General features: G+C 42.2%; 4 protein-coding genes, 1 non-coding gene and 1 pseudogene across 9 annotated transcripts; 4 read left to right on the top strand and 2 right to left on the bottom strand.

Annotated features, from left to right (window-relative positions):
* Positions 1 to 24,129: 24,129 nt before the first annotated feature.
* On the top strand, positions 24,130 to 46,239 carry GABRP (gamma-aminobutyric acid type A receptor subunit pi). The gene is made up of 9 exons (XM_062189642.1): positions 24,130 to 24,182; positions 24,619 to 24,737; positions 27,775 to 27,842; positions 28,507 to 28,724; positions 31,048 to 31,130; positions 38,217 to 38,354; positions 43,945 to 44,097; positions 44,897 to 45,084; positions 45,937 to 46,239. The coding sequence occupies exons 1-9, from the start codon at positions 24,130 to 24,132 to the stop codon at positions 46,237 to 46,239; spliced, it is 1,323 nt and encodes a 440-aa protein (XP_062045626.1).
* A 39,787-nt stretch (positions 46,240 to 86,026) lies between these two features.
* On the top strand, positions 86,027 to 450,740 carry RANBP17 (RAN binding protein 17). Of its 5 annotated transcripts, XM_062188698.1 has the most exons (30): positions 86,027 to 86,151; positions 86,832 to 86,934; positions 97,883 to 98,029; positions 99,591 to 99,681; positions 106,043 to 106,209; positions 111,217 to 111,282; positions 115,163 to 115,267; positions 117,097 to 117,262; positions 121,760 to 121,833; positions 124,177 to 124,296; positions 126,141 to 126,287; positions 126,877 to 127,049; positions 128,334 to 128,527; positions 161,006 to 161,111; positions 174,771 to 174,906; positions 325,796 to 325,855; positions 334,466 to 334,539; positions 335,554 to 335,634; positions 349,002 to 349,065; positions 349,159 to 349,267; positions 368,967 to 369,070; positions 374,738 to 374,826; positions 383,403 to 383,510; positions 385,761 to 385,843; positions 404,004 to 404,218; positions 406,550 to 406,688; positions 418,749 to 418,915; positions 445,701 to 445,799; positions 447,644 to 447,771; positions 450,114 to 450,740. In XM_062188698.1, exons 2-30 carry the CDS (start codon positions 86,923 to 86,925, stop codon positions 450,208 to 450,210), a joined length of 3,321 nt encoding a protein of 1,106 aa, XP_062044682.1. In that variant the 5' UTR covers positions 86,027 to 86,151; positions 86,832 to 86,922; the 3' UTR covers positions 450,211 to 450,740. The 5 variants fall into 5 exon arrangements, with proteins under 5 accessions (XP_062044682.1, XP_062044683.1, XP_062044681.1 ...); XM_062188699.1 differs by lacking the exon at positions 86,832 to 86,934 and having other exon boundaries at positions 447,698 to 447,771; positions 450,114 to 450,739; XM_062188697.1 differs by lacking the exon at positions 86,832 to 86,934 and having other exon boundaries at positions 450,114 to 450,739.
* LOC133758921 (U6 spliceosomal RNA) lies at positions 411,440 to 411,546 on the bottom strand. The gene has a single exon (XR_009865827.1). It is a non-coding gene; the product is annotated as a U6 spliceosomal RNA (small nuclear RNA).
* Positions 450,741 to 462,106: 11,366 nt separating the features above from the next.
* Positions 462,107 to 464,142, top strand: TLX3 (T cell leukemia homeobox 3). The gene is made up of 3 exons (XM_062189641.1): positions 462,107 to 462,547; positions 462,920 to 463,163; positions 463,932 to 464,142. The coding sequence occupies exons 1-3, from the start codon at positions 462,127 to 462,129 to the stop codon at positions 464,140 to 464,142; spliced, it is 876 nt and encodes a 291-aa protein (XP_062045625.1). The 5' UTR covers positions 462,107 to 462,126.
* A 33,253-nt stretch (positions 464,143 to 497,395) lies between these two features.
* LOC133758487 (mitochondrial carrier homolog 2-like) lies at positions 497,396 to 498,599 on the bottom strand (annotated as a pseudogene).
* Positions 498,600 to 515,694: 17,095 nt separating this feature from the next.
* Positions 515,695 to 529,368, top strand: NPM1 (nucleophosmin 1). The gene is made up of 11 exons (XM_062188696.1): positions 515,695 to 515,860; positions 517,728 to 517,807; positions 518,165 to 518,284; positions 518,826 to 518,919; positions 519,227 to 519,333; positions 519,427 to 519,494; positions 523,132 to 523,189; positions 523,437 to 523,520; positions 524,288 to 524,389; positions 526,304 to 526,378; positions 528,998 to 529,368. Exons 1-11 carry the CDS (start codon positions 515,803 to 515,805, stop codon positions 529,034 to 529,036), a joined length of 885 nt encoding a protein of 294 aa, XP_062044680.1. The 5' UTR covers positions 515,695 to 515,802; the 3' UTR covers positions 529,037 to 529,368.
* Positions 529,369 to 537,953: the final 8,585 nt, after the last annotated feature.

The following is a 537,953-nucleotide window of genomic DNA, read 5'->3' as shown; positions in this document are numbered from 1 at the left end:
AAAGTAAAGTAAGAGAGAGAGATTTTCCATTCACTAGTTCACTCCCCAAGTTTTCTTTTTTTTTTGGACAGGCAGAGTGGATAGTGAGAGACAGAGAGAGAAAGGTCTTCCTTTTTGCCGTTGGTTCACCCTCCAATGGCTGCTGCGGCCGGCGCATCATGCTGATCCGAAGCCAGGAGCCAGGTGCTTCTCCTGGTCTCCCATGCAGGTGCAGGGCCCAAGGACTTGGGCCATCCTCCACTGCCTTCCCTGGCCACAGCTGAGAGCTGGCCTGGAAGGGGGCAACCGGGATAGAATCCGGCGCCCCGACCGGGACTAGAACCCAGTGTGCCGGCGCTGCAAGATGGAGGATTAGCCTGTTAAGCCATGGCGCCAGCCTCCCCAAGTTTTCACTATGGCCAGAAATGGTCCAGGCTGAAGCCAGAAGCCCAGAACTCCATCTGGGTCTCCTACGTGAATGGCAAGGGCCCAGGTGTTTGAGCCATCATCTGTTGCTCACCCAGATACATTAGCAGGAAGCTAGATCAGAAGCTGAGCAGCCGGAACTCTCACTGGGGCTCCAACAAGGGATGCTGGTATCGCAGGGAGCAGCTTAACGTGCTGTGTGCCACAATGCCAGTGGCTTAATTTCATTTTCCACAACCATTTTGAAGCCCCCTCATATATTTAGTCATTTTAGCCATTCAAAAACCCTATGATGTAGATACTATAATTAGGTCCATTTTACAGATAAGAAAACAGAGTCAAGCTACATAGCTTGTCTAGATGTGCACAGTTAGGAAGAGAGGGTTATGATTGGAAACCAGAAGTCGACAGTTAGAGGTATCTTTGTAGGAAGATATCTGTTAAGTTATCTGGTTGAGGGGGCTTGACTAAAATGAAGATGACTGATGTTCGCCATGGAGTGTGGGAAAACCTACAACGAAGCCTCTTATGTGAGAATGGAAAAATCTGCAAGGACTTTCCCAGGGTTGGGAGCCAGCAGCCATGATGCAGCTCTAGCCAGGCCTTGGAGGAAGGGATGCAGGTAGAGGGCCCGTAATTCCTGAGCCCACCTGCCCCCTCTCACCGTGGACACTGCCAACTCAGGGTCAGTGCACACCAGGGGTGGGAGCTAATTGTTCCAGCACCACAGGCACAAACTTCCCCCAGAGAACAGCTAGAGAGACAGGAGTCAGAGACAAGAGGAAGCGGCTGAGGAAGGCGGCCTGGCTCTGAGAAATGGGGAGACCACAGGACACCAGCTGGGGTGGGCTGCCAGCCAAGGGAGCACATTTCCCAGAAAACCTCAGCGTCTTTCTTGACCTGGCTGACTTCTCAGCCAAGCAGTCATCAGCCTCCCCCTCCCCAGTCCTCACTCCAGCTACCTGGCCTTGTGCTTCCTCAGTTCCACGACTGACTTAGCCCCTGGTCTGCCAAGTACTTGGGTGCAGGGAAGGGGGGCTGACCACAATGATTACTACCACACAGTCCCTGAAGTCAAAGGGCTTTGGATACTAGGGCAGATAAATGCGCATCTAATCAACTGGCACTTGGCTGTATTATAAAGTGGGATGAGACAGAGGCACTCATCTGAACAAGTGGATTCTGGGAAGATAAGACCTTGAGGTGTGTCTTAAAGAACGAATAAGCTTATGAGAGTGGGGGAAATAAGGGTACCCCAGGAAAAAGAAGCAGCAGGAGGAAAACTGTGGCGGAAGGAAAAGACAGGTCATGTTTACTGTATCTGGGACATAAATGTTGACAGTGAACCTTCAGGGGGATAAAGGCTAGGAAAGTCAGTTGGTAGAGACCATAGAAGGCCTGGAATGTTCTGAAACGCCATTTTGAGCTCCTTATGAGAGGCAGTGGGGAGCCACTGATGGCTTTTAAGGATGGGAATAGCAGGATCAGAACTGCATTTTAGAAAAATGGGCTGGGAGCCGGCGCCGCGGCTCACTAGGCTAATCCTCCGCCTTGCGGCGCCGGCACACCGGGTTCTAGTCCCGGTCAGGGCACTGATCCTGTCCCGGTTGCCCCTCTTCCAGGCCAGCTCTCTGCTGTGGCCAGGGAGTGCAGTGGAGGATGGCCCAAGTGCTTGGGTCCTGCACCCCATGGGAGACCAGGAGAAGCACCTGGTTCCTGCCATCGGATCAGCGCGGTGCGCCAGCCGCAGCACGCCTACCGCGGCGGCCATTGGAGGGTGAACCAACGGCAAAAGGAAGACCTTTCTCTGTCTCTCACTGTCCACTCTGCCTGTCAAAAAAAAAGAAAAAGAAAAATGGGCTGGGACAAGGTGTGACAGCTGGGAGCACATGGAGGCAAGATTGTTGCGGGAGTCTGCAGTTCTTTTTCTCTGCCGATGCAAATCTCATGTCCGAGAAGAATGTGGCACACAGACAAGGAAGAGGGTGGAAAGCAGAAGTGGCTTTAGTGAAAGAAAGCAGAGAAGTCAGAGCGCAGATGAAAGAAAACAGCTCCCGGGGATGCTTGGGGTGGGGTGGGTCCCTGAAGGAGAGAGAGCTGTTAAGGCTGATGGTCTAGGGTGTTTACAGGCTGTAAAAAAAGGGGGTGTTCTCATGACTGCTTCGGTTTGGATCGGTTCAATGGAGTTAATTGGATAAGAGTGCAATCAAGACTCAACAGGAAACACATGAAACTCTCCCCAAGCTGCATCAAATTCTCATGACCTAGGTCAGTGACAGCAGCACAAGAAAACCTTGATTACAAGAACTGACACATGACATCAACATCCTATGATTTTCATAGGTCCCCCAATTCTCGTCTCCAAGTGGTGGGGAGGTATATCTAGCCGAAAAACTCTCTCAAGGTGACCAAGGTAGAAGCTCTTTAAAGAATCCAACAGGAAGAAGTGGGGACTTCATTGAGTGGATATGTTGATAATTTCATAAAGGGTAGAAGTTGTCACCCATCCATCTAATTGAGTTCATGTTAGTGCCCTTCTTGTCTGAAGCCAGGATAAGCCAGGTGATTTCTGGTCAGCTACGGTTAATAATAAGCGTCTCACTACCACAAATGAAACACCTGAGCCAAGCTAACTTACAAGGAAAAGGTTTCTTTTCGCTCAGTTTTGGAAGTTCACTGTCCAAGATCAGGTAGCCCCATTGGTCTGGTATCTGACAAGGGTGGTGGACAGGGGACAGATAGCATGGTGAACCAGGAAGCAGAACAGGTACCCCAATTCCTTAAGTCTCACTTTATAAAGCCACCAGGATTCAGTCATGAATTTGATTAGCAACCTAATCAAATCCAATGGCTTCCCAAAGGCCCTCAGACAACATAATTGGATCAAGTCTCCACCCTCTTTAGTAACATTAACTTATGACTTTGGGGGTTGGACATCTGTGTGAGTTGGGAAATGTAGTCTTGTTCAAACCACAGCAATTGTTTTGCCCCGGGCATTTCTGGTTTTGCCTTCAAGCCCCTTCTGATGCAGGCTGCCCCCGAGGCACAGCCCAGAGCTGCAAGGGTTGCCATGTCCTTTGATCAGGAGCTCCCTCAGGGTGAGCGATGGAGGATTTGTTTCTGGAAGGTAAATGGTGTGCTCAGGTGAGGAGACTTCAGGAAATGAGTGGGTAGAGTGAGTGCCAAGGTCCCTCCAGCACAGCATTGCTGGGGACTAGGAGGAAGGGAAGTGAGTGTGGTCAGTTTAGCCCTCCACAGCTGGCTGTCTTCCAGAAGTTCTGCCAATCAGTGCAGGAAGGAGTACTCTAGAGCAGGGTGGCAAGGCCGGAGGGCCATGACCAGGACAGGATGTCCAGTCTCGGCAGCTTCTATGAACTCTGCTCTCAGCAACTTCATGCAGGGTCTGGGTCATGGGGACTCGGGCTGTGAGTCTGCACCTACAGGGAAGCGATCAGCTCTTTCCAGGTAAACACATCTCCATCACACCTGTCTTTTGGGCCTGAGCTGGGTGCTCTGCATAGTGCTGGTCATCCCAGCAACACTGTGATGTGGGCACACGTGCAATTAACTCCTTTTGCAAATAAGAAAACTTAGGTCTGGAGGGAAGTGGCCTGTGGGTCACACGATTGGGAAGCAGCAGGACTGGGGTTTGGGCCTCTTTCAAAAGCCCTCGTTCCCTTCCCTACAGCAGGTGTTCTCAGCAGCGGGATGTGCTTGGCCAGATTGCTCTATGTTGTGGTAGCTGCCTGTGCATTGTAAGACGCTTAGCAACGTCTCTGGTCTCAACTCGCCAGGTGCCAGGAGTCACCCCACCCCAACTAAGACCATCGAAAATGTCTGCAGATATTACTTGCACTTGGGGACCTAACCATCCCTGGTTGAAATCCGCTGCTACACACCTGCTGCCTCCCCAGACAAAGGCACTTGTGGTTCCCAACCCCATCACCGTCCAACCCTTGTCGACTGATCCTCCTCTCCCTCCTCTTGCCTAGGGAACTGTCATGGGATGAGCTCTGGGAGGCAGGCTCAGTCAGCACCACCACGGAGCCACTCACTCCCCTGGTCTGCAACACAGGGGAGCGCGAGGTCTTCATGGAGCAGAGTCCCCTGGGGACGTCACTGTTTCCTTCCTTCCTCCTTTCTTCATTTTCAGTCTGCAGAGCAAAGCTACTCTTTGTCCCACCCCAGCGCTCCTGAGGCCCAAGGTTGCACACTCCTGGTGAAGACCAATTGGCCTGAATCCCTTCCAGGCTTCATTGCACCTGCAGCCCCCATGCGTGAGCTGGCTTGCATTCACTTACCACGTGCCAGACTCTGCGTTGGGAACGGGGCCTCAGAGGAGGATCTCGGTGGAGGAGTGAGGAACAGAGAGCAAACACATCAGGGTACAGTGTGGGGTGTGCTGGGACCCAGCCACGCCCAGCGCCATGTAGGGAAGGACTGACCACTTGTGTTTATCTGCGGGAGTGGCAAATGGCCCCCGCGTGTGTGAATGGCCATGTGTGCTGGGGCTACTGGGGAGGAAACAAGATGCTTATACATGTGTAGCAGCAGGAGGCAATGGCCGTACATGCGTATCTCATGCGTGTGACTGTGTGAACAGTACACGCGTGTGTGTGTACATGTGTGTGCCGGCGCAGGAGGCATCTGTGTGGTATGAGTGTGCACATCAGTGTGCTGTGTTTGTAGAAGGTGAGAGCAAGCAGGCAGGCCTCCCGGAGAGGCGAGGCCCCAGGCCTGGTTCTGGAGGAATGAGGAGCAGCCTGGTGGGCGGGGAAAGCTGGGGCGGGGGTGGAGAGGCGTGCGGAGGCGGAGCCCAGACCCAGACCTCAGGGGCGCGGAGGTGGCGGGCAGAGAGGGGAGAGGGGATGGAGGGACGATTTGGGAACAGGCTGGAAGGGCCTTGCTGGGGCTCTGCATTAAGATTTAAGGCAAGCGTCCCAGCGGTTTGGAAAGCAGGCGGGGGCAGCCGCAGGGCGGCACCCCTGGGGAGGGCCAGGGGAGGCCACGCCTCACCTGGCGGCCTCAATGTTTACAAAGCCACTGCATACCGGAGAGATTAGGATGCGTGGTCTCAGGCTGCACTGGGGCGAGAACAAGCCAGGAACTCTGGCAAACATGCACCTCCCTGGCTGATTTCTCTAACCTCGTAGGACTGGTTTTCGAGGCATCTTCACCCTTAGCTGCTCCATGCAAGTCCATCGCCTCTCTGCCTCCCACCTGCCCCTGTGCCTCCATCCTGAGCCAAGGGTCTCTAGCTGTGTCTGGTGAGCTTCGGATAATCCAGCAGAACCACCACCAAGGAAAGCTCCGTCTCACCCGCGCTCCAGCCAGGGGAGACCCCGAGATGAGTGACTCCCTGTTCGATCGGGTGGAGGGTGCTGCTGTGTAGAATTCAGACGCTGCCCATGAGACAGAGAGGGTCAAGTCATGGGAACAGGGCACAGGGGCCCTGCGGCTGTGAGGAGACACAGGCTGGCTGTGTGTCCTGGGGCAAGGCACTGCATCTCCCAGGCAGGGACCCGGACATCCAATAGCATTGAGTTGCTGTGATCGGTTCAACAAATACATCACCTACTATGTGCCAGTGGAAGGCATCAGGGAACAAAATTGATAAAGACCCCTGAGGTCCCCCAACCCACCACCACCACATGTTGGCATTTTACAGGAAAGCAAGAGGTAGTAATAATAAACATAATGAAAGACTCAATTATGGAGGCTGGAGAGAGACAAGACGTAGGGGGAATAGGTGCATGGGAAGGCTGCGTGTGGTATATTGGAATATGCAACGGGGCCATGGGGTAGAAGTGGCTGGAGAGATGATGAGGCAGAGACCAGCATCATTGTCTGGTGATTCTGTGAGCTGGCCGTGTCTGGCATGCTGAAGCTCTGAAGGGTTCGGAATGTGGCATCATTCAAACTGGCTGCTCAGCCTCCCAGCCTGGGACACGCAGGCTCAGAGGCTGGGTGCCAGGCCTGGAGCAGCTCCTCATCCCAGGACCACAAGTACAGCAGCCTCCCCTGCTGCAAATAGCAAGGCGAGATATGCCTCCTCAGTGCCTCCAGTGGGCAGCAATGCCAACAGGTCCAAAAAGTGCTAGGAGCAGCTGTCACCATAGGAGTTTGCCCTGGATCTCAACTTAATGTTATGGACTGAATGTTTGTATCTCTTCAAAAGTCATTTGTTGAAGCCCCAACGTAATGGCATTTGGGAAGTAATTAGATTTCTTCTTTTTTTAAAGGTTTTATTTATTTATTTGAGAGGTAGAGTTACAGACAGTGAGATGAAGAGACAGAAGGTCTTCCCTCTGCTGGTTCACTCCCTAAATGGCTGCAACAGCTGGAGCAGTGCTGATCCAAAGCCAGGAGCCTCTTTCTGGTCTCCCACGCGGGTGCAGGGGCCCAAACACTTGGGCCGTCCTCCACTGCTTTCCCAGGCCATAACAGAGAGCTGGACTGGAAGAGGAGCAGCTGGGACTAGAACTAGTGCCCATATGGGATGCCGGTGCCACAGGCAGAGGATTAACCTGCTGTGCCACAGTGTGCCACCGAAGGCCCCAGTAATTAGATTTCAATGAGGTCCTGAAGGTGGGGCTCCCCTGATCCTTTATGGGTTTTTTTATTTGCTTTTTTTTTTTTTTTTTTTTTGACAGAGTTAGACAGTGAGAGAGAGAGAGAAAGGTCTTCTTTCCGTTGGTTCACCCCCCAAATGGCCACTACTGCTGGTGCGATACGCCGATCTGAAGCCAGGAGCCAGGTGCTTCCTCCTGGTCTCCCATGCAGGTGCAGGGCCCAAGAACTTGGGCCATCCTCCACTGCCTTCCCAGGCCACAGCAGAGAGCTGGACTGGAAGAGGAGCAACCGGGACAGAATCCAGCACCCCAAACGAGACTTGAACCCAGGGTGTCGGTGTCGGTGCTGCAGGCGGAGGATTAGCCAAGTGAGCCGCAGCGCCCGCCTCCCCTGATTCTTTGCAAGGGAGTGGTGCCTTTATAAGAAAGGCAACAGAGACCTGAACATTCTATTCTATTCTCTCTCTCTCTCTCTCTTTCTCTCTCCCCACCATGCGAGGACACAGCAAGAAGGCAGCTGTCTGCAAGCCAGGCAGAGGGTATTTACCAGCAACCAAGTTAGCCAGCACCTTGATCTTGGACTTCCCAGCCCCCCTCCCCCGACCTGGGAGAAGATAAATGTCTATGTAACCCAAGCAGGCTTGCTATTTTGTTATAACAACATGAGCTGAGTACCTGAGATTGCTACTTCAGACCCTACCTCCCACCCCAACTGCAAGAGAGTGTGAAATGGGGCCGGCGCTGTGGCGCAGCAAGTTAAAGCCCTGGCCTGCAGCACCAACCTTCCATGTGGGTGCTGGTTCGAGTCCCAGCTGCTCCACTTCCAATCTAGCACCCTGTTAATGTGCCTAAGAAAGCAGCAGAAGATGGGCCAAATGCTTGACCCCTTGCTACCCATGTGGGAGACTTGGAGGAAGCTCCTGGATGCTGGCTTTGGCCTGGCCCAGTCCCAGCTGTTTCGGCCATCTAGGGAGTGAACCAGCGAATGGAAGACCTCTCTCTCTCTATCTCTCCCTCTCTCGCTGTAACTCTGACTTTCAAATAATTATAAATAAATAAATCTTTTTTAAAAAAGAGAGAGAGAGAGAGGCAGAGAGAGAGAGGAGAGGCAGAGAGAGAGAGAGGTCTTCTATCTGCTGGTTCATTCCCCAGATGGCTGCAATGACTGCAGCTGTGCTGATCCAAAACCAGCAGCCAGGAGTTTCTTTCAGGTCTCCCACTTGAGTTCAGGGGCCCAAGGACTTGGGCCATCTTCTACTGCTTTCCTAGGCCATAGCAGAAAGCTGGATTGGAAGTGGAGCAGCTGGGACTCGAACTGGCACCCATATGGGATGCCAGTACTGTAGGCAGAGGTTTTACCCGCTATGCCATATCCCCAGCCCCAAAAGATTTTATTTTAGAAAAAAAAGTATTAGCTTTATTAAAAGCATCTCAAAAACTCTTGAATAAAAGATCTCTGAAGCTCTTTCCGGCTCTCAGATGCTATGAGGCTAACTCTGCGAGTTGGTTAGGAGAGATGAAAAAGTCATCCCAGAGAAAAGTACATTAGGTGCTAGGATCAACAAGGAGCCCAGCTCTACAGGGGAGAGCTATAGAGCAATGGAGATCATAAGATTCTGACTCCAAATGGGTTAAACAGTAAGGAGAATTTATTGACTTATCTGTGAGAAGTCTAGAGAGAGAGAGCTGACATCATCCCCTTCCTGCAAGTCTTGCCCCAGCAGCCTCATCGCTGGGCCTTGGCTGATATTCACAGTATCAGGCCGCGAAGGGAATCCCTCACCTCTTAGCTCCCTGTGCTCTCTTGTGACTGCTGAAGTTCTAGATCTCTCATCCTCACATCCTCCAGGGAAAAGTCAAGAACAAAAGCCTTCTCTTTCTCAGTAGCCTCAGCAAATACCTCTTCATCCCCCGTTCTATCCCGAGTGCTGAGAGTAGGGATGGGGTGTGCTGTTTGGCTTAGGCTGAAGCTGGTGATGGAGTGCATCCCATGCAGACTCTGGGTTGGAGAAGGAAAGAGTTACACACAAGGAAGTCAGGATACAGGTATTCCTGGGAGCTCGAGGCATGCCGGACAGGAGAAGCAACTCCTGCCTGAATTGTAGATGCCTCCTGTGGATCAGCCCCTTCCTACATCAGAGCCTTTGATCTTGACCAAACCCCTGAAGAATCAATACAGCAAGTACATTTGTCCCATTTCAACACAAAGAAAATGAAAGCCCGGAAAGTTCGAGCTGTGCCAAGAGCCTAAGGCGTTTGACTGCAAGTCCGCTGCTCTTTCTAAAAGCCACGTGGGTACTTACTGACACTGACGTGGCTGACTCTCTACAGAAGAGCCTAAAGAGGAAACCTGGGAGGATGGGCTGGACTCAAAAGTTAATAAGCTTTTAGGGATGTACCTAAAGGAGTTGAAAGCAAGAACTCAAATAGGTACTTGTATGTCGATGTTCTAGCAGCGTTATGCACGGTAGCCAAAAGGTGGAGACAGTCCAGGTGTCCATCTACAGCTGAATGCCGAACCTAAATGTGCTGTCTACGCACAGGGGGGTTTTATTCAGCCTCAAAGCAAAGGGCATCTTGATATCGGCTATCGTACATGGGCCTAGAAGACATCATGTTAAGTGAAACAAGGCAGACATGGAAAGGCAAATATTATGAGATTCCACTAAAGTAAGGTACCTACAGCAGTCAGGTTCACTGAGACAAAAAGTAGGGTGGGTGTAGGAGAGAGAGGCATGAGGGATTTTTGTTTATGGGATATAAAGTTTCAGTATGGAAAAAAATCAAAAAGTTTTAGAAATGGAGGCTGGCACTATGGTGTAGTAGGCTAAGTCTCCGCCTGTGGCGCCAACATCCCATATAGCCGCCGGTTCTAGTCCCGGCTGCTGCTCTTCCGATCCAGCTCTTTGCTGTGGCCTGGGAAAGCAGTAGAAGATGGTCCAAGTCCTTGGGCCCCTGTACCCATGTGGGAGACCCAGAAGAAGCTCCTGTCTCCTGGCTGCAGATTGGTCCAGCTCTAGCTCTTGCGGCCAGCTGGGGGAGTGAACCAGCAGATGGAAGACTTTCTCTCCCTCTCTCTGCCTCTGTCTCTCTGTAACTCTGCCTTTCAAATAAATAAATAAATCTTGAGAAGAAAAGTTTTGGAAATGGAAAATAGTGATGATTACACAATAGTGAGAGTGTACTTTATGCCGCCAAACTGTACACTCCAGAATGGGACATTTATATCTTATCTCACACAAGAAAGCAAGCTGGTGAGGCATGGATGCAGCCTTGCTGGAGATGAGCACGAGCCTAGCTCAGCCAGACCGAGCGCCAGGCCTCTGTTCCCCCTGGTCAGCGCCACATGAATCCCAGCAGGAAGGGGTGAGGACAGGGGTGAGGCGACTTCTGCTGGACAGTTCGAAGTGGCTCCCGCCTGCTCGGAAACAAGAGGCAGGGTGATTTTCTCCCTCTAGATTTGGCAACTGCAGAGGTGGTATTAAGTTGCAATAACAGCGAGAAGAAGGAAAAAAGAAAAAAAGAATGGAGTGCCCCAGCTTGTGTTCCACCTCAGACCTGGAGGAGGAACACACCCAGATGGGGAAACCGACACCCTGCAAAGAACTGGCTCAGCCTTTCCTACAGTGTCCTGCTGGGCAGTCAGCATGGAAATTGACTCGGCTCCTCCCACCTGGCCGCCAGCTCCCCCTGAACTTCCCCCGGTCAGGAGGTCCTCAGAGAGGGTGGACCCTACCAGCATCTGGGAGAAGCAAACAGGCCTCAGAAATGGGCTGATTTAACCCGGCTGTCTGTCTGTACCACATCCGTTTGCGGAGACTTTACCTGGCCCCTTCACAGCTGTCTCCGCAGTACCTAGAAGAGCACTGACCTGTAATAAACTCCCACGTTTTGTTGAAAGGAGGAGGAAAAAGCAATAAAAGTCCTACGTCTCTAAGAATTAGACAGCTTTGCTGCAGGCCTGTTTTTACTCAAAGCAGTGGACAAACGGACCCGAGCCAACCGTGAGGAGGAGGAAGAGCTGCTCTGAATAGCCGCAAAGTGAATCCCACGCGTGGGGAGGCCGTCTGCGCTCCACCACCCTGGAGCCATGGGGCAGGCTGGTGGCGCTGCAGAGCGCTGAGGCCCTGGCGCTGCACTGACGTCATCCATGCGGGTTGCGGCATTGGGCACCACGCAGCATCTCACAACACCAGACACCTCCGGGGAGGGGGTAGCTGGCCACTCGGGGCTCCAGATCTGAAATCACAGATAAAAATCATTTACTGAGTAACCCCTGGGTATCAGGCATAGTGCAAGATACTTCCAAAAGTTCGTGGGGAAATGGAATTAAAAGGTCAGTTTATCTCGGGGAAACCCATGCATAGGTTTTTCATAATATGCATTTTCCATGAGCTTTTGGAAGCGCCCTCATATTCCACATATGCCGGGGCCACGAAGTAGGCGTGGTTATCCCCACCTCGCAGATGAAGAACCAAAGCTCAAAAGGAGGAGGGGTGGGCCAGGGTCACAGAGAGGGACGTGTCAGAGCCAGGATGCTGGAGCTGGGCTTGGACTTCGGCACCTGGGGTCTGCCCTACTCATCTGTGCAGACTGAAACTCCTGGCCACAAGCCAGACCTGCCACCCCGGAGCCCCGGGTCATCCCCTCGCCACACACAGCCCCTCCGCTCATACAGCCTCCCTAGGAAGATGCAGGGATCCGGAGCGGGAGGCAGAACCGTGAGAGGCCCTTGTTAGAAAGATGCTGGGTTGGCCGGCGCCGCAGCTCACTAGGCTAATCCTCCGCCTTGCGGCGCCAGCACACCGGGTTCTAGTCCCAGCCGGGGCGCCGGATTCTGTCCCGGTTGCCCCTCTTCCAGGCCAGCTCTCTGCTGTGGCCCGGGAGTGCAGTGGAGGATGGCCCAAGTGCTTGGGCCCTGCACCCCATGGGAGACCAGGAGAAGCACCTGGCTCCTGGCTTCGGATCAGCGTGATGCGCCGGCCATTGGAGGGTGAACCAACGGTAAAGGAAGACCTTCCTCTCTGTTCTCTCTCTCTCTCTCACTGTCCACTCTGCCTGTCAAAAAAAAAAGAAAAAAAAGAAAGATGCTGGGTTGCAGAACACCTGGAAATCATCTTAAGGAATAAGTGGATTGTGGCTGCGGTGACCCTCTGGCAACAGTGCTCAGGCTCTGTCATGCTTATTTATTTATTTACATCCTGTATCACTTATTTGCTTATTTGAAGCTCTAAGGAGGCTGGCTGCATTATGAACTGGGCACGACCCCTCTGCAGCAGGCACTGGGTGAGGTGCTTTGCCCTTGTCTGGTTCCCAGGCCCTGTGGCTGGCAAAGCTCAAGTCTGCAGCGCAACGGCCTTGCCGGCCATCCTGCCCAGGACCAGCGGCCCAGGGCGTGCAGCGAGGGCCGCCCTTCCCAGGGACCAGCCTGCCCCGGGCAGTCCCGCCTGCCACCCTCCTCCTACCCCATGGCCAGCAGTGCCAGGGACTGTGCCCCTGCCTCCCGCGTGATCTCAGAGCTCTTTGCTACTCAGCTGCTGGCAGGGTGATCTGGGAGGTGCCCGCGACTTGACAGCTTCTAAGAAAAAGTCAATTGAGAGAGGAAAGAACAAGGCAGCCGGTGCTGGAGAGAGTGGGCGGAGTGCTCCCTGGGAGCCGGGAGTCAGACTCTGGGAGGCTGGCTCAGCTCCAGGAGACACAAGGATTCCAAGCCTGCCCCGGGGCTCCTGTTGCTGCAGATACGTGACTGTCTGAGATGTTGAGATGGGAAGATTCCTGCCTCCCTGCCCACCTCGACACATGGCCAGCTCCTTCCCTTCCTCCAGGAATGGCCTTAAATGTCACCTCTCAAAGGACACTCCTGGGGGCTGGCACTGTGGCGTAGCAGGTAGAGCTGCCACCTGCAGCACCAGCATCCCCTGTGGGTTTGTGTTCTGGCTGCCCCATTTCCAATCCGGCTCCCTGCTAATGTGCCTGGGAAAGCAGTAGTAGATGGCCCAGGTCCTTGGGCCCCTGCACCCATGTGGAAGACCTGGAAGAAGCTCCTGGCTCTTGGCTGATGCCTGACCCAACCCCCACTGTTGTGGTCATTTGGGGACTGAACCATCAGATGAAACATCTTTTTTTCTCTCTTTTCTCTCTGCAACTGTACCTTTCAAATAGGCACAATAAATTTTATTTTTGTTGTTTAAAAAAAGGATATTCCTGGTCACTCCATCTAAAATGGCCAGGCCTACTCCTTAATCTCTGTCATTACACCTGCTCATCTCCCTCAGAGCTCTTATCACAACTTGTAGTTAAATAGGTTTCTTTCTTTAGATGTTATCTTTCTTCACTTCTTCAAAAGATGGACCAGGCATGGCTATGTCACTGTTACTCCACCAGCACATGGCCCAGTGCCTGGCCCAGATCGGGTAGAGATTCAGGGATATGTGTTGACTGGATCGATGAGTGAGTGAAATGGGAGCTCTGTTTCACAGGAGTGGTCCTCAAATTGCAGAATGAATAAGAGTTACTGTGGCATAGCAAGATAAGCTACAACTTATGATGCTAGTATCCCATATGGGCGCCATTTCTAGTTCTGGCTGCTCCACTTCTGATCCAGCCCCTCCTAATGCACCTGAGAAAACAGCAGAAGATGACCCAAGTCCTTGGGCCCCTGCATCCATGTAGGAGACCCGGAAGAAGCTCCTGGCTCCTTGCCTTGGCCTGGCCCAGCCCTGGATGTTGTGGCCATTTAGAGGGATGGACAAGCAGAGTGAAAAAAAAAATATATATATATATATATATATCTCTTCTCTATCTCTGTAACTCTACCTTTCAAATAAATAAATATTTTTAAAAATTACCTGAAGAACATAAGAAAATTTAAATTTCTAGGTATCTCTCTTTTTTTTTTTCAAAAGATTTATTTATTTATTTGAAAGGCAGAGCTACAGAGAGGCAGAGGTGGGGGGGGGGGTCTTCCATCTGCTGGTTTACTCCCCAAATGGCCACAGCAGCCGGAGCTAGGCCAATCCAAAGCCAGGAGCTTCTTCTGGATCTCCCACATGGGTGCAGGGGCCCAAGCACTTGTACCGTCTTCTACTGTTTTCCCAGGCCATAGCAGAGAGCTGGATCAGAAGTAGAGCAGCCGAACTCAAACTGGCACCCATATGGGATACTAGCACTGCAGACAGCAGCTTTACCTGCTTTGCCACAGTGCCAGCTCTAGGTCTCACTTCTTAAGATTCTGACTTGAGGCCAGCACTGTAGCGTAGTGGGTAAAGCTGCCTCCTGCAGTGCTGACATCCCATAGGGGCGCCAGTTCGAGTCCTGGCTGCTCCACTTTTAATCCAGCTCTCTGCTATGGCCTGGGAAAGCAGTAGAGGATGGCCGGAGCTGTGCCAATCCAAAGCCAGGAGCCAGGAGCTTCTTCCAGGTCACCCCTATGGGATGCTGGCACTGCAGGCGGTGGCTTTACCTGCTACACCACAGCGCTGGCCCCTTTTCTTTCTTTTTTCAAGCAGATAGAGTGTGGAAGTTTATGCCTTGGAGCTGAGGAGACTTGCAGAGAAGGGGAGGTACATATTTGTTACTGGGAAACAGGAACTAGTAGGAGATGCTGCTAACACACTGCTGCTGCCACTCACGTGTCCAGCGGCCCTGGATTCCACTCACTCATTGGCTCTGCAGGCTTTCTGAGGACGCACTCTGTGAACAAGGCGCCGGTCTGGGTACTGGAGATGCACCCATGCACAGGACAAGGTACCTGAGCTCAGGGAGCACTCAGCTCAATGATGGAGTCAGGCAGGGCAGTGGCTGGGCACCACAAGGCCTGGCAGGAGCAGGTGACGGCAGCCCCAAGAGGGAAGGCTAACCGAGGAAGTTAGGTACCATCAGAATCAAGGTTAGTTTGACGCTCCCTTAGCTAGAAGGACAGACCGCCACAACACCCGCCCCATTTCTGCACTTTCCTGCTGTTTGCAACACGGTGTCTTCTCTAAGCAGTTTCTTTTTGTATGATTCTTTGTCCGTCATGTGTCCCTTTCTTTAGGATTGAGTTAATGACGACGAATCATAGTGCATTTTCACCAGACCCACAAGAACTACAGGAAGTCAGGTTGCAGTAAATGACCTCTACTGGTTGTACCAACAGCCTGGCAAGGGCCAGTGTCTGTGCACATGGTAAATACAGACATGTACCCCGTAACAATGTTTCAGTCAACAATGCACCCCATACATGATGGTATGTACCATATAGCCTAGGCGTGGAGCAGACCATACCATTCAGGTATGTGGAAATACGCTCTATGTCGTTTGCACATGATGACATTGCCTACCAACACATGTCCCCATGCCATCGATGTTCTAGTGTTTTCTATCCTACAATCCTGAGGCTGCTCTTGCATAGGGCAGAGCGCATTTGTGCTTCTGCTTGGAAACGCCAAACTCCAAGGTGAGGAGCGGCTGAGCCAGGCACTGGCAGATAAAACAGTCTGTGCTGGCCCAACTGCTTAGTCGCTGGGTGACCCTGCGCAGCTTCCTCACCTGCAAAGTAAGAATAAAGACACAGAGCCTGCTTGCTTCCCAAGATGGTTACACAGCTCCAGTAAGGTAAGGCGCGCACACAGTAAAAGGCTCTCCAAATGGCCAAGCACTGCAGAAATGCATCATCAAGACTTATTGGTGTCTTGTATGTGTCACATGTGAGGTGAGCTTATTTTGTACTGACTCACTGTGGCCTTTGTTTTTCTGGGACACATTCTAGGAGACTGGTAACTATGTGGAGTAGGAGGCGGATCTGAGATGACTAACCCGCTCGTCTGCATAGCTGAACATCCTGCAGTATCGGTGACCTCAGGTATCCTGAGACTCTAGGTCACTGTTGAAACTCGGCAGCCTCGATGGTGCAGAGGTTGCTGGAGGTTCTGGAGCCAATGTGCAAGGCTGCCTGGGACCACTGGAGCAGGATCTTGTTTCCCTGCAACGTCCCCACTCCAGGATGTTCTGTAGTTGATGGGAAAGAAATCTAAGAAGCTGGCACTAGACGGAAGCTTCGCTGGAAACTGAGAGACAAGACCTCTTATCATTCAACTTCATTATCTTAAATTCTGACTTGTCCTGGTCCCCAGGTGTAATCAGTCTATTAACAGATTTATTGATTGTCTACAGAGAAGTATGAAAGAAGCCCCAGGTGATATAATCACTGGCAAACTCACTGAGAAGATTAAATAAAAAATGATAGCTAGGTAGACAGATAAATAAGAGGGTAGGTGAGAGGTAGATAACAGATAGATAGGTAGGTAGGTAGATGATAGATAGAAGTAACAGATATGGATAGGTAGATATTAATGATGATGATGATGATAACAATGAAGAAGGGGAAGATTTGACACACATACATGGCTAGTTGGCTGGAGGGATTGGGTAGTTAAGTACAAACATACAGCAATACACTCACAACAGCAGGAGAACAATTTGTTGAGCACTTACAATGTGCCAGCTATTCTCCCCACTGAGTCCTTCAGGCAGCACTGGGGAATCATCACCCCCATTTGCCAGATGAGAAGCTGAGATCCAGAGGGGTCAGGGAACCCTCCCAAAGCCATCCAGCTACCCAAACTTTTTTTTTTTTTTTTCATCTAATTCCCGCTGTTCCTGAGTCACAGTTCAACCCCCTCCCACCCCGCCCTCCCCACCCTGAATTGTCTTTGTTCCTCTTGAGCCTCTTAGAAATTCTGAGAAAAGCCCCAAACCACTGCCCATTGGTGGAGGACCCAAAGCCAGCGCCTCAGCCCTTCCTGTCCCCGCTGCCCTCAAGGCTCCCGGGTGAAAGTGAGGCCTCTCAGGAGAAGTGAGTGAGCTTTCTCTCCCAGTGCCCACTCCCTGCCATCAGCACAGAAGCGCGTCTGAGGCTGTCGGGACGCCAGAATCTCATGAGGAAGTTGGTTCGGGGCCAAAGGCATCTATGGTTCCTTGTCCAGCGAGGTCCTCCCCTCCTGTCCCCTCCTGCACTCCCTGCAGCTCCTGTCGCCCTCTCTCCTACCTCTCAACCTGGGACCCAGGGCTCTGTCTGCACAGGAGCTGGACTGTGGTATCAGAACAGAAGGCAGAGGTGGGAAGGGGGGAGTGGATGTCACTGTGGCACAGTGGGTTAAAGCCCCAGCCTGCAGCACTGGCATCCATATGGGTGCCAGTTCGAGTCTCAGCTGCTCCACTTCCGATCCAGCTCCCTGCTAATGCACCTGGGAAAGCAGTAGAAGATGGCCCAAGTTCCTGGGCCCCTGCACCCAACGTGGGAGACCTGGAAGAAGCTCCTGGCTTTGGATCAGCTCAGCTCCAGCCGTTGTGGCCATTTGGGGAGTGAACCAGTGGATGGAAGACCTCTCTCTCTCTCTCTCTCTCTCTCTCCCCCTCTGTAACTCTGCCTTTCAAATAAATTACATAAATCTTAAAAACAAAAAAAAAAAAAAAAAAAAAAAAAAAAAAAAACAGAAGATAGCGCCTTTGTCCCTGGGCCCACAGCCTCAGTTTCCTCTCGGGCTGCCTCTGGGTGAAAGGCCCAGGCTCCAGGGAATTCCTGGAGTTTCAGGGCAGTGGGCTGGGAGGAGGGGGAAGAGTGAGGGCTCAGTGAGCGCTGGCGAAGCACTTCCGCCAGGAGGCTTGGATGGCCATGGAGGGCACAGCATCCGTCTCTGCAGTGCTCCTGAAAGGACTTTTGGTGGAGAGTTAAATACTTCTCTGGGTGAGGCTGGGATGGCGAAGGAGGAGAGAGGGAGAAACCGAGCCATATTTCTCCACCCCTTCCCGGTTTGGCCCCTTGAACTCCATTCTCTTGGCCTCTGTGTGTCTTTTTGGCCTTGCCAGGCTGGAAAACAGCAGATCTTGGGGTCTGGAAGTCTCTTCTAGCATAGAATTGGCTTCCTGTTGATACCAGAGATGCTTTTTTTTTTTAAATTAATTAATTTATTTATTTTTTGACAAGCAGAGTGGATAGTGAGAGAGAGAGACAGAGAGAAAGGTCTTCCTTTTTGCCGTTGGTTCACCCTCCAATGGCCGCTGCGGCCTGCGCACTGCGCTGATCCGAAGCCAGGAGCCAGGTGCTTCTCCTGGTCTCCCATGGGGTGCAGGGCCCAAGCACTTGGGCCATCCTCCACTGCCTTCCCGGGCCATAGCAGAGAGCTGGCCTGGAAGAGGGGCAACCGGGATAGAATCCGGCACCCCGACCGGGACTAGAACCCGGTGTGCTGGCGCTGCAAGGCGGAGGATTAGCCTGTTAAGCCACGGCGCCGGCCCAGAGATGCTCTTAAAATGCACAACCAGGAATCCGAGTTTTAGAAGTCGCCAACCGCTCATTTTGTGAACGGGAAGCTGAGGGCCAAAGAGGTGACAAGGCTTCCCTGGGGCACGCTGCTGCCACCAAGGGTGGGGGGCAAATTCAGAGCCGACCTCTCCTGGGTCTCTTCTGGCTGCAGCCAGTAGCACAGCAGAGACAGGAGCTCACAGCCCCAAGCACGGCACCCAGTTCTGACAGGCTGCATGTTCTGGGACACGGGTGTAAAGCAATCCTAGCCTTCTGTAGCCTCCCAGTAGCTCTGCCAGCAGCTGGCCAATTCCCACAGGGAATGGGGGTGGAGGGCAGTCAGAGCTCCATCTGGGGAGGAGCCGTGGCAGGCCACGCCCACCTCTGTTACTGCCCCTGCTAGTTCAGCGGCTCTCTCTCCCGAGGAGAGAGAGGCAGAGCCACTCCATCAGAGAGTGGCTGCATGTCCACATCCAAGGGGCAAGGTGGAGCATGGGAGAGACCTGGGAACACAGAAGACCATGCCTTGCCTGAAAGTCCTACCTGAAGGCCGAAAGCACCTGCCCTAACAGAGCCTCCACAGCTGCCTGGTAAGGGAACTGCTGGCCCCGCCTGGAGCTTAGAGATGGGAGGGAAGGAGACCCAAATACCGGCCCTACTGGCCCTGAGGGAAGGCGGCCAGGCCCAGGGCTGCCCAAGCACCTCCTTTGGATCAGCTCTTCGCATCGCATGCACTAGTGATGACCGTCATTTCTGCAAGGAGGAAACTAGGCCACAGTGAGGGGCGCACCATCCCAGAGCCAAGACTAGAGCCCCAGGTCAGAGTGAGACAGAAGGAGTCAGCTCCCAGTGGGACTCCACTTCTCAGCCACCCACATGCATTTCCTGAGCAGACAGAAGACAGGTGGCCACGGCGCCAATCAATGGCCAGGAGAGTGGGGGACTGTTGGTGACATTGCATCCGGGTGTTGAAATGTCACACTGCACCCCATCAGTATGCACAGCTATTCTTAATTTAAAGCTAATTAATTAACTAATTGATGAATTAAGATGTGTTCACCTCTGGACTGCCAGGCAGCCAAAGCCAGCAGACAGGGCACACTCGCATCCCTTTATCTCTGAGTTCCTTTTTTTTTTTTTTCCCAAAGATTTTATTTATTTAATTGAGTGGTAGAACTACAGACAGGGAGAGGGAGAGAAACTGAGAGAGGTCTTCCATCTGCTGGTTCACACCCCAAATGGCCATGGCCGCAATGGCTGGAGCAGGGAAGATCAGAAGCCAGGAGCCAGGGGCTTCTTCTGGATCTCCCATGCAGATGCAGGGGCCCAAGCATTTGGGTCATCTTCTGCTGCTTCCCCAGGCCATCAGCAAAGAGCTGGATCAGAAGAAGAGCATCCAGAACTCAAACCAGTGCCCGTATAGGTTACCAGTGCCACAGGCAGGGAGGCTTAGCCTACTAGCCACAGAGCAGGCCCCTGTTTCTCAGTTTCTTAAAGGGGACCCAAGGCACCCATACCTCTCCCCATCTCAGCCTAGCCTGGGCTGCCCTTCTGCTTCCCCACAAACAATTCTGTCTATGCTATAGTGACTGAGAACAGAGAAGCAGTGCCCGAGCATGGAACCTGGAGTTTAGATTTAAGCTGTGCAGTGTGGGTGTGCTGCAGACCCTGGGAATGTATTAGGAGGACCTCCGCTTCTCAATCTAGAAAAAGAATGCCCTCAGCCACCGAGGTGGCCTTTGTACCTGAATGTGGCAGCTGGAAAGGCTTGAGTCCGCGGTCTCTCAGTCATGGTGGGATCCCTGAATTCCCCATAGAAGGCACTGGAGTGGGAGGGGAAGTCAAGTTCATGTTTAGTGAGTGTTTTCTATTCCCATTTGCCAGACAGGAAAACTGAGGCTCCAAGAAGTTAACTCACTCAAGTGGGTGGCAGTCCGCTGCTCGAGCTCTCCTCTCCAGAAAGAGGTGAGATGATTTTAGCGGGAGAGGCCCTCAGGGTAGGGTAAGAGTGCATGTTCTGCCCCTCCTGCGATCTCCTGGGCACCAGGTTCCCCGCAGGTGCAGATTCCAGGATTCCTGTCGGGTCCTCCATGTTGGAGATGCAGAGACACTGCCCTCTAGTGGCTCAGTGCATCGTCTCTCTGCTAGATGCCAAGCCCAAAGTCTCTTATCAGGACCCCCGCCTGAGCTACCCTTCTTCAGCCTGGCGAATACCTAGATAACCACTGAATGGTCGGCTCCTCTGCCCCATGGGGTGATGGCACCAGCTGCTTCTGTCTCTCCGTCTCCGAAATGGGTTTGGTGTAAGAAGGACTGGAGCCCTGTGTGACTCAGTTCATCTTGGGGGGCTGGGGTCCTCCTCCTGCACCCAGTGCAAAGGACAGGGACGTGGAAGACAGAGGGCAGTTCTGGTCACGTCGTTGCTGCATGATCTCAGCCAAATCTGAGCCCCGACTTTAAACACGAACACCTGCTGCGCTAGACGGGCCGTGAGAATTAAATGAGATTCACCATAGCACGGCATGCCAGCAAGCATTTAGATGTCTTCCCCTCCTTCTCCCTTTCTCCATAATAGAACCAGATATGCTCTCCAGAGCAAGCCGAGTAGGCGGGGGTCACATTTCTGGTTCTAGTTGGGGTAAAGGTTCTCAAAGCATGAGTCTCCTTATGGAGGGACAGGGGCCCCAGGCCCCTCCGTCTTCTCACCCTAGCGCAGAGCTGGCCACAGGGAAGATGCTACTCATTGGGAGTCCTGGAGCTGAAAGACTGAGCCATTCTCCAGTCTGTAGGGGCTTCAATAAGTTTGTGGAAAATTGCTTATGAAAAACCATCCATGGATTGCAAAAATTTTTGCAGCAAAATAACTTTATCCTTTCATTCCATTTTCCCATAAACCTTTTGATGAGGGGCAATTTCCCACAGAAAGAGGGAGAATTTTGAGGATTATCTCAAAATGAGAACCGACCTAGTTCAGGCTGATCTTGGAGGAAGCTGCAGATGGTCATGGGCTGGGGGAAGAGACAGTATAAGCCGGTAGGGAAGTGGCCAGTGGCAAGCCTCCACATCTCTGTCCAACACTGGGAGGGCCCTTAACCCTCCTGGTCCACTTCACAAATGCAGCACACTCTCAAGAATCAAGTGGTTGTCTCCATGACTTCCCTCCCTTATGGAGCTGACTGCTCACTTCTCTGCACACCAGGTTCCTAGAAGGAACCCGTTCAACCTTTGGACAACTGGGTGAGGGGGTGAGGACCCATGGATCCCCATACACTTGACGCTGGGGACGGGGGAGGATGGGGCTGGGGGACATGGACTAAAGGGAGGAAGTATGAATGTGATCACTGGTGGATTGCTCATGTTGATTCTGTAGCTGGTGTTTTTTATGAATGAGAAAGAAAGGACCAAGGTAGAAAAATGTTAGGGTGCAGAATTATAAGAGCTTATTTGAATGCAAAATGTTCATTACTGATTTTTTTGAACTTCCAGTTTTTATTTTTAAGTATGTTTATTTATTTGAAAGTCAGAGAGAGAGAGACACTCTTCCACCCCTGGTTCACTCCCCAAATGGCTGCAACGGTCAGAGCTGGGTCAGGTTGAAGCCAGAAGCCAGGACTTCATCCAGGTCCCCCATAGGGGTTGCAAGGGCTCAAACACTTGGACCATCCTCTGCTGCTTTCCCCAGACTATTAAGAGGGAGCTGGATTGGAAGTGCAGCAGCTGGGATACGAACTGGCAGCATTATAGGTATCTTTACCCACTACCCCACAACACCAGCCCCCAGTTTTTATATTTTTTAACATTATTTAACAAGAAAAACATTCAATAAACATTTTTAAAAATTAGAATGGTTTAATTTCCAATAAAGTAGCCAGCCTAAAATAAAGATTTCATTTAGGGGCAGGGAGGCCAACAGCGCCCATTTGAAACAGCAGAATTGCACAGCTGATATTTTTATCCATATATGATGGCAAAGATATGCATCATACAACTTACCATTTTCTTCCCTCCAGGGTAGAGTTCCTCCCTGTGATTCTTAGGTCAGTACATTATATTTTTTAAAAAGTTTTTTTTTTTATTTATTTGGAAGACAGAGTTACAGAGAGAGGGAGAGAGAGTCTTCCATTTGCTGGTTCACTCCCCAATTGGCCGCAACTGCCAGAGCTGTACCAATCTGAAGCCAGGAGCCAGCAGCCTCTTCTGGGTCTCCCACGCAGGTGCAGGGGCCCAAGGAGTTGGGTCATCTTCCATTGCTTTCCCAGGCCATAGCAGGGAGCTGGATCGGAGGTGGAGCATCCGGGACTTGAACCAACGCCCATATGGGATACCGGCACTACAGGCGGCGGTTTTACTTGCTACACCACAGCACCGGCCCCAGTACATTATATTTTGAAATAGACCTACAACTACTCTGATGATAGGAACACTTTTAAAAACAATTTTTATAGAAAACAAAGAACTTAGAAAAATATTCTGTGACACACTAGACTGCTTTCTGTGGGAGGGACTTCAAGACATTGGTGGAAAAATGAGATCAAAGGTAAGCTTATTTTGTGCAAAGAACTTTTTTTTGAAATCTATGATTTCATGATACACAGTTTCCATGAGCTATTTGATGACCCTTGGTATGAATGGAAAATAACAACAGTTGACCATGGTTATCTCTAAGATACTAGGCTACAGAGAAGGCACGGGGAGGAACTTAACGCTTTTGTGTTTGCTTCTGTATTTTTAGAACAGACTTTGTTTTAAGGAAGTGTTAGGTCCACAGTGAAATTAAGCCCCCCCGCACACATATGGCCTCCCTCACCAGGGTGGGACATTTGTGGGAAGCAATGAACTTGACACATCGCTGGGACTTTCGTGCTTAACCTCACTCCTTTCTGTCCTTTGCCTTTCTATGAAGAGCAGGTGCTGTGTTTGAAAGGCAGTATTGCTAGGAGGCCCTGAGTACTGAAGGAGGCCCTGAGATCCAGAATGGCTGGGTTTCAGCAAGTGGTCTGGTTCACGGAGCTTGGGAAAGGATGCGCTCCCTCCCAGGGGCTGCCGGGAAGGGGGCCTGACCCAAGAACCCTCCGTTCAGCTTGACTACTGTGACACCCCCTGTCCGGCTGCTTCCTGCTCGCTCCGAGGGACATCTGGTGGCAGCTCCGGGATTGAAAGAGGCCAGACCCGAGGCACATCTACACATGGTCCTCACGCACACCCCAGCTAAGTGTCTACAGACGTCTGGGACGTGTCGAAAGCAGCGGGTGTCCCTGGGCCCAGCAAAGCTCAGGTCCCAGCCAGCTCTGAAAGAAAAGAGTGCTGAGGGGGAGCAAGGCAGCCTGTCCTGGCCCCCAGGTCTCTTGCAGCACTCACCAGCCTGGGGTCCTTTCCACGAGACCGCTGCCTGCCCGTAATACAGAGATGTGCCCACCGCACAAGGCCATGGAAAGAGTTCAGTGACAACCTTTGTGGGCAAGTGCCTACACATGGGAAATAGCAGAGGAGTGTCTGGCTTGCTCAGAGCGAGTGTGGAGTAGGGGATGTCCTTCCTGGTCAAGGCAGGACAAGGACGAGGGAAGGGCAGACTGGCTGCATTTCTAGTGCTGGGGAACCACTGTCTAAACACGGTCTAGCCTCTTTAAGGGGAGATAGTCAAACACAATCCTCCAGGTGGACATCATTCCTCGTGTCTCACAGGGAGCAGGAGCTATAACCACGAAGTGTGGAAATGGGCTGTTCCCTGAGCATTGTAGAGAATGTGTTGCACCGATGAGCCACAAGGGGGCGGAGGTGAGCCGTCGGGTTGGTCTGCCTCTCACCTTGCCCCCTGTTTCCTTAGGTGGTTCCCACGGCAAGCCCTCTCTGTGTGGGCGGCTCCCCAACATGAGCTACAGACTCCACTTGACCTTGGTGTGTCTGCATCTCTTGGCTGGAAGGTGAGCATCGCTACTCCAAAATGACCTTGGCCTGAATTGCTGTGGGGGGGGGGGGGTGTGGTGGGCAGGGAGGCAGCTCTTCCTACCTGCCTATGGCAAGGTAAACCCTGGCCCACTCATTCCCCTGAAGCCCCAGAGCAAGGAGGATGCAAAACAGTCATAGGTGGACAAACTCCTTGTGGTTTTTGAGATGGTACTTGGAAGCTTCCCGAATTTTCATGCTATTTTGATCTATGGCAAACAGGTAATCTATGGCAAAAGGGAGATGCTAACTCACCAGCTGGAAAATGAAGAGATTTCTCTTTAGCAAAGTCACTGCTGGCATGTGGGTGGCACACGTACACATGTGCACACACGCAGAGACACAGCTTTACGCGTGGACATGGTTATTCACTCCTAAAGAAGCATGTGTGATGAAAACCATTTTCTTCTCCAGGATGTGCATCCAAGGGAATCAGTTTAACATCGAGGTCAGCAGAAGCGACAAGCTGTCCCTGCCCGGCTTTGAGAACCTCACAGCAGGGTACAACAAATTTCTCAGGCCCAATTTTGGCGGTAGGTTCTCGATTCTGAAGGACAGGACAATATGCAGCGGAGGGTTTCGGGAGTTTGCTTGACTTCATTTTCTGACCTGCAGGCTGATAAAGGGTTAATAACGATGGCTCAGGATGGCTGACACGGATCCTTCATATGACTTTGAAGAAAGTACTTGTTTTCCCCTTCCCCTGGCAGGAGGCTGCAGGAGCCCCCACACCCCCACCCCCACCCCCACCAGCCTGCCATGCGCCATCATGCCTCTGCCTTGACTTCCAGCATCACCACTGACCTTGTGCCACAAGGACTTCCCGCATGGTCTTCCTGGCTACCTGTCCACACTACCAGCTGGGTGATCTCTCTGGGTCATTCGCCAGCTCAGGACACTTGCACGTGCCCCAGCATTCCCACCTGGAGTCTAACCAAGCTGCTCTCTTCCCAGTCTGGGCTCTCTCTGCCATTCTCATCCCCCGCACCCAGCACAGCGCTCCACAGTGAGCCCCAAACACTCCCAGCCTCTGTGCCTTTGCACAAAGAGACCATTTATCTGCATGGAATTGCCCTTCCAACTGAGTCCCTGGAGAGATGCCAGTTTCCCTCCCAGCTCAAAGCAAAGGCCACAGCCTGTGAGATTCTTTCTCTGATTCCTCCAGGGTCCATCCCATTTCTTCACATTTGACTGATACCCTCAAATCATAACCCTCACCCTGTAATACTAAGATCAGCTTTATGTCTGCTCAGCTCTGGGCTAAGTCCTTTCAAAGAGCCTTTTTTTTAAAAAGATTTATTTATTTATTTATTTGAAAGGCAAAGTTACAGAGAAACAGAGGTAGAAAGACAAAGAGGAGTCCTAATCTGCTGGTTCACTCCCCAAATGGCTGCAACAGCCTGAGCTGGGCTGATCTGAAGCCAGGAGCCAGGAGCTTCTTCCAGCTCTCCCATGCAGGTGCAGGGGCCCAAGGACTTGGGCCATCTTCTGCTGCTTTCCAAGGCCACAGCACAGAGCTGGATTGGAAGTGGAGCAGCCGGGACTTAAATTGGCGCCCATATGGGATGTCAGCACTGCAGGTGGAGGCTTTACCCACTATGCCACAGTGCCGGCCTGGTCTTACCTCTTCATACTATTGCATTGGCAATTAAATTTCAACCTGCGTTTGGGAGCGGACAAGCATTCAAACTGTAGCAACACTAGTAACTCTCTTTTACAGGCGAGAACCCATAGCGCAGAGAGGTTTAGCAATCGCTTGAGGTCCCAAGGCTATTAAGAGGCCAGAACTAGACTCAGAAAGTTCTCTCTGACTCCAAGCTCCCCTTCTTGGCCCTGCACCTTGCTGCCTGGAGGGTCAGAAGGCCACTTAGCACTGCACCCCTTCAGCGCCTTCCACGGTCCGCCCTGCAAGATCTCCCCTTTTCCACTCAATTATTTTTTTACTTATTTATAATTTATTTAATTATGCTTTAATTTCATTGGCTCTAAAGCACCATTTCCACATTCCCACCTGCATTCCATGGCTTGATTTCCTTAGATTAGTACTTAGGCTTCTTTGGTCCCTACTGATTAGATGTGTTTTAAACTTCCTTTAAGTCCCACCTCTCTTCCTGGCTAATGCGTTGTCCCTGACCTCTGAGGCACCCTCAGGCATTCGCTGCAAATGAATGTTATTGCAGCTCTTCACCTGGTGAGCAAAGTGGCTCCTTCTCCAAAATTGGCCAGGGTTTGGGAAGAGGTGGGAAAGGAGGGGGAGCATCATTGGTGGAGCCCCTTTTATTACATGACAGACCCCATGTGGGGACTTGGTCCAGACGACCATTCAGGAGCGCCTTCCAGGGGTGCAGGGTGGGCACTGTGCACACGCCTAATCGGCAGGGACCCTCTCCATGTCCCAGCGCCCTCATTTAATTCTTCCTGCTTTGGGTGAGAAAATCACAGCTCTGAAAAAATCCCGAAACTTTCCCCAGATCACAGAGCTGGGATGGGCCAGAGCTGACCCCTAAACCCATGTCTTTCAGACTCCAGCCTTTTCTTCCACAGTGGAGAACCCTGCCCAGCCTGGTCTGCCCTGGCTTCTCAGCAAGGCGGCTCTGAGGCCTCAGTCTCCAGAGCTAACACTGCACAGAGCCCTGACTGCACTGGGAGCATCTGCCCAGAATCCAGGATCCAGGCCCAACAGGGTCTGTGTGCACAGCACCCAGTGGGGAAGATTCCAGAATTATAAAGAGTTTAGGGTTCCTGGAGAGGAAAGGAAGAAGAGCAAAGTATTGGGAGGTCAGCAAGAGCTCAGCTGTGAGCCGTCTTGAAGGTCATTCTGCGGTCAATGTGCTTGGCAGGGGGGAGAAAAAGACTTCTACGCACAATCAGATGACCAAGTTCTGTTACATTTCTAAATGACCGGGCCCTTGCAGGCACCACGGGAAAATCCTCCCGGCCGCCTTCTGTGACATATGCACTAGTTAAGGCACAGTTAAGGAGCGTGGTCTGTCTCTTACTGAGACAGCTTTGATGTCTGTGCACATAAAACCGGTTCCTCCCGAGAAGAGGAAGGTGGAAACGCATCTACACTTCCAGGTTGTTTAATTTTTTTTTGAAAAGCAAGTATTAAAGTATTACTTTTGTCATTTTTTTTTTTTGACAGGCAGAGTGGATAGTGAGAGAGAGAGACAGAGAGAAAGGTCTTCCTTTTTGCCGTTGGTTCACCCTCCAATGGCCGCTGCGGCCGGCGCATCTCGCTGATCTGAAGCCAGGAGCCAGGTGCTTCTCCTGGTCTCCCATAGGGTGCAGGGCCCAAGCACTTGGGCCATCCTCCACTGCACTCCCGGGCCATAGCAGAGAGCTGGCCTGGAAGAGGGGCAACCGGGATAGAATTCGGCGCCCCGACCGGGACTAGAACCCGGTGTGCCGGCGCCGCAAAATGGAGGATTAGCCTGTTAAGCCAAGGCGCCGGCCTTGTCATTTTTAATATTATTTTTTTAATGCACCAAGGGAGTGTTGGGAAAGCTTCAGTTTGTGTGTCTATGTCAATCTTCCTGGTGTTTTGTCTCTTTGTTTCTTCATTCTTAGGAGAACCTGTCCAGATAGCGCTCACCCTGGACATTGCGAGCATTTCTAGCATATCCGAGAGTAACATGGTGAGTGTGGTCCCTCTGTGCTCCACCCGAGGAGCCCCTGTCCCCGTGTTTGGCGGGCACACGCTTTCTGGCTATTCCAAGCCAGGAAAGCACACTTACAGCCTTCCTGCACTTGGAGTGCAGAAGTTGGAGTCGTAGCCCCAAAATCGGGACAGGAGGAGAATCCTGTAGATGATCTGAGTATTGGGAAGAAAGTGGGCTCAAAGGCCAGGAAGAGAGAAACTCTGGAAGAAAGTTGGGAGATTTAGTGAGAGAGAAAAATTGATGAAAAGAAGAAAAGGGTCATGGGGGAGTCTGGGGATGGCATGGCCCTTCACAGAGAGCGAGAGAAGCTGCTGAAACCTGAGCATCCAAGGAGCTCTCTCAACAATCCTCAGGGCAGAGGGAGGCTCTGTGGCCCAGGGCAACGTGAGCTTCATGCCCAGTGAGTGAAGGCCCTGGATGTGAGTTTTCTCTTTGGCAGTGGGAGTCATCATCTAGAATATGCAAAGCCTTCTCATTGCTACAGTCCCCTGTGCGAGACAGAAGCTTATGCGGCCGTGTGTGTGTGTGTGTGTGCGTGCTCTTGATCAAAGTGGAAGGGGGAGGGGCTTATGTTTTATTTTGTTTTGTCCTCTCCCGCCCCCTCCCCACCCTGTCCCTCTCCATCCCCTGCCTCTCCCAGGACTACACAGCCACCATATACCTCCGACAGCGCTGGGCAGACCAGCGGCTGGTATTTGAAGGCAACAAGAGCTTCACGCTGGACGCCCGCCTTGTGGAGTTTCTCTGGGTGCCAGACACTTACATCGTGGAGTCCAAGAAGTCCTTCCTCCACGAAGTCACCGTGGGAAACAGGCTCATCCGCCTCTTCTCCAATGGCACGGTCCTGTACGCACTCAGGTAAGCAGGCACCTGGGACCGCCCTGAGCTGGAGAAAAAGGCATAGACACATCCTGCATCACTCTGACCTCTATTGAAAGAGCCACTCTGAGGTCCCATACATCCCGTGCTCCTGCCCCTTGGATCCTTGTTCCTGGAACAGAAGAGCCCTTTCCTAGTCCAGGGTGGTTCAACAAGCATCCACTGAACAGCTGCTCTGTGCCAGGCCTTGGGCTGGACACTTATAACATAGAGCTGAACATACTGATTCATCCTGTCCTCCAAAACACAAACAGGGAGACAAGGGAAGGCCCAGGTATTTGCACCCGAGTTGAGGAGTGGGTTAGTGGTCTGGGGTGATGGTAGAGGATGTTGGCACAGGATTCTGAGCGAATGCTAAAGGGTGAAAGGAAGTTAGCGAGGGAAGAAGGAAAGAGCATGTCAAGTAGCAAACACAGGAGCATTCGAGAACTTTCCTTCCCCTGGGCCCCGTGGAGCAGGGGTGGCTCCAGAATAGAGATCCAGAATCTGTACTTGTATGAGTCAAGTGTGCACAGAGAGGTGCAGGGCTGCAAGGCCTCTGCCGTCTGCACCCACCCACTCCCCTCGGCCCTTCCCAGACCTCAGGGGTCAAACTCCCTCTGCCCGTTTGTCCATAGAGATGCTGGTTGGTGGAACATGAAAGGTGGTTCCAAGGTGCTGCACGCGGCAGCCCCGAGGCAGAAGACGCATCCTGAGCAAGGGGTGTGCAAGGACCATGCACACCTGACACTCTCAGAGGCCCTGGGGAGGGGATTGAAAGCCAAATATCCATGGGACTGATCTTTAATCCCAAGGAAGAGTCTAGAGTAATAGAACGTGGACCCAGCTGCTCTATTAATTGAATCACTGACATGCATTGGTTGCACCAGATTTTTCTTATAGATTTATTTATTTATTTGGAAGGCATGATTACAGAGAGAGAGAGAGAGATCTTTTATCTGCTGGTTCCCTCCCCAAATGGCTGCAGGAGCCTTGAGCTCCATCTGGTCTCCCATGTGGGTGGTAGGGGCTCAATTGCTTGGGCTATCCTCCTCTGCTGTCTTGGGTGCATTAGCAGGCAGCTGGATCAGAAGTGGAGCAGCCAGGATTCGAACTGGTGCCCATGTGGGATGCCAGTGCCACAGGCAGTGGTTTAACCTGGTGCATCACAAGGCTGATGCACTCCTCTTTCATGAACCCTAACTAGAATTTCCCTTTGAACGCCATCCCCAGTCTACATCAACGCCCTTCACCATGTTCCCACAGTGTATGTGTGCATTGGGCCATGTGCATGTCTGCAGCATGTATGTGCATGTTTCTTATTGTGGCACAGAGAACAACTCTGCGTCAGATGGCAAATGATGGGCAACGGGTAATTGAGTCAGGCAGATTAGACTGCGAGTTCCCGTTGTGCCCCCTTGGAAGCTCTGTGGCCTTAAGAAAATTACTTGACTCTCTGAGCCTGTTTCCTCAGCACAAAATAGAGAAACATATTATAATTTTCTCAGCAGTGGAGCTGTGCAAAGGGATAACAGGTGTGAAGCTCTCAGCTCAAGGAATGACCGCCAGTAAGCACTTGGTAAATAGCAGTTGGTGCTACTCTCTGTCTCCTGTCAGGGGGTTTGAGCTGTCTCCTGGTGTCACCGTGACGTCATCACCTCCACAGTGCTTGATCAATAAGGATGTTTCATGAAATTGTGTAGCGCTGAAGAAGAAGGACAATAAGGCCCTATCAACTCACATTCCCACTGTGAGGGCTTCACTAATTGAGCTTTGATTGCATATCTCCGGGTGCTAAGCCCAAGAGCCACAGGACCTGGTGCCCTCGCTTTCTCTACAGCATCCTGAACCCCTCCAGGAGGCAGGGAGCTGTGAGCAGAGCGCAGCTAGGAGACCTAGGCCCCAGTCTCGGCTCTGCCACTGGGGCTGTGTGAGCCTAGCTTAGTGCCCAGTACTATTGCCAAATAGTGACGATGTGACCGGGATCACTGTTCTAGCCCCTGAGGGTTTGTCTGAAAATTACACTTAAAAGCTGGATGGAAACAACATCTCCAACAAGCCAATGAGTGAGTCTGTTCTGCACTATGGTGGGATGCTGTCCCTGAATTGGCAGTATCCCAACTTTCTCCACTCTGGACCCCGCTTTCACTGAGTCTCACAAGTGTTGTTTAGGATAGAAAATCTCAAGGACACTTTGGATGCAGGCGCCAAGGCACGTGTCACTGTAAGAGTCAGGTGAAAGTCCTCACAAAGTAGCCCTTGCGAGGGAATGGCTACTTTCACACCTTCCTCATAACACTCCCTTTGAATCCCCTTTTCTTAGAATCACCACGACGGTTGCGTGCAACATGGATCTTTCTAAATACCCCATGGACACACAGACGTGCAAGTTGCAGCTCGAGAGCTGTGAGTACCCTGCGGACCCCCAGTGGTGATTTTCCCAGGAGGCTTGGCTCTCTGTGCTCATGAACAGTGTAGAGTAGATGAGCAGTGTTCTCTCCTTTCTTTTTGTGGATTCCCAAGTTCATTCAGCCCTTCTGTCTATACTTCCAGACAGATCTAGAGGCTCTTCTGAGGAACCTTCCAACACTACACTTTTAGGGGAGGACTGTTGTGTGTCAGTACCAGATAACCCCACCTGTGAGTGGACGAGACCAAGGAAATGCTTCCGTGCAATTGGTGGTCTAGACCAGGGAGCATGTGGCAAATCCAGCCCACCACCTGTTTCTGTAAATGAAGTTTCATTGGTCACAGCCATGCCCATCATCTACCTCTTGTCTAGGGCAGCCTTTGCACTGCAAAGGCACAATGGAGTACTCGTGGCAGAGCCTGTCTGGCCTGCAAAACCTAAATTATTAACCTTCTCCTCTGCCGCAGAACTTCTAGAAACCTCTAATAAGATCATTACAAGTGAAATTCCAGAACGCGGTGGTAGCATTTTCCAAACCTACTTAACCATGTCATACTGCTTCCCACGTGTTCTTGCGGGACGGTCGTTTTACAGAAAGTATGTTGGTGACTACAGAGCTAGACTCTCTCCTGAGACCTAAACTTTTCTCTGTTCATGCCATTTATCTGGCTACTAAGCCTCAACAGGTCCACGATGAGAGGCGAGTTCTTCATAGTCACCCATAGGCATGGTCTTCACCCACCCCACCCCTCACACCACCAAATTCCAATCAACCACAGGTCCTACAGAAGCTGTTGAAGAGGTCATGGACTTTTTGTCAATGTTCTTTTCATTTGCCCACAAATAGGCAAAGGCACGATGTTTACTTTTTTTCTTTTTAAAGATTTATTTTATTTATTTAAAAGACAGAGTTCCAGAGAGGTAGAGACAGAGAGAAAGGTCTTCCATCTGCTGATTCACTCCCCAGATGGCCGCCAAGGCCGGAGCTGTGCTGATCCGAAGCCAGCAGCCAGGAGCTTCCTCCAGGTCTCCCATGCAGGTGCAGGGACCCAAGGACTTGGGCCATCTTCTACTGCTTTCCCAGGCCATAGCAGAGAGCTGGATCAGAAATGGAACAGCCGGGACTAGAACTGGTGCCCATATGGGATGCTGGCACTTCAGGCCAGGGCTCTAATCCACTGCACCACAGCGCTGGCCCCAGGCACTGTGCTTTCTAAAACAGCCTCACAAAGCACTGCAGAGAAGGGAGAGAGACTAGTGAGCTATAGACTTCTGGCAGGAGACAACAGCAGGTGTCTCCAGTCTGCCAGTGCCCTGATCTGCTTGAACTTTTTCATCAGCAACAATCATAATATAAATGTTCTTTTCCTGATAAATACTATAGCATCCATTCATCAATTGCTTTCTCCCTGACAGGCCATCTATTAGATGTTTTTCAGAATCCTGAGATGAATATTGCTTTTTTCACCTTACAGGAACAGAAATTGAGGCTCATTATGATGTAGTAACTTTCTCAAAGGAACACAATAATAAGTATCAGCACTGAAACTTGAACCCAGATAGAGTGGGTATTTTTTAAAAAGATTTGTTTATTTATTTATTTGAAATTCAGAGATACAGAGAGAGAGAGAGGGAGAGAGAGAGGTCTTCCATCCACTGGTTCCCTCCCCAGTTGGCCGCAACGGCCGCAATGGCTGGAGCTGTGCTGATCTGAAGCCAGGATCCAAGAGCTTCTTCTGGGTCTCCCACGTGGGTGCAGGGGCCCAAGGACTTGGCCCATCTTCTACTGCTTTTCCAGGCCACAGCAGAGAGCAGGATCAGAAGTGGAGCAGAAGGGACTCGAACCGGTGCCCATATGGGATACCGGCACTGCAGGCAGTGGCTTTACCTGCACGCCACAGTGCGGGCCCCAAGTGGGTGTTGATTCCAAAGGCTTGCTAGTTCTGACAGCTCTTCCACTCAGCTGGAGTCGCCCTGAGACATTGTCCCAGAGGCTTGTTTGTGACCTGAGCTATATTTTTTCCTGAGGGCACCATAAAATGCCTTTAAACAGTAATATGAGGATAATGAAAAGCTTTTAATAACTCCTCCCCAGGTTCCCCAGTACCCATTTATTAGCATTATTTTCCAAAAATCGAGTAATCTCATGATACTTGTTTAGGCTTGCCCAAATCCTGCAGGAATGTTGAGCTGAACAACAGACCATCTCATGATCCCAAACATATTCCTGTGCCAGCTCCTTGTCATGACTCAGGATCAAGGCCAGTATTGTCCCTTTCCCATGGATCCCAAGGAAAGCCATTAGTCTCATCTCAACAATTTAGCTTGGCATGTCGTTCCTGTAGTCTCCAGCTAGCCTGTATGGCTGGTTGAGTTCTGCTTGTCTGTCTTCATTTAAATGCAATCATTTCATCCGTTCAGCACACAATGATTGCTCCGTGTTACCCGTGGTGGTAGGTATTTTCAATGCAAAGATAAATTGACGTTCCCATATTCAAGATGCTTTTAGTCTAATACAGGACTTTGAAGTAATTAGGGAAGAATATATGGTAACAGTAAGAAGCAATGGTATTGTGGAGACCTGGGGGGGTTCAGAGGTTTCCCAAGAGATGTGTCACTCAGAATAAGACACTGGGGTTGGCCAAAAAGACAAGGAGGAGTATGACACAGAATGTAGTAAGGCAAGGGAAACAAGAAGGAACACAGCAGAGATTAGAAATTACAAATATGCAAAGCAATCCATGACATTTCTCATGTGACGTCTTCCAACTTCTCAAAGAAATTATCTGATGTATGTGAAGCCTAAGGCGGTAATGCCAGTCAACGGATACCTAGATCATAATCTGGGAATCTGCTGGCGATGAAGAATGAGAACTTCCTCAATTTGCTCACTTCATGTCAAATGAATTCCATGGTATTGTTAAATAATCTCTGTTGTCCCTTAGTAAGCCACTCTGAATTGCCCACCAGGCTTGGGCACCCACGCTAGGAAAACAGTGCCACAGACAGGCTGAATGAAGGCACGAAGGCCTGGCTGCGGAGGGAGGAAATGACAGCCAAGCTTCAGAGACTAGCAGGCACTCCGCACGTGAGGACACGCTGGACAGTGTCAGGCAAGCACGCCCGTGATGAGGCAGGAGCCATTTTTCAGAAGTAGACATTTAATTAAAGATTCAGCTTAATTATCTCATTGATGAAATGCAAGCAAACCCATCTGCAAACGATACAGCTGTTTGGTGGCAGAATAAAACCTGAGTTGATCACAAAGAGGACTCGTTTTAGTCCCACGTGGAAGAAGTAATTGGCCTCCATGTGTCGTGGCTGGGCTCATCTGAAATCCCTGGCGCAAGATTGTCCTGGAAACTTCAGCGCTCTGCTTGCCCAGATACCATCCCTAGTGAGCAGAGGGAGCTTTTACTGAACGCTTATTAGCAGTTATTGGGTACAGAACCCTTGCTGAGGGTTTCCTTCTGAACGTCGTCCCTAGAAAATGGATACCACCTCCCAGTTCCCCGTATCCGCCAGACACGGGAAAGAGAGGCGACCGTGTATGGCTCGGGAGCATTTGCTCCTTGTCAAAGCGAAGGGTCCAAGTGTGAATTGCACTGCCCACTTCTAGAGGTATTTTTCATTTGGGAGGTGCAGTGGGGATCCCACACCTGTTTGGATAACTAAGCTGGCTTCCAGATAGTTTTGCATGCTTCTGAAGGAAAGCCCTCAATTTTTACTTGAAAATCCCCTATGAGCTATGGCCGGCTTTGTCTGTCCTGTGAAGAGGGAGATAAGCCCACCAGACAGTGGCTATCATAAACTGAGACTTACCAGGATGCCACATTTCTCAGTAGCCTTTGAAATGGGAAGCAGTGGAGTTGTGTGTTTAAAATCACAGGGACTGAAATCACAAGACTTTCCTTATCACTAGCTGTGCGACTTTTGCTGAGTAACCAACCTCTGCGGTCCTCCTTCCCTCACCTGTGAAGTAGGAAACATAATAGTCTGGCTCAGTGGGCGGTCTTTCAACAGCCTTATTGAGGTTTAATGCACGTACCATAAAATGGGTGCATTTTAAGTGGTCGAAGATTTTTAGTAGATTTAAGGAGTTGTGCACCCATCGCCATATTGCTTTGCAAGAAGGCTTCTGTCATCCCAGAGAGACCCCAAGTGCTCATCTGCAATCACTCCTTATTCCCTCCACCAGCCCCCCAACAATAACCTGCTCGCTGTCTCTGTGGGTTTGTCTTGGTGACATATTTCATGTTAATGAAGCAGTACAATCTGTGGTTTTTGGCATCTGGCTTCTTCCACTTAGTGGATTGTTTTTGAGGTTCAGACATGCTGTAGCATGGATCAGGGATTCAATCCTTTTTGTTCCTGAGTAGTAACAGCATTCTTTCATGTAGAGATAGATATGGCTACAGGTACCGGTACACATACAGGCAGAGTACAGGCAAGGCACAGGTGTACCTGTGGGATGTTTGGTTTGTTGCTATCTTTGGGGTGTTATGAATAATGCCGCTGTGAACATTTGCGTGCAAGTTTTTGTGTGAACGTGATTTTATTTCTCTTGGGTAAATGCCTAGGAGAGGACTTCTAGGTCAAGTGCTACATTGAAGTTTTTAAGAAACTGCCGGCTGGCGCCGTGGCTCAATAGGCTAATCCTCCGCCTGCGGCACTGGCACACCGGGTTCTAGTCCCAGTTGGGGTGCCAGATTCTGTCCTGGTTGCTCCTCTTCCAGTCCAGCTCTCTGCTGTGGCCCGGGAGTGCAGTGGAGGATGGCCCGAGTGCTTGGGCCCTGCACCCCCATGGGAGACCAGAAGAAGCACCTGGCTCCTGCCATCGGATCAGCGCGGTGCGCCGGCCGCAGCACGCCAGCCGCAGCAGCCATTGGGGGGTGAACCAACGGAAAAGGAAGATCTTTCTCTCTCTCTCTCTCTCTCTCTCTCACTGTCCACTCTGCCTGTCAAAAAAAAAAAAAAAAAGAAAAAGAAAAGAAACTGCCAAACTCTTTTCCATAGGAGTTGTAACATTCGACATGGCCACCAGCAATGTGACAGCTTGCCCTCAGCACCAGTTATTGTCTGTCCCTTTTATTATAACTGTTCTATTGAGTGCAAAGTGGTGTCTTGTGATTTTGATTTGCATTTTCCTAATAATTAATGATGTTAAATATCTTGTGTACCTATTAGCCATTCATATGTCTTCTCAGAGTTATTTTGGAAGGTACAACAGAAGATAATGTTATAAGGCACTTATAGTTGCTTACTAAACAATAGATATTATTTTTATCATCTTCATCTGTGGGCTTTGAGATTAAATTTTACAATCCTGATTTTTTTTTCTAGCTTGCCTTGTGATCTTGAGAAAGTTATGCAAACTCTATGAATATAAGAATTTTTATATATACAATGGGAAAACATATAGTCCCTCAATTCTAAGGGACAGTGTTTATTGAATAATCATATTTAGGAAAAAATGCAAACTATAATACACACACATACACACACACACTGTAAGATTCATGCAAACTTCAGAGCTTTTTAAAACTGTATCTCTTAGGAACCACCATAGTGGCACAGCGGGTTAAGATGCATCCCATACTGGAGTGCTGGTTAAAGTCCCAGCTGCTTCGCTTCTGATCCAACTTCCTGCTAATGCACCTGGAAAGGCAGATGAAGACCAGGATGGAGTTCTAGATACCTGGCTTTAGGGGCCGTCGCTGTGGCGCAGTGGGTTAAAGCCCTGGCCTGAGGCGCCGGCATCCCATATGGGCACCAGTTCTAGTCCCGGCTGCTCCTCTTCGAATCCATGGGGGACCTGGAGGAGGCTCCTGGCTCCTGGCTTCGGATCAGCACAGCTCTGGCCATTGCAACCATCTCGGGAGTGGGCCCAATGATGGAAGACCTCTCTGTCTCTACCTTTCTCTGTAACTCTGTCTTTCAAACAAATAAAATAAATCTTTAAATAAATAAATAAACTCCTGGCTTGGCCTAGCCCAGCCCTGGCTAGTACAGCTATTTGGGGAGTAAACAGTAGATGGAAGATATGTCTCTTCCTCTCTCTCTCTGTCTCTGTCTCTCTTTCTCCCTGTTTCCTTGTGTCCTTTCAAATAAATAAATAAATATTTAACGAAGCAATTTAAAATGCCTATTTTAGAATTGAAAAAATGCAGAAATGTCTCTTGCAAGTTTGTGAGTGAAGGATTTCACAGAAATATTTTGTAAAAGTTCCTGTTGCTACTGTTATCATATATATTAGTAAATTGCTTTAAGGTTTCAAGCACGCATGTTACAGATGCCAATAACGTGGCAAGTTACAGGATTTTTGGTTTTGCTTTTGGATTTGTACCAATGTGGAAATATGCTTCCAGAGTGCCAGAAAAGCCCTTCAGAACTGCCGGACTGTCTGGAAAGATGATGTCTCTCTTGGGTCTTTTCTGGTTCGCAGATATGTGCTCCATAACTGCTGTTTAAATAGTGAAGGTCACTTCTTTTTCTTCATTAAAGATTTATTTATTTATTTGAAAGACAGAGTTACACAGAGAGAGGAGAGGCAGAGAGAGAGAGAGAGAGAGAGAGAGAGAGGTCTTCCATCCACTGGTTCACTCCCCAGTTGGCTGCGCCGATCCAAAGCCAGGAGCCAGGAGCTTCTTTCGGATCTCACACGTGGGTGCAGGGGCCCAAGGACTTGTGCCATCTTCTACTGCTTTCCCAGGCCATAGCAGAGATCTGGATTGGAAGTGGAGCAGCCGGGTCTTGAACTGGCACCCATAAGGGATGCCGGCGCTTCAGGCCAGGGCGTTAACCCGCTGCACCACAGCACCAGCCCCAAAGGTCACTTCTAAAGGCTTAGCAGCCACCAGGTCTATACAGTGCTTAGCACAGGACCAGCTCTCCTAGGTAGTCCTAGGAGGTCATTTAATGCTCAATAGATTCCACAATTGCACTGGAGACGTCATGCCAAGTTTTGCATGGACTCATCCTTGGCCGCGTCACCCTCAAGATAGAGCTCATGCTATCTCTGTCTTGTAGCATTTTCCAGATCAGTTCGTCCTCACACTGACTCCAGCTGTTTTATTTGACAGGGGGCTACGATGGAAACGACGTGGAGTTCACCTGGCTGAGAGGGAACGACTCTGTGCGCGGGCTGGAAAACCTGCGGCTTGCTCAATACACCATCCAGCGGTATTTCACCTTAGTCACCAGGTCACAGCAGGAGACAGGTAACCGGTGTGCCGAATTGAGTCAGAAATGTCATCTCTTGTCCACAGAACCCCTCAGCAGGGTGGGAGGGGCGGAGCTGGGGCTCAGCAGTCCTACCTGCCCCACATCTGGTATTGAATTGGTCCACAGCGGGGCAGACCCCTGGGCTAGCTCTGAAGCCTGGCACTATTTATCTCAGATACTTTCTAACAGCTGGCAAATCCTGTGCCTCTCTTGTGCATAAGATTTACTCATGTTTTGAACTGGAACACAGGTCTCTGCCACCGAAGAATAAAATATGAGAAAAAACACACTCACTGGGGCTGGCACTGTGACGGAGTGGGTTAAGCCACTGTCTGACAATGCTGGCATCCCATATGCAAGCTGGTTCGTGTCCCAGCTGCTCCACTTCCGATCCAGCTCCCTGCTAATGCACCTGGGAAGGCAGCAGAGGATGGCCCAAGTGCTTGGCTGCTGCACCCACATGTGGGAGATCCAGACAAAACTCCTGGTTCTTGGCTTTGGCCTGGCACAGCCCCAGCCATTGTGGCCATCTGGGGAATAAACAGGCACAAGGAAGATCTCTCTCACTCACTCTCTCTCTGCCTCTCCCTCTCTCTTTGTAACTCTGCCTTTCAAATAAATAAAAATCAATATTTAAAGAATACACAAATGAAGAACATGGGAAGGTCCAACGAGAACATGAACATTTAATTATTGCGAGCTTGGGAGAGAAAATTGCTTGCTCACTTCATTTACTGGACTTGGATTTCTTAGTCTTTGGCATTTTTAGGCAGATATTTTCCAAAATATGTGAATTTGTTTGGTCTATGCAGTTGGCACTTTGTTCCACTTCCTTGTGATAGTAGTATAAAGAAGGATTATCCCCACCCATATTCGCACTCTGAAAGTTTTTCTCTTAGTGGAGCCTGGATGACCCTGGCATTCATATGTACATCAAGGGCACAATTACCTAAAAACTAGAAGACTGCAAAGAAAAGTGGTCGTTCCCCCACTTTACTTATTTTTCAAATTGTAAGCAATTAGCTTTCCTGGCTTTTTAGAATGGATGAATAATTACAGTATTTTTTTTTTTTTAATAGCATGTAAGTCAGGATGCTGCTGGTGTAGCTTGCCAAATCCGGATTTCCATTTGGGTTCATGTGAAAAAATGACTTCAGTTTCCAAAACCATTTATTTGCAGGCAGCACAAACCTGCTCTAGATTCAGAGGAGGGCTGTTATTTAGTCAAACATTGATCCTCAGAGATTTTTTATTTTGATCTACTGAATTTGAAAATCAAGAACATAAAGCAAGTAATGTAAAATGATAGAATATCCCGGCAGCACAGGGCAAAAGACCTGTTTTTTTTTTTTTAAACTTTTATTTAATAAATAGAAATTTTCAAAGTACAGCTTATGGATTACAGTGGCTCCCCCCCACCCCACCATAACTTCCCTCCCACTCGTACCCCTCCCATCTCCCGCTCCCTCTCCCATCCCATTCACATCAAGATTCATTTTCAATTCTCTTTATATACAAAAGATCAGTTTAGTATATATTAAGTAAAGATTTCAACTGTTTGCACCCACACAGAAACACAAAGTGTAAAGTACTGTTTGAGTACTAGTTATAGCATTACTTCACATTGGACAACACATTAAGGACAGAGATCCTACATGAAGAGTAAGTGCACAGTGACTCCTGTTGTTGACTTAACAAATTGACACTCTTGTTTATGGCGTCAGTAATCACCCTAGGCTCTTGTCATGAGTTGCCAAGGCTTTGGAAGCCTTTTGAGTTCGCCGACTCTAATCACATTTAGACAAGGTCATAGTCAAAGCGGAAGTTCTCCCCTCCCTTCAGAGAAAGGTACCTCCTTCTTTGATGGCCCCGTTTTTTCCACTGGGATCTCACTCGCAGAGATCTTTCATTTTTTCATTTAGGTTTTGTTTTGTTTTGCCAGCGTGTCTTGGCTTTCCATGCCTGAAATACTCTCATGGGCTCTTCAGCCAGATCCGAATGTCTTAAGAGCTGATTCTGAGACTAGAGTGCTGTTTAGGACATCCGCCATTCTGTGAGTCTGCTGTGTAACCTGCTGTGTAACCTGCTTTCCATGTTGGATCGTTCTCTCCCTTTTTTTTTTTTATTCTATCGGTTAGTATTTTCAGACACTAGTCTTGTTTGTGTGATCCCTTTGACTCTTAGTCCTATCATTATGACCAATTGTGAACCGAAACTGATCACTTTGACTAGTGAGATGGAATTGGTACATGCCACCTTGATGGGAATGAATTGGAATCCCCTGGCATGTTTCTAACTCCACCAGTTGGGGCAAGTATGACTGAGCATGTCCCAAATTGTACATCTCCTCCCTCTCTTATTCCCACTCTTATATTTAACAGGGATCACTTTTCAGTTAAATTTACCACCTAAGAATAATTGTGTGTTAATTAAAGAGTTCAACCAATAGTATTAAGTAGGACAAAAAATACTAAAAGGGATAAAGTATTAAATTGTACATCAACAGTCAGGACAAGGGCTGATCAAGTCATTGTTTCTCATAGTGTCCATTTCACTTCAACAGGTTTCCTTTTTTGTACTTGGTTAGTTGTCACCGATCAGGGAGAACATATGATATTTGTCCCTTTGGAACTGGCTTAATTCACTCAGCATGATGCTTTCCAGATTCCTCCATTTTGTTGCAAATGACCGGATTTCATTTTTTTTTTACTGCTGTATAGTATTCTATAGAGTTAATTTTGACTTTGACTGCCTGTGCCTCCGGGGTCTTTTCCAAGAAGTCTTTGCCTGTGCCTATATCTTGCAGGGTTTCTCCAATGTTCTCTAATAATTTGATGGTGTCAGGTCATAGATTTAGGTCTTTAATCCATGTTGAGTGGATTTTTGTGTAAGGTATAAGGGTAGGGGTCTTGCTTCATGCTTTTGCTCCTGGAAATCCAGTTTTCCCAGCACCATGTATTGAATAGACTGTCCTTACTCCAGGAATTGGTTTTAGATCCTTGATCAAATAGAAGTTGGCTATAGATGTTCGGATTGATTTCTGGTGTTTCTATTCTGTTCCATTGGTCTATCCATCTGTTACTGTACCAGTACCATGCTATTTTGATTACAACTGTCCTGTAGTATGTCCTGAAATCTGGTATTGTGATGCCTCTGGCTTTGTTTTGGTTGTACAAGATTGCTTTAGCTATTCGAGGAAAAGATCTGTTTTTTAATCTTGCTTCTCACATCAACTATGGATCCTTAGTCAACGGACTAAAACTTCCTGTCTCGATTTCTGCTCCAACAAAGTAAAATAAAAAGTAATCTCTTGGGTCCCATCTGGCTCTAAAATTAAATATTTGTATCCTATACTATATTCCCCCAGGACTATTTCTGTTGCAGAGTTACCTAATAGTACAAGTTTCAGTCCCACACTTAACTGTGGGCATAGCATTAGGGAGGAACTGCACTCATCCACTCTGCTTATCGCCTACACCACTCCGAGCAGACTTGTCCCGTCCTGGGCGGGACCCTCTCCATCTGTCCATCCTGCCCGCTGCTGCTCTGTCCGCTCTGTGCTCTCCTGCCCTACATGAGGCGTGGCGTGTGGGTCACTGGATCTTCCAACACAGGGGCGTGTGTTGTGCTCCAGCAGTCTGTGTGCCACAGGGAGTTCTATGAGCCATAGCTGTCTGTTGCTTTCATTCCCCACATCCAGAATATATTTGTGGTGTCCTAAGGATGGTCCCAAAGTACCATAAAGTCCAGGATGCCTCTGAAACCATCAAAAATTAAATTCTATCTAAGAGCTCTAGTAGGTCTATTCCATAGTGTGAGGGCACTTCAAAAAGTTCACCAAAAAAGTGAACTTGAAAATATAAGTTCATTTTGATGCAAATTGTTTTGAAATCCATGCATATTTTTTCACATATTGACTTTACACAAATTGTTTTTAAATCTTTATTTATTTATTTATTTTATTTTATTTCAAAGGCAGAGAGACAGAGATCTCCCATCTACTGGCTCACTCCCCAGATTCCTGCAATAGCCAGGACCAGCACAGGCGGAATCCAGGAGCCGGGAACTCAGCCTGAGTCTCCCACATGGGTGGCGGTGACCCCCCTACTTGCTGCCTTCCAGGGTGCACGTTAGCAAGAATGCTAGAATCAGGGGCAGAGCTGGGATTCAAAGCTGGGCACTCAGATAGGAAGTGCAGGTGCCCAAAACAGTATCTAAACTGTGTAGACATATGGCTGCCCCTCCACACACTTTTTGAAAGATCTCTCATGGTCTTGGAAAATGGATACAGGTACTGTCCATTAAACAGATATTTACTGAATAGCTACTTGTGAAAGAGTCAGACTGTGATCAGCCCTAGCCATTGTGGCCATTTGGAGACTATACCAGTGTATAGAAGATCTCTCTCTCTCTCTCTCTCTCTCTCTCTCTCTCCTTCTGTTATTCTGCCTTTAAAATAAAGAAATAAACAATAAAATATAAAGAAATAAACAAACAAATGAATAAATCTTAAAAAATGAAAAAGAGGGTCAGTGCTGTAGCACAGCAGGTTAAGCTGCCGTCTGCAGTGCTGGCATCCCATATGGGTGCCAGTTTGAGTCCCAGCTGTGCTACTTCTGATCCAATTTCTTGCTAATGAGACTGGGAAAGCAGTGGAAGATGACCCAAGTACTTAGACCCTGGCTACCCACTAAGGAGACCCAAAGCTTCTGGCTCCTGGTTTCAGCCTGGCCCAGCTCTGGTCATCGTGGCCATTTGGGGAGTGAACCAGCAAATGGAAGATCTCTCTTTTACTCTCTGTAACTTTGACTTTCAAATAAGTAAATAATCTTGAAAGAAGAAAGGAAGGAAGGAAGGAAGAGGGGGAGGAAGGGAGGGAGGAAGGAAGGAAGGGGTGGAGGGAAGGAGGGAGGGAGGAAGGAAGTGGGAAGGGAGAGAGGGAGGAAGGAAGGAAGTGGGAAGGGAGAGAGGGAGGAAGGAAGGAAAGGGGGGGAGAGGGAGGGAGGAAGGAAGGAAAGGGGGGGAGAGGGAGGAAGGTAGGAAAGGGGGGGAGAGGGAGGGAGGGAGGAAGGAAGGGGGGGAGAGGGAGGGAGGAAGGAAGGAAGTGGGGAGGGAGAGAGGGAGGAAGGAAGGAAGTGGGGAGGGAGAGAGGGAGGAAGGAAGGAAGTGGGGAGGGAGAGAGGGAGGAAGGAAGGAAGTGGGGAGGGAGAGAGGGAGGAAGGAAGGAAAGGGGGGGGGAGAGGGAGGGAGGAAGGAAGGGGATTTTTTCCCCAGAGGCTCACATTCTGGTGAGGTAGATGTCACAGAAACCAGTGGTTATGACGTCATTGGAATACTGTGCTGTATGAATACTGTGAAAGAGAAACACACAAGGAGAACATGAGTGGGGGCCAGAAGCACCCCTATAACTCCATCCCATGCGACAGCAATGCCTTTTGTGGAAACCATACTGACAATTCATAATGAACTAGGTTTTCGTGGATAGCAGAGGGCTTAATGTGAGTCTAGCTGAGTTAAATATCCCCTGGGGAAACCACGGTGCTTCGAGAACAGCCATGATTTCACAGCTCTTGTTCATCCGCTCAGGAAATTACACGCGCCTGGTCTTGCAGTTTGAGCTTCGGAGGAATGTCCTGTATTTCATTTTGGAAACCTACGTCCCCTCCACTTTCTTGGTGGTGTTGTCCTGGGTGTCATTTTGGATCTCCCTCGATTCAGTTCCTGCGAGAACCTGCATTGGTAAGCAGCTCCCACAGGTGGCCAAGATCGGGCTATCAGATACTCACCCTTTTTTACTTCCTGCCATTATTTTCTTGATATTCACGAGGCAGTTCCAAGAGTTGGTTTCTTGAGCGATTTTTTTCACAGAGAGAGTCAGAGACAGAAAGAGACTACTTCAGCAGTAGTGCATTTTTAAACATGTTTTACAGTGACAGGTAATTGTGATAAGAAGATCCGTTGTTGGTTATTTTGTGTACTCACCAACCCACATCGAGGAAGAAGATAAGGGGTAATGCATTTAGAAATCTTTACCAGTCATGTATATAAGAATTGGACACATCAACTCAACGCTGGTCAAGAAGGTTGCATGCTTTTTTTTTTTTTTAATTTGTTTATTTATTTATTTATTTGAAAGGCTGAGATTCAGAGAGAGAAAGAGAATCTTCCATGTGCTGGTTTACTCCCCAGGTGGCTGCAACGGCCAGGGCTGGGCCAGGCAGAAGCCAGGAGCCAGGAGTTTCTTCTGGTCTCCCACATGGGTGTAGGGGTCCAAGCATTTGACCACCCTCCACTGCTTTCCCAGGTGCATTAGCAGGGAGCTGGATCAGAAGCAGAGCAGCTGGGACTCGAACCGACACCCATTTGGGCTGCCGGCACTGCAGGTGGTTACACAACAGCACCAGCCCCCATGTTGCAGGCTTTTCAAAACCAGATATGTTCCGTTTCTGAGTCGTGTCCTCCCTCTGCCAATTCCAGAATGGAAACACTGTGCTGGGTGATGGGGATTAACTGGAATCTTTCCTGCCTGCTCTCCCAGGCGTGACCACTGTGTTATCCATGACCACACTGATGATTGGGTCCCGCACTTCTCTTCCCAACACCAACTGCTTCATAAAGGCCATCGACGTGTACCTGGGGATCTGCTTTAGCTTCGTGTTTGGGGCCTTGCTGGAATACGCAGTTGCTCACTACAGCTCCTTACAGCAGATGGCAGCCAAAGATAGGGTAAGAATTTTTAGGTCCCTGTCTCTCACCTGTGCGTGTGCGGGTTTTGTAGCCACGATCTGGCCCTGGCTCCTGACCCCCAGTGATTCACTTTGCTCCACTGAGTCTTGTCCTTGTTCAGCCAGACACATCTGAAAGTCGCAGCGCCCTTGACAAAGACTGGTCTTTTCACCAAATTCAATGAAACAGCAGTGCATTTAATCTCCAGCAGAAAAGAGCTGTGTTACACATAGGCAACACAAAATCACCACCAGCAGAACACTGACAAAAATCCAGCATAAAACCAAATGCTATCAGCTGCTTACAAAGTTCTGATTAATTAATAATAGCTACTATTTAATTATTTTGTTATATTCTTATGTTAAACTATACAAGTAATGGTTTACTGAATATGTGGAAAAATTAAATTGTGACAAATTTCTTTGATTTTTTGCTAATGGGTAAAGATGGTCATTATTTGACTTACCATTCTGTCTTCTCATCCGTCTCATGAAGTGGGTTTTAATGATCAATATCACCATTTTGCAGGCAGGGATATTGAATCTTAACCAGATGAAGGTAGCTAAAGTTCCACAATAATGAGACGCAGAGTGGGATTTGAACCCTGAGTCTTTGGGATTGAGTACACAGCTCTGCATATCCAGAGTGGGCAGTTGTCATCCACCCTGTATACGTGCTGGCGACCTGCTGGTAAGATAACAGTACTCCAAATCTGCCTCGCCAGCCAATTTCTGAGGCACACAATGCCACGAATATGGAACCTAATTATTCAATACAGAAACCCCTAAACTTTTTTCTGTATTTATTTTGCTGTGTCCAGTCTTCCAAGCTAACACATTGTCTGTGAACTAGGGAACAACGAAGGAAGTGGAAGAAGTCAACATTACCAACATCATCAACAGCTCCATCTCCAGTTTTAAACGAAAGATCAGCTTTGCCAGCATTGAAATTTCTGGTGATAATGTCAACTACAGTGACTTGACAATGAAAACCAGTGACAAGTTTAAGTTTGTCTTCCGAGAAAAAATGGGCCGGATTGTTGATTATTTCACAATTCAAAACCCCAGTAATGTTGATCGCTATTCTAAATTACTGTTTCCTTTGGTTTTTATGTTAGCCAATGTATTTTACTGGGCATATTACATGTATTTTTGAGACAAAGCTGAACTTTCTGCATGCTGTAGATCTTCAGTGGAACAAAGTAATGATGTAAATTGTGCTCTAGACCAACTGCGCACCCTAATCCAATGGTACTGCAAATGACTAAAATAACATTTGAACATTTTTCCTCAAAGAATGGACCTCCAACTATCATTCTAAATTGCATAAAAATCCTAGCAGCACCCAACACTAGCCTGACCCTTTTTCCCGTTGAGATACTTGTACAATTCCGTTTCAATGGGTTTGATCTCCTGATCTGCTAACAAAATATTTCTAATAGGAATGGGTTGATTGAAAGAGGTGGAATGTGGTTGTATGGTTTGATATTTGTAATTTTTAAAAATATATATTTAAAAGGAAGTAACTGCTCTTAAACCCTATTTAAATATTATCTAAGGATTTCTGTAAGGATGTGAAAGTGTGAAATAAATGCACCATTTAGCTACCCACCAGATCAAGTGGCTGTACATAGAATGGAAATGCCTGCCTGTTGCTCTCTCGTATTTATGTATAAAAGACACCGCTTTGGAGCCCAAGCTTACAAACCTACTCAAGGCTGCTTGCTCAGTGACGCCCTGAGCTGGATTCACCTTCCATGGAAAATGGGAAGGACTCTGTTCCATGTATCAGGTAACCAGCAAGTGTCAGGGGTTGTTTCTCACTTAACCATATACACTATTAAATTTCTGCCATGTTTATATAACATATTGTTATCTATGCAGAGAGTAATAGTTTCCAGTCTTCGTTTTTGATTCAAATGAAATGTAGGCTTTCAATTTACTGGAAGTCACTAAATTAGCTTAACAGAAAGATGAGTTTTTAGTGATGAATATTATTTAATAGTACAGAATTGTCCCCAAATTCCAGTAAGTTCTATCATTAAAAAATCAAGTATAAGAGAAAGAAAAGTTAATGAATCAATAATCTAAAGCAGGAATCCCTGTTCCCAAGATGTAATGGATTCCCCAGACTGGAAGGACATGGGAACACTCCTGCCTTAAGCATGTCTCATCATTTTACTACTATAAGTACATCAGTTCCAAACCGTTCCAACTGGTTTAGAATTCCTATTGCTTTTCCCAAAACGGGTTGAAATGGAAGAATTTTCATGCCTGCTCTAGATGTCTTCAACTGGACTTTGACATGAAGACTTGCAGAATTCAGTCCATTTTCCAGTTGCCTACATTCACAGACTGGTAAGGTACTAAAAGTACCAGGTTGACACAGTCTGAGTCCTCTGTCACTGTGTCATTTCTGCTGCTCTAGTATTTAGCAATGTTTTCCAAGCTGAAAATCCCCTGCATCTTTCCAAGAGGAGCTTGCATCCCTATGCTCTCATGACCAGGAATAATGCTTCCAAGATAATGAGCTGTATCACCCAGGAGCAAGTGTCTTAGCTCAAGTAACCTTGGCCTTGCTCGGATCCCTGATCCTTCTGGCTGGACCACTCTGAGTGGCTTATCTGCATACATGAGCAGCAGACTGTTGGCCCTGGGCTCTGAACTTTCTAATAATGGGCACTTAAAGAACCCATGTGCAGGTAACAGATGAGCTATCTTCTCCAAGCCCAGCCAGTCTCACTTCAACATAAGCAGAAACATGCATCTCTTCCTGTTCCCTGGCCACGCTAAGCTAACAGCACACATGTGGTGATTTGTGAGTGTGCCAGGGTAAAGCCTCCTGCTTTGGTTATGTTGGAGGATTCCACTGTCTTAATTCTTTAACTTCTTTTTCTAATAAATGCACAACTTCACCTTTTCTTTCAGAAATAGACCATGGTTTTAGAAGATCATTTCTCTTCTACAACTCTCTATACCCATAGACTCTCGATTTTTCCATTGTGATATGTCTACAATTCCATTTCAAAGGGTTTGAACAGCCTATATGCTAACAGAATGTTTCTAATTGGAAAGAGTTGATTAAAAGAGGTGAGATGTGTTTGTATGGTTTGATCATATTTGTGATTTTTTATTAAAAAAAAAGGCTTGAAATATTTGCTCTGAAGCCCCTTTTAAACATTATCTGAGGATAACTGTAAAATGTGAAACTGTGAAATAAATGCACGTGTTAACTACCCACCAAATCAAGTGGTCGTCTAAAGAATGTGTGTGGCAAGATCCCTGTTGGTAAAAATATACATCATTGGGCAAACTCCATGGTCTCGTGCTCTTTCACCTTCAGGCTCCTCCTGATCCCAGATAGCACACGTGTGCACTCGCACCCCACCATTTCCTACCAAGGAAACAATTAACACTGATAATGCCACTGATGCTTTTCGTGGACATCCCTACACCACAACAATTGCCTTACTTTTGAACAGCTGGGCCTGGTGGTAATGAAAGATTTGATTCTCAAAAAAAAAAAAGTCACAGATCCTCTTCTAAGCCTTCTTTAGTGTTTTGGAATTCTTTTGCTTTTATTCAATGATAGCTTTATAGTTAGAGAACACACCTGGGAAAAAAATGATTATTCTTGGATTTTTTAAAATCACTCTATAGAACACAACATTAAAGTTCTCAATAAAAAAACCCCTAATATTATAGTTCTGTGCTCAGAATGGTCACAAGACTCACTTTATTCAAACTTTTCATTTCTTGGGTGAGAATATCAAGACTAACCTCATCAGGTTTCCCAAGGACATGAAACTAGATGGGGTAGAGCATCCTCTAAGTCATGGAGCTTTCATCTTTAATGACTTTAATATTATGAATAGTAATATTTCAATATAGGAAGTCATGTAAATATAGGAAGACAGTCATTTAATAAGTAAATGGCTTTTAGTAAGTAAATTTTGAAATGAGAGAGAGGGAGAAATGGAAAAATGCACACAGAAGAGACGAGCATGGGATTACTGTGGACCACGAGCTGGAAAGGAGTAGACAGTTCAGGGGAGAACTGTTAGAAGAAACAGGCAGGACAAGCTGTCAGTGATAGGCAAGTGTAGTAGAAGTATAGCAAGCTGCTGGCGCCGTGGCTCAATAGGCTAATCCTCCACCTTGTGGCGCCGGCACACTGGGTTCTAGTCCCAGTTGGGGCACAGGATTCTGTCCCGGTTGCCCCTCTTTCAGGCCAGCTCTCTGCTGTGGCCCAGGAGTGCAGTGGAGGATGGCCCAGGTCCTTGGGCCCTGCACCCCATGGGAGACCAGGAGAAGCACCTGGCTCCTGCCTTCGAATCAGCGCGGTGTGCCAGCCGCGGCGGCCATTGGAGGGTGAACCAATGGCAAAAAGGAAGACCTTTCTCTCTGTCTCTCTCTCTCTCACTATCCACTCTGCCTGTCAAAAAATAAAAATAAAAAAAATTTTTTAAAAAGTACAGCAAGCTGCCAGTGGGAGTTTCAGTATCCAAGACTGAAAGGAGGTTCTTCTTCGGCATGTGTATCATTCTTAGACCTACGGAACAGTTCTTCTCAGCTGCTGGCCCATGGTGAAATTTTTTCAGTCTATATTCCACTGAAGCCAAACATTCTTGCTTTTAAAAACAGAGGGCAGGCTTCGTGGTGCAGCACGTTAAGCCATCTGGTGGGATGCCCGCATCCTGTATCAGAGTGCTTGGAATCTAGGTCCACCTCTGCTTCAGATTCAGCTTTCTGCTAATGAATCTGGGAGGCAGCAGATGATGGCCTCAGTACTTGAGTTTCTGCCATCAGTGGGAGACCTGGATGGAGTTCCTGGTTCCTGGCTTCAGCCTGGCCCAGCCCTGGCTGCTGTGGGCATTTGGAGAGTGAACCAACATTTGGAAGACCCCCCCCCCCTCTGTGTCTGCCTTTCAAATTAATAAATAGATAAATAAAACTTTACACTCAGGTATTTTCTTTCTTTCTTTCTTTTTGATTTTAGCCTCCATATCCTACATATAAGAGAGAACATGCAGTATTTGAAAAATTATGTTTCTAGAACTCTTAACAGAAAGGAAATTATATTCAATAGATTATCAAAGTAATTTGCATATTGTATCATGATTGCATATTGTATCAATGATTTTTTAAAAGAAAGAAAAAAAGGATGTGTTTCATCTATTTTAAATTATTAAGAATACAGTAAATTACATGTAATTTTCAAGGTTTTTATAAATAATTTAGATATATATCAGACTTGAGTATGAGTTGAAACACCTTGAGTCCAGTTTTGGCCCACACTTTCGTGAGGGAAAGGGAAAGAAACAATAGAGGTGATTAAAATAATGGAGAACAAGTCCGATGAGAAGGGGCTTTCACACCGTAGAAAGCAAGGCTGAGTGATAATGACTTGATTATTAGGTTCAAGCAGGACTTTGTACCAGAGACATGCTGTTCTGCCTCTCACCTGAATGAATGAACTGTAAAAAAGTAAACGGCCATAAACAAACGCAAGAGAAAATCCAATCACTTACAAGGAAGAAAATGTTCAAGTGGAATAATGAAATGCTCAGATTCTCCATCTGGAAATAGACAATTCTATCTATGAATTTTATTGTTAAAATCTTCAAGAAATAGGATTTCATACCTCATCTCCTGCATGTCCATTTTCATTCAGAAGTTTCACATCCTACCCAATATAGAAAACTTGGTTAATGTATTTTTAACCTAGTTACCTGTAGAAAAAAAGATAACATGATGTGTTTGACACTGCTATGCTTAGCTCTGTTAGCAAGGTTGGCCGTTGGCTGGCATCTGGGAACCTGGATTTTGGAAGGGGTGCCAGCATTCCCAACTGATGAATGGCGTCAGGTGCCTCAACTGTTTGTTCCAACAAGGTTTATGTTGAACACCTGATTCCCTACTGGGAGTCTGGCAGCAAGGGTGCCTACAAGACGAGTCCCCCATCAAATTCTTGAGTGAGCACTGGGTCTCCAGTGAGCGTCCCGGCAGACAACATTCCACAGGTGATGTCACAATGAGTGTCAGAGGATTTGAATCAGTCCTGGGTGATTACACACGGAGAGGATTCTCATCAGCTTGTGTCTAGTCTCCCCAGGTTCCTTTTCCTTCCTGATAAGCTGATTCCTTCTGCTGAAATACATCACAGTCAGGAGTATGACCACATGATGAGTCCTGTGAGTCCTCCCACCAAATCATTAACCCTGGCCATGGTCTTGGGGACTCTGGGCAGACATGCTTTGCTTAAGAGCACTGGTCCCTAGAGTAGTGAAACTGGTGATAGACAACAGAGCCCAGAATCTCACCCCGGACCTATGGACTCAAGGCCTGTATTTTTCAGGGGCTAGCATTGTGGCATAGCAGGCATCTCAAATGGGTGCTGATTTGAGACCTGCTGCTCCACTTCCAATCCAGCTTCCTGCTAATGCGCCTGGGAAGTCAACAGAGGGTGATCCAAGTGCTTGGGCTGCTGCATCCACTTGGGAGACCTAGAAGAAGCCCCAGGCTTTGGTGTCGCAAGCCATAGCTGTTGTGGCCATTTGTGGAATGAACCAGCAGATGGAAGATCTCTGTCTTACCCCCCCCCTCACACACACACACTCTGCCTTTCAAATACATAAAAATTAAAATTTTCTTTTAAAAAAAAAGACCTGTAGTTTTCAAAGATCTCCGGGAGTTTTTGATGGGAAAGCAAATGCCAAATTCTCTGGAAGAAAACAATTGCAAGAAAGCTGTGTTTGTTGGGGGAGAAGATAACACAGTGTGTCTGCCACATGGAAGAAAAGAGTCCAGCTGAACACAATTACTGACTATGAACTGTGTGCAGAGCAGGCAGGCAGCAAACCTTTTCCTTCATCTCACTGGCTCTTCTACTTTGGTGCCAAGAAGGCACAGGAAAGTTGCTGTTTCTGATATGATTGCAACATGACAAAAAGCATCCAGAGAGAAACACGTAGCTGAAGAACGAGGCAGGTAGATGGTGGTGCCAGAGTTCTTCAACACAATGCCCAGTTTTTGAGATGCCAAATCTTAACAGCCATGCACATGAACCACATGGGCAGGCAAAAAATTAGAGTCCCTGCCACCAAAGAGTTTGGCTTCTGCAATGGGTAGGAGGGGCTGTGGCTTGAATGGTGCCTCCTGGGTCACATTCAAGAAAGGACAGTGCCGCCAAAGTTCCATCGAAGGAACTCTCAGACTGATGGAGGGAGAGGACTGGGCCAAGAAATGTGAGTTCATCAGAGTTGCAACATAAAAGCGCATCTCCAACTTGGGCTCCTGTCTCCTTTGGCCTCTTCCAGTCTGATCCACCAACCTACCCTATATGTGCTCTCAAGGTAGAGGCCTTGACAATCTGAGTTTCATTGTGCATGCAACCTTGTGGATTATGACTCTTGTTTAATTTCTGAATTTTAGAAGAAGTTGTGAATTTTTTAAAGGATAAATATTTTCATGGACATATTTAACAAAAATGCAGATACATCCTCATAAAATACAGAAACATGGGGCCGGCACCATGGCTCACTTGGTTAATCCTCTGCCTGTGGTGCCAGCATCCCATATGGGTGCCAGTTCTAGTCCTGGTTGCTCCTCTTCCAGTCCAGCTCTCTGCTATGGCCCCGGGAGGGCAGTGGAGGATGGCCCCAGTTCTTGGGTCCCTGTACCCACATGGGAGACCAGGAGGAAGCACTTGGCTCCTGGCTTTGGATCGGCGCAGCACCGGCCGTAGTGGCCATTTGGGGAGTGAACCAACGGAAGGAGGACCTTTCTCTCTGTCTCTCTCTCACTGTCTATAACTCTACCTGTCAAATAAAAAAAAAAAGAAAGAAATGTGGCATGACTGATGAATAAATAGCTAGTCTCTATGAGAGATTTATTTTTAGAAGAAATAGATAAATACATCCCTGATGAATTTTGCTTTTCAATAACAAGTTACTGAACCAATTCGCCAAAATGTATCTTGAAGCATCAAAAAGCCCTCATTCATAAATCATATCGTATCTCTGAGACAAAACAAAGGAAAGGGGACAGATGACAGTGGAAAGTGATAACCACAAATATCACCAATAAAAGTTAGCCTTGAATGCCGTGGCATTTAGAGCCACAAACCTTGGAATGCAACAACAAAGTGAATTTTCAGAATGTAAAGAAGTCCCAGGAGAAATTATCCATTTTAAAGAATATGAGATGTACCTTTTCTGGGTGTGTATATTGCTTACATCCTAACAAGACATTCTAATCCATTTCACAGTGGGATTCAAAGGCAAATTTTCAACAGGGGAAATAGAATTTTTTTATCTACTCCTGTAGTAATTTAATATATTATCAAGTTATTTCTTTTCCACAAAGAATCCAGTTGCATACCCTTTCACATTTATCCCAAAAGACTCATCCAGTTTAATTTAGTGGAGGAGCCTAACAATGAAAGTTGAGAGACCAGGACTCTGCCATTAACTTCATCTCTATTTGCCTAAATTTCCTAATATGTCAAATGGCGCTAAAGTACTCACCTTTCCTTTCTCACAGGTGTGTGGTGTGGTTAAAGACGAGACTACAGGGACTGGCACTGTGGCACAAGCGGGTTAATGCCTTAGTCTGAAGCACCGGCATCCCATATGCGTGCTCGTTTGAGACCCGGCTGCTCCACTTCCTATCCAGCTCTCTGCTATGGCCTGGGAAAGCAGAAGACGGCACAAGTCCTTGGGCCCCTGCACCCACGTGGGAGACCCAGAAGAAGCTCTTGGCTTCAGATCGGCTCAGCTCCAGCTGTTGCGGCCAACTGGGGAGTGAACTAGTGGATGGAAGACCTCTTTCTCTTGCTCTCTCTCTCTCTCTCTGCCTCTCCTCTTTCTGTGTAACTCTGTTAAATAAATAAATAAATCTTTAAAAAAAGAAGTGATTATAAATGTGAAAATCTTTTGGAAATGTATGATGTAAACACACATATGGGTCCCATTAATTTGCTACATTATCCTGCTCATATTACATACCCCTAGAAAGTTAGAATTGGAAGGTAGCAGAGACATCATGAAGGCCAATGAATTAGCAGGTAAGGGTCAGAGACATCACAGGATGTGACCAAGATCAAACACAGGGCACAGCCAGGACCAGAAGATGTGTCACAGCAGCCTCGAATTCTTGTCCCTGATCCCATCACCTCCCCGAATGAGTCTGTGCAAACAGCTTCACGCTCTGTGGATGCTGCAGGATGACAGCACCTACGGGCTAACAAAAAGCCACAGCTCCATCGAGACTTAAGGGCAGTACCTCTGGCCTGTGTCTTGATGACCTCTCTCAACCTGCCTGGACTGTTCTCCCCACATGGAATTCGAGGCAGAGGTATCTCTAGAATCTTCACTACTACCTCAGATCATTCTTGCCCAGAAAAGACTTTAAGTCATGGCTTAACCTAGAGGACCCTGATTTCCCCTCTGCCCTTTAAAAGTCCCTGCAGAGGGAGAGCAGAAAATCTGGCATTCTGCACCAAAACATATCTCAGACCTGGCCAGCTGCTCCAAGAACATCCTATTTCATTTCTGCAAAGGTGAAAGATCTCGGATTGTGATTCCTCTCAGCTCTAACACAGGTGACCATTTTAAAAATGCATCTGTATGTTTACATAATGCCATCCATTGCAATGAATCTTTTGCATTTTTAAAGGCAAGTTGTATGTTCTGACACAATAACTGGTAGTAAAGGTATTTCAAATTATCTCCCATTTGCCTACTCTGTTAACCAAGAGAGTACATAAAGGGCAATAAAGTTATATCTTTATCAGAAAAGTACACAGCGCTTCCGTGAGCACTGTGCTAGCACAGCTCTGTTGTCTGCTCAAAGTTTTATGTTTTCCAAGTAGAAGATAGGAATGAAATAACTTTTAAGCAGTTTGCTGGAGGAAAATATTAAGAACAGTCACTATGGTGCAGTCCAGTAGTGGTTTCCTCACTTTGCTCCTTCCCAGGTAGTTGATGCTCTGAGTCACACAAAAGGATAGAAACCCATGGTGTGTAAATGCTAGCCAATAGTTTCAATTTATTAAGGGCCAACTACATACTAAGCACCTGACAATAATCCTGAAAGGTAGATGCAAACTCATTTTGCGGGTAAGAAAACTTACTCAATGAGATTAAGTGGCTGGCTCATGGATACACATCTGGAAAGTGGCACACCCAGGTCTATTCGGCCCCAAGATCCATGCTTCATCCACTCCAACCACACTGACCCACTCTTACAAGTTGTTAGAAGTGTCCAGAATCTGCATCTGGGTTAGACAAAAACAGGAACCAAAGAAATGCAAACAGGAATTAACATGCCTCATTCACTTTCCCACCTTAGGAATGTTCGTGAACTGCCCTTGTCCAGAGCCAATAGGTCACAAGGATCATAAGAAGCAGCAAGCTGACCCTGTGAGAAATTCTGAGAGACTGCTGGAGAGTTTAGGAGGCACAGCTTTGAGCTGAGTCAACTCAGGTTTGAGCGCCGACTCAGCCTGTTACCAGTTAGCTGTGTGGCCCACTTTAAGCTCTTTGAATTCTATTTTCTTCTCTGTAATTTTTTAAAAGATTTATTATGTATTTGAAAGGCAGAGTTACAGAGAGGCAGAGGCAGAGGGAGAGAGAGAGGTCTTCCATCTGCTAGTTCACTTCCCAATTGACCACAATGACTGGAGGTGCACTGATCCAAAGCCAGGAGCCAGAAGCTTCTTCCAGGACTCCCATGCAGGTACAGGGACCCAAGGTCTTGGGCCATCTTCCACTACTTTCCCAGGTCACAGCAGGGAGCTGGATAGGAAGTGGAGCAGCCAGGACTTGAACCTGCCCCCATATGGGATGCTGGCACTGCAGGCGGTGGCTTTTTCCACTATGCCACAGCATCAGCCCCTCTTCTCTAAATTAGAAAAGCATCCTCCTAGGCTTCAATGATACAATATGTGCAGAACACTTGACACAGTTCCTAGCATATTGTTGCATGCTCAATAAATATTACCTCTTTTTTATTGGAACTTTTGCTGTGAAGTTGCTGTATAAAAATAAAAGACACATTATTGGTGCAAGAAAATGAAACAAAATCCACAGCTTCTAGTTTAACAGGGTTTTTTTGTGTGTGTGTGTGTGAGAGCACTTAATGGCTCTACATTTCTTGATTTAAGAGAGCCTTAAAAACCAGAATAGATTTCAAGCACTGAGTCTCTATTTTCAAGAACAGATGCTCTTTTGGGCTTAGACAACATTTAAGTCAAATTGTATCATGGGGTGGCTGGGCCCAGGTTTTTGTCTCTGATGCAAAAACAGGAATTCAAAGATGAGACTTAGATCAGCAGAGAAGCAAGATTCATTTGCTTGCAAAGTGAAAGTATGTAAGGAGGGGAGTTGGGGACTGCTCCAGGGAGAGCTAGCTTCAATGGGTTTTATATGATCTGGAGGCATTAGTGCATGACGTCTGGGGTGGTGTTTCATTGAATATTCATGAGACATAGGATTTAGGCCAGGGCTTGAGTGGCATTCATTTCCTTGCCCTTTTCTGGAAGTTTTGAAAGTGTGGCAAGTAGGGGTATCAGCCATGGTAATTTAATTGTATTTACATTATATTGAGCTGGAGGTAAAGAACAGGACACAGCCAGCTGTCATGTTGGATAATTTTGGCTTGCCCAGGTTCCAAGCAGCAGTTTTGCCAAAGCTGTGGTTTTCAACTGCACAGAAAGATGTGTAGGGGTTTGGGTGGTGCAGGCAGGGCTACAGTGCAGGTGGGACTCAGGGAGGGGCTGGTAATCTCCACCTTGCCAGCTACTTCCTTACCTACATCAGTTGTACAGGCCCACATAAAACCCATTTGATTTCTCCTGCCAGATTAGCATCCTGCCAGATGCTGTGAAGAGTGTGGAGTCCTTAGATTTTCTAATTTTTATCAGCCCCTTAACTACATTTACCATCCTTTCTTATTTTTACATAATAAAGCTTACGCCCTCATTTCCACCATTCTCAAACTTTTTTTTAAAAAGATTCCAGCATGTGGGGAGTGAACCAGCAGATGGGAGCCCTGCTTCTCTGCCTCTCAAAAAAGTAAAAGTTGTACATGGTGATTAGGCACAGCTACAAATTAGAGTTTGCCCTTCATCCCCCTGCGCCATGTGACTCCAGGAGCATTAGTTTGTCGGGGCTCCTAAAACAGAGAACCGCAGACTGGGGACTTACACAACAGAAATTTATTTTCTCACAGTCCCAGAGGCTGTTGGCTGAGTGTGTTTCTTCTGACGTTTCCCTTGCTGGGTGGTGGTGCCAATGTTCCCTGTGTCTTCACACAGTCTTTCCCTCTGTACCTGTCCAGATGTCCCCTTACTATGAGGACAGCAGTCCCATTTGATTAAGGCCCACTCAAATGACTTCACTTGCACTTAATTCTTTCTTTCTTCCTTTCTCTCTCTCTCTCTCTCTCTCTCTCTCTCTCTTTTCTTTTCTTTTTTTGACAGGCAAAGTGGACAGTGAGAGAGAGAGAGAGAGAAAGGTCTTCCTTTTCCGCTGGTTCACCGCACTGATCTGAAGCCAGGAGCCAGGTGCTTCCTCCTAGTCTCCCATGCAGGTGTAGGGCCCAAGCACTTGGGCCATCCTCCACTGCACTCCCGGGCCACAGCAGAGAGCTGAACTGGAACAGGAGCAACTGGGACAGAATCCGGCACCCCAACCGGGACTAGAACCCCAGGTGCCGGTGCCGCAGGGGGAGGATTAGTCTATTGAGCCACGACGCTGGCCAATTCTCTCTTTCAAGACCCTGTCTCCAAACATAACCACATTCTGGGATACTGGGGGTTATGACTTCAACTCAGGAATTGGGGGCAAGGGAGGTAGGGTGGGCAAGGATACCCATCAGCCCACCAACCTCCTTGAAGAGTGAGAGAGTAGTCACTACGCATCCTGTTCACTCTCCTGTATCAGAATAAGAAAGAAAAAGTAGAAGCTCTCTGCAAAGCTTTCTGTCCCCCTGTTTCTTATACATTTGTTTTCCCCCAACTATTTCAGCTCTTACTGATGTGGCTTGTAGAAAAGTCCAGGCACGAGAGGGTAGAGCTCCACTCTTAGTGGTATGTGCTTTGCAAAGCAGTGCAGTGACAGGTGGCTGGCCTGGTGGCTAAGACAGCCACATGCCCAACTCAGAGTCCTCGGGTTCCATCCCAGATTCCAGTTCCTGATTCCAGCTTCCTGCTAATGCAGGACTGAGAGGCAGTGGTGATGGCTCTGGTACCTGGGCCCTGCCCCTGTTACTTGGGCCTTTTTGTGGCATCTACCTTCCTTTTGAGAAGAGTCACAGTGCTGCCACCGTGATGTCCTGCTGACTCCCAGCACCCACCCTGAAAGTCTCTGCAGCAGCCTTTCTGTCTGTATTTCCACACCCAGGAACTTCCTTGTCTGCCAAGTATCTCCCAACACATTACAAACACTTGAAAACAAAAGACATCCCCTGGTGGTGGCACAGGGGGGTTCTCTTCTCTCCCAACTGGAGCAATGGAAGGACACTCACATCTGTGACATTGACAGGCTAAGGATGGCACTAAGCAGACAGAGTGCTCAAACCTAACACCGTCAAGGGCATTGCCCTTTGGCAGTGAAGAATGGACTGCACCTGCTCGCCTCCGAGCGGGGACCTGGAGGGAGGGCAAGGCAAGGTGTTTGCTTTCTGTCATGGAAATCAGGAAAGTTTTCTTTTTCTTTTTAATTACCTTGTTATGTGATAGAAGTCATAAGGTGGAAGAAAAGTATGAAAAATTGCTTTTTTATATACGTGACCTTCTGATAGCCTGTGTGTTTTAGGGACAGATAACCACCTAATGAGACTTTTTTATAATAAAGCTTTCATTGCTTTGGAAAATATTAACTTTTGTAGCTCTTCCAGGTAGATCAAAGGGACCCTGCAGTTATAGTTACAATATCCTAAAGATTTTAGCTTCTCAGTAATAATGGGTAAGAGGCTTCATGTTGCCACAGGCCAAAGCTATATTATTTGAAATGAATCCTCTCATAAATATCCAACTATGAAGTCACTATCTATCAAGTGCTGTTATATAAACAGGACACAGCTAAATCTTCCATCTGCCAATATTGGAGCTGCCACAAAGAATGATTTTGTGTCCCATATTTACAAATTAAACAAGCTCTTCCCATTCTGGGAAGCCGAGGTTGGTTTGGGTAATCACAATGGTGGAAGGTTCAAGTGAGGGGGTTCACAGGGTCTGAATTCTTCATTCATTTTCCTTTTGCCAGGAGTTTAGATACTGCTCAGCCCCGGGATCTCTCTTCTAGGTGGATAATGTATGAGTAGTTCTTCAGGAAGAGGATGGCACCCACCGTCCAAGTTCCTACCTCTTCTTTCTTACAGCTATCTCCACATCCTTGTGTGACAGAGTCAGACCCAGGACTTCCAACATCAGACAGGGGCCTTCTCTCTCCTGAGCAGCTTCCTGATGTTAGAAGCACACCCGGTTCACCTAGTCAGGACCACACTGTCTGAAGCCATCAGCAGAATGTATTTCAGTTTCAAGGCCTTGAATGAGACAGTCACATAACACAGTGTGATGATCAGAGCTCAAGCCAAGAGTCTCCTGATTTCAAGTCCAAGATTTTTAAATAGGGGAGTGATATGGTTTTGGTTTTTGAAAGTGAATGGTAGCAACAGAGATGATGGAAAAAAGGGAGAAGAGACCAGAGGCAAAGGGATAAATTTATAATAATAGTAGCCAAGAGTGACATCATTCTTAGGATGGATCAGACCCCCTTATAAAATCGTTCCTTACATGAACTCATTTAATCCTCTTTACAACCTAAGGGGTAGGAAATACTACTGTTCTTACTTCAAGATGAAGAAATGGAGACTCAGAGAGGTAAGCTGTTTCCCCAGTTGACATGACTGGTAGGGATAGAGGTGTGATGCCAGTAGGTCTCTGGCTTCCACAGGCAGTGTACGAGTTAGTTCCATGTGCATTATCTCAATGGTCGTCTCCTCTGCTCCCCCCACCCCACACCCTAGAGAAGCAGTGGTCAGTGCGGTGGCTCTTCCCACTGGCTTGCCTTCCCTCACTTCACCTAGCACTGGCCTCCACTTCCCTGTTTAACAAAGCTAAGACCAATATGAACTTTGTCTCATTCCCAGGGTCTCCCTGGGTCCATTTATTGGCTTTAATAGTGTAATGGTTTGCCCTGTTAGGATGACTCATTCTTTCAACAAACATGTATTGAGCACTCACTGTGTGCCAGGCACCATGCTGGGTGCAGAAGTTGAAGGAGTGAATAGATCTTCAACGTACGCCTTCAAGGTGAAGACAGACAACAGTGAAGTAAACATGTGAATGGATTTTAAAACTGCAAGTCCTAATTAGTCCCAATAAAAAAATAAAGAGGATGACCTCCATAAACAATGACTCAGAAGAGTGCATCATTGGTGCTAAGAGTTTCAGGAGCTGTAGCAAATCACACAGGGAAGGTATTTGGGTGTCAGAGTGATCGATCTATTGACTCTCAAAATACACCCACGTTTTTGTAAAAAAATCAATCTGATCTCATCATCCCCCAGCCTTGAATTCTTCTGTAGCTCCTCTCAACTTTTGAAGTCCAAATCCTTTAACATGACTCACAAAGCCCTCTAAGGTTGGTCTCCTGCCCATCTTCCAGACCTAATATTGTGTCAGTCCTTTCCCTCATCCTTTCTACCCTCAACTCCAGCCATACCCATCACTACACATTTACCTCACCACTGAAGTTGCCTACTTCCCTTCCCTACACTTCCCCTGGATACCCTTTCAGCACTCAAGCTAGAGTTACCCTCCAAGAAGCCTTCCCAACCCTTGGCTGCACTTGGGGTTCCATCTTGGCCCTCCATTAATGACAGATGGTAAACCAGCCCCACCCCATATTGAATGTTGAAGTCCTAACACTGAGCACCACAGACAGTGATGGCATTTGGAGATAGAGCCTTTAAAGGGAGGAATTAAGTGAAAGTGAGGTCACTGGGAAGGCATTAATGCCAAGTGACTGCTGTCCTCTAAGATGAGGAAATTTGGGCACAGATACACTTAGAGGGAAGAGGAAGACACAGGGAGAAGTCGGCCATCTGCAAGCTGCAGTGAGAAGCCTCGGAAGAAGTCACTCCTGCCAACACCATCATCTTGGCATTCCGGGCTCCAGAACTGTGAGAAAGTAAGCTTCTGTTGTCTAAGACTCCTGTCTGTGGTGCAGCAGCCCTGGGAGACTGATTTGTGTCATCCTGTATTGGCATTAGTGATACACTTAACTTACAGATCCAAGTCCAGCAATTCCAACTTTTTCACGTTTGCATCTCTGTGAGCTCAGAACTGGGCAACTGGAAAACTCAACAGGTGTGTGCTGAATGAATGGAGGAGTGAATGAACCACTTCTTCCATTGGTGCAGAGGGCATTTTCCATGCACTGTTACTTCTGAAAGTTGGAAAGAAGGCTGGAATAGTATCACCATCCAAGAGAAAGCTTAGCCCTATTCAAGATGGATTGGGGGTGGGGGGTGAGGAAACCAGCACCCAGCTCCCCTCTATAGCAATCAGGATTTAGAAAAACAGAAGGTTACAGAGGCAACCCCTGCGACACAGATCTGTGGTACTTCCCAGGTCTTTTACACACATTTAATTCTACACATGGAAAAGAATGGCATCATTATTTAATTCAAAAACACAATAACAACAATAGATGGCTCATGTGGGTGCATCAGTTCCCTGCGGAGAATTTAATGTGCACGTTGCCTTTATCCACACATTCAGCCAAGGCAGTGGAATGGGGGCCGCTTCCTTCCGGGAAGAGAGGATGCAGATGCTGCTGATTGTTACAACAGCGAAGGCAGGGATGGGGCAGGACAAAGAAAGCCCAAGGGTATAGCTGCTACTCCACTTAAGGCTAACGCATATCTTCATTTTAGTCCTCAGCAATAATCCAAAGAACTGTCTGATCCTGCTGAAAGACTGCTGTCATCCCTGCTAGGCACTCATCAATTATTATTAAGTATTGCACGGTTCAGGTCAAGATATAATATGTCTGAGAAAAACCGTGGCACCTCCTTTTAATCTTGCGTAGAAAACAATTAAAGTATATAAAGCACATTATTAAAATATGTAAAATTTATAATTTAATTATAAGATTGCATAGCTTTATGATCTAATAGTTCTGCTGTATTTTGCATATTAGTGAACAATTGCTTTCTTAAAGCACACAGTAGAATCATTTACTTGATGCCGGAGAATAAGTTAATTATGGATTCCCTGTATATGACTAATGGATTTAATAATCACTTTACTGTAGAATTAACTTATACTTCCCTGTGCTTATAGCACTAATGATGATATTCATAAAAGTTATATTTTTTAAAAAATGTAAGATTGGCAGAAAAAGAGAAAGCAACATACCACTTGGTTTTAGAGCCAGCCTTGCTAAATAGATGGTTCAGATCCTTCACGACCCTCTTCTTGCTCTGCAATAAATCATATACACCCTCTCCACCCCCACCCCCGCCCCCAGCCCTGCCTCCATTGGCTTTATTAAGGGAATTTATTTTATTTAAGGGAAGACGAAATGCTTGCCAGATGCATTTAGTGAAGCTCCTGATTTGTTTAACCTCAGTTGTGGGTTACAATGAGGAGTCTTCACTTACATCCACTTCCTGGAGCTCTGGGAAACCCCATATGTGCTAAGATCACATTGGGATGCCCCAGTCCCTCTGCTTGTCCCAGTTTCAGCCTGTGAAAACTACTCACTTTTCTCTTCAGGTCAGAACAAACAGCACCAGAAGGAACAGTAAGAAAGTCTTTATTGGAGGAAAGTCCCTAGCACGATTTGTCCTGCCTCTTACTGTTCCTGATACTACCACCTGGGTTGTCATTGTCATCCTTATGCTGTCATTGTCACCATTGTCGCCATCACTGTCATCATCCTCACCACCGTCACCCGGGTTATTCTTCTTCATGGAAATAAGCAAGGGAAGACCCAGCTCTGCCAATTTACCAGCAAGAGGTGACCCTGAGGGGTCATTAAATCTGCTCAGGACTGGCGCTGTGGCGCAGCAGGTTAAGCCGCTGCTCGCAGCACCAGCAGGCCATATGGGCATGTCCTGACTGCTCTGCTTCCAGTCCAGCTCCCTGCTAATGTGCCTGGGAGGGCAGCGGAAGATGGCCCAAGTCCCTGGGCCCCTGCTACCCATGTGGGAGATCTGGAAGAAGCTCCTGGCTCCTGGCTTTGGCATGGCCCAGCCCTGGGTGTTGTGGCCATTTGGGGAGTGAGCCAGCAGATGCAAGATCTCTCTGTCTCTCTTTCTCTCTGTGTAACGCTTTCAAATAAATAAATAAATCTAAAAAGAATGTGGAACCAAGACTCACACCTGGGCACTCAGCTACAGGATGCACATGTCCCAAATGGTGTCTTTGCTGTGTCAAACACTCGCCCCTGCGGTGAATCTCTGGTCCCTGTCTCCCTGCTTCAACCCCCCACCAGACTCTCCCAGAATAGTGTGCTCTGCGAAGCGTGCAGAGCTCATTGATAGTGTTGAAAGATGGCCAGGAAAAGCCATCCAGGTCCCTAGAGGGGGCTTGGGAGACCAAAGAGCACCATCGCTCCCCACCGGTGGTTTCTTCAAGCTTCAGTTACCTTTCCCTCTTCCCTAGCACACAGCGGAGCTGTACCAAACCTCTTGATACAAGATTCAATTGCTTGAACAAGAAAGAAATCCACAGTTTTGTCTCTGTTTTATCCATAACATATTTAACATATTAAAGGAAAAATTTTAAGCTACACTTTCAAGATTCCACTCAATCACAGGCAGCATTAAATTTCTGATCCTTTTTAAAATTTTTATTTATTTATTACAGAGAGGAGAGGGAGAGATTCCATCCACTGGTTCACTTCCCAGATGGAGCCAGGAACTCAATTCAGGTCTCCCACATTGGTAGCAGGAAGCCATCATTGCTGCCTTTCAGGGCTCACATTAGCCAGAGCTGGACCTGGCAGCCAGAGCCACCTCTGAACCCAGGCAGTGTGAGAAGAGACGTAGGCGTCCTAATGGCCAAACACTGGCCCTCTGCTACCTCTAATGTCTTATGCTCTCTTCTTGCTTGATAGCCTGCATTTACCACACACAGTTCTACCAATGCGCCACTCTTCAGCCACAATCCAGCCACTTTTCATTTTTGTGGCAATTGGGGTGATATGTTCAGTTTGTTTATTCATAAAAAATACTCAGTCTAGGCCGGCGCCGCGGCTCACTAGGCTAATCCTCCGCCTTGCGGCACTGGCACACCGGGTTCTAGTCCTGGTCGGGGCACTGATCCTGTCCCGGTTGCCCCTCTTCCAGGCCAGCTCTCTGCTGTGGCCAGGGAGTGCAGTGGAGGATGGCCCAAGTCCTTGGGCTCTGCACCCCATGGGAGACCAGGATAAGTACCTGGCTCCTGCCATCGGATCAGTGCGGTGCGCCAGCCGCAGTGCGCCTACCGTGGCGGCCATTGGAGGGTGAACCAACGGCAAAAAGGAAGACCTTTCTCTCTGTCTCTCTCTCACTGTCCACTCTGCCTGACAAAAAAAAATTTAAAAAAAAAATACTCAGTCTATTCCCTGATATTCACTTTCCTCATTACAAATATGGAACCACATAAACCTCTTTCCCAACTTCATGTAGTTTTCTCTTCATTCACAAAATTTAGCTCTTGGTCTAAGTGCTCCCGAGACCACGATGTGCACAAACATCACCTGGGGAATCCAGTCCAGATGCACACTCTGACTCAGGTGAGCCCTGATGCTGCACTCCTCACAAGCTCCTGCAGTGCCCCCTAGGGCCGGGCCACCCTTTGAGCAGCAAGAACCTAAACTTTTGAGGAATCAACCTCAAAATAGTCCCTCTTTAATTCTCCAGGCAGAAAACTCACATTATACTTACATAATTTTGTAATTCAATACATGTTTAAATGGAGCAATTTCTACCGCTGTGAAATAATTTTTATTCTTTTTCTCATAAGGTGCTAAATCTCACCCCCTCTCACTTCAACCCCCTCTTTCTCTCTATTGTGGCTTCACATTCCCTTCTTTTTCTACTTGCTCCACAAACAGAAAGCAAACTAAATGCATCCAGCGTTACATGAGTGTAACAGCTCCCCTAATTTTTAGTTGATAATAAGTATTTAAATATTAAATATATATTAATATTAATGAGCCGACATTGTAGTGTAGGTTAAGCCACCACCTGCAATACCAGTATTCCATATAAGCACCTGTTCAGGTCCTGGCTGCTCCGTTTCTGATCCAGCTGTCTGCTAGTGCACCCACATAGGAGACCTGGATGGAGTTCCTGGTTCCTGGTTTCCACTTGGCCCAATTTCAGCCATTGCAGCCATTGGGGAGTGAACCAGTGGATGGAAGATGCCTTTCTCTCAGCCCCCATCACTGTGCCTTTCAGATAAAAAAAAATCTTAAGTTATTTAACTTCTCTGCTTCTATTTTCTTCTGTGTTGAGTTGGGGGTATAAACGGCTGCAGCATGAGGTATTTGGATTTAAATTGGCATTGTGAGATTTTAAAGGAAACTGACCAGCAGGACTTGGGACCCACCCAAAGGACGCTTTCACAGTGTGTCCTCTCCCAACTCACATCCAGGCTGTTCCTATAACCCCACTGCCAGAGACCAGGTTCCCTCCATGGCCCTGTCCTGAGTTAGCTGTCCTTCTCCAGAATGGTAACTGGTGTCACCCCCGCCCCCTGTCCATCTCCTGTTCCTGTTTATCTCCAACCCTTTCACCTGCTGCTTTCGTGAAGCCTGCAGTGGTATTGGACACCTGGATTTCAAGGGATCAAACAAGACATGATAACAAATCTAAGAAAAATGCCACTGGCCCTTCGAAGCAAACCAAAATCAATTCCCTTTCTGCCCCTCTTTCTTGGGCATCCCTCCTTTCCCTCTGTTATCTTATCTCATCTATCATACTTAGACAGAAATCCATATATCTAGTTTAAATCGCTGCTTCTCAGGCAACAGCCAAGCCATTTAGCAAGAGTCCAAAGCAGGCCAACATCGTGTTTTGCTCAGAGTAATACGCTGTCAGAGGTCAGTTGTGCTAGGGTAGGTTAATTATTCTAAGAGGACTTACATTTACTATAATTATTGATTACCATGAACTAATAAAAAAAGCTGCTATTTATTAAGTGTTTCTGCATACCCCTCAAGCTCTTCTCTATGTACCTCATTTCATTCTCATTACAGCTCTGCAAACGGTTTTCAATCTTAAGGACATTTGAAGATCAAGTTGGTGGGAGTGGGCTCTGTGGCATAGTAGGTTAAGCCTCTGCCTGCAGCGCCAGCATCCCATGTGGGGGCTGGTTCAAGTCCCAGCTGCTCCACTTTCAATCCAGCTCCTTACTAATGGCCTGGGAAGGCAGTGGAGGATGGCCCAGGTGCTTACGCCCCTGCACCCGCATGGGAGACTGGAAGAAGCTCTTGGCTCCTTGTTTGATATTCTGACTTTCACTGCATGTCCTGCACCAGCAATTTATCCCTGAATACATTGGAGCAAATCTTACAGAACTTACAATCTCTGCTTTTTCTTTTTAATCTTCTGCCTTAGTGCTATCTGCAAATGGATCTTATCTTTCCATTTTGTAATTTTCCAAGCATCCCCTGTGTTCCACCCTGTTTCACAACCTTGTCTGCAAGGCTCACACTGCTTCCGAATCTTGACATCCTGAAATTCCTAGCCTCTTGTCTTCCCCCAGTACAGAGCTCTCTCTGCTGCTCTACATCAGTTCCTATTTGTTCATTTGCTTTCCAGCTTCCACGGTTGTGCTGAATCTCCCTTATTTGCTGTGGAGCCTGCTCTTCTGTTGGACCTTATGAGACTGTATTTTCCATTCCCTCAGCATCATTTTTGTGGGATTTGAAGAGGAAGCAGGAATACAGGTGAGAACATGTTTACCATGTTTAACTGGAAGATCCATGCTTGGTTATTGTTTAACAGATATTTTAAAATCAAAGAGAGTCAGGGCCAGCTGTGGTGTGGAAGGTTAAGCCTCCACCTGCGGCACTGGTATTACATATGGGCCGGTTTGAGTCCTGGCTGCTCCACTTCCCATCCAGCTCCCTGATAATGCACCTGGGAAAGCAGTAGAGGATGGCCCAAGTGCTTGGGCCCCTGCACCCATGTGGGAGACCCAGAAGAAGCTCCTGGCTCCTGGTTTCGTCTTGGCACAGCCCTGACTGTTGCAGCCATTTTGGGAGTGAACCAGCAGTTGGAATCTCCCTCTCTCTCTGTCTCCCCTCCCCTCTCTGTAACTCTGCCTTTCAAGTAAATAAATACATGATTTTTTTTTAAAATCAAGATGTGTTAAATGATGGCCCAGAATCTCACCTGACCTCCAGATACACAGAGGTGAATTAGGCTGGGCTTTGTAGGTACGCTCTAGTATTTTATCAAATAGTAACCTAGATGATTTGAACATATTAGTCTTATGTATATGAAGGGAGGAAGGAAAGAAAGAAGGGAGAGAAGAGGAATGGGAAGTCATAGCCTAAACATTTTTGGATTCCATATGATAATTAACTTTATACATTACATAATTTTTCTTCATCAGTACTTAGGCACCATTATTAGGTGATGTAAAACAATTCTATTCTTATGCAATAACTGTCTCGGTATTTGGCTTCCAGACCTAACCAGGAGGCAAGCACTGCAATTCTACCGTCAAGAGTATAGTTTGTTTTAAACTCAAAAGCTGTTTTTATAAAAATTGCATCCCAGAAGAGCATTTGCGAATTTTAAAATATTCTATTTATATTCCCTTGGCTTGGAATCGGATGTCAACATTGGCAGGAAATTATCTGTGGCAGATCTGCAATTTTTTGGAGGGAAAAATAGAAACAAATGGAGGATTTTATTTCCTTTTGGCTTCAAACCCGAGATCAAAGACTGGGGTTCACTGCATTGGAAATAAAGCTTTTTGTGAGAATGGTGGTGTTTGCAACCCTGCTATACGCAGTACGCGTTTTGCAAAGTTTCCCCCACTACAAGTCGTGAATGCTGACTGAGATTATCCAAGAGCAGGAATGGGTGAAGACACGTGTGTTAGAGCTCTGCTCCCAGGCTGCAGACTCCTTGTCCAGGGTGCTGGTGAATCGATGTGGCTGCTGTGGGAATGTGGGAGTGGGGACTAACCAGCCACTTCTGCGGTCAGTGTGAGCACAGCGTGGCCTGATCCTGGAAGCAGAGATGCTGACGGATGGGGGTCCTGGAGCCACAAGTGCACTTGTCTGAAGGGTCTGAACACCCATGGGAATGTCTGCCCATCCAAGGAGCACCTGTAATAGCACAAAAAATGCAGAACCTTGTGAAACAGGTGAAAAATAATGCCTGCAACACTCAGAGGAATTCTTAATGAATAAAGGACGTGGATCTCTGTATCTGTGTCTCTATTTCTAACCTTGACTGTGTGTGTACAAAATAACTATTTTGTAGTCATAATATGACCTAATTTCTGACTTAATTTCTGGGTTATTTGGCCTCCAGCAATTCTAAAAAAAACCCTCAGATATGTGGAGTTAGTTGTCCAGTGCTCGATAGCTCGAACTATAAAAGGATGAAAACCTCACTGATATGGAGCTCAGCGGGGCCGTCACTGGGAAATCGTTTGCAGTACTGGATGGGCTGAAGGCCAGGACTCCTGTGACTCACCAAGTAATGGTCACTGTTTTTGTGCTTCGTAATAGCCCAGATTTCTTTATATCTTCTAACGGTATTATGCAGAATCAACTGAATTTTTATTTGGTAACATCTAGATGGAATTAAAAATAAGAAGAAGCAATAAAAGGTAAATGACCTGATTAATATGAATTGTATCTGTGCTGGACTCAACACATTTTTGAAAATATGAACATGATGCCCAATTACTTGGATTAAATTTCACTTTGATGTGAGAATCAAGAACATACATCATTTGAAATAACCAAACACAAATAGATTGTAAATCTACATTACTCGATAAGTGGGTCGAAAAGACTTCTGTGTCGATGGGAAATCATTTGCATTTATCTTGATGCACTAAAGAGCCATAACAAGACAAAATAGAGTTCTTAGATGGCTGAATTTTCCTTGAAAAGACAAAGAAGCCAATGTAAATACAAAACCACTCTACTCATTGGGAGAGATGAAGAAAAATAAAGTAATTAATGACAGCAACTTTCACAGAGATGGTTACACGGGCCCACGTTAATATAAATCGTTCTTCAAAACCAAATTACTCCAATTTCCTATAGAATTTTCATAGTCTTACTGCATGCTCTCTAGAGTTCTAACTTGCTTATTTAGCACTTTAAAACACAATTCTGGAGAGAGCTATCAATGAAACAGGGTAAGTTCAACAGTCACCTCAGTACCTAGAATCCACCGTATGTTACAACATGCATGCCCTATAAGTACATGTGTTTCAGAATCTGATTGTTCCATCAAATTTCCCAAGGTCCATTGGTTCAATTTACAGTATCATGTTTGTTTCTGATGAGTAAAAATTCGAAATCTCAAGAAGCAGATTCCCAGAATGAAATGAGGCTTCAAACGAGCAGTGTCCCTGCCGAGAGCATGTCACCTCATTCTAACAGGAGTGCAATATTAGAATTGCAAATACAGGTGCAAGGGCTCCCAGAACTTGGCAGGGCTGTGTGTGCTGAAATCTGAGACTCCTGAGAATTCTGTAATTTGGCAAGAGGTTTCTTACTGGTGTCTCCAGTCAGCTCTAGCCTGTTGCTATGCATCTACTCTGTTGTGAATGAGAACTAAGAGTCGTCTTCTCCAGGGTAATAGAACCATGGTGATGTCTAACCTAACTCCAGTGATCTGGAGTTATCATATTTCTCATTAACGCTTATTCATAAGACTAAGTATTCCTTCCAGCGTCCACTTTTGCTTTAATTTTTAAACTTAAGGTAACTCGTCTAGTGTTACTTTTATAGCCCTTAAAGCTAGTTTTCAGGCATCTTCTGCTTCCACTCGAATCATTCACTCACAACTCCTTGGTGTAATTTGGGAGTTTCCTGAGCTGGGGAGATGGGCCTAAAGGCCTGGGAGTATCAATTATTTGGATATACAGATGCTTGTCGTTGATTTGGTTACCCTCTCCACACTCTAATTTCTACATAGATAATAATAGCACTGTTTGAAGTTCAAGGAGATGAAAATGCATTCAGTGGGTAGGATTCTCCCAGAATCTTGTGATAGCCTTTTAAAAAATAACAACATCTGGGGCCGGCACTGTGTCGTAGCGGGTAAGGCTGCTGCCTGCAGTGCTGGCATCTCAAATGGGCGCCTATTCGAGTCCCGGCTGCTCCACTTCCGATCCAGCTCTCTGCTATGGTCTGGGGAAGCAGTGGAAGATGTCCCGTGTGCTTGTGCCCCTGCACCTGCGTGGGAGACCCAGAAGAAGCTCCTGGCTCCTGGCTTCGGATCAGCACAGCTCTGGCTGTTGCAGCCGTTTGGGGAGTGAACCAGCGGATGGAAGACCTTTCTCTCTCTGCCTCTGCCTCTCTGTAACTCTGACTTTCAAATAAATAAATATATCTTTTAAAAAAACCATATTTATAAAAACATAATTAACCATTTCTCCATTAATTTATGTTAATATCTTCCTGCAATGACCTGAATTTATATACTTTGCAAAATGGCCAGTTAACCAACCTAGATATGATTTTCTTGCATTCATATGAACTAACTTACAATAATTTTTACATACTGAGCTAAGGTAAATAAATAGATACAGATGCAGTCTCCCAAACAACAAGCTGGAATCCTTTAAAATACTTTCAAAGCTGCGTTTTACTTAGATTTGACTCAATATTCTCAAGCTGCATCCTACAAATCTAATGTGCTTTAGCTGTCGTTGGAAACAATTTTCCTTGGGGTTTTGGCAGATAGTGTGATGGATTGAGTTTGAACTTTGATCGCGCTAGGGCTCTCTGTAAAGTCTGTGGGACCTTTTATGGTCAAGACAGGTAGATTTATCATGAGGTATTTTTGCACAAGTTATTGTGAATATGTTAAATTTGTAATATACAGAGGAATTAAAGGGCCGACCTTACTGATTAACATGTGACATTAGCTAAAACAATGAAGTCAGTATCAGATTCCTTTTGCCAAGAATAGAGTAATTGATTTGTGGTCAATTTAGAAGAATAGTAATAAAAAAATAGACTTGATTCATTTAAGCCCAAGAAGTGGCCACTATTGTTAGCAGTCAAAAAGACAACTCCAAAAGAAAGGAAAAAAATAAAGAAAGAAAAGTACTTACAAATATTGACAGCTTTTAACACCAGCTAGGACAAAATATTTGGTGGTTAAGAGAGCTAAGATATCATCCATTCTTTATGAGTTTCTTGATATAAAATGTAGTCCCTAATGTTGGGAACCAACAATTTAGCACCAGTCCATTTTTTGTTTTATTTCTTATCCCATTTATTTTTGATTGGATGTGGACAACCTACTATGTCCAAGGGCCACATACAGTAGTTTTGTCCTTGAAAAAAGGAATTTATGTGATTTCTGGTTTTTTATTTGATGCCCTTGGCATTCACATTTCTGCTTTCCCAGGACAAAAAGAAAGATTACTTTAATGTTAAATTGATTGATAGCCTGTTCTGATTTCCTGAGCCTACTACTAATGAAAAAATACTTAACATTAAAATATAGAAGTAATGGGATATAAAATTTATAACAGCTAACTGCCTTTATAGGATCACATCATCTATGAAATAATTATACAATGTCAGTTTGTATCAATTGCTGTAACAAATAAATAGTTAAATATGTGGGCAAGACAATTCACACAGTTGAATTAAATATGCCTTGATTTTTTTTTTACCCTGAGCCACAACAAAGCCAATTTCTAAGATATTGTATCACTTAAGATAGAACTGAGCTATGTAACAGTGATATTGCATTATTTTTCAGACAGAATTTTAGTATACATAATTAAATATTAATTAAATATCTGCATATGCATACATTTTGAATTTTATCCCCTAAATGGATAAAAATGTTCTCTGAGGCAACTAGCAGAAGTTTGGGACATTTTTAATGTAATTTCTTAAAAGTAAAAATAACACTGAATAGAATTTACCATATTCGTAGTTATATTTCATTTCTGAATAAAGCATCTGTTTTAGATTTAGCCCCATTACTAAAATAAAATTATAAAGCTAGTTATAATACGGAGACAATATGATGTAATGGAAAAAACATTTTCTTTGTGGACAGACAAACCTTGTTTAACTCTCGGCTCTGCCACTTAATGATCTGACTGACCTGGGGCAAGGTACTTGCTTGCCTTAGAAAATACCTACTTTGATAGCTGGTAGCATTAAATAAGAATTGCACAAAGGCTGGTGCATAGCTATCACCACAATCGACTTTAGAATATTTTCATTCCCCTACTAGGAGCTTCACCTCCATTAACCGTGACCATCCTGTTCTCCCATCCTGCTCAGCTCTACACAATCCCTGATGGACTGTCTCTCTAGGTTTTCCTAATCTGGACAAATGGAATCATACAGTAGATGTTCCTTTGTGAATGACTGCACCCACTCAAATTCTTTCAAGGTTCGGCCATGTTGAAACCTGTATCAGAACATCATTCCATTTTCTGGCTTAATAATACTGTTTTGTACAAATACACCACATTTTATTTTATTTTATTTTTTTATTTTTGACAGGCAGAGTGGACAGTGAGAGAGAGACAGAGAGAAAGGTCTTCCTTTGCCGTTGGTTCACCCTCCAATGGCCGCCGCGGTAGGCACGCTGCGGCCGGCGCACCGCGCTGATCCGATGGCAGGAGCCAGGTACTTATCCTGGTCTCCCATGCGGGTGCAGGGCCCAAGGACTTGGGCCATCCTCCACTGCACTCCCTGGCCACAGCAGAGAGCTGGCCTGGAAGAGGGGCAACCGGGACAGGATCGGTGCCCCGACCGGGACTAGAACCCGGTGTGCCGGCGCCGCAAGGCGGAGGATTAGCCTAGTGAGCCACGGCACCGGCACACCGCATTTTATTTATCCCACCATCATTTGATGGAAAGTTCCTCAAATGGTTAGAGTTGTCCTACGATCCAACCATCCTACCCGTGGGTAGAAAAACTTGTATACAATTGTTAATAGCAACATTATCTTTAGTAGCCAAAAGATGGAAACAATCCAATGCTGTCTATTTCCCCCATATTTCTTCCAAGTAGTTATTTGCTCTGGAGACTTGTTCAGATTCAGAGTCAGCTTTCTGGGCAAGGCCCTCCCTAGGTGCTGTGGAGGGCTTCCTGGAGCCTCACGGTAGGGCAGGCACACCAGGTCAGGCCATCCCTCTCTAGCAATGATAATTAACATGCTGTTCCAGGAGGTGAAAACTTGGCTCCTCCATGATAAAGTGTCCCCACCAGCTTTCAGCTCAACTGATGATTATTCCCTGCATCAATTCTTTCCTGGTAGAAAGCCTCCTCACACACTGTGATAGCCCTGAAATACAGCGCTTGCAGAAGAAAGGTAAATGCTGAATTCTCTCATTTTACTTGCCAGGTTCCAGAGAGGGGAGTTGGTGCCCTTGTTACTGCATAGGGTCCCAGTGAACTGCATTGTTGTTGTTTTACCTTTCTTTCTAATATCATCATGAACTCATTTTAAATCTATGATGTGTTTTAGTTCACTTCATGTTCTGTATCTTGATACTTAAATCCTCAAGTTTTGGTCAATAATTGCCTCCTAGGCTTTTGTGGAAGAGCTGCAAATGCTATGATCACAGTGTTTCGTCCAGATGATTCACCCAGGAAGAAAAGACTTCAGGGTGTGGACAGGAAGAACAACATCCTAGAGTCCCAGAAGAGGAAGGGGAGCTCTGAGCTCCAGCTGTGGATGATTCTAGAGACATCAAGAATTGAGAGGTCTTGGCAGCTAACAAGAAATGAATGACCTGATAAACACAGGCCTGGGGCAGAGATGTCCAAACTGGAGGTAAGAATTTTGAAGCTGAAATCCCTTTGGAGAGTTTGGGACTGGAGATGAAAATATGGGAACTTTACAAAAGCAACAGCTGAAAAAGTACAGCAAAAAGCAGAAAATGAGACCATGATTAGTACTACCAAAAATAAATAAATAAATAAATAGATCAGAGTCAGTGCTGTGGAACACTGCAGGCATCCCACATGGGCTCCGGTTCGAGTTGCTGCTGCCCCTCTTCCAATCCAGCTCTCTGCTATGGCCTGGAAAAGCAGAGGAAGATGGCCCAAGTCCTTGGGCCCCTGCAACCACATGAGAAACCCAGAAGAAGCTCCTGACTCCTGGCTTTGGCCTGGCCTAGCCCTGGCTGCTGTAGCCATTTGGAGAGTAAGCCAGCAGGTGGAAGATATCTGTCTCTCTGTCTCTCCTCCTCTCTCTCTGTAATTCTGCCTTTCAAATAAATAAATAAATCTTAAAAAAAAAAAAAGAATGTTTCAGGCCGGCGCCGTGGCTTAACAGGCTAATCCTCCGCCTTACAGCGCCGGCACACCGGGTTCTAGTCCCGGTTGGGGCGCCGGATTCTATCCCGGTTGCCCCTCTTCCAGGCCAGCTCTCTGCTATGGCCCGGGAAGGCAGTGGAGGATGGCCCAAGTCCTTGGGCCCTGCACCCGCATGGGAGACCAGGAGAAGCACCTGGCTCCTGGCTTCGGATCAGCGAGATGCGCCGGCCACAGCGGCCATTGGAGGGTGAACCAACGGCAAAAAGGAAGACCTTTCTGTCTCTCTCTCTCACTATCCACTCTGCCTGTCAAAAAAAAAAAAAATGTTTCTATAGTTCTTTTATCATATATTAATTCTTCTTCCTTCCTTGAATACCAATATTCCTCCAAGTCTGTGAGCTCTTTTTGGGAGATTAATTATGACTTACCTTGTCATGTCTTTTTTCTTTGCTATTATTTTTCTCATATCAAAACATAAAATTGAGCTTGTAACAGTTTGTGCTTCTTTTTTTTTTTTTTTTTGACAGGCAGAGTGGATAGTGAGAGAGAGACAGAGAGAAAGGTCTTCCTTTTTGCCGTTGGTTCACCCTCCAATGGCCGCTGCGGTCGGCGCACCGCACTGATCTGAAGCCAGGAGCCAGGTGCTTCTCCTGGTCTCCCATGCGGGTGCAGGGCCCAAGCACTTGGGCCATCCTCCACTGCCTTCCCAGGCCATAGCAGAGAGCTGGCCTGGAAGAGGGGCAACCGGGATAGAATCCGGTGCCCCGACCGGGACTAGAACCCGGTGTGCCGGCGCCGCAAGGCGGAGGATTAGCCTGTTAAGCCACGGCGCCGGCCTTCTTTTCTTTTTTTTAAATCAGTGTAAGATCACTTTATTTTTTTTTTTACTATTTATTTATTTATTTGAAAGTCAGAATTACACAGAGAGAAGGAGAGGCAGAGAGTCAGAGAGAGAGTGAAAAAGAGAGAGAGAGAGAGAGGAGTGTTTTATTCTCCTCGGATTGTGTGTTAGTCTGTTTTTTGTTACTATAAAGAAATGTCTGAGGCAGACTACTTTATAGAGGTTTGTTTTGGCTCACGGTACTGGAAGTTCAAGGGCCAGGGCCTGGTCCGGTGATGGCGTTTCTGCTATCAGACTCCTGAGGTGGTTAGGTCATCACATACCAAGACAGAAGCATGTCTGTCTGTCTCCCTCCTTCTACTTATAAAGTCACCAGGATTCAACCCTGGGTGTTCTATCCTAATGACCTAATCTAATCCGAATCACTACCCAAAGTATCTCTGAACACCACACTCAGATTAAGTTTCTAAAATATTTTGCTACCTAAGTAACATATGACTTTGGTGATTGAACTGTGTGAGTTTGGAGAGAAAAACCATCTTTAAGCCATCGAGGGCTGCTTTAGTAAAAAATGATGAATTGCGTGGGCCAAACAATGGAAATTTATTTTTCTCCCAGTTCTGGGGGCTGGAAAGTTCAAAATCAAGATCCAGCATAGTTGGAGTGCTGGTGAGGGCTCTCTTCCTGGTTTACAAATGGCTGCCTTCTCACTGTGCCCTCCCATGATGGAGATAGGGAGCTCCCTTGTCTCTCATTTTAGAAGTACGCCGGCTTCACTGGATTAGAGCCACGCCCTTGTGACCTCATTTGACCTTTGTCACTTCACCAGTTCTATCTCCAAACACAGTCACTTTGTGGATTAGGGTTTCAGCACATGAACTTGGGGGTGGGAGCACAAACATTCAGAACTTTACAAGGAAATGTTGGAGTACAGGTAGGTAAAACACTTAAAGGTTTATTCTCAGGATACTGGTCTTTAAATGCTCTATTGACTTACATGTCTGATTTTATGCCAGCACCATACTGTTTTGTAATATAATTAAAAGTAAAAAAATGTGATTACTCTTATTTTGTTCAACTTGTTCAAAATTGCTTTGGCTACATCAATTTATATTAGTGTGTATTAATGTTAGTACATTTATATGATTTCTTATTTTATTCAAGAATTTATAATCCACTACCATCATTATATATTTGGATGCTCAGATTGTTCTAGATCTGGTAACCGGTAACTCCTTTAAGCTGGATTTTGAATTCTTTTGTCATGTATCCTTCATTCATTTCCCTTTGGCACTCTAAGATGTTCCAAGCTTATCTTGTAGTTCCATGAACTAACTGTGGAATTAGCCAGTTCTCCAGAGTCCTGGTTCCTGTAAGTGGAAAATAGTATTTAGAACCTAGCTTCTGGGTGCTAGATGTGTAGATTGCTATTGGGTGTTACTGTTATACCAGCACTCTCAGCAGGGAATACACATACACACACCACTAGTCTAAACTTGCATCTGTCTATATATATTGAAAACCAGCCATGTTTGCCGAAATAGCTCAGTTGGGAGAGTGTTAGACTGAAAACCAGCAATTATTCACTGATACCTCCAGTTCCAATCCAACACCACAGAGTTCAATCTAGTTTTTTCCCTTTCCATATTTGTAACTGCTTTCTCCTACTATGGAAAATCTGGCTTCCATTATTCTTAATGTGTTTATTTATTTGATCAATCCCCTAGTATGTAATGAATTTACCAGTTCCATTGCCAAGTCCTGCCCTGCATGGATGTCCTCTTCACCCTCCTGGGCACTGACGCCCCCTTGACCGGGCATCACTGCGCATGAACAACCTTCCTTACCTTTGGTTTGTGACTCCCAGTGCCCATCTAACGCCTCTCCACTCCTACCAGAATGCTTTTTGGGCTCCCAAATCCTTCATTAGGCACTCTCCCTAAGCATGGATCTACTCTCTTTACCAGATCGGCTCCAAAACCCCACAGTAGATCAGAACTCTGCCTGGGTGCCCTCCTCCACTGCACAGTCTCTGATACCACATGAGCATGGATGCTCTCCTCATCCAACTGGGACGCCAGCCCTCCTGTACAGAGTCCTTTTTACCCTGCTTGGGCCATAGTGGTTTCCCCAACTCTCTCTCTCTCTCTTTTTAAAGATTTATTTTATTTATTCATTCGAAAGACAGAGTTACAGAGAGAGGTAGAGACAGAGAGAAAGGTCTTCCATCCACTGGTTCATTCCCCAGATGGCCGCAATGGCTGGCACGCTGTGCTGATCCGAAGCCAGGAGCCAGGTGCTTCTTCCAGGTCTCCCATGCGGGTGCAGGGGCCCAAGGACTTGGGACATCTTCTACTGCTTTCCCAGGCCATAGCAGAGAGCTGGATCAGAAGAGGAGCAGCCAGGACTAGAACCTGGCGCCCATATGGGATGCTGGCACTTCAGGCCAGGGCTTTAACCTGCTGTGTCACAGTGCCAGCTCCTCCCCAACTCTCTTTTGCTACAGCCAGTGAGGATCTTCCTGCACCCTATCAGATTGCTTTAGGACTAGCAGAGGAACTCATTAGTAGCCCCTACTTTATCATCAAAAGTATCCTTAGTAAACAATAAACTATATGGTCAATTTATGTGTAAGCCAACCTTTCCAGGAAGTTTTTCAAAGCAGGTTTTTTTTTTTTTTTTATGTCTTGAGAACAAATTTTTGTCTTTTCTGCCTCCTCTAGTTACAGAGAACACTGGTAGTTTGCTTAGCATTGCTGCTATATTCATTATTTATAATAGTGAAAAGAATAAGACAAACCTAAATTTTTGTCAGTAGAGGATTAATGAAATAAATCACAGTCTACTCACAGAATATGATGGAGTTCTTAAAAAGAAGTGAAGTAGGCCGGCGCTGCAGCTCAATAGGCTAATCCTCCGCCTTACAGCACCGGCACACCGGGTTCTAGTCCCGGTTGGGGCGCCGGATTCTGTCCCGGTTGCCCCTCTTCCAGGCCAGCTCTCTGCTGTGGCCCGGGAGTACAGTGGAGGATGGCCCAAGTGCTTGGGCCCTGCACCCGCATGGGAGACCAGGAGAAGCACCTGGCTCCTGCCATTGGATCAGCGCGGTGCGCCGGTCGCAGTGCGCCGGCCTCGGCGGCCATTGGAGGGTGAACCAACGGAAAAAGGAAGACCTTTCTCTCTGTCTCTCTCTCACTGTCCACTCTGCCTGTCAAAAAAAAAAAAAAAGTGAGGTAGATCTATCATATTGATGTTGTAAGATATCTGAAATGTATTAAATAGTTAAGCAGAAAAATCAACATGTAAAATAGTATTACAATATGATCATATTTTCATAGAAGAAAAAACTGCACATTTGTGCATACAAAGGGTGGGAAGGTTGTATGCTGTTATATTAAGACTGATTAGTTCTTCTGAATTTGTATGTATTTATTTGAGAGAAAGAAAAAGCTGAGCTAGGACTCAGACACAGGCAATTTGATATGGGATGTAAGTGTCAGCCACTCGGCCAAGCTCTGGCCCCAAGATCAGTCATGTACAAGAGACTGCCATTCTTTCTTTTTTTTTTTTTTTAAGATTTTATTTATTTATTTTAGAAGTAGAGCTACAGACAGAGAGAGGGAGAGACAGAGAGAAAGGTCTTCCTTCCGTTGGTTCACTTCCCAGATGGCCCCAACAGCCGGAGCTATGCAGATCCAAAGCCAGGAGCCAGGTGCTTTTTCCTGGTCTCCCACGCAGGCGCAGGGGCCATGTACTTGGGCCACCTTCCACTGCTTCCCCAGGCCACAGCAGAGAACTAGATTGGAAGAGGAGCAGCCTGGACTAGAACCCGGTGCCCATGTGGGATGCTGGTGCCGCAGGCAGAGGATTAACCCACTGCACCACAGTGCCGGCCCGAGACTGCCATTCTTGATAACTTTTACTGTTGATTTTGTACAATTCTGTATCATTCAATCTTGCATAGAAACTATTTCTTCTATAATCAGGTAAAAAATTATGAAAAACTCTTAAAAAATAAATCCCTGAGATTGAACAGGTCCTAACTTGGGTGCCAGCATTAATTGATCTCTCATAACCTCCTCTGTACAATGTAATTGAATCTTAGCAATGGCTTGTGTGCTAGGCAGGGGAAATGGGAGGCATAAGAAAGGAGAAAGAAGAAAGTTGAGGACTTGTTTTTTTTAAGCTCTTCTTGGGCTCTTTCATTTTTCCTTATCGCAAGAGATTTGCCTAGTCAGTTGGGTATGCTCACAGTAAATGTAAAACAAAACTCTCAGCCAAAGAAAAATGTTGACCCTTAAGGAAAGGACTCAGGGTCTAAGAAATAGCATGCAATTGCCTGTTCAAAGTAATAAGAGTTTGTGATGGACTTAATGGCACATTTTAATCCAGATTAATTTTACTCTAAAAACAATTAAATAGTATTGCCCTCATTGATAAAGCCTAAATGTATTTTATAGAAATCTTTTAAAAGAAAGCACTTGAAATGCTGACAAGTCTATTGCTGGAAATGGCTGTGTGCATAAATGAGCAACGACTGATGATGGAGCTCTTTCTCTGTCTTCTTCCCCCGGAGTTTACATATGTCATACCTTCTGTTTCAATATACAGCCACATTATTTAAGAAGTGTGTGTGTGAGTGAGTGTGTGCGTGTGTGTGTGTGTATTCTTTGTCTTACTCCAATAGCAAATCTGTGGCGATAGCAGCTGCCTGATTAAGTTTACCTTTCCTGTTTGGTCTTTCCCCCACCTCTATTCACCACTTCTTTAATCAGTTCTTCTTTAATGAACATAAAGATCATCTGTCTAGGTATTTTTTTTTACCACATCATAATCTTTTCTCTGATTATAAAAATGAATAATATGCATTTTAGGAAACCTTGGAAGTACAGAAAAACTATAAAGAACAAAAACACCACCTGTTCATTCTACCATTCAAAAGGTAGCAATATTGGGGCCGGCACCCTGGCTCACTTGACTAATCCTCCGCCTGCGACGCCGGCATCCCATATGGGCGCTGGATTCTAGTCCCGGTTGCTCCTCTTCCAGTCCAGCTCTCTGCTATGGCCCGGGAGGGCAGTGGAGGATGGCCCAAGTGCTTGGGCCCTGCACCCGCATGGGAGACCAAGAGGAAGCACCTGGCTCCTGGCTTCGGATCAGCACAGCGCGCCAGCCGTGGTGGCCATTTGGGGAGTGAACCAACGGAAAAGGAAAACCTTTCTCTCTGTCTCTCTCTCTCTCTGTCTATAACTCTACCTGTCAAAAAAAAATTTAAAAAATAAGGTAGCAGTATTAACATTTGTTCATACACTATTCCACTCATTTGGTGCTGTGTCCTTCTTCACGTGGCTCATTTTTGCAGTTTTCTTTTTGCACTTCAATTTATAACATCATTTTCTGTTTTTACATAACTATCCATAAATGTAACTCTTTTAAAATTGTACTGTAAATTTGAAGCTGATAATCATATGTATTTATGGGTTCCAAAGTGATGTTATGATTTATGAGTATAATAACTAAAGTCAGTAACAATTTATCACCTCAAAAATTACCATTTTCTGTGGTGAGAACATGTGAAACTTACTCTTTTAGCAATTTTAATATGTACAATACGCTATTAATAATATTCAGCACACTGTGCACACATTTTTCAGAAAACTCCTTGTTCCCCTTGTCTAGCTCCTTGGGGCATCATTTCTCCATTCTTTCCACCCCAAGCTTGGCCTCTGGTAGCCACCATTCTACGTTCAGTTTGTATCAGCTTCTGATTCTACATGTAAGATTTATATCATCTTAGGTTCAAAATATAAGTAAGAACATATGGTATTTGTCTTTTTGTGCCTGGCTTATTTCTCTTGGCATAATATAAACATAATTCTTAATGATTGTGTGAGAATCTGCTATGTGCTGTGCTGTAAGTTCCTTAACCTTTTCAGGTTTTCTGTATTAAAATTAGCTGTAATAAATACCTTCATATATAATTTTTTTCTTTCCAATTTAGATTATTGTCTTTGGGTATTTTCTAGAAGTTGGGTGAAGATGATGTATCTTTTTACACTCCTTGATTTATATGGCCAAAATTTTTTTCATTTTCATTTTTAAACAAATTTTATTTATTTATTTATTTATTTGAGAGGTAGAGTTATAGACAGTGAGGGGGAGAAACAGAGAAAGAGGTCTTCCATCCACTGGTTCACTCCCCAGTTGACTGCAACGGCCAGAGCTGAGCTGATCCGAAGCCAGGAGCTTCTTCCAGGTCTCCCACATGGGTGCAGGGGCCCAAGCTTTTGGGCCATCTTCCACTGTTTTCCCAGGCCATACCAGAGAGCTGGATTGGAAGAGGAGCAGCTGGGACTTGATAGGCACCCATACGGGATGCCGGCACTGCTTGCAGTGGCTTTACCCACTATGCCACAGAACCGGCCCTTTTTATTGAGTTTTGTGATAAATCGAATTATTTGACATCTTAGAGCATCTTCTCTGATAATTGTAATAGCCCTAGCGACATGATTCTGAAATTTTATTAACTGACATTATTTTGTTGATAGACAGTCATGGAAGTGAGGGTTAATTGAAATAGAAATCTTAACCAGCCACTCAAACACGAAGAGAAAAAACAACGGACTTGTTTCCAGAATTACCTAGTAAATCCATGAATAGTCAGAATCCCCTGCTGTTCTTATTCAACCCCACACTGTACCTAGCATGATCTGGAGTGGCAAAGCAGTCAAATGATCAAAACCCAGATAATTGTTCCTCCCCTACAGACCTAAAAGTTGAAGTGATAGAAATGCCACTTTAAAGCAATAGCTTTAAGAGGTGATTCAGATTAGAAGCTGGACAAAGGCAGAAAGCAGTTTAAATAAAAGGGTATTGTGCAGCAGATGTAATGAAAGGACAGAAGTAATCACTAGTGTTTGAGATGTGGGAGTCAGAAATGCTGGGTTGTGGAAATCACAATAGAGATTGGGTCTAAAAAAATCTCGAGACACGGAAATGAAAGTTTTAATGAGCTTTGGGATATAGGAGTGCAAATGGCAAGATGAGACTATTAAACATGTTACGGGTTAAGAGTTGGGTTATGCAATGAAGATTCATGAGCTGTGGGAGAAGTATGAAAATTGAGGGTAAATAATGGAAGTTGTAGAGTTTGCTTGCAATGGAATTCCTTAAACTGTATTGGATCTCCCACTGAAATCAGGCATAAAAACAGGAACAATTACGTGTGTATGTAAATATATAAAATATACTGTATTATGTATACTAAATATATATATATAAAACAACTGTAAATACATATTTGGCAATAATTGCATACACACACTACCACAGAGGAAATATGATGGTACTTCAAAAAGTTTGTGGAGAATAGGATTAAAAAATAAGCTTATTTTGTTGAACAAATTTTTGAAATCCATGTACAGTTTATTCAAAATTTTTTAGGACCCTTTGAGATTTGAGAACTAAAGGCACTAGAGAAGAGGCAACAAAGGCAGAACTCAACTAGTCACAATGCCGTAGAGAATGAAAGCATGAAAGGTAAGAACTGAATTTACATTTCCACCACCCCCACAGCATCTTTCAAGTGCCAGCAAGGAATAACAGAGATGTGAAGGACAAAACTCCAGAGAGCGGGGAACCGGAAATTTCCTGCAAGTCAGCAGTCACTTCCTCAGATGCATATACACATGGAAAGATAGCAAGAAACCAGAGACACCAGGCCAGCGCTGTGGCATAGTGGGAAAAGCCACTGCCTGCAGTGCTGGCATCCCATATGGGCATCGGTTCAAGTCCTGGCTGCTCCACTTCCGATCCGGCTCTCTGCTGTCGCCTGGGAAAGCAGTGGAAGATGGCCCAACTGCTTGGGCCCCTGCACCTGAGTGGAACCCAGAAGAAAACTCTTGGATCCTGGCTTCCGATCGGCACGGCTCCAGCTGTTGTGGCCATTTGGCGGTGTGAATTAGCAGATGGAAGACCTCTCTCTCTCTGTCTCTCCTCTCTGTAATTCTGCCTTTCAAATAAATAAATAAATCTAAAAAAAAAAAAAAAAAGAAGAGAAAAGAAAAAAGAAACAAGAGACATGAGAAATAGCAAAACAGCAGCACCTAAACAGCAGAACAGAGATTTTAGCAGTTGCACAGTGTAGGGAGACCAAGATGAGAGTTTAAGCTTTACAAAGTTGAGGGGTTTTGGCAAACACCCCAGAGTTTTAGTTGTAAGACCCAGTAACGATCATGATTCAGAAGTCAGAACAAAACTGAAATAAGCCAGCATAAAAATGCCAAAAGCTACAACTTGGTTCAATTAAGGTGATCACTGGTACTTTGTTTGCCTACTAAAATAAGAAAAATTAACTCTCATTGGAGAAAGTTGATTTTATCCAGAGCCTCTATAATTTCTTTTTAAAATTTATTTTATTTATTTGAAAGGCAGAATTACAGAAAGAGAGGGAGAGACAGAGAGGTCTTCCCTCTGCTGGTTCACCCAAGCACTTGGGCCATCTTCCACTGCTTTCCCAGCACATTAGTAGGGAGCCAAATCAGAAATGGAGCAGCCGGAATGGAACCTGTGCACACATGGGATGCCAGAATCGCAGGCTTTACCCATTCTGTCATAATGCCAACCTTGTCTCTACAATTTTCTTCCCATGTGGTCTGAATTTAAAAAATTCTGAGTAATGGGGGGGGGGAAGCTAAATATCAAAAACGAGGAAGACTAAGGTGATTTAGGTACTGAGTTTTCAGACAGCTTTAAATCATGGAGAGAAAAAAGACAAAAACAAAAAAACCAGAAAATAGTGCAAGAGACCTAAGGAAAATATCAAGAAATTCTAACATCAATGTAATTAAAATTCTAGAATGTAAAGAGAAAGAGGACAAAAATCACTGTTTAAGAAAATATTGGCTAGGATTTCTCAAAAACTGCTGAAAAGTATCAAATCTTACACGATGAAACTCTATGTACCAAATAGGATAAATACAATGCATATACATAATTAGTGACATCAATCTCAAACAGCTGAAGACCAAAGAGAAAAACTTGCAGAGTTTGTGGGATAGGGAGAGAAGACATAGACATTTAACTTCAAAGGGGCAACAATCAGACTGGTGGCTGATTTCTCAATGGAACAATGGCACCAGAAGAACAGAAAGACATTTTTAAAATGCTGAAAGATTACAATACAAACAAAAAAAGACAATGTGCAGTTCTATACCCAACAAAACTATCCCTTACATGAAGGTGAAATAAAGGTATTTTATATCAACAAAAATGAGTTAGAAGACCTGAACTATAAGAATTTAAGCTAATTTCCCCCTTAAATACCAAAGTACAACAACCCCAAATGGAAATGTTGAACCCTTTTTTTTTTTTTTGACAGGCAGAGTGGACAGTGAGAGAGAGAGACAGAGAGAAAGGTCTTCCTTTGCTGTTGGTTCACCCTCCAATGGCTGCTGCGCTGATCCGAAGCCAGGAGCCAGGTGCTTCTCCTGGTCTCCCATGGGGTGCAGGGCCCAAGCACTTGGGCCATCCTTCACTGCACTCCCTGGCCACAGCAGAGAGCTGGACTGGAAGATGGGTAACTGGGACAGAATCCGGTGCCCCGACTGGGACTAGAACCCGGTGTGCTGGTGCCGCAAGTCAGAGGATTAGCTTATTGAGCTGCAGCGCCAACCGAAATGTTGAACTTTCAAAAGAAATAATACCAGAAAGGAGTGACTTTGACCCATCTCTTCTCCAGTAAATCCTCATTCCAGTGGAATCCTTTGGTGTAAAATATTAGTTCATAGGAAGAAGTGCAATGTAGTCAAAGAGAGGTAAGCCAAAATTTTACAATTTTATGCCATTTAGAAACAGAGAGAGAGAGAGAGAGAGAGAGAGAGAGAGAGAGGTCTTCCATCTGCTGGTTCACTCCCAGATGGCTGCAACAGCCAGAGCTAGGCTCGATCCCATATGGCGGAAGGGGTCCAAGGCCTTGGGCCATCTTCTGCTTTCCCAGGCCATAGCAGAGACCTGGATCAGAAGAGGATCAGCTGGGACTAGAACTGGCACCCATGTGGGATGCAGGCACTGTAGACGGCGGCTTTACCCGCTGAGCCACAGTATCGAGCCCAGGTCAGTGTACTTTTAACCAAAGTCAAGTTAAAAATTTTCAAGAAAGAGTGGCAGTAGGGCTGGGAGTCAGCAGTCAGGGGCAGCATGTGCCAGTCAAAGGTTACGGCTGTCTGTCAGCGGCAAGTGGGTGTTGGGGGACTAGAACACTGGAGATGCCGGAGTCGGGAGCCGCGGGGAACAGTTGTGCTGTGAGGGTCAAGGGTCAAGAGGGCCTGTGGCACAGGGTCAGGGGCAATGGCTGACAGTTGGGCTGTGCTAGTTGCGTCAACCGGGTTCCGAGGTCACTTGGACAGCAGCGGTTGAAACCGGAGCGCGAGGGGCGGTTGGGATTCCTGCGCCCCCGGAGGACACGCCCCCTGAGGCCAGCCCGCGCGTGCCGCCTCCGTCGCCCCGCCCCGTCCCCTTCTGCCCCGCCCCGTTCAGCGCCTCGAACGCCGACGCGGATCGCGGCTGAGGCGACGGGGACCGAGCGAGCGAGCGGCGCAGGGACCCCGCGGGCGGCTAGGGGGGTTCGGCGGCTCCCGCCTCCGCTTCTTCCCTCCGGGCGCTCCGGGCCGGCCGGCCGGCGCCGCCTCCCGGGAAAATGGCGCTGCACTTCCAGGTCAGTGCGCTCTGCACCGTGGGCCCGCGCTCCGCCGCCCTGGGAACCCGGCGGACGCTTGGATCTGGAGCCCGAGGGCCGAGGCGAGCGGAGGAGGCCGCAGGGCCGTGGGCTGGAGCCCCCGCAGCTCAAGTCCGTATCCTCGCCTCCAGCCGGGGGTCGGGGCAGGGGTCGCGTAACGCGGCCCGAGCCCGAGGAAGGGGCAGCTCGAGTCCGGGGGTGGCGGGCGGAGGAGGCAGGGGCCGGGCCGGGCCCCGGGAGGGTCGGGTGCTGGGGGTCAGCGGGCTTCGGAGCCCGCCGTCCCCGGCGTGGTGGGAGCCCGCACCCGGCCGGCGTTGGCGCGTGCCGGCGGCCGCCGAGCCGAGCAGTCCCCTTCCCGCCTTGGCGCCGCTGCTCGGTCGTCGGCGCCCTCCGCACGGTTGAGACGATCTCGAGAGGGGCCCGGGTCCGCCGGAGGAGCGTCGGCAGCAGTTGGACTTTAATTGGCCGGAGGAGGCAGGGGCTGTGTCTTTGGGGAGCTGCGATGGAAGGCTCCGCGGCCGTGTCATTGGTGGAGGAAACGGGGGCCGGGCGCTGTGCGGGAATCGCCGAGGCAGGGAGGCTGGGTCGCGTGCCAGAGGAGGAAGGCCCGTGGGTGCTAGGGCTGCTCTGACATGTGCATCCCCTTATTCCTCCCGCAGACGTGTTGAGCCCCGCACTGTGTTCCAAGCACCGGGCAAAGTTCTGGGGATAAAGGGTGACATCATCTTACTATCGCTGCCCTTACAGACAATGACGGGACAGGTGAAAAATATGATGGTGGAACTAGTCAATATCATGGGAGTGCTGAAAAAGGGCAGTCGGCCAAGTGTGTATACGGGTGTTGGGAGGCGGGAAAGCAACACTGTATCCTTCCCAGGCCGGAGGTTGTTTGAATTTCTTCCCGTTCGCTTATAGTGTCTTAACTGTGCTAGGCACTAAAGTTAACAGCTCGGAGCCAAGTCGGTCGTTTCTACTCTCAGCCTTGCGAACCTTGGAAGAATAGCAGGTGTTAGCTAAGTAAACGGGAAAGGAAGGGTATCGAGGCGGAAGGACAGCGTGAGGCAGGGCGAAGAACTGTGCAAGAACAGGACATACTGCACAAAGTTGGCTGTGGTTGGAGCACAGAGTTCATGTGACAGGAGGACCAGGGGAGGCTGTGGATGGCTCGAGGTGACCCGAGAGAGGAATTTCATAGTATGGTGACAGCGTAGCTACGTACCACATTCCCCCTTGTGGATGTGTTTGGATTCCTTTCCGTTCATGCTGGCCTACTACCTTATTTATTGATTCTTCTGGAGGATCTTTCTTTTCTAACTAATCCTGTTCTGACGGGTAATTGTGAGTTCCACACATTATCTTTTGACTCCTCGCCATTTCTAAAGGTCCCTAGGTCAAAACAATGTATTTATTAGAACTTTAGTAAATATGTCCTCTGGGAAATTTTCACAGGAAGAATCTCACAGGGAGGATTTATGGGTTGTAAATAGATAATCAGATGTTCACAGTGCAGGTATAAACCCTGAGAGTAAATTTCAAAGTATGGTGGGACTTTGGAACATTTTCAGACTTGGAAAGATAATAACGTGGTAAATCACCAAGTCCTGGAAGATTTCTTCCTCCTTAGGTACTGTGTTAGAACAATTAACTGCTGATGTCAAAAGTACTCACCTAGGTTTCCCAGGAGTGTGCTTCGTGGTGGGCGTGGCTTGCTTAATAGTGGAGGTGGACAAATGAACGATCAGACCATTTTGGTGACTTGGAAAAAAAGCAAACGCCTCAGTTTTCATTCTTTTTGATAACTAGAATCATACTGTTAGCCAGTTGACTCAAGGAACATTTGTTAATACATGTTAAATATGTCTTATCCAAAATGCTTGGGACCAGAAGTATTCAGATTTTGGATTTTGGAATATTTGCATATAACATGATTCTTGGAGCTGGGATCCAAGTCTAAATAGGAAATTCAGTTACATTTTATATACACCTGTACACATAGCAGGAAGGTTAATTTTATACATGTCAGTGCCCACAATAAAGAGGTTTTGGAGCATTTTAGATTTCATATTTTTTGATTAGGCATGCTGTACCTTTAATACTTCCCAGTATTTTGAGTTTTCATGTGCTCATTGCAGAGTTGAACTCCACCATTGACTTGAGAGGTGTACATATACAAGTTGACATTTTATCCTTTTTAAAAAAAAAATATTTATTTATTTGAAAGGCAGATTTGCAGAGAGAGAAAGAGGGAGAGACAGATAGAGATATTCCATCCACTAGTTCACTCCTCAAATGGCCGGGGCTGGGCCAGGTTGAAGCCACGAGACAGGAACTCCATCCAGGTCTCCCACATGGGTGCAGTGGTCCAAGGACTTGGGCCATCTTCTGCTTTCCTACATACATTAGCAGGGAACTGGATTGGAAGTGGAGCAGCCAGGACTGGAACCAGTACCTATATGAGATGGGCATTGCAGGCAGCAGCTTAACACTTTATGCCACACTGGCCCCTACATTTTATTCCTGAAGGCATTCAGCCATTGAACAGCTGTGGCTTTCCCAGGGTTACTGACTTAAAGTAGGGCTAGTAAGTCACTTTGGAAGTTGGGCTGAGTGAAGGGCTTTTCAGCTTAGAGCCAATAAGATCTGTGGCTCTGACCTGGGCATCCTTCGACTCCAGGGCAGGTCCATTTCCAGTGATCCAACTCTTGGCAGAGCTGCCAGGGCTCTTCACAAGCTGACTTCTGCTGAAGCCCAGGCTTACCTCATTGAAAGCCACTGCAGTGGACTGGCCTGTTGGGTCTCCTTGAGGGCAGTAAGTCATACATTCCTATTCTTTCCACTACCTATACCTTACTGTCACCCAACAGGGTAGCTAGCCAAAAGTTACTTTATCAAGATGATGAGTAAAGGAGTAGATTTGTGTAGAGTGAGCTTAGGGCACCTCTACCGTCTTTTTTACTTCATGATATACATAAAAAGTTTTAATTGTGAAACTCATTTTGTAAACTCTTTGTTGTCAGAGACCATCAATGTGGAGTTTCCTGCGGTTCCAACCCTCACCTGCTTTGTCCTGGTTGCCTAGAGTGCAGGGGGATCAGTAGCTTAGGTATACATGTAGCCCAGTCAGTACACATGCATACTACCTGGAAAGCTGTGGGTTAGGGCACCCTGCCCCCCAAAAGAAGTAATGCATCTGGATTTTCTGAGGAGGCAGTCCAGATTGGGGGGTGGCGGGGAAGAGTGAGGAAAGAAAGAATCGGAATCAGGTAACATATAGCCACTTTAGATAGAACAGAGTCTGTGATGAGAATTAGAGGATAATGATAGGCAAAATTTAGGGTACCCAATTATGTGAAATTTTTGCTCTCAGCATGGTTCTAGAACCAGGAACTATGCTTCTTAATCCTCAGTTAGACTACTTGATTTTTTAAAAAAATTATTTTATTTATTTGAAAGGCAGAGCTAGAGAGGGAGAGGCAGAGAGAGAGGTCTTCCACCTGCTGGTTCACTCCCCAAATGGCCACAATGACTGGGGCTGGGCTAGGAGCTTCTTTTGGGTGCAGGGGCCCAAGCACTTGGGCCATCTTCCACTGCTTTCCTAGGCACCTTAACAGAGAGCTGGATTAGAAATGGAGCACCTGGGACTTACTGGTGCCCATATGGGATGCTGGCATCACAGGTGGCAGCCTTACCTACTACACCACAACACCATACCTTAGACTACTTGATTTGACCTAGGTGTGATTGGGAACTCTATTATTATAATTTTTTAATACAGTGGCAACATGATGAATATGGGAATGATTATGCTGGCACTGTGGACTTGAATGGGAGAAATAATAAAAAGATCAATATGACCTTTTATAATGATCATTAACTAAAGAAATTATTTGCAATTTCTTATAGATCTGTTGTGTGGCAGGGACTGTGTTAGGCTTCCTCCATCTTTTCTATGTTAATCTCACATTTAATTTAGAAGGTAGATATTGCGATCTGTAATTTCAATAGTGAAGCTTAGAAAGGGCAAATAAGTAGCCCAAAGTCACTTCATAAGTGACAGATGCCCAAGCTTGTGTTCACTTCATGGGACCATGGTTCTCAGATCTAACTCTGAGACCCTCTGGTTTCCTTCACAAAGCAGCCCCTGAAGCTCTTGAGTCCACAATTGGGAAATACTGTGTGATTGATCTACCACCTGTGAATAGTTTGTGGTGATGGAAAGTCTTGAGTTAGATGGAAAAAAGATTGGTAGGACTTTATGACAAGTTAGATAGATACCTGGAATTAGCTAGATTGTGTGGTTTGGGGACATAGACTTCAAGACTACCCTTACTTCTGACACCAATTGCAAGTTGCATGGTTTCCTAAAACCACCTTCAGATAGTTCACCAGAAGGTGCTAGAGAATTTAATTAAAGCTGTTGTACTCACAGTGGCAATTCTATTACAGAGAGAGGATATAGATTAAAATTGGTAAAAGGAAGAGGATGCGTTTGGCAGGGTCTGGGAGGGCTCCAGAACAAGGCCACTGTTGTCCTCAGGACATGTTTCTCTCTCAGCATTGATGTGTGTCAGTATGCACTGAATATTGCAAACCTGGAAGCTCACTTGAGCATCAGTATCCAGGGTTTTATTGGATTTTTATTTCTTAGGCATGATTGATTGATCGTCCATGTTGTTGAACTTGGTGTTTTGGTGGGCTGATACCTTGTTCCAAAATCACTAGCCTAAAATGCATAGTTGGTCTTTCTAGTGTGGCCAACCCCCAACGTACAGCTATTAGGTGTGGTCAGCCCCTGTCCTAAACAAAAACACTACTATCAAATATGACATAGAGAAACTTGCAGATAAATATAAAGACAGTGAACATACAAGATTAAAAGTATAGACCAAGAACATCACCTGCAGGTAGATGGAGATTTAAGTTAAAGGGTAAAGAAGTGGCAGGTTGTGAGGAGGCATCATGTACTTGCTAGAGTCTTATGTTTGACTCAGAATTGACCATTTCCTCTAGGTTTTTTTTAAGATTTATTTTATTTTATTTTTAAGATTTATTTATTTTATTTGAAAGGCAGAGTTACACAGAGAGAGAAGAAGAGGGAGGGGGAGAGGGGGAGAGGAAGAGAGGAAGAGAGAGAGGTCTTCCATCTGCTGGTTCACTCCCCAGCTGGCCAGAATGGCTGGAGCTGTGCCCATTTGAAGCCAGAAGCCAGGGCTTCTTCTGGGTCTCCCACACAGGTGCAGGGGCCCAAGGACTTGGGCCATCTTCTACTGCTTTCCCGGGCCATAGCAGAGAGCTGTATTAGAAGAGAAGCAGCTGGGATACAAACTTGTGCCCATATGGGATGCTGGCATTGCAGGCGGAAGCTTTACCAGCTACACCACAACGCTGGCCCCTCCTCTATTGTTTATCTTGAACAGCTTGTATTTATATGATTCCTCAGCTTCAATTTTTTCATCTGGAAAATATATACTGAAAACATGTATTTTATAGGAGCCTGTTTTTCAGGATTGGTTTGAAGATGGAAATACAGCAGAAATACTTTTGTATGCTGTAAAGTATCCAATTCAGTGTATTTTAAAAATTCTTAAAATCTTTTTTATTTATTTGAAAGGCAGAGTTACGAAGAGAGAGGGAGAGACAGATCTTCCATCTGCTAGTTAATTACCCAATGGCTACAATGGCCAGGGCTGGGGCAGAGCAAAGCCAGGAGCTAGGAGCTTCACCCAGGCTCCTATGGTGGTGGCAGGGGTCAAAGCACTTGGGTCTTCCTTTGCTGCTTTCACAGGCACATTTGCAGGGAACTGGATTGAAGTAGAGCATCTGGGACACGAACCAGTGCCCATATGGAATGCTGGTGTTGCAGGTCGTGGGTTAACCCGCCATGCCACAATGCCAACCAGGCTAAAGCCAGGAGCCTAGAACTCCTTCCACGTCTCCCACATGAGTGGCAGGAACCCAAGTGCTTGGACCATCACTTGCTGCCTTCCAGGATGTACATTAGTAGGAAGCTGGATCGGAAACAGAGTAGTTAGCACTTGAAACCAGGCACTGTAATATGGGATGCAGGCATTCCACCTGGCAGCTTACTGTCCACCTCCAAGGAAGAGTACCAAGAAACTCAGGGAAACGCCTTCGGGGATGCTCAGGAAAAGGTATTAAGAGGAAGAAGAAACAAAGTTTTTGGAAATGAGTAACTTCAAAATGAAGGAGGTTTTAATATTGGCAAGCATGATTCAAGAAGGCAGAAAAATGGAGCAACCATTTAGTGGTTAGGACACTCACGGCCGGTATCAGAATACCTGGGTTCAATAACTGGCTCTGTTTTTTTTTTTTTTTTTTTTATGCTTATTTTATTTATTTGAAAGGCAGAGTGACAGAAAGGGAGAGACAGAGAGAGAAATAGATCTTCATCTGCTGGTTGATTCCCCAAATGACTGCAACAGCTGGGGCTGTGCCATGTTGAAGCCAGGAACCAGGAATTTCCTTCTATGTCTCCCATGTAGGTGGCAGAGACCCAAGTACTTGGGCTATTTTTGCTCTCCTTGCAGGCACATTAGCAGAGAGCTGCATGTTCCAATATGGGATGGCAGCCTCACAGGTGATGGCTAAACTCATGGCTAGACCTGCTGCACCGTGACGCCAGCCGCTGGCTCCTCTGGGTTCTGACTCCTGCTTCTTGCTAATACAGGCCTTTGGAGGCAGTAGTGACAGCTCAATTGTCCCCTGCATGAGAGACCTGGATGGAGTTCCTGGATCTTGGCTTCAGCTTGGCCAGTCCTGGCTTTTATAGGCATTTGGACAATAAACCAGTTGATGGTAACTCTCTCTGTTTCTGAAATATATTAATATTTTTTAAAAGAAAAGTTATAGGGAAGTTGTTGGAAAAGGCTCTAAATTCAGTTCAAGAGGGATTTTTGTGGTTCACCTATTTGTAGGGAATAGTTCTTCCCTTTACTATCTTTTTTCAGATTTATTCAAGTGTAATTGACACATAATGAGATGAACATATTTAATCTGCAATTGGATGAGTTTTAAGCTATGTATACATGTGTGAAACTATTGCCAAAATCAAGAAAATGAACTTATCACTTCCAAAAATGTCCTTGTGCCCCTTGGCAATCCCTTGCAGCCCCACTCTGATCTCACTTTTTTGCTGTCTACCTCCCCTAGCGATGAAATTACTTATCTGCTGTCTGTGACTAAAGAATGTACACACACACACACACACACTTTTTGTCTGACTTTTTTTTACTCAGCATTCATCTGTTGATAGATACATGTGTGGCAATTGCTATATACAAAGAAGTCACATCTTTCTGGGGGCAGTTGTATGCCAAGTACAAAGGCCAGAAATAAGTCCAAAATAATTTGGAATTTCCTTATTTCAACAGAAGTCAGGATTACTGAATTGTCTCCCAGGGTATAGAAATTGGGTGTTGTCTATTTATATTTGATAGGTCCTCCATGGGAAGTACATGATGTCCAGGTCTCTTTGTTCTACCTATTTTTTTAAAAATAATTTATTTAAGAGAGTGGTTCCATCTGCTAGTTCACTTCCCAAATGCCTGCAACAGCTGGGCCTGGGTAAAGGTGAGAGCCAGGAGCTCTGAATACAGGCTGGGTCTTCTATGTGATTAGAGGGAACACAATCACTTGAGCTGTTGGTATTGCCTGCCAGGGTCTACACAGTGTTTACATTGGCAGGAAGCTGGAGGCAAGAATTCAGCTCAGGCATGTAGGATGCAGGGTCTTAATTGCTAGGCTGAACATCTGCTCTGTACCTATTAGTACATGTATATAGGCTTCCAGTATTGATGTTAGCCCTTATAGAAGCTTTAATAACTCAAACCTGATTGGACAACAGATTGCGAAGGTATCCATTTCTCTGAGGAATTCAGATATTAACCCTATTCTTAGATACCAGTGTATGTGTAAAACATACAGATTTATCATTTAAAAAATTTTTTTTTATTTGAGAGAGATTGGGAGACAGGCAGAATTCCCATTTGCTGATTCACTCTCCAAATGCCCACGGTAGCCATGGTTGGGCTAGGTCCAGGCCACGAGCCTGGATCTCAATCTGAGTCTTCCAAAGTTGAGCAGCAGGGACACAAATACTTGAGCTATCATCTGTTGCCTTCCAGGTTGTGCATTAGCAGGAAGCTGGATCACAAGTGGGGCTAGGACCCAAACTGGACACTCAGATATAGAAAGCAGGTGTCCCAAAGGCTTTTTAACTGCTGAGCCAAATGTTCAGGTGATACGTTTCCACCAGGATTAGGGTGTTTATTTATGTATTTTTTTTAAAGGACTTAACAATACTGGGCATGTATTTGATTGATACCATTACAGTGAAGGAATAAGTTGATTTTTCCATTTGAATCTTGTAAGAGAAAATTCAAACCTTTCCCTTTTTATCTTGTGCTATGTTTCATTGTTTAAGAATTTGGAGTGTCTTTAGAAAAGAAGGGTTGTTGTTAACATTGTTGAGCTAAATACTATTTAAATCCATTCCTTATTTGTTCTCTCTTGAGGGTCTTTAAATTAGCATAATAAAAATAATCCCTAAACTTTTCTATTATCTTACCAAATCAATTTACTTAGGTATCATTGAATTGACTAATATTCATATTTATATTTGTCTCCTAGTGCTGTTGTAACAAATTACCATAGACTGAGTGGCTTAAAACATAAAATCTTCCCCTTTTCCTTGGAAGACACCAGTCATTGGATTTGGGGTCCCTCTAAATTCAAGATGATCTATGAGATTCTTAAGGATTTATTAAAGATCTGGGTTCCAGATAAAGTCATCACATTTATAGGTACTGGGTTTAGGAGTTGGGCATATTTTTTTAGGGAGACATAATTGAACCCAATATAATATTATTATTAGGTAACATTAACAATAAATCAGCTTTTCTGGTATATATTGGGTACCTGGTGGTGATTTGTTTAGTCCTCCAAATAAACCTATGATATAGGCGCTGTTATTAGTCTCATTTTTGCTGCCTTTTGTTCAACAAGTCTTATCACTAATTTTTGGCTTAGTTTTTTTTTTTTTTTTCTAAGTCAAAATACTTTTTCAAAGAATCTTTGGCCCAGATAAATTCATGGGAACAGAATCAGTTTATTATTAGATTATTCAGGGTATTATCAACTCTAAGAGTTGGACCTTCAAATTTATTAGATAAAGGAAAAGATTTCTGGGATTGATCACAAAAGATGAAGAGATAACCCTTTTTATTTTTGTATTTATTATCCTTGAGAAAATATGAGTTCATATGTATGCATTCATATAAAATTTATGAATATATAATTCTGTGTATTTTAATATTGTGAACAGTATTACGAAGACATTTCGGAAAGTTTGTGGAAAACTGGAATTAAAAGATAAGTCTATTTTGCTGCAAGATTCATGCATACTTTTGGCATGGGCATTTGGAGCAGTGGTTAATACACCTCTTGGAATGCCTGCATCCTGTATCAGCAGTGCCTGGGTTGGGGGTCGGTGTTGTGGCATGGTGGGTAGAGCTGCAATGCCAGGATCCCATAGGGGTGCCAGTTTGAGTCCTGGCTGCTCCACTCCTGATCCAGCTTCCTTCTGATGCACCTGGGAAAGCAGTGGAGGATGGCCCAAATGGTTGGGCCTCTGTATCCATGCGGGAGACCAGATGAAATTCTTGGCTCCTGGCTTCAGCCTGGCCCACCCCTGGCCACTTGGGGAGTGAACTAGGGATGGAAGATCTCTCTCTCTATCTCTCCCCTCCTCTCTCTAACTCTGCCTTTCAAATAAATGAAATAAATTCTTTATGCTTCTGATCTCAGTTTCCTGCTGATGTGTACTCTGGGAAGCATAAGGTGATGACCCTAGTAGTTGGGTCCCTGAAACCCATGTGGGAGACTCTAGGTCAGCCCTGGCTGTTGTAGGCCTTTGGGGAATATACCAGTGGATGGAAGATTTTTCTCCATAACCCCTGCCTTTCAAGTAAATAAAAATGAATTATAAAAAGTTATTTTTAAAATAATATGTATTTTCCATGAAGTTTTGAAGATACCCTCATTGTAAGGTTTTGGACTTTGGCCAGTCTTGGTGGAGGAAATGTTTAAAATGGGGCTTATTTGAGATCCTGTATTTTAATCCATTTGCAAACTCACTTTTGGGCTTCTATTTTCATGCTAGCAAAAAATTACCAAGTCTAGGATAGTGGGCTGTGTCCTGAATAGGAAAGTGGAACATGTTGTAAAGCAGCTAAAAGAAGATAGAAGTAAAAAGAATACTGGGAGATAGAGGAGGTCTCATTTCAGTGTTACTTGTATATTTCTATTAGGAGGAAGTATATGTATTTGAGGGAATATGTAGACTAGTGTAGCTGTAAGGTCGTAATACAAAATCAGACCAGAAAGGATTTTTTCAAGCATGGTCATTTTTTTACATGCTTGCATGATATTAAAATCTGTGCCACTATTTTTAACCTCTAAAGAATAATTCTAATTAAAATCAACGTGAAATAAAGAGGCCTTTAACAAAAATTCTTCTAAACTGAAATGAACATTCCTCATTTTAAAGTTATTCTTCCAGATTGTTTCCGTTGGGTCTGTATCTTCAGACAAGATTGCGTTTATGAAAAAAATAAGTTAGTCTTTGTGCTAATCAAGTAGGAGCTACAACATGATAACTAGTTATTACAGTGCTGGAAATATCATGGGGTCAAGTGATAGTTCCTGAAAATGTGAAGTAGTTTATCTGTAGCAGTGTGAGTCATTAGTTTACAAGCCCCAAATCAGCATGTATTTATAAAAAAGATGGGACAACTGATATATTTATAATTTTAAAATTTGAAATTTTACAGTTAACCTATAACTTATGTATGATCATTCCCCCTACCCATTTGTAGCTTCATCTGGTCTCTCCTCCTTACTGCTTGTTTACCAGCCGTACTGACCTTTTAATGCAGAGAAAGAGAGAGAGAGAGAGAGAGAGAGAGAGAGAGAGGTCTTCCATCTGAGGGGGGGGTCCTTCCATCCGCTGGTTCACCTCCCTAATTGGCCGCAATGGGAGAAGCTGCGGCGATCCAAAGCCAGGAGCTAGGAGCTTTTTCTGGGTCTCCCACGCCGGTGCAGGGGCCCAAGGACTTGGGCCATCTTCTACTGCTTCCCCAGGCCATAGCAGCGAGCTGGATTGGAAGTGGAGCAGCCGGGTCTCAAACCGGCGCCCATATGGGATGCTGGCACTGCTGGCCAGGGCATTAACCCACTGCGCCACAGCACTGGCCCCAGAATTGTTAATTTTTAAGTAAATAAATCAGGTAGGAAGTGTGTCTGTTTTGTTTGCCACTGTGTCTCCTAGTAAGTAGTTGGAGCTCAAGAAACATATCTATATAGTTATTTATTATTATATATTTCATATTAATTACTTCCAATTGAAGATTAGGTGAATAGTCCTCAGTTGTGTAGTTAAATGGATTGTGAACTATGGAAATTTAATTTATACTTGCATATAATATAGTATATATTGTATATATTATATATTATATATAATATCTATTATATATATTATATATTATACTATATATTATATAGCATATAATATAGTATATATTCTGTTATATATTGAAAAATATCATACAGGCATGATATTTGCATAATTTGCCTTATGTGGTTAGTTGATTTTTTATTCAAGTTAAATGTTAATCTTTTCTTTTCCCTCAAGAATTTGGCTGAATTGGAAGCGCTATGTACTCATCTCTACATAGGGACTGATCTTACACAAAGAATAGAGGCTGAGAAAGCACTCTTGGAACTTATTGACAGCCCGGAATGTCTCAGCAAGTGTCAACTTCTGTTAGAACAAGGAACAGTAAGTATTTGATAACAGCAGTTAACCATGAAAGATCAGTAGATGCATGTGAGTGTTAACGAACTCGTGTGTGTTGGCAGTGATAACTGATAGACGCTCACACATGTCTTTTTACTGTAGTTTATTTCATTATCAAAGAGATTAATCACGGGAAGAATTGGAAAGCCTGCGATGCAAACTAAATGAAGAGTGAGGAGGTGGAAGTAAGGGTGAATGGAAATAGTTTCTGATTCCTCTAGCCATTTTTATGTCTCATATTAATGGGCAAAAATCACAGTTATAGGAAGTTGCCTAACAATTTTATAAAAGATTTGGTGGAAGGAGCAGATTATAATTAACTTTGAAACATAAAAAGATTATTCAGAAGAATGCTGACTAGCTCTTGCTTACCTCCCTTCTAGACACATAGCCATTCATTAGGCAATCATTTAGTAAACACTTAAATATACAACTAGTCTTAACATTGTCAACATATGTTGTATTCTTCTGGGACAGCTATGGTACCATTGCATAAAAAGCATGTTGATTTGCCATCTAATTCAGTAACAAAATAATCTACATTCTACTACACCTTAAAAGGTAGACATTTGAAATCTACTTTTCTCTCTTTTTGTTTAGATTTAATGGATATGCTCTAATAGTAATGAAATGTACATGTCATGTCATGGCAATACCCATAGCATTCTAGGTGCTGAGGAGTTAGAACTATTTTCACTGTGTTTATGGTGCTCTGAGCAACAACAGTAGGTAGCAAAGAGTACCACATATGGTTTCTGTTCTGCCATGATAATGTGAAAGCAGCCATAGGCAGTATGTAAATGTACAGATGTGGCTGTTTTAATAAATTTTATTTGTGGACACTGAAATTTGAATTTCATAATTTCCACATGTCACAAAATATTGTTTTTTTCTCCAATTGTTTAAAATTGTAAAAACCATTCATAGCTCAGAGGCTGTGCAAAAATAGACAGGATTTGGTCCATGGACCATAGTTTACCAACCTATGGGTCTAGAAAAAAAAAAAAAAAAAAAGAGAGGACATTTAAAAAAAATTCCTAAGGGTGAATAACTGAACTGAACTTGAAAGGATGAACATCTATTTAGAGGGCTTGGATATACTATTAAGCCAACTGATGACCACAGAGAGAGTAGTCAGATGCGGGTATGAAGGAACATAGGGGTGACGATGGGGAAGGATTGAAAAGAACTGAAAGGCTGTCATGATTGGAGCATTGTGAAGAGTGAAGCAAATGATTCTGAAGGGATAATCAGAGGCCAGATGGATATGCATTGATAATCATAGTAACAGAAATGTGTAGATTGTGGAATGAGCGTTTTATTTTAACTTGCTCATAATCATTTATTTCTCCTGATTCCATGCTGTTGTCTGAGATAACTACCTATACCTCCCTCAGTTAACAATCCCTTAGGAGGGATTGTTTGTGTATGTCTACTTGTGTGTATCATAAACAAATATATTTTATCAATTGTACATGTTCCAATCGTAAAATTTGTATTAATTTCATTTGTGATAATAATAAATAAAAATTATTCTTTACAGACATCCTATGCTCAGCTCCTTGCAGCAACATGTCTTTCAAAGCTTGTCAGCCGAGTCAATCCTTTACCTGTTGAACAGAGGATAGATATCAGTAAGTGGTTTATTATGCTTTTTTGAAAAAACAAATTGTACTTTAAAAATAATTTTTCCATTTTAAGTGTGCTAAACTGTTGTCAGACTTGGAAATTTTTGATTATGTCTTTTTTTAAAGATGAGTGTCTAAGTTTCATTTACTAAATACAAAACAATATGTAATCAAAAAGTTTCTCTTAGTTTAATAAGCAATAATAGCTAGCAGTTTTATCATATATGCTATTTGCTAATATTTGTACTCTCATTTTATCCACTAAACAAAATTATGAGTTATCTTCTTTTTTAAAGATTTATTTATTTATTTGAAAGTCAGAGTTACAGAGAGAGAGAGAGAGAGAGAGAAAGGTCTTCCATTCGCTGGTTCACTCCCCAGTTGGCCACAATGGCCAGAGCTGCACCAGTCTGAAGCCAGGAGCCAGGAGCTTCCTCCAGGTCTCCCACGTGGGTGCAGGGGCCCAAGAACTTTCCCAGGCCATAGCAGAGAGCTGGATCGAAAGTGGAGCAGCCGGGTATCAAACTGGCACCCATATGGGATGCTGGTGCTTCAGGCCAGGGCTTTAACCCGCAGCATCACAGCGCCGGCCCCTATGAGTTATCTTAATTTTACAAATGAGGAAATTGGATTTGATAGGCTCTGTCATGTACTGAAGATCACACAGCTAGGAAATAAAAGAACTGTAATTCAAGCCTATTGAATCTGTGTGGGACGTATGCTCGTAGCCATTATCTTAACATGGCATGCAACTGAATGACAAGAAAGTCAACTTTCCAAAATATCTTGGATGCAGTGTTGAAATCATTTGGGATGGATGTAAAAAATCCAAAAGAGGTTTCCTATTTATCAGGGAGATGATTTGTATATTGATAGATAGTGCTTGGTACTTACTGCAAGTGGGAAACTGATTCTATAAAGAAGCAGTATACTTTTCAGAAGCAATAATTTTAAGGTTTTTTGGATGGATGTGTATATAAGTGCATTTCTTATGGACAAAGCTCTGTTAAGTTGTGGGACTTTTTTTTTTGTCTTTGTTCATATTAGAAATAGATTGTTGATTCATTTTTGCTCTTCAGCCTCAATGGTAATGTGGTTTATATTTCTGTATCAGAAAATTAAAATGCATTATGTGTGATTAATATTTAAGTTCAAATTTGAATGGTCAAAATCACGTAAGGATATGACATTTGCTCATATATTTGACTGGTATTTTCTTAAGCACCCTGAGTCTTAGGCACTATACAAAATCTGGAGAAGGATTTATCCATGCCCTTATATGTGTATTTGAGAAAACAACAGAGAGAGAGAGGCAGAGAGAGAGAGAGGTGTGTAGTTTTAGAAATAAAGATTTATGGACGGCGCCGCAGCGGTCTTTGGGGGGTAAACCAACGGAAAAGGAAGACTTTTCTCTCTGTCTCTTTCTCTCACTGTCCACTCTGCCTGTCAAAAAAAAAAAAAAAAAAAAAAAAGAAGAAGAAGAAATACAGATTTAAACAGTATGGTCAGTGCCATGGCTCACTAGGCTAATTCTCCGCCTGCGATGCCGGCACCCCAGGTTCTAGTCCGGGTCGGGGCGCCAGATTCTGTCCCGGTTGCTCCTCTTCCAGTCCAGCTCTCTGCTGTGGCCCGAGAGTGCAGTGGAGGATGGCCCAAGTGCTTGGGCCCTGCACCCCATGGGAGACCAGGAGAAAGCACCTGGCTCCTGGCTTCGGATCGTCACAGCATGATCCAACGGACCCAATGGAAGGAAGACCTTTCTCTGTCTGTCTCTCTCTCTCTCTAACTCTGCCTGTCAAAAAAAAAAAAAAAAAAAATTTAAACATACATACAACTTATGATTTTTCTTATTTGACTTTTCGCGCATGCATTTGAAAGATAATTTTTTTTTAGCGCACTTTTGTATTTACAGGAAAATTAGGAAAGAAAGTACATAAAGTTCCCATATACCTCTTCTCTCACACTTCTCCACTATCAGCATCCTGCTCAAGAGTGGTGCACTGATGCATGATTATCTTCTGTGGATTTTGACAAATGTATAATGACATGTATTTATGATTGTAGAGTTGTACAAAATACTTTACCTCCTTAAAAATCCTCTGTGTTTTGCCTGTTCATCCATCCTTTCCTGCAATCCCTGGTCTTTTTACCGAGTCAAGAATGTCACATAGTTGAAATCATGAAGTTTGTAGGATTTTTGACTTGGCTTGTTTGACTTAGTGATAGGCATTCAAGGTACCTCCACTGTTTTTGTGGTTTAACACCTCATTTCTTTTTGGTGCTGAATAATATTTCATTGTTTGGATGTATTGCAGTCTATCCATTTACTTCCTGAAGGATATCTTGGTTGCTTCCAAGTTTTGACAATTGTGAATAAAGCTGTTAAAAACATATGTATATATATATAAGTTTTTTGTGTGGACATGGTCTCAACTCCTTTGAGCATGATTATTTGATAAAACAGTGAGAGTGTTCATTTTTGTAGGAAACCACCTATTTTCTGAAGTGACTGTACCATTTTGTATTTCCACCAACAATGAATGATAGTTCTTGTTGGTCTACATCTTTGCCAACATTTGTTGTTGTCAGTGTTTAGATCTTTGATTTCTGTTATTAAAGTTTAATAATTATGCTCACATAGGTCTTATACTTACTTTGTTATTTTTATACCAGTGCATTTAATTTTCTGGGGTTGCTAATGTAAACAATATTGGGTTTTTTTATTTTAAGTTTTACTTTTTGTTGCTGATATAAGAAAATGATTGACTTCTGTGTATTAACATTGTATCCTATAACCTTGCTGTAGTCATTTATTAGTTTGGATTTCCTATATAGACAGTCATGTCACTTGTGGGCAAAGTGACATTCGTAGTCTGTATACCTTTTATTTCCTGTTCTTGTCCTATTGCATTAGTTAGGAATTCTAGTATGACGTTGGGAAGCAGTAATGACAGGGAATATCTTACTTTTTTCCTTATCTTTCGGGAAAAGCTTCCACACTATTAAATATGATGTTAGTAGTAGGTTTTTCTTTTTTTTTTTTTTATTTTTTTTTATTTTTGACAGGCAGAGTGGACAGTGAGAGAGAGACAGAGAGAAAGGTCTTCCTTTTGCCGTTGGTTCACCCTCCAATGGCCGCCGCGGTAGCGCGCTGCGGCCGGCGCACCGCGCTGTTCCGATGGCAGGAGCCAGGTGCTTATCCTGGTCTCCCATGGGGTGCAGAGCCCAAGCACTTGGGCCATCCTCCACTGCACTCCCTGGCCACAGCAGAGAGCTGGCCTGGAAGAGGGGCAACCGGGACAGGATCGGTGCCCCTACCGGGACTAGAACCCGGTGTGCCGGCGCCGCAAGGCGGAGGATTAGCCTGTTGAGCCACGGCGCCGGCCAGTAGTAGGTTTTTCTATAAATATTTTTTATCAAGTTGAAAAAATTTTTCTCTGTTCCTAGTTTTCTGAGTTTTTTTTAAAACCATGAGTGGATACTGCATTTTGTAAATTCTTTTTCTACATCTGTTGATAACATCATGTTATCTTTCTCCTTTAGCGTCTTCATGTGATGTATTATGTTAATTTTTGAATATTGAGCCAGCCTTGCACACCTGGGATAAATCTTACTTTGCTGTGGTGCCTATTTCCTTTATACTTTGTTATATTAATTTGGTGCTGTTTTGTTGAAGATTTTTGCATCCATGTACATGAGAGATATTAGTCTATAGTTTTCATGTAATATCTTTGATTTGGATATCAGGTAATGCTAGCTTTGTAGAATCATTTAGGAAGAATTTCCTCCATTTCTATCTTTTGGAAGATATTATAGAGAATCAGAATAATTTCTTCCGTAAATGTTTGGTAAACTTCAAAAGTGAACTATCTGGGCCTGTTACTTTCTGGTTTGGAAGATTATTGATTCAATTTTAATAGGTATATTCAGATTGTTTGACTTACTTATATAACTTAAATGGAAGCCTTGTTTAAAAACAAGCCCCCAACTTAGGATGGTCTGATTACCAATTTTTTTTTGACTATGCAGTGGTGAGAAATTCAGGTGCATTCTGTAGAAACCATACTTTGAGTTTTCCTGAGCTAGTGATTTGCAGTACAACATTCTCTTGAGATCCTGGACAACAAAAGATAATCCCAGCTTCCAGTGAGTCCTGAGTCCCACAGTCACAAGGGTCAACAAGTGACGTCCTACATACAATGTCCTGTGTTGCCAAGCAGCATTTAGCAGGTTGTATATATTAATTGTATTTTCAAGCAACAATATTTTTAACTTTTGATGAGTTTATCAGGGTCTAATCACATTGTAAGTGAATTATTATATGTACTCATAAACTTTTTTTTTTAAAAAAAGTAATGCATCATTAAGGGAAATTTTGGGGAAAAAAGGAAGAAAGTAGAAATTTACAAGACTATTTGAAGAAAATGGTGATTGGTTTCCTATATTAGTTTCTTTAGCTGGACTTAACCACTCTTGTTTCTGCAAATAGATTAGAATATTTGTTGTGACCTGGTGTATCTAACTGGGATTTACCAGTAGAAAGATTGACGTGAGTTAGAATGGACAATGCAAAGAATGGCTTTAACAGTCAGGTTGTCCTTATTACATCAAATACAAAATCCTCCATCCTTTCTCATATGATCTTAGTCTATATATCTTATTATTTCCCACAGTTCCTCTGTGTTCACCACACCATTTTTTTAACCTTTTTTAGTATAATTGACAATGGCTTACCATTGCTCATCAGTGAAATATCATTTTCTTAGCCTAGTATTGTAGTTCCTTTATGAGCTTACTTTTGAAGGACCATCCTTGTTTAGGGACCTTTACGTCTTCATTGGTACTAGCCTATTAGTTTTCCCATGAAATCTTCCCCCTCATGCCATCTTACTCCTGCCTTGGTACCTTTTCTTATGTTTTTTTTTTTTTTTTTTCCCCTTAGACTGGAGTGCTATTCGTTTTATCTTCTGTTCAGATGAAAGTGTAGTTTCAGTTTAGTTACTTATATAATCCTTTCTTCATCCTTCCTTTCTTCCCTTCTTTCAAACAAAATTATTGACATAAAATTTGTATGCCATAACATTGTTTTAAGTGTACAATTACCTTTAGTAAATTTACTGGAATTGCTGCATTATAAGTTTATGGTTAACTAGAAACTGCCAAATTGTTTTCCAAAGTGCCTGCATCATTTTGTATTCTCACCAAAAATGCATTTAAGTTCAAATTTCTACCCCCTCCTTTAATTCTCTCCCTTTCTCCATCTTTCTTCTTTTTCTCAAATAGCTCATTAAGCTAGCTCTCTTGGCATAGATTGTAGCTCATATTTTTAAGTGTTCTTGGAATTTGGAGTTGTTTCCATCAAAGCATTTTTGAGGTAATTACTTTCTCTTTAGTCTTTTCACAGATGACCTGCTAGCTAGCAAATTTTGGGGCCAAAGTAGAAATGCAATCTTTCCCCTTTCTTTTATTTCTTTTTATATTTTTTCTGATATACTTTGTGCCATATTTATTACTTGATCCCAGATAAATATGTACTTCATATTAATTTCTCATAATGAGCTGATTTCTAAATATTGGTCCAGTGATTGACAACTCCAAAAATCATCTACAAGTTTGGACTAGAGTTTTGAACTGCTAATTCAATTTAATAATACTATTAAAATGTGTGGCTTGGCTAGTATCTGGAAGCAGTAAACAAATACAAAATCAAAACAAACCAAAACAAACTGAATTTGGGTCTAGTCATTTCAACTCTTTGACCTTAATATTTTTGGCCTATAAACCTATAATGGTAATACACAATGGCAGTATGTTCACATTGCTATGAGAGTCACATGAAAGTTGTTTGATGGGAAGCGCTTTGTAATTTTTAACACCATAAATGCTAAATATTGTTATTGTCATGTAGCCGTTTGACACTCAGAGAGCCTCTGGGACATAGCTTTCTGTTAACAACAGTGTGGGATTTTTCCATATTCTTTTGTATTCTTCTCCCATATGTCTCCCGTGTGACACATATTCTTTTCCCATGTGTATTCTTGAACAATTCCTTTTCTTCTTGGTATGGCTTTTCCTAATTATTTGGACCGTTAATAATGAGGTTGTATTGTTTCACTTATTATCATTGGCATTTACTAAACTGAAACAGAATGACATTGTTCTTATACTCAAATTATCCACTGTTGTATCACATGTGGTGGAACAAATTCAAAGCAAGGCATGTTAAAGAACTGACTATATAAATAAGTACATATCTTGAAGAAAGGGTTTACCTTTTAAAGGGCACATTATTACCTCCTCTTTTTCTTTGCATGATTTACATTATATATCTGAAAAATCCAAATGATCACAGAATTTTTCTTTATAGGAAACTACATTCTGAATTATGTGGCATCACAACCCAAGCTGGCTCCCTTTGTCATACAAGCTCTTATTCAAGTCATTGCTAAAATCACTAAGTTGGGGTGGTTTGAGGTTCAGAAAGACCAGTTTGTCTTCAGAGAAATTATTGCTGATGTGAAAAAATTTCTTCAGGTAAGAAGGCATTGTTGAAGCATCACTACTTGCTTTTATTAGTTTAGAGGCTGTATGACTTGTGGCTACCAATGCCATATTAATTATGATTTATTGTTTATCCTCTGGGTTCTATGTTGTTTACTGTTAGTAAATGAAGACCATGTTGTTATATAACTTCCAAACCAAGAATGCAGATAATAATCTTTTCTAATTTCAGAAATATGTTCTTTCATTTATAACATATATGAGGGATCTTCAAAAATAAACTTAGCACTTAATTTCTTTTTCATGAACTTTTTGAGTACCTTCATACATCTATGTATTGTGTATATACAAAGCACGTGTATAATGCTTTTCATATATTGTCTAATACTCTTTAAATCTCTATGAAATTATTTTATTTTGAGAACACTGAGGCTTAGAAATGTTAAATAATTTATGAAAGATCACTCAGGGACCTAATAATGCATAGAACTAGCACTTCAACAAATCTTTTGACACTAAATACTTTCATTTGTATATTATACCATATTGACTATACCAGTTTCTCAAGAATGTTTTTAACTTAAGTGATTAAAGTCATAACACATGCACATACAATATTTAACTTATACAGACTCAGATATTTGGACGATAAAATTGGGAAGCTCCTTAAGTTGTACCAGGGAGTCCACTTGTCATCCACAGAGTGATGACAGTCCTAGGGTGGTTTGGGGAAAACTGAGCTTGTTCCTGGTTTCTGTATGCCTCTTTCTTATGACTGTTACACCCTGCCCAGTTAATTTACTTGGAAGGCATGGAGACAGAGAAAGAACTCTCACTGCTGATTCACTCCCCAAATACCTGCAACAGCCAGGGTTGGGCCAGACCTAACTTGGAGCTAGGAATTCAGTATAGGTCTCCCACATGGGCGGCAGGAACCCAGACATTTCAGCCAACACCTGCTGTCTCTCAGGGTGTGTGTTAGCAGAAAGCTGGAGTTAGTAGTAGAGCTGAGACTCAGATGCAGATGTCCTGATAGGGGATGTGGCCATTCCAAGTAGCCACTGTGCCAAATGCCTGCCCTGATTCAGATATTTGAAGATGCAAATTGTTTTCTTAAAAATGTAATGCTTAATGTCAGGAAAATAGTGTAGCTTGTTCTGGCTGAGGAAGCAGTGATCTATCACAATTCTTCAGGAAAAATTGGCAATTTTGATTAATATTTTATTTCTTATGCAATAACTTTAAAATTAAATCTTGTGTAAGATGTGACTTTATCATATAGCATAATGCTGGAAGCTCAAAATATGAAATGTTAGATTATCATGCTTCTCTTTTATTCATGTTGTTAAAGCCCTGGCAAACAAATAGTTGATCATCTAAAGCTGGGGTGGGGAACATCCTGCCTGCGGGCCATATAAGGCCTGGGAAATCATTTGGCCTGGAACTACCTAGGCAACCACAGGCAGGACTTGGAATTCAGTAAATTTATAGCAAGCTAATTGTTTTAATGATTTATATATTATTTATTTAAAAGGCAGAGTTACAGAGGGAGAGAGAGAGGAAGAGAGAGATATTCCCCAGAAGCATCTTCTGCTTCTTTTCCAGGCACATTAACAGGGAGCTGAATCAGAAGCGAAGCAACTAGGACTCAAACCGGTGCCCATATGGGATGATGGTGTTGTAGACATCAGCTTAACCCACTGTACCACAATGCTAGCCCCTGATTTTTTTTTTTTTAAGATTTATTTATTTGAGAGGAAGAGTTACAGATAGAGATGGGTAGAGACAGAGGTCTTTCATCCTCTGGTTCACTCCCCTAATGTCTGTAATGGCCAGAGCTGGACAGATCGGAAGCCAAGAGCCAGGAACTTCTTCCAAGTCTCTCAAGTTGGGTGCAGGGGCCCAAGTACTTGGGCCATCCTCCACTGCTTTCCCAGGCACATTAGTAGGGAGCTTGATTGGAAGTGGAGCAGCTGGGACTTGAACCAGCAACCTTATGGGATGCCAGCCCTGCAGGTGGAGGCTCAACCTACTAGATCACAGTGCTGCCCCCAAGCCCCAAATTTTTAAGTTGATCATTTTATATGACCTGCAAATGGTGTTATAAATATCCAGGTGGACCTTGACAGAACAAGGATTCCCCACTTTGACCTAAACCTTTTAGTTTTTAGATCAGGTTACACTGGGGCAGAAGGATAGTTTAGTGATATGTGAGCTTCTCACTTTGTAATTTTAGTGAATGCAATAGTACCTTCCCTCTTGTCACTTACTAAGATAGTTCATCCAGAATCATTAGACAGGAATAGATTTCACAGTTATTTTTAGAATAAAATCAAGATCGAAAACTGAATGAATTGAAATCATTCTTGTAGGCTAAATTTCTGAAGTTTTCACTTTAGTAGCTGATAGGCTTAGCTTAAGCTGGGCTTTAGCACACTTTTCTGAATTTTAGACCAGAAGAAATAAAAAATGTTTTGTCTTAAAAGTTATTATAGTGGCCGGTGCCGCGGCTCAATTGGCTAATCCTCCGCTTTGCGGCACCGGCACACCGGTTCTAGTCCTGGTCGGGGCGCTGGATTCTGTCCCGGTTGCCCCTCTTCCAGACCAGCTCTCTGCTATGGCCCGGGAGTGCAGTGGAGGATGGCCCAAGTGCTTGGGCCCTGTACCCCATGGGAGACCAGGAAAAGCACCTGGTTCCTGCCTTTGGACCAGCGCGGTGCACCGGCTGCAGCGTGCTGGCTACGGTGGCCATTGGAGGGTGAACCAATGGCAAAGGAAGACCTTTCTCTCTGTCTCTCTCTCTCTCTCTCACTGTCCACTCTGCCTGTCAAAAAAAAAAAAAAGTTATTATAGTATAATCATGGAATATTTAACACTTGTTTCCTGGGTATATGAATTCACTTAATCTTGAGTCATGAGAAAGGCAATTGATTTTAGTATTTTTAGTTCTCAAAAATAGTACCTCATGGTTCCTTTGAGTACCAGCAACTTTTGTGAATTTTTTTTATTAAAAATTGTTTTAAGTCTTAAAATCTTTAATGATCTGAGCTTCTTTTTTAAAGATGTTTTATTTTATTTTATTTGAGAGGTAGAGTTACAGTGAGAGGGAGAGACAGAGAGAGGTCTTCCTTCTGTTGGTTCACTCCCCAAATGGCTGCAACAGTTGGAGCTGCGCTGATCCGAAGCCAGGAGTTTCTTTTGGGTCTCCCATGTGGGTGCAGGGGCCCAAGGACTTGGGCCATTTTCTACTGCTTTCCCAGACCATAGCAGAGAGCTGGATCGGAAGTGGAGCAGCTGGGACTAGAACCAGTGCCCATATAGGATGCCGCAGGTGAACGATTAACCTACTGCACCACGCTGCTGCCCCGATCTGAGCTTCTGTTCATTCTCTTTTCTCTGTTATTGTGGCCCTATTGCTGCCATACCTCAAACATATGCATGTCTCCTTTATACATACATACTCAGTAGGTACTACTGTCCTCTAGAGCAGTGCTGATTCAAATTGGTGGTCTGCAAGAAGATAAGATGCTTATCTTCTTGTGAATATAGAGCTGCCTTTATCAAGGAAGACTTGCTGTTAAAAAAATGCCAGCTGAACTAAACAATGTACTTAGTGACTCAGTTGTCTTATATTTATTTTGTCATGGGCTTATACCTAACCATTTTCAGATGAAAATCAAGTGTGTAGATGGGCAGTGGATTCATGTGTGAGCTGTTTGCTAGAGAGCCACACTTTGAGGAGTGTTGATGTAGTGTACATAGTAGGGAGTTTGGAGCTTACTTCCAACACCCATATGAAAGGCCATATAGAATTGCAAAAATCCTGAGATGTTTCTTCAGGTAATTTTTTTCTGATATAATTCAAACTTAATTATACCTAGTGACCAGTAGTATTAGAATTATGTGATAGAAGGGATTAAGTATATAAAATGAAGACTTGAAAAATATCATCCCTTGATTTTTTTTTATTGCACTGTAATTGATGTCATTTATTATTTTCATACATCAGTGTGATTTTGCAGTGGCGTACTTTGTTAGTATTGTGCCTATAAAGTCTGAATTGTGATTGATAGGAAGGAATTTTTTTTTTTGGACAGGCAGAGTGGACAGTAGAGGGAGACAGAGAGAAAGGTCTTCCTTTGCCGTTGGTTCGCCCTCCAATGGCCACTGCGGCTGGCGCACCGCGCTGATCCGATGGCAGGAGCCAGGTGCTTTTCCTGGTCTCCCATGGGGTGCTGGGCCCAAGCACTTGGGCCATCCTCCACTGCACTCCCTGGCCACAGCAGAGAGCTGGCCTGGAAGAGGGGCAACCGGGACAGAATCCGGTGCCCCGACCGGGACTAGAACCCCGTGTGCCGGCACTGCAAGTCGGAGGATTAGCCTAGTGAGCCGCAGCGCCGGCCAAGGAAGGAAGTTTTGAGATTAACTTGGAAATGGGTTAAATAAAGAACATCATAGGTGCTGTGAAACTGTATATCATATTGATAGACATTTATTTAGCCCCACTACATTGGGCACTTTAAATGCCTTCATTTTAGGTACATGACAAATGCATATACATGCACTATTAAACAGTATTAAAAAGGTGTAAATGATCTTACTTGATATTAGATCAAGGGATTTGAATTAGTACAGCTATCTCAGTAAACTTTAAGCAGATTTATAGGGCTACAAAGGCCTTGTTTGCTCATTTTTACTCAAGATATTATGAAAAGTATTAAACATACATTTTTATTTTGAAGCTTAGTATATTATATGTCCTGGGAGGCTGGAAACATTTCACAGAATATCGTGCAGCTCTAAGGTAGGTGAACTCCTCTACCCAAATCAGTATACTCAGATTTATCCTTCAAAAGCAGAACTTGAAGCATTTTTATTTGTAGAATTCATAGTTTTTCTGCATATTTTAAAATATATGTTATGAAGTAAATGTGGTTTTTTTTGGTATTGAATTATTTTTTTAAAACTATTATCTGGCTTACACATTAAGAACCAATCACATGTCTCCACTTAGGCTAAACTTGGTTATTTTCTCCAAAGGGTACTGTGGAACACTGCATAATAGGAGTAATAATCCTTTCTGAATTGACTCAAGAAATGAACCTGGTAAGCCTTTCCATCTACTGGGACATGAAGTTTGTTTAAGTAATGCTGTTTCTTTGCTGCTTTTTATTGTGGCGAAATGTGGAATCTTCTTTGTGTGACATAAGTTTTTTGTGCATGTGTTTTAATGGTAGAATAATTAAGTAGTGGAATCCTTTTATTGTTATTGGAATTATCAGCAATAGTAGAAAGTACTACAAAGAACAGGGAATTAGACATGGTCCTTGCATCATGGGCACTTGAAGAATTGTCCTTTTATTTTCTGTATATATAATACTAACCACATGAAATAAATTATACACAAAAGAGAAATAAGCATTTATTCTCTTACAAATAAAGATAAGTAGTTTGGTGGATTGATTCCCAACAATACTCAGAAGGACTCACCAAAAAGCAGGCATCTTGGCACTATGCCAAGAGAACATCATCACCTGTTTCTGTTCACTTTTGTACTTAATATGCTTCTAAACAGAACAAAAGCAGAATTTATTTATTTGAGAAACAGAGAAAATTGGTTCACTCCACTGTTTCACATCTGCTTATTCACTCCCCAAGTGCCTACAACATTTAAGAGCCAGAACTTCAGTCCAGGTTTCCCACATGGGTGGCAGGAACAGAGTTACTTGAGTCATCAATGTTGCTTCCCAGGGTGTACATTAGCAGGGAGCTGGAGACAGGAATTGAACCAGGTAGTGTGATATGGGACATGGCCATCTTGAAGAGGTCTGAAATACTGTGCTTAATACTTGCCCCTGAAGTAATTGTATAACAAAGGGGAATACAGAGTCATCATCTTGAATGGTTTGTGTGTATGTGTGTGTGGATGCATACCCATGTGTGTGTGTGCAGGGAGAGCTTATACACCTAGTACCAGTCACCAGCTGCCCTTGAAGTAACTATATAGCCATGTGCATTTAAAAAAGAAATCCAAAATAACTATTTCTACTTGAATTCAATTAGGAATTAGAGAATGCTTCTAGGTTTATAGGAAGGAATTCTAAGATTTCAAGTGATCCTTGAATTTATTATAACTATCACTGACCTAACTTCTGTGCCCCAGAGTATATGATGATTTTTCTCCTAAACATATTTCTATGTGTATGTATCTTCCTAACTCCAGGACCAGTAGTAATACTGTATTGGCAGGATGTTATGACTGGGACCTTGGTGAATCATATTAAACTTTGTAAATCTGTCTAAAGATCTGTAACTTTTTAAACTTTATTAAAAAGCAATTTTAGAGGCCGGCGCCGTGGCTCAACAGGCTAATCCTCCGCCTTGCGGCGCCGGCACACCGGGTTCTAGTCCCGGTCGGGGCACCGATCCTGTCCCGGTTGCCCCTCTTCCAGGCCAGCTCTCTGCTGTGGCCAGGGAGTGCAGTGGAGGATGGCCCAAGTGCTTGGGCCCTGCACCCCATGGGAGACCAGGAGAAGCACCTGGCTCCTGCCATCGGAACAGCGCGGTGCGCCGGCCGCAGCGCGCCTACCGCGGCGGCCATTGGAGGGTGAACCAACGGCAAAGGAAGACCTTTCTCTCTGTCTCTCTCTCACTGTCCACTCTGCCTGTCAAAAAAAAAAAAAAAAATTAAAAAAAAAAAAAAGCAATTTTAGTATGAAAGTTTTACCTTGTAAAAGTGAAGAGCATATTAACTCTATATGCTTGTTCTCTAACCTTTCTGACTTTTTGCTAATCTTAAAATTGGCAGTTTGATTTATTTCATGCTTTACAGTATTGTAGGATATAGGCTGTCCTGGAAGTCTGAGTTTGCTGTGTTAGATTGTACTGAAGTAGGACTGGATAATGACAAGTTCTAATAAAAGTAGAGTTCATAGAGTAACCAGATATCTTCTTATCAATAAAGAAACTTATTAAAATTAAAAGTATAAAGAAATTTTTTCTCAAATATTTACTACTAAGTTGCCTACATGCCACCCTGCCACCAGGCAATACTTTAGTGCATTTCCTACATTTAAGGACATTCTTTTACATGAGCCAGTACTACCATTAGAATAAAAAAAGTTAGCACTGACATTACTACTGCCCAATCCTAAACCCTTTTCGAATTTCACTAGTTGTCCCCAGTATGTCCTTTAGAGCTAAAGGAACAAGTTTAAAATTGTGTACCACATTTAGTTCTCATGTTTAGATTCCTCAATCTTTCTTTCACTTTCATGACCTTGACACTTGTAAAGATTTATAAAATGTCCCTCATTTGGGATTGTCTGATGTTTCCTTAGTATTAGATTCATATTGTATGCATTTATCAGGATGTCACAGATGTGAAACTGTAACCTTTTTACTGTCTCCTGTCAGGAAGCATGCCATTTGATTTGTCACATTACTGATCATGTTCACTTGGGTCGCTTAATTAAGATGGTCTCTTTCATTTGCTGGTTCACTCCCCAAATGGCCCCAACCGTCAGGGCTGGGCCAGGTTGAAACCAGGAACCAGGAGCTTCATCCAGGTTTCCCACATGGGTTCAGGGGCTCAAGCACTTGGGCCATCATCCACTGCTTTCCCGGGCATGTTAGCAGGGAGGTGGATTGGAAGTGGAGCAGCTGGGAAACGAACCAGCGTCCATATGGGATGCCAGCTCTGCAGGCAGCGGCTTTACCTTCTATGTCACAACACTGGCCCCGTCTCACGTGTTTAAAAAAGAATAAGTACCTCACAGGCTAATTTTAAGGAAGGAGTGAAAAAATGCATGAAGAAAACTTTGTAAATTGTAGTTGTAATGCTGTGTGTTGCTTTGTACTCAAAAATTGTTTTATATATTGAGGAAAGTATTGTGGTCAAGAGAGATATTAATGTTTGATTTAAATTAAAGGAGGAACACTGGAAATGCTCATTCAAATCTTAAATATGGGATACAGTTTCCAATAACTATTGTCTGTGATCACTTTTGATTTCTGTTGTGTTTCGTGTTTTATGGGTAAATGTAACATTTAATTATAGTATAAATTATATATTGGAGCTTAGAAGATATCAGATAGTTTTGAATTGATTTTTTTTCAAATCTGCACATTAGCAAGGAAAATGGTTTCCTTTTCTTCTTCTAGATAGCAGAAATAATAGTAGTAATGCTATAGCAACGTAGACCTTAGTGTTAATGATTATTTGAATATTAGACCTCATCTTTGGTTGTCTCCTATTGATATATGGAAATATTAATGGTATTAATAGTTTAGAATATACTGTATTTTAGGTTAGAGACTTAAGAACTGATCTTAATAAATTTATTCATAAAAATTATTTATCATTAGCAAATGAAATACTCGGAGGCAATGTATTATTGCTTACATATTAAGTCAGATTTCTGATTATTTATAATTTCTGCTTTGGTTTCTTTTCAGAATACCAATGACAAAGCAATCAGAATCCAATAACATGAACCAATGATGTATATGGTATATATAAAATACTTTCATATAGAGAAATTTTTCTCTAATTCAGTTTTATGATTCACAGAAAGTTGGAATTTGACGGTTTTCTTAGGTTTCTCATTTTACAGGTGGCATCTGAGGAACGGGGGAGTTATTACTTGCACTGTATGAAATATGGCACATGGTTTGGCAGTCTTAGTGTCTATTATTTTGTAAGCTCTATTGTTTATACTGCCTCTGAAAATGTAATCAGCTCTGCCTTTTAATTTGGAATCCATATTGTTTGCCTGGAGAACATTAAATTCAAATACTCTGGGAACTTGGATCCTTACCTGTCAATAACCTCAAGTCACTTATTCTGGTGGACTTTATTTAAAGTTCTCTTACCGGTGTACTTTATGATTATTTAATCATTATTTTCATTCTATGTCTTACTTGGGAAAGTTTTGCCATGCTTTTTGGTAGGTCTGATTAAACTAATTCATCTTGGTCTTTTTAGGTTGATTATTCTAGACCTTCAGCAAAACACAGGAAAATAGCAACCTCCTTTCGTGACACTTCTCTCAAAGACATTTTAGTTCTAGCATGCTCTCTTTTGAAAGAGGTAAGTTAACTAATAATACAGTTTTTTTACTTAGAGTATGCAGAAATTTTGAGAGTTTCAAAAGAATTTCAAATGGATTTTCTCTCCAATTTTGCTTTTAGAAAAATTATTATAAAAGTGTCAATTTTACTTACTTGGTAAATAAGGTAAAATCCCAAACTAATTTAGTAACTTGTGTTTATGTGATAGTTTCATTGCCATCCTACCATATTCTTAACTGCAAAAGCTAATTAAGTCTTTTTCTGTCTACCTGCCCAATTTGAGTAGGGTGTAGCTGAAAAATGAAATGGCTATAAGCTTTCCTAATTTATCAACTATCAACATTTATCTATAGTAGAGTCAAGATAGTTGAATTTAATAATTTCTTTGGGAAATAACATTTCCCCATTTATACTTAGTGCCCTTTTGAACATGAGTGATGGCATGACTCATAATTGTATTGTGTGCCCTTATAGAACATAGGGATTCCATCATGTTTCTTATGGTTGTGAATTGGTGTAGTACAGCATTTCCCAAAGTTTGTTTCACTAGCATTAGTTTCCATTTATTTTTATTCTGTAAGACGGATTGAGTATCCCTTAACTGAAATGCTTGGAACCTGAAGTGTTTCAGATTTTGGAATATTTACATAGACTTTATCAGCTGAGCATACCTAATCCAAAAATCTGAAGTCTGGAACTTTATGAGCCTCATAGCAATACTCCAAAAGTTTCAGATTTTAGGGTATTTTCTGTGGATTTTTTTTTTATTAGAGATGCTCAAACTGCCACACTAAGTCAAACCAAAAGACCTTCTATTACCTTTAAAATTTCCTCCTAGTTTGGAAAATTTTAACTTATGTAAAACTGCCTAGATTAATATCTGGAGTCCATCAGCCACTTAAACAAAAACAACTCATGGCCAGTTTTATTTCACCTCTATTCACCTCTGCTGACTTGACTTCTTTTTGTGTTATTCCTAATGCAGAATCTCAAACTTATTATTTTCTCTACAGATATTTCACAGTGTATATTTAAATGTATAATCTCTTTTGATTGTTTCAAAATGATATTATTTTGATGGTCAGGTTCTTCTCCAGAAGCTTGTGAGTGTCTTTTCACATTCAAATAATTCTGGAAGCCTTTGTTAGATGAATATGACTCTTTTATGCATGATGTTAACCCAGTTTTTCTTGAAGCATATTATATTTTAAGCTTGTTCCAAGCAACCTTTGAATTAACGAATCCCATGCATTTATGCAGCTGTGCTATATGTTGTCATATTACCTCTTATGGTTTTAGATGGTGACCTATGGAAGACAGTTAAGTGAAAGTTTTTACCCCAACTTTACAAAATGAAATTTGAAAATAGTCAATTGTAGAAATTTATGGATAGTGATTTTACCTTTTTCCCCTAATTGGAATATGGAATAATATAATGTTTAAACTTTTTGTTAATTTTTATTTGACATTGAAGGATTTTTTTTTTTTAGATTTGTGAAAAATTTGTTGATACGGGACCAAGCGTTTAGTCTATGGCTGAGATGCCCAAGTCCTGCATGGGAGTACTTGGGTTTGATTCCTAGCTCCAGCTCCTGATTCCAGCTAACTGCTAATTGCAGACCCTGAAAGGCAGTGGGGATGGCTTAAGTGATTGGGTTCCTATCACTCAACTGGAGACTTGGATTGAGTTCCTAGCTTTGGTCTAAGCCCAGCTCCGGCCGTTGTAGGCATTTGGGGATTAATCTCTAGTTAGGAGGTTTTTTCTCTCTCTTTGTCTTCTTTGCTTCTCAAATAAATAAATAAATAATTGATGGGTTTCATAATGTTTTGATTTTGAACTTTTTTCAGGTGTTGGCCAAACCTTTAAATCTTCAAGATCAATGTCAACAAAACCTTGTCATGCAGGTCTTGAAACTGGTCCTCAACTGTCTTAACTTTGACTTCATTGGCAGTTCAGCAGATGAATCTGCAGATGATCTTTGCACGGTGCAGATTCCTACAACTTGGAGAACAAGTAAGAAAAAAAGTTTAGGAGAAAGGATGGTCAGTATAAAATGTGTGTAATTAAGCAGTGCAGTTGCTCTATGTACAGTTACCCCTGCTTTTTCCCAATCAAAACAGAGCTCAAGAGGATTTTTAACTCAAAGTACCTGCTGATGCACACTTCATAACGTAGTAACTGTCATATTGATTTTGGATAAGAAGAAAAGACAACTTTTGAGCTAGATGGAAAGCTGAAGGGAAAATCAAGAGCTATGTTTTGGCCGGCGCCGCGGCTCACTAGGCTAATCCTCCGCCTTGCGGCGCCGGCACACCGGGTTCTAGTCCCGGTCGGGGCACCGATCCTGTCCCGGTTGCCCCTCTTCCAGGCTAGCTCTCTGCTGTGGCTAGGGAGTGCAGTGGAGGATGGCCCAAGTGCTTGGGTCCTGCACCCCATGGGAGACCAGGATAAGCACCTGGCTCCTGCCATCGGAACAGCGTGGTGCGCCGGCCGCAGCGCGCTACCGCAGCGGCCATTGGAGGGTGAACCAACGGCAAAAGGAAGACCTTTCTCTCTCTCTCTCTCTCACTGTCCACTCTGCCTGTCAAAAAAAAAAAAAAAAAAAAAAAAAAGCTATGTTTTGAAACTTTCAGATAACAGTTGAAGTAGATCCAATAGTTGGCAAGAGATGTTAACAGATTTTTCAGAGTTATAAAGGAGTTAGTTAGAGTAAGTGACTTAGCAGTGTTGCAACTTATATTTTCTCAGGAGGGATAACAAGAAAAAGCAAGCTAACCCTGTATCTCAGAAAAGTGGTAATAGCTAGGGTACCCCTGAAGTCAAGCAGAAGGAAATGGGGCTGAAAAGATTGAAAATCTGTATTCTGCACAAACCTTTAGGATCTTCTCTATCACCTGTGCAAATGGGTGACTACATTTTCCCCTGTGTATCTGTGCTACCCTCTTGCTTCCATGACTAGAACTTAAGAAATTAAATTAGAGAGGCTTCAGGTTCAGGAATACTAGGTATAATAGAGGAATACCATAGATTATATGAGAACTTCTAATATGGAGATTAGAGACTAAACCAGTAGAATGGGATTTATGTTCTGTTTTTAAATTGTAATGATGAATTCGTGAACCAAAACATAAAATAAAAAATTCACAGGTTTGCCGGTGCTGCAGCTTAATAGGCTAATCCTCCACCTGCGGCGCCAACACACCAGGTTCTAGTCCCGATTGGGGCACCGGATTCTGTCCCGGTTGCTCCTCTTCCAGTCCAGCTCTCTGCTGTGGCCCGGGAGTGCAGTGGAGGATGCCCCAAGTGCTTGGGCCCTGCACCCCATGGGAGACCGGGAGAAGCACCTGGCTCCTGGCTTTGGATCAGCGCGGTGCGTCGGCCTTAGCGTGCCAGCCACAGTGGCCATTGGTGGGTGAACCAACGGAAAAGGAAAACCTTTCTCTCTGTCTCTCTCTCTCTCTCACTGTCCACTCTGCCTGTCCAAAAAAAAAAAAAAAAAAAAATTCACAGGCTAAAAAATGCATATATTTATATGTGAGTTGATATAAGGTAGGAAATATGAATAAGATTGGTAGGTTATATCAATATGAGTTTCCTGGTTGTGCAATTACACTCTGATTTTGCAAGAAATTATCGTGGGGAACTAGGTCAAACATGGGTCACTGTACTATTTCTTGCAACTGCATATAAATCAAAATCTCAAAAAGTTTACTTAAAAAGGGGTGGAGAGTTACTAGAAATAGAGACAAAATGAAGAGTAGAAATAAACTTCAAAAAGTTGTAATTCATATCCTAAGAGAACAAAGAAAATGAGATAAGAACAGGATATTGTTTTAAAGAGGAAAATTCTGAGAATGTTCCAAATTTAAAATATAGGTGACCAAATAAAATATTTAGTAGAAGAATGGGAAGATAAAGTTAGCAAATTCTCCTAGAAGGTAGAACAAAAAAGCAGGGAAATATTTGATAGGGTACAAGAGAATTAGAAGATGAAACTAGGAGGTCTGGCATCTGACTGGAATTCTAGGGAGAGAGAACAGAGGAAACAGAAGGAAATTTGCAGACAAATAATGCTCCCAAAAGATTTGACACTAAAGCACATACATTTTTAAATTGAAAGGTATCACTTGATCTCTAACATAATGAAAGTAAAAAGATAGACACTTAACTTCATAATCATGACATTTCAGAATAGTGAAGAACAAAAAATGTGCCAGAAAAAAAAAGTAAGTCACTTACAGAAGATTGTGATTAAGAATGGTATAGACTTCTCAGCAGTGGAACTGGAAGCTAGGAAACAATGCTATAGTGATAGCCTCACTATGAGAAAATTATTTTCAAATTGGAACAAAATGATCAAACATAACAGAAAAAAGACATTTTTAGACATGCAAGTCCTCCCTAGCTTTATCTGTGGTGTACTTGCTCTCAGAAAGTTTCTTGATGATATACAAGCCAAAGAAGATAGGGGATTTGGGAAAAGGATGTGTTGATGCAAGATAACAGTAAACAAAAAGGAGACAGCTGTAGAACAAAGTTAGGGAACAGCCAGTTGAAGACTAGAGGTAGATATGGAGAACAGAGATGATAGGTTATTCGATGCTGTTGATTGGATGGAAAATGTTGTGAAGAATATTTTGCAAATATATCAGAGCATTTGGAAAGACTTACTAAAAGATATTCAAGGAAATTTTAAGTTCTAGAAAAATGGAATTAAAAGATGTTTATTTTGGTGAAAAACTTTTGAAAAATTTATGTATAGCTTTTTATAATATGCATCTTGCAAGAACTTTTTGAAGTATGTCTGTATAACTAAGCCCAGAAGAGATGCTGTGATTAAGTCCAAGGAGTAATAGAAATGTGATATAATCATAGTATGTTTCTTGACTCAGTTCAAATTTATAACATAAGCATCACAAATATAAGCACATAGGATTGTTTTATCAGAAAATGTGATAGTGAATGCGTTTTGAGAGAGGATGGATTTGGAGAGAATGGTGGAAGTGGTTAGATTATATGATGAATGGTTAGTGAGGTAGACTCATTCACTGTAATATTGAAATCAGTTGATGTCTGTAGTAAAGCAATTGAATGAAGAAACAGTAGTCTGGAATATTCTTTGGAAACATAGGTAAATATGTACAGCTGTAAGAGCTGAAAAGTAGATGGAACGGGATGTTATAGCTCTTTTTTATTAGTATTTTTATTTTTAGTATTATTTACTTTTTGATCCTATTTTAAATTTTAAGCATTGTTTCTATTACTTTAATATAAATTGAAATAGAAAATTTTCCCAATTAGAATTGTAGATACTACATAGAAATAAGGACCATCTTAGCTAATTAATTTTTCTGTTGAAAAAACAAACTCAGATTCAGTTGTTCTTACTATTCACTCACAACACAGATCACTTTTCCCTCCACACACCAAGCAAGCAGTCCGTTCTGCAGTGGACACGAGCTGGGTTTCCTCTAATCCAACCATTTTCTGGCGTTACCTGCCTGCAGACGGCATTAGATCTCACAAGTTGAGGGCTCATTCCCTATATGCCAGTTGAAAGCCCCAGGTGATTTTGCCTGTGCGTCTGATCTTCCCTCTATAAATCAAGGTTCCCCCAATTCCCTCCTCAGGTTCGATCAATCTTCTCAAGCATCTCACAGAGCTCAGAAAAACATTTATGTTTACTGATTTATTGTAAAGGATATTGCAAAGGATTTAGATGAAAAGATGCATAGGGTGAGGTGTAAGGGAAGGGGCGCTTGCCTTCTGTGGGCACTCTTATCTTCTGGGAGCCTCCATGTGTTCAGCTATCAGAAGCCCTGTTCTTCTGGATTTTTTTTTTAAGATTTATTTTATTTGAAAGGCAGAGTTACATAGAGGAAGAACGAGAGCAGGAGAGGGAGACGGAGAGGGAGAGGGAGAGGGAGAGGCGGGGGGCGGGGGGGGGGAGGTCCTTCATCCGCTGATTCATTCCCCAGATGGCTGCAATGGCCGGAGCTGTGCCGATCTGAAGCCAGGAGCCAGGAGCTTCTTTCTGGTCTCCCACGCAGGTGTAGGAGCCCGAGGTCTTGGGCCATCTTCTACTGCTTTCCCAGACCATAGCAGAGAGCTGGATTGGAAGTGGAGCAGCTGGGACTTGAACCAGCACCAGCCTATATGGGATGCTGACACTGCAGATGGTGGCTTTACCAGCTACATCACAGTGCCAGCCCCTCTTTTGGATTTTTATGGAAATCTTATGTGTAAGCATGATTGAAGCATGGACAATTGTGTTGAAATGTGATCGGATAAAAAGGGTATGATCTAAGTATATTTTATAACATTATAATTCTGTTTATATTATTTCCTCTTTCGAAGGAGACTAATTAGTAAGAATTAAAAATATTCCTAACTTGAAACAGTGGCAAATGTGCAGGGGTTTTGTTCTCAGTTTTGTGTGGTAACATCTGACTTTGTTAAGATTGCTGAATTGAAAGTAATAATGTTAGAAAATAATTTTTATTTTTTCAGTTTTCCTGGAACCAGAAACATTGGATCTTTTCTTCAATTTGTATCATTCACTTCCACCACTGCTGTCTCAGTTAGTAAGTAAAAGTCATTCATTACTTCATTAAAAAGTAACTGATTTTTAATAATGGGTAATATATATTTCAAAAATTCTGTTTGTAAGTATGATTGGGTTTACCTCTCAAAAGAAGTTCTTACTTTTTGGGAGATGTGTGAGTATGCGTGATTTTCAGTTTCTTGGCATCAAAATAAACGTATCTTTTAACTCCATTTTCCACAAACTTTGAAGTACCCTCATATATTTCTGTGGATTTCCCACAGGATGTAGTCCACCCCACCTGGGCGTCCCTTCTGTTTTCCCCTTCCAGCTGTTTCTCAGCCCTTTGCTCCATTGTCTTAAGCTTGATAAGTGGTCTCCATCGGATATCTCTGAATAAGAAACAAAGGGGAGCTACTCATTTCATTTTGTATTTATCACTCTAGTTTTCATTTATTTTTTGAATTAAAAGCTGTTGCGTGTTCACAAAATTCTTGAAACTGTATGGTTTCCATCTTCACAGAATCAGAAACAGATCTGTTATGGCTAATTTTTTTTCTGAGTTTAATATACAAGCTTATAAAAAATAAAGTTGGGAAATTTTGATATTGTCATTTCTCAAAGAAAGATGTTTCCACTTTAAAGTACATCTAAGTGCTACAGTTGTAGGAACGTTATTTCCTAGAAGGGAAGGACAGAGTCACAAAAATATCCTTTTGCACAAAGCATTTCTAGGGCAGGTGTTTGGCATAGTAGGCCATTAGGATGCCTTTGTTGTATATTGGGATACCTAAGTTCAAATCCTGGCTCTGGTTCCTGAGTCCAGCTTCCTGCTGATACAGAGCTGGGAGGCAGCAGTGGTCACATGAGTAACTGGGTTCTTTCCACACAGTGGGAGACATGGATTGCATTACTAGCTCCTAGCTTCATTCAGCTCCTGGTTGTTGCAGGGCTTTGGAGAGTGAAACAGCAGATGGGCTTCCTTTTTATCTTTCTCTCTCTCTCTCCCCTCTTTTTCTCACTCTTCCTCTTAAATAAATACATAAAAATTTAAAGAAACTCAAAACATATCTGCTCTTGAATGTAGGCTTTAAGGTAATGATTTTTAAACTGGTTTCATAGGGTACTTATATTTCCAGGTAATGCCACAGCCGTCTTCTCACTGGAGGTCTTAGGTGTTTGAAAACCACAGTTTTATGTAATTATTTATTGGGATAAAACAAAAAAAGGTATTGGAGCTTAAACAATAAAGTAAAAATATAACTGCTTTGAGAGATAGTAAGCTCACATTCATTGAGCATATGCTATTACATGGTACTTATCTCACTCAGTCCTCTAACTGGCTATGCAAGGGGACTAATACTGTCTTCATGGTGTAGACCCCGAAAAGCAGAAAACAGATCCAGACAGCAACAAAGTAAATGTTTATAGTGTGATTCAAACCCAGGTCTTTTTGGCTCAAAAACCTTTATCTTAGGGATGGTTTTCTATTGTTTGTTTTTTGGTATTTGGGTTTTGGTTTGAAACAGTAGGGACTGTGGCAAACCTGGAGCACATCTCAAAAGGACATCTGATTTTTCTCCCTATTCTGACCTTTGCCAAGACAGACATTCAGTGTGAAAGCTCCTAATTGATATAATTAAATATTAGCTGCTAATTTTAATTTTTAAAAGTAAAGTTAGCAAATATGTCACCCAAAGAAAACATATTAGGCCATTTGGGCCTGACATTATCGATTTGGGGCCTTTCACTTTGTCTGACACATCAGTGGGTACCATTAATAGATTTAAGAACCTAAGTTATAGAATTGTCTGGAAATTTTAGGATGGTAACTAGTAACTAGGCCAAAGGTACTTTTCAAGATTTTTTTTTTAATTATCTAACCTGCAGCAACATTTCCCAAACTGTTCCTTTAGATATTAATACATAGTATAACATATATACCTGTATGTTAACTGGATTGCCAAGTAACAAAGTTTGTCCCCCTTGCAGGACACCACAGGGCATAATGTGTAGTATTTTTTAAATATATTGTGCCACAAGCCACCTTTTCTTTTTGATAGAATACCTGGTTCATAAATAGAAGTGGGCATCATTAGCAGTTGGGAGCCTTTCAAACATATGCATGTCCAATCCTACTCTCTCTGACTTAATATGTGAAAAAACATTAAAGAAGATCACATACGGATAGGAATTTTAGTGGTGGTGTAGAATGGTTGTGGGTGGTGGTGGTAGTTAATGATGTTTAGCTTCATTATTTTTGTATTCTGTAATGCTTTCTTACCATTAACATTAAATACATTTACAATGTAAAGACTAGTATTCCTTACATGTGGCCATAGTTACTTTTAAAATTGAAATGATTTTTTTTTATTGTTTTTAGGCACTTTCATGTTTAGTTCAGTTTGCTTCTACAAGAAGGTCCTTATTTAGCAGTCCTGAACGTGCCAAGTACCTTGGCAATTTAATTAAGGGAGTAAAAAGGATACTTGAAAACCCTCAGGTATTTATGAAGTAATTTAATTAATATTTAGCATTTAGAAATAGTTTTTCTGCTCAAAGGCACATAATAAACTCATCATGAATTTATTATGATTCTGGAAGAAAAAATTTAGTATCATATTCATCTTCTTTAGGTCTCATTTGTTGTAGACACAGGCGGTTTTTAAAAATGGGTATTTCCATAGCAGACTTCTGCATTCTTCCACTTTTATTTTCTTTCATATGGTTGTAGAAAGAAGTTATATATCTTACTATGCTTCTGCTTTTGCCATTTTGCTGTATTTCTTTGCCTAGACCTGTTAAACTATTGAAGGGATTAATTTAGGGTTATATTTACCTTCTAAAGTAGAAGACATAGTATAAATCTGAATGTTAATATTGGAATGAGTAGCTGTAAATTTTGAAGCAACATCTTTTTTTGCCCTCTTGTGGGCAAATAAGAGTTTGTAGACTTTGAAAAGCTACTCTACATTAACTTCAGAGCTTCAGTGGCAATACTCATTTCAGAGAATTTGCAAAGTCATTATTAAGAAGTGATTTTGGGTGCTTAGAATATTTTGTTTCACTCTTAATTTTGTTTTTGATTTAAAACATCTAATTACAGTGCTGGTTTTAAGAACTTAAATGATGATGTAAAGAGATTCATCTAAGTCTTGAGCTAATAATAACTTTCAGGAGGACATATATAGCTTTGTACATAAATAACATGTACGTGTTCTACAAAAGGCAGTTGTTTCTGCGTGTTATTTTTAGGAGTATTTTATGGGTTATATGTTTGTCTTTTCAATGTTAGTATGGTTGTGAAATTTCCTTGTTTTGCTGATAAATAGGGTTTTGCTGGTCACTTTCAGAAATTTTAGTTGTATCATCAACCAAGATATGGAAATAATTTGCTAGATATTGGATAATTCTTTTAAATGACTTTTCAACATGCACATATTGATTTCTCATGGCCGTGAGTTAGTTTGAATATATTAGAATCACAAACATGTGTTAAAAGAACTATAATTATAAAATATCTTTTCTGTAATTTATGCTTAATAATTAGACACTATTTTGTATTATTTCTGGGAACCCCTAGAAGTAAGTTTCCTAGGAACTTTATCAGTATTAAAAAGATACTTTTTGAATTGTGTTTTATGGCAACTGCAATACATATTGCAGAGTTCTCAAACTATACAGATAATAACACAGACACAGACAGTGGGGAGGCCTTTTTGGTCTTTGCTTTTAATTCTCCCCCAGAAGTTACTTAGGTGTTCTGTAGCTTCTTTGTGAAACTTTGTTCCTTATATTGAGAAAATTTATTTGAAAGACTGTCCACTTGGAGTTAGGGAACTGCTTGAGGGCACAATGCCTTTAAGTACTCAATAAGTATTTGTTGAAATAAAAGAAATTTGTAACTTGTGTGCATGCCCACACCATTTAATTTATATCCAGTTAGTGTTGCTGTTTTCCAGGACCTCAAGAGTCCATTCTTGGTTTTCACCTTTAATATTTTTTAAGTCCTTTCTTGACTTCTCTTTAAGCCACAGTGCACACATCTGCAGGCCACATGCATACACACGTGATTTTTTGTTCAATATAATAGATTCTCAAACATTACAGTTTAGTTGTTCCAATGCAAAGCTTCTCCCAAAGCCTTCTTTGGATTTCTAATATTGATGACAATATTAAATCTTGCAGAAATCACTTGTTTTCTTATGTTGTGATTTATCTGGTTGACATATGTATACCTGAAAACTGGGAAACTTAATAAAATACTTTGGAAGTTTATACACTTAATTATCAGTGATTTGTTTTTTAAATACTTTTAAAAGCCTTTCTTTTTGTCCCATAATTTAGGGTTTGTCTGATCCAGGTAATTATCATGAATTTTGCCGATTTTTGGCTCGGTTAAAGACAAATTATCAGCTAGGAGAATTAGTTATGGTGAAGGAGTATCCTGAAGTTATCAGATTGATTGCTAATTTTACCATTACTAGCCTACAGGTAAGTAAAAATATAAAATTAATTTAAATTATAGATAGTTTTAAAACACTTTCTTGGTCAGAGTTGGTGAGGGTATATTTTTAACATCTATTAATTTGAGTGCTGGATGTGTTCATTGCAACATTTTAGGTAAAAAAATGTTCATTGCAACATTTATAAGGATAAAAATTGAGAAGCCACTTTAATATATAATAGTTAAAGAATGGCTTGAAAAGTTGTAGTAAAATCTAAATGAAGAAATAAGAGAATATTTTTATAGATTTGATTCTGGAAAATTCTTTTTGTAAGTTAGGGGGTGAGGTTACAAAACCTATTTTCTGCATGATGTCGACTCTGAAAAGTACTCATTGAATGATTAGAAAGACATGTAGTAGTAATTTAATAGTTATCTCTGGTGGAATAATGAGAGACACTTGTATTTTTTATATTTATGAAATTTATAATAGTAAGTATTCATCAGTTACATAATCAGAATACTGATTATGGTAAAAGTTAATTTTAAAATATATGTTAGTAATTTTGCTCCGCAATTTCTAGTCCAGGAAGCTATAATGTCATTTAAAATAACTTTTGCTTTGTTTCTTTGTAGCACTGGGAATTTGCTCCCAACAGTGTTCATTATTTATTAACACTGTGGCAAAGGATGGTAGCATCAGTTCCTTTTGTGAAATCAACTGAACCTCACTTATTAGACACCTATGCTCCAGAAATCACCAAGGCCTTTATTACTTCTCGGTTGGAATCTGTGGCCATAGTTGTGAGGTATTGAAAAATTTAATGTTTCTCTGCTATTTTCATCTTTGACATCATTGATTTTTTTAAAGATTAGAGTATAATTTTAAAATTTATGCTTTTTAGTGTACTTTTATGTGTTCTGACAAGTGTATACAGCTAAACCACTACCGTCATAATTGAGATTTAGAATCATTCCATCATCTTCAAAAATTCTATTGTATGTTTTTATAGTCAGTCAGCCCTCTCCCTACTCTCAGCTCTGGCAACTACTGATCTGTTTTGTTTTCTTCTAATTTTTGCTTTTTTTAGAATGTTGTATAAATGAAATCATGGGGTATGTATCTTTATAGTCTGGTTTCTTTCACTTAGTATAGTGCACTTGTGATTCCTCTATGTTTAACCATTCCTTTTCGTTGCTGAGTAGTATCCATTTTGTGGATATGTCAAGAGTTTGTTTATGCGTTCATCCTTTGATGGACTTTTTTTTTTTTTTTTCATTTTTGTCAATGTCACTAAAAATACTAAAAACATTCCTGAAGAAATTTCGATATGAGTATAAACCTTTCCTGATCTTATTAAGACGACAGTTCCTCTGAAGGCCAGTGCCTTCGTGTGGAGAGGGGAGGAAAGCAGCATGCTCTCCATTCATGGGGGTGGGTGGGCTGGGTGGGCTCCCTGCCCCCACTAGTACTTAGGCCAGACTCAGAGTCACTGGGGACTGCAAAGTTCTGCTTCAGGAGTAGCACCAGCGGCAGGGGCTGCTGCTGGTTCCTCTCACCCTGCTCCAAGAAAATAGTATCCCCATTGGCCCCAGCTGCCGGAGTTGCTGGTCGTGGTTGTGTCGTTCTTGCTGCTGTATAAAGTATCTTCTTTCTGTAGACTTTCTACTGCAAACTTCTCTCCTACTGTCCCCTGGGAATGCGTTTCCTCCCCGTTCTGGTGTCTTCCCATGGTCAAAGTCAGAACATTTTTTCTCTATTAAGCCATTGTACACCAACCCCCTAGTTTTAGATTTTTAAAACTAACTGAGTTGCCATTATTTCAGAGTGAGGACTACCACAAGAATATTCAACATTTTGACTTCTTGTGAAAAGCAAGTACATTGGCCCCCCTGTAGCCACATGTGTGGAACTCAGCAGTGGCCGAGGTTTGAAAGAAGTCTAGACAGGTTTATTTCTTCTCTTCATTCCATGTGTCTTTCTCTCTTTATCCATTGTAGGCTTTATGTAACACAAAGTTTATTTGTGATGAATAAAAAGAATGAAACATATTCTAATGCAGTCTGCAAATCTTGCTCTTGTATATCCACAGAGATCATTTAGATGACCCACTAGATGATACCGCCACTGTGTTTCAGCAGTTGGAGCAGCTGTGCACTGTCAGCAGATGTGAATATGAAAAGACATGCACTCTTCTTGTACAGTTATTTGACCAGAATGCACAGAATTACCAAAAACTTCTACATTCAGCTTCTGGACTAACTGTAGACATGGCAATTCAGGAAGGTCAGTTAATTTTTTGATTATTATGTATTATGTTGAATATTAAGTAAAGTCATTAATCACTTTATTTAATAATTTTATTGCAAAGTATTTTTATGCCTCCTCTCCCCCCCCCATTCCTGCTCCTCTAATAAACAATTACTTTTATTAACCTTCTGGATATTTTAGCAGCTTGATAGTTGAGTTTTAATTCTCCTTTGTAAGATTCATAGAAATTATTTCTCTCTGGAATCAGTATCAAGAAAAGCTGATAAGGATCCTTGAGCAGATAGCTTATTAACATAACTATTTTTCATCTAATCATCTTTCCTTCTTTGCTATAAGTATAGCTGACTGCAAACTGAGAATCGAATTTCAGTCCGTATAAAAGTGTGTAAGACCTCATCATGACTTTGTTTTTATGTATTTGATTTCACCATGGTTTCATTTCTTATTGATAAATTCTTCAATGTGTTTTGTTTAATTCTTTTTTTTTTAATTAATTTATTTATTTGAAACTCAGAGTTACACAGAGAGAAGAGGCAGAGAGAGAGAGGGAGAGAGAGAGAGAGAGAGAGAGAGAGAGGTGTCTTCCATCTGCTGGTTCACTCTCCGATTGACCGGGGAGAGAGAGAGAGAGAGAGAGAGAGAGGTGTCTTCCATCTGCTGGTTCACTCTCCGATTGGCCGCAATGGCCGGCGCTGTGCCAATCCAAAGCCAGGAGCCAGGAGCTTCTTCTGGGTCTCTCATGTGGGTGCAGTGGCTCAAGGACTCGGGCCATCTTCCACTGCTTTCCCAGGCCATAGCAGAGAGTTGGATTGGAAGTGGAGCAGCCGAGTCAAGAAACGGTGCCCATATGGGGTGCCAGTGCTTCTGGCCACGGCATTAACCTGCTGTGCCACAGCACTGGCCGCTTGTTTAGTTCTTTATTGAAAGGGGAAGTATTTCTTTTTGTGTACCCCTTTAAATCCTTTCAGGAACATAAAAGGGTATATAAATTAAAAATATATATATAATTATGAGAATGGAACTGGGTTTATCCATTTCTAATAGAAGAGATCCTAATTATAGTCCCAGATTTTTTTTTTTCCGTAGGTGTTTCTTTTGTCTTCTGGTAGAAGGTGAGTTTAGTAAAGGATCATAGTAAAGTTTATTTCCAATAATTTTCCATCTTAACTCTTTCTAAAAATTCTTTCAAAGAATTGTTAGAATGCTTTTCACTTATTTTAAGTTGCATAATTGCTATGGAACAGTAGTTAACCTTCTGTACTTTTAGTCTTCTTTTTTTATTGGGATTTCATTATTTATAAGTTAAATAGGGGAGAACTAACTTTTTTTGCAACATTCTCTTTATTATTGATTTCATCTTTCAGTGAAGTTTATAAGTTGTTAAATATAAAATACAAAAGAATATTTGTGTGAAAATATTTCAGAAAGTTTGTGGATTACCCAACTAAAAAATAAGTTTCGTGCAAAAAGTTTTAGAAATGTTTGTATATATAAAGGACCTTCAAAAAGTTCACAGAAAATATGTGTTATGAAAAAGAAACCCTATCAATTTCAAAATGTTTTTGTACCCAAATAAACTTATTTTTTAATTCCATTTTCCACAAACTTTTTGAAGTACCCTTTTATATATTGACAGAGAATAGCAGTAACAATGACTGTCACCTGGCTTAAACAAATATGTCAGTGTCAGGATCTTTGCAGTATTCTTTGCTTTGCTTTTCAAGTATTTCCTCCCTCCCAGCAGAAAATTTTACAATTTTGAATTTTGTGCTTATCAGATACTGTCTTTTCTTTATAGTTTTATGGTATAGGTATGTACTCTGAAAATAATTTATATTTTTGCATATTTCTGAACTTTATAGAAATGGAATCACATTGTACTTATTCTTCTACAACTTCATTATTCTCAGTATTGCATTTATGAGCGCTCATTCAACATTGATGACACGTAGCTGTAGCTGTTTGATTTTTACTGCTTTGTACTGTTGTTTGAATATACCACACTTGTTTATGTATTTTCTTGTCAATGAGTACATGTATTTTCTCTGGTTTTTGCTAATACAGTATTGCTGTAAAGGTTGTTTTGTATATCTATAATGCATTTGACTTTATTAGCTAATGTCAAACTGTTTTACCAAGCGATTGTGCTACTTCACGTTTCACCAACAGTGTTCATGAGTTTCAGTTGATCTGTATTAAGAATTGGCAGAATTTTTCTTAATGTGCCAGGTATAGTACTCAACTTTGCCTTTGTTGCCAGAAAGTAGCTGTAGACCATATGCATGGCTGTGTTCCAGTAAAATTTTGTTTACAGAACAGGAGGCTATAAGTTCACTGACTTTGACAGAGATCATTGCCAGCAGCCTATATTACTAGAATTTATGTTTGCCAATCCATGTGAGATAATATACCTCATAGATATATTACTTTTCACTATGGTGATCATCAGGTTTAGCATTGTTCCGTGCTTATTGATTGTTAAGCATCATTATCAGTGAAGTATATATGTATCCCTTTTTTTCCATTTGCTTTTTGCCATTAGATTATTTGCCTGCTTCTCACTGGTATGTTTAACACTTAGGTTTTTGAATTATAAATCTCATCTCCAAGTGTTTGATTTATCTTTACATATAACTTATTCTCTTATTTTCATGTCAAAATTGATTTTAACTAATTTTTAAATTTCTTAAGAGATAATGCATTTACATTATCTACAAATCTTAAAAAATTAAACTGTATTCTCTTCCAATATTCCCATTCTTCCTCACAAATAACCATTCTTACTAATTTTATCTTTCCAAAGTTTCTGTCTGCAAATGTAAATGATTATGAATATATAAATTATTTTTCCCCCTTAGATAGAATTGACATACCACATTCACTGTTCTTATATTTTTAATTTAAAAGTGTTTTATAGCTGTTTGCAAATCAGTATGTAGAAGACTGTTAGAAATACATAATATTTGACTTCCTGAACATGTCTGTACTAATCAATACTTTGTCACTGTAATGAAATGCCTGAGGTAAGGAAAGTCATTTTGGCCCATGGTTCTGGAGGTGCAGAGTTGTCTAGGCATGTTATTAGGTGATGGCCTCCTTGTTTGCAGCACAGAACATCATATAGCAAGAAACTAGGTGTATGTATGTCTGTGTGACCTCTCCCTTCTTCTTACAAAGCTACCAGGATCAAATCATGAGGTCTCAACCACAATTACCTTATTTAATCTTCATCACTTTGTGAACACCAGTTAGATTACATTTCTCTCTTCTGAATAATATTAACATATGAATTTGGAAATTAAATTCTTGCATGAATACAAGAGAGCAACCTTAGTCGTATCCTTGTGGTATTCATTTATTTAATCCTTTCACTGTTGATAATCATTAGAGTTGCTTACAGTCTTCTATTGTAAGTGTTATACAGATTAACGTTGTATAAATGTCATTTTATGTGTATAAAAGTCTATAAGAAAAATATCCAGACATGGAATTGTTGGGTGGAAGGGTTAAGATGTTTATAATTTTATAAATACTGTCAACTTCTTTTCTGTCAGGAATATGCCAGTTTACGTGTATAACAATAATTTATGAGATGTTTCCACATAGCCTTCAGAGGACCCATTAATATTACCCCTTAATAGCTTCATTTTATAATTTAGTATGTGCATCTCTCATATCAGTGAGGTTAAGTGTTTCAGTTTCCCTTGATTTGCTCTTCCTTTTTTGTATATAAACTATTCATTTCCTTTGCTCATTTTTCTATTGAGTTGTTGACCCTTTTTCTTTCATTGATTTCTAAGAGCTCTTTATATTTTATGAAATTGAGCCCTTTATTTGTGATGAGTTGCAAATATGCCCAGTCCCCCTTTTTTAGTTTACTGTTTAATGAGTTTAGCAACTATATATAGCTGTGACCACACCAGCCCATTCAGCATAGGGGACACTTCTCTTTTCTTATGCCCTTTGACCCTATCCTTAGTTCCTGGCCCAGGCAGCCACTGGTCTGATTTCTGTCATTAAGGTTTGTCTCTTTTTTAAACTGTCATATAAATGGAATATTACAGTAAGTCTTTTGTGTTTAACTTTGGGTAGTGTAACGTTTTTGAAATTAAAATATATTTTGTATATTAATATTTTGTTCCTTTTTGTTGCTGCATAGCACTACATAGTATGGCTTTTCCATAGTTTATCTCTTTACCAGTTGGTGGACGTTTGAATCAGGCTTCTAATTTTTAGCTGTTCTGAATCATGATGTTGTGAACATTTGTGATCCAGTCTTTGTATGTATATATTATATATATAAAATCCCTTTTTCACATATGTTTTGCAAGTATTTTCTCCAAGTTAATGGTTTGCTTTCTTAATTGTCTTTTTTTTTTTTAAGATTTATTTATTTTACTTGAAAGTCACAGTTTTACAGAGAGAGAAGGAGAGGCAGAGAGAGAGAGAGGTCTTTCATCTGCTGGTTCACTCCCCAGTTGGCTGCAATTGCCAGAGCTATGCTGATCCAGAGCCAGGAGCCTCCTTTGGGTCTCCCACATGGGTGCAGGGGCCCAAGGACTTGGACCATCTTCCACTGCTTTCCCAGGCCATAGCAGAAAGCTGGATCAGAAGTGGAGCAGCCAGGTCTCGAACCTGCATCCATATCGGATGCCAGCACTGCAGGTGGCAGCTTTATTTGCTACGTCACAGCGCTGGCCCCTTAATTGTCTTTTTTTTTTTTTTTTAAATTAATTTATTTTTTGACAGGCAGAGTCAGACAGTGAGAGAGAGAGAGAGAGACAGAGAGAAAAGTCTTCCTTTTTCCATTGGTTCACCCCCCAAGTGGCCGCTATGGCTGGTGCGTTGTGGCCGGTGTGCTGTACCCAGCCGAAGCCAGGAGCCAGCTGCTTCTCCTGGTCTCCCATGCAGGTGCAGGGCCTGAGGACCTGGGCAATCCTCCACTGCACTCCCGGGCCACAGCAGAGAGCTGGACTGGAAGAGGAGCAACCGGGACAGAATCCAGCGCCCCAACCGGGACTAGAACCCGGTGTGCCGGTGCTGCAGGCGGAGGATTAGCCTAGTGAGCCGTGGCGCTGGCCCCCTTAATTGCCTTTTGAAGACCAAAAGTTTTTAAATTTGAAGTCTGCTTTTTCAGTTTTTTCCTTATGGCTTGAACTTTTTGTTTAAGATCATCCACCTCACTCAGTGTCATGAAGACTTTCTTCTATATCTTTCATAGGTTTTTTTTGTTTATTTTAAAGATTTATTTATTTTATTTGAAAGAGATACAGAAAGGAAGAGAAGGAGAGATCCTCCATCTGCTGGCTCACTCCCCAAATGGTCACGATGGCCAGGGATAGGCCATGCCAAAGCTTCATCCAGGTCTCCCACATGGGTGTCAGGGGCCCAAGGACTTGGGTCATCTTCTTTTGCTTTCCCGGGTGCATTAGTAGGGAGCTGTATCAGAAGTGAAGCAGCAGGGACATGAACTGGCACTTATACAGGATGCTGGTATTGCGGGTGGTAGCTTTACCCACTATACGACAGCGCCAGCCCCAATATCTTCCATAAGTTTAATAGTTCCAGCTATTGTTTTTAGGTTTTTAATACGATTTGGGTTAATTTTTGTCCTCTTAGACAGTTATCCAGTCATCTAGCACCATTTGTTGAAAAGACAATTTTTCTCCATTGAATTATCATGGCATCTTTGTCAAAAATCAGTTCTCCATAAAAGGGTAAAGTCTGTTACTGTACTACCTTTTCTGTACTATTTATCTGTACATCTATCCTCATACCAATATTATATAATCTTAGTTACTGCTGTAGCTTAAAATAAGTCTTGAAATCAGGTAATACAAATCCTCCAGTCTTGTTCATAATTTAGGAAATAATTTTGGCTGTTGTAGGTGTTGTGCCTTTCTTACTAATTTTTAGCATCAGCTTGTCAGTTTCTTCCAAAAAGGTCACTGGAATTTGGATTGGGATTGCTTCAATCTGTATTTAGTTTGCACCAGCTGAACAGTATTGAGTCCTCCAGTTCATGAACATTTCATTTTCTTTGCAATGTTTCATTGTTTGCCATGTGCAGTTATTAAAAACAATTTGCTAATTTATTTCTATACATTTTTTGATGCTATTGCAAATTTCTAATTGTTCTGTTACTCTATAAAGCTAAAATTGATTTTTATTTTCTATGACTTTACTTATTCTAATACCTTTTGAACAGAGTCTTTACAATTGACTATCTGATTGTGTCATCTATAAATAAAGAGTTTTTTGTCTTCTTTCCAGTACCTATGTCTTTTCTTTTTCTTGCCTACTCTACTGGTAGCACTTACAGTACAATATTGAATGAAAATGGTAAGATTATTCTCTTTGTTACTATTTGTGCATAGAAAGCATTGAGCTTTTTACCTTTGAATATATTGTTTTTATACTTTTTGAAGATATAAGTTTAAGAAAGTTCTCTTTTATTTCTTATGGTATTTATAATGAAGATTATATTGCTTTTCTTAAAATATTTACTTACTTATTTGAAAGGTAGAGAAAGAGAGAGAGTGGGAGAGGGAAAGAGAGAGAGTGTGTGAGCTTCTATCCACTGGTTTTCCCCAAATGGCTGCATCAGCCACATTTAGGCCAGACTGAAGCCAGAAGCCAGAAATTCTATCCTGGTCTCCCATGTGGGTGGCAGGGACCCAGGTATTTAGACCATCATCTGCTGCCTTCCCAGGCAGATAAGCAGGAAGCTGGATCAGAAGCAGAGCAGATTGGGCTCAAACTGGCATTCTGATATGGGATGCTGGCTTCTCAAGTAGCAGCAAAATTCGTTTTTTTTAAAATATTTTATTTATTTATTTGGGAGGTAGAGTTACAGAGAGAGAAAGAGAGAAAGGTCTTCCCTCTGCTGGTTCATTCTCCAAATGGGCCAGTTGAAGCCAGGAGCCAGGAGCTTCTTCCAGTTCTCACATGGGTGCAGGGGCCCAAGCCTTTGGGCCATCTTCTACTTTGCCAGGCCATAGCAGAGAGCTGGATTGGAAGAGGAGTAGCGGGACACAAACTGGTGCCCATATGGGATGACGGTACCACAGGTAGAGGCTCAGCCTACTGCACCACAGTGCCAGCCCCAATTCAGTTTCTTAAGTCATAAAGGACTGTTCAAATTGTATATTTCTCCTGTGGTAGATCTGGTCCTTTGGGTCTTAAAAGGAATATGTTCCATATTTAAAGTTATCAAAGTTATTTGTAGTATTTCATTATTAATTTTAAATTATCTATAGTATTTGAAGTGGTATCCATTCTTTCATTCTTTTTTTTTTTGTTTTGCATTTTTAAATTTTCATTTTATTTGAGAGGTAGAGAAACAGAGACAGAAGGATCTTTCATCTGCTGATTCACTTCCCAAACGCCCACAACAGCAGGGACTGGGCCAGGCATTTCAAACATGAGAGCTGGGAACTCCAATCCTGGTCTCCCATGTGAGTAGCAGGGACCTACATACCTGAGCCATTACCTGTTACTGGGTGAGTACTAGCAGGAAGCTGAAACTGGAAACAGAGCCAGGACTCGAACTCAGGCACTCAGATAGGGTATGAGAGTTTCCAAGTAGCATGTTAACTCTGTATCACATGCCCACCCTGACTCAAGTGTTCTGTAAAGCCATCTTTCATTCTTGCTGTTGATAACTTTTGTCTTTATTTTTTTTTTTTAAGATTTATTTATTTATTTGAAAGGCAGAGTTCCAGAGAGGCAGAGAGAGAGAGAGAGAGGTCTTCCATCTGCTGGTTTGCTCCCCAAATGGCCACAACAGCTGGAGCTGCGCTTATCCGAAGCCAGGAGCTTCTGCCAGGTCTCCTACGCAGGTGCAGGGTCTCAAGGACTTGGGCCATCTTATACTGCTTTCCCAGGCCATAGAAGAGAGTTGGATCAGAAGAGGATCAGCTGGGACTTGAACTGGTGTCTATATGAGATGCTGGCACTGCAGGTAGCGGCTTTACCCACTACGTCACAGCGCTGGCACCCGATATTTATCTTTTCTCCTTAGTGACCCAACTACTTATTTGTCAATTCTGTTGAACCTTTTAGAGTTTCAGTTCCTAGACTCACTGATTTTCTGTAGTTTCTTCGTTTTCTGTTGTTTTTATCATTCTCTGCTTTATACTTATTTCAGATCTTATTTAATATTTTGTGGAGGCTTCATATATTTGACTTCTATATTTTCTATATATTTTGCTTCTAATATATGTGTTCTGCTTCTAATAAAACATTTAAAACTATAAATTTTTCTTTAAATATTGGTTTAATTTAATTATCAAAGGATTTTCTTTTTTCTTTCTTTTTTGAAAGTCAGAGTTACAGAGAGAGGGAGAGACAGAGAGAGATCTTCCATCTGCTGGCTCACTCCCCACCCCGATGGCTACAATGGCTGGGACTGGGCCAGTCCAGAGCCAGGAGCTTCTTCTAGGTCTCCCACATGGGCGCAGGGGCCTAAGCACTTGAGCCATCCTCTGCTGCTTTTCCTAGGCCATCAGCAGGGAGCTGGATCAGAAGTGGAGCAGCCAGAACTCACTAACAGGCGTCTGTATGGGATGCCAGCATCACAAGCAGCGGCTTTCCCTGCTTTACCTTTACCACATTGCAGGCCCTAGAAGGTTTTCTAATGTAGTATTTTTGTTAACTTATAGCTTATTCAGGACTGTGTTTTTATTTATGAATATTTATGATTTTCCTAATTAATGATGTCTAATTTAGTTTTCTTTTGGTCAGATTTTTGGTATGATTTCTGTCTTTCTAAGTTTACTGAGATATTTTTTATGATCTAACATATGGTCTATCCTGATAAACATGCCATGTGTACTTAAAAAGAATAAATATGTTAGAATTACTGGATATTATATTGTATAGAGATTAAATGTTAATAATATTCAGATATTCTTTAATGAGATTTTTTTCTATATCTTTTTTTTTTTTTTTTGACAGGCAGAGTTAGTGAGAGGGAGAGACCGAGAGAAAGGTCTTCCTTCCATTGGTTCACCCCTCACATGGCCACTTCGGCTGGCGTGCCGCACTGATCCGAAGCCAGGAGCCAGGTGCCTCCTCCTGGTCTCCCATGTGGGTGCAGAGCCCCAGCACTTGGGCTATCCTCCACTGCCTTCCCGGGCCACAGCAGAGAGCTGGACTGGAAGAGAAACAACCAGGACAGAATCCGGTGCCCCAACCGGGACTAGAACCCGGAGTACCGGCGCCGCAGGCAGAGGATTAGCCTAGTGAGCCGTGGTGCCAGCTGATTTTTTCTGTTTCTTTTATTTGAAGAAAGAGATTGAAATCTCCAAATATGATTGGGATTGCCTATACTACTTTTCATTATTTCAATTTTTCTCTTAAATTCTGTTTTATCTAATAGATTATTGTTGTCATTGCCTTCTTATCCTTACCATTTATATAGTATATCTTTATACTTGATCTTAGCCAAAAGGCGGAGAAGCGATATATATATTGTATCTTTCTCAATCTGTTTACTTCCAATCTGTGTCTATATATATATATAGACACACACACACACACATATATATATATATATATATTTAAAGTGCTCTGGGGGCCAGTGCTGTGACGTAGCAAGTAAAGCTGCCACCTGCAGTGCCAGCATCTCATATGGGCTCTGGTTCAAGACCTGGCTGCTCCACTTCTGATCCAGCTCCCTGCTATGGCCTGGGGAAACAGTAGAAGATGGCCCAAGTGCTTAGGTCCCTGCACCCACGTGGGAGACACAGAAGAAGCTCCGGGCTCCTGGCTTTAGATTGGCCCAGTTCTGGCCATTGTGGCCATTTGGGGAGTGAACCATTGGACAGAAGACATCTCTCTTTCTCTGCCTCTGCCTCTCTATAACTCTGCCTTTCAAATAAATAAATAAATCTTTTTAAAAAATAAAGTGTCTCTGTAGGCTGTTAATATTAAGTTTCCTTTCAAAATGGGGCCGGCGCTGTGGTGCAGCAGGTTAACGCCTTGGCCTGAAGCACTAGGATTCCATATGGGTGCTGGTTTGAGTCCCGGCTGCTCTACTTCCAATCCAGCTCTCTGCTATGGCCTGGAAAAGCAGAGGAAGATGGCCCAAGTCCTCGGGCCCCTGCAACCACATGAGAAACCCAGAAGAAGCTCCTGGCTTCGGATTAGCTCAGCTCCAGCTGTTGCGGCCAATTGGGGAGTGAACCAGCGAATGGAAGACCTCTCTCTCTCTCTCTCTCTGCCTCTCCTCTCTCTGTGTAACTCTTTCAAATAAATAAATAAAATCTTTAAAAAAAAAAAAAAGGGCCGGCGCCGTGGCTTAACAGGCTAATCCTCTGCCTTGCGGCGCCGGCACAATGGGTTCTAGTCCCGGTCGGAGCGCCGGATTCTATCCCGGTTGCCCCTCTTCCAGACCAGCTCTCTGCTATGGCCCGGGAAGGCAGTGGAGGATGGCCCAAGTGCTTGGGCCCTGCACCCTATGGGAGACCAGGAGAAGCACCTGGTTCCTGGCTTTGGATCAGCGAGATGCGCCGGCCGCAGCGGCCATTGGAGGGTGAACCAATGGCAAAAAGGAAGACCTTTCTCTCTGTCTCTCTCTCTCTCACTATCCACTCTGCCTGTCCAAAAAAAAAAAAAAAAAAAAAGAAAAGAATCCAAGTCAGACTTATATTTGTGACCTGCATACAGACTACAAGTATGGTAAAGAAAACTTCATTCTTTTTTTATTTAAATATTTATTTGAAAGGCAGAGTTACAGAGAGAGAGAGAGAGAACTTCAATTCATTGGTTCACTCCCCAAATGTCTGGAACAATCAAGGCTCAGCCAAGCGGAAGCCAGGATCCAGGAGCTTCATCCAAGTCTCCCATTTGGAAACAGAGGCCCAAGAACTTGGACAATCTTCCCCTAATTTCCCAGGAGATGGGTCAGAAGTGACAACTGTAACCGATGACCACATGGCATTCTTTGTGGGTGGCAGCTTAACCCATTTCACCGCAACGCAAGCCCCAGAAAAATCTCATTCTAAGAAACACCTGAAATGGTATTAAATTGGTGGCCCCACCTCAACCCTAAGTAATGGACTAAACACTCCAGTTAAAATAGAAGAATAGTCAAACTGGATTTTTTGAAAGGAAACTTTTTTTTTTTAAGATTTATTTATTTATTTGAAAGTCAGAGTTACACAGAGAGAGGAGAGGCAGAGAGAGAGAGAGAGAGATAGAAAGAGAGAAAGAGAGAGATCTTCCATCCGCTGGTTCACTCCCCAGTTGGCTGCATCGGCTGGAGCTGCACCAATCCGAAGCCAGGAGACAGGAGCTTCTTCTGGGTCTCCCATGCGGGTGCAGGGGCCCAAGGACTTGGGCCATCTTCTACTGCTTTCCCAGGCCACAGCAGAGAGCCGGATCTGAAGTGGAGCAGCCGGGACTAGAACTGGTGCCCATGTGGGATGCCAGCGCTTCAGGCCAGGGCTTTAACCCGCTGTGCCACTGCGCCGGCCCCGTGACTTGGTTTATTTTCCTGTTCTCCACTTAGCTCTGAAACCAAAGTTTGTGTGTTATGTTTCTCTGTCTGGGGCAGATTTTTGTTTTCCAATCTACATTTTTCACTAAGGATATAGTTAACTCTTTGATTCAGGTTTATGCGAAGTTTTCCTAATGTACTTGTTACATCGGTCATGTCTTACTTAGGCTTTCTCCTTTGGCCATGATAGAAGCTCAAGTTGCTTAGTTGTTTCTGTGCAGATGTCTTTTGAAATTTCAGCCCTACCTAACCTCACCCCTTTGGAAGTGGATAAAAGGCCTGAAACATGGTGGACCTTGCCTGTTTTTCCCTTCTTGCGCTTTGTCGCCCCTATTGCACTTTGCTGCCTTTGTTGTTCTGCTCCTCCGGGGCACGTGGTTCTCTGCCTTTGCTTCACTGCTCGTGCTGTGCTACCTGGGGCTGCTCCTAACCAAGTGGTCACTACACGTGCCTCCTGGCCTGTTCTCTGCTCGCGATGGATCCCAACTCAGTCTGTAGACTTTTCTTCTCCATTAGACCAAGCCCTCACTCTCCTATGCATGTTTCCTCACTAAATAAAAAGCTTAAAAAAAAAAAAAACTTAAAAGAAAAAGAAATTTCAGCCCTTATATATTTTTTGACTGTCAAGAATTTTTTTTTTTTTTTTTTTTTTGACAGGCAGAGTGGACAGTGAGAGAGAGAGACAGAGAGAAAGGTCTTCCTTTTGCCGTTGGTTCACCCTCCAATGGCTGCCGCGGTAGGTGCGCTGCAGCCGGCGCACCGCGCTGATCCGATGGCAGGAGCCAGGTGCTTATCCTGGTCTCCCATGGGGTGCAGGGCCCAAGGACTTGGGCCATCCTCCACTGCACTCCCTGGCCACAGCAGAGAGCTGGCCTGGAAGAGGGGCAACCGGGACAGAATCCGGCGCCCCGACCGGGGCTAGAACCCGGTGTGTCGGCGCTGCAAGGCGGAGGATTAGCCTAGTGAGCCACGGCGCCGGCCCAACTGTCAAGAATTTATCTGGGGCTGACGCTGTGGTGTAGCTAGTTAAAGCCTCAGGATGTAGCATTGGCATCCCTTATGGGTGCTGGTTTGTGTCCCAGTTGCCCCATTTCTGGTCCAGCTCTCTGCTGATGTGTCTGGAAAAGCAGTGGAGGAATGGCCCAAGTGCTTGGGTCTCTGCACCCCTGTGGGAGACCTGGAGAAAGCTCTTGGCTCCTGGCTTCAGCCTGGCCCAGCCCGTGTCAGTGTCACCATTTAGGGAATAAACCAGCAGATGGAAGACCTTTCTCTTTCTTTGTCTCTCTAACTCTGCCTTTCAAATAAATAAAAAATAAATGTTAACAAAAAAGAATTTATTTTACTCTCTCACCAGCTCAGTAGCACATTTTGTAGGTTTGAGCAAGTTAGAAAAATGTTCTTCTTCTAGACACATGAACAGATTGCTGAGTAAAGTATAAGCTGAATTTCATTCTCCACTTGTCCCTTCAGTTAATGTTTTTTTTTTGGAAGAATGAGGTGGCTCTATCAGCTTGTATTGTTGTTGTTTTGCTAATGACACAGTAGCAATCCTCTATCTTTTTGATTTGTATTCTGTGTGTAAACATTAATTTGAATTTTGTTACAATTTGGGCCATGTTTAGCCAGTTACTTGTAATACCATATTTTCCTCTTTAGTTTATATGAAAGACAATTAGTGTGTGCTTCTTTGAAAGTAAAGCATTAGTAGTAACTTTATTTCAGTGTGGTCAGCTAAACGCTCTGAAAGGTCTTTCAGCTATAAAACAGTCAGATCCTGAATATATTGTTAATGGATTACTGAACTTACAGTAAGTATGTTAAATTTTTTAGGTCTTTCCTCACCTCTTTTCCTCTATTTTCCATTTCTATATTCCTCTCCTCTGACCACAACCTGCTCTTCCAGTCAAATAACAAATTTTAATCAGAGTGGAGCTGATCAGTAGCAAACACAGGAAAAGGGCAGGTTGCTCTCAAAGGCAAATTCTCAGTATCAGTGATAAAATTGATTACAAAGCCTTTGGCCAGCAGCAAGATTGGTTTGCTGAACCTCAGGTTTCTTGCAGTCAGTGGAAGGAATGCTTGCAAGAGGAAAAAGTGGTCCCAAGTTCATAGATCCCCTGGCTTCCAGCAGAAGAAAATTAAAATATTCTCTGAAGGATAGCAACTATACTAGGTCCTTAGGAATTCTGAATACTAACATCAACCAAATAAGTTTTCATAATAGACAAAACTAAAAACAAAACAAAAGAAAAAACTCTAGCCTACAAACAGTGAACAATGAAGTAAGTTACCATGAATTAGCACTAAAAAAATGTGATTTAGACTCCTCTCACCAAAGACCCTTAAAATGTTGGAATTGGATAGTAATATAAAATATTTATGGGAGCAGGTTTTTGGCCTAACAGTTAAAATGCTGGTTGGGATTTCTTCAGCCCAAATCAGAATACCCAGGTTTGAATCCTCCCTCCTCTCCCAATTCCAGCTTCTACTCATGGTGAACCTGCTAATGTGGACCCTGGGAGGGAGCAGGTGATCCCTTAAGTGATTGGGTCCCTGCTGCCCATATGGGAGACATGATTGAGTACCTGGCTTCTGGCTTTGGCTTGGCCCAGGCCTGGCCATTGTGAGCCATTGGGGCATAAGTAGTGGGTAGGAGCTCACAGTTGGTCTTTCTCTCTCTCTGCCTCTAAAAAATAAATATTTATAATCTAATTTTTAAAAAAGATTTGTTTTATTTATTTGAAAGAGTTACAGAGAGAGGTAGAGACAGAGAGAGAGGTCCTCCACCTGCTGGTTCACTCCCCAGATGGCTGCAACGGCCGGAGCTGTGCCAATCCAAAGCCAAGAGCCAGGAGCCTCCCCCAAGTCTCCCACGCAGGTGCAGGGGCCCAAGGACTTGGGCCATCTTCCACTGCTATCCCAGGCTATAACAGAGAGCTGTGTCAGAAGAGGAGCAGCTGGGACTACAACTGGCGCCCATAAGGGATGCCGGCGCTTCAGGCCAGGGCTTTAACACGCTGTGCCACAGCACTGGCCTCTATAATCTAATTTTGTAATGCTTAAAGAAATAAGAAGATAGACCAACAAAAATGTGCAAAATGTCCAGGATGATTTGAAAAAGACTAAAAAGCTTTTTTATTGAAAACTTTGTGAACTGAAATTTATTGGAAATGTTAAAAAGTAAATTAGACCTAACTGAGGAAAGAATTATCAAATTGGCAGTTTGACCTGATAAATTTTCAAGAATACAGAGAAAGAAGGGCAATAAAGATATTAAAATAGAAGTCAAAGGATAGAAAATATTAAAATAGAAGGTCAGATATGTGATATTGAACCCTGGAAAGACAGAGAGCATGGAGCAGAAAGAATAACAGATTCTGTGTGATAAATTTTCTAAGCTAATGGAATACATGAATCCATCAATACAGCAAGCCCAATATACAGTGTCAAAAACAAAACACAGCCCTTTAGTCAAACTTTGTAAGTCCAAAGAACTCTTAAAAGAAGCTGGAGAAGAAAGATCACTTACAAAATACATAAAATGGACTGACTACTCAGCAGTAAAAATGGAACCTAGAAGATGGTAGAATATTATTCTTGAAGAACTAAGCACAAATAACAGCCATCTTGTTATTATAAATCAGCAAATGATCTTTCCAGAATAAAGGCTAATAAAAGATCTTTTCAGACAAATGAAAATAGAATGTTTATTCCCAGTAGATGTTTACTAATGTTCTTTCTTAAAGGTTTTCATTAAACACTCTAAAGGTGATTTTTCTGGAAGAAGGGACATCATGATCCCAGAAGGAAGGAAAGGAGCACACAGAAATCTAACACATGTGTAACGCTTAAACATATTATATTTGTGTGTGTGTTTAGTTAATTTGTGGCATTAAAAGGCCAAAATAAACAACACAAGCAATAACATATGAGGGGAGTGATGAAAGTTATCTTAAATGCTTTTGTAAGAGGTCAGATAAGATGGTTAAATTTTCAGTTGTAATAACTAAAAGAATAGAAATTGTATTATCTCCCATAACCAAATAGAAGGAGAATAATGAACTAGGAATACAAGCAATACAATACCAATTTTATAAAAACCCAATGTGGAGGTTTCTTAAAACACTAAAATGGATCTACTATGCCATTCCCACTTTTAAGAATTTATCTGAAGGAAATTAAATTAGCATATGAGATACCTACACTCCCATGATCATTGCAGCAGTATTCCCAGGAGCTAAGATATATAGTCAACATTTATTTATACCATTGTTGAATGAAGGAGTAAAGAAAATGTGGCACATATATACAATGGAAAAAAATTACTCAATGCCCCCTACCCCAACATGTGCAATAAATTGGATGGACTGAAGATCATTATGTTACATGAAATAAGCCTGATGCAGAATGACAAATAAATCCTGTATGTTCTCATAGAGGAGGTTAAAAAGAAGTTGATTTGAATTTCAAGTTGTGATTACTGAGAGGCAGGGAATGGTAGGGGAAGGTGGGACTGGGAGGTTGGTAGGGTACCAGAACACAGTGTCCTTCAACACGTTGGGGAAACTATAGTTCATCATGATGTATCATATACTATATAAAGAACTGGAAGAGTAGAGCTGGGAGGCTCCAAACTTAAAGAACATATAAAGAAATGGAAATGCTAATTGCCCTATTTGGACAATTTATACTGTCTAAATGTTGAAATAATGCCCCCTATCCCATTAAAATACGCACGTGTTCCATATTAATCAAAAATTTAAAAATAAAATACTAAGAAATAAGGAGCCAGAAAAAATGAAAATGACAGCAGAAAATAAATATTTGCAATTGGAGGACATCAAGTTGAGTGAAACAAGCTGGACAAAGAAGGACAAAATGTTGCATGTTCTCTCTTACACGTGGGAGCTAAAGTTTAAAAAACAAAGCAAAGAGGCCAACGCTGCTGCAATGCTGGCATCCCATATGGGCCCCGGTTATAATCCCAGGCTTCTCCACTTCCAATCCAGCTCTCTGCTGTGGCCTGGGAAAGCAATAGAAGATGGACCAAGTCCTTGGGCTCCTGCACCCACTTGGGAGACCGGGAAGAAGTTCCCAGCTCTTGGCTTCGGATTGGCCCAGCTCTGGCCATTGCAGCCACTTGGGGAGTGAAGCAGTGGATGGAAGACTTTCTCTCTCTGCCTCTGCCTCTCTGTAAATCTGCCTTTCAAATAAATAAATAAATCTTTAAAAATAAAGCAAAACAAAAACAAAATAAGAAATGCCTGTGTGTATCACATTGCAGCTACAGTGTTTTGTCAAACTTTGCTTTAAATCTTTGTTAAGCAAATATACTACTTTTGGCCGGCGCCGGGCTCACTTGGCTAATCCTCTACCTGTGGCGCTGGCACCCTGGGTTCTAGTCCCAGTTGGGGCGCCAGTCCTGTCCTGGTTGCTCCTCTTCCAGTCCAGCTCTCTGCTGTGGCCCGGGAGGGCAGTGGAGGATGGCTCAAGTGCTTGGGCCCTGCACCTGCATGGCAGACTAGGAGGAAGCACCTGGCTCCTGGCTTTGGATCAGCGCAGCGCCAGCCGAAGCGGCCATTTGGAGGGTGAATCAACAGAAGGAAGACCTTTCTCTCTGTCTCTCTCCCTCTCATTAACTCTGCCTATCAAAAAAAAAAAAAAAAAGTGATATACTACTTTAAGGATCTGTGACTATTTTAAGATTTACTATATATAAGTGATACTAACATTTTTTCATTTCATTATTGTTTATAGTCCTTGCCAGTATTCCTGTTCATTTTTCTTTTTTTGTTGTTGTTGTTGAACTCTTTATTTAGTGGAGCATTAAGCCTTTGACTATAATGTGAATTAAAAATGTTATCTCAAATAAAAAAAAAATGAAAAAATGTAAACCTAAATGTAAGAACCTTTTAAAAAAAAAAAGATTTATTTATTTATTTGAAAGGCAGAGTTAGAGAGGGAGAGAAAGAAAGAGATCTCCCATCTGCTGGTTTATTCCTCAGATGACCTCAGCAGACAGTACTGGGCAGGAGCCAGGAGCTTCATCCCGGACTCGCATGTGGGTGACGGGTGCCCAAGCACTTGGGCAGTCTTCTGCTGCTTTTCCCAAGCTTATTGTAGAAAACTGGATGGGAAGTGGAGCAGCTGGGACTCAGACTGGCAGGTAAAAGGGATGCTGGCATTGCAGGCACAGCTTTACCCACTACACCACAATGCCAGCCCCAAGAACTATTTCACAGCCAGTCTAAATTTAAATAAAAGATTAAAAAGAAAGTGGTGGGGCTGGTGCTGTGGCGCAGCGGGTTAACGCCCTGGCCTGAAGCGCCAGCATCCCATATGGGTGCCGGTTCTGGTCCCAGCTGCTCCACTTCTGATCCAGCTCTCTGCTATGGCCTGGGAAAGCAGTGGAGGATGGCCCAAGTCCTTGGGCCCCTGCCCCCTAATGAGAGATCCAGAAGAAGCTCCTGGCTCCTGGCTTCAGATCAGCGCAGCTCCGGCCGTTGCAGCCAATTGGGGAGTGAGCCAGCGGATGGAAGACCTCTCTCTCAAAGCCTCACCTCTCTGTGTAACTCTGACTTTCAAAAAAAAGTGGTAAGAGCATTCCAGATATATTAATTTTTTTTTGACAGACAGAGTTAGACAGTGAGAGAGAGAGACAGAGAGAAATATCTTCCTTTTCCATTGGTTCACCCCCCAAATGGCTGCTACGGCCTGCGCGCTGTGCTGATCTGAAGCCAGGAGCCAGGTGCTTCCTTCTGGTCTCCCATGCAGGTGCAGGGCCCAAACACTTGGGCCATCCTCCACTGCCTTCCCAGGCCACAAGCAGAGAGCTGGACTGGAAGAGGAGCAACTGGGACAGAACCGGCGCCCCAACTGAGACTAGAACCCAGGGTGCCAGCGCCACAGGTGGAGGATTAGCCAAGTGAGCCGTGACGCTGACCCCAGATATATTATTAATCCAATGAACATAAATGAACTAAATTCACTATTAAGTCAGATTATAAATTTGAATATTTTTTAAAAAAACTTAATTCTCATTATAAGAGACATACCCAAAATAATAAAACATGAAAAGTTGAAAGTGAAGGTATAAAATATGACTTGTTATGCAAATATGAATCTAAAGGAAAAAGGGGGTAGTTATTAGTATCAGAAATAAAGACTTTAAGATAGAAGGCACTGTTATAACTAGAGATAATGGTTTATGTAACCAGGAAGGTATAAACAATTTCTGGTATCTACTACTTAGATACCAGAGGAGGATATGCTGTTGCAACTGTATCTGAGTGCTGAATCAAGTCTTTGCTGCTCTGCTTCTGATCCAGTTTCCTGCTAATGTGCCTGGGAAGGCAGCAGAAAATAGCTCAAGAAGTAAGCCCTTGCCATCAATGTGGAAGACTTGAAAAAATTCCAGCCTCCTATCTTCTGCCTGAAGTAGCCCTAGTCATTGTGGCCATTTGGGGAGTGAACCAGCAGATGGAAGATATCTTTCTCTTTTTGCCTCTCCCTTCTTCCGTCACTCTGCCTTTCAAACAAATCTTAAAAAAAAAAAATCATGGAGAAATTGACAAATCTACCATCACATGGAGGGTTGCAGTAAATGTCTCAATTATTGATCAATTACATAAGCGACAAGTTAGTAAATTTCAAAAGGATTTGAATAATGTGGATTTTATTGAATTGATATTTATTAAATATTGGAATCAACATTTAGAAAATACCAGTTTTCTCCAGGGTAGGTGGTATATCTTAAAAATTTGACTAAGCATTACTATATAGAGTGAGTCTCAACAAATTTCAATGAATCAGTATCATAGCACATTTTATTACCAGTTTCCAGTTAAAAGTATATTGCAGAAATAGTAAATAAGCCTCATGTTCTTGGTAATTTTAAAAACATTCTTCTAATTATTATTGGGTAAGAGAAGTTATTGTTTGGGGGAAGTTAAAAATAGAGCTGCTTAGTAATGGAAATACATTTTCAGAGTACAACAGAAGATTTAATTCAAGAGCAATTGAATAAAAAGCTTGTATTAAAAAGAAGAAAGACTGAAATGCTGTGACATAAGCAACCAACCTGAGAAGTAAGAATGTGAGGTACAGATTAAATCCTAAGAAAGGAGAAAGAAGAAAATGAAGAACAGGACTTGATCAACTGAAAAGCAGATTCAGTAGAATTAAAGCAAACACAAGTTAGATCTTTGAAAAAGACTTATAAAATTGACAAACTCATTAGATGAATTCACAAATAATATTAGTAACAGTGGTGAAACATAATTATGGGTACAGGAAGCTTTTAACAGATAAAATCATTTGAAGTAGGCCAGCGCCGTGGCTCAACAGGCTAATCCTCCGCCTAGTGGCGCCGGCACACCAGGTTCTAGTCCCGGTCGGGACGCCGGATTCTGTCCCGGTTGCCCCTCTTCCAGGCCAGCTCTCTGCTGTGGCCCAGGAGTGCAGTGGAGGATGGCCCAAGTCCTTGGGCCCTGCACCCCATGGGAGACCAGGATAAGCACCTGGCTCCTGCCTTCAGATCAGTGCAGTGCACTGGCTGCAGCGCGCCGGCCACGGTGGCCATTGGAGGGTGAACCAACGGCAAAGGAAGACCTTTCTCTCTGTCTCTTTCTCTCTCACTGTCCACTCTGCCTGTCAAAAAAAAATATTTGAAGTATTTTTTCTGAGATCAATAAAGTAGGAAATTTGAATACATTTCTAGAAAAAAAGTCTACTAAATTCCTACTAAAAAGCCTACAGCATGCATTGTTTCTTAAATTGATAGAGGTTTGTTTTATTTACATGTGTGCTTTATGTATTATATATGAAATATGTTAAAATGTAAAAAGATTCGTTTTAGTATTTTTTTGTTCTAGTACTATTGGTTGAACTCTGTAATTAACACACAGTTATTCCTAGGTGTTTAAATTTTAACTGAAAAGTGATCCCTGTTAAATATAAGAGTAGGAATAAGAGAGGGAGGAGATGTACAATTTGGGACATGCTCAATCGGACTTGCCCCAAATGGTGGAGTTAGAAATGTGCCAGGGGATTCCAATACAGTCCCATCAAGGTGGCATGTGCCAGTTCCATCTTACTAGTCCAAGTTATCAATTTCAGTTCACAATTGATCACACTGATAGGTCTAAGAGTCAAAGGGATCACACAAACAAGACAAGTGTCTGCTAATACTAACTGATAGAATCAAAAAGGGAGAGAACGATCCATCATGGGAAGCGGGATACACAGTAGACTCATAGAATGGCAGATGTCCTAAATAGCACTTTGGCCTCAGAATCAGCCCTTAGGGCATTCGGATCTGGCTGAAGAGCCCATGAGAGTATTTTAGGCATGGAAAGCCAAGACACTCTGGAAACAAAAACAAAAACAAAAACAAATAAACAAAAAAAAAGAAGACCTAAATGAAAGATCTCTGTGAGTGAGATCCCAGTGGAAAGAACGGGGCCATCAAAGAAGGAGGTACCTTTCTCTAAAGGGAGGAGAGAACTTCCACTTTGGCTATGACCCTGTCGGAATAAGATCGAAGTTGGCAAACTCTAAAGGCTTCCATAGCCTTGGCAACTCATGACTAGAGCCTAGGGAGATTACTGACGCCATAAACAAGAGTGTCAAATTGTTAAATCAACAACAGGAGTCACTGTGTACTTACTTCTCATGTGGGATCTGTCCTTAATGTGTTGTCCAGTGTGAAGTAATTTTATAACTAGTACTGAAACAGTGTTTTACACTTTGTGTGTCTGTGTGGGTGCAAACTGATGCAATCCTTACTTAATATATACTAAATTGATCTTCTGTATATAAAGAGAATTGAAAATGAATCTTGATGTGAATGGAATGGGAAAGGGAGCGGGAGATGGGAGGGGTGCGAGTGGGAGGGAAATTATGGGTGGTGGAGCCATTGTAATCCATAAACTGTACTTTGGAAAGTTATATTTACTAAATAAAAAAAAATGTAAAAAGATTCCATTGAACAAAGACCAGCTTTCCTTAAAAAAAAAAAAAATTGGATGAACCTGTAGATGTTCAGATATGTGAATGGGATTAATACAAATATGATAATTTAGTGAATAAAATAGTTACTAAGATAATCAGACCTGATTCTTGATTAATAATATAAATTGAAGGAGGTTTTTTTAATAGTTGGGTATACTATTTATTTTAGTGATATAGCATATCAAAGTCTCTAATATAATGACTGGTACATAGAAAAAAAATTAGTAATCAGTGGTTTTATTCTTGCCAAAAGATTAGTAGGAATGAATCTGTCTGCCTTTTAAAAACATGTGTTCCCAAAATGATTGTTTTGTATTACAAAAAATGCTTAACATGGCTGTAGTTAGTACGCTGTGTGTAGTAGTATTCAATTTCTTTTGTGCAGACTAAACACTTCAGTTAGTGTTGAACAAAGAAAATTATATGCTCTTGTTATGTGTGCTTTAATTTAGATGCTTAATGGCTTTTAATGTTACAAAATAAGTTTATTATTATATTATGATCTCATTTGTATTATATTGTCTTGCTGTTCCATATTTGTGGTGATATGGTCATGGTTTACGAAAACAATAATCCCTAAGAAATAGGTCATTAACAGTAGTTAACGATTACTTGTGATCTATGGTAATGACTGATTTCTTTGGGATTATTGCAGTTATAAACCATAATTACAGATTATTACAGCAATAATTATTTTGTTAAGGAAAAAATGTTCTGTGCCTGAACAGCTGCTAAAACCAGTACCCTGAATGTTTCAGAATAAATAGAAAAATGGAAGATTGTAATGGAAACTTATTTATGAAATGCAATTTTACAAAATATAGATATGAAACATATATCAGATTTTTTTCTAAATGTAATTTAGATTTATAGATTTGCATGGTTCTTTAAACTTTGTGGTATTAATTCTGTTACCAAAGTAACGTTTTTGTGTATATTTAAGGTATACAAAATAATGTTTTCATATACATAGCAAAATGAATACTGTAGTCAGGCAAATTATCCTGTCCATCTCCTAGCATGGTTACCTGTGTGTGTAAATGTGTTTTTGTGTGTGTCTGTCTTTCTCTGTGTATGCTGAGAGCACCTAAAGTATACACTCTTTCTAAATTTTCAGTGTATACAACAATGGTTTTAACTGTGGTCCTTATGTTTTACATGAAATCTCTAGACTTAACCATACTATATAACTGCAGATTTGTGTGCTTTGACCTTCTCTCCATTGTCTTCTCCCTGCCCCCTGGCAACTACTATTCTGCTCTCTGTTTCTGTGTATTAACCTTTTTAAAAAATTCACATATGATACTGCATTATTTTTGTGTTTGGCTTATTTCCCAAAGTAACTTCTTTTTAAGAAAGATTTATTTATTTATTCATACATTAATTTAAAAGGCAGAGTGACACAAAGAGAGAGAGCCAGGATCTGGGTCTCCCATGTAGGTGGCAGAAGCCCAAGTACTTCAGCATTCTTCCACTGCCTTCCTGGGCACATTAGCAGGGATCTGGATTGGAAGTAGAGCAACCAGGACTTGAGTTTGTATGGGATGCGGGTGTCACAGGCTACAGCTTAATCCACTCTGCCACAATTTTGGCCCCTTAGTACTTAAGTTTATAAGGGTTAAGAAATATCTTCTTTTCTGTTTCTTTCATGTAGAAATTGTTGTCTAGAACAAAGAGAGATTGAATATGCACTCAGTTATTTTGTTAGTAGGCTTCTATTCAGAATTTACCATAATTTCAGAAAAAATGCTCACAATTTAATATCCACTATCTTTCTCTAATTTTTTTATGTCAAAGACTTAATTTCAAGGTCACAGGATAAAATAAATAATAAAAATTTTAATTTGAGGAAATTCATGGCTTAGATTTAATAATTTAGTCTTTTTATTAGGCAGTGTTGTACAATATCCCCATTTCTCTGTGTATGGAGTATTTTTCTGCCTTCCCACCTGCCCTACATGTTAACACATATTTAGTTGTATCCCTGCCACAGAACATGACATCTAGGAGGCATTCAGCACATGTTATTCTGATTGTCTTTTACTTAGAATTTTTTCTTTGGTTTGGAGAGTTTCTTGCTTGTTTGTTTTAAGCATAATATTATAAAAGAATATATGACTAATGGTAACTATCTTTAGTTGTAACAGGCTTCTTTGGTAGAGGAAAGAACTTAAATAATTCTTAAATATTGTGTGACTTCATTTTCTTGAGCAGCTTTAAAGTAAGGTACAGAGCGGACGTATAAATGTTACATATTGGTGTATCTTATGTATTTTTGTACATATGATATACAACCACCGTTACAAATGGGACAGCAATTTGATGGTAATTACAGCCAACATTTACTGAGCACTTACAGCACTTCTTAGTCATTATTATGAGTACATTACATATATTATATCTTTTAGTGCTTGTCACACACTATGATGAAGTTATCATTCATGTATTTCAAAATAAGGAAATTAAAGCCAAGAATTTAAGTAACTGGTATAATAAGTATTAAAGGCATGATTTGAACCTGGACTGTGTTCTTGGCAGCTAAATTAAAAGAGACACACAAAAACAGAGACCTCCTGTCTGTTGGTTCACTCTCCAGATGCCTACAACAGCTCAGGGCTAGGCCTGGTCAAAAACAAGAGCCAAAAGCGAGGCTCCAGGAACTCAGCCCAAGTATCCCATGTAGGTGACAGTGATCCAGCTATTTGAGCCATCACCTGCTGCATCCCTGGTTGCACATTAGCAGGAAGCTGGAATGGGGAGCAAAGCTGGGACTTGAACTCAGGCGCTCCAACATAGGATGACAGGCATTCCAAGCAGCATTTTAATCGCAGTGCCAAAGCCCACCCTGCTCTGTTGTCTAAAAAGCTACCAGAAATTATGTTCCTGGTGGAATCTCTGTCCAAGTAGGTTTGTTTTAACAGGAGCTTTGTTTACGTTAATGATAAGCCTTCAAAGTAAGTTTGCTTATTTTAAATTCAGCTAGTCTACCAGTATTCCTTTCTTGTGTCACGTATACTTGGTTTTGCAGTAGGTGCTTTGGGGGTCAAAAGTGATATAAAGCTTCCCCCTAGAAGTGATTCAAAGGCATTTGCAGTCTCTTCTGTCATCAGGGCTTGGGTGATGGCTAGAGAGCAGTTCAGTATTAGGAACGAAAGTGTGTCAAACGCTTATAAAATAAGTGGGGTTATAAAATATCAGAGATCTTCATAAAGGTGATAGAAAAATGTATATTATGAAAAAACTACATGGCTTTAGATTTTTTTCTGCACCAGAATAAATTTATCTTTCAATTTATTTTCTGTTTTTTTTTTTTTAAATATCCTTGTACTGTTGGCTCATCAAAGTCTGTTGAGCTAATTGAGAACTGTGTTATTTGAGAATTCTCTTTTTCCATTATGTAAATGATACTTCAAAAGGAGGTATAACATAATGGTTGGAGAATGGAGTCTTAAACATCCATTGGCCAGATTTGAATCATAGCTCTACTTTTTAATAAAGATTTCTGACATTAAATGGATATAGATATAGATAGTACCCATAGGTACAATGTTTAAACAGTACCTGGTACATAGTAACTGCAGTGTGTTTGCTGTTATTTTTAATAATAATAAAGCTTACTTTAAACAAAACCAGTGTCGGCTGGTGCTGTGGCTCACTTGGCTAATCCTCCGCCTGCGGTGCCGGCATCCCAAGCTCTAGTCCTGGTTGGGGCGCCGGATTCTGTCCTGGTTTCTCCTCTTCCAGTCCAGCTCTCTGCTGTGGCCCAGGAAGGCAGTGGAGGATGGCCCAGGTGCTTGGGCCCTGCACCCACATGGGAGACCAGGAGGAAGCACCTGGTTCTTGGCTTCAGATCGGCGCAGCACACCGGCTGTAGCAGCCATTTGGGGGGTGAACCAACGGAAAAGGAAGACCTTTCTCTCTGTCTCTCATTGTCTAACTTTGCCTGTCAAAAAAAAAAGTCTCTAAAAATAAAAAAAGTTATCCATCAGATAGAAGAGGTATTTACATTTAAGTATTATTATTATTATTATTATTTTATTTTTATTTTTTTAGTGGGAGGTAAAATAGCAAGGTTTATTAGGGAAGGGACACCTGTAAGGATGGATGGGCACCTCTCCAGACAGAGCCTGAGAGACTGGGGAGGATAAGTATTATTTTTTATTTTGATAAATAATTTATAATAGAGTGTTTTGTAAACAAATGAGTAAAATTTTACACTATATTCACCAAAAATTATGCTTGCAGTATTTCAGATTCACATATATTACACTAAGCATGTAACTTGTCCTATGCATAATTGGAGTATAGTCTATTAAGGACCTCTGAGAATCTGAGAAATACAGCCAAGTCTAGTTATTTGATAGTTAGGTTCTATAAAGTCATTATGAACACTGAATTAGTAAATACTGAGCTGTAGCCCCACCACGTCTCCTTTCACAACATTTTCATCTACTAATCAACCTCATTTTATAACTTTCTGTTTAAAAAACACCTGATTTAATATGTATTGCTTATTGAATTACTTTAAACTCAACCAGTTCCAACAGCACTACAACTCATACCTGAACAAAACTCATCTAACATATGTTTTCTTTATGAAGCACATAGCAGGCTTTTAAAATTTAGGAACACTGTACAGCTTTTAGCATTATTCATAACCAAGAAAAAGCACAAAAATACTAAAACTTGTGGTGATAAATAGACCATAAAAAGAGTACTTTTTATAGTCTGAAGCTGAGACAAGAAGGCAACTGTGTCACTTTGTTTGACCTGAACATGGAATATGTGCATTGGACAACTCAGAAGCTTCAGTGCAAGTATTGATTTGGGGTTATAATAAATTTTACCAAATAGGTGAATTTGCAAATGATGGAATCTGTGAATATTGGAGATCAATTGTATCCTCATCTTGTATTGATTATGATTGGAGAAGTTGCTTTTTTTTACTCCAAGCAATAGAAATATAATTACCATTAATATGCATTTTAATAATAAATCTGGGGCCAGAGCTGTGGCTCCCTTGGCTAATCCTCCACCTGCGGTACTGACATCCCATATGGGAACCAGGTTCTAGTCCTGGTTGCTTCTCTTCCAGTCCAGCTCTCTGCTGTGCCCCGGAAGTGCAGTGGAGGATGGCCCAAGTGCTTGGGCCCTGCACCCACATGGGAGACCAGGAGGAAGCACCTGGCTCCTGGCTTCGGATCGGCGCAGCGCCAGCCATAGCAGCCATTTGGGGGGTGAACCAACGGAAGGAATACCTTTGTCTCTCTCTCTCTCTCTCTCTCTCTCTCTCACTGTCTATAACTCTACCTGTCAAATAAAAAAAAAAAGTTATAAAAAAATAAATCTACTTTTTAATGAGTTTGCTAAGTTGATGTGGTTAACTTTTTTTCTGTTTCATGCTGTGTTTTCTGTGTAGTGACCCTTGTCTACTGATAACCTACTGTGTTCCAGGTGCTGTTTTAGGCTCTGGAGATGCAATAACGAGCAGACAAAAATACCTGCTCTCAAGCCACTTATGTTCTATTGGAAGAGATAGATATCAATGCGAGATAAATATGTAAATATATACTATGTTAAAAAGTGATGTGCTAAATAGAAGAATGAAGCAAAAAGGATATGAAATGCTAGGGAATTTTATTATGGTTATCTGTTTCTAAAACTTAGTGACTTATCCAATAATAATTTCTCATGTTCTGGGACATGGGAAGCTGGATGGGTTCTCCTTTGACATTTTTCAGGTGCAATAATCAGATGACATTTGAGGCTAAAGTCACCTGACTGCTTCTCTGTTCTCTAGGTCTAATGTCTGGGCTGGGAAGCTTGGAGCATGGCCTCTAACAGAGCATTTCTCTTCCGTACATGGCGAGCTCAGGCCTTCTAACAGTATGGTGGGCTCAGGTTTTGAGGTCTCCTTACCTTGTGGCTGGTTTTCCCAGAGTGAACATTCCCTGAGAGACTAGGGGAACCTTCCAGTTGTGTAAAAGGTAGGCCTGGTTCTGGAATGTTGTGATGTCTGGCGTATTCTTTTTGTCAGGGCAGTCATAGTACAGACCAGATTTATAAAGTATTAGAAAAATAGACTCCACATCTTGCATACAGTGAGGAAAGGACTTAGATGGATACTTGAGGATATGCTGCTATTCGAGCTATTGAAAATTGGTAGGGGTACCAGTGCTGTGGCATAGTGGGTTATGCCTCTTCTGTGGTGCTGGCATCCCATTTGGGTGCTAGTTCATGTCCCAGCTGTTCCTCTTCTGATCCAGCTTCCTGCTGTGGCCTGGGAAAGCAGTAGAAGGTGGCCCAAATGGTTGGGTCCCTGTACCTGTGTGGGAGACCTGGAAGAAGCTCCTGGCTCCTGGCTTTGGATCAGCTCAGTTCCAGCCTTTGTGGCCATTTGGACAGTGAACCAGCAGATGGAAGATCTTTTTCTGTCTGTAACTCTATCTGTCAAATAAATAAAATAAAAATCTTATTAAAAAAAAGAAAATTTATAGGATGTTTAGATAAGACCTGCCTGAAAAGGTGAATTCAAGTAAGACTAGTCAACATGGTTGTACCTTTCCCGAGTTATATTAAACTTTGGGAGTACAGGCAAAAAGTTGGTGGGATTTGGTTCTAAACAATTAAGGTTTTGTAAATTATGTCAGCATGGGAAGAGTTAAATATGTACATAGAGCAGAGATTGGTTTGAAAGTAGGCAACCAGGCTGCCAGATACTAAACAATTATTAGTGAAAAAGAGACTGGCAAACTTGTAGGATACAGGATCAGTTAACAAAGTCCAGTAGTATGTTTATATATTAGCAAAGAACAATTGAAAATGAAGGGAAGAAAATGAGTCCACTTACAAAAACATCAAAAATAGATATAAATTTAATTTAAAAAAGAATTGTAAGCCTTAAACAATGACACTGTAAAACAGTGTTGAAAGAAATTAAAGATCTAAATAAGTCGAAGTCTTGTGGTCATGGATTAGATTTAGTAATATTAAGTGACTAAAATGACAATACTCCTCAAATTGATCTGCAGGTTGAGTACAATCCATGTCAAAATCCTAGCTGCCTTCTTTGCAGGAAATCAACAAACCAATCCTAAAATTCCTGTGGAAATTGACAGGATCCAGAATAGCCAAAATAATCCTGTGAAGAGTGAAGTCACATTTCATGATTTCAAAATTTGCCCCAAAGCAACAGCAATCAAAGACAGCATAGTGCTAGCATTCAGGTAGGATTATAGATTAATGAGATAGAATTGAGAGTCCAGATATAAACCCTGTAGTTTATAGTCAGTTGATTTTTGGCTGGCGCTGCGGCTCAATAGGCATTATAATCCTCCACCTTGCGGCGCTGGCACACCGGGTTCTAGTCCCGGTCGGGGCGCCGGATTCTGTCCCAGTTGCCCCTCTTCCAGACCAGCTCTCTGCTGTGGCCCGGGAGTGCAGTGGAGGATGGCCCAAGTCCTTGGGCCCTGCACCCACATGGGAGACCAGGAGAAGCACCTGGCTCCTGGCTTCGGATCAGCGCGGTGCGCTGGCTGTAGCACGCCTGCCGCAGCAGCCATTGGAGGATGAACCAATGGAAAAGGAAGACCTTTCTCTCTGTCTCTCTCTTTCACTGTCCATTCTGCCTGTCAAAAAAATAAAAATAAAATAAAAAATAAATAAAAATATAGTCAGTTGATTTTCTAAAATGGTACCATGATAATTCAGCGACAAAAGGAAAATATTTTCTTTTTTAAAATATTTTATTTATTTATTTGAAAGTTAGAGTTACAGACAGTGAGAAGGAGAGAGAGAGAGAAAGGTCTTCCATCTGCTGGTTCACTCCCAAAATGGCCGCAATGGCGGGAGCTGCACCGATCTGAAGCCAGGAGCTTCTTTTGGTCTCCCACATGGGTGCAGGGGCCCAAGGACCTGGGCCATCTTCTCTTGCTTTCCCAGGACATAGCAGAGAGCTGGATTGGAAGAGGAGCAGCCAAGACTAGAACCAGCAGGTGGAGGATTAACGTACTGCGCCACAGCGCCAGCTCCAAAAGAAAAATATTTTCGACAAGTGGTTCTGGGACTATTGGATTCCCGCATTTGAAAAAATGAAGTTGGATTCCTGTTTCACCAGAATTATGGTGTAATTGGTTAAGCCGCCACCTGAGATGGGCACCGGAGCCCTGCTGCTCCACTTCTGATCCAGCTTCCTTCTAATGTGCTTGGGAAAGCAGTGGAAGATGGACCAAATCCTTGGACCTCCACAACCTATGTGGGAGACCCACAAGCAGCTCCTGGCTGCTGGCTTCAGACTAGCCCAGCTCTGGCTGTTGTGGCCATTTAGGGAGTAAGCCAACAGATGGAAGATCGATCATTCATTCTCTCTCTCTCTCTCTCTCTCTCTCTCTTTCTCTCTCTCTCTCTCCCCCCAAAACTCTGCCTTTCAAATTAATAAATAAGTCAAAAAGTGTTCAAACTGCAGGTGTCATTTGACTCACCAGTTCTACTCCTAGGTATGCCTAAGATAAACAAAACTATACATCCACATAAAAACATGTACATTGATTTTCATAGCAGCATTATGATTACCAAAATAGTGGAAACAATCTAAACATCCATCAACTTAATAGAAAAATAAAATATAGTAAGAAAACCCTAAAAAGTGGAATATCATTCAGCTGTTAAAAGTAAATGAAGAACTGATACATGCTACATCATAGGTGAACCTTGAACACATGCAATTAGGAGATAGTCAAAATGACCACATGCTTTAGGATTCCATTTGTATGAAATGTCCATAATATGAAAAATATAAAAAGAAATCATGTAACTTAGTAATTGCTTAGAGCTAGGGTGAGATGTAGAATGACTTCTGATAAATGTGATTTATTTTGGAAAGTATGGAAATATTTTAAAATTAGATTGTGATAATAGTCCTGTGAATTCATTAACATACATTGAATTATTTACTGTAAGTTGTATGATATGTGAATTATATTTCAGTGAGCTGCTAAAAAGTTTCAGTAGAGGCTGGTGCCGCGGCTCACTAGGCTAATCCTTCGCTTGCGGCACCAGCACCCCGGGTTCTAGTCCTGGTTGGGGTGCCAGATTCTGTCCTGATTGCTCCTCTTCCTCTCTGCTGTGGCCCAGGAAGGCAATGGAGGATGGCCCAAGTCCTTGGGCCCTGAACCCACATGAGAGACCAGGAGAAGCACCTGGCTCCTTGCTTTGGATCAGCGCGGTGTGCCAGCTGCAGCGCGCCAGCCGCAGCAGCCATTGAGGGGTGAACCAACGGAAAAGGAAGACTCTCTCTCTGTCTCTCTCTCTCACTGTCCACTCTGCCTGTCAAAAAAAAAAAAAGGTTTCAGTAAAACAAAGGATTGTTGAATTTGTAACCATCTTTGTAGATTGTAAAATCGCTAGTGATTACCATAGAAATCATGTAAGAAATTACCATGGAAATACTGTTGGAAAGAATGACAGAGGGCCAGGAACCAATACCCTTTAAAAAATAAGGGGAAATAACTGAAAAAAACAGATAATTGCAACACGAAGGAGTATTTGGTAGCATAGTTTGAGTACATAAAATGTAAAGGTAAGTGTTTTAATGATGAAGAGAGGGAGAATGTTCTGGATGTGGAAATGAGGAATATGAAGAATGTTTGCTGAATATCCAACACCCCCAAGATACTGGAGGTATGAAAGAGAGAGCAGCTATTGAAAGGACTTAATGAGGAAGCAAGGTCATCAGGGGAGCGCTTATGGTACTAAAGGCTTTGTATTGACGGTAAAACACTTGAAGTACATAAGGCAACTTTCTGAATTCTATCAGTTTCCTACATGGGCTGTTTGTTTTAGTACCTTTTCTTTCTACTGATTATACATTTCATGAAACTTGAGTATGTTTTATGATGGATTGCTGGATGAAATTTGTAGTTCTTATTCTGCTTAGTCTGTTTCACATCTCCAATGTACAAGGATGGTGAATTCTAATTAATTTATTGTTGTTTTGTGGTAGAACAGCTATGTGCATACTTGCCAGGTTATATTTCTAACTTCCAAGAAGTTTGTCCCCTTAATAGACTGTTTTTGCTCCAAAAATTATGAGGGAGTTGTTGAACTGTGTAGTATAATAATCACTGCTGGTGTCCATTGGAATATAGGAAGAATATGTTCTTTTTTAAAAAATACATTTGCTTCTCCTCCCCAATTATTCAAACAAGCCCAGGTAGCCTTTTTCTTGACTGTTTAATTCAACATTTTAAAAACAAAAACAAAAACAAAACTAAGTTCTCTAGAAAAGATTTCTCATTTAAAAAAAATGATTGCAGTATCATAAGATAGCATGTTGTCTTTTGCCCTAGAATAGCACAAAATTTCTTTTTAGCAAGATATACTATGTTAATTGATCATAAAGATCTTAGAAAATTTTTGGAGAATCTGATATTTAGATTGATGAATCCAGAGATGAAGTCCTGAGGGAATAAATCCATTGCTAGCTGTTATGTTCAAAGCAAGTACAATGTTCAAAATGATCAGACTAGTCCTATCATGACAGTGACCATTCAGAAAAAGATACTAGTCATCGCATCATAATAGTATTTTCTGACTGAATAACAGCTCTGATATTAGATATTACATTTAGTATTTTGTTGTCATTTTTGATCATAAATCTTAATGGTAGAAGTTAATTTCTCCATTTTACAAATGAAATCCCTAAGATGCAAAGAGGTAAGTAACTTATACAAGATCATATATTAAATTCATAGAACAATTCAAATATAGTTCTATGTGGCTCTAAAATCTACCATTTTCATGTTATACTGTCTTAGTAAACTTAAGACCCAACTCTCCACTTTCTGTCAAGAACTGAGTTTACAATAGTGTATAGCTTGTTTGAAAGAATAGATCATTCTGCTAATTTTGAAATTTTCTGAGAAATAAGTTTGCTTTTCTTATCACTTTCTAAGCTTTTTTTCTTTCTTGTTTTATATTAGGACGTCTTGCATGGCTGGTGTATTTAGTTGGGACGGTTGTAGGAGGAAGATTGACGTATACCAGTACAGATGAACACGATGCCATGGATGGAGAATTATCCTGTCGGTAAGTAACAGCCATGTCATTTATAGAAATTTACTAAATAGTTAAGGAATTTAGTTACTGAACTCATAACTAAAGCATTTTGGACATGACCTTTCCAGAAAAGTATTCTTTCCCTTTTTGTTAGTGAGAAAACCAAAGCTTAGAGCTTAAATGATTTGAAGAAGTCAGATCTCTAATATATGATAGTTTCAAATATATTTTAAACATTTGAGCAAATAATGTGATGAGGATTTAAGTTGCTTTTTGTTTAGAAGCTGATAAAACATACAAAACTTAGGGTTCTAAAATTTGAAGCAGAATTGGGGTGACATACTTCTGGTCAAAAAGCAATGAGTGTACAGTTATCCAGCACAGCTTCACTTATGATTGTTGACTAAATTGTTCATCCGAATCACCAGAGTCCTAGTAAGAAGTGATTGAATTACTCTTCTCACATTTCATTGCTAACTTGGGGAAAATTCATGTTAGAATAATATGAGTGAGTTGGTTTTCCATATGTTTTATTTTTAGTAATTTTTTCCATATGACAGAATAATACAAACTTTTGTCAAAAAATTGAAATTCAAAGAAAAAGTCTAATGTTAATCTGGACATAACCACTATCATTTTGGTAAAGACACTATAAGTAATTAATATGCATGGGTATATGTACACTGAATATATATATTTTTCAAGGTTTTAAAAATGTTGTCATACTATTGTGTGGTGAAATGGTTGATTTGGAACTATTATAAAGATCAAATGGGTTGATATTTTTTAAATACTTAGAACAAACCTGGCAGATATTAGGTGATATATTACACACACACACAGACATATGCACACATTTAAATCAATTTGAATATCATGAACATTTTATTTAGACATTAAATATTCTAAGCTGTATCATGATTTAAATAGTTTTTGAAATTTTAGGTTCTCTCTGAATTTTTCATTGTTATGAATTGCTTGAAGGTGAATATTATTTTAGTTACATCTTACTCAGATTAAAATCAATTCAGTACATTTAATTCTTAAAAGGCGAGTATAGTTGCTAGAAGGGAATGTAGCTTTTCAAAGACTTTGAATACATGTTACCAAATGCCCTTCTGGAAAATTTGTACAATATTTTATCCTCTGAATTCAAAGGCTACGAGAATTATCATTTTTCAGTAGTTGAGCACTGCTGGATTATAACATTTTTATTATTGCCAGTTTATAGGTAACAAATATCTTGTAGTTTGTATTTCTTTCGTTAGTAGTAGTGTCAAGCATTCATTTGCACTCCTATTTTGCTATTTGTATTTCTTTGTGATTTTTATAACGATATTGATGGAATAATTTACCTGATGTTTTTTGTGATTTTTTTTTAAAAAAAATATTTATTTATTTATTTGAAAGGCAGAGTGACAGAGATGGGGAGGAGAGAGAGATAATTTTTCCATTTGCTCATTCACTCTTCAGGTGGCTACAATAGCCAGGTCTGGCTAAGCTGAAGCCAGGAGGCAGGAGCTACATCCTGGTCTCCCATGTGAATGACAGGGACCCAATTACTTGGGTATTCTCCCACTGCCTCCAAGGCACATTAGAAAGAAGCTGGATTAGAAGTGGAATAGCCAGCGCTCAAACCAGCAGTCAGATACAGGATGCTGGTGTTGCAATCAAGCAAGGGTTTAACCTGCTATTCCATAACACCCACCAACCCCTTGAGATTATGTTTTCTAATTTGTTCATAAAAACTCAGTATTTATCAAAGATCTTAATATTTGCTATTCATTTTGAAGATGTTTTCTCCACGTTTCAAGTTTGTTTTTGCCGGCTTTAAACATTTATAAATTCAGTTCAAATTTTCTTCATTAAATTTTTTTCACTCTGAATAGTAAAAATGTATGTCAATATTTTATCCTAATTCTTTTATGATTTCAGCTTTTTGTATTTTATTTTTATTGTGTCTGACATTTATTTTGTTTTACATCCTTTCCCTAATTTTTTTTTTTTTTTTGACAGGCAGAGTGGACAGTGAGAGAGAGAGACAGAGAGAAAGGTCTTCCTTTTGCCGTTGGTTCACCCTCCAATGGCCGCCGCGGTTGGTGCGCTGCGGCCGGCGCACCGCGCTGATCCGATGGCAGGAGCCAGGTGCTTCTCCTGGTCTCCCATGTGGGTGCAGGGCCCAAGGACTTGGGCCATCCTCCACTGCACTCCCGGGCCATAGCAGAGAGCTGGCCTGGAAGAGGGGCAACCGGGACAGAATCCGGTGCCCCGACCGGGACTAGAACCCGGTGTGCCGGCGCCGCAAGGTGGAGGATTAGCCTAGTGAGCCGCGGCGCCGGCCCTAAAATTTTAAAAGTATTAACTAGTTAATGCCAAACCCACCACACTCTACCAGTTAAATGCCACTGGTATCATACACAAAATTCTGTCCATTTCCAGGCCTTTCATACATTTCCATTGATCTTGGAAGTCTTTTTTACCACTATCACTCTAGTAAAATCCTTAAAGTCATAGCTAGTTGTGATAATCTCCCTCATTATTCTTCCTTCGTATTTAGTAAATTTATGATAATTTTAAATAGAAATTTTCCATTCATCCCATACCCTCTTCAACATTTAAACTCTTTTCAATAGAATCTGAATATAAATGAAAGATTTTTTGTTTTTTCTTGAGATCTATTATTTCCTCTCTGTAACTCTGACTTTCTAATAAATAAATAAGTCTTAAGAAAAGGAAAATATGTATAATAGATGTTTGAAGGGCCTTATTTAAATACTTTAATTTTCAACCAAGTGAAAATTTGCCTCTGTTCCATCTTTTAAGATAATATCACATATTTGGTAAAGTTGAGATTAGTGTTCTTTTTGTTATAATTTGGTTTTTTGACATTTTTATGAAATTACACTGGTGCTGTTTCCTAAGAAAATATATAAGGAAATAAAGCAGTTGTATATTTCCCAATTAGAAAAACATTCATTGTTTCTTTATGCAGCAAACACATTTAACCTTAAGTAGGACTTTTTTTTTTAAGATTTATTTATTTGAAATTCAGAATTACCAGGCCGAGGAGGGTGGGGAGGGAGATATCTTCCACCCACTGGTTCACTCCTCAAATGGCTGTAACACTCAGGGCTAAGCCAGGCTGAAGCCAGGTGTCCAGAGCTTCAACCGAGTCTCCCACATGGTGTCAGGAGTCCATCTACTTGGTCCATCTTCTGCTGCCTTCCCAGGTGCATTAGCAGGGAGCTGGATCAGAAGTGGAACAGTCAGGACTCAAACCTGTGCCTTTATGAGATGCCAGCATCACAGGTGACGGCTTACCCCGATGTGCCACAATCCTGGCCCTTCCTGCATCATTCATGGTGCTTTTGTTGTTGGTGGTAGATGTTCATTGGCATGAAAAAATTTTCAGTTGGCTGTTGAGGTTTCCCCACCAAAGTTGAATAGGATGATCCTTTGCCTTCATGTTTGAACTCTCATATAGTAAATAAATATCCTTTCTGCAGCCTGCTTGAAGCCACATTTGTTGCATTTTAGTGCTTTTTCTGAGTATTTTACTGCTTATAATGACCCAGCTGTAGTGCTGTTTGGTTTTCCTTAGCATAAGAAGGTATATTAAATGCCTTACAGAGAAAATACATAGATTTGGTAGATAAGCTACATTCAGGTATGAGTTGTTGACGGTGAGTTCAGTGTTAACAAATCAACAATATATATTATATTTTTCGTTTTCTTTTTTTTTAAAGGGCATTTCTTTTCTTTCTTTCTTTTTTTTTTTTTATTTGACAGGTAGAGTTACAGATAGTGAGAGAGAGAGAGAGAGACAGAGAGAAAGGTCTTCCTTCCATTGGTTCATCCCCCAAATGGCCACTACGGCCAGAACTGCGCCGATCTGAAGCCAGGAGTCAGGTGCTTCCTCCTGGTCTCCCAAGTGGGTGCAGGGGCCCAAGCACTTGGGCCATCCTCCGCTGCCTTCCCGGGCCACAGCAGAGAGCTGGACTGGAAGAGGAGCAGCCGGGACTCGAACCGGCGCCCATATGGGATGCTGGCGCTGCAGGCGGAGGATTAACCTAGTGTGCCACGGTGCCAGCCCCAACGATATATATTAAATAATATGTTTTTGTTTAAACAGAAACACAAATAAGCAAAGCTATGATCTGTTGACAAAAATGTTATGACCAAAGTTTCTCAGGAACCTAATCCTGTATTTCCCATAAGAGCTGTGATTCAGGATTCATGAATTAGTGTTCAAAGCCATTTTATAGAACATTAAGTACCATGAATAGAGAGAATCATCTGGATAATGTGGCATATTACTTAGAAAATGCAGCTGGTTGCTTCCTTTTACAGAAATTTCTCCTAAAGTCCACATGGAATGCTGCGTCTCACAAACAGTCCATGGTATGGGGGACTAAGGGCAAGCAGTTTGCTGTCTTCTCTCTGTGTCCCATTTCTTATTGGTTGAGGTCTGCTCATAGGTGTTTAACTTTTCCACACTTCTTAGTTGTGCTTCCTGATCTATTAGAGGAGTTTCTAGGGAAGTTGGAGATTCTATTGGTCCTGCTGAGTTGAAACTACAAGCTAGAACTATGAAGGACCTTTCCTCTCTCCTGGATGAGCGTTTATAACTGCAGGAACTCTGTGAATCTTTTAAAGATTTATTTTATTTATTTGGAAGGCAGAGTTACAGGAAGAGGAGAGACAGAGAGAGAGGAAGAGAGATCTTCCATCTATTGGCTCAATCCCCAAATGGCTGCAACAGCCAGGGCTGGGCCAGGAGCTTCTTCTGGATCTTCCACATAGGTACAGGGACTTGGGCCATCTTCTGCTGCTTTCCCAGGCACGTTATCTGGGAGCTGTATCAGAAGTGGAGCAGCCGAGGCCAGTGCTGTGGTATATCAGGTAAAGATGCTGCCTGCAGTGCCAGCATCCCTTATGGGTGCTGGTTAAAGGCCCGGTTGCTCCACTTTCAATCCAGCTCTCTATCGCCTGGGAAAGCAGTGGAAGATGGCCCAAGTCCTTGGGCCCCTACATGCATGTGGGTCACCTGGAAGAAGCTCCTGGCTCCTGGCTTTGGATCTGCCCAGCTCCGGCTGTTGCGAACATTTGGGAAATGAACCAGTGGATGGAAGACCTCTCTCTCTCTCTCTCTCTCTCTCTCTCTCTCTCTCTGCCTCTGCCTCTCTAATTCTGCCTTTCAAGTAAATAAATAATTTTTTTTTTTAATGGAGCAGCTGGGACTTGAACCGGTGCCCATATGGGATGCCAGTGTTACCAGCTGTGCTGTAGCTTTAACCTGCTGAGCCACAGAGCCGGCCCTCTGTGTGAATCTTTACTAGGGCTGCAAGGCAAGTGGCTTAGGTGAGGGATTGGGTAAGAAATTGTGGTGGGCTTGATGGTATGCAACAGGCCCAAGCAAATTTAAGGTGGAACATGTTTTAGGACTTGTAATAATATTTATTTCAAATTATAGGCTATTGCTTTCTTACAAAGAAGTTCCGAGGAATTGGAAGTATAATACTATTGCCTTCTATGATATGATGCCTGTCCAATTCCTAGAGTAATACTACCAACTTAGAAGATCACAAAACTCCTGTGAAAAGTTTATATGCTATTTAGGCATGAAAAGTTAAATATTCTTAAAAGCTCCAACACTGCAATAATTTATAATTATAATTAAAACATGTTATTTTAACTTAAATATTCTATTTTTGTTTAAAAAGATTTAGTCAGAGTTACACAGAGAGAGAATGAGAGGCAGAGAGAAAGAGGTCTTCCATCTGCTGGTTCACTCCTCAATTGGCTGCAACGGCCGGAGCTGCGCTGATCCAAAGCCAAGAGCCAGGAGCTTCCTCCAGGTCTCCATGCAGGTGCAGGGGCCCAAGGACCTGGGCCATCTTCTACTGCTTTCTCAGGCCATAGCAGAGAGCTGGAATGGAAGTGGAGCAGCGGGTCCTGAACCAGTGCCCATATGGGATGCCGGCACTGCTGGTGGCAGCTTTACCCACTACGCCACAGTGCCGGGCCCCATATGCTACTTTTAATTTAGCAAATAAATATTTTCTATCCAGGCCACACAATGCTAATTAAATAAGGATAATATTATAAGAATGCTTCATTCATCATGAGTAGAGTATAAATCTCGTAAGAAATTCCACAGGGATTTTTTCCTTATTTACTACGTGTCCTCTCAGTCTTTTGGAGCTAGCGGAGTGCCTGCTTCTTTCAGGCTTGTCCTACTCTGCTGTGCAGCCAGCTCTCTGTCTGTGTTGCTGTTACCTGATCTTTCCTCAGTCATCCCTCATCATTCGCTGAAGACTGATAACTAGCTCAGACTTTTGCTCTCTCTCCCAAATGCAGCATCATATAGATAATTTCAGCTTTTTTCTTATTAAATGTTACAACTTCCTCTACTCATTAGCCTCCAGTGGCTTGCTGTCACACTTGAGACAAATCCAATGGCCCTAAACGTCCTATGCCTCTTCTGACCCTAGTTCCTACCCTTCTGATTCAACCCGTCTACACTGACCTCCTTGCTTTTCTTTGAGTATTACTGTTATCTCTGGATCCTGAAGATTATCCTTAACATTCCTTTTTTTCTCTCCAAAATCTATATGCTCAAGTCCTTTAGTTCTACCTTCTAGTTTTCCCAGTTAGCACACCTATTTCTGTCCCCACTGCCAGTTTAACTCTTGTCATCTTTTACCTATTTCTTCTTTGCAGCCAGAGTAATCTTTCTGAAATAGAGATCTGACTGTGTCAGTGCTTTGCTTAAACTATGAAATGACTTTCCATGGATTTTCAATGGATTACAATCAGCTTGATTAAGTGATTATGTTCTGGGCTTATCAGGCTCTTTAGTCTATCTCATTAGCCTTGTACTCCTGCTACTGACTGCTTTATAGCAGAATTGAACATTTTTCAGCTCTTAAATGAGACATTTTTTCTTCCTTCTTTAGTGGGCTACACATGTTTCCCCCTTTGTCTTGGTATTTCTCTCTTTGCCTGTTCCAGTCTGGAATAGGAGGAGTGCTTGCTAGTTTTCTTACAGCATTTATTAACCACTTGTCATTTTATTCTGATTTATTATTTTATCTGTTCCTGGAAAGATTATAGATTTATGGAGGAATGGGAATATATACAGGATACTTCTGAAAGTTCATGGAAAATGGAATTAAAAGATATGTCTGTTTTAGTGTAAAAAATGTTGAAATTCATGCAGATGAGGAGTCTTCCAAACACACATGAAAAACGTGTTAGGAAAAAGTTGCATAGATTTCAAAGTGTTTTGCACCAAATTTATCTTTTAATTTCACTTTTCCACAAACTTTTTGGAGCACCCTCACATGTCTTACTCACTGTTGTACTCTAAACACCTAATTAACACTTGGCGTATATAGTGTCCCTCAAATATTTATGGTCTGAATGAATACTTGTTAAATTGAATATTCAGAGGAATCCAGAATACTCAAGAAAATTCATTCAGTTTTATTTGAAATAGTGTGCTTATAGTTAAATTATCAAATGATTTATCTTTTTATTCCTTCCAATGCTTTTTACTAAAAGTAATTTATGATAATGGAAAAATATTTATAGGACAGTGAATTGAAACTGGAAGTGACTGTTACACACACACACACACACAAACACACACAATACGAGGCCTTGGTCTGATGCTTATTAGAGGAGGCATCCTATCTTTGAAGGACACTGTGGTGGAGACTTCTGGTTGTTCCCTCTCTCTCTTCTTCCCTTCTTTGGTAGTGGTAAAATACCTGATTTTTTTGCTGAGCAAATGGCCATCCTGAGTAAAGACTAGATTTACTAAAGTGTCTTGGTTTTAGGTACGGTTAAGTGGTCATGTTCTAGGCAATTGGATGTGCATGAATTTGATGGATACAACATATATACTTAATGGGTGGAGGTGAAAAAGCCATGTTACTAGATTACAAAATGACTGTAGAGGAAAGTATAAGAAGGTGGAAAGAACCAAGCCCCTAATACACCTTAGAGCACCAGTTAGCCCTGAAGCACTGCCTTGTATTTTTGCTTGATAGAGAAATAAACATCTATATTGTTTAAGCCATTGTTAACTTTTGGATTTCAGGCATTTGCAGCTGAACCTGTCCAACTACCAAAACTTCTTTGACAAATGGATCATGTATCCTGCTGGGAGCTCTTTCCTACTCTCCTGCTGGGTATATTATTGCCTGTTAGGCAAATGCACATCACCAGCTTACTATGGATTGTAAAGGCCTACAAACAGTATTTTGGTTTCACATCTTCCTTGGCTTTGGAATTGTATACTATATAAAGGAAATGAAAGTATACAACCGAGGGCAGGTGTTTAGTGCAATGGTTAGTAACACATCACCTGGTACACCCGTATCCCTTGTTGGAGTGCCTGAGTTCCAGTCCCAGCCCCACTGCCAGTTCCAGATTTCTGCTACTGCACATACTGGGAGGCAGCAGATAATGGCCCAAATACTGTGTCCCTATCACTCATGCAGGAGACCTCAAGTGAGTGTCAAGCTGTTGGCTTTGGCCTGGCCCAGTCCTGGCTGCTGTGGACATTAGGGAGCATGAAGCAACAGATGGAAAGTTTCTACCTTTCTCTGCATTTCAAATTTAAAATTTTTTTTCTTTATATAAGAGAAAGTACATAAAATCAACAAAAAACTGGAATGGAAAAAGAGAGGTTCTACTCAATTTAAAAGCAACAAATGCCTTAAATAGTCACTTGTCAGCTCACTTTCATCCAGCGATGAAGTTTGATGTATGTATCTGTTTATTTAACTCAAAACCCTTCCAATAAACTGCTTTCTCAACCATATATGTTTCAAAAGTCAGCTTTGTCCTCCCTCTCAAAATTAGAGGATAAACACATATTCTTAGGGGAAACAATCCTCAAAACCTGGTTATAGGAATCTAATTCTTTCTCTTTTTTTTAGGATTTATTTATTTGAAAGAGAGACAGAGAAGGGGTACGGGGGAGAAAGATCCTCCATTCGCTTGGTTCAATTCTCCAAAAGGCCATAATGATCAGGTTGAAGCCAGGAGCCTGGTAGTCCATTGGGTCTCCTGTGGTAGCAGGGTCCTAGTACTTGGGCCTTCTTGCATTGCTTTCCCAGGGAGCAGCATTAACTGGGAGCTGGATTGGAAGTGGAACAGCTGGAACTTGAACCAGGACTCTGATAGGGGATGCTGGCATTGCAAGTGTCAGTTTAACCTACTGAGCCACATCCTAGACCCCAGGAACCAATTCTTTAGCAAGTCTTCCTTCATAAATTTTAGTAGTATAGAGGATATTTGGTAAGTGAAGGGTATGCTTAATACATAGCTTAATTTGTAAATGTAAGAAATAATCACGGGGGCCGGCGCCGTGGCTCACTTGGTTAATCCTCTGCCTGCGGCGCCAGCATCCCATATGGGCACCGGGTTCTAGTCCCGGTTGCTCCTCTTCCAGTCCAGCTCTCTGCTGTAGCCCGGGAGGGCAGCGGAGGATGGCCCAAGTGCTTGGGCCCTGCACCCGCATGGGAGACCAGGAAGAAGCCCCTGGCTTCTGGCTTCGGATCTGCACAGCGCACCGGCCGTAGCGGCCATTTAGGGAGTGAACCAGCGGAAGGAAGACCTTTCTCTCTGTCTCTCTCTCTCACTGCCTATAACTCTACCTGTCAAAAAAAATAATAATCACAATAAAAATGATTGTCAAAATATATTTTGTTAGCACTTTCACTATGTATGTCAAGTTTTGTAAAAAGTTCACATGCTGTGATCTAGACATTTTTTCTAGAAATCTTGGGGGGTAGAGTAAGGGACATTGTTTAAGTTTCACTTAGAAATATGAATTTATATTCCAAGTGGAATGATTGATTTTGGCGCAGCCATCTGGTTCTCCCATGTGAATGCAGGGTTCAAGTACTTGGACCATCTTCAGCAGCTTAACCTACTAAGCCATACAAATTGGTCAGCTCCTTGCCCCTTTTTTTCTTTTTTAAAAGATTTATTTATTTGAAAGACAGAGTTACAGAGAAGTCCTCTGTCCTCTGGTTCATTCCCCAAATGGCCACAATGACCAGGGCTGGACCAGACCAAAGCCAGAAGCTTCATCTGAGTCTCCCACTTGAGTGGCAGGAGCCCAAACATTTGGACCATCTGCTGCTGCGTTTCCCAGGCACGTTAGCAGGAAACTGGATAGGCAGTGGAGCAGCCAGGATACAAAATAGCACCCACATGGGATGCCAGTGTCATAGGTGGTAGCTTAACCTGCTGTACCAACGTTGTGCCCAGGACACCCACATTCTGTTTCAGGGTGCCTGGGTTTTAGTATTGACTCTGGCTCATTATTTCGACTTTCTGCTCATGCCACACACTGGGAACTGGCTGGTAATGGAACAAATGATTGGGTCCTTGTTCACCCGAGAGGGATTGAGTTCCTAGGCATGTAGGGAGTAAACCAGCAGATGAGAACTCTTTGTGGCTATCTCTCTCTTTGTGCTCCTCAATTTAAAAAAAAAAAATATATATATATATATATGTGTGTGTGTGTGTGTGTATGCCAAAGATATAGATATAGATATAGATATAGATATAGATATACACTAAAGATAAATATCTTTAAATCTATAAAATTGATTAAGTTTTCTGCATAAGAAAAACAACAGGGGTGAGTGTTGTGGTACAGTGGGTTAAGCTGCCACCTGCAGTGCCGGCATAACATATGGGCATGGGTTCAAGTCCTGGATGCACCACTTTCTATCCAACTCCCTGCTGATGTGCCTGGGAAAGCAGCAGAAGATTGCCCAAGTGCTTGGGTCCCTGCTACCCATGTGGGAGACCTGGATGAAGTTCCTGGCTTCTGATTCTGGCTTGGCCCAGCCTCTGCCATTTAGGCCATTTGGGGAGTCAACCAGAGGATGGAAGATCTCTCTCTCCATCTCCCCTATCCCCCATAACTCTGCCTTTAAATAAATAACTAAATCTTTTTAAAAAATTTCTCCAAAAAATAAAAAAAGAAAAACAACAAAAAGTTTTGGATGGCATTTAAAAACACCATAATCAATGTCCAGAAATAAATGAATAACAAAAATGTCTATAGTTCAGTTACAAAGAGGCCAATTCTCTAATATGTAAAGAAATTAAAGAAGTCAATAATAAAAAAGTGAATCTGATATAAAAAATCAGCAAAGTTGATGAACAAGTAGGGCACAGAAAAGAACATGTATGAAGCTTCAAAACATGGAAAAACTAACATGCATAAGAGAAGAACAAAGTTAAACAGAGATGTCAGGTCTGTTTTCAGATATCTAGAAATTCTAAATTTTTAAATCATTCAGAATTATTCTCCCAGTGCACATATAATAATTGTCAAATGACTGATGGTAGGAATATAGATTATTTCACTTTCTATGGTGGACAATTTGTAATAGCTTTCAAAATTGTACAAATTTATACTGTTTGAGCTAGTAATTTGACTTTTAGAGGTGTGTATTATAAATGTACATGTGTGAAATGGAGATGATGTATTTGAGATTGCTGATTGAAGCATTTTTGTAACAGTAAAAAATTATAAATAACCTTAGTATCCATCAATGGGAACTGTTTGAAAGTATTATAGTATATTCATACAATGGAATGTTTAGCCCTTGCAAAAGAATAAAGAAGCTCTATATGTCTGACATGGAAAGATTTCTAAAATATATTGCTAAATGGAAAAAGCTAGGCTTGGAGACATATTTTGGTGTACTCCATGTGTTCAAAAGGGTTGGGAGGAGATTACGAGTCATGTTTGTGTCCAGACACAGAAGTCTCTAGAAGGACATAAACTATTAAACAGTGAGTGTGAATATCTATTTGTGCACACATGAAAGGAACTAGGTCAGGGCCAAGCATAACTATTGTTTTGCAAATTAGAAAAGGGAGCTACTTCTTCAACAACTTAATGTTTCTTTAAAAGTTGTACTAATAATAGTGCAAGATACTTGGCAGCCATTCACCTGAAAATTTTAGTAAAAATTGGTAATGTTGAAGGATTTCTGTCTTAAAAATTCTAGACTAAGCTTTGCATTATATTGAAGTAAGCCTTTTAGGTAGGAGATTTAACTTAATTTGCAGCTCATTTCTGATTTTCTAATAGTTTCTAATAAATAGAGAATATATTATTTTTCTGATAACTAATAATAGTTTACTAATTCATTATAGTTTTAGAAATATTTCATTTTGTTAAGATCATCTTTTTCACTAAAGGAAGATTTTTTATTATTCATTAAGAGAATAATATAATTTGATGAATGTATCATTTTTTCTTAGAAGATTTATTTATTTATTTGAAAGGCAGACTTACATAGAGAGACCAAGAGATAGAGATAGAGGCAAAGACTGAGAGAGATCTTCCATCTTCTGGTTCACTCTCCAAATGGTTTCAACGCCCCAGGGCTGGGCCAAGCCAAGGCCTGGAGCCTGAATTCCGTACAGGTCTCCCATGTGGGTAGCAGGACCCAAGCACTTGGACCATCTACTGCTGGCTTTCTAGGTGCATTAGAGGGAGCTAGATCGGAACTGGGACAGCTGATCCACCTTATAAAGGATGCTAACATCACAGGCAGTGACTTTAACCTGCTGAGCCATAATGCCAGCCCCAAGTGTACTTCTAGATTTTTTAAAAATGTATTTTGACGGTTGCCCCTCTTCCAGGCCAGCTCTCTGCTGTGGCCAGGGAGTGCAGTGGAGGATGGCCCAAGTGCTTGGGCCCTGCACCCCATGGGAGACCAGGATAAGCACCTGGCTCCTGCCATCGGAACAGTGCGGTGCGCCGGCTGCAGCGCGCCTACCGCGGCGACCATTGGAGGGTGAACCAACGGCAAAAAGGAAGACCTTTCTCTCTGTCTCCCTCTACTGTCCACTCTGCCTGTCCAAAAAAAAAAAAATGTATTTTGAATTATATGATCCTAAAAGTTTTAATTATTTAGAAATGTAAGATTAGGTGACAGATTAAAATACAGAAGGTGATGTTATGGTAGAGTGGGTTAAGCCGCCTCTTGTGACACCAGCATCCCATGTCGGAATATTGGTTCAAGTCCTGGCTGCTCTGCTTCTGATCCAGCACCCTGCTAATGTGTTTGGAAAGGCATTGGAAGATAACCGAAATACGTGGACCCCTGCCATTCATATGGAACACCTAGGTGGAGCTCCTGGCTCCTGGTATCAGCCTGGCCTACACCTGGCTGTTGTAGCCATTTGAGGAGTGACCCAGCAAATGGAAGATACATATCTGTCTCTGTCTCTCCCGCCCCCCTCACTTTCTGTCACTCTGCTTTTCAAATAAATAAATCTTAAAAAAGAGTAAAATACAAAACTATGCATTCCCTAACATTCTTCTTTGTTTATATATACTATATTTTTACTTTTATGTATTCTATGTATATTATATATGTGGATGAATCATCCATATATATAAAATTTTAGTACAGTAATATTTTATATACTTAAACAGGTTTGTATAAGAATATGTATGTATGTCTTAGGAAAGAAAACCTAGAAGAAATTAAACTAAATTGTAATATTTCAAATGAATGAGAAAATATTTTCTTCATGCTTTTGTTATTTCCCTAGTTGTTACAGTGTTTCATAAATTTTTCAATTTTTTTCACTAAGAATTTGCACTGAAGCATTTTTTTTCTTTATGAAAAGAGTTTTTCAGCTTATCTCTTTAATGGATACTGGATTGCCTCAGTGTTCTAATGAGAAAATAGAGCTTGCAGTTCTGTGGTTCCTGGATCAGTTTCGTAAAACATATGTTGGTGATCAACTTCAAAGAACCTCAAAGGTAGGTTTTTATAACTATAGATTTTGAAAAATGTTATTGAAGATGAAGAAATATAACAGTCTTAAGCTGAATGATACATTTAGGAAATTTCTACTAAGAAATCTAATTTATCATTTGAAATCAGTTGATGAGTTGGTACTGAAATGGAGAGTTTGTTTTATACCTATATTTATCGATTTTTTGAAGATTGATTAGCAGAATAGTGAATATTTTTACATTGGTAGTCATTAAATACTTACAATTATTTTAGTTAATGAATTTTGCCTTACTGGTTTCTATTTCAAGACTAATAGCATAAGATTTGCTATAATAGTAGTTCTGAGGTTTTTTTGGACACGTAAGTGGTTTCCAGTATATTCCACTCATTCCTTCACATTTTTATATGCTACATAATGAGAATTAGGAGAGTTAGATGTGTCCTTGAGAGGCTTAATGTAGGGAATATTTTAGTATGATCATTGAAAGTTTAACATCAATGAGTTCAGATGAATTGATCTTGAGGCATAATATGGGATTGAGGGCATTTATATGAACCCTAAGTAGATACTTAGTGGCATAGTGGTACCAGCCTGCAAGACTGGTATTACTGTTCCCATCTTACTAATGCAACAACAGATTCTCTGAGATAGTGAGTGTACCATACAGTCAGTCTATGTCCATGAATTCCACAGCTGTGGATTCAGTTGACTGTGTGAAATGAAAAATGTTCAGAACAAACAAGGTACCCATACTGAACACATAAGACGTTTTCTCTTTGATATTTCCCAAATAGTGTAGTCATTTACATTGTATTAGGTAAATTACAGATGATCTAGAGGTAGTTTAAAGCATATGAGAGGATATGCTTATCTTTTATGCAAATATTATTCCACTTTATATAAAAAATTGACCATCTTTGGATTTTGATATTTAAAGAGAGTCCTGAAACCAAGCCACTGCAGATATAAAGGGACAACCACCGCTATGACACAGAGACCTTGAGACATTTTTTCTCGTTCTGGAATTGTAATACCACAAAACCTTCTCGGTTAGGAGTCCTGAGGATATTCTTTCTCATTTGGATTTATAGTTTGTTTTAGTAATGTTGGAGGATTTATTTGAGAGTTCTAAAACAAATTTTTTATGCTCGATTTAGCTTTTTTATTCTAGAAAATTTAGCTTAATTTTCAGTTCACATATGATTTTCTGGCAATGATAATTGTACAATACTATGGAAAAATATTTGATTTTAAGATTATCCTTTAGTTTATTTCAAGTATAGTTTTTATAACTTTTTAGGAAAAACAGTATAGCTGGATGCTTCCTTTTTTGATTATATTGTAATAATTTATTTGTTTTTTAGTATTAATAGCAATAAAATTTTTGTAGACTTTAGCTGCCATTGAATGAGACAAGCAGTAACTAGAAATAAATTTTTTGGATGATCACTAAGACAAAATAGAATCAGACAAAAATTACATGGTATAAATTTTATGCAGGGAGCCTCCTTTTAAATGTCATATATGCTTCTTAAGGTGGAATATATATCAAATTATGGCAAGTTCTCTTTTTTTAAAGATTTATTTTATTTATTTGAACGAGTTACAGAAAAAGAGAGAGAGGTCTTCCATCCATTGGTTCACTCCCTAGATGGTTGCATCGGCCGGAGCTGAGCTGATCCAAAGCCAGGAGCCAGGAGCCTCTTCCAGCTCTCCCATGTGGGCCATCCTCCGTAGCTTTCTCAGGCACATTAGCAGGGAGCTGGATTGGAAGTGGAAGAGCCAGAGCTTGAACCAGCACCTATATGGGGTGCTGGCATAGCAGGTGGGGCTTTAATCTGCTGTGCAACAGCACTGGCCCCAGATTCTTTTTTAAATATACCCAGAGAGTTCATTATTTTGCCTTTGTAAAGGTGTATAATCCTGAAATATTACTTATCCTGTATGCTTTTGGCCTGGGTTTTAGAACAGTATAATGTACAATAGAAAATCCTCCTCATTATTGCTTTCAAGTACTTGCACAGAAATATGTAAAATGAGACTAGTTATTTTGGACAGTGGAATTTGAGTTTTTTTCAAATTTTTTGTTTTAATAAGTTAGGTGTGAAAAAGTTACAGATTAGTTTATATTTTTGAAAAAGATTACATATTAAGAAAATCAACACCAGTTATCAGACTGGTGTTGATACTTCTGCAGTAATTTTAAGAAATTTGGATGCATGAATCTTATTATCAAATGGAGCTTAGTTCTAAGATGACTTTATTTCAAAGTCATTACTATCATATAATCCTAAAGTGAAGCTAAAGCATCCTGTTTTTCAGTTTTTCTGATTACTTTGCTTATCTGTCTTAAATAGAACACGTTTTGATGTCCATTAAGGACATTAAGAACTGTTTACATTTTATTTATCCCTTTTTGTTTTCTTAGAGGAATTTTCACTGTTTTTTATTTATTTATTTTTTATTTATTTGAAAGGCAGAGTTAGGAGGAGAGATAGAGATCTTCCATCTATTCCATAGAATAGACAGAGATATTCCATCACTCCCTAAGTGGCCACAATGGCTGGGGCTGCGCAGACCAAAGCCAGGAGTCAAGAGCTTCCTTTGGGTGTCCCGTGTTGGTGCGGGTACCCAAGCACTTGGGCCATCCTCACTGCTTTCCCAGGTGCACCAATAGGAAGCTGTACTGGAAATGGAACAGTTGGGTCTCTAACTGGCACCCTTATGGGATGCCAACATCGCAGATGGAGCTTAACCTGCTGTGCCACAATGCCGGCCCCTATTTATCCCTTTATAGCAGGTCAGCAGATTGGTATTACTGTTCCCATTTTACTAATGAAAGACTAGACTCTCTTAAGACATTTAGTATGTCTGTATACAGTTAGCCCTCCATTTATGGGTTCCACATCTGTGGGTTTCACCAACTGTGGATGGAAAATATTTGAAAAAGACTATTGTGCCTATAACTGAACATGTGCAGAATTGTTTTTCTTGTCATTCTCCAAGCAATACAGTATAACAGGTCCTTAGCATTTATATCTTTTTAGGTGTTATAAATCTGTAGATGATTTAAACTGCACAGGAGGATGTGTATAGGTTATATGCAAATAAATACTTCACAATTTTGTATGCGTTACTTGAGCATCCACAGATGTTGGTTTCTGTGACAATCCTGGAACCAGTTCCTCATGGATACTGAGGGACAACTGTATTCTGTTTTTCTGGCAACCAACTAAGGAAGACTAGGTAGACAATGTTTCTTGGGGGTTTCTTGGGATGCCTGCAGCGCTGGCATCCCAAATGGGCACTGTTTTGAGTCTGGCTGCTCCACTTCTGATCCAGCTCTCTGCTATGGCCTGAGAAAGCAGTGGAGGATGGCCCAAGTCCTTCTCTTGCACCCGCGTGGGAGACCCGGAGGAAACTCTTGGCTCCTGGCTTCAGATTGGTGCAGATCCAGCCATTGTGGCCGTCTAGGGAGTGAACCAGCAGATAAAGACCTCTCTCTCTGCCTCTCCTTCTCTCTCTGTGTAACTCTGACTTTCAAGTAAATAAATAAATCTTTAAAAAAAAAAAAAAAGAAAACGTTTCTTGATGGGTATATTGTCCAAATCCAAATTTTGGCAAAAAAGCTTACTAGGTAATAGAAATTAGATAACAGTAAAAATTAGTATGCCTTTATTTCTTGCTAGGAATTGTGCTTAGCACCTTTAAGCATTATCTCATTTAGTTGCATCTATTGGTACTTACAAGGTTCTGCCTAATTTCTCTTCAGCGTACATTGCCAGCTTCAATCTTTAGTACCCTACAAAATGCTAAACTTGCACCACTTACAGTATGTGTTCTAAACTTGTCTCAGTCTGTGTCCTCTTTCAATTCTAAATATTAGAACAAAATGTTCCCTCTTCTTGGGACACTATTTCTTAAAAATCCAGCCTTTTCTTATCTGCCTTATTCTGTTAACTGTCTTTTTCACTTCTCATCTTTTTGGATGTCCTTCCTAACTTTCAAGTTCTAGGAGCATTCTTTTTATCTGTATTTTGTAACATCTGTATAACCCTTCTTTTAGTATTTATTACACTGCATTGTAAGTATTTGTTAGCAAAGCATGGTTAGATTGTAGTTTTGATAATGACTGTTTCTGCCTTGTTGTTATCCCCAGTGGCCTGGCATGTTGCTTGTATGTTGTTGATATGTGTATTTAGTAGAATTCTGTAGGATTTGGGCCTAGATCTTTTGTATAATACTTTCAGATAATAAAGGTTATGTTCTTGAGTTGGGAGATGATACTGACTTGAATGAAATTATTCAATAGCTTTAAATAAACTATAGTATTTTTAAAAAGATTTATTTATTTATTTGAAAGGCAAGAGTTACAGACAGGCAGAGGCAGAGGCAGAGAGAGAGAGAGAGGTCTTCCAGCTGATGGTTCGCTCCCCAAATGGCTGCAATAGGCCAGAGCTGTGCCGATCCAAAGGCAGGAGCCAGGAACTTCTTCGGGTCTCCCATGTGGGTGCAGGGGCCCAAGGATTTGGGCCATCTTCTACTGCTTTCCCAGGCCATAGCAGAGAGCTGGATTGGAAGAGCAGCCGGGACTCAAACCGGTGCCCATATGGGATGCTGACACTTCAGGCCAGGGCGTTAACCCACTGTACCACAGCGCTGGCCCCATAAACTGTAGTATTAATCACCTTGAAATTTTTATAAAAGCCTGTATGTGCTTTTACAAAGTGAAACCACCAGAGTCCTAAGTGATGTGTGTGATAGAATTATGTTCTATAAATGAGAAAGGAAAGCTGTAAATAGTAGCTTTAAGTATTTGTGGAATGATTAGTCTGTGCCTGTTGCAGTTGATTTCTCAACAATGTTGCAGTGGATTCGTTTCTGAGAGGAGGAGCGTGGTAGGGGCAAGAGGCGCAGAGTCACCACACAGACCCCAGGAGTCAGGTGAAAGCTGGCTTGAGGTGAGCAGCCCGCAGACTCGTTTATTTCAGTTAGTACAACAGCTTATATAGCCAAGACCAGCCAATCCAGTCAAGGGGCGGTCTGTGCCCCAACCAATCACAGCCTGTTGCCAGGCGGTTTCCAAAGCCATCCAATCACAGCCTGTACCCAGGCAGGCTCCGTTTGCCATGTGAGTTTCAAAGCCATCCAATCACAGCCTGTTGCCAGGCAGGCTCCGTTGCTAGGTGGGATTCAAAGCCATTCCTGAGTAACTGAAACGAATCCACTGCAGCATTGTTGAGAAATCAACTGCAACATGTGCCAAATACTTAGTTCAGAACATGGCAAAAATTATCCAAGCTCATTCTCACAAAACACTATGAAAATGTTTAATTAACACCCTCCCTTTTGTAGATATAGAAACCGAGCCTAGTGTGCTGAAGTGTTTGAATCTGGATTTAAATTGAGAACAACTGACTCCCTAGCCTGTATTGCTAACACTTGCTGTATTGCCTATTACTGGATCTTTCTCCCATGATATTGAATATTGGATGGTCTCTTCAAACTCAGCAAGTTCTGAAAAGAAAACTTACCATCTTTTTTTTTTTTTTTTTTGACAGACAGAGTTAGACAGAGAGAGAGAGAGAGACAGAGAGAAAGGTCTTCCTTCTGTTGGTTCACCCCCCAAATGGCCGCCACGGCCGGCGCGCTGCGGCCAGTGCACTGTGCTGATCCAAAGCCAGGAACCAGGTGCTTCTCTTGGTCTCCCATGCGGGTGCAGGACCCAAGCACTTGGGCCATCCTCCACTGCCCTCCCGGGCCACAGCAGAGAGCTGGCCTGGAAGGAGAACAACCGGGACAGAATCCGGCGCCCCAACCTAGACTAGAACCCGGTGTGCTGGCACCGCATGCAGAGGATTAGCCTAGTGAGCCGCGGCGCCGGCCAAAACTTACCGTCTTCTAAAACCTTCTCCTCTTATTTTCCTATTTTAAGGAAGAATGACATTGAACCCCGATGCCCTTTATATTTCTTTTATCTCATCTGTCACCTAATGCTGCTAATGTTATTTTCTCCCCATCTCTTAGCCCCTTCCTTTCATCCTAGTTGTCACTGCTTGTCTTTTCTTAAGTCTTCTGTACTTTTTTTTTTTTAATTTATTTGACATAGTTGTAGACAGTGAGAGAGAGAGACAGAGAGAAAGGTCTTCCTTCTGTTGGTTCACTCCCCAAATGGCTGCCACGGCCGGCGCTGCGCTGATCTGAAGCCAGGAGCCAGGTTCCTCCTGGTCTCCCATGCGGGTGCAGGGCCCAAGCACTTGGGCCATCCTCCACTGCCCTCCTGGGCCACAGCAGAGAGCTGGACTAGAACCCGGTGCCCATATGGGATGCCAGCGCTGCAGGTGGAATATTAACCAAGTGCGCCCTGGCGCTGGCCCCTCTTAAGTCTTCTAATTGCCCTCTTTGTTTCCATATTCCTTCTTCTTACTCTGGTCCATTTTCCTTACTGTCACCAAAATGATCTTTTCTTCATTAGAAAATAAGACTAATGTAATGAACACTCAAATACCCTCATCCAGCTTTGTGAAGTCTTAATGTTTTGCTATATTTACAAGCTCTATTTTTTAATTGAACAATAATGATCTCCTTGTTGCTCTGATACCATTTGTCTTCTTTCCTAAAGGTAAATGGTACCCTAAATAAGTGGTATTCTTACCTTTGGTTTTGTTCTTATTCCACCTTTCTATGTATTTAAAAACAAAAGATATTACTGTTAACTTTATATAGTAGTAGTATGCAGTTTAGATCCTTAGAAACTTCCTTTTTATTAATTAATGCTGTTCTTTGAGATTTTATCCATGATGATACATATAGTTCTAATTATTGAATGGTATTACAATGTATTACTATGTCATCATATCCTCAGATTTTCTAATGATACATGTTAGGTTGTTTCCAGTTTTTCAGTTTTACAACTAATACTGCAAAAAACATTCTTGCATCTTTTTCCTCATGCATTTTCCCCCTCCTTCCCTCCTTACCCCATCTTTCCTTTTAGATACTTAAAATTTTATTTAAAAGAAGAACCCAAGAATGATACATCTTTTGCGTGCTCTTAGACATAATTCTGAGACATAAGAATATCCTCTGCTTAATACCCTAAAAGGAAATGATTCTTTGTGAAAAAGTTTTACTAGTAAGCCTTATAATACAACTCTTTGGGGATCGAGGTCCTTCCTGGGAAGTTAGTGCACAGTGATTCCTGTTTTTATTTAACAATTAACACTCTTATGTATGATGACAGTGATCACCCAAGGCTCTTAACATGAGCTGCCAAGGCTATGGAAGCCTTTTGGATCTACAACTTGGCAAGGCCATAGCAAAGTGGAAGTTCTCTCCTCCCTTCAGAGAAAAGTACATCCGTCTTTGTTGGCCGATTCTTTCCACTGGGGTCTCACGCACAGAGATCTTTCATATAGAACATTTTTTTTTGCCACAGTGTCCTGGCTTTCCATGCCTGAAATGTTCCCCTGGGCTTTTTAGCCAGACCAGAATGCCTAAGGGGTTGATTCTGAGGTCAGATGCTTTTTAAGGCGATTGTCATTCTATGAGTCTGCTATATGGACTGCTTCCCATGTTGGAGCATTCACTCCTTTTTGGTTCTGTTATTATTACCAAACACTTATTCCTATTTATATGATCACTTTAACACTTGATCCTATCTCTATGATCATTTTAACACTTATTTCTATCCATATAATCCCTTTAACACTTGAAATGCTATTCCTACCTCTTAGCTTAAGAGGATTTGGGATCCCATGGCAGGTTTTTAAACTCTACCCTTAGAAGTAAGTCTGTAGGAATGTGTACAGAACTATACTGCTTTACAGTTACAGATTTCATATATTTCACAATTACAAATATAGGATCATGATAATTCTTCCCACTGTGCCCGCCCTCCTACCCATACTCCCACCCCTCCTTCTTCTTCCCTTTCTTTGTCTCACTTTTATTTTTTACTAAGATCTATTTTTAATTAACTTTATACACATGTGGTTAACTCTATGCTAAGTAAGGAATTCTAGGATTAGTATGAAAGAATAATACATAAGTAAAATAAGATAAAGGAAAAGAAAAGAAAAGGCAGCAAAAGAACAAATAACAAACCAAAACAAAAACTTTTTCTCAATAGTCAAGAGAAGGACTGTTCAAAGTCATTGCTTCTTAAAATATCTATTTCACTTCTACAGGTTTCCTTTTAAGTGTTCTATTAGTTATCACATGACTGGAAGAACATACAGAATTTGTCCTTTTGGGACTGGCTTGTTTCATGGGACTGGCTTATTTCATGAAGTATGATGTTTTCTAGTTTCCTCTATTTTGTTGCAAATGACTGGATTTCGTATTTTTTGTTTGTTTTTACTGCTGTGTAGTATTTCACAAAGTACATATCCCTTAATTTCTTTATCCAGTCTTCACTTGGTGGGCAACTTGGGTTGATTCCATCCATGTCTTTGCTATCGTCAATTGCACTGTGATAAACATGTAGGTACAGATAACTCTTTGACATACTGATTTCATTTATTTTGGGTAAATTCCCAGGAATGGGATGGCTGGATCATATGGTAGGTCTATCTTTAGATTTCTGAGATACCTCCATACTGTTTATCACAGTGGCTGTACCAGTTTACATTCCCACGAACAGTGGATTAGGGTACCATTTTCCGCACATCCTCACCAGCATTTGTTTTTTGTTCATTTCTGTATGAAAGCCATTCTAAAGGAGGTGAGGTGAAACCTCATTGTAGTTTTGATTTTCATTTCTCTGATGGCTAGTAATCCTGAGCATTTTTGCATATGTCTATTGGCTATTTGGATTTCCTCTTTTGAAAAATATCTGTTTAAGTCCTTTGATGGCATGAGATTTTAAAAATACTAAGTTATTTATTGTATGTGGAGTATTTGTGTGTGTGTGTGTGTTGTGTGTGACGGGGAGAGAGAGAGAGAAAGCATGTGTGAGCATGTTTACTCCTAAATGCTCACAACAGCCAAGCCTAGGTTGGGGAAGCTTGTGAACTCTATACAGGTCTCCCAGCTGGATGACAGTATCCCAATTATCTGAGCCATCACTGCTGTTTCCCAGGGTCTGCACTAGCAGGAAGCTGGAGTCAGAGCCAGAGCTAGAAATTGAACCTAGGTATTCCAATGAGGGATGTAGGTGTCCTAATTAATGTCATCATGACTTGTCTAAATGCCCACCCCAGCATGGTTTTGTATATAGAAAAATTTAAGGATCTACTAAGAAACTGTTAGAATTAATGAACAACCTCAGTAAATTTGCAGTAAGTTTTTATTGATATAAAATCAACATAAAATTAACTTAATTCCTGTGCATTTGCAACAAGCAACCCAAAGATAAAATGAACCAGCATCTCAAATGTAATAAATACTGGGAATGAATTTAATAGGAGAAATGGAAAACTTATAATTTGAAAACCATAAAACATTGTTGGAACAAATTAAAGAGGATCTAATAACTGGAAAGCTGTCCCATGGTTATGTTTGAAGATAGCAATATTATTAAAGTAGCAATACTCTCCACATTGATTTTCATATTCAACACAGTCTTATGTATTTTTATTACAGAAATTGACAAGCTTATTCTGAAATTCATATGAAATCAAAAGGATCCAGGATAGCCAAAACAATATTTTTTTTTGCCAAAACAATATTAAAAGAGAACAAAGTTGGAGGATTCACACCTCAAAATTTCAAAACTTACTACATAGTAGCAGTAATCAAGACATTGTGATATTATCATAAGATTAGATGTATAGAAAAATGAAATAGAATTGAGATTCCAGGTGTAAATCCTCACATACCTATCTCATACCTTATGCTAAAAAGAAGTCAAAATGAGTAAGATGTAAATATGAAAAAAAAAACAACTCTTAAAACATAGGAGTGAATCTTTATGACTGTGATTGGCTGATTAGAATCAGTGCCAAAAGCACAAGCACCCAAAGGAAAAAATATATATATTTGACTTCATCAAAATGAAAAACTTTTGTATTTCAAAGGACATCATCAAGAAAGTGAAAACAGCCCACACAAAATAGAAGATATTTACAAATCATATATCTGCTAAGGGATTTGCATTTAGAAAATATGAAGAACTCTTGCAATTAACAATTTAAAAATGTAAATAAAAAATGGTCAAGGGATTTGAATGGACATTTCTTCAAAGAATATATATATAGATGGCCAATAATCACATAGAAAGATGTTCATTATAAGATCTTCCACTGCTTTTCCAGGCCATAGCAGAGAGCTAGATTGAAGTGGAGCAGCCCAAACTCATACTGGTGCCCATATAGGATGCTGGCATTGTATGCAGCAGCTTCACCCACTATGCCACAGCGCTGGCCCCTAGATAAAGCTTTGTACAGGTGTTCATGGCAACATTGTTTCTAATAGCCAAAAGTATAAAAATTCTGAATGTCATCTGATGTATGGACAGTTGTAATTTGGTATATCTCAAAATAGAATGTTATTTAGCCACAAAAAGTATTGAAGTACTGACACATGCTACATCATGGATCATCACAGGAAATACTACATTAAGTTAGAAAGCTAGTCACAAAAAACCCAAATATTATATGATTCCATTTATACTAATGTGAAATGTCCAGTTTATAGAAACAGAAAGTAGATTGTTGAGTGCCTCAGTCTGGAGTTATTGGAGACTGGCAGTCACAACTGAAAGGTTTCCCTTTATAGTATTGAAATATTCTAAAATTGATTGTGGTGATAATTGAACATGTCTGTGAATATACTAAAAATGTTGAATTGTACACTTAAATGTGTGAATTATATAGTAGGTTAATTAACAAATCTATACAAAGGAGAGAAAAGAAAAAACTCACTTTTAAAACAGGCAAAAAATTTAAACAAGTACCTTGAAAGAAGGTAACCCTAATAGCCAGTATGTGTATAAAAAGATGCTCAATATCATTAGTAATTTTCAGAGAAGTACCATTTAAAACCCAAGTGAAATACAATCATACGTCCAGCAAAATAGATAAACATTGAAAAGATTGATAAAATAAAGCCTTGGTGATGTATGGGAGTACGAATTTTGGAAAACTATCTGGTTATATGAACTAAAGGTTAACATTAGCCCACCATAAAGAGTCATCAGTTCTCTCAGATACACCAAGAACAAAAGAATTTATGTGTCTGCCAAATACCAAAGAAAGTTCATTGCAGCTCCATTTATAATTCCTAAAATTGGAAACAATCCAAGTATCTGTCAACATTCAAATGGATAAATAAATCAACATAAAAAGTCATACAATGTAATACTACACAGCAGTTAAAAATGAAAAAAAAAAACTGCACACAAAAATTTGGATGAATTTATGATGATGAGTTTATAAATAATCAATTTAGCTTTAATGATGAAAAGTCAGACATAAAAGTGTGCATGTTTATGATTCCATTACCAATTTCACTAACAGTGAAAACTAATTTATGATGATAGAAGTCCAAATGGTGGTAACCTTTCAATAAGAATATATTGACTGAGGAAGTAAATAAAGGACCCTTCTCAGGAGCTTGAAATATCTTGATGGGGCTTACATGAGTGTATATATATGTAAAGATTCACTGGACTCATAGTTATGAATTAGTCACTTTATATTATACTTCAATTTTTTAAAAAGAAGATCATTCATAGAAGCCTAATGTGGAAAACAGAGAAAATTGGTCTATCAGCAAAAGCATGGATAAAGTATGGTGTAGTCATATGATTAAATTCTATATAACAATGACAGTGAATGATCTAAAACTGCAATTTTTTTTTCCAAAGAATCCTTTTATTTAAGAAGTACAAATTTCATAAGTACAACTTTAGGAATATAGTGGTTCTTCCCCCATACCTGCCCTCCCACCTCTACTCCCATCCCACCTCTTCCTCTCCCATCCTATTCTTCATTATGATTTGTTTTTAATTAACTTAATATACAGAAGAACAACTCTATACTAAGTAAAGATTTCAAAAATTTGCACACACACACAGTATAAAGAACTGTTTGAGAACAAGTTTTACACTTAATTCTTATAGTACAACTCATTAAGGACAGAAGTCCTGCATGGAGAGTAAGTACACAATGACTCCTGTTGTTATTTTAACAATGAACACTCTTATGTATGACATCAGTGATAACCTGAAGCTCTTGACATGAGCTTCCAAGGCTATGGATGCCTTTTGAGTCCTCAAACTCCGTTAGTATTTAGACAGGGCTATCAGCAAAGTGGAAGTTCTCTCCTCTTCAGAGAAAAGTACATCCTTCTTTGATGGCCCTTTTTTCCCCCTGGGGTCTCACTCACAGAGATCCTTCATGTAGGATTTTTTTTTTCCTTTTTTTTTCTTTCTTTTTTTTGCCACAGCGTCTTGGCTTTCCATGCCTGAAATGCTATATTGGGTTTTTCAGCCAGACCAGAATGCCTTAAGGGCTGATTCTGAGGACAGTGCTGTTTGTCATTCTATGAGTCTGCTGTGTAGTTCCTTCTCTCCTTTTTAATTCCATCTGTTGTTATTGTCAGACACTTGATCTTATTTATATGATCCCTTTAACACTTAATCCTTTCCATATGATCAATTAAACACTTAATATGATCACTTTAGCACTTAAGATGGCATTATTGCTACCCAGCTTAATGGGATTTAGAATCCCATGGCAAGTTTTTAGCATTACCTTTAGAAGTAAGTCCTTAGGAATTTATGCAGGACTATACAGCTCTTCCCTGTCTTATTCTCACTCTGATTTTTTACTGGGATCTATTTTCAATTGACTTTATACACATATGATTAATTCTATGGTAAATAAAGAGTTCAACCAATGGTATTAAGAAGGGAAAAAAAAATCTCTTCCTTGACAGTTAAAACAAGGGCAGATCAAGTCATTGCTTCTCATAGTGTCAATTTCGCTTCTACAGGTTTACTTCTAGGTGCTCTGTTAGTTATCACAGATCAGTCCCTTTGGGACTGGCTTATTTCACTAAGCATGATATTTTCCCAATTTATCTATTTTGTTGCAAATGACCAGATTTCTGTTTTTTTTTAACTACTGTGTAGTATTCCATACAGTACTTATCCCATAATTTCTTTATCCAGTCTTTAGTCAATGGGCATTTAGGTTGATTCCATGTCTTAGCTATTTTGAATTGAGCTGCAATAAACATAGGGGTGCAGATAACTCTTTTATTTGCTGATTTCATTTCCCTTGGGTAAATTCCCAGGAGTGGGATTCCCAGGAGTGGGTCATATTGTAGAACTATATTCAGATTTCTGTGGTAACTCCAAACTGTCTTCCATAGTGGTTTTACCAGTTTGCATTCCCACCAAGAGTAGATTAATTGGGGAGTTGAGACCATTTGCATTCAGGGTGACTATTGTAAAGTACCGACTTTGCCCTTCCATGATTCTGTAAGAAGTCTTGTTTTTGTATTTTGGATTTCCTCTTTACTTTTGCTGGGTCATTTTCTGTCTTCATCTTCTTTCATAGTGATTGATGTTCCTGTTTCTGTGTGTACCACATTATTGAGCATCTTTTGTAGGACTGGGCTAGTAGTTAAAATTCTTTCAATATCTGTATGTTGTTGAAGATCCTTATTTCTCCTTCATTCATAAATAAGAGGTTTGCAGTGTACAGTATTCTGAGTTGACAGTTTTTTTCTCTTAGGACTTGGAGTATATCCCACCATTCTCTTCTTGTCTGCAGAGTTTCTGTTGAAAAGTCTACAGTGAGTCTAATTGGATTTCCTCTGAATGTGATTTGCCCTTTCTCTCGTGCACATTTTAAGATCTTTTCTAATGTTTTACTGTGGAGAGTTTGACTACAATGTGTCATGGTGAAGATCTTTTCTGGTTGTGTCTTTTGGGAGTTCAGTGTACTTCCTGTATGTGATGTCTCTTTCTTTCTCCAAATTCAAGAAGTTTTCTGTTGTTATTTCATTAAGAAGGCCTTCTAATTCTTCTTTCCATGCCTTCCGGAATTCCTAGGATCTGGTTGGGTTTTTTTTTGATAGAATCTTGTAGATCTCCAACTGTGTTTTTCAGTTTTCTAATTTCTTCTTCTTTTATTTGGTCTGACTGCAATATTTCCAGAAATTTATCTTCTAGTTCTGATATTCTTTCTTCTATCTCACCTATTCTGTTGTTAAGGCTTTCTACTGCATTTTTATTTGATCTATTGAATTCTTAATTTTTAGTATTTCATTCTGACTTCTCTTTTATATCTCATTTCTTGGGAGCACTTTTCATTTAGATTGTGAATTTGCTTCTGATTGCTTCTAAGTTATCTGAGGATTAGTTTTCTGAATTCCATTTCTGGCATATTCTTGATCTCTTCACCTTTACCTTCTATTATTGAAGGGCTGTAGTGTTCCTTTGAGGGGCTCATCGTGTCTTGTTATTCTTATTGTTATTCTTATTTAGGGTTTCTCTTTTGTTTTTTGGCTTTTGTGTATTTTTTTTTCATCTGGTTGCTTTTTTTTTTTTTTTTTTTTTTTTTTTTTTTTTTTTTTTTTTGACAGGCAGAGTGGATAGTGAGAGAGAGAGAGACAGAGAGAAAGGTCTTCCTTTTTGCCATTGGTTCACCCTCCAATGGCCGCTGCGGCCGGCGCATCGCACTGATCCGAAGCCAGGAGCCAGGTGCTTCTCCTGGTCTCTCATGCGAGTGCAGGGCCCAAGGACTTGGGCCATCCTCCACTGCCTTCCCAGGCAATAGCAGAGAGCTGGCCTGGAAGAGGGGCAACCGGGATAGAATCCAGCACCCCGACCGGGACTAGAACCTGGTGTGCCGGCGCCGCAAGGTGGAGGATTAGCCTGTTAAGCCACAGCGCTGGCCCTGCTTTTTTCTTTAATTTGTGTCTTTGTGCTTGTGGTGAGGTTTCCCTCTAATATGAGCTGCTGTGTGTCTGTGTGTTGCTAGTGGAAGCATGCAGCCCCGCCTCCTGGAATCCAATAACTGCATTTCTTTTTGGATAAACCCCAAAAGCCTTCATATAGTTTATTAAAATGTTGTTCAATAACACTTCTTATATAAGCTATGTTAAGAATAATTTAAATGTGTGTGAATTCTGTAGGAAAAATAGGAAGATGTCTATAGTATTGGTAAACATTAAACAAGACAATAATTGTCTCTGGATGAGAAGAATTTAGGGAAGAAACCACACTTCATCATTATCAGTAATTTCTTTCTTAGTCTGCACGGTAGTTGTGCATGGGTATTTATTTTGGGTCTTTTTCCTTATGTGAATTATTTACTCTACAAAATAATTGTAAAAACTGTAGTATATTGAATAGTCTCTCCCCTTAAAACACTAATATGATGTCAGCAAAGAAATATATTTGCAAAGAAAAATATTGGAGAGATGTTAGAAGATTGAAGACTTGAAATGAGCAACTGAATGTCTAAAGTGCTGTTTTGATGTATCAGAGAGAGCTGAACCTTAAATTGTTGCAGTGGAGAAAACCAGTAGTTGAGTTGATTTGATTAAGTCCCTGGGAAAAACTCAGTACTTGGATTCACTTTGAATACTAGGTTTCAGGTTGTGGAGAAAAATATGATAACTGATTTAAAGTGTATATTAGGAATCATTAGGTTTTTGGTGCCCTTAATAGAGATTTCCTCTCTCAAGTTCTTGCAGGAGACAGGAAGTTATTTTTATGAAAGTTTGAACAGCTGTTGGATAAGAATGAGATGTTGGGAGCAGGTGTTGTGATGCAGTGAGTTAAGCTGCCACCTGCAATGCCAGCACCCATATGAGCATTGCTTAGAGTCCTGACTGCTCCCATCCAGTTCCCTGTCACTCCACCTGGGAAAACAGTGGAGGATGGCCTGAGTGCTTTGGCCTCTGCCACCCACATGGGAGACAAGGATAGAGTTTTAGGATCCTGGCTTTGGCCAGGTTCATTGCTGTCATTTGGGGAGCAAACCAGTGGATGTAAGATAGATTGTCTCTCTCTCTCTCTCTACCCATCTCCCTCTCCCTCTCTCCTTCTCCCACTCTTTGCTCCCGTATCCCCAATACCTCACATGCCCCCTCTCTTTAACTCTACCTTTCAAATAAATTAATTTTAAAAAATGAGATGGTGAAGGGAACAACCTTCTAGACAATGTACTCTTAACTATCATAAATTGTTAGATAAGCTTAAAACACTAGATTGGTAAATGCTTTTGTGATGAAAAAACTCATTTAAGTGAGAGATCTACGGATACACATACATGGGATTCTCAATTTCAAAATTAGTCCAATTGCCTGTGGCCCTACAATGAAGTTCACTGGAGAAAGAATCCCTTTTGTAAGCAAAGAGCTTCTGATAAGTAAACAGTTGACAACTGCCAGCCTTTGAAGAAAGCCTCTTATATGAAGATCAAAGAGAAAAACAGAAGATGGGAAATTGGATGAAAGTAAATTAATATTGCAACCATGAAACAAGAACAGGATTCTGCTAAAAGTATGATTCAGAGAAGAAATCTCTGAAATGTAAGATATGACCACAGAAATGAACACTTAGGTTTGGAAGATAAAGCAGCAGGTATCATCCAGAAATTAAAGCAATGTTAAAAATAGATAATAAAAGGGAAAAATAAGAAAAATTAGTACAGGAGATCAGCATTGGATTAATCAGAGTTCCAGTAAGAGGAAGTGAAATACTGGAAAGTTTCCCATAATGAAAGACCGATGCTTCCATATTGAAAACACCAGTGCAGGTGTCCAGTGAGTGAGTAAAAGAAGATCCATATCAAGGTACATCATTGGAATTCACATTATCACAGAGTGAAAACAGAAGATCTTCAGCTTCTAGATTAAAAAGAACTCAAGGGCCTTGAAATGAACATTTTATTGTCCTTCTCAGTTGCAGACTAGAAACAGAAGAGAGTGAAACAATGGCCTAACCATTTTTGAAAAAAAAAAAATTGCAATGTAAAATTATATATCAAATAAGACTTAAACAACAGTGAAGGTAGAATAAAAACATTTTCAGTCAAACAGAGTCTCAAGCTTTCCTTCCCTTACATCCTTTCCTGGGAAGTTGCTAGAGGCTGTATTCCACCCAATTAACAAGGCAAACAAGAAAGGGGACGGCATGAGGTCCAAGAATAAGGATATCCAACACTGTAGAGAGGCTAAGGGAAGCTCTAGAATGGCAGCTGTACCTCAGGGAAACCAGTTAAAACTTAGTAAAAGCTAAAATATAAAAAAAAAACTTTGGTAAATGAAAACACAAACAAAATATTTGTGCAAGAAAGGAAATGCTTTCTTAGTACTAGGTAGCTTAGTTGTAAAAAGTAACATGCTCTCTTGTCTCTCTCTCTCACTGTCTATAACTCTACCTGTCAAATAAAAAAAAAAAAAGTAAGGTGTATTGTCAGAAATATGCTAGGGTGTCAAAACATAATGTCTGTAATTTAAAAATAAATGGCTCTGCAGCATGTTATTTAGAAGAATGAATGAAAATAGCCAATTAGAGTTGAAAGTAGGTTGACCAAGTGTTGGAATTACATTTGGGAAATATGTTACAGGATGGCAGCTTTTCATTATTAGTGTTTGTTTAAATGGTGTATTTGTATAACAGAAATGAACATGAATTTTATAATTCTAGTATATTTTATGCATACAATATGGTGGATATTTTGGCATCAGAAAAGCACAGGGGACAGGGTATTTAGCCCAAAGGTAGGGAATCAGAGAAGGTTTCTGGAAGAGAGGATTCCTGAGTGAAATCTGTAAGAATTCATTGAAGGCATTGCAAAGAAAAGAAAAGTGGGTTGTATGTTCTAGGAGGTAAAAACACAATGTGCAAAGCCTTAGAATTTTTCTACATTTGAAGACATTCAAGTAAGTTAGAATAGCTAAGGCTTGCAGTATCTCTAGTTACAGAGCCAAACATTTGTAAATTCTCAGCAAATGTTTTTTGGATGAATTAATACATAACTGATATAAGGAAAGGGTTTTTTTAAGAGTGGGAAGTCTGAGAAAGGAGACACATGACAATCACATGCATTGTTCCTCTGGTCTACAGGACCAGAACTCTATCATCAAGATTTAGCGAATTTAGGCCTCTACAAGCCAGTCAGTTCATTATTTGGTTGTTGTGTAGGTTCTTTCTGAAATACGTAAATATTCTGTGTAAGAGCTTAGTAACACATAGTTATAGTTATCCTATATGCTTATGGGATAAAATATATTAATAATAGTGTGGCTAATAGGATATATATCTCACTCAGGAAAAATACTAAAATATGATTGAAAACATTAAACATTATATCTTAATACAGCAGAATTTTCACTGTTATTGTATAACTTTTCTTCTCTGATAAATGTTACTTGTGCTTTCCTTTATTTCATTATATATTTGCCATCATTTATTCTAATTAAAAGTTATCTCAGTTTATTGGGAATAGTTTTGTTTTGTTTTGTTTTGTTTTGTTTTTTACAGGCAGAGTTAGACAGTGAGAGAGAGAGACAGAGAGAAAGGTCTTTCTTCTGTTGGTTCACCCCACAAATGGCCACCACAGCCGGCGTGCTGCGCTGATCTGAAACCAGGAGCCAGGTACTTCCTCCTGGTCTCCCATGCAGGTGCAGGGCCCAAGGACTTGGGCCATCCTCCACTGCCTTCCCGGGCACAGCAGAGAGCTGGACTGGAAGAGAAGCAACCGAGACAGAACCGGCGCCCCAACCAGGACTAGAACCTGGAGTACTGGTGCCGCAGGCGGAGGATTAGCCTAGTGAGCCGCGGTGCTGGCCTGGGAATAGTTTTAAATATTACATTTTTGAACTACTACAAATATCTACCAAAAGTTGAAATTTTCAACTTTGTTCCTAAATCTCTCTATTATAGCCAACCCTATTATCATCATCAATTTTGCCTTGGTTGGTAACAAAAACTCACCAGTGAGTGAAATTCTGAAAGTTGGTGAAAATGCTGTTGTTTAGATGTTGCATTATATTTTGCTTTAAAATAGGTCTAGAGGTGGGGTTTGTTACAGCAGTTAAGGTACCAGTTAAGACTCCTTTGTACCATACTAATGTGACCTGGATTTGAATCCCAGGTTCAAGTTCCATTTCCAGCTCATGATTCCACCTTTGTGCTAATGCAGATCCTGGGAGGCAGCAGATGATGGCACAAATAATTAGGTCCCTGCCACCCACATATAAGAACCAGATTGAGTTCCTGTCTCCCAGTTTCAGCATGGTCCAGCTCTGGGCTCTGTAGCCATTTGAGGAATGTCAATCTCTGCCTCAAAAATAGAAAAGAAAAATGAATCTAGATAGAGAATTTAATCAGTGATACTGATGAAGCATATTATTAATAGCATTAGCCTGAATTCTGGCCTCCTAGAAATTGAGAATGAAGAGAATTCTGTTTCCTTTCTTGAGTTTAAATTTTGAAATAGACAAGTTAATCTTAGCAATTTTCTCTCTGTTTCTTCATTCCCTGATTTGACAAACTATTCAGTCTGTCACCACTAAAGAGTATCACCCTCTAAGATGATATGTTTGTCTTTTCCCATCACCACTCTGATGTAATAGTGCCAAAGAATTCAAATGATAGAACAAAGTAAAGGAAAAAATCAGGCTGTGAGGATGAGGTTGCTGCTTGGGTGGGGGCCACCATCTTGTCTGAGAGTCTTCATGTAAGTTTCCCACATTTTTGCCTTGATACTCCTGAATATTGATATTTCCTAAAAATTCCTTAACTGCTTTCCAGGATGGTTCTCAAGTCCTGAGAAGGTTATGAATCCAGAGGAGGCAAAAGCAGGATAGTAATTTGTAAATAAATGGGATGACCATATATCCAGATTTGACTAAGATTTGCCCAATTCATACATGTTGTCCTATCAAAATTGTTAGTATCTTCACCAAAAGTGCCCCTGTTTGTGTGATAAACAATGTGATCGCCTTATATATACGTCCCATGTTTATAATTAGGAGATAATAGTAATTCATAAGTAGTAAGTAACTTTATATTAAGACGAGGCAAATTGTCTTCTCCCTTTGGACTCTCTGGCCCTTGGTACCTGAGTAAAGCCTTGTTTATGGATGTCATAAACTAGAACTAGTGATGTCATACATACAAACACATATGTTGTATCCTTATAATTCTGTAGAATAACTTGAATTTGCAGTATTTTTCTAGTTGTCCAAAATAAAAATGGAAATTATCCCAACTTTTAATCTTTATCTCTGTATATGTATTTCTAAGTTGTTCTGTGTGATTACTTGTTATCCAACTTTTCTCCTGCTGTTGAGTACACATACAGAGCAGCAGATGGCATTCTCTCCCTACAGTTGTTAGAGCCTCGTGTGTGGTATGTTACTAACAGTTACTGTTAAATTGAGTAGGAAAGCAGGTAAATAATGAAACAGATAAACATAACAGTAACTTAAATGGACTGCTGTAACTATAAGTTGAAAGTATATACCAGTATCTGTTTCCAGATACTTGGGTATATTTTGATTGTTGGTAAAACATATCTTTGTATGATACACCATATTTTAGAAAAGTGTTTAGAAAGTCCAATCACATGGACTTTCACGTGGTTTGTGAAAGTCCTATCACATGGTTTCTGCATAGTATTTTCACTTTGGTGAGAAATAAGTAGTAATTTTAAAACATTCTAAACAGCAAACATTTAAAATATTTCCCAGTGTATCAAATGTAGCATGTAGGTTATAGGAGGAAAGTACCTGTGACAGTTGAGGTTGTAGTTTGGAGCTTTGCTATTACAGAATACTCTGCTCAGTGACTTTTGGAATTTTTCTGTTTTTTAAAATGCTTCAAATTGTACTTATGGACTGTTTCAGATTGCAATTTTCTGTATAAATGTATCAGAATCTGTTTAATTATAGAGTGTTGTTTGAACTAGTTAGGCTTTCTGACTTGGTGATTGGTTAGGGCTTTTAATACAAGTTAATGTTTATTTATACTGTTAGATTGTTTTACTGCTCGGGGATTTGTTCTTTCAGTAGTCATATAATACATCTAATACATATATTTCACATCAGAATTTAGTTAAGCCCTTTTTAAAAAGGTGATTTCTCTACTCCCCCTCCCACTTAATTAAGCTCACATGATAATATATGTTAACTACAAAAAAAATCACATTCTGTAACATTGCTTAACAGAAAGTTTTGCAAATCTTACTACAGGCCCAATTATCTTATTTAAAAATTGTCTTTGATCTATAAATGGATTTGTCAAGTTACACTTTTAAGTTTGAGCTCCATAAGTGCATTTAAATGTTGATTCAAGAGCCATTGGTAATTGAAATTATGATGTAAGTTAGAGAAATACAAGATGTAAATTAGAAAAATATAGGCTTTGATTTTTTAAAGGCTAACTCTTACTATTTATTATTTACCATACCAGATTAAATATACCATTATTTGGCAAATCTTATGTGAATTATATGTAATTATATAATTATATATACATTCATTTAATACTTACTCTTTCCCTTGTATCAGTATTATGTTAGAACCTGGAAGAATACCGAGATAGTGATTCTTTGTGATTACTTGAAAATATATTTGCTTTCCCAGAGAGCATCCTCCCCACCACCAGAGGTTTTATAAAGTTTGTTTTTCTCTTAGAGAGAGGTGTGAGAAAGACCTCCAATCTACTAGTTCAATTCCTAAATGCCCTGTAGCTGGGAACTCAGTCTGGTTTTCCCATGTAGGCTGCAGGTCCCCAACCCCCTTAAGCCATCACGTGTTGCCTTCCAGGGTGCTCATTAGCTGGTAGCTGGACTCAGGAACACAGCCATAACTCAAACCCAAGCACTCCAATCTGAGATGCAGGCATCCCAAGTGGCCTGTTAACCACTGTGCCAAAAATATGCCTGTCTTAGAATATTTTAAATCTATATTTTCTTCTCAGTTTTTTCATTAGTTTTCAATTATTATAAGTTCTAAAGCATTTATGCAATTTGAGAGTTTGTAGACAAATGCAGAAAGTGAAACTCCATATATATTCTGATATTATGAGAACCCAGATTTTTAGACTGTTTCCTGAAGTAGTTACAGTTTGATCACTTTTTAAAAATAAGGTGGAAAGGGATAATTTCTTAGGGTAGACATTCATGTTTTCTCTAGTAGCTATATTTATTTCAACTTCTGATGTTTAAAAATTTTTAGTGATTCTAAGAAATGATGTAATTAGAATAATAAATAGTCTGTAGAAAGTGACTTAAGCTCTATTCTTGAAGAATTGTCAGCACTAAAGAACACTGTTTAAAGAGGTTTAGGTTACTAAATTTTACAGCTCTAAAAATCTTCCCCCTCCCCATCAGACTATAATTGTTCTTAATAATTACTGGGTCTCGTTCAAATTATGTACAAGATAATCCTGTCTCACAAACCAAAAGGTGGGACATAAAATATACAATAGTTTCCCTGTGGAAATATTTTTCTTAATTTAAATTATGTCATAGTTTATGATATGTGCATGATCTTTGCATTAATTTGATAGTCCTTGATTCTGGGATAAGGATAGATTTTTCTTGAAAATTAGACTATCAAATATTATACAAGATGGAGATGGGAAACTTCGATTATTGAAGTCTTGGGTTGAAATCTGCTGTCTTTAAAATATTCAAGTTGTTTAAAAGACGCTCATGTGTGAATACATGTTGCTAATATTTCAATGATAGAGTCATGTGCAAATCTACTGAATTTCAATTAGAAATGTGTTCAACTGTGAAGGTAATGCTCAAGTTGGTTATCTTTACCACTATATAATTTCAAAGTAATTATCAATAGGAATCTCTTCCTAAGATCCTGAAATTATTTTCTTTGGAAAATTTTACTCATAATTGCTTCCAGCAGCCTGTCTGAAAACAATAAATATAAGATAGGATCATTCCTATTTCTGTTATAGAAACTCTGAAGCTACTTTGTATAAATATTAAGTGCACATTTTTGTTTCTTCTTTTTTTTCTTCTTCATATTATGATTTGGTGAACTGGAAAGATGAGAAAACTCATATCAGCTATATCCAGGAAGAAAAATTAACATGTTAGGTTTACTGAGAAATATATGTGAGTGTTAAGCCAGAATTGCAGGCTATTTGTTAACTTAAATGTATATAGTATGGTTACGATGTTGTGAAACAAACACCAAAAGCTAAGTTGTTAGCTAAAGTTAAAAAAAATAGGTTAAAATATTAATTTGTTGTCTCTACTATTAAAACAACATAAGCAATTATTTATTTTTTAAAATTGTATTTGTTATACAAGTATCATGTATTTTATATATAGATTTAAGAGCATAGTGACACTTCCCTCCTACCCTCCCATCTGCCCACACTCCAACCTTTTCTCTTCCTCTTTCTCACATTCCCACTCTTAATTTCTACAAAAATCTATTTTCAGTTTGCTTAATCATCAATAATTATTTTTAATTTCAAAATTTCTGCACTGGTTATATAATCATATATAATATGTATTATATATTATAGATATATACACACACATACACAAACACAAATGTTTGGAAATTCAGTAAAATCCAATTAAAAATGTTTAACTTTGTCCAAGTTTGACCAGTATTGCCTTTGTTCAGATGATACTTGTAGTGAACAATTTAATTTATAGGCTAGTAAGCAGTTTATTGAATGTATTTTAATAAATACATTGTGAACAATTATTCTATTATCCTATATTGTAAGGTGTGTAAATTTTAGTTCTACTACACATAGATGGATATAATATATATTTATTAAATTCCCACTGATTCCAGTAAAAATTTTCTGCTTACTTCAGGTCCTGCTTATTTTTATCAAACTAGCTACCTCTCTGTAATGTTAAGCCTCTTACCACAATGTGGCAGTAAACCAAGTCAGTAGAAACTTCAGCAGAGTGGAATGTAATAGTTAATTTTTATATTCCATCTGGTACATTTTTTCCTTCCTGTGAAAAGGCCAAAAAATGTTTTTAGCTTAAACAAAGGATAAATGAGCATTCTGAATAAGGCTCCTTTACTGTCCTAATGATTAATGATCACTGAACACTTTTGAAAGATTAGCATTTTTCAGAGCTGCTAAAAAAATATACTGTTTTATTTAATTACAAGAAAGTAAAGGCGCTTCACACTGACAGGTGGTGGAAATTAGCAGGCAGTTTTGAAATTGTGCTGTGCACGAGAAATTAGATCTCATTTTAATTCTGCTTTTCTCAACTAGCAAATGAGGTTAATGCCATACATATTCAGCTGATATGGATGAAGAAATTGATATAAAGTAGATCAACATAGCTACAGGGCTAGATTAATTTATAGGTAAAGAGGCAGTGATAAATGAAAGTAATGTAGTAGTGGTCACTAAACTCCTCTGCCATGAGGGATTCAATAGCGTTAGTTGCTCATTAAAGGCATTGTCAGGGTGCATCAAATAGAAATTTGAAAAGGAATAGCCAACTAACCCCTAATTATCAAAATACAGAAAATACTAATTATGCCTTAATTAGCTTTTCTTTTAATGTACTGAAATTTGTTACTTTTTGTGTGGCACAAATGGATAGTTATATCAACAATAAATAGGTTGTTTTAATAACTTTCTTTTACCTCTGGGAAAACTACACTCCAATTTTTAATATGCAATAATGCTTCTCTCTAGCCTGTAGGAGATGAAAATTATTAAGTAGCTTTATTTTTTTGAAGATTTTACAGCAGCTTTGGGAAGAATTATTTCACCATGCATCAATTACTTTTAATTGAACTGAATATTTTTCAGATTGTACCAAATGCCTCTCATTTAAGTTTAGCAGTTAGAGTTTAAGAAAGCATCCTAATGAGAACTGCACATAACCTCTGTCATGTGTTATAATAAGATAAGGATGATTATTTATTTCGAATTTTTCAAAAGCAATCCAGGGTTGGAATTGTAAAGGTAGTCACCTCATTTATTTCTGGTAGTAGGTATGGAAAAATAGAGGCTCTATATTCTAGAAACTTGGCTTATCATTCTTCCTCCCCTGCAAATAAGGTGGCTATCAACAGTCCAGTTAGGAAAGAGGATCATCTATGTAGGAAAAAGATGCAGTGTTGCAGTGAAAAGCAGCTTGAGCTTTTGGTCACATAGACTTCAGTCCCATTGTGGCGACTTGCAGGTTGTTAACTACCCTTAGGAAATCCATTAACTTTTCAGTTCATCAATTTCCTCCCTTAAAACGGGCGTGATAGCTTCATATATATATATATATATATATATATATATATATAGTGATGTTAAGTACAATATGGCAAGTACCTGGCATAGAATTTACCCAATGCAGTTGCTCAAGAGTGATAGTTGCTGTTACTGGTAAGAATAAGATAGAACTTTTTATTTTAAAAAATCTTTCTATATACATTTAATGTAATGAGATAATTCTCTTTCAAAGAATTATGTGTAATCTAGTCATTAGAACATCTAACATAATTCTTGGTATGTGTTGGAAATCAACTGATGTGTCACAGATTGATATTTGTGTGTAGGAGGGAGTGGTGATTTGGAAACAGTTTGATGTTGGGGCAGGTATTTGCAGTGATTGTAATATTGGCAGATACTTTAAGTTTGCATTGTCTCTCATTTTTTTAAAAAGATTTATTTATTTATTTGAAAGAGTTACACAGAAAGAGAAGGAGACACACACACACACACACACAGAGAGAGAGAGAGAGAGAGAGAGCGCTTCCATCTGCTGGTTCACTCCGGCCTTGTTGTGTCATTGCGAAGCCAGGAGCCTCCTCCAGGTCTCCCACGTGGGTACAGGGTTCCAAGGACTTGGCCATCCTCTACTGCTTTCCCAGGCCATAGCAGAGAGCTGGATCGGAAATGGAGCAGCTGGGACTTGAACCGACACCCATATGGGATGCTGGCACTGCAGGCAGCAGCTTTACCCGCTACGCCACAGTGCTGGCCCCTGCATTCTCTCTTAATGCCAGACAGGACCAGGAATTAAAACAATAGAATCTGATTCCAAAGCCAAGACTCTAGAAAAAGAAAAGTATAACTTCTGACCTAATCAAATTTGTGATTGCTTCAAAAGCTCTGTTTTCCAACCTCTCATTTTTTGATGCTTACACTGGGTTTTTGTTTCCTCCCATTCCTCTTCTTTTACTTCTTTGCTGTCTTTATAGGGGGTATTGGTCCCGGAGTTCACTGGCCTTTAATCAGTTCTGTGACACTAAGCTCCAACTTTGTTTTCCTTGTTAAGTAAAATAAAAATAATATTCAGGGGTCTTTTTGGGTAATCATAGTATGTTTTTCTAATATCCTTTTATTAGTTATATTGTATATTTTTTCAAAAACCTCAGATGTATAGGGGCAGGCATTTGGCCTAGTGATGAAGATGGTGGTTAAGGTGCTTACTTCCCATTTCAGAGTACCTGTGTTCAATACTTGGCTCTGGCTATCACTTTCACCTTCCTCCAAATGCAGACCCTGGGAGATTTTGCTGTGGGCTGGCAGGGTCCAGGTTCTTGTCTCCAACAGAAGAAAGAATTCCAGGAGGAGACGTAGATAATGTCAGCAGAGAAGCACCATTAATTGCATGCACTGCTGAAGAGAGCCACGCTCCACCAGGCTGGGCTCCATCCATTTGGAGGCATTTGAGCAGCCCTTATTTGAATATTCAAAGAGGGTGGGGTTTGGGGTGGAGCTTGAATGCCATGCATTCATTTTTCTTGCCCTATTTTTGAAATCTCAGAAGTTCATGGTGTCAGCCATGGTAATTTTGTTGTAATAAGCTAAAGGTTATTGCCGGACACCCTACAGCCCTGTTGATTATTTTTAGCCTGCAACAGCTGTAAGAGCCAAAGTTTCTTAGAAAAGCTTTTTTTCTCAGCAGAAGCTGTTTTCCACTGCCTGAAAAGGGGATGGAGAGTTTGGAAGGTATGGGTGTGGCTTCAGGAATGGGTTGTTGAATTTAGCTCCTCCTTGGTAGCTGCCTCCCTGCCTGCATTACTAGCAGGTGGTAGTTCAGTTGCAGAGAAATTGCCATTTCAGGTAATTAGGAACACTGAGGTTGTGGTGTTAGAAATCATAGAAGTCCATTGAGAAACTTTGGATGGTTTTTTAAAAAATTTACTTCACTCTTAGGGATATCCATATAAAATTATTAAACTGATTGTGATCAGATGACATTGTCACAGTATTTAAACGGACACAGTATAAAAATGTGTATACACATAATAATACCATCAGTACCAAAAGTGGTAGCGATTATAATACGATGTTAAGCCCTTCTCATTCAATGATGGAATAATCTTGTTGAGGTTCTTGATGCTCTCTAATGCTTGTTAACTACAAGTAGACCCATGGCTTATCTATTTTATTGTGGTTTACTTGGATCTTGGATGTCTATCCAGATAATTTTGAAATCCCTGAGTAGGAGGGGCCTTCAAAAAGTTTGTGGAAGATGATGCAGATTATGAAAAATATGCACATGAATTTGAAAAATTTTGCATCAAAATCTTTTTCAAAGAAAGAAAAGGAAAGGAAGGAGGGTGATAAAGAGAATGGGAGGGAAGGAGGAAAGTAATATTATATTAGAATTGTATCTATGAACTATGTTGAATCTGTTAAAAACTAATTAAAATGATAAAATAACTTGTTGAAGTTTACTCATATATATATTTAAAGAAAAATATAAAATTTTCAGAGGGCACAGGTCTCAAGGCTATGGTTTTTAATTTCTTTCTTTTTAGACAGTGAGAGAGAGAGACAGAGAGAAAGGTCTTCCTTTTCCATTGGTTCACCCTCCAATGGCCGCTGCGCGCCACGCTGATTCGAAGCCAGGAACCAGGTGCTTCTCCTGGTCTCCCATGCGGGTGCAGGGCCCAAGGACTCGGGCCATCCTCCACTGCCCTCCCGGGCCACAGCAGAGAGCTGGACTGGAAGAGGAGCAACCAGGACAGAATCCGGCGCCCCAACTAGAACTAGAACCCGGTGTGCCAGTGCTGCAGGCGGAGGATTAGCCTATTAAGCCACAGCACCGGCCAGGTTTTTAATTTCAATAAAATAATTTTTAATTTGGTAAGGAAGTACTGGAGTTTACATGGTATTTTATTGTTTTTGAATTGTTTTTCCTAGATATAGAAATCAAATGATCATGAGTTTAGTTATACCATCACTATTTAGGGTATTTTGCTTTCCAATTTTTATTTTGTATTATAATAACATTGTAAAGTTTAGAGCCAGAAAAGATCTAAGAAATCATATGCTACCATGAAGCGGTCTAAAAATAAAAAATCTCAGGCAATGAGAGTGATTTGCCAGGGTTCTCATGACTATTAAACATTAGAAAGCTAGAATCTAGTAGATCTTTATGTTCCTAATGGAATGATTTTTATCTAAGCTGTTATTTATTTTCTTCGGTCATTACATTAATACATTCTTCAAAAATAGAGCATATATCAGTAATTTTTAAGTATTTTCTATAGTTGTAAATAAAGTTTTTTTTTTAATTTTTTTTTTTTAATTTTTGACAGGCAGAGTGGACAGAGAGAGAGAAAGAGAGAGAAAGGTCTTCCCTTTTGCAGTTGGTTTACCCTCCAATAGCCGCCACAGCCGGCGCACTGAGGCCGGCATACCGCGCTAATCCGAAGCCAGGAGCCAGGTGCTTCTCCTGGTCTCCCATGGGGTGCAGGGCCCAAGCACTTGGGCCATCCTCCACTGCCTTCCCGGGCCATAGCAGAGAGCTGGCCTGGAAGAGGGGCAACCGGGATAGAATCCAGTGCCCTAACTGGGACTAGAACCTGGTGTGCCGGCGCCACAGGCGGAGGATTAGCCTATTGAACCGCGGCGCCGGCCAGTTGTAAATAAAGTTTTTAAGTATATTTCTATAGCTGTAAACAAAGTTCTGATGTTTGTTACAGGATTCTTTTTTAACCATTTTATCCTGTTTTAACAATAAAAATTAAGCAATTATAGAAGTAGCCAGGTTTTTCAATTGGTATAAGTTTGCTTTCTTTTTTTTTTTATTATAAAAATGTATTTATTTATTTGAGAGGCAGAGCCACAGTAAGAAAGAAGGAGACAGAGAGAGAGAGGTCTTCCATCTGCTGGTTCACTCCCAGACCAGAGCTGAGCCAACCCAAAGCTATGAGCCAGGAGCTTCCTCCAGGTCTCCCAATGTGAATGAAGGGGCCCAAGCACTTGGGTCATTTTCCACTACTTTCCCAGGCCACCAGCAGGGAACTAGATTGGAAGTGGAGCAGCCGGAACTCAAAGAAGCTCCCATATGGGATGCCGGTACCACAGGTGGAGGCTTAACCTACTATGGCACAGCACTGGCCCCAGCTTTATTTCATACTGCTAATATAATCACATTATGTTCAGGCATTGCAATTATCAGCAAAATACACGTCCATTAACTAAAACATCAGGCTGAGTATATAATTATTGTCTATAAAGCTATTAAACCATGAGCAGTATTTGTAACTAATACTTACATTATTAAAAATTGATACCATCTTCTGCAAACTTAAAAAATGAATACCATATACATTTAGCTTGATTGGTTTGTTAGGTGCTTAAAAATATATGATGGGGATTCCTAAAGATCATTAAAGTAAGTGATTTGAGATATGAATTTTAACATAGTTTCTATAATCTAATATCTAACCTCTCTGAAGTCTTTTTCCCCAAAATTTGCATTGTAGTAAAATATGTTACATAAAATTTACTATCTTAACCTTTTTAAATTGTGCAGTTCTTTGATATTAAATACATTCATATTGTTGTCAATCATCACTACCATCTGTCTCCAGAACTCTTCATTTTGCAAAGTTAAAACTATACCTGTTAAACAATAGCTCCCATTCCTCCACATCTCTTCAGCTTCTGGCATCCAGCATTCTTACTGTCTATGATTTTGACTAATTTTGACTAATCTAGCTACCTCTTTTTAAGTGAAGTCATATTATATTTTGTCTTTCTGTGACTAGCTTATTTCACTTTGCATGAAGTTCTCAACTTCTCAGCCATCATCTACATTGTCACATGTGTTGGAATTTCCTTTTTTTTTTTTTTTAAGGATTTATTTTATTTATTTGAAAGACAGAGTTACAGAGAGAAGTAGAAAGAGAGAGGAGAAAGAGGTCTTCCATCCACTGGTTCACTCCCCAAATGGCCTCAACAACCAGAGCTGAGCCGATCCAAAGCCAGGAGGCAGGAGTTTCTTCCAGATCTCCCACATGGGTGCAGGGACCCAAGGACTTTGGGCCATCCTCTGCTGCTTTCCCAGATGCGTTAGCAAGGAGCTAGATTGAAAGTGGAATGGTCGGGACTCAAACCGGAGCCCATATGGGATGCCGGTGCTGCTGGCAGGGGCTTTAACCTGCTGCGCCAAAGCACAGGCCCCCAGAATTTCATTTATAAGGCTGAATAATACTCCATTGTATGTAAGTACCACATATTGCTTAGCATTTATCCTTGGATAGATACTTGTGTTGCTTCCATGTTTTAGCTGTCATGAATAAAACATCAGGCTGAGTATATAATTATTGTCTAGAAAGCTATTAAAACATAAACAGTATTTGTAACTAATACTTAAACTATTCAAAATTGATACTATCTTCTGCAAACTTAAAAAATGAATACCGTGATTTCAGTTCTTTTGAGTAAATATCTGGAAGTAGAATTACCAAATCATAAAGTAGTTCTGTTTAATTTTTGAAATATTTTAAATTTATACTTAATAAATAATTATGCATATTGTGGGGTATAGTATTATTATACTTCAATGCATAATTTAATGTATCGGATCCAGGGTAGTTTGTATATCTTTTCCCCCATTTATTATTTGTTTGAGTTGAAAACATTCACAATCCTCCCTACCAACTCTTTTGAAATATACAGTTAATTGTTGCCAACTGTGTTATCCTACTGTGTTGTAGAACATTAGACATTGTTCTTCCTATTCAGCTATACCCCTGTACCCATTAACTGTCCTCTGTCCAACCTTCCTTCTCTCCATCCTTCCCAACTCCTGGCCACTGTTCTACATTCTACATCTATGTGATCAACTATTTTAGCTTCTACATGTAAGTGAAAAAATGCAGTATTTGTCTTTATATGCCTGACTCATTTAACATGGCATCCTCCAGGTTTATCCATGTTGCTGCAGATGACAGGGTTGCATGCTTTGTATGGCTAAATAATAGTCCATTGTATACATATGCTACATTGTCTGTTCATCTATTGATGGACGAATACTAAGGCTTATATGATTTCTTGGCTGTTTTGAATAGTGCTGTAATTCTTTGTTTAACTTTTTGAGGAACCACATGATTTTCCACAGCAGGTGACCCATTTTATATTTCCATCAGTAATATACAAGTATTCCCATTTCTTCACATCTTTGCCAACCCTTATGAATATTTTCTGTTTTGCTTTACTGAAATCTTTTATCCATATGAAATTAAATATGTATGTAAATTCACATCACAATAAAAATGAAGTGACATACTCAACCTTTTTAACTCAAAAGGTCTTTTTGGGCCTATCAGTGCAAAATTGCTTTAAAATATGAATATATTGACTTTTGAAATCTGTCTGAACTCACATTGCTAATACTATGTGCCACTTTTCTTTTTGATACCACATTTAGAAGACAGTTGTTTTGACAGCTGTCACATATAAAATGGCTCACAATTTCCCATGATGTTCCTTCCTAATATGTAGTGTGAACATTATACTGTATGACATAATTTCAGCATATGTATCTCAGCCATGTAATAAAGAAGACAGAGTCTAGATATTTCCTGACTGGTTTGTCCCTGCCACTAATCTTGTGTTTTGTAGTGTAAAATATTTTAGTTTGGAATTTGATGGACTTGATTCTAGTGCCAATTTTGATCAATTCGAAGGTCTAAGGCCTTCAGCAATTTACCTACTTCTTGTAGGTATCACTTTTCCTAAATAAAACCACGTTCCTGGGTTGTTATGAGGATTATAAGTAATAAGTATAAAGAACTTCACATAAAATTGATGTTTTCTAAATCATAACTACTCACCTCGCTTTGGTTGTAGAATCTCGTTTAAGACAGTCTAGGCTGGCGCCATGGCTCAATAGGCTAATCCTCCGCCTGTGGCACCGGCACACTGGGTTCTAGTCCCGGTCGGGGCACCGGATTCTGTCCCAGTTGCTCCTCTTCCAGGCCAGCTCTCTGCTGTGGCCCGGAAGTGCAGTGGAGGATGGCCCAAGTCCTTGGGCCCTGCACCCCATGGGAGACCAGGAGAAGCACCTGGCTCTTGGCTTTGGATCAGCGGGGTGCACCGGCCGCAGTGCACCAGCCGGAGCAGCCATGGGGGTGGGGGGTGATCCAATGGAAAAGGAAGACCTTTCTCTCTGTCTCTCTCTCACTGTCCACTCTGCCTGTCAAAAAAAAAAAAAAAAAAAGGAAGACACAGTCTAAATATTAAATTTGCCTCATGTAAAATAGAAAAATTGCATTGAATTAGGAGAAATATATCTTCAGAATTATTTGTTGAGGAGATTATCCTTTCTTCCATTGCTATCTTGGCCTTTTTAAAGAAAATCAATTGTTTTTACATATATGTGTATGTCTATTTTTGAACTCTGGTTTGTCCCTTTGATCTGTAAGCCTATCCTATTCAGGTACCACACTGTTTTAATTACTGTAGGTGATGTTCAGTCCTCCAAATTTGGTTAAAAAAAAGTATTGCTTCGACTGTTCAAGTTTTTTTGCTTCTCTCTACAAATTTTGGAATTAGCTCATTGATTGCTACAAAGATAAAAGGCTATAGAGTTTGTGTTAAACTGACATTTGAGAACTGAAATTTGAAGACTATTGAGGTTTATTTATTCCTAATTTTGTTAAGTATATACATTCTGAGTTTCATAAAAATTGGAAATAGGGATGTTGAATCTCTGACGATAATTGGGGGTGTGTCTATTTATTTTCGTCCTTGTATTTGTTTTTACTTCATGTATCTTGAAACTCAACTGTTAGGTCCTTAAACTTTCAGGAATACATGTCCTCTTGATGCATTGGTCCCTTTGTTATGAAGTGATCCTCTTTATTCATAATAATATCCTTTGCTCTGAAATCTATTTCTCCCTTCTTTTGATTAGTTATTAGCATGGTGTATCTTTTTCCTTTATTTTACTTGTAACCAATTTATGCCTTTCTGTTAATACAGTAATAGGCTGCATGTGGTTTAGTCTTGTTCTTTTCTTTATTCTATGGGACAATCTCTCTCTACTTTTTTTTAAAGATTTATTTATTAATTTGAAAGTCAGACTTACATAGAGAGAAGGAGGGGCAGAGAAAGAGAGAGAGAGAGAGAATCTCCTATCTGTTTTTTCACTCCCCAGATGCTTGAAACGGCTAGAGCTGCGCCAATCTGAAGCCAGGAGCCAGGAGCTTCTTCTGGGTCTCTTACATGGGTGCAGGGTCAAGGACTTGGGCCATCTTCTACTGCTTTCTCAGGCCACAGCAGAGACCTGGATCAGAAGTGTAGCAGCTAGGACATGAACCAGTGCCCATATGGGATGCTGGCACTGCAGGCTTTACATGCTACACCACAGCACGGGCTCCTCTCTCTACTTTTTTTTTTTTTTTTAATTTTATTTATTTATTTGAGAGGTAGAGTTTCAGATGGTGAGAGGGAGAGACGGAGAGAAACCTACTTTGCCAAAGTGCCAGGCCCTGACAGTTTGTCTACTTATTAATTTGAGCAATATAAAATAAATCATTTTTATTTACCATAATTATTAATGTGCTTGAATTTATTCCAACTGTCTTGATTTTTTAATATTTTTCAATGACTCATATTCCTGGTTTTTATCTCTTTTTTTGCATCTCTTTTTATTTATTTAATTTTTTTTGACAGGTAGAGTCATAGACAGTGAGAAAGAGAGACAGAGAGAAAGGTCTTCCTTCCATTGGTTCATTCCCCAAATGGCCGCCACAGCCGGCACTGCGCCAGTCTGAAGCCGGGAGCCAGAAGCTTCTTCCTGGTCTCACACTTTCCTCCTGGTCTCCCATGTGGGTGCAGGAGCCCAAGGACCTGGGCCATCCTCCACTGCCCTCCTGGGCCACAGCAGAGAGCTGGACTGGAAGAGGAGCAACCAGGACTAGAACCCAGTGCCCATATGGGATGCTGGTGCTGCAGGCAGAGGATTAACCCAGTGAGCCATAGTTCCCGGCCCCTTGACATCTCTTTTGATAGAGGTTTTTATTTTAATTTATTCATTTTGAAGGTAGAGGCAGAATTGGGGAGTATCTGATCTGCAGTGGTTGGGTATCAACCAGGACTGGAGTCAGGACCTGGGAAGGCATCCAAGTTTCTCATGTGGGTGGTAGGATCCCAATTACCTGGAATCATCACTGCTGCCACCTGAGGTTCACATTAGCAGGAAGCTGGAGTCAGGACCTGGATCAAGGAAGCAAACTCAGGCACTCAGTGTGGCATGGTAGGAGTCTCACTCACTAGCCTACATGCTTACTGTGGGGATTGAGTATCTTTTTATTAATCAAGTTTGTATCCATTTTTGGACTTGTGAGCTGTAACTTTTGTTACAACTTTTAGTAGTTATACTTTAGGGTAAATAATAAATATTTTAGGCCTTGCAAGCCATACAGTCTTTTTCATGACTGTTCATATCAGTTTTTTAGTGCAAAAGCAGCCATAACCCATGTGTCAATGATTAGTCGTGACTTTGTTACAACTAAACAACCAGACTGTATTTGTGGCTACTGAAATTTGAATTTTGTATAATCTCCCTGTATTAGGAAATGCTATTCCACAATTTTTTTTCTGAAAATACCATTTACAACTTGTTAAATAAAAGAGCTGTTCTTTGCTACAAAGAAATAGGGAGCAAACTGGAATTGGTCTTTTTTTGTTTTGTTTTGTTTTTGTTTTACAAAGGGGCATTTTTCTGTACCTTGTTTTTTTTTTAACTTTTATTTAATGAATATAAATTTCCAAAGTACAGCTTATGGATTACAATGGCTTCCCCCCTGCCCCAAACTTCCCTCCCACCCACAACCCTCCCCTTTCCCGCTCCCTCTCTCCTACCATTCACATCAAGATTCATTTTCAATTCTCTTTCTATACAGAAAATCAGTTTAGTATATATTAAGTAAAGATTTTAACAGTTTGCCTCCAGATAGTAACACAAAGTGAAAAATACTGTTGGAGTACTAGTTATAGCATTAAATCACAATGTACAGCACATTAAGGACAGATATCCTACATGATATTTTTTAAAAATTGATTAATTTTCTATGCAATTTCCAATTTAAAACCAAGGGTTTTTTTTTTTTTTCATTTTCAATTATCTTTATATACAGAAGATAGATTCAGTATTTACTAAGTAAGGATTTCATCAGTTTGCACCCACACAGAAACATAAAGTGTAAAAATACTGTTTCAGTACTAGTTATAGCATTACTTCACATTGGACAGCACATTGAAGACAGATCCCACATGAGAAGTAAGTACACAGTGACTCCTGTTGTTGATTTAACAATTTGACACTCTTGTTTATGGCATCAGTAATCTCCCTAGGCTCTAGTCATGAGTTGCCAAGGCTATGGAAGCCTTTAGGGTTCGCCGACTTCGATCTTATTCCGACAGGGTCATAGCCAAAGTGGAAGTTCTCTCCTCCCTTCAGAGAAAGGTACCTCCTTCTTTGATGGCCCCGTTCTTTCCACTGGGATCTCACTCACAGAGATCTTTCATTTAGGTCTTCTTCTTTTTTTTTTTTTCCCAGAGTGTCTTGGCTTTCCATGCCTAAAATACTCTCATGGGCCATTCAGCCAGATCCGAATGCCTTAAGGGCTGATTCTGAGGCCAAAGTGCTATTTAGGACATCTGCTATTCTGTGGGTCTGCTGTGTCTCCAACTTCCCATGTTGGATCGTTCTCTCCCTTTTTGATTCTATCAGTTAGTATTAGCAGACACTAGCTTTGTTTGTGTGATCCCTTTGACTCTTAGACCTATCAGTGTGATCAATTGTGAACTGAAGATGATCACTTTGACTAGTGAGATGGCATTGGTACATGCCACCTTGATGGGATTGTATTGGAATCCCCTGGCACGTTTCTAACTCCACCATTTGGGGCAAGTCCGATTGTCCCAAATTGTACATCTCCTCCCTCTCTTTTTCCCACTCTTATATTTAACAGAGATCACTTTTCAGTTAAAATTGAAACACCTAAGAATAATTGTGTGTTAATTACAGAGTTCAACCACCAGTACTAGAACAAAAAAATACTAAAATGGATAAAATATTACATTGTACATCAACGGTCAGGACAAGAGCTGATCAAGTCACTGTTTCTCATAGTGTACATTTCACTTCAACAGGTTTCCCCTTTGGTGCTCAGTTGTCACCGATTAGGGAAAACATATGATATTTGTCCCTTTGGTACTGGCTTAATGCACTCAGCATGATGTTTTCCAGATTCCTCCATCTTGTTGCAAATGACCGGATTTCATTGTTTTTCACTGCTGTATAGTATTCTATAGAGTACGTGTCCCATAATTTCTTTACCCAGTCTACTGTTGATGGGCATTTGGGTTGATTCCAGGTCTTAGCTATTGTGAATTGAGCTGCAATAAACGTTAAGGTGCAGACGGCTTTTTTGTTTGCCAGTTTAATTTCCTTTGGGTAAATTCCAAGGAGTGGGATGGCTGGGTTGTATGGTAGGGTTATATTCAGGTTTCTGAGGAATCTCCAGACTGACTTCCATAGTGGCTTAACCAGTTTGCATTCCCACCAACAGTGGGTTAGTGTCCCTTTCTCCACACATCCTCTCCAGCATCTATTGTTGGTAGATTTCAGAATGTGAGCCATTCTCACCGGGGTGAGGTGAAACCTCACTGTGGTTTTGATTTGCATTTCCCTGATGGCTAGTGATCCTGAACATTTTTTCATGTGTCTGTTGGCCACTTGGATTTCCTCTTTTGAAAAATGTCTATTGAGGTCGTTGGCCCATCTCTTAAGTGGGTTGTTTGTTTGATGTTGTGGATTTTCTTGATTTCTTTGTAGATTCTGGTTATCAACCCTTTATCTGTTGCATAGTTTGCAAATATTTTTTCCCATTCTGTCGGTTGCCTCTTCACTTTCCTGACTGTTTCTTTTGAAGTACAGAAACTTCTCATTTGATGCAATCCCAAATGTTAATTTTGACTTTGACTGCCTGTGCAGAAACATGAAGCAAGACCCCTACCTTTCACCTTACACAAAAATTCACTCAACATGGATTAAAGACTTAAATCTACGACCCGACAGCATCAAAATATTAGAGAACACTGGAGAAACCCTGCAAGATATAGGTACTGGCAAAGACTTCTTGGAAAATACTCCAGAAGCACAGGCAGTCAAAGCCAAAATTAACATTTGGAATTGGCCTTTGATTTGCAGTTTGCCAACCTCTTCTCTTTAGACTGTTTCTTTAAAAAAAAAAAAAAAGATTTATTTATTTGTTTGAAAGGCAGTTAGAGAGGAAGAGACAGAGAGTGCCCCAAATGACTACAAAAGATCTGGATCTCTCCCTTGGGTGGCAGGGGCCCAAGCACTGCCTTCCCAGGTGCATTAGCAGGGAGCTGGATCAGAAATGGAGCATCTAGTACACAAACCAGCACCTATATGGGATGCCAGTATCACAGGCAGAGGCTTAACCTGCTGTGCCACACTCCACTCTCTAGTCTGTTTCTTTTAAATGTCATTATCATTATAGCTACTACTTTGCTACTGTTTTTTATTTGTCCAATCTATCATTCCATTTAATTGTGTATTATTTAATAATTCCATTGTATCTTCACTTACCAGCCATACCCCTGTCAGTGGTTTCTCTGTGGTTTGCATTTTTAACTTATCAAACCCAATTGATATTAAACACTTCACATATAATGTAAGAACTTTAAAATAATATGTTTTCATTTAAATTATCCATCCTTTGTGGCTTTGTTCTCAGATTTTACTTCTACATTTGAACCTCTCAATATGGTACTATTTTTTAATAGTCTGCTATCTTAAAGAAGTGGAAGAATGAAGGGGAAGGCTTTTATATTTCCTTACATATATGCTAATTGACACTATGCATTCCTTTGTGTCTGGCTAAATCTCTATGTGGTAGTGTTTTTTTATTTTCTATTTGACAATGTTTAACATGTCTTGTAGTGCAGACATGATAGAAATTGATTCTGTCAGCGATTTTTCATCAGGCTGAAAAATTGTTTTGCCCATACCTATCAGACATTTTGATTGGGTATAGGATTCCAGTATAGAATTGTCTTTAAACTATTTGAAAACATATTCCATTGTCTGTTAACTTTCATAGTTTCTGACAAGAAGTCTGAAAATTCGGGAATTCTGCACTGATGTTTAAGTCCTCTGAAACTTTGAACTCTTCTCTCTATCTTCTTAACTCAGTGAGATTACTATACTGTCCTTGGGATGCTGCTTTCTTCTCTGCAGTCCAGACTACTTGTTTCCTTTCTGCAAGTATTCTGGTTCTGCACTGCCTGTTTGCTACTGTCTCAAAACTAGTGTTTAATATATTTAATCCGGTTTTCTTGTTACATAAGGCAGGAGGATAAACCTAACCCTGTTACCGTATCACGGATAGAAAAGCAGGGACATTCTCCTGAGAATAATAATACGTGGCATGAAACTTGATTGTTGTGAAACACAAATTGTCATACCATGAGGAGGGCTGGTGCCTGTTTTGCAAATAAAGCGTTTTTTTTAGAAGACAGCCACGCTCATTCCTCTACATGCAGTCTACAGCTGCTTTGGTAGCAACAATGACAAAGTGGAAAAGTTGGTCCACAAACACTAAAATATTTATTTCCTCGTCTTTTCAGGAAAGGTTTTCTAATCCCTACCATGAAACAACCATGCCACTTGCTACTTGAGCTGAAATCAGGACTGGCCTTGTACTTGTAAAGCTCATTTATACTTTGTACTCTTAACTTAGTGGGCTTTTTGCAGCATTTAACCATGATTGACTGATTTCTCTCTTTTGAATTGTTTCTCTTTCCCCTTAACTTCTTTGATACCCTATTCTCTTATTTTTGTTTCTTTTTTCCCCTCTAATCTCTCTGGTAGTTCCTTTTCCACTTCCTTTATATACTTACTTTCCTGGGTCTATTTTAAATGTTGCAGTTTCTTAAGACTTACCATCTTTTTTTTCTCCCTAAGTAGTTCACAGGCATTCTTGTATCTTCAATTACCACCCCTTTGCTTAATTACTACCAGATACAGATCTTAGCTAGGCTATCATCTGAATTTTAAACTTACGAATTTTCTATTTGACATCCATCTGTTACCTTAAACTCAATACACTCTAAACAGAACTCATGACATCTCCTACTAACGGCACTTTACCTTTGGATTTCTTCATTTCAGTAAATGGGATCTGCTGTTCATGGTGAAAACCTGGAATTCGTCATTACAGCAAGCTGGTCACTAAGACCTTTCAGTTTTCCCTCTTGTCTGTCTGTTGTTCTACATGTGTTTCCACATTCCTCTCCATGACCCATGTGGTAACTTCTGATTGATCTTCATATATTCCTCAATGTGGTATATCAGACACCAAAGCAACAGTGATTGTTTTAAGATGGAAACCTATAACTTACCCCTTGGTTTTAGGATAAAGACTAGAATCTTGTTCATGGCTTATAGAGTCTGCCAAGGAAACTTCTCTGTCTCTTCCCTATACCATTTTTCTTCTTTTTCTCCTTTCTCTAAGTATCTGGCTTTATTTCCTGAAGTCTCCAAATATTTTATCAGAGCCTTTGCATTGTACTATTTCTTCTCCTTTTTGGGATGACATCTTTCTTACTTATTTTGCCTTGCTAGTTCCTTTTCTTTTTTCTCTAGGCAGTCTTCCCTCCCCCACCTTAGTGTCTCCAGTTATTTGATGTCATATTACATTGTCCTTAGCCTTTAAGGTACTTAACTATGATTAATCACAACTACAATTAATATAATTATTTGTTTCTTCCTCACAAAACTATAGACTACATAAGGGAAGGAATTGTATCAATCTTGTTCACTATTATATCCCTAGCACCCAGCACATTTTTGACAGTAAATATTTGTGAAATAAAATGAGTATGTTATATCTTTTAATTATCACAAAACACTGCAATTCATAATTTCTCTTTGGGAGTCTTTTAAATTCCTTGGGAGAAATCTGGTAAAGAATAATGGTAATAGCTGCCATTTATAGAGCAACTCCCTTGTGCCTGCTATTCACTATGCTGCATGCACAATATTATTTTAACTCTTACAGCAACCCTTCACTATGGTTAACTTTATCCCCATTTTTACATGGGGAAACTGAGGCTCACAGAGATTATTTACTTATTATTTACTTGCCCAGTGTCAAACAGTAAGTAGCAAAGCCATAATTCAAGTCCAATTGGTCTTTTTCTAGAGGCTGTTACACGCTTAACACTGTGTAGCCTAAAGTGTGATTTTCATTACAGAGACCAACTTTTTTATTTGCTTCTGTAACTTTATAGAAAAACATAGACTACTAGACCTAGTGATCCTGGTTTTTTGGGGGGGAATGGGAGGTGAGATCTGAAATTGAAGGAGGAATTTTGATTTAATTTTTCTTTTTTTCTTTTTCTTTTTTTTTTTTTTTTTTTTTTTTTTTTGACAGGCAGAGTGGATAGTGAGAGAGAGAGAGACAGAGAGAAAGGTCTTCCTTTTTGCCGTTGGTTCACCCTCCAATGGCCGCTGAGGCCGGCGCATCTGGCTGATCCGAAGCCAGGAGCCAGGTGCTTCTCCTGGTCTCTCATGCGGGTGCAGGGTCCAAGGACTTGGGCCATCCTCCACTGCCTTCCCGGGCCATAGCAGAGAGCTGGCCTGGAAGAGGGGCAACCGGGATAGAATCCGGCGCCCCAACCGGGACTAGAACCTGGTGCGCCGGCGCTGCAAGGCGGAGGATTAGCCTGTTAAGCCACGGCGCCGGCCTTGATTTAATTTTTCTATTAATTATTTGGCCTATTAAATTTTTATACCAACTATTGAACTTTTGCAACCACGCTTCTGAATACTTTATTAAAGTATCATTTATTAGCTTGTTGTATCTTCTTATCACCTCATCAGACACATATGATATAGAATTTTTACTGATTTTTTTAAAAAACAAGTGATACCTTTATACCACATTGAAATTTCAGAATTTTCTGTTAACGAGAACAGTTAAATCAATATTAGATTTATAAGACACCACCAAAAAGTTAAATATATTTTGTTATAGAAAATAAAAGTTAGTATTGTTAAGGAAAAGGACAAAGTAAACATGGCTAAGTCCTTGAGTTTACTAATTCTTTCAAATAAAATTATGCATATATTAAGAGAGACTGCTATATTTTTAAATGTAGATTCTAATAGTAAAAGGAAGAAATCAATTTTGGAGGTAAAATTTTTTTTAATAATCTTTATTTAGAAACTCTAATAAGAATGCTTTATACCTATAGAAAACCTACCTGGAATATGTTAGACATATATCAAGTATGATTTTTGGAATACCAAATAATTTAACTCTGACAAGATAAACTGTATCCTTTAAAAAAATTTTTTTTGAAAGATAGAGATCTTCCATCCATTAGTTCACTCCCCAGATGTTTGCAGTGATTGGTGTTCAGCTTGATGAAAACCAGGAAATAGGAACTCAATCCAGGTCTCCCATATTAGTGGCAGGACCCAAGAACTTGAGCCATTGCCTGTTGCCTCCTAGGGGCTGTATCAGTGGGAAGCTGGAATTGGGAGCTGAAGACAGGTATAGAACCCAGGCATAGGCATTTAGATGTGCACATGGGTGTTCTTAGCCATGGTCTTAACTAGTAAGCCAAACCACCCACCTCTACATTCTTTTAAATCACCATCAGAGTAGCTTTAATAATGGAATGTAATTTAATCATTTGAACTCATCTGGATTGTGGACATCTTCCATTTCTGTAGCACTAATTATTTTGTTCATGAAAGCAATCTCTTATTTATTGATCTTCTCAAATTTGCATTCTAAGGGGTGCTAATAATAATCAGTTATAATAAGCATCTTTATTTCTATAATCTCCATTCCAAAATGATTTTAGACTTTTGATGTCTTTGTCTCTTCCAACTTTTGCAGAGACCTTCTTAGCCTTGTGTACAGAAAAGCACTAGTAGCTAATGGAGAATATGCATACCTGACTTTTTTCCCCACTCCTATAAAAGGAGAATTCATCCACTGCCACTGTACCTTTTCTTCTTTTTCTTTTTTGTCTTGCACAGAAGACTGACATCTTCCTGTGAAGGGCTTGTGGCAAACCTATCCAACTCGGGTTTCTTCCTTCTTGAGAACGATCTGATTCATCATCATCTGAACCAGGGATCACAGTCTAAGGGCCCAGGTGAGGGCAAGTCAGTCTGTATGTTAAGCCAGTTTATTTTCTGGTCAGGTAAGTCACATTCAGTCGTGACCTCACTCAGCATCAGTCTTTCTACTTTTTTAAAAGTTTCCTAGTCCCCAAAGAAGAGACAAAATTTCATTCATTTCATCTGTCCATTTATTTTAGGATCTTCATAAATTATTAATGACTGTCACATTATTAAAAGATTCTCTTTGCTTGTTCATCTTTAAGTTCAAGAAGTCTTAAAAGGAGCGTGTGTGTGGTGACAGACAGACCTATTGAAACAGATATTTCTAGCTAGAAGTTTAGAGCTGATTCTCATTTCCATTTTTATTGAACTTCTAAGAGTTCAGAGTAGCTTAAAATCAGTCTAGAACTGATGATCTTGTACCTTATACTTTTAATAGCTTTTAACTGTGTTTATAGATGCTCTGAAACCAGACTTAGATTCAGAATATTAGAGCTAACATTTGCACCAGTGGTCAACATGAAGATTCTCTCATTAGTTTTCCGAGGATTATTTAATTTACTGTCAAAATGATTCAGGGCAGAGAAAACATTTCTCTGTTCTATGTACAATTTCCATATGCTGGTTATATGAAGAAATTTAGGATTGCTTTTCAGGCAAGTAGTTGTCGCTAAGTGAAGCACTGCTTTGCACCTTGGTGCTGTCTTAACAACTGGGAATGAATTAGGTCTGTGACTACAAGACTATTTTCTAGACAACTTATTTTTCAAAACCTTTTCTTGATTGAGTGAAAAATATCTGCCTTGTATTCTGATATTCATAGTTTCTCCTTCAAAATTTACTTGTGCATGATGTATAATTTGTTGCATAGGTGACCATTTATGTACATAGTAAATTAGTTTTCAAATCATAAAACATTAATTTGTTTCATCATCATAATATTGTATGCACATATTTTAAGGAAATCAAAAATGCTGCTCTAATGTATGTGATCTCTGCCATTTGCCAACGTTTACATAAGGATAAATTGGGCTTTTATTTCCTCCTGTTGAGTTAATTCTCCAAATGACTAATAAGTTATAAAGTAAAGTGAATATACTTCAGTGTGTTTGCTATAGTAAAATGATGCCTTGTTACTGATTAGAAGAGAGATTATCTTCCTCTGAAATTTTGCCAGATGAAGCTGAATGTTTATATCATCCTTTACTGCTGGCTTATTGAGATATAGTGTGGTGTTTAATACTCCAAAAGGTCTATTCTATATTTGAACAAGACAACTTGTTCTTTGACTGAAAAGGTAACTTTTTAAGCCTTTTTTATTTGGACCACCTGATATTTTACCATTAAATTCTAAATAAAGTAATTGTTTACTTGATTCTGTATCAGTACAATTAAGTATATATGAACATATCAATTTAGTATGTACAAATCTGTTTCTATTCCCTTATGTTAAATGCAACATGTGCAGAAAAACAGAGTATTTCTTGGGTATCAAAAATGTCCCGGTCAGGGCGCTGGATTCTGTCCTGGTTGCTCCTTTTCCAGTCCAGCTCTCTGCTGTGACCCAGGAAGGCAGTGGAGGATGGCCCAAGTGCTTGGGCCCTACCCCCGCATGGGAGACCAGGAGGAAGCACCTGACTCCTGGCTTCAGATTGGCGTAGTGCACCAGCTGTAGCGGCCATTTGGGGGGTGAACCAACAGAAGAAGACCTTCCTCTCTCTCTTTCTCTCTCTCTCTGTCTAACTCTGCCTGTCAAAAACAAAATAAATAATAATAATAAAAAACAAAACTGAATCATGTTCTAACCCAGGAATGTTGTACACATTAAAAGGCTTATTAAATATTAGAACCTGTACTGTAATTAATTCAGGGGGCATGTTTCAAAGCATTAGGAAGTAGCATAAATTTCCAATAGTGTTATTAGCTGAGCAATCAACTACATTATTGAAGGATTGTAATTTTGAAGAAATTAGCTAATGGAATAAAACTTGAGGGTTATAGTTGATTGGCTTTGGAAGTATTTGTATATTGAGAAGAGTGTGAGATGTGAGGTAACCACTCCTACTTTTTCCCTCGACTTTTATCTTTGTTATGCTTTTACTTTTGTAACCAGAAGTTTTTGGGGGTAGATGCATATGTGAACATTGGAAATTTCCATAATTGTAGTAGTGACATCATTGCAACAACTGTTTCAATAAATGAACTAGCTAAAATTTAGAAACTTAAAAGATCAAGTTTTAAGTCTTTAAATCATCAGGCTGAGATGAGCTTTTAGTAATTACACGAAGATTTATAGAACTTAAACACGTAGAGTTAGATCACGTCTGACTGGGTTTCTGCTCTCTACTGGCTAATGCATTCTAGAAATGCCTGTCATGTAATAAGGGACATGCTAGCTGATTTTACCTTACTATAAGTAAAACAAAATAGAAAAGCAAAGTTTTTAGGAAAAGTAACTCATTCCAAACCAAAAAGTTGACTCCCAAAACCAAATATGTTACTTTTAGACTCTTCCACGTTGACTGTTAATAGGATTTATCTGCCCATGTTTATAAGGGCATGCTGTTGAAACACCATAGGCTTTGAGTTACCTTTTAAGTGAAGTATGTTTCGTTGGCTAGAGCCAGATATTGTGGAAATGGTGTGGTTAAACTGGGACTTCCTTATCTCATTCTCCCTCATACTTAGGATTTGATTGCTATACTATAATAAGCATTATATTAAAACTATGTTTTACATTTTTCATGTCCATTTTCTGTCCTTACTTTTCCCAACAATTTTGGTAGTGCACCTAAGATGCCAGAAATAATCCTTTCATACAGTTGTATAGAGATATTCTACTTACATTTTTTTGGTGATGTCTTTCCATTAACTAATAGAAATGGGTGTCCTACTATTATCCTCTACTATACCTTCATGTCATTGCTTAGATTACCTGACAACTGCTAATTGTCAAGTTAATAATCATAGAATATTTCAAAATGGTGATGCCTGTTCATAAAATGGCATTTGTTGTTGCCAAAATCTTATTTGACTCAAAATAGTTAAATTTAGTTGACTCTAAAATTGTATATTGTTAAAATATGCTGCTTAAAGCAAACATACAAACTATGATTTACTTTCAGTTCTGAAAATATTCAGAAGGATTTGTTATGTTTTGCAAACCTTTCTGCAAACTACTAATGGGATGAACACAATATATCACTTTTATAATAGTGAGCTATTAAAGGCAAGCATAAAGCAGTCTGAAGCCCATAAGTGCTGCCAACAGCTCCTGCTTTAATGAATTCCCTTTTAGATGTCCATTAAATGCTCGTGGCAAATGTACTCATAATGGAAATGGCAAATCTAAATGGGTAGATATGAATAATCCATGGAGTTTAAATTCTGTTTATGATCATCTTCACATTTAGTTTTCAAGACAACGCAGTTTAGTTTTCATTACAGTTTGGAATAAAGAGGACAGGGAGTAATTGATTGCTTCAAGCAGATTAAAATCAATGGTTTTCTTTTCAAACAACCAGTTCAATGCGGTAATTCCAACTTTAAACATTGATTTAGGGTACTCAACACCAAATGTTTTGTGCTGTGTGAACTTTTATATAGAAAGACTATTATTAATTTTATTTCCCTATATATCTATATGGTGAAATATAGAGGTTGTTAGTAGCATGTGCATGACTTAATAGTGATCTATATTAAGTCATTTTGATACTATTGCAGTCATATAATGAATCAATGAGATTCCCGTCATCACTGTAATACTGTTTGTAACCCATTAGCACAGAGAAATTACAGCCCATCATACATCATTACTGTGATTGAGGCTTTATTACCATATTCTCAAATTGCTTGCTTGCTATAAAACTAAATAGACACAAGGCAACTATAGGTGGAGTATAGACTATGCATTATTGCGCTACAGTAATGAGGCATTATTGTACTATAATGGGGTGGAACTTAGGAGGAAAATAAACTTGGCAGTAATAGAAAACTGGAGGCTCTTTTTACATTTTTTTTAATTTAAAGGTCAGATATATTTGTTATGCTTAGGTTATTGTTTATGTACTACATGAATTATAGCCTCTTAATATTTTCTAAAGGTTTGTTCATTTGTTTGTTTTTCCAGTTGTATCCTTTCAAAGTGTTTAGTGTAATGCACTCTGAATACTCAGGACTGGACTTGGAAGATGCATTTGCCGCTTCTAAGATTAGACATTTCACTCGTGCTATAACTGACTTTGGGGGATGATTGTTATCCTTTCAACTTGTAAGTTATTTTCAGGGCTGTATACATTTTATTAACAGTGTGGCCTTCTGGTTCTTCAGTTGAAATAAGTGTATGGATGGATGCAGTGATGGGAGGTAAAATATGGAACGTCTGCCTAGGAGTTGATGACGAAAGACTTTTTGGTGTTTCAGAGAGGAAAATGGAAAAAAAATCTTGTGTCTGTATTAAAAAATAAAAATCCCGCCGGCGCCGTGGCTCAACAGGCTAATCCTCCGCCTGCGGCGCCGGCACACCAGGTTCTAGTCCCGGTTCTGTCCCGGTTGCCCTTCTTCCAGGCCAGCTCTCTGCTGTGGCCCGGGAAGGCAGTGGAGGATGGCCCAAGTGCTTGGGCCCTGCACCCACACAGGAGACCAGGAGAAGCACCTGGCTCCTGGCTTCGGATCAGCGCGGTGCACCAGCCACAGCGGCCATTGCGGGGTGAACCAATGGAAAAGGAAGACCTTTCTCTCTGTCTCTCTCTCTCACTGTCCACTCTGCCTGTCAAAAAATAAAAAAATAAAAAAAAATCCCTATGATATAATAACTTGTTAGTTAAATCATGCGTGTTTATCCACTCCCTGTTGAGTCTTCTTTATGAGTGATGATATTGAGAACATCATTTATAATACTAGAAAGTTCTGTACACTGACTTTTGAGATAAGGCCATTGCATGAGTTCTAAGCTAGAGAGGCTTTCTGATCTCAGCCTCATTGTGATTTGGCACCAGGACAATTTAAATATCAAATAATAATAGAAAATAAACCCAGAAGGTAACATAAAATATGTTTATCATTATAAAGAGCTTTACATGTAAATTCTTAGCCAATATGGCTACTGATGCTTCTAGTTGTTTCCTAAATATACAAGTGACCTGATTTTTAACTTCTTAAGTATACTTCTGACATTGTAACCATATCCTGTCATTTCATCATTTCAGCTTGTTGCCCTTCCAAAGCAATCCATAGCTCTGTTAAAGCTTATGAAGTCTTATTTATTTGGGTTGCAAACAAATAGAAATAGGTGACGTTAAGTTTTGGAGATCTTTAGTCCTGTAAAAGGGGTCCTTTAAAAATATATTAAGAACTAGCTGGTTTCTACAGCAGGTGGTGAGTTACAGAGGACCCAACCATTTTAAAATTGAGGTGGAGAGAAGACCTTAGGAGAAGCTTGAGGTGCAAAGAAAGGGAAGTAGTTAAGGATGTGTAAAAATTAAGTTTTTAAATAGAAGAGGAAGCTGGTGAAGAAGTACTTCTTCCTGGTTACATCCTGCATTTAATTAGCTATTAACTTATAACAAATTCCTCAGAACATACTGTGTGTCAGTATTCCTGAGGGACAGAAATTTGGGAGCTCTTGATTCCAGCTTGTCCCGAGCTTTCAGTCACGGCATTCAGCCAGGACTGAGAATGGAATATCTGACGGAGGTTGGAGGATCAGCTTATCGAATGGCTGATCAGTTCACTGTTGACAGGAGGCTTCACCTTGCCACCTGAAGCTCTCCATGGGGCTGCTTGGTTCTCCTCAGGAGACAGCAGCTGTCCAGTGAGTGACCAACACAGAACAGGAAGGAAACCACTATCTTTTCCATGAGCTGCTCTTAAGAGTGACACATTATCACTTCTGCCATATTCAGTTGGTTGTAAGTGAGTCATTAAGTCCAGCCCATAGTCAAAGGGAGTGGGAGTTAGCTCCTCTTGACAGAAAGGATGTCAAAGAATTTATGGACATATTTGAAAACCAACACACTTAAAAGCAGCCTAGTTGATCTTGTGTATGCTGTAACCCAATGCTCTGAAACCAATATTCTAGAATTAAGAGAAAATGTAGATTTTCTTCTTTTAGCCTTCTTAGCTCCCCTTTCCCAAAATCCTAGAATGTGGATTTTTTTCCTGAATTTTGAATTTCCCAGCCTTATGTGATATCTAGCAGTAGGATTTTAAGGATCAAATTCAAGAAATAAGTCTGGGTGAAAGGAACCTTATGCCTAATGGAGGGTATGGTGGGAAGTATCACTGTGCTTCTAAATCTGTATATATGAAATATATGAAATTTGTTCACCTCATATATATATATATAAAATATATATATAAATTAAAATTTTTTTTAAAATAGGGAATTTTCCAGCCGGCGCCGCGGCTCACTAGGCTAATCCTCCGCCTTGCGGCGCCGGCACACCGGGTTCTAGTCCCGGTCGGGGCACCGATCCTGTCCCGGTTGCCCCTCTTCCAGGCCAGCTCTCTGCTGTGGCCAAGGTGTGCAGTGGAGGATGGCCCAAGTCCTTGGGCCCTGCACCCCATGGGAGACCAGGAGAAGCACCTGGCTCCTGCCATCGGATCAGCGCGGTGCGCCGGCCACAGCACGCTACCGCGGCGGCCATTGGAGGGTGAACCAACGGCAAAAGGAAGACCTTTCTCTCTGTCTCTCTCTCACTGTCCACTCTGCCTGTCAAAAAAAAAAAAAAATAGGGAATTTTCCTACCACGCATAAAAAAAAGAGGTAGGAGACTTTACAGCTCATGTGTAGTATTGTCTACATTACTATGATGCTAATAGAAATGTATGGCAAAGCTCTAGTATAAGAAGAGTGATAATTGTCTTAACTGTGCTGCTCAGAGTTTCAAGATTCTAGAACTCATCTAGAAAAGATAGTATACATATAATTACTGGAAACTTTTATGAATATATGGGGTTGCCATTGTGGCACAGTGGGGTTAGCCACAGCGTGCGACAACTGGCATACCGTATGATTGCCGGTTTGAGTCCCAGCTGCCCCACTTTCAATCCAGCTCCCCACTAATGTGGCTAGGAAAGGAGCAGAAGATGGCCCAATTACTTGGATCCCTGCCACACGTGTGGGATGCCCAGATGAAGTTCCTGGCTCTTGGCTTCAGATTGGGCCAGCCCTGACCATCGCAGTCGTTTGGAAGAGTGAACCAGCAGATGGAAGATATCTCTCTGTCTCTCCATCTCTCTGTAACTCTGCCTTTTACATAAATAAAAATATCTTAAAAATACATATAGGGCTTTAAAATCTCTATTAACTGATGAATTAATAGATGGATAGAGGGATGGCAAGATATGTAATAATGCAAATATAGAAAAATGTAATGATAGAATCAGATAGTAGATATATGGATATTCATTGTATACTTTGTACAGCTTTTCTATATGTTTGATAATTATCATAATGAAATATTGGGGCAATAAAATCCTAATCCTTATAACACTTACTGCTAGCTATTACTCTTCTAAATGTGTAAAACTCTTCTAAATGTGTAAAAAAAATATCATTTTTTCCCTTCCAACTTAAACAACAAATTGTTGTTAATAGCTGGCATTCTAGAGGCCTAGTAACATCTAGCTTTTTCTGTGTATATATTATATTTCTTATGACAAGGAATCACAGCCTTGACATCCCCTATATATCACAAGGGCTTGAATCACAAAGCATATTTAAACCAAATATCCATTGTAAGTCTTCATGTACTTAGTGTATATTTGGAAGTAGGGATACTTATACCAAATAATAATCACAGAGGGCCATTGAAAGCCTAATGTGAAAATGTAGATTCATGTTTCTCACATGTTTTTCAAGCCTACTGTAGATATTCAGTAATTTTCATGCATAGTTAAGTGACCACTATGTGAAAATGGAATATAATCTTTTAAGAAAATTCTTAATCTTGAACTTGATGAGTAGATTCAAATCCTGAGTCTACCACTGGATGACCTTGATCAATTGACTTAGTGCTGTCATTTTCCCATTTTTCCCACAATAGTATGAAATAATGATAAATATTCTATCTCTAATAGCATTTGAATTATCTCATTAAAAGCTAGTATAAACATTCAGGGTCATCTTATGTAATATTTATGGCAGTGAGCCATTTGAGTAATTGATGTCACCCATTTGCTTCATTTATGCTGTGATTCCTCAGTTTTTTGATTGTAGAGCATAAAACAGCAAAACAAATAAACAAGTCATCCTGCTACCACTCCATCCACCATCTAACTTGTGATAAAATACAATATATATTTGTTGAAGGAAGTCCTGTACATTCTTTTTGAAATCATTTTTAAGTATATCATTATAAGCACAAGCTATACTTAAATGCAATTGCTATTTTCAGTGTTAAGGAAATATTTGTGCTGAAAGAGATGGTTAAGTAATGTTAGTGAGTTGTTGAGATCGGATAGGAATTCTCACTTTGCTGGAACATCAAGAATGAGCTTACTTTACTAGCACTTATATCATATTTGGATTTAAAGGTTCTAACCAGTGTCCAGTACTTTCATAATTACACTATAAATCAAAAATATGTAAAACTGGCCGGCGCCGTGGCTCACTAGGCTAATCCTCCACCTTACGGCGCTGGCACACCGGGTTCTAGTCCCGGTCGGGGCACCGATCCTGTCCCGGTTGCTCCTCTTCCAGGCCAGCTCTCTGCTGTGGCCAGGGAGTGCAGTGGAGGATGGCCCAAGTGCTTGGGCTCTGCACCCCATGGGAGACCAGGAGAAGCACCTGGCTCCTGCCATCGGATCAGCGCGGTGCGCCGGCCACAGCGCGCCTACCGCGGCGGCCATTGGAGGGTGAACCAACGGCAAAAGGAAGACCTTTCTCTCAGTCTCTCTCTCACTGTCCACTCTGCCTGTCAAAAAAAAAAAAAAATGTAAAACTGCAGAGGGCCAAATGTTTTTGAAGAAACATATAATGATTGAACCATTTTATGAACTATCTTTTTGTTGGGAAAACCAAGCTTAAAGTAAGATTCTTACTCTTAAATTTGCACTTTATAGAAAGGGAGTCTATATACATACACACAAGTGGACTTCAAAAAGTTCATGGAAAATAGGTGAATTTATTAATTTATTTATATATTTATTTTGGTATAAAAATTAAGGCATATTTATCTAAAACACAAAGAGAGAACAAGGGGAGAGACAGAGATCTTCCCTCTGGTGGTTCACTCCCCAAATGGCTGCAACAGCTGGGACTAGGCCAGGCCAAAGCCAAGAGCCTGGAACTTTATCTGATGGGGTCTCCAACATAGGTGGCAGGTACTCAAACACGTGAGCCATCCTGTGTTGCTCTCCCAGGCACATTAGCAGGGAGCTGGATCAGAAGTAGAGCAGCCAGGACTCGAACTGCTGCCAATATAGGGTGCTAGCATAGCAGGCAGTAGCTTAACCCACTGCTCCACAATGCCAGTGTGCATGTACAAATATTTTTGAAATCCATGCAAACAAGGGATCCTCAAAAGGTTCATGGAAAATGTGTATAATGAAAACAATGCCTGAATTTCAAAATTTTTTTGCACCAAAATAAACATATTTTAATTCCATTTCCCTACAAACTTTTGATTGTGTTACAGATATTTGAGAAATAGTTACATAGAATATTTTCTACAATGTTTTTAAAACACTTAGTGGGGCCACCGCCATGGCTCACTTGGCTAATCCTCCGCCTATAGCGCCGGCACCCCAGGTTCTAGTCCCGGTTGGGGCGCCAGATTCTGTCCCGGTTGCTCCTCTTCCAGTCCAGCTCTCTGCTGTGGCCAGGGTAGGCAGTGGAGGATGACGCAAGTCCTTGGGCCCTGCACCCCATGGGAGACCAGGAGAAGCACCTGGCTCCTTCCTTGGGATCAGCACGGTGCGCCGGCTGCAGCGCGCCGGCCGCAGCAGCCATTGGAGGGTGAACCAACGGCAAAGGAAGACCTTTCTCTCTGTATCTCTCTCTCTCACTGTCCACTCTGCCTGTCAAAAAAAAAAAAAAAAAAAAAAGCACTTAGTGGATACAAAAAAAAATTGACACAAAGTAGGTAAACATAGAATGACTTCATAAAAAAGATATTGCTGATATTATGTACCGACTGATGACTGCTCTCCTCTACTTAAAATTTATACTATGCAAATACTGGAATTTATCAAGTGACTGACTATAATATTTTCATGCAGATATTCTGTTATTTTATAAAAAATAATTCTTTTTTAAGGCAAATATGTAAAACAAAGTGTTGTGCTAAAAAAAATTAAACCAGCATCCGTCTTTTTACTTAAATATTTTATTCTGAAAATTTCAGGAATATACATAGGATAAATTAGTGATTTCAGACTGGTTTCCTACCAGTATAACTGTTTCCTCAATGAAATCTTTCTTGGAAGCAAATAGCTTGCACTAAAATGAGGATGTGGGATTTCAGTGAGCCAGATGTTACTTTGGTTCAGTCCTGAGATGCCCCTGAGGCATCACTCTTGAGTTCTAAACCTCTGATGAGTGCATTTTGAGAACTATGGACATATGTAGGAATTTGTAATTCATAGGCCATATGCCATTCATCTGATTATTAGATGACTCTGCCATAGTGTCACTGTTAGATCACATAGGATGTCTAGCAGTAACTATAGTTGTTCAGCAGAATAAGTTTATAAAAATTATCATTTGTGAATATTTCCAATTTCCAATTTCTTTATATATTTCCAATTCCCAATTTCTTTATATATGTATAGAATGAGAAAGAGTTATACTAAGTTAAATCAGAAGCTCCCAGCACCTATCACCCTATCGTTCTGATATATAATATTTATTGAGTGTCAGTGGGGAGTCTAAAACTTTCCTGTTATGAAATAGAGAAAAAGTCTAAAGCCATGGCCCATAACTCTTTTTCAAACTTAGATAGATAAGATAAAAGTAGCCAACATAAAATTATTAGAGAAAATCTAGTAAGAAAGTATTCGATTCTAAAATCCAAGCTTAGAGGCAAGTATATATACAAAGGATCAATTTAAACATTTTTACATTGAAAATCTCTGTAATCAAGATTTCTTCTAATTCTAGCATTTTATATATGTATGCATTTCTTACTAAGAACCAGAAATCAATCTTATTGGTGATCTTTTAGCAGATGTAGAAAGATGTTATTTTTTCTCCTGTTGTATATAAATGTTAATATATGACATTTTAATCTTAATGTTTAATGAAATCTGTATTCTTAGAATTAGAAACATGTATTCTTATGATTTTTAACAAGTTATGTAAATTCTGTTGGTATATGGCTTCAATCTTAATATTAAACTTAAAAATATTTCCTAATTGTTTATGAGTAAAAATTTTTTCCTAAGTCCACTTTTAAAATGAATTTTTTATAACTGTAAGATCATAGTAGATATATTTCAGCATTTAAAATACATTTTAAATACATTTTGTTAGTGGTTTTTAATGTTGAAATTTTATTTTACTTTATTGATAATTTTAATTTATTAAGACTTTCCCTTTTTTAACAATGTATTTTTCAAACCATTTTAAAATTTGTAGAGAATGTTTCTTGGATTGACTTTAATACTCAAACTGGTTTTGCTTTTCTCACAAAGGTAAAAAGAATTTCAAATTTACTCATAATAAAAGTATTAGAGAAACTGTCAATAAATTTACAGTTATAATTGAATCATATGATATCTAAATTGTTGATAATATGATCTGCTCGTTAAACAATAGTGTCTGGAGAAAATGATGGATTAATTGACTGATGGCTAAAGTTTCCCTCAAATATAATGGTTTACCCAGTTTGATTTGATTTGTGTAAAATAACTTTCTCTAATAAACAATTTGCTCAGAGGCAATAGAAGAAATGAATGGTTATCAAACCAAACTTAATTAGTCTACCCTAGATTGATATTACTTGGGGAGTCTTCGTTTTAATTGTAGAGTGCTGGATACAAAGAGTTTGGTTCATTATTTTTTCCTGTATAAACACTATTGTGTAACTACCTATGGAATAATAACATGTGAATTCATTTTAATAAATGCTTGTAAAGTGAATTAGCTAATTATACCAGGCTAAAAATGATTCCTTTAATTATTTTGGATATTTAACTGGTACTTCAATTTTATTATTGTTAGTCTGTAAATGTGATTTGTATTAGCTCTGCCAAACTAATTATAATGTATAACTTAACAAACAATTTGAACAGTTTTATAATGCTTATAATATTCTCTTCTCTTGTGCAATACAAAACATTATTTCCACTTTGCATGAAGATAAAGATTCGGCACACTTTCAGACTCAAAGTATGACAATATATTTGTAAATAGAGAAGAAAAATCTCTTACTATCCCATGTAGTGCTTGACATAATTATATGTACATAAAGAATGAATAAATTTCACTTAGAAGATCAGACTAGTGATTCATTACTTTATCTTAAGACACTGGATCATGTAAGATATCTGACTAATTCTTATTTTGTAAACCAGAACAATACTTTTTTCATATTTTTATAATAGACAAAAATTCCTCATTCTCAAGCAGAATGCTTTATGTTAATAACTCTTGTCAAAAACAATATGCTTCTTAATTGCTTTTATTTAGGTTAATTCTAATTTACTTTGAATCAGAAATGAGTAAGAACAAAGGCTTCAGTAGTTAAAAAAAAATAGCATCCTAATATGGTCCTTCAGGAAGAAAACCAACATAGCCACCAACAAGAGCATGGCAGTCTTCCTTTTTAAATTTATATATAATAAAGTTCACTTTTTAAATGTGCTGTTCTATGAATTTTAACTCAGGTATATCTACTACTACAATCAGGATATAGAATAGCTCTATTACCTAAATAAATAAACAAACAAAAAATACTCATGCTGCCACACACTTGCTCTGTCTCTGTCTCTAATCCCTGGCAACCACTGATCCGTTCTCACCCACTTTCTCCAGAATGTCATATAAATGGAATCTCGTAGAATTTGGCTTTAGAAGCTAGTTTCTTTAATTCAATATGATGCCTTTGAGATCATCCGTGTTTTTACAATACTGTCTGTCTCCTGTCTCCTCCTCCCCAAATTAAATATAGCAGAACTAATATCAGTTTTTCCAGTTAACATGAATGAACTGCCCCATGTGGAAATTTAGCTTTTCCTTTAGAGTGGCCCTTTCATCCTTATTCACATATTTAGATCTCTTTTTTTAAAATGACTATGTGGTAATCTTATAGATGCCCCATACTTTAACTTGTCTCCAACATGGATGCTTAGATTTTTAAAAATTACATCGCTGCTTCAGTACACATGCTGGTACATACGTGTTCTGCAAAAATATCTACCTATAAGTCCTAAAAGTGAAATTACTAGTAAAAGAAAAACAAAAATTACATGGATTGCAGTTTGCCTTCCAAAAAGATTAAACCAATTTGAACCTCACTCTTCTACTTTTACTGTCATTGTCCTTCATTGTAATCTTTCCAAGTCTGGTAATTGAAATATATTTTATTTTAGTTGTAGGTCATTAAATATTAGGGCATTTATCTCAATATTGTGGAGATGTAAATTCTCTCCAATTTAATCTATATTCTAGTACAACCTTAACTTCTGTAAATCCCAGCAAGGTTTTTTGTGTTTGCTTGGTTTAGTTTTTGGTATTTTTTGTTTGTTTTGCCTTTTTAACAGTATTGTAAGCCATCCCATTGAGTTTCAGTTTGCATTTTCCTAATGAGCAATGATGTTGAACATTTTTCATGTTCCTAATTGTTTCCTATATATCCTCCTAAAAAATGTTCAAGTCTTTTGCCCATTTTTAAATAAGGAATTTTTTTTCTTACTGAGGATACTTATACATTTTAAGTACAAATTCTTTGTCGGACACTTGATTTGCAAAATGTTTCTGTTAGTATGTAGCCCGTTTTCCTTTTTAAATTTAGGAGAGTGTCTTTCTTTTTTTTTTCCCTGAAGTTTTATACAATTTTTAAATTAACATAAAATAATTGTACATATTGATGGGTTAGAGTAACTTGTCTTTTTATTTCCTTAACATGTTCACTAAAGAGCACAAGTGTTTAATTTTGGTCAAAGTCTAATTTGCTTGTTTTTTTTCTTTTGTGGGTCATACTTTTAATATCTTTTCTGAGGAACCTTTTCTGAATGCTCAATGACGTATCTCTTATAAGTTGTATGGTTTTGGATATGTCTTTGAAGGTATTTTTTTTTTCTTTCATACTTGTGCTTTAACGTACATGTATCTCTTTTTAGAGAGCGAGTGAGCTCCTATCTGTCAGTTTGCTCCCTTCATTCCAACAATGATGGCCAGAACTGGGCCAGCTAGAGGCAGGAGACAGGAACAAAATCCTGGTCTCATATCTGGGTAGCAGGAAACTCAGCTGCTTGAGCCATCACTGCTGCCTTTCAGGATTTGATTAGCAGAAAGGTGGAGACAGGAGTTGGGACAGGGTATGAAACCCAGACCCTCTGACATGGGACATGGGCATTTTAACTGCTACGCCAAATGCTTGCCCCTAAACTATGTGCTTTTCTGGTAGACATCATATCACTGGGTCTTGTTTTTTGTACTATCTCTTAGTTATGTGTTTATACTGTTTGCATGCAATTATTGATGTCTGGACTTAGTTCTTGTTTATTTACTGTTTTTTCCCTCTGCATTTAAGTTCTAATTCTTTTCTGCTTCTTTTTAGATTCTTTAAATTTATAGCTTTCCATTGTATCTATTGAATGTTTCTTACTGTGTATCTTCAAATGGATTTTTTTTCATGGTTGCTGTAGGAATTGTAACATACGTATTTATCTTTTCACAATCTACTTAGAATTAATATTTTCCCATTTAAGGAGGAATATAAGTCCTTTTATCCTTTATTCTTTGTGTTGTAGTTGTATTGTTACATATTTTTATTCACACATTGAAAACTCTTTGGATAACACAAGTTTTCTTTTAGACCATTATATTTTGCTGAGTATAAGAGACAAATAAAAGTCTAATATATTTATCCAGATACATAGTTATCCTTTCTATTTCTTCTTCTTTCATTCCTGATATTGCTTTTTTTTTTTCTGACATCATTTCTTTTCCATTTGGAAAAACTAGCATTTCTTACAAGGCGGGTCCACTGACAATGAAATTTCATAGTTTTCCTTTCTGTGAGGATGTTATTTCACATAGATTCATGAAGAATTCTTTTCTCTATTTTCTCCATAACAGTGCTGCACTTTCATCTGAATGCATGATTTCAGATGCAAATTCCACAGTCATTTCATTTGTTATTCCAGTGTAAGTGATGTGTTATTTTTCCCATGGAGGTGATGTAACATATTCCCTGGCCTTTGTTTTTCAGCAATTTGGTTATAATTCTCTGGGCTTGGGTTTCTTTGTGTTTATCCTTCATGAGTCTTTATGTCTTTTGCCATGTTTGTGAAATTATCAGCCATTCTTTCTTTTATTTTAATGTTATAAAGTTCACATGACATACAATTAAGTATTTAAAGTTACAATTCAGTGGTTTTTAGTGCCTTCACCACGTATCTGATTTCAAAACTTTCACTACTTCAGAAGGACACTCCCCACCCATGAATTAATCACTCCCTAGTCTTCCCTCCTCATCTGCTTTCACAGTGACAGTAGTTTGCTTTCCGTGTATATGGATTTGCATACGTGGATATTTCATATAAAGGATTCTGTGACCTCTTAAGTCCAGCCTTTTTTATTCAGCATGATGTTTTCAGATTTCCTCTAAGCTGTGACATGTATTGGTATTTAATTCCTTTTTAATGGATGAATAATATTCTGTGTTATGGACTGGCACATTTTGATCTTTTCATCAATTGTTGAGCATTTGGGTTACTTTTATCTTTTGGTCATTATCAATAATGCTATAAACATTTGTGGACAAGTTTCGTGTGGACATCTATTTGTATTTCTCTTGGGTGCATACATAGAAGTGGAAGTGCTAAGCATTATGTTAATTGTTTAACTGTTGAATTACCTCAGAACTATTGTCCACAGTTGTTGTACCATCTCACCTTCCATCAGCAGTGTACAAGAGTTTCAATTTCTTCATTTCCTTGTTAACTCTTGTAATTTTCTGGACTACATTTTTGTTGTTGCTTTAATATCATTATAACCATCCTGATAGGTATGAGGAGATAGCTCCTTGTGGCCTTGATTTGCCCTTCCTGATGCAATGATATTGTTGTAGGAATGTGTTTCCCATTTTTTAATCTATGTCCTTGCCCCCTTGTGAAATAAGAATTCAACGCAGATGCATAAATGGAAGTGGGATTTGTTTTAAAAAGGAAAAAGAGTATTCATCAGGCATGAGGTCAGGTCATCAGAGGGCCAGGGCCAGAGAGTTGCTCACAAGAAGAAAGCATAGGAGAAGGTAAGAGAAGCGAGGCAAAAAAGGAGAACCATTGCCAGGTCCTACAGTCCCCTTTAGGGGTTGGGTGGTGCCCGAAATGAATATACAAACAGGGTAATGTCTGTGGGATTCAGTATGCCTGAGATTTTCTAGGAGCTTCATGGTTTCTCCGTGTGGAGACATGGTCCAAATATCTTTATCTGTGACTATCAAGATCTTTTTGTGTAAATCAACATCCATTTGTTTCAATGATTCCTTATGATGTACGCACTTGGCTTTTCCAATGTAATTTTAAAATCCTCTTTCAGAGTGACAGGCAGAGAGGAAGAGACAGAGAAAGAAAGAGATCTTCAATCTGCTGGTTCACTCCCAAGTAACTACAGCTGCCAGGACTGGGCCAAGCTGAAGTCAGCAGCAGGAACTCCATCTGCATTTCTGCGTGCTCCACTGCTTTCACAGGTGCATTAGCAGGGAGCTGGATCAGAAGTGGAGTAGGGACTCCAACTGACACTCAGGGGATGCCCACATCTCAAGTAGCAGCTTAATCTGCTGTGCTACACTGTGTGTCCCAGAGCTGGGACGTGAGTTCAGGCACTCTGATATGAGATGCAGATGTCCCAGCTGGCATCAGAGCCATTGGGCCAAATGTCTGCCACTAATCATTTTTATAGTTCACCCATTTAAAATGTTTAATTCAGTGGCTTTTAGTGTACTTGACCTGAGCCATCTCTTGCTTTCCCAGGTGCACTAGCAGGGAGTTGGGTCAGAAGCAGAGCAGCTGGGATTCAAACCAGCTCTCTGATATGGGCTGCCAGTGTCTTAGGTGATGGCTTTAACTCTGTACCACAATGCTGGCCCTGAAGAACAAATTTCTAATGGAGTTTCTTTGCCTCCTTTTAGATAAAGAAGGAACACACTGGGTTTTAAATTAGCTGCTACCAGATGAGTAGTTGTCATTTTGATTTTCAATTTTCATAGCTGAATCAGATGGCATGAGTTAAGAGAATCCATTCCTGATTTATCCATATTTACTCTTTGCCTTAAACAGTTCTCTCCTTCAACAGCATTGAAGAAGAGGCCATGTTTGTGTATTCCTTTTTCCACAGTGAGAACCTCCAATAATATCAACTTACCTACCCATTTGTTCAGCCCTTTAGTATACCTAGAGTAGTTTCTGAATGGCTTTGCAATTTAAAAAATCTCTGCTAAAAGAGTTTTGGATTCGTTTGCAGTATTCCCTCTCCTTCTACCCCAAAAATGAGGACATGTTGGGATAAGACTTAAGATACCCATGTCCTGCATCAAAGTGCCTGGGTTTGAGTCCCCACTCCCAATTCCAGATTCCTGCTGTTACAGACCCTGAGAAGCAACGGATGATGGCTGAAGTGGTTGTGTTACTAACACCCATGTAGAATATCTGGATTTAATTTTCAGCTCCGATTTTGCCTACCCCAGCCACTACAGGCATTTGGGGGGTGAAGCAATGGATGGGATTTCCATGTGTCTGACTCTCTGTCTCTGTCTCTGCCTCTCAAACAATGAGAATGTGTTGTTAAATACTGTATTTAAAAATTACTTCAGATTAGTCATTCTCTTCTCTCCCATCTTTCCCTTTGATTTGGCTATGGTGTTCACAGAAATACTGTTAAGTTCATGTGTTTGCTGTCAGTTTTAGTAACTCCTCATTATTAGTTATTTATTTTATTTTTGGAATATGTAGAATATTGCCATGCTTTCAAAAGCCAAACTATACACAAAAGCGTAACCAGAGATATGTAAATTCTGCCTGTATTCTTTCTATCCAGTTCCCCAAGCACTTGTAGGCAACTAACTGGATTGTTCCCTAGTTTATGTTTCTGTTTTCCTTTTTGTAGTAATAAACTATTACATGTACTTTAAAACTAAAGTTTCCTTCTTTTGTACACAAAAGTTAGGGCATGATATATATACATATGTATGTGTCTATGCACATGTCTATGTATACATTTGCAGTTTACTTTTTTCTCTTTTTTATGTCTCTTGGGAACCATTCCATATTCTGATTTATATATGTGTAATACTTCATTTAGTGTATATATCGTAGTTTATTCAATCAATCCATATGCTTGGCAATTATCAGTGACACTCCATGAAAACGTCAAACATGTTTTCATATTACTGTAGATGTATATCCAGGGTAAACTCATACAGAGATTCTGTTTTGAGGTTTAGTTATATAAGGGTCTTCAAAAACTTCATGGAAAATTTATACTACAAAAATATATATTATGAAAAAATAAGTATGAATTTAAAACTTTTTTTTGCAACAGAATTATTTTTCCATGAACTTTTCTGATGAACTCTTTGATATACTCTTATATATGATTGGTTAGATGTTGACCAGTTCCTCTCCATAGAGATTATACTGTTTTCCATTTCCATCAGCAGCATACATGGTTACTTGTCCCTTCACTACCTCACCAACAGAATGTATTGTCAAGCTTTTGAATTTTTGCCAGCTTGAAGAATGAAAAATGGAATTTCATTGGAGTTTTAATTTTCATTTTTTTTTTAAGATTTATTTACTTATTTGAAAGAGTTACAGAGATAGAGAAGGAGAGAATAGAAGGGGAGATCTTCCATCTGCTGGTTCATTCCCAGATGGCCACAATGGCCAGCACTAGTCTAGGCCAAAGCCGGGAGCTTCATCCAGGTCTACCACGTGCATGGCAGGGGCACTTGGGCCATCTTGCACTGCTTTTTACATGCCATTATCAGAGAGCTAGATCAGAAATGGAGCAGCTGGAACACTAACTGGCACCCATATGGGATGCTAGTATCATAGGCAGCAGTATTACCTACTACATCACAATGCCAGTCTCTAGTTTTCATTTTTATATGTATGAAATTGCATATGTTTTCAATGATTAAGGGTCAATTTATCTTTTTTGAATTATTTGTTGAAGTCTTTGCTCATTTTCCTATAGGATTTCTGTAGGTCATTTTCCTTCAATCTAAAAAAGTTCTCAATAAAGGATTTAATCCATAATAAAGGATGTGAGTATTTTTTCCTTATCTCTCAGTTGTTTTTGACCATGTCTTTGTTATTATTTAGTCAAATCTGTCAACCTTTTCTTTGATTGCTTCTGGGATTTTAGTCATAATTAGAAAAGCTCTTTCTTAAATGTGGGTCTTAGAGGAATTCACTGATGTTTTCTTTTGATGTTTGTATAATTTTACTTTTTATATTTACATCTCTGATCCACTGTAATTTATTCTAAGATAGGAAGGAAGGAATGTATCTTTTACCTTTTTCAAAATGGCTATTCCATAGTTCTTATGCTAAGTATTAAACAGAGCGTATTTGTCCCAGAAAATTGATACTATTTTATTACACATTGGATTTTTATATATGATTGGATCTACTTCTGAAGGCTTTATTTTGTCCCATTGATTTGATGGCTTATTCTTGTGCCAATACTAAACTATTTAATAAAAACACTTACAATATATTTTTATATCTGTGAGTAGTTCTGCCTAACCCACCCCCATACCTCCTAGCAGTCAACATAGTTAGCAATTTCCTACCTATTCTTTTGTGTGTATTTTTTAAGATTTATTTATTTATTTATTTGAGGCAGAATTACAGAGAGGGAAGGAGAGTCAGAGAGAGAAGGAGAAGGAAGAGCTTCCATCACTGGCTCACTCCCCAGATAACTGCAACAGCCAGGGCTGGGCAAGGCTGAAGCCAGGAGACTGGAACTCTATCTGGGTCTCTCATGTGGATGGCAGGAACCCATTTTCCACTGTTGCATTAACAAGGAACTGGATTGGAAGTAGAGCAGCCAGGATTCCAGCTGGTGCCCAACTGGGATGCCAGCATCATAGACAGTAGCCAGATCTACTGCACCACAGCACCAGCTGTATCCTACCTATTCTTGTGTGTGTGTATGTGTGTGTTTAGTTTTTAATAATCATTTTTTCCAAGAATACAATTCACTGCTATTAACCATAGTCGCCATGTTATACAGTAAATATCTTTTGTACTTGTTCTCTCTCTCTAGCCAACTAAAATTTTGTATCATTTAACTACTGTTTCCCCAAGGTCTTAACCCTCCAACTCCTGGTAACTACCATTCTACTGTCTACTACTGAGTTTTTTTTTTTAGATTCCATATGTGAAATGATATAGTATTTGCTTTTCTGTGGGCATTGTATTTCACTTAACATAATATCTTCCAGAGGCATTCATGTTGTCCCAAATGGTAGGATTTCCTTCTTTATAAGGCTGACCAATATTTCACATGTGTTTATGTACCACATTTTCTTTATGCCACATTTTCTTTATCTACTCATCTATTGATGGACATGTAGGTTGATAGACATTAATACTGTATCTTGGTTGTTGTAAATAATGCTGCAGTGGGAGAGCAGCTATCTCTTCAACATACTGATGTTATTTCCTTTGTGTGTGTATATATATATATATTTCATATATATTGCTGGATCATATAGTAGTTCTATTTTCAATTTTTTGAGAATTTCGCTTATTCTGTTTTGCCTAAAGCTGTACTAATTTACATTCCACAAATGGCAAACAAGCATCCTCAGATTTTTAAAAAATTAACAACAGCATCAAAAAACAAATGAACAAACCCAAGGTAAATCAATCCATCATTAGTAGACTTGCCTTATAAGAAATGATAGGCTGGCGCCGTGGCTCAATAGGCTAATCCTCTGCCTGTGGCGCCGGCACACCGGGTTCTAGTCCTGGTCAGGGCGCCGGATTCTGTCCCGGTTGCCCCTCTTCCAGGCCAGCTCTCTGCTGTGGTCTGGGAGTGCAGTGGAGGATGGCCCAAGTGCTTGGGCCCTGCACCCCATGGGAGACCAGGAGGGGCACCTGGCTCCTGGCTTTGGATCGATGCGGCGCGCCAGCCGCGGCGGCCATGAGAGGGTGAACCAATGGCAAAGGAAGACCTTTCTCTCTGTCTCTCTCTCTCTCACTGTCCACTCTGCCTGTCAAAAAAAAAAAGAAAAGAAATGATAAAGGAAGTCCTTTATGCTGAAATGAAATGATATTACATTGTAACTTAGTCATATGAAGAAAGCTTTTAGCTTTTTTAAATCCATCCTGCCAATCTGTCTTTTAATTTGTAAGTTTAATTTATTTACATTTAAAGTTATTACCAATAATGAAGGATTTAGTTCTGCCGTTTTGCTGTTTATTTTCTGTATGTTTTATATCTTCTTTATTCCTTAATTCTTCCCGTACTGCTTTTTAGTTTGATTGATTTTTTTAAAAGATTTACTTTATTTATTTGAAAGACAGAGTTACACAGAGAGGCAAAGCCAGAGAGAGAGAAAGAGAGGTCTTCCATCCACTGGTTCACTCCCCAAATGACCACAATGGCCAGAGCCAAGCTGATCCAAAGCAGTTGCAGGGGCCCAAGGATTTGAGCCATCTTCTACTGCTTTTCCAAGCCATCGCAGAGAGTTGGATTGGAAGAGGAGCAGCTGGGACTTGAACCGGCACCCATATGGAATGCTGGCACTGCAGGCTTTAACCCACTGCGCCACAGCACCAGCCCCTTGATTGATTTTTTTCTAGTTCCAATTTGCATTCTTTCTTCAGTTCTTTTTCTGTAATTTTACAGTTAATATCATGAATTTTAACAATCCAGTTTGAATTGATACATCGTTAACTTCAGTAACGTACATTAACTACGCTTCTACCCAGCTCTTCCCCCTCCTTTTATGTTTTTATTGTCACAAATTACAACTGTATACACTATGTTCTTATTACAAAGGTTTATAATGATTATCTCAGGTGGCATCTTTTAAGTCGTATTAGAAAGAAAAAGAAAAGTTAGAAATAAAAAATTCAGTAATACTAGCTTTTACATATATTGTACCTATATAGTTACCTTTGTCAGATACCTCTCCGTTTCTTTCTGTGGTTTCACATATCATACGCTGCTCACCCCATCTTTGGTAAAATCTGGTGTAGAGAAAGGTGAATAAAAGCTGAATAAGTTGTTGCAACTGTGGCTTGTGTCATTCATAACCAAACTTGTTATTGTAGAGCACCAGGAACGTGCCTAGCTGGTTTGACAGCTACCAGTAATTATGCTTGATTGTTTACTATTTGCTGTTTTTTAAAGATTTATTTATTTGAAAGATACAGAATGACAAAAAGAGAGACATAGAGAAATTCCCTCCCCAAATGTCCACAATGGCCAAGGCTAGTCCAGGCCAAGGCCAGGAGCCAGGAACTCCATCCAGGTCTCCCATATGGGTGGCAGGGACTCTAGCACTTGGGCTGTCATCCACTACTTTCCCAGTGCATTAACAGGGAGCTGGGTTGGAAGCGGTGCAACTGGGGTGCGAATGGGCACTGTAGTATGGGATACTGGTGTCACAAGTGGTGGCTTAATCTGCTACATCACAAGACTGGCCCCACTGCTTGCTATTTAATGCTGTGCACTTTGACAAGACCATGGAATGGATTACTGACTGGCCGGCTGCCTGGGCCACTCCAGTAAGCAGAATAAACACTTGCTTTACCCAGTCATACTTCCAGGTGGTTTCTTCAGAATAGGTTAACATTATTGACCGGCTCTCTTGAACTCCAGGCTCCTGAACCCGGACTTATTTTCTATTAGCAGAATCTTGGGTGTCTGTGTTCCCTCACTCCCTGCTAAAGTCTGGACATTTGAGGTGTTAGTTGCTATGCAAAACTGTGAAATTTACCAGCTTTTTTTTTTTTTAAATATGTATTTATTTATTTGAAAGTCAGAGTTACGTAGAGAGAAGTAAAGGCAGAGAGAGAGAGAGAGAGAGAGAGAGAGAGAGGTCTTCCGTCCGCTGGTTCACTCCCCAGTTGGCTGCAACTACGGAGCTACGCCGATCCGAAGTCAGGAGACAGGAGCTTCTTCTGGGTCTCCCACATGGGTGCAGGGGCCCAAGGACTTGGGCCATCTTCTACTGCTTTCCCAGGCCATAGCAGAGAGCTGGATCAGAAGTGGAGCAACCAGGTCTCCAACTGGCACCCACTTGGGATGGCGGCACTGCAGGCGGCAGCTTTACCCGCTATGCCACAACGACAGCCCCTACCAGCTTCTTTCTTCACCAACATTCCCTGGCTGCTATAGGTGTCCATTAGATGCCAGACTTTTGAAACAGTTGATTCTGGTAGTCCTTCCAGATCAGTAGTTGTTCCGGTAGAGGGACTGATTTCCTGGAGCTTCCCACTCTGCCATTGTTACGCCATCACTCAGCTGTTGTTTCCTAAAATATTTTTTCTACCTCATATTCTGTCTCAGACTCCATAGTCATGAGTGTTAGATCTTTTATTATTTTCTCACAGAACATGAGGTTCTGTGTTTCTTCTTGCCCCCCTCTCCATTTCCTCCCTCTGTTCAGATGGGGTAGTTAAAATGGGTCTTTCCTCGGTTTTGCTGATTTTTTGCTCAGTCGTATCCACTCTGCTACGGAGCTCATCAGTGAATTTTCATTTCAGTGTGTTATTTTATTTTATTTTATTTTTTGACAGGCAGAGTAGACAGTGAGAGAGAGAGACAGAGAGAAAGGTCTTCCTTTTTGCCGTTGGTTCACCCCCCCCAATGGCTGCTTCGGCTGGCGTGCTACTGCCAGCGCACTGCGCTGATACGAAGCCAGGAGCCAGGTGCTTCTCCTGGTACAGGAAGAGGAGCAACCGGGACAGAATCCGGCGCCCTGACTGGGACTAGAACCCGGTGTGCCAGCGCTGCAGGTGGAGGATTAGCCTAGTGAGCCGTGGTGCCGGCCTCAGTGTATTTTTTATTTCTTAAATTTCTACTAGCTTCTTTTGTGTATGCTGTTGTTTTAATGAGAATTTCTGTCTTCCTGTGCATTTTAAGAGTGCTTTTACTTTTTGGCGGGTGATTTTAATAGTTACAGGGCTGTCATCGTTGATTTTCTTTTCCCTGGAAACTTTAAAATGTTTCTAGTTCTTTTTACGAAAAGTGATTTTGGATTGTTTCCCAGACATTTTGAATATTAGGTGATGAGATTCTGGGTCTTGTTTTAAACCTTACAAGAATGTTAATTTTCTGTTTGCTTTGGCAGTCACTTGACCTCATTAGGTTCAAGACCAGTTCTAACTCTGCTTTTGTGGGTTGTGGTTCAGTTGTCAGTTGAATTTCAAAGCCTTTTCAGTGCCATTAGGATCTATCTAGTGTCTGTGCTGCTCTATGGCACAGTTGGGACCTGGCCAGTGTCATAGCACAGTAAAGTACTGAAAGATTTTAGTGAGCTATTTAGTATTAGATTTATACAGAAATTGTTGAGCCCTGGTAATCATAGATCCCTTTATGGGATAGGTTTTTTGAGTTCCTTCCTTTTTGTGGTATCCTCAGTACTTTACTGTTTCCTAGAACTTCTATTTTATATAATTCTCTGACCAAAAGTCTGGGATGTAGTTTTTTGTTGTGCCAATAGATTTACTGCAGCTGTGTCTGCTTCCAAGGCCAAGAACCAAGAGGGGAAACGGGAAAAAAAGGCTATGCAGATTTGGTCCATCTTCTTTTTTTAATATTTATTTATTTGAAAAACAAAGTTACAGAGAATGTGATATTTTCTACCCATTGGTAAACTCCCAAATGGTCACAACAGCCAGAGAGCTGGGCCATGGATGGCAGAAGCCCAACGTGTACTTGGGCCATCCTCCACTGCTTCTCCCAGGCATATTAGCAGGGAGCTGGGTGGGAACCAGCACTCATAGGGGATGCCGACACAGTCAGTGGCTTAAGCCACTGTGCCACAATGTCAGCTCCTGTTGCATCTTCTTAAGACCATAGCTCTCCTGGTCACAGAGAAAGGCTTTTAGTTGTCATTTCCCACCCCAAGCTTCCATACTACTGCATATCTGTGACATTTTCTAGGCATTTGGGCAGAGCTAACAAAAAGAAGACAAACAGAGGATTTCCTTCACTCTAATTGTGCCTTCTGAGTCCCATCCCCGTGGCCCATAGGCCACAAAGTGACAGCTTCTTTGGATGTTCTCTCATTCTGCTCCAGTACATATTTGTAGGTTTAAGGTTGCCTTTGGGCAATATAGGGTGAGAGGGGAAAAAATGAAAGTTACTACTCATTTAATAGTATTCTGAATTCTGGTTTCTTCCTCCAATTTGCCCACTATTATTTATTTATTTTTTAAGGTCCCCAGATTCCTTCTCTATACTTTCTACCCAGAGTTTATATTTTAGTGCAAGAGACAGGATATGGTTTACTTATTTCATCTTGTCTGAATCTAGAACCTGTCTTTAGAGTTAAGTTCCCTGCTGCTTTAGAAAAAACACGCTTGAGTTTTTGGCATGTAGTACATAGCATGAACCATTAAGTATTTACTGATTTGATTATTCTTTCTAGTTGTTAAGGACACAGAGTATTAATAAAGATAATTATATGAAAATTCAAGTAAAAGGAACAGAAACAGAAATAATAGGTAACATTCTGGATTGCCACCTGAAGTGAGCCCTATTACTTGTATGAGTGTGCATGTATGTGTATGTATCTCTGTGTCTTTATGATGTTATGTAACATCTAGGTTTACAACTATTTTATCATTATTAACATATACATTTTTCTAAGAACTAAAAGATAAGTCATAGATTTTTATGAGTAATAACTGATGAGAATGTCATTTCATGTTTAGTAAGCATAAATCATTTTGAAATCTGTATGCTCACAATAAATATGACCACTTAAATAAGCTACGGTTGATAAAGCACTTTATAAGTTAAATTTGAGAGTTCATTTTGTTAAAGAAATACTATATACATATATTCCAGAAACAAAAAATATTAAAAATATTTTTTGATGGTTTTTAAAGGGCTAGGTGAGTTTTTGGTAAAGCACTAAAAATAGTATTAGAATATAAATGCAAGTTATAAATTGATACTAAAAGTTCATTAGAATACAAATTTAGATATTAATGACTCCTAGGAAAAATATAAAAATTAGGATCAAAATACATATTTTCTGGTGTTTGCTTAAGAAATGGGATAAATTTAATAAAGTGTAATATGCTAAAAGATTTTATAAATTCCAAGACTACTTCTGTTATTAAAATTAGTATGGGTTGGCAGTTACAACATCAGTATCTCATGTCAGAGTGCCTGGTTTGATTACCTGTTCCAGCTCCCAGTTCCAGGTTTCTACCAGTGCAGACTCTGGGAGGCAGCAGGTGATGGCTCAAGTGGTGGGATTCCTGCCTTCCATGTGGTACACCTGGATTGTAGTCTTTGTTTCTGGCTCCTGCTGCAGCCATTGCAAGCATTTAGGGAGTGAAACCAGTGGATGAGAGCCATTTCCCTTTCTGTGTTTTTCTCTCTCCCTCTCAAATGAGGGGGAAGAATGTTGGCTCTTTAATTTGTATGTACAATCATGAAGAAACAATTCAGTCATAGAAACTTAAGCTTAGAATCTACCTTAAAAATTCCCCAGAATCTGATCCCAAGCCAAGGTTCTTCCCTTATATAGTCTATGATCCTGTGAATGTTAGAACTGAGCATTTTAGTGTTATAAGCGTTCTCTACTTCTCCAGGAGATTCTTTTAATAATTCAGTTCCTGGAACAGATTGAACATCCCCAATCCAAATATGCTCCAAAATCCAAATGTTTGGGCACTGACATGACACACAGGTGAGAAATTATACATTTGAGCCCCCTGTGAGTCAAGCATATGGAAAATATTGGATAAAATTACCTTCAGACTGTGTTTCAGGTGTATATAAAAAGAATGAATTTTGTGTCCCATTCCCAAGACATTGCATTATGTACTCCTATGTGCAAATACTCCAAAATCTGAAACACTTATGATCACAAGCATTTTGGATCAGGGATACCCAACCTGTATCAAACTTTCTCTATTAAATGTTGATTATTTAGAGAACAGATTTATTTAGCCAATTTTTTTCTTGTCTAGCTCTAAGATTACTATTGAGATGTTTCAGCTTCTTTGTACACCATTAAAGATGTAATGCAAACTACTTTATTCCAATACTCAGTTTTGCTTAGTTCTTTCATTGGATACTGATTTTTGCTCCATGCTTAATGAATCAAGATTTCATACCTGAACCTGAAGAACTCAGAAAAACTTACAAATAGCTACAAGTATATCATGCAACATATGCAGTGTCGTTAAGTATTAAGCTCAGATGTTCTGCAGAGTACAGCATGATTTATTCTGATTGAGTCCATCATTAGTTGAGTTCTGAAAAGGTGCAGTAAAAAATGGAAATAAAACAAAAGGTCAATCTAATTTTTGAAAAACTATTACAGTAATAGGTTACAATATTAGAAAAAGAGACAACCACAGGTAGCTTTACCATAATACCAGCATTGAGGAAGCTTAAACTTCTGATTTTTTTTTAAGATTTTTTTAAAATTTATTTTGAAAGTCTGAGCTACACAGAGAAGGAGAGACACAGAGATCTTCCACCCACTGGTTCATTCCCCAGGTGGCTGCAATGGCTGAGTTTGGGCCAGGCTGAAGCCAGGATCCAAGAGCTTCTTCTGGATCTCCCATGTGGGTAGCAAGAAGCTAAGCACTTGGGCCATCTTCCACTGTTTTTCTCAGGCCATTAGCAGGGAACTGGATCTGGTATTCCATATAGAAGATGGAAATGGCAACAATATTATTATTAGGAATGTAGAATAAAAGAGAGATGCTCTCTCAACTTCTCAATTTCTCCTGTCTCTTTTAAAGAAAGTTTATTTTAAAAAGTTTAATAAACGTGAAAATTATACATATTTTTTTACCACATTCTGTTTCATTATGTGTGTACATTGGCGGGGGGGGGGGTGGTGATGGCACCGTGGCACAGTAGGTTAATCCTCTGCCTGTGGTACTGGCATCTCATATGGTCATATGGGCACCAATTCTAGTCCCGGCTGCCCCTCTTCCAATCCAGCTCTCTGCTGTGGCCTGGGCAAGCAGTAGAAGATGACCCAAGCACTTGGGCTGCTGCACCCACGTGGGAGACCCGCCTGGCTCCTGGCTTAGGATCAGTGCAGCTCCGGCCATTGCAGCCATTTGGGGAGTAAACGAGTGGATGGAAGACCTCTCTCTCTGTCTCTCTCTCTTACTGTCTGTAACTCTACCTCTCAAATAAATAAATAAATAAATTTTTAAAAAGTGTACATTGTGTTATGTCCAATTTTCTTGTCTTTAACAAAAACAAAACAACAAAAAAAGCTAACCCTTCATAGGTCAAACTGAGCAAATGCTATTGGAAAACCAGACTTCAATAGAATAGATTTTCTGATTATGTTCTTATTTGGGAGAACTTTAAATGAAATAAGGTTAATGCAGATTAATTTTACAGGAGAGGAAGGCTTCCTTGATTCAACAAAATTAATTACTCTAAAAAAGGGAAGTCTACTGATTGCATTTTTTGGTGCTTTTTCAGCATACTCAGCAGTCTTCCCTCCTGAATATTTCAAAAAAAGCTTTTAGCACAAAGTATATTCTCTGCCTTAGATTTACTTCTGTTGTTTATTTCTGTCTGTAGTCTGAGTAAATATAATGTTAAAACTGGAAAAGTTCATAGAAATCAGCTAAACTTTGGGGGATCAAAGATCACTTTGAGAATTGAGTAAAATATATACATTGTGTTTATATTTAGGTCAATAAGTAATTCTTGACATGGAAAGGAGCTACAGAAAGGTCACAGAAAATGTGTATTTTCTCTTAATTCCATTTTTCCGTTACATTTTTGAAGATCTCTTGTAGATGGAGAAATCCAAGATTTTTCAAGATCCAGATAGGTCAGTGATAGAAGAAATAAGGAGGATCTACTCATGCACACTAAACCCTGCCCAAACTCCATGTCTTGTGTTTATTCAGTTAGAGTGCCACTCCCTGCCCCTAACGGGGACTGCTGAACTGAAAAGCAGACTTTCTCTGTCTTTCTCCCATCATCTCTCCTGGCGAGTAGCTCTGGCCCTAGCCTGGCAAGTGTCTTCATGGGGTTACCCACTTTCACATCTGAATGAATTCTCACTCTTTCATTTTAAATAAATCCTGCTCTTATTTATGCACCTTACTTATATCTCTGCCTTGGATTCTTATCTCATTCAAGGGCAAGGACTTTGAATAAAAACCAAGAATTACATCCCTACAACACTACCTCATGACTTAGCAACGGTAATTTTAACCTTTAACAGTTCAGTAATATGTAATCTACTTGTTTTTTTCATTGGAAATTACCATTTTTTTTAAAAAACATTCTGTTCCTTGGAATCAAATCACTAAGTTCAATCACATTAAGGAGAGGTGAATTAAGCTACCCTTCCTAAAGGGAGATGCATCATGGGGAAGTGGGCATACTGGGTTGGTGTCGTAAGAGGATAGAATTAAAGTACAGGGCTGCAGGACAGAAATTGTAGGAAAATCTTCCAGCTCATTTTTTCCCCCGAACTTCCTGCCAATTCTGGGTCCCATATCAATAACACATCAATGATAGTCTTATTTTCTATAACCAATACTCCTATTTTAATCATGGGGAAATATCTAACAAGACCAAAATAAAGGAAATTCTACAAAATACTGGATGAGTACTCTTCAGAAGTGTCAAGGACACAGAAAACAAGGAAGGTCTAAAAGGCTACCACAGACTAGAGAGACCAAGGAGACATGATAACTAAATGCTGGTGGAGTCCTAGACTGGATCTTAGAAGAGAAGGTGAGGACATTAGTGAGAAAACTGGCAAAACCCAAATAAAGTCTTTAGATAGTAGTGTTATGCCAATATTGATGATATAATTTTGACAAATATGCCAGGTTAGGAGAACCCGGATGAAGGCTATCTGGGCACTTTAAATCCAGTCTTCGCAACTTCAATATAAAATGTTTGTTTAATAAAGATTCATTCTGTCTAAAGATACATTTTATGCCATTGAGCATCTCTTTGTTTATTGATCTCCTTTTAAGAATTGTGTTTCAGAATCTTTGTTCATTTCTGGTTTTTTATTAGCTACACTTTTATGTGCTGTTATCTGTGGCTTTACCACTGCATAGATGTAAAAACCTTGCTTGTATTCATTTATACACTATTTTTGAGACTTTATATTCTAAAAGGAAGGCTGATTTTAAAGGTTTCCTTTTGTTGTCTTCTCCTCTGCTTTAGATACTGGTAGCTTTTCATAGTATCTCAGGTCATTCTTCTTAAGTGCCTGTTAGGTGCCTTTGCTGAGACTTAAAAGTTAATAATTACCAAAACTCAAATTTAGCTGGGACTGGATTTAAATCCTGGTCTTGCTTTATTCTTCCTCTGTTAAGAAGAGTTGCCTTTTCTGCAGTACAATAGGAGAACTTCAGAGGAATTATTTGTGGCTTTTTAAAATCAAATAAGAACGACAGGTGTTGTAGCACCGTGGGTTAAGCTGCCACTTGCAATGCCAGCATCCCATATCAGAATGCTGATTCAAGTCAGCTCTGCTTCCCACCTAGCTCCCTGGTAATGCACCTGGGAGGGCAGTGGAGGATGACCCAGGTATTTGGGACCCTGCCACCCATGTGGAGACTAGGATGGTTCCTGGCTCCTGGCTTCAGCCTGGCCCAGACTTGGCTGTTGCAGCCATTTCAGCAGTTAACCAGTGGGTAGAAGATCTTTCTCTCTTTGTTTCTTTAACATAACTCAATAAATATTTTTAAAAACCAAATAATATATATTTACAAAATGTAAAATTAAAATCCATCTTTTTATCTACTTGTAAATATACTTAATAAATTACGCATACAAGGAAAAATTGAAAATTGGATTGATCAAGTGAACCAAGTAAGAAAATACTATTGACTTACAATTTCTGGTTGAACACGTTTTTAGAAAGTCCATTGCACTTTTTAGTTTCTGTTAGAAAGTAATATAGCAATAAAAAAGTATACCACTGGGTTTTGAGGATTTTGAAGTTAATAACAACATGATCATTGTTTGCAGTTTGTTGAATTTCAAGATAGAGGAGGAAAGACAGTATAACACTTCTGTGTTTTGACTTGTACTCTGAGACTGTGATTATACTTACTAGTTCAAGTAAAGCCACCCTTGAATTTAAGAAACATTTACTTTTCTAAAACGCAATTTTATGTATACTTTAGAAACAATCATTGGTTAGAGTCCCAGATCTGCTTCTTACCCAATTTTGTTATTTTATTTATTTGAGTAGGAGAGAGAAAGAGGGAGCGCATGTGGATGTTTCCATCTGCTGGTTCACTCCTCGGATGCCCGCAACAACCAGGCCTGGACCAAGCCAAACCAGATCTTCCTTATGGGGCAGTAACCCAGCCATTTGAGCCATCACTACTCCCTCCCAAGGTCTGCATTAGCAGAAAGCTGCATTCAGGAGCTGGAGCTGGGTGTTGATCCCAAGTATTGCGTTATGGACACAGGCATCTTGACCAGCATCTTAGCCACTAGGCTGAATGCCTACCACGAGTTTTCTTATTTTAATCTCCATGCATATGTCTCCCATGTCATCCTTGTAACTTATGATAGCATGTCTGTACAAGCTACCTTGTTAAGCTTAGAATGTAAATACCTTTCAGTCTCTTGTCTGGAACTCCAAGGAAAAAAGGTGTTTATTCTCAGCAGTTTGTATTATAGTGAGAAGATCTCTTAAGAATTTCTTTTTGGTGTGTAAGTTCCATCTAATAATAAAGACCATCTTTAAAAATAAAAATAAAAACCCACAGTCTGAGAGGAACTTCACAAGAATCTGTTCTTACAACATACGGTATTATCAACTACTATAGATCACAATTTTAAAGTTAAGTTACTATCAGAGTTTCTGATCTAGAGATTAATAGATCAATTTTCTTATTTTGGTACCTGCCAAAATTCACTTGTCATCTTAGACCTTGAATACCTTCCTGCAAATAAGTTATGGCAACTACCTTTACTAGGATTTAGTACCTTTTTTTCTTCCACTAATTATTAAGGACTAACTTAAATAATAACTTCATAGCTTTAGGATAATCTGGTTTCCTAGACACAAAGGAAATTGTAAATGAGAATCTGTATGTCTTGATGATAATGATTTCCAAAAACCTTGATTATCAAAATAAGAGGAAGCCTAAAGGGGCCAGACCTCATGGCACAGCCTGTAGTTTACAGCATCAGCTCAAGTTTGGCTGCCCTGCTTCTAGTCCATCTCCCTACTGATTCACTTGGGAAAGCAGCAGAAGATGGCCCAAGTGTTTGGGCCCCTATCACCCGTGTGAGACACTAGGATGGAGCTCCTGGTGCCTGGCCCAGTGCTAGCTATTCCAGGCATTTGAGGAGTGAACCAGCAGATGAGAAATTACTTTCTCTCTGTCTCTGTCACTCTGCCTTTCAAATGAATAAATTTTTTTTTTTAAAAAAAAAGAATAAACCTGAAAATAAGGTTGTTAAGGTCTGCTTGTGAATGGATTCTTAGACTTGCGTGATGGTAGAGACATGAAGTGACATTTTGTACTTTATGTTCTCTTATGAGATGGTCAAGCAGGTATACCCATTGGAGAGGACACCGAAGAAGCACAGAGGGAAAAAGTCCATTGTACTCATAGGTCCTAGAGTCAGAGTCACTGCATGCCTAGAGGAGATCGCAGAAGGCAGAGGAGCCTACTCAGCCGTCAGGTGGGGAGCACAGAGACATCAGTGACCCCTGAGCAAGTGCCTTTAGTAGGTGTCAGCATGAAACACACAGGAAAAGAGGCAAGAGAATTTCATTGATGGTTTAAATGCTACTAGATCAAGGTCAGTAGAGATTAGAAAGGAACACTTGTGGCAAGGCTACCAGACTGGTGCTTGTTGAGTGTTCCAGCCTATTGGTGGGAATGGTGAGGCAGCAGAAAAATGTGAAGTTTTAAAATATACAGTATACATTGTAATTGTTTGCTCATGTCTCTCTCTCTCCTTCCATACTGAGCTCTATTATGGAATGAAGTTGTTTTGTTTTTGTTTTCTTATAAATCTGTATTGGCAGCATCTAGTACTGTGGTTAAGCGTTAGATCACCTTTCAAGATGGGAGACTAAGGAAACAAAAAGAACAAAAGCTTGTGAGTAACCTAAAGTCCTCCACAGAGATGTCCAGGTGATAGAGGAAAAGGAGCGAGGGTGGGAGAGGCAGAGAATATTATAGGGCCATAATCATCTGAGCTGAATGGGAGACAACCTTCCTCTGAAAATCAAGGACCTTAAGCTGGAATGAGGGTGTGGAGGAGTTTAGAATAGCAACTCTGGGAAATTCAACAACAAGTAAACTAATAATTAAAAAAAAAAAAAGCTCAAGAGGACTCAGCTGAGGATAGACAGCAGCAAATAAACACTCAAGCCCATTTTAAAGCCAAGTGTCTGAATAATGTAAGAACAATGTTAGAATAATAGCTGTTGCTGTACCTCCAGAGATATTGTGGCTTTTGCTGCCAAATATATCATCAGAGTGTTTTTGTTATTTTTATACAATGCTATCCTCTGTCCTTGAAGGTAGTCTCATTGATGGTGATACTGTTTCTGTGAAGGCGTGGCTGGTGAGATCATATATAAACAACATTACCCATTTGGTCCATAAAGCCCCTCTATGTATTATTTTCTGTTTCATGACTGTGAAGCTATTAGTGTGACTTAGGGTTCACTCAGCACAGGGTCAGTCACACAATGCCAACGCTCCAGGAGCTGACAATCTAGTGAGAAAGGGCCAAATGCGTTAGTAGTTGCAGTGTTATCTAAGAAGTGCCTTCAGGCAGTATTTTATTTTTATTTAATTTTTTTTTTTTTTATTTATTTGACAGAGAGACAGAGAGAAAGGTCTTCCTTCCGTTGGTTCACCCCCCAAATGGCCGCTATGGCCGGCGCTGCGCCTATCAGAAGCCAGGAGCCAGGTGCTTCCTCCTGGACTCCCACACGGGTGCAGGGGCACAAGCACTTGGGCCATCCTCTCCTGCCTTCCCGGGCTACAGCAGAGAGCTGGACTGGAAGAGGAGCAGCCGGGACTCGAACCGGTGCCCATATGGGATGCCGGCACCGCAGGCGGAGGAATAGCCAAGTGAGCCATGGTGCTGGCCCCTATTTTATTTTTAAAAACATGTGGTACATAAACCAAGGCATTGGGTCTCTAATGTTGCAATTACAAGGAGTTAATGAGTGGTGCTGGACAGCTTGGAGGAAATAGGGAAGACTTTAAGAAATGATACATAATTTGCATCTTCAAGGACCAATTAGCCAGTGGAACCCAGGAGGGAAGGGATTTTGTACTAGTATTTCTCAACCTTATAAAATCCATATAGTCTTCCTTCGGCATGAAAATGTCTTGCCTTCCACATTATTTTTAGTTTTCAACTCAAATGAAATATTGTTGAAAGTAAATCAATGGGGGTGGGGCCAGAGTTGTGGCATAGCAGGTAAAGCCTCCACCTGCAATGCCAGCATCCCATAATTCTGATCCAGCTCCCTGCCAATGGCCTGGGAAAACAACAAAAGATGCTTCAAGTGTTTGGGACCCTGCACCCACCTGGGAGCCCTTGATGCAGCTCCTAGCTCCTATCTCAACCTGACCCAGAGCTAACTTATTGCCGCCATCTGGGGTGTGCACCAGCAGATGGAAGGGAGATATCTTTCTCTCTCCATCTCTCTTTCTCTCTGTAATTCTGACTTTCAAAATAAATAATTAAGGGGCCAGCCTTGTGGCATAAGCTGGCACCTGAGATGAGTGCCTATTAGAGTCCTGGCTGCTCCATTTCAGATCCAGCTCCCTTCTAATACGTCTGGGAAAGCAGCAGAAGATGACCCAAGTCTTTGGGCCCCTGCCGCTCATGTGGGAGACCCGGAAGAAGCTCCTGGGTCTCAGACCAGCCCAGCTCCAGCCATTGCAGCCATTTGGGGAATTACCCAGTGAATGGAAGATCTCTCTCTGTCTCTCTTTCACTCTGCCCTTCAAATAAATAAATAAATCTTTTTTAAAAAATAAAAGAAATAAACCTTAAAAAAATAGCAGATATGTAGAATCTACAATGCATGACACTGCTACACGATCATAAGGTTTTTCTCAGAACATGGACTTTTATTATCTCTACATAGCATTAGTGAAGGCCAGTTTTTCTTTCTTTCTTTTTTTTTTTTTATTTTTGACAGGCAGAGTGGACAGTAGAGGGAGACAGAGAGAAAGGTCTTCCTTTTGCTGTTGGTTCACCCTCCAATGGCCACCGCGGTAGGCACGCTGCGGCCGGCGCACCGCGCTGATCCAATGGCAGGAGCCAGGTGCTCATCCTGGTCTCCCATGGGGTGCAGGGCCCAAGAACTTGGGCCATCCTCCACTGCACTCCCTGGCCATAGCAGAGAGCTGGCCTGGAAGAGGGGCAACCGGGACAGGATCGGTGCCCCGACCGGGACTAGAACCCGGTGTGCTGGCGCCGCAAGGCGGAGGATTAGCCTACTGAGCCACGGCGCCGGCCCAAAGGCCAGTTTTTCATATGAGTTCCTCATACAAAGTGCCTTTAATGCAGGATCACAGATTGTTACTTTCCATTCTGCCTTTGTCCCTTTGGTAGTTCACAGTAGATTTTCAGTGAACTATGACATTGATGTTCCCAGGTTGGTCTAAAGTCTCCGTTACGCACCTTCTTAGAACTGTATGCTCTTAGAGATTTTGACACTTTACCATTTTGACTAATAATCGCCCATTTTAATTTATCTGCATCCCTTGAAAGCATGTAAACCAAAAGAGAGCATAAATTATAATATTTTGTTGTTGTTTTATTTGAGGGTCAGAAAGACAGAGCTCCAATCTACTAGTTTACTCCCTAACTGCCCACAACAGCCAGTCAGAGCTACTGGCTGCCACCAGGAACTTAGTCTACCTCTCCCCTGTGGGTGGCAGGGATCTAATTACTTGAACCTAGGATCTGTATTAGCAAGAAGCTAGGGTAGCTGGGAATGGAACCCAGATACTCTGTGTGGGACATGAACATCTAAATTTTTTTTTTTTTTTTTTTTTTTTTTTTGGACAGGCAGAGTTAGACAGTGAGAGAGAGAGACAGAGAGAAAGGTCTTCCTTCCGTTGGTTCATCCCCCAAATGGCTGCTACGGCCGGCGCATTGTGCCGATCCAAAGCCAGGAGCCAGGTGCTTCCTCCTGGTCTCCCATGCAGGTGCAGGGCCCAAGCACTTGGGCCATCCTCCACTGCCTTCCCGGGCCACAGCAGAGAGCTGGACTGGAAGCAGAGCAACCGGGACAGAATCCAACGTCCCAACCAGGACTAAAACCTGGGGTGCCAGCGCTGTAGGTGGAGGATTAGCCTAGTGAGCCGTGGCGCCGGCCAGAACAGCTGAATCTTAACCAGCATCTTAATCATGTGGCTGAATACCCACCCTTAGATTATCGGGTTTTTGTGCAGTTCATTGTTATTCCCAGAACAATGCCGGGCACCAAGTAAGTAATGAATATATGAATAATGAGTAAAAATGGTTAAAAATCTTATTAGCATTAGACAAAAAATTATACAACAAAACAAGCCTGTTTATAGTTCATCCTTCCACCTTCATTGCTCTAGCACACCAGCTCTTTCTCTGAAGCCTTCCTCTGCTTTTGATGTTTCTCTGCTTCAAGGACCCTGTGTCTGCATCTTGCTATGAGCTGATATTCAGGCAGGAGTGGAAGAGAAGGAATCTGGTTAACATTCTCATGCAGAATAAGGATTTGTGATGGCCTCTAGAATTTAAAGATGCCATTTTTGTAATTTTCCTATGTCTTTCAAAAAATGTGTTTACAGAAGAAGTAATATAGAAACATGGTACAAAATGCAAAATACAGAGAGAAACATGAATTGATGAATGGTTTCCCTTCCTCTCTCTGCCCATCAGCCATCAAAATATGGCCCCCAGAAACCATAGTTAATCAGTGTCTTGTGTGTTTTCATGGAATTGTTCTACACATGTTCATTTTATATGTCTTCTAATTTAACTTATTGTGTCTTCTCTTTTAAAGTTTTTTTTTTTAAAGATTTATTTATTTATTTGAAAGGCAGAGTTACAGAGAGGCAGAGGCAGAGAGAGAACGAGAGGTCTTCCATCTGCTGACTCACTCCCCAGATGGCCTCAAGGGCCAAACCGACTAGGAGCCAAGAGTTTCCTGAGTCCCCCACGCAGGTGCAGGGGCCCAAGGACTTGGGCCATCTTTCACTGCTTTCTTAGGCCACAGCAGAGGGCTGAATCAGAAGCGAAGCAGCTGGAACTTGAACCAGTACTGACTTTACCTACTATGCCACAGCAACAGCCCCCTAAATAGTTTTTAAATTTATATTTAACCAACAGCTTGGCTTGTCCTGTAGAGTTTCTCACAATCTAGATTTTGCTGATTAAATCCCATGAATTGTTTAACATGTGACTGTGTCCCTGTGTTTCAGAATACTGATATTAGGAAAATCCAGAGACTTCAGGCTTGATCCTTTTTTTTTTCCTTCTCAAGATCACTTCCTAAGTTAGGTTGTATCCTTTTAGGAACCCTATGATGTTTGGTTGTATCTCTGTTGCCAACATTAGCAGCCACCAGTGATCCTAGTCTAGATCCATTATATCATTAGTGATTGAAAAAAATGTTAATATTCTGTTTCTCATTCCTTCATTTATTTGCTGGATATGTGCATAAAGAGATCCCTCTACTCACTTACATACTTACCCCACTGTACAAGTGATGTAGTTAATTCAGGTAAAAATGTAAGATTTTTTCCCTAATGTCTTTCAAATGATTTTTTTCTTTGTATTTCTGTGAACTTATGGATTTAACCTAATTTTAGGTTTAAACGTATTAAGTAGTTAAGATACTACTTGGGACACCTTTATCCCATGTCAGAGTGCCTGGGTTCAAGTCCTAGCTCTGTTCCCAGTTCTAGCATTCATGATAATGTATTTTCTAGGTAGAAGCAGATGATGGCCCAAGTGGTTGGGTTCCTGCCACTCATGTGGGAGATTCAGACTGAGTTTCTTTTTTTTTTTTTTTTTGACAGGCAGAGTTAGACAGAGACAGAGAGAAAGGTCTTCCTTTTGCCGTTGGTTCACCCTCCAGTGGCTGCCGCGGCCGGCGCATTGCACCGATCCGAAGCCAGGAGCCAGGTGCTTTTCCTGGTCTCCCATGCGGGTGCAGGGCCCAAAGACTTGGGCCATCCTCCACTGCACTCCCGGGCCATAGCAGAGAGCTGGCCTGGAAGAGGGGCAACCGGGACAGGATCCGGTGCCCCAACCGGGACTAGAACCCAGTGTGCCGGCGCCACAGGCGGAGGATTATCCTATTGAGGCATGGCGCCGGCCCAGACTGAGTTTCTGACTCCTGGTTTCAGCTTGGCTTAGCCCCAGACATTTGGGGAGTAAGTAAACTAGTAAATGAAGGATAGCTCCTGTCTCTCTCTTGCCTTAAAATAAATTAAATAAATAAGTTCTAAATGAATAAACACATCTGAAATTAGTACTCTTATTCAGTTGTCCCCTCTCCTAGCCGTTGGAAGCTTCTTCAAGTTGAATTAAAGTTCAGCTTCTCCTGAATCCTTTTTACACAAACTAATAGTCTTTGATAGCTTCCTATAGTTTCCTTCCTATCTGCTATGACAAAATATTCTTGATTTATCTCATGTATTTCCTGCCACAGATCCAGAATCAGCTGCTTTCCTTTGTGTGGAAAATGATATTCATAGGCCTCAATCTGAACTTCTCATTATTGTTTAGGTAGTTCTTCTTTCTAGGCCTATTGAATACACAGAGCTAGGAGATTGTTATTGCTTGAACAGTATTTGGCTCCCCAAATTCATGCTAACATTTAAACCCGAAAGTCTTAAGTTAACAGTTAATGTAGTAATGTTTATGGTTGATGGATCAATGGTAGAGACTCTAACCATGGTGTGGGAGAAGGGTCTAATGTGAGGTCTTTAGATAATGGAGGGCTTGTCCTTAGAAGGTAGTTTTCACAAGAGGATTGGTTATCTAAGCCAAATGTGCTTCCTATATCTCTGCTTACTGATTCACCACCTGATCATTCCTCCACACATGTTCTACCTTCATCAGATCCAGGCTAATAGGCCACTTATTCTTGAACTGTGAATCTCCAAACTGTAAGCTGAAATAAATGTTCTTCCTTCCTAAGAAGCTTCTCTCAGGCATTTTAGTTAAAGTAACAAAAAGCTAATAAAGAAAAATAAATTTTTTGAAGGTAAAATCAACATAAAAATATACTATGCCTCCAAAACAAATTTAGCACTTCAGGATATTTACTGAACCTCAGATATCTTTCATTATTCCTTTCTCCAGAGTCCAAATTTCTAGTTTTGGTATACCAACATAACCGTGCATTGTCTTACAAAATAAACATCTTGTCATCTCAGAATAATAGCAGCTTCACTGCCAACAATGTAATTAACAAAGCCAATTTATAGTTTTTAAAATTATTTTTGTCCTGAAGGTATTTATCACGCTAGAGTCAGACTGTCGTTGAGCATTTGAAGTGTTTCAAGTATTTTGTCTTTACAAGTAGAGCCAGGCCAAACACCTGCTCCTAATCATTGTTACAATTCACCCATTTAAATGTTTAATTCAATGGCCTTTAGTGTAACACAGAGTTGTTGTATATCCACCACAACAAGCAGTTTTAGAACAGTTTTCATCACCTCAAGAAGAAATGCTACTCTCCTCAGCTATTGCCCTCTATATCCCCAGTCCTGCACCAAAACTCTGCATGGTCTCTGTAGATGTGCCTGTTTGGAACATTTCATATAAATAGAATCTATGTATCTGGTATTTTGTGACTGAATTATTTTATTTACCATTTTTTCATTATTCATCCATTTTGTAGCGCATGTCAGGGGTTCATTTCTTTTACTGTTGAATAATATAGCCACATTTTATTTGTCTATTAATCAGGTGATGTACATTAGGGTTGTTGTCACTCTTTGTTAGGAATGATGCTGTGAACATTCGTGTTTTGGATTGACTGTATGTTTTCTTTGCTTTGGTTATATACCTAAGAGTGGAATTGCTAGATCATATGTTTAACACTTTAAGGAACTGCCAGACTATTCTCCAAGGTGGCTGTATTATTTTACGTTTCCTTGAGCAGTGTCAGGGCTTCTGTTTTTCCAAATCATTGCCAACACCTGTTTTTATCTATCATTTTTTAAAAGATATATTTATTTATTTGAGAGACAGAGTTGTAGACAGGGAGAGAGAGAGAGGTCTTCCATCCGCTGGTTTGCTCCCCAAATGGCCACAAAGGCCGGAGCTGGGCCAATCTGAAGCCAGGAGCCAGGAGCTGCTTCTAGGTCTCCCATGTGGTGTAGGGGCCTAAACACTTGGGCCATCTTCCTCTGCTTTCCCAGGCCATCAACAGAGAGCTGGATCGGAAGAGGAGCAGCCAGGACACAAACTGGTGCCCATATGGGATGTTAGTGCCACAGGTAGAGACTTAGCGCACTACCCCACAGCACCAGCTGCTGTTATTTATCATTTTTGTTTATGCATCCTAGAGGGTGTGAAGTGGCATCTTCTTGTGCATTTGATTTGCATTTGCCTGATATTGAGCATCTTTTCATGCTCTTTTTATCCATTTCATATCTTCTTTGAAGAAATGTGTACAGTCATCCCTCAATATACAAGGAGGATGAGTTCTAGGACACCCACATATACCAAAATCATGGATACTCAAGCTGCCTTTATAAAATGGAGCAGTGTTTGCATAAAACCTATGTGTATCTGCCGATATACTTTAAATCATCTCTAGATGACTTCTAATACCTAATACAATGTAAATGCTATGTAAATAGTTTTTACACTATATTGTTTAGGGAATAATGACAAGAAAAATCTGTTCCTGTTTAGTACCTATGCAAGTGTACTTTTCCTGAATATTTTCAACACACAGACACAGAAAGCAGAGATATGGCAGGCTGACTGTGTTCAGATCCTTTGCTCATTTTCACATTGGGTTATTTGTCTTTTTATTATTAACTTGTAAGATGCATTGCTCTTATCAGATGTATGATCATAAATGCCTGCTTTCATTTTGTGAATTGTGTTTTTACATTGTTGATGGTGTCATTTAAAGCACAAAAAAATTTAATTTTGATGAATTTCAGTTTATTTAATTTTTCTTTTGTTGTTCAAGATTATGCTTTTATAGCTAAGAAGACATTGCCTAGTCAAAAGTTATGAAGATTTAAAATTATGTTTCCTTCTAAGAACTTTATAATTTAAATTTAGGACTTTGATTCCTTTTCATTTAATTTTTGTCTATGTTATAAGATAAGGGTCCAAGTTCATTCTTTTTGATGTGAATATCCATTTGTTTCAAGAGTTGTCTTTCCCATTGGATGGTTTTGTCAAACTCGATTTACTATAAATATGTGGGCTTATTTCTGGACTCTGAATTCTGTTTCATTGGCTCTTATCAGTGCTACACTATCTTGATTAATACAGCATTATAGTGAGCTTTTTAAACTGATAAAAGTATTCCAGGTCTCTTGAATTTTCATGTGATTTTTAGAATCAATACGTAAATTTCTACCAAAAAGTCAACTGAGGTTTTGATAGGAGCTGCATTGAATCTGTAGATTAATTGTAAGTATTGTCATTTTAACAGTATTGTCTCCCATTCTGTGAGTACAAAGATGCTTTCCATTTATTTATTCCTCATTAATTTCTATAATCAGTATTCTGTAATTTTCAGAGTAAAGGTTTGGCTTCTTTTGTTAAATTTTTTTCTAAGCATTTGCTCTTATTTTATAAATAGCATTGTTTTCTTCATTTCAGTTTTGGTTTGCCCATTGCTCTAAAAATACAGTTGATTTTTGTCTGTCAGTCTTTTGGCCTACAACCTTGATGAACTTGTTTATTTCAAGAGTTTTTACTGGATTTCTGTAAAATTGAGATTTTCTGTGTATGAGATCATTTCACCTGAGTGAAGCAGTTTTAATCTTTGGGTTAATAATAACCTAACTTGCAGTAACAACCAAGGATAGCTTCATCCCTTAATTCCTTCTGCTTGTTGTTGTTTTGCCTCATCTTTTTTCTCCTTATCACTCACAGTGTCTGTCTTCTTTCTTTTCTTGTATCTCCTTCTCAGTTCTCCTTTCTACGTTTTGAGTTCCTCTGTCCTCTAGATCCACCCCTACTGTACTCTTTTGTGTTCTCTCTATCCTTAGGGCTTTTCCTCTTTTCTTTTATCTCACCTCTTCTTTTCCCCTGTACTTTCTTCCCCTCTTGTACCTGTCTTTATTATTGCCTGCCTGATGGATACTCGCACTAAGAAGAAGTGACAGAAGTCATTTCTGAGTTCTAGACTGCATTTTCTGGAATTGTTCTCTTGTGGAAATAGGTGTAGCAGCCATTTTTAACTTTATTGAGATGGGAATGACTTACACTGAATAAATTTTAAGTGTTCAGTTGGATGAGTTTTAACAAACTCATGCACCAGTGTAACCATTGTGCCAAGAATATTCCTTCATTTCTTTCTAGTCAATATCCCTCTTTCCTTCGTACTATATATATTTTTCAGAATATATATATATATATATATATATATATATATATATATATATATATCAGAAGGCATTGTGACGATGTTTAGCAATGAAACTGAAGCAAGGAAAATATAAAGTTAGTTTAGTGAAAATTTTAGTATAACTTTTGCTATCTATGTAAAATGAATTCTGTAAGTAATGCTATTGATCTGTTTAAGAGAAATAAGGGTGTAATTTTCCAGTTCAATGATCTTCAAAAGATCATGAAGGGGATTGCTGGGTCTCCTAGAGTGATAAACATTTAAGAAGTGCAGGGTGGGAAGTTGGGTTGGGGCCACAGTGTGGCCTCTGCATTACAAAATAAAGCCCTGGGTATCCTCAGGAAAAAAAAAAAACAAAATATATATATATATTTATACTCAGACACACATACACACACACAGAGTCCTGCAGCTTGCTTTTTCTGAATAATATCTCTTAAACATCATTCTGTAATAGTACCTGTAATCTATTTCATTGATATTCTTATCATATAATTATGTATATATTATATTTATATTAAGTTGTATAGATGTACAATAAAATTTTTAACTAGAATAGTAATAAATTATAGTTATTTCCCTTTTATGTGTTTTTACAAATATTTCTTAATAAACATCTTTATATACTTGTGCTATTTGCTTTTTACATAAATAGTGTAAGATAACTTTCATATAAAAATTATTCAATCAAAGTACATTTGAAGTTTTGATACAAATTACCAAATTGCTCTCCAAAAGTCTTACGTTAGATCAATCCAACATTGCTCTTTTATTTCTATGCTAACATTGGGGTTGTTTTCTATTTGTGATTATAGACACTCTTCTTCTATTTATGGTTTATCATTTAGACAATTATTGAAGACCACCACCAGTATCTGAGAGCTTTTATTTCCACATAGGCTGACTTACATTAAGTAATCTCCATCTTTACCAGTCTTATAGTGAAAAATGTTATGTCATAGGTGTTTTAATAATACTTCTGTAATTACAGATAAAATCTTTTCATATCTTTATTTTCCATTTAGTTTTATCCATACACTATCTACTTGTATTCTTTGCATGTTTTTAATCTGATTTTTATATTGATTTGTAAGAACCCTGTATATTAAAAGAATTAACTCTTTGTCATATAATTTTTCCTAGTTTCTTGCTTATGTCTTGACTCTATGGTGTTTCTTTGTTTCAATTTGGTTTGTTTTTTGTTAAGACACCCTCCTACTGCAGTTCCTGGGTTCAAGTGCCAATTCTCCCAATTCCAGCCTCGTGGTAATGACTCAAGTAGTTAGGGACCTGCCACTCACACTGAGAACCTGGATTGTTTTGCTGGCTCCCAGCTTTGCCCTGGCCAGGCTCTGGCTGTTGCAGGCATCTGGAGAATAAACCAGCAGATGGGAGATTCCTCTTTGTCTTGCCACTTTTCAAATATTTAAATAAACATCTGCTTAAAAAAGGAAAATATCCTCTGTTTCCTCAGTGATGTTTTACAGTTTTCAGTTAAAGTGTTATCTGACCCACAAGAGTAATTAAGTGAAATTTAAGGCACCCTAACAGTTAAGTGAGAAATCTGTTTTGGTTGAAAGAAGAAATACCAAAAAATATTCTGAAATTTTCATCTAAGATAAATACTTCCTTTAAAGATTCATCCTTTGGTTTGCGGGTGGGAGGGTGGTTAAGGGGGAAAGCCAGTATAATCTAAAAATTGTACTTTCATAATTTATATTTATTAAATAAAAGTTTTCTTTAAAAAAAAAAAAAGATTCATCCTTCATGGTGCCGGCCAGCTCCACTGTTCTGGAATCTCGCTCCAAAGCAGTAAGGCTGCATCACTGTCCACTCTCAAATCACATGGCCTGCACCCCATGCAGCTTGCAAGGGAGAGGATTAGGTGGGAGGAGCCTGCTGTTTATAATGTTGAATTTCTGTAAAATATACCATATTTGCAAATCCAAGATTGAGCCTCTGGATCACGCTAACCTCACTGCTGAATCCTCAATGGAAAGGATTGTGCCTTCGCAGTTGCAGTGTGCTGTAAATGCAGTCTCTGTCCTCTGAAATTGGGTGACTCACAGCATATTTGTCTTTATAAGACTCGTATGGTAATGGCAGAAAAGTCAGTTTTTAAAAGCCATCGGATCAGCGCGGTACGCCGGCCACAGCGCGCTACCACGGCGGCCATTGGAGGGTGAACCAACGGCAAAAGGAAGACCTTTCTCTCTGTCTCTCTCTCTCACTATCCACTCTGCCTGTCAAAAATTTAAAGAAAGAAAGAGAGAGAGAGAGAGAGAGAGAGAGAGAGAGAGAGAGAGAGAGAGAGGAAGGAAGGAAGGAAGGAAGGAAGGAAGGAAGGAAGGAAGGAAGGAAGGAAGGAAGGAAGGAAGGAAGAAAGAAAGGAAGAAAAAATAAAAAGTCATAGGCACCGGCACCATAGCTCAATAGGTTAATCCTCCGCCTGCAGCACTGGTACCCCGGGTTCTAGTCCCGGTTGGGGCGCCGGATTCTGTCCCGGTTGCCCCTCTTCCAGTCCAGCTCTCTTCTGTGGCCTGGGAGTGCAGTGGAGGAGGGCCCAAGTGCTTGGGCCCTGCACCCGCATGGGAGACCAGGAGGAAGCACCTGGCTCCTGGCTTCAGATCGGCGCAGGGCCAGCCATAGTGGCCATTTTGGGGAGTGAACCAACGGAGGGAAGACCTTTCTCTCTGTCTCTCTCTCTTACTATCTAACTCTGCCTGTCAAAAAAAAAAAAAAAAAAATCATCGGCTTTTTCTTGTCTTCAACTGTAATAATACCCTGATTTTAGTTTCCTCGAGAGCTGTATTTCTGTCCACTGCCTGTATACTGGCCCCTGTGTTAACCACTCCAGCCCACTTCTCACTCCCTCTTCCCTGGTCTTTTGGAGTTTGTGACACTTGATTTGAAATGAATGGTATTCTCTTGAGAGCAAGTGAGATTGTTCACATTAAATTCCAGCTATACAGTTTCTAACTTAGCTCTATGTCCTTCATTGCTATTTGTGATAACTGATTGGAAATGTGCATGCATTAATATTTAGATAAAATTATGGTTTGTACTATCTATTAAATCTCTCCAATAATTTTCAAAAGAATGAAAGACTTGTCCATACAAAAGGGGACTGTTTTAAATTTATTTATTTATTTGAAAGTCAGAGTTACATGGAGAGAGAAAGAAAGGCAGAGGCGGGGTGGCGGTCTTCTATCTTCTGGTTCACTCTCCAATTGACCGCAACGGCTGGAGCTGAGCTGATCTGAAGCCAGGAACCAGGAGCCTCCTCCGGGTCTCCCACACGGCTGCAGGGGTCCAAGGACTTGGGCCATCCTCTACTGTTTTTCCAGGCCACAGCAGAGAGCTGGATCAGAAGTGGCACAGCCAAGACTCAAACTGGTTCCCATATGGGATGCCGGCATTGCAGATGGCGGCTTTACCCATTATGCCACAGCGCTGGCCCCAGGGGGGAATGTTTTAAATACTATCAACTTTGGTGTTATGAAGATAAAATTTATCTTCAATTTAGTTCTTAAATGTGTAACAGTATATTTTATGTAAATGTAGGTATACACATTTTTCCTGTAATGGTACATTTGTTTATTTTGTTATTTGTGATATTAGAAATCTTATCTTTTAACTCTACTGATATTCTTTGTATAGATAATAACCCCAAAGAATCATATATTATTATATTTTAGCACTGGAAGAGTTGTGTCATGGATTTCAGACACCCAAGAAATTGTATTCAGACATTGTAGCACACCAATAGAGATTTTTGCTTCTTTAATAAGTGTAATACACTCTGGTATTGTCATTGCTTTGTTTTCTTCTCTGAATATTTGCTGACTTTGGCTGAAACCTTAACTGAACATGGATACCAAAAAAAAAAAAAAAAAAAAACCTGAAAGATTTAACAAGGAGCCTGCTTCATGAGTGTTTATCACATAAAATACCTGATATTTAAGTTGTTAATACCACCACATCTTCTGGGCAATCCTATTCAGTTAGTGCCTACTGTGTTTAAAATACAAAACTGAGTACTTTTTATATTTTAACCTCTGAACGTTTGGTTCCATGATCTCTGTCTTACAGATGAAAAATCTAGGCTCCAAAAAGTAAAATACTTTGCCCAAACTCAGTACTAAATGACAGATAAATCTGCTGTTAGTCTACCAGAAGATAAAACTGTATTTGTGCACTGATTTCTTTCATCAATTAAATGCCTTGCTCTCTCTTCCACTGTTAGTCCATGGGGAGCTAACCCCATTTCCTGGCCTCAGGAATGCGAACATGACATAGGCATGGCCAGTCAGGTCATTCTATTCTCTGGCCACAATTATTGATTTTATAGGAGCATATGACCAGGTTAGATCCAGGTCAATGAGGTTTAGATTCTGGGACCTGTTGAGCCTATTTTGTCATTAAATTAATAACAGGGGAAATGTAAATCTTGAACATTTAGGGGCCTGCTTCATTCAGAGGGTCAGCTTGAGAGTGAAAAGAATGGAAAGAAACCCTGGGAAATGGAGAGTGACCAGAACTGGTAACATTTATGTAACTTTGATCCATCCGTGACTACACAGAGTGTAGAAGTGGTTATATCAGAAACAAAAAATAATCCTAGCACCCACGCTTCCTGCTTTAAAACAGAAGACCCTGTTGAAATAGAATCAAATGGCTGCTAATATTTTGGTGTGTTTACTGGTGATGTATTCCTCTCTCTCTCTCTCTCTCCCACCTTCCCTCCCTCCCTCCCTTCTTCCCTCTCTCACACACGCATTCACTCATACACAGACATATACACAACTTGAATCTAACATGGCCTACTAATTCTAAAATAAGAAATGACAATGAAGATGCTAGGAGGGAGAAATTTTCTGACCTGTTGCCAAGTCTTTTTGTTTGTTTGTTCGTTCATATCTACAGTGTACCTAGATTCTGTAATGGTCACTGCAACCTTTTTTTTCTGGACTGTTTACATGTCTGACTTCTTGTTTGGATTTTACTTGGTGATTTGATATGAATTTTTAATGTGAAAGCACTTAGCATTAGGAGTTTGACATTTTGTCTGACCTTAATCACCAGGAGGATCATGAGAGGTTTATTCAGTGGGAAGAGAACTGTTACAGCTCTGACAGAAATGATGGGAAATAAGTAAACAGCCTTTTAAATCTTCACCAGAAATCAATAGGGTTTAAAGATGATGGACGTTGGTGTTTTTTTGTTGTTGGTTTTTTTTTTTTTTTTTTTTTGGCTGCTTAAGGTCTTCAGCCTTTTACGGGAAAATATCTTCTCAACGTGTCAGCAGTTTTTTCCACACACACAATGAATCGCTGCTGCAAATAGAACATTCTGCATAGAACACTCTTCATCATTATTATAAGGAAGAAGTTGTATATGACTGGCCATGGTAATATAGAGCCTTTTGGGGCATTTTTGTATGAAAGAAAGAGAACCATATCTCAGTATTTTGTTTCAGTCTTAAGTATAATTTATATACCAAACTTTTTCCTTAAAATGTTATTATATATTCATTGTACAGGATATTGTATGATGTGAAGATGGATGTTAGGATTCCATTTTCTAGATAATGAAATTGAGACCCAGAGGCTCTGTCTAGTTCATCTGATTAGTGATGGAACTGGTATTTAAAACACTGGTCCATCTGAGTTTGAAGCTTGTGCTTTTACTGCTCTCCAAACTATTATCTGAAGACTGGCACTCCATAGGTGTTGTCACCATTGACTCTCTTTCTTCAGTAGTGATCTCTCTTATATTCTTTGGTCTTTTTCCCTAGTCAGTAAAACTAACTTAAGTGACAGATCTCCGCATCATTTAATAAGAAGATAAGAGCTACACCATGGTCATTCAATAAAGGCATATGGGTTGAGAACTGCTTCCCAGTATACTCTGTAGATTTGTTTTCTATGAAAGATTTATAAGATATTAGATTGATACAGCATTTTACAGTGTATTCACAATCAGCTGCAATTTAGCTTAAGTGTTCAATAATAACCAAACATGTCATGTCATACAGTGTCTTTTCTTTCAAAATATAGAATTATAGATTTCACTGTGAAAGAATACTTATAACATGGTAGCCTTGCCATTACAGAACAGTTAACTTTCCAGCTGTTCTGCTAACTCATACATATCATTGTACATCTGTTATCCTTGGAGAAAGTCAGAGGTCTGTTTTGTGATTTGGAAATACCCTTTAAAATTCAGGCTAACTGTATCAGCTTTATGGTAATAAATATCATAGAAAATATATTGATAAATAAAAACTTTCATATAGAATCTCCTGATTTGATGTGATTTTAGATTTAAGGGTGCATGCCTTTAGTTAATTAAGTGGAATACTTACAAAGGAAACACAATATAACTCTTTACCAGTTTAATGCAGGCTATCTATGTTGAATGTAAATACTATCAGATGAAAATTTTATTCCTGGCTGGCGCCGCGGCTCACTAGGCTAATCCTCCGCCTTGCGGCGCCAGCACACCGGGTTCTAGTCCCGGTCAGGGCACCAATCCTGTCCCGGTTGCCCCTCTTCCAGGCCAGCTCTCTGCTGTGGCCCAGGAGTGCAGTGGAGGATGGCCCAAGTCCTTGGGCCCTGCACCCCATGGGAGACCAGGAGAAGCACCTGGCTCCTGCCATCGGATCAGCGCGGTGCGCCGGCTGCAGCGCGCCTACCGCGGCGGCCACTGGAGGGTGAACCAACGCCAAAGGAAGACCTTTCTCTCTGTCTCTCTCTCACTGTCCACTCTGCCTGTCAAAAAAAATTTTATTCCTTGTTATTTTATTAATCAGTCATGAAACAGTCACATAACTTTTGTCATCCTCCAATTCCTTATTCATAGTTGCTGTCTGTGATGCCTACATCCCATTATCAGAGTGTCGGTTTCAGACTTGACTACTCTGCTTCCACTCCAGCTCCCTGCTAATGCTCATAGGAAAGCTGTGGATGATGGCCCAAATGCTTGGGCCCCTGCCACCTATGTAGGAGACCCAGATAGAGTTCTAGGCTCTTGGCTTCAGCCTGGCCCAGAGCCTACCATTGCAGCCATTTGGGGAAGGAACCAGTGTCAGTCTACCTTTCAAATAAGCCTTTTTTAAAAATGAAATGAACTAAATGACCTGAGACTCTTTCTAACTCTAAAGCTCTGTAACTCTTAAGGTTTAGAATTTTGGTTGGAAATCATTTTCTTCTAACATTCTTTTAATAAATAAAATATTCTTTAAAAATTGTATGACAGCATTCCTATATGTTCCTCCTCCATCTCTCTATCTTTTTTCTTTTTTTCAGAAAACTTTTATTTAATAAATATAAATTTCCAAAGTACAACTTTTGGATTATAGCGGTTTTTTCCCCCCATAACCACCCTCCCACCCACAAACCATCCCATCTCCTGCTCCCTCTCCCATCTCATTCTTCATCAAGATTCATTTTCAATTATCTTTATATACAGAAGATCAACTTAGTATATACTAAGTAAAGATTTCAACAAATTGCACCCACACAGACACATAAAGTATAAAGTACTGTTTGAAGACTAGTTTAACTGTTAATTCACATAGTACAACACATTAAGGGCAGAGATCCTACATGGGGAGTAAGTTCACAGTGACTCCTGTTGTTGATTAACAATTGACACTCTTTTTTTTTTTTTTTTTTTTGACAGGCAGAGTGGACAGTGAGAGAGAGACAGAGAGAAAGGTCTTCCTTGGCCGTTGGTTCACCCTCCAATGGCCGCCGCGGTAGGCGCGCTGCGGCCGGCGCACCGCGCTGATCCGATGGCAGGAGCCAGGTGCTTCTCCTGGTCTCCCATGGGGTACAGGGCCCAAAGACTTGGACCATCCTCCACTGCACTCCCGGGCCACAGCAGAGAGCTGGCCTGGAAGAGGGGCAACCGGGACAGGATCGGTGCCCCGACCGGGACTAGAACCCGGTGTGCCGGCGCCGCAAGGCGGAGGATTAGCCTAGTGAGCCGCGGCGCCGGCCTGCAATTGACACTCTTATTTATGACGTCAGTAAACTCCCTAGGCTCTTGTCATGAGCTGCCAAGGCCATGGAAGCCTCTTGAGATCACAAACTCTGACCTTATTTAGACAAGGCCATAGTCAAAGTGGAAGTTCTCTCCTCCCTTCAGAGAAAGGTACCTCCTTCTTTGATGGCCCGTTCTTTCCACTGGGATCTCACTCACAGAAATCTTTGATTTAGGTCATTTTTTTCCCACAGTATCTTGGCTTTCTATGCCTGAGAAACTCTCATGGACTTTTTAGCCAGATCCAAATGCCTTAAGGGCTGATTCTGAGGCCAGAGTGCTGTATAGGGCATTTGCCACTCTATGAGTCTGCTGTGTATCCTGCTTCCCATGTTGGATCGTTCTCTCCTTTTTAATTCTATCAGTTATTATTAGCAGACACCAGTCTTATTTATGTGATCCCTTTGACACTTAATCCTGTCTTTATGTTCAGTTATGAACTTGAACTGATCCCTCCTCCATCTCTTAAAAGAAAGTCTTTTCCTAATATCCTGTAGCCATTCTTGAATTAGTGATACTGTATTGCTCTCTTGACTTGCCTTTTTCTCATATTAGAAAAACAACAAAAACAAAAACATTACTCCAGGGACTCTAAAGGTTCTGGGCAAAGAACAACTTATCAGCCATTTTATTGTGTTCTCTGAGTTCCTGAAGTTTTCAGGTACCTGTTGATTAATTCTGAATTTGAGGCCGGCGCCGCAGGTCACTAGGCTAATCCTCCGTCTGTGGCTGCGGCACCCCGGGTTCTAGTCCTGGTTGGGGCGCCGGATTCTGTCCCGGTTTCTCCTCTTCCAGTCCAGCTCTCTGCTGTGGCCAGGGAGTGCAGTGGAGGAGGGCCAAGTGCTTGGGCCCTGCACCCACATGGGAGACCAGGAAGAAGCACCTGGCTTCGGATCGGCACAGTGCGCCGGCTGCAACATGCCAGCTGTAGCGGCCACTTGGGGGGTGAACCAATGGAAAAAGGAAGACCTTTCTCTCTGTCTCTCTCTCTTTCACTGTCTAAACTCTGCCTGTCTAAAAAATAAAAAATAATAATAAAAAAATAAAAAATAATTCTGAATTTGATAAAGGCGTGAATTGATCCATTTCCATAGGTAATTAACTATTGAGCTTTTAAGAAATAATTGCGCTTGTGGTAAGAAGATGATCTTCAGGTATTCTCACTGTAAGGAGAGACCATAAGAAATACATGCATCTCAGTACAGTGATCTGTGAAGTCTAAAATTAGGTAGTGAAAATCAAAAAACCCCTGTTCTAGTCTGTAAGCCTTCTTATTTTCTGGTCAGTCACATAAATTGGAAGATCCTACAGCTTTTTGAGGCTCAAGCTTTTTTTCTACAAAATGAGAAAATAGTATTGACAGAGTTTTGTAGGGAATTATTTGAATTAACATAAGTGTAAATATTTGAACTCTTACATGGTTTCTGTTTTGTCAGGCAATTTATCTTTTATAACCTGAGTTTGGTGTATAACCTCATTTTTTTTGACAGGCAGAGTTAGACAGTGAGAAAGAGAGAGAGAGAAGGGTCTTCCTTCTGTTGGTTCACCCCCCAAATGGCCACTACGGCCGGCGCATTGCACCGATCCAAAGCCAGGAGCCAGGTGCTTCCTCCTGGTCTCCCATGCAGGTGCAAGGCCCAAGCACTTGGGCCATCCTCCACTGCCTTCCCGGGCCACAGCAGAGAGCTGGACTGGAAGAGGAGCAACTGGGACAGAACTGGCACCCCAACCAGGACTAGAACCTGGAGTACCAGTGCCGCAGGTGGAGGATTAGCCTAGTGAGCCGTGGCACCTGTCATAACCTCATATTTTTGTACTGCACCTTTCTGGGTATGACCAGAGGTAATTTAAGAAAAAAGAAGTGCAAGGTGTACCCACTCACTGATTTACAGTTTTCTTCTTTGCTTCTTTTTTTTTTTTTTTTTTCTTTTGACAGGCAGAGTGGACAGTGAGAGAGAGACAGAGAGAAAGGTCTTCCTTTTTGCCGTTGGTTCACCCTCCAATGGCTGCCGCGGTAGCGCGCTGCGGCTGGCGCACCGCGCTGTTCCGATGGCAGGAGCCAGGTGCTTCTCCTGGTCTCCCATGGGGTGCAGGACCCAAGGACTTGGGCCATCCTCCACTGCACTCCCTAGCCACAGCAGAGAGCTGGCCTGGAAGAGGGGCAACCGGGACAGGATCGGTGCCCCGACCGGGACTAGAACCCGGTGTGCCGGCGCCGCAAGGCGGAGGATTAGCCTAGTGAGCCGCGGCGCCGGCCTCTTCTTTGCTTCTGGTACTAAGTAAACATGTCCATTTTTAATAAGACAGTTGGTACCCCAATATGATAGAGATTAAAAATTAAACAAATGAAGAGAACTTTTCAGTATAGAGCCTTCCATATAGTCTAGTTCCTTTACTTGTTTGAACTTTTATTCCTTTTGGTAAATATCAAAATAATTCCCTGGTAAATTTGCATGTCTGAGAGTACTTAAAAAGTTCATGGAAAATGGAAATAAAAGATAAGTTTATATTGGCACTAAAAAATTTGAAATCCATGCATAGAAGGAGGTCTTTAAAATGTTTATGAAATATGTGTATTATGAAAAAATTGTATTGGTTTCATGATTTTTTGCATCAAAAAACATCTTTTCATTCCATTATCCACAAAAATTTTGAAGGGCTCTCATAAATTTTGCATTGGTTACTGTTACGAACTACATGTTTGTGTCCCCCCAGAATTCTTACTATTGAAATCTGATCAACAGTGTTATTGTATTTGGAGGTGGGATCTTTGGGACATGGTTATGTCATAAACGTGAAACCCTCTTGTATGATATAAGTGCCCTTATAAGGAAGTGACCAGAGACCTAGCCCACTCTTTCCACCATGTAAGGATACAACTAAAAGTTAACAGCCTGCGATCCAGAAGACGGTCCTCACCAGACATGACCATGGTGATGCTCCTAGACTTGCAGCCTCCAAAACTGTCTGAAACAAATGTCTGTTGTTTATAAGCTGCATAGCAGCACGAACTATGACAGTTACTGAAGTTCTTTATGATTTATTGTGATGAGGTGATCTTTAATGGTTCATTCTATTGGCATCTGTTTTGGGGGTCAGAAATTTTTCCCAAAGACATACTTTGAATTTATTAAAATCAGTTTACTGCAGTAAAGCAAAGAAAAAAAATTGTTCCAAAATTGCTTACTTAACGTTAAATACTATTATTTATTGTCTATGCTGATCCTACCTGCAGATGTTTGTTGCTCCTGAATAGCACAAAGGTTCCTCTTGGTGAAATCTAAATTTGGATAGTTCATTCTTGAGCAACTTAAATTATTTTCATTTAAAGTAACTTTACAAAAGTTGTCAATCTTTACAAAAACAGGAAGCTATTTTCCCCAAAACTGGTAATTTTTTCTCTTTTCATAGTTTGTACATTCTTTTTTTTGTTGTTTTTTTTGTAACTATTACATTGCACATTTGTGTGTTTCTCCCATAAACTATCAGGAAGTTAATTTTTTTAAAGATTTTATTTTATTTATTTGACAGGCAGAGTTATAGACAGAGAGAGACAGAGACAGAGAGAAAGGTCTTCCCTTCGTTGGTTCACTCCCCAAGTAGCCACAACAGCTGGAGCTGCGCTGATCTGAAGCCAGGAGTCAGGTGCCTCCTCCCGGTCTCCCATGAAGGTGCAGGGGCCCAAACACTTGGGCCATCCTCCACTGCCCTCCTGGGCCACAGCAGAGAGCTGGACTGGAAGAGGAGCAACCGGGACTAGAACCAGCGCCCACATGGGATGCCAGCACCGCAGGTGGAGGATTAACCTAGTGCGCCACGGCACCAGCCCCAGGAAGTTAATTTCTAAGAATTCTTATTTACCTTTGGTCTCTAGTTCTTAAGCCTAGCACTTGGCATTTAGTGAACTCCCAATAATATATTGAATGATACTGCAAATTATGTTGAAGATCCAAAAAATACTTGCCCAACTTGATCTGTGGCTACCTAGACAAATTCTGTTGCGTGACTCTTACACTAGTCCAATTTATGACTGATGCTTTGTATTGTATTTACTTCCATAATAAACACCTTACTTTCATAATAGTGTCAGAATAATAAACTGTGATGAAAAGATTTAACTAAGACTTCTCTCCCAACCATTAAGGTAAACCAGGTAGAAGGCTGTGCCTCCAGTTACCTCTGTGACCTTACTCTGTTAAGATTGTATTTATAAAATGAGAACTGACACTGGATTATTGCTAAGGTTCTATCTAGCTAGAGAAATTCTCAATCAGTAGAGCTTAACAGTATTTGTCACCTATATTTATTTTTCCTAAGAGATCTTTTTCAGTTCAGAGTGATGTTATCATTCTGAAGTCCATCCAGCTTCTTTCAAAATTTTGGAAGCTCAGCTGTGTTATTCACCCCATGGTAATGAAGGAACCTGTCTTACACACTGTTAGGAGCTCCTTATGTCCTGAGAAGAATTTCTGTTCACCTTTGATCTCGAGTGGTTTAAGCTCAGCACTTGGCATTTATTGAACACCTGCTAATATTTGGTTTGGTTTGGCTTCATTACAGTGGCAAGTACTCATTAATAACCCCCTTTTATTTATTTTATTTTTTCTTTGACAGGCAGAGTGGACAGTGAGAGAGAGAGACAGAGAGAAAGGTCTTCCTTTTGCCGTTGGTTCACCCTCCAATGGCCGCCGCAGCCGGCACACTGCGCTGATCTGATGGCAGGAGCCAGGTGCTTCTCCTGGTCTCCCATGGGGTGCAGGGCCCAAGGACTTGGGCCATCCTCCACTGCACTCCCTGGCCACAGCAGAGAGCTGGCCTGGAAGAGGGGAACCAGGACAGAATCCGGCACGCCGACCGGGACTAGAACCCGGTGTGCCGGCGCCACAAGGCAGAGGATTAGCCCAGTGAGCCGTGGCGCCGGCCTACCCCCTTTTATTAATGTGATAACTTATGTAATAGGGGAGCTTCTAGAAAAGTACCTGCCAGTTGCCATTGTCTATTATATTTTCAAAAACAAAGGACAAATAATAGTCACTGATGCTACTATAGTTTTCAAGAGTTCTAAACAGTTTTCTGTTCTTAAAGGACTATAGAAATGTATCAATTATTTTAATTTGTGGTTTTATGAAATCTGGCAATGTAATCAGATTGTGTATGTGTCACACACTTTCTCACTTATAACAATAATCCCTTATCTGCATCTTTGTAATTTAGTTCTGTAGGCAGTAAAGCAATGCAGAATAAATCAAAGCTGGACTTGAGCCAAGTTGAGCTGGAAAGATCCCTAGCTTTGAAATTAGGTAGACCTGGATCCATGTTAATTGAAGTAGCATATATAAAACACTGAACACAGTACCCAGCTCTTGGTTAAGTTGCTCCATAAATGATGGTTAATGTTATTTTTTATTTTTATTTTAAATATAATGTCCTTCCTTATCTTTTTTTTTAAGATTTATTTATTTGTTTGTTTGTTTGTTTGTTTGAAAGGCAGAGATACAGAGAAAGAGAGATCTTCCATCCACTGGTTCACTCACCAAATGGCCGCAACAGCCAGGGCTGGGCCAAGTCAAAGCCAAGAGTCAGGAGCTTCTTCTGAGTCTCCCATGTGGGTGCAGGGCCCCAAGGACTTGGGCTATCCTCTGCAGCTTTCCCAGGTGCACCAGCAGGAAGCTGGATAGGAAGAGGAACAGCCAGGACTTGAACCAGAGCCAATATGGGATGCAGGCACTGCTGGAGGAGGCTTAACCTTCTAGGCCATAGCACTGGCCCTGGCTATGTTATTTTAAAGAGTGCATTATTAAAAGTAATTATTTTGTGGGAAGAACTTAGTCAAAGTAGTGGAAGTCTGTAGACTTAACAGTACAATTTATCAGCATATAGTGTGTCTTGGCATATGTTAGCTCTGGAGAAATGTGCCTATTTGAAAAGGAAATTTACATTGAAACAGACTAAGAATGAAAAGACCAACTAACTACCTCTGTTGCAAAGCCTTGTGATTTTTATTTAATGGAACATAATAGTCATCAGATTAGACAGAGTCTAGATGGTGGCAGCCAACAAATGTGTGATTTTTAGTTTTGTATTTTAGATGATGAGAGAGTGAATCTCCCAGGCAAGCCACTGAGTATTAGGTAAACTTAATCCTAAAGTTACAATTTTCTCCAGTGAAAAGAGGCCAATAATACTTGTGTTGCAAAATTCTTATGAGTGTTGGTAATTATGTCTGTAAAATGCCCAGTGCCTGGCATTTCGAAAATGCTTCTCTAAATTTAATCTTTTATTTTTCTTACGGTTGTCGTCATCTTTATATAGTGACCTATACATTGTGTGGATTTGTCTTATGGATCCTCCCAAATAGGTCCATGGCATAATCATAAAAGATCTCTGTGCATCTAAGAACAAAAATGATTCATCCAATTCTATAGTCTGTTGACTTTTTAGTGTTCTCACCTAAGTCTGCCTCTTAACATCAATTCCTCTGATCCTTCAGAACTATTTTCTCTTCTGCTAGAGTAGTTAAGGAAGAATTGGCCATCTTGGTAAATCTACAATTGACCCAAGAGGGATATATGCATTTTGTGCAATCTTTATCTGATTGTTAGTCCTAATCCCATATCGACAACTTTTATGTATTCTGTCCCTACTTTTTTCATTTTCTTGTAAAAATTTCATTTTAATTTTATTATTCTTTCTTCTTTGATCTCAGTTTCACCTTTGATTCCCTAACTACATAATGTGGTCAGCTGTGTGAATTGCAAATCCATTCTCACTGGATAGTTCATATTGCCATGAAGCTAGTTGATTCACTCCATTGGATCTCTATTTTCTATTCTCTGATGTGTTTATTGTGATGACTTTGATCATATTTAGACTGGTTCATAGAGATGAGATTATCACAGTTATAGAAATTGGCTGTAGACTTTGTATTGGCTGTGTGTCTTTTTTTATTTTTATCATCTTAGAGTTGAACTTATGTAAGACTTTACTGGCTACTCTGAGTAAATTGAATACAAATAAAGTGTGTTCTTTTCTAGATCAGATTTATAATCTAGCAGAAGAATCCATTGTTCATGTTGATTAATGAAGGGTTTTAGTAGTTCAGTGAGCTTTGCCAAGTCACAAGCTTGCTGGGCCTTTGTTTTCTCCAGTAAAAAGTAGACATATTAACTGCCCCTTCCATTTCTGTGGATTCTGTAAAGAACAGATGAAGTGTGTGTCAACTTTGTCCATCACAAAAAATGTTATATGCTGTCTGACTGTAACGTGTTAATGACCTTTAATCCTTAGAGGAAAGATACTAAATATTGGCATATTGTGTTTATTAACTTATTTGTACCTTTTTCCCAGAAAGGATTTGAAACAGAGATCACTAATGAAGTTACTGAATTTAAGGTGTTACTGTCAAGAGAAGTGAAATGAGAGGAACTCTGAGGAGGAAAATGTTTTGAAAGGATGTTGAGTTAGTTTACTATTGGAACAGTAAATATTTAAGTGGCACTCCCCATAGGCAGGATAAAACATGAAAATCAGATTGTTGTTGATAAGAGTGATAGAACTGTACTACACATTGGAGAAACATTTCATACAAAAAGTGGGGAATCTTAAGAAAAGGTAAAGATTGGTTAGAATAAGAAGGTACATATTGGAATGAATGCTGAAATACAGCAGCTTGAGTCACCACTTGGGATACCTACATTCGATATCAGAGTGCTGCACTTGGCAAGTCTCTTGATCTCTGCTGTTGATCCAGCTATATAAATGAATGCTTCTGAAAAGTAGCAGGTGATGGATCAAGTATTTGAGTTCCTGCCACCCATGGGGAATACCTGGATGAAGTTCCTGGCTCCTGGCTTCAGGCTGACCCAGCCACAGATGTTGTGGCCATTTGAGGAGTAAACCTGCAGATGGAAAATCAAATGCTCTCTGCCTCTCAACAAACAAATAAATAAAATCAACAAAGTCCCATGTTATTACACTAAACAGTTTTAAGAACTACTTGAAGATTTTGAAACTATTTTTCCAAATTACAAAGGAGTAAAAAAAAAAAAAAAAAAAGTGAATCCATTCCCAAAAGGATTCTTAGGTTCAAGAGTTTTTACTGAAATTGACTCACCGAGTCAACAACAACAAAAAGTTAGTTTAGTGAATACTATTTCCCAATAATTTCCCTCTCCTAAACTGACTAGTTTTTTCACAAAATGCCTACAATGCTTGAGGCCAGACCAAGCTGAAACCCAGAGCCAGGAATTCAGTACCAGTCTCCTGTGTGGGTGGCAGGGATCCAACTACTTGAGCCATCATCTGCGGCCTCTCATGGTCTGCATTCGCAGGAAGCTGGAATTGGAAGGTGGGGCCAGAACTCAAATCCAGGAATTCCCATGTGGGATATGGACATCCCAGAAGGCATCTTAACCATGGGAACAAGCACCTTCTCCAGGGATTTGGTTTTTAATGCTAATGTGGATTTGCTATAAAGTACTCCAGTTTAACTTTTTCAAATGTTAGGGAATGGGGAAATAGATGGTATATAAGACTAACAAAATATTGCTAATCATTTAAGCTTGGTTATATATTCTGCTATGTTTATATGTTTGCACATTTACATTAATAAACTGTTTTTAAAATAAAATGTAAGATTTTTCTGGGTGCAGGCATTGTGGCTCAGCAAGTTAAGCTGCAGTTTGCAATACGGACATAACATTGGAGTGCTACTTTGATGCCAGCTGCTCTGCTTCTGACCTAGCTTCTTGTTAATGCTGCTGAGAAGGCAGCCTACCACCCATGTGAGAGGCCCAGTTGGAATTCCTGGCTCCTTGCTGCAGCCTGGCCCTGTCCTAATTGTTGGGGGCATTTGGAGAGTGAATCAGTGGACATTTTTTTTTCTGAAAAACCACCCAGAAATACCCGTGCCCCATTAAATCCATTAAATCACAATTTCTTAGTGTAGTACTCAGGTATATATTTTTTTACATTCAGCATAGTTCTGGTATGTAGCACTGGTTCAAAACTCTGCTTCATGAGGTAGACTTACCAGGAATGATTCCTAAAGTATGGAGAGAGAAACTGGGACTCAGGCTAAGTGTTTATTCAGAGATGACACAGGTAGTAAAGAGCATAGCCGGTACATTGTCAACCTAACGTTCTAGAGCTGATTTTAGTATACCACTCTGCTTCCCTGTTGCCACCATGAAAAGAGTGATTTTGTTGTTGTCACATGATATGTTCAAAATTATGCTATATTCAAGATTTCTTGGTCCCTACAACCCTATCCTAGAGCATCCTCAGTTCTCTTCTTCCTCAGATTGGCAATGAATGCTTGGTATAAGCCAGAAAGGCTGCTAAATTGTTTTCATTTGTGAGTGGATACTCATAATTCAATCGGCCATTTTCTGTTCTTGGTCTGTAAGTAGTAAAGTGAGCAGTGTAAGTGCCTCTCAGAAAGAAAAGATGCTGATATTTTTCTAATGCCGTGTGCACTGGGGCAGTAAATCTACATGTACATTAAAGATTTGGGTGACAAATGGTAACTCTCATCATCATTCTAATCTCTTCTTAACTTTCCTGGGTATTGTTAATTCATAACATAGTTTGAATTGACTTACCATTATTGATTCCTGTATTCATTAGAATGAAGAGGGAAATTCTGCCTTTGCAAGGGGAAATATGGTTATCTGATGCTTTCTTTCTCAAAGAATGAAAGAACCTGGTAGATATAAACTGTGAGGATGACAGTTAAATTGACATAGTGAAGGTTAATGCCTGCTTGCCATATCGATGTTAGGGGTCCCAATCACTTGTCAGTATGCTCCTATAATACATGCAGTATATCTTCATTAGGAAGGCATAGAGCAATCAGGTTCAGGTTTCCGGATGAGCCATGCTGTGGCCAGGCCATAATTAACCTTTTGAACTTGGAATTTTAACAGAATGTACTATTGGCCTAAGTTATCAATTATGGTCAAAGTCAATTGATACTCACTCAAAGAAGGCTTATTGGTAATGGATATTATAATTTACTCCTCTTCCCATTGTATGTTTAAAAAATAAAGGTTGTAAGCAAAGTGTTCCATTTTTTGCTTTTGGAAAGAGAAATTTTTACCAGACAGTTGTGTAATTAGTAGTTGTTTGTTTTTTGTTAGTGATGGTTTTTTGTCTTAACTTTCAGTATTAGTTTTAATGTCTGAAGTATGAAACAGAGTAAGGGGGCTTTTGGAGTTAAGTGATTTGTCAAATTGAAGTACAAAATGTAGACTCATACATAGCGTATCAGGATAGTTAAAACATAAATTTGAAATATTAAAGTTCAGGTGAATTGTGTAATTGTTATTTTTTTGTTCATTTTATACTTTTTTTTCTATCCAATATATTACTCAAATCAAGTAATAACAGAAAAGTGACTCACAGAAATTCACTTATTTTGGAAAAACAATAGAGTATACGTTGATCACTTAAAATTGAAAATACTAATTGCCAATCCATTTGAAGGGAACATTGCTATTTCAGTGAAGTTCAGATTATCTGTTACAGTTTTAAAATAATTTCAAATTAAGAAACTATTTGTGTGTTTTAGCTATATTTCTGTTTTGTTAAATTTATTATTAGTTTTGGAAACAATTTTCTATTTAAATAATAGTAAAATATATCCTAGACATTATTTCTCAAAAAGAAACTTTTATATCTTGCGTGAGTCTTAGTAGTCCCTTGGTGACCTGAGGATAAAAATCCCCACTCAAAATTGTGCCTGACATGAGTAGATATTTAATAAAAGCTGGTTTCCTTTCTTCCTTCCTGCTTCCCCATATGGCAAATGTACAGCTTAATTCTAATAAGGGAGCCCAACCAAACTGCAGTTTGCAAATATATCTGAAGATGTATCACTGAAGAATCAGTCTCCATCACTACTGTATCTTCTGCCTGTCATGTGACCACATATCTTTTCCTTGGCTACTAAAACCAGTGGTTAATTTGTTTAGATTTGAGCATTAATGACAGTCATTACCCATGCTAACGCTACTTAGAAATAGGAATTATGTTACTGTGGGAATGTGAATGCACTCGTATGTAAACAGCCATTCATCCTTTCACTCATTCAGTTATTCATATAAGCTTTATTTTAAAGATTTAATTATATGAAAGTCAGAGTAACACAGAAAGGAGAGAGAGAGAGGTCCCCCATCCACTGGTTCACTCCCCAATTGGCCGCAACGGCCAGAGCTGCATCCATCCGAAGCCAGGAGCCAGGAGTTTCCTCCGGGTCTCCCATGCGGGTGCAGGGGTCCAATGAGCTGGGCCATCCTCCATTGCTTTCCCAGGCCATAGCAGAGAGCTGGATGGGAAGTGGAGCATCCGGGTCTCAAACTGGCGCCCATATGGGATGCTGGCACTTCAGACCAGGGCATTAACCTGCTGAGCCACAGTGCCAGCCCCTTCATATAAGTTTGAGCATCTCCTGTGTTCCAGACATGCAGTACATTGGTATAAATGCCTGGATCCAGCATGTTTTAAATGGGAAGATACCCATAACTCTTTTAAAGCAATCATTTATTTTGATCTTAGCTATTATATTATTATTCAAAATCATTATATACTGGCTAAGCTCTTAGATTGGATTATCTCACTTAATTCATATAACAATTTCTCCGAGGTAGGTACTATAATAAGCCATTACTTTAAATGAGGAAATTTAGTCCTGGCGAATTAAGTGATATATTCAAGGTCACCTCACTAATAAGAGAACCAGGCACTCTGAATCTAGAACCTGTAATTTTAACCTCTGTGCCAACTGGTTTAAAAGTAAGTTCCAAGGACTTCTTGGAGTTCTCTGAATCCTTTCGGGGGGTCATTGAGACCAAAACTATTTTCAGAGGACTAATGGTAGGATAGCATTAACTTTTGACTGGCATGATTCTACAGCGGAGTTTTCTAGAAGTGATATGTCATGTGATAGCAGAGTATAGCTGTGTTAAAGAGACTTCATAAAAATTCAAATGAATCCAGGTATTAGGCAGATTTATAAAATGTAAAACAGCACCACTCTTCTTACTAAATGTTTTATTTTAAAGAATGTAGCTTTTTAAATAAAAACTGTTTTTATATTAACATGTAAAATATTTATTATTAAATTAATGTTTTTATCATTCTTAGTTTTAATTTCTAATTTGGTAAATATCCATAAATACAACCTACATGAACAAAAATTTCTTGGGTTCCTTAATGATTTATTGAACTGTCAAAGGGTCCAAGAATCAAAATGTTTGGGAATTACTGTAACTGTTATCCTCACATTTCAGAACCTTCCTTTTGACTCTTTTTAGTTGACCTCCTAATTGAGAATCTGGCATTCTGTAAAAAACAGCATGTTTTCAATAGATTGCCAAAATTATTAACACTAGTACTTGAGACCTGTAGATAGTCTTTGACCTTATTTGCCTGCTCCTAGAGCTTAGAGTGCAAAATATCAAGGCACCAGGATTCTGGTGTACTTCAGTCAGATTTGTAAAGTTTTAATTTTTATGAAATACCCAGAGATAATGACATTATAATTAAAGCAGGTTGTAAGTGAACATTTATATTTTGATAAGTGATTGATATAGTAATCAGCATGTCACAACCTTCATAATTTTCCAACTACAAAAAAATGAGTGTTATTTCCTTCTCATATAAAGAAATGGCTGAATGTTTTTAATAGGATGTATCTATTGTGTGTTTATCCAGCACTTCAGAAGCATGGTAGAATGCAGACATGCTAGATTGTATCCAAGAGAACTATTTATTTCTTTCATTTAAAAACCAGTTATTGAGTATGTACCTGGCCTTCTCCTTAAGAAATAGGAAAATAAACTAGATGTGGTCTTGGTTCTTATGAATCTTATGTTTGTTGGAAGAGATAGAAAACAAAGATACTTGGCTGGCGCCGTGGCTTAACAGGCTGGTCCTCCGCCTTGAGGTGCCGGCACACTGGGTTCTAGTCCCGTTCGGGGCTCCGGATTCTGTCCCGGTTGCCCCTCTTCCAGGCCAGCTCTCTGCTGTGGCCCAGGAGTGCAGTGGAGGATGGCCCAAGTGCTTGGGCCCTGCACCCCATGGGAGACCAGGAGGGGCACCTGGCTCCTGCCTTTGGATCAGCGCTCTGGCCACGGCGGCCATTGGAGGGTGAACCAACGGCAAAAAGGAGGACCTTTCTCTTTGTCTCTCTCTCTCACTGTCCACTCTGCCTGTCAAAACAAAACAAAACAAAACAAAAAAACAAAGATACTTTGTCAAATTAATGTAAAACTTCTCAAAAATAACATCTTTTATAGTCATGATGAATTATAGTTATCACTGATTTTGTGTGAATAGAAGGTTTTCTACAATTGATATGAGAATAATTAGTAATTAAAGTTCACCCTACTGTTACATGAACATATTGAAATCTAATACAATGCTAACGTATTTTTTAAACAATCACTAAATTATCTTTATCTAATCTCCCTCAAGACAAAATGGATATTTCTACTTTATTTACAGAGTGGATCCAGGAGAATGTTCATCCTAAGACAAAGTTAATCCCTTAATTGAATTCATATGTGAACTCATCAAAAGGGAAAAATATCCTAAATTTCCCAGAAAGCTGGGTTACATGTAAATGTAGATTTTTTTTTTTTTTTTGACAGGCAGAGTGGACAGTGAGAGAGAGAGAGAGACAGAGAGAAAGGTCTTCTTTTTCTGTTGGTTTACCCCACAATGGCTGCTGCTGATCCGAAGCCAGGAGCCAGGTGCTTCTCCTGGTCTCCCATGCGGGTGCAGGGCCCAAGCACTTGAGCCATCCTCCACTGCACTCTCGGGCCACAGCAGAGAGCTGGCCTGGAAGAGGAGAAACCGGGACAGAATCCGGCGCCCCAACCAAGACTAGAACCCGGTGTGCTGGCACCGCAGGCGGAGGATTAGCCTAGTGAGCCGCGGCGCCAGCCTAGATTTTAAATATATAGATTCCATGTCCATAACAGTATGTAGGAATACTTCAAAAAATCCATAGAGGATGGCTCAGTGGGATAAGCTGCTATCTGCAATGCCAGCATCCCATATCAGAGTGCCGATTCTAGTCTTGTTGCTCCACTTCTATCTAGCTCTCTGCTGTTGTACCTGCAAAGACAGTGGAAGATGGCCCAAGTACTTGGGCCCCTGTCACTCATGTGGGAGACCTGGATGGGTTTCTGGACTCCTGACTTCAACCTGGCACAGACATGGCCGATGTAGCCATTTGGGGGCAGTGAACCAGCAAGTGGAAGGTCTCTTTCTCTCTTTGTCTCTCCTCTCTGTAACTCTATCTTTCAAATTAATAAAATAATTTTTTAGAAGTTCAGGGAATATGGAGTTAAAAAGTAAGATTATTTTGCTTAAAATAATTTGAAACCATGCCTAATTTTTCCTTATGCACATTTGCCATGAACTTTTTGAAGATCTCTCAGAAGTATAGGTTCCAGAATTTCTTGCAATAAAATCAATTTATCTTTTAATTCCATTTTCCACAAACTTTAAAAAAAAAAGATTTATTTATTTGAAAGTCAAAGTTACAGAGAGAGAGAGGGAAAGAGAGAGAGAATCTTCCATCTGCTGGTTCATTCCCCAAATAGCTGCAACATCCAAGGCTGGACCAAGCCAAAGCAGGAGCCCTGATCCAGGAGCTTCACCTAGGTCTCCCATGTGGACACAGAGGCCCAAGCACTTGGGCTATCTCCTGCTGATTTCCCAGGCACATTAGCAGGGAACTGTGTTGGAAGTGGAGCAACCGGGACTTGAAGTGATGTGCATATGGAATGCCGGCTCTGCAGACCGTTGCATAACCTGCTGTGTCACAGCACTGTCCCCCACACATTTTTGAGGTACCCTCATATATTTCCTGCATTTATCCTGGGAGAGGTGATTTTTTTTTTAAAGATTTATTTATTATTTGAAAGGCAGAGTTACAGAGAGGCAGAGGCAGAGAGAGAGAGATCTTCCATCTACTGGTTCGCTCCCCAAATGGCCACAATGACTGGAGAAGGACTGATTCGAAGCCAGGAGCTAGGAGCATCTTCCAGGTCTCCCATGTGATGCAGGGGCCCAAGTACTTTGGCCATCTTCCACTGCTTTCCAAGGCCATAGCAGAGAGCTGAATCAGAAGTAGAGCAGCCAGGACACGAACTGATGTCCATATTACTGTTTGTTTTAGAAAGAAGGAAACACAGCTTAAAAAGTATTCAATATCACTAATTTTTTGAAAATAGAAAAGCATTGTTTCAGGCTGGCGCTGCGGCTCACTAGGCTAATCCTCCGCCTGCGGCACCGGCACACCAGGTTCTAGTCCTTTTTGGGGCACCGGTTCTGTCCTGGTTGCTTCTCTTTCCAGTCCAGCTCTCTGCTGTGGCCTGGGAAGGCAGTGGAGGATGGCCCAGGCGCTTGGGCCTTGCACTCGCATGGGAGACCAGGAGGAAGCACCTGGCTCCAGGCTTCGGATCAGCGCAGTGCGCCAGCTGTAGTGGCCATTTGGGGGGTGAACCAACGGTAAAAGAAGACCTTCTTCTCTGTCTCTCTCTCGCTCACTGTCTAACTCTGCCTGTCCAAAAAAAAAGAAGAAAAAGAAAGAAAAGAAAAGAAAAGCATTGTTTCTATAGTATCAGCCATTTTTTAAAGAAAAATTCAATAAAATCTTCTTGACTGATAAGATATTGTGGTTTTTCTCTAGAAAAGGGACAAAGCTTCCTTCCCTTTCTACTACAAAGACTTACATGTTTGAGAACTTTATTAAATGGTACAAGAGTTTTTATGGGGTTGTGTGTGACAAGCATGGAAGTTCAAAGGTTGATAGCACTGCTGTAATGGCCAGAATGGATTCTAGTCCGGAACACTAACTAGCCTGTGAATTTCAAGAAATAGCTTGAAAGTAAATTGCAATAATGACAACTCTACCCTCTAAACTCTTAAATGACAATATTGTATTTGCTTATTTATTATTTTTTAATTAATTAATTAATTATTTGAAAGGCCGAGTTACAGAGAGAACAGAGAAAAAGAGATCTTCCAGCTGCTGGTTCACTCCCCAAATGGCCACATCAACCGGAGCTGGGTCTGGTGAAGCCAAAAGCCAGGAGCTTCTTCCAGGTCTCCCACAGCAGGGGCCCAAAGACTTGGACCATCCTCCACTGCTTTTTCCAGGCCATTAGCAGACACTGAATCAGAAGTGGAGCAGCCTGGACTTGAACCTGAACCAGTGCCCATAGGGGATGCTGGTGTTGCAAGCACCAGTTTAACCCGCTGTGCCACAGTGCCAGCACCTTATTATTTTAACATGCATTTATTGGGGGTTATGAAGAAGAGCAAAATAAATTAATTAGTCCTGGCCTTGCCATCAGGGAATTTATAATCTAGTTGATGAGATTAGATTCCTACTTAAGTAGGTGAACTCAAGGACAAGCACTGTGCTCTTTCTCCCTACCCCCTTCTCTCTCTCCATCTTTCTTTTTTTCTATGACTCTCCCTCTATAGCATAGGACTTTTAACCTAGAAGAGATTTTCTCTTTTTAGACCTCATTCCACACCCCAACCTTTCTTGAATAATATCCCAACCTTTCTTCATCTCCCCAGTAGCTCGAATTTAGCATTGCAGCTGGGCCCAGAGCACCATTTACAAGCCATAGGAAGTGGTAAAGGCCATTATTTCCATGCCTAGGTATTTCTCCAAAGCTGCAGCTTCAGCTCCTTCACAGCTTTTCATTCACAAATCATATGTAGTGATGCTGAATTAGCCAGGAGCCATTAGATCTCTCCATTCCTATTAGCAGTTCTGTAAAAGAAATCAATTATGAGATATATAGATAATTTCCTACTGTGATAATCTTAGAAAAAAAAGTTTATACCTGTAACAGAAGACAATATTATACTTTGTCCCAAAGGCTTTGTCTTACAGACTTTGTCACAAGTACCTGGCTTCATATCCACCTTCTGGACTTGTGGGATTTTTCTGTTAACAGTGTGCAAAGTGCTTGAGATAGAGTAGATCCTGGAAGTGAGTCATATTATGTCAGTTATGTTTGTAGAATTAGATGGAGCTGGCAAAGGGTCAATATTCTACAAAAATAATGAAACTAGTTTGTGCAGCAGAAGGAAAGAAAATGAGCATTAAGCAAATCCATTTGATGTCAGGGCCCTACATTTTATGTTTATTTATTCATCTATTTGAAAGGAAGAGAGAGATATCTTCCATCTTCTAGTTTACTTCCTAAATGTCCACAAGAGCTGGGGCTGGGCCATACTGAAGCCAAGAGCCTAAATACTTGAGCCATTGTCTGCTGCTTCCCAAATGGCGTGCATAAGAAGCTGAGTCACAAGTGGAGTAACTGGGACTCAAACAGGCACTCTGCTGTGGCATGTGGGCATTCCAACTTGTGGCTGACCTGCTGTGCCACAACACCTACTCCAGGGCTGTACTTTTTTTTAAATAGTCATGTTCTGTCCATATGTAAATCAGGGAAGGGCTTAATTTCATTAATAAGTCTATTGAAGTAAACTGAAGTTTCAACATATAATTAAATTGTACTTTGTGTAAGAACATTGCAACAACTCTTTGAGCCATCTTCTCCCCACCTAACCTTAGCCCACCAAAACTCAAGAAACTTATAAGTAACCATTCCTTTCTTGGAATAAGCACAGGAGAAGCTGCAGAATATAAGAAAATCCATTCTTCATATTTTCTTCTTTCCCTTACTTTTTTTTTTTTTTTAAGATTTATTTATTTCTTTGAAAGTTACAGAGAAGCAGAGGCAGAGAGGGAGAGAAGTCTTCCATCTGCTGGTTCACTCCCCTAGTGGCTTCACAGTTGGAGCTGGGCCAGGCCAAGGCCAGGAGCCTATAGCTTCTTCTAGGTCTCCCACATGGATGCAGGGGCCCAAGCGTTTGGGTCATCTTCCACTGCTTTCCCAGACCATTAGCAAGGAGCTGGGATTGGAATTGGAGCAGCCGCGACTCGAACCTTGAACCGTAAGGTTCAAGTTACAGTGTCCATAAGGGATGCCAGCACCACAGATACTGGCTTTACCTGCTGTGCTCTCTCACCCACATGGGAGACATGGAAGAAGCTCCTGGCTTCTGGCTTAAGAGACTTTAAAAATACTTTGTATATCTGGAAACATCATGTTATTTCTTAAACATATGATGTGCTTTTCAGAACCACTTAGAAAATGCAGATGTATTATCAAGAGACTATTACCTATACACAATTGTATACAAATTATGTTGTAAGGATGAAAACCCTTATGGCCAATTCTTTTGGTGAATGGAAATTAATGACTTAATACCATTGTATTTAAACGGGGAATATTTATGTATATTTTTATTCTCACAGGTTTATTTTTTGAAAAGCCTATCTTGTTTCATATGTCCATAGACTTTTGTCTTCGACATTCTTTTGCCAGTTGAGATGAGGGATAAACTTTTCGGTTATACAGACTTGTTCAAATGTGATTCTTTCATTCCCTTAAGAAAATTTCTCCTAGATCCTCTGATTTTTGGTCACTAAAGTTAGAATAATAATTCTTATTTCAAAAGGCCATTATAAGAATTAAAGGATATTGTATTTTATAAATTTTCAAAATATTACTTTCCCTATAAAATGTAACATTTCCCTTCAGATATGTAGATTACATCTTAATGGTTACTAATTATTAAAAGTGGTTCTTATTTGTGTCTGCTAGTATTGTTTTCCAGATCCAAGAATAGCATCCAAATAATGATATTCCTTTAAATGGAATGGTGCTAATTTATCTAGCTCACTACTATATTGTACAGCTTAGGAAAATATGCTGTTTTTGCAGTCTGTTCATTCAAATGCTTTATGAATTAAAAGCTGAGGCCTATCATGTTCCAAGATCCACTAGTTCATTATTGAAAAATAAAGTATCCATTTATTAGGCAAGCATTGTCTACAATGTCTGCAAGAGTAAACAGGCCCACTCATAAGAATAAGTGTTGCCTTCAAATTTGTACTGAAGTATGCTGAAAAACATGTATACTATAGCTGTGATAATGAGCAGTACAGTAGAGAGAGGTGATTTATGATACCTGTTTCTGACAGCTATAGTGCAGAGAATCCCAGGGTATCTGATCACGGCATTAGCATGCTGACAGCTCAGCATTTAGAACATTATGGTAATTTATCCTGCCTATGCTGTCACCTGCACTGTCAGAGTTTCTTTTTAATGATGGTATAACTATTTTGTTTGTTTGTACTGCATTCTTTTCATTTGGCTAATGCTTTCTCATTAGATTGAACCTAGTAAATGAGAGTAATTAAGTGCTTCCTATAGCTCAGATGCAATGATTAAGTTGCAGAGCTGCTACTGATTATGTTTTGTCATTTATCTCTATTAATCTGAGAATAATCCAGATGATAAACACATGTAATTTTTTTGCTAATGTTCAATAGATGAAATTTATAGTTTCTCAATGGAGCCAAGCCGTAAGTGTATATTCATATATGAGTAGTGAGTTGTTACATGTGAACCTGCTTTAAATAAGAATGCAAATTACAACTAAAGTTAATAAAAAGGGAAAGATCTTTTGATCGTCACACCAAATTTACTCTTTCTCAAAATATCCTTCTCTACTACCCACCACTGAGAGAGGGGGGAGGAGAGATGTGAGACTTAGAAATAAAGAGAAAGGGAGAAAGGGAGGGCAGGCAGTCTTAAATCCTTGTTACAGAGCAGATTGTCTCTCTGGCTTTCCTTTGAGTCATCTGTAGGGATAAGAATAAAATTTATTTTAATATAGCATATTTGAAATTCTTTCACTCTATTTTGAAAATTTCTCAAATCTTTTCATGTACTCTGATTTTCTCAACTATAGTAATTTATAATGATTCCAGAAGGAAATGTTTCAACTAAATTGCTTGTTAAATAACTCATGAGATTAATCAGAGGTTCTAATCTTTTAATGAATTAAGCTAAAATATAGAAATGATGTGGAGTTGCATATCAGTTTTCTGAAAAATATAATTTTATTTGCTTATGCCTGATATTTTTTGTTGTAAGGAGAATATGTGGTTTTCAGAACTCTGATATGAATATTATAGTTAACTAATAGCTAACTAGTTTTTAGTGTTTATAAATTACGCCAAATAAATTTGTTACAATTGATTTGCAACTCAAGACAGTATATCCCAAATTCATGATTTTAAATAATCTTTAGGTAAGGATTTATTATCTTTATGATTTATTTACAAAATTAGAGTTCCCACAAGCTTTCAAACATATTAAGAAAAATAGAGGATTGTTTATAGGAAATTACATTTTGTGAGACTTTTTTCTTAGAAGCTTAAAAAAAGTTCATGGCTCAGGCTGTGTGCTTAGGCTTCCCAGAATTTTCATTTCATTCGCAAATGATAGGAAAATTAAAGGACACCTAGGTTTTCTATTTGTTAGTACTTAATTGTATGACTAGGAATCTGGTGAGTGTGATTCATCAAACATTTGAAGAAGAATATTAACAATTCTTACTTTGTAAAACCACATTGTTATATTTGAGCTTTTAGCTTGTTTCCGTGCATTGTAGTACAATAGGAACTGTCTTCACATTTTATTTAAGAAAAATATCTTTTAAACATCTGCATGGGTACTACCTTCATTTGCACATTTGGATCATTTGCAGAATTTTGTTCTATAAACAGATTATATCTCTTAAAATGAAATGCTTGAAACCATGATATTAAACCCATGTCAGTTGATTTAATGAAATATGATCTTTTGAAATGAAGACTTGCTACACAAATCCCAAATGGAATTTTATATTTTAATGGTTTTTCATGTATTCTTAGAATTCCTTCCTAAAAATAATTTTTATTTTTAAAAAGTAAATTTTGACTACACCAGAACTCTTTGTCCCCTATAGGCAAGAAATTGTCTTCTATGCAGACTAACTAGAAATTTAGGCTGTCATAAGTATTTGAAATTTATTAAGTTCTGTAGCAGTCTTTTCCATTTGTTTTTCCTGCAGTTTTAGAAGATTTAGTATTTGGTCTTAGAGATTGTCACCTTTCTTAAGAATCAAATTTTCGATCTCATACTAAGGCTGTATTAAAGAACTTTTTGTTGAAATACTCCGATTGTATATGAAGTGATAACTTGTTAATGGTAGCATAATAGAAGAACCTGTGTTTTTCAGCTTGTGGGAAGTGGCTCTGTTAGGCATTTGGTCAGTTATGTAACAGACTGAAACCAGAAAGCCCTAAATTCTAACCCAGACATTGTTGCCTGGTGTTTATTTCATCAGATGAAGCTTTATCTTTCTTTTGCACAGTGGGATAGTAGAAAAAGTAATGGTGAGTGTCAGGCCAATGGTATACTCTTTGAATGTTAAATTATAAAGTCAGAAGCACCAAAAGAAATTTTTTTAAAAGAGCAGATGTCCCACCATTGTGTACTGTTCTTCAAAAAGACAGGCAAAAATTATCTAATTTGAGGATAGACTGTTTACTAATCTAGAAGATAATTCTTTGTCAGTATTTTGAAAGATAGGAACATTGGGTTTGATAAACAAACATTTTGATACCTGAGCCTTTAAGAATATTTTCAGTATTGAATATCTATTCGCTGTTCTGTATTCCTGCATAATCAATTCTTAAATACCCTTACTAAAGTTAGCAGTTTAAAAAATTATTGTTCTTAATTACTTTCCACCCTTACCCCTTTGTCCACAGAACAAACCAAAAAGCAAAGGTCTATTTGACTTGTTAATGTTAAAATCATAAGTTACAAGTGTTCCTTTGTCTTTGGTTAAAAAAAATAATTATAAAAATAGAACAAAGAGAAAATTCTTTTTTTCTCCTTCTTGGTCAGTTCTGTGGAAGTAATTTGAAATACCGTATATTGAATTCTTTGATCATTTCTCCTGGGTGGATTGGGAAAGAAGTCAAAGCTGAGGCAATTGCTTCTGGGCTCTCTTTCTGTGTGCCTGGTAAATGAAACACAAGGAACCTCACCAAACTACATGACTAATGGCAACCTCCAGTGCCGCCTGCAATCAAAGATTAATTTGCTTTATCAAGTTTAAAGAATACCGGGTGATAAATCATGTCAAAAAGAAATAATCAGTCAGAGGCTGATGTTCTTTTCTACATGTGAGGACAGGTGCTATGAGGCATGCACTTGCCATATACAGTTAATTTTATTTTTATGCATTTATGTTCATCTTAATTTCTATTTAGCTGATACTTGAGTCAAATAATTTCTCTCATTAAGTTCAACTACCATTCATCTGAAATGCTGCAGTTCTATAGATCCAAGTAAGAATTTTCTCCTTTAGTTGGTATGAAGTATATTCTCATGTTAGCATTATTAGTAACTGGGTTTTATTATTTTTCCCAAACATGAGTTAGCTCATGCCAGTAGGGAAGTGAAATAGTATTTCTCCATGTCAAGAAGCCCCAAGAATATTAACTGAGTTTCCACGTATATAATAAATGTATGTAATATATCTACATATTTATGTAAAATTTTCATTTTACTCAGATCTCTCCACTTTTTTTATTCTCTCGCTTGCTAATACATGGGTTCGTAATGCAAGATTCATTTTAAATATGATCGTATTATAAAGGGATGGCCCTCCTAGCACTTTTAGCAGCCAACACATTTTGAACAGTACCCAAAACTTGTCTAGTGATTTTCTAGAGGCTGTGCTGTCACGGCTCTTTTGAAAGTGAGACTTGGGGCATGGTGGGTAAAGCCGCCACCTGCAGTGCTGGCATCCCATATGGATGCTGGTTCAAGTCTCTGCTTCTTTACTTCCAATCCAACTCTCTGCTATGGCCTGAGAAAGCAGTAGAAGATGGCCCATGTCCTTGGACCCCTGCACCCATGTGGGAGACCTGGAAGAAGCTCCAGGCTCCTGGCTTCGGATTGGCCCAGCTCTGGCCATTGCAGCCATTTGGGGAGTGAACCAGCAGATATATATAGACCTCTCTCTCTTTCTCTCTGCCTCTTCATCTGTAACTTTACCTTTCAAATACATAAGTTAATCTTTAAAAAAAAAGAAAATTTAAAAAAAGAAAAGAAAATTAGACTCAGAGTAACCTTTTCATAATTTCTTATTCCTCACTATAGTCTGGAGCCTAAGTATATTTGGTGTATGTAGATATGTATTACATTCTAGCTAGCTCTGCCTTCAGTGAGTAATTAGAAGTTTAGAAATTATTAGTTTTCCATCTGAAATACACATTTAAATAAAAATTCATTACAACTTGAAACTTGAAGCTGTGGAGGTTTCAGTTGGAGCACTTGTAGGAAATTTTAGTCTTAGGGTGACACTTCATTTTCTTTTTCTCCATAGTTTCTCCCCATTTTTCTGTCTAAATCTGATCCTTTTTGTCTCCAGTAAAATTCTGGCAGTGCAGGAGGGATTATCACTGACTTTTATTTTCCTTTTCTTCTTCTGATTCCTAGGAATTATTTTTAAGTATTTACAAAGTCCCGATATTGACATGAATAACATTCTTAAGATAGAGTATTGCCAGCTTGTGTTTTAAGGCTTTTTAAAAATTTTTTTCAGATGTATTTGAACAAAAGACAGAGATAGAGAGACATCTTCCATCTGCTGGTTCTCCAAATGCCCACAACAGCCAGAGCTAGGTCAGGCTGAAGCTAGAAGCCCAGACCTCAGTCTGGATCTACCATGAAAGTTGCAAAGACCCAAGTACTTGAGCCATCACCTATTGCATCCCAGGTTACATATTACGAGAAAGCTGGAATCAGAAATGCAGCCAGGACTAGAACCCAGGCATCCCAATATGGGATGCAGCTGTGCTAATCAATGTCTTAACCACTGCCCCAAACACCTACTGCAGGATTTCTGTTTAAACTGGGTAGGATACCTACCGCAGGATTTCTGTTTAAACTGGGTAGGATTTTAACTTGGCTATATATTTTTTCCACATGACAGTATCATGGTCTGTATCTTTTCTGAAAAGATGAGATCTGGTGATGAGGTCCCTTCCAATTTGAAAAAGTTCTGTAACCCTGGATACACCTACTTCAGTGTACCTGGAGCCACCATTACTCATTAGTGGTTTGTGTAATAGCAGTCTCTCCTAGTGAATTGCTGTAGTGTAGGTTGCCTAGGGGAACGACATAAGATTTAGATTTGAAAACAATGCCATCCAAGATCTAACTCCAAAATTTGTGTGAAACCAATAACTATATTTACTTTAGAGTGCTACTGAATGTACTTCCCCATTATATTCCTTTGAGGTCCCTGTATGAACCCATCCAAGAGAAATGTCTCAGTTTAGCACTAGGATACGCTTCTATTTGTTTAAGAATATACAAACACATTCCCCCTCCCCTAATAAATTTTTAAAATGTTCTTTTCTTTTCACTTTGGCCACTAAGGAAATTTAGCACCAACTTATGACTGGATTATACAACTGTGTGTTACCTTTAGAATAAATCTGCGTTTGTGAATTTTGATCATTCTCCTCCTTTCCTCTCCCTTTATTCAGCTTCACATTAAACCTGGTCCTATGTTTGATTTTAATTCTTTTTTTGCATTATAAACATCTGGATTTCCTATATGTCACCCAAATACTGTGGGGATACTTCAAAAAGTTCATATAAAAATGGGATTAAAGGAAAAGTTTGAGGCTGGCATTATAGCTCAGCAGGTTAGTATCAACATTCCATAAGAGCACCAATTCCAGTTTTGGCCACTCTACTTTCAGTTCAGCTTCCTGCTAACATGCTTAGGAAAGCAGGGGAAGATGACCCAAGTACGTAGGCCCACTGCCCCTCCAGTGGAAGGCCTGGATGGAGTTCCAGGCTCCTGGCTTTGGCCTAGGCCAGCCCCACCCATTCCAGCCAATTGGGCATGAACAAGAAAATGGAAGATCTCTTTCTGTTTCTTCCCGTCTCTCTGTAACTCTGCCTTTCAAATAAATAAATAACTTTTAAAAAAAAAGTTTATTTTGGTGCAGAGGTTTTTTGGAATCTATGCAAACAAATATATATGGTGAATCACTGAGTAAATATGTAGAATCTCCCTCTATCACTAAATACTCAACAAAGTCAGTTGTTCTCTTTTAGAGCTGTAGTACTCTCATTTGTAAATCAGAATGAATTAGATTGTCTCTGAGATCTTTTTCATTCATTCGAGCATTACAAACCATACAATGCTTCTGTTTTCCATTTGGGGATGTAGAAAGCTGGTAATAAACATCGTTCCCATCCTTCCAACAAGAGAAAAGTGGGACAAACTGCAGTTTTCTGACTTTCTTGAAGTCATTAGAGTTAAGATTGCTGGGGAACCAAAATATCCAGAAACCTGAGAAGAGGTGGGTGCCTGCCAGGAAATGTGGGCACTTTCCTACCTGAGGCACCCTCGGCAAGCGCCAGCAAGAACTGGGCTGGCACGGTTAACGAAAGTGGAATCCAAGTGGCCTTAGATATATGGGAATTGTATACCTTTTTGCAGGCTCTTTGTCCACAGACCCCACCAAGCAGTACCCACTCGGGGGAAAAAAAAAAAAAACGGCAGGAATCCTTCATCCTGCAGGCCTAGGAGTGAGGAGCAGAGGGGAGATGTGATGATAGTCGTGAAAGGGGCACCAAACTCTGCCTGAACCCTTCTCCCCTGCTTTCCCTACTGGAAACCAGTGTTAATGTATGTATTACAGAAGGCTGCCCATGAAAACGCATTGCTGCCCAGTGGGAGAAATATTGATAAGAATATGTATTAGCAAAAATTTAGACACATGGGGGTGGGCATCTGGCACAGTGTTTAAGACATCGCTTAGGACTTCCACATTCTATGTCAGGGTACCTGGGTTCAAATTCTGGTTCTGCTTCCAGTTTCAGCTTCCTACTGATGCACACGGGAGACTGGAATTGAGTTCCAGGTTCCTGACTTAGCCCTGGCTTTTGCAAATGTTTGGAGATTGAATCAGCAAAGAACTTCTGTCTGTCTCTGTCTTTCAAGTAAACAAAAATAAATGAGTAAAAAATGTTTTAAAGTCTAGATGTAGATCAGTACAATGTCATGGAAAATTAGAAGTAGACCTACACAAATAGATTTTGCTGATTTTTTTCTTTTTTACCAAGATGCAAAAGAAATTCATTGGAAAGTTCAATTAATGGCTTCAGACCATTTGGATATCTGTACACAAAAATATTAGTTTGTCCCCTTAGCTCACACCTTATACAAATTAAGTTAAAACAGATTAAAAAGTAAGCTACAATTTGGGGAGACATTTTTGCAAATAGTGTTTCTGACAAATGATTTATATCTAAAATATGTAAAGAAGTATTGAAATTCAACTGTAACAAAATACCACCTTGAATTAATGGACAAAAGATCAAAATAGACAATTTAGTGAAGAAGATATACATGTAGGGGCAGGCATTTGACAGAGTAATCAACTCGCCACTTGGGATACGCACATTCCATTTCAGAATACCTAGTCCTGGCTCCTCCACTTCCCAAGCAGCTTCCTGCTAATGTGTGCCATGGGAGGCAGCAGGTGATGGTTTTGAGTACTGGGTCCCTGCTCACCATGGGAGACCTGGATTGAGTTCTGGGCTCCCAACTTTGACCTGGCTATTGTGGGCGTTTGGGGAGTGAACCAGTGGATGGAAAATCTCTGTTTCTCTACTTTTAAATACAATGGAAGGGGTGGGGGGGAGAACGAAAGGAGGGAGGCAGGGAGGAAGGGAAGGGGAGATACTGGACATTTACTTGCTCTTTGAAAACAAAAGATATGTACCTTGTAAATAAGCATATGAACAGCTCAACCTGGTTATCTTTAGAAAAATCTGCATAAAAACAAAGCCTTTCTAATAGTTGTAGTGTTGTATTATGTTTTTTGTTTTTTTTAATACAAATAAAATATTTTTATTTGTTTATCAAAGACTCTAAGAAATGATATAACAAGGTTAACAGAGTTGATGTCAAGACACAAATTGGTTTGAAAAGCTATGGATGGATGATTCGTTTTGTTTTACTCAATCACCCCTTGGTTACTGCAGATGGTATCTCTGGTACACTCCCAACTGAAGCTGATGTGTCCCGGTCAGAGAATAACAGTTCCCTTCTATTAGTTGTCATTATCTTTCTTTTTTTTCTTTTTCTTCTTTTTCTCTGGACTAGGAACTGCGGTGCTGGTGCATGGCTCTTCCTCAGAAACGGGTTCTTCCTTAATGTGCTTCTTTTTATCCTTTTTCTTTTTCTTCTTCACAGGTGTTTCCTCTTCTACCACTAATACTTTGTCTTCCTCCTCCTCCTCCTCTTCTTCAACTTTAATTTTAATCTTGTATTATGTTTTTAAAAGCAAGTAAGCTTTTAATCAGAAGCATTGTAGATAAGACAAGTAAGTTTCTCACTGTTAGAAACCACAGTTACAAATAAGGAAAGGGAAAGGCTAAAATGAATGCTGGTGCTGAGCTAGGGTTCTACCAGTACGAATTCATATTTTTCCCCTACATATTCGGATAGATAGAGAAAGAAAAATAAATGTATATGTGTTTATCTTGGTTGATTAACACAATTGTGTTTCACTGCAAGGTTGTAGAATCAGTGAAACTCCAGTAGCAATGAACACATCTAGATCTCAGATCTTGATTTCTAAATACCATTATCCATAAACAAAACCAAAGTTTCTTGGAGAGAAGATGATTCTAGAATCAGATCAGAGAAAATACAAAATAAGTCTGGAGCATCCTGTAGTACCAACAAATAAGAAGATGCCTTAAAAAAAGGAAAAATGGCTTATGGGCATGTCAAAGGAGTTCATCTGAAAGAACTCTTAATGGCCAAAACTGGAGCACTTTTGAGCAACAAAATGAACATTAAATTAAATTCTAACTTGTAGAGTAAGATAAATATCCATGAGTTAATACTGAAATAACATAGATACTTTAATAATTAAACAGTGAAAGACTAGGTCCTCCTTATAGGTGACTTCTTTAATTTATAAATTTAGAAGAAATAAATATAAAGCCACTATTAGGATACAGCAGTAGTAGTTGTTACAGCCACCATCTACCAATGGATGATAAAATTTGTGGGCATAAATTAAATTGAAGGATAAATAGGTTATTTTCATGTTATCCACAAGGATAACTAGCATCTCCCACAAAATTTTTATTAATTACAAGAGGAAAAATAGTCATTTCACAGTATAAAAAAAAAAACTTGGCAAAAGATCAAGGTTGATGTCACAAGTAATATTTATTGATATATTGTTTCTGAACTTGTACAACTTCAATCTAATCATGATGAAACATCAGGTAAATACAAATTGAGAGAGACATTCAACACAATAATTGTCCAGGATTTTTCAAAATAACCTCAATATGTTGAAACGTGAGGAAAGACGTTCATAGATGGGAGGAGACTGTGAGGAGCCATGATGACTCAGTGTAATATGGAATCCTAGGATCATGGAACAGAAAAATGACATGTAGAAACATGGATGGAATCTCAAAAAGTCTGTAATTTAGTTAATAGCATTATGCCACTATTTTTATTTTTAACCAGTATGCCATGGTTATGTAAGATGTTAACCTTAGAGACCAGCACTGTAGCATAGCAGGTAAAGCTGCAGCCTGCAGTGCTGCCATTCCATATGGGCTCTGGTTTGAGTCCTGGCTGCTCCACTTCCAATCCAGCTCTCTGCAATGGCCTGGGAAAGCAGTGGAAGATGGCTTAAGACCTTAGACCCCTGCACTCATGTGAGAGACCCAGAAGAAGCTCCTGGCTCCTGGCTTCGAATTGGCGCAGCTCCAGCCATTGTAGCCATCTAGGGAGTGAACCAGGAGATGGAAGACCTCTCTCTCTTCCTCTGCCTCTCTGTAACTCTGCCTTTCAAATAAATAAATGAATTTTTTTAAAAAAAATATTAACATTAGAAGAAACTAAATAATGGCTTTACAGGAACTCTGTACTATATTTGCAACTTTGCTGTATATCTAAATTATTTCAAAATGGAAAGTTTATTTTTTTAAAAGATTTATGTTATTTGAAAGCCAGAGTTACAGAGAGAGAGAGAGGCAATCTTCTGTTTGCTGGATCACTCCACAAATGGCTGCAACAGCCAGGGCTGGGCCAGGTCAAAGCCAGGAACCAGAAACTTCATCTGGGGCTCCCACGTGGGTGTAGGGGCCCAAGAATTTGAGCTATCTTCCACTGCTTTCCCAGGTACATTAGCAGGGAGCTGGATCAGAAGTGGAGCAGCCAGGACAGCCCATATGGGATACTGGGCTGGCAGCAGCTTAACCTCTTACACTAAAACATCAACCCTAACATGGAAAATTTTTAAAATAATAAGCAATTATACTCTCCTCTTTTATTGGCAGCATCCCTTTGATATTACCTCATTTTCAATATTAGGACTCTAAAGCACAATGAAGATATTCTTGTCAAAAGAATTTTGTGTAGTTACTAACTCCTGAAAGTCATCTTCAGCTGCCTCTTCCTCAGTGTCCCACATGTGGGCTTTGGCATCCTTTCTTCTTTGTGCTTATGCTCGTCATGGGTTTTTTTTGACATTTGGTTGCATGCTTCTTTCCTTTGAATCTTCAGTGCCTGGTCCATTGTAGTTACCCAGTAATGTTTATTGAATAATCTTCAAAAAAAAAAAATACAGTTCTATCTTTCTACCTACTTGTTGTTTTGGGTGTAAAAGACAATTTCACATAGGTAGATGGCTCTTATGGGTTTACCTTCATCTTCCCTGTTGAACTTCATATAACCCTCCATTCTCCGTCACCAGTCCACTGGCTTTAAGATACTCAGAAACACAGATCTTTCTGATAATTCCAGACCTTCGTCATTCTGGAACATTACTGTGTTTCTCCCAACCCTCCCCTTTCACCTAGTTATTGCCTACTCACCCTCAGCTCTCGGTTTGAATATCCCTTTCCTCATAGAGGCTGTCCCTGATTCCCCAGAACAGGTGTGTTCCCATGTCAGAACACTTCGTACTTTTCCATTATAGCAGTTCTCACAGCTTGAAATAATATTTGTGTGATTATTTTATTAATATCTATCCCCTTTTCTAGTACCTCCATGAGGATGGGGGTCATATTTGATTTTATGTCAGCATCTAGCACAATGCCTGACACATGTTGGAATACTTATCATACTTAGCAAATTCAGTTGGGCATTTAGTAAATAAATAAAAGAATAAGCCATACTGTGCTAAGTCATAAAGTTGGAACTACAGCTAAGTTTATGTGCCCAACATTAGATATGCCATCTCTTCTGCAAACAGAGTTTAGACTATAAAGAACAGATCTCATAACATATTACAGTTTTAAAAAAAATATTACCCAAGTCCTTTTGATAGTCAGTCTTCTGTTTGGCAACAGATTCTGCCAGACTCAAGAATCCCTTAGTACATGAGACGGGACAGGAGTGTTAGGTTAAATACAGTAAGGCAAGAGGACTATTTTGGAGTAATGGAAATTTTGATTGTGATGATAGTCCATATGCATTTGATAAACTCATAAACTTATATGCCTTTGAGAAGGTTGACCTTTTTTGTGTATAAATTATTCCAAAGTCAAAAAGAAAAATCCCTGAATATGATAGAGGTAAGCATTAGCTCTGTACTCAAAGATCTCTTTATTCTGTTTTATAATGTGCAGAATGGATCCCTGTGTCATGAAGATCTGAAAAGCTATTCTAAGTCCAGAATATTCCATACTGCCCTCTATCGCAGTCTAGTTTTATGAAATTGAAAGAATGAATGAAACAGAAGCTATTGTTAACTACTTTATGCTATTAGGACAGCTCTGAGGCCACTCTGTTCCTGTGAAAGGCTATCCTTACTCATCTCCACCTAATTCAGCATCATACCATTCATTTAAAAAACATTTACAGAATCCCTCAAAGTATTTCTTTTCTTGCCCTGCTCTCTCTACAGTGATAACTAGTTAATTTAAATGGGTGGTCAGAAAACGAAAGATGGAGTTGGTTTTACCAGGTAGAAAAGGGGAGGATGATTATTCACAACTGATGGAACAGTAGATACTAAGCCATGGAGATATTAAAGAGCAGGACATCAACCCGTTTCAGAGCAGGACATCAACCCTTTTCAGAGGACTTGGGGGGGGTGACATTCTTGGAATTACAGTGCCAGTTAAGTGCTCCACAGCAAGTTAAGAAAAAAAAGTTTTATCCTGCAAACAACAGGATGCCGTTGAAGATTTTATAATTTAGATGAGAGAAGTGATCATTAACTAGCTTGTATTTAAAAAAAACAAAGAAAAAAGTTTTCCCGATGGCAATGACATGATCCTGGAGGAAAAAAGAAAAAAAAAAAAAACTAAACACAAGTTGCTCCTCAGCCATCTTGCCTCTTTCACTTTTGACTCTTAACCAATGGTGCCCTGTCATTTTCCTCAATGGCAATAAGTGTCCATTCTGTCTTCTTGTTTTGTTAAAGGTGTTTTGTCCTTTATAGTGTCTGCCTGCCACCACAGACCATAGATCAGATCTGGAGGACCTTTTAAAACTGAATGTTTGACTCTCTGTGAAATCCCTTTTTGTGTTCTGCTTCACTTGAAATGACATTATGACTTACTGTGAGACAGGATAATTTGTAGTTTCTTTTGTCATCATCTTCTTTGGATGTCACAGACCATGGAGTGTTCCACATTGGTTCAGAGGAACTGAGAATGGGAAGGATGCATTGTTTTTATATTATTCTTTCTCTTGAGTATTCTTGCTTGTGATGGATTTTGGCTCCAGGCATAAAGATGTGTGGAGAAGCAGCCAGCTGGGACAGTATTTTATGTTTTACTTGGCTTCTCTAGGACTAAATACAGTATTAAATGATTTGTGTGATGGTTGTATAATATTAAATTGAAAGAGCTATTGTTTTATCAAAAAATGCTTTGGCATATACTATGATGGCTATACATTAAAAACCAGGGATTTTGTGTGTAAAGAAAAGTCAAGCCAGAATGCTTGGCTTGGATCATTTTAGTTAGTAACCTTAGAAATGGCTCTAAAGAAACCTAACACTTTCTTTCTCATCAGAAACCTTAAACAGGTGGTCTTTAGGGGCCATTTTTCCTAAAATTATGCTTGGGACTCAACCAGCATTCTGAGTAAACCAGTATCTTATGTCTGTCTCCAAAATCTGTGTACATTTCTTAAACTACGTGTGGCTTAAAATAAAATCTATGTAGTTCACCTGTCCTAACCAAGAGTAATCTGTATTTCTGTGAGATTATAGAATGCCTTACTTCTCCTTTAAAAGCTAACCAAAAAAAGTAAGGAAAAATAATAATTATTCTATTAAGGTGAGGTCTTAAAAGGACTCACAATAGAGCATTTTGGAAGAAACTTCATATTGTGTGTAATAGACCCCAGGAGGAAGAATACACATTTGTTATTATTATTTTTTTTAATTTTTTTTTTTTACAGGCAGAGTGGACAGTGAGAGAGAGAGACAGAGAGAAAGGTCTTCCTTTTGCCGTTGGTTCACCCTCCAATGGCCGCTGCAGCCGGTGCACCGTGCTGATCCGAAGCCAGGAGCCAGGTGCTTCTCCTGGTCTCCCATGGGGTGCAGGGCCCAAGCACTTGGGCCATCCTCCACTGCACTCCTGGGCCACAGCAGAGAGCTGGCCTGGAAGAGGGGCAACCGGGACAGAATCCAGTGCCCCGACCGGGACTAGAACCTGGTGTGCTGGCGCCACAGGCGGAGGATTAGCCTATTGAGCCGCAGCACCGGCCAGAATACACATTTGTTAATCACCTATACTAGACAGTGCCAAACATTTCTCCTATTCCTTGCAGCTACCTCTACTATTGATAAGGGAATACATCCAAGGGATTTGCCTTCTCCTGTTTTCCTTCACCTTGGGCTTTGGACTAAGAAAAAGAGCTAATGAGTAAGAATAAAGACCAAAGTATATGGCATACATACAAGAATTGAAGAAGAGATGATAAGTAGTGTGCCTGAAAGATTGAGAACCTATTAAAAAGTGAATGAGGCTCTTTTGTGCAGAAAGGGAAGAACAAGTAAATAGAATTATCAGGAAGAGGTATGCCATTTAGTATGTAACTTCTGTGTGTCAGCACTCTGCTAGGGATTTTACACCATCAGTTAATTTCTCACAACCGTCAAATAGGGTTAGTGCTCTGTCCCCTCACTTTAAAGGAGAACCTGAGGTCAGCTTGGCTAAGTTACTTTTTCAATATTGTATCCGCTAGCAATTGTTGGGACAGGAATTAATTCTGCATAAAAATCCCTCAATATAAAAAAAAAAAAAAAAAAAAAAAAAAACCAGCCAGCACCGCGGCTCAGTAGGCTAATCCTCCGCCTTGCGGCGCCGGCACACCGGGTTCTAGTCCCGGTCGGGGCGCTGGATTCTATCCCGGTTGCCCCTCTTCCAGGCCAGCTCTCTGCTGTGGCCAGGGAGTGCAGTGGAGGATGGCCCAAGTGCTTGGGCCCTGCACCCCATGGGAGACCAGGAGAAGCACCTGGCTCCTGGCTTCGGATCAGCGCGGTGCACCGGCAGCAGCACGCCAGCCGCGGCAGCCATTGGAGGGTGAACCAACGGCAAAAGGAAGACATTTCTCTCTGTCTCTCTCTCTCGCTGTCCACTCTGCCTGTCAAAAAAACAAAACAAAAACCAAGAGCAATTTGTTTTATATTTTCCTTGGAGAGGGTCCATATCTTTGATCAGTTTCACAAAGCAGTTCATAACCCCACAAATGGTGAGAATGTCTATAAATATTATACCTTAAAGAACAAAATCCTGTCTTTTGCTGAAGAATGGATACCATTATACTTAGTGAAATAAGCCAGACCCAAAAAGACAAATATAGTGTTTTCTTGATTTATGGTAGCTAATACCTAAATTACAAAAAATGAAATGTATATGAGTGCAATTGACATCTTGATATTTGATTATTGTTTGTAGCCCTTGTCTGTTCTCCTATGGAGTAGCAGTTTTGCTATGTTCTACTTGTTGAATTCTTTACTTAGTGGGGGAGTAAGCCTGTGATTATAAAGTACATTGAAAGTGTGTTATCACAAAAAAGAAAAGAAAACAAAGACAGGAAGGATAAGGAAAGGAGGGAAAGTAGAAAGTATGATTATGTCTAAAATTATATATGTGAAATACATGACATCTGTTCTCTTCATAAAATTTTAAAAAAGAAAAAGAGGCAGGGAAATTAGAGGTATAGAGCCTTGTTTCTCTATTCCTCTTTATTTTTTTCAGGAGACTTTTTTTTAAAAAGTTACTTTTATTTGAAAGGCACAGCAGCAGAGAGAGAAGTGAGAGACATCTTCAGTCCACTGATTCAGTTCACAAACGCCCACAACAGCCAGGGCGGGAGCAAGGTGAAGTGAAGAGACAGGAATTTGGTTCAGATTTCTCACGTTGGTGGCACGGACCCAAAACTGAGCCATTATCTATTACTGTTCAAGGTGCCTATTAGCAGAAATGCTAGATTGGAAGCAGAGTAGCCAGGACTCAAACCACGTGCTCTGACAGGGAGTATGTCCCAAGTGGTGGCCTAACCACTGTACCACAGTGATTGTCCTTACCCTTTCAAACTTTTTCCCGGATAATAGTAGCAAGTTAAACCAGTAGGGGGTGGGATGGGCATTAGTGGGGCAGCAGGCTGAGGCAGCAGCTGAAGACTCAACCCTGCCACCCAGCAGAGTTTCAGGCTCCTGACTTCAGCCTGACCTAGCCCTGGCTATTGGAAGCATTGGCGGAGTGAATCAGTAGACAGAAGATAAGATGTGCGCTCGCTCGCACTCTCTCTCTCTCTCTCTCTCCCCACCCCCTCCCTCCCTCCTTCCCTCTGTTTTGCAAATAGGTAAAAATAAATATATTAACATTTAAGAGAATCCATGGATATATGCTGCCTGCAAGAGATTCACTTCACCAACAAAGATACACACAGATTGAAAGTGAAGGGCTGGGGGGGGGGGGGGGGCAGCGCTTTAGTGTAGTAGGTAAAGCTGCTGCCTGCAGTGCCGACATCCCATATGGGTGCTGGTTCGAGTCCTAGCTCCTCTTCTTCCTATCCAGCTCTTGGCTAATGGCCTGGGAAAGCAACAGAAGATGGCCCAAGTCCTTGGGCCCCTGCACCTGCATGGGAGACCCAGAAGCAGCTTTTGGCTCCTGGCTCCTGGCTCCTGGGTTTGGATTGCCACAGCTCCAGCAGTCACAGCCATTTGGGGAGTGAACCAGCAGATGGAAGATCTCTCTCTGTGTCTCTCTGTATCTGCCTTTCTGTAACTCTGCCTTTCAAATAAATAAATCTTAAAAAAAAAAAAATGAAAGGTTGGAAAAAGGTATACCAAGCAAATCGAAACTGAAACCGAGCAGGCATAGTTATCCTGAGATCAGATAAAACAGACTTTAAATCAAATACTGTAAAAAAGAGATGAAGAAGGACATTATATCTTGATAAAAGTTTCTATTCAGCAAGAAGACATAACAATCATAAATATATGTGCACCCACCATAAGACCACCCAGATATATACAACAAATACTATTATACCTAAAGGAAGAGATAGATTTCAATACAATAATAGTGGGTGACTTCAACACACCACTCTTATCAATGGACAGCTCATCCAGACAGAAAATCAATAAAGATACATTGGAGTTGAAACATACCATCAAGCAAATGGACCTAACAGACAATTACAAAACATTTCACCCAACAGCTACAGAATATACATTCTTCTCTCCAGCACATGGAACATTTTCTAGGATAGATCACATATTAGGCCACAAATCAAGTCTCAGTGAATTTAAAAAGATTGAAATCATACTGTGTATCTTCTCTGACCATAAAGGAATAAAACTAAAAATAAACTAGAAGAACAATGAAACATTCATAGATACTTGTAAATTAAACATACTACTGAATGATCAAGGGGCCATTGAAATTAAAGAAGAAATCAGAAACTTTCTTGGAATAAATGAAAATGAAAAAACATTAAAACTTGCAGGATACAGCAAAAGTAATATTAAGAGGGAAATTTATGGCATTAAGTACTTACATTAAAAAAGAAATGTCTCAAAAATCTAATGATGCATCTTGAAGACTTAGAAAAACAAGAAGAAACCAAACCCAAAATAACCAGGAGGCAAGAAACAATAAGGATCAGAGCAGAAATAAATGAAACTGAAACTAAAAAAAAAAAGAAAGAAAAGAGCAACAAAACAAAAGATTGGCTTTTTGAGAAGATAAAGTAGATAAACTTCTTGTCAGACCAACAAAGAAAAAAATACAAATAAACAAAATTAGAGATGAAAAGGGAGACATTACAACTCACACCACTGAAATACAAAGGGTCATAAGTGTGAAGAATTATATGCTAATAAACTGGAGAAAATTGATAAATTCCTGGATTCATATAATCTACCAAGATTAAATCAAGCAGATATAAACAACTTAAACAGACCCATAACAAGCAATGAGATTGAAGCAGTAATCAAAAGTCTTCCATCAGCTGGCGCTGCGGCTCACTTGGCTAATCCTTTGCCTGCGGCGCCAGCACCCCGGGTTCTAGTTCTAGTTGGGGCGCCAGATTCTGTCCCAGTTGCTCCTCTTCCAGTCCAGCTCTCTACTGTGGCCCGGGAAGGCAGTGGAGGATGGCCCAAGTCCTTGGGCCCTGTACCCGCATGGGCGACCAGGAAGAAGCACCTGGCTCCTGGCGTTGGATCAGTGCAGCACTGGCCGTAGGGGCCATTTTGGGGGTGAACCAACGAAAAAGGAAGACCTCTCTCTCTCTCTCTTTCTAACTCTGCATGTCAAAAAACAAAAGTCTTCCAACAAGGTAAAGTCAGGGACCTGATGGCTTTACTACTGAATTCTACAAAATATTCAAAGAGGAAGTAACTTTAGTACTCTTCAAACTACTCCAAAATACTGAACAGGATAGAACTGTGCCAAACTCTTTTTATGAGGCCAGCATTACTTTGATACCAAAACCAAAGACATGACATGAAAAGAAAACTACAGACCTATGTCCTTAATGAACATAGATGCAAAGATTTTCAACAAAATACTAGCAAATCAAATCCAAAACCACATGAAAAAGATCATTCACTATGATCAACATGGCTAAAATCCAAAACTCAGAGAATAACAAATGTTGGTGAGGATGTGGACAAAGGGGAACACTTACACACTGTTGGTGGGAATGTACGTTAGTGTAGCCACTGTGGAAAATGGTGTGGAGATTTCTTAAAACACTAGAAATAGACTTTCCGTATGATCCAGCAATCCCACTCCCAGGTATATACCCAAAAGACTTGAACACAGAATGTCAAAGAGATACCTGCACTATCATGTTCATCACAGCAGTGCTCACAATAGCCAAAATTTGGAATCAACCAAGGTGTCCATCATCAGATGAATGGATAAAGAAAATGTGGTGTATATACACAATGGAATAATATTCAGCTATAAAAAAGAATGAAATCTTACCATTTGTAGCAAAATGGATATAAGTAGAGAACATCATGTTGAGTGAAATAAGCCTGACCCAGAAAGACAAATACCACATGTTCTCCCTTATATGTGGGAGCTAAAATTTAAAAAAAAAAAAAAAAAAGGAATGTCCGTATGTATCAGTACTGCTGCGAAAATAATTTTGTAAAACCAGTGGTTAGGAATGTTATGCAACTATAGTTTTAATAATCTGTGATTATTTTAAAACTTACTGTATATGAGTGAAATGGTCTTTTTTCCATTCAATTATTGTTTATAGCTGTTGTCGGTATCTTCACTAAACTAGGGTCTTTTTTCATGTTAAACCTTTTTACTATAACATAAATTTCAAATATGTTATCTCGAAAACTAAAAAAATAAAGGGAGAAGGCAGGAGGGTGGAAGCAAAAAGTGGAGGGAAGAAGGGAGAGAGGAAGAGAGCATCATTATGTTCTTAGAATTGTATCTACAAAGTACATTGAATCTATTAAAAACTAATTTAAAATTTAAAAAAACCCAGTGGGGAAGGGGAGCATTTGTGTATTCCATTCACAATCTTATAAGGCTGAGAAATCTTTTTTTTTTTTTATTTTTTTAATTTTAAGAAACCTTTATTTTGCTCAAGAAGAGCATAATGGGTAAGAATACAGGTGCTAGAATCAAATGGTTTAAATTTAATCTCCAACTCTACCCTTACTAGTTCTGTTGCCTTACCTAATTTGCTCTGTCTCATATTCCGCCTCAGTCACACTGGAATAGTAGTAGTAGTATCTGCCCTGTGGTAAGTGTGAGCTGTAAACTAATCCATATATGTAAATTGCTTAGCACAGGCAGTGGTTCTTTCCAAGGGAGATTTTACCTCCCAGATGACACTTGACAATATTTAAAGGCATTTGGGGCTGTCACCATTTGGCAGGGCTACTGGCATCGAGTGGGTAAAGGCCAGGGGTGCTGCTGAACATTTTACAGTACACAAGGCCAGCCCCCAACAAAGAGTTACCCAACGTAGAATGTGGAAGATACTAAAATGAGGAACTCTGGTTTTAGCACAATGACTGACAAATATGTTTCAATACATACTTGCTGTTAGCTTCATTTTCTAAAAAAAAAAAAAAAGGAAGAACAAATAAAGTTATGATGCACTCAATTTTTAGAAAGAAACAAAATTTTTTTATCTAAAGTAATAAACTAACAGAACTTCAACGTTATGTGGGAAAATTCATTTTAAGAATGTAAATTTTTGATAATATAAATGGATATGAAGCTGTTATCTATCAGATATGCTTTGTAAGCATTTTTATAGTATCATTCTGTCTAGTGTTAATATACATATATATAGAAAGAGAGAGCACTTCATGATTATTTATAAAAACTTACTGATTAACAATGTAGTCTTTGGCATTATTGTGATTTGAGTTTGAGTCCTAGTTTTGTCACATACAAAAACTGTGTGTGACTCAACAGACACATGACTTCTCTGAGCCTCAATTTCTTTAGTGGTAAAATTGTATTATTGATGTCTACCTGCTTCATAGAGTGACCAAAAAGATAAGGTATACAAGCATCTAGTATACTGCTTCCACATAATGAGCACTTTAGTTAATGATAGCTTCTTACATTGTCGTCATCATCATTATCATCCCTGTTGCTGGAACTACCAAAAACAAGGAGCCACCTAACAGAAGCATTGCTGGTAAATAAACCTGATCATGTGTTCTGTGGCTACCAAGTGTAAGCTCTCTGACTTTACATGCTGCCTTCACCAACTCCTTCAAATCACCTCAAGTTTCTTGGCCTCTCTAGAAGTCTCTTTCTCAGGTTGATATCTGCCAATATCTGCTCTTATGCACCCTTCACCTCTCTTGGAGATAACTTGGATCTTTCATGAAGGTCTGAGTTATGCTCATGTCTCACAAGTACCGAGTAGACACACGAGAAATCTTCAGGAAGTTTGTGAAACATGTCTTTTTTTAACTTTTATTTAATAAATATAAATTTCCAAAGTACAACTTTTGGATTACAGTGGCTTTTTCCCTCCATGCCTCCCTCCCACCTGCAACCCTCCCATCTCCTGCTCCCTCTCCCATCCCATTCAGATAAAGATTCATTTTCAATTATCTTTATATACAGAAGATCAATTTAGTATATACTAAGTAAAGATTTCAACAGTTTGCGCCCACATAGAAACACAAAGTGTAAAGTACTGTTTGAGTACTAGTTATACTGTTAATTCACATAGTACAACACATTAAGGACAGAGATTCTACATGGGGAGTAAGTACACAGTGACTCCTGTTGTTGATTTAACAATTGACACTCTTGTTTATGGCGTTAGTAATTACCCTAGGCTCTTGTCATGAATTGCCAAGGCTATGGAAGCCTCTTGAGATCACAAACTCCAATCTTATTTAGACAAGGCCATAGTCAAAGTGGAAGTTCTCTCCTCCCTTCAGAGAAAGGTACCTCCTTCTTTGATGGCCCGTTCTTTCCACTGGGATCTCACTCACAGAGATCTTTCATTTAGGTTTTTTTTTTTTTTTTTTTTTTTCCCCACAGTGTCTTGGCTTTCCATGCCTGAAATACTTTCATGGGCTTTTTAGCCGGATGCAAATGCCTTAAGGGCTGATTCTGAGGCCAGAATGCTGTTTAGGACATCTGCCATTCTGTGAGTCTGCTGTGTATCCCGCTTCCCATGTTGGATCGTTCTCTCCCTTTTTAATTCTATCAGTTAGTATTAGCAGACACCAGCCTTATTTATGTGATCCCTTTGACTCTTAATCCTATCATTATGATCAGTTGTGAACTGAAACTGATCACTTGGACTAGTGAGATGGCATTGGTACATGTCACCTTGATGGGATTGAATTGGAATCCCCTGTCATGTTTCTAACTCTACCATTTGGGGCAAGTCCAAATGAGCAAGCACCAAACTGTTCATCTCCCTTTCTTATTCCCACTCTTATATTTAACAGGGATTACTTTTTCAGTTAAATTTAGAAACCTAAGAATAATTGTGTGTTAAAGAGTTCAACCAATAGTATTAAGTAGAACAAAAAAAAAATACTAAAAGGGATAAAGTATTAAGTTGTTCATCAACAGTCAGGACAAGGGCTGATCAAGTCACCGTTTCTCATTAGTGTCCATTTCACTTCAATAGGTTTCCTTTTTGGTGCTCGGTTAGTTGTCACCGATCAAGGAGAACATATGATATTTGTCCCTTTGGGACTGGCTTAATTCACTCAGCATGATGCTTTCCAGATTCCTCCATCTTGTTGCAAATGACCAGATTTCATTTTTTTTACTGCTGTATAGTATTCTATAGAGTACATATCCCATAATTTCTTTATCCAGTCTACTGTTGATGGGCATTTGGGTTGATTCCAGGTCTTAGCTATTGTGAATTGAGCTGCAATAAACATTGAGGTGCAGACAGCTCTTTTATTTGCCAATTTAATTTCCTTTGGGTAAATTCCAAGGAGTGGGATGGCTGGGTTGTATGGTAGGGTTATATTTAGGTTTCTGAGGAATCTCCAGACTGACTTCCATAGTGGCTTTACCAGTTTGCATTCCCACCAACAGTGGGTTAGTGTCCCTTTTTCCCCACGTCCTGGCCAGCATCTGTTGTTGGTAGATTTCTGTATGTGAGCCATTCTAACCGGGGTAAGGTACAACCTCATTGTGGTTTTGATTTGCATTTCCCTGATGGCTAGTGATCCTGAACATTTTTTCATGTGTCTGTTGGCCATTTGGATTTCCTCTTTTGAAAAATGTCTATTGAGGTCCTTGGCCCATCTCTTAAGTGGGTTGTTTGTTTTGTTGTTGTGGATTTTCTTGATTTCTTTGTAGATTCTGGTTTTAATCCTTTATCAGTTGCATCATTTGCAAATATTTTTTTCCCATTCTGTCGGTTGCCTCTTCACTTTCCTGACTGTTTCTTTTGCAGTACAGAAACTTCTCAATTTGATGCAATCCCAATTGTTAATTTTGGCTTTGACTGCCTATGCCACTGGGGTCTTTTCCAAGAAGTCTTTGCCTGTGCTTATATCTTGTAGGGTTTCTCCAATGTTCTCTAATAATTTGATGGTGTCAGGTTGTAGATTTAGATCTTTAACCATGTTGAGTGGATTTTTGTGTAAGGTGTAAGGTAGCGAAATCGGAGAAGACCCTCTAAAATTTACACTGAAATGTGGCCCTTTAAAGTTCCCTAGAAATGCTATCCGGGGTGCCACATGTGCTACCGGAATTTGGGGTGCCTTACGATTTCACCACAGGCTTATTACTAAATCCCCAATATTAATAAGCCCAAGAGGGTTCTTGCCTAATATTTAGAGAAGAATTCTAAATACCGGCACAGATAAATGAGGCAGCATGGTACATTTTAGGCTTTTATTTAGTGAGAAAGATGCATAGGAGAGTGAGAGCTTTATTTAAGAGAGAGAGATAAATCTGGGTTCATACTGAGCACCAGGACCAGCCATGTGGAGGAGCATCTAGGCCAGGAAGCCTAGAGCACAGGGCCTTCAGCCCTGGAGGCGCAGGGCTACAGCAAGCCCCTTCCTAGCAAGAGGCCAGGGAAAAAGAGCAGGCCGGGCCACACCGTGTCCCTGCTTTTAACCCACTTCCAAAGGGGAGTGGTTAATTAACCTAATTGGTTGGTGGGCACCCAGGTGTGGCCAGGTAGGGGAAAGAGGCCACTCAGGGGCGTGGCAAAGGCGTGGTCTTCTAGTTCACAAATCTAACAATTTTAACCTGTATACCTGCCTACTTCAGTAGGTTCATGGTTGCTTCATGGTTCTGCACATGGAAATCCAGTTTTCCGAGCACCACTTGAAACATGTCTATTTTGAAAGAACTATATGCATGGATTTAAAAAAATGTTTTTATATCAAAATAAATGTGTATTTTAATGCCACAAACTTTTTGAAGTACCTTTCTATTTTATATATAGATATAGATATATAGATGACTACCCATTAAAAAAAAAATCTCAGATCCCACCAATAACAGAATCTGAACAGAACTGTGGTTCCCATCTAAATCCTGTCACCACATGACTATTTTATTCTGTTACTGAATTTTCAGTCCTCTAAATTATATCATAATATACTTTGAAGTTCCTAACTTTGTTCAGAGGCAAAATAAAAGTTCAAGGGTTTATGAGACATAATGTTTAATTTGTTTCTATATGTCTTAAAGAGACACTATGATTGCTTACTGTTTCTACAAACTAATTTATGATAATTTCTTCTTTTATAGTCCATGAGCAATGTAAAATATAATTTGCAGATATGGTTTAAGCTTTGAGTTAGATTGTATCTATCTATATTAATGTGTTCCATAAGTTAGTCCTTAATATCCCTTTATTGTAGTCTTTTAGAAATAATTATCTTAAATCTGAGTAATATGTCTTAATTTTGGAGAAAGAAATTTTTCTACCATTTAAGATTAAAATAGTGAGAGAACCTTGCCAAGAAGAGGAAAATTCATGTTAAAGTAACAGAGATCCCTGCATAGGCTCTTGATTTGTAGGTTTTTAGTGTTCATTCTCAGCATCCATTGAATGTACCACACCAGCACCAGTGAGCACCTCAGTGGGGAGGCGAACCGGGAACAAGAACCTGCAGCCCTGGCAAATTGGCAAGTGCTTCTGCTTTGCTAAGCACCTGCTTTTCTGTACTCAGCCTGAACCATCTGCTTTTATGACCCCTTTACCTACTGGCAGCCATTTTAAAAGTAGTTGGGAATTTTCTTGTTCATAATGAACTACGAATGCTTGCTACTCTTTAAAAACCACACACTTTTAGGGAATTCCTATATAATCCTCAAGAGAATAGTTACTTTTTAATTTAGTGGCAATGTCTTATGTGTTATGTAATTAAAATGCTTTTCTCAAACATCAAAATTTAAATTACCTAAATAGATACTTGGTCATAGTGAGATATACTAACAACAGATGTACAGTGATTGTTCCTTCTCATTATACAAATGAACATGTTACCCAGTTTAATGAGAGGTGCTAATTCTATATAAGCCTAGTTATTTTCTAGATATGTAAATAATGTCCTCAAAAAAAATATTTAGTACTTATAATTCTTTATAAGCCTCGCTATTTTTTAGATGTGTAAATGATGTTCTCAGTTAAAAAATGTGTTGTATTATGCACTAGGCACTGGATTAGGCACTTTGCCTACATTATTGCAGATCCTGTCCTCAGCCTTGTTTGGCAGACATTATCCCCATTGTATAGATAAAGAAAATGGTTCTCAAAGAGGTTGAGAAAATTATTGAGGGTCATATTGAAGACTGAAGACTTGAACTGTGATTTCTCTGGGTCTTCCGTACTGCTTTAAAGATGTTTCAGAAACACAGACAAATCCAAAGGAGTATCTGTTTATAATTCTTAGGATGGAATAGATCCAGAAATGTGTCAAGCAAATTAAATATTAAAAAAAAAAAAAAGATTGTTATCAGGGGGCCAGTGTTGTGGCACAGCAGGTTAGTCACTTGTGACGCCGGCATCATATTTCACAGCACTGGTCCTAGTCACTGCTGCTGCACTTTCAATTAAGCCTCCAGCTAGTGCACATCAGAAGGCAGCAGAAGATGGCCCTGCCATGCATGTGGTGACCCAAATGCAGTTCCTAGCTGGTTTGGACCTGGCTCATCCCTAGCCGTTGCAGCCATTTGGGGAGTGAACCAGTGGATGCTAAATCAGTCTCTGTCTCTCCCTCTCTTTCTCATTCTGAGGCCCTGCCTTCCAAATTAGAAAATCTTTGGTTAAAAAAAAAAAATCACAGCCAAGAGATGATTCAGTATGAGAAAGTTTCTGCATAAGAAACCAGTGATGTTGCATTTTATTTAGTTGTAAGTAAGTATGCTCCATTTGGTTTCTACAATTCCTGGCTCTTTTCTAGGTTTTAAAGAAATTTTATTTTCTTCTCTTATTATTGAGAAATTGTTGGCATTTGGTCCCCTTCTCCTGATTTTTCAAAAATGTTTTTACTTTAAAAAGAAAGAAAAGGCACAAGGTGTCTCCTGTTTCTAAAAATTTGCAGCAACTGATTTGCGTTTTCTGTAAAGCGTATATCTGTCACCATTAGTCAGGGCTTTTGTAGCCTTTCAGGATTGTAGTTACAAATAGCTAGCTATCTTGTTACATTCTTTTATGATCTTTGTCACTATCCAGAAATGTGATCTGTGCAAAACAGATCCCATAACTGCAGTAGGTAGAGGTTCAGTTCAAGTAATTTAAAAGCACCAGTGCTAACAAATATAGTCCATACTTGTATTTCACTTGTTTAGAACAAAGCTCACATATAGACCATAGATATCAAATACATTGTGAAATTTCTAGGCCTATTGGGCGTGGAGAATTAAACGCTTAAAAGGAAAGATCAGGGCCGGCGCCGTGGCTCAACAAGCTAATCCTCCGCCTAGCGGCACCGGCACACCGGGTTCTAATCCTGGTCAGGGCGCCGGATTCTGTCCCAGTTGCCCCTCTTCCAGGCCAGCTCTCTGCTATGGCCTGGGAGTACTGTGGAGGATGGCCCAAGTGCTTGGGTCCTGCACCCGCATGGGAGACCAGGAAGAAGCATCTGGCTTCTGGCTTCGGATCAGTGCGGTGCGCCGGCCGCAGCGTGCCGGCCGCAGTGGCCATTGGAGGGTGAACCAACGGCAAAAGAACTTTCTCTCTTTCTCTCTCTCTCTCTCTCACTATCCACTCTGCATGTCCAAAAAAAAAAGGAAAGATCAGGTGTCTCGTCTTTTAAATGTTGTTTTAGCTTGGTTTGGTTTTGGTCTGGATATGAAAAGGACTTGAAAATTTCTGGAAAACTTAAATTCATGATACCCCTTAAACTACATTACCTTCCTGCTAGTGGATCCCCTGGTAGATAGCAGGTGATAGCTCAAGTCTTGGATCCCTGTCACTGCTGTGGATGACCAAGACTGAGTTCCAAGTCTCTGGCTTCAACCAGTGTCTGTCTGTCTCTCTGCCTTTTGAATAAATACATTAAATAAATAAATGAAATATTTTTAAAAAGAAAAACACAAAACCATTACCACTTAACAGCTCTGGCTATTACAGGGATTTGGGAAGTGAATCAAGTGAATGCAAGTTCTTTCTCTTTTTCTCTCTGCTCCCCTCTACCACCCATCTTCTACCTCCGTGTGTGTGTGTGTGTGTGTGAGCCCCCCATGTGTGCTTTCCAAATAAAATGAAAATATCTGGGCTGCACCTCAAACTTTTTGAGGTCAACAGTCATTGGTGGATGTTACTTCACTGGAACCTTAATCAGAGATTATATTGAATTAGATGAGCCACTCAGCTCATTCAAAATAATGCATTTGTTCCTATATAAATAACATAGGCACTAGTAATGTCCTCCTTCAGGTTCTTGGCCTACCTTGAACCTTCCTCTAGCTCAAGGAGAGAACCAAAATTGTCCAAATTTTACCACATTGGCATTTCTTTTGAATTTCCAGTCCTAACAGTTATAAAACTGAGGCGGGTAGGGGTTTCTTTGCCACTTTTTTTTTTAAAGATTTTATTTACTTTTGAAAAAGAGTGGGAAAGAGAGAGAAAGGTCTTCTGTCAGCTGGATCACTCCTCCAGTGGTCACAATGGCCAGGACTCGGTCAAGCAGAAGCCAGGGTCTAGGAGCTTCTTCCAGGTGTCCCACATGGGTGCAGGGACCCAAGCACCTGGGCCATCTTCCACTGCTTTCCCACGCATAAGCATAGAGCTGGATCAGAACAGGAGCAGCCAGGACACAGACCTGGGCCACTAAGCCACAGCACCAATCCCCTCTTTGCTACATTTAATACTGACTTTTGGAACTGTTACTTTGGGATTTAGAGTCATTTGGATACATGGTTTATTGAACTCTTCTGAGCAGATGAACTCTCCCAAGGAACTGGGTATATGAGGAGAGAGGGTGATCTTAGTTCAAAAATGTGGATAATAGAAATTTAGCTGAAAATGAGTTAGAAAAGTCAAATACCAAATAGTAAGGTATATATGAAGCTCAGTATATGAAGGTAAGGGTACGTAATGGTATCAGAAAAAAAGGGCCCCAGAAAGATAAAAGCTCTCCTCTGGTCCATTATACACACTATAATCAGACAAATCCTAAGCGACACTTTCATCTTAAATACCCTCCCTGTTGCCCATCAAGCCAGAATTCTTTAGCATTTATGATCCTTCATAATCTAGCTCCACTTGCTATCCAAGTTTAATTCCTATAGCTCCCCTCTATAAAACTGTCACCATCCTTAGCTTGGATGTTATTGGTCTCTTCTTCCTTCTCCCACACAAAAATGACCCTCATCCTTGAATGTTCTGTTCAAGAGTGCACACTTAGTTCTTAACACCTTTGTGCCCTGTTTAAAGTTTAGTTAAATAATAATGCTAGTATTCATTTATTTATTATATGCCATACATTATGATCATAGACCTTTTACATGTATTACATTTTATAAGCTTGGAAATAATCTTATGTTGAAAGTGTTATTAACCACAGTTCTACAGTTAAGTAATTCTACCAAGAATGCATAGGTAGGAAATGGCATGCACAAAGTTTGACCTTAGGTCTCTCTAACTCTAAATCCATTGCTCTTTGTACTCTGGATCCTTAGTTTCTCAACAAGGTTTGGAATTCTTAAGGAAAGAGCCAGTGTTTGGACGTGTCTTGTATCTGCCAGTACAAGTAGAACAGTGTTGGATCAATTTATTGGTTGATTAGATGTGGATTACATAGAGTAAGTTGGCCAGATTTCATGGTGACAAAGAGAAATTTTATTATGATCCTCGTCATTTTTTGAAGTGTTGTTGATTAGAGGACAGAGGTCAGTTTTTAAGAAATGTAAATTAGAAAGGAATTTTTACAGTGGCTAAAACAATGTTATTTGCAGCTAGATCAGTGCATTCTTTTATTTCATTTATAATAAAATATTTATAATTGAAAATGCATTTAATTACCTATTATCATTAATTGGTGAGCAGTGTGGAACAATATTGACTACAGAAAAATAGCCCTGCCATCACAACTCATGAAGAACATAAAGCCAACAGGTAATCCTTGTTCGATATGATGATGCCAATGACTGACATGCAGAACACTGAGAACATATAGGAAGATACCTAATGAAATTGTGGGAAAGTCATGAAGATTCATGGGATGCTTGGGGTGTCTTTTGGTGTAATTTAGTTCTGTGTATAACATAAGCAGGTTATGAGTAAAAGAAGATTAGGAGTTGCACATTGGTGCAAAAAAGACTAAAAGATTTCAACTTCACATTTTCTATTTTTCCATTCAAGCGTGCAAAGCCAAGCAACTAAATATCAATTTATTTTGTATTATTTACCAAATTAAGAATGTGGTACAGAGTTAATATTTCATCTCTTCTAAGGAGATAATTAATAAAACAAGAGAATTTGCCCTACTTCCTTCAATTGATACCAAGAACTACCGACTAGTAATCTTTTAAAATGACATCTTCTCCAACTTGCTATTCAAGTTTTCACCTTTTTTTTTTTTAAAGATTTATTTTATTTATTTGAAAGGCAGAGTTAGAGACAGAAAATCTTCCATTCGCTGGTTCATTCCCCACATGGCCACAAAGGCTGGGACTGGGCCAGGCTGAAGGCAGGAGCCAAGAACTTCATCCAGGTCTCTCATGTGGGTGCAGGAACTCAAGCACTTCAGCCATGTTCCACTGCTTTCCTTGGCACATTAGCAGGGAGCTGGATTGGAAATGGAGCAGCTGGGACTTGAACTGGCGCCCATAGGATGCCGGCATTGCAGGTGACAACTTAACCCTTACACCATAAATGTCGGCCCCAAAAGTAAGTATTCTGTCAGTTATTTTTTTAGTCTCTAGTTGAGAATATTATTACTGAAAATTGGCCTAAGTATGGGAAAAGGTAATAATTCCATCAAATTTGAACATTTACTATTAAAAAATAAAAATAGGGTAATAAGTATATAGATATGTTATAGAATATTACATGTTATTATGAAATGACAGTTTCCCTCTAATCAGTGAAAATGAAATAAACTTATTTCAATGAACTCTTTAGAAAAGATATCTTACACGTAACTCTAGTTAGATTCACTATTATTAAAAAAAAAGAGAGAGAGAGAGAACAAATGCTGATGAGGACACAGAGAATTTAGGTTAGCACAACCATTGTGGAAAACAGTGGAGTTTCATCAAAACACTAAAAACAACTGCTATATGATCCAGCAAGCCCAATGAAATCACTGTTGAAATGGCATCTGTACACTCATGTTTATGGCAGCATTGTTCACAATAGCCAAACAATGGGAATAATCTAAGTGTCCATCCACTGAGGAATGCATACAGAAAATGTGGTATATTGGTGCAGATGTTCTGGTGCAGCAGGTTGAGCCGCCTCCTGGGACACTGGCATTCCATATCAGAGTTCCTGGGTTCGAGTCCCACCTCTGCTTCTGATCCAGTGTCCTGCTGATGCATATTCTCAGTAGCAATAGATAATGACTTAAATGCTTGGGTCCCCATCTCCCATGCAGGAGACTTGGATGGGGTTCCTACTCCTTGCTTCAGCCTGGCCCAGCCCCAACTATTGCAGGCATTTAGGGAATGGGCCAGCAAACGGAAGATTGATGTTTCCCTCTCCCTCTTCCTCTGCTTCTGCCTCTCCTCACCTCCCTCCCTCCCCTCTCTGCCTTTCAGATTAAAAATAAACATTTATTTAAATATATTTTAAAAAAGAGGAAATGTGATGCACACACACAATGGAATACTATTCAGCCATGAATGGATGAAATCTTTTCATTTGCAACATGGGTAGAACTGAAGTGAAATAAGCCAAGCACAGAAAAACAAATATGATCTCACTAATCTGTGGAGTCCTAAAAAGGTGATGGGCAGGCATGTGGTCCATTAGTTCAGATGCTGCTTGTGATGCCCACATCCCATGTCTGAGTGCCTGGGTTCCAGTCTCACTTCCACTTCTTATCCAACTTCCTTTTCATGCATTCCCTGGGAGGCAGCAAATGACAGCTCAAATACTTGGTCAGCAGCCAATGTGGGAGACTCAGCTGGAGTTCCAAACTCCTGGCGTTGGCTTGACCCAACCCAGGGTGTTGCAGGCATTTGGAGGGGGAAGGCGGTGAACCAGTTGAGGAAAGATATTCTCTGTGTGGATGTGTACCTCTCTCACTGCCTTTCAAATAAAATGAAAATAAATAAAAATTGATCTAAACATTTTTAAACAGTGATCTCATAGAAATTAAAACTATCATAATAGTGATTAAGAGGGGCTGGCGCTGTGGCATAGCAGGTAAAGCTGCTGCCTGCAATGCCAGCATCCCATATGGGTGCTGGTTCAAGTCCTGGCTACTCCACTTACGATCCAGCTCTCTGCTATGGCCTGGGAAAGCAGCGGAAGATGGCCCAAGTGCTTGGGCCCCTGTATCATGGAAGACCTGGAAGAAGCTCCTGGCTCCTGGCTTCAAATCAGCTCATTCCAGCCTTTGCAGCCGTTAGGGGAATGAACCAGCAGATGGAAGTCCTCTCTCTCTCTCTGCCTCTGCCTCTCTAATAAGTAAATAATTTTTTAAAGATTTATTTATTTATTTATTTGAAAGTCAGAGTTACACAGAGAGAAGGAGAGGCAGAGAGAGAGAGGTCTTCCATCCATTGGTTCACTTCCCAATTGGGCACAACGGCCGGAGCTGAGCCATCCGAAGCCAGGAGCCAAGAGCTTCTAACAGGTCTCCCATGTGGGTGCAGGGGCCCAAGGACTTGGGCCATCTTATACTGCTTTCCCAGGCCACAGCAGAGGGCTGGATTAGAAGTAGAGCAGCCAGGACTTGAACCAGTGCCCATATGGATGGGATGCCAGCACTGCAGGTGGCGGCTTTACCTGCTACACCACAGCGCCGGCCCCATAAGTAAATAAATTTTTAAAAAATGTTTTTAAATAGTGATTAAGGGGAGGTATGGCAAGGGATGGGGAAAGACTGATTAATGGGTGCTAACTTATGGTTAGCAGTAGAAAGTTCTGGAGTGTGAGTGTTTGGCCTAGTGATTAAGATGCTACTTGAGACACCACATTCCATAATCAGAATACCTAGGTTCAAGTCCCAACTCCATTCCCAATTCCAACATCCACTGAGAGGCAATGGTGACAGCTCAAATACTTGTGTCTCTGCCACCCACATGGGAGATATGGGTTGCATGGGTTCCTGGCCCCTAGCCTGGCCCAGCCCAACCCCTATAGTTGTGGGCATTTAGGGATGTAGGGAATGAGCCAATGTACGATGCTCGCTCATTCTCTCTCTCTCTCCCTCTAGATAAAAAGATAGATGGATGGATGGATATATAAAAGAAACCCTGGGGTTCTGTTATACAGCAAGATGAGTAAGATGTTAATATACTGTCTATTTCTCTATTTAAAAAGCTAGAAGATAGAATTTTGAATGTTTTTATCATAATGTTAAATGTTTAAGGAAACAAATATTATTTACCCTAATTAGATGTTTCATAAGGAATGCATATCAAAACATCACATGATGCCCCATGCATACAATTTTTACATTTCCAGTTTTAAAAAGTGCTAGTAAATAAAAATTAAATTGTCCAAATATAAGGAAAACTATATCCTCCACAGATTTCTCATTTTTAATCATAATAATAAGACTGATTTCAAAAGAGGGGGAGAAAAAGTAGATCTAAACAGAGAAATAGAGCTACAGCATATTGAATTTTTATTCATTTCTACCATGTATTGTCATTTTGAAATAAAGATGAAATGGAACAAAATTGTTTGTGCTTGGAAAATGGAAGCATTGTTCATCATGCATAATTGAACAAAGTTGAAATTTTGTAGGTATGAAACAAACAAAAAGCCACAGCTATGATAGCTATTACAGGAAATGGAGGAAATTAATAATAAAAGGCAGTACACCACCTCATAAATATATTCTTGAGATTAGAAGATGAAAGCATTAAGCAAATACTCAATATTAATTTAACAATTTATTCTTGGAATTGGAATACAGATACTTCAGAATTCATTTGTACATAGATAATCCGGAGAGATGAAATATGTAACTTAGTTTCAAAAAGTATGCTTTTAAAAAGCAGTTGTTGTAGCTATATGAAGATAATATTCTTTTTAAAAAAAAGATTGTAACTAAGCAAAACATGTTTGATGTGAATGTTTCTTAAATAACCAAGTTTCTGCATCTTTCTAAAAATACAGTATGTATTAAGGAACAAAACTGGGGCATGTTACCATACATTCAGTCATCGTGCCTTTTGTAATTTGTGCTAAGTAACTGCTTGAAGCTATGATTTTTAAATGACTGCATGTTACTAGATACATAACTTAGGGGAGAAAGGGTGCTGGCTTAGTTATTCATAATTGAACAAAGTTTAAATTAATCCTATTAGAATATACTTGAATGCTTTTTGATGAATAAAATAATTTGTCAAAGAATGTTTTAAAATAAATTTTAGAGAATCTTTAGGAGGTGGAAACAGAATAAGGGTATTTTTCTTGAACAACTTTTATTTTATGTCAATGTTGACATTTGTGGGTTTTTTTTTTCCCCCATCAGCTATTTTGTAAAAGTCCACAATTTGCCAAAATGGTTAATAGGACACAAATATAGACATTTCGTGTGATGTACCATGTAAATGTAAACCTTTGTAGTTACATGTTTTCGTAGCAAGAGAATTGTTTTAAAAGGCATGTAATTTATTAGCTATCGGTAGCTTCTTTATTGCCTTGCCGCACTGCAGTAATAAATAAAAGAAAGTGAACTGATTTTACAAATGGCACACAAGGTGCACATTTTGTGGGAAAAAAGTCTTTTTTTAAAGAATTGGCATTAAATCCTTTTTTTGTGATGACAAAGAGGCTAAGAGTGCAAACTGTATTTTCTGTTTATCGAAAACAGTCTTTTTTTCTCCGGGGCATTTTTTCCTATGATCATCAAGGGATTTCAAAAGCAATAAAGTGTGGAATCATTGTTCGACTTGAACAGTATTAAAACTTAGGTTTTAATTTCAGTGAAGTAATAAGATTTGAACCTGTCTCACATTACAGCACTGTAAGGCATTTAGCAATTGTATTTTAAAGGAGGTTTTTAAAATGCAGCTCACTTGTAAGCTAACTGTCTGTCAGTAATTAATAGTTTTTCTTCAGCATAGGCTGTTGTGATCAGACCAAGAAATATCTGGGTTTTTAGTAACACATTATGATAATTGTGAGCGTATTTATTCCTAATTAGTCTAAACATCTAATAATTTTCAGCTTGCTTCCCTGGCTGCTTAAAAAAAAGGAAAGTGATATTTAAAGTTACAGTGTGTCTTTGGGCTTTTAAAAATATAAATGTAAAACTGTATTATATTACAATAAGTTTACATCCAGCAAGATTATATTAGTTGGTTCCTTCATTAACCAAGTATTTTATCATTCAATATAATTTCCTAGTTTTTAGGTATCATATCATTTCTGTGTGTAAAAAATATTGCCAGATAAGGTACTATATGTAAAGTTGTCCCAAATTGACAATCCAGATTCTTCAGTACTCAACATTGAAACTTATCTTTATGTCTCAAAAAAGGCTTTAAAATATGAGCATTTCTATTAGATCAATGTGGCAACATACTTGCTGATGAAAGATTGTATTTACCATTTTGAATTGCTATTGAAAATAATTGCCTCTACAAAAGGAAACATCTGTATGATAGCGCATGGTTAAAGCTGCCATCAATTTTTAACATTTGAGGGTTGAGCTATGACCTTTTATGATGACTGTGAACAGTAACTGCCTCCATTAGCCATAAGTTTTGTTTCTTTATTTTAGTAGATGGCCTAGACTGTAAATATTAGAGAATCTAAAATAAATCAACATATTATCCTAAGGATACAAAATGTAAGAGCTATTTGTGGTTGGGAACCTTTGACAGATAGTTTGGATGAAGCAGATGATTGCCTGCCTAGCGTATCTGGTCTCCATTGCTATGCCTGCAGGCAGTTTAGTGCTATGGTTGTATATTGATGTCAGGGTTAGTACTGAGTGGCTAGCAGTGACAGATGTCTATAATTACAGGCAATGCTTCCAGTATTTCTGAAAAGCCAGCCTATGTTGAACAATTATCTTATTTCTGCCTTGCCAAAGAGCATGTTCCAATTGCTAGTATTAGCAATGGTTGAATATAGTGCTTCATCTGCTGCCTTGGGACAAATGTGGGAAAAACACTTGGTTATAAAACATAAATGCAAAATACTTTTTCAACATTTTAAATTAGTTAAGTTCAGTGTTTTCCTAATTTTTATCTCCCCATAATGTTTCTGTTGAAGAACTCTTGATATATAAAAGCACATTTGGCATACTTATTAGGATTTTGTTTTCCCCCAGGCCTGCATGGTTCCCCAGTGTCAGTATCCCTTGCTTTACTGAGATGTGTTTAAGCAAGTTGGCTTTGAAACAAGTTTTTCCAATGTGAATTGTATTTTCTGATTGATTTCCATTACAAAATTGGAATTGCAATTCTATGGAAAATCTCCCACACCTAGTAAGTTTGGTTGGGAACTTTTGATGGGGAAAATAAAAAATGCTGAAATGCATCAAATGCATCATGCAGTATACCTTAGTACACTGGGGGTTTCACATTTGCAAAAAATTATAATTCTCTAGTTTTGTTTTAACTTTACTTTTATTTTTAAAGGCCTTTTGGTCATTTATTTTTTCCTTTCTTCAATTTTTATGCCCACTTCATTCCATGCTTCCCTCTTGGCCCACTTTTCTGACTTATTAGAAATGTTTTCATGGTTAGTGGCATTAATTCTCAGTTGCCCTTCTATTTTTATCTGTTCATTAGCATTTATGAGACATAGATTATAATACAACACTTTACAGCAAATGCAACAGCCTAATAACACAATATTCACCAACCTTCCTAAAATTCAAAGTACTGGGTATTAAACATTGTGCATCCTATAACTTGAAAATTCTGTATTTTCAGGTAATGTGGAATGAGAGAGACATAGGAAACATTGGAAAATATAGCTTATCTTCAGTATTAATCTAACCTGTATTGAGCTGTTCATTACATTTTCTCAATACTCTTCTATTTAATATGATTGTCTTCATTTCACAGAATATGAAGCAAAATTTCAGAAAAGTTAAAAACTTGTTCAGTGGGCAGCCCTGGGTTTCAGCCACATCCTCATGTTCTGAACTCATTTTGCTTTCCACTGTATTACATTACCTATCTATTAGCCATCAAGCTAGGCATGATAACATTCAGAGTATGGTGGCTAAGACCAACATCACAAGTTTCATCTCCCTATTAGATGTGTTACTACCCAAGGAAAAAACTCATATCTGCAACTGTAGATTTGACCTCTAGTCTTGTTTAGCCATTAGTCTCAAGAGAACTAGGATAAATTACATATTTGGTATAATCCATCCCACAATTGGAGACATCATTCAGAATCTATAGTATGGTATCAGAGATCAGTAATATTATATTGATACATGAAAAACATTGTGTTTTTGTTCTTACTGTGAAAGACTGCCTTTTGAGGGCCCATCAAAAATTTTTTTAAATAATTTAAATGATAGCATTCTGGAACCCTTGTCTGTCTGCATTAATTTAATGAAACTTAGAAAATTGTATGGACTCATTGATCTCGATTGGGAAAATTTGGTAATTTATTGGACACAGGATTATAAATCATCTGCTCACCCCATGATTTGGAAACATTTCGAGAAGGGAAGTGGAAACTTGTGATGATTCCAAAAATAAAGGTGATTTCTCTGACCCTGGGAATTTAATATGAACTTTGAGATAAACCTCATCAGCTGCCACAGACTTGTGTTTTGGTTTTTTTGTTTGTTTGTTTGTTTGTTTTTTACCCTCCTCATTTGGCCACCACTCTCCAGCTTCTCCTATCTCTTCGAAAGACTAAAAGGCTAGACCAATTATATAAGATTAGGAGTTATGCTACCTTTCATTAGGGCTCTGTCCCCAGCTACTCTTCTTTAACCACTATTAAGTCTGTTCACCTGTGCTCTTATCTATAGCCTAGCTCGTAGTACAGATATGGCACAAAGAAATGGGACTATTGTCTTGGATCATGCTAGTAATAATAACTAACACTTATGAAAATTTACTATTCTAAGTGATTTACATAAATTAGCAACTTTAATTGTCTCAAAACTTCCATAAATTAGGTCTTACCATCATCCTCATTATATATTTGAGGAAACTAAGATTTAGATGATAAGCAATGTGTTCAGAATCAGTCTGTATAGGAGCTGGCATTGTGGTGTAGCAGGTAAAGCTGCTGTCTGCAATGCCAGCACCCAGTATGGGCACCAGTTCATATCCCAGCTGCTCCACTTCCGATCCAGCTCCCTGCTAATGGCCTGGGAAAAGCAACAGAAGGTAGCCCAAGTGTTTGGGCCTCTGCACTCAAGTGGGAGACCTGGAAGAAACTCCTGGCTCCTGGCTTCGGCCTGGCTCAGTCCTGGCCATTGCTGCCATCCGGAGGGTGAACCAGCAGACGGACGCTATCTGTCTTTGTCTGTCTCCTTTTCTCTCTGTAACTCTTTCAAATAAATAAATTAATTGAAAAATAAAAAACCAGTATGTAAGGAATCTTACTGGTCTTGAGCTTCAGAACTTATTCCCTATCAGCCTTACTAGACTACTCTGGTTAGTGATATTTTTCATGTTGATGCTGTTCTTTCTTTTGTACACATGAGGAGACTGAGGCTCTGAGAGACTAAGTGATTTAACTAGAGTTATAGAAGTAATTCATTAAATAAAAACACATATTGAATGACTGTTTTGAAGCACTGTACTTGGCTAGCAAGTAACAAAGGCTCACATAAAACCCCATGAGCATTGTAGTAAACATTGTGTTTTCTCCTAGTTGAAGTTGTGTAAAACATAAACTCAACAAATCTCTGTCTTATCGAGAGAAAAAATATGCTTCCTGAACAACTGTGTATTATTTTGTCCAACAGTTAGACCATTGCGTATGTTGTAACTAGTTTTTCATGTAGGAGACTATGAAGGAAGCAGGATTTAACCTATGAATGCAAACATTACCTTCTCTGAGTTAAAACCAGATGTTAATATCTGATCTACCAGAAAATGAACTCTGATCCATTGCATTTGGGGTAAAGTTATCATTAATGGGCTATAATGAGAGAAATTAAGTGGTACACATGAGCATTTATTTGAAAAATTTGGTAATACAATGAAAATAGCTGGTTTGACAGAATAGTCAAAATGTAGATGATGTCATTGGTACTCACTTTCCATTACTGGAGTCATTATCTCTCTTTATTCAAGTCCCCCCCACACACACACACACACCAGGGGATGAAGAGTTTAGTATCTCTTAGGAGGAAGGTAGAGAAATTGTTTTGGATATAGGGAATGGGACATGGTTCAGAGAGGTGGTGTGTAAACAAATAGGATTTTATTAATAGGAAACCTGCATGAATAAAATAAAGATGGTAGATGTGGATGTGGTCACCTGGTAATCATCTTAACACCCATTGCAGCTGTCATTCAGTGTGCCTGTAAACAGGATTTGGAGGAGAGTGTGCATAAGAAGTGTGGAAGGTTCAATAGATTTACTTACCCTCTGAATGACTACAGAAATTAGTTTATTTACTCATAGAAGGTTACTTGGCCTATTTAAATCATTAGCCCCACTTGCCACGATTCTGTACTGAAAGTGCTTCATTGGAAGCAACAATACTAAGAGATTCTTAAAAATAGTTCTATTAGATATTATTTATGATGTATTTTTTTTTTTTAGGGCTACCTTGAGTCATTGGTTTCTGAATTACTCCATTAAAGCAAACCCATTCCAGAGTTTGAGCAGAATGTTACCATTCCTCTGCTTGTGGACTCCAGAATAAAATCAAAGTCCTAAGGCTATTTTAAGTGATAGCCACAAAGATCCTGGCCACTTTTTCCCTAAATCTGAGATTAGGAAGACCTTCTGTTCTCTTTTCCCTGGCAGCAGGTGGCAGGTCCCTAAACTTTGTGCTTTTTAGGTGGTACGGCTGAGAAGTGATGTATCCAGAGTTCCAGAGAAGGCTTGGAAAATAGTTAAGGTGAGTCAAGTTGCTGGTTATGGTGGTGGATCACCAGTCTTTATGCTTGTCTCACTAAGTGCCAGATTCTTTTTACTAAAACAGGCAACTACACACAGTGATAAGTGTAGGGGTGTATTGTCTTGCTTTCCCTTTTTATTCCACTTGCATGTTTTACAGACAAATGTTTAACAGACAACAGCATTAACTGCCCAGACTGTATTTAGTGTGATTACACAGTGTGGAAACAACCTAGATTTCTTGATTATAACATTTCTGAGTGGCCAGTTTTAACCACCTTTTCATACCTGAAAGGAGCAGTTTTATTTGGCTACATTGGATAGCATCTGTTATTGAACAGTGTCTAGAGTACATTTATGTATCCCTTGTGCCAGAATGTGTTTCTGGCCAGACCCCTTGACAAGTGTAAGGGATTAGAGTAAAGAAACTATTTATTTCCCAGTCCCCCACCTCTGCTATCACCTTCTCACAAACTTCATCCATCATCACCTTCTTTATTCTAAAATCTAATCAAGCCATCTTGTCAATTTACTATTAGAATTATAAATGTTCCTTTAAATGACTGAAATACCCCTTCAAACCATGGTGTCAAACCCTCTACCAAAGACACGACTTCCTCCGGTAGTCTTGTGTCATACCCATGGTTAACTTCTTTTTGAATGAATTTGGGAAGATAATATGTTTACCCAAGACTTTACCATGGCTTTATCCACAGAAGACTAGTTTTAACAGAAGCTTGGCCCCAGACATGGAGTGAGTTGGCAGCCAGCAGGAGCAAAGCTGTGTCAGGACAAATGTACACTTTCCATCTTCTCTGGTTGGCTTTCAGCTGGTTGCACCACAGGAGTCTTTCTATGGGCTGTGTATCCTGTGACCAATAACTGGTGCACTCGACCTGGGTCCCTCTTGGCTAGTGAAGGCCTGTCGGGAGGCATTAGGTTCATGCTGGTGAAGATTCTTAGTCAGTGGCTCCCTGAAGGAAAAGGAGGCAAACAGCCAGCTTCTGTTGAACAGGTGGTAGTTAGACTGTGGATCTGGTCAGGGGTAGGAGGGAAAGAATCTCTCCAAAAATACCAGTCTGCTGGTCTTCACACCATACCTGTACTTCTCTTTCTAACAAATGATTGTTTAGAAGCTAATCCAAAATTAGCTCTGGCAGCATCTGGAGTCCTCTAACTTTTCCACCTTCCTTGGCAGTCTGGATTTGGGCCCAAGTGAGGAATGGAAACCCCACTGGGGTGCAAGCAAAAGAGGAAGCATGTTCTTAGCCATGCATCAGTGGAGGCCCCTACTGGGAGAGGGGATTATCACAAGGCAGCAGGCAGCCCTGCACCCCAGCCTGCTGAGTTCATGTTTTGTGCCACAGGATGTGGAGCGAAGGAAATGTGAGGCCAAAGTGGTTGCTCCAAGTTTTCTTATACAATAGCTCATTCAAGCAGATTGGGAGTGCCTCTTAAGAGATTTGTTAGGTACATATTCCCTTAGCAAGATGGCCACTACAGATGGTGGGTTCAGATTTTCTAACTGAAATAAGAATTTAATATTCATATTTATTTTATACTGTCATAGGCAGCTTTTCTTTATCAGATGCCATTCTGTATTCCATTGAATGAGGCAAGCGGATTCCTCACCCTTTACCAGTTGGTTTCCAACATAAATTATGGTTTCAAAATTAAATTTTGGCAGAAGATTTTTCTACTTAATTGTGTTCTATATTTAGTGATGTTATTTTAGATGAAACGGAAAAAATTAGGATTAACATGGATCTATTCAGTATTACTAAGTTTGTGTGTTTGATATGCAACAATGATGTTTGTGTCATTAATTCTTTTGATATGGTGATAAGTTCATTGTGGTCTCATTTTATTCCTCTTCGAATGTTAATAAAAGAGCTCAGTATCTTTAGTTGGAAATTGTTCGGATGTAAGTCATTAAAAATGCTTATTAGTTCCTTCTTATGCCCCTCCTTCTCCCTCTGCCACCACCACCTTTCACTTGGTTGGAGTCTCTTTTATAGAAAGCTCTATATTGACCTCGAGAGCACTTGAAACCTAAGACAAAAATATGGAAATCAGTTTCTTATTTATAGTAAATGGTCTCATGCTCAATTCCTATATTTTCTTCCTAAGGAACTTTAATGCTTTCATTATATTGGATCCTTTCCAGTGAGAAATTTTGTTTTACAACCAGTTAAAACCCTTAATTGATAAGCCATTTCAATGGATGAAATAATACCTTAAAATTCCCAACAATATTTAGAGGGTTTTTTGAGATATTATTTGATGTAAGTTTTTGAGACTAAATTGCTTCTGGGAAGGTATATCGTTTGATGGCAGAATACTTTGTTGTTGATTTCCACAGCATTGCTAATTTTCTGCACTGAGCCTACTTAAAATGTACTAAAGCTCTTTGAGAAGTTATAACATCTTAAACATTTATAGAAGGCCTAAGGGTATTAACTTACTATAATTTTCTGAAGATTCATTATCCAAAATCTTAATTCATTATAACAGCTCTTATGAAAACCTATAGAACTAGTGTTTTCTCTTATTTTCTTATTTGCACAGAATGAGAGATTCATTGTTCTTTTTAATTTGTTTCATGTGGTGCTTTTGAGTACATTTCATAGAGGGCTGTTATTGAATTTCTGTGACTGTCATTATATATCCATACAACCTTTAGGAACTAATATTCTGGTTTCCCAGTTCTGTAATCTACTTCAAATTTAAGGATTGACATAATTAGTTTCTTCAAAGTTATAACCAGAATGTTAGAGACAGCACTGCAGATACCCAAGACCAAGGATTAGGATTGGAAAAAGAATGGTTTTAAAATAATTATCATGGCACATGCTTTTATTCTTTATTAAATTAAATTTACAACTCAAAATCTGGTTGCTACTTGTGCAGTTACTCTTTTGTCTGGTTTTCTTATCTGATTCCCTTTTAAAAACCCTATATGTGATTATTTCAGCTACCTGCAACTGCACAGACAATATTTGTCATTTGAATAGTTGAGAAGTTAGAGAATATATTAAAGCACTGAAGCATTATACACGTATCCAAATGCTCTTTTATGAAATGTCTAAGAACTTTTGCAGTAAAATAAATAGTGATAAGAAAACAAGTACATCAAAACAGTGTTTGAGGAGCATGCCTTCTGAAATCTGTAATAGTGATCATTTCTAATGACTTCCTACATATCAATAGCTAAAAGATGAGTAACTGGTTAAAATGAGTAATTTTTCTGGCTTCTGAGGTAATAACTCTAAGAAAAAATTTGGTTTTATGTCATGAAATTTGCACAATTGCTTTATGCCTTTAACAAATGTAATTTTTGATTATACTAAAATATGTTCATTGACTGAACATGTATATAAAGACTTCAAAGCTACTAACACACTTGAATGTTTTGTTTGTTTTAACCATCTTTGCACCACATGAAAACCTTTAAATTACCTCTTTACCTTGTTGTTAGTTTTGTATGTGAAGGCCTTCTTTTGCAAAAGTAGTAGCTGACAATTATAGGAGGGGCCGTGTAGAAGGGTGGAGTGGGAAGCAGCATCTGTCGAGTGACTCCTAAGTGCTGTGCTGTGTGTTAGGGGTCATCATTTAATCTTCCCCAAAGCCTGTGCTATTTCTGTTTTACAGAAAATAAGAATGATGCAGAGAGTGTAACACCCAGCTAGCAGATCTAAAATTCAAATCCACATATCCTTGGGACAAAACCCTATGCCTTTTCTTCTTTTCTAAATTTGCCAATACATTGTTTTAGGTGCTACTGGAGATACTGGGGGAAACAGACATTTCTCCTGCCCTCTGGGAGCACATTAAAATGGTGGGGGAAATATGTCTTCACATGGAAAATTAATACCACAACAAGATCATATTCTAATATTTGAGATACGCTGATTGATAATAGACTGGCAGCAATAGACAGTCTTGAAGATGCGAAGGAGGGAGCTCTTCTTATTGAATTTACAGGGACAATTTCCAAAATATTATTTGAGTGTTGAAGCCAACCTTGTTAAATAATACGATTATACCAGCGAACAACACTAATGAGTAGAATTTGGGGGTATATTATTTGTACAGGAAAAAAAGTGCTGGGTGGGGAAAAGATGCCTTTTATTGTTGTTTTCCCTTTGCTAAAAAATTCCTAATGAACTCAGACAAAAGGTTCATTTTAACATTATAGTCTCTTTATTTACTTAACAAACATTCGTGGGAGATAAAAAGACAGAGTGTCATCCCTGCTCTCTGGTAGGCCAGGAGTCTTTTGAGAGATGTCCTTGTGTTCACAAAGAGCAGAAGGGAGGAGGACTCTGGCAGACCAAAGCCAATGACTCATGTGCCTCTCTGACTATGTAAGACATATCACGACTTATCCAGGGTCATCCTTCTCTGAAGGTTGTCAGCAAAAATGGACTTAGGCTCATTTTTTGGATTTTCGCTTTTTTTTTTTTTATTATGATCAAATTATCTTAACAGATTCTGAAAGAAAAGATTAGGAACCTGTGAATGAAAAGTGAGGGTTTTTTTTCTCTTGCATTCCTGTGCCAACTCATGTGTACTTCCTGAAAATGGGTGTTGGAGTGTGGTTTCTTCTTGCTATCATAAAAATTATTTTTCATGAAGCAATAAAGTTGTAGAAAGGGTTGAAAAATCCAAATACTATGTTACAATTTTTTTCTGGAGAAAACTTTCCTTGACTTGTGCTATATGATAAACAATTCTGTAGGTATTTCCTCACTGACCTAATTACTTCCCACCCCTAAATTACCCATGTGTGTGATATAATTAAATTCCAAATGTTTGGAGACATTTTCATATTTTCTGCATTTTCCCTGAGTGGTAAGGTAGATGCCTTGTAAGATGTGAGACAGTCTTTTAAAAGAAATGCCGGAATCACACATTGATTTTAAATGACCCTGTCACTCGTGAAAACAAATCAGATTGTTGCTCTTAATGAGCTTTTCAATTTACTATTCAGTAGATCAGATAAGTGGATTTAAGAGGTAATGATCCTGTTTAGTACTCAAGCTTGACTGTCAGATCCTAGTAGTGGAGAGAAATCCCCAAGGACAAAAGCGTTGACACAGTTCTAGATAGGATAATGGGAATCAAAGCTAATGGATGATAAAAGGAATGGTGCAAGTTACAAGGATAATTGTGGATTAAAGCACTGCCATGTGTCAATGTTGACTGTTTGTTCTTGTATATTATTGGGTCAAATCTGATGCTTTGAGAAACTGTTTTGACAGCAGAGCACAACAGACCTGCCTGCCTGGTTTCTTCCTCTCTTAAATGCCAAAGACACAATTGGAAAACTTGTTCTTGTAGAAACATCCATCTCAAAAGATATGTGTTTAAAGTGTTAAAAATCACATTTTAGTTGTTATATTTTTATTATTCAGCATGGTGTTGTTAAAATAAAATTTACATTAATTTTGAGCTTTATGAGGTATTGAAAATGCAAAATTTGATTTTATGGAAGTACGATGTAGTCATTATGTGATGTAAAACAAGAAAATTAACCAAAAGAGAACAGAGAAAGACAGATGTAAATACAATGAATATAAAATAGATGAGTTAAGATAATGCAATGGTCATATCCTTTCTAAAAACCAATATATCAAAACACTGAATTTATGATAATGTTATTTATCTATAAAGATGATCCTGTATACCATCAGGAGAATTTATGCTTTGAGTTGTAGTAGAGCTAGTTTAAACATATCCCTGTGGGGCCAGCAGTGTGGCATAGGTGGTGAAGCTGCAGTCTGTGATGCCAGTATCCCATATGGGTTAAGTCTTGGCTGCTCCACTTCTAATCTAGCTCCCTGCTAATGCACCTGGGAAAGCCATGGAAGATGGCCCAAGTGTTTAGACCCCTGTACCCACATGAGGAACTGGAGAAAGCTACAGTCTCCTGGTTTCTGCCTGGCGCAGCCCTGACCATTGCAGCTGTCTGTGGAGTGAGTGAATCAGTGGATAGAAGATCTTTCTTTTTCTGTCTCTGTCTCTCTCTGTCTCTCTGTCTCTGTCTCTGTCTCTCTTCCTCTGTGTGCGTGTGTAAATCTTCCAAATACATAAAAAATAATTTTAAAAAATACTTTGCATGCTTTTACCTTTGTTAAATGAAAAATTCCTTTATAGTTCCTGTCAGAGATAAGGGCCCCTGGAACAGAGCAAAATGTGCCTTGGACAGATGACAGTAGGGTATCAAGTCCCCACTATAATTTGATTTTATCAATTAGGCTTATTTGAAATTTTTCATTTGACAAGGGTTTTACTAAAATAAAGTTGAAAGACAATTGTTATAATCAAATACTAGATATTCATAGGTTAAAATAACAGTACAAGGTATTCTAAATAATACTTTTTCTGTTGTCTGTCTGTGGAATCTAATGTTAACTTAATCATAAGAACCTTCATTTTTCATCATTTGTGTGATATTCTTTTGTAATATAGTACTAGTGGATCCAGATCACGACTTCCATCATTGTACATTAAACACATGTGGTATTCATTTAACAAACATTGTCGTAGGTGCTGAGACACAAAAGAATAAGGCACAGTGTCACCCTTCAAAAAGCTCTCAGTGTGCTGGGGGAGGTGCACACCCAAAAGATTACTGTAGTCAGAGGAATAGACCAGATAAGGGAGAGTGTAATTCTCCCTGCTTGGGAAGGCAAAGAAGGTTTCGGAGGAGGTGACTTTTTTTTTTTTCATTTATTAAACTTTTATTTAATGAATATAAATTTCCAAAGTACAGCTTATGGGTTACAATGGCTTCCCCCCTCCCATAACTTCCCTCCCGCCCGCAACCCTCCCCTTTCCCGATCCCTCTCGTGACTTTTGAATGGGAAATTTTGGGAAGAGGAGGAAGACTGACTCAGGCAAAATGAACAGCACACACACATACACATCTGAAATTGCAAATTCACCGTGACTTGAGGTTGAGGGAAATGGTGGAAGATGAGGTAACCTGGGGATACGTTGTGAATAGCTTTGTGTGTTATAAATCATATTAATATCAGATTTTCCAAGGGACCCATTTCAGATACTCCTATCTGTAAGACAGGTTTTGGATTCATAATGAGCTAAGGGAAACTTCTGTATATCATTGTTCATGTGAGTCTTTTACGTGCTTTAAATTTTCTGATCACTGAAGATTGGTGGTAACTAATATTTCTAAGTTCTTCTTCCCTACCTCCCTCTTCCTCCAAACATCTTAGGACCCACAGTGATAACTGCAATCTTATAAGAGGTGAAGGCCTGCTCTCCTAGGCAAAGTCTTAGATGTATAGTCATTGAAGTAGGACAGGAATTTGAATCTCAATCTTCCTTCTCCCTTAGCCCCCTGCTTCTCTTACTCTGTTAGCCCCTTTTTTTTCGCTTCTTTCATTCTTTACACTCAGCTCCTTTTCTTTCTCTCTCTCTCTGAGCCTGAGGAGGAGTTTTCCAGACAATAATACTTGGGTTGAAACCTGGAACACAAACTTCCGATTTGAATGGTGTTTAAATTCTAAATACGAGATGTCTGCAATAAAAAGCTCTCCTGCTCTGTAATACCCTATAACTCTGCATGATTTGTAGTGCCTTATGATTTTATCTTACCTTCATGACCTATTGCAGTATATCGAGCTGATGTTTAGATACGAAAAACAAAGGGCAAAAGAGGTGGAAGCTAAGTTGCCATGAATGGGAAATACACAGATCAGCAGAAAGTGAGAGAACACAATCACAGGGGATCAAATCACAGAAGAGAAATCCCATACAGCTGGTGTCTGGCAGGGATAAACTGGAATCACACCAGAGCATCAGGGAGTATGGAGGTGTTAACCCACCTCTCAGCTTTGCCAGGCTATTAGGGATATTCCATTGGCTGCCGGTGGCATTTTCCCACTTGATGTCAGATGTGTACTTATAAGCTCAGTGTGGCTTAAGACTGAAATGTTTGCACCCCAAACTCTGCAACCAACACTTCCTTAACTGGAAGCTTAGTGGATTCCCAGGCCCTGATGTTTTCTCAGAGAATCCCTGAGCTTGGGATTTCAGTTGCAGCATGAAAAGTAAGACCTACCTCTCTATATACTGGGGGGGAGTTTAATTAGGGGATATTTGAGGAGAATTTTCATACATTTATGAACTTTCTTTGGTTTTGGAAATCCTATTTGTGTAACTGCCTTGCAAAATCTTGAGTGAGTGGATATTTTGCTGCAATCTGGACTACAAGAAAATGTGTTAAAGGTTAGAGCTTTTTGTTGAGGCACTCTTCTTTGCACTCTACTTTGCATACCTACTCCCATCTTCTAGAAAGGGGTGGTTTACCATTTGAGGAGGAAAATTATATAGTATGGTGGGAGGAAAATGGGTGTGTCGATGTTTTTGTGTGTGAGTGTATATAAATTTCAAAGCAGGGGAGGTACTTTCTAGAGAAAAAATAAATTTTAAAATTAAAAATCTTCACTTACTCTCCCTACCTACTTCCTACTTCAGTGTGGCTGGAACAGTGCATGAAGTCTTTCATTTGTCTAATTTGGTATAGTGTTTATGAAATATATGTTAATGATAGAGCTTTTAACAATGAAATGTTTTCCTGCAGGTATATGCCCGTATGTCAGAAGTCTTAGGAATCACAGATGACAACCATGTTCTGGAAACTTTCATGACGAAAATGTGAGTTATGTTTTGGTTTTTAATTTTACTTTTGTTTCTGTTTTAAATATAATAGATCTTCACTGTGTTTTTGTGTCTTTATAGGCTTTAATTTTTAGTAAAAGATTTTTAAATTGCTTGGAATGATAGCATGATTCTTAATTGAAACTTACTGTCACATATTTAAAACTCAGCCTCCAAAGGACATGGTAGTTTGTCAAGGTGTTCATTTAGCCACAATGTGCAAACATCAGAATATGGTTTAAAACAATTTGTAGACCTTGACTCTTAGAATCAATTTGGCACCTTTTATAAATAAAAAAAAAAATTTAATTTCAAAGGCCAACTGAAGTTTATTGCAAGTTGGAATCACTGAGAGAAGTCTGACTACCCTTAGGGTATTCATTGGTTTTAATACAAACCTGTAGCCATCAGAGGAAACTGTCCTGGAAACTGTTCTAATTTATCCTTGTAACATTAGCACACTTAATTGGGTTTTAGCCATAGATAAAACTTTGTACATAACACTTAGCCTAAACTTGTATGCCTCCAGTGGTATTCGACTTGATCTATGTGACAGATAGACAGTATTGTTATGCTTACAGAGAACAAAACTAGATAAATAGTCATGATCAGAAAAGTGAGTTTGGGAGCCATAATTTAATGATTCATTTTTTGGCAGTAAACTGTGATCCTCTATTTGACTTTCTTTTTAATTCCTCCTTGTAATCCCTAACATGTTTGGATAAAAACATAATATTTCTTATGCAAAACACTTTGGCAACTTTTTAATTTACACAAAACTAAATTTATAGAATTATACACCATGAGGAGAGCAATCTAGACTTAGATAATTTTGAATATGCCATAAAAATTGAATAGAACATATCCCACTGGTATTTGAACCTGCCTTTCATTTTGTGAGATATTTGTGATATAGACCATCAACTTACATAGACGACTGTATGCCTCTATGGTTCTCCCTACACAAGCAAATATATTCTTTATAATTTAAAACTTTTTTTTCATATTTAGTGTTACAAACCTTAAATACTGGGGAAGATGTGAGCCTGTAATTTCAAGAACTCTTCAGTTCCTAAATGACCTTTCTGTTGGATATCCTTTTCACTGTATATCTGATATTATATATAAACAACCTAGTAAGTGCGTTTTATTGGATAGAATTTTCCTTGGGTATAATGTTGTAAGTTTTTTAAAAAAATAAAAGCCTTTTCATTTAGCCTTACTTATAAATGCCTATTTTTGAAATTTTATATGGTTCATGGAAAATTGAATTAAAATATGTTTATTTTAGTGCAAAAAATTGTAATCTGTATATAATTTTTCATAATACATATTTCCATGAACTTTAAAAATGTTTTATTACTTTATTTATTTGAAAGACAGAGAGTCAGATAAACAAGTAGAGATCTCCCATTCACGGTTCACTCCCAAGTGCTGCAGAACAGCTGGAGCTGGGCTGGGCCAAAGCCACAAGCTGCAAACTCAATCTGGGTCTCCCATGTGGATGGCAAGGACCCAAATACTTGAGCTGTCACCTGCTCCCTCCCTTCCTGCATTGGCAGGAAGCTGGAATTGGAAGTAGAGCCAGAGGTCAAATCCAGGTACTCTGATACAGGATGTAAGTGTCCCAGGTAACATCTTAACCATCGTGGGAAATCCCTACCCCTCCAAGAAACTTGGAAGACCCCTAGTATTAACTGCATATATGAAGTATTTATTTGGTGACAACTGTATTTATATGGAAATATGTAAATCCCAACTAGAGAAAGTTATGTTTATACTCACCCATATTAAATTGATACATAAGAAAGCATGCAACCGCATGTATTTTATTCCATTGTTTTTCATAATTATCAGAAATTCTTGTCATAAAGAAAGCATATAACTAATTTTAAGGAGGTCAAAGTGTTCTAAAAATATTGCTTTATAAAAACTGAATTCTTAAGATTAAGTATATCTCTAGTATTTGTTAGTTGAGAAGAGCATTATTTTCATTAGTTGAGGGGAACTAAGGAGTAATAGGAAAGAAATGATAAGCTTTTGGACTACTTCATTGATTATTGACCCCAACAGATCAACCTCATAGCTACTATAAAATAAGATTTCCCATTACATGTTAAATGTGTAGATCTCCTTATCTAATAGCAGATTTTTAAAAAACCAGGAATCATCCTTCCATATTGTATTATATCTGATACTGTTGTCATATTTCTACCAATGAGAGAGAACCATGTAGATTTTCTTTTAAATGTTAGCAATCAAATGTACAGGTGTTGTGAAAAATAAGTGTTGATTTAGTTAACCTCTAAGATTTGCTTATATTTTAATATGAAGACAAATTTTGAAAATGAGTGACATTGGATGGAAACCATTGATGTAGGTTCATTCCAGGGATATGGTTGTATTAGTTAAGTTTAAAATTGTGTTCCATAGTAAACCATAAAAGATTTCCAAAGTATTAGACACCCACTTTTGTGCTGGAATTTAATATGCAACTTTTTATTGGAAAATAATCGTCCTTGTCTGGCAAAATCCACCATGCAATATTTCTGTTAGTAGGTATAATGCAATAAAGACAGGGAGGGCTATTTATCACTACAAATTTTGAGGATTTCAGGATTCTTTTTATTATTTTAATATATTTCTTTGATATTAAATCAGAAAAATGATAAATTACACCTGTCCAAGCTGTTTTTCCTTTTTACTGGAAAGTGAAGTACAACCCAATTCTAGTGGTCATTTTGGCTTTTTAAGATATGTATTTTTTCTTATAAAAAAACTAAACCTGTATTTTTTCTAATAATAATACTGAAATACTCTTTATTTCAAACATATGAAGTGGTTTATAAGTACTTCGTAGTATCGCTAACTCCGGCCTTTTCACAATGAATTACTTTGAGAGCACATTATCTGAAAAGAAGCCTGGGTTATTTTATAGCACGTATCTATTGTTTAGATTTACCCTATATTTAGGATGGAATTGATATTTAATATAAAATTAATTTAATTTGTATTCTTTTTGGTGTAATTTGCATAATGCTTAATTTATTTGTATCTGCTATTTGAGATTTTTTCTATCACATTATACTTCCTATATATTCTTTAATCCAAATATTATAACCTTTTATTTTACAAGCTGTTTATTGCTTTTGAATACTTCTTGAAGTTAATAAAAAATCCTATTTTCAAGAAACTTATTAGATAAAAGTTTAACAGCTGTAACATTAAACCAAAGAATACAAATGATTTCAACATGAATACATTGATTTATATTTTTTAACAATTATTTCAGGTTTGCATATTTAGAAATATATATTAGCTCAATTTGATTTCATTGCTCAGTTATTTGAATTATAAATCATTATGTCCCTTCTAGCTGATCAGTCATGAAATATCTTTGAATTCATTTGCATAATGGAATATGTGAGTGGTGTATCGTTTCAGTGCAGTCACTGGTTACCTAATGTATGTCTTGTTGTTTCCAATTGATTTCTTTATTACAGTGTGTTGCTTAATCTTGATTTTAAAGCAGTACATTATTTCTGTGTTAAAAATAGATGATATTTTTCAGCAGTAGAAACAGCTATACAAGATAAAAATGATGACCTATTGGTCCCTATTAATGGAAATCTATTCATATAATAATATTCAAAATATTTTTACTTGAAATATTAATAAGTAAATTAAAATCGTGTTGTCTTACTATGAAGTTTTTAAATGTACCGTATTACTTTATAGTGCGTGTCTTCAGGTACTTTTTATTTTGCCTTTTCTATTTTATTTACTTCAAGTGTACCTTAGTGTTGTGGTGCTCAAAGCCAGTCTCTGAAATTGGGTGGATTTTTATTTTGTTTTGTTTTTTTTTTTTAAGTGTAACCAATTGTTTAGAAGTTGATATCACCGAGACCTTCCTTTAGAAAGTACCAAAAAGCTCTCAGTTGCCTTAAAGCAGTGGTCTCAAACTTCAGTGAGAGTGAGAATGGGAGTCTTGGTGAAGCACAAATTGTTAAGCACCACTTCCCAAAATTTCTGTTCCAGGAGGTGTTAGACAAAAGCTTTGGGTTTCCATTTTTTAACAAGCCTTGGGTGATGTTGGTGGCTCTGGGATCATATACTGAGAACTTCTACCTGACCAGAAAAATCAGGTATTTCTCCTGCAGGCACTTCTTTGTAGGATTTTGCCTTCACTAGGTAAAGGCGGACTTAACATTTTTAAGGAAGCAGAGGTCCAGTTCTCTAAACAACAGTATGTGGGGTAGGGGAGGCTACCATTACATCAGTTCAGATTGGAGCTGCCATAGCCTATTGCTTTTTACTCTAAAGTTGTTGTTGGCCAGATTTTAAGCTTGCTAAAAGTAAGACTACTGTAATTTTAAAATCCAGTGACCTTTTTGAGGGCAAATATGTTTTCCCATCAGATACATATGTGGGACATAGATGATAAATTTAGCAAATACATTTTTAACTTTTTTTTTCATTTATTTTTTTTTTTATTTAGTAACTTTTTAACATGCTCTTTAAATTTCTAAGACTAAGTTTCAAAAATTCCTGCTGCTAAGTAGTTTTTTCTAACATACATACAGCTGACATGGCTATTTCCAGGGCCAGCCCCGTACTGTCAGGTACAATACCAGGGGACCCTTCCCTGTCTTTTAAATGTTTTCTGGTCAGAAATTCCAGTTTCTATCTAAATGAGAAAGGCGTGAGAGTGTTCAAGTGATTGGAACAAGGAGGTTTCTGGGAAAACTAGAAAGAGTAAGGTTGATACAGAGCAATCAAATAAACTTAAATATTTTAAATGCTGAGAAATAGGGAGGAAGGTACTGCAGTTTACCCAAAATTCTGTTTATTAATCATTATTCCAAGTTTATTATAACTGTCCTGTAGTATATGTTGAAATCTGGTATTGTGATGCATCAAGCTTTGTTTTTGTTGTATAAGATTGCTTGGACTATCCAGGTCTCTGGTGTTTCCATATGAATTTCAACATCATTTTTTCTATGTCTGAGAAGAATGTCTTTGGTGTTTGGATTGGTATCACATGAGTCTGTAAATTGCTTTCGGTAGTGTGGCCATTTTGATGATATTGATTCTTCCAATCCATGAACATGGAAGATTTTTCCATTTTTCTGTGTCTTCCTCTATTTCTTTCTTTGATATTTTAACATTCTGATCATAGAGATCATTGACATCTTGGTTAAATTTATTCCAAGGTATTTGATTTTATTTTTTGTTAGCTATTGTGAATGGAATTGATCTTAGAAGCTCTTTCTCAATTGTGGCATTGTCTGTATATCCAAAGACTGTTGATTTTTCTGTGTTGATTTTATATCATACTACCTTTCCAAACTCTTCTATCAGTTTCAGTAGTCTCTTAGTGGAGTCTTTGGGATCCCGTATGTATAGGATCATGTCATCTGCAAATAGGGATAGTTTTACTTCCTCCTTCCCGTACCCCTGTAATTTCTTTTTCTTTTCTCATGGCTCTGGTTAGAACTTCCAGGACTATATTGAAAAGTAGTGGTGAGAGTGGGCATTCTTGTCTGATTCTGGATCTCAGTGAGAATGCTTCCAACTTTTCCCCATACGATAGGACACTGGCCATGGGTTTGTAATAAATTGCCTTGATTGTGTTGAGAAATGTTCCATCTATTCCTAATTTGCTTACAGTTTTCATCACAAAAGGGTGTTATATTTTGTCAAATGCTTTCTCTGCATCTGTTGAGATAATCATATGGTTTTTGTTCTTCAGTTTGTTAATGTGATGTATCACATTGATTGATTTTCGAATGTTGAACCATCCCTGCATATCAGGAATAAGGCCCTCTTGGTTCAAATGGATGATCCTTCTGATGTGTTGTTGGATTTGATTGGCTAGTATGTTGTTGAGGATTTTTGCATCTATGTTCATCAGAGATTGGTCTGTAGTTCTCTTTCTTTGTTTTATCTTTTTCAGGTCTAGGAATTAAGGTGATGCTGGCTTCATAGAAAGAATTTGGGTGGATTCCCTTCCTTTTGATTGTTTTGAATAGCTTGAGAAGAATTGGCATTAGTTCTTTTTTTATTATTTATTTGAAAGTCAGAGTTACACAGAGAGGAGAGGCAAAGAGAGAGAGAGAGAGAGAGAGAGAGAGAGTGAGTCTTCCGTCTGCTGGTCCACACCCTAGATGGCCCCAACAGCCGGAGCTGCACCAATCCAAAGCCAGGAGCCCAGAACTTCTTCCAGGTCTTCCATGTGGGTGTAGGGGCCCAAGGACTTGGGCCATCTTCTACTGCTTTCCCAGGCCATAGCAGAGAGCTGGATTGGAAGAGGAGCAGCCGGGACTACAACCAGCGCCCATATGGGATGCCGGCGCTTCAAGCCAGGGGGTTAACCCACTGCACCACAGTGCCAGCCCCAGCATTAGTTCTTTAAATGTTTGGTAGAATTCAGCAGTGAGCCATCTGGTCCTGGGCTTTTCTTTGTTGGGAGGGTCTTTATTACTGATTAGAGTTTTGTCATGGTCTGTTTAGGTTTGGATATCTTCATGACTCAATTTAGTTAGGTCATATGTGCTCAGGAATCTATCCATTTCTTCTAGGTTTCCCATTTTGTAGGCAGACAGCTCTTTATAGTAATTTCTGATGATTCTTTTTATTTCTGTGGTGTCTATTGTTACATTTTCTTTTTCATCTCTTATTAATTTGGGTCTTCTCCTTTTTTGGTATGATTTCGAGTTTTTTTAATTTGCTGAAACTTGCTTTATGGCCAAGCTTGTGGTCAATCCTAGAGAAAGTTCCATGCACTGGTGAGAAAAATGTGTATTCTTTGGCTGTAGGGTAGAAAGCTCTGTAGATATCTGTTGTGTCCATTTGGTCTATAGTGTTGACTCTCTGTTGTTTCCTAGCTGATTTTCTGTTTGATTGATCTGTCCATTGCTAAAAGTGGAGTATTGAAGTCCCCCATTACTATTGTATCTGGGTCTATGTCTCCCTTTAAATGGCCAGGTGCCCTGTAATTAGGTGCATATACATTTATAGTAGTCATATCTTCCTGTTGAATTGATCCCTCAATCATTATATAGTGCCCTTCTTTATCTCTTTTAATAGTTTTTGTATTAAAGTCTATTATGTCTTATTAGGATGGCTCTACCAGCTCTTTTTTGGTTTCTGTTAGCATGGATTATCTTTTTCCATCCTTTCACTTTGAGTCTGCATGTATCTTTGTTGGTGAGATGTGTTTCTTGTTGGCAGCAAATAGATAGATTTTCTTTTTTAATCCATTCAACCAGTCTGTGTTTTTAATTGGAGAGTTGACACCATTTACATTCAAGGTGGCTATTGTTAAATAATGACTTTGCCCTGCCAAATTTCCTTTAATAGTGCTATTTTTAACTTTGGGCTACCTTTGTATTTTTATCATGTTATTTTTGCCTTCCCCTTCTTTCGTAGTGATGACCATGTTTCTGTGTTTCTGTGTGTAGCACATCCTTGAGCATCTTTTGTAGGGCTGGGCTGCTTGTTAAAGAAGATCTTTATTTCACCTTCATTCATAAATGAGAGCTTTGAAGGGTACAGTTTTCTGAGTTGACAGTTTTTTTTTCCTAAGGTCTTGGAATATATCTCGCCCTTCTCTCCTTGCCTGTAGGGTTTCTGATGAAAAGTAAGTTGTGAGTCTAATTGGAGATTCTCTGAATGTGATCTGGTGTTTCTCTCATGCACATTTTAGAATCTTTTCTTTATGTTTTACTGTGGAGAGTTTGATTACAATGTGTCATGGTGAAGATCTTTTCTGGTCATGTCTAGGGGGAGTTCTATGTGCTTTTTGTACTTGAATGTTCCTTTCTCTCTCCTAATTGGGGAAGTTTTCTGTTATTATTTCATTAAGAAGGCCTTCTAATCCTTTCTGTCTTTCCACGCCTTCAAGGAACTCCTAGCACCCATATATTGGGTCGTTTGATTGTATCTTGTAGATCTCTAACAGTATTTCTTAGTTTTCTAACTTCTTTTTTTTTTTGGTCTGATTGTAAAATTTCTTGAAATTTGTCTTCTAGTTCTGATATTCCTTCTTCTGTCTCACTTACTCTGTTGCTGAGACTTTCCACTTCATTTTTATTTGATCTATAGAGTTATTCATTTTTAGTATTTTATTCTTATTTCTCTTTAATATCTCAATTTTGTGGGAAAATTTTCATTTAGTACATGAATTTGCTTTTGGTTGCTTCTAAGTAGTCTGAGGATTAATTTTGTGAATTCCATTTCTGGCATATATTAAATCTCTTGATCTTCACATTCTACTATTGAAGTGTTGTAGGGTTCCTTTGCGGGGCTCATAGTGTCTTCCTTATTCTTATTTAAGTTTCCTTTGTTTTTCGGCATTTGTATGGCTTAGTGGGATGTGTATATTTTCAGTGAGTAGCAGGAGGCATGTGGTGGGTGTGGCCTGGTTGTTCTGTTCAGTATTTCATGGTTGAGCAAGTATCCAAAGTAAGGCTCCTGTGTAGCTCTCCTCTGAATGTCCGTAGAGGAGGGTGTTTACCTCTGTTGGTGTGACCAGCCCTTTTCCTCACAGCTGCAGCATGCCCTGGTGTTAGTCCCTGGTGTTTTCAGCACTAGTTGGACTGCTTAATGAACTGTACCCTCATCCTGTGGTGATTTTCCTGTGAGCATGGCCCTCTGTTGGGAGCTGCTATAGGTCTGTGGGTGACAGGCGTGTATGTGGAGCCCCTGCCTGCTGGGCTCGCTTCTCTATGGTGGTGGGCAGGCACAAGCTTTCAATAGGCTGACTTCCCCTTGCCATACAGCTTGCATGTTGGGGGAAGGCGCTCTTCTGAGTTATTGTGTTCCTCATTGGGTGGAGGGTGATGCGACCCCTGCTATTGCTGGGTGCGTACACAGGAGGCAGGGAGGTGAGCAAAGAGTATATTACCTATCAAAGCCACTTGGTAACCATGATGATTTTATTTTTAAACTCTGTACTTTTCCTGGCTTTATTTGTCTTTCTCTGCTTGCTTTTTTGTGTTAAATACAATAGCTAGAATTCCTTATTTAGAGTTAACCTCCACCTGCGGCGCCAGCACCCCGGGTTCTAGTCCCAGTTGGGGCACCAGATTCTGTCCTGGTTGCTCCTCTTCCAGTCCAGCTCTCTGCTGTGGCCCAGGAATGCAGTGGAGGATGGTCCTTGGGCCGTGCACCCGCATGGGACACCAGGAGGAGGTGCCTGGCTCCTGGCTTCGGATCACACAGTGCGCCAGCCACTTGGAGGGTGAGCCAATGGAAAAAGGAAGACCTTTCTCTCTGTCTTTCTCTCTCTCTCACTGTCTAACTCTGCCTGTCCAAAAACAAAAAATGAAATAGTGAATTTTTAATTAATTCCATTCTCATCATAATGAGTTACTTTATCTTATTGGCCTCTTTCAATTCAGCGAATACTTATTTAGCATTTACTAAGTGTGAGGCAAAAGGACAAATAAAACACAGACCCTACCCTCATAGATTTTAAATTCTAATACAATTGAATAGTATTAATTCCACTAATTCCATACTTTCTTTCCTAAATTTGTCCTAACAGCCTAAAGTCAGTTGTTCCATTAATGTAGTTTCTTTTTCTTTATTTTTTAATTTAGCACAAATAAAGTATATACTATTTTTCTGTAAATCTGTACATTAAAAATAATATGGTTATATAACATTGTAATATGGCTGCTCTAACGGATCTCCCTTTTAAAATTTTTTTATTTATTTATTTGTGAAGTGGGAGAGTGAGAGCCAGCACATGTGAGAGAGAGAGGAAACATGCTGGCCCACCCCCCAAATGCCTGCATTGTCCCCTTGCTGGCCCCCAAATCCTGGAGCCAGAAACTAAATCCAGGTCTCCCATGTGGGTGACAGGAACCCAACGACTTGAGCTATCACCTGCTGCCTCCCAGGATCTGCAGAAAAGGAGAGCTGGAGTCAAGAGCCAGAGTCAGGCACTGTGATAGTGGACCACCAGCATTTTTTTTTTTTTACTTTTTTTTTATTTTTGACAGGCAGAGTGGACAGTGAGAGAGAGACAGAGAGAAAGGTCTTCCTTTTGCCATTGGTTCACCCTCCAATGGCCGCCGCAGTAGCGCGCTGCGGCCGGCGCACCGCGCTGATCCGATGGCAGGAGCCAGGTGCTTCTCCTGGTCTCCCATGGGGTGCAGGGCCCAAGGACTTGGGCCATCCTCCACTGCACTCCCTGGCCACAGCAGAGAGCTGGCCTGGAAGAGGGGCAACCGGGACAGGATCGGTGCCCCGACCGGGACTAGAACCCGGTGTGCCGGCGCCGCAAGGCGGAGGATTAGCCTAGTGAGCCGTGGCGCCGGCCGGACCACCAGCATTTTAACCACGATGCTAAATAGTAACTTTTATACAAACCACGAAGTATATCTTTTTTTTTTTTTTTAAGATTTATTTATTGACCTTAAAGAGCCCCCCCAGGGGGGGTCTTCCATCTTCTTTTTCACTCCCCAAATATCCACAATGGCCAGGGCTGGACCAAGCTGAATCCAGAAGCCCAGTACTTCATCTGGGTCTCCCATGTGGGAATAGGAGCCCAAGCACTTAGCCCATCTTCTGCTGCTCTCCCAAGTGCATTAGCAGGGAGCTGAATCCCAAGTGGAGCAGCCAGGACTCAAACCAGCACCCATATGGGATGCCAGTGCTGTAGGTGGCCCCCAAGTATGCAATTTTCTTTTTTTTTTAAAGATGTATTTATTTATTTGAAAGGCAGAGTTACAGAGAGGTAGAGGCAAGGAGAGAGAGAGAGAGGTCTTCCATCTGCTGGGTTACTCCCCAGGTGGCTGCAACTGCCAGAGCTGTGCAGATCTGTACCCTGGAGCCTGGGCTAAAGACTTGGCCCATCTGCTGCTGCTTTCCCAGGCCATAGCAGGGAGCTGGGTAGAAAATGGAGCAGCCAGGACTCAAACGGCACCCATATGAGATGCCGGTACTGCAGGCAGCAGCTTTACCTGCTACCAGCGCTGGCCCCTACAACTTTCAATATTACCAAGTAATTTGCAAACAAGACAGCCCTACTCTGGAGTTTGCTCAGTCCTAGTTGTGATGGTAGCTCAATAATGAATTGGTCCCTCCTAAAACATAGTGTTTCTCTGTGGCTTGTTCCTGATTCTGGTTTCAGTGTTATTTCAAGTTTTTATCTCTAGAGGAACACCAGTTTCTTTAAAGTCAAGTAGACATGGTGGAACCTAGTGAAAAGAGCTGCTGTTTTAGACTCATATAAATCTGGATGGGAATCTCAGTTCTACCCTGTATGCGTTCTGTGTGTGATCTTTACACAGTTCTCTTACTCACTGCTCAGGACTCCTAGTGCTGTCAGTGTGACTGTTACCACCATTAATATAATCGGTTTACTGCTATGAGCTGTTCTAAGTAGGCTTCAGAAATCTAACCTAGTACTACCAAAATTTATCTATCTTCCCACCCAACGAAAATGATACAACTTAAAGAATCCTAGTCTCTTGTAAGAAGAGAATAGGGGCTGGCGCTGTGGTACAGTAAGTTAATCCTCCGCCTGCGGTGCTGGCATCCCATATGGGTGCCGGTTCTAGTCCTGGCTGCTCCTCTTCTGATCCAGCTCTCTGCTATGGCCTGGGAAAGCAGTGGAAAATAGCCCAAGTGCTTGGGCCCCTGCACCCACGTGGGAGACACAGAAGAAGCTCCTGGCTCCAGCCATTGCGGCCATCTAGGGAGTGAACTAGTGGATGGAAGACCTCTCTCTGTGTCTCTCCCTCTCACTGTCTGTAACTCTACCTCGCAAATAAATAAATAAAATCTTACAAAGAAAAAAAAGAAGAAAATGAATGTATAAAGATTTTAAAGATGATGCGTCTGTTTGCTTTTCTTTTTGTTAACATTACAGAGCCTCTTAACAGCCATAACTAACTCTGAATTGAAGTCCTATAAAGTAACATAAATATTCAGATGAACTCTTATTTTTTTATTTATTGAAAAAAGTAAAAATCCATTCTTAATCATTTTTTTCTTTAGAATTAGAAGATGTTATTAGAAGGCAGTGAGGCTGGCCTTGGTACAAAGTGCACAGATGTGGTTCTGCAGAAAATGTGTCTTTGGCAGATGAGATTCTTCCTGTGAATGTTCTGTTTATTGCTTCCATAAATATTCTATTGTCAAAACATGACTGGCTGTTTATTAACAGCACTGACAGGAAGATTCCTATTAATGGTAGCATTCCTGTTACTGGTAGACCTTGTCACTTTTAACTTTGTAATTTTGAGAGAATTGTACTTGGTAATTACTTAAGATATTTGCAGGTTTATTGATCCCCACCCCTGTTTACCTGGGTGACATTTGAATGGCAGTTCTTCTACTCAGTGATTGATGATTTTGAAACATGATCAAATCTGCATCTTTGGTTACAGGGGAAAACCTGCTACCTATCAGTTCTGAACTTGTTTACCCTTAGCCTACCAGAAAAACAATGCATCGAGTCCTGCTGAGAGCAGTGTACTAAGGAAAGTACCTGGATGCGGTCACTGCCCTTGGAAAATTTACAGTCTAATATGGAGGTGAACCAAATATATGTGCTTAATATGCAAACTGGAGTTTGGAGTCAGAGGGATTTGGATCTAAATAATACTAATTGTTTTTTAGGAAGTAAAAAATTTTTTTTAGTTTGTTTCCTCATCTGAAAAATAAAAATGATACTGCTTTATCTCATGAAATTGTAGAATAAGCTTTTTAGGTAGTACACTTTTTTTTTGACAGGCAGAGTGGACAGTAAGAGAGAGAGACAGAGAGAAAGGTCTTCCTTTGCCGTTGGTTCACCCCCCAATGGCCGCACCGGCCGGCGCACCGCACTGATCCGAAGTCAGGAGCCAGGTGCTTCTCCTGGTTTCTCATGCAGGTGCAGGGCCCAAGCACTTGGGCCATCCTCCACTGCACTCCCGGGCCACAGCAGAGAGCTGGCCTGGAAGAGGGGCAACCGGGACAGAATCCGGCACCCCGACCGGGACTAGAACCCGGTGTGCCGGCACCGCTAGGCAGAGGATTAGCCTGTTGAGCCACGGCGCCGGCCCCACATTCTGTAAACTCTAAATCTTTATGTCTTCTTCCCTAATTTATAATTGGCAGACATTTGCATCATCTGATCCTCAGAACAAACCTATAAAGTAGCTTGGGCATAGGTTTCATCCTCATTTGTTGGAGAGGGTAACTAAGGTTCAAGTGGGTTGGGTATGGTGCTCTGACACATCCAGCTGACTGAAGGGCGTAGTCCAGCAAAGAGCCCAGGTTTCCTGATTCAAGTTCCCATGTGTTTTCCACTCTTTGACACCAATACCTGAGTAAGTAAAATGTAGAATTAGGCTTCTCAGTGCCAGTATACTGAGACAATTTACAAAATTCTATATTCAGATATTAGTGAAAGGAAAAGAGCCAGTGTTTTCATTGTAATATGAATGGAGCCAACAACCAAGAAAGATATAGTAAGAATGTAGGGAATGGCCAAGAGATGCTCAAGCTAGGAGCTACGGTAGTGAGCTATGATAGTGATATGGTAGTGATATGATAGCTACGGTAGTGAGCACGTGTCTATGATAAAGTGAGAGCAGACAGTGTTCACAAACTGAGTAGATACACTTAGAGCCCACCTCATACCATAAATAATTTGAACTTTGTATCGTGGTTATGATTCCTCAACTTGATTCTCACTGAGTGGAACTATTCAGGTGACAATATGACACAGTGAAAGAGCACGATCCTTGAAGTCACACCTCGGCTCAGCTCTCAGCAGCATCAGTCTCAGCTGTGTTACTGTGGGCCAGCAACCTAGCTTCTCTGATCTTCTGCTTCCTTGTCTAGGGAATAGAAATGAGTACTATTTAACAGTATAATTGTGACTATTAGACGCCTTAACACAGAAAAATGCCTTGCACACAGTAGGCACTGTGAAATACTAGTTCCTTGAAGCTGTCTTTCAACATTGGTAATGTGCTCTCTGCTCTATCTTCCTATTTCAATTCTAATCTTAGATTTATACCAACTGAGCCTATCATTTCTTAGAATGGAGTAATTTTCTTTCTTGATAGCCTATTATGGGTCTTTTATAATTATTTTATTATGAAATAACATTGTATCAAAAGAAATTCTCAAGTTACACCCAAGATGTAAAAAGGGGTCATTTTAATTTTCCACTATCAAGACTTTAATAGTAAAGAAGTTCTTGTCTTAATTATAAAATTCATTCTTCCTTTCCATAACTAGAATATGTATAAGATAGAAAAAGTAATTGCACTGGTTAATAATGGATTATCATTCTTAACAAAATGAAAGACATTTCTATAGGAAAACTCTTGAGAAACGATATTTATTCTTCATAAGTAGAAATTGATGCCCTTATAGTTTGGTGTTATTTTGTGGTTTATTACATATTGATAAGACAAATACATTTTCCCATACTCCTTAACTTCTAGCACCTATATCCTCTTAAAAAAACTTGTGAAAATAGATGCTGTGAAATTCATGCTAAAAAACCACACGGTAAGGCTTATTTCCATAGTTAAAAACTAGAATTTTCCGGATCATTTAGGTGTAAAGCATTAGTAACTTTGGATATTCTTTTGCTTTCATTAGAGTGAACACTTCCCCTTTCTTGGCATCACTGACAGTTACAGTCTGAGTGACTTCAGGTGCCGAACAACCTTCTACACAGCCCTCACCCGCCTTCTGATGGTAGACCTAGGTAAGATTAAGAGTTGAAGTTCAATTAATAAGGGAGCAGCATATACATATGTGAATAAAGAGTTAAAATACTAATGGATACAATTATTAATGTATTGGAATTGGCCATCTTTGACAATTTTGTACAGCTTTTTAAGATACTGAGCATTCATTCATTAACAACAGAGTCAAAAGACAATCTTAGTACTTAAGGTGGTATTTCTACTTCAAATACTACTTCATCGATTTTTTAAAGATTTATTTATTTACTTGAAAGGCAGAGTTACAGAGAGGCAGAGAGAGAGAGAGACTGGGATAGAGAGAGATTGGGAGAGACAGAGAGGTCTTCCATCTGCTGGTTCACTCCCCAGATGGCCACAATGGCTGGAGCTGTACTGATCCAAAGCCAGGAGGCAGGATCATCTTTCTTGGGTCGGGTCTCCTACACAGGTACAGGGGCCCAAGCACATGGGCCATCTTCTGCTGCTTTCCCAGGCCACAGCAGAGAGCTGGATCAGAAGAGGAGCAGCTGGAACTCGAACTGGTGCCCATATGGGATGCTACACCACAGTACTAGCCCCTTCATTAATTTTTTTTTTAACCTCAAAATTTACTTTCTGTGTATTCCTTTGCTGATTAATTTTACTGCTACAAATCTAGGAATTATGTTAAATACAGAAAATTTTTTCTCTGATTTCTTTCGTCGTGACATTTAAATTAGATAAATAATGGAAATGATGTGTCTAACAGTTAATAGGAAATTGTAAAATTACATCACATTCACTTCTTTGATGGAATGGCCTGTAGTCATTAAAAATGAAAACCATGAAGTTTTATGTTATACTATTAAGTGAAAAGCCAAGGTGTTTAACTGTACCAATGGTATGATCATGTTTATTGGGGAAAATAAATAATACATTGAGAAAAGTTACATGGAATTATTCAAAAATGGTAAATAATGCAGCCATTATAGAAAACAGTATGGAAGTTCCTCAAAAATTTTTTTTAAATAAAACAGATACACAATCCAGCATTCCCACTGCTGGGTATATATATCCAAAGGAAATGAAATCAGTATGTCAAAGAGATGTCTGCACTTCCATGTTTATTGCATCATTATTCAAGATAGACAAGACATGGAATCAACCTAAGGGGTCCATACACTTAAGGTGATGTTAGTCAAAGGATGCAAAAATGTCAGGTAGGTAGAAGGAATAAGCTCAAAAGATGTTTTGTTTAACATAGTAAAGAAACAATATATTGAATTACTGAAAAATGCTAGGAATGTGGATGGTAAATGTTCTCACCATAAAAATTATAACTATGTAAGGATATATATAAATTAGCAATAATTAGGCATCCCATCGTGCATATATACTTCAAAACATGCTGTACACAATAAACGCATACAAGTTTGTCAATTTTAAAAAATAACCAAGTGCTATTAAAAGATTTTTCTGGGGAAGACTATGGGTAGTTTTTCCCCCTTTCATAAATTACTTTTATAATAGCAAAATTTGCCTTGTTTTTAAATTGTTTTAATTGAAAAGCTGAAGTTAACCAGAAGTGCCCACAGGTGGACAGCCCTTTAGGATGGCACTTAAGTCTCTCTGTAGTGACCATCTTACTCTGGATTCCCATTTCCCTGTCATTTGAAGACTGCAGATGAGATCAATCAGTTATAGACGCGTAAGAGGGTTCAATCAATGACAGCATCATCCTTAGAGAATATAATACTGATGATACTTTTTCTTCCTTTCTCTTGCAATGTATTGATTGATCCATCAACTTAAATATGAATTTTTAAAAACATGATACAAAAGGAAGGAAAATAAATAATTTTATTTTGCACATAAAAGACATTGAACCCTAAAATAAAAAGGTGATTAAATCCCTCTATATTCTACCTCCAGTTACTTTTGTGAATTTCAACACAGTAAATCACCAGAAAGACAAACAGTCAAAAGTTTAGAGAAACGCAACTAGAATGATTAAGGAGGTTAGTGGGATTGATTTCTGAGAAAGATTAAAAGAACCATATAAGTATAACTTGGCTAAGTGACAAACTAGGGCTGGAGGCAAAGAGAACTATCTATAAATATTTGAAGAGTGTAAACCAGACGTGCAAAACCCAGTCATCTCCCTACCTTCGGCAAGGGGGAGATCTGAGTGACAGCTTTTCATAATGCAGGCTAGCCTCTTTTACCTCCTGGCTGCTGCCTTGGAGAGAAAAGGAGAAGCCCCAGACTGTCATTGTCCTTGACAATCATTTGGAGAGCACACCGCAGTAAACTCTGAGAGCAAGACAAAGATGAAGCAGGCTTGCTGGCCTCAAGGAGCTTGCCTTGCTTGTCTTCCCTTTTGTCTGAGGACTGAAGAAGACCTTGAAACCCTTGGCTAGATTTAATTTATTTCCCGGGAAGTCCTTCAACATGCTCTTTTAATGACCCTGTCACACAGTGAAAGAACTGGGAAGACCAAAGTTAGAGAGAGATGTACATAAGAACCAGAACACAGTGCAAAGTCTCTGTTTCACAGTACTATGCATGTATTGCATTGAATATTGATATCCAGGAAGATGTCCAAAAGAACCCCGCGTTGTACACTTTTTTGAAGGTAGACTTTTATTTACTATGTATTGCTTAATGTAAACTGTAGGTATGAGAAACTGAAGTAAACACATATAATTTTTTAAAATATTGTATTTATTATTCATTTGAGAGAGTTACAGGCAGAGAGAGGGAGAGACAAAGAAAAAGGTCTTCTGTCCGCTGGTTCGCTCCCCCAAATGGCCGCATTGCCAGAGCTGGGCCAATCTGAAGCCAGGAGCCATGAGCTTCTAACAGGTCTCCCATGCAGGTGCAGGGCCCCAAGCATTTGGGCCATCATCTACTGCTTTCCCAGGCCATAGCAGAGAGCTGATCAGAAGAGAAGCAGCCGGGACTTGAACCCGTGCCCATATGGGATGCTGGCACTGCAGGCAGAGGCTTAGCCCACTACATCACAGTGTTAGCCCCAACATATATAATTTGAATAACTAACAGGATTAGGTTCCCCAGGATTACATTCCTTTGAAACATCTAACTCAAAACACAGTAAGGTATAAATCAGTATTTTATAGCAAAAATGTTAAATGTCTGTTACATTGCAAGCACTGTTTAGACGCCTTAAGAGAAATGGAAAGAGATGGTCTTTGGTAGCAGTACCTGGATCATCCTAGGTGCTCAAATAAATCAGTTTAATCTAGATTATAAATAAAATTAAAAACCTTAGCAACTACTTGTACATTCATTGAAAAGAAATTTCTTCCTAATTTATCAATGGTTTTCACTTTAATAATTAAATGTCTTTTATAACCATCAAGTGATAATTTGTGGTATAGTCACCGAAGTTGCTTTCCTTTACTAAAAACCAGAGTTAGTTTTCTTCCCAGAAGATTTTGAGCTCCTTCAAGCTGTCAACTTTGTCTGTTTTGTCTTGTTCAGAAACCAAACTCAGTGCCTCTACATTGTTGGTGTTAAGTAAATGCTTGCTCAATGAATGACAGACAAGTGTACAATAAGCAAGATGCCATCATCGTGGCTCCTGGAATCAGTTTTACCTGCCAGGTTCTCGGTAGAAATAGCTTTGATCATTGGCCTCCCCAGGATAAAACAAATCAAGGGACCGTTTACTTTCACTATTAGCTATACTTGGCCGCTCTTGTGCCTGATTAGTCACTTGCTGCTCTCTGTTCAAAGTGTTATCACTTTATGGATGATCATTTGTTGAGTGTTGTTGAACATAGTTTTATTATTTGAAGCCTTGTCTCACAAGCTGTGTTGACTGGCACATTGCCATCAGAATTTCTGTGTACAGGACTTGATAGTTTTCTGTTGTTTGTTTACTGTCATGGAAACAAGGATGAAAAAGATAATGCTGTTGTCAAGAGCAGCGCAGATCCATTTATTAAATAAGAAAAACAGAAAGAATCCTTCTCAAATTAACAAAAAAAGATTGAGGATGAGTCTGTTGTACCATTAGTTTGGGGGATGGGTTGGCTAGAGCTAAAAATAAATAGAAAATATGCCCAACCAGCCTGCTTGGACTCTTGGACTGAAATATAAAGTATATTCTAGTTGAATTCTATGAAATAAATTGAGTGTGTTTTATATAGAGGCCATGCACATTGGCGTGATTAGAAAAGGGGAAAGAATTGGATGTCACATTAATTGATATTTACTTTGAAATGCATTTTGGTTCTGTTCAATAATTTGTACTTTGTATGAATTTAATTAGATGCTGTGTGTCCTAGGTTGGATTTCAGATGAAAAGTGGGGGAGAAGGTTGGCAATAAACAGTCATACCATTTTATCAAATTGCTTTAGCTAAACTAAACAAAGCATTCACTTGTATGAAGAACAGAACTGAAAGCATTCCATCTAATGATAATGTTTCAGAACATGTAAGAGATGTTGGCAGTGTATTTTTTGTACTCTAAGAAGTTATCAAAATGAATGCAAAAAATCCCTTCACAAGAACATACGCATAAAAAAAATGGATGACCGACCATATGTGCATCACGGTAGCCCTTCCAAGAATCACTTATTGCTCCCTAGGTTGTTTTAAAATTAACCTTGTCGATCTAATAAACTAAAGGAAAGAGTAACACCCAAGCCAGTGAAATGGAGAACCTCTAGGGAGCTATTCAGTGTAAAATTCTTGGATAAATAAAATCTTATTTTGTTTAATTTGAATGGAAGTGAATTCAGTTTACCAATATTGAAGAGGGAAAATGTGGAAAAGAGCAATTACAAAGCTTTTGGTTTTGTGGAGAAGTAACAGTTATTAGTTGCAGATTAAGTGTTTATCATGCACAGATTTGGAACTCCTCAATGTCACCAACAGTTTTTCCATGGACATCTCATCATTGTACTTCATATTGAGTGATTCGGACAGGAAGCATATGAACAGGATTTGAGTGGGCAGTGCGTTCCTCAGGTGTTTAAACTCTGTGAAGCAGCTGTGCTTTTAATGGCCAGGAGTGTACACTAATATTAATGTTGTAACAATATGTCTCAATATTAATATATTAATGTTTGCAGGCATTAAAGGAGGGTGCAGTCTGTGAGAACAGTATAGTATCCACATACTGTTGTGGCTTTTATCAGATAATTGGCACCTGAAGATACTGCTAGCTTTAATTTGAGAAACTTTAAATACGTAAATGATTTGAATAAAAAAGAAAGAGAGACAGGCTTTGGCCTAGTGGTTAAAATACCCAGCTCTGGGTTCAGTTCCCAGCTTCTGACTGCAGCTTCCTGCTTGCAGACCCTGGGAGAGAGCAGTTATGGTTCAAGTTATTGGATCCCTTCATACACGGGGGAGAGCTGTACTGAGTTGCTGGCTCCCAGCTCTAGCCCAGCTCACGCTGATGCAGGCATTTGGAGAGTGAAGCAGCAGATGGGACTCTGCATCCCCCTTCCTTCCCTGTTCCCATCTATTTTTTGCCTCTCAAAAAAATAAAATTTTAAAAATTTTGGGCTGGTGCTATGGTGTAGCAGGTAGCCTGCAGTACCGGCACCCCATATGGGCACCGTTTTGAGTACCAGCTGCTCCATTTCTGATCCAGCTCTCTGCTAATCACCTGGGAAAGCAGAAGATGGTCCAAGTCCTTAGGCCCCTACACTCACGTGGGAGACCCAGAAGAGGCTCCTGGCTCCTGGTTTCAGATTGGCCTGACTTCAGCCATGGCGGCCATTTGGGGATTGAACCAGCAGATGGAAGACTTCTCTCTCGCTCTCCCTCTGCCTCTCTGTTACTCTGTCTTTCAAATAAATGAATCTTTAAAAAAAAAGTTAAAGAGTATTCTAGAAATAGCTGCTAAAGATGGAAGTAAAAATACACAAATAAAGGAAACTTTTCCTTATTAACAGTAGCTAACGAGCCGGCGCCGTGGCTCACTAGGCTAATCCTCTGCCTTGCGGCACCGGCACACCGGGTTCTACCCCCGGCCGGGGCGCCGGATTCTGTCCCGGTTGGCCCTCTTCCAGGCCAGCTCTCTGCTGTGGCCAGGGAGTGCAGTGGAGGATGGCCCAAGTGCTTGGGCCCTGCACCCCATGGGAGACCAGGAGAAGCACCTGGCTCCTGCCATCAGATCAGCGCGGTGCGCCGGCCGCAGTGCGCCAACCGCGGCGGCCATTGGAGGGTGAACCAACGGCAAAAGGAAGACCTGTCTCTCTGTCTCCCTCTCTCACTGTCCACTCTGCCTGTCAAAAAAAAAAAAAAAAAAAAAAAAAACAGTAGCTAACAATTGTGTACAAACTTGTAATTTAGTAACGGCAGCCCATGTTAAGTGTTACTGCATTATGTATCTATTAAAAAACAGTTTCAGAGAGAGTAAATGGTTTGCCCAAGATCAGTCACGTGACTAGTAGCTCTCTGACCACGTTATTTTCATTCACTTTTGCTAACTCTTACTTCACCTTTCATCTTCCCAATCAGCTAAGAATTGGAACTTTTTCTCCACTTTTATTTGAACTAGTTGGACTGATTGGTTTGGGGCTTGGAGGCATTGAGAGCAAAAGAGAAAGGATTACTTTCTAAGCTTCTAATAAATAAAACAAATTCATTTGTGATTTGCCTTATATAGGTACAGCTTAATGATCAAGTGGAAATCAAATGTAATTTTAAAAATGTGTTCGTATGTATAATAATTGTCCAAAGTCTACTTCTGGTGATGGATCAAGAGCTATATATCCCAGGAAGATTTAGCAGGTGAAGTGCTTGATCAGAAATAGCTAATGTTCTTGGGGAAGGTGTTGTGGCACAACGGGTTGAGCCACTGCTTGTACACCCTCATGCCATATCAGAGTCCTGTTTGAGTTCCATTGCCTCTATTTCTGATCCAACTTCCTGTTAATGTTTCCAGAGAGTCAGCAGATGATAGCTCAAGTGCTTAGGCTTCTGCTACCCATGTGGGGAAGCGTGAATGAAGTTCCTGGCTCTTGTCTTTCTTGTCTTTGGCCTGGCCCAGCCCCAGCCCCAGCTGTTGCTGGATTTGGGAGGTGAACCAGCAGTTAGAAAATCTCTCTCTCTCTCTCTCTCTCTCTCTCTCTCTCTCTCTTTCTCTCTTTCTTCCTCCCTCCCTCCCCCCTCTCCTTCTGTCTCTGTCACTTTGCCTTCAAAAAGATAATAAATAAAAATCTTTAAGTATTGGAGAATCCAAGATGGCGGAATAGGAAGGGAGCACATTGATATTCTTCAGCAAGACACAGGTTAATAAAAGTGGAGATACTGCAGGGTCAAGGAAGAGTAGGGGAAGAAACAACAGAGGAAACTCTACCGGAACTAGTGATTCACAGCGGACCTGCGTGGAGAGCGTGGGAGCCCAAGTTCGGGACACCAGCAGCAGACTCAACGCACCAGCGCTGGAACGCGAGGTGAGCCGAACCTCCATAGCCCGAGACACCAGCGGGCAAGCGGAAAGAGGAGGCTAGAGGGAACGAGGCTTGAAACTCCGTGGGGAAAAGTTCACCAGGCTAACTAGAAGAGAGAGAGAGGAAAAAAAAAAAAAGTGACCGAAACGGACACGAGTTTCTCTCTCTCCGCTCACCCCTCAAGGGCGAGCAAGACAAAGAGCAGGCGCCATTTTGGACATACGTCATAAGCAGGGCGACCTCAGGTCTGCACCGGCCCTGAGCCTAGCAGAAAAACCTGACTCTGGGGGGAGGGGTGAAATAACTGGAGATTAGCATCTAACTTGGCAACCCAGTGGGAGACTGCAGAATTGGAGCCCACACCGAGGGCAGCAGAGATTCCCTGTGTGGTCCTTGGGAAAGAGCTTCCAATCTCTGGCTCCTGTGGGTATATCATTTGCCTGCTAACTACCTCCAATTACATTCAGCTGTGTGGAATTACTTCCCTTTTGAATCAACAAAAGAAAGAGACATTTACCACACCTAACCTGGGAGTGTCATCTTGACACACCCTCAACCCTGAGGAACCAAACACAGCTCTCAGTCCACACCCATCTCAAGCCTCTAAGGCTCCACTAAAAGCAGACAGTCCACTTAATCTAAAGTCATAGTATAACAAGAAAAAAAAAAAACACCACAGTGAAGAAACCAAATATCTCCAACATGCCATACAACAAACGCAAAAACCGAGGTAACAAGAACAAGGAAGACACTATGACGCCCCCAAATGAAAAAGACACCCCAACTCAAGATTATGAAGATGAGGTGATCGAAGAAATGCAAGAAGCGGATCTCAAAATATTGATAAGAACATTAAGAAGTTCTCAAAAACAAATTCTTGAACTACAGAAATCCTTAAAGGACAAGATAGAAAATCTCTCTCGTGAAAGTGAAATATTAAGGAGGAATCAAAATGAAATGAAACAACTAGTGGAACAAGAAATGGTGATTGTGACGAGAAATCATAATGAAATGAAGAATTCAATAGATCAAATGACAAACACATTAGAGAGCCTTAAAAACAGAATGGGCGAAGCAGAAGAGAGAATATCAGACTTAGAAGACAGAGAACAGGAAAGGAAACAGGCAAACCAAAGAAAAGAAGAAGAAATTAGAAATCTAAAAAATATTGTCGGGAATCTACAGGATACTATTAAAAAATCTAACATTCGGGTTCTAGGAGTTCCTGAAGGCATGGAGAGGGAGAAAGGATTAGAAGGCATTTTCAGTGAGATACTAGCAGAAAATTTCCCAGGTTTGGAGAAGGACAGAGGCATCTTAGTACAGGAAGCTTATAGAACCCCTAATAAACATGACCAAAAGAGATCCTCACCACGACACGTCATAATCAAACTCACCACAGTGAAACATAAAGAAAAGATTCTAAAAGGTGCAAGAGAGAAACGTCAGATTACTCTCAGAGGATCTCCAATTAGACTCACAGCAGACTTCTCATCAGAAACCCTACAAGCTAGAAGGGAATGGCGAGACATAGCCCAGGTACTAAGAGAGAAAAACTGCCAGCCCAGAATATTATATCCTGCAAAGCTCTCATTTGTGAATGAAGGTGAAATTAAGACTTTTCATAGCAAACAGAAACTGAAAGAATATGTTGCCACTCATCCTGCCCTGCAAAAGATGCTTAAAGATGTGTTACACACAGAAACACAGAAACATGGTCACCAATATGAAAGAAGGTAAAGGAAGGAAACCTCACAGCAAAAGATCACAGGAAGCTCAATTTCTCTTTGACATAGAATTAAACTCTGATGCACTGTTAGAGCAATGTGTTAAAGTAATCTATTATGTTCTCTTGATGTCTGTTAAATTCTAATTGTTCAAAAACAGCTGAATTTTTATTAAGAGCTATGGGTTATTTAACTATGTGCTTATTTTCAAAGACTTGAATAATCACCTTGTAACAATGATCAAATTTGGACTATGTTATGTCATGATTTTAAGGAATCTTAGTTCAAGCAGATATTTTGGATTTTGATATTGGTCTATTATGCTATGTTATATGTGCGTACATATTGTATGTCCACATGGGGAAATTTTATTAAGTTTTATTTTAAATGGCTTTTAGATAAGATTGTCCATAAATTTAAGCTGCTAAAATCAATCAAAGATACATTTTAATTTGTGTGACCTGAATCTGTGTATCATATGTTTTAAACTTGTTGGTAGAAAGAAACTAAAAACATTTTAATGGTTGTGCTTAAATTTACTGGTTAAACAAACTACACCATCTTAGATATTTAAGAGGTGTTTTCAAATACATGATTCTTAAAATTTATAGAAGGCATTGGACCTTCTGGTAAATGTTTTCTTAAGTTGTTATCTAATGGTTGAAACGGTTTGCTAAGTATTCATGTAATATTGCTATTTTCAGCAAGTGATCTAGGACTTGCTCCCTCATTTCTCTATTCTAAGCCCAACTTGTTCTTTCATTTCTCTATTCTCTTCAAGGTAGGGAATTAATTCTATTATGAAGGAATCTGTAGGACGCACAATTTAATCTTTAGACCTTATAAGAGATGGCTAACATTTTTCTGTAATAGCATAGCCAAAATAAGAGCTTAAATAATAATCTCATAGCTAGATTCACATCGCCATCAGCAAAGTATACAGTAAGTAGAAAAAAAAAAAAAAACCTCCCTTTCAGACCAAAGGGAAAGAAAGTTTTAAAGTGAGAATATAATTTTCCTCATGGGCATTGTCTACCTTAGAAAAACTACTACAGAACATGCCTGTGACTATAGACTTGTAGTTCAGGCCACCGAAGATTAGAGATGGGACATGGGCACTCCCTTGACTTGCATCCTCTGGTCTGCTTTAACACAAACCAGGAGGAAAAGAAAGCTAGGCATCAGAAGCAATGGGTGGCAGGCCTATTAATGGCTGATCTGTACGGTGATCTGCCCTCAAGGAGACCCAACAGGCCAGTCCACTGCAGTGGCTTTCAATGTGGTAAGTCTGGGCTTCAGCAGAAGTCAGCTTGTGAAGAGCCCTGGCAGCTCTGCCAAGAGTTGGGTCACTGGAAATGGACCTGCCCTGGACTCGAAGGATGCCCAGGTCAGAGCCACAGATCTTATTGGCTCCAAGCTGAAAAGCCCTTCACTCAGCCCAACTTCCAAAGTGACCACTGCAGCTGAGGGGATGGTCAAGTAGGGTCAGCAACATTGCAGGCAGAACTGTAAATTTCTTGTTAGAGATGCCCCCTGCCTTTACCTGGCCAGCTCTCCTCCCAGGCCAGCCAAGTCATGAAAGTCAACAGAGTGCCTTCCCCTAGGAGGTTCACACCTCCCTTAGGATATACCCCATGTGAAGAGATAGATAGGTCTGGGCCTCTTAACTTACAAGGCCTAAAGCCCACCAGATTATTATCAAGCCCCTTCTATCAGGTTCTATTTGCCTCTCAATCAGAAAACTTAATTGTAGCTTAGACAACACCTTTCTTAGCTCCTCTAATAATGACTCTGTCCTTTGTTCTAGACCCTGTCTAGTACACTTGGGCCTCATTCCTTTGTAATCATAACCTCTACTCTACCACCAATGGCTCTACTCCCAACCTATGTGTACTGATGGTCCTCTTCCCCACTTAATGCTGTATAATTGTTCAGACCTGGTAAATGCCACTCTTAGGATCATTGGTTACTATCCTCACCCTGTCTTTTATGACCTTGTCTAAATATGATCAGAGTCGGGGAACTTGGAAGGCTTCCATAGCCTTGGCAACTCATGACGACAGCCTAGGGTGGTTACTGGTGCCATAAACTAGAGTGTCAATTTGTTGGGTCAACAACAGGAGCCACTGTGCGCTTGCTCCTGATGTGGGATCTCTGTCCTTAATGTACTGTACATTTTGATTTAATGCTATAACTAGTACTCAAACAGTATGTTTCACTTTGTGTTTCTATGTGGTGCAAACTGTTGAAATCTTAACTTAATATATACTAAATTGATCTTCTTTATATAAAGAGAATTGAAAATTAATTTTAATGTGAATGGAAGGGGAGAGGGAGCGGGAGAGGGGAGGGTTGCGGGTGGGAGGGAAATTATGGGAAGGGGAAGCCATTGTAATCCATAAGCTGTATACTGGAAATTTATATTCATTAAATAAAAGTTAAAAAAAAAAAATCTTTAAGTATTTTTAAAGGAAAAAGAAATAGCTAATGTTTATTAGACAAGCACATCAGTATTTCACCTGTGTCCCTGACTTGGCAGGGACTACCTGGAAAATAGACGTTGGGGGAGGAGGAGAGTGGGCAGTAAGGGGTAAAGAAACAGCTGGAAATACTTAGAATCTATAATGAGATAATTAAGACTAATTAGCTGGCCCTGTAGGCAGAAAGCAGCCCATTAAGACCAGAATCAGTTTTAATAACTTACCTGGTTTTTGAGGATAGAGAGTCCAGGCACCCCAGGGAGTGAGATGCTCTAGGGATCAACTTTTAGAGATTTCCTAGAAAAGGAGTAGTAGTCATCTGCACCGGGCAGTGTGTTTTTCTTTGGGGAACTGAAACAAAACATTCTTGTTCCCTTGGGAAAGGAACTAAGGGGAGCCTCAGTGTTCTCATCTATTAAATGGAGATATTTACCCTGAAGAGCTGTCATGTGTATTAAGTAAGATAAAGATCTATGAAAAGGCCGAAAGCAACTCCTATCACAAAGCAAGTGTTTACCAAATACTAAGAAGCACATTTATTGCACTGACTGCCACTTGGACCTCAAAATGAGGCAGGTTCAGGGCTCTTAATGCATTTACTCTGCCCTCGGGCCTTGGGCTAATGTCTTTTAAAGCAAAAGCTGGTGATACTTCCCAACATATACCAAACTCTCTTGCCCTGCCTGAAGCCACAGCCATTTCAAAGCTAGAACGCCTAGCTTTTAGAGGAAAACTGAAGTGAAAACCAAATTCCAGGGACCAACTGAGCACATTTCTCAAGTCGTGCTCTGATAGAACTTTTGAAGCGTTATCCTGATGAAGTCCCAGGAAACAGGAGATGATGTATGCCTCTACCTGCAAAAGGCACTGACTCTTCCAACATCAGCTATGATTACTTGGTTTTGAATGGGTGCTTTTTAAAAAAAAAAATTTATTCATTTATTTGAAGATCAAAGAGAGAGAGATTGTCCATCTGCTGGTTCATACCCCAGATGGCAGCAACGTCTGGAACTAGGCCAGGCCAAAGCCAGGAGCTTCTTTCATCTTCCACTATTTTTCTCAGGCCATTAGCAGGGAACTGTCTCAGAAGTGGAGTAGCTGGAACGCAAACCAGAGCCTATATGCGATGCCAGCATTGCAGGCAGCAGCTTTACCCACTATGCCACAATGCTGGCCCGGAAGCTTTTTGTTACCCACTGTTTCTATGTCTCCTTGATGGTCTCTCCTCTTAATTTTCCTTAGTTTAGATCAGAGCTTCATAACAGCAGACCTGACCTTTACTGACTGTATTAGTTTCCTATTACTGCTGTTACAAATTACCACAATTTAGTGGCTTAAATGACACAGATGTATTATTTTTACGATTCCAGAGGTCAAGATGTCCAAAATTGATCTTAGTGAGCTGAAATCAAGGTGTCAGCAGGCCTGTGTTCCTTCCTGAATGTTGTACAGAACAGCTTGTTCTCTACACATGTAGCTTCTGAAGGCCACCTGATTTCCTTCACTCCTGCCCCCTTTCTCCAGCAACATCAGGCCCAGAGCCTCTCATACTGCCATCTTCATGGCTCTCCCACTTCTGCTTTTCTGGACCCTTGTGTTTACATTGGACCCAGCAGAGATAATCCAGAGTAATTTCTAGATTAAAGTCAGTTGATTAGAAACTTTTAAGTCCCTTTTAATCATGTAACCTAATATATCCATGGGTCCTAAGGGATGAGTCCTATGGCTGGGAAAATGTCTTTTTTTTTGTCCACCATACCAACTTCTCACATGATACTTATTGTGCAATAAATCCTCAGTAACTGTTGGCTCCCATCATTTATAGACACCGTAATTATTTCTGCTACTTGCTTCTGCTTTGCTTCCTCAGCTTCCCAGTAACCCACAGCTGTTTACATTCAGTTTTGAGGAAATGAGAAGTTTCATTGCTTTGTATTTAAAAGTGGGGAGGAAGAGCAGATCCAGATTTCTGGGTTTATTTTTCTTTCTGAAATTCACCCTTGCAGGAAGCATTTAGACTAGAGGTTAAGACACCCACCTTCCACATACGAGTACGTGGGTCTGATTCTTGGCTCCAGCTCCTGACTGTAGCTTCCCATCAATGTAGAACCCAAGAGGCAATGGTGATGGCTCAAATAATTGGGCTCCTGCCCCCCATACAGAAGGCCCGGGTAGATTTTGCAGTTTCTGGCTTCCGCCCCAGCCCAGGTATGGCTGCTATGAGCATTTTGGGAGTGAACCAGCGGATGGGATGCTCCTATACTCTATGTCCCCCAACCCCGCCACCTCTTACTCCTTCCTTCACCGTTTCTTGCCCTCTCAAGTGTACAATTCAGTGGTATTTAGTATGTGAGCGTACTTTAAAATTTTTTTTGAGAATTGAGTTAAAATATAAGTTTTTTTGGTACAAAGAAAATCATGAAATCCATGCGTAGTTTTTCATGATACACCTTCTCCATGAACTTTTGAAGACCCCTCACATGCATGAATTTCATTTTTCTAAAAGCTTTATTTATTTATTTTGAAAGAGTTAAAGAGGGAGAAAGGGCGAGCAGGAGAGATCTTCCATCCACTGATTTACTCCCCAGGTGGCCACAATGGTCAGTGCTGGCCCAGACTGAATCCAAGAGCCAGGAGCTTCAACCAGGCCTTCAACCAGGCCTCCACAGGTGGGAGGGACGTAAATGCTTGGGCCATCTGCTGCTGCTTTCCCAGGCCATTAGCAGGGATCTGGATGGGAAGTAGAGATGTCCACGTTGCAGGCAGTGGGCTTTACCCACTACACCATAATGCCGACCCCTCAGATTTTTTTGTATCAAACTTTTTAATCTCATTTCCCATGAACTTTTTGAAGTGGTCTTGTACTTAGAATATTTACAGTTGCACCATTATCTAATTCCAGAACATTTGGTCACCCAAGAAGAAACCCTGTTTTTAGCAATCACTTCTCGTCCCCACCACCCTTCCCCTGGCAACCACTAATCTGCTCTGAGTCTCTACGGCTTTGCCTATTCTAGAAATTTAATATAAAAGGAACCACACAATATGTGGCCTTTGTATCTGGCTTCTTTCCTTTAGCATAATGTTCTTGAGGCTTACTATGTGCTAGCATATATCAATACTTTTTTATGGCTGAATAATATTCCATTGTATGGATGTGCCACATTTTATTTATCCTTGAATCAGCTGATGAACATTTAGATTATTTCTGCCTTTTGCTTATTATGAAAGAATGCTGCTGTGAATATTTGTATACAAGTTTTTATGTGGACATTTGCTTCAGTTTTCCTGGGTGTATACCTTCAAGTGAAATTGCTGAGTCAAAGGGCAACTCTAACTCTTCTAGTGAATACCAAACTCTTTTCCACAGTGTCTGCATCAGATTATATCGGCTGCGCCATTTTACATTGCACCACGCAATTCAAGGTTTTAAACTGTGTAATAAATAAAATGTAGAAATAAAATGTCTGATAGCAAACATAAAGAGTTACTATTCTGACATGATTTCTCTGAACAAAAAAATTGCTTGGAACTTAGAAAATTGTTACTGTTGAATCATAGCCTTAGAAATCCAGTACAGGTGATTAGTTTTTGGCTTTTAACATAAAAGTCAAAGAATTTATCATTTCTCTCTGTGCATGATTAAGGGCTTGCAAAATATTATGTTAATATTTACTTTTTCTGATACCAATGAAAATATTAGCTTGTAAATTGGCATTTACCTTCAAATAATATTGATTTCTGGGTCCTTGGTAGGCAGTTTTGATTACTTTTCATAGAACAATTACCTATACATTGGGGTGCTAAAATATGACTGCACATTTGAATATGAAGTTGTAAGAGGGTGAGCTCATATTTTCTCCTTCCACATCAGAAACAGTAAATGATACTTCAGCGTGTATGAGTGATACAGATGAGGAAAAGATCTTTTAACAGATAGTGAATAAGGTTGCATAATGTACACAGAACTGGCCAGTTCTCCAGCACAAGTGATAGAACATACCACATTGCCATAACAGAGGAACAGTGCTAACTGAAACAGACATTTCTGGAATAATAAGGGACCCGAGTCTCATTTTTGCCTGCCTGCCTGCCTGCCTGAATCTCAAGTGATTGCCAGGGAATCCATTTTCCTCACCAGAACCAACTGGTTGTTCTTTGTTCTCTTCTGACTTCATGTAGCGCCAAGCTCAAGGTTTTGTGGCATTGTCTGCAATTCCCACCCCTGATGCCTTCTACCCTATCAGAGACACGAGGCAGGAAAGCATGAGCTTAGGAGTAAAGCAGACATAACTGGACCTCCTGGCTCACCGACATCACCAGCTGGAGGATGTTGGACAATTCTTAATACCTTTGAGTCTCTCTGCTTACATGTGAACTGAAGGAAATGAGACCACTTGCTGGGAGTGGTGTGACCAGCAGTGACTTGCCATAGGGCTTTGAACAGCATAAGAGCCACATCAGTGTTTTTCAAGTAAATTAAGTACCAAATGCATTACCTGCACATAATAAGCACTCAGGAACTAACTACTGTTACTGTCACTTTACAACTATTTCTTAAGTGCCAGGCCCTGCTCTAGGCACTAAGGCTGTGTAGCCATGATCAGAATAGACTAAGTTCCTTCCCCCAAGAAGCTTATATTCTAGTAGAGAAAACAAAAGACAAATGAATAAACACATAAATTAATAACCAATTGTAGAAAGTGTCCTGTGAAAATTAAAGCAGGTTATAGGGTTGGAAAGCGATGGGAGAGGTGGCACTTGGGTACCACTTTAAACAGAGTGGTGAGGGAAGGCCTCCTGAGGAAGTGACATTCAAGTAGAATTGCTGCTCATTGCCAGCGCTATTTGCCTTAACTTCTCCTTACACCTGCTGGTGGCTTGTCTTCTAAGTTCGCCTCACAATTTCACTGGGGAAAGGGGTGGAGTCAGGAATTTCTTTGATGTGTAGCTCAGAATATTAATTGAGGAATTGAAATGTTAAAATACTGAATTTGTCTTTGTTCCGAATAAACATCCTTGCTATGGAAAAGCTTTGTTCCCGAGGAAGAATTCTGGGCTAACAATCTTCTGGTCACACTTTGATTACCATAAGCACCTCTCTAAGTCCATGTTAAACAGAAGATTACAAAGATGTTAATGGCTGTCATTTATTAAGTGCCTGGCATTGAGCAAGGGGAGTTGCAGGTGTTTTCTCATTTATTTAATCCTCACAGCTAACTTGATGAAGTAAATATTATGTCTCTTAATTACCGGTGAGCACACTAAGGCTTAGATGAGTAAAGTGACTTAACTCACAACCAGGTATCAAGCCTAGATAAACTTCTGATTTCAAAGTATCCACTCTTTCTAGCACCCTGATTTGCCTGCAGTTCCCATTACTATTCCTATCACTGTTCCCATTAAACAGTCCACATTTAGAAAGTACTTTTATCTTAGAAGAATAACATTATATGGTTTAAATGCAATGTACACATATATTGTCTGTTTAGGATTTGATAGTGTTTAGTTACTTATTACTGTTTATCAGATATTGAGGAAATAAGAACATTCTAAAATTTATCTTGGGCAGGTGTTGTGACACAGCAGATTAAGCTTTTACTTGAGACACATCCCACATCAGGGTGCTGATTCAAGTCCTGGCACTTCAGCTTCCAGTGCACCTTGCTGCTTATATACCTGAGAGGCAGCAGATGATGACTTAAGTGTTTATGCCCCTGCTCCTGGCGTGGGAACCTGGATGGAGTTCCAGGCTCCTAGCTTCAACCTGACCCCCCCCCCCCCCCCCCGGTTATTGTGGGCATTTGAGGAGTGAACCAGCACATGGAAGATGGGTGTCTCTCTCTCTCTCTCTCTTCTTCATGGTAGATGAAGATGAAATAAACATCAAAAACATAAATAAAACTTAGCTTTGTTGAGCAACTACTTTTCACTTAAACACAATATTTCCCTAATATATGAGTATGCCAGGCACTGTTCTAGTGCTAATACTGTAATACTAGTGCCACCATGACTACTTATTGAGCATCTTCTACTTGTCATGGATTATAACATTTAATCTTCATAACAACCCTCAAAGAGAGATATTTTATCCTTACTTTATAGATAAAAAACTGAGACTCAGTGGGTAGTAAACTATAAAGTGAGTGAACTATACAGTACTATCCAGTAAACTAAACAGTACAAATATAGGTTGGAATCGGATACTTGAGCCTGTTTACTATAGGGTCCTGCATCATTTTCTTTCACAGAAAACCATAAAGTTACAGTTTCCGCTCTCCAAGAAGCTAAGGTGAAGGTATTCTCTGTGTAGGCTGGTAGAATTAGTAGTTCGCATATACACACATTGTGAGTTGTATCTCATTGAATCCCCACAGTAATCCTGATCACAAGGTGGTAGTGGTGGTATGATATTGGTAATGTTACAATAGTAGCAGCAGTATTAGATATATGCTTAAATGTCTGCAATTGAAGGCAAAATGATGTTATAGGAAAGAGTCCAACGTAATGCTATGGAAAACCAGAGAGAAGGGAAAATACTTGCAGTGAAAATGGGAAGAGTTTAGCTCAGACATTAGGAAACCTGTTGTTTGGCCTGGGCCTTGCAGAATAATAGCTTCTGTGTAGTTCTGTTATTACCAGTTGACAGAGTGGGCGAATCTAAGAAGAAAAATTTGGTTGCAAGTCAGCTGACACAGCAGAGATTATAGTTTGTTCAGCTCTTACTCTTCATCCAAGACCCTGAGCCTGGTCCTGAACAGCACCAACTCATTGACCTTTCAGCATCTCTTTGCAAATAAAGCCAAGTTCCTTACTCTGTTGGACTCCTGAAACAAACCACTAAGGCTGAAAGGAAGAGAGAAATTCCTTAAGAATCAAAGGATCCCGATTCTACCAGTGATCCTCTGCATATGGTCTTGGGCTGTAGTTTTCTTATCTGTGAAACAATATATATATAGTTCAGTGTTTGTCGGATGTTCGTAGAGATCTGAATCACCTGGAGGGCTTGTTAAAACAAATTGCTGGACAGTGCCCCCCAGAGTTTCTGTTCCCAGGGTCTGGGATGGAACCTGGGAATTTGCATTTAACAAGTCCCCCAGTGATGTTGATGCTCCTGGGTCAAGAACCAAATTTTGAGGACCACTGGTCTTTTCTCTAAAATCTTTTTTCCTCTCTAAAGCTCTCTTGAGATGAGTAGGAAATCAAAATAGAAATCAGGGGGTCTGAATCATATGGTTCTATCTACAACTAATCAGGCCATCTTAAGCAAAACACTTCACTTTTTTCTGCTTGTTTCTTCAACACTAAAACACTAAAAAGGAAGCTCCTAGCTTCCTTTGACATAGGATGAATGGGAGAATCCAAGCCCATTTAAAAGGAACTTCTTTTGAAAAAATTGTATAAAAATTATCATTTGTGCATATCTATGTGTGAAGATTCTGTTTTGACAGAATCCTTACGGAAACTAGTCTACCTTTAAAATGAACAATTAATGGGAAATATCTTTTGACTCCTTTATCTATGAAGTAAAGGAAGCTTAGCCCAAGAGGAAATGTAGTTAAAATACAAATGATCCACGAGAGGCCCTATCCTTCTTGGCAGATAAAAGTTTCCCTGCCGTCTATTTAATAAATTAATTTTTTAAAAAAAGAATATAAATAAAAGAATAATAACTGAGCGCTATCTGGGCACCTGAGTCTGTGAGCCCTCTAGGGCCTTGGCACCTAGAGAGAAGGGGAAAAAAAGACCCTTGTCTCTGAGGCTTTGAAAAGTGGCCTTCCTTGAGGCACTAGGGAAGCTCTGGGGGCCCTAGAAGCAAAAGGGCTGAGGTGCCTGGGGCAAGAATCTGTTAGTTCCAATAAAGAGCTAGGGGGGAAAAATGGCTGGTAAGTAATTTTGCTATTTCATTTAGTGTAAAAGAGTAGGCAAAAGACCAGAATATTCAATGAGCCAAAGCACAAAATGTGGCCTGGATGTGAATACAGCCTGACCCCTTGTTGGGAAGACTTCTAAGCGTCAGTGAAACACTCGGGGTTGGGGCTAATGTACAATAGCATGCATTTTAAACCATGGTGACCCTTTTGTTTCTCCGATAGGCGAAGATGAAGATGAATTTGAAAATTTCATGCTGCCTCTTACAGTCTCTTTTGAAACAGTATTACAGATATTCAACAACAACTTTAAACAGGAAGAAGTGAAGGTGGGTTTGTTTCCAAGCATGAGGAAAGACACTTGCGCTCTTTCTAGAATGTCGAGATCCAGAAAAGAGTTTTGCATATCTGTGTTTACTCCACGCCTCCTTTGACCTGCATTCCTAATTGCATATGTCTTTCATAGATGGATTTTCCTAGGTTCTTACATAAATGGACTTTAAGATCAATGAATGGTTTTGGACATTCAGTTCATAATTAAATGGCACAGATACGTCTCTTATGGCAGTTACCATCTTTAATAAAACATTTCTCATGGTACTCCATGATAAATATCTACCCTGCACTAAATGTTTCAACATCTATATAGAGGAATGCACAAACATACACAAGCTAAAATACTACATCTCTAAATATTTTTTTAAACAAGAATTTATATAAATCAAGACTTTATTAAATGGCTAGGCATATATGTATAAATAGGAGCTGGTCTTGAAGTATTGCATTCTTAAACTGAACAAAGTGATTAGGATAACTGATAGCTAAATAAGGTTTTTATGTGCCTGTGGGAGCCATATTAGGATTGATTTGACAAGTCAGTTCAGCTGTGGCAACAGTCATAATATCTTAGACAACATTATGTTTTATTAGTAAAATCCTTAAGTGTAGCACGCTGTTTGTGACAAAACAGCCCCATATTTTAATGTGGGGGATGGGAGGCACAAGCTCTGCTAAATAGAAACAGTGCCTCCTGGAATTATAATGTATCCAGGCTATATTAAATAGGCTGACACTGATTATTATTTTTAAAAGACTAATAAATGCACTCCAGAGGACGTAGGCACCTATGTTGGTGATGATTGGGTCATATTTTATTGTTATTTAATATACATTGAAAGTATTAACCATCTTTTGTGTGACTTTTCCTCTCTTCTCCAAAAAGAAAAATAGCAATAGGAAACCAAGTAGAAAAATCATTACATTTGATGAATTTTTGTGTAAATCTGTGACCAAAAAAAATAATTAGCCAAATGGTATAGGTTTGAATTTAAAAATTCAGCTTTTGAAGTGAATATTTTATCAGGCTGGCAAGGTCATAGAAATTTGAAACCAAAAAAGATCTGACAGATTTTCTTTGTGTTTGTGTCTTGCTGAAATTCTTCAGCAGAGTTTCCATGCAGGTTAGCTGTATTTTTTAGATGTCTTCCAGATATTTTTAATGATCAGCCGTATCTATGTAGCTTTAAAATGGCGATTGCTGCCCTTTATCACAAAGAAGCAGTGAAGTTGAAAAACACCATCTTTATAAAAATTACATTTGTCTCATTTGAAGATTTCATTATATTGCAAGCCTGTTTTGATGTAATCCCATCTAGTTTGATAGAAACCATCTTCCCAGAGTCATTTTTAATGGAGTTCCAGTGATATATCCCTAAACCAGCAAGTTCTTAACGACCCTGGAAAGTGACTGCTTGATTACACTTTAACGGTATTTGCAAATAAAATCACAAGTAATTAAGGGGAAATCTCCAGGCTTTTGAGCAAGTTTGATGCATGATAACTGCCTGATTCAGCTTCATCTAGAGTAATGCTGTGTAGGCAACAGCTACTGAGATCAATAGCAACGTAATGATAGTGGCAGAATTAAGTGAGTAACCTGAGAACTGTGCCTCAGAATGCATGCAGCTGCCACGAACCAAGGCCACACAGTGCACTCCGTGCTTCCGTCCTAAATGTTCATCAAAAGACGCCCTGCAGGAAAATGGAGTTAGATGCTCTTTATTGCTGATCGTGTCTCTTGCCACATTTATCAGGGAAATTGGATTAGCAGTTGGCAGCTGCAGGTAGACAAGATTCTGCAGTGATTAAATATGCAGCTTGGCTGCATTTGTTGTGACAGACCTTTAGTAAATTCTACTGTAAGCACCATCTGTCTAATTTGTATAAAGAAAACTTGGTGCTTTAAGCTACCGATAAAGAACTAAATCTGTTGCTCTATCATAAACAAAACTTTTGCACTAAATGCTTTTAAATGTAATTTATTAGGTTAAGGCTATTTTTCTATCATGATGAATAAATAATACATGCAAAAGTGCTTTCAGGTACTTCATTTTGCAAGTACCAGAGATAAAAACAGTTCTGTTTTGTTCCTCAATAAAGTATTTAGTATTCCAACCCACAGGAGGTGATGCTGTTAAAATATCTCTATGAAAATGCCGCAGGACTGCCAAATTCATTTAATTTGCAGTCCTTACCAGGATTTTCTACTCTGTATTTGTAGATATTTTTCAAATGCAGATTTCAACATGAACTTAAACATTAAGGACCCGTGTTGCCAAATTGAAATATGGTTGTGAGGAGAGAAAAGGCTGGGAAACTTAAATTTATAGCTTTGTTTTCTTACTTAGTCCTAATGAAATTGAAGAGAACATTGAATTTTTGTCTTGGGTTTTGCTCTCCAAGTAAAGGGGGAAAAAAGAAAATGCTGTGACAAATCCTAGCTCTGGAGTATTATTTCAGAGTATGTGTTTCCCTCCTATAATTTTATCCATTGTGAAATATGGCCTAGTACTCCCCTGACTCATGCAGCATTTGTGATTTGGCCATGACGTCAAAGGTTTCAAGGAAAATGAATGAAAGCTTCTCAGAGGAAGAGGAGCAGTTAAATAGGAACCTGCTATCTTTAGTCCCTTCGTAAAAACTCCACAATGTTAAATTATTTAAAATCCTTGATTTTCAGCATGCGCACATTAAAAGTTTTCGCACTAAGTGCCAAATGTTGCAAACAGCACTTTAACAGAATGATTTTGCTTTGATCCCTGTAGCAGTTCCTGAATAATTTATCACAGGTTATTGCCTTAATTCTGGAGAGGGATAGAGCAATAAAGGCAGATGAAAACACTCCAGTTGAAACACCTTGGGGCCTGCTCATTCCTCTGACACGGCTCTTTTGTTGGAACTATTTAGAGGTTATTAAGATGTGTCTCCAGAATTAAGAGTATGCTGTAAGGATGAAGACAGCCATCTTAATTCTAAAGACAAAGCACAATGACCCTTCACCTTCTTTTTCTTTGTTGTTATTATATAGTAGAATTATGAGGATAATATTATAGCCGCCCCCAGTAGTGCCACTACAGTAAAGGGTCTGTCAGACTTTCCATTAGAAACCCTGTTTTGGGGGTCAGGGTGGAAGGAGCCACGTTTCAGCTGTTTCCCAGCCTATCTGTCTCGCAGTTGGCACGCAGACAACTTCCACCGCGCGGCGGACTGAAGCACTCATCAGTTTCTCCTTGAACTGTCCAAAAAAGGAATCCACGTAGATCCCCAGACCTGCCATACTCCGCAGAATTGCCTTACTAAAATTATTTTCAGATCAATCTAGTGTTGACCAATCATAGGAGAAAGGCAACTTTAAAAATAGACCTCTTTGTGCTATTCTAAATGAGATGGTAAACCGTGGCTCCTCCCCCCTAAATTTCCATCAGATCACCTCTTAGCCCCCACTTAGTTAGCAGCCTGATTGAGCTTCTAGTTAGTAGGGTTCTGTCTCATTCCAGAGGAGGGTATGTTGTAACTATGGAGGAAATACTCTGTTAGTACGCTAGTGTGTCTGTGTGGATTATTATTGGACTTTGTTCTTCTGCTTTGAGATAAGAGATAATTTTGAGCATAAGAAATTTGCATCTTATTCACATATACCTACCCTGTGGAATTTATTTAAAACATAAATTTAGTTATCATGTGTTTCCTCTGCTCTGTACTATTTTCTAAAGTAAAATGAATTGGTAGGATACAATTTCATAGCCACATTTTACTGCAATCAGAAGAACTGTAGATTTGAGTTAGTTAAAGCATTTCTATTACCTTGGCATCTTTTAAGGAAAGAAGATTTATGATCAACTAAAAATTAACCTCTTTGTACAATGAGACTGCAATGAATATTTTACTAAGAGCCTTTATACTAGCCACAAGGAAAGTAAAACTCATGGTTCCTGATGACAAATTTAAAGTTGAGTGATGCGTATCTTATACGTGTGCAGAAACTTAAGATTATTTGAAGAGTCATCTTTTACCTGTGATTGTACATAAATTAAAAATAGAACAAAAAGACTGTTAGTAGAAAGATTGCAAACACAGTAGTAAGAATTGTTCGAGGAAGGCTCCTTAAAGGTTCTGTTTTGTTCAGGAGACTGCATAGAACGTGGAAAGCTGAGAAGGAGAACAGCTCCAGCTGGTAGAAGAGAAGCAAAAGGCAGAATGATTTAGATTTGGGGTTGTTGCTGTTGCTGTTGGTGGTGTTTTAATAGCAGGTCGCATGAAGTAACTACATTGAGGCCAGCCAGTTATAGAAAAACAAGGACTGGTAAGATTATGAGAGGAAAAAGTAGGTCATTTTAAAGAAGCAGAAACAGAAATTCCGAATTCTCAGATTCAGAAATACAGGAAACCATCATTCTTACACATAAGTTAAATACTCTTGAAATCAACACCTAGTTAAGTCAAATCAACTTTTAGGAAGAGTAGGGAGGATGAAAAATTTCAGATACTTTCCGACAGTTTAACTATTATTTGCTACTTTGAAATGGTATTCAGCCATTAAGATGAAGATCAGGATGTGTTGCCTTCTCCCTAATGATAATTTAAACTCCTTGCTAAAAAGGTTTTCCTTAATTACCAAAGTGTGAAGAAAAAGAAAATCTGAAGGAAAGGAGTTTAGAGAGCACTTTCTGGTAGAATATTTCTACTGAAACAGTATCTTCAGAAATCACAGTTGCTTATCTCAGTTATCCAACCACCTTGTTTTGCAGTTATGTTTGTTTGTGCTTTTTGTTCCGACATCCTAGCATCTGTTCATGGGTTTTCTTTTTCTCTTTCCAAACATTATCCTAAGGACAGCTTAATTAAGAGTCCAGAATGCGAGTCAAGGGTCTGTTTGTTTTCCTCTAACAGTATATATGTGTGGAATGCTTGCTGCGTATCAGGCTCTGGCTAGACATTTTTATGTGAATTTCTTGAATTATTCATCATAGTACCTCTGTGAAAGAGGCATTATTAACCCCTTTCACAGGTGAGAAAACTGAGACTGATAAGTTGCCTTGCCTTAAGTCTTAAATAAAACTGGGATTCAAATTCAAGCCTTAGGACATCAAATATAGAACTCTTTTATTCTTATGTCTTTTCCTTGCTTGGGGAATGTGACTGTCATTCTGAGTACATCATAGTACTAGTAGGTCACCAAGCTAGTTTTATTTTATCCAGAGTCATTAAAGATATTCATTAGGAATCTTTAAATGCCAATATGTTTCCAGGGTAGACACTAACTATCAAAGACTAATTTCATACAAGTTGATGTTGTTAAGATTTGCTGCTATGAAATAATGTGCATACCCTGGGCATATCTGTTTTGTGATCCTGGCTTTATTATTATTTTTATTTCTACTTTAGCATTATTCAGAAACAAGATGTATTAATTTAAATTTTCCTAAGCTACTGAAATTATTACTTAGCTCCATTTATACGAAGCAAAGTGGAGTTGGTGAGCAGATTTGATGTTCTGTTTGTTTAAAAAGTCTATGGTTTTCTATAGAAAGGGATCTGAGCGAGACATTTTAGCTAATGAATCAAAATCAGATATGTGGTCATTATTGCCTGATTATTACTCCATCTGCTCTGCGCTAACGTGAAAATCAATTACTGTGTCTCTTTCCCACTGACAGCGTATGTTGATCGGGCTGGCAAGAGATCTTCGAGGGATTGCCTTTGCACTGAACACAAAGACCAGCTACACCATGCTGTTTGACTGGATGTATCCTTATTACACTGTGACAATACCAGCTCTGTGCACAGAGGGATGCCAGGCCCCTCGCTTTCGTTTAATAGTATGGCACAGTAGGGAAGAGGAAACAAAGCTAAATGAACTAATGTGTAATCAGCTAAAAATTACAGCACAGTGGCAGCAGTGCAGATAACTGAGCACAGCATTTGGAGACCCAGCTCAGAGAGGTCAGTTTTTTGGTGCCATTAAATATTGACAACTTAAAAATCACTTCCCCCAAACGATTGTTTATGCTGGGATTGCAGAGATAATCTGGCTAACATCTTTACTTGGGATCAATGAGTACTACCGTTTGGCATTTTCGAGGAGATTTGAATCTCTACTTCATCTCAATTAGCAAGGCTCAGAAGGTCACTTTATCTCTTTGAGGCTTAACTCATCATGCTGCAGGTTTTCATCATATTAATGGATACGAAAGGGGAGAAATAAATGGCCAGGATTTGTCATTTCATTTAAAATTTACCTTTGCCAAGGCTTACTACAGACAGAAAAATGTTAAAATCCCCCACAGAAATGCCTCATCATGTAAACAGCAAAAAAGAGCATAGACTGGTGTTAGAGGGACCAGACTTGAAGGCCCAGCTCTTCATTTATTGTGTAAACCTGGGTAAGTCATCTCACCTCTCTGAGACTTGGTTTCATCGTGTTCAAAAAGAGACCGCCCAGTAGCATTACTTACTATGACAAAAGTACATAATTACTTTATATAATGTCTCGTACAAATTCAGTATCCATAAATGGTTAATATTATTTTAATAGTATTTTATGAATATCTTCAATCCTAATAGGAAGTGATAATTTATACAAGTCAAACTAAGTATAATACAATGAATCACGCCTTCTGTACATGAAGCCATCAGAGCCCATAAGAAAAATTTGTAGTCAGAAAACTAATTTCCTTTTAAAGTCACACTGTTTCTCGGTTGTTTTGTTCAAATTCAAACTTCCTTTATAAATCAGATTGCAAAAAAAACTTTTCTTTTTTTAACATTTTTTTAATATTTGGCAGTTTTTAACTTTTTGCCATATCTACTTCATATGTAGATGTTATATGCATATGTAGATATTATATGCATATGTAGATATTACATGCAAAAGATAATTTTCAGCTGCCATGCCACGGTTGTGACCAAAAACATAACTAACAGGGATCTGAGCATATTTTAGGGAGGACTGAAAATTCTTGCATATTAATTTGAGTACTGACCTATCTTTATAATTACTATTAAAACCTCTTCATCAGATTTATGTGGCCAAGGAAAGGTTGGAGAGATTTTTCTGTCTTTGAGGAGTCATGCACATGTTTTATATCAGCATATAATGTACACGAAGGACAAACTAGAATTACACATGACCCTTTAATTTCTCTAAGCATCTCCAAAAGCCAAAGCTTTCATTTGAAAAAAATCACAAAATCTAGTTTTGACACTTTAAAGTTGATTTGGTTCTAGAAAACCTGGTAGAACTCTAGACTGTCCAGCAATTAGCATTTCATGTTGTCCTGTTTTGCAATTTTAACTGAATCGTGATCAGAAACTTCCCACTCATTGTTACTAGAAATATCTGCCATAATTGATACTGACCAAAATTTATAGAAGATTATTTTTAATTCAATCTATTTCCCGTTTCCTATCTCAGGTCCTTCTTTTTGACACTTATTTGAAATAAAACTTTTGTCCAGCAGATGGCAGAAAATAGCAAATGGAAAATCTTGGGACTGAATGTTTTGTTTTGAACTAGAAACCATTGTCTCCTCCATTTGACCATAGATGTTGACGTTATTAGGGTCAGGGGCGGAGGGCGAAGTGTCAGTTATGCAGGAAGCTATGTTAGATTGCCAAATAGGGTGGTTTGGTACTGGCCTTGCTTATAATAATTGAGTTTCAGTAGCAAATCAGCTTCCTTGGGAAAAGGCCAAAGGCTTTTCATAATTGTATTGACAACGAAATGAATATGATAAATGGTGTTCATTCAGTTGAGACAAGATTTATAGTTCTCCTTTGGGCAAGGGATGAAGAGCAAATATTTATAATAATAGTAAAATTTGTTTAAAAGTTGCATTATTTGATAATTCAAAAAGCTTTATTAAAATATTTCGAAATACTTTAAGCAGTTTCAGGTGATAAAGTACAGATTCTTTCCAAAGTATTAAAGTAATGCAAAAATGAATAAATATATGATAAAAATAACATGGATATGAAAGTCATTTGTTCTTCCTGAAATATTGATATGTCAAACCGTCAGTGATGATTCCCACATTACTGCTGGGGAAAGTTTATTTGCCTTTTATCCACATAAGTGTTATGTTCTTTAATTTGTTATACAATCCTTAGTATGCAGAAGAAACATCCTATAAGAGTACATGTCATCTTAAAGTCAAAATGCATTTTATTTATGGCGATTATTTGATAAAATGGTATTTTAGTGGTTAGCTATTTAATTCAGAAACATTTCTGTAAATACTGACTGCATTAACTGCTACACAAACCACATTGCTTATCACTGTGTCCTCCCAAAACTAAATTGCCTGAAACTACATAGCAACCATCTTGACAAATAGTTTCCATGACTGGAGAATTGAAGGAGGATCATTGATTTAGTTCTTTGCCCCTATAGTAGGAACATAGCAGTAAGCAAACACCTCTCCTCACAGTGCAGTTAATCACCGCGTTTAAACTTTTCTCAGATCACACTGAGGCTGAAGTATCAAGACTCCAGGGGGAAGCTGGGGGTTGGGGTGGGAGAAGGAATGTGTATGACATTATTTTCTCACGCTGGTCTTTTTTTTTTTTTTAAAGATTTTATTTATTTATTTGAGAGTCAGAGTTACAGACAGAGAAGGAGAGGCAGAGAGAGGTCTTCCATCTGCTGGTTCACTCCCCAAATGGCTGCAATGACCAGAGCTAGACCAATCCAGAGCCAGGAGCTTCTTCTGGGTCTCCCACATGGGTGCAGGGGCCCAAGCACTTGGGCCATCTTCTACTGCTTTCCCAGGCTGTAGCAGAGAGCTGGATCGGAAATGGAGCAGTAGGGACTCAAACCAGCGCCCATATGGGATGCTGGCACTGCAGGCGGAGGATTAACCTGTGCCACAGCGCCGGCCCCCACACTGGGTCTTCTTGTTTTCCTAATACTCATAAGACTTTTGAGCTCACTCTTTTTCAGCCAGGCAGTTGGGGCTGTTTGTCAGTGTGTGTAAACATATTATACAAAGACAAGGCCAAACAATGAGATATGTGAAAGAGCACAGACTTTGAAAGGGGGGTATTCTCAGTCTCTAGTCTTTGTTCTACCACTCAACAACCTGTGGATCTTGGGTAAGTTAGTGTCCCAGCATCCGTGTTCTATTCGGTGTAATGGGACTGTGAATACTTGTCTGCCTGATATGTTGCAGGAAATGTTGAGTGTCTGCGTCTGTGATTATGTAAAGGGCTTATTACAATGTCTGGCACAAAGTAAATACTCCACTGCTGTTCCTTTCCCTAATATGTAATGAGACAAAGGAATCCTGTTTACTCACTTATTCAACAAATTAGGCCTCCTCAGTCCAATGTACTAGATTTCATGAGGGATATAGATTACATCAACGCAAATCCTACCCAGAGTGAGCTTATAATTTAATGGAGTCAGTTAGATATCTATATAAATGACTTATAATAAAATCTAGAAAGTGCCATAGATAAAATGGAAGAGTGGTTGTATTTAGCTGGGGAATTGGGAAAGGCTCTGGATCTTACCAAATCGTGTAGGGCCTGGACCGTGTGGAAATAGGCAGAGAGATTTTCTGCTGTCCTCATCACCAGGGTTAGGAAGTGAATAATGAAGATGTTTTATTATGGACAACTTATTTCATGGTTGGAAGTATGTAAGTTTTCTGGGACCCTTGAATATTAAGTGAATTCCATAGGTAATATAAATCAATGGGTGAATATGACTGACTAAGAAAATCAAGAAAAAAATAATTGGCAATATCACATTGGACAAACTAAAATAGGAAAGAAAGCAAATCTGAAAAAAATCACTGTTCAGCGAGCATTTTTGTGAGTGTTCCAGGCCAGGCACAGGCAGCACAAGAATGAATAAAATATATTGCTGTTTAGAAGCTCACAGCCTTATGAGTATGTGAAAACTAATAATTAAATATCAATAAAGGTGCATGCAAAATGTCATATGACAATATACGAGGAAGAGTTTGGTGTTTTAGATAAAGAGGGAAGGCTTCCCAGAAGAAGTGAAAGTTGAGTTAAACTTTGAAAAACCCAAACATTTTCCAGATGAAAGAGGGGAAAGGCTTCCAGCAGCTGCAGGTACCATCATGGAAAAACATGCAGGTATTTAAAGGAGTACCTTTAAAACGAGCTCTGAACTGGCAGGCTATTTTTTTTTTCTAGAATCACATCCTCAGACCCTCATTTCATAAGAATTTTAACAAAAACTCTCATGTTGCCTTCTAATGTATATGATGCCTTCTCTACTGTGAAACCCCAAAAGGAAAGAATTCTGTTTTTACTCATTGCTGTTTTCTTGGGGTCCAGCAGGTAGTAACACTAATCATGGATGGATGAATGCATGGGAAGAACAAAACTTGATACTTTTCATTTTTTTTTTCATATTTGGCATCCCATAAGGAAATGTCCTATCATTAATGCCTTTGATTTTTCATGTATCTGATACAGAAATTAGGAATTCATTGAGAAGGGATATATGAAAGCAATTCGACCTGTGCATGTTCCACCTAAGGGCTCCCACTTTCTTGCTCCTATCTGTGTATATGTAGTCCTCACAAGACCACTGGAAAATTAAACTCGTGGAGTGGGTCCGGGCTGTCACCCCGTAATCTGAGCCTGGCATCCCACTCTGAAGCCCTTTAACCTCCCTGCTTAGCAGACCTCCTCTCTGCTTTCCAATAATCACTCATTTTCTCTGTGGCAGTCACCTCTGTCAGAAGCATATTAGAATTGTCACCACTCTCATTCCAGACAGGAAAGGGAGCATCCCCTCGTACCCCGGCCTTAGCCCACAGCGAATGCAGTGTGCTCTGAAAAATATGATGGCCCTAATGCCTTCAGAGTGCTTTGCAAAGGGGCCGGGTGTGCCTCCAGTATTCTGAGGTCCTGAGACTTGGATCTTCTCAGTTTCCTGATGAACCTCCCTGATGCTTTTCCATGAATGATGACTAGGTTTATGCTCAGGAGATGTCTTGGTGAAATATTTTCTCACCTGGCTCCTCTGGCCCTGCTTCAGACTTGCAATACTCTAAGCGTCGCTCTTACGTGTCTGCCATCCTGAAATGACCACAAATTCCCTAAGTATAAAAGCCGTGGCTTCCCTAACTCGGGAGCGCTGGCCCCTAGCACACAGAACATCGCACATAGCTTCTACTGTTTGTCAGAAATAGCAGCTGCCCTAGTCCTTAGAAAAAACAAAACAGTAATTATCTGACAACAGCCCAAATAAAGCTAGTCATCAGATTCACTGATTGACTTTTTTCGTCTTCATCCCACTGAAACCTCGCTCACACCTGTACACGCACTTCTTCTCACCCTTCGCTACTTTAGTTTCCTTTGTAATAGTTTCTAACTTTTTTTTATTCTTTTTTTCCTTTTTTTTGACAGGCAGAGTGGATAGTGAGAGAGAGAGAGACAGAGAGAAAGGTCTTCCTTTTTGCCATTGGTTCACTCTCCAATGGCCGCTGTGGCCGGCACATCTCGCTGATCCGAAGCCAGGAGCCAGGTGCTTCTCCTGGTCTCCCACATGGGTGCAGGGCCCAAGCACTTGGGCCATCCTCCACTGCCTTCCTGGGCCATAGCAGAGAGCTGGCCTGGAAGAGGGGCAACCAGGATAGAATCCGGCGCCCCAACCGGGACTAGAGCCCAGTGTGCCGGCGCCGCAAGGCAGAGGATTAGCCGGTTAAGCCACGGCGCCAGCCTCTAACTTTTTTTTATTCTGTGTATTATTAGAATTAAATTCCATGAGAGCAGGGATTTTTTAGTGTTGTGTTCAGTGGTGTCTGCAGAGAGTCTAAGACAGTGCTTGTTATAGAGTAGGACTTCGGTAAGTATTTGTTCAACAAATTGTTTATGTATATGCAAATAGAAACTTGACATGGTATCTCTGGCAAAGGAGTTTTTTTTCTTTTCACTTTTAGGGAGCAATCTACTCTTAAGGCTTTAAGGTACTTCTTAAAAAAAATAAAAAATAAAAATAAAAATTAAAAAAAGGCCGGCGCCACAGCTCACTAGGCTAATCCTCCACCTTGCGGCGCCGGCACACCGGGTTCTAGTCCCGGTCGGGGCACCGATCCTGTCCCGGTTGCCCCTCTTCCAGGCCAGCTCTCTGCTGTGGCCAGGGAGTGCAGTGGAGGATGGCCCAAGTGCTTGGGCCCTGCACCCCATGGGAGACCAGGAGAAGCACCTGGCTCCTGCCATCGGATCAGCACAGTGCACCTGCCGCAGCGCGCTACTGCGGCAGCCATTGGAGGGTGAACCAACGGCAAAAGGAAGACCTTTCTGTCTGTCTCTCTCTCACTGTCCACTCTGTCTGTAAAAAAAAAAAAAAGGTACTTCTTTTCTTGGAGCATTATGTAGATCTTTTTCTAAAACCTCAGAGTAAAATGCATAGTTAAGGATTTTTTACATAGTAGTTCCTTTTTGTTCCTTTTCTGGAAAGCAGAGCGCAATATCGTCCATCTGCTAGTTTGTTCCCCTTTAAATGCCCACAACTGCCAAGGCTGAGCCAGACCAAAGCCAGGAGCCAGGGTGGCAGGACTCAAGTACTTGAGCCATCAAATCCTGCCTCCGGGGATGTGCACTAGCAGAGAGCTAGATGGGAAGCAGAGGCAGGACTTCATCCTAGGCACTCCCATGTGGGAGGCAGGCATCCCACACGTTAGCTTGACACACTGCAGTGCAACACCCACATCTAAATAGTAGTTCCAATCAGATATGTTACACCTCATTTTGAGGTTGGCAGGTTTACAACAACAAACACAATATGTTGAAATCTACTTTGTACCAATCCTCTGCATGTATAGGTACGTAGTCCCTGCCCTCAAAAAACTTAAAGTAGGAGAAATAGACAGTACTAGCGCAGGGTTCCACCACCATATCAGGACACAGGAGTGGGGTGTTCACACAAGGTCAGAAAAGGCTTCCTGGATAATTCTTCCTGACAGCTATATTGAAATCTTAGGGTCAAACAGGAGTTAGCAGAGAGAGTGTAGAAATTCACCATCTAATGAGGCAGACGGATGACATGAGCAATCAACTCTAATACACTGTTACAAGAGAGAAGTGGTCAGGAGTGCTGATTGAACAAATATGTGGAAGAGGCTGATGCCCTTTGGACAAAATAGAGAAAGCATCTCAGGAGAGGTGAAACTTGAGGTAGGTATTGAAAGACAGGGATGTGGTAGGCAGCAGAAGCAGTATATAGAATAGAGACGGGTGTCGGCCTCCATGGATGTGTAGGGAGTTACGAGTAGCCGAGCCATAGATAGAGCAGAGGCATTAGGAGATGAGGATGGAGGTAGGAAGGAACCAGATCTTAAAGGGCCTTATGTGCCATGCTAAGGAATTTAATATTTATTGTTAAGAGCCTAGAAGAAACGTGTAGTGACCATTCTTACCTGGAGATCTCTACCTGTAACAGAATGGGAACACCATGAAGTGATTCACTTCAGCACTTTGTTCTGAAACAAAAAGACAGACACATTGGGAAACATCAAAAAGAGAGAACAGGGTGGGGAGAGGCGAGGGCGGTGAGGAAGACAGTGGCATAGAGCTTTTTTTCTGCAGTTCTGTTCCTTAATCCTATATTTGTGTGTCCATTGGGCAAGGAAAAGGCCAGTGATGGGGAAAAGGGCCAGTGGAGCTGAGTCAGGTTTCCAGGTTCTGATGGTTTATCGGAGGCATCCACTCCTTAGTGTTAATGAAGGTGTTAGAGAATTGTGCCTTGCACATACGTGAGGCTGCCTTTTAGTGCACTACCTTGCAGATTAGTAGTTAGCCAAAGCTATTCTTCAGGCTGGCATCCCAGGTGTTCCTTGAGCTACAGTGGGGCCAAGCAGAGAGCTGAGCAACTTAAAGGGGGGAAAAAAGAATGTAAGGAATTTTGAAGCTTTGAGATAGATATTTGGGATTTGTTAGTGTTTCTCTTTGATGTTATATGTTTCAAAATTCTTATAGTAAAAAATGTTTGTTCTCAGTATAGTGCCCAAGAAACCCTGATACTAATATTTCAAATATGTTTTCATCCTCATTAACTCAATTTGTTTTTCTTTCCTACGACATTAAGCATAAGTCTTTCAGTGTGTTACTTTGTGTGATACTTTAAAGGTATGTCTTCTGCGCAGCAAATTGTTTGCAGCTCCAGAAAAACTTATAACTGAACAGGTTAGAGATTTGTAAAACTGCCATTGTACACTAAACACAGAAATGTGGATGCCCCCCCACTTTTTTTTTTTTTTTTCAGTTTTAAGTGGCACTAATTTTTTCAGGAACAGTATATCTTTTGACCCTTAAATTCTTTAACAGACTTTATAAAAGGTACCCAACATACCTTCCCATTCTTCAGAGGGCTGTTGAACGGTGGTATGGAGAGCCAGCGTGTACAACTCCCATCCTGAAACTCTTGGCAGAGTTGATGCAGAACAGGTAAGCAGTGTGACAAGGAGTGAAGAAACAGTCTGCTGCTGTGTTCAGACTCTCCAGAGCCCACACTTTCCTGGCTGCTGTGCGTGTATTCGAGGCCTACCAAAATCCCAGGAACCACCACTTAAGGTGGTCCGTGGAAACAATAGGAATGGAGACTTGACGTTGAGACCCTTTGCGAGAAAGGGCATAGTATACTTCAGTCTATGTGAGGACTATAAAAATTGGGGAAAATTGGGGAGACTGCAGCCACCATTACTTAAATTATTCAAAAATCACAAAATGGAGGGAGAGCAGCTGTTTTAACTGTTTCACCACCTGATTGCAAGTCTGCAGGATTTTAAAGCAGGAAAGAAGTTTGGACGTCTCTGTGTAGAGGCAAATCATGTATGGATAAAGACGCTGACTCCCAGAGCAATTTATGGGCACATAGTTGTTTGCCTCAGGAGCTCTGGGGATTATCCCTGGCTTTGACTTCTAAATTATGCTTCTTCCTCCATGCCTAGATGCATATATTTGGGTGATTTATGCACTCACAATTTTCATTGAAATAGCAACTACAACACTTCTCAGAAATTGCCTAGTTGACCTTATAATTTGCATAGACTGGCAGAGATTTAAACACTCTGCATATAAATATTAGCAAAGAGTAATAAAAGAGAAAAGGGTAAAAGAGAAAACTGCAACAAGCTAATTGTGTTTACCTCTTTAAAATATGTCATTGTGAATATGGCTTAGCACCAAATTACCTGTCACTTAGCCATCTTGCCTCATCAATTCCTCTGTAAACTGCGTGTCGGAAGGGAGATACCCAAACAGGGAAGGACTATTAGTTGCAGCTCTAATTTTATCTCTGGTCACAGCAGTAATTTAACATTTTTACTCTAAAGCAAGAGGTGGATAAAGACCTGGCAAATAAAGAAATGTGAGTATTATTCTTTTCAGAGCTGTTAGTTTAAAAAAAAAAATCTCATTGGTGCCTGAAATAATAAGGGAAAAATGGCTTTCTATTTTCTATTGGAAATTTAAGGGTTTTTTTCTCATTAAATTCTAACGTTTAGCCAGATAACTGATATTAGTATTACTGATACAACATTTAATATTAAAGCAAAAAAATCATTGTATTGAATATTGTAAAGGATTTTATGTCTGCCCTAGGCAGATAATTCATATCCAGAACAATTATGCTAAGAATTATCTAGTGAAAATGTGTTATCTCAGAAAATGCATCATTTTGTCTATACTTTCCTAGAATCTAATGTGAATTATGAATATGCATTTCTTTTCTGTAATCAAGAATTGTATACCAATAAGGAAATGTTTATAATAACATGACCTCCAGGATATAATTGTACTGAACAATAAAGCATTCTGAAAAAGCATGGAAATGCAGTAATTCATTCAATTTCTGACAAACAGAACTTTAGCAATGTCTTTACTTTTTGGTTTGGTTTTGTTTGCTAATCTTTTTAACAATATATCATTATTTCTTGAAAGAACAACAGGAAGGCATATTAGAACAAACTAAAACTAAGGTGATACTAAAAAAAAAAAAAAGGAATATTATGTCAAGATAGCATGTCATTTCTTTAGCTGCTCATACTGTTACCCAGCCTGTCAGGAACCAGAGAAGTTGAATTGTTCTCAGAAAATTTTTGAGGTTTGTTTCTCTTTACTGAAGGTATGTGTGGTAGAAACTATAATCTTTAGTGTAATTTAATATGTTTGAAATATGCTTGAAGTATTAAATGATTCATTAAATATATGTGCAGTATTAAAGGTACCTGGATTTCCAATCTGTTACTTTAGAATCTGTTTTTAAAATGTGTATTAGGCACTGTAGGAGCTCTCCAATGTAAAAAGACATCTCTATTTGGTATCTATGTAAACATACACATTTACATCTGGGGTTTTATATTATGCTTATGATTCTCATTATCCATCCAGCACTTTGTATGACAGGAAAAGAGGTGAGAGATGGGGATACAGGATGTCAGAATGTTGTTTTGACAGATAAAGAAATGCACTCTTTGAGTCAACAAATAAGTGGGAATAGCTCTTCTTAATTGTCTGGTACCTTAACAGTGAGGGAATTCACATACATATTTTATCAACAGTTGTTGAATGGAATGGCACTTTAAAGGATAATTTCACTGCTGCTGCTTCTAATAAAAGAAAATGCTGGACATTTTAAACCTGTATTTGATTTCTTCATCTGCACATATAGTCTGATTTTTTTGCTATATTTCTTAGATCTCAGCGTTTGAATTTTGATGTATCATCTCCTAATGGGATTCTTCTCTTCAGAGAAGCTAGTAAAATGATTTGCACTTATGGTGAGTATCCTTTTCCATATTTGTCTGTGCAATATAACTTTATCTCTTTGGAGGAAAGAAAGATGTTCGTTATTTTGTTCTTTTGAGGCTTCATATCTGTATGAATTTGTGAAGTGGGTAATAGGAGTGCAGAAAGCTAGGTAGCTATCATGTTGGAGGAGTAAGCAGCTGCCTTTGACTACAAATCATGCCTGACCAACTTGATGAATTTCTTTTGGAAAAAAATGCAGTGTCAGTAGATAAAGGGAATACACTAGAATATTGAAAAGGTATAGCATATTCACAAGTGCTGAAAGTTACATCAGGGAGTTTGTTATCCTGGGTCACTGAATTTGAGGAAATGTACTTGTAAAGAGCTGTAAGTATTGTATTACAAGGAACTTTTGGGAACTGCACTCCTAGAAGCAGACATCTATAACAAAGATTGTCCTATTCAATTACAATCCAAAAATCTTAGAGTTTGGATAGCAGTTTGTGCCTTAGAACTACAATAAACCTAAAACTTTCCAATTCTGACAGCTTCATCGGTGTAATTCTCTACTCACTGGAACTTTTATGTAAATAGGGAATTGGGAGAGGGTGGATAGGAATCCTCCGTAATCTGATTTGGCAAATGTGACTGAACACTGACCCTGAGCTGGGCTCTGTACATTGCATTTCTCCCAGTGAGATGTTTCTTGTGCTCTCCTTCTTTCATTGCCTTTGTCCTCTTCCTTTTTGCCTGTCTGAACTTACTTTCCCAAGTCAACAGTGAGCTCTAAGTAATTTGGTCTCAAACATTGCCTACGGTTCTCCTATATTTCTTTTTGGGTATCTAGAAAGAGATAAAGGCTTTATATTTCATGTGTGTGTGTGTGCGTGCATGCATGCAATAGAGAAAGAGAGAGAGAGAGAGAAATAACCATTGAAAGCACATTAATTTTATTTTTTACTTATTTAAAAAACAGAAAAAGAGACACAGAGATCTTCTATTCACTGACTCACCTTCAAAATGCCCACAACAGCTGAGGCTGGGCCAGGCTGAAGCCAGGAGCCTGGAGTTCAGTCTGGGTCTCCTACATGGGTAGAAGGGATGCAAATACTTGAGCCATTACTTGCTACCTCCCAGGGTGCTTATTAGTAGGAAACTGGGACTGGAAGTGGAACTAGGACTCAAACCCAGACCCTTCAGTATGGGATGTGGACATAACCAAAAAGCAGGGTCTTAACCACTGTTCCAAAAACCTGATTAGCATGCCACTTTTTTTAAAGTAGAAGCTTGCTGTTAAAATAAATAAATAAATAAATAAATAAACAGAACAGTAGATGTTTTCAACGATTTTTATCAGTTCAAAGTACATTCGGGGCTCTGAGCTATACAGCTACGTAAGCCTGTGTTTGAAATGCTTTGATTTGTGGAGGTCGCAGTGGTCCGCGTACAGAAACTTCAGAAAGCACCTATTGAAGACAGTAAAGTTTCACTCTTGTTCTCATTTGTACCAGTAATTACATCTGTTACATCTATTTGGAAATAGACACATTCAAAATCATAAAAAGTAGAAATCATAGAGGTAAAAATGGACTTCTTTTTAAATATTCTAAATATAGTTTGCCATTTAGTGTCTTATTATACTAAGATCTATATGGTGGACCTCCTTTAAAATGCAGTGTGTTCTATTAGGAAAAGCAATTTTTGGAGATTTAAGATCTAAATACCAATGCTAGTACTAATGCTTATCAACTAAGCCCTTGACCTTCGATTAACACTATACATCTTTGTGCCCAATGTTCTCATATATAAAATTAGGAATAGCAAATACCTACAGACCCACCTACTAATTAGGATTAAGGGGGTTAATGAACTGGCCTGGCACAGGGGACAGCCAGTGATAGGTACTCATTGAAGGTGCCTGTTCTGGATCTAAAGCCTTTCTCTTAGCTCACTGAACCGGCAGCCTTCTTAGGACAGGTGTTCCCTGACCCACATCACTGTTTTGTTCAGGAATGCCTCCTGCTTCACACTGTCCTGCTTCCTTCTGCCTGTAGCCCGTGCTGAGTCTTTAGTTCTTTACTTTTAAAGGGATTTCCCTTAATAATTCCTATAATGAAACAGTGTATATATATTAAGAATCACTTAGCAGCTGGTAAAGCTTTTAACTATAGAAATGTTGGGTTTCGGTTACTGGTTACAATTTTATCTTGGCCACACCTTTTTCTGGATTGTGTCTTTCTTTAAATGTATTTTTTTTCCCTTTAGGGCTTATTCACTATTGCGGTAGAACTGATAAAAGCAGTGAGCCTCCCTTCTCCCAGTATCACTGGCTCCCTTGGACAGAATATATGTCCAGCAAGGGACACCAAAAGGAATCTCAGAGGACAGGGCTGATCAACTTCGTTCAAAAGCTGTCCAGTCTCTTATCAAGTTGTCTGACATAGACCAAAGGCATCGCAACAAACATTGTGAAAAATATATATGTGAGGATAATCTTAGGAGGAAGGAGAGCAGACAGAAGGAGCCAAAGGAAGGAAAGGGGAAGGAGAAAGGAGGTAGAGGGGGAAAGGGACAAACCTTTAAGGCATTCTTGAAAAGAGAAGTGAGTTTGGCGTTTTCTTACCCTAAGTAAGCAAACAGGGCTCTGTTTCTAAGTTTAGATTAATAGCATTGGTATCTCCCATTTTTAAATCAGCTATTATGTGTCTGCTCCTGTGTTAGGCTATTTATCATACATTACCCCCCATTTAATCCTCAAGGTAGATATTACAATCTGCCATTCACCAGTTGTCTCACCTTCATTAAGTTGCTCGCTTGTCTTGCTTCACTCTTGTTAAACAAAGAAAATTACACCTGTTTGATGATTGTGAGGATACAATTAAACAATGTATAGAAGTCCTTAGACCAGTTAGTTGCTATGATTTATAAAGAAATTAAAGCTCATAAATGTTGAGAATATATACCACATAACTGAAAAGTAGTTGAGCTGGACTTTGTTTCAAAGGCAGTGTGACTTCAGACAATAGTCTTTGCAATACCCTGTTGCCTCTTGGGAGTGGCCACAGGAAGATTGTACCTCGGATGTTTATGAAGCACTGTTCTTTAAAGCACAGTGATTCCTATCCCAAAACGAAGGGGAAATCAGAAGTTCAACAGAAAATGTCCTTCAACTGTGGCACCGGTGACCTTACACATGAGCTTAACACAGAGCAGTAGAAAACTATTGCTCGCCCTTCTCTGACTCCCATGCAGGCCCCCATTGGCCAAAGTTACTTGTGAATCTTTGCCTTCTGTAATGTTTTATGAGCTGTGATATTACCTCTGGAGATTCTAATAGAGTCCTTGGAGAGAGATCACGTGGTTGCCAGCCAGGGGACTAGAAAATGAATGAGTAGGAGGACACAGAAGAGCCAGGATTACGTATTTCTTTGGTGAGCCAAGGTGAAGAAAGGGGAACCTCATGGAAGAGAGAGGCCAGAATATTCTGTGATCCCTTCTGGCACCGTCCCCACTGGGTTTCTTCTCTGCTCACCTCTCACTGGGGGCATTAGGTAGTCAGTGATTAGGGTGATGTGGAGGGGGAAGGACTTATTTCCACAGGCACCTGATTTGCTATACATTTTGTGAGGTACCTCCACCTTGCAGCTCCATGAGACTGGCAAAAAAATAATACTTTTGATATGCTGTTTTATTTATCTACATTCTGTCATGATATACTTTGATGTAAGTTTTTAATTTTGCTTCAGCTCTCCGCTGCTCTTGCCGTTACAGCTCAGGGTCAGCAATGAGGTTAGCCACAGTAGCACAAAACAATTTCCTGTTTGTACAGCCCAGGTAACATTTGGATGAGGATTAAATTTTACCACATTTTCTACTAGCCCAAGCCTATTATTTCTAATGAGTTTTAAATTGCTTCAAGAACATGTATTTCAAAACTTAGTGCTGTGATCCATTCAGCCTGAGCAACTTAATAAAAGAAATTTCTTTCTTAAATTTTTGGTTAAAATGCTGCATGCAGTGTAATAAATGTTATTACTTTGGAAACCTACTTCTCAGTTTTAAAAACTGGATGTTTTTTATGCTCAATTTCCATTTGTCTAATCTTTTCTTTTCCTTTGCCTCTGGGTACTGGTATCTTTAGTGACATCTGTTGGTTGAAGAGCTCACAGAAGGGAGAGACAGTGGTTGTTTTCATAAGGCTGCCAAAATGGAACTGCTGTTATTTCTTCCTTAGGAACCAAACTGAAGAAAGTTCAGTGGTGAAAATTTAACTGTCAAAATGGATAGAATAAGCTATGATTATTCACTGTATCTAAGAATTTATATCAGAGGTCTTTATTTTTTAAGATTTATTTTTTATCTATTTTCAAGAGTTACAGAGAGATGGAGAGACAAAGAGATCTTTCATCTGCTGGTTCACTCCCCCAAATGGCCGCCAGGGCCCGGGGCTGGGCCATGCCAAAGCCAGGAGCCTCTTCTGGGTCTCCCACATAGTTCCAGGAGTCCAAGTCCTTGGGTCATCCTCCAGGCCTTTCCCAAGTGCATTAGCAGGTAGCTGGATCAGAAGTGGAACAGCTGGGGTGTGAACCAGCACCCATATGGGATGCGGGCATCGCAGGCAGTGGCTTTTCCTACTGTGCCACAACACCAGCCCCAGATCATGGGTCTCTTAAGCAGTACAAGCTCTGCATGCTTTTAAGGTATGCAAGCATGGAATGTGTAAAGTGCTCATTGTGACCTAGAAAACAAACAAGTGGTTTTCACATTGGATTTAGTGGGACCCCAGAGGTCTGTGAGGGTGCCACAGAGGCCCTTCAGAAAGTAGGGGTGGAGAGGGCCTGCTTTGATCAGAACCACCCAGCTCTAGAGTTGCACTAGACCTGTTGTAGAACATGTTGCCTGTTAAGACGTGTTTTTAAGGAGCTTAAAAATTATTGACATGTATTAGTAGAAGGATTGTAAGAATGGGCGATTATGATTGTATATTTACAGTAAAATTATTATAAGAAGATAGCTGAAGAATGCTTTGGTCTTCAGATAACTTGAGGCTTAATAAAATGCAGCTAGGAAATAAGTTCTTGAGAACAGATTATCCAGGAACAACAGACATTGCCTTATATCTGATCAGAAACTTAGTTGAGGACATACAATAACAAAGTAGCAAATAAGGCTGCTCTACTTCTGATCCAATTCCTACTAATGTACCTGGGAAAGCAGCTGAAGATAGCCCAAGTATTTGGACCCCTTCTACCCACATGGGGGACCTGACTCTTGGCTTCAGCCTGGCCCAGCCCCTCCCATTGTGGCCATTTGGAGAGTGAACCAGCAGATGGAAGATCTTTCTCTTCCTGTCTCTCCCTCTCTCTATGTCATTCTGTCTTTCAAATAAATAAAAATCAATCATTAAAAAAGAAAAGAGCAAAAGCTGACAAAAGTCTTCGGAAATAATATAATAATCAATATGTAGAGAGTCTCAAAACCAGGTTCAGGTAACTTATAAAAGCAATACTCTGAGAAATATATTCCACTGTGAATCTAAGAGCCTGCTGCTCTTAGAAAATCTCTTTTATCACCACGAATATTTGACTTTGACCGCTTCTGCACATAGGCAATAATATGCTAGTGTATCCTTTCATCCATGCAGCTAATGTTTATTGAGCACTTACTACGTGTCTGGTACTGTGAGAGTTATAAAGCATAGCAAGATAAATGAGACACACCAAAAAAAGAAAAAAATCTTCCTGTAAGGAACTTGAGTTCAGCAGGAGATTCAGACAAGTAAATGAAGAGTTATGCATTACATTCTGTGTTATGTTTGCAAAGTATTCAGAGTACTATGGGAGCCTTGAAGACATTTCTAATTCAAAGTGAAGGGTCAGAGAAGGCAAGATTTCTTGAAGGAATAAGGATAGGGCCCAGAAGTTGGAAAAGGGCATTTAAACCAGACACTAGCTTTTCAAAGAACATAAATATGAAACAGCGTGGTCTATTAGGAAACTGCGAGGATTTCAAGTTGCTAGAGACAATGAAAATGCTAAGGAATTTCAGGCAGTAACAGAGATAGGAGGGGACTAATTAGGAAGTAACTTCTGAGTCAGATTAAGGAATCGTAACTTTACCCTTATTTTTAAGATTTATTTTTTATTTATTTGAAAGAGAGTTACAGAGAGAGGTAGAGACAGAGAGAGAGGTCTCCCATCCACTGGTTCACTCCCCAGATGGCTGCAATGGCCAGAGCTGTGCCAATCTGAAGCCAGGAGCCAGGAGCTTCTTCCTGGTCTCCCATGTGGGTACAGGGGCCCAAGGACTTGGACCATCTTCAACTGCTATCCCAGGCCATAGCAGAGAGCTGGCCAGAAGAGGAGCAGCTGGGACTAGACCGGCGCCCATATGGGATGCTGGCGCTTTAGGCCAGGGCTTTAACCTGCTGTGCCACAGCACTGGCTCCAACTTTACCCTTTTTAAAAAAGCAAGTTTTTGGGGCCAGCAAAGTGGTGCAGCGGGTTAACACCCTGGCCTGAACCGCCGGCATCCCATGTAGGCGCTAGTTCTAGTCCCGGCTGCTCCTCTTCTGATCCAGCTCTCTGCTATGGCCTGGGAAAGCAGTGGAGGATGGCCCAAGTCATTGGGCCCCTGTGTGGGAGACCCAGAAGAAACTCCTGGCTCCTTGCTTCTGATTAGCACAGCTCCGACCGTTGCAGCCAATTGGAGAGTGAACCATTGGATGGAAGACCTCTCTCTCTCTCTCTCTCTCTCTCTCTCTCTCCTCTCTGTGTAACTCTGACTTTTTAAAAGAAGTAAATTTTATTGTGTATATTTAAGGCATAAATATGATGTTATGGTATATATAAATATATATATATAGAGAGAGAGAGAGAGAGAGCGAGAGAGAGAGAGTAAAAAAAAAAGTTACTATAGTAAAGCAAATAGCCAATTAATATATCCATCATGTCAGGATTACCCATTTTTGGTATGTGTCTTTGTGTCAAGAGCATCTAAAAATCTACAATTTAGCTTGCATTCCAAATATACTACAATTTCCAGGGCTGGCTCTGTAGCGGGTAAAGCCGCCGCCTGCAGTGCCAGCATCCCATATGGGTGCTGGTTCAAGTTCCGGCTGCTCCACTTCCTATCCAGCTCTCTGCTATGGCCTGGGAAAGCAGCAGAAGATGGCCCAAGTCCTTGGGCCCTTGCACCCGCATGGGAGACCCTGAGGAAGTTCCGGGTTCCTGGCTTCAGATAGGCGCAGCTCCAGCGATTGCAGACATCTGGGGAGTGAACCAGTGGATGGAAGACACCTCTCTCTCTCTGCCTCTCCTTCTCTATCTGTGTAACTCTGACTTTCAAGTAAATAAATAAATCTTTTTTTAAATTTTTTTGAAGATTTGTTTATTTATTTGGAGGTCAGAGTTACACAGAGAGAGGAAAGGTGTAGAGAGAGACAGAGAGAGGTCCTCCATCCACTGGTTCACTCCCCAAATGGTCGCAATGGCTGGAGCTGTGCTGATCTGGAGCCAGGAGCCTCATCCGGGTCTCCCACGTGGGTGCAGGGGCCCAAGGACTTGGGCCATCCTGTACTGCTTTCCCAGGCCATAGCAGAGAGCTGGATTGGGAGTGGAGCAGCTCAACCGGTGCCCATATGGGATGCTGGCACCTCAGGCCAGGGCATTAACCCACTGCACCACAACGCTGGCCCCAATAAATAAATCTTTAAAAAAAATTCCTATAACCCCATGTCATACATTAGATCTCTAAACTGAATTCTTCCTGCACATCTAATGTCATATATCCTCTATTTCTTCCCCTCTCCCACGCCTCTGGTAACCACTGTTTTGTTGTCTGATCTCCATGAGTTTAGATTCCACATACATGTGAGATCATGCAATATTTTTCTGTTTCTGGCTTGTTTGTTTAGCATAAATGTACCCTAGGCTCATCAGTGTAGTGGCAAATGGTAAGATCTCCTTTTTAGGACTGAATAATATTCCATTATGTATTTAGTAATGGGGAACATCTGGCCAGTGGGCCATATAAGGCAAGGCCCACAAAATCATTTGGTCTAGCCAAGGCAACAACAGGCAGAAACTTGCGATTGTATCAATCTGTAGCAGGCTAATTTTTAAATTGATGATTTTACATGGCCCACAAATGATGCTATAAACATCCAAATGGCCCTTGGCAGATACAAGGTTCCTGGCCCCTAAGTGTACCACAGTTTATGCATGCATGCATCTACCAGTAGACATTTAGGTTCTTTCCTACCTTGGCTATTGTGGGTTATGCTGCAGTGAACACAGGAGTACAGATACCGTGCAAGGTGATGATTTCATTTCCTTTGACTATATGCCCAGAAGAGAAATTGCTGGCTTATATGGTAGTTATATATTTTTAGGATTAATTTATTTACTTACTTACTTGGAAGACTGAGTGACAGAGAGAAAGAGAAAAACACAGAGAAGGAGAGATCTTCTATCCACTGGTTTGCTCCCCAAATAGCCACAACAACCAGGTCTGGGGCAAGCCAAAGCCAGGAGCCAGGAACTCCAGCCTGGTTTGCTATGTGGGTAGCAAGGGCCCAAGTACTTGGGCCATGTTCTGCTGCCTTCCTGGACACATTAGCAGGAAACTGGATTAAGAGCAGAGTGATCGATTCACAAACAGGCTCTCTGATATGGGATGCCAGCATTGCAAACAGTGGTTTAACCCACTCACCACGATGTCAGCCCTGGTAGTTGTATTTGTAATGTCTTTAGAAACTCCCATACTGTTTTCATGACAGTTGGGGCAGTCACCTATATTCCCAGCAACAGTGTACAAGTGATCCTTTCTTTCCACATCCTCACCTATACTTGTTGTCTTTAGACTTTGGTAATAAACCATTCCAATAGGAGTCACATGGTGATCACAGAGTGGTTTCGATTTGCATTTCCCTGATGATTAACAATATTGAGCACCTTTTCACATGCTTTTTGGGCATTTTATGTCTTCTTTAGATAAGGTCTGTTCTTATCCTTTTATTTGAGTTGATTTTCCTCTGTTGAGTTTTATGAATTCTCTATATATTTTAAATATTAAGCCCTTACAAGATACGTGGTTTGCAAATATTTTTCCTAATCCATATGATACCATTTCATTTTTTTCCTTTGTTGTACATAAGCTTTTTTATTTGATTTAGTCCCATTTATTCATCTTTGCTTTTTGATTTGAACTCTTGTTTTAATATCCAAAAAGTCATTGCCATAGCCACTGTTTTTAGGAGTTTTTCTCCTATGTTCTCTTCTATGAGTTTTATAGCTTTTAGTTTTACATTTTAGTTTTTTATCTATTTTTTTAGTTGATTTTTGTGTTTGGCATAAGATGAAGATACAGTTTAATTCTAATGCACATGGAAATCCAGTTTTCCCAGCACCACTTATTGAAGACTCATTACACTGTTGTGTTTACTTGGTGCCCTTGTCAAAAATTGACTGTTTATGTTTTTGTTTTGTTTTGTTTTGACAGGTAGAGTTAGACAGTGAGAGAGAGAGAGTGAGAGAAAGGTCTTCCTTCCGTTGATTCACCCCAAATGGCCGCTACGGCCGGCGCACCGCGCTGATCCGAAGCCAGGAGCCAGGTGCTTCTCCTGGTCTCCCATGCGGGTGTAGGGCCTAAGGACTTGGGCCATCCTCCACTGCACTCCCTGGACACAGCAGAGAGCTGGCCTGGAAGAGGGGCAACCAGGACAGAATCCGGCACCCCAACCGGGACTAGAACCCAGTGTGCCGGTGCCACAGGCGGAGGATTAGCCAAGTGAGCCATGGCGCCGGCCAACTGTTTATGTTTGAATTTATTTCTCGACTCTGTATTCTGTCCCACTGATCTGTGTGTCTGTTTTTATATCAGTGCCATCATGTTTTGATTACTGTATCTTTGTAATACATTTTTGAATCAGGAAGTATGATGCTCCCAACGTTGTTTTTCTTTCTCAGAATTGTTTGGGCTCTTCAGGATCTTTTGTAGTTCCATACAAATTTTAGATTTTTTTTATTTCTATAAAAAATGACATTGGGATTTTGTTAGGGGTGGCATGGAATCTATATATTGCTTTATGTAGCATGAACATTTTAACAATATTCTTTGAATCCATGTAGGAAATATATCTCCATTTATTTGTGTCTTCAGTTTGTTTCATCAATGTTTGGTAGTTCTCAGTGTCTAAATCCTTAAACTTTATCCTTAAAGATACACTTTCCTTAAGGAAAATACTAAGTGGTTAAACAAAGTGATACAATCATTTATGTTTTCAGTAGGGGTGTGGAAGGTGAATCGTTTGCTACAAGAATTTCCTGATGGAGTGGACATCATGACACAGCAGGTTAAGCCACAGCTTGTGTCTTCTGCATCCTGTTTCGGAGTGCCAGTTTGAGTCCCAGCTACTCTGTTTCCAGTCCCACTTCCTGCTAATGCACCCTGGGAGGCAGCAGATGATGGCTGCTCGGTCCCTGCTCGCATCCCTGCCATCCATGTAGGGGACCCAGATGGAGTTCCTGGCTCCTGGCTTTGGCCTGGCTCTTCCCTGGCTATAATGGGCATTTGGGGAGTGAACCAGATGACAGAAGATATCTCTCTCTTTCTGTCACTTGCTTTCTCTCTCTCTACCTTTCAAGGAGGTGAAAAATAAAAATAGGAGAAATGGAGAAACCTGGACTTGGTAATGAACATTTAGAATTAGAATAGACTCTCAGAAGTGGATTTATACTTTTTTTTTTATTTCACAGGCAGAGAAAGAGAGACAGAAGGGGAAAGAGACAGACAGACAGACCATGCACTGGTTCACTCCCCAAATGCCCAGTGGTTAGGATGGGGCCAGGTCAAAACCAGGAGCCTGGAACTTGGTGCAGATCTCCCACGTGGGTGGCAGAGACCAAGTACTTGATCCGTTATCTGCTGCCTCCCAGAGTGCGCACTAGCAGAGAGCTGGAATCAGAAGCGGAGCTGGGACTCAAACCCAGGCACTGCAGCAGTGGGTGTGGAAATCCCAATTGGCATCTTAACTGTGAGGCAAAATAATTACCCTGGGTTTATACATTTTTATTTTTAGTATTACCAAATTGCCCTCTAGAATGGTTTTTTCTAATTTTATATTCCCAACAATTTGCTTAATTTTCCACATTCTTTTTTTTTTCAATTTTAAGTTGTTTTATTTACATAAGGTTCTTATGAATACTGCATTGTTTTCATCTTTTCGATTCTGAAAGAGAATTACTATGTTCCCTTCCGATCATCACATCTTCAGTTCTGTCCCAGACCATTTCTGTCTAAGGGACTTGGCTGGTTTGCAGGAAGACAAGTGAGCTAAGTGACCTCTGAAGTAAAATGTCGATGAGCTTGCGGTTCTCTTCCCATAACTGTTCTGATGATGAACGAAGACACTCCACCTATAGAAATGTCAGCTAAATATCAAATTCACTTTAAAATTGTAGAGATTAAAAGGAAAAAATAAAAGGTAAATCAATGTAATGGATTGCTTTATAAACCAGGAAATGGCATTGTTCATACCATTAGTTCCTCCTAGAACAAGATACCACGATAGTCTATCTTAAACATTGCCTTTTTTCCCCTTAATATTCTTCTGAGGCACAGAGAACGTGTGGGAAACCCCACAGCTAATTCTGTGAAGGAACAGAAGGCAGGAAGTCAGAAGATCTGCAGTTAACCTTGCTTTGAATGAGAGATTAGAGGGAAGTGACATTATTCTACACTACACACACATACCCAGCTTCACCTCCTCTTTTCCAGGCTCTAGTTCCTCCAGCGGTAAACTTACATGCTCTTAGACTGTCGGGGGGAAATGAACCCCCGGTATTGCATATTGTCATAGCTTACACTCATTGAACACTGTACCCAGTTATTGTGGCGAGCACTTTACATATGCTGTTCCTTTACTCCCTGTAAGCCTTGAGTTATATGTGTTACTTTCCTCATTTTATTTATAAGGAAGCTGTGACCTACAGAGATTATTAATCTGCTCAGATACCCAGATAGTAAGGAAGGATCTAGAATTTAAACCAGGTCACTACGACTCAAAAGCCAAGAGCAGCGATCACTGTCTTATGGGCTATGTGTTTAATCGCCCATTAGAATGTTACCTTGTTCAGCTGAGGTTTGTGGAGGAAGGCTGCTCCTCTTCATAGGTAGGAAGTCTCTTGACAAGAACGATACTGTGCAGTTTTTCTACCTTTCCTCAGGGGAAAGGTGGAAAGCCACCGGAGGATAAAAAGTTGGGGGTCAGGCATTTGGCATAAGAAGTTAAGTTGCTGCTTGGGATGCCCACACCCCCTGTTAAAGTGCCCTGAGTTCAAGTGCCAGCCCACTCGCTCACTCTGTTTCTATCTATCTAAAAGGGAAAGTGACGGAGAGAAAGGGAGAGACAAAGAGATCTTCCAGCTACTGGTTTACTCCCCAAGTGACCACAGCAGCCAGGGCAGGGTCAAGCCAGGGCTAGGACCCTGGGCCTCCATCCCAGTCTCCCACGTGAGTGGCAGGGGGCGTCACTGCTTTCCCAGGTGCATTGTCAAGGAGCTGTAGAAGAAGCAGATCAGCCGGCACTTAAACTAGTGCTGGGGTAGAGGATGCCAGCATTACAAGCAGCAGCTAAACCCACTGTTCCACAGTGCAGGCCCCTGCAGCTCCACTCCTGATTTCACCTTCCTGCTAATGCGCAGCCTGGGGCACAGCAGGGATGGCTCAGGTGGTTGGGTCTTTGCAAGCCCTCTGGCCGAGCTCCAGCTGTTGGGAGCATTTGGGAAGTGAGCCAATGGATGGGAAACCTGTGCGTCTATCTGCCTCTCTCTCTTTCTCAAATAAATAAGTAAATGTTTTTATTGTTTAAAAAAAGTAGTAGTTTTAAAATGTTTAAAGTAGACCTGGAAGTCGATCTTAGATGAGCAGAAAAGGAAATTTTACATCTTTCTGTGTCTGTTCCTCTCTAGATGTTAAGAATCTTGAATGTAAATCTTGAGAGAAGTCTAGAAAGATACTTTTGAGGATTGGAGGTTAACAACAACAAAGGCCCTCTCTATAGAGGAAAGAGTACAAGTCAAGAAGGAGGACTCAAGCAGTTAATGTAATGAATAATGAGGAAAATATTTCTGATAAGTCAAATTATCATTTGGCCCTCCATGCTTATTCCTCAGGCATTTCCCCTTATCCTGCTACAGCATGCGCAAGAGTCAGAATGACAATTCCATGGTTCTTGTGCCTCCAGTCCCTATTGCTGCCTTTGGGCAGGTTAACCACTCAGTTTACATCATTCTTTTCCCCTAGCCCTAACAACACCTCAATATGCATCTTAACTCCAGTCTAATGTTAAGGCTGTAACACTAAGGATGGGGGCTTTCGCCAACCCCCAATTATAGCAGATGTAGTCAGTGGCAAACAATGAGATTTTCCTTTTGGTTCTAGCCTTTGGAAGTCTATTTTATTTCATTAAGGAAAGTATCACTTCTCATTGTGCTGCAATGATACTACTGACGTGGCAAGTGTTACTGCCTTCAGTGACTGCCAACCTGAGAATGCTATTATCTGCTAGCTGCCAGTTAGTGCAATGTACATCTCCCATGTAGAAGTAAGTGCTGGGAAGATAGGAGTTCAGAGTTTCTAGGTGCAGGTAGAACAAGGAGAGTTATCATACCTGAAATGGAACATCAAAACCAAACCTCAGCCCTATCACTTCAGTTTTCCATCTGTTAGATTTTAAGTTTTTTTGAAGACTGGAACCTCAATTGCAGTAAATACTGTTGTATACATATTGAATAAAAATGAATCAGAGTAAAAGAATGATGGTTGGCCAAGCCTTCTCCTCCATCATCTTTTATAGCCACAAATGCATGCAGAGCACTTGAGCAAAATGAGATACAGTTTCAGGTTTTCAAAAATATTAATCAGGAGCCAGGGCTGTGGTTAAGCATCTGCCTGCAGCACCAGCATCCCATATGTGCGCCGGTTTGAGTCCTGGCTGCTGTACTTCCGATCCAGCTCCCTACTGATGGTCTGGGAAGGCAGTGGAAGGTGGTCCAAGGGCTGGCACCCCTGCTCCTATATGGGAGACCCAGAAGTAGCTCCTGGCTCCTGGTTTCCAATCTGCCCAGCTCTAGCCGTTGTGGCCATTTGGGGAGTAAACCAACAGATGGAAGACTTCTCTCTGTCTCTCACTCTCTCTGTATCTCTGCCTCTCAAATAAATAAATAAATCTTTAAAAAATATTAATCAGGGGCAGGCTCTTGGCACAGTGGTTAAAACACTACTTGGAATGTCCACATCCCATATCGGAGTATCTGAGTTCTGTTTTCCATTCCAGCTCCCTACTAATGCACACCCTCAGAGTTAGCAGGTGATGGCTTAATTACTTGGGTCCCTGCCACCTAAATGGGAGACCCAGTTTGAGTTCCTGGGTCCTGGCTTCTTTGACCTGGTACATCTCTAGCTGTTGTAGGCATTCGGGGAATGAACCAGTGGATGAAAGATCTCTCTCTCTCTATCTCCCCACCCCACCCCACTGCCCGGTACAGCAGGTTAAGCTGCCACTTCAGACACCTGCATCCTATATCAGAGTGCCTGGGATCTGGTTCCTCCTCCCTTTCCTCCAGCCTCCTGCTAATATGCCTCAGAGCAGCAGCAGCAAATGCTTGCCCAAGTACTTGGCTTCCTGCCACCCACATGAGAAACCCAGATGGAGTTCCTGGCTTCAGGCTGGCTCAGCCCTGGCTGTTGCAGGCGTTGGGAGAGTGAACCAATGGATGAAAGATTTTTCTCCCTCCCTCTCTCTCTTTCTGACTGTCACTCTGCCTTTCAAACAAATAAATAATCTTTCCTTTAAAAAATATTAATCATTCTGTTGCATGTTCATCACAGTATACTAATTACTCTCTTAATTATTACAAACATATCTGACATAGTTCAAAAAGCAAGATATGATTGCAAAATTGCAACCTGTGAAAGGTGTGACAAAATAAAAGTTGTGATTCTAAATAATACTTCTTGATGATATATTGCCCAGGCCTTTACAATCAAGTTTTCTTTCTTGTGCCTTTTCCTGCAAAATATAGGACCTTGCCTCCCCTATAAAGATGTCAGCATAGATAGACCACAATAGTTTACTTGCTTTGACCCTGGCCTCACCAACAAACACAAAATAGATGAACCACTCCCCGCTTCCAAAATTGCCCTAGCTCTTTCTTCAAGTACACAGTCTGTTCTTTCTTGAGAAGTAGAAGAGGAAACATCTACCTTGGTTTAAATTGAATGTGAGGCAAAGGTAGAAAAGCAGTGATTAAAACTGTCCTCCCCAGTATTCTGCTTTCTCTGACCTCCCTCCATTTGCACTTCATCTACCCTGAGCACTCTCCTCTCCACCTGGAAACTGCAGATGATCCTTCAACAACCTGTTGTCCGAATCCTTTCCCTGCTGCTCTCCTGCCCTTCCTACCTCCCATAACATCTCGACACAGCTCTTGGATAGCATTTGCCACATTGTGTGGAATTAGTATTTACAGATCTGCTTCCCCAACCAGACTGAACTCTTTCAGAGCAGATTTTATTTTAATGTTTGTGTGTTTACCCCAGCACCTCACACATGGTAGCTGTTAAGTAGATGCTGTCATATTGAACTGAATCTTTATGGAGCTACTATATCTCTAAGGTAAGTTAGGATGAGATCATGAAAGAGGGTACAGAACTTGAGATTGAGTAAATAATTCCAAGGCATGCTTCAGCCTTCCAGACAATGATTTTTTTATTCAGATGTATGAATTATAGGGAAAGCCACATGGACTTCTAAGGCGGCACAGAAAGCAGTGATATAGAAATGTAATGTAAGGCACATAAAGGAGAGGAAACCTACAGCCTGGGCTGGTCCTGAGTTTCATGCCCTACTAGCACTATTGGTCTTCTTAACCTCCTACTACACAAGTGGTGACCTTGCTCTATGTTTCAGTCAGGATTCAAACAGAGGAAAAGAACCAATATAAAGAAGCAATATGATATTTGTGCAATAGAGAGTTTATTTTAGGAATTAGAGTTTTTATAATCTTAGGTATAGATAGAGAAATAGGTCCAAGGGGGAGAATTGGAGACTCAGGAAAAGAAGTCACTGCTCACCCCTCCTGAAATGATAGCATACATGGACATGTTGGGCTTGCAGGGACAGCTAGAAGGTTGCACATCTAGCTGCTGGAGTGAGACTCTGGGAGGGTACGGGGTGGAGGAGTTGTGTGATGGCATAGAAGTCAGTGGAAGGCTGTTGCCTCTGCAGAGCTGCTGGTTCCATAAGTTTGCTGTCAAGTGTTTGGTGGTGGGTTTGGGGTCATTGGTCAGCAAGGCTGATAGTTACAAACACAGGACAGGGAAGAATAAGGACAAACTGGAACTCAGAAGCTTTCTACATATTATTCTCACCACCTTTAACCACAGCAGCCTTCAGAAAGTTATGGCAGCTGCTTCACATGCATCTTCCGAATCTCTCACTGATTTCTTGTATTGGCCACTTTGATCTATAGCCAGATAGGGAAATGGATTCTGGAAACTTCTTATTTAGCACAGTTGACATTATGTAAACCACAAGAATGTACCCCAAATTCTGTAAATATAACTGATTTTCAGTTTTGTTTTTGTTTTTTAGATTTATTGATTTACTTGAAAGGCAGTTACATGGGGTGGGGGTGGGGAGGTCTTCCATCTGCTGGTTCACTCCTCAAATGGCTGCAATGGCTGGAGCTGGACTAAGCTGAAATCAGGAGCCAGGAACTCCATCTGGGTCTCCTACATTTGTGGCAGGGACCCAAGAACTTTGGCCATCTTCCACTGCCTTCCCACATGCATTAGCAGGGAGCTGGATTGGAAGTGGAGCAGCTGGGACTCAAACCAGCACTCATATGGGATACCAGTGTCACAGGTAGCAGCTGAACCTGCTGCGCCACAACACCTGCTCCTATTTTTAATTTCAGAAGCAGTGCTCACTTGAACAGGAAAAAACAGAGCTAAGGAACTTGTATGACTTTATTTTTTTAGAAAGTATATTTAGGTATTGCCTAGTAATGTGCCTTGCCACAACACATTTCAGAAACAGAAATTGTTGACTGTAAATACTAACTACTACAGAAAATTGTAAGGTAATTACATAAGCATTTCCTTGTCTTTTGATGGTTAGCATAGAATAAGTACAGTTTTTAAAATGGTCATCTCCAGCCGGCACTGCAGCTCACTAGGCTAATCCTCCGCCTTGCGGCGCCGGCACACCGGGTTCTAGTCCCGGTTGGGACACCGGATTCTGTCCCGGTTGCCCCTCTTCCAGGCCAGCTCTCTGCTGTGGCCAGGGAGTGCAGTGGAGGATGGCCCAAGTCCTTGGGCCCTGCACCCCAGGGGAGACCAGGAGAAGCACTTGGCTCCTGCCATCGGATCAGCGCGGTGCGCCGGTCGCAGCGCGCCCGCTGCGGCGGCCATTGGAGGGTGAACCAACGGCAAAGGAAGACCTTTCTCTCTGTCTCTCTCTCACTGTCCACTCTGCCTGTTCAAAAAAAATTAAAAAAAAAAAAAAGGTCATCTCCAGATATTCTGAAAAAGAACCTAAAGAGAAAAAGAAGGTAATGTTTATTGTGCAATATACCAAGAACTTCTGTATGTCTCATTTCGTTTAATTCATGTACCAAACCTCTGAAGTCCCTAATAGTATAGTAACCCAGAACATCAAGTTCATATTAAAATGTTGAAAATACATCCAGAAATTAGAGTAGTTTACATTTCAATCAGGTTATCTTTTTCTCTTGGCTTAACTGGTTATTTTACCTTTCTTTTTAAAAAAACTTTTTATTGAGAAAACCAACACATGCATTAAAGGACATAAAGTGACCTAATCTTGAGAGTACAACTCAATGAATTTTTACATATCTATGTATACATACATATAATTATCCAGATAAAAATACAGAGCTTTCCTAATACCCTTGATGATTTTGCTTGGTCTCTTTGTACTTCCCAGGTAAACTGTCTTATATGTTTTTATTTTTCATTACAGTGGATGGTTCAGTTTTTGAAACAGTGCTAGGGGAAGTAAACGTTAGTTATAAAGTGAAAATGCTAAATAGTGTGCCCGGTAACTGCCTGGAACTGCATCTACTCATGTCACTTTCTCTTTTTGCTTTTACCCTAAAACAGGTAATCAGATCCTGTCCCTGGGGAGCCTCTCAAAAGATCAAATGTATCCAATGAAACTCAAGGGCATCTCCATCTGCTATTCAGCTCTCAAATCTGCCTTGTGTGGAAATTATGTCAGCTTTGGCGTCTTCAAGTTGTATGGGGACAACCATTTTGACAATGTACTCCAGGCCTTTGTCAAAATGCTGCTGTCAGTGTCCCACAGTGACTTGCTAGTAAGCATTCGTGCATCCTGGGAGTCTTTGTGTGAAACGTGAAGCGTCGTCACCACAGGCCTCGAAGTGTTGCAGGGAAGCCCAGGGAGTTAGAACGACACCTGGACGTCTTATGTTTTAAGACAGCATACTTGATCTCACTTAGAGAATCGGACAACCATAGGGGCTATATTTATGTAACTAAGTGTGCAGTTTAGAAAGATGCAGCCAACATTTTCTGGTAAATTGGTCAGCCAGTGTGCTCGAGGTCTTCTGCATATAGAGAAAATGTAATTAGCACTTTCGGCTAATGACTTACAGCCATATTCACAACGCAGAAAAGAACTGTTTCCTGGATTGGGACTGGCTGCAGAGCTTTCCCCTCCAGTGCACTCTGACTTCCCCTCCATCCATGTCCACGAGAGCTCAGGTGTGGTACACGGAGTGCCAGCCCAAGAGCTGAGCAACCTGGTGTATAATCAGCTCTGCCACTCACTGGTCATCTACCTCGAATTCATCTCCTGTTTCTCCAGGCTTCAGTTTCCTCCCTTTTAAAACAAGTGGATTAAACTGAGTGATTTCTAGATCCCTTTTCTGCTCGGCTGTTGGGTAGCTATGGTTTATGTCAGTAAAGTGTATTTTTAATAAGCACTCCACATGATTCTTATGAAGGTGCTCTTCAGACGTTCAAGCCCATCAGAAAATTCAGATTCACAGCCCCTCCACTGAGCTATGTCAGTTGTCAGATTATTTTTTTTAATCTCTGCCTGATTACCCAGAAGCTGGTATGTGCCTGGTATGGTACAGCAGTAATGACTTGGCGGTAATTATTTAGGTGGCAATCAAATTCACGTTCAGGCTTACTTCATACTTTCTCACCGGTTCCCCCTAGATCACGGTTAGGATCTGGAGGCCCCTTGTTGGTCAGTGTGTGTGAGAAGTGCTCCTTGATCATCTGCAACCTGCTTTCCCCTTCCTAAGCTGACCTACACAGGACCACAGCCAGACCAAAGTTGTTCATCCTCCTTATCGAAGAATGCAGTTCTCATCGAAGGCTAGGCCAGTGTGACAGAAATCACAAAGGCAAAACTTGAGTCCCGTCAGCCACGTGGTACAGCCACCTCGTGGAGGGGACTCCTCACCACAGTTGAAGTCCAGCAAGAAAACTGGTGGGGTTCAAGGATTTTTCTCTTCCCTCTTCTCTGAAACAAGCAGATGTCCAGTTCAGCAATTCTCAAACTTGAGAACGCTGTTAAGATTCTTAGCATCTGTGTCACAAGTGATGTTTCAGAGCCTTATACCAGAGCTTTTCACTTAGCCTGGAGTGGGGATCAGGAAACTTTTTTTTTTTTTTTTTTTTTTTTGACAGGCAGAGTTAGACAGTGAGAGAGAGAGACAGAGAGAAAGGTCTTCCTTCGGTTGGTTCACCACCCCAAATGGCTGCTACGGCCAGCATGCTGCACTGATCCGAAGACAGGAGCCAGGTGCTTCCTCCTGGTCTCCCATGCAGGTGCAGGACCCAAGCACTTGGGCCATCCTCCACTGCACTCCCAGGCCACAGCAGAGAGCTGGCCTGGAAGAGGGACAACCGGGACAGAATCCGGTGCCCAGACCGGGACTAGAACCCGATGTGCCGGCGCCGTAGATGAAGGATTAGCCTAGTGAGCCATGGCACCGGCTTAGGCAGCTATTTTTAACAAGTACTCCAAGTGATGTTTGTGGAAGAAGTCCTAATTTCACGTTAAGAAATGCTGTTCTGGTTTATCTGTGTTACAAGCTTTGTGCTTCTTTGATACTTTGGATTGCAATTGAAGTTTTCAAATATCTTTCTGATGTACTTATCTTATGCCTATAGTATATGGTAAACATTAAGCCATTTACCAAATAATAATTTACTTAGATGGGTTGGCATTGTGTATATACAAATTATGATACCAAAGCCTATTATAGTAGCAAGTTTCTTTGTGTTTATAAGACCAAAAAATAAGGTTGTCTAGCTACTATTTAGCTCTATTCAGTGTTCAGAATATTCCAGTGTAGAAAAATGATTCACACAGTCTTCCCTGTCATACTGCAAGGCTTTTGCTTGAATGTTAGTGTTAACCATACAGAGTCAAGTGGAAATAGCATACCATGTTATAGCTTCAAATTGAGGTTTCTGGAGATCGAGAGATTCCTAATAGAACCCCTTTAAATGCTGAATTGGGAATCTTTATGTCATTTGTTCTATATAGTTATTGACCTTGTGTTTAAGTTTACAATTTCCAGTATTATAAATGGCAATTTCCACTGAATCGTAGCCTGTCTTTTTCTTCCCTGTGGCTTGACATTTAGTGTATCTCTGTGTTGTAGCAATATCGGAAACTGAGCCAGTCTTATTATCCACTCCTGGAATGTCTCACCCAGGACCACATGAGCTTCATCACCAACTTAGAGCCTCCTGTGCTGCTGTACGTCCTCACGTCCATCTCCGAGGGCCTCACTACTCTCGGTAAGGATCCTGGGGAGCACCGTTCCCAGGGAAACGCTTGATTGTGGTCGCTTCGCTGTGTGTGCTTCTTGAGACTCTCATCCTATAAAGCAGGAAAAAATATTAGGAACCCAAACTACAGATTATTTTATAACTTTTATTTATAAGTGGAAAGTGTATTGTTCCATATTTTCATACACAGTGTTTTAATCAGCTTTATTGAGGTATAATTTACATACAATGAAATTCACTGATTTTAAGTGAACAGTTCAGTGAATCTTGACAAATGTATACTCACAAAATCATGAACGACAGCAACCAATATATAGAACATTTTCATCATCACAAAAAGCTCCCTTGTGTCCCTTCTAATCAATCCCTTCTCCCTGCCCCCAGCCCAAGGGGACCGCTATCTACTTTCTCTCACTATAGTTTGCCTTTTCCAGAATTTCATATAAATGAAACCATATAATATGAAGTTATCTGTGTCTGGCTTCTTTAATTTAACATAATGCCTTTGAGATTCATCTGTGTTGTTTTGTAACCAGTTAGTTTGTTCCTTTCTATTGCTGTGTGTAACTCTGCTGTGAGGATTATCACGGTCTGTCCACCCATTCACCCGCAGTGGATGTTGGGGTTGTTTCTGTCATTCACTATTTTGAATACAGCCACAGTGAACATTCATATACAATTCCTTATGTGGACTTTTTAAAAAAATTTCCTTTAGGTAAGTGCCTAGGAGTCGAATTTCTGATTTATGTTTAATATTTTAAGAACTGACAGACTCTCCCTAGGGAACTGTACCATTTTGCTCCTGCCAGCAGTGTATAAGGATTCCAGTTGCTCCGTATCCTCACTGATACTTACTACTCTGTCTTTTCACCTGAGCCATCCTAGCAGATGAGAAGCGTCATCTCACTGTAGCTTTAATTTGCATCACACTAATGAATATGATTTAAGCATCTTTTTATGCTTATTTGCTATTCATGTATCTTCTCAGTGAAGTTTTTTTTTTTTTTTTTTTTACCCATTTGTTTAACTGGGTGTTTAATTTTATTACTAAGTTATAAGAATTGTTATATTTTCTGGATACAAATTCTATATCACATACATGTTTTGCAAATATTTTTCAGCATATGGTTTGTCCTTATGCTTTCCTAATAGTATCCTCTGAAGAACAAAAAGTTTTCAATTTTGAGGAAATTTTTTTTTGTTATTTTGATTCATGTTTTCTGGTCTTATTCCAAAAAATTTTTGTTTAACCCAAAGCCATAAAGGTTTCATCTATGTTTTCTTCTAAAAGCTTTTTAGGTTTAACTCTGATATTAAAGTCTATGATGCATTTGGACTTAATTTTGTATATGGTAGGAGGTAAAAGATGAGATTCCTCATTAACATATAGATATTCAATTGTCCCAATTCCTTTTGTTGAGAATATCTTTTACCCCATGGATTACCTTGTGCCAGTATTATATTGCCATAGTTTTATAGTAGACCTTATAGTCAGGTGGTATAGCCCTCTGGTTTTGTTTTTCTGTTTTAAAAATTTTCTTGGGGGCCGGCGCTGTGGCGCAGCAGGTAAAACCACCACCTGCAGTGCCGGCATCCCATATGGGCACCGGTTCAGGTCCCAGCTGTTCCACTTCAGATCTAGCTCTCTGCTATGCCTGGGAAAGCAGTAGAAGATGGCCCAAGTCCTTGGGCCCCTGCACCCATGTAGGAGACCTGAAAGAAGCTCCTGGCTCTTGGCTTCAGATCAGTGCAACTCCGGCTGTTGCAGCCAACTGGGGAGTGAACCAGCAGATGGAAGACCTCTCTCTTTGCCTTTCCTTCTCTCTGTGTAACTCTGACTTTCAAATAAATAAATAAATCTTAAAAAAAAAAAAAAGCTGGTAACTTTCACGGTTTTGCATAGCAACTAACACCTCAAATGTCCAGACTTTAGCAGGGAGTGAAGGAACACAGACACCCAAGATCCTGCTAATAGAACATAAGTCAGGGTTCGGGAGCCTAGAGTTCAAGCTCCTGGCTCCTGGCTTCGGATCAGCTCAGCTCTGGCCGTTGCAGCCAAGTGGGGAGTGAACCAGTGGATGGAAGGCCTCTCTCTCTCTCTCTGCCTCTCCTTCTCTCTGTATAACAATAAGGATTTATTTTTAAAAAAATTTTTTTCTTGGCTATTCTGGGCCTTTGCATTGTTATGTAAGTTTTAGCTGTTTTTCAAGACTTTTTTATTCATATGAAAGGCAGAGTTAGAGAGAGGAAGAGACAGAGAGACAGGGTTTCCATCTGCTGGTTCACTCCCCCAAACAGCTGCAACAGCCGGTGCTAGGCAAGGCTAACACCAGGAGCCCAGAACTCCACCTGAGTCTCCCACATAGGTTATAGGGGCCCTGGGGCATCTTCCACTGTTTTAACAGGCACATTAAGAGGTAGCTGGATTAGAAGTGGAGCAGCCTGGACTTGAACTGGAGCTTATATGGGATGCTGGCTTAGTAAGTAGTGACTTAACTGTGCCACAGTGCCAACCCCTAGAATCAACTTGTCCATTTCTCTTGGTTAAAAAAAAAAATAGGGAAATTTTGACTGGGATTTGATTTATATTTCAGTTCACATAATTAATTTTTTAAACAATATTGAGTGTTCAATTCTAGAAAAATAGCAATCTGTCCCATTATTATTTAGATCTTCCATAACCTTTCTCAATTGTATTTTTGTGGTTTTGAATTTGTGAGTCTTATACATATCCTGTTGTATTTATAACAATATCTTTTGGTTTTTGTTTTTTGTTTTTTTTTTGTTTGTTTGTTTGTTTTTTGACAGGCAGAGTGGACAGTGAGAGAGAGAGACAGAGAGAAAGGTCTTCCTTTTGCCGTTGGTTCACCCTCCAATGGCCACCGCGGTAGGCGCGCTGTGGCCAGTGCACCGCGCTGATCTGATGGCAGGAGCCAGGTGCTTCTCCTGGTCTCCCCTGGGGTGCAGGGCCCAAGGACTTGGGCCATCCTCCACTGCACTCCCTGGCCACAGCAGAGAGCTGGCCTGGAAGAGGAGCAACCGGGACAGAATCCGGTGCCCCGACCGGGACTAGAACCCGGTGTGCCGGCGCCGCAAGGCGGAGGATTAGCCTAGTGAGCCGCGGCGCCGGCCTATCTTTTGGTTTTTTTGTTTGTTTGTTTGTTTTTGACAGGCAGAGTGGACAGTGAGAGAGAGACAGAGAGAAAGGTCTTCCTTATGCCGTTGGTTCACCCTCCAATGGCCGCCGCGGTAGTGCGCTGCGGCCGGCGCACCGCGCTGTTCCGATGGCAGGAGCCAGGTGCTTCTCCTGGTCTCCCATAGGGTGCAGAGCCCAAGCACTTGGGCCATCCTCCACTGCACTCCCTGGCCACAGCAGAGAGCTGGCCTGGAAGAGGGGCAACCGGGACAGGATCGGTGCCCTGACCGGGACTAGAACCCGGTGTGCCGGCGCCGCAAGGCGGAGGATTAGCCTGTTGAGCCACGGCGCCGGCCTCTTTTGGTTTTTTAATGGTACTTTGAATGATATTAAAGTTCCCAGTTTTCTTCACTACCATGTGTAATTGAAATCAGCTTTCTTGTATATTGACTGTGTGTCCTACAGCTTTGTTAAACTCATTAATTCTGATAGCCTTTTGTGTATTTCTTAAGATGTTCTACATAGATGTTTCTGCAAATATAGAGTTTTACCTCTTCCTTTTCAGTCTGTATGGCATTTTTTCTTGCCTTATCAGACTAGGTAAAACTTAGAATGCTGCAATGTTGAATAGAAATAATAATAGCAACAATTTTTCTTGTCTCCAGTGTGAGGGGGAAAACATTCAGTCTTAATACCATTCAGTATAATGTTAGGGTTTTTCATAGATGTTTCTTATAGTTTTTTTAATATTTTATTTATTTATTTGATAGGTAGAGTTACAGACAGTGAGAGGGAGAGATAGAGAGAGAGGTCTTTTATCCACTGGTTCACTCCCCAGATGACCATAATGGCAAGAGCTGCGCCAGTCTGAAGCTAGGAGCCAGGAGCTTCTTCCAGGTCTCCCATGCAGGTACAGGGGCCTAAACGCCTGGGCCATCTTCTACTGCTTTCCCAGGCCATAGCAGAGAGCTGGATTGGAAGAGAAGTAGCTGGGACTTAAACTGGTGCCCATATGAGATGCCAGTGCTGCAGATGGAGGCTTAACCCACTGCGCCACAGCACCAGCCCCAACATTTTTATAGTCTTGATTCCCCTATATTTGTAGTTTTCTGGAGGTATTATCCTGAATGGATGTTGAATTTTATCTAATGCTGTTTTTGCATCAGTTGATATGATATATGGTTTTTATTTTTCAGTCTGTTAATACATATACATTAATATTAATCAATACATTGAATGATATTCAGATGCATTCTATACTTCGTTATGATGCATTACTGGATCCACTTTGCTAAAATTTTGATTCAGATCTCTGCATCCATATTCATGACAAATACCCATGTGTTTTTCTATAGGTGTTATATAGCTTTCTGTTCTCATAGCTTTGCTACATTTTAGTGTGAATCTGGTACCCTCATAAAATGAGCTGAGAATGTTCCCGCCTCTCCTATTTTCTCAAAAAAATTCTGTAGAATTATTATTAGTTCTTTCTTAAATGTTTGATAGAGTTCCTCAGTGAAACTATCAGGCCAAGATTTTTCTTTGTTTGGAAGGTTTTGAGCTACAAATTAGATTTCTTTCGTAAACACGTTATTATTATTATTTTTGCTTTCTTAGCTGATTTAAAAATATGGAATGCTTCACGAATTTGCGTGTCATCCTTGCGCAGGGGGCATGCTAATCTTCTCTATATTGTCCCAATTTTAGTATATGTGCTGTCGAAGCGAGCACTCATAGATACATTATTATTCCGGTTATCAGTTGCATCTTGAATGGCATTTGGTAGTATGTCTTCAAAGGAATTTGTCCATTTCATCTAGAGTTTATGTAACATCACTGGATTGAAATTGTTCAGAATACCTCCCTTGTTATCTGATTTCATGTCTGTAGGGTCTGCAGTGATGTCCCTCTTTAATACTGATATTGGCAATTTGAATTTTCTCTATTTTTTCTTGGTCATTCTGGCTGTTTATCAGTTGTATTGCAAAAATGTGTTCAGTTATTTTTTTTCTCTCTTTTCTGTTTTTAGTTTACTAAAGTGTGCTTAAGTTTGCAAGACCTTTTTTTAGTTTTTTCATATAGAAGCTTAAATCATTACATTCAGACCTTTCTTTTCTACTATACATACTTGATGCTTTAAGCACTGCTATAACTGTACTTCACATATTTTGATATATTTTGTTTTTATTTTTACTCAGTTCAAAAATTATTCTAATTGCCCTGCTGTTTTTTTAACTGATGAATTGATACATAAAAGAATCACATTGTTTAATTTTCAAGTATTTGGAAATGTTCTTGATTTCTTTCTATGATTAGTTCTAGCTTTATTCCAATGTGTCAGAATATTCTCAATTATTTTTATACCTTTAAGTTTATTGAGATTTAATGATCCAAAATATTGTGAATGTTTTACAGACACTCAAAATGAATGTGTATTCCATTGTTGGGAAGAGTGTCCTTCTTAAAAAAAAAAATATATATATATATATATATATATATTACTGAAAGGCAGAGTTACAGAAAGACAGAGGCAGAGAGAGAGAGAGAGGTCTTCCATCTATTGGTTCACTCCCCAAATGGCCACAGTGGCAAGAGCTGGGACTATCCAAAGCCAGGAACCAGAAGCTTCTTTCGGGTCTCCCATGCAGGTTGCAGGGGTCCAAGCACTTGAGCCATCTTCCACTGCTTTCCCAGGCCATAGCAGAGAGCTGGATTGGAAGTGGAGCAGCCAGGACTCGAACCAGTGCCCATATAGAATGCCAGCACTGCAGGTGGTGGCTTTACCCACTACACTACAGCACCGGCTCTGGAAGAGGTTCCAATCTAGTTGATTGATAATGTTCAGATCTTCTGTGTTCTTACTGGTTGCTTGCCTGTTGTCTAATTGTTCTGTGAATTAGCAAGAAGCAAGTGCTGAGTTCTTTATGCCTGTGTCTCAATCCTATCAGTTTTTTGGATCACGTATTTTAAAACTCTGTTATTAGGCACATAATTATTTTACTGTCATATCTCCTTGATTAATTTACCCTTTATGATTATGAAATGATCCTCTTTATCTCTAGAAATATTGTTTCTTCTTTTTGCTTTTCAAATGTGTTAGAGCAAATCCTCCATTCACTCCCCAAATGCCTGCCACAATTGGGACTGGGCCAGGCCGAAGCCAAGAGCCAGGAACTCTCACGAGTCTCCCACGAGGGCAACGGGTCCAAGTACTGTGGCAGAGCTGGGACTCACCCCAGGCATTCCAGCCCAGCCCGTGTCTGTGGCTGCGCTGTGAAGCATCTAATGTGATGCTAGTAATTATATAAAAGTCAGGGGTAAGGCTTAGTCACTCCCACAGGGTAGCAATGTGTTCTAAACGCTCTAGGAACACATTCATTTCTTTGCCTTTCCAGCTTTCCAGAGATCACCCGCATTCCTTGACTTGCGACCTTATCCCTCCATCTCCAAAGCCAGCAGTGCTGCTTCTCTCACTCCTCTTCCATAGATATGTCTCCTCTGACCTCTTGGCTTCTCCCTTCCAGTTTTAAAGACCTTTGAGTTGACAGTGGGCCCACCTAGTTGTATCCAGAATAATCACCCTGCTTTAAGGTCATCTCGTTAGCAATCTTAATTCGTCTGCAACCATAATTTCCTTTTTCCATGGAACCTAACATGGTGATTAGGATATAGACCTATTTTTTAAATACATAATATATAGTTGGGTCATATGTTTGTATTAAATTTGTCTCTGTCTTCTAATTAGTATTTGAACCATTTAGTGTCATTGCTTTTAATCTATGATATTGCTATCCTCTCTCTCTCTCTCTCTCTCTCTCTCTCTCTCTTTCTCTAGCAATAAGCATGTTAAGCAAGTCTAATGAAAAGAAATATACCTGTCAGATATTTTTGCTTTATCCTATCTGGTCTTTGTTTCTTTTTGTCTTTTTTCTGCCTTTTTTTGGTTTGGATTAATTGTGTATTTTTATGAGTCAATTTTGTATATATCCTCTGTTTATTAGCCATCCTGCTTTACTTCTAGTGGTGCTTATTTAATATCTATATCTTCAAATAACATTATCACAGTTTACTTTCAAATAAACATTTCAGCTAAATAGTGACTTACTCTCAAATAATCACACTTGTCTCTGTCTCTGCCACTGGAACTGCTCTGTTCAACTGCTCTACTTCTTTCCTCTCTGTGCTTCGACTGGAGTAGTTTCTATAGCTGGATCTTCAAGTTCACTGATGTTTTTATAATACTTAACCTCGTATTAGTCCTGTATCTTTTTTCATTTCAGATATTGTATTTTTATTTTCTAGAAGCCTCATTTTTAGTCTTTTTAAAATTTTTTTCATTTTTTTCCCCATCAGGTTCATTTTAACCTTAATCATATACATGAGATTTATAACAGCTCTTTGATAACTAATGTCATTTCTGGATCTGTTTCTGTTGGTTTAGTTTTCTCTTCTTAGGAGTCATATTCTCTCATTTAAATTCCTTTTTAATTAATTTACTTTTATGCCTTTTAAATTATTTATTTATTTATTTATTTGAAAGAGGGAGAGAGGGAGCCCCCAGCTACTTGAGCCATCACCTGTTGCTTGTAGCATGCACATGAGCAGGATACTAGAATGAGGAGTAGTGCCAGGAATTGAACCAGCATTCCATCATGAGATGCAGGCGTACCAAGCAGCAGCATAGCCACTAGTCCAGATGCCTGCCCCATGTGATTTTGGATGGATGCTTTCTGTTGTGAGATTTAAATTACTCAGTGTTGGAGTAAAGGGCATCACAAAAGGTGAAACACGGAAAGAAGGGCAAGTAAAATGTTTTTTAATAAGATGCATATAAAGAATAGAAGTGGGTACATTGTATTTTGAACAAATTCTTGAATTGGATGAAGTATATGGTATGAATGTTACATGAGAGTAAAACATGTAGGAAACATGTAGAATTTGGATACCTTGTTTGTTAATTTTTCCCATGAAATAAACGTTAAAGAGAGCAGAGAACTAATGGGTTATCTTGGTAGACCTACAGGCTTGATGTTTAAGGGATTTACATAGCCAGCAGAACAAATGGAAGTGAAAAATGGGATACCTAACATAGGTGCCAAGCACTTTGTTACAATCTATGTATACTTTCTCATAAGTTGCTGACAACACCTTGCAAAGCAGGTAGTGGTAAGCACGTTTTATAGAGGTACAGTTGAACCTCACCAGAGTCGAGCATCTCAGAAGTTTAGATTCAAACCTAGAACCAGCTATTTCCAAGACCTTCATCCTCCTGATTCTGCTGCGATGAGAAGCTTGGAGCTAAAGCCAAATTTCAGCTCAGCCTTATTATTATGCTTCCTGAGTCAGTTAAGCAACTCTTTGCTCCACAGTTAACTTTGCAGAATGGCTTTCAGTGATGGGTCTTAGTGAGCCGGAGGCTATTAATGATGCATGTGTTTCCTGTGGAGACTGGGTGCAGGAGCAAGGAGCACTTGGTTCTTCCCAGTGCCAAACAAGTTGCTAGAGAGGACAGAAGCCCGTTAGACTTAAAAATCGTTGCCAAAATTGTCCAAATTCTGGATGTAATTCTTTGAAAAAGATGCTAAACAGCAAGAGCTAGGACACAATTCGAAACTTCACGACTTCTGCCCATCCTTTTTGTGTCGGGAGAGTTTCATTATTTGAGTCTCACATAATAGCTTAGCTGCAGATAAGAACCAATAATAACACGTAGTCCTCAGCACAATTCATTCTGTTTTTGACCAAATGCCCTTTGATCCTTATGATTCCCCACTTTTAAATCTATCGTGAAATAACATTTATCTTTTTCAAAGCCCCCAACCATAAATCAGCCATAATGGAAGCTCTTCTTCATGCTTTTATTGTAAGGATATATGCTTCAACCTTTGTGGCTAAAGTGTTTACCTGGCGTTTTCACAGCTGACTCAGTGCATTGGAGCCTTTTAAAGCAACCTGCATGGCATATGGTCACCAAATCTATGTGAAGTCTTTATAATTTTCTCATGATTGATAGCACACTGCTGTTCACTGGTGAAGGCAACCATATCTATTTCCTGCTTGCCTTTATAGCTGTTAAGTGACTTAATCCATTTACTTTCATGACTGGGATTTCAAATGTGGAATTGTGAAGGAAAAGGGAAATGTGACGTAACCAGGCTTAGCAGTGTTGTGTGTGACTGCCATGCCTAGATGTTTCCCACTACACTGTGCTACCTCCCAGGCTTATAAAACCAGAACTCCCTTTTCTACAATATAACCTAGTTAGTAGGGAGAGAAAAAGAGTAAATTGGCTAATTAATCAATCAAATTCCATTACTGTAATAGAAATCTGCTTCCTTAGACTTTATAACTCCAAAACTATTATCCATGCCTATCTTTTTAGACCTTCAGTTCCTCATCCTTCATGATCCTGTACTAACTACCATTATCCTGCCTGTATTTCGTTTATTATTATTTGAAAGGCAGAGAGAGACATAAATGGAGACATTCAGAAAGATCTCCTGTGCACTGGTTCTCTCCCCAGATGCCCACAACAGCCAGGACTGGATCAAGCAGAAGCCAAGAGTCCAGTACTCAATCCAGGTCTCCCACCTGGGTGTCAGGGACCCAAATACTGGAGCCATCACCTGCTGCCTCTCGGGGCATATTGGCAAGAAGCCAGAATGGAGAGCGGAGCTAGGACTCAAACCTAGGCACTCCCATATGGTTAACTGTTGTACATAATGCCTGCCCCTACTGTGTTTCTTTTCAGACTTGCCACAAAATCTCTTTTCTGTTTTTCATGACATTTCTCTCTAAAATGCCATGACAGTTTTAAAACTTTAGTATTGTTATCAGAGCTATTTATTATTACTAAATGCAAATCAAAGGTTTTTCTAGAAAATTTCTGATTAGTTTTAGCTACCCATTTCTTAATTAGTTCAGCTGATGTTTGACCTCTGAATCTATGTTGAGCACACCACATGTGTGTTCACATGTGATCCTCAGAGATGAAGAAGAAACTATTCCCTTAGGAAGTTTGTAAATCTGCTTCTCAGCCCAACTTTCTTGATAATCACCTTCTCAGTCTACCAGATTTTTCATTTTTAATTGTTTTCTCTTGGTGTTTCTCTTACTAATTATAAATTCCCAGGGGTTGTGTCAAAATGTTATGTGTCAGTACCAAAAAAAAAGTCCTGCCTCCTAAAAATAGCCTCCTTTTTACCATGAGAGCTAACCAGTAGTAACTGGAATTTTTTTTTGAGTGCCCATTGTGTTTTAAGAAGATGTTTGGGGGCCGGCGCTGTGGCTCACTTGTTTAATCCTCCACCTGCAGCGCCAGCATCCCATGTGGGCGCCGGGTTCTAGTCCCGGTTGCTCCTCTTCCAGTCCAGCTCTCTGCTGTGGCCCGAGAAGGCAGTGGAGGATGGCCCAAGTGCTTGGGCTCCTGTACTCGCATTGGAGACCAGGAAGAAGCACCTGGCTCCTGGCTTAGGATCAGTGCAGCACCAGCCTTGGCGGCCGTCTGGGGAGTGAATCAATGGAAACGGAAGGAAGACCTTTCTCTCTGGTTCTCTCTCACTGTCTATAACTCTGTCAAATAAAGAAACAAAATAAAATAAAATAGCAGATGTTTGATGCTTACATATATTTTTGATTAATACTTAGTATTTTTTCAGATTGACTGATTGATTTGAAAGGGAGAGTAAAAGAGAGAAATCTTCTCTCTTCTACTTGGTGGTTTATTCCCCAAATGTCCACAATAGCCAGATCTTGGCCTGGACAAAGCCAGGAGCCACAAACTCTATCCTGATCTCACCAGTGGGTACAGGGGCCCAAGTGCTTGGACCTTTTTCTACTGCCTTCCCAGGCACATTAGCCAGAAATCGGATCAGAAGTGGAGTAGCCAGGACTCAAACCAGCACTCCAATATCAGTTGCCGGGCATCTCAGATGGCCACTTAACCTGCTACACCATAATGCCAGCCCCAGTGCTTATTTTTAATATAGTGATTAAAAATACAGATCCAGAATCTGACTGCCTTATTTATTTTCATACTGTGATCACACAATCTTCTAGCTGTAGATCATTGGATGGATCATTTAATCTCTAAGCCACACCTTTAAATAGAGGTAATAGTAGTATGGAGAGATAATAATAATAACTATTGTAGTATTGTCATGAGGATTAAAATTAATAATCCATGTGAAACACTTACCATAGCAAGTGCTCAATAAATATCAGCTGTTTTTATTACTAATTAATTTACTTTCCTCTCACTCAACAACACAAGGTGTCTTTTAAATGGTGAGAAAAGTAACAAGAGCAGCAACACAGCAGGCAATTGGGGGAAAATGGGATTTAAAACCAGAGCTGTCTGACTCCCAAACCCACAACTTTCCTACCCCATTCTCTTTCTCATGCTCATCTCTCTACCGGAAAACATCCTTCCTTACATCTCACTGAAATGGTCTTTCTAAGCCCACTTCAGGTGCTGCCTCCTAAACTAAACGCTCTCGATGCCCTCAAAATTTTCTCAGCCGTATGTCACTCATTTTTGCACAACGTTGTGCTACAGTAACTTGACTACTAAACCATGAGTCTCTGACAGCAAGGTAGGTTGGAGCACTGTATGTCCTAAAGCAGAACACTTTGCACTAAGTAGATACCAACTAAGCAGCCACTTGGGGAACGAGAGGTAGAATTAAGCAGAAGTTGTTCAGGTCACAGTTTTATATAGGAATCATTTACTTAACTAACATATCCCTGTGCCAGGCCCTGTGATAGACACTGGGTTTAAAGAGGGGAGGCAAAAATCTCTACCTCAAGGAACTTACAGTTTGCTTACCCGTGCTCTGAGGCCAGAAAGTGATGTTCTTTGAGGGGAGACATTATAACTAACCGCAGCAAACACTTCAGTAATGCAAATGAATTCTTATTTATTATTTGTGCAGATACAGTGGTCTCCTCCAGCTGCTGCACCAGTTTAGACTACGTCGTCACCTACCTCTACAAGCACATAGCAAAAGAGGGCAAGAAGCCACTTCGATGCAGAGAGGCGACCCAGGCTGGCCAGAGACTATTACATTTTATGCAACAAAACCCAGATGTCCTGCAGCAGGTAACTGGTAATTAGTCACCTCGCTTAAGAGAGTTTCCCAGAAGCCAACCTGGTCCCTGACTGTCTCTTGGAGTAACATCTTGCCAAGACCCTTTATCAGTTATTCTTCAGGAGTATTTTCCCTAAATGTGGGATGGTGCGCTGGCTCCCAGGACTACCTCCCCTCAAGAAATGCCCTTGTCAGTCATCTTATCACAGTAAAGCTAAAATTTTAAAAAGAGGATAGTTCTTCCAGAGGTCTGAGAAAAACTGCGGCAAAAGTGGAGTACAAATACTCCACATCTGATCTCTTTCCTGGAGCCTCTAAAATACCCTGTGATGCTTGCCTTGTGAGTTCTCTGTTATATTAAGATACTACCATACTCTGGGATCCTGGTCTCTATCAGCCAACTTGCTAGGAACTGTCTATTCATCATAGAATAGTGTATTTCTCCAAATTTAAAATGAGAAATCATAGCTCAGGTAGTTAAGGTCATATTCCTAAGAGCACTTAACTAATAAGAAATGAAGCCACAGTTTATTTTCAAATGTACTTTAATTGGCCAATATGGGTTGGGTCCAAGTTTAATAATGTTTTTAAAAACTTCTGTACATCACAGTAATAGCATGCTTAAAAAGAAGTATATGTGCCAGAAATATTTCAAAGAGAATACCATTTTTATGGAAATACCATTACTATATTTTCTAATTTCACTAAATTTGGCGAGTGATATCCTCATATTGTTTTCAGTTGCTTTATCTAATTATATCCATAATAATCTGTGATTTGCAGATGTAAACACTTCAGTAGTGTCTTTAGCAAATAAATTGCCTGCAATCAGCAGAAAATGTCACTTCTGTAGAGAAACGATGGAAAGAAAATGAGACAGCCTTGGAAGAGGTTTCCTTCCTGGCTATCATATTTTGCTAGTATTGAAATGAAATTATGTGAACTTTAATTATGGTGATGTTTCAGTTAACTGCTTATTGGGGAAGAGGGTTGAAAATTCAGATTTTGTGTAGTCCTACAGGCCTATAACTGGTACAGCCCTGGAACTGTTACAGCTCGGTGGCAATACAGTAAAGGTAAGAAGAAGGATTCATTACATGCAAGGTGCAAGAATCATTAAAACTCATAAAACACAATTTCTCTCCTTAAAAAGTTTTCTTTCATGTGAGACAAACCAGGTATTTGATAATTTGATTAACATAGTGATGACAGAGAGTGATGCAGGAGAGGAAAACTGTCAGAGAATTCTTCTCACTTAGATTCCATAAGAACCTTGAAATAGGGATATCATTATCCCATTTTATTGATGACTAAATTGAGGTGAGGAGGGACCAACTAGAAAGTGAGGGATTGGAATTTGAACCCAAATCCATTTAGCTCAAAAACACAAGTCCTTACTCCTCACACGATCAATTCTTGAAGTGGGGATAATATCTCAGATTAACCTGAAATGCCTTCCCAAAATCTACATTCTTTCAAGACTTAGGTAGACCTCTGTTCTCCCCTCTCCACGCACCTTGCCTTCATGTAGTAGCTGCTGTTAGTGTTGAGAGTGCCCCATAACCCTCATATGTTCTACATGGAGAAGGTTGAGAGCCACCAACTTTTTTTTTTTTTTTTTTTTTTTTGGACAGGCAGAGTTAGTGAGAGAGAGAGACAGAGAGAAAGGTCTTCCTTCCATTGGTTCACCCCCCAAATGGCCGCTACGGCTGGCGCTGCACCAATCTGAAGCCAGGAGCGGGTGCAGAACCCAAGCACTTGGGCCGTCCTCCACTGCCTTCCTGGGCCACAGCAGAGAGCTGGACTGGACTGGAAGAGGAGCAACCAGGATAGAATCCGGCACCCCAGCTGGGACTAGAACCCCGGGGTGCTAGCGCTGCAGGCGGAGGATTAGCCGAGTGAGCCACAGCGCCCGCCAAGAGAGAACCACCAACTTAGAGCTTGTAATCACTGGAAAAAAGTACCCCCAGGTTAGCCAGATCCCAGACCCAGCCCCCACCACAGCCAGGGACTGGTCCACTACAGATCACTCCTGCCAGCACTCAGCTGTAATCGCAATATTGACCCATAAACTTTGACAGAAACTTTTAAGTTGGTAGAAAATTTTAGCAGAAATCAGTAGACAGTGGTCCTAAACGAGGTTCCAGCAGACTGTATTTAGCAGGTAACGTGGCTGTGCAGGAGACGATCAAGGTTGTCTTCACTCAGAATTATCATGCATGTGTTGGTTTAAGTAATTTCTGTGTGTTATTAATACTTGGTAATCTTTCACTTTATAGCGTTTGACTAAGTAGTGATATATCTTTATTAACAGTGGAATACATTCTATTTATTTGGAATGTAGGCTTTCAGATAGCATTTTAAATATTAATGACTGGTCTCTGGTAGTCAGCATAAATATGATTTGCATTAGCACTAGGTTGTATCATCTTGAGTGCCTCTGATGTCAACTACTGGGTATAGTAATATCTGACATCATCTCCTTAGGTCACTGACAACTTTGACCTCTATTCTTATGCACGGTTTCTATCGTCTCAAAAGCTCTTTTGAATTGATTTGAAATTTTGACTCTTCCCTTTATGAGGCAGTAAAATTGATAATTATTCAGATGGGAACTGAGCGCTGAGTGAAAAATCAATTCCACCCTCTCTCTGCTGCGTATAAAATTACTTCTGAGTCGGCTGGACGGAGCGGATGGCCAGAGTAAAAGCAGCAGGCAAGAGTAGCGGGCAGAATTAGCTGGACAGAGCTAATAGCCTGGAGGGATGGACTTGGAAAAGAGGGAGTGGGCCAGTTGGGGGTTATTATGAGCAGGGATGGGTTCCATTGATCATCTGTTTACATCAGCTTTCCAAGGCCTTATAAATCAGGCCTGAAGAGCAAAGGAACCCAAGACTCAGTCTCTGACCAGAGGGACTTTGTATTAGATTATTCTCATTTTCGCACTCAGATGAAAAGTGAGCCATTGATTATTCATTGGTTGCCCATTAAATGCTGTTTTTATAGATGATTTGCCTATCACATAAGGTAATGAACAAGGTTGCTGCTTCGTAACTTGAGGTTTCAGTTTTCAGGCATCTGTGTCGGTTAAGTAATGCCTAACCCTATTAAAAGGAATGGGTTACAAATTGCTTAACAGTGCTGAAAAACTAGACCCTAATGACTAATTGTGCTTGGAGTTTAGAGAGGGTTTGTCAGCTCTTTAAACTAAACTGATGCAATGATGCTGCAATTATTTACTAGTTTGAACTATTTTTCCCCCCAACCTGGACCTGTTTTGCTGAAAACATAATTGCATGAAGAGTGTCAATTCCAAATTGCAAAGTTACCTCCTCAAGCTTCTAAATTTTTTTTTATTTTTTTTTTTTTTTGACAGGCAGAGTGGACAGTGAGAGAGAGAGAGACAGAGAGAAAGGTCTTCCTTTGCCGTTGGTTCACCCTCCAGTGGCCGCCGCGGCTGGCGCGCTGCGGCCGGCACACTGCGGCCGGCGCACTGCGCTGATCCGATGGCAGGAGCCAGGTGCTTCTCCCATGGGGTGCAGGGCCCAAGGACTTGGGCCATCCTCCACTGCACTCCCTGGCCACAGCAGAGAGCTGGCCTGGAAGAGGGGCAACCGGGATAGAATCGGTGCCCCGACCGGGACTAGAACCCGGTGTGCCGGCGCCGCAAGGCGGAGGATTAGCCTGTTGAGCCATGGCGCCGGCCTCAAGCTTCTATAATAAACAAAGCAGGAACCTACATAGAGGGCTTTCCAATATCCTTACAGGCCTTTTCCGTTTGTATGCAGCAGCCTGGGAAACCAACTGTAGTGCCTGCCACCTGAAAATGTGTTTATCATGACCCACTAAGTGCCTGTAGCTCTTCAGTGTTTTTAAAACTGTTCTGCAAATAAATAAACTTCATGGTTTCCCAAACAAATCTTACTTGGCAAACATTAAAATTTAGTTCACTTGAAGATCTATTGTAATTAAATGAACCTATTTCAAGTAAGACTTATTGCCCCACTTTAACTTAACAATTGAGAAAAAATGAAGTTTACATAAATTAAGGGGGGGAGGGGGCTCCTGAATGCTTTTAAGTCAATAGGAGAGCAAACTAAAAATTTCAGTAACCTGATCACTACTGACTGGACACCGACCTGCTATAGAACTTGGAAGATGACATTGGTGTGTGAATTGTTTTCAGTTTTGTCACTGGTCATATTAAGTCTTTGCATCTCTAACCAATAGATGAGCTGACTAAATTCATGTGGTCATTTCACAGAGTGAAAGATCTTCCCACATTAGGTACATGAAGGATCATGCTATATAGAATGAGAGGGGCATTTCAGAGATGGAACTAATTCTTTTTGAGATTATAAGAATCAGACACTGATACTGACTGCTTCTCTCAATCAAAATTTCATTGGAAACTATTGCTTCAGAAAGACTAGCACCTTTCACAGAAGTAGAGCAAGAACTATCAGACTGTCAGTATTACTGGTTACATCATGCCATTAATTTATTAACAAGGAATTTTTAGCAGTTATATAGTCTCTAAAATCTAAAGGAGGAGCTAGAGCAGTTAGGTTTGAATTTCTCTTACCTGCATCTGTTTATCTTTTTGATTCAAGTCAGCTGAACTAGAAACCCAAAGAAGTTCTAATTGTTTTGTTCTCTCTCCTCTCCCTCCCTTTTTATCTCATTTTATTTATTTATTTATTTATTGCTAACACGGCATTTAACTACAAATTGTAAAGAGCTGTCAAGAGCCATAAGAATCATACTTCAGTAGGGACTTAAGCTGAGAGAACATTCACCCTTTTCCTCAATCAGTCAGTCAATCAATGAAAATTGCTTTTGTATAGTGCTCTTCATGACATGCATCCCAAAGTGAATTATAGCAAAAGGGAGATCATCTGCTCTTTTTTTTCATTTCTGTTTAGGCTGAAATGATATTGCACAACATTTTGACATACTATACAAGACATCTTTCATACTTAAGATTCCATTCCACAATACCAAGTAGGAGAATGTGCACTTGCATATATATCTGATGTTGAGACTGGCCTGTAAAACCTTAGCAAGATTCTCACAGTAGAAAACAGCTAAGCAGATGAAATAATAGTCACATTTCTTATCCTCTTAAAAAAATAATTAGCCAGTTTTGCTAATTATATTCTTTTTAAAAGATTTATTTTATTTATTTGAAAGGTAGAGTTGCAGAGAAAAGAGTGGGCAGGGGAGAATCTTCCATCTGCTCGTTCCCTCCCCAAATGGCTGGGCTGGGGCTGGATCAGGCTGAAGCCAGTAACCTAGAATTCCTGCTGCTATTCCAGATGCAGTAGCAGGGAGATGGGTCAGAAGAGGAGCAGCCGAGACTTGAACTGGCACTCGTATGGATGTCTACCAGTGTGGCAGGCAGCACTTTAACCTGTGCCACAAGGCCAGCCCCCAGGTTTCCTATTTTAACAAAGGTATTTCTAGCGATCCTTAAACACAAAGTGTGCCCTCCATAGGGCACATTCAGTCTGGTTGATTTGCAACTTTATTATCAAAAAATATGGCAAACTGAAAGAATGTGTCCAACAGGATCAGAGAATAACATAAACGAAGCCAAGGATGTGTCGTTAGATACTCAGGGTAGAACTCCCATTTCATGTCAGAGTTATTTTTTGTACTTGCTGCTGCTACAGACTTGGTCATCTTCAAAATGGTCCATGTATATATCATGTATTTGTTTCTAAGAAAAATACTAGTGACAAAATTTGCTTACTGTGTGCAGACAGTAATTTTAGCTCTGTACATATGTGGAGTCTGATTTAATCACCACAGTGGCTCTGTGAAAGTAGGTTGTGACATTTTACAGAAACAGAAACAGGCTGGTGTGGGCATCGTGGTGCAGTGGGTTAAACCATCCCTTGAGGAAACCCGCACCCCATATCAGAGTGCCTGAATCAAGTCTCACCTCTGCTTCCGATCCAGCCCCCTGATGATGTCCAACCTGGGAGGTAGCAGATGATGGCTTAAGTGGCTTCAGTACTTGGGTCTCTGCTCTGCCACCCATGTACAGTAAGACCTGGACAGAGCTCCTGGCTTCTGCATTTGGCCTGGCCTAGCCCTGGCTGTGGTGGGCATTTGGGGAATGAAACAGCAGATGGAAGATATTCTCTCTCCCTCCCTCCCTCCCTTCCTTTCTCCCTCTCCCTTGCCCTCTCCCTTTAAAACAAACTTTTTAAAAATCAACTGAGGGGGCCGGCGCCGTGGCTCACTTAATTAATCCTCCACCTGTGGTGCCGGCATCCCATATGGACACTGGGTTCTAATCCCGGTTGCTCCTCTTCCAGTCCAGCTCTCTGCTATGGCCCGGGAGGGCAGTGGAGGATGACCCAGGTGCTTGGGCCCCTGTACCCACATGGGAGACTGGGAGGAAGCACCTGGCTCCTGGCTTCGGATCGGCGCAGCGCCATCCATAGCGGCCATTTGGGAGTAAACCAACAGAAGGAGGACCTTTCTCTCTGTTTCTCTCTCACTGTCTATAACTCTACACGTCAAATAAAAATAAATAAATAAATAAATAAAATCAACTGAAGCATAAAATGATTACCTTTCCCAAAATTACTAAGTAGAAGAACATATATTTGCACCTGTGTCTGTTTCACTCCAGAGTTCACGTGCTTAACCATAAAGTTATCTGCTCTTTGTTTAGTGGCTTCTTTTTTTAAATGTTGTTTTATTAATCCTTAATGTTATATAAAGTTCCATTTTCACAAATTTTAGACATTTAAGCATTTTACTCAAAAAGTGATCGAAATTCCTTTATATTTCTGAGCTATTTTGATTTCACTCCAAGCACAAAGACAAACATTCTAAGTGCAGATACATATAAGGTGCAAAAAGTGGTAAAAAAAAAAAAAACTTATTCAAAAGTGAGAAAGTGGGGGCCATGCCAGCATCCCATACGGGCACCGGTTCAAGTCCCGGCTGCTCCACGTCCTATCCAGCTCTCTGCTATGGCCTGGCAAAGCAGTGGAACATTGCCCAAGTCCTTGGGCCCCTGCACCCATGTGGGAGACCCAGAAGAAGCTCCTAGCTCTTGGCTTCAGGTGTTGCAGCCATTTGGGAAGTAAACCAGCGGATGGAAGACTTGCTTTCTCTCTCCCTCTCTCTCTCTCTCTCTCCCTGCCTGTGTAACTCTGCCTTTCAAATAAATAAATAAATCTTAAAAAAAAAAACAAAGTGAGAAAGTGAGGACACATGCACACGTGAGCAAGGGTTGCCCCACACAGAGAAAATGCATCAGAAGTGGGCAGGGGGCCCGATGTTACTCCAAAGGAGGAGGGGCGGGGAAAGGGCGACAGAGCGGGCACCTGCGCAGCACCTGCAGCCGCCTGTGGAGGGAGAGCTCCTCCCAGTTGTTGGCCTCTTTTACAAGGCGGGGGGTGTTGCCTCTCCAGGCATGAAGCTACCTGGAGAGGATATGGCCCCTCCACAAGGTCCATGTGAAACTCGATATTCGTATTTTCATGGCATCCCCCATTTAGTTCCCAGATGAAGCAGGTACATCCCAGGAAAGGGGGCATCTTGATTGAAAAGTAGGAGGGTAGAATTATATATATATAGGCTTGTAGTGACTTCTAGCTAGCTCAGAAAACCTAAACTAACTACCTGCCTATTCCACATTATTTCAGCTGATTGACAGGATTTCAACATATTGAGGGCACTTCAGAAAATTCATGGGACATATGTATTATGAGAAAACTATCAACATTTCAAAATACATTTACATGTTTGGTGACTTCTAAAGAAGTTTGCATCTTTTAAGTACTTACCACAAGACAATCTGAGCTTCCAATAAGTCCCACCGGAGCTCTCCTTAAGGGCAGTGACCCAGACAGGCAATGGGCAAAGGAAAAGGACTTTGCCAGCCTGTGCAGAATCACAAAGACAAAGCTGAGGGTCCTCTCTCTTATTCTCCACCTGTATCTATTCATTAATTCTGTAGGCAGACATTGAGGGTGTAAATTTAGTAGGGCATGTATCCTTGGGAAGGTCAGAGTCTAATAGTTTAACTGTCCCATGATATTCTTTAGTGACTTTAATGCCTTTGAGGTAGCTCTTGAGGTTTGCGTTAACCTGATTTCTCGAGGACAGAATCAATATGGCAGCTGTACGATGAAGGAAGGAAGCAACTTGTGCTGTGCGTCCGTCTCCTGGAGCCAGTACCTCCGTGCTGTATGCTGGCTCTCAGCACTGATTGCTCAGCACTGGATGCCATTTTTCACCTCTTTCTGGTTGTAAACTGTTTCTCTTTTCTAAAGGGAACTTGTGCTAGTGAGTACGATTAGCTCTGTCAGTGGTCATTCTAAAGGTACGAGTCTGACACCTGGACTCCTTAGAGCATCCCTCTCCATTTCCTAACCAGTGGACCAAGTATCATAAGCTAAGATGCCTTTGAGGCCAGACAGAAAACATGAATGAAGTAGACTGGGAAGAAAGCTGAATGTACATCTCTGCTAAAGCAGGCAGCTTAAACACAGCTCCAGCTAATTGTTGCTTTCAGGGGTGGGAAATTTTTTTTCTGCCAAGGGCCATGTGGATATTTATAACATCATTCACGGGCCAAACAAAATCATCAACTTAACAATTAGCCTGTTATAGCTTTATTGAATTTCAAGTCCCACCTGCAGTTGCCTTGGCAGGGCCAGACCAAATGATTGTGTGGGCCTTCTATGGCCCATGGGCCAGACATTCCCCAGCCCTGCTACAAGTAAGACACACTGTTGCCAGAAATTCTAATTTTTAAATGTTGGGCACTGATTAAAAATAAGAAACAGGGGCCATCATTGTGGCATAGTGGGTAAAGTTGTCTCCTGTGATGCCAGCATCCCATATGAGCCCCTGTTCAAGTCCCAGGTGCTCACTTCTTATCCAGCTCACTGCTAATGTACCTAGGAAAGCAGCAGAAGATGGCCCAAGTACTTGGGTCCCTGCACCCCTGTAGGATACCCAGACGAAGCTTCTGGCTCCTGGCTTCAGCCTGGCCCAGCCTTGTTCTTTGTGTGGCCATTTAGTAAGTGAACCAGTGGATGGAAGATACCTCTCTCTCTCTCTCTCTCTCTCTCTCTCTTTCTTCCTCTCTTTGTAACTCTGACTTTCAAATAAATGAATGAAATCTTTAAAAAAAAAGAAATAAAGAAAAGAAGAATAAAAAGAAAACACTCAGGCCAATGCTAAATGTCTGGCTATCAGTTGCCAACCTGTGTATCATGCCATCCAAGGAATTTCAGAACTGAGGTCTCCCAATGCATAATCCCTTTTTTTTTCTGACAGCCGTGCTGTGATATTTTTATTTCCTCTGATTTTTTGATAACTTTTGAAGACTGCTTTTTTGTTAGTTCTAAAATGTTATGGTTATTTTGGTTTTACCTAATTTTTTAATTTAATTTGCTTTTATTATATTTAAGTACTGAAACTGCCTCATTAAAGGGCGTTGTATCACATTTGGGTTGTGTCTTTGCATCCTGAAGCATGTAGTAAACAGGCAGTTAAATTCAGTTAATATTTTTTCTAACTCTTTTTGGTTTTCAAAGTAGCCAAGTTTGAGTCAAAAATAAAAAGTTTTCTCAGGTGTGTGAGTTTGCATGTACACAGTCTAATTGTTGAGGATCAAGGCAATATCTGAAGATCCAGGATTGGACAGAAGTATCTAGGGAACAACCAAGCTGCTTAAGGAGGAAGAATTTGTGATCACTATCTCAGAAGATTAGTCCAGAAAGTTAATGTTTATGGTTTTAAAAATAGAAAAATATTTTAAGCTAAAATGGCCTTCTATCTGTAATATTATATGACTCTTTGTACATCTTTTAAAAAATGATCCTAGTTCAAATCCTGTTATTACCCATGTCTTTGACATTTTGATTTTATTTTATACGGATATTTGTTGAATGACTATTTCACCTGTAACAAAAGTGGTATTCTAAAATAGAAAAACCAGTAACAGAAATCTATCCTTGGTTTATAAATCAGCAAATTAGTGCTGTGACCATGGTAGGTTCTATAGGGTGCCTTTTTCCTCAAAGATCACCTACATTTAGATAGGTATCTCAGCACCCAGGAGAGCCTGACACCTCCTTATAGCCTGTGAATGTCTGCAAGACAAACCCTGAAAAATTAATTTCTAAAAGTAGGCAGTGACTTTAGGCATTAACTCTTAACATGTTCATAGGCAACTACTTTATAAACCAATGGATAAGAATGTATCATACTATATATGTGTGTGTGTGTATGTATATGTATATAATACCCCTGCTGACATTCCACAAGAAAATTTCATTCTAAACACGATGAAGGAAGAAGAATACTTCAAATATTATTCCAAATAGAACAGAGAGCTCCCCCCTCCCTACGCCAAGCACACACACACGCACACACACATACACACATACACTAGGACATGTGGGGTTTTTTTTTTAACCTCTAAGCATAGTTTAAGGATGTAATCCATTGATGGCGTAACTTGCCTTATTAATTGAAAGGAATAGAATCCACCAGATGTAGCCCAAACCAGCAGAGAGTTGGGTGGCTAAGCAACAGCAAAGGCACCATATTGAGTGAGCCAGAATCCAGTCTCCAAGTCATTTATTTCAGCCAGTGACAATACATTTAAACTCCTGTGCCTCAGCAGTGATTGATGGTTTAATATCATATATAATTTTTTTAATGAAGGAAAATCATTTAAATATGTTACCATTTGCACTGGTATTCTCCTATGTACATAACTGCATTTAATCATTATGGGGATTGTTTTTGTACTTGTGTAATTTGTATCCAAGAAATAACTGTCAAAGCCATCTCATGCTATTGCTGGAAATGGTGCAGCATGCTTCATACTTGAATAGATTCATTCTTTCCTGCACATAATTAAGAGTGTTGGAGCTTTCACTGCCACCACATAGGAATTCCATGTTTACATTTCTGAGAATGAAAAATTAGCCACAATGTGCTTTTTCAAGTTCCCATTTTCTGGGGCTATGATATTTAAGTACCTTAGTTTGTACCCATATATGATTTGAAGAGTTTGATTTTAAGACTTTTAATATTAAAATGCATAATAAAATTTTATTATCTAATTACAAGAGGCTTTAGCCTCTTATTAAAGTTGCTAAATCAGGCCTAGATTAGCATTATAATGGCACAGTTTGACATGGAATACTCAAAAGTCAAGTTCGAGGGAAGGGAGGGGTTTTTTGTTGTTGCTTTGAGGAGGGGGCAGTTTCTCCTACCCGCACCCCTCCACAAAATAATAAGGATTAAATGCATGTATAGAAACAAACAAGGAGCAATTTGGGATGCTGGAGAAGGAGTGGAGGTGTCAGCCTAGGATGGTACCCTTAGGCAAGGCAGCTGGTATATGTAAGCCTTTTGTTTATCTGCTACTGGTTTATGTAGCCTTTAGGCCGGCACCAGAAACAATCACTCCTAAAGGGTCAGCTGCTGGTCAGAAGCAAAGTAAGAAAAGATTTTGCGTTCAGACGCGGCAGCCATAATTTCTGTACAGCTGGCACCTGCTACTGGTGCACAGCGTGAAGGTGAAAGGTCAAAGAGGCAGTTGTTCAAAACTCAAGAATGGCTTAAAGGGACTTGTAGATTAATCTGCTTTATTAACTTCTGTATATTAGATAACTATTGCTGTGAATGACAGTACATCTTTTTGAATAAGTCGCATCTCTTTCTCTTTTAAATTAGCTTTTGAGTAATGAATATTAAATAGAAAGCATTTCAGGGGTAATTAAATGAAAACAGAATGATGTCATTTTACAATTATATTTGTATGTTTATGGAATTGGGGAATTACAATGTTTTCCAGTACGCTAAATAGAAAAAATAAAACAACTCTTCCTAGGGAAGAATTTGGAATAAGTCACATGTCCGTTAGCCTTTGTCTCTAAACAAAAAATGTGATACAGTTTGTGAGTTGGCATGGAGTCATTGGGTGCCAGTGGCTTGATTTGGCATTCCCAGGGGCTCCAAATGTTTTCTTTATGAATGAAAGTGACCGCATCTGTCATCGTTTTTTTCTCTACAGTTTAGGACAGTGAGTTTTGCTGTTAGTGTGCAGCAAATGTTCTGAGACTAGCAAAGGAGTTGCAAAAAATGAACAACAGCCATACTTTTTCTTTCACACCCATGTAAAATAGAGAAAACGTTTCCTAAGAGAAAAAGCACAGCCTTACACAGGGTTAGCCCACCAGTAATTAGGCATGCTTTATAACACTCTCACCCAGTAGGGCAAGTGGCAAGCAAGATGGTTTATAGCCTCTGCATTATCAGTGATTGGCATAATTGGCTGTCACTCTAAATTAAGAATAAAAAGAATTCATTAAATTTTAAATGTATCCTTTGTAAAACCTCTGCAAGGAGGACTCCAATCCATAGATTAAATACTGACACCAGTTCTGGGAATGTTTTTAGCAATCTGTGTTCAAAAGAGATGTTTCATCTGTTGACTCTCAGTGGTTTTTGGTTTTGCTTTGCTATGTTTGGTTTTCTTAAGAGTTCTCAGGAAAAGAAAGCCCCGCTGAGGACAGCTGCGTTTTATGCTGCAGGGTACACAGGTAGCAGCTTTCATCCTTATTTCGCAAACATTTTGGGGGGATTTATTTGCACTCCCAACTTTGACACAAGTGCACAGTCTTTCTACTCTCAGCAATTTCTATGACCTAGGAAGGTGACAACTAAGGACGTCCTCCTGGGTGACACCCAAGCCAGCCCAGAACTCACCAGAGGGATCCTAAATGTGTGTGGGTGTCACAGAGTGACTGGTTACTGTCCCCAGGCCCCAACCTGTGACAGAAGTCTTATTTCCTGCAGTGTTTCAGAGACCTGAGAGGCCACTATACGAAAACTTCAGACTCAAACAGAGAATTTTAATAATGAAAACAAATAAGTAACATATGCTAATATCCTCTACTAAGTGCTTTACATATCTTATTTATTTATTTATTTGACAGATAGATTTACAGACAGTGAGAGAGACAAAGAGAAAGGTCTTCCTTCTGCTGGTTCACTCCCCAAATGGCTGCTACGGCCGGCGCACCGCGCTGATCCGAAGCCAGGAGCCAGGTGCTTCTCCTGGTCTCCCATGCAGGTGCAGGGCCCAAGCACTTGGGTCATCCTCCACTGCCTTCCCGGGCCACAGCAGAGAGCTGCACTGGAAGAGGAGCAACTGGGACTTGAACCCGGCACCCATATGGGATGCCGTTGCTGCAGGTGGAGGATTAACCAAGTAAGCCATGGCGCCAGCCCTGCTTTACGTATTTTCTATTTAAGTCTCACAGCTCTGCGAACTAGGTATTTTTATCTCCATTTTATAATCAAAATTTTGTAATTATGGCTCTCAGAAGTCAGATAACTCAGCCAAAATCAAACAGCTAATAAGTAGAAGAACCTGAACCGTTAACCATTATACAACACTGCTGAGTGGCCAGGAACCAGGACTGGCAGGGATAGAAGAGTGGTCACAGGAGATGCGCAACAGTCATTCAGAAATCCCTGATGGAGCCTAGGACTCCTTCCTTTGAGAACTGATCAGACAAGTGGTAGAGAGGCTTGACCCAAGCTGGCTCAGATGGAGTCCTCCTCCCTAGATTTAGCAACCGGCAGTTCAAAGGGGATGGGCAGTCTTTTCATCCTCACCTAGATTGAAGACTTGAAAATCCAAGAGCCTTGGAGCAGCCATTCTGTCTGCCCTGTGCTCAGAAAGGTAGCCAGTCTGCAGGGGGAGACAATGGAAGCAGAAAGACAAGGGGATCTAGAATGAGAGACCAACAGCCCCAGAGAGGAGGGGTGGGAAAGGGGGAGAGACAGAAAGAGTGAAAGATCCTGCCAGCTGCCTATTCACAACTGTAAGCCGTCTCAAGGCCTGACTGTACTTCCTAGACTCGGGTTCCTCTAACTACTCCTTTTAGACCGAAGTTTCCACTGAGGTGGTCTGTGCCCCTATTTACACCCAAAGATTCTTGACTCAGGGATATTGTGAGGACAAAAATGAACCAGTAAGAACAGACTCATCTAACACAAAGGAAGTATCATGGGGCTGGTGTTGTGGTGCTACAGTTTAAACCACTGCATGCAATGCTGGCATCCCATATCAGCGTACCAGTTCAACTACTAGATACTCCACTTCTGGTCCAGCTTCCTGCTAATGAGCCTGATAAGGCAGCAAAGGATGGCCCCAAGTACCTGGGCCCCTGCCATCCATGTGGGAGACACAGATGGAGTTCCAGGCTCTTGACTTCAGACTAGCCCAGACCTGGCTCTTAGGACCATTTAGGGAATGAGCTAGCACATGGAAGACAGCTCTTGTGAGCTCTCTCTCTCTCTTTCTCTCTCTCTCTCTCTCCACTCCCCCCTCTCTTACTCTTTCACTCTCTGTCACTCTGCCTTTCAAATAAATAAATAAATCATTTTTTTAAAAATTTAAGTAAACTGCCAAGAAGGACAACAATGGAAAGTACCAGGCCAAAGAGACTCTTATAGGCCCCAAGGCAACTCACTAGAAAGAAAACCCCACACAAAAGCTCTATGTTAATGCCCATACTTAATATGGCATCTCATTTCAGATGGGACAAAGAAGTTCCATTCAAGGAACTAACAACATCAATTAGAGTTAAGTGCATTTAGGGATGATTTCTCTGAGACTTTTAAGATTGGATAGAAACTACTTGATGGGTGGACACCAAGAGATTAATAAATACTTAGGTTTCATGAGCCTTTGAACCACAGAGACCACATTTTATTCAATTCTGTACCACCAGTGCTTGACACATAGTAGGAGGTCATTAATTCTTTGAGCAATGCTTAGGTGTAAGAAATGAAAGTGGGGGGGCCCTTAGGACAATACATGGCACATAGTAGGTGCTCAGTAACTGTCCTCCTAGCACACAAGAAGAGCTAGTAACAGTCGACGATTGACTTGAAATGTATGCAGGTGAAAGAAACCTTATAACTAGCCAGAAGGATTCACAGTCCCTCCAGAAGCCTAGCCTGTTTTGGATGCTGCACTCTAAGGGCAGGTGTTCCTCCCCAGGCAAATGGTGTACTCTCATCCCACAGAGGGAGGAGGGCCTCCCTCCCCAACCCCATCATCTTCCTGAGCCCCCTGCATTATAGAGAGGCTGCAAACAAATTGACAGAAATCTGGAGGAAAGTAACTCAAGTGATTTAGGAGAATGGAAGGGCTGGCTTATGGGGCCAGATTAAGGAAGCTAAATATGTATAGCTTGCCTAAGTGACAACTAAATGGGGCATTTGATAAGTCTATAAATACTTGGAAGATGTAACTGCCAAGGAGGAAAGGGAATTACTTAGCATGGCACAATGGAGTATTGGCATAATGGGATAATATTAAGAAAGGGAAAATGAAGGTTGAACATCAATAAAAAGCATCCTGACAAAGAGAACCATTCCTGACAGGGGACACTATTAAGTTATGTGCTGTGGGCCAAGGGAAGTGATGGCGGTGCCATTTCTCAGAGTGCTGGCAACAGAGCCAGCAAGACAGCAGCTGGGCAGCGTCCCGACTGAGGCAGGTCACCTGTGTCTGTGGCCTCCCCACCTGGGAACGGGCAAAGCTGTATCTTCTTGGGAGGAATCAGGCGGTCCAGACTTCCCAAAGCTCGGACCCTGTGGGGAAGTGTTCTACCAGCAGTCACTACCACATCACTGCCAGAAAGATCCATTCAGTTTATTTTTTTAAGATTTATTTATTTGGAAAACAGGGTGGGGGGTGTCTTCCGTTTGTGAGTTTACTCCCAAATGGCCACAATGGCCAGGGCTGGGCCAGCCGAAGCCAGCAGCCAGGAGCTTCTTCCAGGTCTCCCATATGGGTGCAGGGGCCCAAGGACTTGGACCATCCTCTGCTCCTTTCCCAAGCACATTAGCAGGGAGCTGGATTGGAAGTGAAGTGGGGTGGGAGGAGGGGAATGGAACCAGGAATGCCAGCACTGCAGGCCAAAGCTTAACCTCCTACACTACAGCGCTGGCCCCAGATCCGTTCTAATGGCAACCATTTCCTGCAGAATAAAATCCATGCTCCCTAGCACATATCACGAGTTTCTTCACAGGTTCTACCTCTGCCTACTTAATCAACCTTATCTGCCACCAGCTGGCCCCATGTACCCTTCCAGTTCCACAGAACTGCTCATCACTGCCCAGACATTTCTCTAAACCCATGCACCTGCTTGCTTTCCTTCTCACCTGACTACATGCCGGACTTTGTGAATTCACTACAAAAGATCCAAGTGTCGCCTCCTCTATGGAGCCATCCCTGCCTGCTCTCAACCCCTAGGCAGAGTTAACATTCTGGTCTCTCAAGATCTCCCGTGCAGACTTCTGTTTCTGGCACTCTAATGTCATTGCTTCTATACTGTGTATCCCCTCCCCCACTAGACTGTGAGCTCTGGGAGGGCTGGCGCTGCGGCTTGTTCATCTGAATAGCCTAGGGGCCTGACACAGCCTGGCCAAGAGAGGTGGTCAGTGAATGTTTGACTAAATCAGCCAAGGAGGTTCTAATCCCAACACTGGAGTCGCTATCATTCTTTGGGCCCCTGATGTGATTATTGAGAGAAAAGAGCTTTCCAACCACAGCAGCGTCTTTGACTCCTCCCCCTGGCCTCTGGGCCAGCACGCTGTGTGCCACTTAGACAACTATAAATACAAATCCTCAAATCTGAAGGGCAGCATGCCATCCTCTGTGGTTTAAATATAAACTCTGATCTTTAATGGGAAGTGCTTTTGAGGGACTCTCTGAATTGTCCACGAAAATATTTTCCCCCATAGTAAGTAAAATAATCCTCCACTGGTGGTTATGGAAATGTTTAGGTCCATCTGACCGAGTCCCTTTAGGAAAGTAGGGAGATGGTAGTGACAGCTGAGAGAGCTTTGAACCCCCTCCTTCGAGAATATTCTATTATGAAATACAATATTCATAACACTCTGATAGCTGCATGAGATGCCCTCGTGCCCTTATGCCTGTGTTGTTTTGTTGTGAAAGACGATATGCATCGGGCAGTGTTGTGATGCCCATTCAGTAGAGTAGCAAACTATTTCCCCACTCCCCTCTTTGAGTTTGAATGGCCTCAAATGTTTCTTATCACTGAATATTTAACATGAACTTGGGCTTATAGTCATCTCTGTCATATATAAATATGCACATAAAAATACAACGGCTAGCATTTGTTTAATTGTGACTTATTCCCAAAGTTAATTGTATCACCCAACTGGTGAACGATGTCCATCTCTCCACTGCATGTAGCATTTGAGGCTCTGAATTAATCTGCGATTTCAGATCAGAATATGTTTCTTGGAAAGATTTCAGTGACTGGGAAGAAAATTGAAATAATGCAGTCAAGGATTTTAACTGTTTCTCTGTCTCTGCTACCATAGCCTTGTGAGGTCCTCGTCATTTCTCCACCGAGCCTTTGCAAGAATAACAAAACTCCTTACCTTGCCTGCAATACTAACCCATAGCTGCCGTTCTCCAAAACCTTACCAGTTACTGTTCTAAATGGCAGAACCTCAGCACATCACTTCCTCCTTTAAAATGCTGTGGAAGCTACCATTTTTTAAAAAAAAATTATCTATCGATTTATCGATCTATCTATCTACCTGAAACTCAGAGTGACCAAGAGAGCTTCCATCTGCTGGTTCACTCCTCACATGCCCACAAATCGCAGCTGGGACTGAGCCAGGCCGAAGCCAGGAGCCAGAATTCCATCCTGGTCTCCCATGCAGGTGGCAGGGACTCAGATGCTTGAGCCATCATCTGCTGCTCCCCAGACACATTAGCAGGGAGCTGGATCAGAAGCAGAGTAGCTGAGACTTAAACCCACGCTCCATTATGGGATACAGATGTCACGGATGGAAGCTTAACCCGTTGTACCACAATGTCTGCTCCGAAGGCCTGGTCCAAATTCATTCTGTACCTCACAGGGCATAAAAGGCCTTTTGTAGCCTGGATTCAGCCCGTTCTTCTGCTCCTCACCCTTAGCTCTGCTCCCTGTTACTCAAAAAGTCTCTCTCAGGTTTCCTGTGGAGGCTATTCATTCCTCAGAATTGCAAAACTCTGTCCCTAGTGCCTTTTCCTATTTTATTTCCTCTTCCTAGTATGTCCACCTTCCTGGGTGATGCTCTAATCATCTTAAAAGGTTCAACTTAACTCTCCCTATCCTGTGAAGATGGGCTTGTCCCTGTAGACGGAATCATAGCACGTGTGCCTTTGCCTGGTCTTTGTCAAGCTGGTGTACATCTACCTGCCTGTTTGGGGGCCCCTCAAAGGCTGTTTCTAGAGACCATTAAAGGTTCTAGAATCCGACCACCTGAAAGTCATTTACCAGGCAGTAGGAACTAGAAGAGTCACTTGAGTAAAAATTAGGAAGAAATGACTATGGGAGTCGAAAGTTATTCCTCAACATACAGATTTTCCCAACAATTCTACCTAGAGGACATTTAGGAGGGGTTTTGACCAGTCGTGCTTAATTTTTACATCAAATGGAAGCGTGTTCTGTTTGGTGTTGGCAAGATAAGAGTGCGAAAGAGTTCCCCAAATAGTGCTGAGTGGCAAACCCTGCAGCCTTCCAGTGCCCCAGGTTTTCTGGTTTTATTTTAATGCAGCAAGCTGCTTTATGAGATCTGCAGCCACTTGAAATATGATTTACTACTCATAAAAAGTTTCAAATGGATAATGAAGATTCAAGAATGAGACTCTCAGTGTAGTGTAGTCAATTCTGTTGCTGGTGCTCTCCAGTACATCTCTGCCATTGAAATGAATTATTTATTATAATTTATTTCAACCCTGGAAAATAAAACTGTTTGCATTGTGATGTGTGCTGTAACGTTCAGAACAGACACATTACATGGAGTACTCTCAATTAATTAATCCTGAGCTCTCACTCTAACTTTATCATCTTTCTTATAAGCTGGAAGACTGGCATGTGATTTTCCCTCCCAATAAACTATGATTAAAATGAATGTTTTGAGAACTAGGGGTAAAGTCAGTAATGGAGAAAATTGTAACCACAGCAAAACTAGGTTGTGTTTCCTTTCAATTTCACAGTGGATGGAAAGGTTTTTAAATATCTAAGACAATTTATCACTAGGAGTAAAAGCTTTCCTTATCTTTATATAAGGGGTGGGTGGCAGAGGAGGGTGCTGTTAGTTTGGAAGTGGGGGCGCACAGAGCTAACATATGACCGACCAGTGCCAGCTGAGTTTGCTGGTCCTGCAGTGCCTTTGAGGTGAGAAGCTATTTTGATTTTAACCTAGCATTGTTCAAGGCCAAGGAGACCAGACTCCCAGGTGACTGCAGGGGTGACTGGCTCACCGGTAATTGATGGCAGTCTTGTTTCTGTAGAAGAGGCTCATCTCTTCTTGCATTTCATTTGCCTTTTTTTTTTTACATTTAAAATGCTAAATACTTCTATTATGAGGCTGCAAAAACACTATAAGCATTTAGGAATGTGCTTAATATGTACAGATATTTTTAAAATTTAATGTAACTTAGATGGTGGGGCTTAGTTAATCTAGACAGGAAAATACAACTAAATATATGCTTATTTGTCCATTCGTTCATTTTTCATAACATTCCACTAGTATCACACAGGTAGACATCAGACGACGAGAGCAATTGATTCCTTTTCCCTAAAGATGACTAGTATCTAATTTGAGCAGGATCACATTTCAATATCTGCTGTGCACATGGCCTCAGGAACAACACTCGGTAATGACAGAAACTCCCTGACTTCCACTAGCGCTGAACCCTGGAAGGGCAGCATTCAGATTCTCCCTGATCCTGCACCCCCACCCCGGGTGGAGGGCTCTGGAGAAATCACTGGAGGTGGGTAGATGCTGCTTGTTCAAACTCCGTCACACCAGCCAGGCAAGCAGTCATGGATTAGGTGTTTGCTTTGTTTTTGTTTGTTTGTTTTTGTTGTTTTTCTGTTGGGAGGGCCAACCATAACCTTCCTTGCTTACTGGCCTCTGAAAGCCAATTACACAATTGCACATGCCAGAGGATTGTTGAGAGATTGCTATGATATTATTGGTTGTTCCTCAAAACATCACCCACTCATTCCATCAAAGTCAGTCTCGCCTAGCAGAGGACTTCGGGTCCTTTGCATCAGGGCGGTCAGAGTCACGGGGGAAGATCAGCAGATGAAGGCAGATGAAGGCACCTCATCCTGCAGTGCAGACCCACTTGGGCATAGGCCTCATCGTCTTGTCTTTGTTCTCCCTACCCCCACCTCCACCACCTCCCCCATTACAGATCCAGGCGTGGTGTTGCTTTGTCTTTGGTCTCTCCATTTTTCTTTCTTTAGTATGTTCTTCCCTTGTCTAAATCAAAGCCTCCTTTTCAATCTTTCTTTGCTACCACCTTTTAAACAAGGGGGTGGAATGTTTTCATGTATTTCATACAACTTTATGGGATATTTTTAGTTATACTACTCAGTGTGCTCAAACATTAGTAATGAAAAGAATTCACTTTATCAGGAGTATTTTAACTCAGAGGAAATTAGTTTAATTTACTAATGTGTTCTATGATGTTAATTTAAATTGCTGTGGATATGCTAGCCTTGATAAGAGGGAAACCATTAATTTTTATAAAAATGTTCAATGGACCATTTTCTAGAGACAATCTATTAATTAAGTCTGACGTTGCTCATCTTGAGAGTCTGAAAATATGTTCACCAAATTTAAAGAAATCTCCAGGTGGGAAGCAGGAGGGGCTGCTGAGCGCTCCCCAGGTACCACTGCCCTGGATTCTAGTCACAGACATTTCAGTGGCTGCCTGGCTCAGCAGCAGGTGGCAGGGTGACGGAGGAGAGCCTCCGCAGGTGGAGGAGTGAGCCTTCCCTCTCCCACCAGCAGTCTTCCAGAAGTCGACAGAAGAGCCGGTCTTGCTGCTCACTCACCACTGCTGGCACAGACAGCCCCAGGGCGCAGGCAGCAGGCTGGCTTGATGGGACGCGGGCAGCCTCTGCACGTGGCCTGCTTCAGCATTGCGGCCTGCGGTGGCAGGGCCTTGAGCAAGTCAGGTTCTTAGTCTACACAGTGGGGATGATCCCTGCTTTCCAGGATTAGTTGAGGATTAGAGACGATGTGTGCAAGTGCCTTAGCATGCCGAGCGCCCAGAAGACTCTCCAGAAATGAGAGCTGTTCTTATTGCTGGGTACTGAGAAAACTCAGGCACAGCTTACTCTTGGGCGGAAGTGCTTGTCCTGAAGGAGATGGTGCCTCAGCCTTGAGTCTGTAACCCGGAACCCCGCAGGACGGTTCTCTGGGAGCTGCTGGCTCTTAGGACAGCAGTAGCTTGGAAGAATTCGAAGACTCTGCACCTAAAACAAGAAATGAGCAATGTGTCGGTTCAGATATTTTAATCATTTCAAGTTTTAGCCTTCGATTAAGGCCAGAACTTCTCTATTTTCTGTACAGTCCCCTCTCCGCTCTTTAGCTCTTGACAGACACTTAAGTCATTCTTTTCCATTCATCACGTATTTCTTTCATTCAGTAGTTGTTTCCTGAGCCTCTGATAGGTGTCAGATGCCTTTCTGGGCACTGGGGACAGAGTGACAAGAAGTCCTACGTGATCCCAGCACCACAGGTGTCTGCAGATTAGTAAACCCATCTCACCTCACCCTGCACGCATCCAAACCGGCTGTCTTCAGCCCGTCAGCTTCTGCTCGCTCAGTCTCCACTCACAGCTCTCCGCGCAGCCTGCCATGCCCAGCTCCTGGACCCACTGGACCTCCACCTCCTTTAGAACAAGTATGTGCTTGCCAGTATGTGAAGCATCCGGCCCAAACCACATCTCCACGTCAGCACTTGTAGTGAGAGCATTTCGTCACCACATGGCCATGGAGGAGGGATGACCCAGCACGTTTGGGTAGGAAGGTAGTCTCCTTTGTTTTGTGCTAGAGCTTTACATCCCATGTGAGGGTGGAAGAGTAGGAGAAGGGCCAGAGAGTGAACAGAGAAGTACTCCGGGTAACACACCACCTTGTATTTCTCCAGGCCAGATACATGTGAGGTATTTTGTGTTTTATTTAGAAGACTACAAGTTTTCAGGACAAAGAAATGCTCTCATTCCAAATCCTTCCTGATACGTGTACCAGACCAGTGAGAGATGCTTTCTGGCCTTTTTCCCATTTTAGATTATTTTGTTGATTGCAGCTCCCAGTGAAGTCAGATAATTGTGAGGCAACCATAATCTCATTGGTCTATATCTAATGAAGACAAGAGTTGGAGTACTTGCTTAAGTCACGTAATTCCATTGGGTTAACCAAGGGAAGGCAGCCACAGTTGTGATCAAAAAACATCACATTGAATTGTTATGTGGCAGATGCGACACAAAATGCTTGATATACAACAGCACGTCATTCCTCACATAGTCCGTCAGATAGGTGTTGTGGTCCCCATGGTAAGTTAAGGAAGTGAAGGCTCAGAGAACGGAATTGATTTGCCCAGGGTTGCCAGTTAAGTGACTCAAGTCTGCCTGCCTCCAAAGCTTGTGCCTACCACATTGGGTTGATTTCTCTTCACTAAGAGAAATTCCTACAAAGTCCTGTGGGAAGAAGGAACGAGATTGAGGTGACACCTGAGGCAGTGTGGGATATGGTTTCCTAAGTGGACCAAGTCATCCAGTTCTCCTTCCCAGATGGCCCTCCCCTCCTTTGGTAGAACAGCTGCTTAGGCTACTGCAGCAGATAACATATGGCTGGGGACACAAGCCCTGGAAACTAGAGCCCGGCTTGGGCAAATGAGAAGTGGCCTTTGCACCACCCCTGATGCTGTGTTGAGCATGAGCAGAAGCTGAGGGAGTGGAGCCCTGGCTCGTGCAGCCACTCCTTGTACCAAATACGTCAGCACCTGTGACACCGCATAGAGTTGTCACGAGTACTCTCAGTGTTCATTTATTTGTACTGTTTCCTTTTTTTTTTTTTTTTTTTTGGATAGGCAGAGTTAGACAGTGAGAGAGCGAGATCAGAGAGAAAGGTCTTCCTTCCGTTGGTTCACTCCCCAAATGGCCGCTACAGCCAGCACTGCGCCAATCCGAAGCCAGGAGCCAGGTGCTTCTCCTGGTCTCCCATGCAGGTGCAGGGCCCAAGCACTTGGGCCATCCTCCACTGCCTTCTCGGGCCACAGCAGAGAGCTGGCCTGGAAGAGGAGCAACTGGGACAGAATCCGGCGCCCCAACCAGGACTAGAACCCAGGGTGCCGGTGCCACAGGCGGAGGATTAGCCTAGTGAGCCGCGGGGCCAGCCTATTTGTGCTGTTAACCATAGAAAGCACCACCAGAGAGCCCACATTACCTGGGAAGGGTTCTATGCGGAAGTGTGGCACACAGTGTTCTTCCTGGGGAAGAAGGGGCCCTTCTCCTAGGAACTTTGCCCCACTGGTTGAGCTGTTTTCTCCTATGCCCCACTCTAGGATTATTAGAAAAAATCATTCTGGAAACGGGCTGCCATGTCAATGCCATTTCAGCAGATTGCTCACTACTTCTCATATTTCCAGAAGAGTAAAAATGAAAAAAAAAATCATCCATTTTAGCCAATTTTATTTTTAGAAAAGTATTTTATTCAAACATCCCCTTACTTATTACAGACATAAATACATGCATTCAGACAAATGAATACACAGGAGAACCGTATAAAGTAATTGGCACATCACTTCAGGATGCTTTGTCAGTTACTGGAGGAATTTGGTGCCTGTAACTTTAATCTTTTCCATTAAAATATCCATTCTGCCTTCAGATTGTGAAGCCCATAATATTTTAGACTGTCTCCCTGGATCTGTTAGTTTTGCTTGTCAATTTAATTTGTGGCACTATGACTTCGAGTGGCTTGTTAGATTGAACACGAAGGCATGTGATCTGCAAATGATGTTCGACACACCAGGCTTGAGCCCTAGCCTCTCCCCGGAGAGACTGGACATACCAGGAAGATGGAGTTGGCAGATTTCCTTTGCAGCCAGCCTTATTGTCGTGATGATGGTGATCTATGGAATGGCAGCCGTTGAGAGCGGCAGAGAAGCTCATTACTGTTGTTATTATATACCTTGAGTGTCTACAGCACATTATACTCTTTGCAGCACTTTTTATATGCCCCATCTCATTTGATTCTTAGAGCTTTCCTTGTGCTAGATTATTATCCCCCTCTTTCTAGTTAATGAAACCGAGACACACAGAGTTTCAGTAACTTGCCTGAGATCACAGGGTAAATTGGATTTCAAAAAATGCCAGAGGACAAGAGCAAATGTATTCCAAAGCCAGCCAGGTCACCAGAGCCCAGTCAAGGCAGTGTGTGTGGTGGTCTTTGCCACATAATTGCCATTTCCCCTGCCCTTCTCTGCAGAAAGGAGCTGTAGAGCTGTGCGGACAGAAGGGCTACAGGTGAGAGATTAAAAAGTCTGGGCCGGCACTGTGGTGCAGCCGGTTAACGCCCTGGCCTGAAGCACAGGCATCCCATATGGGCGCCGGTTCAAGACCTGGCTGCTCCGCTTCCCATCCAGCTCTCTGCTATGGCCTGGGAAAGCAGTGGAAGATGGCCCAAGTTCTTGGGCCCCTGCACCTGCGTGGGAGACCCGGAGGAAGCTCCTAGCTCCTGGCTTCGGATTGGCGCAGCTCCGGCCATTGCGGCCAATTGGGGAGTGAACCAGCGAATGGAAGACTTTTCTCTCTCTCTCTCTCTTTTGCTCTCTCTCTCTCTCTCTCTCTCTCTCTCTCCTCTCTGTCTCTCTCTCTCTCTGCCTCTCCTCTCTCTGTGTAACTCTGACTTTCAAGTAAAACAAATAAATCTTAAAAAAAAAAAAAAAGTCCAAGAAGCAGGGGCGGGCGTTTGGCCTAGCAGTTAAGACGCCAGATGGGATGCCACATCCCGTGTCAGAGTGCCTGGGTTCTATACCAGCTCTGCTCCTGATCCGAGCTGCCTGCTGCCGTCCGCCTGGGAAGCAGCACAGGGTGGCTCAACTGTTGGGCCCCTGCTGACCAAATGGGAGACCTGGATTGAGTTCCTGCCTCCCAGCTGTTGTAGTATTTAGGAAGAGAACCAACAGATGGGATCATCTCTCTGCCTCTCTCAAATAAGTAAAATAATTTTTTTCAACAGTTGAGGACTTTTAATCTGTCCTAAAGTGACTGAAGCAAAAATCATAATAAAACATTTGATTTTCCTTTACAAGCCCAAATGCAAAAAAAGAAAAATGGGGGGCACAAAAAACTGTAGGGAAAAATGGTTTTGTAAAAGGAGTGAAGCAATATGAATTCAGAGCTTAAAGAGAAGTGTTAGCTCTATCGCTCATCTCTAAAATGTTTATATGACTATCCAGCCAGCACCAACAGGGTTTCGCCCTTGAAGTTACCTTTACAGGTTTCCAAGTAAACTACAGGTCTGAAAATAAATTTAAAAAGAATCCAGGGGCCAACGCCGTGGCACACTAGGTTAACCCTCTGCCTGCGGCGCCAGCATCCCATATGGGTACCGGTTCTAGTCCCGGTTGCTCCTCTTCCACTCCAGCTCTCTTCTGAGGCCCGGGAAGGCAGTGGAGGATGGCCCAAGTGCTTGGGCCCTGCACCTGCATGGGAGACCAGGAGGAAGCACCTGGCTCCTGGCTGTTGCAGCCACTTGGGGAGTGAACCAACGAAGGGAAGACCTTTCTCTGTCTCTCTCTCTCTCACTGTCTGTGACTCTACCTGTCAAATAAATGAGTAAAAATCTTTAAAAAAAAAAAAAAAAAAAAGAATCCGAGAACCAGAAACTGTGTCATCAGCTCCACACCTCCCCCCGGCCTCCCTCCTTTGTGGCACCTTCACAGCTCCCAGTCTGCCTGTCCCGGAGGGCTCTCCCTGAGATGCTGGTCTGAGCACATCTGCCCAGCCATCACCAGCTCCCGCTACTGAAGACTTCAGACTCCCCTGCGTGGCCCTCCCTTCCCACTCGCCGCTCCATTGTCATGCACACTGAGTTCGGAGCCTTGAGGACCCACTCCCGTCCACTCCCACCCTCCTTGGGTGCTGCTTGCTCTGCTTCGGACACGCGGGTGTTGACCTGCAGTGCCACCTTCTGTCCCCTCCTCAAGGCCCCAGCGGCACTCCTCCCTCCCCTGCACGCCCACAGCACTCTGCCCAGCCCTGTTTCCCTTAACTTCTGCCCAGCGTGGTCTCTCCCAGGATGCGTCAGGCTCCTTAGGGGCAGACGTCATGGTACATGGCTGGACTCTCCTATCTCCTCACTGTGGAATCTTTAAGAGAAAGGTTGACTATGGAGTGAGTGAGTGAGTGAGTGAATTAGTGATTGAAGAATGAGAATACAGCCTGAGCCAGCAGGACATTTGACATTGTAAGGCCACGTGAAATGTGGCCCATTCCTCGCTCTCAGAGCTGTTGGCCGCCATGGCATGACCTCTTAGGTGAAATGAGAGGGGGGTGGGAAGGTGAACTGGGCCTTTGCCTGGTACCCAGAGAGGAAAGCCTGTCAGGGTTGAGAGGCGGGGACTGATGCTCTGACTTCCGCCCACCCCCAAGTTTCCCTCAGACGCCTTTGATGGTGGAAATTGTTCCTTGGAGAGCTGGGGGCTTTGGCAAGGGTTCCCACAGGCAGCAATGTTGGCTTCCAGAGGCAAAGCTGTTTGTCCGGGAAGAGCCCTCATGGCCATTAGCAAGACGGGGTGAGTTAGGGGTCAGAAGGTGAGATTATTAAAGGCTTGGGGTTAGGGGAGCTCCGGGGCGAGGCATCTCAGGCTTCACGTGGCCATGTCTTGCAGATGATGTCCGTGCTCATGAACACCATTGTCTTCGAAGACTGTCGGAACCAGTGGTCGGTGTCCAGGCCTCTCCTGGCGCTCATCCTGCTCGACGAGAAGGTAAGAGTGGGAACTGGGAGGTCCACAGGAGGAAAGAGAAGCCACGCCCCGAGCTGAGCTGTGGCAGTGGAGGACACAGGAGCAGAGCTGGCTGGGTTTCAGCCAGGACATTGTCCGCTCTGGGGCAGGGCTGCCTTGTCCCACAGAAGGCTGGTCTTCAGTCGCACAGTCCTCCAGAGTGGCTCTTCAGGAACCCAGATAGAGCCCTGGTGCAAGAGGGAGGCTGGTTTGCTCAAGAGGATCCTCTCTTCCCTTCCCCATTCCAGGGGGATTCCGAGCCACAACCATTTGCCTCCTCCCTTGGCCTCCTTTTATACCCTGGACCTCCACTCCCTAGATGGTGGCAGCAGCAGCCCATCAGGGACTCATCCACACAGCCAGCACCCTCCCTGTAGGGAGCGCACGACTCCAGCTCCTTAGGTGCGCTCGCCAGCCTGGGCTTCCTCCCAGGCCTCCCCAGCTCCCTCCACAACCCACCCTGCCTCCCCAGCAGTCAGCAGGAACAGTGCATTACTGCTTGGGAGAATGAATTGTCTATACAATAAGATAGTACTGGGGAAAAGACAGTGAGATTAGAGGCAGCCGCATACATTAAAATTCAAACGAAAATCCCAGCCTTGGAAGGAAACTAATAGAAGAAGAAAATATATCAAAAAGAGAAGAGCTGTCTCATCACTCACCTGTGCTGAAGTATCCAATTTTAGCCACATTCAATAGCACTGTCATTCATCTTCCCTCAGTGTTATTGTGATTTAAATCCAAGCTCTATAAAAGAGAGCAGTTCTTTTAAAATGATTGAGAGGGAATAAGGGCAAATTCAGTGTTTAGAAAAAGCTTATGACATCACAATATTATACTTTACTGATGGAGGCAATATTTCATGGTTTGGGATGAAAAACTAATAATTTTCTATTTGGTGTGAGTCACTGCATCATTATAAAAGGGAAAAATAAGTAGTTTTGTGCATTCCCAATCTTGTTCAGGAAGACACTGTGGCTTAAGTGTAATGCCTCTGATATATAGTAGTTAAGTATTAGTCTGACTACATATTAATTATGTGTGTTTTTTGATGTGAGCTGTTTTAATGTATGATGGAAATTAAATATCAGGCTGCTTGGGCTTGGAAGGATAAACACCAGGCTGGCAAAATGGTGTCTTTGTGCTGAAATTAGGCTGTTTCCAGTGATGAGGAGCTAGCTTAGCGTCAGAGCCCAGCAGAGGAGAAGGCGCTGTGCAGTTGTTTGTGACCAGGCGTGACAGCTGATTTCCTTGGTGTCAGAAAGCTCTCCCAGAACCAAGCAAGCCCCTCCAGTACCCGCCTCAGAGCAGACCCATTCCAGCTCGCGAAGACAGAGACTTGGAACGCAGCCCAGAGTTGCTTGCCGACTGGCTCGCTGAGGCCAGGGAAGATGCTGAAGCATGAGGGAGCCCCCAGGCCTTGCCTTCAGTCACCCAAGGAGCTCCCTGGGCGTGTTTCGTTAAGCACTTCCCCTCGGCCTGCGGGGCCCTCCCTCTTCCAGCCTTGCTGTGACTAGTGGAGGTGAGAGCCAGGGAGACCATGCGTTCGGGGTCCCACCGAGGAGGCAAGGACGCCATCAGCCCAAACAGTGGCAACAGGACAGTTACAGTGAGAGATTTTTGTGGGAAGGGATAATACAATTTATGCCTGGGAATATCTCTTGCTTGGGTTTTCTCTAAGAGCTTACGGATCAACAGTGTGGATCTGGACAAAAGTCCCCCTGAGCGAGGCCTGAGTAGATTGGAGCTGCTCCTGCCCTGCCTGCCACGGTGTCCTCTAGGCCAGGGTTGGAGTCAGAGCTCTGATGCCTTCCGTCTCCCAACAGTATTTCAGTGAACTGAGAGCAAGCCTGATAAACAGCCAGTCACTCCCCAAGCAGGAGGTCCTTGCCCAGTGCTTCAGGAATCTGATGGAAGGAGTGGAGCAGAACCTGTCCATCAAGAACAGAGACAGGTGAGCATTGCCTAGTGGGGCATCTCTGGGGTGGTGGACTTGGCCAGTTTGTTGAGAATAACTGGATTGTGCTTAACACAGCCCACACATTGATGTGGCTCTTCTGTTACACACATCCTAGGACCCTGGACTCGCATCCGTTGCATTCAGTGAATATTATTGGATAGTTGCTTTCTTCCAGGCAACATGCTAGCACTATCCAGGCGCGCAGAGATCACTGAAATGCGGCCTTTGCCCTTATGGAATTTACAATTTAGGAGGCGAGAGAACTGTAATGGAAAGGATCAAAAGAGGGGAAGCTCAGACCTGCTGCAGAAGATGGACGAGGAGAGACTGTGGCGTTTGGACAAGATCAGGCTTTGCAGGCAGCGGACCTAGCTGTGTTTCTGCCCGCCCCCTGTGTGTGTGGCAGCAAGGCAGTCAGCTACGGTGCTCCTCAGTGTCCTCACCAGCAAAGGGGGGATGAGTGTTTAAATGACAGATGTGGGGAAGCAGGCACCTGGGACAGGTGGCCCGCAGTAGGTGTTAACTGCTTCCTGGGCACGTCCTTTACTGTTGCAGCTGCCAGGAAGGTGTAAATGACAGGAACCCTACCTTACCAGCAAGGCCTGAACTCAGTCCCTGAGGTCACAAAACTTACGTGCAGACATTGGATTGGCAGGCCCCTGCCCTCATGTGGTTTACATTCTAATGGAGGATACAGACGTCAGTGAATATCAGAGAAGGAAAAGCTGCCTACATCATCCGTTTATAAATGTGGGCAGGGGCCGGCGCCATGGCTCACTTGGCTAATCCTCCGCTTGCAGCACCGGCACCCCAGGTTCTAGTTCCGGTTGCTGCTCTTCCAGTCCAGCTCTCTGCTGTGGCCCGGGAGGGCAATGGAGGATGGCCCAAGTGCTTGGGCCCTTAACCCGCGTGGGAGACCAGAAGGAAGTACCTGGTTCCTAGCTTCGGATCAGTGCAGCGCGCATTTGGGGGGTGAACCAACGGAAAAGGAAGACCTTTCTCTCTGTCTCTTCTCTCTCTCACTGTCCACTCTGCCTGTCAAAAAAAAAAAAAAAAAAAAATGTGGGCTGGCACCAAGGCTCAATAGGCTAATCCTCCGCCTGCGGCGCCAGCACACTGGGTTCTAGTTTCGGTCGGGGCCCCAGATTCTGTCCCGGTTGCCCCCCTTCCAGGCCAGTTCTCTGCTATGGCCCCGGGAAGGCAGTGGAGGATGGCCCAAGTCCTTGGGCCGTGCACCCACATGGGAGACCAGGAGAAGCACATGGCTCCTGGCTTCAGATCAGCGCGGCGCACCGGCCGCAGCAGCCATTGGAGGGTGAACCAACAGCAAAAGGAAGACCTTTCTCTCTGTCTCTCTCTCACTATCCACTCTGCCTGTCAAAAAAAAAAAAAAAAAAAAAAAAAAATGTGGGCAAGCGTTTGCAGTGCAAATCCTCAGTCATCCCAGTTGCCACACTGTGTCCTGGAGTCAGCAGCCCGGGCTGTGGTGATCCAAGGCCATGGCCTCTGAAGACATGTTCATTGCACTCTCTCTTCGATCCTCTGTCAGGCAGAAAGGGGCAACCCCGGAAGTCTGCAGAGGAGACTTGAAGAATGCGGAACAACACGGGGGCGGGGGTGGGGAGCTCACCTGAGGCTCAGAAAGCTGAGTGTCACTACCTGCACTGCTCCGTGAAATGGTGTCAGGCAGTCCTCCCAGCTTAATGAGAACCAAAGCCAGCAAGGACTGACCGTTCTCTTTGTGCCAGGCACTGCTGAGCACTCCCAGGCACTGTCTCAGCTGATGCAGTGAATTCTCACTTCCTACAGTCCTTGGAGGTAGCTACTCGTGTTAGGCACCAAGGCAAGAAGTCAAGGATTCATCAGAGTGGCCTAGCTGGGAAGCAGTAGAGGCAGCCCAACCAGTGCCCTCTCCTGTGCAGTTTTCTCGTCAGTAAAATGAGGATGCTGCTGCCCACTTCCGGGGAGACTTGCAATGATAAATGAGTTTATATGTCAACTGAATCAGTGCTTGGCACATAAATTTCGGCTGTTTTCTTTATACTCCTTACCATCTACGTGTAATTGGACTTTTAAAGAAAATGTTTTCAACTTTAGAAGTACAAAATATAGCCCTCAGTATGGGCAGGGTGGAGTTGGTGGCAGTCCTTGTTTTCTGGGGAGCAGGGGTGGGCGGTGCTGGTGGGGAAACAGTCATTGGCCTGGAAAGAGCTCAGCTGCCCCCTGGAGCCTCCCTCCAAGCCAAGCCCTCCAAGGTCCTGAACTCCTCAGTGGCCGTCTCGTCCAGAGGTTCAGACGCTCGGGGACCCACTGCTTCCCTTCTCCTCTCTCCGTAGGTTCACCCAGAACCTCTCTGTCTTCAGAAGAGATGTGGCAGAGGCCCTGCGCTGTGACGGCAGCACTGAACCCTGCAGTCTGGACATGATGAGCTGACCCAAGCCAATCAGCCTTCATCAGGAGACTCTTGGTGGGCCGGGTCTCAGGACAGTGACGCTGGCTAGCCCCAGAAAATCTATTTTTCAAGCAAATAACAACAAAAGCCCTATCTTTTTATAAGTCTGGCCTAATTATAAGAATGTATAATAGTGCACAATGTAAATTCAGTCTATGCTCTGAAAAAGCGTAAGATGTGTTTTCAGTCTTTCTACCAGATATCATTTTCTTTGTTCTCCAAACGCTCTGAAAGGATGTAAAAACAGTATTTAACCAAAGAACGTAATAAACCGGGTTTGCGCCCACGTGTGCACTAGTTAATGGGCCTGCAATCAAGGTTGTCAATTTGTTGGAGATGCAGCCTTCAACATGGATCCTGAATTGAGACAAATGCCAGTTGAACCTGTTACATTAGTAGTGGGTTTCGAGTTTGGAAGAAGCAGTGTCGGGGACTCTGGGCTGTGGGCATTTAGAACAAGCCTGGGAGCGCTGCAGAACCTCCCACAGGACCACACACAGGCCTCTCTGTCTCAGCACCATCTGATAAAGTTGAGAGACAGTAACACAATTAAATGACTTACAAACGACGTTTGCTTTTCGCTGGCATAAATCTGAAGTGGTTCAGTCTAGAAGAATTAAGCTGTGCAATTACTGCCTGCAGAGAGATTGCTTCAGAGTCATATAGCACCAGGAAGAAGTTCTGGGTAGTGCCAGCACCCAGTCCTTCTACCTGCGTGGAATTTTTAAGAGAAGATGAAGGAGGCCAGCGCCGCGGCTCAATAGGCTAATCCTCCGCCTTGCGGCGCCGGCACACCGGGTTCTAGTCCCGGTCAGGGCCCCGGATTCTGTCCCGGTTGCCCCTCTTCCAGGCCAGCTCTCTGCTGTGGCCAGGGAGTGCAGTGGAGGATGGCCCAAGTGCTTGGGCCCTGCACCCCATGGGAGACCAGGATAGGCACCTGGCTCCTGCCATCGGATCAGCGCGGTGCGCCGGCCGCAGCGCGCCAACCGCGGCGGCCATTGGAGGGTGAACCAACGGCAAAAGGAAGACCTTTCTCTCTCTCTCTCTCTCACTGTCCACTCTGCCTGTCAAAAAAAAAAAAAAAAAGAGAGAGAAGATGAAGGTAACTAATTAAAACACAGTGTTTGGAGCATCTCTTTCTTCTTAGGCTACCCTAAGGATACAGTTCTAGGTGCTAATTCAGGAGCAGCCAGTTTCCACCTCACCACAACAACTCTTAGTACCACTGGGATTGGCCCTCACCCATCCCAGGACAGGAAGAATGAGAAACACTGGCACCGATCTGAGATTGCCACTGTCAAAAGGCTGTCACCCCAGTGCTCTGCCCTCACGGTTTCAGACTTATAGCAAAGATTGTACCCTTTCTTTCTGATAAGACGTGAGAGGTTGGCCTTACTTTGAACAATAGGCTCCTGTTATAATTTCATTTCTCAGACTAGTGTTTTCTTAAAATTTTTCTTGCAACTCTGAAAGCAGAGTCACCATGTTTATGTAGAAATGTTGCTCTTCCATGTGTGAGGAAAACCACAGGAAATGTGTTGCAGATGGGATTCCTTCTAGTAGTTCAAACATAAGTGAGCCATGGCCTTATACTTTATTTCATCAGCAATTAAAAATATAGGGGCCAGCACTGCAGCATAGTAGGCTAAGCCTCCGCCTGTGGTGCCAGCATCCATATGGGCGCTGGTTCGTGTCCTGGCTGCTCCTCTTCTGATCCAGCTCTCTGCTACATCCTGGGGAAGCAGTAGAAGATGGCCCAAGTCCTTGGGCCTCTGCACCCGCCTGGGAGACCTGGAAGAAGCTCCTGGCTCCTGGCTTTGGATCGGCCCAGCTCTGGCTGCTGCAGCCATTTGAAGAGTGAACCAGCAGATGGAAGACCTCTCTCTCTCTCTCTCTCTCTCTCTCTCTCTTTCTCTCCCCCCCACTTTGTCTGTAACTCTACCTCTCAAATAAATAAATCATTAAAAAAATTTAAAAATACAGTTTTCCTTGTAAAGGCAAATCCTGAACTCCGTAAAACAGCAGCTGTTAGAGAAGTCTAGTGAGAATCTAGGTTTCTCAGCAGATTCTAACTGCACAGTCATTCCACAGAAACGCGTCATAGAAGGCTTACCCTATCTGGCACTGTTCTCTCCCGCTCTGTCTAGGATCGGAAAGCACCACACTGTTTCTTTAAAATGTTCACAGGAAGATGACAATGTGCACGCACTTTCCTCCGTGACACTGCGTAGGTCACACGGTGCTTTGACGCCAGCCTGGGTGCCTTGGGCATTGCCCTCAGAGCAGGCTGCTCAGGCCTGCACCCTTCTCTCTTCAGCAGCATCTGCTCCATGGTGCTGGACTTAGTACACTGCATGGCTGAAGTGCAGGCCAGAGGACAGGCTGGGAAAATATTCACTGAGTATCTCCAACACCCTCTGCTCTATCACCCTCCATCCTCACAACGGCCCTACGCAAGTGGACAGCTGTCGTCCCACGTGGCTGATGAGGACAGGAAGGCAGGATCTGAACTTGGATCTGTCCTGTTTTTCAGAATGGTGAGTTGAAATCAGTTAACATTTATTAGGCCCATTTCTATCTGTTTTTCAGAACTTTTCTTATATAACAAACTACCCCAAAACTTTGTGGCCTCAATCAACATTTATTATCTCATGGTTCCTGAAGGTCAGGAGGCCAGGGCTGGGTCCTGTGTTAGAGTCTCTCGCAGGCAGCAGGCAGGGTTATTGGCCAGAGCTGTGATCGTTTTGAGACTTGACTGGAGGGGCCAGCACCGTTGACGCCAGCATCCCATATGGGCGCCGGTTCAAGTCCCAGCTACTCCTCTTCTAATCCAGCTCCCTGCTAATGTGCCTAGGAAAGCAGCAGAGGATGGCCCAAGTGCTTGGGCCCCTGCACCCACCTGGGAGACGGAAAGAAGTCCTGGCTCCTGGCTTTGGCCTGGCCCCACCCCAGCCATATCAGCCATTCAGGGAATGAACCAGTGAATGGAATATATATATATATATATATATATATATATTTCTCTCTCTCTCTCTCTCTCTCTCTCTCTCTCTCTCTCTCTGTAACTGACTTTCAAATAAATAAACCTTAAAAAAAAAAAAAAAAAAAGGCCGGCGCCGTGGCTCAACAGGCTAATCCTCCGCCTTGCGGTGCCGGCACACCAGGTTCTAGTCCCGGTTGGGGTGCCGAATTCTGTCCCAGTTGCCCCTCTTCCAGGCCAGCTCTCTGCTGTGGCCCGGGAAGGCAGTGGAGGATGGCCCAAGTGCTTGGGCCCTGCACCTGCATGGGAGACAAGGAAGAAGCATCTGGCTTCTGGTTTCGGATCGGCACAGCACGCCGGCCGTAGCAGCCATTTGGAGGGTGAACCAACAGAAAACGAAGACCTTTCTCTCTCTCTCTCTCTCTCTCTCTCTCTCTCTCTCTCTAACTCTTCCTGTCAAAAAAAAAAAAGACTTGGCTAGGGAAGGACCTACATTCGTGCTCCCTCGTGATTATCTGCGGGACTCAGTTTCTCTGGGATGGTTGCCTGAGTTCCTGGCCCGGTGGCCTTCTTCACGGGCGGCTCCCAGCATGGCATCTTGCTCCACCAGAGAGTAGCCAGAGCAAGTGCAGCAAGCTGGAAGTCACAGCAGTGTGTAGCCTTGTCTGGGGACGAGGAAACATCTCCCATCACTCCTGCCGTATTGTGCTCCCTGGAAGGACACCCCTAGGACTAGGTGTCTACCAGGAAGCAGGGAAAGCCGTCAGCCACAGCTCGGTCCTCTGGCCTTTGCTGCCCGGGTTGGCTTTGGGCTACAGGTTCCTCCCTTGAAACCAGGAAGGTAATCCTGATCTCCCTGAGAGGGAGTTCCCTTCCGAGCCCTTCCCGAGAGAGGGAAAGGAGAGGGGGAAGCTGGGGTGTTGAAGGAGCACGCTCCACTGCACGCTCAGCCCACAACAGCCGAGGTCCCGATTAGGGCTCTGTTGCCTGGAGAGTCGGCCTTGGTGAGGGACAGTGGCACCTTGGGGCCAGGAGACCTGGAGCCGTGGGTGGGAGTGGTCTCTGTGGAGACATCCAATCCCAAGGACACAGGCACGCGAGGACACACCCAAACCTGTGCAGGTGTCACATGACCCAGCCCCATCACAAGTGTGCCTGACTTTGAGATTCACCAAGAGGAGAAAATCCACAAGGCTTAACAAGCACCAGCCGTGAGCCACCTGTGGGCCGGTCTGCGCACCCCGCTCTGACGGGATACAGGAGCATAGACACGCGTCCCCGAGTGCAGCGTGGCCTTGGCCACCCGCTCCAGCCTGTGCTCAAGCAAGAAACCTGGTGAAGGGATTCGGGCTCCATTTGCGCCCTCCGCACTGACTGCAGAACCTCTCCCCAGGGAATGCTGCACTCTGTTCTCCACCCAGGCTGCTGGAGGGCCGGCTGGCCTGCGGGACCCGTATGTGGACGTGAGCTGGCCAGCAGGTTAGGGGAAGCAGTGTGTGAGAGACCTCGCTCCTTAGAAGGAGGAAAAGGAGCACCTGGGGGCAGGGTGGGGGGTGGGGTGGAAGGGGCAGTGGGGCCACCCAGCTGGCCCGTGACCCGTGGGCTGTATAAGGCCCGTGAAATCCTTTGCTCTGGCCCTGCCAAGGCAACCAGGAACTGGAAATGCAGTGAATCATAGCAGGCTGATTGTGAAGCTGATCATTTTGTGAGGCCTGCAAACTATATTATAAATACCCAAATGGCCCTTGGCAGATAAAAGGTTCCCCTGACTTGGACAAGCAGGAATTCCAAGACAAACATTAACCGATGAGAACTGCTAGCATTCATTGAGTGTCCGCTCGGCATTGCAAATTGCTACTTAGCCTAATGCTTCCCAACAGGAATATCAAGTATTGCTGTGTCCATTTTACAGATGAAAACATTGAGACAAGGGGCAGGTGTTTGGCCTAGCCGTTAACACATCTGCAGCCCAAATCAGAGTGCTGGTTTTCAGTTCCCAGCTCCGGCTCCTGACTCTGGCTTCCCACTTCTGTAGACCCTTGGAGACAGCAGATGATCCAGTGATTGGTTCCTGCAACCCATGTGGGAGACCTGGATGGGGTTCCGGGCCCCTGGCTTCATCCCAGTGCAGCTGTTGTGGGCATTTTGGCAGTGAATCAGTGGAAGGGAGCTCTCTCTGTCTCCCTGTCTCTCAAATAAATATTTAAAAAAAAATAAATAAACTAAAAAGGCCAAGCACAAAGCCTGAAAGTGGACAAGCCAGTATTCAAAGGCAGGCAGGTCTGTCTGACTCCCACGCTCAGGTGTCCCTTCTACTACAATCCTGGAGCCTGAGGCTTCCCAGCTGGCTATGGGGGACAGTTGGGAGGGGGAAGTGGGTATGGAACCCTCTGGGACACCCCCCCCCCCATGACACTAGGCATGCCCAAAGAAAAGCCACTCCAGGACCTGGGCCCTTTGCGCTGTGTCTGTGGGTTCTGCCACCGATCCATCCTCCTTGCTGAACTTTATAAAATCATTCCTGAGACTTCTTAATGTTTTATTGAGGCACAAGTTTACGATGACAGCAAACCTTTCAAACTACTGCAAGAGTAACCTGCTCCTTGGCATATTAAAAAATAATGTTAGTGTCAGTTTTTACATCCCATAGTTTGGATTGCTGATAAGAGCGCTTCCTTGACAAGATTCTTTTTGAGGTTTACAGAAAGCGTAATAAAATATGTAAGTTACATTTCCACAAACAAAAGCTATAACATAAGTTATTTATAAGCGTGAGATACAAACAGTATCATGATAAATAAACCATAAAGGGTACCTGCAACATCCATCTTAATGTAATTTGCCCAACAAAAGTGTTGAAACGAAGTCAAATTTAGTAGAGAAATTTGTCAGGAAGGGAGGAAAGTTGTACAGCACAAATGGGAACCTTGGCAGGTGGGAGGGGAAGGAGCCCACGAAGGCGTGAGGTGGGGTTTGGAGGTCCTGCATCCCATGAGCCTACATGCAGAGACCAGCCCCTGCTCTCCTGCGCACACTGCCATCTGCACACGGGCACTGCCCACGCAGCCCTCTGAGGTCTCCACTGGCACCCCGCATGGAGAGATGAGCCTCCCACCCCACTCCAGCTCCTTCCTGCCCCTCTGTCTCCTGGCCTCTAATCCCCAGCCCTGTGCTCAGCTTCTCCCCCTCCCCCAGCGACGGCTGGGGCTCACGTCAAGGCCACAGCCTGGGTCTGTCCCAGCTGCAGGATCCGGAGATCTTTCGTTCACCTGCCACAGATGAACCAGTGCCGTGATGGAGACAAAGCCTCTGCCCTCCGGGGGCGAGCAAGAAACCAAGGTGGGGTCTGAGGACAGCAAAGTAAAGAAACAGGGATGGAGGCTGGCGCCATGGCTCAATAGGCTAATCCTCCACCTGCGACGCCGGCACACTGGGTTCTAGTCCCGGTTGCCCCTCTTCCAGGCCAGCTCTCTGCTATGGCCCAGGAGTGCAGTGGAGGATGGCCCAAGTGCTTGGGCCCTGCACCCGCATGGGAGACCAGGAGGAAGCACCTGGCTCCTGGCTTCGGATCAGCGCAATGTGCGACAGCAACGGCCATTGGAGGGTGAACCAACGGAAAAAGGAAGACCTTTCTCTCTGTCTCTCTCTCACTGTCCACTCTACCTGTCAACGAAGAAAGGAAGGAAGGGAGGAAGGAAGGAAGGAAGGAAGGAAGGAAGGAAGGAAGGAAGGAAGATGGAGAATGACTGGGGAAGGGGAGTGAAGCGGAGCCAGGTGTCACAGGATGCAAAGGCGCAGGCAGTGCATAGCCTGTGTGGCTGGGGGGAGGGGCAGGGGGGCAGGGTGCCACCAGCTTCCCATATGAGTGCAGTTAGCATCCTGGCTGCCCCACTTCCCATCCAGCTCCCTGCTAATGGCCTGGGAAAGCAATGGAAGGTGACCCAAGTGCTTGGGCCCCTGCCACCTATGCGGGAGACCTGGATGAAGCTCCTGGCCCCTGGCTTCAGCCTGACCCAGCACTGGCAGTTGAGGCCATCTGGGGAGTGAATGAGTGGATGGAAGATCTCTCTGTGTGTCTCTCACTCGCTGTAACTCTGCCTTTCAAGTAAATAAATAAATGATTTAAAAAAAAAAAAAAGGCACAGGCAGCACAAAGTGCTGGGGGAGGCGCATGCTGACCGCGTACATTCCTGGGTCCCGAGCTGACCGCATCTTCCGTGGCCCTCGCTCAGCTTCACTGCGTGTATGTCTTTCTGTTTCATACCACAAACTCCAGGATTATCCTTGGGGCTGAGGAGGGGGGAGACAGGCGCTGGGCCCAGCCCAGGCCACCGTTCTGCTCTAAGGAGCTCCCAGGCCAGCTGGGAGCGAGCCAGTGTGCAGCCCACTCCCACACTCTTTCACCAGGACCCTCCGGGATTTCGCCTCTCCATTCAGTGCTGTGGCTGAGAATCCTGACTACCTGCTCCCAGGGTAGAAACAGTGGGCTTTGCAGCCTACACGGTCCTCGGTCCAGATCCCAGTGCTGCTCCTTCCCGGCTGCACACCCTTGGACAGGGGACGTCACTTCTCTAAGCCAACTGTCCTGGAAGCCATGTGACATGGGGGGGGTGAACTCCAGGAGCACCCAGCACCCAATGGCCTTGTCCTTCCTCCAGCTGGTAGAGACTTAGATACTTTCAGCCATCCCCACGGTGGAGACAGGAAGAGCTCACACCACACTGCCCCCATTGCCAGAGGGGCACATGGAGCTGGGCTGTGGTCCAGGAAATGTGTGTAGGTGTTGAGTAAATATTTGCTGAATGAATGAATGAATGGGTGAAGAGATGGGAGCAGCTGTCCTCAGAGCCGTCCACTCCACCTTGAGATCCGGCAGGGCCCTGGAGACTCCTAAGTAGGGCGTGTGATCCAAAAATGATGAGCAACCTATGACATAGCGCACGCACCAAATTAGGGATTTGCCTTTATTAGACCCTAATATTTTCATTAGTCTTTCAAACAGAGTAGCCCACCCAAATGTAGTTAAGAGTCCTGATTCCATTTCTACACCATTTTTATTTTTTAAGATTTATATATTTATTTGAAAGAGTTACAGAGAGTGAGAGGCAGAGGCAGGGAGGGAGAGAGACAGGGGGAGGGGGAATTCCATCCACTGGTTCACTCCCCAAATGACTACAACACCCAGGACTAGGCCAAGCTGAAGCCAGGAGCTTCCTCCAGGTCTCCCACATGGGTGTAGGGGCCCAAACACTTGGGCCATCCTCTGCTGCTTTCCCAGGTGCATTAGCAGGGAGCTGGATTAGAAGTGGAGCAGCCAGGACACCAGCACCCATACAAGATGTCGGCATTGCAGGCAATAGCTTTCCCTGCTACACCACAGTGCCGGTCCCTCTACCCCATTTTTACAGCACTGGGAAATTAAAATCCCCAAGGCACCACCTAGGAAGCCAGCGGCAGAGTGAGCCTCCTGTGTTTGGGCTCAGGGACCAGTTGGAGATGGCAGCATCCTGCCTCTCAGAAGCCCCGCCCTCCCCCACAGACTCCCAGCGGCGCCGGCTCCGCCAGCTTTTCTCTCAGTTTCTCCATGGGGAGGAGTAGAGGGTATGTGCACATCCAGGAAGTTTTTCTTATATTTCTCATTTTCTAATCTGGCGCTCGCTCTCTCTCTCTCTCTCTGTGTGTGTGTGTGTGTGTCTGTGTGTCATTGTTCGATTGGTAGCAGCTAAAAAAGAGTGGCAAAAAAATATTATATCCTCAGGAACAGAAAATACATAACAAAATATGTTTAGCCAAAACAGTGCTCACAAGAAAATGTATGACCTCGAATGCATTTATTTTAAAAAGGGAAACATCGACAAATGAGCTAAGTTTTCTTCTCAACCAAGAAGGAACTACTAAAAATAAAACTGCGACATTCCTGAAAAGGGGCATAAAAAAAGAGTATCCGCAAGTCAAAGGTTGTTTTTTGAAAGAGATAACACAGACAAACCTCGGGCAAGAACTAAGCAAGCGAAGGCAGAGATGCGGCTGAGAAGCCAAGCAAGGGATTCGGCATGGACCCCAGGAGAGCCTCTCCCCCACAACGCTGCAACAGGAAATGCGAAAACTTAGACAAAAGGGAAAGACCCTGGCCACTGGTTTCCGAACTTGAGCCTGCATTAGCACAGACTGAGGAGCCCTACCGTGTCTCTGATTCAGTAGCTCTGGGCTAGGGTCCAAGAACTTGCATTTCTAACAAATTCCCAGCAATGCTGGTGCTGCTGGTTGGGGAACACACACTGGGAACCAGGGTCCTCGGAGCTGCTCCTGCCTCCATTGATCGCCCTTGCTTGGCAGCCTATGAGCCTCTGAGCTGGGGCACAAAGCCGAGGCACCCAGGCACTCCCTCAGGAAGCCAGGGCCCCAGCGGGGAGGCAGAACCCCTGACACTGGTGAACTTGCATAATCACACGAGGGTAGTGTTTTTACTAGAAGGGAAACTGAGGCAGAAAGATGAACACTTCCTAGCCCACAGCGGGTAAACTGAGGATGGGATGGAGATCTGCACACGCCCTGGCCACACCACCGGCACCATCCGAACCCCACGCCCGCACCTCGCTGGTGTGGGCCTTCCCTCTCCCACTTGAGTCATGCAGAGAAGTGGCAAGGGCGGGCCTGGCCTCCAGGACTCTGGGAGGCAGTAGGGGCGTGGGGCCAGGGAGGCACCAATGCTAGCCCCTGGGCGTGTGCGTGTGTGTGTGTGTGTGTGTGAATCACTCGGACTCCGAACCTCAGTTCCCTCTTCAGCCAAACACCGGGGTCACCAACGACCCTTCCCCCGCGGGGCTCTGGGGAAGCGTGCAGCCCCTTCCTGGCACACGCAAAGTTCTCAAGCACCGCAGAAGCTTGACAGTTATGATTACATAATGGCCCGAGTGTCTCACTGCCACTTCCTCAGATGTCATCTCACTGAGCTCTCACAGGGGTAGCTATTGCCCTTTCTGTTTTACAAATAAGGAGAAGGAGGCTCCTGGAGAGGCCGTGAGGGACCCAGCAGCCCCCAGACTGCCAGGGGCACAGGCTGAATGAAGAAGCAGGAGGCGCCCCACTGACGGGCCTGGGCCTGGAGGCAGTGGGGCGTGCTTGCCCCAAAGGCTCCTCACTTCTCTCTGCCTCAGGCCCGGCTCTCCCCACCCAACACAGACTTCCCAAAGGGCCAGCCTCTTGCCCAAGGTCACAGAGCCCAGCCTGGAGGCCTCTGGTCTCTTGGAAACAGAGCAAAAGAAGCAACACGTCTGGCCCTCCTCTGCCCTCTGAAACTCACTGCTTTTCTCTCCAAGACACGGAGCCCGCCGGCACGTAAAATAAAGCTGCAAACAAAATCAACAAGAGTCCTAACACCAATGCATCAACCATCTCTCTCTAGGCGTGCGGGGAAGGGAGCCACAGCCCAGCGCTACCGTGTGCCCAGCCTGGTTCTCACTCGCGGCTCACGGCCAACCCGCCCCGCGCACGCGTTACTCTGCATTTTACAAAGAAGAAAACCGACGCGTAAAGAGACGGAGTCACTCGCTCAAGGTCACTCAGCCAGGAGAGCCACTGGCCCAAATCCAAAGTCACCAGAGCCCTCGCCACTGTGGGCACGACAGAATGCGCCAGGAGAGGCCCGGCCCTGGGTGCAGCCCTTAGAGTTTAACACCGAACGACTTTAAAATGAGCCGGGAGCGAACCCGGCTCTGCCTCCCACAGGCTGGCGCCGAAGGTGCCCACTCCGAGTGGGCGCTGGTCTCGGGGCCCGGGCCTGCGTGGGCAGTCTCCGAGGGCGCGAAACGCCCAGGTCGGACTGGAACCAGGAGGGGCTCAGTGCTCACGATTCCCAGAGAAATCCCGCTATTTGCCCCCAACAGGAGTCATCCCCGCTTTTGCCATCCCAGCAACCGAGGTCCCGAGACCTTCCGAGCCTCGGGAGGTCCTCCATGCGCGACCCTTGCCCCGTCCATCCTGCAACGAATTTCCAAGGGCGATATCCTCGCTCCCCGCCGGGCGACCCGGGGTCCCTTGCCAGAGCTGGCCAGGCACGCGTGGGCACCTGCAGACTCCCGCCTCGGGCCGCCCGGCCCGAACCAGGGAGCGTCTCCAAAGTGGCCACGACGCCGCGGCCGAAGCGTGAGCGGGGCCAATTCTCCCCACGCGGGTCAGTGTCCTCCGGAGCGCGCAGAAAGCCACGGCGCTCCCCTCACCCGGGGCGCAGGGAGCGCGGACCTTGCGCCCTGGAGTGCGCCCGATTCGTTGCTCCTTCGGCGGCGAATTCTCCAAGAGGCTTCCGCTGATTCCGCGGGAGTCGTTCCGGGGCCGCAACTCCGCTGTAGTTGACAGGATTCACTGGGTTCGGTTTTCGCGCGGAGGAAACATTTTGGAAGAAAATGAAAACCCCCTTTGCAAAAAGACAGTTTCGCGGGCGGAGCGTCCTGCCCGCCCCGCGCGGCGGCGGGGAAGCGGCCGGGCCCGGGAGGAGCGGGGAGCGTCTGCTAATTGCAGCTTCGTTAGATTCCGGGTTTGGGAGGCTGCGGTTCGGGCGCTAATATCCGCCGCCCATTATCCCGGCTAATAAATTTGACCTATTGTTCGTTTGTTAAAATGATGTCACCTTGGAACAGTCCCTAAGCTCCTATTTCCATGAATTAGGCCTTTATTGAAAGCCAAGAGCCAATGAGAGGAGAGAGGCTTGTTGATCGCAGCCAATGGCTGCGGCGGGAGAGGAATTAGCAGCGGAAACTCCAGGTTCGGTTCAAGAAAGATGACACAGAGCCTGTCGGGCCCGCGCACTCTTGGCAAAGTTTCAGTGCGACGAGAGGCGCCGGGCGCTCCATGGCCGCGCCGTAACGGGGACCCAGCCGCCTCCCCGCCCAGCCCGGCCCAGCCCTTCCGCCCACCCAGGATGGAGGCGCCCGCCAGCGCGCAGACCCCGCACCCGCACGAGCCCATCAGCTTCGGCATCGACCAGATCCTCAACAGCCCGGACCAGGACAGCGCGCCGGCCCCGCGGGGCCCCGACGGCGCCAGCTACCTGGGAGGGCCCCCCGGGGGCCGTCCAGGCGCCACATACCCGTCGCTGCCCGCCTCCTTTGCCGGCCTCGGCGCGCCCTTCGAGGACGCGGGATCTTACAGTGTCAACCTAAGCCTAGCGCCCGCCGGCGTGATCCGGGTGCCGGCGCACAGGCCGCTGCCCGGGGCCGTGCCGCCGCCTCTGCCAAGCGCGCTGCCCGCCATGCCCTCCGTGCCCACAGTCTCCAGCCTGGGCGGCCTCAACTTCCCCTGGATGGAGAGCAGCCGCCGCTTCGTGAAAGACCGCTTCACAGGTGAGCCCAGCGGGCCAACAGGCGCCAGGCCTCAGCCCTCCGGGGGGCCAGGGGCGCCGCGCCCTGTGCGCTCCACCCCCCGGAAACGAATCCGGAGGCCCTAGCTCGGCGGAGGCCTTGGCGCCCAGGGCCCCAGGCAGAGGTAGAGGGGAGGGGAAACGACGAGTTGCGGGAAAAGAAACCCGTGTCCGGGGGAGGGAGAAGGAGAAAGGGGAGGGGGCGTCTCCCGACCCGCCGGCTGCCTCTGGGGACGCGCGCGACCAGCGACATAGCGGAGCACTTTGTGTCCCATGCGGCGCCCCAGCGTCCGCCAGGGGCCTGAGCGGCGGCCGGGTCGGACAGGGCTTCAGGGGGCCTCGCGTGTCTCCGCAGCGGCGGCCGCGCTCACGCCCTTCACCGTGACCCGGCGCATCGGCCACCCCTACCAGAACCGGACGCCGCCCAAGCGTAAGAAGCCGCGCACGTCCTTCTCCCGGGTGCAGATCTGCGAGCTGGAAAAGCGCTTCCACCGCCAGAAGTACCTGGCTTCGGCCGAGAGGGCGGCGCTCGCCAAGTCCCTCAAAATGACGGACGCGCAGGTCAAGACCTGGTTCCAAAACCGGAGGACCAAGTGGCGGTGAGAGAGGCCGGGCCCGGCCCACCTTGCACCTGCCCTGCCCCTGCCCAGCCCCGAGCCGCAGCCCCGCGCCCTCTCCACCTGGTGCGGCCGCCTCCCCTTTCCCGGATTTTATGTACCCCTTTCTCTCTCCATCGCTGGAGCGCCTCGGCTGCTCCTCCGTGCCCACCCGCCACCCCCAACCTCATCAGCACCTCCAACTGCCGGCGTTTTGTCTCCTGGCGCTCGCTCGATTTCCGCTCACCTGCTCTCCCCCTCCTCCCCGCTTCCCCCCCCCCCCAGTCTTCTCTCCCCCTCCCTCGGTCTTGCCCACCCACCCCGATTCCCGACCCTCCTCGCGGGCTCCGCGTCCCACTCTGAGTCCAGACTCTATCCGATTCGTTTGCATCTAACCCGTAAACAGCGAAGCGATCGCATCCTGGAAAAGGGTTCGAGACAGGGCCTGGCAGAACGGGGTGAGGCTGACCGGGCCCCGGACGCCCCGCGGGGATGTAGAACATTCCCGGCGCCCCTGCTGCCCACGGGGCCGAGTCCATTTAAAACACTCCCTGTACCCACCCTTGTTATCCCGCGAAAAAACAATCTTTATTGTTGGCCCAGCCAGAGGATCCGGGCGTGCAGGTGGACCCCGCGTGCGCAACAAAAACGTCCGACCCCGGGCCACGGGCCGTAGACGCGGGCCTGCGGCGTCCAGCGCGGGTCGGGAAGCTCCGGGGAGGGCCGCGCCGGGTGTATGACGGGGCTGCCCCTCTCCCTCCCCTGGTGCAGGCGGCAGACGGCGGAGGAGCGGGAGGCGGAGCGGCAGCAGGCGAGCCGGCTCATGCTGCAGCTGCAACACGACGCCTTCCAAAAGAGCCTCAACGACTCCATCCAACCCGATCCGCTCTGTCTGCACAACTCATCGCTTTTCGCGCTGCAGAATCTACAGCCCTGGGAGGAGGACAGCTCCAAGGTCCCCGCCGTCACCTCGCTGGTGTGAGCCGCCCGCGCGCACCGTCGCCGCGGATCGCCGCCCCCGCCCGGCGGGGCGCCCCGGACCCCCCAGCCGGGCTGGAGGAGGTGGGGCGGGAGGAGGGAGGCACCGGGGGCCGAGAAGGGAAGGGGACACTAAGCCCCAGGAGGCCCCGGGGCGCCTCCGCAAACCGGCCGGCCGCGGAGGGGGGCTGGGCCCGGGCTCCGCGCGGCTGCACAATCCGAGCCCCCCGCCCCGCGCCCCGTCCCGCCCCAGGCCCGGGCCTGACAAAGAAAGCGCCTTACGTTTCTCCGCCCCCCGCCCGCATCCCCCCGGGCTGGGCGCCTGTATTATACTTTGTACTTTTGCCCAAACGTGTAAATAATAAAACTTTTGGCTTTTTTCTTTAGAAACCCGCCCTCAGCTCCCCCCCCACCGCGGGGGGCCGCTGGGGGAGGGGCGGCCGGCCCCGCGGCGGGGGGGAGGAGCTCCAGGGGCCGGGGTCACCCTGCGTTTAGGCTGGGTCCACTCCTCTCCTTTTTCCGTTCCTTTTATTTAAGTCGTTTTATTTAATAAAAAAGTTAGCTATTTCACTTAACGCCGCTTTTATTTCGTTTTCGTTTCAATAATGCTTGGCGACCTCGGCCCGGCGCCGCACCCCTACGGCGGTAGCAGCCGAGCGGCGGTGTGCGGGGGGCGCATCCACGGCTCCCAGGTTCGTCGGCATTCGGCTCAGCTCCGACCCCGGCCGGGGCCCCGCGGAGGATGCGCGGTGCAGGTCAGTTCGTGCCGGCCTCCCGCAGCCCGGGTGCCTGCGCCCTGAGTGCGCAGGTACTTGGAGGCCCGAAGGCCGCACGCAGACCAGCGCTGGGGAGTGCAAGGCCAGGCCTGGCCGTACTTGGACCATCACCTAGTCTAGTGCACCAGGGCGGGTGAGAAGCCGGGTGGTCTCCAACTTCTTGGAATGCTAGCCAGAACGAGGAACCCGCCCCCCATCCCTGGGAACCCGAAACCCGCTCTCCGTTCTTTTTCCAGCGGGGCCTGGGAAGGGACCCAGGGCTGGACCCACAGACCCGGCTGTCTGGGCGCACTGCTGTTAGTGCAGAGCCGGTGCACGGCCCAGGTCTCCGAACGCCTGGCGAGCAAGGGCAAAGTGCAACCCCAGGACTCCCTGTCGGGTTTGCGTGGGACCCCAGATGGGGCATGACGTCGGGTGACGTCACTGGACAGGAGGGGCGGGACGCCCGGAATAGTCAGAACCTTAGGCCAGAGTTGGGCTGCGGCGCGATCCGGTCCAACAAGCTTAACGGCGGAGGCTCCAGAGTTGGAAGTGTCGGGATTGCGGCACCGGGAGCGGTGGCCCCTTCCAGCAAACACACACTCGAATCGCCCGTAATCACCTCCTCGCGCCCGTCATTCTCCTTCGGTCCTTGAGAAATTATTTTCCTGGCCTCTCCATTTCTTCCTTTATGCTGCTCTCCATTTCCTCTTCTGTGCGCTACTCCTGCTCTGTTACTCTTTTTTCCTTTTCCTTATAGATCTACGTTTATTAGCTCGTTCTTTTGCTTTGATTTCTGAATCCCTCCTTTCTTCTTCTTCTTCTTCTTCTTCTTCTTCTTCTTCTTCTTCTTCTTCTTCTTTTTCTTTCTCTCTCTCTCTCTCTCTCTCTCTCTCTCTCTCTCTCTCTCTCTCTCTCCATCACCCTCTTTTGTCCTTTTTGTCTTCCCTGCCTCATCCCTCAAAATCTCTTGGCTTCGCCCTTTGTCTCTTTTTCATCATCTTTCTCCCTTTCTCCCTGGTCCCGGTCGGGCTCCCAGTAGCACCCAAGGCTAAACACTTTCGGGACCAGTCCCGGAGTGCGTGCCCGCCTCGCCCCAACTGCGTCCCTCGGAGCCACTCTCGGGTCCCAAGGCCTCCGAGCCTTCGTTGCACGCGGACCACAGGACGGTCCGCACGATGGTCCATACTGGCAGGGCTCTGGGAGAGGGGAGCGCGGCCCCGCTGCTCCTGGTCCTCCTGCCCTCAATCCACGCCGCAAATGCTACAGATCCGGGATCTGCACCCCTGGGGGGTTTACAGATGCCCTGGGGGGGGGGGGGACACGGAACTTGAGGTCTCTTCCGACGGTGTTTTCCTGAAGTGTTTTTATTTTCTCCGCTGAAAAGCCGGAGGTCTTCGGGTCGAGAAAGGCTGGCGCTTCTACGGGGGCTGGCGTCGCTTTCCAACTCCCCTTCGTTTTATTCTGTTGCTCCCCCTACGGCCTAGCGTTTTGTTTTCCTAAACTACCTGAGTTGTTTTGCCAGGATGAGCCTCGATTGTGGGACCTCGTTGCGAACTCACGTGTGTCGTCTCTTTCCTTCTCTCTGATGCCTCGCTTGGCGCAAAAGGTCTCTAGCGGAGAGGCCGGGCCGCGGTTGGCGTCCAGACGGGCAGGGAGTCGGGGACCGGGTCTCTGTGCGGCGCTCGGCACCGCTTGGCCTTCGCGCACCCGGGGCCTTCGCGGCGCTCTCTGGCGCCCCGCGCTCTGCGTCGCGGGCTAGGAGTCTCTTGGAGTCAGGGGGCTGAGCGCTGACTCCAGGAGGTCTCTATGTTCTGCCACCAGCTCGCACCCATAGTAGCTGGGGCGCCCCCGGCAGGAGGGAGAGACTGCCTGCTCGGTGCACGGACCTTTAGTGCCTAAGCCCCTCCTCCCGGTATGTAAGGCCACTCGGCGGGCTTCTCGGTGTGGCTGCTCTGGACCAGGGTCCACAGACGCCCCCAGCTCAGGGCCCCCAACCGGAGGGCCGTGAGGCAGAATCTTGGCGCGTTAATGTTTTGGTCCGGCGGGCTCCCCCGAGCCTGAGCTTGAGAGGAGAGAATGAGGACGGCTCGGGAAGACCCCGCATGGGCGCTTGCTTCGCGACCGTCTCCCAGCCAAGGTCCGGAGCTGATAGGTGAGTGTGGACGCCCAGCCGAGGAAGAGAAGCAGCCGGCCTCAGGGCAAGGGCTACAGCTCGCCGCCTTTTGCGCCCTTAAAGGCGCACCCATTTCTCAGATGCAGGACAGGGAAGCCCGAGGCAGCTTCGCGGGCCCACACGCACTTGTCGCGCAAGTTCGGCCTGCGCTTGGGTTTCCGCGCTGCGTGAAGGGAGAGGCCGCAGGCCCTCGCAGGAGTTAGGCCGCGCTCGGTTCAGCTCGCCCGGGGACGCTCTGCAGCGGGCACGGCCAGGGACTGGGGGCACGCGACAAGGACTCGACCTGATCAGAGCCTTTGAGAAAGCGCTTCACAAGTCCTGGGGCCGGGCGCTCAGTGTGCGTAGTGGGAGCGGTTCCGGGTCTGCAGCGCCGGCCGGGGGAGAGCTTTGCGCGGGTCCCCGCGACTCGCGCAGCTCCTGCGAGGCTGGGGGTCTCCTCCCCTGTTTGCAGATGGAAAAACTAAGGCTCGGAGAAGTTCAGAAGTTAGTACTGGGGCGCGCAGTCGTGGCAGTCAGGTGCTCTCGCCGCCGCCGAACCAACCCTCAGGGGTGGAGGGGAGAGTAAGGGGAGCTCCGGCGTAATGAGGGTTAGGAAGGTGGACCTGGGGCCCTGCATCCGCCCTGGCGCTAGGCCTGGGGTGAGAGTGGGGCACACCGGCTCCCCTGCTCCAGCTGGGGTGAAACTGGCTCCCCAGGCTTGCGTGCTGGCCCCCGTTTGCCGCCGATGCAGAAGAGGGGAGACTTGGCGGCGGCCTCCAGGAGCTCAGCGGTGAGGCCAGAGGCCCCGGAGCGCCCTTGGGCCGGGCGACCTCCACCTGCCCTCTTAACCCAGAGTGGCGCTCTTTTGGGGTGCGAGGCGCCTCTCGCCAACCCGCAGCCGAAGGACGCGGCTGTGCCAGCGGGGGCCCGCCGCCCGCTGAGCCGTTTCGCCCGCCGCGGCCTAGGCTGCCGCTAGCGGTGCGCGCCGCGTCCCCTCGCAGCGGGGCCAGGCGCGCGGGCTTCGGGGTCGCGGAATGGGGCCTCCAGCTCCACGCAGGGCCTGAATCGAAACCACACGGAAGGTCCCCGAGAACCTTGGCCAAAATCCCAACCTCGGCCTCGGCGCATCAAAAACCCACCGCGAGCGAGTGTGCTGCTTGCGCCTGCGTGCGCGAGTGGCGAAGGTTTCCCAAGAGCGAAGCGATTTTCCCGGCGCGAAATCCACGTCCGTCGGCCCACCCCATTCGGAAGCACCGGCTCGGTGAAGGGCGTCCCCGGCTCGCGACGCACAGGCCCAGGCGCGCACGCTTGGGTCGGACCCTCGCAAAAACCGCGGCCGGGCTGCCGGCTCCTCTCCGGCCCGCCAGCGCCGGTGGCTCGGGGTCTCCCCTCGGTTCCGTCGGTTCCCCGTTTGTGTGGCCCTGAGCGAGTAGCTCCGGCTTCCAGCACGTCATTGAAGAATAACAAAGTTTTTATTTTTTAATTATAATTTGATAGTACAGCAGATTCTCGATTTATTATGAAAACAAAAACACGTTTAAAATTTTTTTTATTTTCGGATAAAAATCTAATTCGATGCCTACTAATAGAGCGAGTGTTGAATCCGCGGTGGTGTTGTTCGGCTCACCTCTCTGGCCCCTGGCGGCAGAGGGAGACCGCGTCGACCAGAACCTGTGCCTGGCTTGACCGGGCAAGGCTGCCGGGTGTCCTGGTCTCACCCTGGGGTCGGCGGTCACATCTGCCCTTAGTGGAAACGAAAACCTTTTCTGGCGTCAGACCGGCTGTCGCTTAGCGCCTCGGTGTGCTCCGTCGGTGTGGCGAGCAGGTGAAATGGCAGGAGAATGTGTGAGCGGATTTTTGTTTTTATTATCTTACACGCTCTGCCATCCCGCGGAGTCCCCAGGACAGTCTTGTGCTCCAATTCTACGAATAGAAAGTTGAGCAAAGAAGGCTGCCCCGCCCAGGTTCACCCAGGAGCCCTGACTCGGCGGCTCTGGACCCGAACGCCTACCGCCTGCGTCCCGAACCGGAGCCCGGAACCCGGAGCGCAGGCTGGGGTACCGCCATCCGCAGGCTCATTAGAGAGACTTGTGCTGACCCAGACTCCCCTGATTTTCAGAAACCAAATCCCCCAGTGCGGGGAGCTTCTTAGACGGGCTTTGAAAGCCTACGGACCGCGCTGGCCGGCTACCTGGAGCGCGCCCTTTTCGCCATCAAGCCATCCATCGATGGCGGCCTCCAGGAAGCTAGCGCTCAAGCTCTCCAGGGCCTGGAGCCCGGGCGGCTGCGCATCCTTTGCCTCATTCGCTCCTATCCCGGAAAAATCCACTCCTCGCTGCTGCCCGCGGCGACGGGTGCGCGGAGCGCCCCAGGAGAGGACCCGGCCTCGCTCCCCCGGGCGGCTGGGCTAGGAGTGGGCCAGGTGCCCTGGGGCAGGAGAAGGTGGTGCAGGGCCCCACGGGCGCCCGGGAATACCCAGTACGCTCAACAGCCCGGAGCTCGCACCTGCTGTCGGGCCGCCACAGCTGGGTCACTTTTGTTGCTAGAAAGAGGGGGTGGGGTTGGGAGGCAGAAAGGGAACCCAGCCCTGAGAGAGGGCAGCGGCTGACTGTGTTGTCTGCTGTTTTCATATTCGTTTGTTGGGCGGGGCAGGTGGGGTCCCTCTGAGGCGGGATGGAGTCCCAGCAGGGAGAGCCCCTTCAGAACTGCGGCCACTTGCAACCGCCCACGATGGATCTTGAGCCAGGCAGCCACCGAGCACAGAGGGCACAACCTTGGAATCCCCAGGGGGTCCCCGGAAAAGGGCACTGCGGTAATGCCCATTTTGCAGATGAAAAAGCTGAGGCTCCAAGGAGTGAGGCAACATCCGCAAGGCCACTCTGGTGCCAGGACTTGAATGGATTCCCAGGAACTCCAGCTCCAGAGCTTCTGTCCACGGAGGCCTCTCCCTGTTATTAAAGCCAAGGTCTTCAAGTAACTGCAAAGGGAACTCCGGCCAGGCTGCCTTATCATTCCTCAACCGTGTCACACACAGACCAGAAAATCCTGGTTGTCCTTTAAAATCGTTGTTGCAGGGGCTGCTACCATTCCTATCCCATTGTCTCTCTTTGGGACGTCCCACAGGTGACTGCAACGTGTTTGCTCTTGGCTTTCTTTGAGAGGATCTGGGGGCTGCTTCTGTCCCATCACAGCCCCCAGCCAGGGCTAAAGTGTAGGCCCTGGTGATCCCTGTGGCTGGTGCTGAGAGGCAGCTTAACGCCTCCTCTCTAGGCTGAGCCCCAAGGATTTTTCCACTTGAGGGAGGGAAGATGGCAGTTACATGCACTTTGCTATTAGCACCAAAATGCCAGCCACACAGGTGGAGCTTGCACAGGCCTGGGTTCAAATCCTAACTTTACTTCTCATGGGTTATGTGGCCTCTCTGAGCCTCAAAGTCCTCATCTGCATTGTTTTTAAATTTTTATTTCGTTTATTAGAGAGAGAGAGAGAGAGAGAGAGACAGTTCCCATCCCCTGTTTCACTCCCCAAATGCCTGCAATGACTGGCGCTGAGCCAGGCTAAAGCAAGGAGCCAGGAACTCAGGCCAGGTCTCCCACCTGAGTGGCAGGAACCCAAGTACTTGGGATCACCTGCTGACCTGCTGCTGCCTCCCAGGGTGCGCATGAGCAGAAGGCTGGAGTTGGGAGCCAGAGGTGGGATTGGAACCCAGCCACTGACATGGAATGTGGGTATGCTAATTGCCAGCTCAAACTCTACCTCCTCTGTGTTCTGTGAGGATACATTTACTCGTATTATTAGTGGTAACTAAAGTTCGCAATCAGAAGCCTGCTAACTCAGGCTCATGGTCAGAAATGAAGTGGTGGAGCTGGACTTCAAGCCCAGTTTTAAATACTCATTTCCTTCCACCTGCACAATGTCTTCCCTGAAGGAGAACCTTCCAGAAATGACTGTTGACTGATGGTTGAGCATCCAGATTATTCTAAGAAAAAGTGACCAGGTGCCCTGCTGCCTTCTGGGGCTTCAGTTTCCTCTGGTTGCTGGAATTTGGCACATGGTGAAATCTCAGGACTCATTGGTAAATGATACCAGGACCAGTAAGTAGCGTTTACCAAATACCTACTATGGGCCAGTTGGTAGACCAAGCATTTAACCCTTAAAACAGGCCCAGGACATAGATAGACACTAATATTCCATTTTGAAGGTCCAATGTGAGGTTTAGGGGTGCTGCATAACTTAGAGATGTCACCTAGTGAATGGGTCAGAATCCAAGTGTTCAGTTCCAGAAAGCCTAATTCCTGACCTACTATGTGCCATATACTGCCCCAGTACCATCATGCCTATCTTCTCCCTCGGTCCCCATGATAGTCTTGTGGGACAGTTTTCAACCCCATTTTGCAGATGGGAGAACTAAGGCTCAGCACCCTTACAGGGCAACTCCCCCGAGGTCTCAGAGCTGTGTTGAGGATAGCAGTTGTCTCTGTGTGCTAGCCCGGGATGCTCCAGTCCATTTCGAAAGCTGGCCTTGAAGCCTCCAACCCAAGCTGGAGCGCTGTATGGAGATGGGGCAGCTGCAGGTGTGGGAGTGTCGTTCCCACACAAAATGTGGCTTCTCCCACAAGGAGGCCAGGCACACTGGAATTCCCTGGGCTGGCTCGGAAGCAGGAAAGTTTGCTGATGTCTAGAGACCAGGCAATGGCAAAGTGTGCATAGGAAGAAGAACAAGGAGAGAAGTCAGGGGCAGGTGGGCCGTGGGCAGGAAGGCCTGCACCTTTGGGGTGCACGTCTCACGGCAGTGTCCTCTCCTCTCTGCCTCTCTCCCAGTGTCAGTGCCAGTGTGCTGTCTGTCCCACCTGCCTCCAGAAAGGGCTGCCTTTGGTGAAGACCCTGCCTTCCACACGGTTCATGTCGGAAAGCAGGGAGGGAGGGACTTCCATGTTATTGTCGGGTCTAAGATGTAAAGACCAAGAACAGTGGATGTTGTTCCGTGTGTCCTCAAATTCCTGCCACGGGGAGCACAAGACTTGGAGCTTGCAGTGATTAATCACTCAAGGGCAGGTTCTGGGCTGATGTCTTGGATTTGTTTTTCACACATCCACCAGTTTTCTGTAGCCTGGCTCTGTGCTATCCCAGGCACGGCCCTCCTGAGGCCCCATGGAGCTCAGGCAAACATGGTGCACATAGTAGGTGGTTCAGTAAGTCCTGGCGATGGTCCCAGCCACAGCTGAGCTGTGCGGCTGTCCGTGCTGGACAAGCAGAGGTCAGAGTCAGAGGCTGCCCTGCAGGAAGGTGGCTTGGGCGCCCTGAACAGAAAGTGGAACCTGCACTCCGGGTAGCTGGAAAGCCATTTGTCAGTAGCGACAATTTACAAGACTATATTCCTGTTGCGGCATCTCCCAATCGCTGGGATTTATGGCTTCGTCTCCCGGATTTGAAAGCACACCCGCACACTCCAGCAAATGGGAAAATGTATGAACAATTTGTTGGCTTTTTTTTTTTATCAAGTTTCCCCAAATATGTAAACTCTGAGAGCGCCTTATTCTTTTTAAATGATCATTCATTTGTCTCCAGACTCTATCTTTTGGCACAATTTATTATTCTCTATTTCAAAAAACTTAAATGCATTTTGCATATTAGCACGTAACTCTTGTTCCTGTCTCCTCAGTTGTGGAAAGGGCTGGATTGCTTTTATAAAGAAAAAAATGGCTAATAAAATTGGCCTCAGCACCATCGCTCTGCAATTCTTATGAACAGTAAAGTGGTACTTACCGTCATTGATGTTAAAAGCTATTTCTAAATTATGGTGCCATTTATTATCTCTAGTGTCCAAAGTAAGTTTAAATGATGCTTATAATTCATGTTTTACCAAATTTCCTTTTCCCCCCGAGGATACCTCTGATTAACTTATGCACATTAAAGCGCTTTTTAAATTCTTCTTTTATTGCCATTATGCTCTGAAAATCTCAGCGATTCTCAAAAATGGGTAATAAACTTGAGATAAAATGCTGCAGTTTTAGATCAATGCTGACATATCACTGTGGTGATTTCTACAGAGCTAAAGTGATAATGCTTCATATTTACGGAATATATACTAGGTTATTACTACAGTATTACCATTTTGTTCTAAGATGAAATGAGTAATTTACCAATTTATTAAACAGTTACATTTAAGTATTGCTTAGGACATTACCACCGCAATCTGTTTACTTAGCTTGAAGAGTTACCATTAAGATACCCTGTTTATTTAGGTAAAATTTGTAATCATCATGCCTTCCATTAACCAACTTATTTTTCTGCAAGGCTAATTGTCTGGAAATGAGTTTCTTCTTATTTACTGTGCTACATTCTGCTTAGCTGGCTAAAACCGTCACCCCGGCAAGAAGTGCGAGGGAAATTAATAATACATATAGAGAACAGTTTTAATTAGTATAATACCAAATGTTAATAAAAGATTTATGACACTGTTAGAAAGTTCTAACAGAAAGATCTTCCCGCTTCGGGCTCAATCTGTCAGGAGGGCATGACCGTGGCTGCTGCTGGCCGCGGCAGGCAGGTCTGGGCGGCCCTGCAGTGCCGCGGGGGCGGCCGAGGATCCCAGGCTGGAGGCGGGCACTCCGCCTGGAAAAGAGGCTGGAGCTGAGCCGTGCATGCTGAGGGTGGGCAGACAAGCCAGGGGCGTGCATGTGGGACACCACGCTTGACCAGTTTCCTGCAGAGGAGGAGAGGCACACAGGCGAACCGGAGGCCCTCCGGGAGCCTTTCCCCAGGCACCGGGGATCTCTGGTCTGAAATGGGACCGGCCCGTGGAGAAGCTGGCCTCTGGGGGAAATGGACTGACATGAATCTAGGAACAGGACAAAGGATGCATCATTGGATTTTGCACATCTACAAGGGATCTTCAAAATGTTCTTGGAAAATGTGTCTTATGAAAAATCTATGCATGGATCGCAATTTTTTTTGCAACAAAATAATGTTTTCATTCCACATGTGCATGAACTTTTGGAAGTCCCCTCGTTTCTCTGCACTGCAGAGAGAGCATTGTCCTCATCTTAGAAGTGAGTATGGAAAATCCTGGCGGGTGTACCCTTGCCTGAGGCTCAGAGTTAGTGAGTGGAGCAGGAGTTGAACCTGGGCTGTGACAAACCTCCTCGTGTGCAGGACCAGTGTGAGGAGGGTGCGAACCGTTACTCATCTGCGTGTCTAGTCCACGTGCTGTCACCTAGATGGGCATCCAGACTGGACAAGGGGTGTCTCAATAGGCAGTTGGATGTGTCCATTCCTGATAAGGTGGGTTGATGCCTTCTGGTCCTTGTGCTACACTGCCTGTCCTGGCTGCGTGTCCATCTCCCCTACTGGAACACAAGCTCATAAGGGCAGAGTCATTTCTTGCCTTCTTTACTTGGCACACAGTAGGCACTTTAAGGAAGATTCAAGAGATCAAGGAAAAGAAGGAGGTGAAAATAGGAGATGGATAGAGCTTCAGAGTGCAGGGTTAGCAGAAGTCCTGACCTTGGATAAAATACATAGTGCTGTATTGCAGACAATCACCCGGCCGCTGCCACCAAGCTCCCACGATGCTGGCTTAAGCGTAAGGGCTTATTACTGTTGCCATTTTTTGCAACCCCCAAGGGCCAGGTCTTAGGAGCTGCGGGAATCCCTTGTACCATGAGCTGATTCTTTGCTAGCACACGTAATAAAAACTGACCAAGCCAGTTACTTTACTAACATTGTCTCCAATTTGAGAAACTCCATATCACCAGGCACTTGAGGGCCGATGGCTCTTCTCCTGCCCTCGATTAAAAGAGAGGAAAAAAAAAAAAAAGGCAGCCAAAGTTCTCGGGCATAAGTTTCCCAGGACATGTGGCCAAGCCCGGATTGCTTCTAGATATAGAAGTAGAACATGTGAGGCCAGGGCCACCCTGCAAGGGCCCTGGGTGGTGCCCGTGTGTGCACTGCTTTTCAGAATCATCCTCCCGAAGAGTGTAGACCTGCAGTGGAGGACTGGATAAGCCTGCGTGGCCTGTCCAAACAGCGGAGCGGCACTCGGCTATAGAGAGGGACAAGCACCACTGGGACGGGCTCCATTGTAAATGAGCTGAGTGGACGCCATCAGACACAAAAGACTACATACATGGGGTGTGTGGGCTTCAGAAAGTTCAGAGTCCAGCGCTATGGTGTAGCAGGTAAAGCTGCTGCAATGTCTGCATTCCAAATGGGCACCTGTTCGAATCCCAGCTGCTCCACTTCCAATCTAGCTCCCTATGTATGCACCTGGGAAAAGCAGCGGAAGATGGCCCAAGTAATTGGACCCCTGCACCCACGTGGGAGACCTGAGTGAAGCTCCTGGCTTTGACCTGGCTCAGTCCTAGCCGTTGTGGCCACTTGGGGAGTGAACCAGCACATGAAAGCTCTCTCTTTCTCGCTCTCTCTCACTCTATAATGCTGACTTTCAAAGAAGTAAATAATTCTTAAAAAAAAAAAAAAGAAAAGAAAGAAAGTCATGGAAAATGCCATCATCAATTCCATTTCCAACGAATGTTTGAAGTCCCCTCATATGGTATGAAATTGCAGGACAGGTACATCCAGGAGGAAAAAGTAGGTCAGAGTTTCCCAGGATGCAGGAGAGGGGGACTCAGAGTGGCCACTTAGTGGGTAAGGAGTGTTTTCTGGGGTGAGGACAAGGTTTTGAGACCAGAGGTTATGCTTGCATAACATTGCAAAGATACGCAGTGCAACTGACTTGTATGCTGAAAGCTCATCATAGGTGATGTTTCATCTAATTTTTTAAAAAATGATTTATTTATTTATTTATTTGAAAGGCAGAGTCACAGGGAAGCAGAGGCAGAGAAAAAGAGAGAGAGAGAGAGAGAGAGAGAGAGGTCTTCCATCCACTGGGTCACTCCCCAGATGGCCACAATGGTTGGAGCTGTGCTGATCCAAAGCCAGGAGCCAAAGCTTCTTGTGAGTCTCCCATGGGTGCAGGGGCCTAATGACTTGGGCCATCTTCTATTGCTTTCCCAGGCCATAGCAGAGAGCTAGATTGGAAGTGGAGCAGCCAGAACTCAAACCAGTGCCCATATGGGATGCTGGCACCGCAGGCCACAGCTTTACCCGCTATGCCACAGCACTGGCCCCGTCACTTCCTTTTTTTAAAGGACATTTTTGGAATGAGAGTGTCAGTGTACATAATTACATACTCCTGGATATTGACCATAGCAGGGGCTGAAAGGGGAGAGAGGGGTTTGGAAATAACTCAATGTCCATCACTTAGAGATCAGTCACACTCTAGAGGAACAAGAAGTCACCAACAAGACTGGGGACAGGCCGGTGCTGTGTAAGCCACCACTTGCGAGGCCGATATCCCATATCCAAGCGCTGGTTGTTCTGCCTCCGATCCAGCTTCTTGCTAATGTGCCTGAGAAAGCAGTGGATGATAGTTCAAGGGCTTGGTCCCTTGCCAACCATATGGGACACCTGGATGGAGTTCCAGGCTTCTGGCTTTGGCCTGGCCCAGCCCTGGCTGTTGGCAGTCACTTGAGGGAGTGAACGAGGGGATAAACACACACACACTCTCTCTCTCACTCTCTCTCTCTCATTGTCTTTTAAGTAATAAATAAATGTGAATGCATTTCAAATAAATACATCTTTTAAAAAAAAGAAAGAATGGGGAAAGTTGATCATGGAATGATGTCCCCAGCACATTAAATAGTGAAACAATTCAGTTGCAGGACACCCCACATGTTCTACCCCATTAAACATACTCACACACATACACACTCACATGCCACACTCACATGCACACACGCACACTGGTGTGCTCGCCTAGGTACAGTACAGAGGACTGCAAGGGTAGGCACCTGCCGTGGTACCAATGAGAGATGCTGGTCTTCCAGGGGCTTTCATTGTATGGCATCACACTGTGATTTGCATCAATTTAAGGAGTTTCTGAAAATAAATGACTGGATTTTTTTTTTAAAGATTTATTTATTCAGCCGGCGCCGCAGCTCAATAGGCTAATCCTCCGCCTTGCGGCACCGGCACACCGGGTTCTAGTCCCGGTCGGGGCACCGGATTCTGTCCCGGTTGCTCCTCTTCCAGGCCAGCTCTGTGCTGTGGCCCGGGAGTGCAGTGGAGGATGGCCCAAGTGCTTGGGCCCTGCACCCCATGGGAGACCAGGATAAGCACCTGGCTCCTGCCATCAGATCAGCGCGGTGCGCCTACCGCGGCGGCCATTGGAGGGTGAACCAACGACAAAAAGGAAGACCCTTCTCTCTGTCTCTCTCTCTCACTGTCCACTCTGCCTGTCAAAAAAAAAAAAAAAAGAAAAGAAAGATTTATTTATCCATTCAAAAGTCAGAGTTATGCAGAGAGAGAGAGAGAGAGAGAGAGAGAGACAGAGAGAGGTCTTCCATCCACTGGTTCACTCCCCAATTGGCCGCAACAGCCGGAGCTGTGCCGATCCAAAGCCAGGAGCCAGGAGTTTCTTCCAGGTCTCCCATAAGTGGATTTTGAATGAAGCCAAAAGGTATACTAATGTGTAAGGTACGCAGGGCAACAAGGACGAAGATGAAGCTTGCCATTCTGCTGCCAAAAGCCTTTTTGAAGGTTTTTTTTTTTTTTTTTTTTTAAAGCATCACTAAGAACTCCTTAAAAATCTCTAGCCACCATACGTGGCTTTGTGTTTCTTCCAAGACTCAGCGGCAACCAGGATGTAACAGGAGCTCCGTAAACCTCAGTCCCTCGATGTTTTAAACATTTTTAAAAGAGCTTGCATTTTCCTACAGTTTTCAGAATCCAGAATGAAGACATTGAACATAAAACGTTGATGAGACGAAATAGCTGTGCAAAGTGCAAAGGATGGACAGTGCCGCCCAGGGAAGTCTCAATGGGGACCTGGAGGACAGGGCAATTAGCCTGTCCCCACTTTGTTGTGACTCGCGCTGCAGACGGATTGGCGTTCAGGAAGGGTATCAGTTACTTGAGGGACTGTTCTTCCAAGCCCTCCATGCCAAGCTGTAGGGTTTGTCTGCTTGTTCCTCAGCGGCTTTTCTCAAACACAGCCAACACTTTCATTTTTCCCGTTTTATCCCTTCTCAAAAGGTAGCGTAGTTACAATCTGCGCGAATGGAATCTAAGTGCTGTGGGGACCTGGCGTCTGTGTGCTTCTGCATGTGTGTGTGTGTGCACACGCGCGCGCGTACATGTAAGTGGCAGTACCAGGTCAAGTATTCACGGCAGAAGGGAGAGCGAGTTCTCTCTGATTTCCCATGTATGAGTGTTTGTGGGTCCTAAATCACTGATAAAGGGGTCTTGTTGCATGATTGCAACGATGTCCTGTGTGTCACACCGAAGCATTCCCAGTCATGAGTGAATTCAGTTCCACATAGGTTCCCACCACCCACGCACCCACGTAGGAGACCTGGATTGAGTTCCTGGCTCCTGGCTTTCCCCTGACCCAGCTCCAGCTGTTGTGGATTTTTGTGGAGTAAACCCGTGCATGGAAGATTTCTCTCTCTCTCTCTCTCTCTCTCTCTCTCTCTCTCTTTTCTTTCAAACACACAAGTAAATTTTTTTAATTGCTAAAGAATATTTCAAATGTTCTAACCACACCCCCAAAAGTAAGGTGATAGATATGTTAATTAGAATTAGCTCAATGTACTCATTCCTTAATGGGCGCCTGTATCAAAACATCACACTCTACCTCATAAGTATATACAACTACAGTTCATCAATTAAAAAGAAAAGAAAAAATAGCCCCTGCCATGGAGGGCCTCCCAGGGGTGGGGTACTCAGGAGAAATGGGTGGCTGTGGGAACGGGTAGTGGGCCAGGTGTTGCACACGGAAGGGAGAAGAGGGCCGAGCAGCCAGGGGGTGGGGAGGCCTCACCGAGACCGAATCCCGCGGGGGAGCCGGGGCGCTGAAGGGTTTTACACCGGAGGTGGGTGGGGTGCGCAGGATGTCTTTCTCGCAACCACCTGTGGGGGACGAGGGCCGGGAGGTGACGCTGGAAGCAAAATTAAAGGGTTCAGGCTGTAAAAGAAGAGTCCCCCCAAGTGGGAGAAGGTTCCAGAAACGTCTTAAGAAGTGCGACCGCCCTGTGGTGTGAGGGGAGGTGCGGCAGGCCTGGGAGGCGTGGGACTGATGCGAGCCATTTGCAGTCCGGGGCTCCCCATCCTCCAGCGACCACCGACAGGAGGCAGGGGTGAGGATGAGGCCCAGCAGGTGCAGATTCCAGCGGCAGCGCCGCGGAGCTCTGTCACCTCTACCTCTCTGTAACCTGGGCGCCGCCGGGCCTGCCGTACGTGTATCCGCCAGCGAGAACCAGCCGCAGGAATAAACACAGGGGCGACCTTCATCTACCGGGGGCCATGGGCTTTGCGCAAATGCCTGTGCAGAGACCTGAGGCACAAAGACCTGGACGCAGAGCCCCGCCCTGGAGAGGGCAGCACGGAGGGCCTCCTGAACGAGGAGACCTTTGGGCGAGTGAAAGAGTGAGCCGCAGACAGGCTGAATGCGTTTCCCGGCAGACACTTGTCAAAGGGGGAAAAAAGAAAAAACAAAACAAAACAAAACAAAACAAAACAAAAAAACTAGAGAAGCAGCAGCAGTGGCGGCGGCGGCCGGCGGGTCCTGGCAGAAGCACCCGCGGCCACAGATGCATCCGCCCGCCGGCCCCCGCTGTTCTCCCTCCCTCCGGCCTCCGTGCCGCGCCTTGGCTACAACAGCACCAGCTGACTCCAGAGAGGTGACAGGCAGCTCAGAGCGGGTGCACTCGTGGAGGGAGCCGGCGGATGACTTCGGGGGAAAAATGCTCATTCCCCCACAGTAGCAACTCCTTACCTGCTAAGAACAAAATGATCCAAACTCTGCCAAGGGTCTTAGAAAGCACCCAAGCTGACATGTTGAAGATTCCTGTCTGGTTATTTGATTTATCCTCAATGTAGTCAATGCTCACAGACCTCCAGGAACAGGTTTTTTTTTTTTTTTTTTTTTTCCTTTCTTTCTTTTTTTCTTTTGATTTTATTTGAAAGGCAGAGAGACAGAGAGATCTTCCAACCTCTGGGTCACTCCCCATATGCTAGCAAGGAGGCCAATGTCAGGAGTTAGGCGCTCCATCCGGGTCTCCCACGTGGGTGGCAGGAATCCAAGCACTTGGGCCATCTTTGGCTGACTTCCCAGGCTGGGCATTAGCAGGAAGCTGGATCGGAAGCCAAGGAATCAGGACTTGAACCAGACACTTCAATATGGGATGCAGGTGTTCCACAAGGCAACTCAAGCCATTGTGCCTGACACCTGCTCCGAGGAATAGCTTTCTTAAGAAATCACCATTAAAATCTAATTCCAGCATCTAATACTTCCTTTAAGGAAAAAGCCAAAAAATTTCTTGTTCCATTCAAACAAGCATAAAAGGAGCTTTTGGGGAAACGCAGGGGCTGGGTCCCAGGTGACTCCTCGGAACAAGCTGCAGGGGCCATGGAGGGGATGGAAGGGCAGCCGTGATGGGCAGATACGCATTTGCAGGACCAACTGGCTGACTCTGAGAAATGGGCCAGCAGGTGACTGTGAACGTTTTTTCTTAACAGAGAGGCTATAATACAGGGGAACCCTGGTGACTGCACCCCCAAGGTTGCGAGGAATTCAGAGCCTACCACAAAACTCTGCAAAAGACAAGCACATTCCCCAAGTTCTCCAGCTCCTCTGTACCTCTTAGACACACAAAGGCATTTCCAAAAGTGTGTGGAAAGTGGAATTCAAAGTTTATTTTGGTAAAAACCATTTTTAAAAGATTTATTTATTATTTATTTGAAAGGGAAAGCAAGAGCAGAACAGATATGAGATCTTCCATCTACTGATTTACTCCCCAAATAGCTGCAATGGCTGGGGTGGGGCCAAGCTGAAGCCAAGAGCCAGGAACTTCATCCGGGTCTCCCACGTGGATGTAGGAGCTCATGCATTGGGGCCATCTTTTGTTGCTTTCTCAGACACCTTAGCAGGGATCTGGATTGCAAGTAGAATAGCCAGGACTTGAACCAGTGTTCTGATATGAGATGCCAGCATAGCAGGTGGTGGCTTAACCTGCTGTGGTGCAAAACATTTTGAAATCAATCTGTGATTTTTTTTTTCATAATATACACTTTCCGAGAACATTTGGGAGATACCTCATGTATGTATTTCCATGAACTTTTGCAGTGTCCGTGTAGGCATCCCCCATATGGGCATCTCCTGCCCCAGCCCAGCCTGGTGTGCATGCTATGAGTCCTCCCCTCACTGGTATGTTCTAACACTGAGCATCAGGACAAACAGTTCTGTCCCTTAGGTCAGTGCTGAAGTGCTGGCTGCTATCAGCAAGCAAGCTGAAGTGGATGGCGGTAGCTGGCCCTTACAAGGACTGAAGTTATAGGTGCAGGGAAGTGAGTCCCAAGGAGACAGGACTGGGCAGGACCCCAGCAGCCTCCCAGCCTAATGGCCATGGGGCGCCTGCGCACTAGTGCCCCATAGTGGTGCGGGCAGGAAGGAGCAGAGACCAGGACATATTTCCCTCCCTCTAGTGATGAGCAGGGAGCTGAGGTATGAAGACCCCAGCCGCCTGACCCTGGGTGGAGAGGAGGCCTCACATCTCCCAGAAATCCCTGTGGCAGAGAGCTCTGGTTGTCCCAGAGGGAGCTAGCTTGAAAGCACTCCTTTTGGGCCAGCATTGCGGCACCATGGGTTACTCCACCCACATGACAACAGCATCTGATACCTGAGGCCAGTGCAAGTTCTGGAGGCAGTGCTTTCCGCCCAGCTCCCTGCTCCTGTGCCTGGGAAAGCAGCGGGTTATGGCCCAGGTGCTCGGTCCCCTGCACCATGAGGGAGATCAGCAGGCAGCTCCTGGCTCCTGGCTTCAGCCTGGCCCAGACTTGTCTGTTGCAACCATTTGGGGAGTGGACTAGCAGATGAAAGACATCTCTCTCTCTCTCTCTCTCTCTTTACCCTTCAAGTTAATAAGCCTTAAAATAAGACAGAATGCCTTTTATTGGACAATTTTTTTGCTTGCTGATGTCTCTTCTTAGTTTTAAATTATGAATGTACCTATTTACAGGGTACAGTCTGATAATTGGATATACATATTCAAGGTGTGATGATCAACACAGTTAATTCACATTTCCTTCTCCTTAGACATTAAAAAGTTCTTGGATCAACAATAACTGTACATAAGTATGAGGTGCAGTGTGGTATTTCAATAAGCATACACCATGTGCGCCAATCAAATCCGAGTAATTAACACTTGCCTCTCCCTAGCATTGCCTCGCGTGTGGCCTTGCAGCCCCTCTCTCCTAGTCCTTTGTGAAATACAGACTGTGTACTGCCCAGCACCAGATAGGATTCCTTCTGAATGACTGTGTCCAGCGCCGCTTATCCAGCCTCCCTCTCTGCCCACTCCCCACTACCCTCCACCACCGCCGGGGTCGCTGTTCTACATTCAGATCAACTTCTTTCGACCTTCCATGTAGAAGTGAGAATACGCAACATTTCTTCTCTCTGGTTCATTTTGTTCGCTAGTCTCATCTGCTTTGTTACAAATGACAGGGCGCCATTCTTTTTCATGGCCAAATAATATTCCATGGTGCGTTTATACTCAAATTTGCTTTACTCGTTCATCTGTTGATGGAGACCCAGGTTGCTTCTGTGCCTTGGCTCCTGTGGACAGTGCGGCCAGGGGCGTGGGAGTGCAGATGTCTCTTCAATAGGAAGCGCACCTCTTCCTGGTTTTCTCCCCCTCCCTGTCTCCCCCTCCCTTCTCACCATTGTCTCCTGTGATCAATGCCTAATAATTTGCTTGCCCTTCAGTCTTCCTCACAGCCTGCTTTGAGGGAAGCTGAACAGAACGCGATAGGATTGGCCCCAAAGCACCACAGGAAGTCATCACCTATAGCCACAGCAGGCTCGTGAGGTCTAACTATGATTCTTGGTGCATAAACTCGAGGAACTGAGATGCCAAGACAGCACACCCCTGACCTCTGGCAGCTTGGGAACAGCCATGCTGTGAAGCTTCAAGCTGGGCGCAAGAACCAAGCGAGATGCTCTGTCATGCGAAGTCTCAGGCTCATCATTTTTTTTTTTTTTTTTGATAGGCAGAGTGGACAGTGAGAGAGAGAGATAGAGAGAAAGGTCTTCCTTTTTTGCCGTTGGTTCACCCTCCAATGGCTGCCGCGGTTGCCGCGCTGCGGCCGGCGCACCGCGCTGATCTGATGGCAGGAGCCAGGTGCCTATCCTGGTCTCCCATGGGGTGCAGGGTCCAAGCACTTGGGCCATCCTCCACTGCACTCCCGGGCCACAGCAGAAAGCTGGCCTGGAAGAGGGGCAACCGGGACAGAATCCAGCACCCTGACCAGGACTAGAACCCGGTGTGCCAGCGCCGCAGGCGGAGGATTAGCCTAGTGAGCCGCAGCGCTGGCCTCAGGCTCATCACTTTTGAGGATTGCTTGGTATCCCATGGGTCTGTCCCACCCTGGATGCAGGCTCAGCTTCACTGGCTGCCCCCCACCCCCCCCAAGCCTTCCCAGGAGCCTGTGTGGAGAGGAGAACCACACTTGGTGTAAAGTTCTCCTGTGCCAGCCTGAGATTCTTAGTACTATAAGCAGAAAGGGTGATGGTTGATTTGAAGGGCACAGCAGCTGGGCGGGGTGGGAGGGACAGAGCAGGGGAGAGAGAGAGAGAGAGAGAGAGAGAGAGAGAGAGAGAGAGAGAGATATCTTCCGTCTGCTGGGTCACTCCATCTTGTACTGCTTTCCCATGCACTTTAGAAGGGAGCCGGATTGGAAGTGCAGCACCAGGACTTGCACTGGCAATCCAGTATGGGATGCCAGTGTTTTCCAAAGTGACTTAACCCGCTGTGCCCCAGGGCTAGCCTCTCTGAATACTCTTTGAACAAGAAACTCTGCATTTTCATTTTGCACTGGGCCTGAAAGTTGATTATCTGGCGCTGCCTGCACAAGGCAGATAACCTACCCTGGGAGTGCCTGCCCCCAACCCAATTGTCCTCCTCTGTAAATAGAACAGTTCCTACAATCAAGAAAGAGAACATTATCCAACTGGCCAAGATAAAAGTCCTTCAACAATCTACTCCATTGGCAGGATTAGGGAAAATAAACATGCTCACAAACTAGTGGCATAATGCTACCTGGTCCACCTTTTTGTAGTGCAGTTTGACAGCATCTTCCCTAAGGTCTTCATCCAGCAGACAGACTTCTGTGCTTGATCAAGGAAGTTTGCACAAGGACATTCACGGCAGCATCATTAAGAGAACTGATGGTGCCTTTCTAAGTGAGTCTCGGGAGGGGCTGAGTGAACAGCACCTGTGTCGTGGAATACTACACGGCCATTCCAGAAAGTGGACTGACACAGGACTCTCCAGAGATATCGCAAAGTGAAGAGGCAAGGTGCAGAACGTGTGCATAGTAACTTATGATTTTATTTTTAAAAAATGAGGGCTCCATACCCTCCTGCAAGCACCAGCTGGCCCTGGAGGGCCAGACACAGAGCTGGTGCACTATGTCAGAGCAGACTTGGGGAATGGGAGACAGAGACAGGAGAGCAACAGATGGGTCACCAGCGCAGTGCCCCTGACTGGTAGTCTCACTTTCCATGGCTTCAGTTACCCAGCAGCAACCACAGTCTGAAAATATTACATGGAAAATTCTAGAAATAAAGAGTTTGTACGTTTTAAATGGTGTGCTGTTCTGAGCAGTGTGATGAACCCTCGGGCCATCCTGCTCCCTCCCAGGGAGGGTGTGAATCATCCCTTTGTCTGGCAGGTGCACGCTGTACAGCTTATCTGCCCGCCTGCTAGTTCCGGTTATCAGATCCCGTGCTGTGGTGTTGCAGTGTCTGCGTTCAGGTCACCCTTTGATTTTACTTGACAGTGGCCCCAAAGCACAAGAGCAGAGCTGCACAGGCGGCCCCAGGGCGTGACCCACAGCAGCACAGATGAACTCTGTAGGAGAAACACAGCACAGACAAGGAGTCTTACAGTCCGTGGTTTCAGGCACCCACTGGGGGGTTGGGTAAAGGGGAACCTCTTTATTTATACTTGATTCGCATATTTGAGTTTTCAGGCTCCTGGGCAGGGGTGACCAGGACTAAACAGCCACTTGAGCTCATTTCTGAGTTGGGGCGGCAGCAAATTCTCATTTTTCTCCTGGAGCTGCTATCCTAAGTTTCCAAGTTAAAATTCTTTTGAAAATTAGAGAAAAATAAAACCTCTTTTTTTAAAAAAAGTTTGTTTATATGTTTGGTTTTTTTTGAAAGGTGGAGTGACACAGAGAGGGAGAGAGAGAGAGAGATAGAGAACTTCCATCCACTGGTTCACTCTCCAAATGCAGGAGCCAGGAACTCCATCCAGATCTCCCACGTGGGTGGCAGGGGCCCAAGCACTTGGGCCGTCTTCCACTGGCTTCCCAGGCCCATTCGCAGGGAGCTGGGTGGGAAGTGGAGCAGCCGGAACTCACTGGAGCCAGCACGATGATATGAGGTACTGGCGCCACAGGCAGTGGCTTGATCCACTTTGCCACAATGCCGATGCCTGTCCTCCTCTCCTGATGAATTTGTGTATTTTCCCTGTGTTGAAAATAAGACCGGCAGTGGGCAGTTGGCCTAGCAGTTAAAGTGACAGCACACCTGTGTCCCTGACCAGCGTGCCTCAGCTCAAGTCTCTGCTCAGCTCCTGACTCCAGGTTCCTGCTAATGCAGACCCCAAGAGGCAGTGGCAATGGCTCAAGGAAGCAGGTCCCTGCCACACACATGGGAGACCTGGGTGGAGTTTCAGGCTCCTGGCTTTGGCTTGGGCCAACCCCTGCCATTGCAGCTACTTGGGGAGTAAACCAACAGAGGGAAGATCTTCTCCCCCCTGCCCCTTCACTCTGCCTTTCAAATAACAAATCTCTAAAAATAAATGCAAATAAGAACGAGAAGTGAGTGGGTCTCCACTTCCCCTCGGCTCCAGGAAGCTCTGCCAACAATTAAGTTAGCCTCTGGGCTGTGGGTTAAGCACTTTCCTTTCCTCTGGACTTGATTTTCTCTTTCTATGTCCTTGTTTCTCTTTTTGTTTGAAGTTAGGGTTGGTTTCAATGCATATGGGCTAACGTGATAGCCTAGGTTTTCAGCTGATATTTTTTCCCTTCCCACATTTCCTTTCCTCCCCCTCGGTCAACAGGACCAGGTGGGATCCTTTCCTCAGGGAAGCCACGTCACCTTAGATGCGTTTCCAGGCGCAGGTGCTGAGCCAGGGGTGGGATGGGGCGGGGAGGGGGCGTGGTTGGGGTGGAGAGAGCTGATCTGGGAGAGGGGGTACTGAATGAGGCGGAGCAGGGCTCCTGGAACCTGTCGGCTGGGAGGGTGGAGCAGAGCAGGAACCCCACCTGCTGAGAGAAACCTGTTCCACAGGAGCTCATGCCCTGCTTCCCACGCGAGGCTCAGGGAGAACGCCAGCCCCACGGCAGAAATGGCTGTGTGCTTAGACAGTGAGCCTGGGACTACCTCCCAGAGTTTCCCACGCTCCAGAGGGTACAGGGATTGTGCAAAACAACTCCCCTATGGCCACGGAAATGGGAGTCTGGGAGGGGCCTTGTGGGTGAGAGCCAGGACCGTGTAGCAGCATCCTTCAAGGTCAAGACCAAAGCGAGATGCTGCCATAGGCATGGACCTCAGCTAAGGATGGTGTCTGCCTGGACACCTCGGAGGCCTCAGAATGGAGAGCAAGCTGGGGATACTCTAATGTGGCTGAGGTGAGCTTTCTGTCATTTGGCAAAATGGTGCTCCCGGCAGAAATGGACTTGCTTCCCAGAGAAGTCACGATACGATGTTCCTCAAAATGTTCGTGGAAAATGCCATTCGAAGTTTCTTGGGTGCAAAAAAATTGTGAAGTGCAAAATGTCCATGGAAAGTGTGTATTGTGAAAAGCTATGCTTGGATTTCAAAATTCCATTGCACCACAAGAAACTTATCTTTTGTGTATTTAAAAAAAAAATTGGGGGGCATGGAGACAGGGTTGGTTCATTCCCCAAGTGCCTATAATGTCCCCCAGCTGGGGCCAAAAACGGAAGTCAGGAACTCAATCCAGGGACCTTTACCCGCTGCCTCCCAGGGTGTGGATTAGCAAGAAGCTGGAATCCGTGTGGAGCTGGCGCTTAAATTCATTTTTTTCTATGAACTTGAAAGCACTCTAGTCTATCTGGTGGATCTGAGTCTGCAAGTTCCCTATAATGAAACAGAGAAGCAAATCCAAGAAAGCAGCACAGAGGCTTATCCAAAAATTAATCCCTTCTAGAACTTTCCATAGGAGAGAATGCAGGCCAGATTGCCTCCTTAGGAGGCCTGGGACTTTCCCTCTGACAAGGACAGAATTTCCCGGTAAGGGACCCAGCTAAGGGGGTTCCGTGGGCTGATGAACCAGGGAGCAATCCGCCTCGCTGTGTCCTTCCTCCTGTGACAGCCGTCTTCTGAATCAACCGGAGCCACCACTCAGCACCGAAAATGCCCTAGAAACCCACGGGTGCTTGGGAAGAAGTGGCGTGTTCGCAGTAATTTTTTTGGCGTTCATAGCTAATGTCGGCCTTTACTGCCACTCGGAATAACAAGCGAATCCTTGTCCGATCCTGAAAGCTCTGGCTGGTTCCCTCCACTCACAGAGACCAGAGCTGTCAGCTGGCGTCTCACCCATCTGACCATTAGTTTACTTGTCTTTCAAATGAGCATAAGAATAATTTCTTTGTGGGGGACTGATGCTGAACAGATGTTCACCAAGCCCCACAGGAGCACCGTGACAGGGCCCTCCGTAGGACTGGGACTGTTGTTATGTAATAATTTTTCCTTCTCGTTTTGATTAAAAAATGATCCATGCACATCTACGTGCACAAATGTGTCACTGCTAATGGGGACATGCGCACTGCAGGCGGCCGCGCGCGTGCTGGAGCAGCCGATGCCGCCCAGCGCGCCTCCTGCACTTTAGCTTTCTGCACGCACGTGACGGTGGGGGCGCCGCCACTGACCTGTGGGTGCCGAACACGGGTGCCCAAGGGCTCCGCCGGCAGTGCCGTGATAGGCAGCCAGGAGCCACCTTACCGTAGTCTCTAGTGCCCTCTGCTGTAATTCGGGAAACAAACGCTTCTTGAGGGAGCCATAACCGTCTACCTGCAAGGAAGCAAAACGAACTGCTCTTGACTTCTCTCAGAAGTTTGCACCTGACTCAGTTCACTTCTGGTCACGCCCTCTGCTACGGTAGCTCCGGTTCTCCGCGCAGCGTGCATTTTGTAGGGAACGAGAGGAGAGGGTTGTGAGGCCTCTGGCACCCAGGAAGGTCCGTGTTTAAGGACAGGAGATGCTGCTGACTCGGACTGGACCAGGATGCGCTGTCCACATGTACTGAATCAGCCTCCAGCTCACACGCACGTGCGATGAGGAAGGTCCACTTAAAAGTTATCCACCTGCGCTCGGACCTTACGGCTGTCCTCGAGTTATGGAGCTGGGGGCTAGGATTCCCACGTGGAGCAGATGTCCGTGACCCCAGCCTCATCGCCCACTCCAACTTGGAGGGCAGTGGGACCAAAAAAAAAAAAAAAAAAAAAGCAATGGCCCGCATCCAGACGAGGTCTCCCCGGGCAAGAAACAGACTTTCGGGGAGATCTTCGGGAGAGGGCACTCACCCTGATTTCACACAGGCCCCAAGCGGCTGCCTTCCCTGGGCTGTGTGGTCGCGGGGCCAGTTATTGTTAGATTTTGCAGCCTGGTGCTCCTGGTTGGGTTTGTCCCCTCTGTCTGTGCCTTTCTGTTACACCTGGAAGTGGCTCCGGGACGGCGGGTTCATTGTCTCTGTAAGGGAAAATGATATTTGCCCATTAATTCCAACTCCAGCCCTCCCAGCCCCATATAAGGCACGGTTAATATCATCTCACTGTAGACGACCCTCGGAGGAGCAGGAAGACAATTTGTGGGGGAAAGGAATAAGAGGTAGTGCACATCTAACAGGAATGTTAATATTTACTCGTTCTGCACGCGCTATCTGGGAGGCAACACGGCGGCTAAGTGGGGATTACATCTTCAATTAAGTAGTGGTGGCGGGGGAGTTGGTGATGTTTCACACAGGGAAACTGCCGAAATCATACTTTAAGGAGAATAATTTTTTTAAAAGCTACAAAAAAATTGAAAGTAAAGCTCAAGGGAAAAAAATAGAAGGAACATTTCTGTTTAGGGAATCCTAATATTTTGGCTGAACACATTATGTAAAATTAAATACTATTTTAAACCAAGGAGATATAATATCTAATTAAGTTTCTGTGGTTGATGGGCTTTGAGAGGATTGTGAATGTTACATCCATTGAACTGAAAGAAGTAGAAATATTAAATAACACTGTTCTATAGTGACTCTCACCCAGACATCTAAGCCGACTTCCATATTCCACTCTCACTCTGCCCCTACCTCCAACTCACGGAAGACATGAGCAAGAAAATGAGAATGTGCACACCGCTCTCATTAAGCCCCGGAGCGACCCTGAGGAGCAGGTATCAGGAACTGTCAGCTTCATTTCCGAGCTGCCACCGTGGGCTCTGGCAGGCCCAGGGACTGCATCCGAGGTCATCTACTGAGTCAGGGTGAAGAAAGAACAGAACTGCCGACTCCCAGCAGCACCTGCAGCTTCCGCCCCACAATGCTCTCTGCTCCACCGCAAGCAGAATGTGCACTTTGGGAAGTGCAGGCTTCTGTGATGGACAGAGCTACCAGCGAGCCCTCAGGGTTTAAGGCTGTTTGGCATTCTGGGAGAATTTCAATGTAAAGTGTGTAGAAACCAGAGATGTAAGATTCGTTTGAAAGGGTTGTTGACTTTTAAGATTAGTTACTATGTGAAGGCATTTTCAAGTTAACTTTAAACCATAATTCTTTTTTTAAATCACTTTTTGAAATGTTATTTATTTAATTTGAGAGAGAGAGCGCGTGAGAGTGAGTGAGTGCTCTTCCATCTACTGAACCATTTAGTTCATTCCCCAAATGCCTGTGACAGCCAGGGCTGGACTAGGCTGAAGCTAAGAGCCGGGAATTCCATTTGAATCTTCTACATGGGAGGCAGGGACCTAAGTACTTGAGCCATCAGCTGCGGCCTCCCTGGTGCACATGAGCAGGAAGTAGGGTTGGAAGCCGAGTGAGGACTTGAACCCAGGGAGCTCACTATAGGCTGCAGGTGTCCCAAGTGACTGCTCCACGGCTACACCAAATGCCTGCCCTCAAACCACGATTGTTAAAGACGGGAAATCCAGAGATCACCATGTGCTTTTTTGGTGGACAATTTTTTAAATACTTACCTTAAGTAGTAACCTTTCTCAAACTGGGTAAAATCAAAATACCTACCTATACCAAAAAGCAACACAGATGGAGACAATATCCCAAGGGTAAAGACTGACTGTTTCAATCACAGTTCATTGGATTTTCCCTGGAAATGTACTGTTCGAGATGTATAATGAAAGAACTAATCCACCATCTTAGAAGGTTGAAGTTTTAGTAATATCTATTCTGTCTGTAGTTCCTGTCATAAAGTCAGCAGGGTTATACTTAATATTTTTTTAAAAAAAGAACTCTCAGGACATCTTCATACAGAGCTGAAAGAAATGTGGTCAGAAGGCTATTTGAAATTGGAATATTCAAGTAATAATTTGGCAGTATAGGAAGTCATTTAAATAATTAAAAATGAGGAATGAACTTGGAGAAGTTGCTCTTTGGTGGTCGCTGTTGCTTGGATTGCCACGAGCGAGAAACTGATTTTCAGAATAGATCACCGGGCAAAGCAAGTGCTTCTGACAGGACTCGCAGGCAGGATTCTAGAAATTCCAATCATTTAACAAATTGCAGCATTAAAAGTCATAATAGGTCTAAAAGCCATTCTTAAAAGAACTTACTAAGTAATTTGACCTACATAATCATCTTGTTAAATTCATTTGATATCATGAGACAGTTAGTGAAATATGCATAGTACATTATATTAAAGAGAAAAGTGCCCGTCACTGGAATCTGATGTGCACTTTGGAATCGCAGCTTTTAGTTGTCTATAAAACTCCTAGACATGATTTGATTTGATTTGATTACTGTTATATCATTTTACTTTGTAGCATATAGACAGGGATTACAGGTCTGCTATTGCTTACTAGGAAATATTTAACAGAGGATGTTTTATTTATTAGCATAAAGAGACACAGCGGATTATTGGGTAAGTAAAGTGATGATACGACTGCCAGACTTGTCAAAAATATAGCTCTAATTCAATAGCAAGGCGACAGCCAGTCTCTCGGTTGATCTATGCCGAAGCAAACCGGCTCTGAGAGCAGGACATTGTCCTCTCAAATGGATCTTTGTAAATTTCTGTAATTGCACAGTATCAAAAACAAACAGCAGCAACAACAAAGCCACAGAGTGATTTCTCAATTGTCAGTTGACTTTTTATCTGCCGTGAGCCCCTGCATTTTATCTTTTGCATTCCTAACAGCCCAAATCAATAACAGAGAATGATACTTAATGTTACTAATCTTTGTGGGGAACACAATATTTTTTATAAGAACTAAGTTGAGAAATAAATTCAATAAAAGGTAGCAAGGGAAGAAAGGAACTAGCATTTATTGAGTGCCTTTTGTGTACTGGATACTATTTCATAAATAACAGTATTCACAAAAAGCCATCTCATTTAATCCTACATAAAGCTGCAATGTGAATAAAAAGTTATTTATTTATTTATTTTTATGTATTTGACAGGTAGAGCTACAGACAGAAAGAGAGCTTTCACCTATGGTTAACTCTCCAAAGGCTCACAACAGCCAGGTCAGTGCCAGGCGAAAGCCAGGAGCCCTGCACTCCATCTGGGTCTCCCACAAGGGTGGCAGAGACACAAGTTGCTTGGGCCATCACGGCTGCCTCCCAGGGCCTTAGCAGGGCGTTAGCAGGAAGCTGGAATCCGCAGCAGAGCCAGGACTCAAGCCCAGGCACTCTGACATGGGATGTGGGGGTCCTAACCGCTGGGCCCAATGCCTGCTCGGAGAAACTCATTTTTAAATGTTGAATTTGAAGTGTGGAGATCTGGTGACACAGATTCACGTTCTTCTCTTTCTTTTTCTTCTTTTCTGGTTCTTGCTAGTTAAGTCCTACAAGTAAAAGATGCTGAGAATTTCACATCTGATTGTGAGAAAGCGCTAGCACCACGAGCATACTTACTGCATGCGTGTCCATAGCTTATCTACTCCTAACTATTCAAAGGGAATACTTGTTCAGGACGGGCTTTTTTTTTTTTTTTTTTTCATACTATTTGTTGAACTCTTTACTTAGTATAGAGCTATTCATATGTGTATAATTTAATTGAAAATAGATCAGTAAAAATAAGAATGGGACTAGGAGAGGGAGGGGGAAAGAGGGTGGGGAGTGTGGGTGGGAAGAATCACTATGTTCCTACAGCTGTATTTATGAAATGTGTGAAATGTGTACCCCTTAAATACAAGGTTTCTGGGGAAAAAAAGAGAAATACTTGATTAGAAGTTTACTCTGCCATAAAATATATCTTCCCTAAAAGAGCTTCTCTCGGCTAATCTCGGGATTTAAACAACTGGTGAGGTCACATCCTTCTATTTCTTTTTTCAGCACAAAATTAGCGCTATTTCCGATAAGACGTTCCAGACCCTGATGTACGGCCAGCTACAAGCCCGGGGTCGCGGTGTACCGGTTCTCCGTCCTCTCCCGCGCGGTGGCAGTTTAGGTTCACAGCGCCCTCTGCTGGCGCTCCGTGAGCACCGCCGCTTCCTGAGCGAGCGGGCGGCCGCGGGGAGGAGCGGCCTCCCCGGTCTCTCCCGCCAGAGCCTCCTCCCGTGAACGCTGCCCGAGAGCGCAGGTGCACGCGGGCTCGCGGGCCCGCCGCGCCCCGGCTGCACGCCCAGGCTGCCTCCCTCCGCGCCGCCCGGGAGCCCGGGACCCGGCTCGGCGCTCGGGCAGCCCCTGAGGGCGTCGTCCGCTAGCCCGGCCCAGCCGCACGGGGCTCCGCGGCCGCCGCTCGCTGGGTCGCTCGGCCCCAGGCCCGGAGTCGTGCGTGGCTCCCCTGCCCCTCTCCTGGCACCACCGGTGTCCGTGGGTGGATGGCTGTGCCGCGGGACATGGAGACTCGGCGGCGCTTCCTCTGCAGGTGCGCGGGCGGGCGGCCGTGCGGGGCGACGGGCCGGGGGGCTCCGGCTCCCTCCCCGCGCGCCTCCCTGCGCCCGCCGCGTCCGCCAGGCCTGGCCTTGGTTTCCAGGTGGCAACCCGGTGTCTGCCTCTCCCGGACCCTGTGCGCGGCCCACCACGGGCCCCAGCTCCCGGCCCGCGGTAGAGGTGCCCGGGCCTGCGGACCCACCCTCCGAGACCCCTGGGCTGCGGGCGCCTGAGCTGCTCAACATCTGGCAGAATACAGCGTTGTCTAAGTTACCTGGCCTAATTCAGCTTGAGCACACACTGTTTGATTTAAATAAACATCAGTAAAACCCAGTTGAGGGCCGGCGTTGAAGCACAGTGAGCTAAGCCTCCCCCACCACACACACACACACACACACACCCCGTATGGGTGCCAGCTCCCTGCTAATGCACCTGGGAAAGCAGCAGAGGGTGGCACAAGTGCTTGGGCCCCTGCACCCACGTGGGAGACCTGGATAGACTGCTGGCTTTGGCCAGGCCTAGCCCTGGCTATTGCAGCCATCAGGGGAGTGAATCAAGGCATGGAGGATTCTCTCTCTCTCTCTCTCTCTCTCTCTCTCTCTCTCTCTCTGCATTTCAAATAAATCTTTTAAAAATCATGTACATTTTGACAACACATAGACAATTCTGAAAACTAAAAAGCTAATCCCACCACTCAGAGGTAACTTCCATTAACATTTTGATGCATTGAAAAAATACACTCTATGTATTTACTTATTTATTTGTATATGGGCCTCCTGTGAAACCCTTGGATCAGATCCGCACTGTGGCCCTGTCTCTGGCCACATACGTGTGTGTGTGTGTGTGTGTTCATGCTTTATGTATAGGTGGCAAATTGAAAAAGGTATATAAAGTACACAGTTTGATTTCTTTTTTTTAACATTGATTGCCTTTATTTGAAAGTCAGAGTTACACAGAGACAAGGAGATACAGAAAGAGAGAGATCTTCCATCTGCTGATTCACCTTCAAATGGCAATAATGGCCAGGGCTGGGCCAGGCTGAAGCCAGGAACCAGGAGTTTCATCCGGGTCTCCCACATGGATACAGGGGCCCAAGCACTTGGGCCATCCTCCACTGCTTTCCCAGGAGCATTAACAGGGAGCTGAATCCAAAATGGAGCAGCAGGGGCTCAAACAAACACCCATTTGGGATGCTGGCGCTACAGGGCCGCAGTTTATGCCACAATGCTGGCCCCAGTTTGATTTCTGATATATTTATATGTTGTGAAGTGATCGCCATGACCAAGCTAGAGTCACACATTTGCCACCCAACACAGCTATCTTTTTCTGCACATGTCATAAAGAGCTACTCTCTTGGCAGCTTTCAAGTTCACGTTCCAATACTGTTATGACAGTACCATGTGCATTCCTCCTGCATAACTGAAGCTTTGTATCCTTTGGCCAACGTCTTCCCATCCCTCTCCCCACCAAGCCCCTGGCAACCTTTGTGCTTTTAGGAGTCACAGTGGTTTAGAGTGCACGTGGCAGTGAATCTGTGTGGCATTTGTCTTGCTGTGCCTGGCTGATTTCTTTCAGCATAATATCCTCAGGTGCATGCATGTCATTAGAAAATGGGAAGATTTCTTTCTTTTTTAAAATATTTATTTATTTGAAAGGCGAAGTTACAGAGAGAGAGGTCTTCCATCCTCTGGTTCGCTCCCCAAATGGCTGCAACAGCCCAGGCTGGTTCCAAGAACCAGGAACTTCTTCCAGGTCTCCCATGTGGGTGCAGGGGCCCAAGGACCTGGGCCATCTTCCTCTGCTTTCCTGTTTGCATTTGCAGATAGCTGTATCAGAACTGGAGCAGCCAGGATTCGAACCGACGCCCATATGGGATGCCAGCACTGCAGGCAGCAGCTTAACCTGCTGTGCCCCAACACCAACCCCTGTTTTTAATTTTTGAGGAAACTTCACACTGTTTTCCATAGTAGCTGTACAGTTTACGCCCCCACCAACAGTGTGCAAAGGTTTCCTATTCTTACCAACACCCAGGGGAGGCGACACCTCATTCTGGCTTTGATATGCATTTCCCAGATGATAGTCATGTTGAGCCCCTTTTCAAATACTTGTTGGCCTTTAGTATGTCTGCTTTGAGAAATGTCTGTATAAGTTTTTTGCCTATATTATTATTATTTTTTTTTTAATGAGAGAGCAAGCTCGATCCCATCCATTGATTCACTTCCCAAAATGCCTGCAACAGCCAGGCCAGGCAGAAGCCAGGAGCCAGGAACTCAATTTATGTCTCCCACGTGGCTGGCAGGGACTCAGTTACTTGAGCCATCACCATTCCTTCCCAGAGTCTGTATTAGCAGGAAGCTGGAGTCAGGAAGTAGAAGCAACATTGAACTCAGGTACTCTGATATAGGACACAAGTCTTAACTGGCACCTTAACCGCTGGGCCAAACTCCCACCCTGTCCCCTTTTTAAAGTACCTTTAATCCTCCAACAACTGGTTCACTCCCAGTATGCCTCAACAAGACCTGGTGCCAGACCAGGCCAAAGCCAGGAGTCAGGAACTCCACCCAGGTCTCCCACATGGGTGGCAGGGGCCAACGTAAATGAGCCACCATCTGCTGCCTCCCAAGGTGCACATTAGCAGAAGCTGGTCACAGGTGGAGCAGGACTCAAACTCAGGACTCCAACATGGGATGCAGGTGTCCCCGGGGGAGGTTTAATTCCCTGTGCCACACCTGTCATGCCCCCCTCATTTTTTAAATTAGATTTTTTTTGTTTGTCTGCATTCCTTGTATATTCTGAACACTAATGCCTTATCTGATGTATGATTGTGGATGTTTTCTCCCATTCTGTAGATGACCTCCTGACCGTGTTGATTATTTCGCTGGCTGTGCAGCTTTTCATTTGATGTCATTAGAAAATGGGAAGATTTCTTTCTTTTTTAAAATATTTATTTATTTGAAAGGCGAAGTTACAGAGAGAGAGGTCTTCCATCCTCTGGTTCACTCTTTCTTTGCTGTCTGTCTTTGCTTTTGTTGACTGTGCCTTTGGTGTCTCATCTAAAACTTATTGCCCAGAAATTGTGTCAGAAAGCTCTTTCTTTAAATTTAATTTTGTAGTTTCACTTTTTCCCATCTTACATCTAAGTCTTTAATCCGTTTCTAGTTGATGTTTGTAACTGCTGTAAGAAAAGAGTCAAATTTCATTATTATTATTATTATTATTATCTGAAAGGGAGAGAGAGAGAGAGATCTTCCATCCACTGGTTCACTCCCCAGAATGTTGCAGTGGCCAGCACTGGGCCAGGCCAAAGCCAGGAACTTCTTCCCTGTCTCCCACGAAGGTAGCAGGGGCCCAAGCACTTGGGCCATCCTCCACTGCTTTTCCCAGGTCATCAGCAGGGAGCTGGATAGGAAGTGGAGCAGCTAGGACTCAAACTGGCACCTATATAGGATTCTGACATCATGAGCGGTAGCTTTACCCACTATGCCACAATGCCACAACCCCCCTCCCCCATTTCATTCTTCTGCGTGGAAATCCAGTTTTCTCAACACCATTTTTGAAGACGATGTCCCTTCTTCACTGTGTGCTCTTGGTATCCTTGTTGAAAGTTAGTTGACTGCAAATACATGGACTTTTTTCATCATTTCTTTTATGTATGTGCGTATTTAACTTGAAAAGCATAGTGATAGGAAGGGAAGGAGTGGGTGGGAGAGGAAGAGAAAGAGAGAAATAGAGAGAAAGAGAGAGAGAGAGAGAATTTCATTTCAATTGTTCACTCCCAAAGCCTCACAACTGGGCCCTGCTGCCTTCCAGGGATCATCTGCTGCCTACCAGGCACATCAGCAGGAAGCCAATTGAAAGTAGAGGCAGGAGTCAATCCCAGGCATCCTACTTAACCTGCTGCGCCACAATACCCGCCCCTGCGTGGAATTGTTTCTGAGTTCTACAGTATGCTCCATTGGCCTAAATGCCTGTTTTGAATGCCAGGGCCAAGCTGTTTTGATTATTGTGGCTTTGTGGTATATTTTGGGATTTTTTTTCTGTGTTGTTCCCAAAATTAAATGATTACTTAAAAAAGTGTGCCACACTGTATAGAAATCAACATTCTCTCTTGTAACTGTGCATCTGGAATTATAGAAGTGTCGCCGTCCCTGCCTCTCAACTTCACATTAGCATTCTCAGGTCACAACAGTAAGTCTGGGGGCCAGCACTGTGGCGTGGTAGGCTAGATCTCTACCTGCAGCACCAGCATCCCATATGGGCACCAGTTCATGTCCCGGCTATTCGTTTTCCAACTCAGCTCCTGCTAATGTGCTTGGGAAAGCAGTAGAAGATGGCCCAAGTGCTTGGGCCTCTGCAGCCACGTGGCAGACCTGGAAGAAGCTCCTGGCTCCTGACTTCAGATCAGCCCAGCCCTGGCCATTGTGGCCATTTGGGGAGTTAACCAGCAGACAGAAGACCTCTCTCCCTTTCTATTTGTAACTCTGCCTCTCAAATAAATAAATAGATCTTTAAAAAAAAAAAAAAAGTCTTCCCGAAAGGGACCTTCTGGAGAAACAAGCTATTTCCTCACTCATATCTCCCTCTTTTGGTGGCATGCAGCAGCAATCTATCCAGGAACTGTGTACTGGGGAGAAAGGACAGCACCCACCAGCAAGCCCACAGCTGTTCACAGTCATAAGATTAGAGCAAGCACAAAGGGGTGGGTCAACATGATGGCAAAAATGCCTGTGACAGCTTGGGAGTCACTCATTGCATTTGTGGTGGACGCCCCACTGTCAAGTGCCAAGTATCAACCAGGTAGGCCAGTGAGGTACAGAGCCACGAAGAAATTACGTCACCCAGGAGGCAAGGAATAAGACCCCCAGAAACTCCTAGGATGCCTTCTTCCTGCCAGATGGCTACTGGGCAGTCACGAAGTCCACAGTACTCAGTGACCTGCACCACAGATCTCAGCATGATCCCATGCAAGGGATGTGTGATGAGGGTGGCAGCAGATGGAGCGAGCGATGAATGATCTCTTGAGTTGTCTCTTTGAGAACTTGGTCAAAAGAAGATGAGACTTCTTTCTGGAACTTTCTAGATCCCAACTCCTTGACCTTGTCACGCTCCTGATAACGCTGTAAAACTTTATCACCGACCACAGTTCCAAAGACTCCTGAACACAGACTTTGTGAACAACCCACACCTCCCATCGAAGCTAGCAATGCCCTTCTGTTATGGCAGAAGAGACCAGGAAGTTGACATATTTGCCACCCAAAAATATTTTGTTCTATTGTTGGAGGAAGAGGCTCATATCCAACATGAGTGGCTAGGACAGGACGGTGAGACCAGAGCCCAGGAGCACCTGGCTGGCCATGTCCGCCATGATGGCATCTGTGGATGGACAGACAGAATGAGACATCAAGTGACCGAGCTGGCCCCAGGTATTTTGTGATACATATATATATATATATATATATAGTTTATTTTATTTTATTTATTTGACAGGAAGAGTTACAGACAGTGAGAGAGAGAGAGAGAGACAGAAAGGTCTTCCTTCCATTGGTTCACCCCCAAAATGGCCACAATGGCTGGAGCTGTGCCTATCTGAAGCCAGGAGCCAGGTCCCTCCTCCTGGTCTCCCACGTGGGTGCAGGGGCCCAAGCACTTGGGCCATCCTCCACTGCCTTCCCGGGCCACAGCAGAGAGCTGGACTGGAAGAGGAGCAACCAGGACAGAATCCGGCGCCCATATGGGATGCTGGCACCTAAGGCGGAGGATTAACCTAGTGCGCCATGGCGCCGGCCCTTTGTGATATATTTTGAAGTTTAAATAGTGTGGTGCCTTCAGCTCTTTGGCTATTCACAGACTTTTTTTTTTTTTTAAGATTTATTTTATTTATTTGAAAGACAGAGTTAACAGAGAGAGGTAGAGACAGAGAGAGATCTTCCATCCACTGGTTCACTCCCCAGATGGCCATAATGGCTGGAGCTGTACCAATCCGAAGCCAGGAGCCAGGAGCTTCTTCCAGTCTCCCACACAGGTGCAGGGGCCCAAGGACTTGGGCCATCTTCTACTGCATTCCCAGGCTATAGCAGAGAGCTGGATCAGAAGGGGAGCAGCTGGGACTCGAACCATTGCCCATATGGGATGCCAGCTCTGCAGGCCATGGTCTAACACACTGCACCACAACGCCAGCCCACCAAAGAGATTTTCTATCCACTGGTTCACTCCTGAAATGGCCACAGAGGCCAAGGCTGGGTCAGGCTGAAGCCAGGAGCCTAGAACTCCATCGAGGTCTTCCATGAGGGTGGCATGGGCTGAACACTTGGGCCATCATCCACTGCTTTCCCAGGTGCATCAGCACGAAGCTGGATAGGAAGTCAAACAGCCAGGACTGAGCCAGTGCTCCAATATCTGATGCCAATGTTGAGAGCAGTGGTTTACCCTGCTGAGCCATAATGCCAGTCTCTTGTCACTCTTTCAAAAGAAATCCTTATAACAAAGAAGGGTCCAGAACCAGATTGTATCATAGGTGAATTCTACCAAGGGATCAAAGAAGAATGAATATCAATTCTTCTTAAACTCTTTCAAAAAATGGAAGAAAGGATAACATTTTCAAATCTATTTTATGAGGCTGGCATCTCCCTGATAACAAAACCAAACAAAAACACCAAGAAAAGAAAGTTACATGCCAATATCCCTGATGAACACTGATGTAAAAATCTTCAATAAAATGTGAGCAGGGGAAATTCAATCACACATACAAAGGACTGTACAGCCTCCCCAAGTGAGATTTACTCCTGGATTGCGAGATCAATCGATATGATACACCATGCTAACTGAATGAAAGGCCAAAGTCACATCCTCATAACAGGTTCAGAAACAGCATTTGAAAAAACCCATGATACGAACTCTCAACAACTAGGTATAGCAGGAACCTACATCAACAACAAAGACCATATAGGAAGCTCACAGCTAACATCCCAACAATGCAGAGAAACTCAAAGCTTGTCCTAAAGGCTTGGCACAAGACAAGGATGCCCACTCTCATCAATTCTTTTCAACAAAGCACTGGAAGTCCTAGTCAGAGTGAGTTGACAAACAGGAAAGAAGGGAGGAAGGAAGAGAAGAAAGAAGAAAATTCGAACCATAACAGAGGTTAAGATTGTTCTACTTCAAGACGACATGGTTTTTATATGCAGAAAACCCTGAAGATTCGATAGCAACTAAACCCCGAACTAACAATAAATGAGTCCAATACAGTTGCTGGATGCAGAAATCAGTGACAAATCTATGCACAAACAATATCTGGCAAAGAAACACCTAACAAGAAAATTTAAACAATCCCATTTTCAATAGCAACAAAAAGAATAAAATACTAGAAATAAATTTAACCAACAAGGTGAAAGACTTGTACGCTAAAATCTGGAAAACACCTGGGAAAGCAGCCGATAGCCCAAGTCCTTGGGCTCCTACACCCATGTGGGAGACCCGGAAGAAGCTCAGGATCCTGGCTTCTGCCTGGCCTAACCCCAATTATTGTGGCCATTTGGGGGAGTGAACCAGAAGGTGGAGGATCTCTCTCCTATCTCTCTCTCCTATATATATATATCTCTCTCTCTCTCTCTCTGGCTGTCTCTTCTTCCCTCTCTCTGTAACTATGTCTTTCAAGTAAATAAGTAAATCCTGCCCTAGCCGTTGAGGACATTTGGGGAGTGAACCAGTGGATGGAAGACCTCTGTCTCTGTCTCTCACTCTCTCTCTCTCTCTCTCTCTCTCTCTCTCTGTAACTCTGCCTTTTGAATAGATAAATAAATCTTAAAAAAAAAAAAAGCTGCTTCTGTGTGTCACATGTAATAAGCTAAATATTTGTTTACAGTCTTTAACAAACTATGCATTTAACTGAAGTGAGCAAGAAAAAAGGAAATAGGTGTATGGATATGTGATTTTGAGATTAGTATTAAAATGTTAATAAAATATGGAATGTGTCCTGGGGGAAAAAAAAAAAGAAAAAAAATGGTAGCTCCAGGTTGCTCTGGATGGCTAAGACCACTTTGTGCAGGTCACTGAGTCGGACTGATAGGTAGGGAAGGTTAACCTCTCTGTCCTGCCACTCGTCACCTAAGACTCAGTAAGTGTTTCTCTTGAATGCCTTGCAGGTTTTTTAGGAGCAATTCATTCCAGCCAGTCTCAAAAGAATACACAGCATATGAGTCCATTTATATGAAGTTCAAGGGTACAGACAAAACTAATAAATGGTGAAGGAAGGGGCAGGCACTTGGTTCCCTGGTTAAGACCCCACTTGGGATGCCCAAGATGAAGTCCTGGCTCCTCTGTCTCCAATCCCACTTCCTGCCAGTGTGCACCCTGGGAGGCAGCAGGCGATGACTCAAGTGCAGGTCTCTGCCACCCATGTGGGATTTCCAGAATTCTGCGTGCCTGGCTTTAGCCTGGCTCAAACCATGGCTGTTGTAGGCATTTAGGGAATGAACAAGCAGATAGAAAATTAAAATAGAATTAAAAAAATTTTTTTAGGGTCCAGCGCTGTGGCATAGCAGGTTGCACAGTGAAGAGCAGAACACTTTACTGTCTATTATTTACCAACTAAGACTGCCAAATTTGGGCGGAGCTCCTGGCTTCAGTCTGGCCTAGTCCTACTGTTGTGGGCATTTGGGAAATGTACCAAGAAATCAGATCTCTTTCTCTCTCTCTCTGTCACTATATCTTTCAAGTACATGAAAATAAACGTTTAAAAAAAAAGTTTGAGGCCAGTCTTGTGGTATAGCCAATAAAGCCACCACCTGTCACACCAGCCCAGCTGCTCCACTTCCGATCCAGCTCCCTGCTAATGTGCCTAGGAAAGAGCAGAGGATGGCCCAAGTACCTGGGCCCCTGAATGCATGTAGGAGACTCGGAAAAAACTCCTAGCTCCTGCCTTTGGCCTGGGCTTCTCTCTCTAACTCTGCAATTCAAATAAATAAAATAAATCTTTTTTTATAAAAGAGTAGTTGTTACTACTTCGTGCTCACCAGGTCCACTCACGTCATCCATGGAATGAACCAGCTTAATGTCCTGTGGAAAGGTAAGTGACCTGGTCCTTCCAGTGCAGACCACGACCCAGGGCTGAGAGCTGATAGGGCCCTGAGGAGGGACACGGCAGGTCCATCGCTGGCCCTGCCAGCTTGAAGTAACTACATCTGATGGAAGACATTCTGTAGATGAATAACTGCAGAGCAGGTCCTGGGGGTGTGTGGTCTGACTTCAGAAATGAAACCAGTTCTGGAAGAGCAATGCAGTGGCAGTACTGCTGATTAACTTTACGATAATCCCCTGGCTTCCAAGACCCACCTGTCTCCTGCACAGCCAACAAGGCGAGTTGGAGACACCACTCCTTCATATTCTTCCAGGTCTCTGATGGAGGTGCTCATCTCTGCAATCTCTCCAGGAATGTGGTATTGCTTTCGGTTTACAGTTTCCACGGGTAGAAGTGGTTATGGTGGCTCCCTCTTGGCCTTTTCTGCTAGAATAGCTCTCATTGCAAAGGACAGGGAACCAGCGTGGGGGTTATGTCTATGCCAATGATGCCTTCTGAAGAAGAAAATGGGCAGCTCGGGGTGGCCAATGACCAAATCAGGACACAGTCTGAGATAGGAAGCATCTGTGGTGATGTTAAAGACACCTTCATCCAGAAAGCTAACCGAGCTGAGACTCGTGCCCACGCCTTAAGAGCAGCAGAACTACAAAGAAAGCCTGAATTCCTAGCCTTTCCTAGCAAGTTTTTTATGCCCTGACAGGGAGCGGATGGGCCCCAGAGACATGGAATGGGGATAGCTAGGTAGAACTTGAGCTCACGGGAACTCTAGATTCCTCTGAAGCCACGGGCCTGCAGGAGTGGTCTGCTGCCCCTTGCTGGAATATAGCAGCCTGTCCTTGCATGCAGGGGCATGCATTTCAACCCAGTATTTTGTTTTGTTTTGTTTTTTTTGACAGGCAGAGTGGACAGTAAGAGAGAGAGACAGAGAGACAGGTCTTCCTTTGCCGTTGGTTCACCCTCCAATGGCCGCCGCAGCCGGTGTGCTGCGGCCGGCGCACCGCGCTGATCCAAAGCCAGGAGCCAGGTGCTTCTCCTGGTCTCCCATGCGGGTGCAGGGCCCAAGCACTTGGGCCATCCTCCACTGCACTCTGGGGCCATAGCAGAGAGCTGGCCTGGAAGAGGGGCAACCGGGACAGAATCCAGCACCCCGACCGGGACTAGAACCCGGTGTGCCGGCGCCGCAAGGCAGAGGATTAGCCTGTTGAGACACAGCGCTGGCCTCAACCTAGTATTTCAAGCTAGTAGAAATAATACTTTTCTTCCCTAAGATGTGTCCTCAGCTCCCCCATGTCTGTTAAACCAATAATTGGTGTCAAGTCACAGCACAGCCTGGCTGAGGAAGTACAGAACTGGAAGAGAAGAGATTAATCACGGAAGAGCTTGAGAACCAGTACTGTGGGGAAACAGGCACAGGCAGTGAATTTTTTTTTTTTTTTTTTGACAGGCAGAGTGGACAGTGAGAGAGAGAGAGACAAAGAGAAAAGTCTTCCTTTGCCGTTGGTTCACCCTCCAATGGCCACTGCGGCCGGCGCTCTGTGGCCGGAACATCGCGCTGATCCAAAGCCAGGAGCCAGGTGCTTCTGCTGGTCTCCCATGCGGGTGCAGGGCCCAAGCACTTGGGCCATCCTCCACTGCACTCCCGGCCCATAGCAGAGAGCTGGCCTGGAAGAGGGGCAACCGAGACAGAATCTGGCGCCCTGACTGGGACTAGAACCTGGTGTACCGGCGCCGCAGGTGGATGATTAGCCTATTGAGCCACGGCGCTGGCCAGGCAGTGGATCTTAAGGGGTGCAGGGGGTTCACTGTTGTGGTTTGGTGAATTAACCCACTGCTTGGCGGCACTGGCATCCCATATCCAATTGTCAGTTCGAGTCTTGGTTGCTCTGTTTCTAATCCAGCTCTCTGTTAATTCCCCTGGGAAGGCAGTGGAAGATGACCTGGGCCCCTGTCATCTATGTAGGAGTCCCAGATGGAGTTACAGGCTCCTGGCTTCAGCCTGGCCCAACCCTGGCCCTTGTGGCTCCTGGGGGAGTGAACACTCTATCTCTCTCCCCTTCTCCCCTAGCCCATGTGATTCTGCCTTTCAAGTAAATAAATAAATCTTTTTTTAAAAATGCAAGGTGAAGATCAGCCTTCCTCTGGAAGATGTACAAAGATACCTTCCATGGCTCAGCAGTCAGCTCCTAGCAAGGATTCCTGGGTCCAACTCCAGCTGGTGTTGCTCCTGGAAGCTTGGGAAAAACAATGGTGCACATGGATGAAGATGGACACATTAGGTGTTGCGGTACAGTGCTAGGGAAGTTCTTTATACAACACACAAGAAGCCACCAGATGACCAGGTCCAGGAGAGCCCGGAGGTTCTTCCTATCATTAAGTGAAGAGAAACAGGTTGGTAAGGGAGCCGTTGTCATCACCAAGAAGCTCAATATCAGGGGCTGGCCCTGTGGCACAGTGGGTTAAGCTGCTGCCTGCAAAGCCAGCATCGTGTATCTGAGTGCAGGTTGGAATCCCGGCTGCTCTGCTTCCAACCCAGCTTCCTGCTGATGCTCCTAAGAAGGCAGCAGAGGATGGTCCAAGTGCCTGGGCCCCCGCTACCCATGTGGAAGACCTCAGTGGAGTTCCTGGTTCCTGGTTCTGGCTTGGTCCAGTTGCAGCCATTCGGAGAATAAGCTAATGAGCAGAAGATTCTCTTTCTCTCCCCCTCTCTCACTGCTTATCAAGTAAATAAATAAATCTATTTATTTAAAATAAAGTTTAATTTTTAAAAAAAAACTTGTATTGGCTGTTGTCTGGGATCAGATGGCAATTCACTCTTAAGAAAAAGTTCTGGGGCTGACACTGTGCCATAGTGGGTAAAGCCACCACCTGCAGTGCTGGCATCCCATACGGGCACCGGCTTGAGTCCTGGCTGCTCCACTTCCAATCCAGCTCTCTGCTATGGCCTGGGAAAGCAGTGGAAGATGGTTCAAGTCCCTGGACTCCTGCACCCACGTGGGAGACCCAGAAGAATTTCCTGGTTCCTGGCTTTGGATCAGCGCAGCTCTGGCTGTAGTGGCCAACTGGGCAGTGAACTAGTAGATGGAAGATCTCTCTCTCTCTCTGCCTCTCCTTCTCTCTGTGTGTAATTCTGACTTTTAAATAAATAAATAAATATTTTGTTTTAAAAAAAGAAAAAGTTATTTTTATTTGTCAATTCCATTGCAAGTTATGTATAACATGTTAAAACATTTTTATCTGAAAGGTTGGGGCAGGGTGAGGAGAGCTCTCCCATCTGCTGATTCACTTCCCAAATGCCTGTTACAGTCAGGGATGGGCCAGGCCAAAGCCAGAACCTGGAACACAATCTGGGTTGCCCATGTGGTTGGCAGGGACCCAAATACTTGAGACAGCACCTGCTGCCTCCTGCTGCAGGGTGTGCCTTAGCAGGAAGATGGAGTCAGGGGTCCGAATTCAGGACCCCAACCCAAGCATTTTCATATGGAATGCAGGAGCCCCAAACAGCATCTTAACCACTGTGCCAAGTCCCTGCCCACTGGGTGGGAATTCTCAGAGCCTGAAGGCAAGGTGGGTGGAATTGGCAGCAAGATTGAAATGGTCACCAGGTGTCCCTGCCTCCCAGAGGTTTGTTACAATTGTCAAGACCACAGTGTTCCTGGAGTGGAGAGGCTGCAGCCAGCAAAGCAACAGCAAATGTTTAGATGCTCTGGTAAGATAAATGTGCCCCAAAGCATTGGGAGTTAGATCCTACACAATGTAGAAGTTCCCAGACATATGCTAGTGAAGTGTTTAGGCAGTGATACGGGAGTTGTGGGGAGATAGATCAAGGACAAACCATTGCCCCCATCCCCACCCCCAATCCCTCTGCTAAGAGGCACAATCTTGACAGCCTCTTGGTGTGGAGGCAGCAAGTCCTGCACCAGGAATGTTGTTCTGACTCAGCCACAGGTGCCTTGGAAGGATGCCAGAGTCGGAAAGAGCTCTGGGCGCTGGGACCCGGCTTGCCCTGGGCTAGGTCCTGTTTGTTATCTGCGGTAGATAAGGCACCCTGTGAAGTTGCCTTCAGACCCCTATGGGAGAGCCACAATGCAGATGCCGAGGCGTCCGGAGCAGGAGCAAAGGCCTGCCCTCCGCAGTAGAAAGCCACTTGAGAAAAACACGCTGGGATGTTTCTGTGTCCTGGGGTCCTGTGACTGGTGGGTTCACAGGTGGGTCAGTCCACAGAAGACTCTGCCTGGGTATAAAAAAGATTTTTAGATTTTTTTTTTTTTTTGACATGCAGAGTGGATAGTGAAAGAGAGAGACAGAGAGAAAGGTCTTCCTTTTTGCCATTGGTTCACCCTCCAATGGCTGCTGCGGCCGGCGCATCTCGCTGATCTGAAGCCAGGAGCCAGGTGCTTCTCCTGGTCTCCCATGTGGGTGCAGGGCCCAAGGATTTGGGCCATCCTCCACTACCTTCCCAGGCCATAGCAGAGAGCTGGCCTGGAAGAAGGGCAACCGGGATAGAATCCGGCGCCCCAACCGGGACTAGAACCCGGTGTGCCAGCGCCGCAAGGAGGAGGATTAGCCTGTTAAGCCACAGCGCCAGCCAGATCTTTAGAATGTTTTAAAATGAATTTTTGAGATTTATTTGAAAGGCAGAATGACAGAGAGAGAGCACTTCTATCCCACGCATGTGGTAGGAGCCCAAGCACTTGGGCCATCTTCTGCTGCTTTCCCAGGCACATTAAGCAGGGAGCTGGACTGGAAACAGAGTACCTGAGACGCAACCTGAACTCTTATATGGGATGTTGGCATCTCAAGCAGCAGCTTAACTCACTGTGCCACAGCACATGCCCTGATAATGTGAGTTTTAGTGGACCCACTTTTCAACGTTTCAGTATTTGTTCAACAACCTTAATGTTCTGGGAAAATTTTAGCTGACAAAAACTATTCTATTTGCTGATTCTTTTAAAAAGACATTTATTTATTTTGAAAGTCAGAGTTACAGAGAGAGGGAGACAATGAGAGAAAGAGAGATCTCCCACCTACTGGTTCACTTCCCAAATGGCCACAACAGCCAGGGCTGTGCCAGGTGGAAGCTAGGAGCCAGGAGCTTCCTCTGGTCTCCCACATGGCAAGGGCTGAAACACTTGGGCCATCCTCTGCTGCTTTTCCTAGGCCATTAGCAGGGAGTTGGCTTGAAGTGGAGCAGCCAGATACAAACTAGCACCCGCATGGGATGCTGACGTTGCAGGTGGCAGCTTTACTGGCTATGCCACAATGCGGGCCCCCCAAACTAATTTAAAATCCTGTTGGGAGGGCGTGGGAGATGACGTTGTGGCACAGCTGGGAAAGCTCCTGTCTGCATCCCATATAGCTGCTGGTTCAAGTCCTGGCTGCTCATCTAGGGAGTGAACCAGCAGATTGAAGATCTCTCTCCCTCTCAGAAAATAAATAAATAAATCTTTAACAAGAAAATCCTGTACGGGATGGGGGACATACTTTCCCTTTCGCTTCAGGTTCCAGTATGGGTCAGCATAGCAATGACATGAGTTCACATTTTGATGCTTTGTCATCTTGGATTTCTTCTGCATTCATTTTGAATTTTTAAATATTGCATTAAAATATTATTTATCATGGTTACTATTTTTTTAAAAAAAAGATTTATTTCTTTATTTATTGAACTGCAGAGAGAGAGAGAGACAGAGATCTTTCATTTACTGGCTCACTACCCAATGGCCATTAACAGCTGCGGCTAGCCAGACTGAAGCCAGAAGACAGGAATTGCATCCAGTCTCCTTCATGGGTGGCAGGAACACATAATAAAGTAGCACAATTTTAACAGTGTATTGCAATAAAAGTTATGTGAGTGTGGTCTCTCTTGCTTACTCCAAATGTGTCAATTTATTATTAAACTTTATTTTCAGACTGATTAACCACGGGAAACTGAAACTGTAGAAAATTTAATCACCAGGGCTCAGCGCCGTGGTGTAGGAAGCTGAGCCACCGCCTGTGGTGCCAACATCCCATACGCGCTGATTTGAGTCCCAGCTGCTCCACTTCTGATCCAGCTCTCTGCTAAAGGCCTGGTAAAGCCGCAGAACTTGGTCCAAGTGCTTGGGCTCCTGCACCTACATGGGAGACCCGGAAGACACTCCTGGCTTCTGGCTTCGGGTTAGCTCGGCTCCTGCCTTTGCAGACATTTGGGGAGTGATCCAGAAAATGGAAAACCTTTCTGTCTCTCTGTCTGTCTGTTTGTAATTCTGCCTCTCAAATAAATAAATCTGAAAAACAAAAGAAGGAGAAGGAAAATGCAACCACGCTTCTGTAGTCTGGGTGGGCATTTGGCTGTGAGACTGGTTTAGCTACATCCTAGTAAGTCCTGTATGTGTGGTCTGCCTAGAAAGAGGGGAGTCATGTGAGCTATTTTCCTCAGGTTGGAGCCTGAGCCAAAAGCCCGAGATAAGGGTGAAGATCTCATGTAATTTCCTGAAAGCCTGAAACTAAGACATCTTCAAACCCGCCGCAAATGGGAAAAGATGGTGAGGAAGGTTTGGTGAAATCTGAGTTTGTCCTTTGTCCTCCACTCCCTGTCTACAGTTCCTCACATCCACGGACTCTCTGGAGTGACGGTATCATTTTGTTCCTTTTTTTCCCCTTTTTTTGATATTCTATTTATTTATTTGAGGGACAGGATTACAGAGAGAGAGAGACAGAGAGAGAAAGAGAGGTCTTCTATCCACTGGTTCACTTCCCAAGTGGTCGTAACTGCTAGAGCTGGGCAAATCTGAAGCCAGGAGCCAGGAGTTTCTTCTGGGTCTCCCATGTGGGTTCAGGAGCCCAAGAACCTGGATCATCATCTACTGCTTTCCCAGGTCATAGCAGAGAGCTGGATTGGAAGTAGAGCAGTGGGACTCGGACTGGCACCCGTGGGGGGTGCTGGCACCACAGGTGGAAGCTTAACCTACTATGACACAGCATTGGCGCCCCCTTATTCTACTTATTTATTTATTTATTTATTTGAGAGGCAGAGAGAGAGAGAGAGAGATCTTCCATCTGCTGGTTCACTCCCCAAATGGCTTGAACAGCTGGAGTTGGGCCAGTCCGAAGCCAGGAGCCGGGAACTTCTTCCTGATCTCCCACGTAGTCCAAGGACTTGGGCCATCCTTCGCTGTTTCCCCAGGTGGATAAGCAGGGAGCTGGATCACAAATGGAGCAGTCTGGATTCTAACTGGCACCCATATGGGATGCTGGCACCACAGGCAGTGGTTTTACCCAGTATGCCACAGTGCTGGCTCTGACAGTGTCATTAGAAGGTTAAGAGTTCAGCCACACTCCCAACCTCTGTGGATGCTACAGAGGCTGGAGGTTAAACCTTGCCCCGGTCCATAAGTTATTCAATAGTGCCTAGGTAACAAAGCCTCTGTAAACACCAAAAAAGACAAGGCTTACAGGGCTTGCAAACAGTCGAACACATGCGGGCTTCCAGAGAGATGAACAGGAACAACACACTCATGTGCTGGGAGGTGGCGCCCAAGGCCACGGTCAGAGCTCCAGTGCTCAGGGCTCCTGTGCTCAGGATGCTTCCACGCCCAGCCCTTTGTATCTCTCCACTGGGCTCCTTATTTGTATTCTTTGGAGCAGCCTTTTTAATAAACCCGCAAACATGTTATCTCAAAGACCTCTCTCTCTGTAACTCTTCCTTTCAAATTAAATAAATAAATCTTTACAAAAAAATTGAAATATGGAATGTGATTGTGCTATGAATGGTGTCGCTAAATGAGGGAAATAAAAGAAAATGCAAACAATGAGTATTGTAGATGACTTTTTTCTTTAAAGATTAATTTACTTTGCTTGAAAGAGTTATGTACAGAGAGGAGAGACAGAGAGCGAGAGAGAGAGAGAGCAGGGTCTTCCATTCGCTGGTTCACTCCCCAAGTGGCAGCAACAGCCAGAGCTGTGCTGGTCTGAAGCCAGGAGCCAGGAGTTTCTGCCAGGCCTTCCATGTGGGTGCAGGGGCCCAAGAACTTGGGCCATCTTCTACTGCTTTCCCAGGCCATAGCAGAGAGCTGGATCGGAAGTTGAGCAGCCAGGTCTCGAACTGGCGTCCACATGGGATGTTGGCACTGCAGGTGGCGGCTTTACCAACTGTGTTACAGTGCTGGCCCTGTAGATGACTTATTTTTAAGATTTATTTTATTTGAAAGGCAGAGTGCTGGGGAAGGGGGGGCGGGGAGAGAGAGAGAGAGAGAGAGAGAGAGATCTTCCGTCTGCTGGTTCACTCCCCAAATAGCCACAATGCCCAGGAATAGGCCAGGCCAAAGCTGGGAGCCCTGTCTCCCACGTGGGTGCAGGGGCCTAAGCACTTGGGTTGTCATCCTCTGCTTTCCCAGGTGCATTAGCAGGGAGCTGGATGGGAAGTGGAGGAGCTGACACTTGCTCCTGTGCTCTGATACGGGATGCCTTTAACCTAGTGTGCCACAATGCCCTCCCCAGAGATGACTTTTTATCTAAAAATATTTCCTAGCTGTGCCCATTGAAAATCCTAGAAAAATTAATTAATGCAATAGCAAAGAAACCTGTTTAAAGGCAGAATATGGTCCCTAAGGCCAATTCCCACTAACGGAATCAGGGTTCTTAGAGAAATGGCTGAGACTAAGTTAGAGTAGGAAATGTACAAGGTGAATGTGGGGTATTTTATCATGCCCCAGTGTAAGACAGCTACCAAAGGGGCTGGCACTGAGGCGTGGTGGTTAAAGCCTCCATCTGCGACACCAGCATCCCATATGGGTGCCAGTTTATGAACCAGCTGCTCCACTGTCAATCCAGCTCTCTGCTCATGACCTGTGAAATGCAAAGGAGGATGGTCAAGTGCTTGGGCCCCTGTAACCGCGTGGGAGACCTGGTTCCTGGCTTCAGCCTGGCCCAGCACTGGCGGTTGCAGCCATCTGGGGAGTGAACCAGTGGATGGAGGACTTTTCTCTTTGTCTCTCCCTCTCTCTGTCTGTAACTCTACCTCTCAAATAAATAAAATCTTATAATAAATAAATAAAAATTCATGTGCATATATAGATATTAAAAATTAGTCATCTTTGGAAACATGTAGCGTTCTATCTTATTATTCTGAAACTAAGTAAATAAAAATTTATTTTCCTGCCTTTTCTTTCTTTTGAAGATTTATTTCATTTATTTGAAAGACATTACTGGGGCTGGCACTGTGGTGCAGCAGGTTAACACCCTGGCCTGAAGCGCTGGCATTCCATATGGGTACCAGTTTGAGACCCGGCTGCTCCACTTCCAATCCAGCTTTCTGCTTTGGCCTGGGAAAGCAGTACAAGATGGCCCAGGTCCTTGGGCTCCTGCACCCACATGGGAGCCCTGGAAGAAGCTCCTGGCTCCTGGCTTCGGATCGGCACAGCTCCTGCTGTTTTGGCAAACTGGGGAGTGAACCAGCAGATGGAAGACCTCTCTCTCTTTCTGCCTCTCCTTCTCTCTCTGTGTAACTCTGACTTTCAAATAAATAAATCTTTAAAAAAAAGTGATTCAGAAATGCCAGCACCTTAAAATTCATTAAAAAAAAAAAAGAGAGAGATTACAGAGAAACGGGGAGAGAGAGAGAGAGAGAGAGAGAGAGAGAGAGAGAGAGAGAGAGAAATCTTCCATTCACTGGTTCCCACTTTAAATGGCTGCAATGGCCAGGGCTGGACAGTCTAAGCCAGGCGCTGGGAACTCTATCCAGGTCTCCCACATGGGTGGCAGTGGCCCAAGTACTCGAGCCATCACATCACCCCCAACTTCTGGTATGCAGAGTAGTTGGGATGGGGGTGTCTCTGATTTGGGATGTGGACTTCCCAAGGGATGGCATAAACCCACTTGGCCACAATGCCTGCTCCACTGAGTTTAACCTTATTACAGAAAGAGAAGCAGACAAACAGAATGTACCCTTTGGCACAAAAGGATGTAGTCTTACCTTCTATAAAGTTTCTTGCCACGAAGAAAGTGAACATGAATCTAGTCAATCTAGATGAGCGATGTCACATTGAACTGTCCGTGATGATGCACATGTTTTGTGTGTTATCTACCACTATAGCAATTAGCCACAGGTGCCTATTGAATACATGGTTAGAGAAACTGATTTCTACATTTTAGTTTTTTTGTTTGTTTGTTTTTTTGACAGGCAGAGTGGATAGTGAGAGAGAGAGAGACAGAAAGGTCTTCCTTTTTGCCATTGGTTCACCCTCCAATGGCCGCCGCGGCCGGCGCATCTCGCTGATCTGAAGCCAGGAGCCAGGTGCTTCTCCTGGTCTCCCATGGGGTGCAGGGCCCAAGCACTTGGGCCATCCTCCACTGCACTCTGGGGCCATAGCAGAGAGCTGGCCTGGAAGAGGGGCAACCGGGATAGAATCCGGCTCCCCAACCGGGACGGAGGATTAGCCTGTTAAGCCACAGCGCCGGCCAATTTAGTTTATTTTAATTCATTTAAATTTAAAATACCATATGGAGTTAGCAGCTTCTGCATTTGACGGTGTGGCTCTTGGATCTACTAATTTATGGACAATTCAGAGGATATAGGCATGTGTTAAATGACAGTATCCATGTAATGTGTACAGCTTGCTTAGATCCCTGTTCAAGCCAATCAACTGCTAAAGACTGCAGGGAGTATTTGAACAGGATAATTAATAATATTAGCAATGATTTAAATTTTTGCTTTGTATCATAATGGCATTGTGGCTAAGTTTTAAAAAATTATCTTTTAAAAATACACACTGAAGTGTTTACAGGTGAAATGATACCTGTCTGGAATTTTCTTTAAGCAGCTGGGTGGAAGGAGAGGACGAGGACAGGCACTGTGGTATAGTGACTAAAGCTGCTGTGGCGTAGCAGGAAAAGTCACCGCCTGCAACGCTGGCATCCCATATGGGACCAGTTTGAGTCTCAGATGCTCCACTTCCAACCCAGCTCTCTGCTATGGCTGGGGAAGGCAGTAGAAGATGGCCCAAGTCCTTGGGCCTCTGCACCCACGTGGGAGACCTAGAAGAAGCTCCTGGATTGGCCCAGCTCCTGCCCCTGTGGCCATATGGGAAGTGAACCAGCAGATGGAAGACCCCTCTCTGTCTCTGCCTTTATCTCTAACTCTGCCTTTCAAATAAATAAATAAATAAATAAATAGTTTTTTTTTTTTAAAAAAAAAGGAGAGGAAGTTGCGTGGAAGGGTGTGTGTGTGTGTGTGTGTGTGTGTATAAATAATTATAATACATAAGAAGCAAGATTGGCCACATAATTATTGAAGCTGAGTGGTGGAAATATGGGTGTTCCTCATGGATCCTATTTTGTTCAGATTTGAACATTTTCTACTGTAAAATGGGTTTTAAAATGAAGAATTAAAAGAGAAGCTGGGATTTAAGAAGAATGCATCCAACGCGATACCATGCAAGCCCTAAAAAGAGTACAGTGAGGAAAAGAAGGAGTCCCATGGGCCCCTGTGTGTGATGTCACGGCAAGATAACTAAGCCACAATGGGGGGGGGTCACCGAGATCAGCTGCTCAGTGGTTCTTGTCTTCAGACTTGAGACAGTAAGCCTGCTAGCCAAGCACCTCTGCAAACAACTGAGCCCAGTGTGCACTGAGACTGGAGTTTTTATCGATGTGGGTGTGGGCCCTTTGTTTCTCCTACCCCACATCTACTCAGGGGTATTGCTGGGTGGAGGGCTGAGCATGGAATCCCTCCCAGAACATAACAGTCACTAAGCTGCCCCAAAGGAGAGGAGTAGGACCCACCCAAGCACGCTATTGACCCATTGCAAGACTTTCGATATGTAAATGTTGGTTTGTTTCCAAGGCCTGCATCCTTGTGCCATCACTAAATATTCCCACTTTCAAAAAATTCCCATTTTCTTAGACCCCTGGCACACAGATAGGCTAATGTCTACCAAGCTACGTTAATAAAGTTGGAGGACACTGGATAAAATATGATCTTACTTAAACAACAAAAGAAGTATTTCTAAGTGTATGTACATATATTTCTAAGTACCTGTCCTTTTACTGTTCAAGTCCATTTCTTAGGCTATATTCTATGAAACTACTTTCAGATATCCATAAAAATATAAGAACAAAGATGTTTACCAAAATAGTATTTGTAGTAAAATTAGGTAGAAAATGTGTCTATCAATGGAGGAACAAATAAATTATAACATACCTACATTATACTACCATGGACAAACATCTATCCAAAACATTTTTTTTATGTTTACTTATTTACTTGAAAGTCAGAGTTAGAGAGAGAGAGAGAGAGAGAGAGAGAGAGAGGTCTTCCATCCGCTGGTTCATTCCCCAAATGGCTGCAACGCTTGGGGTGGCCCAGGCAAAGCCAGGAGCCAGGAGCTTCTTCCCCGTCTCCCTAGTGGGTGCGGGGGCCCAAGGACTTGGGACACTAGGCCATTACCAGGGAGCTGGATGAAGTGGAGCAGCCGGGACTCAAACCGGCGCCACCATCACAGTACTTCCTAATTCGATATATTGGAGTAAAAAAAAAGCCCAGCGCTCAGGGCCTGTGAGGTCTCGCGTGTTTGTCAAGTAGTTTAAAATGCTAATTCCCAGGCTGCCTTCCAAAGAGTCGAGCTAAGGCTCATGCATTTAATACGAGCCGGGCGTTTCCTTTCACCGGGAAGGTCACAGGTTAGAAGTGCACATCCTCAGAGGCTGCACGGGCGGGGGCGGCTGACTCGGCCCCCGTTTGGCCCCAAACTGCCATAAAGATGAGGACTTTGTTGACTTTCCCTCAGAAAGGGCCGATTTACAACAACACAGAGTCCTGTAAGTCTGGCCAATAAAGAATAAAAGCCGTCGTCCACTCTCTCCCTCTCTGGCACCTGAAACTAGCTGTGGGGGAGCCATTAGCTCCGCGCCCAGGCTTCCGGGCAGGTCAAAATCCCGCGCTGATTATGCCATCTTGGAGGCTTGCGGGACACGAGGGGATGGAGGAAGGAGAAAGGAGCTGCTTTCTGGCCTATTCCCGACTGCCTGAGCCTCCACATCCAGCCCAGCGAAGGCCGTGTCGCCATCTTGCAGGGTGGGCTGCGCAGACTCTTGGCGCGAAGCCTACGCGCTGGAACCGGAGAGGACGTGGAACGGCCGGAGGTGGGGAGCGCGCGCCGCAAGGGGAAAGCGCGCCTGCGCATCGGCGGCGGCGGCAGAGGGGTGGGGCTGGGGTACGAGTGCGCGTGCCCGGTGTGAGCCCGCGAAGTACCTGGAAGAGGTGGGGGGAGAGGTGGAGACGAGTGTGCTGAAGAGCGCTTGCGCAGCAGCACGACTGTACTGCGAGAAGGAGCTGAAGAGCACGCGCGCGGAGGCGGGACTTGGAAAGCTATCGCGAGATTTCTGGTGGCTATATATACGAGCGGGGAGCCCGCGTCCTTTCCCTGGCGTGATTCCGTCCTGCGCGGCTGTTCTTTGCAGCAGTGGGCGTCTAATCTCCGTCCGCTTTCTCTCCCACCCAAGTTCGTCCCTCCGCCTCATGGAAGATTCGATGGACATGGACATGAGCCCCCTGAGGCCCCAGAACTATCTCTTCGGTAACTATTGTGGGGGTTGAAGCGAGGCCGAGCAGGGCCTGGTGGTGGCTTTAAGGGTGGGGGGGAGGGGACGGCGGGAATCTGAGGCCCGGGCTGTTGGAAAAAGGCAGGGAGACTGGAGGCCGGAGAGAATGGGGAGCGGACCGCAGGCTTCCTGGTGCCGAGCGGGGTGGGAGCTGGGAGCAGAGAGTGAGCCGCGTGTAAGGGGTGGGGAGGAGGAGCGGCGGCCCCCGGCCTGGGGCGTGAGCGGGCCAGGGCCCGAGGCCGTCTGAAGGTTCGGCGTTGCCTGGGCTGCGAAGTAGGATTCCAGGCGTGATTTTTTTGTACCGCAATGTGTAAGTCGGCAGGCTTGTTTCTAGGCCATGTTACAGGAGGCTGGGGGGGGGGGTGCATGGAGGGGCGTGGAAGTCCCTGCTGGAGGAGGGGGTGGGTGCAGCCTGGCGTCCTCATCCAGAGTTCCGGGCCCGGAGACAGCTCGGGGGCCTCGGCCAGTGAACCGGGGAGGGGATGTGCGGCGGGGCTTGAGGAGGCCGCGACCGCCCGGAGCACGTGGTTGCCACGTGGTTGGGGGAAGGGAGGGGGTGTGGGCTGTACATCCGGGGCTCTGGCATCTTGTCACACACACCCCCCCAAAGCCAAGGGTCCTGTGGCTGCTTTGAGACTGTTGGGCGGGAAGTGATAGGTGTAGTGGCGGATTGAGCTAGGATTCTGGAAGTCTTTGTCCAGCATCAACTGTACGGTAATTGGCCTTTTTAGAGCCCTCTTTCTGACTCAGCTGGGAGACGGACCTAACCCACAAAACAGCTCTGATGCTCAGAGAAGTAATTGCGTTAAGGTTGCGCTTAAAAACCAGATTTAAACCAAATCCTTGAATGCAGAGCCAGTGCTTCAGAAGTGAGGCTTATTTTTTTTCCAGGAAGGGTGTAGCGGAGGTAGTCCAGCATGGATTTTGTTATGGTCACAAACGTTCTCGGGTTGTAACCAGAGATTGGGAACCACAGCAATCCCCGTCCCCGCCAACTCACACTGTACTATGTATGCATAGTTTTAAGGAATTACAGTAAAACTTAATTCTGGGAACCTTTTTTTGGTTAGACATGGAAATAGGTGTTAATCCTACCCCTAGTTTATTTTACAAACCATATTGAGGTTTGTTAATTATCACTAGCATGCTTAAGCATCTATCGTGAATGGGAGTGAAGTGTAACCATGTAAATTTTTATTCTGGCAATAATTAGAACGGTTTCCCGATGGAGTGGGAGTAGATAATGTGCATGGTAGTGCACCTTAAGACTTTATTCTTAGCCATTTTTAGAGGTTTTGGATGGTTTTATAAACAAAAATTCTTTTTTTGGCCCTTTATTTTGGAAGTGTCCTTGATTGTGTCTGTTGCCTCTATTTCTAATGTGTGTCACTTTGTCTGGAATATTGACCCATATAACAAGTTTTGATTCTTTTATGTTGGTACTTTTCTCTGTAGATACAAGCTGTTCATCTGAGAAACCATTCTCATTTCTAATTTTCCACTATTGGGAATTTAGATGGATAATTCCAGTTTTTTAAATGGTCGGGAATTAACTATTATATGTTAGGCTTCATTATTGATACCTTCCTGTTGATAAGATCGTGGAACCTATTTCTGTCTGCAGAAGTAATAGTGCGTGTCTCAGTGTATTGAGAAATAATGTAATGAAAATGCAACTAATACAGACTTGTAAGGACCTTAAATGATTTTTAAAAATGAATGTTGAGGAAACCAGGAAGAGACTATCTTCCTACTCTGTGTAGCTAAAATAGAGGAAAACTATACTTAAAAGGTTAACTTTCAGTGTTTTCTGCTTGTTAGAATTGCTTTTTTCTTTTACAGGTTGTGAACTAAAGGCTGACAAAGATTATCACTTTAAAGTGGACAATGATGAAAATGAGCACCAGTTATCTTTAAGAACGGTACTTAAGCTTTTAAAATAAACCTTTCTTGATTTCAACAATTGTACCCTATTTCTCTGCTTATAAGAGTATTTTTATGATTGGATATTGTATATACCTCATCAGTAAACTTGATTAAAAAGCTGGGCATGTTCACTGCTTACCTGGCAATCTGGTAAAGTCAAGTCACCATTTATTATCTTGCTTCAATTGAATTATGAAAGTTTTCTAGAGTAGTGGAATCTGTCTGCCAGACGAACCTACTCAGCTTTGTAGTGGGTGCTTAATAGGTATTCTGTATAATTTGTGTGCATTTTTAAGATTTCGGAGGCAGGATTGTAAAACAGTTGGAACTTAAAGTTTAAAAACTGTTCACAGGTCAGTTTAGGCGCTGGTGCCAAGGATGAACTGCACATTGTTGAAGCAGAGGCAATGAATTACGAAGGCAGCCCAATTAAAGTCACACTGGCAACGTTGAAAATGTCTGTACAGCCAACGGTAAGGGTGCTTGGATTTGGGATTTTATGTCAGAATTTAGTTGTTTTTTAAGGCAGGTATTGTTTAGGTTACTACAAGCAGTAGTAGAAAAATTTTTTAAAGATTATTTGAAAGTCAGTTACAGATAGGCAAAGAGAGGTCTTCCAATGCTGGTTCACTCCCCAAGTGGTCACAATGGCTGGAGGTGGGCCAATTGAAGCCAGGAGCTTCCTGCAGGTGTCCCCTGCTTTCCCAGGCCATTTCCAGGCCAGAAATCTGGGTCCGAAGTGGAGCAGCTAGGACTCGAGCCGGTGCCCATACAGGATGCTGGCAATACAGGCAGCGGCTTCATCCACTTTGCCACGGTGCTGGCCCTAGAAAGTGGAATTTTATTTGGTGCTTCTTTATCCCATTGGTCATAGCTACATGTTTCTATCACTGGAGTTGAATGGTCAGCTGTTAAAAAGAGGATTCTGCTGTTAAATAGAGGGGGATACAGACTCACTGGTTTATTTTGGTGTGTGGATTTGCCTGTAATGCTGTTCTTAAATCTCCATTTTAGGTTTCCCTTGGGGGCTTTGAAATAACACCACCTGTGGTCTTAAGGTTGAAGTGTGGTTCAGGGCCTGTGCATATTAGCGGACAGCACTTAGTAGGTATGTTCTTTTCATATACTGCATTGTACTATATAGTCTCCTGCAGTTGCTTGGCTTCCAGTTTGAACTTAAACCAGGCTTGGTTATACTATTACTGTTTTTAGTGAGTTCCAATGAGAACCTTAAATTATGACAGTAAGGGCATGTTTAACAGTGAGCAATAGCTCCAACAAAATCCTTTAAAAAATTCTGTTCCCATTTGCTGTCCTTTTGTTGGATTTTTAAATGTCCACCATTTTATAGTATTAATCTTTATTTTTCCTGAATGATTCTTGTTTGAATTTTAAAATGTCTAATTTTATTTTAGCTGTGGAGGAAGATGCAGAGTCAGAAGATGAAGAGGAAGAGGATGTGAAGCTATTAAGTATATCTGGAAAACGATCTGCCCCTGGAGGTGGCAGCAAGGTACCACAGGTAGAGATGTCATTTCACTGCAGATTTTGTGTTACAGCCTTTGGTTAGGTGGTAACAGTCAGCATTTGCTCATAAGTATATTTTCCTTTTAAGAAAAAAGTAAAGCTTGCCGCTGAAGATGATGATGAAGATGACGACGACGACGATGATGATGATGAAGAGTGAGTAGCATGCTTTTAGAAACTTGAAGTGGTTATGTGCATGGGTGGTAATTTTATGGAAATCATTTACCGAAGTTATTCTGTGCAGTAGTTCACAATTAAAGGGAATCATGTGGTCAGTGGTTGTCAGCAAAAATGTTGGGACTGAGTCTTTAAAATGCTGCTGTGCATTGTGGCTTTTCCTAAGAGGAGAGCATGCAGCATTGGTAGGAATGGGAAATGGGAAGTATGAAAGGGATGTGATGCCCTAACTAGAGTTAGATTGATGAGTATGGTAATTTCAAGTTACCTTTGCATTGGTTTATAAGTGAGTGTTGAGTTGTGTATCTGAGATTCAGGAGAAATGAAAATATCCTCTAGGAAAACTTAATTTTGGGGCTTTGGTAGATTTTTTTTTTAAACATCTAATTTAAGAGGTAGAGTTACAGAGAAAGGAGAGACAGAATCCTTCCATCTATTGGCTTACTCCCCAAATGGGCCAAACCAAAGCAATGAGCCCAGGAGCTTCTTGGACCTCCCATGTGGGTTTGGGAGCCCAAGCAATTGGGCCATCTTCCACTGCTTTCCCAGGCCATAAGCAGAGAGTGAATTAGAAGAGGAGCAGCTGGGACATAAATTGGCACACTTAGGGATGCTGGCACCACAGATGGAGGCTTAGCCTGCTGTGCTACAGTGTCAGGCCCATTTTTAAAATGTAACCATTGTAATTAATTGTTCCTTTGTGTGTATAAGTAGATAATGCTTAGGGAGAAAGTAAAGTATAGGTGGTCCAAATCGGCACCTTTTCAAATTGAGGAGAGGGGAGTCAAGCATGTGTGCTAAGGGACATCATGGATGCCTCAAGGGGACTGAGGGTTAAGAAAGCCTGGCATGGATGATGGTTAAGATGTGAAAAGATGGAATAGCCAATTGGCAGTAGACTTTGAACAAAGAACAAGGTGAAAGGGAAATCAGAGATCTTCTTGAGGATGGAAAGGGTATGGCATAGCTTAGTTGAAATTTATATGTAAATACGTGGCTCTTTCAATTTTGCATGAATACTGTGGTCTTCCCTATCTGGATTCTGTACTAGTATTGTTGGACAGTGTCTTCTGTACTGAACACAGACTTGATATTCTCATCATTTGAGTTAGGTGTAAGAAGTAACTTATGCCTGTGCGGCGGCTCAATAGGCTAATCCTCCACCTAGCTGCACCGGCACATCAGGTTCTAGTCCCTGTCAGGGCGCCAGATTCTGTCCCGGTTGCCCCTCTTCCAGGCCAGCTCTCTGCTGTGGCCAGGGAGTGCAGTGGAGGATGGCCCAAGTGCTTGGGCCCTGCACACCATGGGAGACCAGGAGAAGCACCTGGCTCCTGGCTTCAGATCAGCGTGGTGCGCCGGCCGCAGCGGCCATTGGAGAGTGAACCAATGGCAAAGGAAGACCTTTCTCTCTGTCTCTCTCACTGTCCACTCTGCCTGTCCAAAAAAAACCAAAAAAACTTAGAGGTGATTTGGAGGATATGTATGTGTATATGTATGCGGACACTCTTAAGTGATTTAAATATCCCTAGATTGTGGAATACTTGGGTCCTGGAATCAACACCCTGTGCAGCTATCACCTAAAAACAATTTTCTGTTTTTACATTTATTTGAAAGAGTTAAGGAGAGGAAGAAACATATCTTCCATCCACTGATTTGCTCCCAAGTGGCTACAGCAGTCAGGGTGAAGCCTAGCCAAGAGCCAGGAGCATCAATGGGTGGGAAGTATCTAGAACTTGGCCTTTTGAAGCTTTTTTTTAAAGACAGATGCTTTTCTGTCTTAAACCAATTTATTTTTTAAAACGATTTATTTATTTGAAAGGCAGAGCTAGAGAGGCAGAGTCTTCCATCTGTTAACTACCCAAGTTGCTGCAACAGCTGGAACCTTGCTCTTAGGAACCAGGAACTTCTTCTGGATCTCCCATGAAGGCACAGAGGCCCAAAGACTTAGGCCATCTTCTGCTTTTCCAGGCCACAGAGGAGAGCTGGATGTGAAGTGGAACAGTTAAGTCTTGAACTAGAGCCCATATGGGGTGCTGGCACTGCAGGTGGTGGCTTAACCCACTACACCACATCACCAGCTCCTTGAACCTTTTCTTAGGCCATTATCAGGAAGCTGTATCTGACGTGGAGTAGATGTGACACCACTTCACTAGCTGCACAAATCAGTTTTAAAATGCTGCAACCAAGGGAGCGGGAGATGGGAGGGGTGCGAGTAGGAGGGAAATTATGGGGGGGAAGCCAATGTAATCCATAAACTGTACTTTGGAAATTTATATTTACTAAATAAAAAATTGCTGCAACCAAAAAAATCATTTCCCTTAGCTGTGACTCCTCATGTTCCTCAAGGAATGAACTTGGTCTTTATATTTGTAGATTTGCCTATTCTAGGTGTTTCAGGTGAATGGGGACTGGAGGTTAACTCTTAGAGGAACTGCCAGGCTTTTTTTCCCAAAGTGCCTGAATGATTCCTGCCCGTAGCGGGTGTATGAGGATTCTGATGTCTTCACTTCCCCCCAGCACTTAGTTACATTACATACCTACCCCACTGGTGTGTGTATATATAGTATCATTTTTTTTTTGTGGTTTGGATTTGCATTTCCATGGTGACTGGTGATGGGCATGTTGTATTTTATTGACCATTTGTGTATTTTTGGAGAAAAATGATGGTCAGATCCCTTGCTCCTTTAAAAATTGCTAGAATTCTTTATATTCTGGAAACAAGTATCTTAGGTAATTTGCAAATACTTTCTGCCATTTTTAGTTATCTTTCACTAACTTGGTGGTAGCCTTTGCATAAAAATTCATTTTCATGAAATCCAGAATTCTTGCTTTGCTTTTGTTAAATCTAAGACACCGTTGCCACATCTGAGGTCATGAAAATATACTAGTAGCTTCAGCATTCATTTAGGTCTTAGATTACTGTTTGAATCACAAGTGAGAACCCTATGTGATTCTAGAACAGATTTTTCCAAGGAAGTCAGCATTGTAGGGATTCTGTTAAATATTTGGAGTATTGTCGTTAGATTTAAGTCTTTAGTTGTTTTTTTTTTTTTTTTTTTAAGGTTTATTTGAAAGAGTTACACAGAAAGAGAGAGGTACAGAGAGCTTCCAACCACTGGTTCACTTCCCAGATGGCCACAGTGGTTGGAGCTGGGCTGATCCAAAGCCAGGAGCCAGGAGCTTCTGGGTCTCCCATGGTTCAGGGGCCCAAGGATGTGGGCCATCCACTACTGCTTTCCCAGGCCAAAGCAGAGAGCTGGATCAGAAATTGAGCAGTCAGGACTCAAACCAGCGCCTGTATGAGATGCCGGCACAGCAGACAGAAGTTTTATCCACTATGCCACAGTGCTGGCCCCTAGCTATTTTAACATGTCCTCAAGATTCATCCCTCTTGCAGCATGGGACAGGGTTTCCTTAAGACTGAATAGTATTCCATTGTATGTTTACAAATTTTCTTAATCTATTCAGCCATTTGGACATTTGGTTGGCTATTCTGAAAAGTGTTAACAATTAACATGAGTGAACAAGTATGTCTTAGAGAATACATTCAGTTCTTTTGTTAGCTTTCCCCCAAATTTTGGAAGTTCTTAAATGTTTTGCCTTATTTCATTTCTAGTGATGATGATGATGATTTTGATGATGAGGAAACTGAAGAAAAAGCTCCAGTGAAGAAAGTAAGTCAGTACAGTGCTATAAGGTTGTCAAAAATGACAGCTTACCTGTTGTAGTGCATGGAAGGAGAATATGGCCTTGTACTGAAAACATTGAAAGTGGGGAATGAGCTTCATGGCCTTTTCCCACACTTTGTTAGCCTTTTGTAACCTTTTGACAAAATGCTGCATTTATGGGCTTTGGCACAGTTTATTTAAACTGATAGATTTTGTTGTGGGATCTCTGATTAAGACTGCTTTCCATTTTCAGTCTATACGAGATACCCCAGCCAAAAATGCACAGAAATCAAACCAGAATGGGAAAGACTCAAAACCATCAACACCAAGATCAAAAGTAAGTGGATAAATGTACACAGTCAAGAGGGAAGAAATTCAAATTAGTGTCTTAAAGATATGCTTGTTGTTCATTGTTCATTCCACATACCGGAGAGGAGGCTCCTAGGATTCCTGTGGTGTGTGGAGAGGGTTGGAGCCACCATAGCTTTTTGTTACATAAATGGTTTCTTATAAGGAGTATGGATTTTTTTTAAGATTTGAGAGGTAGAGTTGCAAACAGGAGAGAGAGAGAGGTGTCTTCCATCTGCTAGTTCATTCCCCAAATAGCTGCAATAGTTGGAGCTGGGTTGATAGGAAGCCAGGAGCTTCCAGGTGCCCCATGCAGGTGCAGTGGCCCAAACACTTGGGCCATCTTCCATTAAGCCATAGCAGAGAGCAGGGTTGGAAAAGGAGCAGCCAGGATACCAGCCGATGCCGCAGATGGAGGCTTAGCCCACTGTGCCATAGTGCCAGCCCTAGGAGTATTCATTATTGAAAGTACATATATTGGCACAGAGCAGAGGTTCTGAGCCCTGTCTACATGTTGGTATCCAGTAGAGCTAGAAGCCACCGTCTGCCTTTGGAAGTTGAATTCTCTGGGGTGAATACCAGGCATCTAGCTATTGATTTCATTTTTTTGAACTAAATAAATGCAAAGTGCATGTTATATATGGAAACAACTCTGGGTTGTATGCTTGCTGTTGTAATAGAGGGGACTGTAAGGAGACTATTATTAATAATGTTATATATATTAATGAACTTTTGGGAATTCAACTTTTTCCCCAGGGTCAAGAATCCTTCAAAAAACAGGAAAAAACTCCTAAAACACCAAAAGGACCTACTTCCGTAGAAGACATTAAAGCAAAAATGCAAGCAAGTATAGAAAAAGTGAGTAAACTAGCTGGTTCTATCCCCCCTCAAACAACCTTTCTGGGTTTTGGGTAAACTAAACGTTACAATTTTTTAGCCTTTTAATGTACTTAATCTGTTTCATGATGATGTGAATTTTTCAAGAAAAAGGATTATTAAAATAGAACTAGTTAGCTATATTCATTTATAAGCTTGTCTGGTGATTTTTTTCTTCATAAGTGAAATTAAATGTGCTAAATTTAACATTCTAAAGAAAATAAGCACATTGGTTGCAAGATAAATTCTGACTTTAGATGTTAAAATGACACAGATAAGAAAAATATTTCTGCTCTCTGGTTGTTGTATCCCTTTTAGAACCAGCAGAGGGCGTGTGAATCTTCAGTTGATTTGCAAATGGCTAGAAAAGTAGGAAATTCTGTGTTAGTCCTGCTTGGCATTATTGTGAATAAAACTCAACATTTTCTGGCAAACTGAGTCAGTTCTCTTTGCCCTTTACGGCAAGGCATTCCTCAACCAATACATACTATATAATTGTGAATTTGTGAGTGACCAATATGCTTACATTTAGTCTCCTTGTCTGTGGAAACCTGTGAGGAGAGGGTCAGCTCTTGCCCTACTACCTACACAATTTGAGATTAAAACAGTGAACTCAGGACATGCGTGTAGAGTATGGAATAATGGGTTCACATGTTTTTGAATTGCATTTCATAGCATTAGTTTTATGAATAATAACTGTAAGAGTCCAGTTTCTGGGAATGTTGTCCCTTGCATACGGTGCTAAAATGACATTTTGAGAAGTCCCTCCTCTCAGTTTTAATGCGGTCCTATCTCCTTGGTTTAATTGCAGGAGAATTGAACAGTCCTGCTGGGCACTACTGGTAAATTAAGCCCAAAGATTGGGAGAGGAAAAGGAGAAACAAATATAGTCCATACAGAGTATCATCAACACTCGAGACTGAAGTCTTCTATTTTAATCTCAATCCCCTTTCCTGATATGCCATCCCTCCTCCCTTCCAGGCTTGAAGCAATCTCCTTTAGCACTTTGCTGTGACTGCTGTGATTCAGTGAAACCTTGGACATTGCTTTCTATTACATGTGCATATTCCTCATCTCTTTAACCATTTGTTAATTACTTTTGTATTTCCTTAGCTGTTTAATAAATTTGAATGATAAAATAAGAATGTATGTGACAATAATTTAAAAATGATTACAGTGAGGTTTATTTTCTGGGTGATAGGCCTGGTCTGTTTGGCAATTGGGAACCTTCTTAGTCTTTTAAATGCATGAAGGGTGGTATTTAGGATACCAGAAAAGCCAGTTAAAATTCAAAATAGGAAACAAGTGGTAAATTTAAGTATGAACAGTTAAAGGTGTTTGCGGTACTTGCAGTGTCTCAAATTTTGGTGATACAAGTATTGCTAACACTTTCTTGACTACAGCCAAAATTTGAAGGAAATGACAAATTTTAGTTACAAATTAGTGATGTTATTAGGATTTCACCATTCAACTTCTCATTGCCGAAATTGATGCCCAGGTTATTGTGCTGGACCTAAGTTCTTGGTGAATATTAAATGTTACGTTACGCAGTTTGGGTCACTTGTGATGTAGTTCTCAAAGGGGAATGTGTGCTTTTATTTGGTTCTGGGTGGTAGAAGGTGGTTGCTTGTTTGTACACCTGTAGAACCTCAAGTGCAGCCTATGTTTATTCCTAGCGTGACTACCTGGCAAGATTTGGATCTTCGAAGGCGTCTGTAGAGGGGACTGCCTTGAAAGTCTGTGCTGCCCACTATGTGTTCTAGACCTAAAAGCTGCTCCGTGAAGTTAAAGGGATAAGGAATAAACTGATCCATGTAATAGCATGCAGATCTTCCTAACAGTTGCTTTGTTAGACAACATGTTTCTCTACTTATCCTTAATCTTCTTTCTCAATAGGGTGGTTCTCTTCCCAAAGTGGAAGCCAAATTCATCAATTATGTGAAGAATTGCTTCCGGATGACTGACCAGGAGGTAACTGCATTTTCTGCATTGTGACTCAATCCAAACTTGGATGATTTATAAGATTCCCCTTTTGTTCCTTTAGTCTCTTAACTGTTGGCTCCTTTTGAAAGGCTCCTGACCACAGACAATACGTCAGATTAAGTAACATGGAAACTCTTAACTGAGTTGGCAGAGGCTGGGAAGATAACATTTTTCTCAGCTTTTTAAATAGTGGGTAAATTACGTCTTGATTACTGAGCCCAGTTTTACTTCTGGTGTTGTCTTGGCTAAGGAAACAAGCTGTGGTTTTCCTTGTTGCTCTGTCTGGAGCAGTCTGCTCTTGGCTCTGTTGGGAGTTGAAGACAATTTTGCTAAAATCAACCTAAAGGATAAAATCCAGAGAGCAAGAAGCCAAATTGTACTTGCTATATGAGTTCTTCGAGCAGTTTCTAGAAAAATGGAATTGAATATAAACTTGTGCCAGTCAATGCATTTTTTTTTCTCCAAAATTTGCACTTACCTAGATCTTTGAATCCCTCGTGGATTACCTTGAGTTAATTCTGTAATTTATTGAAAGGCAAAAATCTTCCATCCGCAGGTTAGTACCCGAATCCCTGCAATAGCTGAGGCTGGCCAGATAGAGGCTGGACTTCCCCTCCTGGTTTCCTAGGGCACTTATTAGCAGGAAGTTGGAATCAGAAGCAGTTAGTGACCCAGAGGTTGTCCAGTGTTAAACACAGGTGTCCCAAGTGGTGTCTTAAACTTTGCCCCTGATTTTTACAGTTGTATCAGTGTTTTATTAGTAGGCTTAATTTATTCCTTACTCTTGAGTGCTCCCAACTCCAGCTTCCTACAAATGTAGATCCTGGGAGGCAGTGGTGACAGCTCCTGTCACCCACTTGGGACCTATGCTGCTTTCATAGCCACTGGCCTTTGCAAGCATTTAGAGACTGAACAGTTTCAAATTTCATCTTTCTAGATATTGGAACCTTTTGGTAGGCTACTCTTCAGGCATTCCAAATCTAAGACTCTGAAATCCAAAGTTCCGTGAATGGTCAGTGCTCAAAGCTATGGATTTTGTAGCAGTTGAGATTTCAGATAAGAGATGCTCAGCTTGTAGAGATTTACCATCTCTAAATTAATTGCTTTTCTGGCATGATTAGAGACACAGGTAACATACAGCTCCTTGCTTGTGCAATATTTTTCTCAAAAGACTTGTAAGGCTTTGGCAGCTAAAATCTCTTCCAGATGGGACTTAAGAAACAAAAGCACATGCTTGCAAAAACTCTTACTAAAAAAGAATTAATCAAAAATTGTGTTACTTTTGTGTAGAAATTACAAATAGTTTTGTTGAACTTGTATGTAAAGATGCAAACTATTGCAGAATTGAAGCAAAGTGATCTGCAGAAGGTGCTGGGCTGTCCTGCCCCATAGCCTACTGAATGCTGATCAGACAGCATCTGCTTGTGTAGAGCAAATGACAGCCTTCATATTGTTTGAAGTTAATGATTAGGAGACATTTGTGTTGTTTGCCATTTAATGTTCTTCAGTCTTTTTGCATTGTGGTATAGCAGGTAAAGCTACTGCCTGCAGTACCAGTATCCCATGGGTGCCTGTTGGAGTCTGGGTTGCTCCACTTCCCATCCAGCTCCCTGCCAGTGGCCTGGGAAAGCAGCCGAGGACAGCCCAAGTGCTTAGGCCTGCGCACTCCTGTGGGAGACAGATGAAGCTCCTGGTTTTGGCCTGTCCCTGCCTTGGCCTTGGCAGTCATTTGGGGAGTTAACCAACAGATGGAAGATATCTCTTTGCCTTTCAAATAAAGTAAAATTAATAAATTTAAAGCTTAAGTGGAGAACTATGTATGATGAAGATAGTACTTTGAAATGGTTATCTTTTGAAGGATTTGATTTAGTAAATACCAGCTTGAGAACAAGTAGGAGCATATGTTAAAGGAAATAGGAATTGAGTGGTTTTTACTTTTCAAGTAAATGATACTTCTAAATCAGGAATATGAAATGGTAGTGAATTATGGAAAAATGTGGGAAGTTGTGTTCCGTGCTTACCAGCTCGATACAAAGAGCAAGTCTGAGTAGTTAATGTCGGCATATCTGTATTATGTGAGTGCTGACGCTGAGCATGTTCTCATTGACTGCTTAGTGGACAATTGAAGAAAGTAATTTCCATAAAGCAGGGGACTGTTGAAATTCCCATCAAGGGGGTAAAATTAGTGATGTGTTTTATAGGTAAATCATCCTCCCCAGATAAACAGCAGCTAAATGAATAAATTCAATTCTGTCCTGAGTTTTTATTTGGTTGATTAGCAATCCCACAGCTGATCTGCAGGCTGATGAGAAGTTTGAGGCAGTGTTGTCTAAACTGATCTCGGTCTTTTCCTCAGCTGGATGGCCACACTGGTCAAATACATTTGTTAATGTAGGAATCTTGGGATTCTGTGTCTGAATTGGTATATTTGAAAGTTGGTTTGAATATAAATTTGTTCAGTATTAGTTCTTAATTATCTGGAGTGTGAATGCCTTTTGTGGTAGAATGAAAAATAGATGTTGAACAGTGCAGAGAGACGTGGTTTAATTTATTGATGTCTGTGAAATACTGTGGTTCTTTAACCACATTTCTTTTTATTTTTTCCAGGCTATTCAAGATCTTTGGCAGTGGAGGAAGTCTCTTTAAGAAAATAGTTTAAACAGTTTGTTAAAATTTTCCGTCTTATTTCATTTCTGTAATAGTTGATATCTGGCTGTCCTTTTTATAATGCAGAGTGAGAACTTTCCCTACCGTGTTTGATAAATGTTGTCCAGGTTCCATTGCCAAGAATGTGTTGTCCAAAATGCCTGTTTAGTTTTTAAAGAAGGAACTCCACCCTTTGCTTGGTTTTAAGTATGTATGGAATGTTATGATAGGACACAGTAGTAGCAGTGGTCAGACGTGGAAATGGTGGGGAGACAAATATACATGTGAAATAAACTCAGTATTTTAATAAAGTAGAACTGTTACTCTTTCTATTTACTTATTTAACCTTTTGTATGTAGATAAGGTTGATAGTATCCTGAAATCCCATGTTGAAAGTCCCTGCCCCTCCAAATAGTCTCTGGAGTTAACCAATTTTTTTGTGACAAGTTAGTGCTCACAGTCCCACCTCAGGACAGTAGTCAACAATTACAGCTATGAAAACACGTTTCCAGATGTCATTCTGCCTGTGCTTACCTTATTCCAACTCCCAATGGAAATTGGCATGTTGAAACAGCCTGGTGAACTTCTTCCCAACCTATAGTCCTTCACCTAATGTTGAGATAAGAAAGCTGTTTGTCCAGGAATGACACTTCACGCTGATTACACCATTTTTGAGTTAGAAATACTGTTGTGATTCCTATGCTTCCTGTCGTTTATCTTGATAGTTCTAAAAAGTACATGTGAGAAGTATTTTGACTGCTTAAAATTTTTAAGTTGTCTTGATTTTGACAACTGAAGGCTCCCTTTTATGCTGGATCTCAGAAATGTGTAGCTTTTTCTGGCAAAGTCCATTGCCGCAGTTGTATCTTTTGTAAATGACTTATATTCTGAGGTTTGATCATGTTCCTTTATTTTTTATTTTTTATTTTTGACAGGCAGAGTGGATAATAAAGGTCTTCCTTTGCCGTTGGTTCACCCTCCAGTGGCCGCCGCGGTTGGCACGCTGCAGCCGGCGCACCGCGCTGATCCGATGGCAGGAGCCAGGTGCTTCTGGTCTCCCATGGGGTGCAGGACCCAAGCGCTTGGGCCATCCTCCACTGCACTCCCTGGCCACAGCAGAGAGCTGGCCTGGAAGAGGACTAGAACCCGGTGTGCCGGCGCCGCAAGGCGGAGGATTAGCCTAGTGAGCCGCGGCGCCGGTGATCATGTTCCTTTTTGTGAATTCATAAACTGGGCCCTGGGGGACTTGGTCTGATCTCCAGTTCTGGGTCATTGGGGATTTCAGGGTCCCACTTCCATCTATTAGGCTTTGTGTTTGATTCTCTTGGATATTTTTCCTCATTCCTTCGTTTAAACTTTAGGAAAGACTATTTTCTGTCTTCTCAAATTTTTGTCACTTTTATTTTTAGCTTTAACTAAGTGCCTGGGCCCTTTGGAATGTACTTACAATCTGAAAAATACTGTAATGAAGGAGTCTCATCCCTGATTCCGTTTTATATTTTTCTCCCCAACTTCCTTTCCTAGCTTGTTTTATGTTGATTTAGTAGGGTGAAGACAGCTTTGGGAGTGTGCAGTGTGCAGTCCTTGCCCTTTCCAACTGGGCTGGCTGTCATCTCTTGGGGGGTGGAGGTGAACAAAAGGTGTGGTAGGTGTCAGTGCCTCCTCTAGTCATTGAGGTTGTTAACAATCTCACTGATTTAATTGTTCAGCAATTTGTGTTGCTTTTCTACTGATGATAGTGGAGGCATAACAGGGAAAGATCTGCTTATAGACTGAATTGCTAGACCAATCCCAAATGAAGTACTCAGCTTACTGGATAAGTAACAGGTATTGAAGTAATGCCATAAAGAAATGTTAACAAGAATCACATGAGGTGTAGTCGCTGCCCTGATTGGGCACTTCACTCTGTTGGGATGATCATGTAACATTTTCGGAAGTGGGATTAATATTTGGTTTTACCCTAATGGAAATAACAATTACAACTTAAAATATTGGCTTGTGTGTCTGAAGTTGAACTTTATTGTTTACCTAACAATTTGAGCTAACAGGACATCACCACCATTCTGAGTGGGAGCCACTGGCCTTAAGTCCAGGCTTTTTTTTTGAAGGAACAATTGTATTTACCTCTAGTCAGTTTACTGAATAAGAGTGCTGCTTAATGGCTTAGTCCTTAGCAGTACCTTTTTATTCTACAGGCAGCTTTTTTTTTTTTTTTTTTGGGCAGAGTTAGAGAAAGGTCTTCCTTTTTTCCATTGGTTCACCCCCCAAATGGCTGCCACAGTCAGTGCACTGCACTGATTCGAAGCCAGGAGCCAGGTGCTTCCTGGTCTCCCACGTGGGTGCAGGGGCCCAAGCACCTGGGCCATCCTCCACTGCCTTCCTGGGCCACAGCAGAGAGCTGGACTGGAAGAGGAGCAACTGGGACAGAACCAGTGCCCCAACCAGGAATAGAACCCAGGGTGCTGGCACTGCAGGCAGAGGATTAGCCAAGTGAGCTGCGGTGCTGGCTCTGCAGGCCGTTTTTTAAAAACACAAATTTGAAAGATCTTCCATCTGCTGGTTACTCCCCAAATGACTGACGATGCCTGGCCAGGCCAAAGCCAGGAACTTCATCCAGGTCTCACTGTGGGTGCTGGGGGCTCAAGCACTTGGACCATCTTCTACTTTTTCCAGGTCATTAACAGTTGGGTTGAACATGGAACAGCTGGGTTCCCATATGGGATCTGGGTGTTGCAGGCTGTGGCTTTATGGCACCCCACGACACTGGCCCCTCTGCAGGCATTTTCTCTGGTTTCATTTAAACCAAAATTCTATTGATTCCATTTGTGCCTACCTTTGGGAGAAATATTTGCCAGTCTTCAGAATGATGGACTGATAGCTAGTAACCTCAAAGGAATCAGTGAATTATATCCCGAGTTCAGGTTTTTATATTTCAAGCCACTGTATCACAGATTAGAGAAAATCTGCTCGAAGATTCTGTCAAACCTTGGTGAGCTGCTGCCTACTTAGTGTGATGTTCCAAGTTTGTTTTCCCATTTCTCCATAGAAAAACAGAATGATATCCATAGGCTACAGCCAGGGTGGAATAACTGGGGAAGGGCATTGTTCAAGTTGGATAACTAAAGGAAGCTTTCTGCATATAAGATAGGGTGTTCAGGGCTGGACCCAGCACTGGCATAGTGAGCTAAGCCTCTGCTTGAAACATCTCATGGGTGCCGGTTCTAGTCCAACTGCTCCCTTGCCAATCCAGCTCTGCTGTGGCCTGGGAAAGTAGTAGAAGATGGCCCAGGTGCTTGGAACCCTGCACCGGCTCCTGGCTCCAGATTGGTCCAGCTCCAGCTGTTGTGGCCAGTTGGGGAGTGAACCAGGGGAAGGAAGACCTTTTTCTGTGCTCTGTCTCCCTCTCTGTACCTCTCAAATAAGTAAAACATTAAAGTGTAACAGTGGATCCTGGCTAATAACTTAGCTGCTTGCTTTCAATAGACTAAACTAAAGCCATTGAGCTCAAACTCTAGACCATGCAGAGGACCCATACCAGCAAGAGATTTGTAGCAGAACACCGTACGGCTTTAATGTTAAATGCTTGCTTGAAGAGCAGGTAGAGGAGATGAGCATTTTAGGTGTGGGGCTTTAGTTTGAAATTGCCTGAGAAACAATTCTGGGTGACAATTTACAAATCAGTTGTCCAGATTACAGGATTACAGTTTTTTTCCGGGAAGTGCAAGGAAGATCACTACCATCCAGTCCATCCAGCTGTGTCCTGACTCAGGCCTACCAGTTACAGGTCCCACATTTGTGTGAACTTGAGAACCTCCCCTTTGCTAAGGGTCTACCTCTAACTTGATCCAATTGATGCTGCTGCTTGAGCAGATCTTGTTCCTTGTTTTTGGGTTGGATGTTCTCCATCTTTGTCACCACACTAGTTGGATACCATGAACACCTTGAGTCCGCCTCCTCAATGAAGATTGGGAGAAAGTGGGAAACTAGTGTCAGGTCATTGTGCTTAAAAAGCAGAGTAGTTGAATGGGTTCTCTGAAGGATGTCATTGGGTTAGCATATGCTGTTCCTGGTCCCTCAGTGTTGGTGAGTTGAGTAGCTTAGAGTTGGGAATGTCTAACTGCATCCTCAAACTAGCGTATGGCCATGCAGCTCAGGCCCTTAAGGCTCTTTTTTTTTTGGTTGGTTTATTTGAAAGGCAAGAGTTAGAGACAGAAAGAGGTTTTCTGTCCACCTGGTTCACTCCCTAGATGGCCTCAACAGCTGGAGCTGTGCTTATCTGGAGCCAGGAGTTCCAGGTCTCCCACGTGGATACAAGGGGCCCAGGGACTTGGGCCATCTTCTGCTTTCCTCAGGCCATAAGAGAGCTGGATTGGAAGTGGAGCTGCTGAATCTTGAACTGGCGCCCACATGGGATGTCGGCACTGCAGGCAGCAGTTTTACCTGTTACACCACAACGCTGGCCCTGCCCTTAGACTCTTAACAGCCTGGAGGCTCTTAGTGGCTCCCTCAACTGCCACTTGTATCATTCCCTCCATTCTTAAAAGCCAGAGTAACTGGATCTTAACCCTTAGTCTGAAAGCCCTTGATAGATAAATTGTCAACTGGTTATATCCATGCTATTAAGTATTATTTAACAAGATGGACTGACTGCTGGAAAGTGCAGGAACAATGAATCTTGGGAAAAAGTAAGCCGGGCTACACGCAAAGGAGCATGATGCTATGTGGTTTGATATATGTGAAATTTGAAAAACTGCCTGGGACCAGTGGTTGGGGGTGGGGAAGTTACCTGAGGAGGTGCATTTTTATGTAGGTAAGTTTGTCAAGATTGAACTGTGTGCTTAGATGCATTAAAATTGTATATAAATGGTATGTGAAAAAAATGCCAAGGTGTGCGTGTTTGGCTCAGTGGTTGGGGAGGCCATGTAGCATATCAGAGTGTTCCAGTCCTGGCTCAGCTCTGGATTCCAGCTTCTTGATGTGCACCTTGGGAGGCAGCAGGTTGTTGGATTCCTGCCACCCATGGGTGAGACCTGGGTTTGAGTTCCCAGCTCCAGTACATTTGGTAAGTGAACCAGTGTCTTGAATAAATTCTAAAATAAGAAAAGGCTTGTATTTTTCCTATGAGGCATGATCAAGCTAATTATTATTTTAAAAGATTTGTTTATTAGAATTAGGGCAAGGTCTTCATCTACTGATTTACTCTACAAATGGCTTATCACCAAGGGCTGTGCCAGGCTTAAGCCAGGAGCCAGGAGTTTCATCCAGGTTTCCCATGTGACTGCAGGGGCTCAAGCACTTGAGTCATCCTTTGCTACTCTCCCCAGGCCATTAGCAGGGAACTGGATCAGAAGTGGAGCAGCCATGACTCAAACCGGTGCCCATCTGGGATGCTGGCATGTAGTCGGCGGCTTAACCCACTATACCACAAAACTGGTACCAAGCAAATTGTGTTTTTGCCCTTAGCCTTTTTCCATTATAGGCACTTGAAGTCTACCTGGAATATTCCTTTGCATGACTGACCGTCTATCTTTGGGTCTCAGCCTAAATGTTTCCATGGTCTTCTGACCACTACATCTCTCCCACCCTGTTGGTTCCATTCAAAGAAGTAGCACTTAGCCTTGGTCTGTTGACTTATTACCCTTGTTCTCTAGTAGAAGCTAACTGCCTTTTTAGTTGTTTTTCTTTCTTTCTTTTTTTGTTCAGGGGACCTTTCCTATCTTTATTGTGAAGGCTGAAAGTCCAGTAGACTCAATAGACAGTGATCAAATGAATTGATAAGTGATTCCGAATGCGTGTGGCAAATAGGTCATATTGTAACAGCTGTGTGGAGCTTGGTTTGAGCATGTGCTTGGTGAGAAAAAGGAATAATTTAGTAAAAGGAAGTTAAAGATATTCTAGTTAGAAGCCTTTTCAACTACCTTGGGAGTGATCCTACCTCCCCACTTCGGGAAATTGTAAAGGAAAGAAATGTGAGAATACAGTGGAAACCATAGCTACGGCTGAGTTAATAACAGCTAAAATGTTGGGAGCCGCCTGTATGTGCCAGACTCTGGATGGTTTTGTCCAGTACTCAACAACTCTGAGAATTATTACAGTTCTTGGCCATATTTTTGTAGATGAGGAAGCAGTCTGCAGACTTGTTTGCTGGAATTTATAAGTGAATATTGGAGGCAACATTCAAATCCCGGACCTCTGATTCTTGTGTTTATGCTTGTAACCCCAAACTGTTATCTTGACTTTTTGGTCAGTGGTGTTTGTGGGATAGAGGAGATCAACAAAGACACTATCAGAGCACTGGAAAAGATTGCAGGCAAAAAGGTGGGACATCAAGTAGTTCATACTCAGTCTGTTCAGAAGTAATAGAAAATAGTCGCAGTATAGAGACCCCCAGCTCTTAGCCAGGGGGTACTTCACACACTAGTGGGTGGTGAGCTCAAACCACCCCTTAACTGGATCTTAGAGGTCTTAAAACGTTCTGGCAATGGGAATTTCTAAGTAAATTTAGTTTGGTAGCTTCACACAAGGACTTTCTCCATCACTCAGCACCTGATGCTGAAACAGGTTTTTTGTTTGTTTAAGATAGAGTTACAGGGCTGTGGGAGAGAGAGGTCTTCCATCCGCTGATTCACTCCCCAAATGGCTGCAATGGCTGGAGCTGAGCTGATCCGAAGCCAGGAGCCAGGATCTCCCACATGGGTGCGGGGTCCCAAGGACTTGGGCTGTCTTCTGCTTTCTCAGGCCATAGCAGAGAGCTAGATCAGAAGAGGAGCAGCCAGGACTCAAACTGGCGCTCATATGGGATGCTGGCACTTCAGGCCAGGGCTTTAACCTGCTGTGGCACAGCGCCAACCCCAACAGGCTGTTTTAAAGTAGCCTCTGCTTGTGGGCTGGTGGTGTGGCAGAGGATTAAGCTGTCACTTGAGACTCCTACATCCCATATCAAAATGCCTGGTTCGAGTCCTGGATCCTCCAAGCTTCAGCTCCAGCTCTTCCTAATGCACCTGAGCAGTGGTAGATGATGGTTCAAGTACTTGGAGTCCTTGTCACCCACATGGGAGAGAGACCTAGATGGAGTTCCTGGCTCTTGGCCTTGGCCTGGCCCAATCTTGGCTAGTGCAGGCATATGCGGAGTGAACCAGCAGATGGGAGACAATCTCTTCTTTCCTCCCTCTCTTTCTCCCCCTACTCCCAGTGTACCCTACTCCCTGCCAATCTCTGTGTTTCAAATAAATCTTCAGGAGGGGCCGGTGCTGTAGCACAGTAGGTTACTGCTCTAGCCTGAAGCTCCGGCATCCCATATGAGTGCAGGTTCAAGACCCAGCTGCTCCACTTCCGATCCAGCTTTCTGTTTTGGCCTGGGAAAGCAGTAGAAGATGGCCCAAGTCCTTGGGCCCCTGCACCTGCGTGGGAGACCCGGAAGAAGCTCCTGGCTTCGGATCGGCACAGTTCTGGCCATTGTGGCCAACTGGGGAGTGAACCTCTCTGTGTCTGTGTGTGTGTAACTCTGACTTGCAAATAAATAAATCTTTTAAAAAACAAATCTTTGGGAATAATTGCCTCTGCTTTGGAACTTGAACTTCAGATAGCTTGCAGGAAGGCTTGATACTTGGAACAAATACTGACATTTCACATTCCATGTCTAGGAAGTAGCACATGCCTCAGTTTATGCCTTAGTGGGGTGGGAATATCAACCACACGAACGACGCAAGGAGGCTTTTAACCAAAGAAGATTCCTGAGTTTTGCTTTGTAGCTTGTTTTCCAGTTTCCTTCCCACTGTGGCCTGTTTCCTTTAGCATAAGGCCAAGCAGAGCCTGGCTGACGTGGGCTGTAGATGGAGCAGCAGGGTGTGAGAATAGGTTTGGGGGTTTGTGGAGAGGACAGGAGTTATGCCTCTGGACGGACTGGAGGCGGTGCAAAACAGTGTCTTGAGAAGCGTGGTAGTCAAAGGCCCAAGCTGCTCAGTTTGCAGGCGGAAGCAAACCTTAGCCTGCTTTTGGGCCTAAAGTGGGCGCTGACCAGAGTCCTGGCTGGCTACTCCTCGGCCTGTGGTGCGCCCGGCTGAGGTTGCAGTGACGCCTCGGGGCCGCTAGGTGGTAGCCGTGTGTTTCCAAAGCTGGCTCGCTGACCCTGGCGCCCAGCTGGGATCCCCAGAAGCGACCCCGGAGCCCCAGAGAGGCCAGGGGTAGGGCAGGGGAGAGACGCCCCGGAGTCTCCCCCTCCAGCAGCAGGCACGGGAAGGGCGAGGAAGGGCTCCCTTAGAGTGGCCAGCCCTGCGGGAGGGCGACTAGAGAATGGCCCCCTTTTGCGTCCGCTCACGGGGTGGGTAAAAGCGACTCCCCCTTCAGCTGCGGAGCCGCCCTGAGGGCTGGGACTGACCCGCCCTCTTCCCCGCTCCCCACTCTAGCGCGGGTGGGTGTGCGTGCGAGGAGCGACTGTGGGCGAGCGAGGACGCCCCGCACCTAACCGCCACCTGGGGGACCGCCGCCTGCCAGATTCGGGCAACGTTTGCGCCGCCGCGCGCGGGTCACTGCGCCCGGGAGCAGCGCTCCGACGGCTTCCAGCGTTCACCGGGCCCGGCCTCGCGGGTGCTGCCCCTTCGGAGCTGCCGGATTCTGAGCGCCTCCCTTCCAACCGGAGCCGCCAGGAGGAGGCGGCGGCGGCGGCGGCGGCAGTGGAGAGGCCGCAGCAGGCAGGCAAGCGGGCAGGGCCGCCTTTGATGTGGGCGCGGCGCACCCAGGCGAGCTGAGCGCCCGTCCGGCCGCGCCCCGAGGGGGGAGCCCCCGGGCCCCGCATCCTCATTGTGCCGGCTCGGGCCCGGGCCCGCCCCCGGCCCCCCGCCCCCTCGCCGCCCGCGCGTAGAAAACGCCCCGGCCGCCGCCAGTGGTGGGAGGCGGCGATGCGCACGGCCGGAGAGAC

This window comes from Lepus europaeus, chromosome 4, assembly GCF_033115175.1.
Source record: "Lepus europaeus isolate LE1 chromosome 4, mLepTim1.pri, whole genome shotgun sequence".
In the NCBI taxonomy this organism is placed as follows: domain Eukaryota; kingdom Metazoa; phylum Chordata; class Mammalia; order Lagomorpha; family Leporidae; genus Lepus; species Lepus europaeus.
The sequence above is the reverse complement of the archived record's forward strand: the minus strand, read 5'-3'. Positions and strand labels throughout refer to the sequence as shown.

Bases quoted from the DNA above. Each gene is read 5' to 3' on its own strand.
- GABRP (XM_062189642.1), top strand. From the start codon at position 24,130: ATGAGCTACAGACTCCACTTGACCTTGGTGTGTCTGCATCTCTTGGCT. The intron at 28,725-31,047 runs GTAAGCAGGCAC...CCCTTTTCTTAG, and splicing joins ACGGTCCTGTACGCACTCAG to AATCACCACGACGGTTGCGT. The intron at 45,085-45,936 runs GTAAGAATTTTT...TCTGTGAACTAG, and splicing joins AGATGGCAGCCAAAGATAGG to GGAACAACGAAGGAAGTGGA.
- RANBP17 (XM_062188697.1), top strand. The intron at 161,112-174,770 runs GTAAGTAACAGC...CTTTATGAAAAG, and splicing joins GATGGAGAATTATCCTGTCG to AGTTTTTCAGCTTATCTCTT. The intron at 369,071-374,737 runs GTGGGTTTGTTT...TCCCACTGACAG, and splicing joins TTAAACAGGAAGAAGTGAAG to CGTATGTTGATCGGGCTGGC.
- TLX3 (XM_062189641.1), top strand. From the start codon at position 462,127: ATGGAGGCGCCCGCCAGCGCGCAGACCCCGCACCCGCACGAGCCCATC. The intron at 462,548-462,919 runs GTGAGCCCAGCG...GTGTCTCCGCAG, and splicing joins CGTGAAAGACCGCTTCACAG to CGGCGGCCGCGCTCACGCCC. The intron at 463,164-463,931 runs GTGAGAGAGGCC...CCCCTGGTGCAG, and splicing joins AACCGGAGGACCAAGTGGCG to GCGGCAGACGGCGGAGGAGC.
- NPM1 (XM_062188696.1), top strand. From the start codon at position 515,803: ATGGAAGATTCGATGGACATGGACATGAGCCCCCTGAGGCCCCAGAAC. The intron at 523,190-523,436 runs GTAAGTCAGTAC...TTCCATTTTCAG, and splicing joins AAAAAGCTCCAGTGAAGAAA to TCTATACGAGATACCCCAGC. The intron at 524,390-526,303 runs GTGAGTAAACTA...CTTTCTCAATAG, and splicing joins TGCAAGCAAGTATAGAAAAA to GGTGGTTCTCTTCCCAAAGT.